Below are 557138 nucleotides of genomic sequence, written 5' to 3'. Positions count from 1 at the left end.
GGGACTGATTAGGAACAGTCAGCGTGGTTTTGTGAGGGGAAAATCATGTCTCACGAATTTGATTGAGTTTTTTGAAAGGGTAACCAAGAAGATAGATGAGGGCTGTGCAGTAGACATGGTCTACATGGACTTTAGCAAAGCCTTTGACAAGGTACCGCATGGTAGGTTGTTACATAAGGTTAAATCTCACGGGATCCAAGGTGAGGTAGCCAATTGGATACAAAATTGGATTGACGACAGAAGACAGAGGGTGGTTGTAGAGGGTTGTTTTTCAAACTGGAGGCCTGTGACCAGCGGTGTGCCTCAGGCATCGGTGCTGGGTCCGCTGTTATTTGTTATTTATATTAATGATTTGGATGAGAATTTAGGAGGCATGGTTAGTAAGTTTGCAGATGACACCAAGATTGGTGGCATTGTGGACAGTGAAGAAGGTTATCTAGGATTGCAACAGGATCTTGATAAATTGGGCCAATGGGCCGATGAATGGCAGATGGAGTTTAATTTAGATAAATGTGAGGTGATGCATTTTGGTAGATCGAATCGGGCCAGGACCTACTCCGTTAATGGTAGGGCGTTGGGGAAAGTTATAGAACAAAGAGATCTAGGAGTACAGGTTCATAGCTCCTTGAAAGTGGAGTCACAGGTGGATAGGGTGGTGAAGAAGGCATTCAGCATGCTTGGTTTCATTGGTCAGAACATTGAATACAGGAGTTGGGATGTCTTGTTGAAGTTGTACAAGACATTAGTAAGGCCACACTTGGAATACTGTGTACAGTTCTGGTCACCCTATTATAGAAAGGATATTATTAAACTAGAAAGAGTGCAGAAAAGATTTACTAGGATGCTACCGGGACTTGATGGTTTGACTTATAGGGAGAGGTTGGATAGACTGAGACTTTTTTCCCTGGAGAGTAGGAGGTTAAGGGGTGATCTTATAGAAGTCTATAAAATAATAAGGTAGATAGTCAAAATCTTTTCCCAAACGTTCGAGAGTCTATAACGAGGGGGCATAGATTTAAGGTGAGAGGGGAGAGATACAAAAGGGTCCAGAGGGGCAATTTTTTCACTCAAAGGGTGGTGAGTGTCTGGAATGAGCTGCCAGAGGCAGTAGTAGAGGCGGGTACAATTTTGTCTTTTAAAAAGTATTTGGACAGTTCCATGGGTAAGATGGGTATAGAGGGACATGGGCCAAGTGCAGGCAATTGGGACTAGCTTAGTGGTATAAACTGGGCGACATGGACATGTTGGGCCGAAGGGCCTGTTTCCATGTTGTAAACTTCTATGATTCTATGATTCTATGATTCTAGGGCTACGGGAGAAAGGGGGGAGGAAAAAATAAACAAAAGGAGGAGGCAGGCTACCATTAAAAACAAAGAATTGAAACAAAATAAGCTGGAATGGAAATACCAGTGCGGGATACACACAGAGTTATGTTTGTGTGAAAAAAAATCACTGTTACTAATCTTTGGGTACACATTGCTACAATTTTAGGAAAGGAACTTCATAAAAATTCTATAAAACATTGCATGGGAGTCCAGTGGTGGTCTGACTACAAGAGGGGTCATCATGTCAGTTTTGAATTAAGACTGAACTGGATTCCCTGAGTAGGGCCACTTATAGAGTCACATCATTGGGGGGAGAAGACAGCAAGGATGGGAAAGTGTGATTTGGTCTGATCAATTGGTTAGGTCCAACCCTAACAGATCATAGAGGCTGGATTGAAAGTCTCGGGTATTTTTAAGGACCTCTTTCCCTTCGGGATATGGGGAAAGAGCAGGGGGAGTGGAACTAATTGGATAGCTCTTTTAAAGAGCCGGCACAGGCACAATGGGCCGAATGGCTTCCTTTTGTGCTGTAAGATTCTGTAATCCTCCCCTATGCATATCACAAACCTATTAAACAACGCTGTTAAACAGGGACTTACGGTTCACCAGTACTGTATCAGCCTTTTAGCATGTTATAGGTTGAAGTACCAGTATGAACACTGCACCCAGTGTTACAGGCAGGAGTATCAGAGCTGGTTGAATCCGTGGATTTGAAGTGTTCTGAATCAAATCTAATCTAAAGGGATAGGAAATTTGTCTTTGTCGTTAATGCCCAATGCGGGGGGGTATCGCATCAGCTGCCCGTTATAGTCCGTGCGCATTGACTTCAACGGAACTAAACATCAGGCGGAGCATATAACAGGCGGCCGATGCAATATCACCCGTCACCACCCGAGATGATCTTCTACCCCAATATTTTCTCTTTTCTCTCTCAAAGTAACAGAACAGAACTTAAGGGCAAAGGCTTAAGTTTCAACAAGCCTCCAGACTAGAATCATAGCATCATACAGCACAGAAGGAGGCCATTCAGCCCATCGTGCTTGTGCCAGCTCTTTGAAAGAGCTATCCAATTAGTCCCGCTCTTTCCCCATAGCTTTGCAAATTTTTCCAACCAGCTCTGATCCTCCTGCCTGTAATACTAGAGATGAAAAAAAATGTTCTCCACAGAGCAGTAGGCGTGGATCAGAGTCCCAGCAACAGTCACTGATTTCCTTCAAAAAGGAGCTAGATGGATATCCGGTTCGGAATAGAATTACATCGAGTTACATCGAAACTACAGCACAGAAGCAGGCCATTCAGCCCAACTGGTCTATGCTGGTGTTTATGCTCCACACAAGCCTCCCCCCTCCCTACTTTATCCAACCCTGTCAGCATATCCTTCTTTTCCTTTCTCCCTCATGTGTTGATCTGGCTTCCTCTTAAATGTACCTATGCTATTCGCCTCAACTACTCCTTGTGATGGCGAGTTCCACATTCTCATCACTCTCTGGGTAAAGAAGTTTCTTCTGAATTCCCTATTGGATTTACTAGCGACTATTTTATATTCATGACCTCTAGTTTTGGACTCCCCCACAAGTGGAAACATCTTCTCTACGTCTACCCTAACAAACCCTATCATTATCTTAAAGATCTTTAGAGGGTATCGGGAAAGGTACAGACTGAGGTGATCAAATATTCCTGGGGAAACAATGGTTTCTGAAGCTGACAGAATTTTGCACTCGGAGGGCAGCAGGCCAGGGTGGAATAGTGGATACTTGAGGGCGGATGAATATTCTAGAGTTTTACTTGATTCACTTTGATGTCAGGGAGAATTTATACAGAATTTTCCCTCGGGAGATGAAATGGATGAAGAGTCCATGATAGGGCAGAGTATAGATGGGCTGCGGAAGGAGATTAAATGGGTGGGTAGAGTCCATGATAGGGTAGAATGGACTGTAGAAGGGGATTAAATGGGTGGGGGAGAGTCCATGATAGGGTAGAGTGTACATGGGCTGCAGAAGGAGATTAAATGGGTGGGTAGAGTCCATGATAGGGTAGAGTGTACATGGGCTGCAGAAGGAGATTAAATGGGTGGGGAGAGTCCATGATAGGGGAGAGTGTACATGGGCTGTAGAAGGGGATTAAATGGGTGGGTAGAGTCCATGATAGGGGAGAGTGTACATGGGCTGCGGAAGAGGGGGGTCTGATTTGTCAAACGGCAGTTTTATATTCTGTTCTTTCGAAGGCTGTGTACTCCATGATATTGCTACTCATTAGGATTACAGCTGCCTTTTGAGAGAATGAATTACTGACGGAACACAGCTAAAACAAATTTGATGCAATTCTGGCTTGTGAATGTTCATGGGGTATAAGGTTCGAACTAATTGAGCAGCACTTTGAAAGTAGGCATCGAAACTGTGCTTTAACATGGAGGCATAATGTATGGTCATTTGTAACGTAATTAAACAGCAGATTAAATGCTCTGTAACAGTAAAAGAACATCTGGGCACATTTTATGAGAAGTACATAATGAAACCCACAAATTTAAAACCAAAACCAAATGGTGGGATTGGAATGTTATTTTTAAGAAGTCATTTCCGTCCTTGATAAACTTCAGGTCCTTAATTTGGTCTTGAACAGCACTGATTGCAGTCTAGCCTCCAGGTATCAACCGATCACGTTCCCTCAACTCAAATGCGATCCTATAAATTTTAAGGGAATCGCCCTCTTAAAAACCAAAGCACAATCACAAAAACATGACAAATATTACCACTGGCACAAAACCAACTCCATTCCAATCTACAGAATCGATCAGAATAAAGGGAGCAGAGAATGGGGATTGTCACTAGAGGAACAAAGGGCAAAGTTGGAAGATTGTTTTTTTTCACAAAGGTCGTTAGAACGTGGAATACTTTGCCACAAATGGCTGTCAAGGCAGAGAATATAACATTTTTTTAAAGAGATTTGGACAAGTATTCACAATGGAAGAATGCAAAGGGGAAAGGAAATGTGATGAGACCAGACAGGTCCGGCTGAAGAGGTACGATTGGCATAGGTACGATAAGCTAGATGACCTCCATCTGTGCTCTAGGTTCTATGGTTCAATGCATATTTTCTAATATTATTTGTGTGCATTTACTCATCTTTATTTTGGATAGTTGCCTCAGTTCTGCTTCCGAAGGGATCTGGTTATCTTCTTGGGTTAGGCATGAAAACCTAACTGCTCATGCCAGATGTGATGGACTTGATTGGAGTGGAATTCTGCTCAGCACATCTGAATTGGTTGGAGGTTGAACAAAGGATTCCTCCACCCGCCAATCCACAATGCCCCCACACAATTGTTTGCCAGGTCAGCTGGGAGAGGATTTCTCATCTTAAATGACCAAAGAGAGGATGTGAGTCAATTGAGCTGCTTAGGATACATGCTAATTTATAGCACTATGAAAGAATAACTTTGATTTGGCTCCAATGTCAAAGGATAACAAAATATTTTGGTCCAGCTCCCTCACATGGGGGTCGATTTTAGGATGGCCGAGCGGATTGGTGGGGGGGGGCTCGTAAAATCGGGGAATCCCGGAGCGGCTCCCTCAGAGCCTGGCTCCAACCCGCCCACTTCCGGGTCCCCAGTGACACGTTCGGGTGAGCGCGCAGCTCCCGCATGCGGGACTCCCACCGGCAATTAAAGCCAGCGCGGTGACAATTCAGATACTTATTTAGGTAGTTGAGGTCAATGACAGACCTCATTGACAGGAGATTTTGGCAGGGGTGCAATTTTCAAGTATCCTCAGCGTGTTTCCCGTGCTGTGGGAAATACTCCCTGATGAAGCAGAGGTGTTTCAGCCAGCAACCAGTGGGAGATGCAAAGGATTCTTTGACAAGTGGGGGAAAAACCTCATTTATTGCAGCAGGGCACTCTGTCACTTCAGACAAAGTTTTGGCTGCAACACCTTTGTCTTTCCACTCAAAATTCTTAATTTATACACTAAACTCTGCTGTGCAAACACATTTACCTACTTTGCGGACCCTCTCAAACTTACACCGTCAGGATTGGGGGGTGCTATAGCTGCATTCATCACTTCATCCAAGGATAAGCAACATCACCAGCCTCGCCAGGCACGCCGTCCACCTCCGCCACGTGGAGCTCCACAACACAGTGCTGCGCCACACGCACCTGCACAACAGCACGGAGAGCAACAGGCAACAACAGAAAGAGCGGCGTCGCAGGAGGCACTACCCTCGCCACAGGGTCTACAGACTGAGGCTCAGCTTCCTGGACTTCTCTGAGGAGCAGTGTCTTCTTACTTGTCGCTGTCAAAGTCACCACTACCCTCAACTTCTTCGCCTCCGGATCCTTCCAGGGTGCCACCTGGAACATCGCTGGGGTCTCTCAGTCATCTGCACACAAGTGCATAAGGCAGGTCACCGACAGCTTGTTTCGCAGGGCCTCGCATTAAATCAACTTCCCCATCGATGACCTCAGCCGGACGGTGAGGGCAGTCGGAGTCCAAGCTGTGGCTGGCTTCCCACGGGTGCAGGGTGTAATCGATTGCACCCATATAGCAATACGAGCACCTCCACATGAGCCAGGACTGTTCATCAACAGGAAGGGCTATCACAGCCTTTCCCCTGGGCTGCTCCATGCTGCTGTTTTGGTTGTTTGCTGCAGGAGCAGCATTGGAGGACTTCCCCTTTAAATAGGGCACCTCCAGCTGACAGCCTATGATACGGGTGCGCAGTCCGCCCGTAGCGCAGGTTTCCAATGGGAAACCCGGAAGCCAAGGTAAGTGGCTTCAATTTACTCGCAATTGCGTGGGGAACTCACCGATTTTACTGGGCAGGTTACCCACGTGTCCAGTCGACCCCCCGCTGCCAACCCGCCTCCCTGGTAATATTGGGGCCATGAAAGGTTACAGATGACAGAATAGAGCTAGCCGAGTAGGATGCCTGTAAGATCACTGGAGGAGCCCTCTTCAGTGACCATCTCTTCATTGTCAGATGCCCGGGACCTGACACTGGCTGTCTTGCATAAGTTTCAGTCAAATGTGAACCTGAGAATAGGCTACTTAGGTGAAGGATGCTGGTGAGGTTGAAAAAAATGGGAAAGTAGACAAGGTAGGTAAAAAACCAAAGTCTACTGGATTCCATCCATTGCTGCCTGACAATCAGGGTCTACCAATGTCTGGAATGGGTTCTTCCTCAGTTTGGTCTATTGTCTGGATTTTCTTAGTCTCTGCACTGAGTTAGCTAATCTCAGCTAGGGCAACTGTAGGGATACTCCAGTTTGATGAGTGGGATCCCTGGGTTAAGGAAGAGATAACAAATATCATCCAGGGCTCATGCTCCCAGTTGCTACCTAGTCACCCGTGGAAAGTTCCTGTGTTTGGATGTTGGGTGAGGACAGGATTGGCCTCAGTTACAATGCCATCAGTCCACTGACACTCAAGGGGGAATTATAACTTGGGGGAGGATTCGGACAGGTGGGGGACGAGCAGCGACAACATCCACCGCCCCCCACCCCACCCCCCCCACCTGACCTCGGCAGCGTGAGGCCCGTCCAATCTTAACACGCGGGCCTCATCATCAGCAACAACAACTAGCAACAACAGCCTTTAACATAGTAAAACAGAAGCACAATCATGCAAATATTGACACTGAGCCAAAGAAAGAGATATTAGGACAGTTGACCAAAACCTCGGTCAAAGAGTTAGGTATTAAGGAGGGCCTTAAAGGCGGAGAGGTTTAGGGAGGGAATTCCAGAGCTTAGGGCCTAGACAGCTGAAGGCACAGCCGCCAACGGTGGGGCAAAGGAAATTGGCAATGCACAAGAGGCCAGAATTGGAGGAGCGCAGAGTTCTTGGAGGGTTGTAGGGCTGGAGGTGGTTACAGAGATAAGGAGGGGGCGAGTCCAAAGAGGGATTTGAAAACAAGAATGAGAATTTTAAATTAGAGGCATTCTGGGCTGGAACAGAGGTTCGGGAGACAGGAGACCTTTGCACAGCACCAGAAGGAAGCTGTCTTGGCACCACATGAAAAGTAAAAGAACTTACCTTAAATGGCCTCTTCTGGCCTTGGATCCTCTTCCCGCTGTCTTCACCTCGTGGGAAAGTCACAACAACTTCCCCACTCAGGCTAGAGTTAAAATTGCAGTTGTGATCTGATGATGTCATCAGACTCCGAATTGCATATGTAAAGAATGACCCTGCCAGCTTGTATTGAGTGTCCTTGCCACCTGCTCAGAAGAACAGATTAAAATTGAAGATGACAGGATCCAGGCGGGATGTTGGCGGGTAATTCACCCAGTCGATTTTAACTGCCCATTCACTCGATTTCTTCCAGGTGAGTAGGGTTAAAATCCTTTAGAGTCTAGACTCTCACAGAAGATACTGAAGGACTGTCAGTATCCATGGAGCTGTACACCAGCCAACATTTTCATTATTTCATTATTTATTTAGTCAGATGGCACCACGGTTGGGTTTTAAAAGCTTGAGGTTGAAGGAGGAAGACTAAGGGAGGTAAGGATTTCCTTTGGTTTTGAGGTCCTGGGAAAGAATGAGTTGGAATAGGAGATGGTGCAATAAGTTTTAACTTCACTATTGTCCTCAGTGAATAAAAACATGGGAAAAAAAGCATTGCTTTTCATTGTGTGCACTGCCTTTGTGTAAAAGTACAACACTGCAGCCTCACTAACAAACTTGTTAAGGGACATCGAATCATGATTGTTTAGTGTGGTGTTTGTTTTATTAAATTGTGCAATCAGATTCTCTCTCTGGGTATCTTTAACATTTCAGACAAATTGTGCAAGGAACTTAAAAGTTCTGTTCCTGTCTATACAATGACACTTGCCAGTGATGACTGAATATTGAGCAAGAGGCCTGGATGGTTTCCCCTCTCCCTCTTTTAGTTAAGGGATCCCACTAGTCCAATTGGAGCACTCCTTCTATGGCCCTGGCTGAGATCAGCTAACTCAGCATAAACTGCGAAATCTCAGGCCACTAACCAGAGTGAGGAATGACACTAATGTCTCGTATCATGGCCTCGCCCCTCCCTATCTTTGTAACTTCCTCCAGCGCTGGACAAAAGATTCTTCATTCCTGTGTCTCTGGCCTGTTGTGCAATGCACTCCCCTCACCCCATCATTGGCAGCCGTGCCTTCAGCTGCCTAGCCCGACGCTCTGGAATTCCCTCCCTAAACCTCTTTGCCTCTCTACATCTTGCTCCTCCTTGAAGACCCTCCTTAAAACCTACCTCTTTTGATCACCTGTCCTAATATCTCCTTTCTTTGGTTCATTGTCCACCTTTTAATGATTACACCTCTGTGAAGCACCTTGGAATGTTTTTCTATGTTAAAGATGCTTTGTGAAGGGACTGTTGTAATCAACTCTGAATGTCAAGAAGCAACAAGCTGAGTAGAAGTTTCAGAGACCTGTGTAGGCAAATTTATTCAACAGACCCCTTTAAGCCATCAATTACAGCACCTGAACTCGGTCACTCCGAGATCCTGCTGTTAATTCCAAGCTCAGGGTTTCCCTTAGATCTCCCGTGTAGCTGCTTTTGGCAAGTTGAAGGATAGGCTGCTTTATAATGATGGGCGCGTTATGCCATAAACATCATGGCCTGGAAATTGGATCGTGCCCGAATTGGGGCCCAGTGCACGTGCCTGATGAGGCCGAAGAGGCAGGACTGCGGAAAACTGGTCTGCCAGCCTCATTTACTTATTGCCCGTGAGCTGTGGGTGATAGTAGAGGCAGCTTGCTGGCCCTGGGGAAGGCAGCAAGATCGGCCAGTTCGGACAGTCTGGGGGCTGGGGAGGCTATCAGGAGAGGGGGGGTGGGGGCGAACAGCGTTTGGTAGTGGCCTGTGGATTAATAAGGAGCCGGACGGGGCACACCAGCTCCTCCCAGTTCCACAATAAGGTCAGTAAAAAATGTGAAACGTACCTTTCGGGCAGAAGTCTCCAGTGGTCCCTTTAAGGAATGCTGGTTTGGCTGCCAAGATCCTGAAGAAACTGACCACAACACATACTCTCAATCATCAGCAAAGTGATGGAAGGTGTCGTCGACAGTGCTATCAAGCGGCACTTACTCACCAATAACCTGCTCACCGATGCTCAGCTTGGGTTCCGCCAGGACCAGTCGGCTCCAGACCTCATTACAGCTTTGGTCCAAACATGGACAAAAGAGCTGAATTCCAGAGGTGAGGTGAGAGTGACTGCCCTTGACGTCAAGGCAGCATTTGACCGAGTGTGGCACCAAGGAGCCCTAGTAAAATTGAAGTCAATGGGAATCAGGGGGAAAACTCTGCAGTGGCTGGAGTCATACCTAGCACAAAGGAAGATGGGAGTGGTTGTTGGAGGCCAATCATCTCAGCCCCAGGACATTGCTGCAGGAGTTCCTCAGGGCAGTGTCCTAGGCCCAACCATCTTCAGCTGCTTCATCAATGACCTTCCCTCCATCATAAGGTCAGAAATGGAGATGTTCGCTGATGACTGCACAGTGTTCAGTTCCATTCGCAACCCCTCAAATAATGAAGCAGTCCGAGCCCGCATGCAGCAAGACCTGGACAACATCCAGGCTTGGGCTCATAAGTGGCAAGTAACATTCGCGCCAGGTAAGTGCCAGGCAATGACCATCTCCAACAAGAGAGAGTCTAACCACCTCCCCTTGACATTCAACGGCATTACCATCGCCGAATCCCCCACCATCAACATCCTGGGGGGTCACCATTGACCAGAAACTTAACTGGACCAGCCATATAAATACTGTGGCTACAAGAGCAGGTCAGAGGCTGGGTATTCTGCGGCGAGTGACTCACCTCCTGACTCCCCAAAGCCTTTCCACCATCTACAAGGCACAAGTCAGGAGTGTGATGGAATACTCTCCACTTGCCTGGATGAGTGCAGCTCCAACAACACTCAAGAAGCTCGACACCATCCAAGATAAAGCAGCCCACTTGATTGGCACCCCATCCACCACCCTAAACATTCACTCCCTTCACCACCGGCGCACTGTGGCTGCAGTGTGCACCATCCACAGGATGCACTGCAGCAACTCGCCAAGGCTTCTTCGACAGCACCTCCCAAACCCGCGACCTCTACCACCTAGAAGGACAAGAGCAGCAGGCACATGGGAACAACACCACCTGCACGTTCCCCTCCAAGTCACACACCATCCCGACTTGGAAATATATCGCCGTTCCTTCATTGTCGCTGGGTCAAAATCCTGGAACTCCCTTCCTAACAGCACTGTGGGAGAACCGTCACCACACGGACTGCAGCGGTTCATGAAGGCGGCTCACCACCACCTTCTCGAGGGCAATTAGGGATGGGCAATAAATGCTGGCCTCGCCAGCGATGCCTACATCCCGTGAACGAATAAAAAAAAAACAATACACCACCTGTTGCAATCAGTCGCAATTGAATTTCACAAATGGGCCTAAAACAGGCGCTAGGCCCCGGAATTGTATATGCAAATAGCCTAATCGCAGTTTCAGGCGTGTCCCCTGGACGCCTAGGGAGGAGCCCTAACCAATATGGCGGGCAGTGTACTTACAGCGCGGAATGAACACCCGTACGCCATATTGGATCCTTAGGCGCCCGTTTTACGCCATTAAAACCGTTGCAGCTCGATCCAATCCCTAGGCCCAAGTATTATACAACATAATTGATCGCCCGTGATGTTGCTCAGACAAAATATATGAAAAGGTGGTCTCTCTCTTCCTGCAAGTTTCTGTTTATTTCTCACACTCTAATTCTTTGTGCTTTCCTCTGTTTCGCTCTTTATTTTCCTGTTACTTTCTCTCTCTGCAGACCTCTCATATTTTCATTGAATTTGTCCCTAACTCTCTCTCTCTTTCTAATTTCTAATTGTATCCACCTCCTCTCTTTTATATTCCTCTAACAGTTTCTATCTTTTCTCTCGCTCTCTCTGTTCACTTTCTCTTTCTTTCTGCATGTCTGGTACTCTGCATGCCTGGCATGCACTTTTTCTCCTTTGTGCTCTGAATCTTTCTCTCTCTTTTCTTCTGTATGTTTCCTCTCGCCTTTTCCTCTCATTCACTTATGGAGACCTGGAGCCAGATTTGAAGCTACAAACCGCCGACAGCTGCTGAAATGATCTCTTTCTCGGGGTGGGAGCTATCGTGTTGCCATCCTTGTGTGTAAGGATGCTGGGTTAGAAGGGAATGAAGCATTGGGTTCCAATAACATAGGAACAGGAGTAGGCCATTTAGCCCCTTGAGCTGCTACATCATTCAATTAGATCATGGCTGAACTCTATCTCAACTCCATTTACCTGCTTTAGCTCCATATCCCTCGATACCCTTACCCTCTTCATTACTATCCTCACTAACCTTCCAAGCATCAAACCCATGCAAATCCGATCTCATCCAACATTCAGTCACCCACATCCCACCATGCTCGAAACCCCACTCATCCCTCACACCTGTCCCGTTGACTTCCACTGTCCCCAAGCACATTGAATTCAATTTTCTTGTCATTGTTTGCAAACCCTTCCATGGCCTCACTCTATCCTCCCTCTGGAACTTCCCTCAGCCCCACACTTCAGCCCTTACCCATTAATCCAAGGCAACTCTGGCTCCCTGTGCATACAGCCTCCCTCTGCTCCTTCATTGGCGGCTGTATCAGCTCCACTCCCCAGAACTCCAATCTGCCTTGCTACTTCTCTCGCCACCTTTAACGGCCTCCTCAAGACCTATCCTATAGATATTGCTTTTGGTCATCTCAATAAACTCCTACTAATGCTTGGTGTCTCCCTGACCAAAAGCAGTGATGGTTTAAAAACAAAATCCATCCCTTTTGCCTTCATTTCGATCCAAAAACAAAGAACCCATGATAACAACTGTTGCTGTTCACACGTGTTGCCGTGTTTGTTGGCCGTGGCTCAGTGGGTAGCACTCTTGCCTCTGAGACACAAGGTTGTGGGTTTGAGTCTGACTCCAGAGACATAACCACATAATCTAGGCTGACACATCAGTGCAGTACTGAGGGAGAGCTGCTGTCTTTTGGATGAGGTGTTAAAAAGAGGCATAGAGTACAAAAGTGTGGAAGTCATAATGAACATTGGTTCGGCTGCAACTGGAGTATTGTGTCCAGTTCTGGGCACTGCACTTTATGAAAGATGTGAAGGCCTTAGAGAGGGTGCAGAGGAGATTTACTAGAATGGTTCCAGGGATGAGGGACTTTAGTTACGTGGATAGACTGGAGAAGCTGGGGTTGTTCTCCTTGGAACAGAGATGGTTGGGAGGAGATTTGATAGAGGTATTCAAAATCATGAAGAGTCTAGACAGAGTAGATAGGGAGAAACTGTGCCCATTGGTGGAAGGTCAAAGACCAGAGATAATAGATTTAAGGTGATTGGCAAAAGAACCAAAGGTGACATAAGGAAAAACTTTTTTACACAGCGAGTGGTTATGATCTGGAATGCACTGCCTGAGGGGGTGATGGAGGCAGATTCAATCATGGCCTTCAAAAGGGAACTGGACAAGTACTTGAAAGGAAAAAATCTGCAGGGCTACGGGGAAAGGGCAGGGGAGTGGGACTAGCTGGATTGCTCTTGCATAGAGCCGGCGTGGACTCAATGGGCTGAATGGCTTCCTCCCGTGCTGTAACCTTTCTATGATTCTATAATTCTATGAAATCAAGGCCCTGTCTGCCCTCTCAGGTGGATGCAAAAGATCCCATGGTATTATTTGAAGAAGAGCATGCGAGTTCTCCCCGGTGTCCTGGCCAATATTTATCACTAAACATCACTTATCTGGTAATTAAATCATTGCTGTTTGTGGGACCTTGCTGTGCACAAATTGGCTGCCATGTTTCCTACATTACAACAGTGACTACACTTCAAAAGTACTTAAGTGGCTGTAAAGTACTTTGGGACGTTGAGGTTCTGAAAGGTGCAATATAAATGCAAGTCTTTCTCGCTATCTTTCCCAATGAATTGGACGGCAATCATATTGTCACTTTTTGAGTCACAATGAAAGTACCAGTGCAGCTTCAGTCAGATTGGGGATCTGACTCAGTAGTCCACTTGAGCTGAAGAACTAAGACTGATGTTTTGAACCCAACGACCAGATCATGGGCAGTAGATTAACTCTTGGAGTTTGGTCGTTTAATGCATTATAACATGACGCACGAACTGCTAGGCGCATTGCTCATTAAGATACAATGGTGTATTTTCCAACCACACTTCAATTATATGGCACATCCAGGGGTCTGGAATCACAAGGTGGAGACATCAGAGTGTCCGTAAAAGTCTGTCCGGTCACTTTTCTGAAGCTGCAACTGTTGTTAGGATTCAATGGTGAGGGGAGTTGGGGGTGGGGGTGGGGTGGGGACTGTTCCACAGGCAATAGGCACCCTCCATGTACCTCAATATCATGGCCAATCTTCACGTCCAACCTTAAACAGAAAGGGCTGGCACGATTTTTAATTGTGGAAGACATCTCAGCTGAACCTGCGCTCGTGTCAACAACTTACGCTCTTTGCCATTACTATTCCAATACTTTCCTGCCCAGCCTCCCATTTTCCACCCTCCATAAGCTTCAGTTCATCTAAGACTCTGCTGCCTGTATCCTAACTTGCACCATGTCCATTCACCCATCATTCCTGTGCTCACTGACCAACATTGGCTCCCAGTCCAGCAATGCCTCAATTTCAAAATTCTCATCCTTGTCTTCAAGTCCCTCCATGGCCTCGCCCCTCCCTATCTCTGTAACCTCCTCCAGCCCTACAACCCTCTGAGATCTCTGTGTTCCTCCAATTCTGGCCTCTTGTACATCCCCGATTATCATCGCTCCGCCAATGGCGGCCGTGCCTTCAGCTCTGGAATTCCTCCACGAAACCTCTCCACCTTCACTCAAAGGGTGGTGAGTGTCTGGAACGAGCTGCCAGAGGCAGTAGTAGAGACGGGTACAATTTTGTCTTTTAAAAAGCATTTGGACAGTTACATGGGTAAGATAGGTATAGAGGGATATGGGCCAAGTGCAGGCAACTGGGACTAGCGTAGTGGTATAAACTGGGCGACATGGACATGTTGGGCCGAAGGGCCTGTTTCCATGTTGTAAACTTCTATGATTCTATGATTCTACCTCACTACCTCTCTCCTCCTTTAAGTCGCTCCTTAAAACCTACCTCTTTGACCAAGCTTTTGGTCACCTGTCTTAATATCTCCTTATGTGGCTTGGTGTCAAATTTTATCTGATTACACTCCTGTGAAGCATCTTGGGATGTTTTACTACGTTAAAGGCGCTATATCAATACAAGTTGTTGCTGTTGCCCTGGGATTTGGTTGTGAATGGAGAGTCAAACTACCCCTTCCTAAAATCTGAGCTGAATGTTGCAAAAAGCCAAAGAGCTTCAAAATGGACGGACATTTTCTTCCACAGGTAGACTTCAGAAATGCATCAGAATTAAAATGCGACAAGTGTACAATGGACGGCTTTAAGACGTAAATTGAGGTAATTTAATAAGGACCACAGCCAATAAAGCCAAGTTTAAGTGGGCAAATTTACAAGGTTCTCAAAAATGTCTAGTTCTGAGTTGGGTTCTGTGCTAGCCTCCCTGTTGTAGACATTTAAATGATTGTAAGTGTTTAAATAAATGCCGCGCGTCATTTCCATTTGTTTATTCAAAGCAGCAGAAAGAAATTCATTCTGGGTGAAAGAACAGAGAACGTTTTGTTTAAGTTCAGTTGTACTGCAAGCTGTTATTAAAACCCCATATGGAGGGAAATCGCAACAGTGCTTTTCAATTTGAAATATTTTGCAATGCATTGAAAAACATCCAAATGAATGGCACTGGGGAGGGACATGAATCTCATCTTTTCCAACCGGTATAAACTGAGTTCAGATATTTAACTATTTCACCATTAACAGCACTAATTAGAATCATCTATAGGGCAGTCTTGGTGGGTAAGTGGGTCACTCCGCTTTTTAGCACATGTCACTCCGCTTTTTAAGAAAGGAGAGGGAAACCGGGGAATTATAGACCAGTTAGCCTAACATCTGTTGTGGGGAAAATGCTGGAGTCTATAATTAAGGATAGGGTGTCCGAACACCTCGAGAATTTTCAGTTAATCAGAGAGAGCCAGCATGGATTTGTGAAAGGTAGGTCGTGCCTGACAAACCTGATTGAAATTTTTAAAGAGGTGACTAAAGTAGTGGACAGGGGAATGTCAATGGATGTTATTTATATGGACTTCCAGAAGGCATTTGATAACGTCCCACATAAGAGACTGTTAGCTAAGATAGAAGCCCATGGAATCGAGGGAAAAGTACGGACTTGGTTAGGAAATTGGCTGAGCGAAAGGCGACAGAGAGTAGGGATAATGGGTAAGTACTCACATTGGCAGGATGTGACTAGTGGAGTCCCGCAGGCATGGGGCCTCAATTATTCATAATATTTATTAACGACTTAGATGAAGGCATCGAAAGTCTCATATCTAAGTTTGCCGATGACACAAAGATTGGTGGCATTGTAAGCAGTGTGGATGAAAACATAAAATTACAAAGCGATATTGATAGATTAGGTGAATGGGCAAAACTGTGGCAAATGGAATTCAATATAGACAAATGTGAGGTCATCCACTTTGGATCAAAAAAGGATAGAACAGGGTATTTTCTGAATGGTAAAAAGTTAAAAACAGTGGATGTCCAAAGGGACTTAGGGGTTCAGGTACATAGATCATTGAAGTGTCATGAACAGGTGCAGAAAATAATCAAGAAGGCAAATAGAATGCTGGCCTTTATATCTAGAGGACTGGAGTACAAGGGGGCAGAAGTTATGCTGCAGCTATACAAAACCCTGGTTAGACTGCACCTGGAGTACTGTGAGCAGTTCTGGGCACCGCACCTTCGGAAGGACATATTGGCCTTGGAGGGAGTGCAGCGTGGGTTTACTAGAATGATACCCGGACTTCAAGGGTTAAGTTACGAGGAGAGATTACACAAATTGGGGTTGTTTTTTCTAGAGTTTAGAAGGTTAAGGGGTGATCTGATTGAAGTTTCTAAGATATTAAGGGGAACAGATAGGGTGGATAGAGTGAAACTATTTCCGCTGGTTGGGGATTTTAGGAGTAGGGGGCACAGTCTAAAAATTAGAGCCAGACCTTTCAGGAGTGACATTAGAAAACATTTCTACACACAAAGGGTGGTAGAAGTTTGGAACTCTCTTCCGCAAACGGCAATTAATACTAGCTCAATTGCTAAATTTAAATCTGAGATAGATAACTTTTTGGCAACCAAAGGAATTAAGGGATATGGGCCAAAGGCAGGTATATGGAGCTCGATCACAGATCAGCCATGATCTTATCAAATGGCGGAGCAGGCACGAGGGGCTGAATGGCCTACTCCTGTTCCTATGTTCCTATATGGCTTGCATGCAATTCCCCCTAAAGTTGAATAGCTGACTGACAGTCATTAAAGCCTTGCATGCCAGCAGTGCATAATTGGGAAATTGCGGGCACAATTCTTGCCATTTTCCCTCCATAATTAACAGAAATGGGGATCATGCCTGCAATATTCCGATTCATGGAGGACAAGGCCCCAGGCCACAATTACACATCTGGAAAAATCGGCACTATCATCTAAACTCACAGATTTTAAAAACTAATTCTCAGGATGTGGGCATTGCTGGCAAAGCTGGCATTTATTGGGCAGCATTTTGCCATACCACTATCCCAGCCAGAATGGAGATAATTGGGTAATTCCCCTGTCAATCACGCCTGCTGACCGCACTGCTGTAAGTGACTGGGATTGATTTTAGGCACATAATTTGTATTATTTAATTATCCTCCACTCACTGCATTTTGCTGGAGAACTAATCCTGCTTTTATTGGGAGACATTGCTGTAGTTTCGGTCATGAGTTCTGATCGCTGTAGTACATAGAGACTCTTTTTAAATAGACTTTGTTTGTTGTAAATAGACTGTTTGCTGTGAGTCCTGCCGTAAGTTCCGCTTTGTCTTCAATTCATTGGCAGACACGGTGGTATCAACACTCACTTCGCACTTATTGCCCATCCCTAGTTGCCCCTGAAGATGCTGTAGGGCTGCTGGCACCTGCGCAATCGCATCTCAACACCAGTAAGGACAGAAGGGGGCAAAAATTATGGGGAAAAAGTACTGGGGAAGATTCCACGATACGGCACTCCCGGCGGGGAGTAACACTCAGAGGGAACACATCTCGAGAAATGACGGGTGTGCAGCCTGTAATTCACATAGAAATTAACGGACTGCGCCAGTTTCGTGAGGCGCTCTTCCTGTGAGCTCTGCTTACGACTGGGAGTGTCGGATCGCTTCATCGTTTCCATTTGGTGTCAGCTGTGGCTCAGTGGGTAGCACTCTCACCTCTGAGAGCCCCACGTCACAGACTTGAGCACGTAATCTAGGCCGACACTCCAGTGCGGTAATGAGGGAGTGCTGTACTGTCAGAGATGAGATGTTAAACTGAGGCCCTATCTGTGCTCTCAGGTGGAGTTCTCCCCGATGTCCTCGAAAATATTTATCCTTCAATTCACATCACCAAAACAGATTATCTGGTCATTATCACATTACTGTTTGTGGAATCTTGCTGTGTGCAAATTGGCTGCTGCGTTTCCTAAATTACAACAATGACTACACTTCAAAAATACTTCATTATCTGTGAAGCGCTTTGGGACATCCTGAGGTCATGAAAGGCGCTACATAAATGCAAGTCTTTCGCTCTATTAAAAGCCTTCAGCTCTGTCTGGCTCAGTACTGCTTGTGAACTCGGCCTAATTTAAAAAGTGAATTATATTCAACGTGTCTTTTGTACTTTAGGGCAGAGTGATGCAGCATTCTTCTATTAAAATGATAGTCTCCAGGGAGAAACCAGTAATTGTACAGCAACAGGCTCTACATGAAAAATCAGATCGCGAACTGGGTCTCCCACTGATATTTTGACTGCCTAGGGATGTGACGTTAATGCAGATGACAATCTATAGCATCACGTTAACTCTTTACCTGTATTGCCACCTTGTGCACTGATGTGGATTGGAAACCTTCATTAATTCCCAGCTCGTGGCATTTAACATTTAATAGTCACATATCTTATTTCTAAAATTGGTTTTAATTTGCGGCATAACTTTGCTCATTGATCAACAAAAACATCTTGGGGTCTGAATGTAACATCGTTGTGCCCACTTTATGGGCCTAAAATGGGTGCAACGATAACCAATTTAGCAGGGCAGGGGCCTGCAGCCAATCTGCATCGGCGTTCGGGCCACTGCTAAATTGGTTGGGGCCTTTTTTTTAGGCGGCCCTGGTGGCTGCCTGAATAGCCCAATGAGGCTCCTGCATTCATTTCAGGCCCTCTTAGATGGACTTAAAAGATCCCATGGCACTATTTCTTAGAAGAGCAGGGGAGTTCTCCCCAGTGTCCTGGTCCAATATTTATCCCTCAACCAACATCACTGAAAAACAGATTATCTGGTCATTTACCTCAATACAGTTTGTGGGACCTTGCTGTGCGCAAATTGGCTGCCGCATTACAACAGTGACTACATTTCAAATGTACTTCATTGGCTGTGGTTGTGAAAGGTGCTATGTAAATGCAAGTCCTTAGTTCCTTCTATATATCCTGCTACATGAATAATTTTTTAAGGGTTAGGGCTAGGGTTAGGATTTGCACTATAGCTGGAATTATGGTTCAGGTTAGAGCTAAGGTTAAGGTTGGAGCTATGTTAGGGTTAGCACTGGGGTTAGTGCTGTGGTCGAGCATGGGGAAAGGATTACCCAAATGTTAATGCCAAGCCCAATATTTACCATAGTCCTATACTGGTAATAGCATTACTAGTATCCCCTTAACCTCCCATTAACCTTCTCTGCTCTAAGGACAGTAATCTCAGATTCTCTAGTCCCTCCACACAGCTGAAGTCCCTCATTCCTGGTACCATTCTGGTAAATCGCTGCACCCTCTCCAATAGTAAAGTTTGAGCTAGGGTTAGAGTTAAAGTATGGCTGTGGCAAGGGTTGAGGCTGGGGTGACGCCTATATTCTGACTTACGGTTCTCACTCAAACTCAGTTTAGAGTTGGATTTATAGTTAGAGTTAGGCCGGTACTAGGGCTGGCTTTTTGTTTAGAGTTTGGGGCTGGAGTTAGGCCTAGATTTTGTATCCATGCTAGATTTAGGGCTCATACCTCGACTCAGGTCGGATTTGTAGATTACAGCCTAAATTGCCTGGTGTGATAGATTGTTTAATCTTCATTATCTGAAGCCTCTGAGAACACAGAGGGTTTGTGTCACTCGAGAGTTAATTACAGGAATAAGGGTTTGCGTTTAAGTTACTCTAAGTTACCAGATATTGTATGTATCATGTCACACTCCAGTTCATAGACTAGGCTTGTATTCCCTTGAGTATGGTAGATTAAGGGGTGATCTAATTGAGGTGTTTAAGATGATTAAAGGATTTGATAGAGAGAAACTATTTCCTCTGGTGGGGAGAGTCCAGAACAAGGGGGCATAACCTTAAAATTAGAGCTAGGCCATTCAGGGGTGATGTCAGGAAGCACTTCCTCATGCAAAGGGTAGTGGAAATCTGGAACTCTCTCCCCCAAAAAGCTGTTGAGGCCGGGGGGCAATTGAAAATTTCAAAACTGAGATTGATAGATTTTTGTTAGGCAAGGATATTAAGGAATATGGAACCAAGATGGAGTTAAGATACAGATCAGCTATGAGCTAATTGAATGGCGGAACAGGCACAAGGGGCTGAATGGCCTCCTCCTGTTCCTATGCTCCACAGGGAGTGATGTCGCACTTACAGGAGTCATCTTTGGTGTAAAGCATGAGAGAAATATCTGGCAAAGCTCTAAATTGTAACAGTCTTTTTAACTGCCAGTTGAAGATGGGTTTGAATAGGTAACTCAATCTAGTTCTTTCATCCAATGACAATTTTTGTCATGCAGAAATATGTTTGCAAAGCCTGCTGTGTAAATGGCAGGAGTCGAAGAGTTTTCTGACGTACTATTATCCTTTGAAATTTTAGCCTGGGTGTGTCTCAGCACCAGGGAGAGTGTAACAAAGAGAAACAATGAAAAACTGGAGAGTGAAAAAACAGAGAAAGGAACAGGACCACATAAAATGTCAGAGAACTATAAGAGAGTGAGAGAGAGAGAGAGAGAGGGAAAGAGAGAGAGAGAAACAGACAGAGAAAGGGAGAGAGAGACAGAGGAAGAAAGAGAGGTTGGAGAATCATAGGAAAAAACTGATGCACCTAGAAAGTAACAGAGAAAAAAACAGAAAGGTTAGAAAGCAACAGGGACACAGGGCTAGAGCAACATTGAAGATTTAGGGAAATAAATTGGAGCAAGATCAGAGTGTAACAGAGACACAACAAAACAATAAAAAGAGAAAATAAAGATGGAACAGTCAGAGAAACTGACAAAGATGGGCGCTACAGAGGGAGTAAAGCACAGAGCACGGAGAGCTGAAGACATAGGTGAAGAGTAACAGAAATAAAGAGTTTTATCGACACTATATAAAAGAAACAGGATTGAGGTAGAGTCCATCCAGACCTCAGTAGGAACAATGCAGATCTCATCTGAGTATAGTTGGTCTATATAGTTCAGTCCTAGTGCCATATCAGGGCCTGTTCTTTTATAACTGACATTTGTGTGTTCCACCCTAAGAGATCAAAACTCATTCTTCAACTGCAAGCCTGACACATGATCTTTTCGTAATGAGATATATGTGTGGGAAGGGCCTGCCTGTGTGGTAGCCCGGTGGGGTTAGTCTATTCCGCTTTCAATGAAACCCTGATGACATACAGCTGCATTAAAAGCTGGCAGCAACATGCTTAAAGGAAGCAATTTTTAAAATATTTTGACACAGGGTAATTTGTAGCATTTTCTTCTGGTAACTGATTTTTTAAAAATGCTGCGGTTTGATCCAAGCCTTGCATCTGGAACAGCTGTTGAGCTGTACAGAGATACCTCATTTTTTGAGATGAGTAATAATGAAAGGTGAAACTTCTTTCAATCTCTTGCTTTTTTCTAACCAAAGATTGAAATGGTAAACAAACAATCTAAGGGACCATGTCCAAACAAGACTAAGGTACCGCATCCAAACCAAAGCATTCCAGCTACCTCAGTGTGAATGAGGGTGGGTAGGGCTTTTGAATGGACAGATGGAATGGAGTATTTACTGACAGCTCATTAAAAGCACATGACCGTACAACCCTTTTTTCCCAAGAAAAGGTAGTAATGAGTGGGAAGAGTTTCTTCCAGTGTCCTCCCTTCCTATGCTTAAGCTGCTGACTCCTCGTTCGGGGCTGGTTCCATGACCACTGACCCTCCTACCCTCCAGTACTTCACCCTAACTGGCAAGTAAGTGTTGGCAAGGTATTTGACTGTTGGAGAAATCACAGTCAGTCCCATTATTGTCCTTAATCAAAGACCACACACACATGTACTTACTAACAAGAGCTCACTGTATAGTGGGAACAGTCAACTCTTTTGCCTGACTTTCAACCAAGGGCTGATCGTACATGGCATAGTTAGATGCAAAGTAAAGCACCATCTACTCTACCCCAACAATGTGCCTTAATATCAGACCAGGGGTCACATCTGGAGCCTTCCTAGCTTGTAGTGTAAAGAAAGAAAGAACTTGCATTCATATAGCGCTATTCATGAACTCAGGACATCCCAATGCGCTTTACAGGCAATTAGGTACCTTTTTTTGAAGTATGGTCACTGTTGTAATGTAGGAAAGTGTGGCAGCCAATTTGTACACAGCAAACTCCCACAAACAATAATGAGATAAATAATCAGATAATCTGTTTTAGAGATGTGGTTTGAGGGATAAATATTGACCAGAACACTGGGAAGAACTCCTCTGCTTTTCTCCAAAATAGTGCCAAAATACATCCACCTGAGAGGGGAGGCTTGACCTCGGTTTAATGTCTTATCCAAAAAACGGCACCTCCGACAGTGCAGCACTCCCTCAGTATTACACTGCAGTGTTAGCCTGGATTATGTGCTCAAGTCCTAGAGTGTGGTTTGAACCCATGACCTACTGACTCAGAGGTGAGAGTGCTACCACTGAGATAAGACTAACAACTCCTTGGTTCTGTAGGAATACTTACCCAATGATTCACAGGAAAGACTTGAAGAAAACCTATCTTTTTTCCTTTTCACCAACATTATTATAGACAATGGGAGTAATTTGATTTGACTTTGGGTGATAGCATGAAGCCAATGGAAATGAGAATTGGGAGAAATGTATAACGGGCGGCTGATTCGATATGTCCCACTGTACGCTATTGCCCAAAGTCAAAAGTACCCCCAACTTGTCCAAAAGTCCAGACCAGCCTTATGATTAATCTTCATCCTCCTTCTCCTCATCATCCTGATTGATCTGGAAGTACAGTAACTTGTAGCTCTCTTTGCTGTTTGCAGCTTCATGAAACTATTTACATAGGTTGTTCTTCTCGAGATGTTCTTGGTAAGGTATTTCAGGTACCTCCTTGAGAAGGAGACCTCAGAAGTGACGCTGATTTTACTCTAGTTCCTCTCTACGGTCACCACATGGCCCAGGTTCCCCGATTTACCAATCACTTTGAGACATGAAGTGAGGAACTAGAAGAAACTCTGCCCACCCAGCAACAACTCATTGCCACATTTTCTTGGAAAAAAAGGATTGTACAGTAATGTGTTTTTAATGGGTTGTCAGTTTTTGCTTCATTCTATCTGCCCATTCCATAAACCTACCCACCCACATTCAACAGAAAGGTGACTATGCGGAATGCTTCTGCTTGGACACAATACCTTAGTCTTGTTTGGACACGGTCCCTCAGTTCAGTTCAATTGGCGGTGTCCATGATGCCATAACCAGTGTACGCTCCAAGGTGAGTGTCAGAAACTGCCTTTTCTTGCTTCTCATTAGAAGCTTCTTCGTGAGAGCCAAGATGGATACCTTTGATCTCTTATAAGACAAGCTTTTTCTCTTTTTTTTGTGTGTGGGAGGAGCTGGTGGATTGAACACTTTCAGTAACTAGAACCTCCGCACCTTGCAGTATTCATAATGATGTTTTACCATTCCTGACCTACTAACTTGCAAAGTATAGCAGTGTGATCCGAATGTCTGGAGCAGAGATTGTACATTGTCCTGCAGACAGCTGCTTAGGTAGAGAGGATAAGCATGTGTGTGTTGTGAAAAATATTTCCATCTGTGGGCTGGCACAAAAGCTAGAAAGTCTTGAGAATTGGGAAATTTACAAGCGGGGATGTTTTTCCGATTTCACCACCCACACACCATCTTCTGCCTGCACACATGGTTCACTGTTATTGCTGCAATTATCAAATGAAATGCTTTTGTTTGGTTTTTAGTGGACCAAAAAGAGTGAATATAAATCAGAGTAAAGGCATCAAACATTTCTCAGGAATAGACTGAAGTCAAGCAGCATGATATTACTAACATTTTTTTTGTATTCATTCTCAAGATGCGGGCGTCACTGGCAAGGCTAGGATTTATTGCTCATCCCTATTGAGAAGGTGGTGGTGGGCCTTCTTCTTGAACTGCTGCAGTCCGTGTGGTGAAGGTGCTCCCACAGTTCTGTTAGGTCGGGAGTTAAAGGATTTTGACTCAGCGATGAAGAAGGAACGGCCGATATATGTCCAAGTCAGTGTGGTGTGTGACTTGGAGGGGAACTTGGAGGCGATGGTGTTCCCATGCATCTGCTGCCCTTGTCCTTCTTAGGTGGTGGAGGTCGCGGGTTTGGGAGGTGCTGTCGAGAAAGCCTTGGCGAGTTGCTGCGTGCATCCTGTAGATAGTACACACTGCAGCCATGGTGTGCCGGCGGTGGAGGGAGTGGATGTTTAAGGAAACATAAGAACATAAGAAATAGGAGCAGGAGTAGGCCAATCGGCCCCTCGAGCCTGCTCCGCCATTCAATAAGATTATGGCTGATCTGGTCCTAACCTCAAATCTAAAATCATGTCCAATTTCCTGCCCGCTCCCCGTAACCCCTAATTCCCTTTACTTCTAGGAAACTGTCTATTTCTGTTTTAAATTTATTTAATGATGTAGCTTCCACAGCTTTCTGGGGCAGCAAATTCCACAGACCGACCACCCTCTGAGTGAAGAAGTTTCTCCTCATCTCAGTTTTGAAAGAGCAGCCCCTTATTCTAAGATTATGCCCCCTCGTTCTAGTTTCACCCATCCTTGGGAACATCCTTACCGCATCCACCCGATCAAGCCCCTTCACAATCTTATATGTTTCAATAAGATCGCCTCTCATTCTTCTGAATTCCAATGAGTAGAGTCCCAATCTACTCAACCTCTCCTCATATGTCCGCCCCCTCATCCCCGGGATTAACCGAGTGAACCTTCTTTGTACTGCCTCGAGAGCAAGTATGTCTTTTCTTAAGTATGGACACCAAAACTGTATGCAGTATTCCAGGTGCGGTCTCACTAATACCTTATATAACTGCAGCAATACCTCCCTGTTTTTATATTCTATCCCCCTAGCAATAAAAGCCAACATTCCGTTGGCCTTCTTGATCACCTGCTGCACCTGCATACTAATCTTTTGATTTTCTTGCACTAGGACCCCCAGATCCCTTTGTACTGCAGTACTTTCCAGTTTCTCGCCATTGAGATAATAACTTGCTCTCCGATTTTTCCTGCCAAAGTGCATAACCTCACATTTTCCAATATTGTATTGCATCTGCCAAATCTCCGCCCACTCACCCAGCCTGTCTATATCCCCTTGTAGGTTTTTTATGTCCTCCTCACTCTCTACTTTCCCTCCCATCTTTGTATCATCTGCAAACTTTGATATGTTACACTCGGTCCCCTCCTCCAAATCGTTAATATAGAATGTAAAGAGTTGGGGACCCAGCACCGACCCCTGCGGAACACCACTGGCTACTGGTTGCCAGTCCGAGAATGTACCATTTATCCCAACTCTCTGCTTCCTGTTAGATAACCAATCCTCCACCCATGCCAGAATATTACCCCCAATCCAGTGATTCTTTATCTTGAACAATAATCTTTTATGTGGCACCTTGTCGAATGCCTTCTGGAAGTCTAAATACACTACATCCACTGGTTCCCCTTTATCCACTCTGTACGTTATATCCTCAAAGAACTCAAGCAAATTTGTCAGACATGACTTCCCCTTCGTAAAGCCATGCTGACTTTGTCCTATTAAATTATGTTTATCTAAATGTTCCGCTACTGTCTCCTTAATAATAGACTCCAAAATTTTACCCACCACAGATGTTAGGCTAACTGGTCTATAATTTCCAGCCTTCTGCCTAATACCCTTTTTAAATAACGGTGTTACATTAGCAGTTTTCCAATCTGCCGGGACCTTTGCCGAGTCCAGAGAATTTTGGAAAATTATTACCAAAGCATCCACAATCCCTACTGCCACTTCCCTCAAGACCCTGGGATGTAAGCCATCAGGTCCAGGGGATTTATCCGCCTTGAGTCCCATTAATTTACTGAGTGCCAATTCCTTAGTGATTTTAATCGTATTTAGCTCCTCGCCCCCTAGAGCCCCCCATTTGTCCACTGTTGGAATATTCTTAGTGTCCTCTACCGTAAAGACTGAAACAAAATATTTGTTCAGCATTTTTGCCATCTCCATGTTTCCCACCATTAATTTCCCGGTCTCATCCTCTAAGGGACCTACGTTTGCCTGTTACTATGTGTTAAATAAAACTGATAAACTGCGTTCATATGAAATTCTCTGGTCTATAATTTTAATTGAAGAGGGTTGCAACAGTTAGTTACTAATATTCAGTGTGATTTCAGTGCTCAGAAGCTTACTTTGGGGTAGTCCAAATGTTTGTCTTCATGGGCCCAACAAGTGCAAACGCTGGAGTCTCAGGGATGGGGGTCACCTATAAAGATTAAATCCCGTTCCTCCTAATCTTCATACATCCCAAATTCCCAATACCAACAGATCATGGTGTTCTGATTTAGGATTTGTCCACCAATGAGGCAATAGTGCTAAAAGCAGTTCTTTGCAAACCTCTAGACCCATGAAATTAAAACAAAACAGTTGGTGAATGAGAAATATAAATGCTAATTGGATTGGCTTCAAGAGCCAGATTACTAGAGCTCGGGGGCTACTTGTGGCTCGAGGGCAGTTGTTTGGACAGCCCAACTTAACCCTTAGGCTGTTGGCAGGTTAAGGGAAATTCAAGTCTCCCTGGACTGGCTGGATCTGTGTATTTACAGCTACAGCTAATTACATAGGTGCATTTAAGGGGAAGCTAGATAAGTACATGAGAGAGAAAGGAATAGAAGGATATGGTGATAGGGTGAGATGAAGTAAGATGGGAAGAGGCTCATGTGGAGCATAAACACTGACTTAGACCTGTTGGGCCAAATGGTCTGTTTCTGTGCTTTAAAATTCTTTGTAATGTTTTGGGACACAAACACTAATATGGCAATATTAAGGCTACATCAGACTCACAATTTCTCCACCATCAATCCCAGCTTCTCTCGTCTCTCCACGTAACTGAAGTCCCGCATCCTGAGTCTGGGTGATCAATAAGAAAATCTAAAGTGAAAACAGGCCCTTTAGGCCACCAAACATCTCCATGCATAGTCCATGCATGATTGCTCATTCATAGATCTCTTTCTTTCCCCTTCCCCTTTTATTCCTCTCTTCAGTTGACACGGAGGGTCCAGATTTACACTGCCCATGATCCTGGCAGTTACACTGGTCAGTGCCGTCTGGAGGCTACCTCATGTGGGGTCAGTGAGGGAGCACAGCAGGCTCCAGCAGTACTATGGGTTACATCGTGGGTCTGCTGTCATCCGGGGGCGGGGGCAAAATTTCTCACTTTGGTAAGGAGAAAAATTCACAGAAGGGAAATCGGCCACTCCTCACAATGACAGTTGGGTGGGGGGAGGGGGAGACAAACATGGACCCTACATGGACCTATGAAAGCTGCTCCGCAAGCAGCTAAGAGGCAAACATGAAACAAGCTGGACTTCTTTTCCCAACTGACTGGTAAATTGGGTCTAATCATACCCTACGCTGTGCTGCACTGTAATCTCCATTATCGCAAAGTGCACGAGGGACTGAACAACTTTCAAGTATTCTCGTTAAGCATACTGTGTAGGGAAACTTGTGACAGAACAGCCAGTAGAAATATGGTTCCACTCTCCTTTCTGATTGCAGACTGCAGGCAGGTTTCTACCAGAATAGTGGGAGGCTCACATTTTCATTTAAGATAATTTCATAGAATTTCTGTTCCAATTTAGTCTGCCTTAAGTACCCAAGATGGTGATTTCTCAGCCTGAATATTTTAGGCTTATTTTGCCCTGTTTTGATAGCAGCTTGGACCAGCACAAGACCACATCAAGTCCTGTGTTCCCAAGTGCAAATTACCATTTTTTTCAGCCCTGTTTCCATGCCTCTGCTCTTTATCAACTCCATATGCTCATTTCCTCGCACTTGCATTCCACACAACAGAAGCGAAATGGTTGTTGTACATGTTCCAGCTCACTTCCATTAATTCACTCCGCCTTCAGTCCATCGATCATAACATGGGCTACTTCTCCTGCATTATTATGGTGACGCTTACTGATTTACCCCACACCCCTCTGTGTCAGCTTGGCTCAGTTGGTAGCATGCTTGGGTTCAAACCCACTCTAGGATTTGAGCATATAATCTAGACTGAGACTTAGTGCAGTGCTGTGGGAGTGATGCTTTGTTGGAGGTGAAGGCCTAGAAATTTGTTGGCGCTGGCCCCATTTTAAAGGCGTAAAATGGGCACCTAAGCAGCCAGCATTCTGCACCACCCGCCATATTGTTAAAGGCTCCAGTATAGGCATGAAACAGGCATTAGGCCTTTTACCTATACAAAAACGCAGCCTATCACTTGTTTTAGGACTCTTTCCCGAAATTGGTCTGCCCTGAACGCACAGTAGATAACCAGGTCTACATGCAGCCTAACCAGCGGTCTTTAAAGGGACTTACACCAATAAAGTAAGTTTTGTATAAAAATACCAAGCTGAATGTGGAGCTGTGGAGAGCAGAAGTGCTCCTCCTGCCCCCACAGCAGTCCCGAAGTCAATTACTGGCCCCCGCTTGGCCACTCCCTCCCAAGTCCTACTTGAGGGCTGCTGCTGGTCTAGGGTCTACCTGTTCAGTTCGTGCAGGCATGGTTAGCGCTATCCAAATTCACTCCGATCGTCTTTCAGGTGACATGTTTGTCCGAGGCCCCATCTGCCTCAGATCAGCATTAGAAACCCATGGCATTATTCAAAGAAGAGCAGGGGGAGTTCTCCCCGGTGTCCTGACCAATATTCCCCCTCAACCAACATCACTGAAACAGATTAACTGGAACAGTAATAGTGCCTATGTATGCTTGTCCAGTAGATATTATGCTTTCATTACATGAACTATGAAGTATCTGTGCATCGTGTATGTGGAGACATATGGTACAAAATATGGAAAATATATTGGAATGGGTACGGTAGCATAGCAGTATGGGTACAGTAGCATAGTGGTTATGTTATTGGACTAGACGAATAAGCCGGAGTCATGAGTTCAAATCCCGCCACGGCAGCTGGGGAAATTTAAATTCAATTAATTAAAATAAAATCTGGAATTTAAAAAAATTAGTATCACTAATGGTGGCCATGAAACTACCGGATTGTTGTAAAAACCCATCTGGTTCACTAATGTCCTTTCGGGAAGGAAACCTGCCGTCCTTACCCGGTCTGGCCTATATGTGACTCCAGACCCACAGCAATGTGGTTGATTCTTAATTGCCCTCTGAAATGGCCTAGCAAGCCACTCAGTTGTAAAATCTCGAGGGGAAGAAAAAGTCATAATAAGAGTAAAACCGGATGGACCAGCCAGCACCACTAGGCACCGGACACAACAAAGGCAAACCAAGCCCAGTTGACCCTGCAAAGTCCTCCTCACTAACATCTGGGCACTTGTGCCAAAATTGGGAGAGCTGTCCCACATACTAGTCCAGCAACAGCCTGAATGGCTGAAACAGCCATACTCACAGAATCATACCTTTCAGCCAATGTCCCAGACACTTCCATCACCATCCCTGCGTATGTCCTGTCCCACCGGCAGGACAGGCCCACCAGAGGTGGCGGTACAGTGATATAGTCAGGAGGGAGAGGCCCTGGGAGTCCTCAACATTGACTCTGGACCCCATGAAATCTCATGGCATCAGGTCAAACATGGGCAAGGAAACCTCCTGCTGATTACCACCTACCGCCCTCCCTCAGCTGATGAATCAGTCCTCCTCCATGTTGAGCACCACTTGGAGGAAGCACTGAGGGTAGCATGGAGCACAGAATGTATTTTGGGTGGGGGACTTCAATGTCCATCACCAAGAGTGGTTTGGTAGCACCACTGCTGGCCGAGTCCTGAAGGACATGACTGGACCTGTGGCAGGTGGTGAGGGAAAAACCTACTTGACCTCGTCCTCACCAATCTACCTGTCGCAGATGCATCTGTCCATGGCAGTATTGGTAGGAGTGACCACCGCACAGTCCTCGTGGAGGTGAAGTCCCGTCTTCGCACTGAGGACACCATCCAACGTGTTGTGTGGCACCATCACCGTGCTAAATGGGATAGATTCAGAACAGATCTAGCAGCTCAAAGCTGGGCATCCATGAGGCGCTGTAGACCATCAGAAGCAGCAGAATTGTATTCCAGTACAATCTGTAACCTCACTCTACCATTACCAACAAGCCAGGGGATCAACCCTGGTTCAATGAGGAATGTAGAAGGGCATGCCAGGAGCAGTACCAGGCGTACCTCAAAATGAAATGCCAACCTGGTGAAGCTACAACTCAGGACTACATGCACGCTAAACAGCGGAAGCAACATACTATAGACAGAGCTAAGCGATTCCACAACCAACGGATCAGATCAAAGCTCTGCAGTCCTGCCACATCCAGTCGTGAATGGTGGTGGACAATTAAACAAGTAACGGGAGGAGGAGGCTCTGTAAACATCCTCAATGATGGCAGAGTCCAGCACATGAGTGCAAAAGACAAGGCTGAAGTGTTTGCAACCACCTTCAGCCAGAAGTGTCGAGTGGATGATCCATCTCGGCCTCCTCCTGATATCCCCACCATCACTGAAGCCAGTCTTCAGCCAATTCGATTCACTCCACGTGATATCAAGAAATGGCTGAGTGCATTGGATACAGCAAAGCAGCAAAGGCTTTGGGCCCCGACAACATCCCAGCTGTGGTGCTGAAGACTTGTGCTCCAGAACTAGCTGCGCCTCGAGCCAAGCTGTTCCAGTACAGCTACAACACTGGCATCTACCCGACAATGTGGAAACTTGCCCAGGTATGTCCTGTCCACAAAAAGCAGGACAAATCCAATCCGGCCAATTACCACCCCATCAGCTTACTCTCAATCATCAGCAAAGTGATGGAAGGTGTCGTCGACAGTGCTATCAAGCGGCACTTACTCACCAGTAACCTGCTCACCGATGCTCAGTTTGGGTTTCGCCAGGACCACTCGGCTCCAGACCTCATTACAGCCTTGGTCCAAACATGGACAAAAGAGCTGAATTGCAGAGGTGAGGTGAGAGTGACTGCCCTTGATATCAAGACAGCATTTGACTGAGTGTGGCACCAAGGAGCCCGAGTAAAATTGAAGTCAATGGGAATCAGGGGGAAAACTCTCCAGTGGCTGGAGTCATACCTAGCACAAGGAAGATGGTAGTGGTTGTTGGAGGCCAATAATCTCAGCCCCAGGACATTGCTGCAGGAGTTCCTCAGGGCAGTGTCCTAGGCTCAACCATTTTCAGCTGCTTCATCAATGACCTTCCCTCCATCATAAGGTCAGAAATAAGGATGATTGCACAGTGTTCAGTTCCATTCGCAACCCCTCAAATAATGAAGCAGTCCGTGCCCGCATGCAGCAAGACCTGGACAACATCCAGGCTTGGGCTGATAAATGGCAAGTAACATTCGCGCCAGACAAGTGCCAGGCAATGACCATCCCCAACAAGAGAGAGTCTAACCACCTCCCCTTGACATTCAATGGCATTACCATCGCCGAATCCCCCACCATCAACATCCTGGGGGTCACCATTGACCAGAAACTTAACTGGACCAGCCACATAAATACTGTGGCTACAAGAGCAGGTCAGAGGCTGGGTATTCTGCAGCAAGTGACTCACCTCCTGACTCCCCAAAGCCTTTCCACCATCTACAAGGCACAAGTCAGGAGTGTGATGGAATACTCTCCACTTGCCTGGATGAGTGCAGCTCCAACAACACTCAAGAAGCTTGACACCATCCAGGACAAAGCAGCCCGCTTGATTGGCACCCCATCCACCACCCTAAACATTCACTCCCTTCACCACCGGTGCACCGTGGCTGCAGTGTGTACCATCCACAGCTTGCACTACAGCAACTCCCCAAGGATTCTTCGACAGCACCTCCCAAACCCGCGACCTCTACCACCTAGAAGGACAAGGGCAGCAGGCACATGGGAACAATACCACCTGCACGTTCCCCTCCAAGTCACACACCATCCCGACTTGGAAATATATCGCCATTCCTTCATCGTCGCTGGGTCAAAATCCTGAAACTTCCTTCCTAACAGCACTGTGGGAGAACCTTCACTACACGGGCTGCTGCGGTTCAAGAAGGCGGCTCACCACCACCTTCTCAAGGGCAATTAGGGATGGGCAATAAATGCTGGCCTTGCCAGCGACGCCCACATCCCATGAACGAATTTTAAAAAAATTACACGGGTTGATGTTAGTGTGCTTTTAAAAGAATTATCCTGCGATGATTACCACCTGTGCTATTCCGTTCCTTCCATTCCTGTCCACAGTATGAATTAAGATAGGCTGACGTGCCATCTGGCACTACAGTCAATCGTTTTGTCTGTGAATATTGCCTTTATTTCATTTGTATCTTTAACAACTTCTTCATCAATGTTTTTGTCCTTCATCTCCATATTAAGACAGGGTGATACCTTACCTTTGTCAAGTCATGAAACTTTCTCTGGACCTCATCCCAGGTGCTAATAGCAGTTTAAACCGGCTGGATTTCCTGTTCAGTGCAAGTTTATGGGCCCGCATCCCAGCCCAAGATTTTCGCTACATTTTTCTAAAACACTATTTATCAAGACTTCCAAATCCTCTCCATTAGTACAGGTTGTGCTAAATTCTCATTGTACCAGTTATCTACTTTATATATAGGCCCTATCCTGAATTTCCTTCGCAGTTCCGCTGGACTCCTGCTGTAACTTTGCTGAGAGTCCATAATGTTAGTGGGAAATCTTGTTGACCTTATATGGGGGTGGAGCCTTCACCTGTCCCTTACAAGGCTAGCCATGTAAGAGGGGATGGGGCCAATGGGGGCGACTCTCTACACTCGGCGTTCTCACTTCCCTGGCCCATTAAAGGTATGGAATTAGGGGAAAGGGAGCAAAGTGGGTCACAAATAGGTTAGATGGGAGGAAACAGAGAGTAGGCGTTAAGGTCAGTTTATCAGTGTGGTTTGAAGTGGGTAGCGGTGCCACACAGGCTTCTGACCTGGGACCACTTATGTTCACTTTTTTTCATTCATTCTTGGGATGTGGTCATTGCTAGCAAAACTGGCATTTATTGCAACCTGGCAACTGAGGGGTTTGCTAGGCCACTTCAGAGGGCAGTTAAGAGTCAACCACATTGGTGTGGGACTGGACCAGGTAAGGTTTCCTTCCCTAAAGGATATTACAACAAGCCGATGGCTTCATGGTCACTTTTATTTTTTATTTCCAGATTTAAACTAAATTCAAATTCGCAAACTGCCGTGGTGGGATTTGTAGTCACGTTCTTCTGGATTATTAGTCCAGGCTTTGGGAGTACTAGTCCACTGTTCACTGTGTACATCAATGATTTGGATAAAGGGCTTGAGGAAATTGCGCCCAAATTTGCAGGCAATTTTAAAATAGTAATTAATTCTGAGGACCAAACAATAAGAATATGGTGGAGCGATAAAAATGGGGGATGCGCAAGAGGCCAGAATTGGAGGAGAACAGAGTTCTTTGAGGGTTGTAGGGCTGGACGAGGTTACAGAGATAGAGAGGGGCAAGGCCTAGGAGGAATTCGAAAACAAGGATCAGAATTTTAAAATCGAGGCCTAGCCGGACTGGAAGCCAATGTAGGAAGCTGCAAGGGGTTATTGATATGATGGTGGAATGGCCAAAAAACTGACAGATGAATTTAATGTCAGTAAATGTGAGGTGGCACATTTTGGTTAAAAAAAATTAAAGTAACTGTTATGCTTTGAGTGGAGGAAAGCTGGGTGATGTGGCAGAGCCGAGGGATTTAGTGAGAGGGAGTTCAGGTTCACAAGACAGTAAAAGCTAATAGAATATTGGATTTGTATCTGGCCCGCGAGTTTATCGCCCAAGCTGCAAAGATGTATGATGACAGGCTATTCAACCACGTAGGGAACATCACGGATGAGTCTGACCCTGTCCTTACTCAATGCCCACACATGTACTTTCCAGCACCACAATGATCAGTGTCGGGGCACTTGGCTGAACTTCACCCTCCCTGGGCCAGGGGAACTGGGACGATTGCAGGACGAAAAGTGTTGCATTTATATAGCACCTTTTACAAACTCAGGACGTCTCAAAGTATCTCACAGCCAATGAAGTACTTTTTGAAATGTAGTCACTGTTGTAATCATAGAAATTTATGAAACAGAAGGAGGCCATTCGGCCCATCATGTCTGTGCTGGCCGAAAAAGAGCCATCCAGCATAATCCCACTTTGCAGCTCTTGGTCTGTAGCCTTGTAAGTTACGGCACTTCAAGTGCTCATCCAAGTACTTTTTAAATGTGATGAGGGTTTCTGCCTCTATCACCCTTTCAGGCAGTGAGTTCCAGACCCCCACCACCCTCTGGGTGAAAGAATTTCTCCTTAACTCTCCTCTAATCCTTCTACCAATTACTTTAAATCTATAAGCCCTGGTTATTGACCTCTCTGCTAAGGGAAATAGGTCCTTCCTATCCAGTCTATCCAGGCACCTCATAATTTTATACACCTCACTTAAATCACCCCTCAGCCTCCTCTGCTCCAAAGAAAACAACCTCAGCCTATCCAATCTTTCCTCATAGCTATAATTCTCCAGTCCTGGCAACATCCTCGTAAATCTCCTCTGTACCCTCTCTAGTGCAACCACATCTTTCCTGTAATGTGGTGACCAGAACTGTACGCAGTACTCAAGCTGTGGCCTAACTAGTGTTTTATAAAGTGCTAGCATAACCTCCCTGCTCTTATATCCTATGCCTCGGCTAATAAAGGAAAGGATCCCATATACCTTCTTAACTATCTTATCTACCTGTCCTGCTACCTTCAGGGATCTGAGGACATGCGCTCCAAGGTCCCTTTGTTCCTCTACACCTCTCAGTATCCTCCCATTTATTGTGTATTCCCTTGCCTTGTTTGCCCTCCCCATTACCTCACACTTCTCCGGATTGAATTTCATTTGTCGCTTTTCTGCCCACCTGACCAGTCCATTGATATCTTCCTGCAGTCTACAGCTTTCTCCTCACTATCAACCACATAACCAATTTTTGTATCATCTGCAAACTTCTTGATCATGCCCCCTACATTTAAGTCTAATTCATTGGTATATCTTACAAAAAGCAAGGGACCTAGTACTGAGCCGTGCGGAACCCCACTTGAAATAACCTTCCAGTCACAAAAACACCCGTTGACCATTACCCTTTGCTTCTTGCCACTGAGCCAATTTTGGATCCAACTTGCCACTTTCCCTTGGATCCCATTTGCTTTTGCTTTCCTGACCAGTTTGCCATGTGGGATCTTGTCAAAAGCCTTGCTAAAATCCATGTAGGCTACATCAAACGCGCTACCCTCATCGACCCTCTTTGTTACCTCCTCAAAAAGTTCAATCAAGTTAGTCAGACACAACCTTCCCTTAACAAATCTATGTTGACTCCTTGATTACTTCGTGTCTTTCTAAATGATGATTAATACTGTCCCTCAGAATTCTTTCCAATAATTTGACCACCACCGAGGTTAGGCTGACTGGCCTGTAATTACTCAGTCTATCCCTTTCTCCCTTTTTAAATAACGGTACAACGTTAGCAGTTCTCCAATCTTCCGGCACCACCTCTGTAGCCAGGGAGGATTGGAAAATGATGGTCAGAGCCTCCGCTATTTCCTCCCTTGCTTCTCTTAACAGCTTGGGTACATTTCATCCGGGCCTGACGATTTACCTACTTTCAAAGATGCTAATTCCCTTAATACTTCCTCTCTCACTATGTTTATCCCATCCAATATTTCACACTCCTCCTCCTTGTCTGCATCGTCCCCCTCTTTTATGAAGACAGATGCAAAATATTCATTAAGAACCATACCCACGTCTTCCGCCTCCACACAAAGGTTACCTTTTTGGTCTCTAATAGGCCCTACGCTTTCCTTAGTTATCCTCTTGCTCTTTATGTAATTATAAAACATCTTTGGGTTTTCCTCGATTTTACTTGCCAGTATTTTTTCATGCCCTCTCTTTGCTTTCCTAATTTCCATTTTAATTTCACCCCTGCACTTTCTATACTCCTCTAGGCTTTCTGCAGTATTGAGCTCTCGGTATCTGACATACGCTTCCCTATTTTGCCTTATCCTACTCTGTATGCTCCTTGACATTCAGGGGACTCCAGATTTGGAATCCCACCCTTTTTCTTTGTGGGAACATATTTGCTGTAAACACAGCAGTCAACTTGCGCACAGCAAGCTCCCACAAACAGCAATCTGATCACGACCAGATAATCTGTTTCAGGTGTTGGTTGAGAGAAAAATTTTGGCCAGGACACCCGGGAGAAATCCTTTGCTTTTCTTCAAAATAGTGGCCGGTGGATCTTTTATTTCCACCGAAGAAGCCAGACAGGGCCTCAGTTTAACGCTTCGTCCGAAAGACGGCACCTCCGACAGCGCAGCACTCCCTCAGTACTCAAGTCGCTGGAGTAGGATTATGAACCTTCTGACTCAGAGGTGAGAGGGCTACCCACTGAGCCACAGCAGACACCAACACCTTGTGGTTGGGAGAGGATAACTCATAATAGACTAGGGATTTAACCCGGGGCCTTCTCAGCTGGATGGTTTCTTTTGCTAACTGAACCATGAGGGATTGTCCATTTTAATTTTAAATGGGAACTAAACTGAAACACAGAGAAATATCACTGTGAAATTTCCTCCCTCTCCCCCACAGTACAGTCTTTACTAATGTCGTAAAGCTCTTTTGCAGATCTTAAGAATAAATTTCCAGTGGATGGGAGGTTCTTGTGCAAAGGCTGAAAGTGAGGAGGATGGAGTGGAGAAACCAACCTATGAACATCTGCTTCAGTCTGACGTGTTTATCCCCCCCTTTTTATCTAAATAATTCAGTTTCTCCTGGCAGAGTTGGGAATTAGATTTAATCCACTCACTGGCATGGGACTACGTTTGGTTTCAGACAGTCTACACCTTGTTGGTCCGGACTCCTGTTTGCACAGCTGCACTAGATTTTTTTTATTGTTCAGTCCATAAAATATTGAGCTTTTCGTTCCATTCAGAGAGTGAAATGCACATAAAGCAGATCCTGTTTTTTTTTAACCACATCCTATTAGAAATAGGCAGACTTGTATTTTTTAATATCTTATCACATCTCTCAGAAATGTTTCAAAGCACTTTGCATAAGATGAACTACTTTGAAGTTCAGTGACTATTGTTATGTAGACAAATGGAGCAGCCATTTTGTGCCCAGCAAAAGGGCACAAAAAGCGAGGGGACGAGTGACCAGTTAATCTGTTTTTTGGTATTGTTGCATGATGGAGGGACACTAGCACTCCCTGCTCTTCTTAAAATAGGGCTCTTCGATATCCACCTGAACCACTGCAACAGACAGGGAGACAGGGTTTAATGTCTCATCTGCACAGATTCACCAGAATGATACCAGGGCTTAAAGGGTTAAATTATGAGGACAGGTTGCATGAACTTGGCTTGTGTTCCCTTAAGTTTAGAAGGTTGAGGGGTGATCTGATTGAGGTGTTTAAAATGATAAGAGGATTCAATATGGTAGATTCAAAGAAACTATTTCCTCTGGTGGGGGAATCAAGAACAAGGGGACACAATCTTAAAATTAGAGCTAGGCCATTCAGGAGTGAAATCGTCACACAAAAGGTAATGGAAATCTGGAACTCTCTCCCCAAGAGGGTATGGATGTTGGGGGTCAATTGGAGCTTTCAAGACTGAGATTGATAGATTTTGTTAGATAAAGGTATCAAGGGATATGGAGCAAAGGTGAGTAAATGGAGTTGAGGTGAAGATCAGCCATAATCTAATTTAACGGCAGAACTGGCTTGAGGAGCTGAATGGCCTCCTCCTGTTCCTATGTTCATATGAAGGAAGGGATCTTTACCAAGTGACACTCCCTCAGTGCTGCAGTGGAGTATCAGCCTAGATTATGTATCTCTGTCCTGGAGTGGGACTGGAACCCACAACCTACTGACTCTGAGGCAAGATTATGATGAAATGAGCCAAGCTGAAGTACCATTTTAGAAAGAAGGAACTTGCATTTATATAGCATCTTTCACAACCTTAGGATGTCCCAAAGCTCTTCACAATTGAAAACCTTTTGAAGTGTAGTCACTGTTGCAATTTAGGGAAACATGGCAGCAAACTTGCACATCAAGATCCCACAAACATCAGTGAGGCAAATAATCTGTTCTTGGTGATGTTGGTTGAAGGATAAATATTGGCTAGGACACCAGGAGAACTCTCATGCTCTTCTTCAAAATGTGCCAAGGGATCTTTTACATTACCTGAGAACGCAGACGAAATTTCGGTTTGACGTCTCATCTGAGAAACAGCACCTCCAACAGTACAGCACTGTCTCGATATTGCACTGGATTGTCAGCCTAGATTATGTTTTCAAGTCTCTGAAGTGAACCCACAACCTTTTAATTGAGAACCAAGTGGGCAACCAGTAAGCCAACTCTGACACCTCCTTACTTCCTAACCAAAAAGAAACACACAACAACTTCACAACCTAGTTGCGTACTGATGAAAATGGCCAGGGCAGGCAGACAATATGTTATCCTCCTCTCAATGTATGGACTATGGGGGACAATAGGAGTTTGTGCCCATCATATTGGGAAATCGCAAGTGTGCTGCCATCTTCCATCAATAGAACTAGCTTGCGTGTAAAGACAACAAATTAATGGCAGTTTAGTGTGGTAGCCTGACACTGCTCCTACTCAACACTGGTGTGGAGCAAAGTTTAGAAAATTCCATCAGCTCTTGGCCAAGCTTAAAATGTAACCAGTAATTGGGTGCTGGCGATTGGAGCTCTGCCTTCTTTGGCTGCAGATCCGCACGGTGCTGCCAGTTTACAGCTCATGCTGGCAGCCGAGGCCTCTGTGACGCCTTGGCTTGAATTGCCGAGAGTACAAATACTCCAGGCTATGTGAACAAGTAGTTGTGTGTGTGTGGGGGGAAAGGAAATGCGATCAAATGTTAAAGATTTTGACCCCTCACTCTTTTATAAGCAGAATTGTGAATATTGCGGAATGCCCTGAGCTCATAAAATGAGGGGAAGTCGGCCAGCAGAAATGGGTATTTGAAATATTAAAGAGCTGGAGGGACCAGTTATTGCTGGACTGGGGCTTATCAGTCATCTTGGAAATGGTTCTCCAATGATCATTATGACCATTTCAGATAATAAAATGAAAAAAGTATATATATACTGTGCTCAGCTGGAAAATTTCAGTAATTCTACTTTTTTCCCCACATTTTCTAATTTCTTAACCCCTCTGGTTCCTCACCTAAGCAGATATGTGTAAGTTTAGACTGCAACTGGTTGGGGTGGAGGGGTGGCAGAGATGGGGGGGTGAGGAAATGTGGCAGCGAAACCAAGCCTTAACCTGACCTCATCCTACACTTTCCAGCAGAGGTCACTGGATAGTGACCAGGATGTGGAGATGCCGGTGATGGACTGGGGTTGACAAATGTAAAGAATCTTACAACACCAGGTTATAGTCCAACAGTTTTATTTGAAAATCACAAGCTTTCGGAGATTATCTCCTTCGTCAGGTGAGTGATCAGGAGAAGGAACCCTGGCTGATATTTTTCTCCCTCCCTTCGTCCCTCCCTAACCAGGAGCCCTGAGGCCCATGGCAGCATCCTCTACCACTGGCCTATCTGAGATCAGGCAACACAGCGTGGGTGAAGCGAAGCTGCATTGATAAAGCATCTTCTCCTCAGGACGTCCCAAGGCGCTTCACGTACAATTACTTTTGAAGTGCAGTAGCTGTTGTTCCATAGACAAACGCAGCAGTCAATTTGTGCAGATTGACAGCCCACAATTGATCAGATGAATGACCAGATTTGGACTTGTCTGTGACACCGTCCTTTCCAATCCCCCCAAATGATCGAGTTGTCTGTTGACACTTGCTGTTTTTGGTTGGGAGGGGGGATTGTTGGTAGGACACCAGGGGAATGGCACTATGGGATCCTTCCTGCCCACCTAAAAGGGCAAAAAGGGCGTCTCATCCAAAAGATGGCACCTCCGACAATGCAATACTCCCTCAGTACTTCACCTCGTTACTAAACCTTTAAAAGTCAGGTGGCAGGAAGAGTTGATAAAGCTCTTAAAAAAGTATACGGGATCCTGGGCTTTAGAAATAGAGGCATAGAGTACAAAAGCAAGGAAGTCATGAAGAACCTTTATAAAACACTGGTTAGGCCCCAGCTGAAGTACTGTGTTCAATTCTGGGCACCACACTTTAGGAAGGATATCAAGGCCTTAGAGAGGATGCAGAAGAGGTTTACTAGAATGGTACCAGGGATGAGGGACTTCAGTTATGTGGCGAGACTGGAGAATCATAGAATCATAGAATCATAGAAGTTACAACATGGAAACAGGCCCTTCGGCCCAACATGTCCATGTCGCCCAGTTTATACCACTAAGCTAGTCCCAATTGCCTGCACTTGGCCCATATCCCTCGATACCCATCTTCCCCATGTAACTGTCCAAATGCTTTTTAAAAGACAAAATTGTACCCGCCTCTACTACTGCCTCTGGCAGCTCGTTCCAGACACTCACCACCCTTTGAGTGAAAAAATTGCCCCTCTGGATCCTTTTGTATCTCTCCCCTCTCACCTTAAATCTGTGCCCCCTCGTTATAGACTCCCCTACCTTTGGGAAAAGATTTTGACTATCTACCTTATCTATGCCCCTCATTATTTTATAGACTTCTATAAGATCACCCCTTAACCTCCTACTCTCCAGGGAAAAAAGTCCCAGTCTGTCTAACCTCTCCCTGTAAGTCAAACCATCAAGTCCCGGTAGCATCCTAGTAAATCTTTTCTGCACTCTTTCTAGTTTAATAATATCCTTTCTATAATAGGGTGACCAGAACTGTACACAGTACTCCAAGTGTGGCCTCACCAATGCCCTGTACAACTTCAACAAGACATCCCACCTCCTGCATTCAATGTTCTGACCAATGAAACCAAGCATGCTGAATGCCTTCTTCACCACCCTATCCACCTGTGACTCCACTTTCAAGGAGCTATGAATCTGTACTCCTAGATCTCTTTGTTCTATAACTCTCCCCAACGCCCTACCATTAACGGAGTAGGTCCTGGCCCGATTCGATCTACCAAAATGCATCACCTCACATTTATCTAAATTAAACTCCATCTGCCATTCATCGGCCCACTGGCCCAATTTATCAAGATCCCGTTGCAATCCTAGATAACCTTCTTCACTGTCCACAATGCCACCAATCTTGGTGTCATCTGCAAACTTACTAACCATGCCTCCTAAATTCTCATCCAAATCATTAATATAAATAACAAATAACAGCGGACCCAGCACCGATCCCTGAGGCACACCGCTGGACACAGGCATCCAGTTTGAAAAACAACCCTCGACAACCACCCTCTGTCTTCTGTCGTCAAGCCAATTTTGTATCCAATTGGCTACCTCACCTTGGATCCCATGAGATTTAACCTTATGTAACAACCTACCATGCGGTACCTTGTCAAATGCTTTGCTGAAGTCCATGTAGACCACGTCTACTGCACAGCCCTCATCTATCTTCTTGGTTACCCCTTCAAAAAACTCAATCAAATTCGTGAGACATGATTTTCCTCTCACAAAACCATGCTGACTGTTCCTAATTAGTCCCTGCCTCTCCAAATGCCTGTAGATCCTGTCCCTCAGAATACCCTCTAACAACTTACCCACTACAGATGTCAGGCTCACTGGTCTGTAGTTCCCAGGCTTTTCCCTGCCGCCCTTCTTAAACAAAGGCACAACATTTGCTACCCTCCAATCTTCAGGCACCTCACCTGTAGCGGTGGATGATTCAAATATCTCTGCTAGGGGACCCGCAATTTCCTCCCTAACCTCCCTTAACGTCCTGGGATACATTTCATCAGGTCCCGGAGATTTATCTACCTTGATGCGCGTTAAGACTTCCAGCACCTCCCTCTCTGTAATATGTACACTCCTCAAGACATCACTATTTATTTCCCCAAGTTCCCTAACATCCATGCCTTTCTCAACCGTAAATACCGATGTGAAATATTCGTTCAGGATCTCACCCATCTCTTGTGGTTCCGCACATAGATGACCTTGTTGATCCTTAAGAGGCCCTACTCTCTCCCTAGTTACCCTTTTGCCCTTTATGTATTTGTAGAAGCTGGGGTTGTTCTCCTTAGAACAGAGAAGGTTAATGGAAGATTTAACAGAAGTGTTCAAAATTATGAAGGTTTTTGAATAAATAGGGGGAAACTGTTTCCACTGGCAGGAGGGTCAGTAACCAGAGGACACAGATTTAAGATAATTGGCAAAAGAACCAAAAGGGAGATGAGAATATTTTTACGCAGCAAGTTGTTATTGATCTGGAATGCACTGCCTGAAAGGGTGGTGGAAGCAGATTCAATAGTAACTTTCAAAAGGGAATTGGATAAATACTTGAAGGGAAAAAGTTTACAGGGTTATGGGGAATGAGTAGGGGAGTGGGACTAATTGGATAGCTCTTTCAAAGAGCGGCACAGGCACGGTGAGCCTCCTCTTGTGCTGTATGATTCACTGAAGTGTCATCCTAGCTTATATGTTCAGTCCTGGAGTGAGTATTAAACTAACTACCTTCCAGCTTAGGAGAGCAGAGTATTACCAACAGAGCCAAACATCTATCTGGAAAAAACATGTGACATTCCTCGTCTGTATCTCATTCACCAACTGAGTCATAAATGGGACTTAAATGTCAGTAATTCTTGCCACAGACTGGTTTATAGAATCATAGGCCTCGATATTTACAGGGAGACGGGGAGGGAGCTGGGACGAGGTTTAGCAGCCGAGAATCCTGGAAGTACGAGGAATGCGGAGGTCCTGCCGAATTTAATGGCAGGACTTAATTTGAATTATTTTTCTCCGTTTCCCACCCGTCAGCCAGCCAGATTGAGAGACCGTCTGACTGGCGGGCAGGAAGGCCTGCAGTAGAAGGCCGCAGCCGGTGACCGGAGATGACGGAGGGAGGGAGGGAGAGAGAGATCGCTTGGAGGGGGTGGGAAGAGATTGCTGCAGGAGATTGCGGGGGGGGGGGGGGGGGGGGCGGGGGAGATTGCGTGGGGACTGGAGTTCGCTGGGAGGGGTCTAGAGATGGGAGGGAGGCAGATTGCAGCGGGGGGGGGGGGGGGGGGGCGGGAGCACTCCTGCTCCTCTTGGCCCACAAGCAGTGCTGGAAAGGCATATACCTGCTGGATCCGGCCGTTCTCGCCTCCCATCAGCTGCCGAGTTTCCCAAGCCCTGGGAAACCCAGCCGGCAGCCGTTTAATCTAAATGTCTGCTAAAATCTGAGGCACAAAGCCTTATTAACATATTTAAATTACTGACCCGCCTCTGCAGAGCAGGTTACTCGTCCGTCCCCCAACCCATTCTGGTTCAACAGGAAGTGGGCGCCTTTGTGGCGGGTTGAAGGTCGAGTTTCACATTTTTAAGAATTTAACGACCCCCACCCCCCCGCCCACCCCTCTCCTGCCTGCCCTGGGGGGGTTAAAACTCCCCCCATAATGTTCCAACATGGAAATATGCCATTCAGCCACCAGACTGCTGCCATTCTCCTGCTCGCTCCCCATATCGTTTAAAATTTCTTTTTTTCAAGCAACTAGCAAATTCCCTTTTAAAAGAATGTCTGGATTCTGCCTCAACAACAGTTTTCTGTCAGAGAATTCCACATTCCAACCACCCTCTGTGTCAAGTTTTTTTTTCTAACCTCCCCTTTTATTTTTTTGTCTGATTGTCTTAAATTTGTGCCCTGACATTTTCATCTCACTGACCACTGGAAACAACCTATCACTATTCAGCTTTTAATAACACTTTGTAATCTTGAAGACCTCTACCGGATCATCCTTAACCTTCTCAAGTCCACTGGAGAAAAGCCCTAACTTCTGAAATTATAGAATCATAGAAAATTTACAGCACAGAAGGAGGCCATTCGGCCCACCGTGTCCTCGCCAGCTGAGAAATGAGCCACCCAGCCTAATCCCACTTTCCTGCATTTGGTCCGTAGCCCTGCAGGTTACGGCTCTTCAGCTGCACATCCAGGTATTTTTTGAATGAGTTGAGGGTTTCTGCCTCTACCACCCTCTCAGGCAGTGAGTTCTAGACCCCACCACCCTCTGGTTGAAAACATTTTTCCTCATTTCCCCTCTAATCCTTCTACCAATCACTTTAAATCTATGCTCCCTGGTGATTGACCCTTCCACTAAGGGAAATAGGTCCTTCCTATCCACTCTATCTGGGCCCCTCATAATTTTGTACACCTCAATCAAATCACCCCTCAGCCTCCTCTGTTCCAAGAAAAACAACCCCAGCCTATCCAATCTGTCCTCATAGCTAAAATTTTCCAGTCCTGGCAACATCCTCATAAATCTCCTCTGCACCCTCTGTAGTGCAATTACATCCTCCCTGTAATGTGGTGACCAGAACTGTGCGCAGTACTCAAGCTGTGACCTAACTAGTGTTTTATAAAGTTCCAGCATAAAATCCCTGCTTTTATATTCCATGCCTCGACTAATAAAGGAAAGCATTCCATATGCCCTCTTAACCACCTCAACTACCTGTCCTGCTACCTTCAGGGATCTGTGGACATGCACTCCAAGGTCCCTCACTTCTTCTACACCTCTCAGTATCCTCCCATTTATTGTGTAATCCCTTGCCTTGTTTGCTCTCCCCAAATGCATTACCTCACACTTCTCCGGATTGAATTCCATTTGCCACTTTTCTGCCCATCTGACCAGTCCATTGATATCTTCCTGCAGTCTACAGCTTTTCTCCTTACTATCAACCACACAGCCTATCTTTGTGTCATTTGCAAATTTCTTAATCATGCCCCCTACGTTTAAGTCCAAATCATTAATGTATACCACAAAAAGCAAAGGACTTAGTACCTTTGCTGCGGCACTCCACTGGAAACAGCGTTCCAGTCGCAAAAACACCTGTCGACCATTACCCTTTGCTTCCTGCCACTGAGCCAGTTTTGGATCCAATTTGCCACATTCCCTTGGATCCCATGGGCCTTTACTTTTTTGACCAATCTGCCATGTGGGACCTTGTCAAAAGCCTTGCTAAAATCCATGTAGACTACATCAATTGCGCTACCCTCATTGATCTTCCTTATCACCTCCTCAAAATCTCTCCTTATAACTGTAACCCCTCATTTCTGGTGCAGATTTTGGATGAGTCACAGCTTCCTTCAGCTGAAGGGGTATAGTTAATACATCGAGTTACATCAAGACTATAGCACAGAAATAGACCATTCGGCCCAACTGTTCTATGCCAACAATTATGCTCCACACGATCCATCTCCCTCATGTGCTTATCAAGCTTCCCCTTAAATGCATCTATGCTATTTGCTTGAGGAGGACTGTGACAAAATATACGAAGACATTAATAAAGTAGCAGAATGGGTGTGTAATTGGCAAATGAATTTTAATATAATTAAATGTGAGGTATTGCATTTTGATAGGAAGAATAAGGGGGCCTCATACTGCTTGGATAACAAGAGCCTAAATGGGGTAGAGGGATCTGGGGGTACAGAAACACAAATCACTAAACGTATCAACGCAGGTTAATAAAGCCATAAAAAAAAGAAAACAAAGGACTGGGGTTCATTTCAAGAGGCATATAATTGAAAAGCAGGGACATTATGTTGAACTTGTATAGAACCTTGGTTAGACCACACTTGGAGTACTGTGAACAGTTCTGGTCTCCATATTATAAAAAGGATATAGAGGCACTGGAGAAGGTGCAAAAAAGATTTACTAGGATTGTACCAGAGCTGAGAGGTTATACCTATCAGGAAAGATTGAGCAGGCTGGGGTTCTTTTCTCTAGAAAAGAGAAGACTGAAGGATGCCCTGATAGAGATTTTTAAGATTATGAAAGGGTTTGATACGATAGATGTAGAGAAGATGCCTCCACTTGCGGGGGAGACCAGAACTAGGGGTTATAAAAATAAGATGGTCACTAATAAATCCAATAGGGAATTCAGGAGAAACTTCTTTACCCAGAGAGTGGTTAGAATGTGGAACTCGCTACCACAAGGAGTAGTTGAGGCGACGAGGATAGGTGCATTTAAGGGGAAGTTGGATAAACATATGAGGGAGAAAGGAATAGAAGGATATGTTGATGAGGTTAGTTGAAAAAGGTGGGAGGAGGCTCGTGTGGAGCATAAACACCGGCATGAACCTGTTGGGTTGAATGGCCTGTTTCTGTGTTGTACATTCTATGTAATTCTGTGTAACATCAGGAAGACCAAAGCCATTGTTTTTGGTGCCTTACCCCTTAAACTCTGCTCCCTCACCACTGATGCCATTCCTCACATTAATCATTCACTCAGACTGAGCACAACTATACGGAACCTCAGCAATGTGTTCTATCCTGAGCTACATTCCTTCATTCTCTCCATCATTAAGTTTATTTATTTTCACCTCTGCAATATTGCCTGTGCCCCATCTTAACTCAGCCCTCCGGCCGCAGAAAGGTTTATCCATGCTTTTGGCACCTGCTGACTTGATTATTCCAATGATCTCCTTGCTGGCCTCCCACCACCCGCCCTCCATGAACTCCAATTTGTCCAAAATACAACTGTGCACATCCCGTCTGGCACTAAATCCCACCCGCCCATCCCCTTGTCCTAACACTGGCTCAATGTCCTCAACACCTCAAATTTAAAATCCTTGTTTTCATCTTCAAATCTCTCCATGACCCCAGATCTCCCTACTCTGCAGCTTCCTCCAGCCATACAACCCCTCCCTGACCCTTCAGCCCTCCAACACTGGATCCCTGTACATCTGCCCTCTCTTCACCCTACTATCAATGGCAGACCCTTCAGCCACCTTGGCCCTACTCTCTGGGACTCTCCCTTAAACCCTCCACTTAAAAACCGACTCAAAACCCATCTTTTCGGCCCAACCAGTCACCTCTCCTAACCCCTCTACCGTGACTGTCGCTCCTCTGTAAAGGGCCTTGGGACATCGAGCATATGAGCAATACTCTATAAATGCAAGTTGTTGTTGTTCGTGTGATTAATGCCCCTTTAAATAGTCACCGATATAAAAATTTGCAAACTAGCTATTTTTACCTGAAATTTATAGCGAAGTCTAGGGCAGTTTCTCATTGACAGTTTCCTAGCCACTTTCCTCATTTTCAATTCATATTTTTCCTACCTCTTCTGTTCTGGTTTGATGCTGTTTCACTTTGAGATAATCAGCAAAGTTTGTTGGGAAAGTTTTACAGGAAATAAGTGTGACACTTCCAGGAAGTATGTACTGTATGCCAAATTTGTATTGATAGCCCAGTGGATCTCCCATGGCATTGCCCATGGAATGTCGGGAGCAAGTGAATCTCCTTTGGAGTGTTGCTGCAGGCAAAGGGAATGGGGGCACACAGGCTTAGGGTGCTCCGCCTAGTGGTAAAGGTGTGCTGCTGCAGCTGCGATAGATCAAATGGAACTAATGCACACAGAGGAGGGGAATGGACAGATCAGATAGAAATATTTTACACAGAGGGATGGGGAATGGACAGATCAGATAGAACTATCTTTGAAGTGGCAGGACAGGTTGAGAAAGCGGTTAAAAAAGAATACGGGATCCTGGGCTTTATAAGTAGAGGCATAGAGTACAAAAGCAAGGAAGTTATGTTGAACCTTTATAAAACACTGGTTTGGCCACAACTGGAGTATTGTGTCTAATTCTGGGCACTGCACTTTAGGGAGGATGTGAAGGCCTTAGAGAAGGTGCAGAAAAGATGTGCTAGAATGGTTCCAGAGATGAGGGATTTCAGTTACGTGGATGGACTGAAGAAGCTGGGGTTGTTCTCCTTAGAGTCGCTACGGTTGAGAGGAGATTTGATAGAAGTGTTCAAAATCATGAAAGGTTTAGATAAAGTAAATAAAGAGAAACTGTTCCCATTGGCAGAAGGATTAAGAACCAGAGGACACAGATTTAAGATGATTGGCAAAAGAACCAAAGGCAACATGAGGAAAAACTTTTTTATTCAGCGAGTATGATCTGGAGTGCGCTGTCTGAAAGGGTGGTGGAGGCAGAAAAGGAACTGGATAAATACTTGAAGGGAAAAAATTTGCAGGGCTATGGGGAAAGAGCGGGGGAATGGGACTAATTGGATTGCTCTTACAAAGAGCCAGCACAGGCTTGATGGACTGAATGGCCTCCTTCTGTGCTGTAACCATTCTATGATTCTATTCTATGTACCCTGATCCAAGCAGTAAATCCACTGGAAAACTATTTCGCAATATTCAAGATTCAATTGCTGTGGGACATTCATTGCTGCAGTCTGCCAGTATGTAGCTAGTGACTTCGTAATAAATAGTTTCTGGAGATCAGCCAACATATTTGAGAGAGACCCAGGGGCATTGCACAATGTTATATAATCCTATTAAAATGGCCAGGTTCTGATGGGTTTCTAACAGCCAGTTATAATTGGCATCTGTGCCCCGGTGACTGGCAAAACATATAGACAATGGGATATCAGATATCTTGCGTTTATTTCTTCCCTCCTTCTCCCTTTTAATATTCTTCTGTTGTTTTACACCTCCTTATCCCCTATCAGGTCACACATGGTCCATTGGTTAGAAAGATAGTCAGGTCAAGTTTTCCAAATTTTCCTCTGCCAATTGGGCTCTTAAGCAAGTACTTAGCAGGACCCCTGCAGGGGACCTCAGGTTTTCCATGGGCTCTTTGTCATCTGTAAGTCTTCTCCATAGGAGAGTGACTAGCATGTTGTGTGTGTTTAAAAATTCCTACTTTACCCATTTCTACCTGTTTATACAGTATTTCATTTGAGTTTGACTTTAAATTGAGGATTGATCCGAGGCAACTCAGTGTTTGAGTCTTTACATTTGACTTCAGTGCTCCTGGGTTAGGATTCGGGAAATCAGCTGTGGTTCTGTTCCTGGTTGCTCTCTAGTGATACCCTCTCCCCAAACCCCCCCACCCCACCTGAAGTGCAAACATATTGACGTTGGGCTAGGTGATGGAGTAGGGTTGTCAACCCTCCAGGATTGCCCTGGAGTGTCCAGGAATTAAAGACTAATCTCCAGGACTCTCATGTAAGCAATCTAGGAGAAAAATCAGAGGGGCAATAAAAAATTGTGTTTTTTAATTTTCTTTGAACACTTTTGTTTATTAGTTATAAAAATATCGGAAATGGGGATAAAAGGCTGTTGACTGACATTGAAGAATCATCCAATCGGGTAATGAAGAGCCTATTCACTTTACGATTGGCACAGGAAGGTGGTGCACCACGAGGATAGAAGGGGCATTTGGAGGAAGGAGGTCACATGATAGATTCAGAACAGATCTAGCAGCTCAAAACTGGACATCCATGAGGTGCTGTGGGAATCAACCCTGGTTCAATGAGGAGTGTAGAAAAGCATGCCAGGAGCAGCACCAGGCGTACATAAAAATGAGGTGCCAACCAGGTGAAGCTACAACTCAGGACCAAATGCATGCTAAACAGCGGAAGCAACATGCTATAGACAGAGCTAAGCGATTCCACAACCAACGGATCAGATCAAAGCTCTGCAGTCCTGCCACATCCAGTCGTGAATGGTGGTGGACAATTAAACAACTAACGGGAGGAGGAGGCTCTGTAAACATCCCGATCCTCAATGATGGAGGAGTCCAGCACGTGAGTGCAAAAGACAAGGCTGAAGCGTTTGCAACCATCTTCAGCCAGAAGTGTCGAGTGGATGATCCATCTCGGTTTCCTCCCGATATCCCCACCATCACAGAAGCCAGTCTTCAGCCAATTCGATTCACTCCACGTGATACCAAGAAACGGCTGAGTGCACTGGATACAGCAAAGGCGAGGGGCCCCGACAACATCCCAGCTGTAGTGCTGAAGACTTGTGCTCCAGAACTAGCTGCACCTCTAGCCAAGCTGTTCCAGTACAGCTACAACACTGGCATCTACCCGACAATGTGGAAAATTGCCCAGGTATATCCTGTCCACAAAAAGCAGGACAAATCCAATCCAGCCAATTACCGCCCCATCAGTCTACTCTCAATCATCAGCAAAGTGATGGAAGGTGTCGTCGACAGTGCTATCAAGCGGCACTTACTCACCAATAACCTGCTCACCGATGCTCAGTTTGGGTTCCGCCAGGACCACTTGGCTCCAGACCTCATTACAGCCTTGGTCCAAACATGGACAAAAGAGCTGAATTCCAGGGGTGAGGTGAGAGTGACTGCCCTTGACATCAAGGCAGCATTTGACCGAGTGTGGCACCAAGGAGCCCGAGTAAAATTGAAGTCAATGGGAATCAGGGGGAAAACACTCCAGTGGCTGGAGACATGCCTAGCACAAAGGAAGATGGTAGTGGTTGTTGGAGGCCAATCATCCAACCCCAGGACATTGCTGCAGGAGTTTCTCAGGGCAGTGTCCTAGGCCCATCTTCAGCTGCTTCATCAATGACCTTCCCTCCATCATAAGGTCAGAAATGGGGATGTTCGCTGATGATTGCACAGTGTTCAGTTCCATTCGCAACCCCTCGCATAATGAAGCAGTCCGAGCCCGCATACAACAAGACCTGGACAACATCCGGGCTTGGGCTCACAAGTGGCAAGTAACATTCGCACCAGATAAGTGCCAGGCAATCACCATCTCCAACAAGGGAGAGTCTAACCACCTCCACTGGACATTCAACGGCTTTACCATCGCTAAATCCCCCACCATCAATATCCTGGGGGTCACCATTGACCAGAAACTTAACTGGACCAGCCATATAAATACTGTGGCTACAAGAGCAGGTCAGAGGCTGGGTATTCTGCGGCGAGTGACTCACCTCCTGACTCCCCAAAGCCTTTCCACCATCTACAAGGCACAAGTCAGGAGTGTGATGGAATACTCTCCACTTGCTTGGATGAGTGCAGCTCCAACAACACTCAAGAAGCTCAACACCATCCAGGACAAAGCAGCCCGCTTGATTGGCACCCCATCCACCACCCTAAACATTCACTCCCTTCACCACCGGCGCACAGTGGCTGCAGTGTGTATCATCCACAGGATGCACTGCAGCAACTCGCCAAGGCTTCTTCGACAGCACCTCCCAAACCCGCGACCTCTTCCATCTGGAAGGACAAGGGCAGCAGGTACATGGGAGCAACACCACCTGCACATTCCCCTCCAAGTCACACACCATCCCGACTTGGAAATATATCGCCGTTCCTTCATCGTCGCTGGGTCAAAATCCTGGAACTCCCTTCCTAACAGCACTGTGGGAGAACCTTCACCACATGGACTGCAGCGGTTCAAGAAGGCGGCTCACCACCACCTTCTCAAGGGCAATTAGGGATGGGCAATAAATGCCGGCCTCGCCAGCGATGCCCACATCCCATGAACGAATAAAAAAAAAATGATGAAACCTCCAGGAATATGTCCAACCAGAGTTGGCAACCCTATGATAGAGTCGAGCTCTGATATGCTCCACAAAGGCTACTTGGGCAACCTCATGCAAAGTGACCACTACCTGTGGGGCCATACCCCAGTAAGAGAGTCAATGCCAGGAGAGGGGGAAACGGAGAAAAACTGGAGAGCTGGAAAAAAAATTGAGTCAACAAAGTGAGAGCTAAGACCCAGATACATCACCAGGGTTGAAAAGAGTAAGAAAGAAGATGAGGTAAATTGGGATGTAGTGATTAGATGATGAAAATGTAGTTGTAAGAGGAAGGGATGACTGAGAGAGTTAATGGGCTGGATTTTGCTGTGAGCAGCTCCATTCGTTAGCCTTGCACTTGCCCATAGACTTTCTATGAGCTTTTGTACAGCAAGTTCCTCTAAGTTCGAGGTGCAAACAGCGTGGCCCCCTCTACAGGACAACTGGGAACTGTGTGAACAGGGCAAGCCACTGTGTATCTCCTTAACCAATCAGATTAAAGAATTGTTAATGAGCAGCGTCGAGACTGAACCAGGAAGTGTAAGTTGGAATAGTGAATTCAATGTCAAATCAGGTACAGAAAGTGAAATAATGAGAGGGAAAGAAAGATTGGATTAAGAGACCACAAATAAAAGAGACAGAAAGAAAAAGTAAGAAAAACATTTTTTAGTTGTTTTTTAAATGTCCAACAATAATTAAATACCTGAATGAATGAGACTCTACACTTGTAAAAGTTAATTTTCAGTGCCAGAGAGATTGTTTGACAGTAATTAAGACTTAAAACGCCATTGAAATTGTACTTACACTGTAATAGACAAGCCCTAACTTTTTTTGGCATGTTTAGTCCCTATCTATGATGTAAGTAAAGGAACTTCATGACATTCGAATGGGGAGCCAGACCATGAGATGCCGTTTTCATGCAGCTTTTGGAGGAGCATCGCATCTCAGACAACAACTTCCAGATTTCCGCGTTTAACTGCGCATGTGCGGTCGTACGGAAGTTGCTGTCCAATTTGATTGACAGTGAGCGCTGTTAACTTCTGCAGCAAAATCCGGCCCAATGTGTTTCACAATTTTGAAATTCTCGGAAAGTTCTGGGAGCAGGTGCCGATGTGATGATTCTAAATTTTATCACGGTGAGAAGGGTGTGTATGACAAATTATTTGAAGCAGCAGAGGAAAGCCACGAGTAGTGTCTAAAGAAGCAGTGTTTGGAAATTTGAATTGTAGGTTTGAGATACAGGTTTGTTCAGGCATAACCATAGGTTGGGTTCCAGGAGTTGGCCAATTAGATGTGTTATTAGGTTAAGCGACTAGCAATTGTCAAACCCAAACCCTTTTATTTAAAAAAAAATCTATTGTATTCATTTCTGTAAATTGAAAGCTTGCAGACTGCTAAAGAATAGTTTCCAAAATTGGATGCCTTGGTGTTTGGAGCCCAAATTACATTCCAGCACATTATCCTGGATATTTGCAAGGCTATTGTGGTATACTCTCCTCCAAAGCACACCAAGGTCATGCTGTCTGAAAGCATTCAGTTTGTGAGTTTCAAATTAAATGGCAGAGGTTTTTTTGTGAAAGAAAGCAATTTGCAGATTGGTTCAAGGAGGTCAACTTTAGTAAATAGTAAATGGCAAACAGCAGCAGTTTCAAAAATAACTTCCATAATTGTCAGGGGAGTCATGATCAAACAGCTATACCAGGCCAATATTTATCCCTCAATCAACATCACTAAAATCTGGAATTACATAGGATGTACAGTGCAGAAACAGGCCATTCGGTGTAACAGGTCTGTGCCAGTGTTTATATTCCACACGAGCCTCCTCTCACTGTTCTTCATCTAACCCTATCAACATATCCAGCACAATCTGTAACCTCATGATCTGGCATATTCCTCACTCTACCATTACCAACAAGCCAGGGGATCAACCCTGGTTCAATGAGGAGTGTAGAAGAGCATGCCTGGAGCAGCACCAGGCATGCCTAAAAATGAGGTGCCAACCTGGTGAAGCTACAACACAGGACTACATGCAAGCTAAACAGCGGAAGCAACATGCTATAGACAGAGCTAAGTGATTCCAAAACCAACGGATCAGATCAAAGCTCTGCAATCCTGCGACATCCAGTCGTGAATGGTGGTGGACAATTAAACAACTAACGGGAAGAGGAGGCTCTGTAAACATCCCAATCCTCAATGATGGCGGAGTCCAGCACGTGAGTGCAAAAAACAAGGCTGAAGCGTTTGCAACCATCTTCAGCCAGAAGTGCCAAGTGAATGATCCATCTCGGCCTCCTCCCGATAACCCTACCATCATAGAAGCCAGTCTTCAGCCAATTCGGTTCGCTCCACGTGATAACTAGAAACGGCTGAGTGCACTGGATACAGCAAAGGCGATGAGCCCCGACAACATCCCGGCTGTAGTGCTGAAGACTTGTGCTCCAGAACTAGCCGTGCCTCTAGCCAAACTGTTCCAGTACAGCTACAACACTGGTATCTACCCGACAATGTGGAAAATTGCCCATGTATGTCCTGTCCACAAAAAGCAGGACAAATCCAATCCGGCCAATTACCGCCCCATCAGTCTACTCTCAATCATCAGCAAAGTGACGGAAGGTGTCGTCGACAGTGCTATCAAGCGGCACTTACTCACCAATAACCTGCTCACTGATGCTCAGTTTGGGTTCCGTCAGGACCACTCAGCCTCCATCAAAAGGTCAGAAATGGGGATGTTCGCTGATGATTGCACAGTGTTTAGTTCCATTCGCAACTTCTCAGATAATGAAGCAGTCCGTGCCCGCATGCAGCAAGACCTGGACAACATCCAGGATTGGGCTGATAAGTGGCAAGTAACATTCGCGCTAGACAAGTGCCAGGCAATCACCATCTCCAACAAGAGAGAGTCTAACCACCTCCCCTTGTCATTCAGTGGCATTACCATCGCCGAATCCCCCACCATCAACATCCTGGGGGTCACCATTGACCAGAAACTTAACTGGACCAGCCACATAAATACTGTGGCTACAAGAGCAGGTCAGAGGCTGGGTATTCTACGGCAAGGGACTCACCTCCTGACTCCCCAAAGCCTTTCCACCATCTACAAGGCACAAGTCAGGAGTGTGATGGAATACTCTCCACTTGCTTGGATGAGTGCAGCTCCAACAACACTCAAGAAGCTCAACACCATCCAGGACAAAGCAGCCCGCTTGATTGGCACCCCATCCACCACCCTAAACATTCTCTCCTTTCACCACCAGCGCACCGTGGCTGCAGTGTGTACCATCCACAGGATGCACTGCAGCAACTCGCCAAGGCTTCTTCGACGCCCACATCCCATGAAAGGAAAAAAAAATCCTCTATTCCTTTCTCCCTCATGTGTTTGCCCAGCTTCCCCTTAAATGCATCTATGCTATTCGCCTCAACTGCTCCTTGTGGTAGTGAGTTCCACATTCTCACCACTCTCTGGGTAAAGAAGTTTCTCCTGGATTCCCTATTGGATTTATTGGTGATTATATTTATGGCCCCAGTTCTGGTCTCCCCCGCAAATGGAAACACCTTCTCTACGTCTACCCTATCAAACCCTTTCATAATCTTAAGGACCTCTATCAGGTCACCCCTCAGCCTTCTCTTTTCTCGAGAAAAAAGCCCCAGCCTGTTGAATCTTTCCTGATAGGTATAACCTCTCAGTTCTGGTATCATCCTAGTAAATCTTTTTTGCACCTTCTCCAGTGCCTCGATATCCTTTTTATAATATGGAGACCAGAACTGTTCAGAGTACTCCAAGTGTGGTCTAACCAAGGTTCTATACAAGTTGAAGATAACTTTTCAATCTATCCCTCTTGAAATGAATCCCAGTGCTTGGTTTGCTTTTTTTTATGCCCTTATTAACCTGCGTCACTACTTTTAGTGATTTGTTGTATCTGTACCCCCTGATACCTCTGCTCCTCTACCCCATTTAGACTCTTATTATCCAAGCAGTATGTGGCCCCTTATTCTTCCTACCAACATGCACTACCTCACACTTATCTATATTGAAATTCATTTGCCAATTACATGCCCGTTCTGCAAGTTTATGAATGTTTTCCTGTAGTCCTCGGTATTAACTGTACCCCCCAATTTGGTGTCGTCCACAAATTTTAGTCATGATCTCTTTGCTGTTTGTGGGACCTTGCTGGGCACTAATTGGCTGCCGCATTTGCTACATTACAATAATGACAACACTTCAAAAGTACTTCATTGGCTGTAAAGCGCTTTGGGATGTCCTGAGATCGTGAAAGGTTCTGTATAAATGCAAGACTTTATTTTTTCTTTTAACGAAGAAATACATGGGGCAGAATTTTAACTTTGAAAAACAGGTAGGTTGGGGGCGGGAGGGCATTGAAAATCGCATCAATTTCAGACCCGCCTCCAACCCGCCCATTTCCGGTTTTCACAGGGGTGGGATGAGGGGTGGACAACCAATCCGCTGATTGGTCATTAAAACCTTTGAAGGAGACTGCGGGCCTCCATTTTCAAAGGTTTTTCAATTACAACACCCGGGAGCCGGGATTCCCTGACCTTCTCCTTCACGCCATGCGAAAAGAGGCGACAATGCCCGAAACTGCAGGTAAGTGCCTTTCTGGCACTGTTTGTGGGCCCGAAGGAGCAGGAGTGCTTCCCCCAGGCCCAACAAGCTTACCTGCAGCGACCTCCCAATGATCATGGACCCCCGTGATGACCCCCGATCCCCCCCCACAATGATCACGGACCCCTGCGATGACCCCTGATCACCCCCAATGATCGCGAACCCCTGCAATGACCCCCTGATCCATCCCCCATGCTGACTCCTCCAATGACTGACTCCCCCCTCCCAATGACTCCCATGCCCACCGGTTCCCCCATGCCCATCGGTGCCCCCTGCCCATGGTGACCACCGGTGACCACGTGTGCCCCCATGCCCATCGTTGCCCCCTTATCCATACAATGAAAAACTTACCTGAAGACATCTCTTCCTTGATCTGCTCCTGTTTGACTGAGGTCAGCCTGTCAATCAGGCCAGCCAGTTGGACAGCAAACTGATAAAAAAATAAAAGTCGTCCTTACGTCAAAATCATAAGGATGTCCAGGAAACCCGTATTTCCAGGTTTCCCTTCCGCGATTCAAACCCCCCCCCCCCCCAACTTTCCGGCTCTGGGTTAAAATTACCCCCATGGTGTGGGTTCACGCTTTCCTTGGGCCCTCATTGTTTCTGCTGATTTCTGCCCATTTTAAGTTCGGGCGCATTGTGATGAGATTGGGAGGACACTTGAGCATAACTTGACATCGGCAAAATGGGCGCAACGTTGGGCACATTTTTGGGTCGAACATCTGGGTTGCACCCATAGAGGAAATTCCAGGTCATTGTGTTCTGGGTTTTAGTGCAGCTCCCAGCACAACAACATTTGCTGTCTACAATTGGGTCATTTTTCAATTGTTCATGTTGTCAGAATGTATTTACATCCTGCACATATCCATTCTCTCACACTCAATGAAAAGTCAGTCATTTCTCAACAGACATATTAAAGCTTTTAAAAAAATTCTTAATCTCTTCCCATTGCCCCTGTACATGGACTCTGTCCACCCATTTACTTTCCTTCCACAGCCCATATAAGCAACCGAAACGATAACAACTTGCATTTATACAGTGCCCTTAACGTTCCAAGGCACGTTCCAGGAGCATTATCAAGCATAATTTGACACCAAGCCACATAAGGAGATATTAGGAGAGCTTGGTTAAAGAGGTAGGTTTTAAGGAGGGTCTTAAAGGAGGAGAGAGACATAGAGGAGCGGAGAGGTTTAGGGAGGGAATTCCAGAGCTTATGGTCTAGGCAGCTCAAGGCACGGCCAAGGGTGGAGCGATTAAAATCAGGGATGCGCAAGAGGCCAGAATTGGAAGAGCACAGAGATCTCAGAGGGTTGTAGGGCTGGAGGATGTTACAGAGATAGGGAGGGACGAGGCCATGGAGGGATTTGAACATGAGGATGAGAATTTTAAAATCGAGGCGTTGCCGGACCAGGAACCAATGGAGATCAGCGAGCACACGGTGAAGGGTGAACGGGACTTGGTGCGAGTTAGGATACGGGCAGCAGAGTTCCTCAGTTCCAAAGTGCTTTATAGCCAGTTTAGTATTTTTGAAGTGCAGTCACTATTGTTGGAAATCAAATACTGCACTTTGCACAGTTAGAAATTCCAGTGCTAGAAATTAAGAACAGAGTTCCTGAGCCACAACAAGCCCTGGTGACCATTCACATCACCTCCATTCCCCTTTGAGGGGAAGGAGAAGAATGAGCTCAGATCATCTGCCTGATCCAGGATGTAGAATCAATGCCAGCACAAGGATGAATCAGCTGCATGTTCCCATCTACTTTAGCTTGCTTCCAATCCCCTAACAGTAGTGGGTATGGTGAATGTATTAAATTCACTATTCTTTCACTGTAGTAGTCTGTGGAGAATATCAGAGCTTTGTGAGACCCACCAAGTCGACAGTGAACTATCCAGAATCTACTAATATCAAAGTGAAGCAGATCGATTTTTAAAAAAAATAACTGCTGTAATAATACATTATTCACCTCCAACTTTCTTCTGTCCTCTCCCGAAGGCACTGATTCTGGGCTGGGGCATAATTCTGGGGCATTGGAAGCCCTTCAGTTTCTGCACGGACTGGGGGAGGGGGAGGAGAGCCAGCATGGACTGGGGATGGGTAATGAGTGCCAGCATGAATGGGGGGAGGGGGGAGAATGCCGGTATGAATGGGGGGGAGAGGTGGGGGTGGCGAGAGGGAGAGTGCCAGCATCGATTAATGAGGGAAGAAGCATTCAGTATCGATTGCGGGAGGGGGAAGGACCATCAGGATGGACTTGGGGGGGGGGGGGCGGAAATGTCAATATTTGGAAGGAATGTGCAGAATTCTGAATTTTCTGCCAATGACAGGAAGACAAGTTTTGAAAACCTTATTTTCAATTAGGCAGTTTTTCAACAAAAAAGAAATGTTCTCTCGCAGTAATAGATCATCAGCTGTCACTGGGTGGGGAAGAATGTTTAAAATATATAACAAAATAATTAATTTCCAAGTGGTAAACAGAAAAAATGGATTTCAATAAAATTGAGCCAAAGGAAAAAAAATGCAATGTTCACTGTGGCCCCCAAAATATTGGAAAATGCACCAAATAAAGTATCAAAAATCAGATTTTCTGGAGGAGCATCCCACCAGCTCCCCATAAAAATAAATCTTCTGCCTTCAACACTTGTATCCCCTACAGGCTTTTATGTACCAGGGTTTGCCTCCTCCAATAGGAGAGAAGGTTGGGTACGTCTACAGCTTGAGATCATTGACTGGGGGGGTGTCCCGCTGCTGAGCATGGTCCCTGCTGATAGTCTGGATGGATGTGTAGACACGGAGCAGCAATGGGATCGGGCTGGACTATGATGGAATAGTCTGCCGACATTCAGTGACCAGACTCACACATGATTAATGGCACTTCGGCCGAGGCATTCAAAGGCACCAGTGGAATCAAACCAAGTCATCGCCTTCAGGAGACAAGGGATGTGAGCGGTGGGGGGGGGGGAATGGGAAAAAGTAAAAGAAAGAAACAATAATGTGAAAGCTGGGCTGCAACAGTTTGCATAGCAGTGGTCAAAATAGCAATACTACAGGAGATTGTCCCTAGAATCTCCCCATAAACACCCCAGTAACACGCCTCCATTTAAAAGTACTGAGAAATGACGGACTGGAATATAATCACACAAATAGTGCGTGCCTCTACAATGGTGTGAACCAATTTTTATTACAACTCTATCGGGGTAATTGTGTGATCATAGGAAGAGGAGGAGGCCATTCAGCCCCGCCAGACTGTTCCGCCATTCAATTGGATCATGGTTGATTTGTACCACAACTCCATTTTCCCACTTTTGCTCCATATCCCATGGTACCCTTACTCAAGAAAAATCTAGCGATCTCAGTCTTGAAAATTTAAATTGTCCCCCAGCATCCACAGCTTTTTGGGGGAGAGAGATACACATTTCCACTACCCTTTGTGTGAATAAGTGCTTCCTGGTTTCTCTCCTAAATGGCTCTAATTTTAACATTGTGCCCCTTTGTTCTGGATGCCCCCACCAGAGGAAATAGTTTTCCTGTATCTACCCTATCCAATCCTTTTATCACCCTGATTAAATCGTTCCTCAACCTTCTAAAGTCAAGTTCCCACACTGCCAATGGGGATCCATGGTTGGATGGAGCGCCAGTCAGAAATTTTGGGCTGCAATGATGGAATTATCCATCATATGTCGTGGTGCCATTATTTCAGATGTCGCTGCTCTACAAAGTAGGTGTTTCTTCCTATTGTTTAGTTGGTAAATGTTTTAATTTGTTCTTTGTTTATGGGTGACGCTGGCAAGATCGGCATTTATCGCTCATCCCGAGTTGTCCTGAGAAGGTGGTGGCAGTTGGGCTTTCTCCTTGAACCCGCTGCAATCCGGATGGCAATTTATTGATTGTTTGTACAACCGAGAGGCTTGATGGGCCATAGCCTTGTGTGTGGCACTGAGTCATGCAGACCAACAAGCTCCGAGGTTGAGTTAGCTGATTCAATTGACCTCAACAGTTGAGATGCTACAATTGGGTTCCGTGCCCCTTGGATAGGGAAGGGATAAGTTGGCAAGGATCCCATTGTAAAGAGCGTCAGGAAAGATTGGTTCTGGCTCGATTGTGCTGCCACCCACAGTCAAATAGCCTGCCAACACTCATTGTCCGTGATCATAGTGAAGAACAGCTTTGGATGAGCTACCAAGAAGAATATTAATATGAAAGCCCTTTAGAAGAAGGGGAGAGTAAATTGGATGGAGTGGGCGGTGGGGGGTGTGGAGCTGATTTGTTAAATAGAATGGTTACAGTACAAAAGGAGGCCATTCGGCCCATCGAGCCCATGCTGGCTTTTTGTAAGAGCAATCCAGTTAGTCCCATTCCCCCGCTCTTTTCCTGTAGCCTTGCAAAATTTTTCCTTTCGAGTATTTATCCAATTCCCTTTTGAAAGCCATCATTGAATCTGCTTCCACCACCCTTTCAGACAGTGCATTCTGGATCATAACTACTCGCTGCATAAAAAGGCTTTTCCTCATGTCGCCTTTGGTTCTTTTGCCAATCATCTTAAATCTGTGTCTTCTGGTTCTTGACCCTTCTGCCAACTGGAAAAGTTTCCCTTTTTTTATTTTATCCAACCCCTTCATGATTTTGAACACTTCTATCAAATCTCCTCTCAACTTTCTCTGCTCTAAGGAGAACAAACCCAGCTTCTCCAGTCTATCCACTTAACTGAAGTCCCTCATCCCTGGAACCATTCTAGTAAATCTCTTCTGCACCCTCTCTAAGACCTTCACATCCTTCCTAAAGTGCGGTGCCCAGAATTGGACACAATACTCCAGTTGCGGCCGAACCAGTGTTTTATAAAGGTCATCATAACTGCCATGCTTTTGTACTCTATGCCTCTATTTATACAGCCCAGGATCCTGCCACCTTCAAAGATTTGTGTACATATACCCCCAGGTCTCTCTGTTCTTGCACCCCCTTTAGAATTGTAGCATTTAGAAAACCATACAGAACTTTGGATTCAACAGCATTTTAAACTGTCGCTGGGGTTAAAGCTGGAAAGTCCATTCTGTGTAGACAGGAAATAATTGGCAGGAAACAATCTCAAATGGACTATTCTTTCAAAAACCTTTTTCTTTCATTGTTCTCAGATGATTTGTATTTTTCTTGCATGTTAGTTTTATCTAAAAATACTAGGCGTGAGTTCATTTGTTTGACAATGAGGGTTGACAATAGGCGAGTCTTTTCTGCCGCTCCAGCACATTATTCATTGCTGTGGCATTTAAGTCAAGCTACACAACACGTGGTAACTGTCTGGAACACAGATGACATCAGAAGCATGCTGTGTCTTGATCTGAAAAGAATCGTGAATACGGGATTCAATAATCTTGACCTATTTGTAACTTTCAATTTTTTCCAGGAATTGCTAAATAAACAATTGACTTAATGCGGAAGGCACATAGTGCATAAAATTGCCTGAATTCTTCTCTGTTAACCCTTTGGAGACTGAAGGTTTGAGTCGAGATTAATAAAAGCATTGTGAGCGAGGAAATGATTCATTCCATCCTGCTGAATCACTAAAGCAAGCGTCATGTAGGTTACAAGAGCTTTGTTACAACAAGCTATGAGACACAAACATTATTAGCAACAGGAACATGACATTAGGCCCAACAAGCCTGTCTGATCTGGATTGACCAACCCCAGTTGGCCCTGGTTCAACTTGGCTTAGTTGGTAGCTTCTTTGCCTCTGAGTTGGAAAGTTGTGGGATCAAGCCCTCTAATCTTGACCGAGAGAGTACTGCATTGTTGGAGGTGCCATTCTTTGGATGAGATGTTACATTGAGTTCCCCACTGCCTTTTCGGGTAGATATTAAAAGCTGTTATGAGAAGACGGTGAGGTTAGTATACTGGAAGACGAGATCAAATAGACTGAAGGACCTTCTTCATCCAAACCTATCTTCGATCCATTGTCCTGTATTTGTCTCTTGAATTAATTTAAACTGCCCACTTCAATGACCTTCCATGGTAACTTATTCCAACAATCTATTGCTCTCAGGGTAGAAAACTTCCACCTGATATCAGTTGTTACTCCAACTTCCCACTTTTAAATCGTGGCCTCTGTTAGTTGAAGAGCATTATGACTGTGGCATCTGGTACACAGCAGAATGGGAAACCTAGGATCTCTAAGAGGCCAAGGAATTTTCTAATACCCCTCAGGCAACCAACATCTTTTGTTTGCTTACATCACAGATGCCGGTATCCTGGACTGTTGACACCACGAAAGCCACATAAGTCACTGGGGGTAGGTTTTCATCAAAATGGTTGGAGACGCACATCTTTGAAATGTCAAATTCCTGAGGACGCGGTTTTATTGGATGTGACGGAAAGAAATTGGCAACAACTGAACAAGAAATGAGAAAGCCCCAATTTACTGACAAGGTTCCACATACAGTCTGGCCCATGCAACGGGCTTTGTGTTTTGCCAAGGTGGAGTTCATTGGTCCACCGGAGTTGAAGTCAGCGTTTATAACCAGAGTGGGGACATGTCCTAGTCACAGTTACATTATGGGCTTCATTTTAGCACCCGCTATCGGGTGCGTTCCTGGCGGGGGGGGCTCCGAAAATCGGGGAATCCCAGAGCGGTTTCGGAGCCCGGCTCCAACCCGCCCACTTCCGGGTTCCCCACAGACGCGCCGAGGTGCGTGCGCAGCCCCTGCATGTGGGAATCCCGCAGGCAATGAAAGCCAGCGGGGTGCCACTTAACAATATTTATCTTGGTATTTCAGGTCATTAACAGACCTGATTAAGTGAATGGGCTCGATGTTAGCAGGGCTGCGGGTTCGCGGCGGGGGGGCTATCGGGCGCGTGGGTAACGCGCCCAGTGAAATTAGTCAGCCACCCGCGCGATCGCAGCCCAATTAGATCCACTTACCTGGTCTTCCGGGTTCCCCATCGGGCGGGCTGCGTATGCGCAGTAAGATCTGTCAGCTGGAGGAACTCTATTTAAAGGGGCAGTCCTCCACTGACTGATGTTGCAACAAATAGAAAAAATTACAGCATGGTGCAGCCCAGGAGGAAGGCTGCTCCCAGTTTAATGATGCCTCACTCCAGGTATCAATACATGGGGTGAGGAGGAGGGGGAGGACAGAGATGTTCCCCCCGGCGGGCGGGTGGAAGCGGCCTGCCTCTGCCACCAAGAAGGCCTGGCTCGAGGTGGCAGAGGAGGTCACCAGCACCACCTACATATCGCCCACCTGCATACAGTGCAGGAGGCGCTCCAATGACCTCAGTAGGTCAGCCAAAGTGAGTACACTTACTCATTCCCCTACACTCCATCTGCCACATCACCGCCCCCACCCCACATCTCCTTCTGCACTGCCAACACTACTGTGTCACATCACCCCTCATACCCACTCAAACCTCATCCTCATCTTACCTGCACTTACTCACCTCGCCAGTACTCATCCCACCACTACCACTCAACCCAATCCTCATACAATCTCATGGCTCTATCTCATACTTACCCTCTCGTGCATCTCTTTCACAGTCAGCCTCACTCAACCTGCCACTACCTGTGCTGCAGTCACAGGGCATGCATCACATATGTGCAGTAGGCAGCGTAAGGCAAACGTGTCGTGAGCATGAAGGGGATGCACAAGGGTGTTTGAGGGTTTGTCATGGTTTTTACTTATATTGAATTTCTGACCAACTCACATTACATATTATATTGGCACCACTACTGCCACGTCTTTGCGAATCTTGTCTGGTTTGTGCAATAATTCCCTTTCCTGAGGATCACTATGAAGACCCATAACTGATGACACACATTGTGTCACTGCAGAGTGGGTGTAGGTGTATTTGCAGGGCTCTTTTGTGCAGACGGCTGAGAGACATCGGCGATGTCCCCGGTGGCACCCTGGAAGGATGCGGAGGAGAAGTTGTTGAGGGCAGCGACAGGTAAGAAGATGGTGCTCGGGCCAGCCAGGAGCAGCTCGGCATGAAGGAGGCTGCAGGTGTCAACGACTACATGTCGAGTGACTCTGAGCCTCCGTGTGCACTGCTGCTCAGAGAGGTCCAGGAAGCTGAGTCTCGGTCTGTGGACCCTGTGGCGAGGGTAGTGCCCTCTGCGACGCATCTCTCTCTGCGGTAGCCCTCCCTCCTGCTGTACAGGTGGATGTGTCACAGCACTCTGTTGTGGAGCTGCACGTGTCAGAGGTGGACGGCGTGGATGGCGAGGCTGGTGATGCTGTTCGCCCTCCGAGGAGGTCATGACTGCAGCTATGGCGGCCCCCATCCGGAAGATGTACATCTGAGGGGTCCGCAAGGTAGGTACATGTCTCTGGACCCTGGGGGAAGTGTGCAAGTTGGTGAATTTTCTTGTCAGGAGGAGGGTGGTGGAGGCCAAACTTTGTCCCAAGTGACAGAGTGGCCTCCTGCAATGGGTGAGGGTCTCCCCCTCCCCCCACCTGTCAAATGGACCTTTGCAGCTGCCACAGGCTGAAGGCTGCAACAGGTCCATTTGAACTGGGAGTGTTTTCCCCAGTATGGGAAACAGTCCCAGTTTGCTAGAAAATCCCACCCCTCCTCACATAATCCCTTAATCAGGTCAGTTAATAACCTGAACAAGCAAAATAAATACCTTCAAGTGGAACCCCGCTGGCTTTAATTGCCTGCGGGATTCCCACCAGCGGGGGCTGCGCGCGCACGCTGGCGCATCAGTGGGGAACCCGGAAGTGGGCGGGTTGGAGCCGGGCTCCCGACCCGCTCTGGGATTCTCCGATTTTGAGAGCCCCCCCGCCAGGAACGCACCCGATAGCGGTGCTAAAATGATGCCAAATATGTGAGGAGGGGTGGGATTTTATTGACAACTGGGACTGTTTCCCATACTGGGGAAACACTCCCAGTTGAAATGGACGTGTTGCAGCTGTCAGCCTGTGGCAGCTGCAAAGGTCCATTTGAGAGGTGGGGGGAGGGGGAGACGCTCACCCATTGCAGGAGGCCACTCTGTCACTTGGGACAAAGTTTGGCCTCCACCACCCTCCTCCTGACAATCAAATTCACCAACTTGCACACTTCCCCCAGGGTCCAGAGGCATGTACCTACCTTGTGGACCCCCTCAGATGTACATCTTCTGGATGGGGGCCGCCGTAGCTGCAGTCATGACGTCCTCCGAGGGTGAACAGCATCACCAGACTCACCAGCCTCGCCGGCCACGCCGTCCACCTCTGACACGTGGAGCTCCACAACAGAATGCTGTGACACATCCACCTGTACAGCAGGAGGGAGGGCAACCGCAGAGAGAGATGCGTCGCAGAGGGCACTACCCTCGCCACAGGGTCCACAGACCGAGGCTCAGCTTCCCGGACCTCTCTGAGCAGCAGTGCACATGGGGGCTCAGAGTCACTCGACATGTAGTCATGGACATCTGCAGCCTCCTTCATGCCGAGCTGCTCCCGGTTGGACCGAGCATCATCTTCTTACCTATCGCTGTCAAAGTCACCACTGCCCTCAACAACCTCTCCTCCGCATCCTTCCAGGGTGCCACCGGGGACATCGCCAATGTCTCTCAGTCGTCTGCACAAAAGAGCCCTGCAAATACACCTACACCCACTCTGCAGTGACACAATGGGTGTCATCAGTTGTGGGTCTTCATAAAAGGGCATTATTGCACAAACCAGACAAGATTCGCAAAGACGTGGCAGTAGTGGTGCCAATATAATATGTAATGTGAGTTGGTCAGCAATTCAATATAAGTAAAAACCATGACAAACCCTCAAACACCCTTGTGCATCCCCTTCATGCTCACGACACGTTTGCCTTACGCTGCCTACTGCACATATCTGATGCATGCCCTGTGGCTGCAGCACAGGTAGTGGCAGGTTGAGTGAGGCTGACTGTGAAAGAGATGCATGAGAGGGTGTGTATGAACATAAGAACATAAGAAATAGGAGCAGGAGTAGGCCAATCGGCCCCTCGAGCCTGCTCCGCCATTCAATAAGATCATGGCTGGTCTGATCCTAATCTCAAATCTAAATTCATGTCCAATTTCCTGCCCGCTCCCCGTAACCCCTAATTCCCTTCACTTCTAGGAAACTGTCTATTTCTGTTTTAAATTTATCTAATGATGTAGCTTCCACAGCTTCCTGGGGCAGCAAATTCCACAGACCTACTACCCTCTGAGTGAAGAAGTTTCTCCTCATCTCAGTTTTGAAAGAGCAGCCCCTTATTCTAAGATTATGCCCCCTCGTTCTAGTTTCACCCATCTTGGGAACATCCTTACCGCATCCACCCGATCAAGCCCCTTCACAATCTTATATGTTTCAATAAGATCGCCTCTCATTCTTCTGAACTCCAATGAGTAGAGTCCCAATCTACTCAACCTCTCCTCATAAATCCGCCCCCTCATCCCCGGGATTAACCGGGTGAACCTTCTTTGTACTGCCTCAAGAGCAAGTATGTCTTTTCTTAAGTATGGACACCAAAACTGTATGCAGTATTCCAGGTGCGGTCTCACCAATACCTTATATAACTGCAGCAATACCTCCCTGTTTTTATATTCTATCCCCCTAGCAATAAAAGCCAACATTCCGTTGGCCTTCTTGATCACCTGCTCCACCTGCATACTAACCTTCTGATTTTCTTGCACTAGGACCCCCAGATCTCTTTGTACTGCAGTACTTTCCAGTTTCTCGCCATTAAGATAATAACTTGCTCGCTGATTTTTCCTGCCAAAGTGCATAACCTCACATTTTCCAATATTGTATTGCATCTGCCAAATCTCCGCCCACTCACCCAGCCTGTCTATATCCCCTTGTAGGTTTTTTATGTCCTCCTCACTCTCTACTTTCCCTCCCATCTTTGTATCATCTGCAAACTTTGATATGTTACACTCGGTCCCCTCCTCCAAATCTTTAATATAGATTGTAAAGAGTTGGGGACCCAGCACCAACCCCTGCGGAACACCACTGGCTACTGGTTGCCAGTCCGAGAATGAACCATTTACCCCAACTCTCTGCTTCCTGTTAGATAACCAATTCTCCACCCATGCCAGAATATTACCCCCAGCCATGAGATAGAGCCATGAGATTGTATGAGGATTGGGTTGAGTGGTAGTGGCGGGATGAGTACTGCCAAGGTGAGTAAGTGCAGGTAAGATGAGGATGAGGTTTGAGTGGGTGTGAGGGGTGATGTGACAGAGTAGTGTTGGCAGTGCAGAAGGAGATGTGGGGTGGGGGCAGTGATGTGGCAGATGGAGTGTAGGGGAATGAGTAAGTATACTCACTTTGGCTGACCTACTGAGGTCATTGCAGCGCCTCCTGCACTGTATGGAGGTGGGCGATATGTTGGTGGTGCTGGTGACCTCCTCTGCCACCTCGAGCCAGGCCTTCCTGGTGGCAGAGGCAGGCCGCTTCCTCCTGCCCGCGGGGGGAAAGATCTCTGTCCTCCCCCTCCTCCTCACCCCATGTAATGGTACCTGGAGTGAGGCATCATTAAACTGGGAGCAGCCTTCCCCCTGGGCTGCTCCATGGTGTAATTTTTTCTATTTCTTGCAGCATCAGTCAGTGGAGGACTGCCCCTTTAAATAGAGCTCCTCCAGCTGACAGAGCTTACTGCGCATGCGCAGCCCACCCGACGCACAGATCAACAGTGGGGAACCCGGAAGACCAGGTAAGTGGATCCAATTAGGCTGCGATCGCGCAGGGGGCAGACTGATTTCACCGGGCGCGAATAGCCCCCCCGCTGCGAACCCGCAGCCCTGCTAACATCGAGCCCAATAACACAGACCCCTTTTGCAGCAAAGGGCTACATTTCAGAGGAAACTCTTAGCCTGCAACTTTTTTTATGCCTTTACATATATTTGTAGAGGAAATAACTCAGATAGCTAGACATTTAAACACGCTCTGTGATAATTAATAGATTTTGAAATATAATGTGGAAAATGTCAAATAATTTAGATTTTAAAATATATATAACCATCTCAGTGCTGACAAGACTGCAATGTTCATGGTAATTGTGAAGACTGACAAAGAGGAAAATAGCCCAAAATGTCTTAGCTCACAACAATGAAAATGTGAAACACATTTTGAAGTTTAGACTTTGAACAGTCATCAGTCATCCCCTTAACATTGCGTTAATAATATTTACAATATTGCTACAATCAGATTGCAGTTTATCTGCTCACTATCATTGTAAAGAAATTAAGTGTTAATTATTCAATTCAGCACTCCAAAACTTATGCACAGGATCTAGGGTGACACTTCAGTACAGTACAGAGGAAGTGCTGTACCATTGAAGGTGCTGTCTTTCAGGTGAAATGTAAAGCCAAGACTCTGCCTGTTCGGGTGGACATAAAAGATCCTATGGCCCTTTTTGGAGAAGAGCAGAGAGTTCCCTTGGTGTCCTGACCAACACACATCCCTCAAACAGCACCAGAAAAACAGATTGTTCATCTTATTGCTCTGTTTGTGGGACCTTGCTGTGCGCAAGTTGGCTGCCAGGTTTGCCTACAAAACAATAATGACTACATTTCAAAACAGGTCAATGACTGTAAATTTCATTGGATGCCCTGAGGACGTGAAAGGTGCTATATAAATGCAAGCTCTTTCTTTCAATATACTGAATGGCTTATAGGGCTGATTGCGCAATTCCTCACTCCGAGTGGGGAGCGGTACTTGAAGGGAGCATCCGTGATTTCCACCCAATAAAATTAATGGATTGAAAATCACAGGATGTGCACCTGCAACTTTCCACAACGTGCTCCCTATAAAGGAAGCTCCCGGCTGGGAGCATAGAATCATGGGATCGGCCCTATAATCCATTCAACATTTTGAAACAAAGACCATTGACCATTAAATGTCACTGAAAAAAATCTTGTAGAATGAAAGTAAAAAAGAAATCAAATATATAGGATAAGAATCTTTATTAGTGTACCATGAAACAAATGATTCCTTCATACGGAATAATGCAAGGTGAGAGCTAAACCATGTCAGGAAAACCTGTCACTGATGTTGAGCAAAGTGAATGTTTATATAAAGTACATTAATAAGTCTCCAAGTCCAACTGATATCCAGAATATGAGAAGGTATGATTCAAGCTGTTCCTTCATCATTGTTGGGTCAAAATCCAAGAACTCCCTCCCTAACATTACCTTCACCACACGGACTGTAACGGTTCAAGAAGAAGGCCCACCACCACCTTCTCAAGGGGAAACTGGGGATGGGCAATAAATGCTGGTCTTGCAGCGACGCCCACATGAATAAAGTAATTAAGATCTCATCAATTAAAGCTTTAAGCAGAAATTTGAATTTTAACTCACTTTTCATTAAAGTTATTTAATTGATTTGGAGGCGTACAAATCCTGAGTTGCGCTAAACACAGACACATAGTCAGTTGGCACTTTCTCCTGATATGCCAATTCTTACTCACTTCTACTTTTCACTAAAATTAGGGAAAACAAGAACGTTGGTTCCTGTGTATTTAAGTCATGTATTATTGAAAATACAATTCGATGCAGCATTGTGGAAGCATACCATATTGTACAGCCTATTTACTGTGTCACAGAAAGATAAGGTGCCAGTCCACAGTTAGAATTGTGGAGCTCTCAATCTCAGGTATCCCACTGAGGGCAATGACTGAATGTAGGCCTGGGGCCTTCTGCACAAGGTGGAAGGGAGAGAAAACTAGCAGGAGAGTCAACCTGAGCTATTCTCATACATTAATCAGGGATTGCGCGTGGGTGACCCGCCCAATAAAAAATGACCGTTTTCCACGCAATCACGAGTCAATTGGAGCCACTTAACGTGGCTTCCGGGTTTGCCGTCCGAAAGCTGCGCAGCGGGTGAACTGCGCACCAGCATCACAGGCTGTCAGATGGAGGAGCTCTATTTAAAGGGACAGTCCTCCAATGGCTGCTCTTGGAGCAAACACAATGGAGCAGCCCAGGGGAAAGGCTGCTCCAAGATTTAGCGATGCCTCACTCCAGGTGCTACTGGATGGGGTGAGGAGGAAGAGGAATGTCTTCTACCTGGCGGATGGGAAGAAGTGCCCTGCCTCTGCCACCAAGAAGGCCTGGCTCGAGGTGGCAGAGGAGGTCACCAGCGGCAGCAACATCTCCTGCACATGGATCTAGTGCAGGAAGCGCTTCAATGACCTAACTAGGTCAGCCAAAGTGAGTACACTTATTGATTCTCCTAGATTCTGTCTTCCACATCACCGCCCCCAACCCCCAACTCATTCTGCACTGCCAAGGCTACTCTATCACATCACTCCTCACAACCAATTAAGGCTCATCCTCAACTTACTTGCACTTCCACACCTCCCCATTACTCACCCCACCACTACCACTCAACCCAATCCTCATACAACGTCATAGCTCTGTCCCATACTCACCCTCTGATGCATCTCTTTCACGGTCAGCCGCACCCAAACCAATGCATTCATCGGTTGGCCACGTCACCATCGCTCACTCACGTCTGTACGTTCTCCCGTTATAGGAGAAAAGAGCCCAGAATGCAGGGGAGACGGTGAGGACCAGAGGGGGGCTGCAACAAATCGTCGTCCTTACAGATGCGGAGCAGGAGGCGCTGGAGCTCAGCCACACCTTTGAGTGCCTGTCTGGTGACAGAACTTTAACATTCAGCACACACAATATGAATTGATGTTAACATGCCTTGCCATCTTCAGCACCTCAGTATGCTCATCGTAACATGACACATCTGTGATCATGCTTAATATTGCCTTCTGTTCTCTACAGGGCCTTCAGCAACTGCTGTGACAGCAGAGAGCAATTCCTTAGAGGACCTGCCGGCCTCTGAGGGCGCACCGTCACATCTGAGCGAGCCATCCACCAGTTCTCAGTTAGTTGGCTTCGCACCTGGTGAGTTACCAAAGACATGTGAGCACGAGCAGACACTGGTGGCAGGGGTAGCTGTGGAGAGTCCGCATCAGTGGGAGCACTCATCTCCAGGCTCTGCTCAGCTGGACACAGATACTGAACCCTGGGGGCCATCCTTTAAAAGGAGAATGATTGAGGGACGGCAGCACATTTGCGAGCTGCTGGAACAGGTGCCACGCGCACTCTCCACAATAGCGCAGAGGATGGAGGAGTCCAACTCCTGCATGAGTGGAATGGTGGGACAGGTACGGGGGGGGGAATCTATGAGATAGAGTCACAGGGACATGAACAACCCCCTGAGATACTGTCACAGGGACATGAGGGCATCTCTGAGATAGTGTCACAGGGACGTGAGGGCATCTCTCAGTTACTGTCGCGGGTAAGTGCGGGAATGTCTGTGATGGAGAGAAGGCTAGCCTCCATTGAGCTTCAAGCACGGCTCACAAATGAGACCATTCAGGACCCGACAATGGTCGTTTGGACTCTCAATGAACAACATTCTGCCGCCTTAAAGAGGCAAGCAAATACACCAGCACTGGCCTTACAAGGCTTCACACATGTCCTCCAAACTGTTGTCCAGCAGATTGGTAGGAGTGGTGTGGGCCTGGCCCAGAGGAGGCCTGCCCATGGGTTGCTCCTGCTCCTACTCCTCCTCCGCCGCCTCCTCCTCCTCAATGTGGGTGGCAGATGTGGATGGGGCCTACTCAAGCGGCACCCCTCTCTGTTATGCCATGTTCTGCAGGGCACAACACACGACTATAATCCATCCCACTTCTGTCTGGTGCGTATTGAAGCACTCCCCCAGAACGATCAAGGCACCTAAAGTGCATCTTGAGCAGCCCTATAGCATGCTCAATTGTAGACCTAGTAGCGATGTGCCTGTCGTTAAATCAACGCTGTTGCTTGGTGATGGGGTGCTTCAGAGGTGTCATGAGCCACATGTGTGGAGGGTATCCCTTGTCCCTGAGGAACCAGCCTTTAAGGGTTTTCAGTATGTGGAAGAGGGGCGGGATGTTGGATTCCCGGAGGATGAAGGAATCGTGGCTGCTGCCAGGGAATCTGGTGCACACGTGAAGGAATCTTTTGCGGTGGTCACAAACGAGCTGAGTGTTGATGGAGTGATACCCCTTCCTGTTGATGAACAGTCCTGGCTCGTGTGGAGGTGCTTGGTTTGCTATATGCGTGCAATCGATTACACCCTGCACCCGTGGGAAGCCACCACAGAGTGGAATCCCACTGCCTCCTCCGTCTGGCTGAGGTCATCCATGGGGAAGTTGACGTAGTGCAAGGCCCTGTGAAACAAGCCGTCGGTGACATGCCTCATGCACTTGTGTGCAGACGACTGAGAGACCCCGATGATGTCCCCGGTGGCACCCTGGAATGATCCGGAGGCGAAGAAGTTGAAGGCAGTGGTGACTTTGACAGCGACAGGTAAGGGGATGCTGCTCGGCCCAGCCGAGAGCAGCTCAGCATGAAGGAGGCTGCAGATGTCCGCAACTACCTGGCGACTGACTCTGTGCCTCCGTATGCACTGCTCCTCAGAGAGGTCCAGGAAGCTGAGCCTCGGTCTGTAGACCCTGTGGCGAGGGTAGTGCCTCCTGCGATGGCACTCTCTCTGTTGTTGCCCTCTGGGCTCTTGTGCAGTGCCTGTGGCGCAGCACTGTGTTGTGGAGCTCCACGTGGCGGAGGTGGGTGCCGTGCCTGGCGAGGCTGGTGATATTGCTCGTCCTTGGATGTAGTGGTGAATGCAGCTATGGCACTCCTCCATCCTGACGGTGTGAGTTTGAGGGGGTCCGCAAAGTAGTTAAATATGTTTGAACAGCAGAATTTTGAGTGAAAACACAAAGGGCTCCAATTTCGGGTGAAATAGCGGGTGCGTTGGGGGCGGGGGGGGGCCGAAAATCGCGGAAATCCTGAGCAGGTTCGGAGCCCAGCTCCAACCCGCAGACTTCCGGGTTCACCATTGACGCGTGTGGGTACACGCGCGCCTCCCGAATGCAGAAGTCCCACCGGCAATTAAGGCTGGCGGGAGGATACTTTACATAGTTGTTGAGCTAGTTGAAGTACTTGAAGTACTTAACTGTCTGCACATTTTGGCAGGGGTGCGATTTTGAAGCATCCTCAACATGTTTCCTGTGCTATGGGAAACACTGCCTGTTGCGATAGATGTGTTTCAGCCAGCAGCCAGTGGGAGATGCAAATGCTTATTTGACAGATGGGGAGAAAACATCATTTGATGCAGGGCAATCTGACACTTCAGACAACGTTTTGGCTGCAAGATCTTTGTGTTTTCACTCAAAATGAAGGGAATGAACCCACTACTTCACCCGAAAATCGAGCCCATGAAGTCTGAAGGATGGATGGTGCACATTGCAAAACAATTTTAAGGTTCAGGTAACCCTTATCTGAGCGTCACTCCTGCACTTTATCTGGAGCACTACTTCAAGGTATGCCATAAAAGTAAAACAGGAGCACAGGTTCAAATTGGTCAAAGGCCAATTTAGGACCAATGTCAAGAAGTTCTTCTTCACGGAGCTTGATCATCATATGACATCGACGTCTGGGCAGGATAATGAAGGTAAAAAGTTGTCATTTAAGAGACAATTCGATGTTGTGATTGGTGGTGGTGGTGGGGGGGGGGGAAGTCGATTTGTTTTAGATGGATGACCACAGATGGGCCGAAGGCCTTCCTTGCCATTCCTTATCTTGTAATCAAGCCATCTGCGTAAGCGACTCCAACAACCTGCTATTGTAGATCTGATGGAGGGGGGGGGGGGCGGTGGGGAGCGAATTCTTAAATTTTTCTCTTTTTTTGTTTTTTTTTATTCGTTCGTGGGATTTGGGCTTCGCTGGCGAGGCCGGCATTTATTGCCCATCCCTAATTGCCCATGAGAAGGTGGTGATGAGCCGCCTTCTTGAACCGCTGCAGTCCGTGTGGTGAAGGGTCTCACACAGTGCTGTTAGGAAGGGAGTTCCAGGATTTTGACCCAACGACGATGAAGGAACGGCGATATATTTCCAAGTGGGGATGGTGTGTGACTTGGAGGGGAACGTGCAGGTGGTGTTGTTCCCATATGTCTGCTGCTCTTGTCCTTCTAGGTGGTAGAGGTCGCGGGTTTGGAAGGTGCTGTCGAAGAAGCCTTGGCAAGTTGCTGCAGTGCATCCTGTGGATGGTACACACTGCAGCCACTGTGCACCGGTGGTGAAGGGAGTGAATGTTTAGGGTGGTGGATGGGGTGCCAATCAAGCGGGCTGCTTTGTCCTGGATGGTGTCGAGCTTCTTGAGTGTTGTTGGAGCTGCACTCATCCAGGCAAGTGGAGACTATTCCATCACATTCCAGGGGGATCAACCCTGGTTCAATGAGGAGTGTAGAAGAGCATGCCAGGAGCAGGAGCAGGAGCAGGAGCAGCACCAGGCATACCTAAAAATGAGGTGCCAACCTGGTGAAGCTACAACTCAGGACTACATGCATGCTAAACAGCGGAAGCAACATGCTATAGACAGAGCTAAGCAATTCCACAACCAACGGATTAGATCAAAGCTCTGCAGTCCTGCCACATCCAATCGTGAATGGTGGTGGACAATTAAACAACTAACCGGAGGAGGAGGCTCTGTAAATATCCCCATCCTCAATGATGACGGAGTCCAGCACGTGAGTGCAAAAGACAAGGCTGAAGCGTTTGCAACCATCTTCAGCCAGAAGTGCCGAGTGGATGATCCATCTCGGCCTCCTCCTGATATCCCCACCATCACAGAAGCCAGCCTTCAGCCAAATCGATTCACTCCACGTGATTTCAAGAAACGGCTGAGTGCACTGGATACAGCAAAGGCTATGGGCCCCGACAACATCCCGGCTGTAGTGCTGGAGTTTGTGCTCCAGAACTAGCTGCCCCTCTAGCCAAGCTGTTCCAGTACAGCTACAACACTGGCATCGACCCGACAATGTGGAAAATTGCCCTGGTATGTCCTGTCCACAAAATTCAGGATAAATCCAATCTGGCCAATTACCGCCCCATCAGTCAACTCTCAATCATCAGCAAAGTGATGGAAGATGTCGTCGACAGTGCTATCAAGCGGCACTTACTCACCAATAACCTGCTCACCGATGCTCAGTTTGGGTTCCGCCAGGACCACTCGGCTCCAGATCTCATTACAGCTTTGGTCCAAACATGGACAAAAGAGCTGAATTCCAGACGTGAGGTGAGAGTGACTGCCCTTGACATCAAGGCAGCATTTGACCGAGTGTGGCACCAAGGAGTCGGAGTAAAACTGAAGTCAATGGGAATCAGGGGGAAAACTGTCCAGTGGCTGGAGTCATACCTAGCACAAAGGAAGATGGTAGTGGTTTTTGGAGGCCAATCATCTCAGCCCCAGGCCATTGCTGCAGGAGTTCCTCAGGGTAGTGTCCTAGGCCCAACCATCTTCAGCTGCTTCATCAACGACCTTCCCTCCATCATAAGGTCAGAAATGGGGATGTTCGCTGATGATTGCACAGTGTTCAGTTCCATTCACAACCCCTCAAATAATGAAGCAGTCCGAGCCCGCATGCACAAGACCTGGACAAGATCCAGGCTTGGGCTGATAAGTGGCAAGTAACATTCGCGCCAGACAAGCACCAGGCAATGACCACCTCCCCTTGACATTCAACGGCATTACCATCGCCGAAACCCCCACCATCACCATCCTGGGGGTCACCATTGTCCAGAAATTAACTGGACCAGCCACATAAATACTGTGGCTACAAGAGCAGGTCAGAGGCTGGGTATTCAGCAGCGAGTGACTCACCTCCTGACTCCCCAAAGCCTTTCCACCATCTACAAGGCACAAGTCAGGAGTGTGATGGAATACTCTCCACTCGCCTGGATGAGTGCAGCTCCAACAACACTCAAGAAGCTTGACACCATCCAGGACAAAGCAGCCCGCTTGATTGGCACCCCATCCACCACCCTAAACATTCACTCCCTTCATCACTGGCACAGAGTGGCTGCAGTGTGTATCATCCACAGGATGCACTGCAGCAACTCGCCAAGGCTTCTTCGACAGCACCTCCCAAACCCGCGACCTCTACCACCTAGAAGGACAAGAGCAGCAGGTACATGGGAACAACACCACTTGCACATTCCCATCCAAGTCACATACCATCCCGACTTGGAAATATTTCACCGTTCCTTCATCGTCGCTGTGTCAAAATCCTGGAACTCCCTTCCTAACAGCACTGTGGGAGAACCTTCACCACACAGATTGCAGTGGTTCAAGAAGGCAGCTCACCACCACCTTCTCAAGGGCAATTAAGGATGGGCAATAAATGCCGGCCTCGCCAGCAACACCCACATCCCATGAACGAATAAATAAAAAAAAACACTCCTGACTTGTGCCTTGTAGATGGTGGAAAGGCTTTGGGAAGTCAGGAGGTGAGTCACTCGCCGCAGAATACCCAGCCTCTGACCTGCTCTTGTTGTCACATTATTTATATGGCTGGTCCAGTTAAGTTTCTGGTCAATGGTGGCCCCCAGGATGTTGATGGTGGGGGATTCGGCGATGGTCATGCCGTTGAATATCAAGGGGAGGTGGTTAGACTCTCTCTTGTTGGAGATGGTCATTGCCTGGCACTTGTCTGGCGCAAATGTTACTTGCCATTTATCAGCCCAAGCCTGGATGTTGTCCAGGTCTTGTGCATGCGGGCTAGGACTGCTTCATTATTTGAGGGGTTGCGAATGGAACTGAACACTGTGCAATCATCAGTGAACATCCCCATTTCTGACCTTATGATGGAGGGAAGGTCGTTGATGAAGCAGCTGAAGATGGTTGGGCCTAGGACACTACCCTGAGGAACTCCTGCAGCAATGTCCTGGGGCTGAGATGATTGGCCTCCAACAACCACTACCATCTTCCTTTGTGCTTGGTATGACTCCAGCCACTGGAGTGTTTTGCCCCTGATTCGCATTGACTTCAATTTTACTAGGGCTCCTTGGTGCCACACCTCCCAAACCCGCGACCTCTACCACCTAGAAGGACAAGAGCAGCAGGCGCATGAGAACAACACCACCTGCACGTTCCCCTCCAAGTCACACACCATCCCGACTTGGAAATATATCGCCGTTCCTTCATTGTCGCTGGGTCAAAATCCTGGAACTCCCTTCCTAACAGCACTGTGGCAGAACCGTCACCACACGGACTGCAGCGGTTCAAGAAGCCGGCTCACCACCACCTTCTCAAGGGCAATTAGGGATGGGCAATAAATGCTGGCCTCGCCAGCGACGCCCACATCCCGTGAACGAATAAAAAAAAACTCGGTCAAATGCTGCCTTGATGTCAGGGGCAGTCACTCTCACCTCACCTCTGGAATTCAGCTCTTTTGTCCATGTTTGGACCAAAGCTGTAATGAGGTCTGGAGCCAAGTGGTCCTGGCGGAACCCAAACTGAGCATCGGTGAGCAGGTTATTTGGTGAGTAAGTGCCGCTTGATAGCACTGTCGACGACACCTTCCATCACTTTGCTGATGATTTTGGATCCTGTGATTCAACAATGAATGAAAAAGTGCTGAGGCGATTACAAGCAAACGTTGTCACTATCGTAACCAGCTCTGCTTTGTGGGGTGTGCTGTTATTTCTTATCATTGTCAACTTTAAGCAACTTGATGACGTTCTATTGTGACATCCCTGGTTCTCAGTCTGTCCTCACTGTGAACATTAAGCAGCTACCTTTTCCCAAAAAATGCCTCACTTTTATGTTCTTCCTCTTTCCAATATGTTATTTTTAATAAATCCGTCTTTCCTAATTTCCCCAGAATATACAACAAGGTCAGACAACATCTCATTACTGCCAAGCATCAAGTCCATTTGACTCATGCCTCGCTTTAACCCCCTCTCACTTAGTGACTTTACAACCTGTGCTTACTGCTTGATAATCCATCCCCAAACCACTGCCAACACCCAGTCAAAGAACTCTCAACGTGTCCAATCTGCATTACAAGCTCGGCTTTGTAATTACATAAAGCTGAAATTGCTACATGCACTGCTTAGAAAATAATATATTTGTTTTGACTGCTGACATTCTTTATTACATCTGCTTTCAGGAACTGCTTAACTGCTCTTTTTAGAGATTTGGAGTGGGAAATGGCTTATTGGGAATTCTGCCTTTAATAGCAGATCAAATCATAATGACTCCCATCTACCAGGTCTTACTGGCTAGTTCTCGCATTTTCCACATGCAAAGGGGAGGCGGCTGGCATTGAGCCTCTTAGAATTGCTGCAGGGAGTAATTTGAGTCGGAACTAACTGTTTTCCCCCCTTGAATCATTCGCAGCTCCTCTCCCAAAGGCACTGCCTCATGCTGGGATACAGCATGGATACTGGATGCCTCTGGTGCACGTCACTCAACTGGCCATTCTCCATGTTTTAGGCTGGACAGTTAAAGGCAGAACTTCTAATCAGCAAAGCACACAGATAAACGTTTAACGCACTCATGCTACATTCCTACATGTGCTATTTTTACCCAGGTTTTAACCCAATTTATTTTAAATTGATTAATGCCCGTGTGAAAATAGTGCACAGAGCAAAGGCATGCCAGCACGTTCTACACTCAAATGTAAACTTTGCCAGTCAGAAGTTCCACCTTCTGGTGTCGACAGGTTATTTGAACATGGGAGCATCTCCCAGTTGAGCCCAATCCTATTCCCACCCACACATACTTCCAGCAGGGGTCACTGGATAATGAACAACTACGAGAAGCTTGGTTGGTTTTCCCTTTCCTAACTCGGGGATACCGAGCATTTTTTTTTGCTTCATAATGTGAATTGAACAAAATAACGAGCACTAAAGCAACCTGGGACGGTCTCATAATAGGACTTTGCAACTCGGAATTGATCCAACACGTGGAAACTGAGTTAGTAACATCTGTGGCTCAGTGGGTGGCACTCTCACCTCTGAGTCAGATGTCCCACTCCAGAGACTCGAGCACATAATCCACGCTGACACTCCCAGTGCAGTACTGAGGGAGTGCTGGACCGTCTTTCGGATAAAACATTAAACCCAGGCCCTGTCTCAGGTGGATGGAAAAGATTCCATGGCACTATTTTGAAGATCAGGGGAATTCTCCCCGGTGTCCTGGGCCAATATTTATCCCTTGACCAACATCACTAAAGAAGATTATCTGGTCATTATCACATTGATGTTTGTCGGACCTTACTGTGGGCAATTTGAACATAAGAGCATAAGAAATAAGAGCAGGAATAGGCCATACGGCCCCTCGAGCCTGCTCCGCCATTCAATAAGATCATGGCTGATCTTCGACCTCAGCTCCATTTTCCCGCCCGATCCCCATATCCCATGATTCCCCTAGAGTCCAAAAATCTATCTATCTCAGCCTTGAATATACTCAACAACTAAGCATCTACAGCCCGCTGGGGTAGAGAATTCCAAAGATTCGCAACCTTCTTCGACAGCACTTCCCAAACCCGTGACCTCTACCACCTCGAAGGACAAGAGCAGCAGGTACATGGGAACAACACCACCTGCACGTTCCCCTCCAAGTCACACACCATCCCAACTTGAAAATATATTGCCGTTCCTTCATCGTCGCTGGGTCAAAATCCTGGAACTCCCTTCCTAACAACACTGTGGGAGAACCATCACCGCACGGACTGCAGCGGTTCAAGAAGGCGGCACACCACCATCTTCTTAAGGGCAATTAGGGATGGGCAATAAATGCCGGCCTTGCCAGCGACGCCCACATCCCATGAACGAATAAAAAAAAACCTCTGAGTGAAGAAATTCCACCTCATCTCAGTCCTAAATGGTCGACCCCTTATCCTGCGACTATGCCCTCTAATTCTAGACTCTCCAGCCAGGGGAAACAGCCTCTCAGCATCTACCTCGTCAAGCCCCCTCAGAATCTTATATGTTTCAATGGGATTCTGCTGCCACGTTTCCCCATTACAACAGTGACTACACTTCAAAAGTTCTTAATTGGCTGTAAAGCGCTTTGGGATTTCCTGAGGTCGTGAAAGTCGCTATATAAATAAAAGTGTTTCTTTCTTTCTGGTATCGACAGGTTATTTGAACATAGCAAACATCTCCCAGCTGTGCCCAATCCTATTCCCACCCACATTTGACACTGAATCAGCTCACGTGACCATTTAGCGTTTGAAAATTTTAGCGATGCGGGTTCAGGGCGTTATACTGTCACCTGCTTCCAAGCTTTCCCTTTATCTGCTTTTGCTTGGATTTGCTGAATGAGCAACAGCTCAGTGCTTTCAGAGAAAAGAATTTATCTCAGAGTCCGAATGTATGCTGACGTGGTGAAGCATTCATAAAATAAGATAAGGATTAAGCAGGACAAACAACACAGTGTGTCATACGCAAGTACAGTAAAGCCACTGTTCATTATGAAAAATAATTATAGATTAAAATGTTTGCACTCTACAACCTAAAGCTGCTGACTAAATAAACCAAGCGGGTAATATACAAATGCTGTATCCTTTTAAAAAAAAAACAGCATTTATATTGAGATTATAGATGGTGAGATAGGAAAGTGTTTAATACCTGTATAATAGGCCTCTAGGTTCAATCACTGGTCTGTGCTGAGTTAGCTGATTTGATCTGCGCCTGTAGTTGGTGCAATAGATCCCATGGCACTATTCAAAGAAGTGCAAGGGAGTTCTCCCCGATGTCCTGGCCAATATTTATCCCTCAACCAACACCTGAAACAGATGATCTGGTCATTTATTTCACTGTTGTTTGTGGGAGCTTATTCTGCCCAAATTCACTGCCACATTTCCCCAGCACCGGCAAGACCGTACCCCAAGAGACATACCTTCAGAAATAGAGGTCGGGAAATCTCGCGGAGCTGCTCCCACTCCCCCGGATAGAGTATTGTGTCCGATTCTGGGCACCACACTTTAGGAAGGATGCCAAGGCCTTGGAAAGGTAGCAGAGGAGATTTACTAGAATGGTACCAGGGATGAGGGACTTCAGTTATGTGGAGAAACTACAGTAGTCCTACTCAGGGCTGGGCCCTCAGATATGAAGCACCTTGGGGCATTTTGTTATGTTCTGTGCACTATATAAATGCTACTTCTTGTTAATTTCTATGACTTTATGATCCCTGTACTGAAGGCACTAACTCATGTTGGGAAAGGTCCGTGGACCCTGTCTGGGTATGGTCATGCAGTGGGTACGGTAGCATAGTGGTTATGTTACTGGACTAGTAATCCAGAGGCATGAACTAATAATCCAGAATCAGAAGTTCAAATCCTGCCATGACAGCTGGGGAATTTAAATTCAATTAATTAAATAAAATCTGGAATTAAAATACTAGTATCAGTAATGGTGGCTGTGAAACGACTGGATTGTCGTACAAACCCATCTGGTTCACTAATGCCCTTTAGGAAAGGAAACCTGCCGTCCTTACCGAGTCTGGCCTATATGTGACTCCAGATCCACAGCAATGTGGTTGATTCTTAATTGCCCTCTGAAATGATGTGGCGATGCCGGTGATGGACTGGGGTTGACAATTGTAAACAATTTTACAACACCAAGTTATAGTCCAGCAATTTTATTTTAAATTCACAAGCTTTCGGAGGCTACCTCCTTCCTCAGGTGAACGATGTGGATTTTCGAGGATTTCATTTCCACATCGTTCACCTGAGGAAGGAGGTAGCCTCCGAAAGCTTGTGAATTTAAAATAAAATTGCTGGACTATAACTTGGTGTTGTAAAATTGTTTACAATAGCCCTCTGAAATGGCCCAGCAAGCCACTCAGTTGTAAAATCTTGCTTAAAAAAAGTCACAATAATAATAAAACCAGACGGACCTTTAGGCACCAGACATGACAAAGGCAAACCAAGCCCAGTCAACCCTGCAAAGTCCTCCTCACGAACATCTGGGGACTTGTGCCAAAATTGGGAGAGCTGTCCCACAGACTAGTCAAGCAACAGCCTGACATAGCCATACTCACAGAATCATACGTTTCAGCCAACGTCCCAGACTCTTCCATCACCATCCCTGGGTATGTCCTGTCCCACCGGCAGGACAGACCCACCAGAGGTGGCGGTACAGTGATATACAGTCAGGAGGGAGTGGCCCTGGGAGTTCTCAACATTGACTCTGGACCCCATGAAATCTCATGGGCAAGGAAACCTCCTGCTGATTACCACCGACTACCCTCCCTCAGCTGATGAATCAGTCCTCCTCCATGTTGAACAACACTTGGACGAAGCAGAGAGTAGCGAGGGCACAGAATGTACTCTGGGTGGGGGACTTCAATGTCCATCACCAAGAGTGGCTCGGTAGCACCACTACTGCCGAGCTGGGTCGAGTCCTAAAGGACATAGCTGCTAGACTGGGCCTGCGGCAGGTGGTGAGCGAACCAACACGAGGGAAAAACTTACTTGACCTCGTTCCTCACCAATTTACCTGTCGCAAATGCATCTGTCCATGACGGTATTGGTAGGAGTGACCACCGTACAGTCCTCGTCATCTCGTGGAGATGAAGTCCCGTCTTCGCACTGAGGACACCATCCAACGTGTTGTGTGACACTACCACTGTGCTAAATGGGATAGATTCAGAACAGATCCAGCAGCTCAAAACTGGGCATTCATGAGGCGCTGTGGGCCATCAGCAGCAGCAGAATTGTATTCCAGCACAATCTGTAACGTCATGGCCTGGCATATTCCTCACTCTACCATGACCAACAAGCCAGGGGATCAACCCTGGTTCAATGAGGAGTGTAGAAGAGCATGCCAAGGGCAGCACCATGCGTACCTAAAAATGAGGTGCCAAACTGGTGAAGCTATAACTCAGGACCACGTGCATGCTAAACAGCGGAAGCAACATGCTATAGACAGAGCTAAGCGATTCCACAACCAACGGATCAGATCAAAGCTATGCAGTCCTGCCACATCCAGTCGTGAATGGTGGTGGACAATTAAACAACTAACGGGAGGAGGAGGCTCTGAAAACATCCCCATCCTCAATGATAGCTGAGTGCAAAAGACAAGGCTGAAGCGTTTGCAACCATCTTCAGCCAGAAGTGCCGAGTGGATGATCCATCTTGGCCTCCTCCCGATATCCCCACCATCAGCAGAAGCCAGTCTTCAGCCAATTCGATTCACTCCAATGTGATATCAAGAAACAGTTGAGTGCACTGGATACAGCAAATGCTATGTGCCCCGACAACATCCCAGCTGTAGTGCTGAAGACTTGTGCTCCAGAACTAGCTGCGCCTCTAGCCAAGCAGTTCTAGTACAGCTACAACACTGGCATCTACCCGACAATGTGGAAAATTGCCCATGTATGTCCTGTCCACAAAAAGCAGGACAAATCCATTCCGGCCAATTACCGTCCCATCAGTCTACTCTCAATCATCAGCAAATTCCATCTCCAACAAGAGAGAATCTAACCACCTCCCCTTGACATTCAACAGCATTACCATCGCCGAATTCCCCACCATCAACATCCTGGGGGTCACCATTGACCAGAAACTTAACTGGACCAGCCACATAAATAATGTGGCTACAAGAGCAGGTCAGAGGCTGGGTATTCTGCGGCGACTGACTCACCTCCTGACTCCCCAAAGCCTTTCCACCATCTACAAGGCACAAGTCAGGAGTGTGATGGAATTCTCTCCACTTGCCTGGATGAGTGCAGCTCCAGCAACACTCAGCTCGACACCATCCAGGACACATCAGCCCGCTTGGTTGGCACCCCATCTGCCACCCTAAACATTTACTCCCTTCACCACCGGCGCACCGTGGCTGCAGTGTGTACCGTCTATAGGATGCATTGCAGCAACTCGCCAAGGCTTCTTCGACAGCACCTCCCAAACCCGCGACCTCTACCACCTAGAAGGACAAGGGCAGCAGGCACATGGGAACAACACCACCTGCATGTTCCCCTCCAAGTCATACACTATCCCAACTTGGAAATATATCGCCGTTCCTTCATCGTCGCTGGGTCAAAATCCTGGAACTCCCTACCTAACAGCACAGTGGGAGAACCTTCACCACATGGACTGCAGCGGTTCAAGAAGGCGGCTCACCACCAACTTCTCAAGAGCAATTAGGGATGGGCAATAAATGCTGGCCTTGCCAGTGATGCCCACATCCTATGAACGAATAAAAAAAAGGTTTCACTGATGGATTCTACAGTTGTTTGAAGTCACTCAATCATTATCCCAGCACATTGTTATCAGTTATACAGCTGCAGCCAGCTACAAACATGATAACTCTGTTATTCTTTTGCAGTTTAAAACATGTCTTGCACATATTTGCCTGCTTCATGTTGGCACATATTTGGTCAGAAAATGCGAAACAAGGATTTGACCATAGCTGTGCAGTTGCCCTCTGCCTTTGCACTCTGACCCGTTATAACATACTCCTGGTCAGAGTCTGCTCCCGCATAAATCTCTGACCATGCTGAGGGAACACTCAAATGGCTACAGATGTGTTACGTAGAACATGTGGTTAGTGTAGTTACAGGGCCATCCGCTGCCCCTGCATAAGGAGGTAGTGGATCACCTCCATTCATAGAGTCAGACACTGATATCCAGAAGACATCCATCTCACTTTCTCCTCCAATTCACATGTACTGCCTTCAACCCAGTACACTGTATTCGCAGCTCATGGTGTGGTCACCTCTACATCGGGGGGACCAAATCCAGATTAGGTGATTGCTTTGCTGAACACCTCCATTATTCCAAAATGTTCGACTCCAAGTTCCCAGATACTTGTCAATTCTCCATCCCACTCACAATCTGACCTCTCTGTCTTTGGCCTTCTACAATGATGAATGGCACTAAGTGCAAGCTCAACGAACAGCACTGTATCTTTCTATTAGGCAATTTGGAGCCTTCTAGCCTTAATAATTACTTTAATAATTTAACTATAACTCCTACTTTCTTTTTAGTAGGAAGGGCTGGTAATGTGGGATGGGTGTGCTGATGTTTCTTGGGACAGGGGTCAGGTTGGTGCTTGGGGTGTGGGCCCTCTATCAGAACACAATGCTAGTGAGGCAGTCTTCACAGTTGGTGTCAACCTGTTTTTTCTTCTCCTCGGCTCATGGGCCACTGGTGCTTGCTCTGTTTTGCGCTTCCATTGTTACCTGCCTTGTTCCCCACCCACCCACCAACTCAGCTATTTACATCTTCACTGTGTCTCAAAAATGTCTTTTATTTCTCTCATTGCACCTCCTATTAAATCCAAAAAATAATCCAGGAGAAATTTCTTTACCTGGAGAGGGGTGAGAATGTGGAATTTGCTACCACATGGAGCAGTTGAGGCGAATAGCATAGATACATTTAAGGGGAAGCCTAGATAAGTACATGAGGGAGAAAAGAATAGAAAGATAAGTCGATAGGATGAGATGAAGTAAGGTGGGAGGAGGTTTGTGTGGAGCACAAACACCGGCATAGACCAATTGGGACAAATGGGCTGTTTCTGTGCTGTACATTCTATGTAATTCTATGTAATACTATGTAATATGTAAAATCACTTCAGTCATTTAACCATCTCCTGCTTTGCACTTAAGTACTTTACAAATCATACTATTTCTTCTTGTATATGTGTGCGTGTGTTCCTTTGTGCATGACGGATGAATAAAAGGCCAGGAGATAGAGCGGACCCAAAGGATCAATAAAAGGCGCAGAGAGAATGAGGACCTGAAGGATCAATAAAAAGAGCGGAGAGAAATAAAATAAGAAAAAATACTGGAGAAATTAATACGACTAAAAGTCCATAAATCCCCTGGACCAGATGGGCTACATCCTAGGGTTCAAAAAGAGGTGGCTGCAAAGATAGTGGATGCATTGGTTATGATCTTCCAAAATTCCTTAGATTCTGTAATGGTCCCAGTGGATTGGAAGGTAGCAAATGTAACACCGCTATTCAAGAAAGGAGGGAGATAGAAATCAGGAAACTACAGGCCAGTTAGCCTGACATCAGTCATTGGGAAAATGCTGGAATCCATTACTAAGTAAGCGGTAACAGGGCACTTAGAAAATCATAATATGATTAGGCACAGTCAACGTGTTTTATGAAAGGGAAATCGTATTTGACAAATCTATTAGAGTTTTTGGATGTAACTAACTATCATGGTCGATAAAGGGGAACCAGTGGATGTATATTTGGACAGAATCATAGAATCATAGAAAGGTTACAGCACAGAAGGAGGCCATTCGGCCCATCGAGTCCGCGCTGGCTCTATGCAAGAGCAATCCAGCTAGTCCCACTCCCGCGCCCTTTCCCCGTAGCCCGGCACATGTTTTCCTTTCAGGTACTTATCCAGTTCCCTTTTGAAGGCCGTGATTGAATCTGCCTCCACCACCCCCTCAGGCAGTGCATTCCAGATCCTAACCGCTTGCTGTGTAAAAAAGCTTTTCCTCATGTCACCTTCGGTTCTTTTGCCAATCACTTTAAATCTATGCCCTCTGGTTCTTGACCCTTCTGCCAATGGGAACAGTTTCTCTCTATCTACTCTGTCTGGACCCTTCATGATTTTGAATACAATGAGCAAATGACTAGATAATATGTTTCTTTTAGTGATGTTGGCTGAGGGATAAATATTGGCCAGGACACCAGGAAGAAGTTCCCTGCTCCTCTTCAAAATAGTGGCCAAGGGATCTTTCACATCTGCCTGTGAAGACAGACAGAGCTTCGGTTTAACATCTCATCCAAACGACAGCACCTCCGACAGTGTTGTACTCTCTCCATGCTGCACTGGATTTTGTGCTCAAGTGTCTGGAGTAGGACTTGAACCCACAACCATCTAATTCAAAGTTGAGAGTACTACCCACTGAACCACGGCTGACACTTGATGAACCAAGCACATGCCTAGTGCACATACCCTCAGTACCACAGGCTCGTCCACACTGCAATATATAACATGTCAGGTTAGATGTTGGGGTTGGAACTGAGAGAGAAAGTTACCTTCCTTTGCCCATGCAAAAAAAAGATTACAGGATAGAATAGAGGTAGAACTGGGAATGAGAATACTACCTTGGGCGGTCTAAGCATCTTACTCTTATGGGTATTGACTCACACTGCTCTATATCTGCTTGTATATTTAGAGTGAGCCTGGGTGTAACAATAGTACTATCTTGTGACTTGAACTGGATATTTGTTTCTTTTACACGTGACCTTCTTCAATCTCTTGAAGGCAGATCGAGCAAACACTTGGTGAGATGCGGCCTGATATGAATCAATAAGCTGCTATATGTCACAGTCAGATAAAACTAAAGAGCAGCCATTACGATCAAACTCACCTAATTAAATCCGTACAGCATATCTTTAGAACCATAGAACCATAGAACAGATACAGCACAGAAGGGGGCCATTCGGCACATTGTGTCCGCGCCGGCTCGAAGAGCAACCAGGTGCCCATTCTAATCCCACCTTCCAGCACCCAGTCCATAGCCCTGCAGCTTACAGCACTTTAGGTGCAGGTCCAGGTACTTTTTTAAAGAGTTGAGGGTCCCTGCCTCTACCACCAATTCGGGCAGCGAATTCCATACACCCACCACCCTCTGGGTAAAAAAGTTTTTCCTCATGTCCCCTCTAATCCTTCCACCAATCAGCTTAAATCTATGTCCTCTAGTTCTTGAACTCTCCGCTAAGGGAAACAGGTACTTCCTGTCTACTCTATCTAGGCCCCTCATAATTTTGTACACCTCAACCAAGTCTCCCCTCAGCCTCCTCTGCTCCAAGGAAAACAACCCCAGCCTATCCAATCTCTCCTCGTAGTTGCAATTTTCAAGCCCTGGCAGCATTCTTGTAAATCTTCTCTGCAACCTCTCCAGAGCAATTACGTCCTTCCTGTAATGTGGTGACCAGAACTGCGCACAATACTCCAGCTGTGGCCTTACCAGCATTTTATACAGTTCCATCATTACATCCCTGCTTTTGTATTCTATAACTCAGCTAATAGCGGAGAGCGTTCCGTATGCCTTCTTCACAACCTTATCTACCTGTACTGCCACCTTCACATGCACTCCAAGGTCTCTCACTTCCTCTACCCTCTCAATATATTCCCGTTTACTGCGTATTCCCTTTTACTGTTTGCCCTCCCTAAGTGCATTACCTCACACTTCTCCGGGTTGAATTCCATTTGCCACTTTTCCGCCCACTCCACCAACCCATTGATATCTTCTTGGAGTCTACAGCTATCCTCTTCACTTTTGACTACACGGCCAATTTTTGTGTCGTCTGCAAATTTGCCAATTATGCCCCCTACATTCAAGTCCAAATCATTAATATATACCACAAACAGCAAGGGACCCAACACTGAGCCCTGTGGTACACCACTGGAATCGGATTTCCATTCGCAAAGACATCCATTGACTTTTACCCTTTGTTTCCTATTACTGAGCCAATTTTGGATCCAATTCGCCACATTTCCCTGTATCCCATGGGCTTTTACCTTTCTGACCAGTCTGCCATGTGGGACCTTGTCAAATGCCTTACTAAAATCCATGTAGACAACATCCACCGCACTACCCTCATCAATCCTCCCTGTCACTTCCTCAAAGAATTTAATCAGATTTGTAAGGCATGACCTTCCCTGATCAAACCATGCCTTTCCAAGTGACAGTTTATCCTATCTCTCAGTATTGATTCTAATAGTTTGCCCACCACCGAGGTAAGACTGACCGGCTTATAATTGTTCGGCCTTTCCCTCGTACCCTTTTTAAACAATGGTACTACGTTTGCAGTCTTCCAGTCCTCCGGTACCTCCCCTGTATCTAGTGAGGATTGGAAAATGATCCTCAGAGCATCCGCTATTTCCTCCCTGGCTTCCTTCAATAGCCTAGGAAACAATCCATCCCGCCCTGGTGACTTATCAACTTTCAAAGATTCCAGTCCCTCTAGTACTTCCTCTCTCGTTAGGTTTACCTTATCCAATATTTCACACCTCTCCTCTTTAACTACTACATCCGGATCATCCCTTGCCTTTGTAAATACGGAGACAAAATATTCATTTAAAACCCTACCCACATCCTCTGCTTCTACACACAAGTTACCCTGATCATCCCTGATGGGTCCCACCTTCTCCTTAGCTATCCTCTTGTTCTTAATGCACTGATAAAACATCTTTGGGTTTTCTTTAATCTTATTAGCTAATATTTTTTCATGCCACCTCTTTGCTCTCCTTATTTCCTTTTTTACATCATCCCTGTACTTTCTATACTCCTCTCGGCTTTCTGCAGTATTTTGTTTTCTGTGACAGTCATAAGCTTTCTTTTTCTGCTTTATCTTGCCCCGTATACTTCTAGACAACCAGGGGGCTCTAGATTTGGCAGTGCCACCCTTTTTCTTTGAGGGGACGTGTCTGCATTGTACCCGTAGAATTTCACTTTTTAGTGCCTCCCACTGGCTTGCCACTGATTTCTCCTCATCCCTTCTCACAACTGTGTCCAGTCCACTTCTGCCAAATCACCTCTTAATTCTGTAAAATTTGCCTTCCCCCAATTTAAAACGTTTACTCCTGATTTAACTCTGTCCTTTTCCAAAATAATGCTAAAACTAACTGAATTGTGGTCACTATCCCCATTATGGTCATCCACTGTCACTTCACCCACTTGCCCATCTTCATTTCCCAGGACTAAATGTAAAATTGCATTCCCTCTTGTTGGGCTTGTCACGTACTGGCTAAAAAAGTTCTCCTGGACACCAATCAAGAATTTTGCGCCCTCTTGTGCCGTTCACACTGTTTGAATCCCAGTTGATGTTAGGGTTGTTGAAGTTCCCTACTATTATTGCCCTCTTATTTTTGCACTCAGAAATTTTCCTACATGTTTGTTCTTCTATCTCCCTTTCGTTGTTCGGGGTTCTATAGTACACTCCTAGTAGTGTGACTGCCCCTTTTTTATTTTTTATCTCAACCCATATGGCCTTGATTGATGATCCATTTAGCATATCATCCCTTCTCACAACTGTAATTAATTCTTTAACCAATAATGCTACCCCTCCTCCTTTTTTATCACCCACTCTATCCTGCCTGAATACTCTATATCCAGGGATATTGAGCTGCCAATTATCCCCCTCTTTAAGCCAGGTTTCCATTATAGCAATTATATCATGCTGCCATGTGTCTATCTATGCCCTTAGCTCATCTGCTTTGTTTGTAATACTCCTTGTATTGAAGTATATACCCTTTAACCCCATCAAATTCCTGTGCTGAACACTATTTAACCTTTGCTTCTTTTGCCTTTCTGAGTTGCTAACTACGTCACTAACTTTGCATAACAATATAAAATAAAGAACATGCCACGCTACCCCACAGCAATGGGTCATCGTACTTGACTTAACGAGGATGACTTCTAACTGTCCTCCAACATTTCTAACCTTTTAGCCTTTTCAGCTTTCTCTTTAAATGCCTGAGTGACTGCTTGTGCTTTATCTCCCTCCATTCACAGACATAAATCAAAGACTTTCCAATACAATGTATGTGAGGTGGGGTTTTTTTGATTACCAAGACAAGCTAACAAATTGCTTATTGTTCACAGTCTTTGGGGAAACCAATTTCTATGAGTGTATTAACCAACTTTTGTCAAGGGGTCCTTTTTTAAACTTGTGAGAATACACTGCTTTTTTATTTAAAAAAAACTCTACATTAAAAGTAACTCTTTTTCCAAATCCTTTCTGTGAAAAAATGGTTAATATGTCAAAATGTGACAGGCGCCATGGTTTTAGTTCTGATTTTGCTTTGCTAATGGTGAAAATTGTTTAAAACCCCTTGCTAATTAATGTCTTCCCATTTATAAGAAACAGCAGTAAGGGAGAAAAAAATGGACTTTTAAAACCACAATAATTTTTTGCAGCTGTTTTATGTTTCAAAAATTTCCAGACAGCCCTGTCACACTTATTATGCCCACTGTATACACCCATGAATACCATGTAGGACAATGTGCTTTAACTGAACAATTTCCAATAAATAAAACAGTGGACAACACCCATCAAGCAGTTTCTGTTAGGATCCCACATCTCAGATTTTATCAGTACCAGCAGGGCTCAGAGCAGCCATTAAATACCATAAAAATGTTCAATGAGTGATCAGATCGTATCACCCACAGCAGGCTTTTAAGATTTGAGTCATCATTTAACGATACCATCGCAGGTCAATCTTTCAGTTGCTACACCAAAGTACTGGAAGAGCTCGAACTCTTGGGCCTTTAAAGGAGGTGAATGAGAGGGACTTTGTAGAGGTATATAAGATACAAAATGCAATAGAGGTTCATTCCAGGCACTATGCACTAAAGCAGGACTGATGTCATGAAGCGCTTCTTCACACAAAGAGAGATTAATACCTCGAATGGTCTCTGGGTACAGGAATGGAGGCAGAAACTCTGCCTCCATTGTATTCTCACAAGTTTAAAAAAGGACCCCTTGACAAAAGTTGGTTAATACACTCATAGAAATTGGTTTCTCCAAAGAAGGTTCACTCGGTTAATCCCGGGGATGAGGGGGCGGACATATGAGGAGAGGTTGAGTGGATTGGGACTCTACTCATTGGAGTTCAGAAGAATGAGAGGCGATCTTATTGAAACATATAAGATTGTGAAGGGGCTTGATCGGGTGGATGCGGTAAGGATGTTCCCAAGGATGGGTGAAACTAGAACTAGGGGGCATAATCTTAGAATAAGGGGCTGCTCTTTCAAAACTGAGATGAGGAGAAACTTCTTCACTCAGAGGGTAGTAGGTCTGTGGAATTTGCTGCCCCAGGAAGCTGTGGAAGCTACATCATTAAATAAATTTAAAACAGAAATCGACAGTTTCCTAGAAGTAAAGGGAATTAGGGGTTACGGGGAGCGGGCAGGAAATTGGACATGAATTTAGATTTGAGGTTAGGATCAGATCAGCCATGATCTTATTGTGGAGATGCCGGTGATGGACTGGGGTTGACAATTGTAAACAATTTTACAACACCAAGTTATGGTCCAACTATTTTATTTGAAAATCACAAGCTTTCGGAGGCTTCCTCCTTCCTCAGGTGAATGTGGAAATGAAATCATGAAATGAAATGATTTCCACATTCACCTGAGGAAGGAGGAAGCCTCCGGAAGCTTGTGATTTTCAAATAAAATAGTTGGACTATAACTTGGTGTTGTAAAATTGTTTACAATGATCTTATTGAATGGCGAAGCAGGCTCAAGGGTCCAATTGGCCTACTCCTGCTTCTATTTCTTATGTTCTTATGAGTCATTCATGAAGCAGTGGGTGAGGGGCTGTAGGTTTCTACGGAAGGATGAAGTCGATGGGCCGTACGGTCTCCCGCATCTCTGCTGATCCTTGTAATCTTTCTGATCGCTGTTCTCTGTAACTGACTCACAAACTACAGATGAGTGGAAACATTTGCCTGGCCCCCTTTCTCCCTCCCTCTAACTGACTGCTAAAAAACAATCTCTTGCGCCCTGCCTTCTCTCTGCCCATTAATTCCTTCTTGGCTGCTCAATGTCCATCTTCTGTCCTACTATGTGACATTATTTTACATGAGCAATGTTAGGACAACTGTAAATAGTTGTCATTTATGACTTTCCTTTGTTCAAAATGGACACAGAGGAAAATATAGCCTGGACTGGGAACCAGTGCGATGCCCCCCACAGTCTGAGGACAGTCACTGTCCAGATGAAGAATTCAGGCAACAGGCTGTCATTGTAGATCCCTACCTCAGCAAGGGTCAGAACATTCAGGAGAGTGACGGAGAAAACTGAGAGGGTGAAAGTTAAATAATTCACGTTATTTGTACAGATTGAATGTCCGTGTAGAATAACAAATAGCATTTAGGAATTCTTCGTGGTCATGTTTGATAAAGTGGGTGGCGGTTGGCAAATTAAGGTGAAATGTTGCGGCAGTGGACGTGAAAGATCCCACGGCCACTATTTCGAAGAAGAGCAGTGGAGTTCTCCCCGGTGTCCTGGCCAATCACTAAAACGCAGATTATCTGGTCATCCAACTCATTGTTGTTTGTGGGATCTTGCTGTGCGCAAATTGGCTGCTGCGTTTCCTACATTACAGCAGTGACTACACTTCAAAAGTACATCATTGGCTGTAAAGCACTTTGGGACGTCCTGAGGTTGTGAAAGGCACTATACAAATACAAGTTTTTCTTTTTATAGCACGGAAAGAGTTAAGTGACGTAGGATGCTACACATTCTCAGCTGTAATATGGTATGACAAACGTCCCCTATGGAGTTAGGCCTGAAGGGATGGGAATGAAGAGAGGAGAGACATTCAAACCCATACCAGTCACCCTATCCTCTGCTCCAGCATTCCAGAGAAGTCGAGCTCTTGCCAGGGACCTTTTCAGACTTGTCTGCACAAACAGATCTGAGAGTAGGCAAGGAAACACTAACTGTTTATCCTCGGCATGATTCGCTAGTGCAGGGGAGTAAACACCCCGACTCACAGGGATTTCTCTATTCTTTCATTTACTGGAACGCTGCTAGTTCTGAAGCACTCCTGGACCATTGCAGCAGTCCCACAGGTAGTAACCTACGAACAGGCCAAATTCATGCAGCTTTTCTATTCCAAAGAATGGGCCCCATGATTGTGATGCATACGTTCATGCGCAGGATGACATCCAGATGGAAATGTTTGCACAGAAATCCAAGACAGCAATACAACCTTGGGGCTGAATCGTAATAAAGCGATTTGCTAGGAATTGTTATGCTTTTATTTTTCTCTGAATGACGGGGTTTGTGTTTTTAAATCTAATTTTCTTCGCTCCTATCCTGCTGGTACTGGAGTCAGTTCCATGGGCACCAGGAGTCCTCCAATGCCTTGCCTGAGTGCCCATTGCAGTCATTGGTGGTAGGCTATTCGACTGCAGGGGGCCTTATAGTTGAGGCCAATCCTGCCCTCAAGTCACTCCCACATTCATATTTTGCAGCAAGGACCCTTAGATAGGGATCAGGAGTAGAAAGCCTTGCACCTGCACTGACACCCTATTTGAGGCAGACTAATTACGCTCCTTCCTGGGCAATGCATTGACTCACTGAGTAAACAGAGGGGCAAGGAAAAGAACACATAGCAAAGTGAGAGGAGGGATCAGAATTCATGTCAAGGGGTGAGGAGGGGGGTCAGAATTCATGTTAAGGGAAGGGAAAGGGGAAGGGGCATAATGCATGGCAAAGGGAGGGGAACAGGTAGGATTCATGGCAAAGGGAGGGAAGGGGCAGGATTCATGCCAATGGCCAAACATGCAAGACTTCCATTCATATTCATGCTCATGTGAAATTGGCATCCAGGGTTGCTCGGTAATGGTAAGTATATGGAAGGTCATTCACAGGACACAGCAATGAAGGTGAGAACATATGAAAATGTAGGACAGGAAAAGGCCAGCAGGCCAGTAGAGTTTGTCCTATATTGTCATGGTGTGACTTCTACACACCATATACATCCTCCCCCACATCCTCCCACCAGTCATGTAATTTTCCAGGAGAGGAGGAGCAATAAAAGAGAAAAAAAATCTTATTTCTCCAATTTTTGACTGGTTTTCCTCTTTTTTTTGTGTTTTTCTTTCTTTATGCTAATGCTGAGGTTCTCATGAGCCTTTGGGCCAATCCTTTGCACCCAATTTTCCATGCTCAGTCTATCATCATAATTACAAATAGCCTCAGGTGGAAATTTGGATATGTGGGAGTAGAAAATTGTGTGTAGGTGGAATTTAAACACAGCCAATTAAAGGGGAATTTCATGATATGTACTGTACTTGCATACTGTGTAATTGAACACTAGTGGGCCTCCTGATGGGAGCAAGCATATTGTGGGAATTACACTCTAAGGTCTCCTCTCATACTGAATGTCATATCCAGAGAGAATGTTCCAGAGACTCTGAAATAAAAGCAGCCATTACATTACCACACCAACTTGAGTGCCTACTGGACATAATGGCCCCGATTTTAGAATGGAGGCAGGGTGGCAGTGGCGGGGGTGGGTGAATGGGCGCATGGGTAACCCGACCAATAAAATATGTCAGTTTCCCACGAGATCGCAAGTGAATTGGTGCCACTTAACGTGGCTTCTGGGTTTGCCGTCGGAAAGCTGCGCAGCGGGCGGACTGCGCACCTGCATCACAGGCTGTCAGCTGGAGGAGCTCTATTTAAAGGGCATTGCTCCAAAGGCTTTTGCTGGAGCAAAGACCCAGAAATCACAATGGAGCAGCACAGGGACAAGGCTGCTCCAAGGTTTAGTGACGTATCACTGTAGAAGCTACTGGTCGGGGTGAGGAGGAGGAGGGAAGTGTTTTACCCTGCGGACGAGAGGAAGTGCCCTGCCTCTGCCACCAAGAAGACCTGGCTTGAGGTGGCAGAGGAGGTCACCAGCAGCAGCAACATCTCCTGCACCTGGATCCAGTGCAGGAAACGATTCAATGACCTAACTAGGTCTGCAAAAATCAGTACACTTATTGATTCTCCTGCATTCTGTGTTCCACATCAACCCCCCCACCCCAACTTATTATGCACTGCCAAGATTACTCCATCACATCACTCCTCACACCTACTTAAGGCTCATCCTCAACTTGCCTGCATTTCCTCACCTCCCCATTAGTCACCCCACCACAACCACTCACCCCAATCCTCAACCAATGTGATGGCTCTGTCTCATACTCACCCTCTGATGCATCTCTTTCACGGTCAGCCTCACCCAAAGCAATGCATTCATCGGTTGGTCACTTCACCATCACTCACACGTCTGTTCTTTCTCCCCTTCTAGAAGAGAGCGAAAATGCACGCAAGAGGGCGAGGACTGGAGGGGGGCCACAACAAGTAGTGGTTCTCACAGACACAGAGCAGGAGGCGCTCGAGATCAGCTACACCCTCGAGTGCCTGTCCGTCGGGGACGTGAGGCTGGCACCCCAAAAACCTCTGGTGACACAACTTTAACATTTATCACACACAATATGAATTGATGTTAACAATGCTTGCCATGTTCAACACCTCAGTATGCTCAACGCAACATGACACATCTGTGATGATGCTTAATATTGACTTCTGTTCTCCTACTGGGCCTTCAACTACCACAGTGACGGCAGAGGGCGATTCCTCAGAGGAGCTGCCGGCCTCTGAGGGTGCACCTTCGCATCTTAGTGAGCTATCCATCAGTGCAGATACTCACACGTCGGTGGGTCCTCGTAGTGAGTTAGTTGGGTTGGCACCTGGTGAATCACCACACACAAGTGAGCACGAGCAGATACTGGTGGCAGGGGCAGCTGTGGAGAGTCCGCGTCAGTGGCAGCACTCTTCTGCATGCTCTGCTCAGCTGGACGCAGAAGCTGAACCCTGGGGGCCATTCTTTGAGGTACAGCAGCACGTTTGCAAGGTACTGGAACAGGTGCCATGCGCACTCTCCACAATAGTGCAGAGGATGTAGGAGTCCAACTCCTGCATGAGTAGAATGGTGGCACAGGTACATGAGGGAATCTCTGAGATAGTGTCGCAGGGAAGTGAGCTACTGTCTGAGATAGCGTTGCACGTAACTGCTCAATAGCGTCGCAGGTAAGTGGGGGAAAGCCTGCGATGGAGAGAAGGCTAGCCTCCGATAAGCTTCAAGCACGGCTCACAAATGAGTCCGTTCAGGCCCTAACAATGGTCGTTCGAACTCAGGGTGAACAACATTCTGCCACCTTAAACAGGCTGACAGATACTTTAGAAGTGGCCTTCCAACGCATTACACATGTCCACCACACTGTTGTCCAGCAGGGTGGTAGGAGTGATGTGGACCTGGCCTAGGGGAGGGATGATAGTGAAAGGAGACATGGAAGTGGGGACGCCACTCAAAGCATTCCCACTTCTCACCCGTTGCCCCCCTCTCAGCCATTACCCACAATGCTTCCTCTTCTCCAGGTGGCCGAGTCTGCCCCTGCACAGTTGCAGGTGGAGCAGTCTTTGGAGGGGTCCTCACGGGCTCCAAAACCCAGAGGGCGTAGACCGAAAGCTTCTAAGCAGTCAAGGCATGAACATGAGCAACCTGCCACTTCCTCTGCTGCAGCCATGGAGGATGCACCAAATAGAAGTAGTAGGAAGAGAAAGGCTAAGGTTTTGTGATCACAAAGGGTTTGCACAAGGGCGTTTGACAGATGGTCATGTTTTTCATTTATATTTGTTTTTTGTTAAACTCACATTAAATGTTATGAGATTGTCACCACTACTGCTACGCCTTGCCCATTCTTGACTGGCTTTTATGATAGGGCCCTTCATGAGGTTCACTATGAACGGCGACACTTGATGCAACCCATTGGGTCACATTACAGTGGGTGTATGTGTAGTTGCAGGACTGTTTTGTCCAGGGAGATGTGGTGAGGCTGTTGATGTTGCTCGTCCTCAGATATAGTGGTGAATGCAACCATGGCGCCCCCATCCTGATAGTGTCAATTTGAGGGGGTCTGAAAAGTTGGTAAATATGTGTGAACAGAAGAATTGTGAGTGGCAAGAAAGAATTTTCAGTGAAAACACAAAGATCTCTCAGCCAAAAGTTTGTCTGAAAGAACTGAGTGCCCTGCTGCAATAACTCACCTTTTCTCCCCATCTGTCAAACAAGCATTTGAATGTCCAACTGGCTGCTGGCTGAAACACGTCTGGTAGAACATGGAATATTTCCCATAACACGGGAAACCCGCTGAGGATGTATAAAAATCGGACCCCTGCCTCGATGTGCACAAAATTAAGTACTTCAAATACTTCAACTATCTAACTAACTGTCTTAACTGTCATCCCGCCGGCTTTAATTGCCGGTGGGACTTCCGTATTCGGGAGGCGCGCGCACACCCAGACGCGTCAGTGGGGAACCCAGAAATCTGTGGGCTGGAGCCAGGTTCCGAACCCGCTCGGGATTTCCCCAATTTTCAGAGCCCCCCCCCACCCAACGCACCCGCACTTGGATTCCAAAATCAAGCCCCGCATGTCAGAATAGAGGAATAAATCACGTGTTAGTTGTGGTTCAGTGGGTAGCACTCTCACCTCTGAATCAGAAGGCTGTGGGTTCAAGACCCACTCTAGAGACTTGAGCACAAAATCCTGTCCAAAACTCCCAATGCAACACTGAGGGAGTGTTGCAAAGTCAGAGGTGGTGTCTTTAGAATGAGACAATTAACCATCATCCTGTCTATCAAGTGGATGTAAAAGATACCCTGGAAGAAGAGCAGGGGAGTTCTCCCTGGTGTCTCTGGCCAATATTTATCCCTCAACCAATATCACTAAAACCGATTATCTGGTCATCATCCTGTTGCTGTTTGTGGGACCTTGCTGTGTGCAAATTGGCTGCCGCATTTCCTACATTACCAACAGTGACTACACTTCAAAAAAGTACTTCATTGGCTGTAAAGTGCTTTGGGATGTCCCGAAGTCATGAAAGGCGCTATATAAATGCAAGTTCTTTCTTTCAAATATCTTTACAGTCTTAGGGGAGGAACTTTACAATTTGCTGCTAAGATACCTGCAGCTACAATGCGGCATTAGTCTTGCACAGCCAATGACAGTACTCCTTTCAGACATGCTGCAATGCTGACCCTGGGGACGGTGCCGTGGGGTGGCAAGAAGGGTCACCTGCCTCGTAACCAGCTTCACTTGAGCAGCCATCAAACATGGGGTCGAGTGCTCGGCTGCGCCATCATTTCCCTGCAGATTCAGGCCCACACGTTCACTTTTCCTTTCCCTTCATTTTTGCATGTTGTTTCTTTGTCTTCTCCCCTCCAGCCTTGGGAAAGGCTGCCAATGCTTTCTGAACCTTTCCTCAAACTGTAAGGAGTTCTGATACTCTGGTTGTCTTTATTCCTTTAAATTCCACCGACACACAATTTCACAAATCCAAATCGGCACCAGAAGCTATGCCTAATTATGATAATGAACGGACCGTGGAAAATAGGGCGCAAAATGACACACTTCACTTCAAATGAGTGTAACACCTGGTTCAAACCATTAAGGTGCAAGCTGCACCCATATTGAAAAACCTACCCAAGGCATCAAAACCATATTCCCTTGTCTCTGTCACCAGAGCCCCTAGGCAAACCATATGGGGATCAGATGGGAAAGTGGAGTTGAGATAGGAGATCAGCCATGATCGTATTGAATGGCGAAGCAGGCTCGAGGGGCCGTATGGCCTAGTCCTACTCCTATTTCTTATGTTCTTATGAGAGAACCCTATTAGGTAGGGATGCAGATCACGTCATTCAGTATTTATCCAGTTTGTGTCTGCTCGGCCTGACTACCAAAAGTAGAACCGGGTTTCAGTTCCTGCATCAGCTTCTACTTTTTATTTATTTTAAACCTCCATACATCTTGAGCTGTATTTAATTATTATTAAAGAATCAAAGGCGACAAGAGGAAAAACTTTATTACGCAGTGAGTAGTTATGATCTGAAATGCGATGCCTGAAAGCAGATTCAATCATGGCTTTCAAAAAGGAATTGGATGAATACTTGAAGGGAAAAAAATTGCAGAGCTATGGGGAAAGAGCGGGGTAATGGGACTAATGGGACTGGATTGCTCTTACAAAGAACCGGTACGGGCTCGATGGGCCAAATGGCCTCCTTCTGTGCTGTAACCATTCTACGATTCTATGATTAAATGATAAACCCAGCACATAAGTGTCAGCCTTGGCTCAGTTGTAACATTCTGGCACTGAGTCAGAAGGTTGTCCAGAGACTTGAGCCCATAATCCAGGCTGACACTCCAGTGCAGCACTGAGGGAGTGCTGCACTGTCGGAGGTGCCGTCTTTCGGACGAGAAGTTAAACTGAGACCCCATCTGCCCTCTCAGGTGGACGTAAAAGATTCATGGTACTATTCGAAGGAGAGAAGGGGAGTTCTCCCTGGTGTGCTGGCCAATATTTATCCTTCAACCAAAATCACTAAAACAGATTATCTGGTCGTTATCTCATTGCTTTTTCTGGGACCTTGCTGTGCATAAATTGGCTGCCGGGTTTCCTACATTACAACAGTGACTACACTTCAAAAGTGCTTCATTGGCTGTGAAGCACTTTGGGGCATCCTGAGGTCATGAGAGATGCTACATAAATGCAAGTTATCTCGAATACACATATCAGTTTAAACCTCATTATGTATTCCTTTATGAATGGACGACACTCTCTTAGCTCAGAGGTCAATAAACTGTATGCAAAGAAATGAAGGTCAGACATTGCTGTTTTGCAAACATGTTAATAGACATATTCAACCTCAGTGAGCCAAACTTCTCTAAATGTTATGGGACAATAGTTATGAGTCCTCCCTAGAATAGTTTTACAGGACATACCACCAGTAGTTGACTAACAATCATTATAAGAATGTACCAGTTGTGCTTTGCCCACAACATGACAGTTTATTGGCTCCTTATCATAAACACACGTCAATCTTATTCTTCCACTAGCTCCACCTCCCATCCTGATATCTCCTTCGGTGACACAGTGCATCCTGTAGACAGCTCAGCTGAAATACCAGTAACATGAGCTTCCAAAGCATGAGTCCAATAGCAACTTGGGGAACGAAAAGGTGGACAATAAAAAGGAGGTGGAAAGTGAAGATAGAAATGGAACAGGGATGGGTGCAGAAGATGAAGCAGGAATCTGACCCTTCTTTTGAAGAGATCTCATCTCATGGAATGGCGGATAAGGTAATGTAGTGGTTATATTTGTGGACTAGTATTCCAGCGGCCTGGACTAGTAATCCAGAGAATGCGAGTTCAAATCTCACCATAGCAGTTTGAGAATTTGAATTCAGTTTTAATAAATCTGGAAATAAAAAGCTGGTATCAATAAAAGTGACCATGAAGCTGTCAAATTGTCATAAAAACCCAACTGATTCACCAAAATGCTTTAGGGAAGGGAACCTGCCTTGCTTACATGGTCTGTCTCCAGTCCCACACCAACATGGTTGACTCTTAACTGCCCTTTGAAGTGGCCTAGCAAACCACTCAGTTGTATCTAGTAGTGCAAGTTTGCTATTGCCACTCTATACTACCACCCTAACCAATGCAGATTTAATCTGATGTAATTTTGGCCAGGGCCTATAATATCACCTAACGATGCTAGCAGCATAAAAGGTGAGATCAGTTACATAGAATTACACAGAATGTACAGCACAGAAACAGGCCATTCAGCCTAACAAGTCTAAGCGGTGTTTATGCTCCACACAAGCCTCCTCCCTCCCTACTTCATCTAACCCTATCAGCATATCCTTCTATCCATTTCTCTAGCTTCACCTTATATGCATCTATTCTAGTCTTTTTTTTATTCGTTCATGGGATGTGGGCGTCACTGGCAAAACCAGCATTTATTGCCCATCCCTAATTTCCCTTGAGAAGGTGGTGGTGAGCTGCCTTCTTGAACTGCTGCAGTCCGTGTGGTGACGGTTCTCCCACAGTGCTGTTAGGTAGGGAGTTCCAGGATTTTGTCACAGCGACGATGAAGGAATGGCGATATATTTCCAAGTCGGGATGGTGTGTGACTTGGAGGGGAACGTGCAGGTGGTGATGTTCCCATGCGCATGCTGCCCTTGTCCTTCTAGGTGGTAGAGGTCGCGGGTTTGGGAGGTGCTGTCAAAGAAGCCTTGGCGAGTTGCTGCAGTGCATCCTGTGGATGGTACATACTGCAGCCACAATGCGCCGGTGGTGAAGGGAGTAAATGTTTAGGGTGGTGGACGGGGTGCCAATCAAGCGGGCTGCTTTGTCCTGGATGGTGTTGAGCTTCTTGAGTGTTGTTGAAGCTGCACTCATCCAGGCAGGTGAAGAGTATTCCATCACACTCCTGACTTGTGCCTTGTAGATGGTGGGAAGGCTATGGGGAGTCAGGAGGTGAGTCACTCACCGCAGAATACGCAACCTCTGACCTGCTCTTGTAGCCACAGTATTTATATGGCTGGTCCAGTTAAGTTTCTGGTCAATGGTGACCCCCAGGATGTTGATGGTAGGGGATTCGGCGATGGTAATGCCGTTGAATGTCAAGGGGAGGTGGTTAGTCTCCTCAACTACTCTTTGTGGTAGCAAGTTACACGTCCTAACCACTCTCTGGGTAAAGAAGTTTCTCCTGAAATCCCTACTGGATTTATTAAGGATTATTTTATATTTATGGCCCCTAGTTCTGGTCTCCCCTGCAAGTGGAAGCATCTTCTCTACATCTACCCTACAAACCTTTTCATAATCTTAATAACCTCTATCAGGTCACCCCTCAGTCTTCTCTTTTCTAGAGAAAAGAGCCCAGGCTGTTCAATCTTTCCGGATAGGTATAACCTCAGTTCTGGTATCAGTTGTCACATTCTGTGCCACACTAACAGAGCTGTGCTGACTACAAAACTCTTTTCTGATGGTGTATTTATATTGAAAAACCCACTCGGTGCCAGTGGCCTTGGTGTTATAGCGACCATCTCGCTTATATCATAGGGTGGTTTCTAGAAAAGCCGTAGAAAATAAAAATTGTATATCCTAAGTTTGCACTCGCTCAGTTGCTTTAAAGTTAGAGTTTGCGAGTTTGTATCTATCCGCCAAACCTCCATTGGGGAAAGTGCGTGACAAACAGCAAGTGCTGGTCTGTAGGAGGGTGCTCTGTCTATTAATGGCCAAAAACATGGCAGACACCAGTGAAATATGAATCGAGGTGTTTAAAATGTTAAAAGGATTCAATAGGATAGATATGGAGAAACTATTTTCTTTGGTGGGGGAATCAAGTATGAGGAGACATAATCTTAAAATTAGAGCTAGGCCATTCAGGAGCAAAATCAGAAAGCACTTTTCACACAAAGTTAAGTGGAAATCTGGAACTCTTTCCCCCAAAAGGCCATGGGTCAATTGGAGCTTTCAAGACTGATATCGATAGATTTTTGTTAGGTAAGGGTATTGAGGGATATGGAGCAAAGGTGGGTAAATGGAGTTAAAGTGCAGATCAACCACGATCTAACTGAATGGCGGAGCAGGCCTGAGGGGCTGAATGGCCTCCTCCTGTTCCTAATGCTCTTAAAGACTCTTTGTGTTGGGGATGGTGCTGCCTCCAGAAGCACCAAAGGCAAATGTCTCTTCTGGTGGTGTGCACAACATCCAACGGCATCAATGCAAACCTTTACTACGCAACAGATCAGCCCTGACCTCTTGATTTGGCTTAAAGATTGTTTTCCTTCCTATTAAAATTTGTGTATATTGATTGCAAGCTAGTGTGTACTTTGGATCAAAGCCATATTCTCTCTCCCTTTTGGGTCTGCCACTGGGATTTAGTAGAATAAACTCCAAGAGCTGGTTTATATACCCTGGTCTCCTGGTATCCAAACTGAAATGATGACTATGCAAAATCAATGAACGAGGTCTGAGGTAAACTCCAGGAGGTAATCACAAATCACACAGGGTTCGATATAACTCCAACCTGATGAAAAGTATAGACAGATGAGGTTCTATATATGTGATGGAGAAGCGAATAGAGGGATACAGGGGCATGGTGGGAAGAGGCTCGTGTTGAGTATAAACACAGGCATAGAACAGTTGGGTCGAATGGCCTTCTTCTGTGTTGTAGAATCGATGTATTTCTATGTAATTTCTTCGTATTTCACGCTGTAAACTAAAGTGGAAGCCACAGAGCATTTAAGGCAATAGAGGACTCCTTCCTGCCATGTCACTGTTCTACTACTGATTATTGGTTGGCAGGAAGCAGGTCCAACCAAAGGCACAAATGAGTAAGCAGAACTTCTGTTAGTGTGTCAGCCGTGGCTCAGTGGGTAGCACTCTCGCTTCTGAATTAGAAGGGTGTAGATTAATTTCCCACTCCTGAGATTTAAGCACAAAATCTTGTCTAACGCTCCAGTGCTTACTTTCAGATGAGATGTTAAACTGAGGCCATGTCTGCCCTCACAGGTGGGAGTAAAAGATCCCATGACACTATCTTGAAGACAAACAGGGGGGTTCCCTCTGGTGCCCTGACTAATATTTATCACTAATCAACTATTACATGATCACTTATCTCATTGCTGTTTGTAGGAGCTTTCTGGATGCAAATTGGCTGCTGCATTACAACAGTGACTACACTTCATTGATTGCAAAGCACTTTGGGATGTTCTGAGATCATGAAAGGCATTATATAAAAGAAAGTTTGTCTTTCTTTTCTGCCACGTTTTTTTCCCCCCAGTGCTTCTTTTATGCTGCAATTTTGGCATCAGTGCCACATCTTTTGCATACCAAAAGTGCAGCATAAAAATTAACAAACGGGCATTGGTGCTGAAAACTGCACTGGCAGTGAGACCACCTATATAACAGGCTGCAATACAGAAGCAGTATATTCAAAGCCCACCAAGGTTTAAAAACATACACTCTGCTGGGCCCCTCTGTACCAACTCATCAACTTGTTCCAATCATTTCCCTGCCCAACAGAGGCCAGTGAACGGCACTCCATGGATGCACTTCACTGAGTATTTGTGGAGTTTTATGTCCCCACATTGCAAAGCCAAAGAACTCAAGCAAAAATAGAACTAAATATAATACCCAACTTCAGACAATCTCATTGTAGTCAAACACTCAATGCTCTCGGATGCTACTTAAAACGGCTACGAATTAAAAGGGCCACACTGTAATTAGTTATCTTATTGATTTACCAAATTTTCTTTGTTCGCTTCAGTTTAGATCCATCACTCCCCTTCTCTCGAAGACTATGACTCACGTTGGCACACAGTTCCACAGTTGCCCACCACCCTTTGGAAACTCTTCCAAGTAATCATTCTTCATGTGTGAGCTTGGATTGTGATTAGTGAAACTTTATATTTAAAATTTTGTATTGCTTCTTTAGGTTGTAATGTGTTCTGAGCGGCTGGGGCAATCTAATCTGTTTCATTCATGTGTCAGCCGTGGTTCAGTGGTGGCACTCTCACCTCTAAGTCAGAAGATTGTGGGTTCAAGCCCCACCCTAGAGATTTAAGCACAAAATCTAGGCTGGCACTCCAGTGCAGTACTGAGGGAATGCTGCACTGTTGGAGGTGCCGTCTTTTAGATGAGACATTAAACCGTCACGTCTGCCACCTCAGGTAGACGCAAAAGATCACACAGCACTATTCAAAGAGGAGCAAGGGAGTTCTCCCAGGTGTTCTGGGACAAATGTTTATTCCTCAACCAACATCACTAAACAGATTATCTGGTCATTTAGCTCGTTGCTGTACGCAAAATTGGCTGCCGCGTTTCCTACATTACAACAGTGACTGCACTTCATTGACTGTAAAGTGCTTTGGGACATCCTGGAGTGGGACTTGAACCTACAATCTTCTGACTCAGAGGCGAGAGTGAACCAGCTAGATTTGTAGCCAATGCACCTAAGCACCCCTCAGAAAGGTTATTTGACACTGGAGAAGTCACTGGCAAGCCCTATCCTGTCCTTACTGTATATATACAATGTACCCTGGATCACTGGGTAGCAACTTGAAGTGGGTGGGAGGCTTGATTGATTTCCTTCTTCCCTTCAGCACAGGCAGAGTGAAGTCAAGTGTGGTGCCCCTACAGTTAGGATAAGTGAGCAGGGCAGGGGTGATAGCTGTGATTTTTCTGGTCTGTGTTGCTCAGTACCACGCACTGTGATGAATGTGCCCAGTGAGGCATTGAGAGATCTATGAATAAAAGTTTAGGTGAAAGAGAGAACTGTTATGCTAATATGCCAGGTCCGAAGATTGCTGCAAAGCCCTTGCTGCCAGGCAGATTCTGCAGAGTTCACACTTGGGGGTTTTCTGAGTGACAGCACATTGAGTGGGAGGTAAAGTCAATTGCTGTTACTAATTAGGCTGTTTTACATTTAACACATTTACTTATCAGGAATGCACTGTGCCAATGGGAGTCACAATTTCTGGCCTACTTTTAATTGCAATGGAAGATTTCATATTTCATATCATATCATGGGGATGGGCACCAGGATGTAGCATTGGAAAGGAGAAACAAGGTGCACAAAGGATTGGGAGAGAAAGATAGCACTAGAGTAAGAAATAGTACGGTATTAGGTGGATCAGACTAAGAGAGAGTACAAGAAAGTCTAAGATTGGTTTACAGTGCGTGTGTTTAAACGCACAAAGCGTGTTAAACAAGGTTGGAGAGCTGCAGGCGCAATTAGCCACATGGGAATATGATGTCATGGTGATAATGGAGACCTGGCTCAAAAAAGGGCAGGATTGGGTACTAAATATTCCTGGATATAAGATGTTTAGGAAAGATAGGGAAGAAAAGAAAGGCGGGGGGGGGGTGGCAGTATTGATTAAGGAGAATATTGCAGTGCTGGAGAGAGAGGGTGTGCTGGAGGGGTCAAGGACAGAATCTATTTGTACGGAATCTTACAACACCAGGTTATAGTCCAACAGTTTTATTTGAAAATCACAAGCTTTCGGAGATTATCTCCTTCGTCAGGTGAGTGAGTGAATGAGAGGTTCTCAAATCACATATCTTATATTAGGCTGGGACACCATCACACCAATCAAAGGTGTCGTTGGTGTTCAGACAGGTTAGCCACGGAAAACAGTAGGTCCCAGTATACTGAATACACAATGGGTTAAATTACACAAACAAAGAGAGGAAGAGACCCGAAAGGCAGAGAGAGAGAGAGAGAGAGAGAATATCCAGTTGTATTACAAACAGATAACTATTTCTTTTTGATGTGGAGATGCCGGTGATGGACTGGGGTTGACAATTGTAAACAATTTTACAACACCAAGTTATAGTCCAGCAATTTTATTTTAAATTCTTGTGAATTTAAAATAAAATTGCTGGACTATAACTTGGTGTTGTAAAATTGTTTACAATTATTTCTTTTTGGTTAGAGTTAAGAAACAAAAGAGCTCCATTACACTACTGGGTGTATTCTATAAGCCACCAACTAGTGGGAAGGAGATAGAGGAGCAAATTTGCAGGGAAATTACAGAGAGGTGCAAAAGCCATAGAGTAGTGATAATGGGGGACTTCAACTATCCTAATATAGATTATATAATATAGTAATAATATAAGGGGCAAAGAAGGGAAGGAATTTTTGAAGTGTGTTCAGGAGAACTTTCTTGACCTGTATGTTTCCGGCCCAATGAGGAAGAAGGCATTGCTGGATTTGGTTCTGGGGAATCAGGTGGGCCAAGTGGAGCAAGTGTCATTGAGGGAACATTTAGGGAACAGCCATCATAGTATTATAAGGTTTAGAATAGCAATGGAAAAGGACATGGACCACTCTAAAGTAAAAATAGTCAATTGGAGAAGGGCCAATTTCAGTGGGATGAGAACAGGTCTGGCCCGGGTAAATTGGAATCAAAGATTGGCAGGCAAAATTGTAATTGAACAATGGGTGGCCTTTAAGGAGCAAATGGTTCGGGTACAGTCTAGGTACATTCCCACGAAGAGAAAGGTACGGCAACTAAAGCCAGAGCTCCCTGGATGACAAAAGAGATAGTGAGTAAGATAAAATGGAAAAAAGGGGTGTATGACAGATATCAGGTTGATGACTCAAGTGAGAACCAGACTGAATATAGAAAGTTCAGAGGGGAAGTGAAAAAGGAAATAAGAGGGGCAAAGAGAGAGTACGAGAATAGACTGGCAGCCAACATAAAAGGGAATCCAAAAGTCTTCCATAGGCATGTAAATACTAAATAGGTAGTAAGAGGATGGGTGGGATCGATTAAGAACCAAAAAGGAGATCTACTCACGGAGGCAGAGGGCATGGCCGAAGTACTAAATGAGTACTTTGCATTTGTCTTTACCAAGGAAGAAGATGCTGCCAGAGTCTCAGTAAAGGAAGATGTAATTGAGATACTGGATGGACTAAACATTGATAAAGAAGAGGTACTAGAATTGGCACCCCATCCACCACCCTAAATATTCACTCCCTTCACCATCAGTGCACTGTGGCTGCAGTGTGTACCATCCACAGGATGCACTGCAGCAACTCGACAAGGCTTCTTCGACAGCACCTCCCAAACCCGTGACCTCGACCACCTAGAAGGACAAGGGTAGCAGGCACATGGGAACAACACCACCTGCATGTTCCCCTCCAAGTCACACACCATCCCAACTTGGAAATATATCGTCGTTCCTTCATCGTCGCTGGGTCAAAATCCTGGAACTCCCTTCCTAACAGCACTGTGGGAGAACCTTCACCACACGGACAGCAGCGGTGCAAGAAGGTGGCTCACTGCCACCTTCTCAAGGGCAATTAGGGATGGGCAATAAATGCTGGCCTTGCCAGCAACGTCCACATCCCATGAACGAATAAAAAAAAAGACTAGCTGTATTTAAAATAGATAAGTCACCCAGTCCGGATGGGATGCATCCTAGGTTGCTAAGGGAAGTAAGGGTGGAAATTGCGGAGGTACTGGCCATAATCTTCCAAACATCCTTAGATACGAGGGTGGTGCCAGAGGACTGGAGAATTGCAAATGTTACACTCTCGTTCAAAAAAGGGTGTAAGGATAAACCCAGCAACTACAGGCCAGTCAGTTTAACCTCAATGGAGGGGAAACTTTTAGAAACAATAATCTGGGACAGAATTAGCAGTCAATTGGACAAGTGTGGATCGATTAGGAAAAGCCAGCATGGATTTGTTAAAGGCAAATCATATTTAACTAACTTGATAGAGTTTTTTGATGAGGTAACAGAGAGGGTCGATGAGTGCAATGCAGATGATCATAGAATCATAGAAAGTTACAGCCCATCGCGTCCTTGCCAGCCGAAAAAGAGCTCTCCAGCTTAATCCCACTTTCCAGCACTTGGTCCATAGTCCTGTAGGTTACGGCACTTCAAGTGCACATGCAAATACTTTTTAGATGAGTTAAGGGCTTCTGCCTCTACCACCCTTTCAGGCAGTGAGTTCCAGACCCCCATGTGGTGTATATGGACTTTCAAAAGGCATTTCAAAAAGTGCCGCATAATATGCTTGTCATCAAGATTGAAGCACATGGAATAAAAGAGGCAGTAGCAGCATGGATGCAGAATTGGCTAAGTAACGGGAAACAGACAGTAGTGGTGAACGGCTGTTTTTTGGACTGGTGGGAGGTGTTTAGTCGTGTTCTCTAGGGGTCGGTACTGGGACCACTGCTTTTCTTGATATATATTAATGACTTGGACTTGGGTGTACAGGGCACAATTTCAAAATTTGCAGATGACACAAAATTTGGAAGGGTAGTGAACAGTGATGAGGATAGTGATAGACTTCAAGAGGACATAGACAGGCTGGTGGAATGGGCGGACACGTGGCAGATGAAATTTAACACAGAAAAGTATGAAATGATACATTTTGGTAGGACAAATGAGGAGAAGCAATATAAACAAAAGGGTACAATTCTAAAATGAGTCCTGAGCACTGCTCCGATTGGCCGCCAAGCAAGGGCCCAATTCTTCAAGAATGTTTTTTTCCCCTCTTCAGAGGTCCATGCCACTTGCTAGTGGGGCCAACGTGTGTTCTTGTGGAGGCCGATACCTTACTGGGCATATCAGCTGCCATTACTACACCAGGTCGCCATCGTTTGCCTTGAAAGACAGAAGTACGCCCCTTATAAGTCAATGCGGAACCTTCTGGAGGCTTAATGTAACCAGGTGTCTACTGTTTCCCTGGAGATTCTACTAGTCGCCTGCCAGATTTGCAGCCGGAATGCGGAGGAACCATAAGGAATTTCAGGCTTTAGATGCACCTTGAGCCATGAACATGATATGCAAAATATTCACTTTACACAAGTTCACAACTAAAACTATCAAGTTAATGGTTCAGTGGGTAAATGCACCATCAACATTTGCACTGAGGTAGGTTCTATCTCTGGTCTGTGCTGACGTAGCTGATCCCGCCTGAGGCAACAGCTGGGCGCTACAATTGGCTCGGTGCCCAGGGCAAGGAAGGGGAAACATTAGCCAGAGTTGTGGGCTTCTCCTGGTTGTTATCAAATGACTCCTGCTGAAAAGGGCATGGGTTTGGACATCAGGCAAGGACTAGGGTGTGATGTTGCCCCTTCTCCTGCCACATCAAATAGGCTGCTGGATCTACTGCCCAGCCCACAGAAGAGGAATGGCCACATGGGTGAGGTATCAAAGGGCTGCCAACATCCATGGAAGTGTGCCCCAGTAACAGTCAATGCCTTTAGAAAAGGAGGCAAAATAAATATGGACAAGGAAGGCCATGTGGACCATTTCAGCTCATCCATCTAGAACAACCTATGGCCTCCCATCACAGCATCCATTGTGCTGGATCTCCTGCCTGATTTCAGGTGCTACCAGGGCAAGCGAGAGTGGAAATGTGTACAGGAAGGAGGATGGAGCTGTTCCTCCGGCTCCTCAGCATATGCCGCCACTTCCAGAATTTTCCGTCACACATAATGGTGGATGTTGGATGCTTCTGCTCAGATTTAGGCAGGCATGTTCAAATGATGTGCTACTAATGGAGATAGGTCATCCAACTTATTTGCCATCACTGACACCCTAACCAAGCTGGGCACCAAGAATGCCTTCTATTCCTGGCTTCCAGTATTGCTAAGTCAGTGGGGGTAAGGCGGGAATCAAGCTTAAAGGCACTCAATTGCATGAGACAAGGTGGGAGATTTAAAAAACTGTCCCATTTCCCTCCTGCTTCAACTATGGCGGGCAACCCAGCCATGGGACAAATACTGCCAGGAGCCTGCCACCAACACGCAAATGCAACTGATCCCAGAAGATCCATCAGGGTCAGAGCTCACTGGGACGAGTTGGTGCAAAGTCGCAACCAATCCAGCCCAATGTCACGTTAATGACTTCAAAGTTTTTACCTCTATTACTCTATCTGAAAGTCCATTCCATGTATAGATTACTCTTTGTTTGAACAAGAACTTCCTGATATCAGACCTCAATTTGATTTTCCCCAGTTTGAACCTGTGCCCCCTTGTCCTTCTACCTTGAAGTGGTGCTCTGGATTTATCTTTTTCATACATAAGACCACAGTGGCATCACAGATCAGTCTGATGCTGTTCTCACCTGACATATATCCAAAAGAACATAAGAAATAGGAGCAGGAGTAGGCCATATGGCCCCTCGAGCCTGCTCCGCTATTCAATATGATCATGGCTGATCTACAACCTCAACTCCACTTTCCTGCCCAATCACCATATTCCTTGATTCCCCGAGAGTCGAAAAATCTATCTATCTCAGCCTTGAACTTGCTCAACGCCTCAGCATCCACAGCCCTCAGGGGTAGAGAATTCCAAAGATTCACAACCCTCTGAGTGAAGACATTCCTCCTCATCTCAGTCTTGAATGGCTGACCCCTTATCCTGCGACTATGTCTCCTAGTTCTAGACTCTCCAGCCAGGGAAAACAACCTCTCTGCATCTACCCTGTCAAGCCCCCTCAGAATTTTATATGTTTCAATGATATCACCTCTCATTCTTCTAAACTCCAGAGAATATAGGCCCATTCTACTCAAACTTTCTTCATAGGACAACCTTCTCATCCCAGGAATTAATCTCGTGAAACTTTGTTGCCCCGCCTCTAAGGCAAATATATCCTTCCTTAGATAAGGAGACCAAAACTGTACATAATACTCCAGGTGAGGTCTCACCAAAGCCCTGTAAAATTGTAGTAAGACTTCCTTACCTCTTGTACTCCAACCCCCTTGCAATAAAAGCCAACATGCCATTTGCCTTCCTAATTGCTGTACCTGTATGCTAACTTTTTGTGTTTCTTGTGGTATATATTAATGATTTGGACTTGAATGTGGGGGACTTGATCAAGAAGTTTGGTTGGTGGTGAGGAGGAAAGCTGCAGACTGCAGGAAGATATCAATGGGCTGGTCAGGTGGGCAGAAAAGTAGCAAATGGAATTTAATCCAGAGAAGTGTGAGATTGTGCATTTGGGGAAGGCAAACAAGGCAAGGGAATACACAATAAATGGGAGGATGCTGAGAGGTGTAGAGGAACAAAGGGACCTTGGAGTGCATGTCCACAGATCCCTGAAGGTAACAAGACAGGTAGATAAGGTGGTTAAAAAGGAATGCGGGATATTTTCCTTTATTAGCCAAGGCATAGAATATAAGAGAAAGGAGTTTATGCTAGAACTTTATAAACCATTGGTTAGGTGATAGCTTGAGTACTGCGTACAGTTCTGGTCACCACATTACAGGAAAGATGTGATTGCACTAGAGAGGGTACAGAGGAGATTTACAAGGATGTTGCCAGTGCTCGAGAATTTTAGCTATGAGAAAAGATTGGATAGGCTGGGGTTGTTTTCTTTGGAACAAAGGAGGCTGAGGGGAGATTTAATTGAAGTGTACAAAATTATGATGGAACTAGATAAAGTAGATAGAGAGGACCTACTTCCATTAGCAGAAGGGTCAGTGACCAGGGGGCATAGATTTAAAGTAATTGATAGAAGGATTAGAGGGGAGCTGAGGAGAATTTTTTTCACCCAGAGGGTGGTGGGGGTCTGGAACTCACTGCCTGAAAGGGTGATAGAGGCAGAAACCCTCAACTCATTTAAAAAGTACTTGGATGTGCACTTGAAGTGCCACAACCTACAGGGCTGTGGACCAAGTGCTGGAAACTGGGATTAAGCTGGATAGCTCTTTTTCGACCGGCACGGACATGATGGGCCGAATGGCCTCCTTCCGGGCCATAACTTTCTATGATTCTATGATACGAGGACACCCAAATTCCTCTGAGCACCAACATTTAATAGTTTCTCATCATTTAAAAAATATTCTGTTTTTCTATTCTTCCTACCAAAGTGAATAACCTCACACTTTCCCACATTATACTCCATCTGCCACTTCTTTCCCACTCACTTAACCTGTCTATATCCCTTTGCTGACTCTTTGCGTCCCCCTCACAGCTTACTTTACCACCTACCTTTGTATCATCAGCAAACTTGGATACATTACACTCAGTCCCTTTATCCAAGTCATTAATATAGATTGTAAATAGCTGAGGCCCAAACACTGATCCTTGCAGCACCCCACAAGATACAGCCTGCCAACCTGAAAATGACCCGTTTATCTCTACTCTTTTGTTTTCTGTCCGTAAACCAATCCTCTATCCATGTTAATATGTTAACCCCAACCTCATGAGCCCTTATCTTGTGCAACAACCTTTTATGTGGCACCTTATCGAATGCCTTTTGAAAATCCAAATATACTACATTCACTGGTTCCCCTTTATCTACCCTGCTAGTTTCATCCTCAAAAAACTCCAATAAATTTGTCAAACACGATTTCCCTTTCATAAAACCATGTTGACGCTGCCTAATCATATTATGATTTTCTAAGTGTCCTGTTACCACTTCCTTAATAATGGATTCCAGCATTTTCCCAACGACCGATGTTAGGCCAACTGGCCTGTTGTTCCCTGTTTTCTCTCTCCCTCCTTTCTTGAAAAGCGGGGTTACCATTTAATGTAATATACTTGAGTATTTGCAGGGCTCTGGGGAAAGAGCACGGGAGTGAGACTAATTGGATAGCTCTTTCAAAGAGCCGGCACAGGCATGATGGGCTGAATGGCCTCCATCTGTGCTGTATGATTCTATGAGATACTTCTATCTCTTCTCAGTCATTTCCTTCCACGACTGAAGAGCCCAAGTTTCTCCAGTCTTTAAGTGTGTCGTAATCTGATTAAGAATACAGGATACATGTTGTTTTCTACTTCAGGCTTTCAAAGGTCAACAAACTATAATTGGGGAACCTCAAACTTACCCAGCTGGATATCATGTTTAGAATGTTTCTAAGTAATGCTTTGCACACCTGGGGCTGTATAAATGTATAATTGTTTTCAGACCCAGAACTCTAAATAATTGTGTCTCCTGGAGGGGGTAAAGTATGTACCAGTACAGTCCACGCAAGCCCAATTGTAGGGTTGCCACCCGTTGGTTTTGGAACAAACTATTGGCTTTTTGTCCAGAAATCTCTAAATTGGAAACCTATTGCCAGACTTTCCATAAGGACGGTATTTTTTCAAGCTTCTTCTGCGTCTCATGATTTGGAGACATTGGTTATTAAGGTTTTCAATTAATTTTCATCGACATCAAAGCAAACATCAGACCTCAAGCTGCAATCACACTCCTGCCCAATCCTTATCAGGTGTCAACTGTGGCTCAGTGGGTAGTACTCTCGCCTTTGAGTCAGAAGGTTGTGGGTTCAAGCCCCACTCCAGAGACCATAAGCACAAAATACAGGCTAACACTCTGGTGTAGTACTGAGCAAGCGCTGCACTGTCGGAGGTGTTTTTGGATGAGGCATTATATCGAAGAAGAGCAGGGGAATTCTCCTGGTGCTTGGCCATTATCCCTCAACCAACATCACTGAAACAGATTATCTGGTCATTATCACATTGCTGTTTGTGGAACCATGCTGTTCCCTCCATTTAGAGCAAAGAAACAGGCCATTTGGCCCAACTGGTCGTCTATGCTCCACATAAGCTAGAGTACAAGGGGGCAGAAGTTATGCTGCAGCTATACAAAACCCTGGTTAGACCGCACCTGGAGTACTGTGAGCAGTTCTGGGCACCGCACCTTCGGAAGGACATATTGGCCTTGGAGGGAGTGCAGCATAGGTTTACTAGAATGATAGAATCATAGAAGTTTACAACATGGAAACAGGCCCTTCAGCCCAACATGTCCATGTCGCCCAGTTTATACCACTAAGCTAGTCCCAATTGCCTGCACTTGGCCCATGTCCCTCTATACCCATCTTACCCATGGAACTGTCCAAATACTTTTTAAAAGACAAAATTGTACCCGCCTCTACTACTGCCTCTGGCAGCTCGTTCCAGACACTCACCACCCTTTGAGTGAAAAAATTGCCCCTCTGGACCCTTTTGTATCTCTCCCCTCTCACCTTAAATCTATGCCCCCTCGTTATAGACTCCCCTACCTTTGGGAAAAGATTTTGACTATCTACCTTATCTATGCCCCTCATTATTTTATAGACTTCTATAAGATCACCCCTAAACCTCCTACACTCCAGGGAAAAAAGTCTCAGTCTATCCAACCTCTCCCTATAAGTCAAACCATCAAGTCCCGGTAGCATCCTAGTAAATCTTTTCTGCACTCTTTCTAGTTTAATAATATCCTTTCTATAATAGGGTGACCAGAACTGTACACAGTATTCCAAGTGTGGCCTTACTAATGTCTTGTACAACTTCAACAAGACATCCCAACTCCTGTATTCAATGTTCTGACCAATGAAACCAAGCATGCTGAATGCCTTCTTCACCACCCTATCCACCTGTGACTCCACTTTCAAGGAGCTGTGAACCTGTACTCCTAGATCTCTTTGTTCTATAACTCTCCCCAACGCCCTACCATTAACGGAGTAGGTCCTGGCCCGATTCGATCTACCAAAATGCATCACCTCACATTTATCTAAATTAAACTCAATCTGCCATTCATCGGCCCACTGGCCCAATTTATCAAGATCCCGTTGCAATCCTAGATAACCTTCTTCACTGTCCACAATGCCACCAATCTTGGTGTCATCTGCAAACTTACTAACCATGCCTCCTAAATTCTCATCCAAATCATTAATATAAATAACAAATAACAGTGGACCCAGCACCGATCCCTGAGGCACACCGCTGGTCACAGGCCTCCAGTCTGAAAAACAACCCTCTACAACCACCCTCTGTCTTCTGTCGTCAATCCAATTTTGTATCCAATTGGCTACCTCACCTTGGATCCCATGAGATCTAACCTTATGTAACAAACTACCATGCGGTACCTTGTCAAAGGCTTTGCTAAAGTCCATGTAGACCATGTCTACTGCACAGCCCTCATCTATCTTCTTGGTTACCCCTTCAAAAAACTCAATCAAATTCGTGAGACATGATTTTCCACTCACAAAACCATGCTGACTGTTCCTAATCAGTCCCTGCCTCTCCAAATGCCTGTAGATCCTGTCTCTCAGAATACCCTCTAACAACTTACCCACTACAGATGTCAGGCTCACCGGTCTGTAGTTCCCAAGCTTTTCCCTGCCGCCCTTCTTAAACAAAGGCACAACATTTGCTACCCTCCAATCTTCAGGCACCTCATCTGTAGCTGTTGATGATTCAAATCTCGGATACTCGGACTTCAAGGGTTAAGTTACGAGGAGCGATTACACAAATTGGGGTTGTATTCTCTGGAGTTTCGAAGGTTAAGGGGTGATCTGATCGAAGTTTATAAGATATTAAGGGGAACAGATAGGGTGGATAGAGAGAAACTATTTCCGCTGGTTGGGGATTTTAGGAGTAGGGGGCACAGTCTAAAAATTAGAGCCAGACCTTTCAGGAGTGAGATTAGAAAACATTTCTACACACAAAGTGTTGTGGAAGTTTGGAACTCTCTTCCGCAAACGGCAATTGATACTAGCTCAATTGCTAAATTTAAATGTGAGATAGATAGCTTTTTGGCAACCAAAGGTATTAAGGGATATGGGCCAAAGGCAGTTACATGCAGTTGGATCACAGATCAGCCATGATCTTATCAAATGGAGGAGCAGGCACGAGGGGCTGAATGGCCTACTCCTGTTCCTATGTTCCTATAAGCTTCATCTAACCCTATCAGTATATCTTTCTATTCCTTTCTCCCTCATGTGTTGATCTAGCTTCCCCTTAAATGCGTCTAAGCTATTTGCTCAACTACTCCTTGTGGTAGCAAGTTCCACTCTCGGGGTAAAGAAGTTTCTCCTGAATTCCTTATTGCATTTATTAGTGACTATCTTATGTTTATGACAGTGACTACACTTCAAAAGTACTTCCTTGGCCGTGAAGCACTGGAATGCCCTGAGATTGTGAAAGGCTTTCTTTTCTTTCTTTATCCTTCTCATTCGTTTTGAACCTACAGCAGTTCTGATTTTAAAACGTAACAGCAGCTGATTGGTGAAAGTTGAGATATGATTGGCTAAAAGCTATTGGCCAAAATCCCGGAGAATGATGATCGATAGGTTGCTTGATGCAACCAATCCAATCTCTGATGCACTTTTACACGGCGAAACAGGAAGGTGCTGCTGGCAGCTGAGTAAACGTATGTGTGGTGCACTATTGGTTAAACCTTGCACTTAATGTATAAAACTTGTACTCTACCCTGACTGTAGTTATACTGCAACTTCAGCTCAAGTAGTTCTAGATAACCCTTTCCATAGTTTAGCGTAGGTTGAGACCTATGGAGATTGCAGTGGCTGCATGCTGGCGTTGTGCTGCGTTTGCAATGTAACTGGAGTCAGTGCCAAAACCAATTTAAATTTTAAAAGGATCTTTAATCTACCACACGGGCTTTACATTTATAAACTGCTCACTCTCCTGCCAGTTCTTTTCTAACTTTAGAAGTTTCACTGGCAGCAGTACGCAGTGAACACATTTATCTATACACCTATGGAGCTCTGCCTTCCAGCTCTGGGTGCAGTGTGAACAGGCAGCATAACTGCAGCTACCTGCTCAATTTGCTCTTAGTTATATTCCTGATATTTCATGGAGCATAATTGGGGCAATAGGCCGACAAAGTCTCCAAGTTTCTCCCATGCTCCACTCTATTCCATGTTCATTTACAACAACACCCAACTCCCCCAGCGACTCAGTAAAAGTACCATCTGTTGTAGTAATAAGACATACAGCTGGTAGGTACTTGGTTACTTGATCTCAACATTCTGGGATAAGGAGCAGAAACATAACCAGACAGGGCTCCCACTCCTGATTACTATCCTGTGACTCTTACGGCTCTCAGGTGAAGACAGAATCAGGGTTGACTGTGACCCTCCCTCCCCCATGGTCAAATAGTTTGCTGGTCCTGATATTCCTACACACCTCTGCCTGGACACTGAAGACCCAAATGTGATGGGCTGAGCCATTAGCCTCTGACTCAGGCTTGCCCCTGGCAGGGCCTTGCACCAGAAAGCGGCAACTAAAGCACAGCCGCAGACCAACAGCCTCAGGGACTTCAGGCTGCTGTTCTCAAGGCCCAAAGAAGAGGAGATAGTCCTTGAGCTTTTTGGTCTCCCTTTCTGGCTGCCTGGCTCCGCTCCAATCTGAAAGGTTCCTAGTGCAAAGCCCACTGCTGGTTTCTTCAGGTTCTTTGGGTGCATAGAGAGGAAAGTGACATCGGAGGGCCGGTAACGACCCCACTTGACTGATTTCCATTGGAATGCTATGCCGGTGCTCATTGCAGGAGCAGCCCCAGCTCCACACCTCCAGGAATGCTTCCAAAATCTTGGGGCAACATTAAGGGGGCAGAGACCCAATGTAATGGGTCTCCACTCTCTTTCTCTCTCTGTAGAACCTGGGAAAGGAGTTATCCCCAGGCACTGCAGAGAACTATATCAGGACCAGTGTCTCAGCTCATACATGAGGATTGACTTCTTGGGTGCAGTACTAGAGGGCTGCCGGTTCACAAGGAACTGTAACCCAAAAAAAGATTCAACGCCTTCAAAAGGAGAGGAGAACATTGGGAGGGAAAAAAGCAGTATTATTGGTTGTTACTATAGGTCAGGTAAATCATTGGTCAAATGCAGATTAAAGGTCCCTCTATACTGCTTGTACAAGTTTTGGCTCTGTTTCAAATATTCTCTCAGGAACAGCAGGGATGGTCACTCCCGTAAGCGGACCGAGTATCTTATATATAGAAACGTGCCCGTACTGCCCAATATACAACCATCCAATCGCATAACCCAGCACTATAACTATGGGACCCTCTTGTGATCTGAAATGGATAATGTGTCTTTTGTAAGTGTCCTCATGTGCGCTTCTCTGATCATCCCAAAGGTAGACAGAAACTTTTAGTGAGACAATGCCAGATAAAATTTGTTCAATTGTTTGTTTCACATATATCAAATGAACGTAGAGTGACAAATATAAACAAATCTCACACTGATTCAACAGAACCCTCCTCAAGAATGATATTAGCAGGCTCATCCAATTCTTCCTGGTCATTTGGTTGCTTGGTGCAGAGGCTACGGGAGGAGAGCTCGGTCAAAAGTCTGAATGGGCTTGGGAGGGTGGTACACGGCAAATGAGAGGTGAATTTAAGTAATGGAAGATGGCCTGGAGCTTGAAGGAGAAAGTGCCAGAGAGGTAGAGAGAGATAGAGAGGGAACAAGGTGGGACTTGGTAATAAGAGCTACACCACCACTACAACAGGTTGAGTGGGTCAAGTGAAGGAATGCATAGCCAGGAGAGAAGGCTTTGATAAGAGTTAAGAAGTTGCGCCTGTAAACCTGGTCTCTGTCAGTACCGGATTATCGATAGATTTGTCCATGATGAGGTGATGGGTGTCGAGGGCCTTGTTCACAAAGGTGCAAATGTTTGGATGGCAATGCAAAGCTGGAAGTCACTGATGATCCACCCGTAAGATTCAGCCTGGAAAAGCAATAGGAGAGAAGGGAGGCTAAGCAATAGTGCTGAATAATGGGAGGGATTGAGGTAGGCATGGTGCAGGAGAAGGAGAAAGGGGGCCATGACTGGATGAGATCAGAGAATGTGATGGAAGAACAGGGTCTGGAATGGACCAAATAGGAAAAGTGGAAGTAGAAGGTTTGGGTCTGGAATGGCAATAAATATATGCACATAAATGGACACAGAGAGAAATCTTACATTGTATGTATCAGCAGCAAAAAGCTAAGAAGAATTAGGGAAGGAGCTGATAGGAGAAAGGCAACCAGTCCAATATCTGAGGGTCTATCTTAAGAAGGGAGCCTCAGTGCGGGAGGCTGCAATGGAGTGGAGTCTGGTTCGGGAGCCAGCAGGACAGCAAAGAATCAGCTTGGAGCCAACGAATGGAATTCAATCCGGAGAAGTGTGAGGTTATGCATTTGGGGAGGGCAAACAAGGCAAGGGAATACACAATAAATGGGAGGATACTGAGAGGTGTAGAGGAAGTGAGGGACCTTGGAGTGCATGTCCACAGATCCCTGAAGGTTGCAGGACAGGTAGATAAGAAGTCATATGGGATACATTCCTTTATTAGCCGAGGCATAGAATATAACAGCAGGGAGCTTATGCCAGAACTGTATAAAACACTAGTTAGGACACAGCTTGAGTACTGCGTACAGTTCTGATCACCACACTACAGGAAGGATGTAATTGCACTAGAGAGGGTACAGAGGAGATTTATGAAGATGTTGCCAGGACTGGAGAATTTTAGCTATGAGGAAAGATTGGACAGGCCGGGGTTGTTTTCTTTCGAACAGAGGAAGCTGATGGGGTGATTTAATTGAGATGTACAAAATTATAAAGGGCCTAGATAGAATGGATAAGAAGGACCTATTTCCCTTAGCAGAGAGGTCATTAACCAGGGGGCATGAATTTAAAGTGATTGGTAAAAGGATTAGAGGAGTGCTGAGGAAAAAGTTTTTCACACAGAGGGTGGTGGGAGTCTGGAACTCACTGCCTGAAAGGGTGGTAGAGGCAGAAACCCTCATCACATTTAAAAAGTACTTGGATATGCACTTGAAGTGCCGTAACTTACAAGGCTATGGACCAAGTGCTGGAAAGTGGGATTAGGCTGGGTGGCTCATTTTCAGCCAGCGCGGACACGATGGGTCGAATGGCCTCCTTCTGTGGCCTAAATTTTCTATGATTCTATGAATGGCAAAAACCAGTTCAGGAGCCGGTAGAGGACTGATGTTTGATCCACGAAATCAATTAGCAGAGTTCAACGCAGAAGCAAAAGAAGAAAAGTGAACATAAGAACATAAGAATAGGAGCAGGAGTAAGCCAAATGGCCCCTCATGCCTGCCACGCTATTCAATAAGATCATGGCTGATCTATGATCTCAACTCCATTTTCCTGCCCAATCCTCATATTCCTTGATTCCCCTAGAGTCCAAAAATCTATCGATCGCAGCCTTGAACATATTCAATGACTCAGCAACCATAGCCCTCTGGGGTAGAGAATTCCAAAGATTCACAATCCTCTGCATGAAGAAATTCCACCTCATCTTAGTCTTAAATGGCTGACCCCTTATCCTGAGGCTATGCCCCCTAGTTCTAGACTCTCCAGCCATGGGAAGCAACCTCTCAGCATCTATCCTGTCAAGCCCCCTCAGAATCTTGTATGTTTCAAAGAGATCACTTCTCATTCTTCTAAGCTCCAGAGAGTATAGGCCTACTCAATCTCTCCTCAATGCTAAAGGGATCAAGGGATATGGGGAAAAAGCGGGAACAGAGTACTGAGTTAGACGATCAGCCATGATCATTTTGAATGGCGCAGCAGGCCCGAAGGGCCGAATGGCCTACTCTTGTTCCTATTTTCTATGTTTCTGTGTTTTCAATGTAACCCCCTCATCCCAGGAATTAATCTAGTGAACCTTTGTTGCACTGCCTCTAAGGCAAGTATATCCTTCCATAGATAAAGTGACCAAAACTGTACACAGTACTCCAGGTGAGGTCTCACCAAAGCCCTGTACAATTGTAAGGAATCTTACAACACCAGGTTATAGTCCAACAGTTTTATTTGAAAATCACAAGCTTTCGGAGGCTTTCTCCTTCGTCAGGTGTCACACTCACCTGACAAAGGAGAAAGCCTCCGAAAGCTTGTGATTTTCAAATAAAACTGTTGGACTATAACCTGGTGTTGTAAGATTCCTTACATTTGTCCACCCCAGTCCATCACCGGCATCTCCACATCACTGTACAATTGTATTAAGACTTCCTTACTCTTGTACTCCGACCCCCTTACAATAAAGGCCAACATGCCATTTGCTTGCTGTACCTGCATGCTAACTTTTTGTGTTTCTCGTATAAGGACACCCAAATCTCTCTAACACCAACATTTAATAGTTTCTGATGTGGAGATGCCGGTGATGGACTGGGGTTGACAATTGTAAACAATTTTACAACACCAAGTTATAGTCCAGCAATTTTATTTTAAATTCACAAGCTTTCGGAGGCTACCTCCTTCGTCAGGTGAACGATGTGAAAATTTTCACATCGTTCACCTGACGAAGGAGGTAGCCTCCGAAAGCTTGTGAATTTAAAATAAAATTGCTGGACTATAACTTGGTGTTGTAAAATTGTTTATAATAGTTTCTGATTATTTAAAAAATATTCCGTTTTTCTACTCTTCCTACCAAAGTGAATAATCTCACATTTCCCTACATTATACTCCATCTGTCACCTTCTTGCCCACTCACCTAACCTGTCCATATCCCTTTGCACAGTCTTTGTGTTCTCTTCACAGCTTACTTTTCCACCTACCTTTGTATTATCAGCAAACATGGATACATTACACTCGGTCCCTTCATCTAAGTCATTAACATGGATTGTAAATAGGTGGGGCTCAAGCAATGATTCTTGTGGCAGTCACTAGTTACAGCCTGCCAACCTGAAAATGACCCGTTTATCCCTACTCTCTGTTTTCTGTCCGTTAATCAATCCTCTATCCATGCTAATATATTATCCCCAGTTGAACCTTTGCCCAGATGTCAACGCAGCAACAGGGTAAAGCCCTGTTGGCAGCAGAGTAGTGGAGTTTAGCCCAGAAAACTAGGAAGTAAATTAAAATTAAAAGAGCGGATGACAAAAGGGAATATGAAGAGATTAGGAAAGAAGTCAAAAAAGCAATTAGGAAAGCAAAGAGGAACTACAAAATTAAATTATCAAGGAATATAAAAAGATATAGTAAAGTATTCTACTGACACATAAATAACAAAAGAGAAATCAGGATAGGGGTAGGGCCACTAAGGGCTGCCCAAGATAAACTCACAGGTCATGACAGTGAAATGGCAGAAATATTTGAAAAAGAGATCAAGAAAGATATTAAAACATTTAAGGTAGAAAGGGGGGAGATAATTGAAAAACTAATCAAACTTAGGGAGGATAAAATGGATTGCATCCACGAATATCAAAAGAAGTTAGGAAAGAGATACCAGAGGAAGTATTACATACATATATAAAAATTCACTAGAAAAGGGAATAGTGCCAGAGGACTGGCGGACAGCTAATGTGATTCCCATTTTTAAAAAGGGAGTTAGAATAAGTCCAGGGAACTATAGACCAGTTAGCTTAACGTCAGTGGTCGGAAAGATAATGGACTCTTTACTCAAAGACATCTAGAGAACGAAAATATAATAAAGAATAGTCAGCACGGATTTCAGAAGGGAAAGTAATGCTTGACCAATCTTATTGAATTCTTTGAAGAAATAACAGAAAGAGTAGACAAAGGTAATGTAGTAGACGTAATATATTTGGATTTTCAAAAGGCCTTTGATAAGGTATCGCATTGTAGACTCATGGCTAAGGTCGGAGCATGTGGAATCAGGGGACAGTTCGCAGAATGGATAGCAAGTTGGCTACAAAACAGAAAACAGAGAGAAAGGATTAAAGGTAACTACTCAGACTAGCAAAAGTTGGGAAGTGGTGTTCATAAATCATAGAATCATATAAAGTTATGGCACAGAAGGAGGCCATTTGGCCCATCATGTCCATGCCGGCCGAAAAAGAGTTATCTAGCTTAATCCCACTTTCCAGCACTTGGTCCGTAGCCCTGTAGGTTACAGCACTCCTCAGCTTCCCTCTAATCTTTCTACCAATTACTTTAAATCTATGCCCCCTGCTCACTGACCCCTCTGATAAGGGAAATAGGTCCTCCCGATCCACTCTATCTAGTCCCGTCATAATTTTATATACTTCATACTTCTCTGGATTAAATTCCATTTGCCACTTTTCTGCCCACCTGACCAGTCCAATGATGTCTACCTGCAGTCTACAGCTTTCCGCCTCATTATCAACCACATGGCCAATTTTTGTAACATCTGCAAACTTCTTGATCAAGCCCCCCATATTCAAGTCCAAATCATTAATATATACCACAAAAAGCAAGGGACCTAGTACTGAACCTTGCGGGACCCCACTGGAAACAGCCTTCCAGTCGCAAAAAACACCCGTCAACCATTACCCTTTGCTTCTTGCCACTGAGTCAATTTTGGATCCATCTTGCCACTTTCCCTTGGATCCCATAGGCTTTTACTTTTTTGACCAGTCTGCCATGTAGGGCCTTGTCAAAAGCCTTGCTAAAAATCCATGTAGACTACATCAAGCACGTTATCCTCATCGCCCCTCCTTGTTACCTGCTCAAAAAATTCAATCAAGTTCGTCAGACACGACTTTCCCTTAACAAATCCATGTTGCAGTTTTCCACTGGGATTGGTGGTGGGACCACTGATGCTCACAATTTACATTAACAATATGGATTCAGGAATCAGAAGTACAATTTCAAAATTTGCATACGACAAATACAAAAAAAGGATCCAGCAGAGGTGACAGAGGGGCATTCTGGGAGAAGTCGGCTCAGTCACCTCCACTGAACAGTGGGTAGCAGAAGAAGCCCTTCAGTGACTACCAGGAGGAAAGGCATCCAGCAGAGGAGACTGAGGGGCATTCTGGGAGAAGTCGGCTCAGTCACCTCCACTGAACAGTGGGTAGCAGAAGAATTGGTGTCGAGGAGCAGTTTCTGCGGACGCAACCGAGACTCCAGGATGGTATGTTGCCTCCCTGGTGCAAGGGTCAGGGATGTCTCGGAGCGGCTGCAGGACATTCTGGAGGGGGAGGGTGAACAGCCAGTTGTCGTGGTGCATATAGGTACCAACGATATAGGTAAAAAACGGGATGAGGTCCGACAAGCTGAATTTAGGGAGTTAGGAGTTAAACTAAAAAGTAGGACCTCAAAGGTAGTAATCTCAGGATTGCTACCAGTGCCACGGGCTAGTCAGAGTAGGAATGACAGGATAGCTAGGATGAATACGTGGCTTGAGAGATGGTGCAAGAGGGAGGGATTCAAATTCCTGGGCCATTGGAACTGGTTCTGGGGGAGGTGGGACCAGTACAAATTGGACGGTCTGCATCTGGGCAGGACTGGAACCAATGTCCTAGGGGGAGTGTTTGTTAGTGCTGTTGGGGAGGTTTAAACTAATGTGGCAGGGGGATGGGAACTGATGCAGGAAGTCAGTGGGAAGTAAAGTGGTGACAGAAACAAAAGGCAGTAAGGGAGAGTGTACAAAACATGACCGGACAGATGGTCTGAGAAAGCAGGGCAAAGACCAAGGGAAGTCTAGATTAAACTGCATTTATTTCAATGCAAGAAGTCTGATGGGCAAGGCAGATGAACTCAGGGCATGGATGGGTACATGGGACTGGGATGTTATAGCTATTACTGAAACATGGCTAAGGGAGGGCAGGACTGGCAGCTCAATGTTCCAGGGTACAAATGCTATAGGAAAGATAGAGCAGGAGGTAAGAGAGGAGGGGGAGTTGCGTTCTTGATTAGGGAGAACATCACGGCAGTAGTGAGAGGGGATATATCCGAGGGTTCGCCCACTGAGTCTATATGGGTAGAACTGAAAAATAAGAAGGGAGAGATCACTTTGATAGGATTGTACGACAGACCCCCAAATAGTCAACGGGAAATTGAGGAGCAAATATGTAAGGAGATTACAGACAGCTGCAAGTAAAATAGGGTGGTAATAGTAGGGGACTTTAACTTTCCCAACATTGACTGGGACAACCATAGCATTAGGGGCTTGGATGGAGAGAAATTTGTTGAGTGTATTCAGGAGGAATTTCTCATTCAGTATGTGGATGGCCCGACTAGAGAGGGGGCAAAACTTGACCTCCTCTTGGGAAATAAGGAAGGGCAGGTGACAGAAGTGTTAGTGAGGGATCACTTTGGGACCAGTGATCATAATTCCATTAGTTTTAAGATAGCTATGGAGAATGATAGGTCTGGCCCAAAAGTTAAAATTCTAAATTGGGGAAAGGCCAATTTTGATGGTATTAGACAGGAACTTTCAGAAGTTGATTGGGAGAGTCTGTTGGCAGGCAAAGGGACGTCTGGTAAGTGGGAGGCTTTCAAAAGTGTGTTAACCAGGGTTCAGGGTAAGAACATTCCTTATAAGGTGAAGGGCAAGGCTGGTAGAAGTAGGGAACCTTTGATGACTCGGGAGATTGAGGCCCGAGTCAAAAAGAAGAAGGAGGCATATGACATGCATCGACAGCTGGGATCAAGTGGATCCCTTGAAGAGTATAGAGTTTGCGGAGTAGAGTTAAGAGAGAAATCAGGAGGGCAAAAAGGGGACATGAGATTGCTTTGGCAGATAAGGCAAAGGAGAATCCAAAGAGCTTCTACAAATACATAAAGGGCAAAAGAGTAACTAGGGAGAGAGTAGGGCCTCTTAAGAATCAACAAGGTCATCTATGTGCGGAACCACAAGAGATGGGTGAGATCCTGAATGAATATTTCACATCGGTATTTACGGTTGAGAAAGGCATGGATGTTAGGGAACTTGGGGAAATAAATAGTGATGTCTTGAGGAGTGTACATATTACAGAGAGGGAGGTGCTGGAAGTCTTAACGCGCATCAAGGTAGATAAATCTCCGGGACCTGATGAAATGTATCCCAGGACGTTATGGGAGGTTAGGGAGGAAATTGCGGGTCCCCTAGCAGAGATATTTGAATCATCGACAGCTACAGGTGAGGTGCCTGAAGATTGGAGGGTAGCAAATGTTGTGCCTTTGTTTAAGAAGGGCGGCAGGGAAAAGCCTGGGAACTACAGACCGGTGAGCCTGACATCTGTAGTGGGTAAGTTGTTAGAGGGTATTCTGAGAGACAGGATCTACAGGCATTTGGAGAGGCAGGGACTGATTAGGAACAGTCAGCATGGTTTTGTGAGAGGAAAATCATGTCTCACGAATTTGATTGAGTTTTTTGAAGGGGTAACCAAGAAGATAGATGAGGGCTGTGCAGTAGACGTGGTCTACATGGACTTTAGCAAAGCCTTTGACAAGGTACCGCATGGTAGGTTGTTACATAACGTTAAATCTCACGGGATCCAAGGTGAGGTAGCCAATTGGATACAAAATTGGCTTGACAACAGAAGACAGAAGGTGGTTGTAGAGGGTTGTTTTTCAGACTGGAGGCCTGTGACCAGCGGTGTGCCTCAGGGATCGGTGCTGGGTCCACTGTTATTTGTTATTTATATTAATGATTTGGATGAGAATTTAGGAGGCATGGTTAGTAAGTTTGCAGATGACACCAAGATTGGTGGCATTGTGGACAGTGAAGAAGGTTATCTAGGATTGCAACGGGATCTTGATAAATTGGGCCAGTGGGCCGATGAATGGCAGATGGAGTTTAATTTAGATAAATGTGAGGTGATGCATTTTGGTCGATCGAATCAGACCAGGACCTACTCCGTTAATGGTAGGGCGTTGGGGAGAGTTATAGAACAAAGAGATCTAGGAGTACAGGTTCATAGCTCCTTGAAAGTGGAGTCACAGGTGGATAGGGTGGTGAAGAAGGCATTCAGCATGCTTGGTTTCATTGGTCAGAACATTGAATACAGGAGTTGGGATGTCTTGTTGAAGTTGTAAGGCCACACTTGGAATACTGTGTACAGTTCTGGTCACCCTATTATAGAAAGGATATTTTTAAAGTAGAAAGAGTGCAGAAAAGATTTACTAGGATGCTACCGGGACTTGATGGTTTGACTTATAGGGAGAGGTTAGATAGACTGGGACTTTTTTCCCTGGAGAGTAGGAGGTTTAGGGGTGATCTTATAGAAGTCTATAAAATAATGAGGGGCATAGATAAGGTAGATAGTCAAAATCTTTTCCCAAAGGTAGGGGAGTCTATAACGAGGGGGCATAGATTTAAGGTGAGAGGGGAGAGATACAAAAGGGTCCAGAGGGGCAATTTTTTCACTCAAAGGGTGGTGAGTGTCTGGAATGAGCTGCCAGAGGCAGTAGTGGAGGCGAGTACAATTTTGTCTTTTAAAAAGCATTTGGACAGTTGCATGGGTAAGATGGGTATAGAGGGATATGGGCCAAGTGCAGGCAATTGGGACTAGCTTAGTGGTATAAACTGGGCGACATGGACATGTTGGGCCGAAGGGCCTGTTTCCATGTTGTAAACTTCTATGATTCTATTCTATGACACCAAATTGGAGGGTGTGGTTAATACAAAGGAAGAATGCGTCAAAATGCAAGAGGACATTAATAAACTTGCAGAATGGGCGTGTTATTGGCAAATGAATATCAATATAGATAAGTGTGAGATGGTGTATTTTTGTAGGAAGAATAAGGAGGCCACATACTGCTTAGATAATAAGACTCTAAACGGGATAGAGGAACAAAGGGATCTGGAGGTACAAATACACAAGTCACTAAAAGCAGCAACGCAGGTTACTGAGGCCATAAAAAAGGCAAATCAAGCACTTGGGTTCATTTCTAGAGGGATAGAATTGAAAAGCAAAGAAGTTATTTTAAACTTGTATGGAACTTTGGTTAGACCGCACTAGGAGTATCGTGCACATACTCTGATTAAAAAGGATATCGAGGCATTGGTGAAGATGCAAATAAGATTCACAAGGATGATACCAGAACTGAGAGGATATCCTTATCAGGAAAGGCTGAACAGCCTGGGACTCTTTTCTCTAGAAAAGGTGACCTGATAAAGGTCTTTAAGATCATGATAGGATTTGATAGGGTAGATGTGGAGAAAATGTTTCCGCTTGTGGAAGAGTCCAAAATTAGAGGTCATAAATATAAAATAGTCGCTAATAAATCCAATAGGGAATTCAGGAGGAACTTCTTTACTCAAAGAGTGGTAAGAATGTGGAACGTGCTACCACAAGGAATAGTTGAGGCAAGTAACATAGATGCATTTAAGGTGAAGCTAGATAAACACGAGGGAGAGGGGAGTAGAAGGTTATCCTGATCGGGTTAGATGAAATAGGGAGGGAGGAGGCTCATGTGGAGCATAAATGCCAGCATAGACCAGTTGGGCCGAAGGCTTGTTTCTGTGTTGTAGTTTTGATGTAATTCAATGTAAAATAGATGAGGGCTACCTTTTGGTGGCAGCCATGGACCCTGGGTAAGTCCAGTGGTAGAATGGAGACTTGTTAGCAGATGACTCCCTGGTGTTCCAACACAGGAAAAGTATCCTGGCAGCAGAAGAGTCCAAAAGATCAAGTAGGAGAAAGGTCCCAGTGGTGGAAGCAACATTCAAGTGATGGAAAGGGCAGTGGGGGTGAGGTTGAGGAATGTGGTCAGGAGGAAGTAGATTTAACTTCTAGATCAGGTTAAGATATTTCCATGTTATGAGTCACAGGACCTCAAGCAGCAGAAGAAAGGAGAGTGGTAAAGGAGGGGAGTGGCATGGATGGAAGAGGATGACCATGGATGGGGTTGTAGAGAAGAGGAGCTCAGCAGGGAACTTCCAGTCCAAGTGCCTTCTTGGAGGAACAATGCCCAACTTCAGATGCGTGCCCTTTTCCTTTTTACCATACCAGTCAGTTGGGAGGTGGTCATTATAGTGCTAAATTGTGGGCATATTTAATAATCACTACTTTCAGATTTACCTCACCAGATTCCTGATTAAAATTAGTTTTCTATTACTCTTTTCAGCCCTGTTAGTGTCCTGCAGGATGGACAGTCGTCATTACGTTGGGCTTCCTCAGTGGAAATAATAAAAGTTTTAATTTGTGGATTAATGTCTGCTAGCAACAAGGTTGAGACGTTCCAAATTTATTCAGTTTGGAGCCCCTGTTGGGGGGAGGGGGTGCAGGTGAAACTGGTCTAAGCCAGTGGTGCGAATCAGGCTCATAGCGAATCGATGGCCCGTTTTACACCGCACGCGATTTTCTTTTCCAATGACCAATTTCAACCCCTTGTAGTTGGCAGAGGTGTGCTAAATCTGAATCAGCTCCTAGAGGTGAAAGGTCAAATTGCTAACCCACTACAGCCCACCTTTATATCCACCTGAACAGGCGATTTAATGCCTTGTGCAACAGCACAGCGCTCCCCCAGCACTGTACTATCAGCTAAAGTTATGTGCTCAAGTTGCGAATCAGTTCTTGAACCCACAACTTTGCGCTTCAGAGGCAAGAGCATTATCTCCAAGCCAAGTCAACATTACAGCTGTGCTCTGATAGTTGATGTTATTAGCATATTTGTGGTTTATTGTACAGCAATTACAATGTTTTGTCTAGTGCAACGATTTATTTGTTTTTTTTAAATGTTCAGTAATGCTAAATGCATTGACCCTGATAAGCCATCTTTTCCAGATGACAGCTCTGAGGAATGTGACTGAAATCTGATCAAATATTCAAAACCTGCTGCAAATGGGAACAGATTTGCATTAAGAATGTGGCGTGGTGTTTACAGTTTGAACTACAATAATATCTCTGAACATTCTTCTACTAATTGCTGCATTGTAATATTTCATGACTAATTGGAGGTCATGTAACTGGAAGGTTAGTTCAGGAAAAATAAACCACTGTGTCGCTGTATGTCACGAGGGGCTTATTCCCAGTGGATATGGGGCGATGATAACAAAGGCTCGGTGTTATCTGAGAGCCACTGTGAAACCCTGAAAACATTGTTTCTTGGCTTTCCCAATAGCTGAGCTGGTTAAATCAGCTATCGATCAGCAAGGTCCCAGATCTGATTCCCAGTCTATGCTGAGTTAACTTATATAATATATAATATAAAAACATTTTTTGAGGAGGTAACAAGGAGGGTCGATGAGGGCAGTGCGTTTGATGTAGTCTATGTGGATTTTAGCATGATTTTGGACAAGGTCCCACATGGTCAAAAAAGTAAAAGCCCATGGGGTCCAAGGGAAAGTGGCAAATTGGATCCAAAACTGACTTAGTGGCAGGAAGCAAAGGGTAATGGTCGATGGGTGTTTTTGTGACAGGAAGGTAGTTTCCAGTGGGGTTCCGCAGGGCTCAGTACTAGGTCCCTTGCTTTTTGTAGGCTATATCAATGATTTAGACTTAAATGTAGGGGGCATGATTAAGAAGTTTGCTGATGATACAAAAATTGGCCATGTGGTTGATAGTGAGGAAGGAAAGCTGTAGACTGCAGGAAGATATCAATGGACTGTTCAGGCGGGCAGAAAAGTGGCAAATGGAATTCAATCCAGAGAAGTGTGAGGTAATGCATTTGGGGAGGGCAAACAAGGCAAGTGAATACACAATAAATGGGAGGATACTGAGAGATGTAGAGGAAGAGAGGGATCTTGGAGTGCATGTCCGCAAATTTCTGAATGTAGCAGGACAGGTAGACAAGGTAGTTAAGAAGGCATGCGGGATACTTTCCTTTATTAGTTGAGGCATAGACTCTAAGAGCAGAGAGGTTATGCTAGAACTGTGTAAAACACTAGTTAGGCCACGGCTTGAGTACTGCGTACAGTTCTGGTCACCACATTACAGGAAAGAATGTGATTGCACTAGAGAGGGTATAGATGAGATTCACGAGGATATTGCCAGGACAGGAGAATTTTAGGTATGAGGAAAGATTGGATAAGCTGGGCTTGTTTTCTTTGGAACAGAGGAGGCTGAGGGGTGATTTAATTGAGGTGTATAAAATTATGAGGGGCCTCGATAGAATGGACAGGAAGGGAATACACAATGAATGGGAGGACCCTAGGCAAGACAGAGGGTCAGAGGGATCTTGGTGTGCAAGTTCACAGATCCCTGAAGGCGGCGGAACAGGTAGATAAGGTGGTAAAGAAGGCATATGGGATACTTGCCTTTATTAGCCGAGGCATAGAATATAAGAGCAAGGAGGTTATGATGGAGCTGTATAAAACACTGGTTAGGCCACAGCTGGAGTACTGTGTGCAGTTCTGGTCGCCACACTACAGGAAGGATGTGATCGCTTTGGAGAGGGTGCAGAGGAGATTCACCAGGATGTTACCAGGGCTGGAGCGCTTCAGCTATGAAGAGAGACTGGGAAGATTGGGTTTGTTTTCCTTGGAGCAGAGGAGGCTGAGGGGGGACATGATTGAGGTGTACAAAATTATGAGGGGCACAGATAGGATGGATACTAAGGAGCTTTTTCCCTTCGTTGAGGGTTCTAAAACAAGGGGACATAGATTCAAGGTAAAAGGCGGGAGGTTTAGAGGGGATTTGAGAAAGAACTTTTTCACCCAGAGGGTGGTTGGAGTCTGGAACTCACTGTCTGAAAGGGTTGTGGAGGCAGGAACCCTCACAACATTCAAGAAGCATTTGGATGAGCACTTGAAATGCCATAGCATACAAGGCTACGGACCAAATGCTGGAATATGGGATTAGAGTAGACAGGGCTGATGGCCGGCGCGGACACGATGGGCCGAAGGGCCTCTATCCGTGCTGTATAACTCTATGACTCTATGACTCTATGACCTATTTCCCTTAGCAGAGAGGTCAATAACAAGGGGGCATAGATTTAAAGTAATGGGTAGAAGGATTAGAGGGGAGCTGAGGAAAATATTTTTTCACCCAGAGGATGGTGGGGGTCTGGAGCTCACTGCCTGAAAGGGTGGTAGAGGCAGAAACCCTCATCACATTTAAAAGGTACTTGAAGTGCCATAACCTACAAGGCTACAGACCCAGTGTTGGAAAGTGGGATTAAGCTGGGGAGCTCTATTTCGACCGGCACAGACACGATGGGCCGCATGGCCTCCTTCTGTGCCGCAAATTTTCTATGTTTCCATGTTTCTAAAATAAAAACAGAAAATGCTGGAAATACTCAGCAAGTCAGGCAGCACCTGAGGACAAAGAAACAGAGGTAACATTTCAGGTGGATAACCTATCGTCAGATTAAATAGTTTTTAAGCAAGTACAGAGCCAGGAAAAGGAGGAGGGAGGGATGTGGAGGAAAGAACAAAAGGGAAAGTCTCTGATAGGGTGGAGGGCAGGAGTGATTAAATGACAAAATGGGTGATGGTGCAAGGCAAGGAGGGTGGTAATGGGACAAGTAAAGAAACAAAAGATGGGTCCAGAGGAGCTGTAAATGGCAACAGCAGAACCATTACCAGCAACTGCTGTCCGAAAAAATGGCAGCAGTGGTTATGATCTGAAGTTACTGAAATCAATGTTGAGTTCCAGAAGGTTGTAAGGTGCCTAATCGAAAGGTGAGGTGCTGCACATGGAGCTTCCGTTGAGCTTCATTGGAATAGCATAAGAGGCCGAGGACAGAGAGGTCAGAGTGGGAGTGGGACAGGGAATTAAAATGGCAGGCGACTGGAAAGTCAGGGTCACGCTTTCAGACTGAGTGGAGGTATTCAGCACAGTGATCACCCAATCTGCATTTGGTTTCCCCAATGTAGAGGAGACCACATCGTGAGCAGCGAATACAGTATACTAAATTGAAAGAAGTACAAGTAAATTGCTTTTTCACCTGGAAGGAGTGTTTAGGGTTCTGGATGTTGGGAAGGGAGGAGGTGAAAGGATAGTTGTTGCATCTCCTGCGCTTGCACGGCAAGGCACTGTGGGAAGGAGAGCGGGTGTTGGTGGGGTGATGGAAGAGTGGATAGGGTGTCGTGGAGGGAGCGGTCCCTTCGGAATGCTGAAAAGGGGGGGAGGGAAAGATGTGTTTGGTGGTGGCATCATGCTGGAGGTGGCAGAAATGGTGGAGGATGATCCTTCGAATGTGTAGGTTAGTGGGGTGGAAGGTGAGGACAAGGGGGACCCTGTCTTGGTTCTGGGAGGGTGGGGAAGGGGTGAGGACAAAAGTGTGGGAAATAGGACAAACAAGGTTGAGGGCCTTGTCAGCTACAGTGGAGAGGAATCCTCAGTTGAGGAAAAAGGAAGACATATTGGAAGCACTGGTGTGGAAGGTAGCATCATCAGAACAGGAGCGCCGGAGACGGAGAAACTGGGACAACGGAATAGAATCCTTACAGGAAGAGAGGTGGGAGGAATGTAATCAAGATAGCTGTGGGAGACGGTGGGCTTATAGTAGATATTGGTTGACAACCTATCTCAAGAAATGGAAGGGAAGAGAAGAGTCAGAGAAGACAGGTGTGGCTAGTACCCATACGGGTTCCCATAGTGATACTTTTTATTTGGAGGAAGTGAGTGGTGTCAAAGGCGAAGTTGTTCAACGTAAGAACAAGTTCAGCCAGGCAGAGGAGGGTGGCTCTCCTTCCCATGGCACCTTCCCGTGCGAGCACTGGAGATGCAACACCTGCCCTTTCATCTCTTCCCTTTCCAATTTCCAGGGCCCAAAACAGGTGAAACAACGATTTACTTGTACTTATTTCAATTTAGTATACTGTATTCACTGCTCACAATGAGGTCTCCTCTACATTGGGGAGACCAAACGTAGATTGGGTGATCGCTTTGCTAAACACCCGCTCAGTGCGCAAGTGTGACCATGACCTGCTGGTCGCTTGCCATTTTAATTCCCTATCCCACTTCTATTCTGACCTCTCTGTTCTCGGCCTCTAACACTGTTCCAATGAAGCTCAATGGAAGCTCGAGGAACAGCACCTCATCTTTCGATTAGGCACTTTACAACCTTCTGGAACTCAATAGTCATTTCAATAATTTCAGATCATAACCACTGCTCCCATTTTTTCACACAGCAGGTGCTGACAATGGTTCCGATGGTGCCATTTACAGCTCCTCTAGTTTTGTTTCTTTACTTGTCCCATTACCACCCTTCTTGCCTTGCACCATCATCCCTTTTGTCATTTAATCACTCCTGCCCTCCACCCTATCAGAGACTTCCCTTTTGTTCTTTCCTCCCCTTCCCTTCCTCACCATCCACCACCCCCGCCCCCCCCCCCCCACCGCCTGCCCACTTCCCTGGCTCTGTATTTGCTTAAAAACTGTTTAATCTTCAACTTCTTCCAGTTCTGACGCAAGGTCATCGACCTAAATTTTAACTCTGTTTCTTTCTCCCAGGCGCTGCCTGACTTGCTGAGTATTTCCAGTATTTTCTGTTTTTATTTCAGATTTCCAACATCTGCAGTATTTTGATTCTGAGTTAACTTATGTCAGTCAGGTGGCGACTGGCTTATAAGAACATAAGAAATAGGAGCAGGAGTAGGCCAATCGGCCCCTCGAGCCTGCTCTGCCATTCAATAAGATCATGGCTGATCTGATCCTAACCTCAAATCTAAATACATGTCCAATTTCCTGCCCACTCCCCGTAACCCCTAATTCCCTTTGCTACAATTGGCCTCAGCATCCAGGGTTAGGAAGGGAAAAGTCCGCCAGGGTTCATGCTACTGATTTCTCTCCAGCCCCACTCCCTCCGTTGGACAATGTGCATGTGCAGGCGATGGGTGAGGACAGCATCAGACAGTGGTGCCTCCCACCCACCACTGATGCTTGCTCAGGCATTTGGACAAGGGGACAATGTCTTTGGGATGGAGGCTAGAAAATTTCCCTTCTGTTGCATATCTAGGAGTTCTGAACCACAAAGGAGAACTATCTAAGGAAAATAGGAGAGTACAGACAGAAAATACTGCCGGTCCCAGAAACTAATCGTCCTCAAAACTATTTCCAATTCTCCCTTAACTTTTGCCAACTCTCTGCCACCCTGGACAGTCCATTCCACACGTTCACCATCCTCTGTATGAGATAATTAAATCTAATCTGTCTGTTCACCTTCCTCTTCTAAGCATGAGTCCATGTCTCCCCTGGTTCTAGACTTTGTGGCAATCTCAAACATATCACTGGGGCTCAATTCCCTTAAAAATGTTGAATATCTCCCCAGAGCGCTCTCTTCTTCAAAGTAAACAATCCCGGTCTTTTCAACCTCTCCTCGTGGAACTTATTAGCTTGTTTGTCCTTTTTCTGCATTGCTTCCAATGTCTGGATATCCCTGATGCAATACAGCAACCAGAATTATACACAGTAGTACAGATGTGTCTGTATCTTCATGTGTCTTCTTATATGCCAGAAATGTAACCAGCATTGGGGCTCTGCTGTCACTGAAGACAGATGAAAAAGGCTAACGCTTCCTTTGCCTCTTCTCAGTCCTGAAGGACTGTATCCAGGCTAATGTTTGAATCCACCAGGACCCAATATGAATTAACAGTGTCCCTTGAAACATTCAAGCAAAGCTTAGATATTCCTCCTTGACCCATGTAAGGCTGTACTAGGGGTCACCCACCACCATATCCCACCAGTTAGCAACTCCAAATAAATAAGAATGTTATTGTAGTACAGGCAATGACAATGGTACCTGTTAGAGCGACACATGGCCAGCAGACCCAAGCTTATACTGCCAGCTGAACTTAGCTCTCGAGTCAGAAAAAATGGAGCTCTGCACCTTCAAGCTTACATGCTCCACTCACCAATATCTGAATGCCAGTTCAATTATAAATTTAGCAGAGATAGTTCAGTCACTCTCTTCAGTAAAGAAACGAAGAATGAAGCTTAAAAAGTTCCCTGGGTATTATTTTAAACTTTACTTTGATCAGTTGCAGCTAAATAGCAGGGGGCATGAAGTCAAAATCTCCGACGTTCAAGAACTTTGGAAAGAGAGGTCAGAGATGGGACGGTAGTTTGCAAGGACAGATGGGCCGATGGTGGGTTTTATGAAGAGGGAGGTGACGACAGTGATTTTGAAAGAGAGGTGGACAGTACATAAGGAGAGGGAACCATTTACAATGTCAGCTAATGGGGACTAGGTAGGGGAGTTGGGTGGTCAGCAGTTTAGTGGGAATGGGGTCAAGGGAGCAGGATGGGTTCCATGGAAAGGATGAGCTGGGAGAAGGCATGAGGTAGGATAGGGAAGTAACTAAAGAAAGACAGAGATTTAGAAATTATAAGTGACTTGAGTGAGAGTTTTTTCTAGGGACAAACACAGAAGGAAGCGGGGTTAGAAGAGGGTAGGGGGGCGCGGGTGGAGTGGGGGGAATACAAAGAAGTGGTAGGAGAAGGCCTTGCCTGTGATAAGAGAGGCTACGTAAAATGGCAAGATTGAGGGGGTGTCCATGAATATGGGGAATATATATGGTGGGAGAGGATTCAGGAGGACAGAAGCCAAGGGAAGCTGAGATGTGCTGGCCAGGCTGACCTATCCATGTCACCTATCTGATACATGTGTGTGTAGCACACTGACTGACAAAACTGTGATAGTTGGAGTTCGGTGTGGGGAAGTGTGAGGCTTTTAAATATCACATAAAGATTATGTATTATCATAGTATCATAGTATGCGACAGCACAGGAGGAGGTCATTCAGCCCACCGTGCCTGTACCGGCTCTTTGAAAGAGCTATCCGATTAATCCCATTCCCCTGCTCTTTCCCCATAGTCCTGTAAATTTTTTCCCTTCAAGTATTTATCCAATTCCCTTTTGAAAGTTATTATTGAATCTGCTTCCACCGCCCTTTCAGGCAGCGCATTCCAGATCATAACCACTCTGCGTAAAAAAATGTTTCCTCATGCCACCTCTGTTGTTTTGCCAATCACCTTAAATCTGTGTCCTCTGGTTACTGACCCTTCTGCCACTGGAAACAGTTTCTCCTTATTAACACTATCAATACCTTTCATGATTTGGAACACCTCTATTCAAATCTCCTCTTAACTTTCTCTGTTCTAAGGAGAACAATCCTAACTTCTCCAGCTCTCCACATACTGAAGTCCCTCATCCCTGGTACCTTTCTAGTAAATCTCTTCTGCACCCTCTCTAAGGCTTTGACATGCTTCCTAATGTGTAGACATCCATCCTTCCCAGAATTGAACACAATATTCCAGCTGAGGGCTAACCAATGTTTTATAAAGGTTTAGCATAACTTCCTTACTTTTGTAATCTGTGCCTCTATTAATAAAGCCCAGAATCCCATATGCTTTTTCAACAGCCTCTTTAACTTGTCCTGCCACCTTCAAAGATTTGTGTATATTAACCCCCAGGCCTCTCTCTTCCTGTGTCCCCTTTAATATTGTACCATTTAATTTATATTGCCTCTCCTCATTCTTCCTACAAAATGTATCACTTCACACTTCTCTGCCTTAAAATTCATCTGCCATGTGTCTGCCCATTTCACCAGTCTGTCTATGTCCTCCTGACATCTGTTACTATCCTTCCCATGGTGTCATCTGCAAACTTTGAAATTATACCCTGTCCAAGTCCAGGTCATTAATATACATCAAAAAGAGCAGTGATCCTAATACCGACTCCTCAGGGACACCACTGTATACTTCCCTCCACTCTGAAAAACAATCGTTCACCACTATACTCTGGTTTCTGTCCCCTAGCCAATTTTGTATCCACGCTGCCATTGTTCCCTTTAATCCCATGGGCTTTAATTTTGCTTACAAGTCTGTTATGTGGTACTTTATCAAATGTCTTTTGAAAGTCCATAAACACATCAACCGCACTACCCTCATCAACCCTCTCCGTTACTTCATCAAAGAACACAATCAAGTTAGACAAACATGATTTTCCTTTAACAAATCCATGCTGACTTTCATTTATTAGCCCATACTTTTCATTTTGTCCCGGATTATTGTCTCTAAAAGTTCCCCCACAACCAACATTAGGCTGACTGGCCTGTAATTGCCGAGTGTATCCCTCTCCCCTTTTTTGAACAGGGGTGTAACATTTGCAATCCTCCAGGCTTCTGGCACCATCCCCATATCTAAGGAGGACTGGAAGATTGTGGCCAGAGCCTCTGCAATTTCTACCCTTACTTCCCTCAGTAACCTAGGATGCATCTCATCTGGACCGGGTGACTTTTCAACTTTGAGTACTGCCAACCTTTTAAGTACCTCCTCTTTATCTATTTTTATTTTATCCAATATCACTACAACTTCCTCCTTTACTGCTACATTGGCAGCATCCTCTTCTCTAGTGAAGACAGATGCAAAGTATTCATTTCGTACCTCAGCCATGCCCTGTGCCTCCACAAGAAGATCTCCTTTTTTGTCCCTAATTGGCCCCACCCTTCCTGTGACTACCCTTTTACTATTTATATGTTATAAAAGACATTTGGGTTCCCTTTTATGTTAGCCATTAATCTATTCTCATACTCTGTGTTCGTCTTATTCCCTTTTTTAGATCTCCTCTGTACTTTCTGTATTTAACTTGGTTCTATACTGTATTATGAACCTTACATTTTGTCATAAACCTCCTTTTTCTGTTTCATTTTAATCTCTATATCTTTAGTCATCCAGGGGGCTCTAGCTTTGGGTGTCCTTCCTTTCCCCCTCGTGGGAATGTGTCTACTCTGTACCCGAACCAACTCCTCCTTGAAGGCCGGCCAACTTTTGATTCCAATCCACCAGTGCAAGATCCCTTTTTAACTCACTGAAATTAGCCCTCCTCCAGTTTAGTATTTTTACGCTTGATTGTTCCTCGTCCTTTTCAATAACAATTCTAAACCTAATGATATTATGATCACTGTTCCCCAAATGCTCCCTCACTGAAACATGCTCCACTTCATTCCCCAGAACTAGATCCAGCACTGCTTCCTTCTTCATTGGGCTGGAAACACACTGATCAAGAAAGTTAGAAGAGATTTTTTCTAATTTTAATGCAAACAAAAATTAAGAACTAAAAACTGGAAAATAAAAAAGTTGAAAAAACTTTAGACCCTTTAAGAGCTCCAAAGCTCAAAGAGCTTCCCATAGGCCCCATTCCAGAGGGATGAAGAGAGCACAAAGTCCAATCTGCCCTAAAAGGACAGAAAATTAGGCTAGTCTTCATCTCAATGTATTATTTAAATTAATCTGTCTCCTTTTCAGTGAGACCACAATAGCCCAGTTTAAAAGCTTACTTCAACAGCACCTCCCTCCTTTCCAGCCTCCACCAGGGAGAAGCACAAGAGCAGCAATATCGTGACAACACCACAGCCTTGAAGTTCAATAGTAGCGTGCCTGCTGTCAGGCGTCAAATGGGCACCTAAGCTTCCAATATGGCGGACAGCAAGCGTGCCCTCATTACGAGCCGGTAGTGCACCGTCCGTCATGTTGGTGTAGGCAAAAGAAATAGGCGTCCAAGGCCCATGCCTGAAACAGGCGTTAGGCCCTTTGCATATGCCCTTTGGATCTGAGCCAGATTTTCCAAGCCCCAGGGCCTGCTTCACTCTTGCGTCACCAGCTGTAGTAATCAGAAAATCTCCCCTATAGTCTACTCGCAGGAGCAGAATTACTGTGAAAATGTGCTATGCACTGTTAACATTTGAACGAGTCTGTAGGAAATTCCTTTATCTCATTCTCACGCATTAACATGCTCATTTCCTAATATTGCAAAGCTGAGTTTTCCTCAAATGTTTTACTGAGTTTGTTTTCAATTTTACAGAGATTAACAATCCTATATGCATTACAACCCACACATTCTATACACAGAAGCCACTACTTTTTTGATGGTCTGTTGATTTTGCTCTTTTTCAGATGTTGTCTGACAAACCGTTCAAATTCAATCGAAGGCCATATGAGGCAAAGTGTTTTTGTGGCAATTTCTTATTTTTTTGTGCTGATTTGAACAACAACTTGCATTTATATAGTGCCTTTAACATAGAAAAAATGTCCTAAGGTGTTTAACAGAGGCATTCGTTTAAAAAAAAAGGATGCTGTGCCAAAGAAGGAGATATTTAGAGGGGCGACCAAATGTTTGGTCAGAGGTGGGTTTTAAGGAGGGAATTAAGGAAAGAGGAGTTGGAGAGATGGAGGGGTTAAGGGAGGGTATCACAGAGCTTTGTAGGGTTGGAGGAAGTTATATAGATAGGGAGGGACAAAGCCAAGGAGTGACTTAAAGACGAGGATGAGGATTTTGAATTTGAGACAATGGGAGTTTGGGAGCCAATGTATGTTTACGAGGACAGGGGTAATGTGCAACAGGACTTGGTGCGGGATATTATATGGGCAGCAGGGATTTGGATGAGCTGACGATTACGGAGGGTGGAGGATGGGAGGCCTGCCAGGAGAGCATTGTATTAATTGAATCTGGAGGTGACAAAGGTGATAAGGGTTTCAGCAGCAGATGGGCTGAGGTAGGGGTATAGGCAGGCAATGTTACGTAGTTGCAAGTAGTCAGCCTTTGTGATGTAGAGGAAATGGAGTCACAAACTCAGCTCAGGACACAGGACGTTGCTAACAGTCTAGTTCAGCCATGGAGGATGATGGAGTTGATGCCGAAGGTACAGAGTTTGTGGCAGAGTCCAAAGACGATGTCTTTGCTTTCCCTAATGTTTAGCTGGAGGAAATTTCAGCTCATCCAAGTCTAAATGGGGGCAAAGCACAGAGGCAGTGAAGGGGTTGTGAGAGGTGGTGGAGAAGCACTGTGACGCATTTCCGAGTGGACAAGTCATGAGTGCACTTTCCTGATTATTGGATTGGCAATGGATGCAAGTGTCACTTCCAATAAATTAATTCAAAGTGGGTTTTAATGAGCAATTTGGACTTGAAAATAATCAATGACGCTAATGGAATTATGAATCTACCACAAAATATTTTGTCCATCTTCTCCTGGGTGTAAATCCTCAAGGAAAAGCTTTTCTATCAACAATCCAAAAGCACCAACCCTTTTAAAAATTTCCATTTCAATTTTTGTTTTCTTAAAAGGATTCCTGGCTTAATAGTAAGACATTCTTGATAAGTGGCTACTAAATTAAGAAGCTGCTTTCCAATGGCCCACTCCTGGTCTGGTACTGTTCAATTCCTGGTCCAAGTTAGCCAACTTCAGCTGGGGTGGGGGTAAGGGTGCTACAACTGATCTCAGTGCCCCTGTAACAGGGAGGGGAAAATCAACCAAGATGTCTACTCCTGATTACTATCCGCTGTCACTTCCTGCAGAGGGTGCACTTGGGGATGTCTGGTGAAAAAACCATCAGTCATAAGAACATAAGAAATAGGAACAGGAGTAGGCCATTCAGCCCCTTGAGCCTGCTCTGCCATTCAATAAGATCATAGCTGATTTTCTACCTCAACTTCACTTTGCCACCCTATCCATATATCCCTTGATTCCCAGTCTTGGCCGTCGGAGTAGCCCGCGGATACTCAGGCCTAGAAACTCAGTGGCGCCGTGCCCGTTTTTCGGGTGCTAAACGGGCGCCTAAGCCTCCAATATGGCGGGCAGGAAGCGCACAGCTGAAAAACAGGTGTCCTGAAACAGGCATTAGGCCTTTCTATTAGGTATCCGCAGCTCACCGATTTGATGATAATGAGGCCTAACCCCAGTATTAGGTGCGCCTCAGGCCAATCCACTCAGGCACAGGGATCTCTCCCTATGCCCCCTGTGTGCCCGTGTCTGGGCGCAAATGAATTTTTCCTCCTCACTGTCTTATGCCACATAAAGAATGGCAACTTCAATGAGGGCGGGAGCTGCTGAGGCACTCACCCAGCCACACCCAGTCGAGAGTCAGCATATCCAGGTCAAGAAGGGTAGAAAGCTAAGCAACAATATACCATAAGCAAAAGCAAAGGGGTACATCCCGCCTGAGCTAGAAATGGTTAATTCAACATGGACAGGTTAACAAAAGAGTGTCTGTTTCTTTAAGTCGTTATGTCGGAGGTGCCGATAATGAAGAGCAGACTCCGGAGCAGACTCAAAATCATGTCTATTCAAAGCCACATTCCTTGAAATAAAAACATTTCCACAGCCATGAACAACTTGACACCGGGATTTGCTTGGCAGTGAAGGGTAGGTTTAAAACTCCTGGACAGCTCATTAAAAAAATCTGACTGATAGTCGGCTGAACGAAGAAATGTGGAAGGTCATCTGCGGACTGTGGGCTCTCAATGGAACTTATTATGTGCTGATGACTGCAGTACTTTTTCCAGCCCACAGCAAAAATAAACATTCAGTGCCTCCGTGCAGGTTCCTGCTAACCTTTTCTGGGTATTCGTTTCAAAATCACTATCGCTGCTTTGAAAGTACAAACGTATGGAATTAATTATTTTCTCATTTCTGCGGTAGCAATGTAAATAAATAAAACCCTGGAAGGCAAGGTAGCTACGTGAACTATGAAGTGTCAATTGTTTTAACTTCTTCCTAACCTGCCAACTCTCCATATGATTATTCTTTTTTATTATGGCCCTGTACGCCATACATAGGACATAGTTGGGATGGTATAAAGTGATTGTATCAGACCAATTTTCTTTTTCCAACATTGAACCACTGTATACACAGACACAATCTCTCTCTCTAACACACGCATACTCACACACTCTCTCTAACACACGCTCACAATCTCTCACACACACACACACACACACACAGACACACTCACAATAGTGCCTCTGAATCAGAAAGTTGTGGCTTCAAGTATCATTCCAGAGGCTTGAGCACAAAATCCAGGCTGACATTTCAGTGCAGTACAGAGGGAATGCTGCACTGTCAGAGGTGCTGTCTTTCAGATGAGACGTTAAATCGAAGCTCCACGTGCCTTCTCAGGTGGACATAAAAGATCCCATGGCACTATTTGAAAAAGAGCTAGGGAGTTCTCTTTGGTATCCTGGCCAATATTTATCTGTCAACTAACACCTAAAACAGATTAATGTCAGTTGTGGCTCAATAGGTAGTGCACTTTGCCTCTAAATCAAAAGGTTGTGGGTTCAAATCCCACATCTGTATACTTGAGCATGTTATTTAGGCTGACACTCTAGTGTGCGACTGAAAGTGCACTGTCGGAGGTGCAACCTTTTGGATGAGACGTTAAACCAAGGCCCACGTCTGCCCTCTTAGGTGGATGTAAAAGATCCACAGTTCCTACAGATTGGAGGGTGGCAAATGTAACCCCACTATTTAAAAAAGGAGGGAGAGAAAAAACAGGGAATTACAGACCAGTTAGCCTAACATCAGTAGTGGGGAAAATGCTAGAGTCTATTGTAAAAGATGTGATAACAGAACACTTGGAGGCCATTAACGGGATTGGACAAAGTCAGCATGGGTTTATGAAAGGGAAATCATGCTTATCAAATCTACTGGAGTTTTTTTGAGGATGTAACTAGTAGAATGGATAGGGGAGAATCAGTGGACGTGGTGTATTTGGATTTTCAGAAGGCTTTTGGTAAGGTCCCACACAAGAGGTTAGTGTGCAAAATTAAAGCACATGGGATTGGGGGGAATATACTGGCATGGATTGAGAATTGGTTGACAAACAGGAAACAGAGAGTAGGAATAAACGGGTCTTCTTCCGGGTGGCAGGCAGTGACTAGTGGGATACTGCAGGGATCAGTGCTTGGGCCCCAGCCATTCACAATATATATCAATGATTTGGATGAGGGAACTAAATGTAACATTTCCAAGTTTGCAGACGGCACAAAGCTGGGGTGGAATGTGAGCTGCGAGGAGGATGCAAAGAGGCTCCAATGTGATTTAGACAAGTTGGGTGAGTGGGCAAGAACATGGCAGATGCAGTATAATGTGGATAAATGTGAGGTTATCCACTTTGGTTGTAAAAACAGAAAGGCAGATTATTATCTGAATGGTGATAGATTGGGAAAAGGGGAGGTGCAACGAGACCTGGTGTCTTTGTACACCAGTCGCTGAAAGCGAGCATTCAGGTGCAGCAAGCAGTTAGGAAGGCGAATGGTATGTTGGCCTTCATTGCAAGAGGATTTGTGTACAGGAGCAGGGATGTCTTACTGCAGTTATACAGGGCCTTCGTGAGACCACACCTGGAGTATTGTGTGCAGTCTTGGTCTCCTTATCTGAGGAAGGATGTCCTTGCCATGGAGGAAGTGCAACGAAGGTTTACCAGACTGATTCCTGGGATGGCAGGACTGACATATGAGGAGAGATTGGGTCGACTAGGCCTATATTCACTCGAGTTCAGAAGAATGAGAGGTGATCTCATCGAAACATATAAAATTCTAACAGGACTAGACAGACTAGATGCAGAGAGGATGTTCCCGATGGCTGGGGAGTCCAGAACCAGGGGTCACAGTCTCAGGATACGGGGTATGCCATTTAGAACCGAGATGAGGAGAAATTTCTTCACACAGAGAGTGGTGAACCTGTGGAATTCTCTACCACAGAAGGCAGTGGAGGCCAAGTCATTAGATGTATTCAAGAAGGAGATAGATATATTTCTTAGTGTTAAAGGGATCAAGGGATATGGGGAAAAAGCAGGAACAGGGTACTGAGTTAGACGATTAGCCATGATCATTTTGAATGGCGGAGCAGGCCCGAATGGCCGAATGGCCTACTCTTGCTCCTATTTTCTATGTTTCTATGTTATCTGGTCATTATCTCATTGCTGTTTGTGGGACCTTACTGTGAGTAAATTGGCTGCTGCATTTCCTACAACAGTGACTACACTTCAAAAGTATTTCATTGGCTGTAATGCGCTTTGGGACATCCTGAGGTTTTGAAAGGTGGTATATAAATGCAGTCCTTTCTTGGGCCAAGGAGTTTTGCCCCCATTGTATTTTGAGAACAAATCATTTGCTCATTCAGATAAGAAGTGGAGGGACTTTGCAGGGATATAATAAATTATTAAAAAAGGCCATAAAACCCAATCAGCCCTTCACTTGTGAAATCTGACAATATTCACATTATGCAATACAAACTTTCACCAGCAGTTTAATTTACATTCAAAGACATCTTGATCTGATTTTGAAGACTAAAGAAAAATCTGAATTTCTGTTATTATCGGATTAAACATGCAAAACAATTCTACAAAACTGGTTTCCATATTGCTTTCTTCATCCCATTTCCGACCGCGGAATCCATTTCATGTTCTCTTTACTCATATCCTGAAGTTATAGTTTTTCATTCCACAAAGACATTAGGTTCTATAGCCTAACCATATGCAGAGAACACTCGGTGAGAAATGCTCCCTGTGATTTTTATTCCACACATGAAGAAAACCTCAGAAACCATGAAAGACTTCACACCAGACCTAGTGCAATTTAGAAAAGATGTCAAGCAATGCCTGTTTTGTAGTGCAGACTACCTTTATGGAAAGGATCTGTGTTTGTTTTGTCTGTCGTGTAATTGAAACCCGTGGCCCAATTTCATCCAAATGGAAACCAGAACTCAGGGTAAGAGTTTTCAGTGTTCTTTTCGCAGAAGCTGAACCTGTCACATATTTTTTCCAGGGGCTTTGAAGCCAACTATGGTCACTGCCCCTGCAAAAATATACAAACTCAACACAGACCGGGCATTGAACTTGAGACCTTCCACTCTTTAGTTTCAGCCACCAAGACATAAGGGAAACATTCAAGGCATAGAACTGGTGGAAAGAAGAACCACTAGGCTAATACCCATTGTCAAAAGATTGAGTTAGCCTTGAAAGGAGATGATTGAGAGGGGACCTTATAGAAGTATATGAGAGAGAAGGTGTATCTGGAGTACTACGTCGAGGTATGCCAGGATACTAGAACAAGGGTCACAGATTAATACTGGTGAAAAGAAAATTTCAAACAGATGTCAGGAAGAATTTCACGCAAAGAGTGATGAACAATTGGAATGCTTCCTGGTAGTACAGTGGAGGCAAAAATCTTAGATTCATGCAAGAGTCAATTAGATACTATGATGGGATAATGTAGATCTATTCTCTGGATGAGTGAGCCAGCATGAGAGCATAAGTATTAGGAGCAGGAGCAGTCCTGCTCCGCCATTCAACAAGATCATGGCTGATATTCTACCTCAACGCCATTTTCCTGCACTATTCCCATATCCCTTGATGCCTTTAATATCTAGAAATCTATCGATCTCTGTTTTGAATGTACTCAATGACTGAGCCTCCACAGCCCTTTGGGGTAGAGAATTCCAAAGATTCACCACCCTCTGAGTGAAGAAATTTTTCCTCATCTCATCCTAAATGGCTTACCCCTTATTCTGAGACTATGATCCCTGGTTCTAGATTCCCCAGCCAGGGGAAACATCCTCCCTGCATCTACCCTGTCGAGCCTTGTAAGAATTTTGTATGTTTCAATGAGATCACCTCTCATTCGTCTAAACTCTATAGAATACAGGCCTAGTCTACTCAATCTCTCCTCGTACAGCAATCCCGCCATCCCAGGAATCAGTCTGGTGAACCTTTGTTGCACTCCCTCTATGGCAAATAAATCCTTTCTTAGGTAAGGAGACCAAAATTGTATACAATACTCCAAGTGCGGTCTCACCAAGGCCCTATATAATTGCAGTAAGACATCTTTACTCCTGTACTCAAATTCTCTCATAATAAAGGCCAACATACCATTTGCCTTCCTAATTGCTTGCTGCATCTGCATGTTAGCTTCCAGTGACTCATGTACAAGGACACCCAGGTACCTTTGAACATCAACATTTCCCAATCTCTCACCATTTAAAAAATATTCTGCATTTCTGCTTTTCCTACCAAAGTGGATAACTTCACATTTTTCCACATTATATTCCATCTGCCATGTTCTTGCCCACTCACTTAGCCTGTCTATATCCCCTTGAAGCCTTTTTGCATTCCCCTCACAACTCACATTCCCACCTGGTTTTGTGTCGTCAGCAAACTTGGAAATATTACATTTGGTCCCCTCATCCAAATCATTGATATAAATTGTGAGTAGCTGGGGCCCAAGCACCGATCCCTGCGGTACCCCACTAGTCACAGTCTGCCAACCTGAAACAGACCCGTTTATTCCTACTCTCTGTTTTCTGTCTGTTAACCAATTCACAATCCATGCTAGTATATTACCCCCAATCCCACGTGCTCTAACTTTGTTCACCAACCTCCTGTGCGGGACCTTATCGAAAGCCTTCTGAAAATCCAAATACACCACATCCACATCTACTAGTTACATCCTCAAAGAACTCCAGTAGGTTTGTCAATTATGATTTCCCTTTCATAAATCCATGTTGACTCTGCCAAATCCTATTATTATTTCCTAAGTGTCCTGTTATCACATCCTTTACAATAGATTTTCCCTACTACTGATGTCAGGCTAACAGGTCTGTAATTCCCTGTTTTCTCTCTCCCTCCTATCTTAAATAGTGGGGTTACATTTGCTATCCTGCAATCTGCAGGAACCGTTCCAGAATCTATAGAATTTTGGAAGATGACAACCAACGCATCCACTATCTCTATAGCCACCTCTTTCAAAACCCTGGGATGTAGATGATCAGGTCCTTGGGATTTATCGACTTTCAGTCCCGTTAATTTCTCTAGTACTATTTTTTTACTAATACTAATTTCTTTCAGTTCCTCATTCTCGCCAGACCCTTGTTTCTCCAGTATTTCTGGGAGGTTGTTTGTGTCTTCTTCCGTGAAGACAGACACAAAGGCCCTGATATTACCAGGGAGGCGGGTTGGCAGCGGGGGGTTGATTGGGCGCGTGGGTAACCCGCCCAATAAAATCGGTGCAATCCCTAGACGATTGCAGGTAAATTGAAGCCACTTACCTTGGCTTCCGGGTTTCCCGTTGGAAACCTGCGCAGTGGGCGGACTGTGCACCCGCATCACAGGCTGTCAGCTGGAGGAGCCCTATTTAAAGGGGCAGTCCTCCAATGCTGCTCCTGCAGCAAACAACCAAAACAGCAGCATGGAACAGCCCAGCGGAAAGGCTGCTCCCAGGTTCAATGATGCCTCACTCCAGGTGTTACGGGATGGGGTGAGGAGGAGGAGAGAGATATTCTACCTGGCAGATGGGAGGAAGTGGCCTGCCTCTGCCACCAAGAAGGCGTAGCTCGAGGTGGCAGAGGAGGTCAGCAGCAGCAGCAACGTAGCCCGCACCTGGATCCAGTGCAGGAAGCGCTCTAATGACCTAACTAGGTCAGCCAAAGTGAGTACACTTACTCATTCTCCTACACTCCATCTTCCACATCACCGTCCCCACCCCACAACTCATTCTGCACTGCCAACACTACTCTGTCACATCACTCCTCACACCCACTCAAACCTCATCCTCAACTTACCTGCACTTACTCACCTCCCCAGTACTCATCCCACCACTACCACGCAACCCAATCCTCATACAATGTCATGGCACTGTCTCATATTCACCCTCTGATGCATCTCTTTCACGGTCAGCCTCACCCAAACCAATGCATTCAGCAGTTGGCCACATCACCATCACTCACTCACACCTCTCTACTTTCTCCCCTAAGAGGAGAAGAGAGCCCAGAATGCACAGGAGAGGGTGAAGACTGGAGGGGGGGCCGCAACATCAGGTCGTCCTCACGGAGGTGGAGCAGGAGGCTCTCGAATTGAGCTGCACCCTCGAGTGCCTGTCCAAGGGGGACGCCGAGACTGCCACCCGACAAACGGCTGGCGACAGAACTTTAACATTCAGCACTCACAATAGCAAATGATGTTAACATGCCTTGCCATCTTCAGCAGCTCGACATCTGTCATCATGTTTAATATTGCCTTCTGTTCTCTTACAGGGCCTTCAGCAACTGCCGTGACGGCGGAGGGCGATTCCTCAATGGACCTGCCGGCCTCTGAGGGGGCACCGTCACATCTGAGCGAGCCATCCACCAGCATAGATACACACACCTCGATGGGTCCCCTTCGTCTCTTAGTTGGGGTTGCACATGGTGAGTCACCACACACGTGAGCACGAGCAGACACTAGCGGCAGGGGCAGCTGTAGAGAGTCTGCGTTGATGGGAGCATTCTTCTCCAGGCTCTGCTCAGCTGGACACAGATGTTGAACCCTGTGGGCCATCCATGAAAAGAAGAATGGTCGAGGGGCAGCAGCACATTTGTGAGGTGCTGGAACAGGTGTCACGCGCACTCTCCACAATCGCGCAGAGGATGGAGGAATCCAACTCCTGCATGAGTGGAATACTGTCACAGGGACGTGAGGGCATCTCTGAGATAGTGTCGCGGGTAAGTGCGGGAACGTCTGCGATGGAGTGAAGGCTAGCCTCTATCGAGCTTCAAGCACGGCTCAACAATGAGGCCATTGAGGCCCTGACAACAGCTGTTCGGACTCAGGGTGAGCAACTTTCTTCCGCCTTAAACAGGCAAGCAGATACACGAGTACTGGCCTTACAAGGCTTCACACATGTCCTCCAAACTGTCGTCCAGCAGAGTGGTAGGACTGATGTGGGCCTGGCCCAGGAGAGGGAAGATGGCGAAAGGGGGCATGGAAGTGGGGACGCCACTCAAAGCGCTTCCACGTCTCACCCGTTGCCCCCCTCTCAACCAGTACCTGCAATGCTGCCTCCTCTCCAGGTGGTCAAGTTTGCCCCTGCCCACAAGGGCACCGAAACCCAGAGGGCGTCGGCCAAAGCATCTAATCGGTCAGGACATGAACAAGAGCAACCTGCCACTACCTCTGCTGCAGCCACAGGGGATGCACCACGTAGGAGTAGCCGGAAGCGTAAGGCAAAGGTTTTGTAAGCACAAAGGGGATGCACAAGGGTGTTTGACGCTTTGTCATGTTTTTTATTTATATTTGATTTTTTTTCCACTCACAATAAATCTTATTATTGTCACCGCTACTGCCACGTCTTGCCCATTTTTGAATGGCTTGTGCAATAAGTACCTTTCATGAGGTTCACCATGAACACCCATACTTGATGCCACCCATTGTGTCACTCTACAGTGGGTGTAGGTGCAGTTCAACGACTATTTTGTGCAGGGGCGGGGGAGGGGGCTGGTGTGGCCGCTCCTCTGTCTAGGTGGTGAGGACTGGACTCTTCACACTGTCTGACATTAGGAGAACTATTCACATATCTGTGACTCCCTGGCCTCATGAGCAGCCAGGTGAGCCGCTGTTCTGCCCATGGGTTGCTCCTCCTCCTCGGCCTCCTCCTTCTCCTCAATATGGGTGTCAGATGTGGATGGGGCCTCCTCCAGTGGCACCCCTCTCTGTTGTGCAGGGCACAACTGACGACTATAATGCGTCCCACTCTGTCTAGTGCATGTTGAAGCGCACCCCCAGAATGATCAAGGCACCTGAAGCGCATCTTGAGCAGCCCTATAGCATGCTCAATTGTAGACCTGGTAGTGATGTGGCTGTCGTTTTATTGACGCTGTTGCTCGGTGATGGGGTTCCTCAGAGGTGTCATGAGCCACATGTGCAGGAGGAATCCCTTGTCCCCGAGGAACCAGCCCTTGCGGGCATTCGGTGCGTGGAAGAGGGGCGGGATGTTGGACTCCCGGAGGATGAAGGAATTGTGGCTGCTGCCAGGGTATCTGGCGCACACGTGAAGGAATCTCTTGCGGTGGTCACAGATGAGCTGAGTGTTGATGGAGTGATAGCCCTTCCTGTTGATGAACAGTCCTGGCTCGTGTGGAGGTGCTCGTATTGCTATATGGGTGCAATCGATTACACCCTGCACCCGTGGGAAGCCAGCCACAGCGTGGAATCCAACTGCCCTCTCCGTCTGGCTGAGGTCATCCATGGGGAAGTTGACGTCGTGCGAGGCCCTGCGAAACAAGCCATCGGTGACCTGCCTTATGCACTTGTGTGAAGACGACTGAGAGACCCCGGTGATGTCCCCGGTGGCACCCTGGAAGGATCTGGAGGCGAAGAAGTTGAGGGCAGTGGTGGCTTTGACAGCGACAGGTAAGAAGATGCTGCTCGGGCCAGCCGGGAGCAGCTCGGCATGAAGGAGGCTGCAGATGTCCGCGACTACCTGGCGACTGTGTCTGAGCCTCCGTATGCACTGCTCCTCGGAGAGGTCCAGGAAGCTGAGCCTTGGTCTATAGACCCTGTGGCGAGGGTAGTGCCTCCTGCAACGCCACTCTCTCTGTTGTTGCCCTCCGTGCTGTTGTGCAGGTGCGTGTGGCGCAGCACTGTGTTGTGGAGCTCCACGTGGCGGAGGTGGACGGTGTGCCTGGCAAGGTTGGTGATGTTGCTTATCCTCGGATGAAGTGACGAATGCAGCTATGGCGCCCCCCAATCCTGACGGTGTGAATTTGAGGGGGTGCGCAAAGTAGGTAAATGTGTTTGCACAGCAGAGTTTTGGGTATAAATTAAGAATTTTGAGTGGAAAGACAAAGATGTTGCAGCCAAAACTTTGTCTGAAGTGACAGAGTGCCCTGCTGCAATAAATGAGGTTTTCCACCCACCTGTCAAAGAATCCTTTGCATCTCCCACTGGTTGCTGGCTGAAACACCTCTGCTTCAACAGGGAGTATTTCCCACAGCACGGGAAACACGCTGAGGATACTTGAAAATTGCACCCCTGCCAAAATCTCCTGTCAATGAGGTCTGTCAAGGACCTCAACTATCTAAATAAGTATGTGAATTGTCATCCCGCCAGCTTTAATTGCTGGTGGGAGTCCCGCATGCGGGAGCTGCGCGCGCATCTGAACGCGTCACTGGGGACCCGGAACTGGGAGGGTTGGAGCTGGGCTCCGGTCCAGCTCCAGGTTTCCCCCATTTTACGAGCCCCCCTGCCCCCAACGCACCCGCTTGGCCATCCGAAAATCGGCCCCAAAGTATTTGTTTAATTTCTCTGCCATTTCCTTATTCCCCATTATAAATTCTCCCACCTCTGTCTGTAAGAGACCGACATTTGCCTTTGCCAGCCTTTTCCTTTTTTCATACCTATAGAAGCTTTTACAGAATATGGGCCAAAAGACCTCCCTCGTCTGTATCTACCTAATGATCTTATGACCTGTATGGTTCAGATTCACACCAAGCTATGCACTTATCAACTGAGCCTGACGGAGGAGTTCTATTCGCATTCTTTTAATATTTTTCCCCTTTTTTATTATTTTTATCAGTGCAGCAACTCGAATAGCAACATGGATTTCAGCCATTACTGAGATGAAGGTAATACAGTTATGAGGAGGCGGAGGGAGAATAGGCAGTTACATCGAGTTATATCAAAACTACAGCACAGAAACAGGCCATTCGGCCCAACTGGTCTATGGTGGCGTTTATGCTCCACACGAGCCTCCTACCTCCCTACTTCATCTAACCCTATTAGGATATCCTTCTATTTCTTCCTCCCCCATGTAATTATTGAGCTTTCCCTTCAATGCATTTGTGCTATTTGCCTCAAAAACTCCTGGAACGCCTCAATTTTAAAATTCTCGTCCCTGTTTTCAAATCCCTCCATGGCCTCGCCCTTCCCTATTTCTGTAACCTCTCCCAGCCCTACAAGCCTCCGAGATCTCTGCGATCCTCCAATCTTGCCTCTTGCGCAGTCCCGATTTTAAAGATGCACCATTGGCGGCCGTGCCTTCAGCTGCCTAGGCCCTAAACTCTGGAATTCCCTCCCTAAACAACCCCGCCTCTCTACCGCTCTCTTCTCTTTCAAGACACTAAAATCTAACTCTTTGACCAAGCTTTTGGTCACCTGTCCTAATGCCTCCTTATGTGGCTCAGTGACAAATTTTGTTTGATAACGCTCCTGTGAAGTGCCTTGGGATGTTTTATGACGTTAAAAGCGCTGTATAAATGCAATTTGTTGTTGTTGTGGTACCACATTCCACTTTCTTACCAATCTTTGCGTAAAGAAGTTTCTCCTGAATTCCCTATTGGATTTATTAGTGACTATTTTATATTTATGATCTCTCGTTTTGGATTCTCCTACAAGTGGAAACATTTTTTCTACATCTACCTATCAAACCCTATTATCTTAAAGACCTCTATCAGGTCACCCCTCAGCCTTCTCGTTTCTAGAGAAAAGAGCCCCAGTATGTTCAGCCTTTCCTGATAAGGATATCCTCTCAGTTCTGGTAACATAATTGTGAATCTTTTTTCCACCCTCTCCAATGCCTCTACATCCTGTCTATAATATGGAGACCAGAACAATGCACAATACTCCAAGTGTGGTCTAACCAAGGTTCTATACAAGTTTAACATAACTTCTTTGCTTTTCAATTCTATCACTCTAGAAATGAATCCCAGTGCTTGATTTCCTTTTTTATGGCCTTATTAACCTGCGTCGCTATTTTTAGTGACTTGTGTATCTGTACCCCTCGATCCTCTATCTCGTTTAGAGTCTTATTATCCAAGTAGTATGTGGCCTTTTTATTCTTCCGACCAAAATACATCACCTCATATTGATATTCATTTGCCAATTACATGCCCATTCTGCAAGTTTATTAAATGTGAAAATACTCAACTGGAAGGGAGTTGAAAAAGGTTCTTTGGAATTGGATTGGAATCAAAGATTGGTAGATAAAACCAATAAGCAATGGGGGGCCTTCAAAGAGGAGATAGTTCGGGTACAACTGGATGCATTCTGACGAGGGGGAAAGGAAGGGCATCCAAAGCTAGAGCTCCCTGGATGACTATAGGTATAGAGATTAAAATGAAACAGAAAAAGGAGGCTTATGACAAATGTAAGGTTCATAATACAGTAAAGAACCAAGCTAAATACAGAAAGTACAGAGATCTAAAAAAGGGAATAAGAGGGGCAAAGAGAGAATATGAGAATAGATTAGTGGCTCAAAGTAGAAATGTCACCCAGTCTGGATGGGATGCATCCTAGGTTGCTGAGGGAAGGCTGGAAATTGCGGAAGCTCTGGCCACAAATCTTCCAATTCTCCTTAGATATGTGAGTGATGCCAGAGGACTAGAGAACTGCAAATGTTACACCCCAGTTCAAAAACGGGGAGAGGGATAAACTCAGCAACTACAGGCTAATCAGCCTAATGTTGGTGGTGGGGGAACTTTCAGAGACAATAATCCAGGATGAAATGAATTGGCACTTGGAAAAATATGTGTTAATAAATGAAGGCCAGCACTGATTTGTTAAAGACGAATCTTGTTTGACTAACTTGCTTGAGTCCTTTGATGAAGTAATGGAGACGGTTGTTGAGGGTAGACCGGTTGATGTTGTGTATATGGACTTTCAAAAGGTGTTTGATAAAGTACCACATAATAGACTTGTTAGCAATATTGAAGCCTATGGGATTAAGGAGGGAAGTGTGCAGTGGTGTCCCCCAGAGGTCGGTGTTGGGACCATTGCTCTTTTTGATATGTATTAATGACCTGGACTTGGGTATACAGGACATAATTTCAAAGTTTGCAGATGACATGAAACTCGGAAATGTAGTGAACAGTGAGAATAGTAACAGACTTCAGGAGGACATAGACAGTCTGGTGAAATGGGCAGATCCATTGCACAAAGAATTTAGCACAGAGAAGTGTGAAATTAGTCATTTTGGTAGAAAAAATTAGGAGAGGCAAGATAAACTAAGCGGTACGGTTTTAAAGGAGATGCAGGAACAAAGAGACCGGGGGGGGGCGGTATACGTACACAAATCTTTGAAGGTGGCAGTACAAGTTGAAAAGGCTGTTAAAAAGGCAAACAGGATCCTTGGCTTTATAAATAGAGGCACAAAGTACAAAAGCAAGGAAGTTATGCTAAACCTTTATAAAACACTGGTTAGGCCCCAGCTGGAGTATTGTGGTCAATTCTAGGCACCACACTTTAGGAAGGATATCAAGACCTCAGAAAGGGTGCAGAGGAGATTTACTAGAATAGTACCATGGATGAAAGACTTCAGTTACATGGAGAGATTAGAAAAACTGGAGTTGTTCTCCTTAGAGCAGAGAAGATTAAGGGGAGATTTGATAGAGGTGTTCAAAATCATGAACGGTTTTGATAGAGTAAATTAGGAGAAACTGTTTCCAGTGGCAGAAGGGTCGATAACCAGAGGACACAGATTTAAGGTGATTGGCAAAACAACCAGAAGTGACATGAGGAAAAAAAATTTACGCAGCGAGTTGTTATGATCTGGAATGCACTGCCTGAAAGGGTGGTGGAAGCAGATTCAATAATAACTTTCAAAAGGGAATTGGATAAATACTTGAAGGGGAAAAATTTTCAGGGCTATGGGGAAAGAGCAAGGGAGTGGGACTAATTGGATGGCTCTTTCAAAGAGCCAGGTCACGCACAATGGGCTGAATGGCCTCCTTCTGTGTGATATCATTCTATGATTCTATGTGTCAGTTCGTCATTTCTCTGCTGTGAAAATGTACTTTGTAGAGTAGAGAACATAGGAACATAGGAATTGCTAGACAAAAAAAGACCCAGGTTCATTTATTTTGCCTTCTACCATCCTCGCATGATACAACGATAACGGAGTTGTTGACTAATCATAGCAATCAATCTCTATCAATTAGTCTACAACAGATCCAGACATGAAACGAGGAAAACCTCTAGTTGTGGTGGAGAGCTTTGCAAACCATAGGTCCAAAATGACCTGTTCCTCCCGAGCATGCTACACTTACAACATGTCATGTCTCAACTTATCCCAACACTGGACAAACAGGGGGCTCTAGGGGGGGGAGGAGCTAAATACGATTAAAATCACTAAGGAATTGGTACTCAGTAAATTAATGGGACTCAAGGCGGATAAATCCCCTGGACCTGATGGCTTACATCCCAGGGTCTTGAGGGAAGTGGCAGTAGGGATTGTGGATGCTTTGGTAATAATTTTCCAAAATTCTCTGGACTCGGCAAAGGTCCCGGCAGATTGGAAAACTGCTAATGTAACACCCTTATTTAAAAAGGGTAGTAGGCAGAAGGCTGGAAATTATAGGCCAGTTAGCGTAACATCTGTGGTGGGTAAAATTTTGGAGTCTATTATTAAGGAGACAGTAGCGGAACATTTGGATAAACATAATTTAATAGGACAAAGTCAACATGGCTTTACGAAGGGGAAGTCATGTCTGACAAATTTGCTTGAGTTCTTTGAGGACATAACGTACAGGGTGGATAAAGGGGAACCAGTGGACGTAGTGTATTTAGATTTCCAGAAGGCATTCGACAAGGTGCCACATAAAAGATTATTGCTCAAGATAAAGAATCACTGGATTGGGGGTAATATTCTGGCATGGGTGGAGGATTGGTTATCTAACAGGAAGCAGAGAGTTGGGATAAATGGTTCATTCTCGGACTGGCAACCAGTAGCCAGTGGTGTTCCGCAGGGGTCGGTGCTGGGTCCCCAACTCTTTACAATCTATATTAACGATTTGGAGGAGGGGACCGAGTGTAACATATCAAAGTTTGCAGATGATACAAAGATGGGAGGGAAAGTAGAGAGTGAGGAGGACATAAAAAACCTACAAGGGGATATAGACAGGCTGGGTGAGTGGGCGGAGATTTGGCAGATGCAATATAATATTGGAAAATGTGAGGTTATGCACTTTGGCAGGAAAAATCAGAGAGCAAGTTATTATCTTAATGGCGAGAAACTGGAAAGTACTGCAGTACAAAGGGATCTGGTGGTGCAAGAAAATCAAAAGGTTAGTATGCAGGTGCAGCAGGTGATCAAGAAGGCCAACGGAATGTTGGCTTTTATTGCTAGGGGGATAGAATATAAAAACAGGGAGGTATTGCTGCAGTTATATAAGGTATTGGTGAGACCGCACCTGGAATACTGCATACAGTTTTGGTCTCCATATTTAAGAAAAGACATACTTGCTCTCGAGGCAGTACAAAGAAGGTTCACTCGGTTAATCCCGGGGATGAGGGGGCGGACATATGAGGAGAGGTTGAGTAGATTGGGACTCTACTCATTGGAGTTCAGAAGAATGAGAGGCGATCTTATTGAAACATATAAGATTGTGAAGGGGCTTGATCGGGTGGATGCGGTAAGGATGTTCCCAAGGATGGGTGAAACTAGAACTAGGGGGCATAATCTTAGAATAAGGGGCTGCTCTTTCAAAACTGAGATGAGGAGAAACTTCTTCACTCAGAGGGTGGTAGGTCTGTGGAATTTGCTGCCCCAGGAAGCTGTGGAAGCTACATCATTAAATAAATTTAAAACAGAAATCGACAGTTTCCTAGAAGTAAAGGGAATTGGGGGTTACGGGGAGCGGGCAGGAAATTGGACATGAATTTAGATTTGAGATTAGGATCAGATCAGCCATGATCTTATTGAATGGCGGAGCAGGCTCGAGGGGCCGATTGGCCTACTCCTGCTCCTATTTCTTATGTTCTTATGAACTTACTCATATACTGTATCCCAAAATATTATTTTCTTATGGAAATCTATCCAATTTGTATTTGAATGAATCAGTTCTAACCACTTCCACCATCTCCCTAGGGAACCTGTTCCATAGATTGACCACTCGCTCACTGAAATAATGTTTCCGCAGATTTGTTTTGAATAAACCCCCCTTCAAGCACAGGCCGTGTCCTCTGATTCTATTATTCGGGACAAGGTGAAACAGCTTATCATGGTCTGCGTTATCTAGTCCAATTAGAATCCCAAAATCAGTGATCATATCATAGAAAGATGTGCTTTACTTGAACTGTGAGAATGTTGATCTGCCATTCTGTCTGGGACTCAAAACCACAACTCCAGGGATATGAGGCAACTGTTCACTGCGGTACTATTTAATCAGCTTATACACTCCAAGAAATGTTTTGAAAGTCTACAACTTAGCGTGTGGAAAGACTAAAGAAAGAAATTGTGAACAATTGTTCAGCCAGGTTCACATAATGTCTCTAAACTACAAGCCCCCTTGTTTTTTTTATTTTCACTGCATTTTCTGGCTGTGATCACAAAGCATCATTTACAGTCAGGTGCACAGGCCTGTGAGATCATGTCTGAGTGAGATCCTCCAAGATAATCTCACATGCAAGCATCAAGTAACCACATAGACAGAGGGAGGCACATTTTTAAAACTTAAACATGCACCTTCTGCTCATTGTGATAATGAGAAGCAGTGAGTGTCTGTATTTTATCAGTAGAATGGAACATTGATGTGAATGACACACAGTAAAGTCCATTACAATATGCCACGTACACCTTTCAGAGCTGTTGCCATTAACAAGAACCAAGACTTTTGCCAAAGAATCAAGTATAATAAACCCTTTGAGATTTTAATTTGATTGTCCAATTTCCATTTCAGTCCAATCAGATTGTAATATCTTTTGATCCACTAAAGCTTCCTCTGAGTCATGACACAAATGCCAAACCTTCCAGTGGATTGAAGCATTAAATTCCCACCATCGTTAAAGGTTAGCACATGTGGCGATCAAACTCTTGCAACCCATTCAAGAACAACTGATATCAAAAGTCATCAGACCCTCGGTAGTCTTTGCTGATGATTTTTGTTTGGGCTAACTCTGTTTCTGTTTTTTTGTCAATGACCTGGTGGCTATAACCAGATAGGGCACTTTATTTTTTGGTGACACCACTCTCTTAACTTGCTAACTGAGCATCTGAAAAACAAGCATTGACCTGATCACTTCAGGCAGGTTATAGACCATATACTGATAAATGATATGTTATCGTCAGCACTGCGAGGACTGAGTCAATAACTGTCAAGAAAGATTGAACGTGGTTTGATTGGATGTGGCATTGCCAACTTAATCTCTCTTCACTATAAACATTGAAATCCTTGGTTTTCTAATCACAGCTGATCTACATTGGGGCAAAGAAGTGGTGGTGATAGCTGGAGAGTGGTAAATGAGTGGGAGTCCTAAGAAAGGCTTTCAACACAGTGATGCAATGTTCTAGCCCTGTTTAATAGGTTATAGAAAAATTCCATCTATTGTAATCCAAAGCCTATAAAACCAGTCCACCCTGCACAACGTCAAAGAGATCAACATCCAAGTTCTCATGCCTGTCAAAAGTTATGACTGGCACAGAACGAGAAGAGATGCAATCGTTCAGCCAGATTTCTATGCCTAAACAGGAACACTATAAATGCTGCATCTGCATTCAACATGTTGAAACAATCCAAAGTGCACACAAAGCACACCTATACTGAAACTTAACACAATGCTCCTCCTGCCTGTGAAATTCTCCCTGACACAGTTATTACTTGGAACTTTGTCACTTGTATTTAGAAGTTTAAACAAGAGTTAGCCGTGTTTTGCAGATCAGGGTTGTTGGTCCATCCATTTGGACAATGGGAAATCTGTGACTTGACCAATAACTAATACTTGTGATACTTTCCATTTTTGAGTCCAGGCCAAATATTTCATCATTGACAATTCCTTCAGGACAAAATCCCTTCGTTTAATCTTTCTTGCATATGCATTAACTAGATGCTGTAAGTTTTATTGAGACTCAAAAACATTACCTGCACTGCACTGCGATAGCACCTAATCAAAGGAGAGTGGCACGCTTAAGCACTTTTGGTAATGTCAATCCTCACAATTACACCACCATCTTACTTTACAATATAAACTAAATGGTACAACTTTAAAGGGGGTGCAGGAACAGAGTGACCTGGGGATTGACATACACAAATCTTAGCAGGTGGCAGGACAAGTTGAAAAGGTTGTTAAAAAAGCATACAGGATTCTGGGCTTTATGAACAGAGGCAAAGAGTACAAGTCAAGGAAGTTAAGCTAAACCTTTGTAAATAGGCCTCAGCCAGAGTATTGTGTCCAATTCTGGGCACCGCACTTTAGGAAGAATGTCAAGGCCTTGGAGAGGATGCTTTGGAGATTTACTAGAATGGCACCAGGGATGATGGACTTCAGTTATGTGGAGAGACTGGAGAAGCTAGGGTTGTTCTCCTTAGAGCAGAGAAGGACTGCAAGAGATTTAAGAAAGGTGTTCAAAATTATGAGGAGTTTTGATAGAGTAAATAAGGAGAATCTGTTTCCACTGGCAGGAGGGTCGGTAACCAGAGGGCACAGATTTAAGGTAATTGGCAAAAGAATCCGCGGGAGATGAGGAGAAATTTTTTCACGCAGCGAGTTGTTATGATCTGGAATGCACTGCCTGAAAGGGTGGTGGAAGCAGATTCAATAGTAACTTTCAAAAGGGAATTGGATATACACTTTAAAAGGAAAAATTTGCAGGGCTATGGGGAAAGAGCAGGGGTTATGGGACTAATTGGATATCTCTTTCAAAGAGCTAGAACAGGCACAATGAGCTGAGTTTTAAAAAATTCTCCTCATCTCCCCCTGGCTTTTTTGCCAATTATGTTAAATCTGAGTCCTCTGGTTAGCAAACCTCCTGCCAGTGGAAACAATTTCTCCTTATTTACTCTAGCAAAACACCTCATAATTTTGAACACCTCTATTAAATCTCCTCTTAATTTTTTTGCTCTAAGGAGAACAATCCCAGCTTCTCTAGTCTCTCCACATAACTGAACTCCCTCATCCCTGGTACCATTCTGCAAAATCTCCTCTGCACCCTCTCTAAGGCCTTGACATCCTTCCTAAAGTGTGGTACCCAGAATTGAACACAATACTTCAGCTGAGGTCAAACCAGTGATTTATAAAAGTTTACCATAACTTCCTTACTTTTATACTCTATGCCTCTATTTATAAAGCCAAGGATCCCGTATGCTTTTTACTTGTCCTGCCATCTTTGTGTATGTGAACCCCAGGTCTTTGTTCCTGCATCCGCTTTAAAATTTTACCATTTAGTTTATACTGCCTCTCCTAATTTTTCCTTCCAAAATGCATCACTTCACACTTCTCTGCATCAAATTTCATCTGCTAAGTGTCTTCCCATTTCACTAGTCTGTCAATGTCCTCCTGAAGTCTGCTACTATCCTCCTCACTGTTTACTACATTTCCAAACTTTGTGTCATCCGCAAACTTTGAAATTATGTCCCCTATACCAAGTCCAGGTCATTAGTATGTATCAAAAAGAACGGTGGTCCGAATACTGAGCCCTGGAATCACCATTGTATACTTCCCTCCAGTCTGAAAAACAACCGTTCACTACTACTCTCTGCTTTGTCTCAGCCAATTTTGTATCCATGCTGCCGCTGCCCCTTTAATCCCATGGGCTTTAAAATGGCAGAATGAAAACACGGGGCGAAATTGTGATGCGCCCCATTTTCTAATTTCCCCATGGAGTGTGATCCCCACAATTCGACCCAGAGCCCAGTCAGAATTTCAGCCCATAATGATCACATTGTGGATGGTTTACCTTGCCAGCTAAACCTGTGTCAGCTCAGGTCACTATACCTCAGAAATTTCTGTTGGTGATATCAGTCAACCAATGCACATAGTACTCTTATGACATTTCTCTGTCTGCTATTTTAGCAGAAGGTTAACCTGTTAAAATGTCTGCATTCAGCTTGCAGGCAGAGGAATGTCATAGGATTGTCACATGCACTTGATGTATGCTGTGCTGAAATGCATCACTGAATTCCTGTATTGTGGTATTTGGCAAACACTGAAAAAAAGCTGGCCAAATATTTCTTAATAAATATAGTACCCCTCCAGAGTGAATATCTTTACTAGTAATTTATTTATAAGAAAAATGTAAAATATCATATCATTCGATATTCTTTCACTTTTCCCCCCAGTTTTCTCTCCTTCGCTGATTTTTTGACGGGGTCTCAGTCACAGTTGCAGTTCACCTTCTTTTACCTTGTCCAAGTGACCATTACTCATGCATGAGCCTAAGCAGCGCGTCGGGAGCCTAGTTGGCCTCGGAGGCATCAGTCACACCTAATTCTATAATTCTAGAAACTTACAGCACAGTACGAGGCCATTTGGCCCGTGGTGCCTGTGCCTGCTCTTCGTCCTAATGCAATGTCCGCACAACTACATTTTCCAGCAAGGGTCACTGGATAGGGATCAGAAACCGGATTGCTATCTAACTCTACCTCAGGGACATTGAGATCAACTCAGTACAGACCGGCAATCGAACCGGAAACTTTCCTGGTCTGTAGGACTCTACCACCTAAGCAGTGCCTTTACTTGCTAAATTGGAGAGGTAGATGATATTACTTAACTTTAATTGGGTGATTTATGATTAAGCCATGTGTGTTAGGAACATAGGAACAGGAGTAGGCCATTCAGCCCCTCGTGCCTGCTCCGCCATTTGAAAAGATCATGGCTGATCTGTGATCTAGCTCCATATACCCGCCTTTGGCCCATATTCCTTAATACCTTTGGTTGCCAAAAAGCTATCTATCTCAGATTTAAATTCAGCAATTGAGCTGGTATCAATTGCCGTTTATGGAAAAGAGTTCCAAATTTCTACCACCCTTTGTGTGTAGAAATGATTCCTAATCTCACTCCTGAAAGGTCTGGCTCTAATTTTTAGACTGTGCCCCCTACTCCTAAAATCCCCAACCAGCGGAAATAGTTTCTCTCTATCCACCCTATCTGTTCCCCTTAATATCTTAGAAACTTCGATCAGATCACCCCTTAACCTTCTAAACTCCAGAGAATACAACCCCAATTTGTGTAATCTCTCCTCGTAACTTAACCCCTGAAGTCCGGGTATCATTCTAGTAAACCTACGCTGCATTCCCTCCAAGGCCAATATGTCCTTCCGAAGGTGCGTTGCCCAGAACTGCTCACAGTACTCCAGGTGCGGTCTAACCAGGGTTTTGTATAGCTGCAGTATAACTTCTGCCCCCTTGTACTCCAGTCCTCTAGATATAAATGCCAGCATTCCATTAGCCTTATTGATTATTTTCTGCACCTGTTCATGACACTTCAATGATCTATGTACCTGAACCCCTAAGTCCCTTTGGACATCCACTGTTTTTAACTTTTTACCATTTAGAAAGTACCCTGTTCTATCCTTTTTTGATCCAAAGTGGATGACCTCACATTTGTCTACATTGAATTCCATCTGCCACAGTTTTGCCCATTCACCTAATCTATCAATATCCCTTTGTAATTTTATGTTTTCATCTACACTGCTTACAATGCCACCAACCTTTGTGTCATCGGCAAACTTAGATATGAGACTTTCTATGCTTTCATCTAAGTCGTTAATAAATATTGTGAATAATTGAGGCCCCAAGACAGATCCCTGCGGGACTCCACTAGTCACATCCTGCCAATGTGAGGACTTACCCATTATCCCTACTCTCTGACGCCTTTCGCTCAGCCAACTTCCTAACTAAGTCCGTACTTTTCCCTCGATTCCATGGGCTTCTATCTTAGCTAACAGTCTCTTATGTGGGACCTTATCAAATGCCTTCTAGAAGTCCATATAAATAACATTCCCCTGTCCACTACTTTAGTCACTTTTTCAAAAAATTCAATCAGGTTTGTCAGGCACGACCTACCTTTCACAAATCCATGCTGGCTCTCTCTGATTAACTGAAAATTCTCGAGGTGTTCAGTCACCCTATCCTTGATTATAGACTCCAGCAATTTCCCCACAACAGATGTTAGGCTAACTGGTCTATAATTCCCCGGTTTCCCTCTCTCTCCTTTCTTAAAAAGCGGAGTGACATGTGCAATTTTCCAATCTAGAGGGACAGTTCCTGAATCTAGAGAACTTTGAAAGATTATAGTTAGGGCATCTGCAATGTGCTCACCTATTTCCTTTAAAACCCTGGGATGGAAACCATCTGGTCCTGGGGATTTGTCACTCTTTAGTGCTATTATTGTCTTCATTACTGTTGCTTTACTTATGTTAATTTTATTGAGTCCCTGATTCAATATTAGTTTTCTTGGGATTTCCGGCATGCTATCCTCTTTTTCTACTGTAAATACTGACGCAAAGTAATTGTCCAACATGTCCGCCATTTCCCCATTGTCAATGATAATATCCCCACTTGCAGTTTTAAGGGGCCAACACTGCTCCTGACCACCCTCTTTTTCCTAATATAACTATAAAAGTTATTTGTATTGGTTTTGTATTGGTTTTGATATCCCTTGCAAGTTTCTTTTCATACTCTCTTTTGTAGCTCTTACTATCTGCTTTGTGACCCTTTGTTGATCTTTGTAACTTTCCCAGGATCTGTGCCATTTTTTGCCTTTTTGTATGCCCTTTCCTTATGTCTTATATTGTCCCTTACCTCTTTAGTTGTCCATGGCTGTTTTTTTTGGCAAGTAGAGTTCTTGCCCCTCAGGGGTATAAACCTGTTCTGTATCTCGTTAAATGTTTCTTTAAACATTTCCCACTGATCATCAGTTGTTTTACCCATTAACAGATTTGCCCAGTTTACTGTGGACAGTCTCTGTCTCATCCCATTGAAGTCGGCCTTACCCAAGTCTAGAATCTTAGCAGCTGATTCACTTTTTTCCCTTTCAAACACTACATTGAACTCGATCATGTTATGATCGCTATTGGATCGATGTTCAATGCCACCTACATTATTCATAAATGTACTGGAAACAAATACAGAATGTCATATTGGTCAAATTTGTACTATATAGCAGAAAAATCATATGTTTTCTTATGCCTGTGTGTAGTTATTCTTATACTCATCTTAAATGCTTTCTACTCTCACATGGTTATGCCCATTACAGGTCCACTCATTCTTTACCATTCAGGGAATGAGAACTAGACAATATTTCTTGTTACCATATCATTAACTTCTATATTACTTCTATTCAAACTAGGAAAATAGGACAAGAGGATTGAGTGAAAAAAACAGATATTTAAACAAATATTAGGAAGAACTGCATGTTGTATGTTCAACAAAGAAGGATACAGGGCTAGATCTGATTCTGGAATATAGGGCTAGATTTGATTCTGGTATACCATCCTGACTTGGAAATATATCACCGTTCCTTCACCATTACTGGGTCAAAATCCTGGAACTCTCTACCTAACAGCACTATGGGAGTACCTTCACCACACGGACAGCAGCGGTTCAAGAACGTGGCTCATCACCACTTTCTCAAGGGCAATTAGGGATGGGCAATAAATGCCGGTCTTGCCAGTGATGCCCACATCCCATGAATGAATTTTTAAAAATACAATGCTGGATCTCATTCTGGGATAAATGGCTAGATCTGATTCTGGGAAAAAGGGCCAGATCTGATTCTAGAATAAATGGCTAGATCTGATTCTGGATAAAAGTCCAGATCTCATTCTGGGATAAAGGGCCAGATCTCATTCTGGGGTAAAGGGCCAGATCTCATTCTAGGATAAAGGACTAGATCTGATTCTGGGATAAAGGACTAGATCTGATTCTGGGATAAAGGGCTAGATCTGATTCTAGAATAAATGGCTAGATCTGATTCTGGATAAAAGTCCAGATCTCATTCTGGGATAAAGGGCCAGATCTCATTCTGGGATAAAGGGCCAGATCTCATTCTAGGATAAAGGACTAGATCTGATTCTGGGATAAAGAGCTAGATCTGATTTTGGGATAAAGGGCTAGATCTGATTCTGGGATAGAGGCTAGATCTGATTATGGGATAAAGGGCTAGATCTGATTCTGGGATAGAGGCTAGATCTGATTCTAGGATACAGGCTACATCTGATTATGGGATAAAGGACCAGATCTGATTTTTTTTTAAATTTGCTCATGGGTGGTGGGCGTCGCTGGTGAGGCCAGCATTTATTGCCCATCGCTAATTGCCCCTTGAGAAGGTGGTGGTGAGCTGCCTTCTTGAACCACTGCAGTCCGTGTGGTGAAGGTTCTCCCACAGTGCTGTTAGGAATGGAGTTCCAGGATTTTGACCCAGCGACGATGAAGGAACGGCGATATATTTCCAAGACGGGATGGTGTGTGACTTGGAGGGGAACGTGCAGGTGATGTTGTCTCCATGTACCTGCTGCTCTTGTCCTTCTAGGTGGTAGAGGTCGTGAGATTGGGAGGTGCTGTCAAAGAAGCCTTGGCGAGTTGCTGCAGTGCGTCCTGTGGATGGTACACACTGCAGCCACAGTGCGCCGGTGGTGAAGGGAGTGAATGTTTAGGGGAGTGGATGGGGTGCCAATCAAGCGGGCTGCTTTGTTCTGGATGGTGTCGAGCTTCTTGAGTGTTGTTGGAGCTGCACTCATCCAAGCAAGTGGAGAGTATTCCATCACACTACTGACTTATGCCTTGTCGATGGTGGAAAGGCTTTGGAGAGTCAAGAGGTGAGTCACTCGCCGCAGAATACCCAGCCTCTGACCTGCTCTTCCAGCCACAGTATTTATATGGCTGGTCCAGTTAAGTTTCTGGTCAATGGTGACCCCCAGGATGTTGATGGTGGGGGATTCGGCGATGGTAATGCCGTTGAATATCAAGGGAAGGTGGTTAGACTCTTTCTTGTTGGAGATGGTCATTGCCTGGCACTTGTCTGGCGCAAATGTTACTTGCCACTTAACAGCCCAAGCCTGGTTATTGTCTAGGTCTTGCTGCATGCGGGCTCAGACTGCTTCATTATTTGAGGGGTTGCGAATGGAACTAAACACTATGTAATCATCAGCGAACATCCCCATTTCTGACCTTATGATGGAGGGAAGGTCATTGATGAAGCAGCTGAAGATGGTTGGGCCTAGGACACTGCCCTGAGGAACTCCTGCAACAATGTCCTGGGGCTAAGATGATTGGCCTCCAACAACCACTACCATCTTCCTTTGTGCTAGGTATGACTCCAGCCACTGGAGAGTTTTCTCCCTGATTCCCATTGACTTCTGGAGAGTAGGAGGTTTAGGGGTGATCTTATAGAAGTCTATAAAATAATGAGGGGCATAGATAAGGTCGATAGTCAAAATCTTTTCCCAAAGGTAGGGGAGTCTATAACGAGGGGGCATAGATTTAAGGTGAGAGGGGAGAGATACAAAAGGGTCCAGAGGGGCAATTTTTTCACTCAAAGGGTGGTGAGTGTCTGGAACGAGCTGCCAGAGGCAGTAGTAGAGGCGGGTACAATTTTGTCTTTTAAAAAGCATTTGGACAGTTACATGGGTAAGATGGGTATAGAGGGATATGGGCCAAGTGCAGGCAATTGGGACTAGCTTAGTGTTATAAACTGGGCGACATGGACATGTTGGGCCGAAGGGCCTGTTTCCATGTTGTAAACTTCTGTGATTCTATGATTCTATGACTTCAATTTTACTAGGGCTCCTTGGTGCCTTACTCGGTCAAATGCTGCCTTGATGTCAAGGGCAGTCACTCTCACCACACCTCTGGAATTCAGCTCTTTTGTCCATGTTTGGACCAAGGCTGTAATGAGGTCTGGAGCCGAGTGGTCCTGGTGGAACCCAAACCGAACATCGCTGAGCAGGTTATTGGTGAGTAAGTGCCGCTTGATAGCACTGTCGACGACATCTTCCATCACTTTGCTGATGATTGAGAGTAGACTGATGGGGCGGTAATTGGCCGGATTGGATTTGTCCTGCTTTTTGTGGACAGGACATACCTGGGCAATTTTCCGCATTGTCGGGTAGATGCCAGTGTTGTAGCTGTACTGGAACAGCTTGGCTAGAGGCACAGCTAGTTCTGGAGCACAAGTCTGCAGCACTACAGCGGGATGTTGTCGGGGCCTACAGTCTTTGCTGTATCCAGTGCACTCAGCCATTTCTTGATATCACTTGGAGTGAATCGAATTGGCTGAAGACTGGCTTCTGTGATGGTCAGGATATTGGGAGGAGGCCGAGATGGATCATCCACTCGGCACTTCTGGCTGAAGATGGTTGCAAACGCTTCAGCCTTGTCTTTTGCACTCATGTGCTGGACTCCGCCATTATTGAGGATGGGGATGTTTGCAGAGCCTCCTCCTCCCGTTAGTTGTTTAATTGTCCACCACCATTCACGACTGGATGTGGCAGGACTGCAGAGCTTTGATCTGATCCGTTGGTTGTGGAATCGCTTAGCTCTGTCTATAGCATGTGGCTTCCGCTGTTTAGCATGCATGTAGTCCTGAGTTGTAGCTTCACCAGGTTGGCACCTCATTCTCGGATAAATGGCTAGATCTGATGCTGGGCTAAAGGGCCAGATCTGATTCTGGGATAAAGGGCCAGGTCTGATTCTGGGATAAAGGGTCAGATCTGATTCTGGAATACTGGCTAGATCTGATTCTGGGATACAAGACCCTGCAGAGATAGGGTGTTGTGGAGAAGGCTTTGAAGATGAGCATGAGGATATTAAATTAATGCATTATAGGACAGGGAGCCTATCTAAGTCAGCAAAGACAGGGGTGATGGGGTGAGTGGAACTCAGTGCATGATATGGACAGCTGAGCTTTGAACATATTGGGAGTTTATGGAGAGTGCAAGGTGGGGGGCTAACATGACATTGGAGAAACCATCACGATATGAAGGCTTCAGCAGCAGAGGGGCAATGTTGCAGAAGAGGAAATAAGTGGCCCAAAGAGGGGTAGGAGATTGGGTTTAAAATTCAGCTCTGGGTCAAACAGGGTACCAAGGTTTCACATGGTGTGCCTCAGCCTGAGCAAGTGGCCAGAGAAGGGTGGAACTGGTGGCATGGGAGTGGAGTTGATGTTGAGGGCTGAAAACATAGACTTCAGTTTTCCCAGTATTCCAAGGAGGAAATTGTAAGACTTGATGCCAGCCGGGAAGACAGATAGCATGGAGCTAAGTCATAGTCCCGCTATTTCAGCAGAGACTTAACAGCAACATTAAAAAGCAGGTAGAAAAATGTGTTAAGTGTTAATTTGCTGATATCATTAATTTCTAGGCTGTAGTATTTTACAAAAGATATTTTAAGTTGACCAAAAATTAATCTCTAAATTGCTGGCAGTTAAATCAATGAAAGGGTATATACTTGTTCAGAATGCAGATTACTGTACTGACTGAGAATCAAAAGGTAGGGATTTAGGAAATGGTGGGAAACTGGAAGTAGCTATAGGAAACCGGACAGCATGGAAAGTTAACAGGACGGAAAAGGAGTGCAATGTGTCAGTTAAGGTCTGGAGGTTGAACTGATAAAATATACTTGAGCTTGGCCAGTGTGACAGGAAATCTGTACAAGTGGTAAATTTGAATAGGTTTATACAAATTGCCCAGACATTTGTACAAGCCCATATAGATTTACGGTTAATTTCTTGTACAATTGATTACAAATGTCCTTGGAGATTTGTGCAAGGCTGTGCATATCATCACTTGTAAAGATTTTGTGCCAAACCACCATGAGGATGAATGAGCACAGATGTAGGTCCAATCCTGCTCTGCTCAGTTCAGTTCCAGTTTGAGCCATGTGAGGTGGCGAGCAGAGACTCGGGAGGGTAGGTCAGAGGGAAGAGTCATACCTGGTTCCCTCTGGAGGATGAGCCATTGGTAGCCTGAGAGCAGTCTGTGCACTCCCCTTGGCTGCAGAGGTGCTAGATGGAAGAAGAAAATAAAATGGCAGATAAAAGGGGGAAACTTATTAAAAGCCACCAAAATGTGTCTGAGTTCAACTGTTATTGTGCAGTTACACCTCACTTTTCTCTTGCAAAGATCAGTCCACAATTATCAGAGACTATGCTTATGAAACTGCGTTGAGCTGCGACAGATAGTCTGTAAGAAGGAATAAAAGAGACACTTTGTTTGAAGACTGCCTCAGAGGTCTTACCATGGTTGATAATGTCAAGTTTCTTTGTCAACCACATTAATCAACAAATATGAAAAACTGATGTTCCAGCCTCAATACTTATGCATCATTAAAACACAATGGTTACTAGGACCCTTACTTCTGGGTCAAAAGGTCGGATGTTCAGATCAGATTTTTGCATGTAACCTAGTTGACACTCAGTGCAGCACTGAAGGAATGGTGCACCGTTCTGCTGAATCCTTCTGATTAGATGTCTTATTTTCTATTTCAGTGGTTCAGATGGATGTTAGACTCAACTATTCCAATGCTCTCCTGGTCAGCTCCCAACCTCCAAGCTCTGTAAACTTCAGCTCATCCAAAACACTGCTGTGCGAATCCGATTCTGCACCAGGTCCCGCTCATACATCACCCATGTGCTAGCCAATCTACATTGGCTTTCAGTCCTCAATGCCTCAAATTTAAAATTGTTATCCTCATGTTTAAAATCCCTTTATGACCTAGCCCATCTCTTTCTGTAACCTTCTCGAACCATACAAGTACGTTCTCTGGATTATTAGCCCAGGCCTCTGGATTACGAGTTCGGTAACGATCCAACGGAACTCTCTGATTAAGCCATAAAGCGCGGATGTTACGGACCTCCGGCGGCTAAGCATAATTGCTTGCTTGAGGTAGTGAAAGGAGTTTTATAAATGCAAGTTCTTTCTTTTAGAAGTATAGAGGAACGGATACAGAACCAACATCGCTGCTAAAAGGATTTTGAAAAAGACGCTGTTGAATCCTTTATTCTATGAATAGGAATTTTTAGAATGATAGTTCACAGTGTGTTAGATTGGTTGCTTTTTAACTGAATGTGAAATTTGAGCCAATCAGCATGCTCTGGGTTGTACTGACATAGCATCCCATTGCACCATAAGGAAAACTTTGAATAATAAAGAGACAAACCAGGATGGTCCTAGATTTGACCCTTGGAGCTGAATTAGCTGATCTCAGCTGGAGTGACAGTTGTGGAGCAACGATTCGTTTCAGAGCCCATCTGTTAGAGAGGAAATAAAAAATTAGCTGGGGTTCCTATTGCTGATTGCAATCCAATAATACCTGCTGGAATGTGCATGCATGTGGACATCAGGGTATTCTGCAGCGAGTGACTCACCTCTTGACTCCGCAAAGCCTTTCCACCATCGACAAGGCACAAGTCAGGAGTGTGATGGAATACTCTCCACTTGCCTGGATGAGTGCAGCTCCAACAACACTCAAGAAGCTCAGCACCATCCAGGACAAAGCAGCCCGCTTGATTGGCACCCCATCCACCATCCTAAACATTCACTCCCTTCACCACCGGCGCACTGTGGCTGCAGTGTGTACCATCCACAGGATGCACTTAAGCAACTCGCCAAGCCTTCTTCGACAGCACCTCCCAAACCCACGACCTCTACCACCTAGAAGGACAAGAGCAGCAGGTACATGGGAACAACACCACCTGCACGTTCCCCTCCAAGTCACACACCATCCCGACTTGGAAATATATCGCCGTTCCTTCATCGTCGCTGGGTCAAAATCCTGGAACTCCCTTCCTAACGGCACTGTGGGAGAACCTTCACCACACGGACTGCAGCGGTTCAAGAAGGCGGCTCACCATCACCTTCTCAAGGGCAATTAGGGATGGGCAATAAATGCCGGCCTTGCCAGCGACGCCCACATCCCATGAACGAATAATAAAAAAAGATGCAGAGTGGATCAGACTTGGCTGTGATGCTCCTATGGTCGAATTGCCTATTGACATTCAACCTTTAGGTTCACAAATAAAGAATAGCCATAAGGGGAAGCCACCGGAGGACATCTGGAGCCTGTGGGACCATTTCCTAATATGGATTTATTCCTTCAGGACAGCCATTCCAACTACCTGTAATGATAGAAAGAAAGAACAAACTTACATTTATATAGCACCTTTCATGACCTCAGGACATCCCAAACACATTCCACAGACAATGAATTACTTTTGAAGTGTGGTCACTGTTGTAATGTAGGGAAACATGGCAGCCAATTTACACACAGCAAGTTCCCGCAAACTGCAATGAGATAAATGACTAACTAAACTGTTTTGGTGATGTTGGTTGAGAGATAAATATTTGCCAGGATACCAGGAGAACTCCCCGCTCTTCTTCGAATAGTACCATGAAACCTTTTACATTCACCCGAGGGGGCAAATGGGACCCCACTTTAACATTTCATCCAAAAGACAGACCCCCTCAGTACTGCACTGGAGTGCCAGCTGACATTATGTGCTCAAGTCTACACGCAAAGGGTGGTAGAAGTTTGGAACTCTCTTCCGCAAACAGCAGTTGATGCTAGCTCAATTGTTAATTTTAAATCTGAGATTGATAGATTTTTGTTAACCAAAGGTATTAACGGAAATGGGGCTAAGGCAGATATATGGAGTTAGGTCACAGATCAGCCATGATCTCATTGAATGGTGGAAAAGGCTCGAGGGGCTAAATGGCCCACTCCTGTTCCTATGTTCCTAAGTCCTGGAGTGGGGCTCGAACCCACAACCTTCTGACTCAGAGGCGAGAGTGCTGCGGCTGACAGGACGAAAGCAGAATGAATATCTAGTTTCTTAAAATTGTTTGCATTTCTAAATATTGCAGAATCTAGGTTCCTCTAGAGCAGTGGTTCTCAGTCCAAAGGTCTTTATTCAAATTGGGCTGTTGGGAGCATGTTCCTGCATTACAAAACCATCTTTGAGAAATGTGTCGACAAAAGATAGTTGTTAGAAAAAAATCTTGTTTGCTACATGATAAATGATTTTCTGTCATGGGGGGATTTCTTTTTAAAACTTGCATATTTCTTAAGTTAATCATTCTTACTTTTCTGCTTTCAGTGCTCAGTTAAGTGATCATGCATCATGACTTTAAAGCTGCTGAACTCACTTTTGAGTTGTGTTGAGCAAAAGGTTGAGAAGTATTGCTCTGGAGGATTCCGTGCCACGTTTTAGTCTGGCCAAACTTAAGATCCCTGCTGTCTCACTGGTGCTGAATAACAGGAAGTGAAGGCTAAACTTTCCCAAGAGGCATAATTTGAAGGATGATGTTGCTGATGATCGGCAAATCAAAACCTTTTGCTTCAAAGTATAGGTATGTCTCAAAGTATTTATTTTCTAGTGAGCAATTCTTGCATAGTAAATGCCACAACAATCGGACTTATTTTTTCCGTATTCTTCTGCACCCTTAAATTGTTGCATGTTTTAGCTTCCATGTGATCTGCAAAAAAAAAATCCCCTGAATTCCAGCCGTCAATGTTAATCTTCATAAGGATGTGTTGCCATCAGGAAACGGGAACATGAAGGGAGTCATGTGATACTTTTTGTGAAAACGAGATGACATTTTATGAGATCCATGGGGGCCTGTTTGACTTAATGAAATAAATACACTGTGAGTCCCTTTCATTAAAGGGAGGCAGTCCTTTTGTAAATATCTAAGAGATCCCTCCAGAACAAACCTCAGCAAGGTTGGTGGCAAACTGTGGTGATGATAGGAAAAATAGGTTATATAGGTCACCTATATAAAGCTCATGTGAGTGTTGGCAGGGTGTTCATTATGGCATCACAGCCAGCCCTGAACTCATCTGATACCTGCACAGGTGCATGTTCCATTGGGGATAGTGATCAGGAGCAGAAAACCATACCTGATTCCTCCCACCCTCCCACCCCACTAGTCCAGGGCAATTGTATTGCTCACAACTGCTATCCAGTTGGGACCAGCTGATCAGGAATGGGCCCAGGACTTGAACCTGGCACCTTCTTGTCTGCATTGCTCAGTTCTATACAGTGATGCCTTTACCTAGTCAGCCATCAGAGGTCCATAAACTTACTCAAGATAACCTATAAATTTGTAATTTTGTACTAGATTTTCTCTGTGGACTATCAATGAATTAGACTTATGTTGCCCACTGTGGTCTGCTTTGTAAAGATTTCAACCCGGAATATTTTCTTTACTTGACTTCTTTCATCAGTTATTTTTTTTTAAATCGGCTGTACTGCAGATATCACATGCCATTTCTATTTATATGGGTCTGTCAATAAATAAAGCATGGATCACAGATTTAAAATTTACAAATCCCTGGCCAGATGGATCTTATCAATTTGATGTATGATAAAAAGCAAAATCAACCAAATAACGATTATATGCTCAGCTGGTCAATATCAAAAAATATTTCAGTCAACTATAAACAAAGTTGACAAAATGCTGTGGCTTTTATTTCCAGAATTTTTAAATCAAACCCCAAGTATATTAGCACAAGGGATCTCTCTCTAAAGAGCTATTAACTGCATTGGAAGTCTGATTAGAATACTTAACAAACATGGTGCCTATTTAAACAAATATGATGTAGTTCCAGATGATTTTTAATTAAGATTTTTTTAAAGTTATAACTGGAATGATAGTTAGTCTGTATCTAGTCTATTATTTAACCCATACTTCCTGTGAAACAAAAGTGCCCAAGAGCAGTGTTTCATTTTACAGTGAGTTGTGCTTCTTTTTAAAAAAATTCACAAGCATCCCATCCCTAGTTGCCCTTGAGAAGGTGGCGGTGAGCCTTCTTCTTGAACCATTGCAGTCCATGTGGTAAAGGTACTCCCACAGTGCTGTTAGGTAGGGAGTTCCAGGATTTTGACCCAGCGATTTTGTCCTTCTAGGTGGTGCATATCACAGATTTGAGAGGTGCTACCGAAGAAGCCTTGGCGACATGCTACAGTGCATCCTGTGGATGCTTAAGCTGGTGGATGTGGTGCCGATCAAGTGGACTGCTTTGTCCTGCTTTGAGTGTTATTAAAGCTGCACCCATCCAGGCAAATGGAGAGTATTCTATCACACTCTTGATTTGTGCCTTGTAGATGGAGTCAGGAGGTGAGCCACACGCCTCAGAATACCCAGCCTCCGACCTGCTCTATCAGACACGGAATTTAAGTGGCTGGTCCAGTTGTGTTTCTGGTCAATGGTGACTTTCCAGGATGTTGATGGTGGGGAATTTGGTGATGGTAATATCATTGAATGTCAAGGTTAGACTCTCTCTTATTGGAAATGGTCACTGCCTGTCACTTGTGTGGTGTGAGTGTTACTTGCCACTTATCAGTTATCCAGGTCTTGCTGCATGCAGGCATGGACTGCTTCATTATCTCAGGAATTTTGAATGGAGTGGAACATTGTGCAATCATCAGCGAACAGTCCCACTTCTGACCTTATGATGGGGAGGGGAAGGTCATCGATAAAGCAGCTGAAGATAGTTGGACCTAGGGCGCAACTGTTCGCGTGCTCAAGAACAGTTCCTGGTATCTGCTGTACACCTGGTGAGGGTTCAAGCCTGTGCTTATCAGTTCTCTAATGACCAACTAGTGACTCTATGGAGGGAGTTAAGTGTGTTCTCTTTCAGGTTGCGTTAACTCTAAGATGACTGGACTAGCAATAGAACTTGGAGGGGGGGGAATTCAATCAGGGTTAAGCAAATTCTGTTGAAAAGCACATGTGGATGACAATAACAAAAGGCAATGCTCTTGCTCCCCACAGTTGAACAATCTACCAAAATTTACTTTCTAGACTCACATATAAAGAATGGCCACTTGGAGGAGGAGATTAACTTGGGAGAAAATCATATCCACTTGAAAAGTTTTACAGGCCCAAGATTGAATTATTTGGTCTCATCTGAAGAGGTGGTTTTGGCTAACCAGGGAGTTAGTGACAGAAATTGGCCAATTGCTAGCTCTGGATTTGGAAGGTGTCGCATTGATACCAGCTGCCCTGCCTCAAGTTTTTTTTAAAAAGTTGTAACCTTTGCTTTGAAATCTTTCGAGGCACCGAGAGGAAATAGTGGTATTCAGTAAGTACCATGTCCACAGTTCTAGAGGTTGACAGGCTTATTCACTTCCTAATAATGGAAGAAAAAACTGACCATATACCAAACTTTAGGTCTTTCAGCAGTGGACTTACCCATATAGAGACATAGGCACCATGCCGGTGGCAAAATTAACTGCAAGGGTTTATATTCCTAAATATGTAGCTTTTGTGAAGTGAACATTTTTCCTGATTTCTCCAATATACAAGGGCAACATGTGACACCTTCATTCTTCACCAGTCTGTGTGCCTCATTTGGTTGAAAGCATTCTTGCAAGTTATGGCTTGAAAAATGACATTATTTCTCTATACCATGTCCAAAGACCAGCAGATCAGAACTACAACCAAATACCTAAATCTGTTCAATCCATTATGGAACAAGCAAGTAGACTTTGTAGTCTAATCAAAGTTTGTGAATTCTTGTGTGCTTCATACCCTCACCATTCAGAGGGATATCCACCTTGGCATCGCAGAGGAATAAATCCAGGTTCTGGCTATGGAGGAGAAATTCCAACAGACTATATCATGGTTTTGTCCTCCACTACAGTTCTTCTAGGTTTTTTTTTTGCCTGCAGTCAGCTCTGCCTTCTGTATTAACTTTTAGTGAATTATAGGAGTCAAAGGCCTCAATTCTGGCTTGTTCAGGTCCTTGAAGATGTAATTATTGTTGGTGCCCAATGGCTGGAAGGCTTAATCTATCAACAGAGGTGTGTTATAAAGCAATTAGTATCTTGATTAATGCAGTTGATGCTTTTTAGCTGAACAATTTTTCTTTTCAAGCATTTTAAAATCTATTTACAGGCCATTAAGACAATTAGCCGACTCTGAGAAAGTAGTTAGCATGCATCGGTACTCTTGATCTCTCTCTGCTATTCTCCCCTTTTAGCTTTGATCAGTTTTACAAGTGGTTTCCCTCCCCTCCTGCCCCTAACTGTCGGTTCTGATGAAGAGTTCCTTCCAAAACATTCATCTGTCCTCTTTTTTCAAACGTCAACTAACCTGCTGTGTATTTACAACATTTATCTCAGACTTTCATACGGTTTAGATTTCAATAAGACTCTTATGCTCCACTGCTGAAGTGAGATAGTTTTATAATATTAGCTTTAACGGGACTAACAGATTGGTGTAAGCAATATGTTTGGAAAATTTCGTATCATATATGTGGTGGCTCCAGCAATGGTTTATTTCCGGTGGTTTATTCCTCCCACAAACCACTGCTGGAACTATTTACTGATTCCTTTAACAAACAGATACATGGATAAACACATGCGTCTGATCAGTCACTGACAGCCAACGACAGCAGGGCTACTTCACACGGCTGCAACTCATGACATCAGGATGATGCAACACATGAACATCTTCTGGCAATAAGTTGACCTATTTCATGAAAACACCTCATAAAGTTGATATTACATAATCCCAAAGCACCACCTTGACATTGGGATTATGTGACCCCTGAGCAACCCTTGATATTAACATTATATGACCTATGAGACTGACATCCTGTGGATTATATAGTCCAAACTTACTCAGTAGCTTTCAGTAAACTGCTGCTTAGTGTTGTGTACTCTCTAGGTAATGTTTTGTGCCTACCATTAAAATTTGGCTCAATATTGTAAACAGTGCTTGTGTTACTTCCCCAGAGCAGATCAATAGTCTGACTATTATAGAACAGTGCCATCATGTGGCCAGTGGGCAGTGTTGCTCAATTTTAAACTTTATTACCACTGGTAGGCTCAACAACAACTTATATTTATAAAGCGCCTTCAACGTAGTAAAATGTCCCAAGGGGCTTCACAGGAGCATTATCAAACAAAATTTAACACCGAGCCACATAAGAAAATATTAGGACAGGTGACCAAAAGCTTGGTCAAAGAGAAAGGTTTTAAGGAACGTCTTAAAGTAGAGAGATGTGGAGATGCCGGTGATGGACTGGGGTTGACAATTGTAAACAATTTTACAACACCAAGTTATAGTCCAGCAATTTTATTTTAAATTCACAAGCTTTTACGAGGGGTGGGATTTTGCAAACAACTGGGACTGTTTCCCGTACTGGGGGAAACACTCCCAGTTAAAATGGACCTGTTGCAGCCATCAGCCTGTGGCAGCTGTAAAGGTCCATTTGACAGGTGGGGGATGCGGGGGGAGATCCTCACTCATTGCAGGAGGCCACTCTGTCACTTTGGACAAAGTTTGGCCTCCACCACTCTCCTCCTAACAATAAAATTCACCAACTTGCACACTTACCCCGGTGTCCAGACACATGTACCTACCTTGCGGACCCCCTCAGATGTACATCTTACGGATGGGGGCCGCCGTAGCTACAGTCATGACCTCCTGGGAGGGCGAACAGCATCAACAGCCTCGCCGGCCACGCCGTCCACCTCTGACACAAGGAGCTCCACAACACAGTGCTGTGACACATCCACCTGCACAGCAGGAGGGAGGGCAACCACAGAGAGAGATGCGTCACAGAGGGCACTACCCTCGCCACAGGGTCCACAGACCGAGGCTCAGCTTCCTGGACCTCTCTGAGCAGCAGTGCACATGGAGGCTCAGAGTCACTCGACATGTAGTCGTGGACATCTGCAGCCTTCTTCATGCCGAGCTGCTCCCGGCTGGCCCGAGCACCATCTTCTTACCTGTCTCTCTCAAAGTCACCACTGCCCTCAACAACTTCTCCTCCGCATCCTTCCAGGGTGCCACCGGGGACATCGCCGACATCTCTCCGTCGTCTGCACAAAAGAGCCCTGCAAATACACCTGCACCCACTCTGCAGTGACACAATGGGTGGCATCAGTTGTGAGTCTTCATTGTGATCCTCAGGAAAGGGCATTATTGCACAAACCAGACAAGATTCGCAAAGACCTGGCAGTAGTGGTGCCAGTATAATATGTAATGTGAGGTGATCAGAAATTAAATATAAGTAAAAACCATGACAAACCCTCAAACACCCTTGTGCATCCCCTTCATGCTCACGACACGTTTGCCTTACGCTTCCTACTGCACATATGTGATGCATGCCCTGTGGCTGCAGCACATGTAGTGGCAGGTTGAGTGAGGCTGACCATGAAAGAGATGCATGAGAGGGTGAGTATGAGATAGAGCCATGAGATTGTATGAGGATTGGGTTGAGTGGTAGTGGCGGGATGAGTACTGGCGAGGTGAGTAAGTGCAGGTAAGATGAGGATGAGGTTTGAGTGGGTGTGAGGAGTGATGAGTCGTGTTGGCTGTGCAGAAGGAGATGTGGGGTGGGGACGGTGATGTGGCAGACGGAGTGTAGGGGAATGAGTAAGTGTACTCACTTTGGCTGACCTACTGAGGTCATTGCAGCACCTCCTGCACTGTATGCAGGTGGGCGATATGTTGGTGGTGCAGGTGACCTCCTCTGCCACCTTGAGCCAGGCCTTCTTGGTGGCAGAGGCAGGCCGCTTCCTCCCGCCCGCCGGGGGGAAGATCTCTGTCCTGCCCCTCCTCCTCACCCATCCAACAAGAGCTGGAGTGAGGCATCATTAACCTGGGAGCAGCCTTTCCCCTGGGCTGCTCCATGCTGTAATTTTTCCTATTTGTTGCAGCATCAGTCAGTGGAGGACTGCCCCTTTAAATAGAGCTCCTCCAGCTGACAGACCTTACTGCGCATGCTTAGCAGCGGGGAACCCAGAACAACAGGTAAGTGGATCCAATCAGCCTGCGATTGCGCACGGAGCAGACTGATTTCACCAGGCGCGTTACCCACGTGCCCAATCGACCCCCCGCCGCGAACCCGCCGCCATGGTAATATCGGGTCCTAAGAGTCTAAACAGGATAGAGGAGCAAAGGGATCTGGGAGTACAGATACACAAATCACAAAGTAGCGACGCAGGTTAATAAGGCCATAAAAAAAAGAAAATCAAGCACTAGGGTTCATTTCTAGAGGGATAGAATTGAAAAGCAAAGAAATTATGTTAAACTGGTATAGAATCTTGGTTAGATCACACTTGGTGTAGAGTGCACAGTAATGGTCTCCATATTATAGAAAGGATATAGAGGCATTAGAGAGGGTGCAAAAAAAATTCACAAAGGTGATATCTGAACTGAGAGGATATCCTTAACATGAAAATGCTGAACAGGTTGGAGCTCTTTTCTCGAGAAAAGGCAGAGGTAGAGATAGAGATCTTTAAGATAACGATAGGGCTTGACGGGGTAGACGTAGAGAAAATATTTCCATTTGTGGGGGAGACCAAAACTAGAGGTCATAAGTATAAAATAGTCGCTAATGAATGTAATAGGGAATTCAGAAGAAATTTCTTTACCCAAAGAGTGGTTAGAATGTTTAAAGAGCTACCACAAGGAGTAGTTGAGCCAAATAGCATAGATGCATTTAAGGGGAAGCTAGATAAACACATGAGAGAGAAAGGAATAGAAGGATATCCGGATAGGGTAGATGAAATAGGGAGGGAGGAGGCTTGTGTGGAGCATGAACGCTGGCATAGACCAGTTGGGCCGACGTAACAGTGGCCAGGGAGAGGGATGGAGTCGATGATGGATAGGAAACAGAGATTGTGGTGGGGACTGAAGACAATGGCTTCGGTCTTTCCAATATTTCATTGGAGGAAATTTCTGCTCATCCAGTACTAGACGTCAGACTGCAGCATGCCAAATCAAAGACAACGGAGGGGTTGAGGGAGGCGGTGGTGAGGTAGAGCTGGGTGTCGTGGAATTTGACACGTTTTCGGATGATGTTGCTGAAGAGCAGCACGTAGATGAGAAATAGGAGGAGGCCAAGGTAGATCATTGGGGGATTGCAGAGATAATGGTCCGGGAGCGGGAACAGAAGCCTTTGTAGGTGATTCTCTGGCTACAACTGGATAGATAGGAATGGAACCAGGCGAGGGCAGTCCCACCCAGATGGACGAGACGTTGGGGGAGGATGTTGTGATCAACCGTGTCAAAGGTTGCAGACAGATCGAGAAGGATGAGGAGGGATACAAAGTTTACCAAGTTCACAGACACATAGCATGTCATTTATGACTTTGATAAGGATCATTTTAGTGCTGTGGCCGGGGCAGAAACCTGATTGAAAGCACAAATTAATTTCTGAGTTTGCCAACTTAAAATATTATGTATGGATTTTACACTGATATCTAAACATGGTGGAACTACAGCTTGTGCTAATTTCTAGACCTGGATAAAGAACATTTAAAGTAGATGGACAGAGACTGCATCTGCAGACTGGAGGAATTGGGAGGGTACCAATAGATGGGGGAATTGGAGGAGGGCAACAGTAAATGGGGGAATTGAGGAAGGGAACCAGTAAATGGGGGAAATTGGGGGAGAGCACCAGGAAATGGGGGAAATTGTGGAAGGGCTCCAGGAAATGGGGGAAATTGGGGGAGGGCACCAGTAAATGGGGGAAATTGGGGGAGGGCACCAGTAAATGGGGGAATTGGGGGAAGGCACCAGTAAATGGGGGAATTGGGGGAAGGCACCAGTAAATGGGGGAATTGCGGGAAGGCACCAGTAAATGGGGGAATTGCGGGAAGGCACCAGTAAATAGGGGAATTGCGGGAAGGCACCAGTAAATGGGGGAATTGCGGGAAGGCACCAGTAAATGAGGGAATTGGGGGAAGGCACCAGTAAATGGGGAAGGCATCAGTAAAAGGGTGAATAGGGGAAGGGCATCAGGAAATGGGGGAATTAAAGGAGGGCACCAGGAAATGGGAGAATTGGGGGAAGCCACCAATATATGGGGGAATTGGTTGAGGGCACCAGTAAATAGGGGAATTAGAGGAGGGCACCAGGAAATGGGGGAATTGGTTGAGGGCACCAGGAAATGGGGGAATTGGGGGAGGGCAATAGGAAATGGGGGAATTGGCAGAGGGCACCAGTAAATGGGGGCATTGGGGGAGGGCACCAATAAATGGGTGAATTATCAGAGGGCATCAGGAAATGGGGGAATTGGGGGAGGGAACCAGTAAATGGGGGAAATTGGGGGAGGACACCAGGAAATGGGAGAATTGGGGGAGGGCACCAGGAAATGGGGGAATTGGAGGAGGGCACCAAGAAATGGAGGAATTCAGGGAGGGCACCAGTAAACGAGGGATTGAGGAGGGCACTAGTAAATGGGGGAAGGCATCAGTAAATGGGAAAATTGGGGGAGGGTACGTTTATGGGGTAATTGGGGGAGAGCACCAGGAAACTGGAGAATTAGAGGAGGAGGACACCAGTAAATGGGTATCAGGGGAAGGCACCCAGTAAATGGGGGAATTAGTGGAGGGCATCGGGAAATGGGAGAATTGGGGGAAGCCACCAATATATGAGGGAATTGGTTGAGGGCACCAGTAAATGGGGGAATTAGAGGAGGGCACCAGGAAATGGGGGAATTAGAGGAAGGCTCCATTATGGAAGAATTGGGAGAGGGTACCACTAAATGGAAGAGGACATGAGTAATTGGGGGAGATGGGGAGCACGTAAATGAGAATTTGTGGAGGGAACCAGTATAGGAGAATTCGAGGAAGGGTCCTGTGAATGGTGGTATTGGGGGAGGGCACCAGTAGATGGGGGAATTGGGAGAGGGCACCATTAAAGGCCATAAAGAAAGCAAACCAAGCATGGGTTCATTTCTAGAGGGATAGAATTGAAAACCAGGGAAGTTATGTTAAACTTGTATTGAACCTTGGTTAGACCACACTTGGAGTATTGTTAACAGTTCTGGTCTCCATATTATAAAAAGGATATAGGTTAGAGGCACTAGAGAAGGTTCAAAAAACATTCACTAGGATGATACCAGAACTGAGAGGTTATACCTATCAGGAAAGATTCAACAGGCTGGGGCTTTTTTCTCTAGAAAAGAGAAGACTGAAGGGTGACCTGATAGAGGTCTTTAAGATTATGAAAAGGTTTGATAGGGTAGACATGGAGAAGATGTTTCCACTTGCGGGGGAGACCAACACTAGGGGCCATAAATATAAGAGTCACTAATAGAGCCAATAGGGGATTCAGGAAAAACTTCTTTACCCAGAGAATGGTTAGAACGTGGAACTCGCTACCACAAGGAGTAGTTGAGGCAAATAGCATAGATGTATTTAAGGAGAAGCTAGATAAACACATGAGGGAGAAAGGAATAGAAGGATATGCTGATAGGGTTAGATGAAGTAGGAAGGGCTGAGTCTCGTGTGAGGCATAAACACCCACATGGACCTGTTGGGCTAAATGGCCTGTTTCTGTGCTGTACATTCTATGTAAATGGAGAATTGGGGGAGGGGACCAATAAATGGGCTCTTTTATCTAGAAAAGACTGAGGTATCCTGATAGAGGTCTTTAAAATTATGAAAGGGTTTGATAGGATAGACATAGAAAAGATGCTTCCACTTGTGGAGGAGTCTAAAACTAGGGGCCATAAATATAAAATAGTCACTAATAAATCCAATAAGAAATTCAGAGAAACTTCTTTACTAAAGAGTGGTTAGAATGTGGAACTCACTGCCATGTGGAATGGTTGAGGCAAATAGCAAAGATGCATTTGAGGGGAAGCTAGACAAGTATATGAGGGATAAAGGAATAGGGTGAGATGAACAAAGGTGGGATGAGGTTCATATGGAGCATAAACACCGGCATAGACCTGTTGGGCCAAATGGCCTGTTTCTGTACTGTAAAATTCTATGTAATTGTGTGTAATAATATAGAAAGGGTTTTTTTTAATGCAATTTTCTTCCCTTCTCTCTCGAAGGTTCTGACTGGTGCTGAGGTGTAATTCCATGGATGCCAGCTGTCCTCTGACAACTTGCCTTTTGTCATACATAAGCCCAGACAGTAAATATCAGGAAGATATTTGACCATTGAGGGCATCACAGCTTAGTCTAAGCCTGCCCTCCCCTGATATCTGCACACATTTAATTTTCGGCACCGGATAGCAATTAGATGTGGGTGTTTTTCTCTGCTGTGGTTGCTGTGGCCACTTTTAATGCAGTGGTTGAAACCTTCCTGGTTTGTCCGCCTCCAGATTAAATCAGGCAGCACATTTACACAGTAAGCCAACAGGGGAGCTTAATTTTTTTTTAAGTTCTTGCTGCATAGTCTTGACACATGAAATGTTATTACTTTGTTACTGCCACCATAACACTACTGTAGACTGTTAAATTTATAATGTAAATAATCTATTTCTAAATGATGGCACACAATATAAGAGGCATCATCATTATTATGATATTGTTCTAACATTGAGTTACATGAACTTCAAACATTATTCAACTAGAATGGTATGTTATAACTGCATGGTATTCCATAAGCCATATTTAAAGTACACTTGTTAAGAACAAGTAATAAAACAGAGTGATTTAAATTAAAGCAATAAAATTTATAAATATCAAAAGTGGTGGTTAAAACAAATGCAGCTTGCCTGTCATTAATCCAACCACATGGCATTTTGTTTACCTCAACAGTCCTGGTCATTTGCATCTGTGATCTGACAAACTGTATGTGTATGGTTTGAAAAATTCATGTTTAAAATTGTCTTTTGCTGTAGTCTTTGAGTAAGAAAGTCTATCAACCCTTGCATTTGTCTTTGTTCTGACTGGAATTTTAGCACTGACACCAAGTTATAATTGAATACTGCTGTTGTCGTGCTGTTCTTTATAGGTGTTGACATCAATGCCAAAAGAAAAACAGGAGGATTATTACAGTGATGTTCTGAGAAGCATTGGTCTGTATGGATGAATGAAGGATCAAGTCACATGCACTCATACAATCAACCATACAATCAGTGCCATTTTGCAAACATACTGCTGTTTGCATTTTAATAAAACAGTGATTTTAATTTTTCTCTTCACAGTAACAATTTTTTTCCAGTCTTCTCCCACTTCCAAATATGGACTCATTCATGCAGAGCTTTGGTTTCACAGGTACTGGCTGCTAAATAACAATCTTCAGGTGTGAGTCTGTTAGAGTGAACAATCTAATTGACCACAGTGGCATCACAGATCAGTCTGATGCTGTTCTCACCTGACATATATCTAAAAGACCATAAGAGATAGGAGCAGGAGTCGGCCATTCGGCTCCTCAAGCCTGCTCCGCCATTCAATCAGATCATGGCTGATCTGATTTTTACCTCAACTCCATTTTCCCGCCTTTTCCCCATATCCTTTGACTCCCTTGCTGATCAAAAATTTGAATACATTCAAGGCTGAGTTAGACAATGATTTAGCCTCCACAGCTTTTTGGGGTAAAGAATTCCAAAGATTCACGACCCTCTGGGAGAGGAAATTCCTCCTCATTTCCGTCTTAAACGGGCGACCCCTTATTCTGAGACTATGCCCCCTAGTTTTAGATTCCTCCATGAGGGGTAACATCCTCTCAGCATCTACCCTATCGAGTCCCCTCAGAATCTTGTATGTTTCAATAAGGTCTCCTCTCATTCTTCTAAACTCCAATGAGTGTAGACCCAACCTGTTCAATCTTTCCTCATAAGACAACCCTTCCATACCCGGAATCAACCTCGTGAACCTTCTCTGAACTGCCTCCAATGCAAGTATGTCCTTCCTTAAATAAGGGCACCAGAACTGTACGCAGTACTCCAGGTGTGGTCTCACCAGCACCCTGTACAGTTGTAGCATGACTTCCCTGCTTTTATAATCCATCCCCCTAGAAATAAAGGCCAATATTCCATTTGCCTTCCGGATTACCTGCTGCACCTGTATGTTGACTTTTTGTGTTTCATGTACGAGGACACCCAGATCCCTCTGTACCGCAGCATTTTGTAGTATTTCTCCATTCAAATAATATTTTGCTTTTTTATTTTTCCTCCCAAAGTGGATGACTTCACATTTTCCCACATTATATTCCATCTGCCAAATTTTTGCCCATTGGCTTAACCTGTCAATATCCCTTTGCAGACACTTTGTGTCCTCATCGCAACTTGCTGGTCCATGGTCACTGCTTGATCAACACCAGAAACCATGGACACTGAGGCCAATTTTAGCAGAAAACCGCTTCCTCGACTGAGATCAGCTAACTCAGCCAGCCTGGGGTTTGAACCAGCGAGCATGCTCTGTTTAATTCAACATCACACTGCATAATTGACAACTACATTACCCAATCAGGAGAGATAATAAGAATGAATATCCGTGTGGGTTCTCCCTCGTCTACCATAATGTAGATTTCCCGAGGTTTCTGCGACTATTCCTTAACTTTAATTAGGGGGACGTTATAGACAAGTCCAATCCTGTTCTCGCCCAACATCCAGGCATATGCATGTTCAGCAGAGGTCACTGGATAGTCATCAGCAACAGGAAACTAGGCTGATTTTGTTTTTCACTCGCTAGATTAGGGGTCAATCAAAAATTACAGCAAGACTTTTGCTACCCTGGATCAAACCATGGATTGCCTTGGTTTCAATGCGTCAGTGCTACTTTGGATGGTACACTGGCTAAATGAACCATTGTGATAGTGCCGAGAAGGAAAGGACTTGCATTTATATAATGCCTTATCATACCTCTCAGTCCCAAAGTGCTTTATCTATATTACTTTATTGAAGTGCAGTCGTAAGAACATATGAAATAGGAGCAGGTGTAGGCCATTCAATACGATCATGGCTGATCTACCTCAACTCCACTTTCCTGCCCGATCTGCATATCCCTTGATTCCCCTACAGTCCAAAAATCTATCTATCTCAGTATGGAATATACACAAGAACGTAAGAATATTAGAAATAGGAGCAGGTGTAGGCCATCCGGCCCCTTGAGCTAGCTCCGCCATTCAACAAGCTCATGGCTGATAGAACCATAGAACAGATACAGCACAGAAGGGGGCCATTTGGCCCATCGTGTCCGCCCCGGCTCGAAGAACAACCGGGTGCCCATTCAAATCCCACCTTCCAACACCCAGTCCGTAGCCCTGCAGCTTACAGCACTTTAGGTGCCGGTCCAGGTTATTTTTAAAAGAGTTGAGGGTCCCTGCCTCTACACCAATTTGAACAGCGAAATCCATACACCCACCACCCTCTGGGTAAAAAAGTTTTTCCTCATGTCCCCTCTAATCCTTCCGCCAATCAGCTTAAATCTATGTCCTCTAGTTCTTGAACTCTCTGCTAGGGGAAACAGGTACTTCCTGTCTACTCTATCTGGGCCCCTCATAATTTTGTACACCTCAATCAAGTCTCCCCTCAGCCTCCTCTGCTCCAAGGAAAACAACCCCAGCCTATCCAATCTCTCCTCGTAGCTGCAATTTTCAAGCCCTGGCAACATTCTTGTAAATCTTCTCTGCAACCTCTCCAGAGCAATTACGTCCTTCCTGTAATGTGGTGACCAGAACTGCACACAATACTCCAGCTGTGGCCTTACCAGCATTTTATACGGTTCCATCATTACATCCCTGCTTTTGTATTCTATACCTCGGCTAATAACGGACAGCATTCCGTATGCCTTCTTCACAACCTTATCTACCTGTACTGCCACCTTCAGGGACTTGTGCACATGCACTCCAAGGTCTCTCACTTCCTCTACCCCTCTCAATATATTCCCGTTTACTGCATATTCCCTTTTACTGTTTGCCCTGCCTAAGTGCATTACCTCACACTTCTCTGGGTTGAACTCCATTTGCCACTTTTCCGCCCACTCCACCAACCCATTGATATCTTCTTGGAGTTTACAGCTATCCTCTTCACTTTCGACTACAGGGCCGATTTTTGTGTCGTCTGCAAGTTTGCCAATCATGCCCCCTACATTCAAGTCCAAATCATTAATATATACTACAAACAGCAAGGGACCCAACACTGAGCCCTGTGGCACACCACTGGAAACGGATTTCCATTCGCAAAGACATCCATCGACTTTTACCCTTTGTTTCCTGTTACTGAGCCAATTTTGGATCCAATTCGCCACATTTCCCTGTATCCCATGGGCTTTTACCTTTCTGACCAGTCTGCCATGTGGGACCTTGTCAAATGCCTTACTGAAATCCATGTGGATAACATCCACTGCACTACCCTCATCAATCCTCCTTGTCACTTCCTCAAAGAATTTAATCAGATTTGTAAGGCATGACCTTCCCTGAACAAATCCATGCTGACTATCCCTGATCAAACCATGCCTTTCCAAGTGACAGTTTATCCTATCTCTCAGTATTGATTCTAATAGTTTGCCCACCACTGAGGTAAGACTGACCGGCCTATAATTGTTCGGCCTTTCCCTCGCACCCTTTTTAAACAATGGTACTACGTTTGCAGTCTTTCAGTCCTCCGGTACTTCCCCTGTATCAAGTGAGGATTGGGAAATGATCCTCAGAGCATCCGCTATTTCCTCCCTGGCTTCCGTCAATAGCCTAGGAAACAATCCATCCCTCCCTGGTGACTTATCAACTTTCAAGGATTCCAGTCCCTCTAGTACTTCCTCTCTCCTTAGGTTTACCTTATCCAATATTTCACACCTCTCCTCTTTAACTACTACATCCGGATCATCCCTTGCCTTTGTGAATACGGAGACAAAATATTCATTTAAAACCCTATCCACATCCTCTGCTTCTACACACAAGTTACCCTGATCATCCCTGATGGGTCCCACCTTCTCCTTAGCTATCCTCTTGTTCTTAATGCACTGACAAAACATCTTTAGGTTTTCTTTAATCTTATTAGCTAATATTTTTTCATGCCATCTCTTTGCTCTCCTTATTTCCTTTTCTACGTTATCCCTGTACTTTCTATACTCCTCGAGGCTTTCTGCAGTATTTAGTTTTCTGTGACAGTCATAAGCTTTCTTTTTCTGCTTTATCTTGCCCCGTATACTTCTAGACAACCAGGGGGCTCTAGATTTGGCAGTGCCACCCTTTTTCTTTGAGGGGACTTGTCTGCATTGTACCTGTAGAATTTCACTTTTTAGTGCCTCCCACTGGCTTGCCACTGATTTCTCCTCAAATAGTTGTGTCCAGTCCACTTCTGCCAAATCACCTCTTAGTTCTGTAAAATTTGCCTTCCCCCAATTTAAAACGTTTACTCCTGATTTAACTCTGTCCTTTTCCCTAATAATGCCAAAACTAACTGAATTGTGGTCACTATCCCCAATTTGGTCACCCCCTGTCACTTCACCCACTTGCCCATCTTCATTTCCCAGGACTAAATCTAGAATTGCATCCCCTCTTGTTGGGCTTGTCACGTACTGGCTAAAAAAGTTCTCCTGGACACCAATCAAGAATTTTGCGCCCTCTTGTGCCCCCCCACACTGTTTGAATCCCAGTTGATGTTAGAGTAGTTGAAGTTCCCTACTATTACTGCCCTCTTATTTTTGCACTCAGAAATTTGCATACATATATGTTCTTCTATCTCCCTTTCGTTATTCGGGGTTCTATAGTACACTCCTAGTAGTGTGACTGCCCCTTTTTTATTTCTTAGCTCAACCGATTTGGCCTCGATTGATGATCCATTTAGCATATCATCCCTTCTCACAACTGTAATTGATTCTTTAACCAATAATGCTACCCCTCCTCCTTTTTTATCACCCACTCTATCCTGCCTGAAAACTCTATATCTAGCGTTTTTGAGCTGCCAATTATCCCCCTTTTTAAGTCAGGTTTCCGATAAAGCAATGATATCATGCTGCCATGTGTCTATCTGTGCCTTTCGCTCATCTGCTTTGTTTGTAATACTCCTTGCATTGAAGTATATACCCTTGAACCCCGTCAAATTCCTGCACTGAACACTATTTAACCTTTACTTCTTTTGCCTTTCTGAGTCGCTAACTACGTCACTAACTGCTTTTCTATTTCCCGTTTCCTGGTCTGAATTTGTCCAATCTGTACCTGCCCTTTGATTCCCATCCCCCTGCCATACTAGTTTAAACCCTCCCCCAACAGAACTAGCAAATGCCCCCGTGAGGATATTGGTCCCGGTTCTGCTTGGATGCAATCCGTCCAGCTACTACAAGTCCCACCTTTCCCAGAATTGGTCCCAATGCCTCAGGAATTTAAACCCCTCCCTCCTACAACATCTCTCAAGCTTCTACACTACGCCATTTTCCTGCACTAACCCCATATCCCTTGATGCCTTTAATATCTAGAAATCTATCGATTTCTGTTTTGAATGTACTCAAAGACTGAGCCTCCACAACCCTTTGGGGTAGAGAATTCCAAAGATTCACCACCCTGAGTGAAGAGATTTCTCCTCATCTCAGTCCTAAATGGCATACCCCATATTCTGAGACTGTGACCCCTGATTCTAGACTCCTCAGCCAGGGGAAACATCCTCCTTGCTTCTACCCTGTCGAGCCCTGTAAGAATTTTGTATGTTTCAACGAGATCACCTCTCATTCTTCTAAACTCTAGAGAATACAGGCCCAGTCTACTCAATCTCTCCTCATACAACAATCCCGCCATCCCAGGAATCAGTCTGGTGAACCTTTGCTGCACTCCCTCAATGGCAAGTATATCCTTTCTTAGGTAAGGAGACCAAAATTGTACACAGTACTCCAGATGCAGTCTCACCATGGCCCTATATAATTGCAGTAAGACATCTTTACTCCTGTACTCAAATCCTCTTGTAATAAAGGCCAACATACCATTTGCCTTCCTAATTGCTTGCTGCTCCTGCATGTCAACGACTGAGCATCTACAGCCCTCCGGGTAGAGAATTCCAAAGATTCACCATCCTGAGTGAATAAATTCCTCCTCGTCTCAGTCCTAAATCGCCCACCCCTTATCTTGGGACTATGCCCCACGTTCTAGACCCTCCAGTCAAGGGAAACAGCCTCTCCGCATCTACCCTCTCAAGCCACCTAAGAATTTTAAATGTTTCAATGAGATCACCTCTCACTCTTCTAAACTCCAGAGAATATAGGCCCATTCTACTCATAGGACAAACCTCTCATCCCAGGAATCAACCTGGTGAACCTTCATTGCACTGTCTCTAAGGCAAGTACATCCTTCCGAAGGGAAGGAGACCAAAACTGAACACAGTACTCCAGGTGTGGTCGCACCAAAGCCCTGTACAATTGCAGCAAGACTTCCTTACTCCAACCCCCTTGCAGTAAAGGCCATTTGCCTTCCTAATTGCTTGCTGTACCTGCATGTTAACTTCGTGTGTTTCATGGACAAGGACACCCAAATCTCTCTGAACACCAACATTTAATAGTTTCTTACCATTTAAAAAATATTCTGCTTTTCTATTTTTCCTATCAAAGTGAATAACCTCACATTTCCCTACATTATACTCCATCTGCCACCTTCTTGCCCACTCACTTAACCTGTCTATATCCCTTTGCTGACTCTTTGTATTCTCCTCACAGTTTACTTTCCCACCTACCTTTGTATCATCAGCAAACTTGGATACATTACACTTGGTGCCTTCATCTAAGTCATTAATATAGATTGTAAATAGCTGAGGCCCAAGCACCGATCCTTACGGCACCCCACTAGCTACAGCCTGCCAACCTGAAAATGACCCGTTTATCCCTACTCTCTTTTCTGACCGTTAACCAAGCGTCCATCCATGCTAATATATTACCCTCAACCCCATGAGCCCTTATCTTGTGTAACGACCTTTTGCGTGGCACCTTATCGAATGCTTTTTGAAAATCTAAATATACGATGTCCACTCATTACCTTTTATCTACCCTGCTAGTTATATCCTCAATGAACTCCAATAGATTTGTCAAATACGATTTCCCTTTCATACAACCATGTTGACTCTGCCTAATCATATTATGATTTTCTAAGTGCCCTGTTACGACTTCCTTAATAATGGATTCCAGCATTTTCCCGATGACTGATGTCAGGCCAACTGGCCTGTAGTTGCCTCCCTCCTTTCTTGAATAGCGGTTACATTTGCTACCGCTCCAGAATCTAGGGAATTTTGGAAGATCACAACCAATGCATCCACCTGTTTTAGAACCCTAGGATGAACCCCTCAGGTCCATTGGATTTGTCGGCTTTTTGTCCCTTTAATTTCTCGAGTACTTTTTCTTTACTAATATTAATTACTTTAACTTCTCACTCTCATTAGATCCTTGGTTCCCCACTATTCTGATACGCTTTTTGTGTCTTCTACTGCGAAGACAGATAAAAAATACTTGTTTAACATCTCTACCATTTCCTTATTCCTCATTATAATTTCTCCTGTCTCAGCCTCTCAGGGACCCACGTTTACTTTTGCTACTCTCTTCCTTTTTACATACTTGTAAAAGCTTGCAGTCTGGTTTTATATTTCTTGCTAGTTTACTCTCATATTCTATTTTCTCCGTCTTTATCAATTTTTTGGTCATCCTTTGCTGGTTTCTAAAACTCTTTCAATTCTCAGGCTTATTACTCTTCTAGGCAATATTATAAGTCTCTTCTTTTAATCTAATACCATCCTTAACTTCTTGAGTGAGCCTCGGATGGATCACTTTTCCGCTGAAGTTTTTATTTCTCAAATGGAATGCATGTTCATTGTTCACTGCTGTTAAGTAACAAAGGTGGTTGCCATTTTGGGCTTAGCAAATTCCCACAAACGGAATGAGACAAATGATCAGTTAATGTATTTTTTTGATTATGGGAAGAATGTGGGCCAGGAAACAGGCTCGAAATTTTTCTTTTCCAACCAATTTTGGCAAAAGTGTACTGCACTTTTCCATTAATACTTTGTTACCAGTAATAAACCATATCACCTAGGGTTATTTAAATAAAGAACTGCAATCATTGAAAGATATGGGAATAATCAACCATTCAGTGTCAAGATCAAGTGTTAAACTAAATTTTTTTTTTATTCGTTCATGGGATGTGGGCGTGGCTGGCGAGGCCGAGATTTATTGCCTATCCCTAATTGCCCTTGAGAAGGTGGTGGTGAGCCGCCTTCTTGAATCACTGCAGTCCATGTGGTGAAGGTTCTCCCACAGTGCTGTTAGGAAGGGAGTTCCAGGATTTTGACCCAGCGACGATGAAGGAACGGCGATATATTTTCAAGTCGGGATGGTGTGTGACTTGGAGGGGAACTTGCAGGTGGTGTTGTTCCCATGTACCTGCTGCTCTTGTCCTTCTAGGTGGTAGAGGTCACGGGTTTGGGAGGTGCTGTCGAAGAAGCCTTGGCAAGTTGCTGCAGTGCATCCTGTGGATGGTACACACTGCAGCCACAGTGCGCCGGTGGTGAAGGGAGTTAATGTTTAGGGTGGTGGATGGGGCGCCAATCAAGCGGACTGCTTTGTCCTGGATGGTGTCGAGCTTCTTGAGTGTTGTTAGAGCTGCACTCATCCAGGCAAGTGGAAAGTATTCCATCACACTCCTGACTTGTGCTTTGGGGGAGTTTTGGGGAGTCAGGAGGTGAGTCACTCGTCGCAGAATACCCAGCCTCTGACCTGCTCTTGTAGCCACAGTATTTATGTGGCTGGTCCAGTTAAGTTTCTGGTCAATGGTGACCCCCAGGATGTTGATGGTGGGGAATTCAGCGATGGTAATGCCGTTGAATGTCAAGGGGAGGTGGTTAGACTCTCTCTTGTTGGAGATGGTCATTGCCTGGCACTTGTCTGGTGCGAATGTTACTTGCCACTTATCAGCCCAAGCCTGGATGTTGTCCAGGTCTTACTGCATGCAGGCTCGGACTGCTTCATTATCTGAGGGGTTGCGAATGGAACTGAACATTGAGCAATCATCAACGAACATCCCCATTTCTGACCTTATGATGGAGGGAAGGTCATGGATGAAGCAGCTGAAGATGGTTGGGCCTAGGACACTACCTTGAGGAACTCCTGCAGCAATGTCCTGGGGCTGAGATGATTGGCCTCCAACAACCACTACCATCTTCCTTTGTGCTAGGTATGACTCCAGCCACTGGAGAGTTTTCTCCCTGATTCCCATTGACTTCAATTGTACTAGGGCTCCTTGGTGCCACACTCGGTCAAATGCTGCCTTGATGTCAAGGGCAGTCACTCTCATCTCACTTTTGGAATTCAGCTCTTTTGTCCATGTTTGGACCAAGGCGATAATGAGGTCTGGAGCCGAGTGGTCCTGGCGGAACCCAAACTGAGCATTAGTGAGCAGGTTATTGGTGAGTAAGTGCCGTTTGATAGCACTGTCGACGATGCCAAAGAGTTTCCCTCCCCCACAATGGAAATTAAATAAGAGGAAATTTATAACTTATACAATTTAAATTGCAACCACCAACAAAGATAAATCCTAAAGTAATAAGTCCATAACCCAAGTGGCCCATATCCTCAGCTTCAGAATTAAAGGATCCACACTTACATGATTCTGAGGCAAAAGAAATCAGATACAGGCTCGATAGGCCGAATGGCCTCCTTCTGTGCTGTAACGATTCTATGATTCCCCTTTGAGCGTCCCCCTCCAATTGCTCAGTGGATAAATGTAATGAGCATTGTGCATTGAACATATAGGCCAGGAATCTCCTAGATTTGATTTTTAGCCTGTACAACTGGGGCAGCAGTGGAGGGACTGCAATTGGTTTCTGTTACCCTGGACAATGGAGAGAAAAATAAAATCAGCCAAGGTTTTTGCTCCTAATAGCTACCCAGTTACCCCTATTGGAAACTGCTTGTGTATTCGTGTCAGGTGAGGACAGTTCAGGCTCAGTTGTGATGCTCCCACCCTCTCATAGTTGAGGAACTCACTGACAATCATTCTCTGTACTTCCACAAAATTGGATACTCGGGTGAGACAGTGAAGCGTTGCTGGTTCTCGTGGATCTCTATCCTGAAATGAGTCACGGCTTTTGCAAAGGAGAGAAAGGCTGGAGAAAACCCTTCTGGAGATTGCGTGAAATGATTTCCTGGGACTTGGGTTTGAATTTAAGCCAGACTGATGGAATGTAAACCTTCCATTTCTGCTCACTTTGAAGTATCGACGTGGAATGAGTACAGGGATGTCTCAACTTAGTTCCTATTTCACAGCACTGAATTTGACGCAAATTGGATAAAGATACCGCCCGATGTAGCACTTTACCATAAAGATCAGAAGATCTCAAGATTTGATGGTGTGCCGAGTTTGTCAATCTCAGCAGGGCAACAGTTGGGGTACTACAATTAGCCTCAGTATCTATAGTCTAATGAGGGAAAAAATCAGACAGGGCTCCTGCTTCCGATTGCTATTCAGAGTCTCCTGCTGAAAACACATACACAGATGTTGTGAGAGCAGGATCGGGCTCAGCTGTGATATCAACTACGAACAAATTGCCTGCCAATGTTCCTGAAGATTGCCCATTTATAAGCAAGATACTGAGGGCCTTCCGGTGCACTGACCCATTTTGCAGCACGTCAGCTGGCAGAGAAAGGGAGAAAATAAGGCAATTAGAAAGCTTGTGTGGGAAATGGAAAATTTCAAAACTGATGGAGCCGTAGGCTCTATTATTTGAGACAGGTGTTATGCACTTCATTGGGGCAGAGTAGTGGGAGCTTAACTCTTCATCTGACCAGTGTTGTACCTGACCTATTTGCTGCTAGCATTAAGCGCCAAAATGAAAATGTCCCATTGCTCAGCGCTAACATCCTCACACACATATTCATGCCTTGTTCTACACAATGATAAGTACAAGTGATACATATATTAATGCTTTCCATCAAAGGAATGATTTTCTTCCCTGCAATCATTGTTTCCAATTTCTGATAATCTGCTTAGCATTGAAAGAGATTATGGCTCTTAAGTGGGAGATATCTTTTATAAAAGAAGAGTTCACTTGAGATTTGGGCTGTTAAAGATATTTACTCCATGGTAACCACGTGCCTATCTAAACATAAAGACAAACCAGCTCAAACACTTGAGAATGCATTAACCAGTTTAGCTTGAAATAAAAATAGAAAATGCTGGAAAAGCTCAGCAAGTGAGGCAGCATCTGTGGAGAAAGAAGCAGAGTTAATGTTTCAGGTCCGAAGACCTTTCGTCAGAACCGGAAGATGTTAAAGAGTTAAAGTTTTTAAGCAAGTACAGAGCCAGGGAAAGGGGAAACGTTAACTCTGTTTCTTTCTCCACAGATGCTGCCTCACTTGCTGAGCTTTTCCAGCATTTGCTGTTTTTTTTTCAGATTTCCAGTATCCTCAGTATTTTGCTTTTGAGTTTAGCTTGGAAACTGGGCTGAATCAGAGAAATGAGATATGTTTCAATGCAAGAATTTAAATATAATTTAACATCTTCTGCAGTTGCACTTAACTGCAGGAAGACTTACTTGAGTAGACTTGTCCTCAATTGCTATTATGATGTTCTGCTCCATTGACGTTATAAATGAAAAATGCTGCTACTGTCCTCATGTGTGGTGTCATCAACAAAATTATGTTATCTTTTAGATGTTAAGCACTCACGGTGGCAAACGGCAATCAGGCCTGTACAGGCCGAGATACCAGAAATACCATGAGGAAAAAAAATATTCCATACGGCACATAGTAACTATTTTTTACTTGACTGAAATGAAATGCCACTGTTCAAATCAACCATCATGACTTTTTCTGATGAAAAATGAAATGGTCGGTTTTCCATCTCAAGGGGTAACTTTCAACTTTGGCAGCAGTGTAAATCTGGTGGTATCGAATTGGCCACCGTTATACACCCCACCCGATTGTTCTTTCCATTGAAGTGGAGATGCCGGTGATGGACTGGGGTTGACAAATGTAAAGAATCTTACAACACTAGGTTATAGTCCAACAATTTTATTTGAAAATCACAAGCTTTCGGGGATTATCTCCTTCGTCAGGTGAGCGTGGGACTCCTTGAACGTTTCACATTTATAGTCAGAGAACAATACCTAGTGATTACAGATAATCTTTCCAACTGCCCGTTGTCAAGGCAATCAAAGTGTTCAGACAGAGAGGTGTTACCTACAGGATCACCGAATACACAAACGGCCAGAACACAAGACAGAGAGAGAGAGAGAGGGAGAAACATCCGAAAGGAAGAGAAAGACAGAGAATGACCCGTTGTACTAAAAACAGATAACCTTTATTCACTGGTGGGGTTACGTGTAGCGTGACATGAACCCAAGATCCCGGTTGAGGCCGTCCTCATGGGTGCGGAACTTGGCTATCAATTTCTGCTCGACGATTTTGCGTTGTCGTGTGTCTCGAAGGCCGCCTTGGAGAACACTTACCCGAAGATCGGTGGCTGAATGTCCTTGACTGCTGAAGTGTTCCCCGACTGGGAGGGAACCCTCCTGTCTGGCAATTGTTGCGCGGTGTCCGTTCATCCGTTGTCGCAGTGTCTGCATGGTCTCGCCAATGTACCATGCTCCGGGGCATCCTTTCCTGCAACGTATGAGGTAGACAACGTTGGCCGAGTCACAGGAGTATGAACCGTGTACCTGGTGGGTGGTGTCCTCTCGTGTGATGGTGGTATCTGTGTCGATGATCTGGCATGTCTTGCCGAGGTTGCCGTGGCAGGGTTGTGTGGTGTCGTGGATGCTGTTCTCCTGAAAGCTGGGTAATTTGCTGCGAACGATGGTCTGTTTGAGGTTGGGTGGCTGTTTGAAGGCGAGTAGTGGAGGTGTGGGGATGGCCTTAGCGAGGCGTTAGTCGTCAGTTCCGACGGGCCACAGCGAAAAATCGCAAAGACCTCCTCAGAAGACTAACACGGGACGCAACCAACAGAGTACCCTTCGTCATCCAGTACTTCCCCGGAGCGGAGAAACTACGCCATGTTCTCCGCAGCCTTCAACATGTCATCGATGACGACGAACACCTCGCTAAGGCCATCCCCACACCTCCACTACTCGCCTTCAAACAGCCACCCAACCTCAAACAGACCATCGTTCGCAGCAAATTACCCAGCTTTCAGGAGAACAGCATCCACGACACCACACAACCCTGCCACGGCAACCTCGGCAAGACATGCCAGATCATCGACACAGATACCACCATCACACGAGAGGACACCACCCACCAGGTACATGGTTCATACTCCTGTGACTCGGCCAACGTTGTCTACCTCATACGTTGCAGGAAAGGATGCCCCGGAGCATGGTACATTGGCGAGACTATGCAGACACTGCGACAACGGATGAACGGACACCGCGCAACAATCGCTAGACAGGAGGGTTCCCTCCCAGTCGGGGAACACTTCAGCAGGCAAGGGCATTCAGCCACCGATCTTCGGGTAAGCGTTCTCCAAGGCGGCCTTCGAGACACACGACAACGCAAAATCGTCGAGCAGAAAATGATAGCCAAGTTCCGCACCCATGAGGACGGCCTCAACCGGGATCTTGGGTTCATGTCATGCTACACGTAACCCCACCAGCGAATAAAGGTTATCTGTTTTTAATACAACGGGTCATTCTCTGTCTTTCTCTTCCTTTCGGATGTTTCTCCCTCTCTCTGTCTTGTGTTCTGGCTGTTTGTGTATTCGGTGATCCTGTAGGTAACACCTCTCTGTCTGAACACTTTGATTGCCTTGACAACAGGCAGTTGGAAAGATTATCTGTAATCATTAGGTATTGTTCTCTGACTATAAATGCGAAACGTTGAAGGAGTCCCACGCTCACCTGACGAAGGAGATAATCTCCGAAAGCTTGTGATTTTCAAATAAAATTGTTGGACTATAACCTGGTGTTGTAAGATTCTTTACACTTTCCATTGAAGTCATGTACAACGGTGGCCGATCTGATACCACCAGTTGTATGCCCTCCCCCCAGAAGTTGAAAGTTGCCCTTCAGTTTGTAAATGGTTTTTAAATTTCTGAAGTAGTATGTGAGGTCGTTTTCAACCCGATATCCTATCTGAACTGACATGTTGGTGGGAAAGCGTGCTGGAGCCAAATTTAAATGAACACTTCATATTTATTCAGTTAAGTGAAATTAAGCTTCACATAATCATAGAATCATAGAATGGTTAAAGCACAGGCGGCCATTCGACCCGTCAAGCCCGTGCCAGCTCTCTGCATGAGAAATCCAGCTAGTGCCACTCTCCTGCCCTTCCCCCGTAGCCCTGCAAATTTTTTCACTTCAAGTACTTATCCACTTCCCTTTTGAAAGTCACGATTGAATCTGCCTCCACCACCCTTTCAAGCAGTGCATTCCAGATCGCCACCACTCACTGCGTAAAAAAGTTTTTCCTCATGTTTCAAAGGATCAGTAGTTGAATGCACACTGCTCAAGTGTCCCTTTCTAATTGGGGTGTTGTAATAATAAACAGTGTAGCTGAGAAAAGCAGGAGTAGCACACATGATACCCAAGCCAGAAAAATCAAATATTTTGCCAGTTCATCAGAAAACCATGTTCCCACCCTGAGCTCTGACCCAAATTCCACTCTTTCAACTCATTGCGGATTGTTGTGTTTCAATGTACTGAAAAGATATTAAGAATTATGACTGAAGATTACATTTTATGAACAAGCATCTGTATTTTCCTTTGAGAAGTAAAATGAGGCAGTAGTAATGGTGAAGGCACTGCAACTAGCCTCAATGTCCTTGAGTTCTGAGCGAACACAAACACAAGTTGGGTTCCCGCTCCTGGTTGCTCTGCCCCTCATAACCAAATTATCCATGAGCCTTACCACCTAAACTCATACATGAAGTCTTGTCACTTCAGCAAGGTAGTGGAGGGCTGCCTGCACCCAAAAATGCATAACTCCAGCATGAGTGCCTGTCCCTGTCCCCCTTCTCAGATGCACTTTTGTGTTTGAGAGATACAAGATGTCCTACGAACTAAAAGAAATGAAATTTTTTAAGAGGACTAAAGGTTTCGTATAACAAGACGGTAGAGAGGGCTTTAAACCAAATAGTGGGGGACGAGGGTTCAAGTAAGGGAAGATGTGATAAATTAAAGAAAGAAGAAAAGGCAAGAGAATAAGGTAGCAATAAGGGAAATGATAATCAGAGAGTGGCAGGACGGGTCAGAGCATGCAAGCTTAAGAGTGCGCCAACAGATAAGGCTAGAGGTTGCAAAAATAGTTTAAAAAAAGACAGCACTAAAGGCTTTGTATCTGAATGTACAGAGCATTCGTAACAAAATGGATGAATTGACAGCTCAAATAGAAATAAATATGTACGATCTGATAGCCATTACAGAGACATGGCTGCAAGATGACAAAGGCTGGAACCTGAATATTCAAGGGTACTTGACATTTCGGAAGGACAGGAAGCTAGGAAACGGTGGAGGGGTAGCTCTGTTAATTAAGGATGACATGAGTATAATAGAGAGAAATTACCTTAGTTCAAAAGACCATGATGTAGAATCAGTTTGAGTAGAGATAAGAAATAGTAAAGGCAAGAAGTCACTTGTGGGAGTAGATTATAGGCCCCTTAACAGTAACCACACTGTAGGACAGGATAAACAGGAAGAAATAATGGGGGCTTGTGAGAAAGGAACAGCGATAATCATGGGTGATTTTAATCTACATATAGATTGGAAGAATCTGATTGGCAAAAGTAGCCTGGAAGATGAGTTCATAGAGTGCTTTCGGGACAGTTCCTTAGAGCAGCATGTTCTAGAGCCAACCAGAGAGCAGGTTATTCTAGATCTGGTAATGTGTAATGAGACAGGATTAATTAATGACCTCATTGTAAAGGAGCCTCCAGATAGCAGTGATCACAATATGATTGAATTTCGCATTCAGTTTGAGGGAGAGAAGAGTAAGTCTAAGATTAGTGTTTTAAACTTAAATAAGGGCAATTATGAGGGCATGAAGACAGAGCTGGCTAAAGTGAACTGGGAAATTAGGTTCAGGGATAGGTCAGTCGAGATGCAGTGGCAGGCATTTAATGAGATATTTCATAACACTCAGCAAAGATACATTCCAGTGAGAAAGAAAGACTCTAAGGGAAGGACGTACCATTCGTGGCTAACTAAGGAAGTTAAAGATAGTATCAAATTGAAATAAACAGCATACAATTCCGCGAAAATTAGTGGCAGGTCAGAAGATTGGACAGAATATAAAAAACAGCAAAGAATGACAAAAAATAATAAGGAGGGAGAATTAGAGTACGAGAGAAAGCAAGCTAGGAATGTAAAAACAGATATTAAGAGTTTCTACAGGTATTTTAAAAGGAAAAGAGTAAGTAAAGTGAGTGTTGGTCCTCTAGAGAGTGAGTCTGAGGAATTAATATTGGAGATTAAGGAAATGGCGGATGAATTGAACAGATATTTTGCATCCGTCTTCACTGTAGAGAATACAAATAACATGCCAGAAATAATTGTGAATCAAGAGGTGAAAGGGAGGGAGGAACTTAAAACATTTACAATCACCAGGGAAAGGGTTCTGAAAAAAATATTATAACTAAAAGCTAACAGGTCGCCAGGTCCTGACGGACTTCATCCTAGGGTCTTAAAAGAAGTGGCTGCAGAGATAGTAGATGCATTGGTATTAATTTTCCAAAATTCCCTAGATTCTGGAAGGGTCCCATTTGATTGGAAAACAGCAAATGTAACTCCTCTGTTCAAGAAAGGAGGGAGACAGAAAGCAGGAAACTACAGGCCAGTTAGCTTAACATCGGTCATAGGGAAAATGCTAGAATCCATTATTAAGGAGGTTATAGCAGGGCACTTAGAAAATCTCAATGCAATCAGGCAGAGTCAACCTGACTTTGTGAAAGGGAAATCGTGTTTGACTAAATTATTAGAGTTCTTTGAGGAAGTAACAAACAACGTGGATAAAGGGGATCCTGTGGATGTGGTGTACTTGGATTTCCAGAAGGCTTTTGACAAGGTGCCACATCAAAGGCTACTACACAAAATAAGAGCCCATGGTGTAGGGGGTAACATATTAGCATGGATAAAGGATTGGTAGCTAACAGGAAACAGAGAGTAGGCATAAATGGGTCATTTTCAGATTGGCAAGATGTAACGAGTGGAGTGCCACAGGGATCAGTGCTTGGGCCTGAACTATTTATAATCTATATCAATGACTTGGATGAAGGGACCGAATGTATGGTTGCTAACTTTGCTGATGACACAAAGGTAGGTAGGAAAATAAGTTGTGAAGAGGACATAAGGAGTCTGCAAAGGGATATAGATAGGTTAAGTGAGTGGACAAAAATTTGGCAGATGGAGTATAAGGTGGGAAAATGTGAACTTGTCCACTTTGGCAGGAGGAATAGAAAAGCAGTATATTATTTAAATGGAGAGAGATTGCAGAACTCTGAGGTACAAAGGGATCTGGGTGTCCTCGTAGATGTATCACAAAAAGTTAGTATGCAGGTACATCAAATGATTAGGAAAGCAAATGGAATGTTGTCATTTATTGCAAGGGGAATGGAATATAAAAGTAGAGATGTTTTGCTACAGTTGTACAGGGCATTGGTGAGACCACATCTAGAATAATGTGTGCAGTTTTGGTGTCCTTATTTAAGAAAGGATATAATTGCTTTGGAGGCGGTTCACAGAAGGTTCACTCGACTGATTCCTGGGATGAGAGGGTTATCTTATGAGGAAAGGTTGGACAAGTTGGGCCTATATACACTGGAGTTTAGAAGAATGAGAGGTGATCTTATTGAAACATATAAGATCCTGAGGGGACTAGAAGGGCTAGATGCTGAAAGGATGTTTCCCCTTGTAGGAGAGACTAGAACTAGGGGACCCAGTTTAAAAATAAGGGGTCTCCCATTTAAGACGGAATTTAGGAGAATTTTTTTCTCTCAGAGGGTCATGAGTCTGTGGAACTCCCTTCTCCAGAGAGTGGTAGAGGCAGGGTCATTGAATATTTTTAAAGCTGAGTTAGATAAATTCCTGATTAACAAGAGAGTCAAAAGTTATAGTAGACAGACGGGAAAGTAGGGTTGAGGTCACAATCAGATCTGCCATGATCTTATCAAATGGCAGAGCAGGCTCGAAGGGCCGAATGGCCTACTCCTGCTTTTAATACGTATGTTCGTATGTTTCTGAAGTGGTTTCACTTTCCAAGCTAACAAAGTAAATTACATTAATGCTGCTTTGGGAAGTGGTTTAAAGTAAATGGAAGCAGTAACTTTAAGTCTTATGATCTTATTTTTGCATCTTCATGCTTTGGGCTCTCCATCCTACACCTCGGGGGCCTATAACTAGGTAGCCTTCTCCTGGGTGAGTTGCTCAGAAATGCAAAGGCCTCAAAGGGTACTTGAAGACTGACAGCTACAATAGTGTGTGATTGACCTTTCATCCCACTTGATTTAGGAAATGCTGCTTATTTTGTCACCTAGTTTTTCTCAGGTGTGTTTGGGGCTGCTTAAATTTTAGTTCAACTGTGGAATTATCCCAATAATAAAATATTAATACTTGCATTCATATTGTAAAGTGCTTTGAGATGTTTTCACTTATCACATCAAAGCACTTCGTACACAAATATCTATTTTTAAGCTTGTGGCTGTTGTTATGTAGGCCAACTTAAGCCAGAAGACGTTCCTTGTGAGCCTTATAAAACCTCCTTACATTATTTGAGAACTTGCGTCTCTATGCGGCATCCTTCTATTTCTACAACAGCAACATATCTGCATGAGGATCAAGTTCTTATGCATATTCTTTCACAATTTGTGCTACTTGGCATCATACTGCTGGCACAATGTGCATGAAACTGAAAAGGAAAGTAAGTTTAATGATATAGTGAAAATTAACAGGAAAAGGGAAAATCTAACCAGTATGTCAAATATTGGTACTCAATTCATATTCTGTAGTTTTCCATTTATAACCACAAGGGGGTGAAAATAAGACATAATGAATTACTCAAGACCATATTTGTTCTGTAATTTACACTGAAGCCATGTGAGAGAAGGTGCTTTAATTCTTTGTAAATGTAGAATATGGACCCCTTGTCATTCCATTGGTATAACTTTAAACAGAATTGGTTTGATGCTAATGCACTGAAAGAAAACAGAAAATAGGATTAACTCAAAGAATGCACACTCCCTGAAATTTCCAACCATTAACTTTAAAATTAGTCCGAGCATCTTCAGAGGTAGCTATAGACCTGCTCTCAAGCAGTGGGGATTTTACTCCAATCTCAAGGGTTCTGGAATCCTGCCAAAGATTTTAGGAAGTTGGTAGAGAGAGAAATTTCCTAATTCTTTATGATGTAGAAGAATCATTAGAAATTGATGATTGAACTGCAGCCAATTAAACTGGTATTTCAGTGTAGTTCTTTGCCTGGTTGCAAAGTAATTGCTGTGCTTTATTCCTCCAGATCCCCCATAAGAGAGACAGAGTGCAACGGAGCACCGAGTGAGACAACTGAGAGTTTGGTGAGTGTGGGAGTTCTGTGAAGTGGGGGAAGGAGGTGCTGCTTTGCCTTGCATTTCCTAACATTTTCCACAGAGCGGCACCGGATCTGAGCAGCAGAAGACTGAGTGGGGAATAAAAGCAGCAGCAGACCTGCAACAAGGGAAAACTACTGTGCGCGAGGAAATGGCGGACATGTTGAACAATTACTTTGCGTCAGTATTTACAGTAGAAAAAGAGGATAGAATGCCGGAAATCCCAAGAAAACTAATATTGAATCGGGGACAGGGACTCGATAAAATTAACATAAGTAAAGCATCAGTAATGAAGGAAATAATAGCACCAAAGAGTGACAAATCCCCAGGAACAGATGGTTTCCATCCCAGGGTTTTAAAGGAAGTAGGTGAGCACATTGCAGTTGCCCTAACTATAATCTTCCAAAGTTCTCTAGATTCAGGAACTGTCCCTCTAGATTGGAAAATTGCACGTCACTCCGCTTTTTAAGAAAGGAGAGGGAAACCAGGGAATTATAGACCAGTTAGCCTAACATCTGTTGTGGGGAAAATGCTGGAGTCTATAATCAAGGATAGGGTGACTGAACACCTCGAGAATTTTCAGTTAATCAGAGAGAGCCAGCATGGATTTGTGAAAGGTAGGTCGTGCCTGACAAACCTGGTTGAATTTTTTGAAGAAGTGACTAAAGTAGTGGACAGGGGAATGTCAATGGATGTTATTTATATGGACTTCCAGAAGGCATTCGATAAAGTTCCATCATAAGAGACTGTTAGCTAAGATAGAAGCCCACGGAATCGAGGGAAAAGTACGGACTTGGTTAGGAAGTTGGCTGAGCGAAAGGCGACAGAGAGTAGGGATAATGGCAGGATGTGACTAGTGGAGTCCTGCAGGGATCTGTCTTGGGGCCTCAATTATTCACAATATTTATTAACGACTTAGATGAAGGCATAGAAAGTCTCATATATAAGTTTGCCGATGACACAAAGATTGGTGGCATTGTAAGCAGTGTAGATGAAAACATAAAATTACAAAGGGATATTGACAGATTAGGTGAATGGGCAAAACTGTGGCAATGGAATTCAATATCGACAAATGTGAGGTCATTCACTTAGGATCAAAAAAGGATAGAACAGGGTACTTTCTAAATGGTAAAAAGTTAAAAACAGTGGATGTCCAAAGGGACTTAGGGGTTCAGGTACATAGATCATTGAAGTGTCATGAACAGGTGCAGAAAATAATCAATAAGGCTAATGGAATGCTGGCCTTTATATCTAGAGGACGAGAGTACAAGGGGGCAGAAGTTATGCTGCAGCTATACAAAAGCCTGGTTAGACCGCACCTGGAGTACTGTGAGCAGTTCTGGGCACCGCACCTTCGGAAGGACATATTGGCCTTGGAGGGAGTGCAGCGTAGGTTTACTGGAATGATACCCGGACTTCAAGGGCTAAGTTACGAGGAGCGATTACACAAATTGGGGTTGTATTCTCTAGAGTTTAGAAGGTTAAGGGGTGATCTGATCGAAGTTTCTAAGATATTAAGGGGAACAGATAGGGTGGATGGAGAGAAACTATTTCCGCTGGTTGGGGATTCTAGGAGTAGGGGGCACAGTCTAAAAATTAGAGCCAGACCTTTCAGGAGTGAGATTAGAAAAGGGTGGTAGAAGTTCGGATCTCTCTTCCGCAAACGGCAATTGATGCTAGCTCAATTGCTAAATTTAAATCTGAGATAGATAGCTCTTTGGCAACCAAAGGTATTAAGGGATATGGGCCAAAGGCAGGTATATGGAGTTAGATCACAGATCAGCCATGATCTTATCAAATGGCAGAGCAGGCACGAGGGGCTGAATGGCCTACTCCTGTTCCTATGTTCCTATGTTCCTGGAACACTCAAGGAGAGAGCAGCTGTCAAAAGCAGCACTATGCCTACCTCCTGCTCAGAAGAGAACATTGTTCTCCTGGTTAGTGAGAGCAAAGACTTTAGAAACATATCTCTCCAGAAACAAATGACAAAAATGATCCCCAATTCCTGCTGTATTGGTGCAAAATGCATTTTCAATGGTAATTTCATTTTTTTCTAAGACTAGTAACATGAAGAAGTGCTGCAATGCACATGCCTGGATGGGTGCAATGCCTGCTTGATTCAGAGCAGATTTGTGCTACTAATAGAGCATAGAATTTTATTTTACAATTATTTGCTGTAATATAATCTTGATATTTAGATGATGCCACATCAAGCTGCATTTTTACCGATTCTAACTTACATTTTTTGTTCTTTCTTTGCTCTGTATTCCTTACAACTTGCATTTATATAGCTCCTTTAACACAGTTAAATGTCTTAATGCGCTTCACATGAGTGTTATCAGACAAAATTTGACACCATGCCACATGAGGAGGTATTAGGGCAAGTAACCAAAATCTTGGTCAAAGAGGTAGGTTTTAAGGAGCATCTTAAAGGAGGAGCAAGGTAGAGAGGCGGAAGGGTTTAGGAAGGGAATTCCAGAGCTTCGGGCCTGTACAGTTGAAGGCAGGGCCGCCAATGGTGGGGCAAAGGAAATCAGGGATGCGCAAGAAGCCAGAATTGGAGGAACACAGAGTTCTCAGGAGGTTGTAGGAGGAGGTTACAGAGATAGGGAGGGGTGATGCCTTAAGGCAGAAACTCATGCTAGGTACAGTTGCATGGGCACTAGTTGTCCTCCAATAACTTGCCCATGTGACTGTTCTTCATATGTGAAACTAACTCTGTACAATGTATGGTGAATGGTTATGCAATCATAGTGGCATCACAGCTGATTCTAGTCCTGTTCTCACTCAACAGCCACATATGTGCACTTCAAGCAGAGATCACTGGATGGTGATTATCTAGAGTAACAATTTTTATTTCCTCTCACGTCCAAAGACACATGGACCAATTGTAGCATTAAAAATAAGATACTGCAGATACTGGAAATCTGAAATAAAAGCAGAAAATGCTGGAAACACTCAGCAGGTTAGGCAGCATCTGTGGAGAGAGGAGGGTAGGGTTCATGTTTCAGGTCTATGATGTAGGCCCGTGGACCTGAAATGTCAACCCTCAGATGCCTGAGTGTTTCCAATTGTAACATTGTTCTGCCACTCCAGCTAAGATCAACTAATTTAACAGAGGGCAGGAATTAAAGCTGGGACACTGTTAGGTCTGTGTGACCTAATGTCACTCTACAGTAAATCACCAAGACATTTTCATGTTTTTAACAAAAAAGCAGTTTTGCTAACAGACAACAGTCTGACAACAAGATCACGCACCTTTTAAAAATAAAACTTTTTAATGAACAGGCATTTCAAAAACAGAATAGTGAAAATGCCATTTAGATATTACATCTTATTCTTGACAAGAGAAAAAAAAAATTCGTTTTGGAATTTATTAATAGTTGTAACCTCAACTGCCCAGTGCCATCAAGGCTAAAACAGCCCCAAGTTAAGGAGATCATGGACTTGATTTCCACTCTGTGTTAAATTAGTTGATCTGTAAGATTAGCATAGTGTAGACTAGTCTAGTGTAGATTAGTGCAGCAGTAGGAGTGCTACAATGGGCATCAGAGCTCCAGCCACCTTTCAGCTAATCTTATTAAAATTAAAGCTTACTTAAAATAAATTAAATTCTCATCAGATTGCATGTCATGCCACAAATGGTACTGAACATAACTTATTATAACAACCACACTCGGGTGGGGTGTAAAATGAGCTGCCGATTCGCTATTGCCCGTTTTGCGCTATCGCTGAAGCCCAATTTCACTCCCATCATATTTAGCAGCAACACTACATAGGCATGGATTATACATAGGTATTATTCTCACTGTCTCATGCCAATCCAAAAGGCGGAAAATATCCAACTCAGGATGCACTCCACGCAGAGCAAATTACCGATTAAATTTATTTACAGTTAGATTTACAGAAGCAAAGGTGTAGACAAACATTACACAGCACAATAAAGATATAGGTACAGTAGCCTCGTGGTTATGGGCCCAGAGGTCACGAGTTCAAATATCACCGTGGTAAATTGTGAAATTAAATTCAAACAAATCTGGTAATTTGTGGGCAGACACAAGAAAATGACCATGAAAGCTGCCGGATTGTCGCAAGGACCCAACTGGGTCACTAATGCCCTTCAGGGGAAGGCCTGCCACTCTAACCTAGTCTGGCCTATATATGTCTCCAATCTCACACTATGTCGTTGACTCAACGCCTTCAGAGCAACTAGGAATGGGCAATAAATACTGCCGTCAGTGTTACCCATGTCCCAAGGACAAAATAGAAAAAAAAAATGAAGGATCTAGAAAGCAACCCTCAATTTATCCTCTTCAGTCCAGCAAAACCTCTTCTGGCTTTTCTTCAAGTTTCTTGAAACAATAGTATCTTAGGGCAACACAGAATGAACTTTTCTTGTCCCTTGATAAAGTTTGCAGTCTGAAGGTATATCTTTCAGGTTACTAGGAACACAGGAACAGGAGTAGGCCATTCAGCCCCTTGAGCCTGCTGCGACATTCTATTAGATCATGGCTGACCTGCACTTCAACTCCATTTACCCACCTTAGCTCCATAACCCTTGATACCATTACCTAAGAAAAATCTATTGATCTCAGCCTTGAAAGCTCAAACTGTCCCAGCATCCACAACCTCATGCATCTGAAAACACATCCGCCATTGGGCCAAAACTTATAAGCGCTGAAAAATTTGCATGTTTTATATCTTTAATTCCTTTCAAAACAAATCTGGTATTCAATTATGATCAAAAGAATAAAAGCACAGATTTCCATGATTTTAGAATCAGTGTCACCAGCACAATTCCATTGAACAACATTGTCTGGAATCTTTCACCTGGCCATATCCATGAATATCAGCCACTCCCAATATCAATAACAAAAATACATTTACAGGTTTCGCACTGCAGTGGAAGCCTTTGAAGTATAGACCATAGCTTGAAAACACAGAACACTTTAATCCTCGACTGGACATATAGGGCCCAATATTAGGAGGGCGGTGGGTTCGCAGCGGGGGGGTCGACTGGGCACGTGGGTAACGAGCCCAGTGAAATCGGGGTGTTCCGCACGCAATCGCAGGCTAATGGCAGCCACTTACCTGCTTCCGGGTTTCGAGCTGGAAAGCTGCGCGGCGGGTGGACTGCGCATGCACAGCATAGGCTGTCAGCTGGAGGAGCCCTATTTAAAGTCCTCCACTGACTGATGCTGCAGAAAATAGGAAAAATTACAGCATGGAGCAGCCCAGGGAAAAGGCTGCTCCCAGGTTTAATGATGCCTCATTCCAGGTATTATTGAATGGGGTGACCAGGAGGGGGAGGACAGAGATTTTCCCCCGGCGGGCGGGAGGAAGCGGCCTGCCTCTGCCACCAAGAAGGCCTGGCTCGAGGTGGCAGAGGAGGTCAACTGCACCACCAACATATCGCGCACCTGCATACAATGCAGGAGGCGCTTCAATGACCTAAGTAGGTCAGCCGAAGTGAGTACACTTACTCATTCCCCTACACTCCGTCTGCCACATCACCGCCCCCACCCCACATCTCCTTCTGCACTGCCAATACTACTCTATCACATCACTCCTCACACCCACTCAAAGCTTATCCTCATCTTACCTGCACTTACTCACCTCGCCAGTACTCATCCTGCCACTACCACTCAACCCAATCCTCATACAATCTCATGGCTCGATCTCATACTCAACCTCTCATGCATCTCTTTCACGGTCAGCCTCACCCAACCTGCCACTACCTGTGCTGCAGCCACAGGGCATGCATCACATATGTGCAGTAGGCAGCGTAAGGCAAACGTGTCATGAGCATGAAGGGGGTGCACAAGGGTGTTTGAGGGTTTGTCACGGTTTTTACTTATATTTAATTTCTGATCAACTCATATTACATATTATATTGTCACCAGTACTGCTACGTCTTTGCAAATCTTGTCTGGTTTGTGCAATAATGCCCTTTCCTGAGGATCACTATGAAGACCCGCAACTGATGCCACCCATTGTGTCACTGCAGAGTGGGTGTAGGTGTATTTGCAGGGCTCTTTTGTGCAGACGACTGAGAGACGTCGGCGATGTCCCCGGTGACACCTGGAAGGATGAAGAGGAGAAGTTGTTGAGGGCAGTGGTGACTTTGACAGCGACAGGTAAGATGATGGTGCTCGGGCCAACCGGGAGCAGCTCGGCATGGAGGAGGCTGCAGACGTCCACGACTACATGTCGAGTGACTCTGAGCCTCTGTGTGCACTGCTGCTCAGAGAGGTCCAGGAAGCTGAGCCTCAGTCTGTAGACCCTGTGGCGAGGGTAGTGCCTTCTGTGACGCATCTCTCTCTGCGGTTGCCCTCCCTCCTGCTGTGCAGGTGGATGTGTCACAGCACTGTGTTGTGGAGCTCCATGTGTCAGAGGTGGACGGCGTGACCGGCGAGGCTGGTGATGCTGTTCATCCTCCGAGGAGGTCATGACTGCAGCTACGGCGGCCCCCATCCGGAAGATGTATATTTGAGGGGGTCTGCAAGGTAGGTACATGTGTTTGGACACCGGGGTAAGTGTGCAAGTTGGTGAATTTTATTGTTAGGAGGAGGGTGGTGGAAGCCAAACTTTGTCCAAAGTGAGAGAGTGGCCTCCTGCAATGAGTGAGGGTCTCCCCCCGCAACCCCCACCACCTTTCAAATGGACCTTTGCAGCTGCCACAGGCTGATGGCTGCAACAGGTCCATTTCAACTGGAAGTGTTTCCCCCAGTACGGGAAACAGTCCCAGTTGTTTGGAAAATCCCACCCCTCCTAAAATATCATGTTAAGCAGGTCTGTAATCGACCTGAAGTACCTAAATAATTACCTTAAGTGGCATCCCACCGGCTTTAATTGCCGCGGGAGCCCCACATGCGGGGGCTGCACACGCATGTGAGCGCGTCACTGGGGAACCCGGAAGTGGGCGGGTTGGATCCGGGCTCCAGACCCGCCCCGGGAATCCCCGATTTTCGCAGACCCCCGCCACGAACGCACTCGCTCGGGGGTGCGAAAATCGAGCCCATACTGTTTTTTATACTGTAAAAATAAACCAGCACAATTTCTCAATTTATGACAGTTAAATAGGCAAAATCTGAGGTGACAGCCCTGTAACAAATCGCGGATCTGCCACATTTCAAATTATAAGAAAGTTCATATATTTTAAGTATCAATCTACAAGATATGATGAGTCACTTCAAATTTGGTTACTTCTGGCTTGCTTTCCCTAGGCTTGAGAGGATACATATTGCTGTCTGGAATGCAAAATGTCACTTCAAAGGCATTAAATACATTTTGTGGCAAATTAAGTAAATATGACTTAACACGTACTGTTTGCTTTGTCCTGAAATCTATCAAGCTATAGTAAAGAGATTGAAGGGCTGGAGGAGGTTAAAAGAGAGAATTACAAACTTTGGCCTGGAGTTTCCTCTTTGAACGCAAAAAAAATTGCGCTGGCACAAATTAGGCCGAAAATCAACGAGTTTCCGCTAAAATGCATTATCAAATTGCCGAATAATTCGAGTCAAGCAAATTTAATGTAACAGCTTAGGAGACTTTTTTTTTTGCATGATTTCAATTCGAATTAACAGATAATTTAAATTAAGCAGCTTTTACTCTAGTCGGGAAGCCAAGCTAGTCATACAGGAAAATCACTTGGCAGAAGGCGATGAAACAGCTACATTTTCAAATTACTATAGTTTAACTATACAAATAGTTAGTGACCTTTTTCGGTCAGTAGTTATCCATTGTTACCAAGGTTATTAGGGGAGTCAATAGCAAGCTTTTAGCACTAGAACAAAAGCAAAATACTGCGGATGCTGGAAATCTGAAATAAAAACAAAATGCTGTTTTTCTGAACGGTTCTGATGAAAGCTTTCAAAAATGCATTGGATAAGTACTTGAAAGGAAAAAATTTGCAGGGCTACGGGGATAGGGTGAGGGAGTGGGATTAGCTAGATTGCTCTTGCATAGAGCCGGCATGGACTCGATGGGCCCAATGGCCTCCTTCTGTGCTGTAACCTTTCTATGATTCTATAATCAGAACATAAAATCTGCCATGCATCAACGCAATTCAGCTGTTTAATCAGTTTTTTTTTGCAATAAAAAATATTCATTGATGTATTTAAGAGTGGTAACCAGGTGCAGTATTATTAAAACAGCTGAAAATGGGTTTATGGCTAAAAATAAGCTTTTTTAATAAAGGTCTCCAGTCCTCTGCCTGTGAGTAACCCAATTTAAAATCACTGAAAATGACTCAAAAAGCTATATTGAAGCATTTACTACTTTCATTGGTGTACACTAGTCAGTTTCTTAATGAATTAATATTTAAAAACATTTAAACTGTGCCGACTAGTGCCATTGCGCCTAAGAAAGCTAACTTAATTTTAAAACCCACCTGGAACGGCAAAAACTACCATCCTCGTTGATTCGAGTGGGGGTACGGCCAGTTTTGTGGGCTAGTTTCAGCGATTTTTTTTAGCCAGCGCAAAACACTGTGGAAACTTGACTTATGCCAGGCGCAAATTACACACGTGTAATTCGAAATTCATCGATATTTTGCGCTGACTCGGCCGGATTGCGCTGAAAAAGCCAGTGCAATCGAGCGGAAACTCTGGGCTTTTGTCTCTAATATTTGTTAGATAAAAGAAAATCGTACTACTGTACATCACTGGGTGGTGCACATTCTCCCCTTCCCACTGGGAGAATTGTATTTTTTGATATTATCAGTGTAATGGGCAACTTTTCACCTTGTCACTAGTATGAATGTTTAGCAAAGTAGTAATAGTAATTAAGTCAATGCATCACAAGGTGTACCATTCAGTAAATAACTAAATTTAATAAATGGAATTGCACTCCAATGAATGATGAGTTGTAAGATCACAAATGAAAGCAAAAGATTTCTCCAATATACCAGGTTTGCCACTGCTACACAAGTGAACTGAACTGGTAATTTCCAAATTTGCCTCTGGGTCAAGTTTCACCTGCAGTTGCAATCTTGATTCTGAACAGACTCTCTTGCTGAATTCCTGCTGCACCAGAACAAATGGCCAGCCATAGTTTTGTTGCCTTCCTATTAGAAGTTTGCTTACACACAGCAGTTTCTCCCTAACCTGCTGCTTCTGCTACTAGAGAACTAAATTTAAAAGCTAAATATAGCAGACATCACTAGGAACAAGAAGACAGAAATGTGCTATGGAAACTCATAGAAATCCTGTTCAAACCACTCTGGGCCTCAACCTAAATCCACTTAAGCACCTTGAGCTAAAGAAAATTAAACTTAGTAGTAAACAGTCAAATTTGATTTTTATTTGCAGGTGATTTGATTCCCATTTCCCTCTACAAAAAGTATTGTATTAGACAGGTACTGGATATGGACAAATATTTGTGTAGTTATAAGGGAGTATATTTGGGGCAGGGTTCAGTAGAATATAGAACTTCTACTACTGTAAATTCATATAGCATGTGGAAAATCAGGACTGCAATTTCTGTCTGATGAGCTCGCATTAATAGTAAAGATGAAATTTTGCAACATTGCAGTTTCCATATAAATCATTAGCAAATTAGCACACGATTTGCATTTACAAATTGAGTTGGAATTCAAAGGAACTCTAAGCACCAGTTGCCACTGTTAGAATTGATAACATTGGCATTCAATTCACATCCTTCCATTATTTATAAATCTTACACAAAAATATTAAAATATAAATCACCAAGCAAACCAGCAGTTCCATTACCTTAAACTGCAGAGTTCGTTGGCCAATGTTAAGCAAGGGAGATTCACTGTCACATTTGCTATTGACTCAGGAGACAGGGGTAGGAGACTTCTGGATTAGGCAGTTTATTTCCATGCTGTTTTAAAATTAAGTACATGGGATCTCCTTATGACTGAGCTGAACTGTACAGGGCTGGAAGGTTCCAGGCTTGATCTCCAGTCTGTGGTGAGTTAGCTGAACTCGACTAGATGGCAATATAGGTGCTACAATTTTTTTTATTATACGTTCATGGGATGTGGGCGTCGCTGGCAAGGCCAGCATTTATTGTTCATCCCTAATTGCCCTTGAGAAGGTGGTGGTGAGCCGCCTTCTTGAACCGCTGCAGTCCGTGTGGTGAAGTTCTCCCACAGTGCTGTTAGGTAGGGAGTTTCAGGATTTTGATCCAGCGACGATGAAGGAACGGCGATATATTTCCAAGTCGGGATGGTGTGTGACTTGGAGGGGAACATGCAGGTGGTGTTGTTCCCATATGCCTGCTGCCCTCGTCCTTCTAGGTGGTAGAGGTCGTGGGTTTGGGAGGTGTTGTCAAAGGGGCCTTGGTGAGTTGCTGCAGTGCATCCTGTAGATGGTACACACTGCAGCCACAGTGCGCCGGTGGTGAAAGGAGTGAATGTTTATGGGGGTGGATGGGATGTCAATCAAACTATCTGCTTTGTTCTGCATGGTGTCAAGCTTCTTGAGTGTTGTTGGAGCTGCACTCATCCAAGCAAGTGGAGAATATTCCATCACACTCCTGACTTGTGCCTTGTAGATGGTGGAAAGGCTTTGGGGAGTCAGGAGCTGAGTCACTCGCCGCAGAATACCTAGCCTCTGAACTGCTCTTGTAGCCACAGTATTTATGTGCTGGTCCAGTTAAGTTTCTGGTCAATGGTGACCCCCAGGATGTTGATCATGGGAGATTCGGCGATGGTAATGCCGTTGAATGTCAAGGGGAGGTGGTTAGAATCTCTCTTGTTGGAGATGGTCATTGCCTGGCACTTGTCTGGCGTGAATGTTACTTGTCACTTATCAGCCCAAGCCTGGATGTTGTACAGGTCTTGCTGCATGCAAGCACAGACTGCTGCATTATCTGAGGGGTTAAGGAGGGGAAAAATCAGCCAAGGTTCTAACTCTTGATCCTAAAAAAAACACTGCTGTAAATGCATGTGTGGTCTTTGCATGAAGACATGATTGAGCTCACCTGTGATCACACATTCATTTCCACCAAAGGTTGTTGTATCACAAGTTACATGATGAACAATGTCCATTTGGGTGAGGTCCTGTAGGGCTGCTAACACCTGTGGATACCCTATAGAAAGTGTAGAAAAGGGCAGAAAATTGGTGCCAAAAAAGGGAAAAATAATACACATTGTAAGAAAGATTTTTTAATTTGCTCTCTAGATATTGGCAATACCGGAAAGACCACATTTATTGCCCAGACTTAATTGCTAGGAGAAGATGCTGGGTGCGGTATTGTAGTGGTTATGTTACTGGACTAGTAATCTAGAGGCCTAGACTAATAATAGGGGGCACAGTCTAAAAATTAGAGCCAGACCTTTCAGGAGCAAGATTAGAAAACATTTCTACACACAAAGGGTGGTAGAAGTTTGGAACTCTCTTCCGCAAACGGCAATTGATACTAGCTCAATTGCTAAATTTAAATCTGAGATAGATAGCTTTTTGGCAACCAAAGGTATTAAGGGATATGGAGTGGAGATGCCGGTGATGGATTGGGGTTGACAAATGTAAACAATCTTACAACACCAAGTTATAGTCCAACAATTTTATTTGAAAATCACAAGCTTTCGGAGGCTTTTCGGAAACCTCCGAAAGCTTGTGATTTTCAAATAAAATTGTTGGACTATAACTTGGTGTTGTAAGATTGTTTACAAGGGATATGGAGTTAGATCACAGATCAGCCATGATCTTATCAAATGGCGGAGCAGGCACGAGGGGCTGAATGGCCTACTCCTGTTCCTATGTTCCTATAATAATCCAGAGAATGTGAGTTCATATCCCACCATGGCAGTTTGAGAATTTGAACTACGTTTACAAAATCTGGAAATAAAAAGCTGGTTATCAGTAAAAGTGACCATGAAGCTGTCGGATTATCATAAAAATCCAACTGGTCTTTTAGGGAAAGAAACCTGTCCTATATGTGACTCCAATCCCATACCAATGTGGTCTTAACTGCCCTCTGAAGTGGCCTTGAAGCCAGGGCAACTAGAGATGGGCAATAAATGCTGGCCTTGCCAGTGATGCCTACATCCTGAGCATGAATAAACAAAATGAGGTAGATCGTGTCTTTGTACCACTGCAGTCCTTGTGGTGCTCCCACAATGGTATTAGGTAGGGAATTCCTGGATTTTAACCCAAAGGTAATCAAGGGACTGTACAGTCAGGTTAGTGGTGCTCCTGTCCTTCTTGGTGGTAGATGTCGTAGGGCTGGAGGCACTGAGATAAGTTTGGTGGGTTGCTTCAATGTATTTAACAAAATGTTTTAATTTTATTTTAACTGTTACAATTTATATTTTAAAAAAGATTAAAAGCTACGGTACTGTAAAAGAGCAGAGGTACAGGCCATAATCTTCCAAACATCCTTAAATACAGGGCTAGTGCCAGAGGACTGGAGAATTGCAAATGTTACACCCTTTTTCAAAAAAGAGTGTAAGGATAAACCCAGCAACTATAGGCCTGTCAGTTTAACCTAGGTGGTGAGGAAACTTTTAGAAATGATAATCCGGGACAGAATTAACAGTCACTTGGACAAGTGTGGATTGATTAGGGAAAGCCTGCATGGATTTGTTAAAGGCAAATAGTGTTTAACTAACCTGATGGAGTTTTTTGATGAGGTAACAGAGAGGGTAGATGAGGGCAATGCAGTTGATGTGGTGTATATGGACTTTCAAAAGGCGTTTGATAAAGTACCGCATGGTAGCCTTGTCATCATGATTGCGGCCCAAGGCGGCAGTAGCAACATTGATGCAGAATTGGCTAAGTGACAGGAAACAGAGAGTGGTATTGAACTGTTGTTTTTCCAGACTGGAGGGAGATGTACAGTGGTATTCCCTAGGGGTCGGTACTGGGACCACTGTTTTTCTTGATATATATTGACTTGGACTTGGGTGTACAGGGCACAATTTCAAAATTTGCAGATGACACGAAACTTGGAACTATAGTGAACAGTGAAGAGGATAACGATAGACTTCAAGAGGCAATAGACAGGCTGGTGGCAGATGAAATTTAAAGCAGAAAAATGTGAAGTGATACATTTTGGTAGGAAGAACGAGGAGAGGCAATATAAACTAGAGGGCACAATTCTAAAAGGGGTACAGGAACAGAGGGGTCGGGGGGGGGTATATGTGCTCAAATTTTTGAAGGTGGCAGGGCAGGTTGAGAAAGCGGTTAAAAAAGCATACGGGATCCTGGGCTTTATAAATAGATTGTAAACAATTTTACAACACCAAGTTATAGTCCAGCAATTTTATTTTAAATTCACAAGCTTTCGGAGATTTTCTCCTTCCTCAGGTAAATGTTTCAAGATCTCCTTGAAGCCTACGCATTTATACATATTGAATAATACATGGTGTTTACAGACTGCCCCTGCAACTGCCCGTTGCCAAGGCAATCACCGTGTTCAGACAGAGAGGTGTCATCTGCAGAACCCCCGAATACACATTCAACAAAAAAACAAAGAACCTCTCTGGATACATCGAGGGCATCCTGAAACCCATCGTACAGGGAACCCCCAGCTTCTGTCGCGACACTACAGACAATGACTACCATTTATAAATAGAGGCATAGAGTACAAAAGTAAGGAAGTCATGATGAACCTTTATAAAACATTGGTTCGACCACAACTGGAGTATTGTGTCCAGTTCTGGGCACCACACTTCAGGAAAGATGTGAAGGCCCTAGAGAGGGTGCAGAAGAGATTTACTAGAATGATTCCAGGGATGAGGGACTTTAATTACCTGGATAGACTGGAGAAGCTGGGATTGTTCTCCTTGGAACAGAGAAGGTTGCGAGGAGATTTGATAGAGGTATTCAAAATCATGAAGGGTCTAGACAGAGTAGATAGAGAGCAACTATTTCCATTGGCGGAAGGGTCAAGAACCAGAGGGCATTAGATTTAAGGTGATTGGCAGAAAAACCAAAGGTGACATGAGGAAAAACTTTTTTACACAGCGAGAGGTTAGGATCTGGAATGCACTGCCTGAGGGGGTAGTGGAGGCAGATTCATTCGCGGCTTTCAAAAAGGGAACTGGATAAGTACTTGAAAGTAAAAAAAATTGCAGGACTACGGGGATAAGGCGAGGGAGAGGGACTAGCTGGATTGCTCTTGCACAGAGCCAGTGCAGACTCAATGAGCCGAATGGCCTCCTTCCCTGCCATAACCTTTCGATGATTCTATTATCTATGGAATGCAAATGAGAAAGTTAAATGAACGTTGCATGGGATGTTAACTGGCTTAATACATCAGTGTTTATAGCCAAATTATTGTGGAATGTGAGACTCTGCTGCAGGTACTTCATGACTTCAGATTTGGATTGTTGTGCAATTAGGTGTGGAAAAGAGAGAGAATTGGAGAATCCCAGATAGAAGCTAATCTCTCAAATCAGCAGAGATTTAATATTTCTGGTCATAAATTTTTTTAAAGTATTGTATATTGAGAAAATATATGCATCATTGGTATTCAATGAAAGAATAGAATTAATATAGGGAAACTTGAAAGGTACTTGGGAGATAGCAGATCTGCCACTTTGTCAAAAAGCAATTAAAAAAGCAAGAGAATTTTGGGACACATAACCACAACAATTGAATATAGATCAAGAGAGTTATGCTGAGGTTTAATATTGCTAATCGGCAGTTGTATATCCTAGAGACTAAACAATAAATGATTCATTAGCTTATATGGGTAATCAGACAACACCTCTCACTCACTGTGTTGGAAAACCCTTTGATTTCTATTTGTTTGTGAGAGGGGGAGTAAAAGAGATACACGCTTTTGGAATGCAGAGCCAGCAAGAGACTGTTGAAAAACAAGATGTTGCTCAGGCAGTCAAGCAGTAAAAGCTATGAAAGACAGGAGACTGCAGGGAGCGGAGGTCAGAATGACGAGGGGTTATATTCCATTTATTCAGACAAACCGACAAATTGGGGCAGTGTCACAAGTTTGTTATTTTTACACATTAAGTAAAAATAAGTTTTGCCAATTGTTGCTCCAAGTTCACCTTACCCTGGAATAAAGCCGCTTAACGATTCGAACCACATCTCATCTCTTCTAGTGGAGAGATGAGATTGATTGCCAAAGATATAGATGTCCAGTCTAGATCAAAAAGAGGTTTCATTGTTGCATCCCCAGGTCTCACTGTTGTACAAGTGTGAGTCAACTTCTATAAAAGTAAGACGCACAGACTGGTGTAGGGAGCGAATGATGCCACTGAACCCGAGAAGGTATCTACAAATTAGTAACACAGACCTACAGGCAACATGTGTGTTGAGAGAAACATAGAAAATTGGAGCAAGAGTAGGCCATTCAGCCCTTCGGGCCTGCTCCGCCATTCAAAACGATCATGGCTGATCGTCTAACTCATTACCCTGTTCCCGCTTTTTCCCCATATCCCTTGATCCCTTTAGCATTAAGAAATATATCTATCTCCTTCTTGAATACATCTAATGACTTGGCCTCCACTGCCTTCTGTGGTAGAGGATTCCACAGGTTCACCACCTTCTGAGTGAAGAAATTTCTCCTCATCTCGGTTCTAAATGGCATACCCCGTATCCTGAGACCGTGACCCCTGGTTCTGGACTCCCCAGCCATCGGGAACATCCTCACTGCATCTAGTCTGTCTAGTTCTGTTAGAATTTTATATGTTTCGATGAGATCACCTCTCATTCTTCTGAACTCTAGTGAATATAGGCCTAGTCGACCCAATCTCTCCTCATATGTCAATCCTGCCATCCCAGGAATCAGTCTGGTAAACCTTCGTTGCACTCTCTCCATGGCAAAAACATCCTTCCTCAGATAAGGAGACCAAAACTGCACACAATACTCCAGATGTGGTCACACCAAGGCCCTGTATAACTGCAGTAAGACATCCCTGCTCCTGTACTCAAATCCTCTTGCAATGAACGCCAACATACCATTCGCCTTCCTAACTGCTTGCTGCACCTGAATGCTCGCTTTCAGTGACTGGTGTACAAGGACACCCAGGTCTCGTTGCACCTCCCCTTTTCCCAATCTATCACCATTCAGATAATAATCTGCCTTTCTGTTTTTGCAACCAAAGTGGATAACCTCACATTTATCCACATTATACTGCATCTGCCATGTTCTTGCCCACTCACCCAACTTGTCTAAATCACATTGGAGCCTCTTTGCATCCTCCTCACAGCTCACATTCCACCCCAGAGGAAAGTGAGAGACTTAGAGAGAAAGTGTGTGCGAGGCATACAGAAAGGTTGACAAAAAAATTATGTCATAAGACTTTTCAGAGTGGGAGACACAAAGAGAAAGCACATGAGGCGTACAAAATGAATCTGAAAAAATCTTAAGTGGGCAGAAGAATGGCATGTGTAACTAAATATGAATACTGCATACAAGAAAAAAAATAGGCTACCTATCTCCTCCATGAATGATGTTGAAATAGCTAAGGATGAAATTGAAAGGGATCCAACAGTTTTAGTAGATGCAACATTCAACATGTCCAGTTAGTGCAGAGCAGCAATTAACAAAGCAAATAGAATGCTGAAGTATATAGCCAACACAGTGGAGTATAAAAAACAAAACTGCAGATGCCAGAAATCAGACAAAACCAGAAAATGCTGGAAACATTCAACAGGTCAGGCAGCATCTGTGGAAAGAACAGCGGAGTTGACCTTTCGGGTACGATCCCTTTGTCAAACAGAGTAGAGTACAAGTTAGAGGAAGCCATGTTCAAACTCTATAATGCACTAGTCAAACCACATTTTGAGTACAGTGTCAAATTCGGATCACTAAGACACAAGGAAGACATTCAAGCCATGGAAGCAGTTCAAAGAAGAACAGATAAACTCATCCCTAGTGTTAGAGGGCTGAATTACAAGGAGTGTTGTTTATTAGACTTTTTAGCCTTGAAAGAAGACCGAGAGGTGATGTTTCAGTGGTACTAAGATTTGGTATTGAAATGGTAAATCTGGAATATTACTTCAAAGTAAATTGTAAGACTAGAGAAAAAAGGACATGGGTTCAAACTAATAAAAAGCAATTTTAAGAATATCAAGAAGAGTAATCAATACATGGAATTGACTTTTGGATAGAGTAGTGGAGGCGAAAATCTGGAATAATTTTCAAAAAATTAAATACTACAATGAGGGTGGGGAAGGGACAAAGGGAATGTAGAGTCTTTCTGGATGAATGAATTGGGGCCAAATGGCCATCCTCATCCATATTTATCTTATGATCTTACAGAAATATACAAGGCTTACAAAGTGAGACACGGATGGGTAAATTTTTTTAAAACTCCACTACTGGTGCAGAATCTCACAAGACAGGAGCTGAATTGGCAAGGTGTGAAGATCAGCGCGCCCGATCTGCGATGCTCCAATTTTCCAATCATTAAAATTATAACCGGCAGAAAGATACGTATTCATGAGAGAGAGGTAACAGAGGGAAAGAGAGCTTGACAGAAAGCTAGAAAAAGTGAGACGGAGAATCTGAGGTAATGTCCCCCTCTGCACTGCCAGTGGGAGCCCAACCTCCTGACAGCGCATATTGGAAATTCAGACATGATTTTCCAACCATTAAATTTAAAGGGCGCAGACAAAGAACGTGCAGTAGACACGGGTATGTGCCAGCTTGGTTCAGTGGTAGCACTTTCAGTTCTAAGTTAGAAGGCTGTGGGTAAAGTCCCACTCCAGGACTTCGACACATAATCTAGGTGGAGACTCCAGTACAGAACTGAGAGGGTGCTGCACTGTTAGAGGTGCCGTCCTTCAGATGAGATATTAAACTGAGTTCCGGTCTGTCTCTTCAGGTAATGCTGGCCAATACTGGTTGGACGTATTCCTGGAGGTATCATCACATGACCTCCTGCCTCCAACTGCCACACGTAGCCAAATAGTCTTTTCTCCCATCTCCAATATTTTTATAACAAAAGAAAATGAAAAAAATATTTTTTTTTGATACCCCAATGATTTTTCTCCTGGGTTGCTGCAGCAGAGATTAATCTTTAATTCCTGGAGACTCTAGAACAATTCTGGAGGGTTAGCAACCCTAGTTCAGGTGGATGTTAAAGATGCCACGGCATTATTCAAAGAACAGCAGGCAGTTCTCCTGGTGTTCTGGCCAATATTTCTCCCTCATCCAAAATCACCAAAAAACAGATTAACTGGTCACTTATCTCATCGCTGTATGTGGGACCTCACTGCATGCAAATGGATGAAGGAACAGAGTGTCTTGTGGCCAAATTTGCTGATGATACAAAGATAGGTGGAAAAGCAAGTTGTGATGAGGACACAAAGGGCCCGATTTTAGCAGGGGTGCGGGTTCTCGGCGGGTGGGCAAGCGGGCGCGTGGGTTTCCCGCGCGATCGTAGCAAGCAACCCACTAATTGGAGCCACTTACCTGCTCCTGCGGGTTCCCCGCTGCTGATCTGCGTGTCGGGCGGGCTGCGCATGCGCAGTAAGATCTGTCAGCTGGAGGCGCTCTATTTAAAGGGGCAGTCCTCCACTGACAGATGCTGCAACCAATAGCAAAGATGACTGCATGGAGCAGCCCAGGGGGAAGGCTGCTCCCAGTTTAATGATGCCTCACCCCAGGTATCAATACATGGGGTGAGGAGGAGGGGGAGACCAGAGATCTTCCACCCGGTGGGCGGGAGGAAGCGGCCCACCTCCGCCACCAGGAAGGCCTGGCTCGAGGTGGCAGAGGGGGTCACCTGCGCCACCAACATATCGCCCACCTGCACACAGTGCAGGAGGCGGTCCAATGACCTCAGTAGGTCAGCCAAAGTGAGTACACGTAGTCTTTCCCCTACACTCCGTCTGCCACATCACTGCCCCCACCCCACATCTCCTTCGGCACTGCCAACACTACTCTGTCACATCATCCCTCATACCCACTCAAACCCCATCCCCATCTTACCTGCACCTACTCACCTCGCCAGTACTCACCCCGCCACTACCACGCAACCCAATCCTCATACAATCTCATGGCTCTATCCCATACTCACCCTCTCGTGCATCTCTCTCACGGCCAGCCTCACTCAACCTGCCACCACCTGTGCTGCAGCCACAGGGCATGCATCACATATGTGCAGTAGGCAGCGTAAGGCAAACGTGTCGTGAGCATGAAGGGGATGCACAAGGGTGTTTGAGGGTTTGTCATGGGTGTTACTTCTATTGAATTTCAGAACAACTCACATCACACATTATATTGGCACCACTATTGCCATGTCTTCACGAATCCTGTCCGGTTTGTGCAATAATGCCCGCACCTGGGTATCACTATAAGGACCCACCACTGATGCCACCCATTGTGTCACTGAAGAGTGGGTGTAGGTGTATTTGCAGGGCTCTTCTGCGCAGATGACTGAGAGACATCGGCGATGTCTCCGGTTACACCCTGGAAGGCTGTGGAGGAGAGGTTCGGGAGGGCAGTGGTGACTTTGACAGCGACAGGTAGGAAGATGGTGCACGGGCCAGCCAGGAGCAGCTCGGCATGAAGAAGGCTGCAGATGTCCACGACTACATGTCGAGTGACTCTGAGCCTCCGTGTGCACTGCTGCTCAGAGAGGTCCAGGAGGCTGAGCCTCGGTCTGTGGAACCTGTGACGAGGGTAGTGCCCTCTGCGACGCATCTCTCTTTGCGGTAGCCCTCCCTCCTGCTGTACAGGTGGATGTGTCACAGCACTCTGTTGTGGAGCTCCACGTGTCAGAGGTGGACAGCGTGGATGGCGAGGCTGGTGATGCTGTTCGCCCTCCGAGGAGGTCATGACTGCAGCTACGGCGGCCCCCATCCGCAAGATGTACATCTGAGGGGGTCCGCAAGGTAGGTACATGTCTCCGGACCCCGGGGTAAGTGTGCAGATTGGTGACTTTGACCGTCAGGAGGAGGGTGGTGGAGGCCAAACTTTGTCCCAAGTGACAGAGTGGCCTCCTGCAATGGGTGAGGGTCTCCCCCCCCCACCTGTCAAATGGACCTTTGCAGCTGCCACAGGCTGACAGCTGCAACACGTCCATTCGATCTGGGAGTGTTTCCCCCAGTGTGGGAAACAGTCCCATGTTGATCCAAAATCACACACAGTCCCTTAATCAGGTCAGTTAATGACCTGCAATAGCTAAATAAATACTCTCAAGTGGCATCCCGCTGGCTTTAATTGCCTGCGGGATTCCCACCAGCGGGGGCTACGCGCGCACGCCGGCGCATCAGCGGGGAACCCGGAAGTGGGCGGGATCGAGGCAGGATCCGGTCGGGATCCTGCATTTCACGATTTTCGAGGCCCCCCCGCCGAGAACGCACCCGATAGCGCGTGCTAAAATCGGGCCCAAAGTGTCTGCAAAGGGATATTGACAGGTTAAGTGAATGGGCAAAAATTTGGCAGATGGAATATAATGTGGGAAAATGTGAAGTCATCCACTTTGGGACGAAAAATAAAAAAGCAAAATATTATTTGAATGGAGAAATGCTACAAAATGCTGCGGTACAGAGGGATCTGGGTGTCTTCGTACATGGAACACAAAAAGTCAACATACAGGTGCAGCAGGTAATCCGGATGGCAAACAGAATATTGGCCTTTATTTCTAGGGGGATGGAGTATAAAAGCAGGGAAGTCATGCTACAACTGTACAGGGTGCTGGTGAGACCACACCTGGAGTACTGCATACAGTTCTGGTGCCCTTATTTAAGGAAGGACATACTTGCATTGGAGGCAGTTCAGAGAAGGTTCACGAGGTTGATTCCGGGTATGGAAGGGTTGTCTTATGAGGAAAGATTGAACAGGTTGGGTCTACACTCATTGGAGTTTAGAAGAATGAGATGAGACCTTATTGAAACATACAAGATTCTGAGGGGACTCGATAGGGTAGATGCTGAGAGGATGTTACCCTTCATGGGGGAATCTAAAACTAGGGGGCATAGTCTCAGAATAAGGGGTCGCCCGTTTAAGACGGAAATGAGGAGGAATTTCTTCTCCCAGAGGGTCGTGATTCTTTGGAATTCTTTACCCCAAAAAGCTGTGGAGGCTGAGTCATTGAATACATTCAAGGCTGAGTTGAACAAATTTTTGATCAGCAAGGGAGTCAAAGGATATGGGGAAAAGGCGGGAAAGTGGAGTTGAGGTAAAAATCAGAACAGCCATGATCTCATTGAATGGCGGAGCAAGCTCAAGGGGACGAATGGCCTACTCCTGCTCCTATCTCTTATAAGTTGGCTGTTGCATATGCCTACACTACAACAGCAGCTACACGTCAAAAAAGTAAATAATTGGCTGTTCAGCCTTTGTCCTATGTGTTACTGAAATGCAAGTTCTTTCTCACTAATGTCAGAAAATCAAGCCTAGTATGCCCCAGAACTTCCTTCTGTGGTGCAGAGAAAATTACCTGGGGGGGGGGGGGGGGGAAGAGAGAGAGAGAAAGTGAGAGAGAGAGAGCCACACACAGAGTGAAAGTGAGTAAGAGTAAGAGAAAGTGAAGTGAGAGAGAGATTTTTTTTGACTGAACAATCCAATTGCAAATCAACTAATTATATAATAAAAATCTTACAACTACTGACACTTACCGTCAACTGTTGCTATTATAAATACCTAACGTCCATTTCCACGTCAAACTTATCGCACTGTAATTACACCCTCCAGCCAGTGGAGGCGTTGCAGCGACACCTGTCACAGTGACATGTTTACATAGGGATTGATCATGAAACTGCCGGCCTCCGCATTTCCGAACGGAAATACAACAAGGGCGGAATGTACAATTTTAAATTGAGGACTGAATTATATCTGGGCGCCTTTGGTCCAATATTGCCCCCATCCTCTAATCCCCCCCCCTACCTCATCCGACCGAGCCATCGTCGGACGCTGCCTCTGCTCCGCACGCGCGCCCCGATTCAAACAGCGGCGCGGGCGCAGCCTCCAACCTCCGCGCGCGCGCCCCGATTCAAACAGCGGCGTGGGCGCAGCCTCCAACCTCCGCGCGCGCGCGCCCCGATTCAAACAGCGGCGCGGGCGCAGCCTCCAACCTCCGCGCGCGCGCGCCCCGATTCAAACAGCGGCGCGGGCGCAGCCTCCAACCTCCGCGCGCGCCCCCCGATTCAAACAGCGGCGCGGGCGCAGCCTCCAACCTCCGCGCGCGCGCGCCCCGATTCAAACAGCGGCGCGGGCGCAGCCTCCAACCTCCGCGCGCGCGCGCCCCAATTCAAACAGCGGCGCGGGCGCAGCCTCCAACCTCCGCGCGCGCGCGCCCCGATTCAAACAGCCGCCGCGAGGCCGAAACTCAACGGCCAATGGCGGCTGAAAAGATTCATTTTAAAAGGGAAAAGCCGGCAACCTTCCTCTCGAAAACAACTCGGCAGGTAAGATAATTCGGCCCAACACTTCGCCCCATTTTTAAGAAATGTATCCTGGAGCTCCTTCGTTCAAACCTGGGTCGAAAATGTGTTCCCCCCCCTGGGTCCTAGCGCCCTCCGCATCCTTTCGACTTCTATGTGAAAGGTTGCGGGGGTAAAATTTTAAGCTGGAAATGTGAAATAAAAACAAAATGCCGAGATACTTAGCAAGTCAAGCAACATTTGTGGAGAAAGAAACAGCGTTAACGTTTCAGGTTGGTTACCTTTCCTCAGAACTGGAAGAAGTTGAAGATTTAACAGTTTTTGAGCAAACACAGAGCCGGGGAAAGGGAAGGGGGCAGGAGTGATTAAATGAGAAAAGGGATGATGGTGCAAGGCAAGGAGGGTGGTAATGGGACAAGTAAAATAAACAAAAGATGGGTCGGAGTAGCTGTAAATGGCAATGCAGAACCATTACCAGCACCTGCTGTCCGAAAAAATGGGCAAATGTAAGGAAACTTACAACACCAGGTTATAGTCCAACAGTTTTATTTGAAAATCACAAGCTTTCGGAGCTTACCTCCTTCGTCAGGTGAATGAGATTATCCCAGTGAATTACCTGACGAAGGGGATAATCTCCGAAAGCTTGTGGAATTAAAAATAAATTTGTTGGACTATAACTTGGTGTTGTAAAATAGATTATCGTAATAATCATAGAATGATTAGGGCACAGAAGGATGCCATTCAGCCCTTCGTTCCTGTGCCGGCCCTTTGAAAGAGCTGTCTAATTAGTCCCACTTCCCTGCATTTTATGGGCTCAAGTCTCTGGAATGGAATTTAAACCTATGACCTTCTGACTCAGAGTCGAGAGTGCTACCCACTGAGCCACGCTGATGTTGGATTCAGATAGCCCACGATTATCCATCACAGACGTCTCAAATCATTTCACAGTCATAGACTTTTTGTACCTTGACATTAAGTAGAATCACCTTTGAAACTTTTTGTATTTTTGTCTGTTGGACGTACACAATGCATACAATCACTTGGAAGATTCAGTTATAAGTAAATGTGACAAAAATGTACTTTTCATCTGTGTTGAATTTTTAACTTGTATTTTTATTGCTGGAAACAGCATGGAAGGTTACACTAAGTTTTTTATTCAACAGAAAAATCATCAGTTCCAACCAAGTAGCTTGGCTGCAAAGGGCTTGACAAGGTGCAAAGTTTTATGGGCTTCAAAGCGCAGTAGGAAATCCAAGGCGTTAATTGTTTTCATTGCTGGAACGATCACATTCAATCACAGACTTCTCCGTCATCGTCAAAGATTGCCTATCTGTTCAATTTTGATATCTCTGTAACCTCCTCCAGCCTATATCCCTCCGGGAATTCTTTTATTCACCAATTCTGACCTCTTGTGCATGAACGACTTTCTTTGGTCCACCATTGCGGCCGTGCCTTCAGCCGCCCATGTCCTACATAATGGTATTCCCTCCCGGAACATTGCCGCCTCTCCGCCTTTCTCTCCTCCTCCTTTAAGACGCTCCATAAAACCTACCTCTTTGACTAAGGTTTTGGTCACCTGTCCTAATGTCTCCTTCTTTGGCTCAGTGTCAATTTTTGTCCGATTACACTCCCGTGAAGCTCCTTGGGATGTTTTACTATGTTAAAGCACTACATAAATACAAGTTGTTGTTGGATGACTGTTGATCTAATGCAGTTATGATTTATGCAATTGTTTATTGCCTTTTGTTCCCGTATAACTTCAAAGGGCCACAGCTTGAGTACTGCATACTGTTCTGGTCACCACATTACAGGAAAGATGTGTTTGCACTAGAGGGTACAGAGGAGATTTATGAGGATGTTGCCAGGACTGGAGAATTTTAGGTATGAGGAAAGATTGGATAGGCTGGGATTGTTTACTTTGGAACAGAGGAGGCTGAGGGGAAATTTAATTGAGGTGTATAAAATTGTGAGGGGCCGAGATAGAGTGGACAGGAAGGATCTATTTTTCTTAACAGAGGGGTCAACAACAAGGGGGCATAGGTTTAAAGTAATTGGTAGAAGGATTAGAGGAGAGCTGAGGAAAAACATTTTTACCCAAGGATGGTAGGGGTCTGCAACTCACTGCCTGAAAGGGTGGTAGAGGCAGAAACCTTCATCGCATTTAAAAGGTGCTTGGATGTGCACTTGAAGTGCAGTAACCTACAAGGCTAAGCTGGACCAAAAGCTGGAAAGTGGGATTTAGCTGGATAGCTCTTTTTTGGCCAGCACAGACACGATTGGCTGAATGGCCTCCTTCTGTGCTGTAAATTTCTATGATTTTATGATTTTTTTCTGAGGGTTGACTTGCTTGGAAAGGCAATCTAGTTTCCTCAGCTAGAGAGCTCTATGTTTCAGTTTTGTGCCAGCCCTCCCTTCAGTCATCTAGGCCCCATCCTCTAGAATTCCCCACTTAAATCCCTCCACCCCACCAGCTCCTTCCCCTCCTATGACTCTGCTTAAAACCCACCTCTTTGAACAATTTATCGGGCTTGCGGTCATTTTGTCTGATTACGCCTTTGAAATGCCGTGGAAGGTTTTTCTACATTAAAGGTGCTACATAAATGCAAATTGTTATTGATGACTTAAGTACATCATCAAAACTGACACTTCAATGCAGTATCGAGGGACTGCTGCATTGTCAGAGGGTTGGGCCTTTTGGATCTGACATTAAACTCAGACCCCCATCTGCCCATTTATGTGGATGTGAAAGATCCCATGGCACTTTTTTAAAGAAGAGCAGGGAGTTCCACTGGTGTCAGATCAGCCATGATCTCACTGAATGGCGGAGCAGGCTCGAGGGGCCAAATGGCCTACTCCTGCTCCTATGTCTTATGTCTTATGGTCCTGGTCAACATCCATCCCTCAACCAACAGCACTAAAACAGATTAACTCACTATTCATCTCATTGCTGTTTGAGGAACCTTGCTGTGCACAAATTGTCTGCCATGCTTGTCTGCATAACAACAATGATTACAGTTGAAAAGTAAATGATTGGCTGTGAAGCACTTTGGGACATCCTGAGGATGTGAAAGCCTGTGTTCTGTGTGGAACAATGTGTTATATCACTTTACCTAGCTTTGTGAATCTTTTGGGCATTCTCCAAATTCTAATATATTGTTTGAATGTTGGTAAGATTAAAACTCTGGGATGCGCTGAGTTGCATCCCTGCCTCACCGATGTTTTCCAAGACCAACTGCAGTGTGAGAAACTGCCCCCTCCACCCCCCATAGGTGGGCAAGCACATGGTAATGAAATGCAAATGAAGGAAACATGGCCTCTGCCATTTTCACTGCAGGAATTTTGGATGAGGCTGCTTGTTAAGCTCCGACATTCAGAAGTTGATAGAAGGGGCACTGGGACTGACCTGGAAGGGGGCTTATACAAATGCTTTCAGAGCAAAGTCCTGAACAAGCCCTATCATAATTGTTTCTAAATTATTGGCAGACAGGACACTGGCCATCAATTTGTCCAGTATAAGCGGCCCCCACAGCCTGCAGCTGCACCTTTTTGCCCCCTGACTAGCATGACTCCCTGAGGAACCTGCCTCCAGTGTGGTAATAACTCCCAGGGCTGGAAAACTGGCCAGATTCAGGAGGGTGTCTCAGGGCGGGCAAACACGTTCACCCGCCTCACTTGCGCTGGTGTAGCGGCCAAGTGGAAAGCTCAGGCTGTAATCTTGAAGTCGCAGTATTTAATTTTAAAAAAAATTTGGAATAATTGGAACTAATACAACCAAGATTGCCCACGTGATAATTTCAAGATCTCAGTTAAGTTACCAAGAAGAAGGGATAAGAGAAACAAAGAATTTACAGAATATTTGTTTTGGTGGTTTTACTTGAGGGGGGAATGTTGGCCAGGACGCCAGGAAGCTGTTCAGAAAGAGCCATGGGACTTTTTATACAGGGATGACCTTAAAAATGAGAGACACGGGGCTACAGTTGCATCCTCTAGCAAAGTTTTCTTTTGTTACAGTTTCACCTTAATTCTGTTAAGATTTTCTGCATTCTGCTCTGATATCATAAATTTTCTTTGTTTCTCAGGCTCAGTTTTGCAATATTTCTACCCATTTGACAATGTACATTGCAACATTTATGATCAATACCAATGCACCTTTAACTTGCTGATTCAACTTTTCATTTGTTGATTACTAGTTTCTGGGATGGGGCATTGTTACATGGACAGATGCCAATCATGTGCACTATTAAAACTAACTATGCATAGTTCCCTGTGATAGATAAGAAAAGGTCCTTCTGAATTATTTCCTCTTCCAGAGGCAATCCTGCCCACCCAAAGTTTTGTAGCTGGAGTTGCAACCATTTTTTAAACCACTTAAATTTGGTTACAGTATTAATATATTAAGATAATATGTTTGATCATAAGATCATAAGAGATAGGAGCAGGAGTAGGCCATTCGGACCCTCGAGCTTGCTCCGCCATTTAGTGAGATCCTGGCTGATCTGATTTTTACCTCAACTCCACTTTCCCGCCCTTTCCCCATATCCTTTGACTCCCTTGCTGATCAAAAATTTGTCTAACTCAGCCTTGAATGTATTCAATGACTCAGCCTCCACAGCTTTTTGGGGTAAAGAATTCCAAAGATTCACGACCCTCTGGGAGAAGAAATTCCTCCTCATTTCCGTCTTAAACGGGCAATCCCTTATTCTGAGACTATGCCCCCTAGTTTTAGATTCCCCCATGAGGGGTAACATCCTCTCAGCATCTACCCTATCGAGTCCCCTCAGAATCTTGTATGTTTCAATAAGGTCTCCTCTCATTCTTCTAAACTCCAATGAGTGTAGACCCAACTTGTTCAATCTTTCCTCATAAGACAACCCTTCCATACCCGGAATCAACCTCGTGAACCTTCTCTGAACTGCCTCCAATGCAAGTATGTCCTTCCTTAAATAAGGGCACCAGAACTGTACGCAGTACTCCAGGTGTGGTCTCACCAGCAGCCTGTACAGTTGTAGCATAACTTCCCTGCTTTTATACTCCATCCCCCTAGAAATAAAGGCCAATATTCTGTTTGCCATCCGGATTACCTGCTGCACCTGTATGTTGACTTTTTGTGTTCCATGTGCGAGGACACCCAGATCCTTCTGTACCACAGCATTTTGTAGCATTTCTCCATTCAAATAATATTTTGCTTTTTTATTTTTCGTCCCAAAGTGGATGACTTCATATTTTCCCACATTATGTTCCATCTGCCAAATTTTTGCCCATTCGCTTAACCTGTCAATATCAATTTGCAGACACTTTGGGCTCGATTTTCGCACCCCTGAGTGGGTGCATTTGTGGTGGGGGGCTCCGAAAATCGAGGATTCCCGGGGCGGGTCCGGAGCCCGGCTTCAATCCGCCCACAATTAAAGCCGGCGGGATGCTACTTAAAGTAATTAACTAGGTACTTCAGGTCGTTTACAGACCTGATTGACCTGATATTTTAGGAGGGGTGGGATTTTCAAGTCAACTGGGACTGTTTCCCGCACTGGGGGAAACACTCCCAGTTGAAATGGACATGTTGCAGCCATCAGCCTGTGGCAGCTGCAAAGGTCCATTTGACAGGTGGAGGGGGGGGGTGGGGGGAGACCCTCACTCATTGCAGGAGGCCACTCTGTCACTTTGGACAGAGTTTGGCCTCCACCACCCTCCTCCTAACAATCAAATTCACAAACTTGCACACTTACCCCGGTGTCCAGACACATTTACCTACCTTGCGGACCCCCTCAAACGTCCGGATGGGGGCCGCCGTAGCTGCAGTCATGTCCACCTCGGAGGACGAGCAGCCTCGCCGGCCACGCCGTCCACCTCACAGTGCTGTGACACATCCACCTGCACAGCAGGAGGGAGGGCAACGGCAGAGAGAGATGCATCGCAGAAGGCACTACCCTTGCCACAGGGTCTACTGACCGAGGCTCAGCTTCCTGGATCTCTCTGAGCAGCAGTGCACACGGAGGCTCAGAGTCACTCGACATGTCGTCGTAGACATCTGCAGCCTCCTTCATGCCGAGCTGCTCCCGGCTAGCCCGAGCACCATCTTCTTACCTGTCGCTGTCAAAGTCGCCACTGCCCTCAACAACTTCTCCGCATCCTTCCAGGGTGCCACCGGGGACATCGCCGACGTCTCTCAGTCGTCTGCACAAAAGAGCCCTGCAAATACACCTACACCAACTCTGCAGTGACACAATGGGTGGCATCAGTTGTGGGTCTTCATAGTGATCCTCAGGAAAGGGCATTATTGCACAAACCAGACAAGATTCGCAAAGACGTAGCAGTACTGGTGACAATATAATATGTAATGTGAGTTGATCAGAAATTAAATATAAGTAAAAACCATGACAAACCCTCAAACACCCTTGTGCACCCCCTTCATGCTCACGACACGTTTGCCTTACGCTTCCTACTGCACATATGTGATGCATGCCCTGTGGCTGCAGCACAGGTAGTGGCAGGTTGAGTGAGGCTGATCATGAAAGAGATGCATGAGAGGGTGAGTATGAGAGAGAGCCATGAGATTATATGAGGATTGGGTTGAGTGGTAATGGTGGGATGAGTACTGGCGAGGTGAGTAAGTGCCGGTAAGATGATAAGCTTTGAGTGGGTGTGAGGAGTGAGGTGATAGAGTAGTGTTGGGAGTGCAGAAGGAGATGTGGAGTGGGGGTGGTGATTTGGCAGACGGAGTGTAGGGGAATGAGTAAGTGTACTCACTTCGGCTGTCCTACTTAGGTCATTGAAGTGCCTCCTGCACTGTATGCAGATGCGCGATATGTAGGTGGTGCTGGTGACCTCCTCTGCCACCTCGAGCCAGGCCTTCTTGGTGGCAGAGGCAGGCCACTTTCGCCCGCCGGGAAAAAGATCTCTGTCCTCCCCCTCCTCCTCACCCCATCGAATAAGACCTGGAGTGAGGCATCATTAAACCTGGGAGTAGCCTTCCCCCGGGCTGCTCCATGCTGTAATTTTTCCTATTTTCTGCAGCATCAGTCAGTGGAGGACTGCCCCTTTAAATAGGGCTCCTCCAGCTGACAGACTATGCTGCGCATGCGCAGTCCACCCGCTGTGCAGCTTTCCAGCGCGAAACCCTGAAGCAAAGGTAAGTACCTTCAATCAAGCTGCGATTGCGTGCGGAGCACCCCGATTTCACTGGGCGCGTTACCCACGCGCCCAGTCGACCCCCCGCTGTCAACCCGCCACCCTCCTAATATCGGGCCCTTTGTGTCCTCGTCGCAACTTGCTTTTCCACCTATCTTTGTATTATCAGCAAATTTGGCCACAAGACACTCTGTTCCTTCATCCAAGTCACTGATATATATTGTAAATAGTTGAGGCCCCAGCACTAATCCCTGCAGCACCCCACTAGTTACAGATTGCCATTTTGAAAATGACCCTTTTATCTCGACTCTTTGTTTTCTGTTAGTTAGCCAATCCTCTATCCATGCCAGTATATTACCCCCAACACCATGAGCTCTTATCTTGTGCAGTAATCTTTTATGTGGCACCTTATCGATTGCCTTTTGGAAATCCAAATATACTGCATTCATTGGTTCCCCTTTATCCACCCTGCCCGTTACTTCCTCAAAGAACTCTAATAAATTTGTCAGACATGATGTTCCCTTCATAAAACCATGTTAACTCCCCTTGATTGTATTATGAGTCTCCAAATGTCGTGCTACTCCTTCCTTAATAATGAATTCTAGCATTTTCCCAATGACAGATGTTAGCCTAACTGGTCTTTGGTTACCTACTTTCTGACTCACTCCCTTCTTGAATAGGGATGTTACGTTTGCGGTTTTCCAATCCGCTGGGACCTTTCCAGAATCTAGTGAATTCTGGAAGATTACAACCAATGCATCCACTATCTCTGTAGCCACTTCCTTTAAGACCCTCGGATGCAAGCCAACAGGTACAGGGGACTTGTCAGCCTTTAGACCCATTAGTTTACCTAGTACTTTTTCTCTAGTGATTGTTTTTAGTTCCTCCCTCCTCTTTGCTCCTTAATTTTCTATTATTATTGGTATGTTATTAGTGTCTTCTACTGTGAAGACAGATACAAAATATCTGTTCAATTTCTCTGCCATTTCCTTGTTTTCCATTATTATTTCCCCAGTCTCATCCTCTAAGGGACCAATGTTTACTTTAGCTACCCTCTTCCTTTTTATATACTTGTAGAAGCTTTTACTGTCAGTTTTTATATTTCTTGCTAGTTTACTCTCATAATTTATTTTCTCCCTCCTTTATTATTCTTTTAGTCATCCTTTGTTAGTTTTTAAAGTTTTCCCAATCTTTGGGCTTACCAGTAATCTTTGCCATGTTGTATGCTTTTTCTTTTAACCTGATACCATCCTTTACTTCCTTAGTTAGCCATGGTTGGTTCACCCTTTTTTGTGGAGTCTTTCCTCCTCACAGAGATATATTTTTGTTGTGAGTCATAAAATGTTTGCCACTGCTTATCCACCATCATACCATCTAATCTGTTTACCCAGTCCACTTTAGCCAATTCCACCCTCATTCCTTTATAATTGCCCTTATTTAAGTTTAATACAATAGTTTCAGACCCAAGATCCTCGCTCTCAAACTGGATGTGAAATTCTATCATGTTATGATCACTGCTTCCCAAGGGATCCTTTACTTTGAGATCATTGATTAATCCTGATATGATGGAGTCCCCTGTCGAATTGATGGATGAGTCTCAGTTGTTGTGGGTGTGTTGATGGGGGAAGAGTTTGATCCTGTTTGTACACATATAGCTCCACATATCGCACAGAAAGTCAGATGAGGCGGGTAGATGAGTTGTTTTGTGTACCAGGCCCTCGTCAGCCAGATCTCGCAACCTCCCTTCCCCTAAATCATTCAAACTGACCCAGCAGAAATGCTGCCATCGAGGCTGTGTTTTCCCAGGTGCTGGTGTCAATAAATACAAGATTTCAACTTGGCCTTCAGTGTCTCAACTTTATAATCAAACTCGGCCACATATTATTTAAAAAAAGTAGCGGAGGGCATTAATATCAATGAATGGAAAATAATGGACAACACACTCGTGATTCTCCGATATGCTATGAGGCCCCAGAAATGGCTGAAGGCCTCTGTGAGTTCCTTTCAGTGTTTTATTATACTTTCTAGACTTTGGAACCAGCCGTCTGAACCTGTGGTCTTTTCCAATACATTCCTTTGTAATATTAGGACAAAAGTTGTGAGCCTAAATGTGAGCACAGGGAGCAGAATTGAGGTACAGTGTGTGGCCCTAAATCCAATCCATCCTGTCTTATAACACAAAGCCTTGCAATTTCTGCCCACTTGGGTCATCCTTATTGGATGAAATGTTTTTTTTAAATGTCATCACATGAGCTGTTAATTTTATTCATATTCACATTGTAGTTTGACCTTATGTGATCTTTTATTACTACAAGTTTCACTAATGACTATAACTACAGCCGACTTAAGGCTGCAAATCAAAGGGTGACTGATTTATACCTGAATAATTTGATACTAACGCCTTGAGTTTGAAACGACACTAGGGAAATGATCACAGTCCTAATTAACAAATTTAATTAATTTAACAACTGACGTTTTCCTAGTCGGCTAAGATTCAGTTAAAGCCATGACACGAATGGAAATGTTTACGTGTGTATGTTTTTAAGCAGGATTTACTGTTGGTTACCCATGAATCTTAGTATCTCGCCAATATACTTGGAACAGTTACAGTGATCCTAACTTCAAAACTTAATTTCAGGGATGGACTATGTGAGCCAGTGATCCTTCTATTGTTAGCATCTGAAATGCTGCATCTAAACACATCTGTGCAAGATTTTCAGCCAAGACTGGTCTGAAACAGTAAAACACAAACATTGCCATTTTCTGTTTTGTACTGCAATTCACTTTGATGGAAGATAGAACTGGTTTGGATTGAGGTACAAGCCAGTGGGAAAATTTGGCAATGATATTTGGGAACTCAGTTGGCCAAACTGTAATGTTGTTGCCGTTTTTTTTATTTGTTCATGGGATGTGGGTGTCGCTGGCGAGGCCGGCATTTGTTGCCCTTCCCTAATTACCCTTGAGAAGATGGGGGTGAGCTGCCTTCTTGAACCGCTGCAGTCCGTGTGGTGATGGTTCTCCCACAGTGCTGTTAGGGAGGGAGTTTCAGGATTTTGACCCAGCGACGACGAAAGAACAGCGATATATTTCCAAGTCGGGATGGTGTGTGACTTGGAGGAGAACGTGCAGGTAGTGTTGTTCCCATGTGCCTGCTGCCCTCGTCCTTCTAGGTGGTAGAGGTCACAGGTTTGGGAGGTGCTGTCGAAGAAACCTTGGCGAGTTGCTGCAGTGCATCCTGTAGATGGTACATACTGCAGCCGCTGGTGGTGAAGGGAGTGAATGTTTAGGGTGGTGGATGGAGTGCCAGTCAAGCGGGCTGCTTTGTCCTGGATGGTGTCGAGCTTCTTGAGTGTTGCTGGAGCTGCACTCATCCAGGCAAGTGGAGAGTATTCCATCACACTCCTGACTTGTGCCTTGTAGATGGTGGAAACGCTTTGGGGAGTCAGGAGGTGAGTCACTCGCTGCAGAATACCCAGCCTTTGACCTGCTCTTGCAGCCACAGTATTTATGTGGCTGGTCCAGTTAAGTTTCTGGTCAATGGTGACCCCCAGGATGTTGTTAACACTACAGCTAGTTTAATGACTTCTTGATGCAGCATTTCTGTGGAGCACTTGGGGAACTCCATCAACCTGCAAAGTGGAAAGCTACAACCCTGATATGAGAGCAATTATAATCAAGGTAACTGCTTGTGAAGTAACAGGGCTGAATTATCAATAACCACTACATTAACTTGGCAGAAATGGGGATGTTCGCTGATGATTGCACAGTGTTCAGTTCCATTCGCAACCGCTCAGATAATGAAGCAGTCCGTGCCCGCATGCAGTAAGACCTGGACAACATCCAGGCTTGGGCTCATAAGTGGCAAGTAACATTCGCGCCAGACAAGTGCCAGGCAATGACCATCTCCAACAAGAGACAGTCTAACTAACTCCCCTTGACATTCAACGGCATTACCATCACCAAATCCCCCACCATCAACATCCTAGGGGATCACTATTGACTGGACCAGCCACATAAATACTGTGGCTACAAGAGCAGGTCGGAGGCTGGGTATTCTGTGGCAAGTGACTCACCTCCTGACTCTTCAAACCTTTCCACCATCTACAAGACACAAGTCAGGAGTGTGATGGAATACTCTCCACTTGCCTGGACAAGTGCAGCTCCAACAACACTCAAGAAGCTCGACACCATCCAGGACAAAGCAGTCCGCTTGATTGGCACCCCATGCACCACCCTAAAAATTCACTCCCTTCACCACCGGCGCACAGTGGCTGCAGTGTGTACCAACCACAGGATGCACTGCAGCAATTCGCCAAGGCTTCTTCGACAGCACCTCCCAAACCACCTAGAAGGACAAGAGCAGCAGGCACATGGGAACAACACCACCTGCACGTTCCCCTCCAAGTCACACACCATCCTGACTTGGAAATATATCGCTGCTGGGTCAAAATCCTGGAACTCCCTACCTAACAGCACTGTGGGAGAACCTTCACCACACAGACTGCAATGGTTCAAGAAGGCGGCTCATCACCACCTTCTCAAGGGCAATTAGGGATGGCAATAAATGCTGGTCTTGCCAGCGACGCCCTCATCCCATGAATGAATAAAAAAAACAATGTAATTCACATTGATATTTGTGGGGGGAAGCTAGCTTCTTAGCAAAGGCTCTGGAAAACCCCCACAAATGAACAGTTGATAATACTTGTGCCTGCTTTAATGTGCTCTCTACTTCTCTCATTTTTGCTGCCGATGCCCTCATCACTCACAACAACTTGCATATTTAGAGTGCCTTTCCCATAAGGATACATCCTAAGACAGTTTACAGGGGTGGCTAAGGAGAGCTGAGCAGGAAGAGGGGGTAATTTAGATGAGGTGGCTGAAAACATGGTGAAAGAAGTAGGTTTTTGAAGGTTTCCAGAGAGCTCGTAAGGCAGAGAAGTGTAGCTAGAGAATTTGAGTGTACAGGGATGTGATGGCTGAAGCACTGCCACCAATGATAGAATGGAAGATGGAGAGAAAGCACAGAGACCTAGAGCTGAAAGAGCAAAACGTGTGACTGGGACACAGGGCTGGTGAAAATTCCCAAAGTAGGGAGAAGTGAGGCCAAGTTGGGATTTTAAAGTTGATGTACTGGAGGATGGCAAGCTAATGGAGGTTGGCGAAGACATGCTGATAGGACTTTATTGTGAGATAGGCTATGAGTGGCAGATCTGGACAAGTTGGAAATTTCTTGGGTAGAGCAAGGAGAGTTAGAGAAATCAAGCAAGGAGATGACAAAAGATATAGCTCTGCAATAGCTAGAATATTAATGAGCAATTGTGAAAGATTAGTTTTACACAGTTAACTTTAAAAATACCTAATTATTCATTTGGATAGGGTAAAACAAAAACACTATCACGTTCCTTTGAAGAAGAGAACACTGGGAAGTCAAAAAGTAAGGTTCAAGCTTGTCCATCAGCATACTAAAATGTTACAATGGACATTTCTCTGGAAATTCTTTTGCCCTCAGACAGCATAAGCTTGAAGATGAGGAAAAGTTGCAAAGGCACAATCGGAGGGAGGTCTGCCGTCACTTAGGTTTGTAGGTCCATATACCTTACCAGTACCACTTGGGCATGTCTGAGGAAATGTGCCTTTCCCACCCATGCTTCACCAGAGGTACTTTTCTCCAGGTTGAATTGTGTCCTTGAATTATGTGCTGTCTTGTACAAGCATAAAAGTAGTCTTGAGATGCTATAAATTGAAGGAGCATGCTCAAAATGTCAAATATGTATGCAACCTATAGGCCAAGCTGGATGTCAGGAAGCAACCATGTATCATGCAGCTAGGTATTGTTGCATTGACTTGAGGTGGTTTTTTTTTATTCGTTCATGGGATGTGGGCGTCGCTGGCGAGGCCGGCATTTATTGCCCACCCCTAATTGTCCTTCAGAAGGTGGTAGTGAGCCGCCTTCTTGAACCGCTGCAGTCCGTGTGGTGAAGGTTCTCCTACAGTGCTGTTAGGAAGGGAGTTCCAGGATTTTGACCCAGCGACGATGAATGAACGGCAATATATTTCCAAGTTCCAGTACAGCTACAACACTGGCATCTACCCGACAATGTGGAAAATTGCCCAGGTATGTCCTGTCCACAAAAAGGAGGACAAATCCAATCCGGCCAATTACCGCCCCATCAGTCTACTCTCAATCATCAGCAAAGTGATGGAAGATGTCGTCAACAGTGCTATCAAGCGGCACTTACTCACCAATAGCCTGCTCACCGATGCTCAGTTTGGGTTCCACCAGGACCTCTTGGCTCCAGACCTCATTACAGCCTTGGTCCAAACATGGACAAAAGAGCTGAATTCCAGAGGTGAGGTGAGAGTGACTGCCCTTGACATCAAGGCAGCATTTGACCGAGTGTGGCACCAAGGCGCCCAAGTAAAATTGAACTCAATGGGAATCAGGGGGGAAACTCTCCAGAGGCTGGAGTCATACCGAGCACAAAGGAAGATGGTAGTGGTTGTTGGAGGCCAATCATCTCAGCCCCAGGACATCGCTGCAGGAGTTCCTCAGGGCAGTGTCCAAGGCCCAACCATCTTCAGCTGCTTCATCAATGACCTTCCCTCCATCATAAGGTCGGAAATGGGGATGCTCACTGATGATTGCACAGTGTTCAGTTCCATTCCCAACCCCTCAAATAATGAAGCAGTCCGAGCCCGCATGCAGCAAGACCTGGACAACATCCAGGCTTGGGCTCATACGTGGCAAGTAACATTCGCGCCAGATAAGTGCCAGGCAATGACCATCTCCAACAAGAGAGAGTCTAACCACCTCCCCTTGACATTCAATGGCATTACCATCGCCGAATCCCCCACCATCAACATCCTGGGGGTCACCATTGACCAGAAACTTAACTGGACCAGCCATATAAATACTGTGGCTACGAGAGCAGGTCAGAGGCTGGGTATTCTGTGGCGAGTGACTCACCTCCTGACTCCCCAAAGCCTTTCCACCATCCACAAGGCACAAGTCAGGAGTGTGATGGAATACTCTCCACTTGCCTGGATGAGTGCAGCTCCAACAGCACTCAAGAAGCTCGACACCATCCAAGATAAAGCAGCCCGCTTGATTGGCACCCCATCCACCACCCTAAACATTCACTCCCTTCACCACCGGCGCACTGTGGCTTCAGTGTGTACCATCCACAGGATGCACTGCAGCAACTCGCCACGGCTTCTCCGACAGCACCTCCCAAACCCGCAACCTCTACCACCCAGAAGGACAAGAGCAGCAGGCACATGGGAACAACACCACCTGCACGTTCCCCTAAGTCTCACACCATCCCAACTTTTTTTTTATTCGTTCATGTGATGTGGGCATCGCCGCAGAATACCCAGCCTCTGACCTGCTCTTGTAGCCTCGGTATTTATATGGCTGGTCCAGTTAAGTTTCTGGTCAATGGTGACCCCCATGATGTTGATGGTGCGGGATTCGGCGATGGTAATGCCATTGAATGTCAAGGGGAGGTGGTTAGACCCTCTCTTGTTGGAGATGGTCATTGCCTGGCACTTGTCTGGCGCAAATGTTACTTGCCGCTTATGAGCCCAATCCTGAATGTCGTCCAGGTCTTGCTGCATGCGGGCTCGGACTGCTTCATTATTTGAGGGGTTGCGAATAGAACTGAACACTTTGCAATCATCAGCGAACATCCCCATTTCTGACCTTATGATGGAGGGAAGGTCATTGATGAAGCAGCTGAAGATGGTTGGGCCGAGGACACTGCCCTGAGGAACTCCTGCAGCAATGCCCTGGGGCTGAGATGATTGGCCTTCAACAACCACTACCATCTTCCTTTGTGCAAGGTATGACTCCTGCCACTGGAGAGTTTTCCCCCTGATTCCCATTGATTTCAATTTTACTCTGGCTCCTTGGTGCCACAGTCGGTCAAATGCTGCCTTGATGTCAAGGGCAGTCACTCTCACCTCACCTCTGGAATTCAGCTCTTTTGTCCATGTTTGGACCAAGGCTGTAATGAGGTCTGGAGCCGAGTGGTCCTGGCGGAACCCAAACTGAGCATCGGTGAGCAGGTTATTGGTAAGTAAATGCCGCTTGATAGCACTGTCGACGACACCTTCCATCACTTTGCTGACGAATGAGAGTAGAGTGATGGGGCGGTAATTGGCCGGATTGGATTTGTCCTGCTTTTTGTGGACAGGACATACCTGGGCAATTTTCCACATTGTCGGGTAGATGCCAGTGTTGTAGCTGTACTGGAACAGCTTGGCTGGAGGCGCAGCTAGTTCTGGAGCACAAGTCTGCAGCACTACAGCCGGGATGTTGTCGGGGCCCATAGCCTTTGCTGTATCCAGTGCCTTCAGCCGTTTCTTGATATCACGTGGAGTGAATCGAATTGGCTGAAGACTGGCTTCTGTGATGGTGGGGATATCGGGAGGAGGCCGAGATGGATCATCTCCTCGGCACTTCTGGCTGAAGATGGTTGCAAACGCTTCAGCCTTGTCTTTTGCACTCACGTGCTGGACGTCACCATCATTGAGGATGGGGATGTTTGCAGAGCCTTCTCCTCCCGTTAGTTGTTTAATTGTCCACCACCATGTGATACCCTTGGAAGATGTGTGTGGCAGGGATTTCAATTATACATTCTGTCTTGAATGTTTGAGGGTTTGGCATGGTGAGCTTTAAATGTGGAACAGATTGGCAGGTAACACTTTGTGGCATATAAGCTTGGCCATCCATCTTATTCATGGTACTGTTGGGCAATATTACCATGCCAGATTCCTTAAAGTGTGCCTGTGTTCCCAGGTTCTGCAGGTAGTGTACACAATGTTTGAGTCTGCAACGCTTCCTGCCAGGCATGATCCACTGCTATCCTCTGGGGACGGTATTCTGGATTGCCAAATAGGACATCTCTCCTTCCATCCACTTTATGCAACACCACTACTTTGCCAGCATGGAATAAAGGATTGAGTACTGCATCATTCCATACTTGCCTGCAGATTGTTTCATACCCCCACTGGGTTTTCTTTCACTTCATTTTAAACCCTGCACTTCTTTCCTCATTTTCCCCTTTAACCTTGGCAAAGCCTTTCTGAAAGATCGAAGAATTTCCCACCCCCGCCACCCATATGGCTATTTACCTTTAAGTAGCTCTTTAAATTTCAGCTAGATTTTGCAGTCCCACCATTTAGATATCAGCCTTGGCTCAGTATTCAAAGCTAAAGTTAACAAACTCAGCCACATATTGCTTGAAATAGTGAAGGGCATGGAGAGTTTCAAGGAAGAGAATTAATGATCAGATTAGAGGCTACACTTTGGGAATTCCTTCAGCAAGGATAAAGGAGAGAAATAAAATTTATTTAGGCCTAGCGATTGGAGCCCCAAAAATCTGTGATGGGTGCATTTCAGTGTAAGTGCCTAGATCCACCATTGACCCCAGATTATGTTCCTAGGTCAAGGGTAAGTTTCCTCATTACCTTATCAATGGTGGATGCCCAGACCACCAGCGATGCCAGCCTATCGAAGAAGCCAGCCTGGGGTGGGGAGAGGGTGCCAGGTTGGAGGTTATAGGTACCACCATAATGCAACCAGTTTGAAAATGTTAAAAATTACCTCCCAAATCTTTGGGGGTCCAGGCCACAGCCCCACATACGGCGCACCCCTCAATGCCCGGTTTACAATCAAGTCCAATGTTTGGGACTGGCAGAGGCTCTGTTTCCAACAGGCCATAGAGGAAACTCCAAGGGAAGGCACGTACCTGGCACAATCAGGTCTCTAGCCTAGACTCCAGCCATTCTGGTGGACTCCCACTGATGTTACAGTGAGAGTACGCTGCAACAACTGCAGATTATTGGGCCTGGAAATTTAGAAATAAAATGCAAGAGCACACATTCACAGAATAACGTTCAGAAACTTATGAGGCAAATAAATCCACCCATCTATCTATCTGTCAGCCTATCTACATAGGCATATAATAAAGTCTAAGCATCTAGCACTTTTGTCATACTTCAGTGTCACACTTGAATGTATCATTTGTGCAAAGTTTATGTCATAATTTCATAATACTGCAACTAAACAACTGAATGCCAATGAACATGTAGCATCTTTTTAAAAAGTTTTGTCTTTAACAAACTTTCTTAAGCAACTGTGATTAGCCTCTAATTGATCTCGGGAAGTGCCTATTTAAAGCATTTCCCCAGAGGGAGTAATTGAGCAGGTACCAGATTACATTCTGTTCTAGTCAGTTAGACTCTGAGGCCACATTAAACAAAGCTGTCTGCCTTAGTAGCAGACGGTTTCCATCAAACCAGTTCTTTTATGCCTATTAAAAAAAGGTTATCAAGTGAAACAGTGGCCTAATACTTTTGTGTGGTGATAAATCTTTCTCTCTGGTAACTTATTTCTGGGGGTTCAACCCACCTCCTGCAGGCTATATCTGGTCCAGTTCTCAATTGCGCCCAGCCTTTTTGGTCCAACTTTATCTAGTAGGTATGGTCCAATTAAGCTGGGCCATGGCTCTCAGTGGTATTGAAAAATATTTCCTATTTTAGAAAGGAGTTGCCTACTTTTGCCATTACTGTTTGTTTCAGCAGTGGAACCACTAGCTAGACTGGTAAAACTATTCATTTAGGGCTTTCAAATGAGGGAGAAAGAATTCTAAATTTGTTTACATGCCGATGATATTTTACTGCTGATACATAATCCCTTCTTTCTGTATGTGGTAGATATAATTTCTAAATATGGAGTAATATCTGGTTATACAATTAACTGAAGTAAATCGGGCACTCTCTTGCTTAATAGCACATGTAGCAATAAATCTATGGAAAGATTTGATTCAGATTACACCTTCCCCAAGGAGCAGTATACTTAAGGCTGATGATTGTACCAAATGTTCAGGTATGATTTGGGTCAAAGTTAAAATCAATGATTTGGAATGTTACAGAATACTGTCGGATTGTTGTAAAAACCCAACTGGTTCACTAATGTCCTTTGGTGAAAGAAACCTGCCGTCCTTACCCGTCTGTGTTAATTGTATTGTGATTTATATCAATTAGTGTTAATTGTATTCAGGTGGTATGTGTCAATTGGGGACTCTCTTGTATACTTTTTATATGAGATCTTATCTGGGGTGTGGTATGTGTGTAAGGGGGAGAGCAACCATGCTCTCGTATCCTATCCTTCACCACATGGCTATCCAATTTATAACAGTCTGGGCCTATATATGACTCCAGTCCCACACCAACATAGTTGACTCTGAATTGCAACCTGAAGTAGCCTAGCAAACCACTCAGTTGTGTCAAAAATCGCTACCAGCAGATCAAGAAGGTGGCCCACCGTGAATCTTTTCAGGGATGGGCAATTAAAGCTGGCCTTGCCAGCGATACCTACATCCCGAGAATTAATTTAAAAAAAAATTTAAATAGTTGTAGTTCTCCAACTGCTGCCCTGACTAAGATCAGTAAATGGGAACGAACTGGAAACGCTCATTCAATAAAGATTTTCTATTACTTCTAACAAGTCACTTGGAAAAGCCAGTACAGATTTGTTAAAGATAAATCGTGTTTAACTAACTTGATAGAATTTTTTGATGAAGTAACAGAGGGGTCGATGAGGGCAATGTGGTTGATGTGGTGTATATGGACTTTTAAAAGGCGTTTGATAAAGTGCCGCATAATAGGCTTGCCATCAAGATTAAAGCCCATGGAATAAAGGGGGTAGTAGCAGCATGGATACAAAATTAGCTAATTAACAGGAAGCAGAGAGTAGTGCTGAATGGTTGTTTTTTGGACTGGAGGGAGGTGTACAGTGGTGGTTCCCAGGAGTCGGTACTAGGACCACTGCTTTTCTTGATATATACTAATGACTTGGACTTGGGTGCGCAGGGCACAATTTCCAAATTTGCAGATGACACAAACTTGGAAGTGTAGTGAACAGTGAGGAGGATAGTGATAGACTTCAAGAGGATATAGACAGGCTGGTGAAATGGGCGGACAGATGGCAGATGAAATTTAACGCAGAAAAATGCCGTGATACATTTCAGTAGGAGGAATGAGAAGAGGCAATATAAACTAGAGGGCACAACTCGAAAAGGGGTACAGGAACAGAGAGACCTGGGGGTAAATGTACACAAGTCGTTGAAAATGGCAAAGCAAGTTGAGAAAGCGGTTAAAAAAGCATTCGGGATCCTGGGCTTTATAAATAGAGGCATAGAGTACAAAAGCAAGGAAGTCATAATGAACCTTTATAAAACACTGGTTCGACTACAACTGGAGCACTGTGTCCAGTTTTGGGCAATGCACTTTAGGAAAGATGTGAAGGCCTTAGAGACAGTGCAGAAAAGATTTACTAGAATGATTCCACCGATGAGAGACTTTCATGGATAGACTGGAGAAGCTAAGGTTGTTCTCCTTGGAACAGAGAAGGTTGAGAGGAGATTTGATAGTGGTATTTAAAATCATGAAGGGTGTAAACAGAATAGGTAGAGAGAAACTGCTCCCATTGGTGGAAGGGTCAAGAACCAGAGGACATAGATTTAAGGTGATTGGCAAAAGAACCAAAGGAGACATGAGGAAAAACTTTTTTACACAGCGAGTGGTTATTTTTTTTATTATTATTCGTTCATGGGATGTGGGTGTCGCTGGCAAGGCCAGCATTTATTACCCATCCCTAATTGTCCTTGAGAAGGTGGTGAGCCGCCTTCTTGAACCGTTGCAGTCCGTGAGGTGAAGATTCTCCCACAGTGCTGTTAGGTAGGGAGTTCCAGGATTTTGACCCAGCGACGATGAAGGAACGGCGCTATATATCTAAGTTGCGATGGTGTGTGACTTGGAGGGGAACGTGCAGGTGGTGTTCTTCCCATGTGCCTGCTGCCCTTGTCCTTCTAGGTGGTAGAAGTCGCGGGTTTGGGAGGTGCTGTCGAAGAAGCCTTGGCGAGTTGCTGCAGTGCATCCTGTGGATGGTACACACTACAGCCATGGTGCGCCGGTGGTGAGGGGAGTAAATGTTTAGGGTGGTGGATGGGGTGTCAGTCAAGCGGGCTGCTTTGTCCTGGATGGTGTCGAGCTTCTTGAGTGTTGTTGGAGCTGCACTCATCCAGGCAAGTGGAGAGTAATCCATCACACTCCTGACTTGTGCCTTGTAGATGGTGGAAAGGCTTTGAGGAGTCAGGAGGTGAGTCACTCAGCCTCTGACCTGTTCTTGTAGCCACAGTATTTATATGGCTGGTCCAGTTAAGTTTCTGGTCAATGGTGTCCCCAGAATGTTCAGGTGGGGGATTCGGCAATGGTAATACCGTTGAATGTCAAGGGGAGGTAGTTAGACTCTCTCTTGTTGGAGATGCTTGGTTTCATTGGTCAGAACATTGAATGCAGGAGTTGGGATGTCTTGTTGAAGTTGTACAGGGCATTGGTGAGGCCACACTTGGAGTACTGTGTACAGTTCTGGTCACCCTATTATAGAAAGGATATTATTAAACTAGAAAGAGTGCAGAAAAGATTTACTAGGATGCTACCGGGACTTGATGGTTTGACTTACAGGGAGAGGTTAGACAGACTGGGACTTTTTTCCCTGGAGAGTAGGAGGTTAAGGGGTGATCTTATAGAAGTCTATAAAATAATGAGGGGCAAAGATAAGGTCGATAGTCAAAATCTTTTCCCAAAGGTAGGGGAGTCTATAACGAGGGGGCATAGATTTAAGGTGAGAGGGGAGAGATACAAAAGGGTCCAGAGGGGCAATTTTTTCACTCAAAGGGTGGTGAGTGTCTGGAACGAGCTGCCAGAGGCAGTAGTAGAGGCGGGTACAATTTTGTCTTTTAAAAAGCATTTGGACAGTTACATGGGTAAGATGGGTATAGAGGGATATGGGCCAAGTGCAGGCAATTGGGACTAACTTAGTGGTATCAACTGGGCGACATGGACATGTTGGGCCGAAGGGCCTGTTTCCATGTTGTAACTTCTATGATTCTATGATTCTATGGTCATTTCCTGGCACTTGTCTGGCACGAATGTAACTTGCCACTTATCAGCCCAAGCCTGGATGTTGTCCAGGTCTTGCTGCATGTGGGCACGGACTGCGTCATTATCTGAGGGGTTGCGAATGGAACTGAACACTGTGCAGTCATCAGCGAACATCCCCATTTCTGACCTTATGATGGAGGGAAGGTCATTGATGACGCAGCTGGAGATGGTGGAGCCTAGCACACTGCCCTGAGGAACTCCTGCAGCAATGTTCTGGGGCTGAGATGATTGGCCTCCAGCAACCACTACCATCTTCCTTTGTGCTAGGTATGACTCCAGCCACTGGAGAGTTTTCCCCCTAATTTCCATTGAGTTCAATTTTACTAGGGCTCCTTGGTGCCACACTCGGTCAAATGCTGCCTTGATGTCAAGTGCAGTCACTCTCACCTCACCTCTGGAATTCAGCTCTTTTGTCCATGTTTGGACCAAGGCTGTAATGAGGTCTTGAGCCGAGTGGTCCTGGCGGAACCTAAACTGAGCATCGCTGAGCAGGTTATTGGTGAGTAAGTGCCGCTTGATAGCACTGTCAACGACTCCTTCCATCACTATGCTGATGATTGAGAGTAGACTGATGGGGCGGTAATTGGCTGGATTGGATTTGTCCTGCTTTTTGTGGATAAGGACATACCTGGGCAATTTTCCATATTGTCGGGTAGATGCCAGTGTTGTAACTGTACTGTTATGATCTGGAATGCACTGCCAGGATGGATGGTGGAGACAGATGCAGTCGTGGCTTTCAAAAGGGAACGGGATAAGTCCTTGAAAGGAAAAAATGTGGAGGGCTACGGGGATAGGGCAGAGGAGTGGGACTAGTCGGATTGCTGTTGCACTGAGCCGACACGAATTCGATGGACTGAATGGCCTCCTTCCATGTTGAAACCTTTCTATGATTCTATGTATCTCAATATTTGATTGAATAATTTCAGTCATGAGCAGGTTGATTATCATTATAATGGAATGGCATCACTCCAGCTGTCCACTTTTAAGTTGCTTAATTTTTAGGAGAGTTTAATATGAAAGTAAAAGATGCACCATTTTTCTCAGAAACTAAATTTTCCTTAAGGGGGGGTTCTCAATTAACCCGATGGGGTGAATTTTCACTTTTAGTGCCAATAAGTAATGGGTTGGCCGCCCATTTTACAACCTGCCCAATTCGCATCTCAGTTGAAGTATTGAAACGAAAATCAGGCGGTGCGTAAAACAGGGGGCCAATCTGCTACCGCACGTTTTCCACCAGACGGGAGAAGTGAAAATTCACCCCAACATTTTCTAGCAAAAATCTATTTTATTAACTAATGATCAGGATTTTTTTTTAAAAATCAAGTATTAAGAAATCTAATTGTAGAAAGTTGCATGGTGATGAAACAGTTAAGCTTGAGGCCTCTGTCATGTCTGCAAGATGCCCTCTAGTGAGTGTTGTGGTTTAGCTGTCTGCATTTCTCTTTGTGCGGAAACCAAGGCCCTCCTCGTATTTTTGCTCAGAGTTGGCGAGAGAGAAAGAGAAGGAAAGACAGAAAGAGCTTAACCAGAGAATGGAAAACCTCAGGATTTAGCAAAACCTACAGTGAACATGTCTTAAAGGATTAGTTGCATGGTAGGTGAGTCGCCGTCGTGATGCATTGAATCTTTGTGATGAATGGCTACTGTGTGTGTATATGTATATATGTGTGTGTTCTGTAGGCCTAAACGGTCTTTCAGTGTCTACTCAAAGAAAAGCAGTCAAATGAACACGAGACAGTCTGAAAGAAATAACTCCCATCTGGAAGCAATACGGATGGGTTTAGCAGAAAAGGAGAACAAGGGACAGAGTAAGAGATTGTGCAAGTGAAGCAGTGAGAGGGGTGGGGAAGGAGAAAAAAGAGTGAACCTTAGGTGCTGCAGAGTGCAATACAGTATGTATGAAACAGCCAGTTAGATTCTCTACAGCTGAGGCTCAATGTAATTCAAAGGCAGTAGAAGTGCAGCAGGCTTTAGAAAATACATGAGCAGTGTAGAGGAGACTGTGAGATTCATTGACAAATGGTTATGAACTGGAGCTGTCATTTTGAAATACAGAGATGTCTGATTAAATTTGAATAATTTTTAAAAATCACCCTCCCCCAAACTACCTGTTTATAAGGATGATTAAAGTAATTGCATTCAGAATAAAAACTCAAAGTACTCTGAACTAACTTGTAGTAAGACTTGACTGCACAAGCTAGGAGATGGGTGACGAGCCTGCTGATGATCCATTGTTGCAGCAAAGTTTGTTTTTGCAGTTTCACCTTTATTTGGATCTTGCTTTTTTGTTCTGCTCTAGTTTTGTGGATTTTTTTTTTGTTTATCCTGCTCCATTTCACAGGATTTTTGCCCATTAAATCCCAAGTACTGTGACATTGCTATACTCAAAATCAATAACAATCCATCGCTGAGCCTATTTATTTGATCTTTAATTTGTAGGTGACTAATTGCAGGAAAAATTGATGGGAGGGAGCAGGGCAAGGCTGCATGGCTAGGTACCATTCCTATACAATGCCAACAGCTCTGCATATTTGCCTGTGTTAAATGAGAAACGGTCTGTCTGAATTGCCCTGACCACCCTTGTCCTACAGATTGGCTTGTAGTCAGGTTAGCTGGAGTCACATGAGGATTTTAAGTAGTTTGGCATGTTATTCTAACTAGATTTTCATTATGTCGCCTTTTTGTTGCAATTTATTTGTCCAGATGTCTTTAATATTCTCTGTCGCATTAGTGTTGTCACTAGATTTAATAAAGTGTAATGGTTGGTATGTCAAACGTTCACACTATGAACAATTGAACTGTGAAAATTTGCTAGCAGTACAATTGGTTTATAGATTTATCCTCCCGAATCATGTCTGGAGGGAGCATTTTGAGCTGAGGTGAAATACTAAGGTTAAGGTCTGCCACCAAATTGAGCAATTTGAGGTGATAAATTAAGAATATCGCCCAAGAAATGTTGGCTTAAGGGCATGTTTTACTATAGCATATTGTAATAAATACTTTAATTTATATAGCACCTTATTACATAGTCCAAATATCTCTGCATTTCATACAATGAGTTACTTTTTTAGACTGAGTGCAGTTATTATGTAGGCAAATGCAGTATCCATTCTGCAATACCTCTCAAATAGCATTGAGATTATTGACTAGTTAACCTATATTTTTTGGATGTGTTAGCTGAAGGAGAAATCTTGGCCAAGATTGCAGAAGAAATTTCTGTTCTTATTAAAAATAGTGCCTTTAATATCTATCTGAGGCTCAATGGTAGTACTCTTGCCTCTGAGTCAGAAAGTTGTGAGTTCAAGCCCCACTCCACAGACTTCAGCGCACAATCTAGGCTGACACTTCAATGTAGTACTGAGGAAGTGCTGCACTGTTGGAGGCGCTGTCTCTAATGAGACGTTAAACCGAAGCCCCGTCTGGCCTCTCAGGTGGACATAAAAGATCCCATGGCACTTATTCGAAGAAGAGCGGGTGAGTTCTCCCGATGTCCTGGAGATCTCAACCAACACCACCAAAAACAGATTATCTGGTCATTTATCTCATTGCAATTTGTGGGACCTTGCTGTTTGCAAATTGACAGCCACATTTCCCTACAGTACAACAGTGACTACACTTCAACGTACATCATTGGCTGTGAAGCGCTTTGGAAGTCCTCAGGACGTGAAAGGCACTATATAAATACAAGTTCATTCATTCTGTCTTTCTTTGTTTCTCAGTTTAATGTCTCATTTGAAGGATGGCACCCCCCGACAGCACAGCACTTGCCAGTATAGTACTGAGCGACTCCTGCACAGTTGGAGGTGCAATCTTCCAGATGAGATATCCTGCTTGCCTATTTACTACTGTGGGATTCAAACTCATTGCCTTCTGACCTAGAGTACTACCCACTGAACCAACTTGAGACAGTACCAGTAAAATCTGCCTTCATGGAAAAGCTGAACTCCTCTTATTTTTGGGTCTGTAACAACAGTTAATGCACTTCATTGTGAGTAAAGTAAGTAAAGCACTTTGAGACTTTTTTGAGAGAAGGATTAAGGCACAATAGAGTCCTAGAGAGTCATAGAGTTATACAGCACGGATAGAGGCCCTTCGGCCCATCGTGTCCGCGCCGGCCATCAGCCCTGTCTACTCTAATCCCATATTCCAGCATTTGGTCCGTAGCCTTGTATGCTATGGCATTTCAAGTGCTCATCCAAATGCTTCTTGAATGTTGTGAGGGTTCCTGCCTCCACAACCCTTTCAGGCAGTGAGTTCCAGACTCCAACCACCCTCTGGGTGAAAAAGTTCCTTCTCAAATCCCCTCTAAACCTCCCGCCTTTTACCTTGAATCTATGTCCCCTTGTTATAAAACCCTCAACGAAGGGAAAAAGCTCCTTAGTATCCATCCTATCTGTGCCCCTCATAATTTTGTACACCTATATAAGGGCAAGTCTCATCCCACAAATGCCAGTTGAAACTTGGATTTGATATTGGGATCTCTGATTTGGGAGTCCAGCTGTTGCTAATGTGCTGTCACTGTTTTTCATTAAATCTAAACATTTTTTGTGTCTATTTCCTTCTCCCCTTTTTTTGTTTTTTGCTTTTAAGCTCCCCCACCACACATTATTCTTTGACCTGGAGTGAGAAGCAACCTGCACCTAGGCTAGTCTTCAGACATGGAGTCAGAACTGGTGAAAGATGATGGGGACAAGTGTTTTACACCTACTCGGTGTGCCAGACAGGCTTTCTAAGGTTAAGAAGGTATGATGAAGAGTAGTGCAGGCATGAGCCTAATGAAATCCCATAATCCGGAGGGTCCACATTCAATTCCCAGCTTGTGCCAAGCCACTTTGATACCCCTCTGTCTTCCTTGAAAAAAATGTCTTTGACTGCACTTTGTTCCTCTCCATTTCCCCCGTCTCTTTGCTGACCCAAAGTGCTCTGAGATCTTCTTCTGATTGTGGGGTGCTATATAAATAAAAGTTGTTATTGTTGAGTTTGCTGAACTCGGCTGGGACATTCCAATTGACCACAGCGCCCTTGGACTTCCAGTGAAGACAGGATCAGGCTCAGTTCTAATGTCTACACTTGATTATCCTACTCTTTTCCCTGTATTCAATGCGCTGTATTTTTACCCATTAGCCAGGGATCTTCACCCTTTTGCAGCAGGGGCCAGATCATGCGTCACAACCAGTGAATTGGTCACATATGATTTAGCAGTGAACCACAAATAACCTGCAATTTCTACTTTCTACTTGGAAATTCAGAGTAATTACACAAAAACCATTCGTGACTCAGCGTTGCCAGCACTTACAATCCACATGTGACTGTTGTGATTGTTGGATTTTGTTTTGTTAACATTCACGATTCACGAGAAACTTAATCGTGTAAAAAATTGTTTAAAATTTCCCATTTGACACAAGTATTTAAACAAAATACTTCCAAAAGTCACAGACTTTGAGTGTTGGCAACACTATATGTGCTGAGACTCACAAAATACACCGGCACTGCTGTACATAATAAATTTAAACTCCTCGTACATATTCAAACCCTCCAACAAAAAGCCATACACAGAATAGCCAATCCTGTAGATACAAAAATCCGAGGCCTTCCCACTACTCATAAATCCATAGTCCTCCACACACAAAAATCCAGTATCCGCAAACATAAAAACCCCACCCTGCCAAAATCAAAATCCAAGCCCCCCATACAAAAAAATCCAAAGCCCCCATACATAAATAATTTCGCCTGCAAAAAAATTGTTCATTTGACTGTACCTCACTTACCTTTCTTCCTCTTTATCTCCGGCCTGGTCCACTGCCGTTCTCCACTTTTGCTGCCGCTGCCGCTCACCTTGACTCCATGGCTGCCTCCACAATGGCCTGGTTTGTGTGCCATTGGGACCACAGCTCATTTCCAGCATCTCTGGAAGTAGCCCAACACTAATGACCTCAGCTGTCACGGTCATCATTTCAGCGGGGTACCCGCTGGCATGTGTTTGGTGATGCCACCCTTTCCTGGAGCTTTCTCACACGTGCTCCTTAGCCTCAGTAATTGGCAGTGCATTATCTGCTCCCTTACTTGCAGGGGATGTACTCAGAGGTTGAAACAATTCTGGTTGTGTATGGATGCAATGGTTCATTTTCTTTTCCCAGCTATTGTCAAAGTTATTGTAATTTGGTTTAGTGTGGCCAGTGCAGAGTTGATCCTTGAAGAACTGTTTTCTCTGTGTCTGTCTCTACACTGCAGCCCAGGGAATGCAGCATTGTTAGGTTCTTTCACTGGCTCGTAGGTCTGCGGATCTGATACCAGAATCTTTTGGGATCTTGCTCTTCAGCCTTTCTGCAGTAAACATCCCACTGCGCCTCAGCATTAGCCAAGCCAACATTTATCCTTCAATCAACACCACTAAACCAATTGTCTGATCATTTATCTTATTGCTGTTTGTGGGACCTTGCTGTGTAGAAAATGGTTGCTGCATTTGCCGACAGAAAAACAGTGACTACACTTCAAAAATACTTCATTAGGTGTGAAAGGTGCAATATAAATGAGAGTTTTTTTTTATGCTTTCCTTCTCAGATTTTACCTTGCAGATGTTTGACTGATGCTTTTGTCTTCCCGAGTCATGTTTTAATGTAATTCCTTCTGAGTCTTTTTTAACTGAATCAACCTAGTGATGTGCAGGGGTAGCTCAGCAGTCCTATTACCAGCATCCTTTGCCTACATTGCTGCTTTTGCTGCTCCCATTAGTGCATCAGTTAGCTGCTTTCTGGCCTGCCCTAGGTTGTTGGGAGGTTTTTCAAACGATCAGGTGGGTGATGCTGCCTGCTAGATACAGCTGGAAGACAGCCCAATCAGCTCCTCTGTAGTCCCAGCCTAGCATTGTGGGTGGTCGGAGTCAGGCAGAAAGGTTCAGTGTGAAGAGGACTGGCAGATGGTCACTTCCTCGACCCTTAGGTCTGAGTACTTGCTGGCCACAGCTGGTGTTACAATGGTGAAGTCAAACACGTCACGGGAATTGAAGCTGCTGCTGTGATAAATGGACTCTGGGGATTTCAAGATGCTGTAACCCAAATCCTCAGTTATGTCCAGCGGTGTCATGCACTTCTTGTTCCAGGTAAACGTTGGCTGTTGCACACTCCAGTCCACCAGCAGCACCAGAGGTGTGGATTTTGCTGTACACCAGTTTGCGGTGTTTGAGTTTTTTTTTTATTCGTTCATGGGATGTGGGCGTCGCTAGCGAGGCCGGCATTTATTGCCCATCCCTAATTGCCCTTGAGAAGGTGGTGGTGAGCCGCCTTCCTGAACCGCAGCAGTCCATGTGGTGAAGGTTCTCCCACAATGCTGTTGGGAAGGAGTTCCAGGATTTTGACCCAGCGACGATATATTTCCAAGTCGGGATGGTGTATGACTTGGAGGGGAACGTGCAGGTGGTGTTGTTCCCGTGTACCTGCTGCTCTTGTCCTTCTAGGTGGTAGAGGTTGCAGGTTTGGGAGGTGCTGTCAAAGAAGCCCTGGCGAGTTGCTGTAATGCATCCTGTGGATGGTACACACTGCAGCCACGGTGCGCCGGTGGTGAAGGGAGTGAATGTTTGGGGTGGTGGATGGGGTGCCAATCAAGCGGGCTGCTTTGTCCTGGATGGTGTCGAGCTTCTTGAGTGTTGTTGGAGCTGCACTCATCCAGGCAAGTGGAGAGTATTCCATCACACTCCTGACTTGTGCCTTGTAGATGGTGGAAAGGCTTTGGGGAGTCAAGAGGTGAGTCACTCGCCGCAGAATACCCAGCCTCTGACCTGCTCTTGTAGCCACAGTATTTATATGGCTGGTCCAGTTAAGTTTCTGGTCAATGGTGACCTCCAGGATGTTGATGGTGGGGGATTTGGCGATGGTAATGTCGTTGAATGTCAAGGGGAGGTGGTTAGACTCTCTCTTGTTGGAGATGGTCATTGCCTGGCACTTGTCTCGCGCGAATGTTACTTGCCACTTATGAGCCCAAGCCTGGATGTTGTCCAGGTCTTGAAGCAGTCCAAGCCCACATGCAGCATTATTTGAGGGGTTGCGAATGGAACTGAACACTGTGCAATCATCAGTGAACATCCCCATTTCTGACCTTATGACGGAGGGAAGGTCATTGATGAAGCAGCTGAAGATGGTTGGGCCTTGGACACTGCTCTGAGGAACTCCTGCAGCAATGTCCTGGGGCTGAGATGATTGGCCTCCAACAACCACTACCATCTTCCTTTGTGCAAGGTATGACTCCAACCACTGGAGAGTTTTCTCCCTGATTCCCATTGACTTCAATTTTACTCGGGCTCCTTGGTGCCACACTCGGTCAAATGCTGCCTTGATGTCAAGGGCAGTCACTCTCACCTCACCTCTGGAATTCAGCTCTTTTGTCCATGTTTGGACCAAAGCTGTAATGAGGTCTGGAACCCAAACTGAGCATTGGTGAGCAGGTTATTGGTGAGTAAGTGCCGCCTGATAACACTGTCGACGACACCTTCCATCACTTTGCTAATGATTGAGAGCAGGCTGTTGGGGCGGTAATTGGCCGGATTGGAGTTGTCCTGCTTTTTATGGACAGGACATACCTGGGCAATTTTCCATATTGTCGGGTAGTTGCCAGTTTTGTAGTTGTACTGGAACCGCTTGGCTGGAGGCGCGGCTAGTTCTGGAGCACAAGTCTTCGGTACTACAGCCGGGATGTTGTCGAGGCCCATAGCCTTTGCTGTATCCAGTACAGAGACTTGAGTAGGGCAGCTCCACTTCCTTTCCTGTCTAACAGAGATGTAGTACAGTAGACTGAAATGTTCTTTGCTAGAGAGATAGGTCTTATTTATTAAGAAAGAACTTTCACTTATCACATTTCACAACCTCAGGACATCCTAAAGTGCTTCACAGCCAATGAATTACTTTTGAAGTGTAGCTACTGTTGTAATGTAGAGAACCGTGACAGCCAATATGCGTACAGCAAACTCCCACAAATAGCAGTGAGATTAATGACCAATTAAACTGCTCTAGCGGTGTTTGTTTAAGGGATAAATATTGGCCAGGACAACAGAAGAACTTGCTTGCTCTTTTTCGAATAGTGCTGTGGGATCTTTTACATTCACCTGAGAGGCCAGACGTGATCTTGATTTAACGTCTCATTGGAAAGACGGCACCTCCAACAGTGCAGCACTCCCTCAGCACTGCACTGGAATGTCAGCCTAGATTTTTGTGCTCCAGTCTCTGGAGTAGGACTTGAACCCACAACCTTCTGACTCAGAGGCGAGAATGCTACCCACTGAGCCACAGCTGACACTAGTGACCCCTTGCCATTTCAATATAGCTCCATTCACGGCCACTCTTTGATTTTTCTGGTTTAGCCAACCTTCAATCTACCCCAGATTCCATACCTTTCTACTTTGTGGATTAATCATATATGAACGGCGGAAAGACTGGAGCCATCATTTTCAGCCCCCATTCCTGCCCACTTGCTCAGACTGTGCAAAACCATGACATCCTGTTCAACCCAGAGCTGAGCTTCAAACCCCACCAAGACCATTTATTTTCACCTCCGCAATATCAGCCTCCTCTGGCCCTCCCTCCTCAGCTGTTTGTATCCTTTCCCACCTGAAGTCCTGCTTGAGCATCCCTGATTTCTATTGCCCGACCACTGGCGGTTGTGCCTTCAATTGAATAGGCCCTAAGCTCTGGAATTCCCTCCCTTTAACCTCTCCATCTCTACCTCTCTCTTCCTTTAAGATGCTCCTTAAATCCTATCTCCTTGACCAAGCTTTTGGTCACTTGTTCTAATATCTCTTTACGTGGTTCAGTGTCAAATTTTGTCTGTTAACGCTCCTGTGAAGCACCTTAGTTGATGTTGTTGAGTGCAGGATCAGTGAGATTACAGTGTGAAGACAAGTGCCTAGCATCAAGAATCTGTAAATGGGAACTCTCAAAATGGCTTTGAGCTAAGTTTCTATCTCTGAACCATACAGATGAAGATCTGAGCTGGTGTCAATCAAAGCATTGGTAGGATTGCTGCAATTACTCCATACCCCTGGGTTAAGGAAGTAAAATTTGACCTTGGTTCTCACTCCAAATCAATATCCAACAACTTCTGGAAGTGTGAGTGTGTAGATATCTGGATGTCTGACAGCACTCGGTGTCAAGGCACACACGTGAATAATGGCCATTTGGATAAGGTAGCAGAGGACTGTGCAATCATGCCCCAACTAGTGCCTAAGCAAACTGATATTCATCTTATTAGGAAACGTGTAAGAATCAAGAAGACTTTTCCCCACCCCTGGGTAGTCAAGGTGGGAAGAGCACATACTGAATAAAACTAATTGCAAAGTAATCCTCCTGGAATGGAAGCTGTTCTTATACTGGTGCTATTTTAGTTCAGATTCTGGGAAACCAGCATTCACGAGTTAGTTCCAGCACTTATGACTAAATTCAGCTCCCTCATCGTGGCAGCAGAATCATAAATTCATAAAATCAAGATCAAAAAACTAAAACACTGACTTAAGTGAAATGTTCTGTTACATTGAGTTCCTTTGAGTCTATAGCACAGAAACAGGCCATTCGGCCCAACTGTTCTATGCCGATGTTTATGCTCCAAACAAGCCACCTTCCTCCCTACTTCATCTGACCCTATCAGCATACCCTTCTATTCCCTTCTTCCTCATGTGCTTATCTAGCTTCCCTTTAAATGCATCTATGCTATTTTCCTCAACGACTCCTTCTGGCAGCGCGTTCCACATTCTTTCCACTCTTTGTATCTGTCTTTATCAAGGAAGAAGATGCTGCCAAAGTCACAGTAATAGAGGAGGTAGTTGAGATACTGGATGGGCTAAAAATTGATAAAGAGGAGGTACTAGAAAACTTGGCTGTTCTTAAAGTAGATAAACCACCTGGCCCAGATGGGATGCAGCCTCGGTTGCTGAGGGAAGTAAGGGTGGAAATTGCAGAAGTTCTGGCCAAAATCTTTCAATCATCCTTAGATTCGGAGGTGGTGCCAGAGGACTGAAGAATTGCAAATGTTACACCCTTGTTCAAAAAAGGGTATAAGGATAAACCCAGCAACTACAAGCCAGTCAGTTTAACCTCGGTAGTGGGAATAATCTGGGACAAAATTAACAATCACTTGGACAAGTGTGGATTAATTAAAGAAAGCCAGCATGGATTTGTTAAAAGCAAATCATGTTTAACTAACTTGATTGAGTTTTTTGATGAGATAACGAGAGGGTCAATGAGGGCAATGTGGTTGATATGGTGTATATTACTGTGACTTTGGCAGCATCTTCTTACTTGGTAAAGACAGATACAAAGAGTGGTAAGAATGTGGAATGCGCTGCCAGAAGGAGTCGTTGAGGAAAATAGCATAGATGCATTTAAAGGGAAGTTAGATAAGCACACGAGGAAGAAGGGAATAGAAGGGTATGCTGATAGGGTCAGATGAAGTAGGGAGGAAGGTGGCTCGTTTGGAGCATAAACATCAGCATAGAACAGTTGGGCCGAATGGCCTGTTTCTGTGCTGCAGACTCAAAGGAACTCAATGAAACAGAACATTTCACTTAAGTCAGTGTTTTAGTTTTTTGATCTTGATTTTATGAATTTATAATTCTGCTGCCACGATGAGGGAGCTGAATTTAGTCATAAGTGCTGGAACTAACTCGTGAATGCTAGTTTCCCAGAATCTGAACTAAAATAAAAGTGCTGCATAATAGGCTTGTCATCAAGGTTGAAACCCATGGAATAAGAGGGGCAGTGGCAACATGGATACAAAGTTGGCTAAGTAACAACAAACAGGGAGTAGTAGTGAACAGTTGTTTTTCGGACTGGAGGGAGGTATACAGTGGTGTTCCCCAGGAGTCGGTACTAGGACAATTGCTTTTCTTGATATATATTTATGACTTGGGCTTGGGTGTACAGGGCACAATTTCCAAATTTGCAGATGACACAAAACTTGGAAGGGTAGTGAATAGTGAGGAGGATAGTGATAGACTTCAAGAGGATATAGACAGGCTGGTGGAATGGGCGGACACATGCCAGATGAAATTTAACGCACAAAAATGTGAAGTGATACATTTTGGTAGGACAAACGAGGAGAGGCAATATAAACAAAAGGGTACAATTCTAAAAGGGGTGCAGGAACGGAGAGATCTGCGGGTACAGGTGCACAAATCGTTGACGGTGGCAGGGCAGGTTAAGAAAGCATATGGGATCCTGGGCTTTATAAATAGAGGCATAGAGTACAAAAGCAAGGAGGTTATGATGAACCTTTATAAAATACTGGTTCGGCCATAATTGGAGTATTGTGTCCGGTTCTGGGCAACGCACTTGATGAAGGCTGTGAGGGCCTTAGAGAGGGTGCAGAATAGATTTACTAGAATGATTCCAGGGATGAGGGACTTCAGTTACGGGGATAGACTGGAGAAGCTGGGGTTGTTCTCCTGAGAGCAGAGAAGGTTGAGAGGAGATTTGATAGATGTATTCAAAATCATGAAGGGTCCAGACAGAGTAGATATAGAGAAAGTGTTCCCATTGGCGGAAGGGTCAAAAACCAGAGGACATTGGGCCCGATATTAGGAGGGAGGCGGGTTGGCAGCAGGGGGTCGACTGGGCGCATGGGTAACGCGCCCAGTAAAATTGGTGGGTTTGGCACGTGATCGTAAGTAAATTGAAGCCACTTACCTTGGCTTCCGGGTTTTGTGCTGGAAAGCTGTTCAGCGGGCAGACTGCACACCTGCATCATACGCTGTCAGTTGGAGGAGCCATATTTAAAGGGGCAGTCCTCCACTGACTGATGCTGCAGAAAATAGGCAAAATTACAACATGGAGCAGCCAAGGGGGAAGGCTGCTCCCAGGTTTAATGATGCCTCACTCCAGGTCTTACTGGATGGGGTGAGGAGGAGGGGGGAGGGAGGAAGTGGCCTGCCTCTGCCACCACGAAGGCCTGGCTCGATGTGGCAGAGGAGGTCACCAGCACCACCAACATATCAAGTACCTGCATACAGTGCAGGAGGCGCTTCAATGACCTAACCAGGTCAGCCAAAATGAATACTCTTACTCATTCCCCTACACTCCATCTACCACATCACTGTCCCACCTCACATCTCCTTCTGCACTGCCAACACTACTCTATCACATCACTCCTCACACTCACTGAACCCTCATCTTCATCTTAACTGCACTTCCTCACCTTCTCAGTACTCATCCCACCGCTACCACTCATAGGAACATAGGAACAGGAGTAGGCCATTCAGCCTCTCGTGCCTGCTCTGCCATTTGATAAGATCATGGCTGCTCTGTGATCTAACTCCATATACCCGCCTTTGGCCCTTATCCCTTAATACCTTTGGTTGCCAAAAAGCTATCTATCTCAGATTTAAATTTAGCAATTGAGCTCGTATCAATTGCCGTTTGCGGAAAAGAGTTCCAAACTTCCATCACCCTTTGTTTTCTAATCTCGCTCCTGGAAGGTCTGGCTCTAATTTTTAGATTGTGCCCCCTACTCCTAGAATCCCCAACCAGCGGAAATAGTTTCTCTCCATCCACCCTATCTGTTCCCCTTAATATCTTAGAAACTTCGATCAGATCACCCCTTAACCTTCGAAACTCTAGAGAATACAACCCCAATTTGTGTAATCTCTCCTTGTAACTTAACCCTTGAAGTCCGGGTATCATTCTAGTAAACCTACGCTGCACTCCCTCCAAGGCCAAAATGTCCTTCCGAAGGTGTGGTGCCCAGAACTGCTCACAGTACTCCAGGTGCAGTCTAACCAGGGTTTTGTATAGCTGCAGCATACCGTCTGCCCCCTTGTACTCTAGTCCTCTAGATGTAAAGGCCAGCATTCCATTAGCCTTTTTGATTGGTTTCTGCACCTGTTCATGACACTTCAATGATCTATGTACCTGAACCCCTAAGTCCCTTTGGGCATCCACTGTTTTTAACTTTTTACCATTCAGAAAATACCCTGTTCTATCCTTTTTTGATCCAAAGTGGATGACCTCACATTTGTCTACATTGAATTCCATTTGCCACAGTTTTGCCCATTCACCTAATCTATCAATATCCCTTTGTAATTTTATGTTTTCATCTACACTGCTTACAATGCCACCAATCTTTGTGTCATCGGCAAACTTAGATATGAGACTTTCTATGCCTTCACCTAAGTCGTTAATAAATATTGTGAATAATTGAGGCCCCATGCCTGCGGGACTCCACTAGTCACATCCTGCCAATGTGAGGACCTACCCGTTATCCCTACTCTCTGTCGCCTTTCGCTCAGCCAACTTCCTAACCAAGTCCGTACTTTTCCCTCGATTCCATGTGCTTCAATCTTAGCTAACAGTCTCTTATGTGGGACCTTATCATATGCCTTCTGGAAGTCCATATAAATAATATCCATTGACATTCCCCTGTCCACTACTTTAGTCACCTCTTCAAAAAATTCAATCAGGTTTGTCAGGCACGACCTACCTTTCACAAATCTATGCTGGCTCTCGCTGATTAACTGAAAATTCTCGAGGTGTTCAGTCACCCTATCCTTAATTATAGACTCCAGCATGTTCCCCATAACAGATGTTAGGCTAACTGGTCCATAATTCCCTGGTTTCCCTCTCTCTCCTTTCTTAAAAAGCGGAGTGACATGTGCAATTTTCCAATCCAGAGGGACAGTTGCTGAATCTCGAGAACTTTGAAAGATTATAGTTAGGGCGTCTGGAATGTGCTCACCTACTTCCTTTAAAACCCTGGGATGGAAACCATCTGGTCCTGGGGATTTGTCACTCTTTAGTGCTATTATTTTCTTCATTATTGTTGCTTTTAATTTTATTGAGTCCCTGTCCCTGATTCAATATAAGATTTCTTGGGATTTCCGGCATGCTATCTTCTCTTTCTACTTTAAATACTGACTCAAAGTAATTGTTCAACATGTCCGCCATTTCCCCATTGTCAATGACAATATCCCCACTTTCAGTTTTTAAGGGGCCAACACTGCTCCTGACCACCCTCTCTTTCGTAATGTAACTATAAAAGTTCTTCGTATTGGTTTTGATATCCCTTGCAAGTTTCTTTTCATACTCTCTTTTTGTAGCTCTTACTATCAGTTTTGTGACCCTTTGTTGATCTTTGTATCTTTCCCATTCGCCAGGATCTGTGCCATTTTTTGCCTTTTTGTATGCCCTTTCCTTATGTCTTACACTGTGCCTTACCTCTTTAGTTGTCCATGGCTGTTTTTTTTGGCAAGTAGAGTTCTTGCCCCTCAGGGGTATAAACCGATTCTGTATCACGTTAAATGTTTCTTTAAACATTTCCCACTGATCATCAGTCATTTTACCCATTAACAGATTTGCCCAGTTTACTGTGGACAGTCTCTGTCTCATCCCATTGAAGTCGGCCTTATCCAAGTCTAGAATCTTAGCAGCTCATTCACTTTTTTCCCTTTCAAACACTACATTGAACTCGATCATGTTATGATCGCTATTGGATAGATGTTCACGTAGAGTTAAGCCGTTAACTAAATCTGGTTCGTTACTCATTACTAAATCTAGTATGGCTTGCCCCCTTGTTTCCTCTAGGACATTCTGCTGTAGAAAACTATCCCGGACACACTCAAGAAATTGACTACCTTTCTGACAGTTGCTAGTCTGCTTTCCCCAATCTATGTGAAGGTTAAAGTCCCCCATTAAGACCACTATGCCTTTGTTACACGCTTGTCTAATCTCTGCATTTATATAATCTAGCACTTCAGAGCTGCTGCCAGGGGTCCTATACACAACTCCCACTATAGTCTTAGATCCTTTCCTATTTCTCAATTCAACCCATAAGGTCTCTGTTGGCTGCTTGCCTCTTGTTATATCCTCCTTTATCATTGAATTGATTTCATCTCTAATCATGAAGGCTGCTACTCCTCCCCCTCTTCCATTTTCCCTATCTCTCCTGTAGACCTTTATAACCCGGTATATTTAGTTCCCAATCCTGACCATCCTGCAGCCATGTCTCAGTAATAGCTTTCATGTCATAACCTCCAATTTTAATTTATTCCTTATACTCCGTGCATTTGTGTATAGAACTCTTAGTTGGGCCACACACCCTAGCCTGACCTTCAGCTTTGATGGGTTAACCGCCTTACGCCTTCTAGTTTTCACTTTATCTGTAGTGTCTAAAGTACACTTTCTTTCTGCTGCTCTACGCTTTTCCCTTTCACTTGTTCTTGAACAACTGTTTGTATTGTAAATTTCCCCTGGGTCTTCCCCTCTCTTGCTGCTCTCAACTTTACTCCCTTCTGACTCCCCGATCAGGTTCCCATCCCCCTGCCACTCTAGTTTAAACCTACCCCAACAGCACTTGCAAACACCCCCGCGAGGACATTAGTCCCAGTCCTGCTCGGGTGTAACCCGTCCCGTTTGTACAGGTCCCACCTTCCCCAGAACCGGCCCCAATGTCCCAGGAATCTAAATCCCTCCCTCCTACACCATCCCTGCAGCCACGCATTCATCCGGTCTATTCTCCTGTTACTATACTCACTAGCACGTGGCACTGGTAGTAATCCTGAGATCACTACCTTTTGAAGTGCTGCTTTTTAATTTATCTCCTAACTCCTTAAATTCACCTTGCAGGACCTCATCCCTTTTTTTTACCCATGTCGTTGGTACCGATATGGACCACGACTACTGGCTGTTCACCCTCCCCCTCCAGAGTGCCCTGCAGCCGCTCCACAACATCCTTGACCCAAGCACCAGGAAGGCAACATACCATCCTGGAGTCACGTTTGCGGCCACAGAAATGCCTATCTGTTCCCCTTACAATTGAGTCCCCAATCACTATAGCCCTGCCAATCTTCTTCCTCCCCTCCTGTGCAGCAGAGCCACCCATGGTGCCACGAACTTCGCTCTTGCTGCTTTCCCCTGATAAGCCATCTCCCCCAACAGTATCCAAAGCGGTATATCTGTTTGAGAGGGAGATGGCCCCAGGGGACTCCTGCTCTACCTGCCTAGTCCTTTTACTCTGCCTGGCGGTCACCCATTTCCTTTCTGCCTGCGTAATCTTTACCTGCGGTGTGACCACCTCACTGAACGTACTATCCACGATAGTCTCAGCATCACGGATGCTCCACAGTGAATCCACCCGCAGTTCCATCTCCGAAATGCGGTTAGCCAGTAGCTGCAGCTGGACACACTTACTGCACACATGATCGCCACGGACACTGATAGCGTCCATGACTTCCCACATAGTGCAGGAGAAGCATATCACGGGTGCGAGCTGTGCTGCTATGACTTGCCTTAGATTTACACTGTGCTCACCTCTCGGACTTTCCTGCCTCACCTGTGACGTTGCAGAATAGTTTTCTCTTGTTGCAGGTCTGCTGCTGCTTTTATTCCCCACTATCAGTCTTCTGCTGCTCAGGTCCGCCGCTGCTCTGTGGAAAAAGTAAGGAAAAGCAAGGCAAAGCAGCACCTCCTTTCCCCACTTCTCCAAACTCCCACACTCACCAAACTCTCAGCTTTCTCACTCTGTGCCCGCCGCACTCCGTGCTGGTTGCACTAACAGGCCCCTGTATTTCTGCAGTTTGTGACTCAGATGAGTCAGGCCTGCTCCACCTTCAGGAACCAGTTTAATCTAGCTAACCAATTAACTTACTACACCAGCTCTCTCTGCTGAAGCCTGACAGAAACTTAAAAATTTAAACTTTAAAATTGAACTTGAACAGTTGATAGCAATTTACACTAGATTTTAAAGAGATTAACCCTTGAACTCTCAACCCAATCCTCATACAATCTCATGGCTCTATCTCATACTCACCCTCCCATGCATCTCTTTCACGGTCAGTCTCACCCCACCTGCCACTACCTGTGCTGCAGCCACAGGGCATGCATCACGTATGTGCAGTAGGAAGCGTAAGGCAAACGTGTTGTGAGCATGAAGGGGATGCACAAGGTGTTTGAGGGTTTGTCGTGGTTTTTACTTATATTTAATTTCTGATCAACTCACATTACATATTATATTGTCACCACTACTGCCACGCCTTGGCCATTCTTGACTGGCTTGTGCAATAAGGCCCTTTCATGAGGTTCTCCATGAACACCCTTGATGCCACCCATTGGGTCACCCTACAGTGGGTGTATGTGTGTAGTTGCACGACTACTTTGTCCAGGTGCTTGTTGCGCAGCACTCTGTTGTGTAGCTCCACGTGACGGAGGTGGACGGTGTGCCTGGCGAGGCTGGTGATGTTGCTCGTCCTCCAGTGGAGTGATGAATGCAGCTATGGAACTTTCCACCACCCCCCGCCCCCCATCCTGACGATGTGAGTGTGAGGGAGTCCGCAAAGTAGGTAAATGTGTTTGGACAGCAGAGTTCAGGGTATGATGTAATAACTTTGAGTGTGAAGATAATGGTGTGGCAGGCAAAACTTTGTCTGAGGTGACAGAGTGCCCTGCTGCAATGAATGAGGTAATTCCCCCAACTGTCAAGGAATCCTCTGCATCTCCCAATGGCTGCTGACTGAAAAACGTCTGCAACAGGTAGTATTTCCCACAGCATGGAAAACATGCTGAGGAGAGTCTAAAATCACATCCCTGCTAAAATCTCTTCCCAACGACCTCAAGTACCTCCCTAACTATCTAAACTGTCATTCCACCAGCTTTAATTGCCGGTGGGAGTCCCGCATGCGGGGACTGCGCGCACACCAATTCGCATCATTGGGGAACCCGGAAGTGGGCGGGTTGGAGCCGGGCTTTGGACCCGCTCCAGGATTCCCCAATTTTAGGAAGCCCCCGCCACGAACGCACCCACTCGGCCATCCTAAAATTGACCCCATAGATTTAAGGCGATTGGCAAAAGAACCAAAGGCGGCATGAGGAAAAACTTTTTTACACAGTGAGTGATTATGATCTGGAATGCACTGCCTGAGGGGGTGGTGGAGGCAGATTCAATCTGGCCTTCAAAAGGGAACTGGCTAAGTACTTGAAGGGAAAAATTTGCAAGACTACAGGGATAGAGCAGAGGAGTAGGACTAGCTGGATTGCTCTTGCAGAGAGCCAGCACAGACTCGATGGGCCGAATGGCCTCCTTCCATGCTGTAACTATTCTATGATTCTAACAGTTTCTCCTGAATCCCCTATTGGATTTATTAGTGACAATCTTATATTTATGATCTCAGGTTTTGAACTCCCCCACAAGTGGAAACATTTCCTCTATGTCTACCCTATCAAACCCTTTCATTATCTTAAAGACCTCTATCAGCCTTCTCTTTTCCAGAGAAAAGAACCCGAGCCTGTTCAACCTTTCCTGATAAGTATATCCTCTCAGTTCTGGTATCATCCTTCTCCAATGCCTCTATATCCATTTTATAATATGGGGACCAGAAGTGTGGTCTATCCAAGGTTCTATACAAGTTTAACATAATTTCTCTGCTTTTCAGTTCTATCCCTCTAGAAATGAACCCCAGTGCTTGATTTGCATTTTTTATGGCCTTATTAACCTGTATTGCTACTTTTAGTGATTTATGAATCTGTACCCCTAGATCCCTTTGCTCCTCTATCCCATTTAGACTCTTATAATCCAAACAGTATGTGGTCTCTTTATTCTTCCTACCAAAATGCACCACCTCACACTTATCTATATTGAAATTTATTTGTCAATTGCACGCCCATTCTGCAATTAATGTCTTCTTGCATTTTTCCTTGATATTAACTACACCCCCAAATTTGGTGTCGTCCACAAATTTTGAAATTGTAATTTCGATTCCCGAGTCCAAATCGTTGATGTAAATTGTAAACAACAATGGTCCCAGCAATGATCACTGTTAAACACTGCTTCCCACCTTTTGCCAGCCTGAGTAGCTACCCTTAACCCCTACTACCTGTTTTCTGTTCTGTAGCCAGCTTGCTATCCATTCTGTTACCTGTCCCTTAACTGCACATGTTCTGACCTTAGTCATGAGTCTACAGGCGGTAGCTTAGCAAAGACCTTTTGAAAATCCAAATATATTACATCTACTACATTACCCTTGTCTACTCTTTCTGTTACTTCTTCATTCATTAAGGTCGGTCAAGCATGAGTTTCCCTTCTGAAATCAGTGCTGACTACTCTTTATTATATTTTTGTTATCTAGATGTTTTTCTATTACATCTTTGAGTAAAGATTCCATTATCATTCCTACCACTGATATGCTAATTGGTCTATTGTTTCCTGGACTGGTTCTATCACCCTTTTAAAATATAGGAATAACATTAGCTGTCCGCCAGTCTTCGGGCACTATTCCTTTTTCTAATTAATTTTCATATATATGTGATAGTGTCTCTTCTATCTCTTCTCTAACTTCTTTTAATATGCGCGGGTGCAATCCAGGGATTTTATCCTCTCTAAGTTTGATTAGTTAATCAATTATCTCTCCCCTTTCTATCTTAAATGTCTTTATGTCTTTTTTGATCTCTTCTTCTAATGTCTTGCTCAACCTGTTAGTCTCTCTGGTAAATACTGAGGCAAAGTAACTATTCAATATTTCTGCCATTTTGCAGTCATTACCTGTGAATTTATCTTAGTGGCCCTATCCCTATCCTGATTTTTCTTTTGTTATTTATGTGTCTGTGTTTGCCAATTACATGCCGATTCTGCAGGTTTATTACAAGAATACTTTATTACTTTGATATTCCTTGATAATTTCATCTCATATTTCCTCTTTGCTTTCCTAATTGTATTTTTGACTTCTTTCCTAATCTCTTTGTCATCCTCTCTTTTATTGTCTATGTACTTAGAGTATGCCTTTTTCTTTGCAATTTTACCCTTATCTCTTTATTCATCCATGGTATTTCATTATTAGCTAGTTTGTTCTTGTTCTTTAGAGGAATAGATTTCTCCTGAACTCTATTGATCACCATTTTAAATATTTTCACTGCTTTTCTATCTCTGTCAATTTTTTTTCCAGTTTATCTTCCCTTGTTCCATTTTCATCCCCTCAAAATTAGCTTTTTTTCCAATCTATTACTTTGGTCTTTGTCTTATGTCTTTCTCAATCATTATTTTAAACCTAATTATGTTGTGATTGCTAGTGCCTAGATGTTCCCCGACAATTGCTTCTCTTATCTGCTCTGGTTCATTTCCCATTACTAGATCCAGCAGTGATTCCTCTCTTCTCACATACTGAATAAGAAAGGTGTCCTGTACACACTGTAAAACCTTCATTCCCCATTCCCCTTTCCCCTTGGTCAGAGCTGACCAAGAGTATTTCTGTTTCCAGACATTTCCAGCATCCCAATGAGCCATGGTAGCCCTCACAATTGAAAGGTTTCCTTGGAAATTTCCTATTTGGTCTTGCATTATAATAACTTAGAGAGTTGGAGGGTCAAAGATAAAGTAATGTTCTGGTATTACAAATGGCCTGAGGTGTCACTCTCACAACATTGCTTTACCTATGAGCTTTGGTTGGTTTAGACTCCTGAGTCCAATATTTCAGTCAGAGTCAAAACGGTAATTACTAAATATATAACACTAATGTTATGTGGCAGTTTTGATAGTGCACCAATCTGTATTTTTCTTCTAATGACAGGCTGCCCAGTATGGATAATTTGTTAATTTTGTGTTGTCTAATTGAAATGCCAACTGCTGCATTGGACTCTTTGACATATTGCTACCTCTAACACTGCTCCAGTGCCATTTTGTTCCTGCTACATTTTCCTTACTATAGAAAATTTGAGAAACCTCTAGTAATTGAGGTTTCTCAATTGAGTAATTGTAATTTACAGCAAATAGATTGTAAATACTTAGACGTTTAGGATGTTGCCCATATGACGTCATTCACCTCAACTTGGAAAGCTGGAAAACAGAGCTTACCAAGGATCAAAAGTTCTGCCAACTTGCCTTCAGAAGGTAGTGGTAATCCCACAAGGGTGCTTATTATTGAATTGAAGTGGTTGTTTATAACTGGATGGCTTGCTGGGCCACTTTAGAGGCATTAAGAATCAACCACATGATGTGGGACTGGAGTAATATATCGGCCGGTAGGATTGGCAGGCTCTTTACCTTGAAGGACAATAATGGACCAGTTGGATTTTTATGACGAGTCAGAAGCTTTCGGTTTCACAAGTTGCCATGGTACGATTTGAACTCGTGACCTCTGGGTTGTTAGTCCAGCTCCATAACCACTAAATTACTGTACCTGTCACTTTCTTGGCATGAGGCTAACTTTACTTACAGAGAGTCACAATATATTAAAATATTTGAATATCTCACATATGGTGACGGCCTTAGTATATCAAGATGAGAAAATGCAAGCTAATCAATATTTCTGATTGGGTACTGGGGACGAATACAATTATTGGAGGATTGCTGCCTTTCCCCATGTCAAGCCAATGGTCTTGGCACTGAGCCAACATGAGAAGCTTCAGCTGTGCATTCCTCCCCATGTGTCTGATCCTATTTCCCTGATAGTGCATGTAATGGGAACAGAATAAATAGGCTCCAGTCCTGAGTTTAGCTAAGTGAAGAAATTAATGGGACTAGTCATTTCAAGGTTCATACCCCATACATTTTTTAAAGTGCTGTTTGATCTACTGTGGCATTGTTTACAGAAAAAATGTTTTTAAAAAGTTGTCTCTCAATGTAACTATCTCTTTGCTTTCTGTCTCCCTCTGTCTCTCTCTCTCTAGTTCTATTAATCTTTCATTCTTTCTGTTTCTGTCTCACTCTCTCTATGCCCCCAAGGTACTTTTTCTCATTGTCATCTATGTATTTCTGACTAAACAGAATGGAAGTAAATTATTCCCTCTTCAGTTACTTTATTTTACTTGCCTTACAGCAGCAGAATCTTCTCAATCAGTAGTCTAACACTGGTTTCATATTTGGAGAGATAAAGGAGGCAGAAGGCTGAGTCTGGGGCTGCACTGGGCTGGAAGAGAAGTTTGTTGCCCATATCCTAACTCGCACCAAGTCCTATTCTCCCATCACCCCTGTGCTTGCTGACCTACATTGTCTCCCGGTTCAGCAATGCCTCAAATTTAAAAGTCTTGTCCTTGTTTTCAAATCCCTCCATGGCCTCGCACCTCCCTATCTCTGTAACCTCCTACAGCCCTCCAAGAACTCTATGTTCCTCTAATTCTGGCCTCTTGTGCATCCCTGATTTCCTATGCCCCACCATTGGCAGCTGTGCCTTCAACTGCCTAGGCCCCAAGCTGTGGAATTGCCTCCCTAAACCTCTCCACATCTCTACCTCTCACTCCTTCTTTAAGATGCTCCTTAAAACCTACCTTTCTTTTTGGTCACCTGTCCTAATATCTCTTTATGTGGCTCAGTGTCAAATTTTGTCTGATTACGCTCCTATGAAGTGCCTTGGAATGTTTTACTACGTTAAAGGTGCTATATAAATGCAAATTGTAATATATGCAAATGTGGTGACCGTTTTGCAACCAGCAAGATAGCATAAACAACAATGAGATGAATGACCAGTTAATCTATTTTTGGTGATGTTGAGGGAGGAATATTAACTAGTCATTTACCTCATTGCTTTTTGTGGAGTCCTGCTGTGTGCAATTGGTTGCCGCATTTACCTGCAAAATAACAGCTACAACACTTCAAAAGTAAAGAATTGATTGTGAAGAGTATTTTGAGAATGTGAAACGGTGCTATTTGTTGAATGTGATTGTGAGATCAGCAAAGCAGGTGTTCAATCAATAAGAAGCAGAGAAACTATAGATTTATGAGCATAAAAGGATTTATTTTATTTTTTAAAAACTCCCTGAAGAAAACAAACAAAAGGCCTACAGGCAAGATTTAGTTTTTGATTTAAGGTTAAACAAGACTGGGCTCAAATTGCACAAGACATCTCTTTATCACTGAAATTCTTAGCCAGAAAACTGCTACTTAACATAATTGTTGTGCTTTCTAAATCATATTTTACTAGACTTGACTGTGACATGCATGTGGTCTATGATTTAGTAATTTACTTATGTTATACGGTTTAAGAAACTAGCTAGCGAACCTAATCCACTACTCTAATAGTGTTTAATGCATTGTGCATGTTCAGAGGAACATTTTGAGGAACTGCAGCTAAAAGCCTTTTCTGTATGGGGATGGTATGTTAGAAATTTTAGTTACTGCACATTATAGCATAATAAGGGGAGCAGACTACAACCTGCCCTGGCTTTGGCAAAACAAACTAGAAATTTGCCAGCGCAGTTGAATTCTTAGTTCTTTGCCGATGACACAAAGATTGGTGGCATTGTAAGCAGTGTAGATGAAAACATAAAATTACAAAGGGATATTGATAGATTAGGTGAATGGGCAAAATTGTGGCAAATGGAATTCAATGTAGACAAATGTGAGGTCATCCACTTTGGATCAACAAAGGATAGAACAGCGTACTTTCTAAATGGTAAAAAGTTAAAACTGTGGATGTCCAAAGGGACTTAGGGGTTCAGGTACATCGATCATTGAAGTATCATGAACTGGTGCAGAAAATAATCAATAAGGCTAATGGAATGCTGGCCTTTATACCTAGAGGACTAGAGTACAAGGGGGCAGAAGTTATGTTGCAGCTATACAAAACCCTGGTTAGACCGCACCTGGAGTACTGTGAGCACTTCTGGGCACCGCACCTTCGGAAGGACATATTGGCCTTGGAGGGAGTGCAGCGTAGGCTTACTAGAATGATACCCGGACTTCAAGGGTTAAGTTACGAGGAGAGATTACACAAATTGGGGTTGTATTCTCTGGAGTTTCGAAGGTTAAGGGGTGATCTGATTGAAGTTTATAAGATATTAAGGGGAACGGATAGGATGGATAGAGAGAAACTATTTCCGCTGGTTGGGGATTCTAGGAGCAGGGGGCACAGTCTAAAAATTAGAGCCGGACCTTTCAGGAGTGAGATTAGGAAACATTTCTACACACAAAGCGTTGTAGAAGTTTGGAACTCTCTTCCGCAAACGGCAATTGATACTAGCTCAATTGCTAAATTTAAATCTGAGATAGATAGCTTTTTGGCAACCAAAGGTATTAAGGGATATGGGCCAAAGGCAGGTATGTGGAGTTAGATCAAAGATCAGCCACGATCTTATCAAATGGCGGAGCAGGCACGAGGGGCTGAATGGCCTACTCCTGTTCCGATGTTCCTGTGTTCCTATTAAAGTGACCATTGTCTGTTTTTTGCATACTGCTATGGCTGTAGTGTCAAATGTTCCAAATCTGGATCCTTATTACTTACTTTTCAAAAATACTTTACCGTGGGGCTGATAATGTGCACAGCATCACTGGTGCTGTGGAGTCACTGCATGACGCTGTGCACTAATGAGCTGATCTCATCAGATACCACAAGGTCAGTTCATGTTTATAATTTTGTGTTACTCTGGGTACATCGCTCATGTGCGCCCGATCTGGACTGTCGGACGCCAGCAGCTAGTGAAGGATTGCTGGCTGCTCACTGGACAACTTTCTGATACGAGTGGGGGTAGGTGGGGGAGTGGGGCACTGGGTCCTGAGCACAGTGAAGCACCAACCCAGGGGGCAGAGGTGGCCAGAAATGTTTTTGCCTCTCCTAATGCATCCTCCCTTTCAGTATCTGATCCCAATGGGTGCTATTCTGTTGGAGAGCTCCTCCAGCTATATTTGGGGTGGTCATCTAATTCACATGGAAGTCAGGGACCTAATGAGCCTAGCGCACAGCTTATACACAGACCGCCAGCCTCCGTTGTGCTTGCTTTTGGGAACTCCGGATATGTTGTAGGCCATGGGCCTCTGTCCCTAATAATGTTGTATTATCGGCCCCTGTTGTTTGCAGAATGGGGAAAAAAGCAGTGGTATACTGGGATTGTTTTCCTTAGAGCAGAGATATATTAAATAAATACTTTGCTTCAATTTTCACAGAGGAGGTGGATGTTAAAACTGTAGAACCATCTTCACAAGTTCAGAACGTATTTATGGATGAGGGAGGTCATTCAATCCATTTTAGTTCATCCATCCAGAAAGACCACAAAGTCCACCATTTGCAGCATCCAATTGATTTTTAATTGAATCCAGGCTTTTCCTTTCTACCTGTCTGCCCATTTCATGTATTGATCGCTCTTTGTGTGAGGAAGAGCTTCCTGACATCAGTCCTAAATTTGCCTTTCACTATTCCAACCCGTACCTGTTATCACAATTTAATTTAAAGTAATTTTCTGGATTTCCCTTTTCCATACTGTTACCTCTCTTGTAATTCTGTAATATCTCCTCTCATATGTCTCCTTTCAAGGCTGAAAAGTTCATTCTTCTCCAATTGTTCTTCATAACTTATGCTGTGGGGATGCATTGGCCGTAAGGTCATTTTTTGGGGGGTTGTTTCCAGATCTACACTCATTGGCTTGGTTCCCAATCTTTGCTCAGTGGGTGGCTTTTGATTTTTTTTTGCTCAGTTGCATGGGGGCAACATTTATTATTCTATAGGGGGATGTAGACAGTGATGCAATAGTGGTGCTGTGGGGAGAGATTTCTTTTCATTGGTTGCAGTTTTTGCTAGTTGATCTCCCATGGCATTGCACATGGGGAGTCAAAACCAATGCAGCTTCTCAAGTTAATCAAGGGAGATGTTTGAACCAAGACAGGGAGAGGAGGGGTAAGAGAAAGGGAGAGGGTAAGAACAGTGAAGGCAGATTGGGTGAGGGGGAGAGGAAGGGTAGGGAAGGGAGAGGCAATGAGGAGGAGGATTGGGATGGGGAGAGAGGGCAGATAGAGGGTGAGGGGAGGGGTGGGGTGAGAAAGAGATGAGGGGAGAGGAGGATGGTAAAGGAGGAGAGAGGAAAAATGAAAGAGGAGGGGAGGAATAGAGAGGGAGCAGGAGGAGGGGAGAGGGGGCGGAGAACGAGAGAAGCGATTTTATGATCATTGCAATATAAGTGATATTCATTTTTTGAACGTCCTACCAGCACTAGCATAAGCATTAAAAGATTAAAAACCATAACGGATGTCCCTGGCAAGTTATATTCCACTGCATACAGGAAATGGTAGATTCAATGAAAGGGCCTGTCAATCACTGCTGAGGGAAGACTCAGCTGAGGTAAAAGAAGGACCTTTAGGATCTCTGGTGTGGAAAGTAGATTTATTAAGCAGATATGACAGAAAAGGAGAAAATTAGAGAAAGGTATTTACTGGAAGTGGGGTGGGAAGGAACACAATCCAAATAGTTGTGGGAGTCCGAGCTTGTAATAAATATCTATGGAAAGTCTATTGCCAAAGATGGAGAGAGAGAAAGCCAGAAAAAGAGATGGACCACACAAAGGCAAATAATGGATGTGAATTGGAAACACATTTGGAGTTCTAGACTTTTTATTAGCAGAACAGCCAAGTTCTTATAAAATGTTATGATTCTTTCAAGTAACTTGACTGCAGAATATTCCAATATTTCAGATGTTGTCATCATTCTTTAAATTATGGGCTTGTGCACACACTCAACATTGATTTAGGATGTTAACAATTGCTTATTTTCAGTTCATTTAATTTAATTGAGTGATGGCTGGAAGAGTGAATAGAGACCCAACACAAACAACTCTCAGCCAAATGTTTGCCTGACAGAACTGAGAGATCAGCTGCAATCCCTGAGCTTTCTTTGAGATGTGTCAAGCACAAGTTTAAAGGGTCAAATCAATTTCTGCATGAATCTCACCACCGTTTCACTGGCAAGTTTGAGAAGCCATGGGAAACCCATATGCAGGTATAGTAAAATTAGTTTCAGGTTCAGAATCCACAAAAAATTACCTAACGTAAGTATTTGAAGTAGGTAAATTGCCCCTTTAACAATCCGCCTGCCAGCATTAACGGGATACGACTTCTGGGTTTCGGATGCCCCCGTGCGTCCAATCACACCTGGGTTAAACCCGGAAGCAGGCGCGTTGGAGCTGGGTTGCGGTCCCGCTGATGAAATCAACCATTTTTACTACCCACCCACCCTCAGTCCACCCATTCTTGGGGGTTAAAATTACCCCCGGGATCTCTGCTTTAATGACTAACTCTGGTAGTGCATTCCACAGCCTCTCAGCCTTCTGTGTAAAAAAAAAAGTTTCTCCTGCTCTCCTAAATTTCTTGCATCTAATCTTGTGTGTATGTATATATATATGTGTGTGTGTGTATATATATATATTCCCTTGTTCTAGACCTCTCATGGAAATAGTTCTCCAATATCTCTGCAACGTAAGTAATATTGAGCAGTTGAGTACATCAGCATGTGTGATACATGGTTGATTATATATTCCATGAATCAAATATCTATATATTCAATATATGTTATTCCAATCTCTTTGTAATGTTTATAAAATAATCGATTAGTCTAATGTTAGCAGTAATAAATAAGATGCGAGTTTCATTGTGGGCTTTGTTTATTACGAGACATAACTGAGTGTCAAAAACAGAACTTCCAACTCCCCCTCATTGCGAAGGAGACATTTCTCGAACAATCACTTGAATTTTTAATAGATATATACTTATTTCATGACTTAGTTTGCCAGAATATTTTGTATTAAACAGGATAAATGAAGGGTCTGTGACAACCCAAAGTTCTAAGGGACTTTTTTTTTTATTCGTTCACGGGATGTGGGCGTCGCTGGCGAGGCCAGCATTTATTGCCCATCCTTAGTTGCCCTCGAGAAGGCAGCCCTTGAATCCCTGTCCATTTTGGCTATGCCTGGCATCTTTCAGCACTTTGCTAAAATTTCTTTGAGGCTGGAAGGTCTGTAAAAGGTACCCTGCTGTTCTGAAATCCAGATAAAGGCATATCTTTGAGGTTTTTTTTAATTCAGTCTCAAGATGTGGGCATCGCTGACAAGGCCGGCATTTATTGCCCATTCCTAGTTGCCCTTGAGAAGGTGGAGTTGGGCCGCCTTCTTGAACTGTTGCAGTCTATGGGCACTAAATTGGGCCTTGTAGCGCCCATTATTTTGGCGCTATACGGCCTCTCTGACATCCATGATGGCAACTTGGATGCACACGCATCTTGGTATGGGGTTTGCGCAGGCGCAGATAACGAATGCTGGAATCGTGTAACGTAGGAAGAAAATGGCTTCAATCAGTGTGCAATGCTGATTTAAAGTGATACGTCCCAAAATGGTGTCTAATGCTCAACTCAACGCACAGTCTTAACCCTGACCATCTGAACGTGTCTTAGAGTGCCTCGAGGACCCTCCACCGGTGCTATTTAAAGGGCCCATGCAGGATTTACAGGTTAGTGGCTGGATTTTTGCCTCTGACTGCCGAGACATTTGTTTTTGGAGGTCTCCTAGACTTCAATAATGGGACGCGGGGGCATAGCCTAACATTTAGAGCCAGGACGTGCAGGAGTGAAGTTAGGAAATGCTTCTACACGCAAAGGGTGGGAGACGTTTGGAACGCTCTCCTGCAGACAGCAGTTGATGCTAGCTCACTTGTGAATGTTAAATCTGAAATTGATAGATGTCTGTGAACCAAGGGTATTACGGGATATGGGGCAAAGACGGGTATATGGAGTTAGGTCACAGGTCCACCATGATTTAATTGAATGGTGGAACAGACTCGAGGGGCTAAATGCCACTGCCACTTGCTGCCTCTTGATACGTGCCACCTTCTCCTGCGAGAAAGCAGGACGTATGCCTGGGTGATGTGCCTGTCATGGTTGAATAGCTGCCAATGTGTGTGGCCTGTGAGTTTTGGGTGGGCTGCTTGAAACAGTGGTAATGTGTACGGGTGAGAGGAAGCATCTGATTGGAAAAGTTGAGTACTGATGGAAAGAGTTTATTGGTATATGGGGGGTGTAGTGTATGGTGCAGTTGGTAGGAGACGCCACTTGACAGTTGACCTCACTCACCTTGATAACTCATGTCAAAGCATTGAACTTGTTCCTGCACTGCATCCATGTTCACAATGCTGTGTGCCTGGCATTAACTTTGTCCCCCGCTGCCTCTTGAGTATATGTCTGGAGGGCCTCTTGCCCTCGCCTGCAGATATAGGATGTCCCTCCTTCTGTCCACCTCTTGCACCCAAGGTCTCTAGTGCATCAGCAGAGAACCTTTGTGCATGCACTCTTGCAGTCCTGGTACCAACTCAGATCGGCAGATTGGTGAGGTCTGGCATGCAGATTGGAGGATGTGGGATTTAGTAATGCGCAACCTTTATTCAATGTTTTAACATAACTCATCAGTGTGTAAACATAGGGATGGGATCTGCATCTGTGTTTTATGTGTGCGATGTCTGATCTCTGTTCAGACTCCGTGCAGACAGTAGACTGTTATTTTCAGCAAATAACAGGTACCAGCTACCTTTAAGAGATTTCTAAGATAAAATCTCCCTTTGAGATGGAGCTCCCTCTGGTGGTGGAAAGTGCTAATTGCATTGATTCCACCGATTGCAGGTAAATGCTCCCTTGAGACCAAACTTGCGTCTCACCTGCCCAGAACGGACCCTTATCCAATTTTTCCCCCCATGTGTTTTAGTTGCTCCCACAGTGCTGTTAGGTAGGAAGTTCCAGGATTTTGACCCAGCGACGATGAAGGAAAGTGATATATGTCCAAGTCAGGATAGTATATGACTTGGAGGGGAATTTGGAGGTGATGGTGTTCGCACACACCAGATTTCCTGTGTAGCGGAGGTTATGGGTTTGGGAGGTGCGGCCAAAGAAGCCTTGGCGAATTGCTGCAGTGCATTGTGTAGACACTGTACACGCTGCAGCCATGGTACTGCAGTGAAGGAAGGGGTGGATGTATAGGTTAGTAGATGAAGTGCTTATCAAGCGGACTGGTTTGTCCTGCTGGTGTCGAGCTTCTTGAGTAATGTTGCAGCTGCACCCATCCAGGCAAGTGGTGAGTATTCCATAATACATATGACTTGTACCTTGTAGGTGGTGGAGAAGCTTTGGGGTGTCAGGAGGTGAGCTACTCACCGTAGAATATCCAGCATCTGACCAGCTCTAGTAGTATGGCATTTATGTAGCTGGTCCAGTTGAGTTTCTGGTCAATGGTGACCCCCCCAGGTTGTTAACGGTGGGGGACTCCGATGCTAATGCCATTGTCATTGCCTGGCACATGTAATTGTTACTTGCCACTTATCAGTCCAAACCTGGATATTTTTCCAAGTCTGCATGTGGGCATGGACTGCTTCATTTTCTGAGGAATAGATGGAGCACTCTGGGTGTGATGCACATTAGAGGCTAGACTTCTAAATGTAAAAATATACATTTTCAAACAACAGGCTGTTTTTTTTTATTCGTTCATGGAATGTGGGCATCGCTGGCGAGGCCGGCATTTATTGCCCATCCCTAATTGCCCTTGAGAAGGTGGTGATGAGCCGCCGCCTTGAACCGCTGCAATCCGTGTGGTGAAGGTACTCCCACAGTGCTGTTAGGGAGGGAGTTCCAGGATTTTGACCCAGCGACGATGAAGGAACGGCGATATATTTCCAAGTTGGGATGGTATGTGACTTGGAGGGGAACATGCAGGTGGTGTTGTTCCCATGTGCCTGCTGCTCTTCTCCTTCTAGGTGGTAGAGGTCGCGGGTTTGGGAGGTGCTGTCGAAGAAGCCTTGGCGAGTTGCTGCAGTGCATCCTGTGGATAGTACACACTGCAGCCACAGTGCGCTGGTGGTGAAGTGGGTGAATGTTTAGGGTGGTGAATGGTGTGCCAGTCAAGTGGGCTGCTTTGTCCTGGATGGTGTCAAGCTTCTTGAGTGTTGTTGGAGCTGCACTCGTCCAGGCAAGTGGAGAGTATTCCATCACACTCCTGAATTGTGCCTTGTAGATGGTGGAAAGGCTTTGGGGAGTCAGGAGGTGAGTCACTAGCCGCAGAATACCCAGCCTCTGACCTGCTCTCGTAGCCACAGTATTTATGTGGCTGGTCCAGTTAAGTTTCTGGTCAATGGTGACCCCCAGGATGTTGATGGTGGGGGATTCGGCGATGGTAATGCCGTTGAATGTCAAGGGGTGGTGGTTAGACCCTCTCTTGTTGGAGATGGTCATTGCCTGGCGCGAATGTTACTTGCCACTTATGAGCCCAAGCCTGGATGTTGTCCAGGTCTTGCTGCGTGCGGGCTCAGACTGCTTCAGTATCTGAGGGGTTGCGAATGGAACTGAACATTGTGCAATCATCAGCGAACATCCCCATTTCTGATCTTATGATGGAGGGAAGGTCATTGATGAAGCAGCTGAAGATGGTTGGGCCGAGGACACTGCCCTGAGGAACTCCTGCAGCAATGCCCTGGGGCTGATATGATTGGCCTCCAACAACCACTCCCATCTTCCTTTGTGCCAGGTATGACTCCAGCCACTGGAGAGTTTTCCCCCTGATTCCCATTGCCTTCAATTTTACTAGGGCTCCTTGGTGCCGCACTCGGTCAAATGCTGCCTTGATGTCAAGTGCAGTCACTCTCACCTCACCTCTGGAATTCAGCTCTTTTGTCCATGTTTGGACCAAGGCTGTAATGAGGTCTGGCGCCGAGTGGTCCTGGCAGAACCCAAACTGAGCATCGGTGAGCAGGTTATTAGTGAGTAAGTGCCGCTTGATAGCACTGTCGACGACACCTTCCATCACTTTGCTGATGAATGAGAGTAGACTGATGGGGCGGTAATTGGCCGGATAGGATTTTTCCTGCTTTTTGTGGACAGGACATACCTGGGCAATTTTCCACATTGTCGGGCAGATGCCAGTGTTGTAGCTGCACTGGAACAGCTTGGCTAGAGGTGCAGCTAGTTCTGGAGTGCAAGTCTTCAGCACTACAGCCGGGATGTTGTCGGGGCCCATAGCCTTTGCTGTATCCAGTGCACTCAGCCATTTCTTGATATCACGTGGAGTGAATCGAATTGGCTGAAGACTGGCTTCTGTGATGGTGGGGATATCGGGAGGAGGCCGAGATGGATCATCCACTCGGCACTTCTGGCTGAAGATGGCTGCAAACGCTTCAGTCTTGTCTTTTGCACTCACGTGCTGGACTCCGCCATCATTGAGGATGGGGATGTTTGCAGAGCCTCCTCCTCCCGTTAGTTATTTAATTGTCCACCACCATTCACGACTGGAAGTGGCAGGACTGCAGAGCTTTGATCCGATCCGTTTGTTGTAGAATCGCTTAGCTTTGTCTAGTGCATGTTGCTTCCGCTGTTTAGCATGCATGTAGTCCTGAGTTGTAGCTTCACCAGGTTGGCACCTCATTTTTAGTTACGCCTGGTGCTGCTCCTGGCATGCTCTTCTACACTCCTCATTGAACCAGGGTTGATCCCCTGGCTTATTGGTAATGGTAGCATGAGGAATATGCCGGGCCATGAGGTTACAGATTGTGCTGGAATACAATTCTGCTGCTGCTGATGGTCCACAGTGCCTCATGGACGCCCAGTTTTGAGCTGCTAGATCGGTTCTGAATCTATCCCATTTAGCACGCTGGTAGTGCCACACAACACGTTGGACGGTGTCCTCAGTGCGAAGACGGGACTTCGTCTCCACGAGGACTGTGCTCGCTCAGTATTGGTGGTCACTCCTTCCAATACTGTCGTGGATAGATGCATTTGCGACAGGTAGGTTGGTGAGGATGAAGTCAAGTAAGTTTTTCCTTCGTGCTGGTTCGCTCACCACCTGCCGCAGGCCCAGTCTGGCAGCTATGTCCTTCAGGACTTGGCCAGCTCGGTCAGTAGTGGTGCTACCGAGCCACTCTTGGTGATGGACATTGAAGTCCCCCACCCAGAGTACATTCTGTGCCCTTGCTACCCTCAGTGCCTCCTCCAAGTGGTGCTCAACATGGAGGAGGACTGATACATCAGCTGAGGGAGGGCAGTAGGTGGTAATCAGCAGGAGGTTTCCTTGCCCATGTTTGACCTGATGCCATGAGATTTCATGAGGTCCAGAGTCAATGTTGTGGACTGCCAGGGCCACTCCCTCCTGACTGTCTATCACTGTACCGCCACCTCTGGTCGGTCTGTCCTGCCGGTGGGATAGGACATACCCAGGGATGGTGATGGAAGAGTCTGGGACGTTGGCTGAAAGGTATGATTCTGTGAGTATGGCTATGTCAGGCTGTTGCTTGACTAGTCTGTGGGACAGCTCTCCCAATTTTGGCACAAGTCCCCAGATGTGAGTGAGGAGGACTTTGCAGGGTCGACTGGGCTTGGTTTGCCGTTGTCGTGTCCGGTGCCTAGTGGTCCGATGCCGGGTGGTCCGTCCGGTTTTATTCTTATTGTGACTTTTTTTTAGTGAGATTTTACAACTGAGTGGCTTGCTGGGCCATTTCAGAGGGTAATTAAGAATCAACCACATTTCTGTGGGTCTGGAGTCACATATAGGCCAGACCGGGTAAGGACGGCAGGTTTCCTTCCCTAAAGGACATTAGTGAACCAGATGGGTTTTTACGACAATCCGGTAGTTTCATGGCCACCATTACTGATACATAGAATCATAGAATCAGAAGTTTACAACATGGAAACAGGCCCTTCAGCCCAACATGTCCATGTCGCCCAGTTTATACCACTAAGCTAGTCCCAATTGCCTGCACTTGGCCCATATCCCTCTATACCCATCTTACCCATGTAACTGTCCAAATGCTTTTTAAAAGACAAAATTGTACCCGCCTCTACTACTGCCTCTGGCAGCTCGTTCCAGACACTCACCACCCTTTGAGTAAACTTCTATGATACTAGTATTTTAATTCCAGATTTTATTTCAGATTGAATTTGTTAAAGCAAATGGTATGAATTTACAAGTATTCCAATAGCCAACTCGTCTGAATCAGATTTTGGCATTTTCTTTTTACCCGCCTGCCCTCCACATCTACAGTAACTTTGTACTTGCAGTGATTAGTGGTTGTTTAGCTGAATTATTTAAGAATCAGATAATCGATCACTTCTATTGTCAATTGATCATTCTCTGAATATGTTTTTTCAATTGGTACTTGTTTTGTAACTATGATTTATTTATTCTCTTTTTCTTACTCCCCTGATGCTTGTTTGGAAAGCCTCACAATAAACTCGGAGTTACTTTTTGGACAATAGTGTATGATAACTGTTTGAAAAACTTTTTCTCTCCCAGCTTTCTTCCCTCTTATCCTGAAAGCACTGACTCTTACTAGGGTAGTTCAATCGGTGCTAACAGCTGACAAGTACTGCTCTCCAGATACAAATTACCGTGAGGATGTTTGATTAATGAAGGACATCACAACTCTGGCCAACTCCGATGTCCACACAAGTGTACCTTCTAAATACTGTGGCTACAAGAGCAGCTCAGAGGCTGGGATATTCTGTGTCGAGTGACTCACCTCCTGACTCCCCAAAGCTTTTCCACCATCTATAAGGCACAAGTCAGGAGTGTGATGGAATACTCTCCACTTGCCTGGATGAGTGTAGCTCCAACAATACTCAAGAAGCTCGACACCATCCAGGACAAAGCAGCCCGCTTGATTGGCACCCCATCCACCACCCTAAACATTCACTCCCTTCACCATCGGCGCACCATGGCTGCAGTGTGTACCATCTGCAGGATGCACTGCAGCAACTCGCCAATGCTTCGTCGACAGCACCTCCCAAACCCGCGACCTCTACCACCCAGAAGGACAAGGGCAGCAGGCACATGGGAACAACACCACCTGCACATTCCCCTCCAAGTCACACACCATCTCGACTTGGAAATATATTGCGGTTCCTTCATCGTCGCTGGGTCAAAATCCTGGAACTCCCTACCTAACAGCACTGTGGGAGAACCTTCACCACACGGACTGCAATGGTTCAAGAAGGAGGCTCACGACCACCTTCTCAAGGGTAATTAGGGATGGGCAATAAATGCTGGCCTTGCCAGTGACGCCCACATCCCATGAATGAATAAAAGGGGTCACTGGATAATAATCAGGAGCTGGACCCCTAACTAGTTTTTCCCCCTCTCGCTCAGGGGCACTGAAGCATTATAGTATCCCTACTACTCAGACACCAGTGGTCAAACCTGGAACAATTCTGGACTGTATAACTAGTATCACCAAGTGGTGCCTTTATCAACAAGCCGATATCAACAATTCTTAATAGAATTTGTATTTATGTGGAATTTTAGATTATATTTTATTTTACTGCGACTATGAAGGGATAGGTAATCAGCTTTGTTACATTTCCAGAAAATGTGTAAACTTTTAATTAACGTAAGTTTATGCTACAGTTGCATGATAAGTGTATTACCTTCTTGTCTGTTAATGGGAACATTATCTTAGACTTCAAATCAAAAGAATTTATTTGAAATGTACTTAATTGTTCTTCTGCCAAGTATAAATTTTGGTGGATTAGCTTTAAATGACAATGGATTTTTAAAATGAAATTCCTCATTTTAGTTACACTATTTCTAATAAAATGGGAGAGTTACTGTAAAATCATAGATATTATCTGTCCAGTGAGCTTTACATAATGCAGTCCATTTGAATCTTCCCTGGTGTTTTTGCTGTAAGAAGATAGAAGACATTGATGATTTTGTTAAATGGTCTATAGTTAATGAGTTTTGGTCCAATTTTAATGACTTTTGGGTGAATAATCCCAATGAAAATAAGCTTTTCAATTTTGTCCATGACCACAAATGCAATTATACTCTAAATCTTCCCGTCTTGCTCACTAAATGAAATCAAAATTTGCTAACCATAACTTCAAGCCTTCAGATTGCTTTTAGAAATTAAACTGCATTTGCTCCATCAAAAATCCATTATAAGTAACAAAATGAAAATGTTCTTTTACACGTTGACCTCAGCTTTCCTGAACTTCCTCCTTGATTTAATATATTCAAATTCATTTAGACCATTATTTCTTTTTTCCCCTGGCATTTTCTTTTTCTCTTTCTAATGCTCAACATGAGGTAAAAGTATAGAACCTTATTGCATTGCCTAGAATTAGTTGAATGCTCATGTGGTCCCACAACCATCTTTGTCATTTGATTGCTTCAAAAAAGGAAAAAGAAGTGCACAGGCTATCGCGACTATCCTGTATACCAGAAGATACCGTATGGCTTAGAAATTCGAGCCCTCGGGGGATGCAGGGAACAATCTCCACACCTGAATGCATAAGCCTGAGGCGCCGTGATATTTTGCCTCGGTCCACGTTACTATCGAGCCGGCAAGCTGCGGACACCGATTAGGCATTCCCAGGTAGCTCACTGGCGAAGAGGAATCTAAGATTGGGCCGCTGTGTCCCTCAGATAAGTAGTTAAAGGAAGAGGAGCGAACGGGAAGGGGGGCGACTGTGTCAGGTGGCCGGATGAGGTGGGTAGCGAGTAGAGGCCGGGATCGGTCAGGGAGGGTAAAGGTGTGGCGCCAGCTGCGTTCAGGGCAACCCAATATTGCAGATGGGGTTTCAAACAGGCGTTAGGCCCCTTATTTGAATATGCAAAAGAGCTAAAACCTGTTTCAGGCATGTGCTCTGGACGCCGATTGTTTTTTTTGTCTACATCAATATGGCAGACGGCGCACTTCCAATTCCTAATGAGTGCATACTTCCTATCTGCCATATTGGAGGCTCAGAATCATACAGCACAGAAGGTGGTCATTCGGCCCATCGTGTCTTTGGAAGAGCTATCCAATTAGTCGTACTCCCTGCTCTTTCCCCATAGCCCTGCAAATTTCTCCTTTTCAAGTATATACACAATTCCCTTTTGAAAGTTACTACTGAATCTGCTTCCACCACCTTTTCATGCAGTGCAGTCCAGAATACAACAGCTCGCTGTGTAGAAAAAATGTCTCCTCATTTCCCCCTTGGACTTTTTGCCAATTATCTTAAATCTTAGGAGGCCGTTTAGGGTGTTGCACGGTCGAAATTCTAAGCCTATATTGTCTTGGTCTGGGACTATTAAAGGATAATTTTCCCCTCCTATCCTAAAGACACTAACTCATGCTGCAGTCCTTCTAGTCATGCGTGAAGTACCAGAGCCTACCAATGAAGCATTGATAGGCTACTGGACCCCTGAGACAGTATCTGGGGTGCACCTGAGGTCCAGATGTGTTCATTTTTCATTGTACAGCCACCAGCAGTGAGGACCCTGGCTGATTTTTCTCCTCGTTTGAGATGCTGAGGCAAACTGCAGCATTGTTATTATCACCCCAACTGAGAACTGTTCAGACACCACGCACCAGGATTTGAACTTGGAACTTCTCTGTTCGGTATGGTTCAATATCAACGGGCAATCAATTTTTAAGGAGGGACTTCTTTTGCTAGTCTTTTATAAACATTATCAGAGTATGTAACTGAATAGATCTATTTGACTAGATAATTACAGGATGTAAAGCGTGAGTGTATAAATGACAAACAAAGTGATTTCAAATGAAAATTGATAACTCTGTATTCGATAAAAATAACACTTGGTGCTAGTTTTTCAATTTGTTTTTGGCTTTAATTGCCCAAATCATTTATACATTTATAAAAAGAAAAAGTACCAATTAACAAGGATGTGTTGATGATTTATTTGTTCTTTATCAGTGATTAAGCTTCGTAAGAATCTGCAGTAATGAGAGCAAGATGTTAAAGAACAGGTTTTCAAATTAAGTTGCAACCAAATGGCCATTCTGTACATGTGGACTGAGTAACTGAGAATGTTATTGGATACTTTTCACAGTTTAACCTTAAGCCTCAAATGTAGACCTCCTTCATTTTTGTATCATCCACATACCATAGGAGTGAACCCAGGTCATAGTCACTTGGGTTTACTGCTGCATTTATGGTGTAAGCTTCAAGCTGGACAATGACAATCCAACCTATCAGGTAGGTAATTTTGTTTTTATTGGGAGATAAACTGAGCTCTTAAGCTTCCTTGAATACAGTAGAAACTACAAAAAGGAATTAGGAGTAGCAGAGAACAAACTTCCATCTGAAGAGAGGGGTCAGATGAGTTATTGTTTCTGAGCTAAAAGCATTTTACTTTTTTGAATCCCTTAATTTCAGGGGCTAAAGTCTCACCCTGCACATGCCAGTTTCTCTCACTTGAATAGGTTGTGGGTTTAGCAAACCACAGAAGGGAATTAATAGTTTGTATGTAGTACCACATAGCTAGCTGTAATATGCAGGGCAGATTTATGCACATTGATTTAACATTTTTAAAAGGTGGTTACAGGGTCATTAAATTAGTTAGGCGGGGCATCAGACATGTTTCCCAGGTGATACTGCAAATGATTTTGTCAGCGTAAGTAAATTAATACTGTACCACGCCAAGAATTTTCGACTTGTGTTATTTTGGAGGGATAAAATAACTTACCGAACCATAGGACAGATGTGTGATTAAGCAAAAAAGCAGTATACAGGAGTAGTATACCAGTGATGGGCTTTTAAATTGCAATATGAATACTTTTCAAGTGTAAATAACAGGAAGTAGAACGTAAGCACGAATCTGAAAGCAGATGGTATATTTTCAAGATAAGATAATGAACAGCAGTTGGGATACAGTAGGAACATTTGTCATGAATATTTACATTGCAGCACTATTTTAAGACATATGGTATATTAATAACATTGGTTATAAAGCGAGTCTCTGTATTGTAACTTTAGTCTTAGAGGCACCTCTTAATTCTGCAGCTGTTGAGGAGTCTAGATATTTATTATGTTTGTATAAGTACTTCCCTTACAATTCCCCCTGGATGGATAGAAACCAATGGTAGTCCTTCTGTTAAACTTTTCTAAAACTGTAAGATTTCACCAGTGCTGCCATTAATAGTGATTGTTTTATTCTATTTCTCCAAATATTGTGCTTTTTCTGTTCAAAATGTTTTGTGATTATAAATAGCTGGCCTGTAATAGCTGACGACTTATTTTGCTTTAATAATTTAATTCTTTGGATGAGTTCCCATCTGCTTGTTGCAATGGTTCATATGAACATCAACAATCTCATGATACTATTCAGATAGGAGTAGAAGGTCCTCCTGGTATCCTGGCCAACACGTCTCCCTCAACCAATACCACTAAATTCATTGTTCATCTCATGGCCATTTGTCAGATGATGCTGCAGAGCGGCTGCCACAATTGCCGACATAACAACAGTCAGTCTGCTTCAAAAAAAAAAGTAATTTATTGTGTGATGCATTGAGACATTTCAATGTGAAAGGAATTACATAAGCACCAATTGTTATTTATTTACAAGATCTAGGCTCACACTACGTCACTATGGGAGATGTCGTCTTTCGGATGAGACATTAAACCGAGGCCCCGTCTGCCCTGTTGGGTGCATGTAAAAGATCCCATGACACTATTTCGAAGAAGAGAAGGGAGCTTTTCCCAGTGTCCTGGTCAATATTAATCCCACAACCAAACATCACCAAAACAGATTATCTGGTCATTATCTCATTGCTGTTTGTGGGACCTTGCTGTGCGCAAATTGGCTGCTGCATTTTCTACTTTACAACAGTGACTACACTTCAAAAGTACTTAGTTGGCTGTAAAGTGCTTTGGGATGTCCTGAGGTCGTGAAAGTCGCTATATAAATACAAATCTTTCTTTCACTCTCTCTTTCTTTAACTTTGATGTGGAGATGCCGGTGATGGACTGGGGTTGACAATTGTAAACAATTTTACAACACCAAGTTATAGTCCAGCAATTTTATTGTGAATTTAAAATAAAATTGCTGGACTATAACTTGGTGTTGTAAAATTGTTTACAATTTTCTTTAACTTGTCACTGAAATATTTCCTAATTTTAATTTCTTTCAATTAAACTTGCGAATATATCAGGCGGTGCAGTGATTGTGAATGCAGGCAGTGTTTGAAAGATTTTTTTAACTTTGGGTGTTTACCCATTTTATTTGTTTTTAACTCCATTGCGAAATGTCTTTGAGTACCTGAGGTCTTTTTTGAAATGTTCAATTGAATGACTTCCCACTTGATCGGAACTATTCTGAGTGTGGTTTAATTTGACAGCCAGCATCTCAGTACTTTTGTAAGATAGTGACCCTTGCCATTTCACAGGGACAAATTAGCAGTGTTTCTTGGCAGTAATGAGACGTGTGTATGGCTGGCACAGTGTTTGTGAAGCATAATGAGAGATGGAAGACCTGAGAGCAGTAGTTAGTAAGGACAGTAATATACCCTGAAATAAGAATAAATACAATGCTGACATGTACAGCCATGTAGGTGTCAGTCTTGGATCAGTGGTAGCACTCTTGCTTCTGAGTTGGAACGTTGTAGGTTCAAGTCCCACTCCAGAGACATGAGCACAAAATCTAGGCTGGCACTTCAATGCAGTACTGAGGGAGTGTTGCACTGATGGAGTTGCTGTCTTTCAGATGAGATAATAAACTAAGTTTGCCCTCTGAGGTGGACGTAAACTATCCCATGACACTATTTGAAGTGGAGCAGGGCAGTTCTCCCGGTGTCCTGCTCAACATTTATACCTCAACTAACACCTTTCTACCCAACATTCTACCTATTTTGCAGCTGCCTATTGGCCATCCATGAAACAAATGCCCATTGACAAAATTAATGCAGCTGCTACATGGAGTAACTGCCCTGCATTTACACAACCCTACTGCTTAGATTTAACAACCAGAGATAATAGCATCTTTGGTAAATCTGTAGTTGTGGGGACTCCCTCCCCTCCCCACCCAGACCTCCATTTTTCTAGCCCTGAGCAATACTGGATTAGATTAATCACCAGTGGTCTATGGAAGATGCTGAATGAGAATCATAGAATCTTACAGCACAGAAGGAGGCCATTCAGCCCATTGCACCTGTGCCGGCTCTTTGAAAGAGCTGTCCAATTTAGTCCCACACCCCAGCTTTTTCCCCATAATCTTGCAAATTAGTCCTCTTCAAATACATGTCCATTTGCCTTTTGTTAGTTCCTATGGAATCTGCTTCCAGTTAATGCGTTCCAGATCTTAACAACCCCGTGTGTGAAAAAATTCTCCTCATTTCCCCTCTAGTTCTTTTGCCAATTATTTTAAATCCATGACCTCTGGTTATCAACCCACTTGCCAGAGGAAACAGTTTCTTCCTACTTGGTCAATCAAAACCCCTCATAATGCCTCCACTGGGTCTCCCCTTAACCTTCTCTGCTCTAAGGAGAACAATCTCAGCTTCTCCAATCTCTCCACATAACTGAAATCTCTCATCCCTGGTATCATCCTGGTAAACCCCCTCTGCACCCTCTCTAAGGCCTTGACATTCTTCCAAACTGCGGGGCCCAGAATTGTACACATTACTCCAGCTGAGCCCTAACCAGTGATTTATAAAGGTTTAGCATGATTTCCTTGTTTTTCTATTCAATGCCCCTATTTACAAAGCCAAGTATCCCATATGCTTTCTTAACCACCTTATCAACTTGCCCTGCCCCCTTCAAAGATTTGTGAATGTGCACCCCCAGGTCCCTCTGCTCTTGCACCCCCCTCAAAATAGTACCATTTAGATTATACTATCTCTCCATATTGTTCCTCCCAAAGTGCATCACTTCACACTTATCCACATTAAATTGTATCTGCCATGTGTCTGCCCATTTCACAAGTCTGTCGATGTCCTCCTGAAATCTGCTACTATCCTGCTCACTATTTACTACGTTGCCAAGTTTTGTATCATCTGCAAACTTCAAAATTGTACTCCCTATATCAAAGTCCAGGTCATTTATATGTAACAAGAAAAGCAATGGTCCCTGGGGGACCCCACTGCATACTTCTCTCCAGCCAGAAAAACATCCGTTCTCTGCCTCCTATCCCTTAGCCAATTACGTACCCAAGTTACCACCATCCCTTTAATCTCACGTGCTTCTATTTTCAGAATAAGTCTGTTATATGGTACTTTATCAAATGCCTTTTGAATGTCCTTACATACAACATCTACTGCACTACCTTCATCAACCTCCTCTGTTACTTCATCAAAGAACTCCAGTTGTCGTGGTGCATATAGGTACCAACGATATAGGTAAAAAACGGGATGAGTTCCTACAAGCTGAATTTAGGGAGTTAGGAGTTAAACTAAAAAGTAGGACCTCAAAGGTAGTAATCTCAGGATTGCTACCAGTGCCACGGGCTAGTCATAGTAGGAATGACAGGATAGCTAGGATGAATACGTGGCTTGAGAGATGGTGCAAGAGGGAGGGATTCAAATTCCTGGGCCATTGGAACCGGTTCTGGGGGAGGTGGGACCAGTACAAATTGGACGGTCTGCATCTGGGCAGGACTGGAACCAATGTCCTATGGGGAGTGTTTGCTAGTGCTGTTGGGGAGGGTTTAAACTAATGTGGCAGGGGGATGGGAACCAATGCAGGAAGTCAGTGGGAAGTAAAGTGGTGACAGAAACAAAAGGCAGTAAGGGAGAGTGTACAAAACATGACCGGACAGATGGTCTGAGAAAGCAGGGCAAAGACCAAGGGAAGTCTAGATTAAACTGCATTTATTTCAATGCAAGAAGTCTGATGGGCAAGGCAGATGAACTCACGGCATGGATAGGTACATGGGACTGGGATGTTATAGCTATTACTGAAACATGGCTAAGGGAGGAGCAGGACTGGCAGATCAATGTTCCAGGGTACAGATGCTATAGGAAAGATAGAGCAGGAGGTAAGAGAGGAGGGGGAGTTGCGTTCTTGATTAGGGAGAACATCACGGCAGTAGTGAGAGGGGATATATCCGAGGGTTCGCCCACTGAGTCTATATGGGTAGAACTGAAAAATAAGAAGGGAGAGATCACTTTGATAGGATTGTACTACAGACCCCCAAATAGTCAACGGGAAATTGAGGAGCAAATATGTAAGGAGATTACAGACAGCTGCAAGAAAAATAGGGTGGTAATAGTAGGGGACTTTAACTTTCCCAACATTGACTGGGACAGCCATAGCATTAGGGGCTTGGATGGAGAGAAATTTGTTGAGTGTATTCAGGAGGAATTTCTCATTCAGTATGTGGATGGCCCAACTAGAGAGGGGGCAAAACTTGACCTCCTCTTGGGAAATAAGGAAGGGCAGGTGACAGAAGTGTTAGTGAGGGATCACTTTGGGACAAGTGATCATAATTCCATTAGTTTTAAGATAGCTATGGAGAAGGATAGGTCTGGCCCAAAAGTTAAAATTCTAAATTGGGGAAAGGCCAATTTTGATGTATTAGACAGGAACTTTCAGAAGTTGATTGAGAGAGTCTGTTGGCAGGCAAAGGGACGTCTGGTAAGTGGGAGGCTTTCAAAAGTGTGTTAACCAGGGTTCAGGGTAAGCACATTCCTTATAAAGTGAAGGGCAAGGCTGGTAGAAGTAGGGAACCTTGGATGACTCGGGAGATTGAGGCCCTAGTCAAAAAGAAGAAGGAGGCATATGACATGCATAGGCAGCTGGGATCAAGTGGATCCCTTGAAGAGTATAGAGATTGCCGGAGTAGAGTTAAGAGAGAAATCAGGAGGGCAAAAGGGGGACATGAGATTGCTTTGGCAGATAAGGCAAAGGAGAATCCAAAGAGCTTCTACAAATACATAAAGGGCAAAAGAGTAACTGGGGAGAGAGTAGGGCCTCTTAAGGATCAACAAGGTCATCCATGTGCGGAACCACGAGATGGGTGAGATCCTAAATGAATATTTCACATCGGTATTTACGGTTGAGAAAGGCATGGATGTTAGGGAACTTGGGGAAATAAATAGTGATGTCTTGAGGAGTGTACATATTACAGAGAGGGAGGTGCTGGAAGTCTTAACGCGCATCAAGGTAGATAAATCTCCGGGACCTGATGAAATGTATCCCAGGACGTTATGGGAGGTTAGGGAGGAAATTGCAGGTCCTCTAGCAGAGATATTTGAATCATCAACAGCTACAGGTGAGGTGCCTGAAGATTGGAGGGTAGCAAATGTTGTGCCTTTGTTTAAGAAGGGCGGCAGGGAAAAGCCTGGGAACTACAGACCGGTGAGCCTGACATCTGTAGTGGGTAAGTTGTTAGGGGGTATTCTGAGAGACAGGATCTACAGGCATTTGGAGAGGCAGGGACTGATTAGGAACAGTCAGCATGGTTTTGTGAGGGGAAAATCATGTCTCACGAATTTGATTGAGTTTTTTGAAGGGGTAACCAAGAAGATAGATGAGGGCTGTGCAGTCGACGTGGTCTACATGGACTTTAGCAAAGCCTTTGACAAGGTACCGCATGGTAGGTTGTTACATAAGGTTAAATCTCAAGGGATCCAAGGTGAGGTAGCCAATTGGATACAAAATTGGATTGACGGCAGAAGACAGAGGGTGGTTGTAGAGAGTTGTTTTTCAAACTGGAGGCCTGTGACCAGCGGTGTGCCTCAGGGATCGGTGCTGGGTCCGCTGTTATTTGTTATTTATATTAATGATTTGGATGAGAATTTAGGAGGCATGGTTAGTAAGTTTGCAGATGACACCAAGATTGGTGGCATTGTGGACAGTGAAGAAGGTTATCTAGGATTGCAACGGGATCTTGATAAATTGGGCCAGTGGGCCGATGAATGGCAGATGGAGTTTAATTTAGATAAATGTGAGGTGATGCATTTTGGTAGATCGAATCGGGCCGGGACCTACTCCGTTAATGGTAGGGCGTTGGGGAGAGTTATAGAACAAAGAGATCTAGGAGTACAGGTTCATAACTCCTTGAAAGTGGAGTCACAGGTGGATAGGGTGGTGAAGAAGGCATTCAGCATGCTTGGTTTCATTGGTCAGAACATTGAATACAGGAGTTGGGATGTCTTGTTGAAGTTGTACAAGACATTAGTACGGCCACACTTTGAATACTGTGTACAGTTCTGGTCACCCTCTTTTAGAAAGGATATTATTAAACTATGATGTGGAGAAGCCGAAAAGATTTACTAGGATGAGATTTACTAGATTTACTAGGATGCTACCGGGACTTGATGGTTTGACTTATAGGGAGAGGTTGGATAGACTGAGACTTTTTTCCCTGGAGAGTAGGAGGTTTAGGGGTGATCTTATAGAAGTCTATAAAATAATGAGGGGCATAGATAAGGTAGATAGTCAAAATCTTTTCCCAAAGGTGGGGGAGTCTATAACGAGGGGGCATAGATTTAAGGTGAGAGGGGAGAGATACAAAATGGACCAGAGGGGCAATTTTTTCACTCAAAGGGTGGTGAGTGTCTGGAACGAGCTGCCAGAGGCAGTAGTAGAGGCGGGTACAATTTTGTCTTTTAAAAAGCATTTGGACAGTTACATGGGTAAGATGGGTATAGAGGGATATGGGCCAAGTGCAGGCAATTGGGACTAGCTTAGTGGTATAAACTGGGCGACATGGACATGTTGGGCCGAAGGGCCTGTTTCCATGTTGTAAACTTCTATGATTCTAACTCAATCAGGTTAGTCAGACACAATATGCCTTTAACAAATCTGTGCTTGCTCTCCCTTATTAACCCAAGCTTCTCCAAGTGAGAATTAATTTTGTCCTTGACAATGATCTCTAGTAGTTTTCCCACTACTGACGTTAGACTGATTGGCCTGTAGTTACCAGGTTTATCCCTGTCCCCTTTTTTGAACAGAAGTGTAACATTTGCAATCTTCCACTCTTCTGGCACCACTCCCATATCCAAGGAGGATTGAAAGATTGTGGTCAGACCTTCTGCTATCTCTACCCTTGCTTCCCTCAGCAATCTAGCATGCATCCCATCTGGACCGGGTGACTTGTTAACTTTGAATGATGTTAATCTATTTAGCACCTCCTTTCTATTTTTATCCTATCCAATATCTCTACTCCCCCTCCTCTACAGCGACATTAACTTCATCCTCTTTTGTGAGGACAGATGCAAAATCCTCATTCAATATCTGTTATGCCCTCTGCCTCCACAAGAAGATTTCCTTTTTTGTACCTAATCAGCCCCACCATTCCTTTAACTATCCTTTTACTTTTTATATGTTTATAAAAGATTTTTGGGTTCCCTTTTATGTTACCCGCTGTCACTGGGGCATCACCCACGATGTGGTTTTCCCGGAACTTGAACCAGGTCCCGGCTCAAATCCAGTGGTGTTTGGAGGGTGCATCATTTGGAGAGCAAGAAGATCCTGAAAGTTGGGTAATCTCTGTTTGATGACTTCAGCAAAATGACACAAAAGGTATGAAGTGTAGTGCCAAAGGTGTCGAGAATTACATCTGGTAATGGTAATAATTCAGAGATAAGATATAAAACAATCTGTGTAATTTATATTAATCATAGATAAAGTCAATCAAGCTACACATCTCCCAATCTAACATATTTACAAATAGGTGATGTGTTCCTTGACCTTTGCCCCACAATTGGCGGTCGTGCTTTCAGGCACCTAGGCCCTATGCTCTGGAATTCCTTCCCTAAACACCCCGACCTCTCCACCTCTCTATCCTCCTTTAAGACCCTCCTTAAAACCCACCTCTCCCCCTCAATATCTCCTTTCTTTCACTCTACATCCATTTTTTCCTGATTGTGCCTCTGTGAAGCACCTTGGGACTTTTTCTACATTAAAGACGCTACATAAATGCAAGTTGTTTTTATTGCAAAAGAAAACATCTTCAAAACTAAAAAATGTAGCTCAGTCCATCATACAGAAAGTGCACACATAATTGCCCTGAATATTCTTCTACCATAAATACACTTTAAGCATACTCTATTTACTGTTATCCATAAGTTATTAAACTTGCTAATGACTTACAGGTCTTGCAGGTTGCACCTGGCTGGTATTATTTTAGTATCGCTAGTTACAGTAAAAGGCGAATAGTGTGTGTGAGTGGAATGGAAGAAGAACTTCCCCCACCCATACAATTTTAAAAAGTGTGGAAATATTCTTAAATTCATACCCATCACTAATTTTGCCCATATTGGGTCTTCTCTTGTACCTGGGAGCCAGTCCAATGATGTCACTTACAGCTGCATCCTGGAGCAGTTCTGTTAATGAACCCAGAATCGGAGGGTTTGGACTGGCCTAGATAGCAGACTGCAGGGTATTTGAGTCCAAAAAAAGTTAGTACTGGGTGGATAGATTATGCGGATCGCTGATACTAACTTTTTTTGGTTTAGTACTTCAGCTGTCCAAGCCTTTGGGTTACCACTGCTGAGTAACCAGACATGAGAGAAATGGACAGAAAAAAAGGAATGAAATATAAAGACAAAGCTGTCCCCACATAGTTGCATGATTTTTTTTTCCAATTGTATGGATGGGAAGAGCACTTTTCATACTGAGAGTACATTCCAGTATGCTTTCCTTCTTCATTTAAGCTCGTTCATGCTACAACTGTTAAATCTTCATATTATCATGCATGTCTCAGGACTGTCGTGTCCTTGGTATTTTATGTTAACTGGTTAAAATATTAGAGTATTATGGTTAACTTCGGTGCCTTTATTCCCTTATATGTTTTAACTTATTCAGTGAGTTCTGATGGCATCAAGAGTACTGACTTAGAGGAGTCAACCGGCAGTTTAATATTTAGGGAGTGGTGTTCCTGGATGACTGTGATTCTCCCACCATCGATGGCACTCACACATATAAAACTGGCAACCCCCAAAGACCTACAATAACATTATTTGGCACCATTATCGTGCAAGCTGTTTTAGCTTTAACTGTAGCCCAAATTTTACCCTCCTGTGTCCAACAAGAACGGGGAATGTGGGGGATTAAAATGGAGGCAGCACGGCATTCACCTGGTCCACGCTGAACTCTTGCTCCGCCTCCTTTTATCATGGGAGCATGTGAGGCCTTCCTCAGGCAGACTCCGGGCCCCATAAAGATTCCTTGGGCCCCCCACCCAAACCGTTCCCACAGGCCTCCAGCCGCATTTGCCTGATTCCCGCCCCCGCCCCCCCCTCCATAGTTTCACGTCATTGGCACCAGGCTCAGGCGGGAGTCGGGCCTGGTGTATTTAAAATGCCCCAACCTCATGTTAGCGAGTTTGCTACTATAAATTGTGTGACCTTTTGCAATCTCACTTTAGGAAGTGCAGGGATTTTCTGAAAGTCAAGAGAGGTGAAGATGACTGAAAACTGTTGTTACAAATAGTGGATGTGCCAAGGGCAAAGACAGCATGGCCCAAACAAAAATGATCACCATCTGCCTTCTTACTCCACCTGAATCAGTGGCGCATTTGTTTCACTTTCGCAGTGCTTCTCCATCAACAAGAGAAGCTTGCAAGGAAGTATCTTTAAACTGTACTAGCATGCGGCTCGTGCATGCACTTGTTTTAACTTTCAAAAGCAGCTGTGTGCTATAAATCATCTAGGTATGCAGGTCCCATATGCTTGGCCTCACTAACTCCTCCAAGCCACTCTCTGGGTAACTGTCAGCATTTGCTGCTTGAACAAACATCATGTTATAAGACAGAAAGAAAAATCAAACAAACGTTAATGTTGGCCCTAATTTTTAACCAGTTGGTTTCTAAATGCTCCTGATGCTAAGGGGGTAATTTTAACGTAACTCGGCGGGCGGGAAACCCACGGGATCGGGTGGAACGTTGGTTTTACACCCCGCCTGATATTACTCTCCATTAACTTCAACGGAGAGTAGAATCGGGTGGTGTGTAAAATCAGCAATGTACCCAATCCCATCAGTTTCACAATGGGCAGGTTAGGTTAAAATACCCCGTAAGTCTTTTGCTCGCTGCTTCCCGTTATTTAAATACGCACCATTCAGAAGATTCACCATTCTGTGATTAAAACTCAGGTCTCTCAGCTGTATATTGAATGTACCGGCACTGTAGCTATGCTAGCTCTTCCATTTGATGTTGATTCTTAAAAATGTTATTTATCCTATTTTTCTCCAACTTTCTCCAATGTTTTCCCTTCCTCTATCAGAGGTGGTGACTCATCTGGGGTACAGGCCCACAGGTGTCAGCGGCTCTCTGCCTTCTTACTCCAGTAACTGTTGTTCATGTGTGAACCTAAACAGTGTGTTGGCAGGCTATTTGAGAATGGGAGTGTGGGCATTTTATAATTGAGTCCTATTCTACCCTCAACTGACTTCCACAGATGAATACTTTCCATCATGGGCCACTGGGTAGCAATCCTCTGGGTAGAATTCCTCTCTCTACCACAGGGCACTAAAGTCTACTGTAGCCTAAAATTTCATAGAAAACATATAGTGGGATATGTATTATAACATGCCTGGTTACTGTGCAGGAGTATGGCCCGATCAGTAATATATTATGTGAGAGCAGGAATCCATCAGCCTAAGTGGTTTCCATTAAATGTCAGCAATGAGGATTTCAAAATGAAAATAAAACATCGGAAGGAGGCACAACCCATGTCACTTGACGTTGGGAGATAGGAAGTACCCACCATACTTATAACAGCTCCTACAAACTATGGTATGGTTAGTAATGTGCAGGAGGTTGTCATGGTGATGTTAATTCACCATGCTAGCTGTGGACTTCCTGACTCGATGGTATTTATTCCTTTCCTGTTTAAGCTTTACCTCATATGTTCAGCTCTTTTTCTGAGAACTAATGTTCAACATCAAACTACAGCATGATGCAATTAGCAGGGATGTTCCAAAATCCATCCATAATCTAGACAATCTGAAACTTGTTTGGCACTGCCAGCTAGTGTAGCTAGAAATCTAATATTGCAACATCATCAAAACCTAGGAGAGCACATATTTAGTAGTAATAAAGCAAACCAACTTAATGCGTCTGCTGTCTACAATCCAGACAGATTCTCTTGTAAAGCAAGTTCCATGTTAGCTCAGGTGTTGGATTATATGGGAAAGCAATGTAGAATTACAGTAACTGGTAAAATAAGAAAACCCATGTCTAATTATGTAACTGAAACATCTGCTGGATGGCTTTGTGATTTGTTTTTCACTCTGCTCAGCCTGCTAGCTTTTTAACAAACTATATTACTTCAGTAATTGTGATTTTAAATAATAAATGCAAGATGCAAGTATGTTGGACTTGAATTGTTGCTAACTAGCATCTTGTTGCCTTGTAGTATTTTGTTGGTTGTCTTGATTGACAAATCTTAGGCAATGGTGAAAAAACCTGCCTCTCGCAGCAGGCTGGTTAACCCACTTTCAGAGGTCGAAGCAGAGCGCGTAAGTAACGTTCCCTCAGGACTCTGCCTTTGCTTTTAGGGTTCGCTCCGGGACAGCTGTCAGCCTAGTTCCCAGCAGATTAGACTGTTGACAGGCTCTGTGTCTTTTGTTGGCTCATTTATTGTATTTTTGAATGTTCACAAATGTCGTTGGGTCAAAAGCCACTACTTATACAACCGGTGTCTCATTGACCTAAAGGAAGAAATGAACTGCAGCTTCACATTTAAAACCTCATGAATAATTTTTAAAAAATCAAAGCCCATACGGCATTTGGCTGTCACCTTATCATTAAGTAGTTGTGTGTGACCTTGTAAAACAACGATAGAGTATGTCTTTTTCTAAAGATTGTTTGTAACCTCAGTATTATGGCAACTTAACTCTTTGCTCAGTCGAGTTACCAGTGATTTCGTTGTAAGAATAATCATTTTTATTCCTGTTGCAAGTTTCTTCTTTTTCCAGCAAACCCTGAATTTCAATTTCTTTGCATCACCCAATTAGTTGTAAAGTTACCTTGCTTTTATCGTCAAGAACCCCTATTTAATGTTTTTGATTCACTTCACTTTCCTATATAGCTGCTTTGAGTAAAGTACTGATTTTTTTTCCCAATTGTTCAATCCATGTAATCTCCTGCTAAACCCTGTTATCTGCCAAGCTCCCTAATGTAATGCATTATTTACCAGTTCTCCATGTATATGTGCAGTTTTTTGCTGTAAGGTTGGGGTGTGAAGACAAGTTTACCTTTATTGTTAATTGCACTGCTTCCTTCACAAAATTAAGGATCAATGGGAATTTTTTTTAAAAGTTAGTTTATACCACAAAGCACTAGGCCTTGAGCACTGTTGTTGTCTTTAGTCGGAGAAGATGAAATGATAGCTTTTGTTGCACCAGTCCGATGGCTGGACCAATGGTGCAGTTTTTTTGCTCAACTAACATTTCTGTGAAGTGGATATAACATAAGAATCTTCAGGAACAAGAAGTTGAACAAACCCAATCTTTTTGATTAAACTCATTTATAACCACCTACCTCTTCATATCCCAGAATCTCTTTCTCCAGAAAAACAACTATTTGCTTTGGATTCATTTGCACAATTTACTTCAATTACCTTCTCTGGTAACTTATTCTACAAGTCTATTTAGCTATTATGTAAAACCGTCCAGCTGACTTTGCTTTTTTTGTTGTTTTTCTCCCATCCTTTCTCCTGAATGGTGCTGATTCACGCTGGGATACAGTTTCACAGTGAGTGTTGACGGGCTAGTTGATTGTAGAGGCATCACAATCAAACCCAATCATGTCCCCACAGAGGACTGGGAGCACTGGCTGATTTTTTTCCCCCACCCGAGCCCTAATGGCAATTGTGGTATTTCAACTGGCATCGTGGTTGAGATCAACTAACTGATGACTGACCAGGAACTGAATCTGGCATCTTCTGATCTATATGGCTCAGTTACATGTTGTCTTTGCCAACTGAGTTATTGGGGCAACTATCAAGTGTCAGCTTGGCTCAGTAGGTAACACTCCTGCCTGTGCATCAGAAGGTTGTGGTTTCAAGAATGTTGCATTGTTGGAGGGCCTACGAGAAAAGCGTACAAAAATGCAAAAAATAGCACATCCTGGAGATTGAGAGAGATACAAAGAACAGCAAAGGGTGAAGAAACAAATAGTAAGATCTACAAAAGGGGAGTGTGAAAAGAAACTTGCAAGGGATATTAAAATCAACACAAAAATGTTTTACAATTATATTAGGAAGAAGAGGGTGGTCAAGAGCAACATGGGCCCCTTAAAAACTGATAATGGTGATATTGTAAATAGAGCCAGAATTTCAGGAGTGAAGTTAGGAAACACTTCATCACACAAAGGGTGGTAGAAGTTTGGAACTCTTCCACAAACGGCAGTTAACTCAGTTCATTTTACATCTGAGATTGATAGATTTTTGTTAACCAAAGGTATTAAGGGATATAGGGCTAAGGCGGGTACTTGGAGTTAGGTCATTGGTGAAACAGGCTCGAGGGGATAAATGGCCTACTCCTGTTCCTATGTTCCTTCGTTTGGATGAAATATTAAACCAAGGCCCTCAAGTGGACATAAAAGTTCCCATGAAACTACTATTCAAAGATGAGCAGGAGATCTCCCAGTGTCTTAGCAAATACCACCAAAAGCAGATTATCTGGTCATTCATTCATTGCAATTTGTGGGACCTTACTGTGTGCAGGTTGGCTACAGCATTTACCTACATAGTAACAGTGACTACAGTTCAAAAAGTAATCCATTACTTATAAAATATTTTGGGATGTCCCGATTATCTGTCGCAAATGGATTTAAGTTTGACTCAGTAGAGAAACAGGACAATAAACGTGATAGATTAAGTAATGTGATGATGGAATATATTGAATCATATACAATATGATTAACTCTTACACTTCAACTCAAAAGAATATATAGTTAGAACATAAGAAAAAGTTAAAAATTCTGTCCATCAAGCTCATCCCTCCAGTCTTCCAACTCTGAGCCCAGCATCCAGCTGCAGTTTGAACTCACCTGAAGTCACTGGGCTCTATTTTCGCACCCACGATCGGGTGCGTTCGTGGCAGGGGGGGCTGCGAAAATCAGGGATTCCCGGGGCGGGTCCGGAGCTCGGCTCCAACTCGCCCACTTCCAGGTTCCCCAGTGACGCGCTCACATGCGCGCGCAGCCCCCGCATGTGGCACTCCCGCCGGCAATTAAAGCCGGCAGGGTGCCACTTAAAGTACTTGAACAGGTACTTCAGGTTGTTTACAGACCTGATTGACCTGATATTTTAGGAGGGATCGGATTTTGCAATTAACTGAGTCTGTTTCCCGTCCTGGGGGAAACACTCCCAGTTGAGATGGACGTGTTGCAGCCACCAGTCTGTGGCAGCTGCAAAGGTCCATTTGACAGGTGGCGGTGGGGGGGGGGGGAAGAGACCCTCACTCATTGCAGGAGGCCACTCTGTCACTTGGGACAAAGTTTGGCCTCCACCACCCTCCTCCTAACAATCAAATGCATAAACTTGCACACTTACCCCGGTGTCCAGACACATTTACCTACCTGGCGGACTCCTTCAGATGCACATCTTCCAGATGGGGGCTGCCGTAGCTGCAGTCATGGCCTCCTCGGAGGGCGAACAGCTTCACCGGCCACGCAGTCCACCTCTGACACGTGGAGCTCCACGACACAGTGCTGTGACACATCCACCGGCACAGCAGGAGGGAGGGCAACCGCAGAGAGAGATGCATTGCAGAGGGCACTACCCTCGCCACAGGGTCTACAGACCGAGGCTCAGCTTCCGTGGACATGTAGTCGTGGACATCTGCAGCCTCCTTCATGCCGAGCTGCTCCCAGCTGGCCCGAGCACTATCTTCTTACCTGTCGCTATCAAAATCACCACTGCCCTCAACAACTTCTCCTCCGCATCCTTCCAGGGTGCCACAAGGAACATCTCTGACGTCTCTGTCATCTGCACAAAAGAGCCCTGCAAATACACCTACACCCACTCTGCAGTGACACAATGGGTGGCATGAGTTGTGGGTCTTCATAGTGATCCTCAGGAAAGGGCATTATTGCACAAACCAGACAAGATTCGCAAAGACGTGGCAGTAGTGGTGAAAATATAATATGTTATGTGAGTTGATCAGAATTTAAATATAGGTAAACACCATGACAAACCCCCAAACACCCTTCATGCTCACGACACGTTTGCCTTACGCTTCCTACTGCACATATCTGATGCATGCCCTGTGGCTGCAGCACAGGTAGTGGCAGGTTGAGTGAGGCTGACCGTGAAAGAGATGCATCAGAGGGTGAGTATGAGATACATCCATGAGATTGTATGAGGATTGGGTTGAGTGGTAGTGGTGGGATGAGTACTGGCGAGGTGAGTAAGTGCCGGTAAGATGAGGATGAGCTTTGAGTGAGTGTGAGGAGTGATGTGATAGAGTAGTGTTGGCAGTGCAGAAGGAGATGTGGGGTGGGGGTGGAGATGTGGCAGACGGAGTGTACTCACTTCGGCTGACCTACTTAGGTCATTGAAGTGCCTCCTGCACTGTATGCAGGTGCGCGATATGTTGGTGGTGCAGGTGACCTCCTCTGCCACCTCGAGCCAGGCCTTCTTGGTGGCAGAGGCAGGCCGCTTCCTCCCACCCGCCGGGGGGAAGATCTCTGTCCTCCCCCTCACCCCATCCAATGATACCTGGAGTGAGGCATCATTAAACCTGGGAGCAGCCTTCCCCCTGGGCTGCTCCATGCTGTAATTTTTCCTATTTTCTGCAGCATCAGTCAGTGGAGGACTGCCCCTTTAAATAGGGCTCCTCCAGCTGACAGACCTTGCTGCGCATGCGCAGTCTGCCCGCCGCGCAGCTTTCCAGCTCGAAACCCGGAAGCACAGGTAAGTGGCTCCAATTAGCCTGTAATTGCGTGCGGAGCACACTGATTTCACCGGGCGCGTGGCCGACCCCCCGCTGAGAACCCGCCGCCCTGCTAATATCGAGCCCTTTGTCTCCACCCTTTACCTGGTAGATCATTCCAAATACTCTGAGTAAATAATTTTTTTTAGAAGATCTGTCCTAAATTATTTAATTAATTTAAATTTATTTCCCCATGTCCTACTGGTCTCACTTACCTTAAAGTAATATTCTGGGTTTACCTTATCTTTGTCATTTAATACTTATGTACCCACGTAGATCTCTTCTAAATCACTTTTCTAGTTTATAGAACTTAACGTCTAATCTTTCCTCACAGTTCATCTCATTTACACTTGGGATAATTCTTGTTGCCCATCTCTGAATCCTTCTAATGCATGTATGTCTCTTTTGAAGTGTGACAACCAGAGTGTATGCAGTAATCCAAGTGTGGTCAACCAGTGCATTATAAAGCCTTAGCATAACCTCTGTTGAATTTTATACTCCACTATTCTGGCTGTATATCCCAATATTCTATTTGCTTTTCTAATTGCTTCTTCACATTGTCTTGACATTGAAAATGCCATCTACTATTACTACCAGATCCCTTTTAAAGTCTCTGCGCTAATTCTATTCTCTTCATTAAATATCTATGTTGCTCTTTGTTCCAATATGCAGTACTTTACATTTGTCAATATTAAATTTCAATTGCCATTAGTCTGCTCAATTGCATAACAAACCCAAATCCTCTACAAAATGTTAACTGCATGCTTTGTCCTTACTGCACTCTATTTTAGTGTTGGCTGCACATTTAACACGTTTACAAATAGTTTCTCTGTCCAGTTTGTTTATGTAGATTAAAAAAACAATTGGGATCCAAGCACTGGCCCCTGTGAGACTCAGCATTTCTCCCCATCCTGACACTCCTCCTATCAATCTGATTCCTTTTCTTATTTAATTTCTTATTCAATCCTACATTGTAACCTGGATTCCCGTGAATTATATTTTTATTTGCACTCTCATATGTGGGACATTGCCCAAATACCACCTTCTGATAGCAAAGGAAGAGCATTTTTTCCAGAATTTGTGAAGTTGATTTAAATTTTTATGTCCAGAGGAAAATAACCCAAACAGCAGCCCTGGCAACTTGATATGACATTCACTGGCTATAAAACAGATTTCCATACTCTGAGTTCAATGTTTGTGTTGTTGACAGAACATTGTCACTAGTCTTCTGTAAAACAGACTGTGAGACTAGATCATGTCTACGTGCAGGTCACTGGGCTACGCTGGCATAGGAACACAGGAATTGCTAGACAAAGAAAGACCACGGTTCATCTAGTTCACCTTCTACCATCCTGGCAGATGCATGATACAACGATAATGGGGTTGTCAACTAATCATAGCAATCAATCTCTATCAATTAATCTACAACAGACCAAAACATGAGGCGAGGAAAACTCCAGTGGTGGAGAGCTTTGGGAACCACAGGTCTAAACAACAAACAACCTGCATTTATATAGCTCCTTTAATGTAGTAAAATATCCCAAGGCACTTCATAGGAGCGTTGCTGAGCCACATATTAGGACGAGTGCCCAAAAACTTGGTCAAAGAGGTCAGTTTTAAGGAGAACCTTAAGGAGGAGAGAGAGGCAGAGAGGTTTAGGGAGCGAATTTCAGAACTTAGAACCTAGGCAGCTGAAGGCATGACCACCAATGGTGGAGCGATGAAAATCAGGGATGCGCAAGAAGCCAGAATTGGAAGAGCGCAAAGATCTCAGAGGGTTGTAGGTCTGGAGAAGGTTACAGAGATTGGGAGGGGCGAGGCCATGGATGGATTTGAAAACAAGAATGAGAATTTCAAAATTGAGGCATTGCCGGACCGGGAGCCAATGTAGGTCAGCGAGCACAGGGATGATGGGTGAACTGGACTTAGTGCAAGTCACCTGTTCCTCCTAGGCATGCTACACTTACCATATGTCATATCATAAATTACTCATATATTGTATCCCAAAATATTACTTCCTGAAAGAAATCTATCTAATTTGCATTTGAATGAATCAATACTATCTGCTTCATACATCTCTGTAGGGATACTGTTCTATAGATTGACCACTCGCTCACTGAAATATTGTTTCCACGTCCGCAGATTAATCTTGAATTTACCCCCCTTCAAGCGCAGGCCATGTCCTTTGTCTCTACCATTCTGGACAAAGTGAAACAGCTTGTCATGGTCTACATTATCTAGTCCCTGTAGAATCATTAAAAACAGCAATCATATCATCACTCTACCTTCCCTTTTCCAGTGAGAATATTCCCAATTTACATTACCGCCCTTCATAATCTAATTCCACCATCCCCTCAATCATTGCTCTCTAGTAATTCACAGGTTAGTATAAGAAATCGTATCACAATATTATCCAAATATATTTTATCCATATTGATTTCTTGAAAACCAAAATTCAGATCATTAAAAATGTGTGATAAAGGCTGGTCTGTACTTAAGTTGGTCTTTGATTTGTGAATGGTAATTTTGAGTCCGAGCAATTAAAAATGTTTAGCCCGAAAGAGCAGGGGAATGGGACTAATTGGATAGCTTTTTCAAAGAGCATGATGGGCCGAATGGCCTCCTGTGCTGTATCATTCTGATTCTCTATCATTGTGATTCTATGATAAAGCACTTTGAGATATAATCAAAATCAACTGAAATGTACTTTGTACTTTTAAAAATCATTACTTATATATTTAGCAAGCTTCCTCCATTAGCCCCCACTATCAACACCTATCCTTTGCCCATCATGCCAAAGTTCATCCCTGTTTCTTTCTTTCTGCTCATGAAGGTAGTGACATGTACCTTCAGCATGTTTGAGTTTAGACAGAATTTTGGCAGGCTATTTGACATCAGTATTAAGGTGGATTCTGTATGCACCAAATGCCCACACACATGCATTTTCCAATACCGTTCTCTGATTTTAACTTATAATTTTCCCCTTGGTAGCCAGGGGCATAGAGGTCAGTTGTAATGCCCACAAGGCTTCAAAGACTGAGATCAGGGAATTCAGCACAGACCAGAGACGAAACCTGGGACGCACTAGTCAGTGTGGCTCAAAATCGATCGGGAAGCTCTTCATGCATAAATTTAAATATATTTTAGAGAGTGTTATGTGTGGAACTGGACTTGAATAGAATCAAAGAGAAACAACTCCTTTCGCAAGATGTCTGTCTTCCTGTGTTTTAACTCAGTGAGCCATAAATTCCTCCAGCTAAATATTGGGGGGATTGAAGCCATCATCTTCAGCTCTTGCTACAAACTCCATCCCCTTCCCTGGCTGCTGCTTCAGACTGAACCAGACTGTTCACAACCTTTGGCGTCCTATACTTCCAGACTCGCATCCGTTCCATTATAAAGACTGCCTGCTTCCGTCTGTGTAACATTGCTCTTCTCCGCCCCTACCTCAGCCCATCTGCCAATGAAACTCTCATGCTTGCGTCCATCGCCTTCAGGCCCAATTACTCCAATGCCTTCCTGGGCAGCCTCCCATCCTTCATCCTGCCCTTGGTGACCGTGCCTTCAGCCAGCTAGGTCCCACTCTCTCAAATCCCCTTCTTAAGCCACTCTGCCTCTTCATCGCTTTCTCCTCCTTTAAGACCCTCTTTGAAACCCACCTTTTTGACCAAACTTGTGTTAACCCTCTCTGATTTCTCCTTCTCTGGCTTAGGGGTCTGCTTTTTCCTCATGTCTCTGGGAGGCACCTTGAGATGTTTTTCCACATTAGAGGGGTTATATTATTGCAAGTTGTATTGTATCACATTGTGGGACCTCTGAGGATTTATAAAATGCCTATGCCCTGAATCTTGGCAGAGTACACATTATTACATTTTCACACAAAATTGTTTAAAAATTTCAACATTTCTAGAATATATGATAAAACAAACAATATTAAACCGTGAGTAGGAACCGCACAGTATGCACAGAGGGCGTGTCTACCAATAGTGGTTTTCGAAACCAGTGCACCCAGATGAATTCCCCTCGACTACATGCTGAAACCCCTCAACACAAGTACAAGGGAGGAACGTTACCCGATTAATTTAATTTTTATATATGGGTCGCCGCCGAAAAAAAGGTGGGACTAAATGTGTGTGGTTTATTTACCGTTGATCATGTGCAGTATTCTTTCCTTAAACTACCTAATTTAAATCAACTTGGCGGTTGAGATTAGGGAACTCCCAGGAGTGAAATGTATGATGAAAAAGACTAAAACTGATCGTAAGCCCACACGGATATGTGTTTATTGTGGAGGGAGAGGAGATTTGGGTGGGTTACGTGTTTTTTTTTTTAGCTAAAGTGACACTTGTCTTCGTTACCTTTGGTGGATCAGAGTGGAGCCGTGAATCTCTGCATAATACTATTCGGTATGAAGAGCCGGTTCCCGGTCAATTGTGAGGACACTTGCTGTGAGTCCGACCCTTTGCTAACCAACAAGGGGACAATGACACAGGATGGTGATGCAGTTTCCTAGTTTGGAAACAGACAGCCGCTTACCTGGAAAAGGAAATGTTCTCGCCTCTTTCCCCAGTCGGGTCCGTAAAGCTGCGAGAACGAGTTTGGATATCTGTTCTCCAGCGAGCAAGGGAACAGCTGTCGTCTCAACCTTTTTGTCAGGTTGGGACAGGCAATCCCCGCCTGCGTTTGCAGTGTTGAAGCACGGTACTGTTTTCACACAACCCATTTTCCAGCGAGGCCGATGTGTAACACGAAATGTATGTTGGTGTGTAGGTGCACCGTCCCTGGGCTGTGATCCGCACACGGACAAAGGATGCCTCCAGCCCTGAAGAAATACCCGGAGACCATGTGAGAAGTGGAAAGCGAACCAGAGACAAATGCTGTTCACTCCGACCAGCCAGACAACACGGGACGGCGAGAACCGGTGCTAGTAAGTACTGCGAATTCTATCCCATTCGCTTCAAGTTTAAGTTAATAAAGTTTTTTTCTGGGAACATCGCTAATCCTTTTATTACTTAAGCGTACTTATTACGGTAATTGTATTACGGTAATATCAGGCGTTTTTGGTGATTTCAGATCGGTATAGCAACAACTTGCATTTATATAGCGCCTTTAATGTAGTAAAACGTCCCAAGGCGCTTCACAGGAGAGTCAGCAGACAACAGTCACAGAAAGGTTACAACACGGAAGGAGGCCATTCAGCCCATCGCGTCTGCGCTGGCTCTGTGCAAGAGCAATTCAGCTAGTCCCACTCGCCCACCCTATCCTGTAGCCCTGCCATTTTTTCCTTTCAAGTACTTATCCAGTTCCCTTTTGAAAGCCACGATTGAATCTGCCTCCACCACCCCCTCAGGCAGTGCATTCCAGATAATAACCACTCACTGCATAAAAAAGTTTTTCCTCATGTCACCTTTGGTTCTTTTGCCAATCACCACCTTAAATCTATGTCCTCTGGTTCTTGATCCTTCCGCCAATGGGAACAGTTTCTCTCTCTATTCTGTTTGGACCCTTCATGATTTTGAATACCTCTATCAAATCTCTTAATCTTCTCTGTTCCAAGGAGAACAACCCCAGCTTCTGGGGATAATAGGACAGGTGGCCAACGGCTTGGTCAAAGAGATAGGAGCGTCTTAAAGGAGGAGAGAGACGGAGAGGTTTAGGGAGGGAATTCCAGAGCTTAGGGCCTAAGCAGCTGAAGGCACAGCCGCCAATGGTGGAGTAATTAAAATCGGGGATGCGCAAGAGGTTAGAATTGGAAGTGCGCAAAGATCCCAGAAGGTTGTAGGGCTGGAGGAAGTTACAGAGATATGGTGGGCTTTGAGCCAGTAGACAACAATTTGCATTTAGATAGTGCCTTTAATGTAGAAAAACTTCCCATGGCGCTTCACAGAGGGCTAATCAGAAATAACCGGAGCCGAGCCAAAGAAGGAGATATTCAGAGGGGTGAACAAAAATTTGGTCAGAAAGGTGGGTTTTAAGAAGGGTCTTAAAGGAGAGGGAGGAAGGGAATTCCAGAGCAAGGGGCCTAAGTAACTGTCAATGATAAGACGATTTGGGTTGCTAACCCTCCCGGAATGTGACATGAATCTCCCGAGCACTCTTGCTAGCAGCCCGGGAGAATGTCACCCTTTAAATTTGTCACAGCAGCAGTGCCACCCCGCTCCGTGACATCACCAGCTGCCGACGCAGAGAAACTTCAGGCACGTTGACGTCACACCCCTCCCCTAGTGGCCGCAAAGTACCATGCCCGCAATGGGGTGACCAGAAACTGGGGCGGGGGAGAGAGTGACATCAGACTGGGGATCATAGAAGATGGAGACAGGGAACTGGAGGTCGGGGATGGAGGCTCTGGAATTGAACACAATACTCCAGCTGAGGCCTAACCAGTGATTTATAAAGGCTTAGCATAACTTCCTTCCTTTTGAACTCTATGCTTCTATTTATAAAGCCCAGGGTCCCATATGCTTTTTTAACATCTTTACCAACTTGTCCTGCCACCTTCAATGATTTGTGTATAAATCAGAGAATATTTCCCAAATAGGGTAAAACAAGACTGCTGAGGGTTTACAAATCAATTTGCTGGGATACAGTGGGGCTGGGTGAGGACAGGGTATATGGTATTTTGTTTTGGAAAAGCTACAGAATTCTGAATTGGCTGGTTTGTGAAGGGTGGGAGTGGGGAGGCCAGTGATGAAAGCACTTGAGAAATCCGTCTTTCACAGCTAATAGTTATTACAGCCAAACTCAATCCTGTCTTCAGCTGATAACCATTTATATCCGCTTGCAGCTGGGGTTGCTGAATCGCAATTGGGTTGAATTTTGCCTCCTTTCCAGTGGAGGCCTAAAAGCATTTACATGTTTGTAATTGCTCATCTCCTAAACTATTCTCTCCCTGTCCTCTCCACCTTGACCTCCAACTACAAGTGAGCAGCTTATGGATGTCTTTGACTCTAAGATTGAGACCATCCATTCAGCTACCCCCCACCCCCCACCCCTCACCCCCCACCCCCCACCCCTCACCCCCCACCCCCCACTCCCCAGGCTTAGCCTTGAACCAGCAAATTTCTATCGTTTTTCTGTCATCTCCTCTCTTGAACATGATGAGCTTGGAGGGCATGAGACTCCCATCTGCTCTCTTGATCCCAATCCCACTAAATAACTGACCATCCAACTTTTCTTCCTGGCCCCCATGCTAACTGACATTGTAAATGGTTTCCTTTCCTCAGGTACTGTTCCCTTCTTTTTCAAAATCGCTTTAACCCCCCTTCCTTAAAAGAACCAATCATCAACCCTTCTGTCCTTGCAAACTACCATCCCATCTCCAACCTCCCTTTCCTCGCCAAAGCCCTTGAACTCCTTGTCGCCTCCCAAATCTGTACCCATCTCTCTCGCAACTCCATATTTGAATTTCTCCAATCAGGTTTCCGCCCCTGCTATGGCACTGAAACGCCCCTAACCAAAATCACAAACGACATCCTCTATGACTGGTGCATTATCCCTCTTCAACCTCTCTGTAGTCTTTAACGCTGTTGTGCAAGAAGTTCCAAAAATCAGGAGGCCAGCCACGAGCACACGAAGAAGGGAAACCAAAGGAAGGGAAAAGAGGAAACTGAAGATGGGGGATCGATTCGCAGAGGGGAAACCAGAGGTGGGAGGAACTTTGATTCTACCAGTAACTAATAGTAACTCACTGAAATTGCAGTGATAACTAATAGTAATACTGGTAACATTCAGATTCCTCTCATGACCAACAGTAATACAATAACTCACTGATCATGTATATGTAATTTGCAGTAATACATGTAATGCCCCACTATCCCACTATATGTAACTTGTAATAATACTATAACCCGTTGTTACTCACCCTGAAACCATAGCCAGAATTCCCCCTGCACTGCACAAGATGCGGTCAGGCTCCCCAGTCGATGCCACTTTTAACAGGCCCCCTCCCTCCCTCCCCGTCTCTCTTGGGCTCCAGTTCCGTGTGAAGGCGACAACTCTGAACTGGGAACCTGAGTCAGAGCCGATCTGTATTTGGACTTCACACGTCACAACCGGCCAGTACAGAACCTGAACCAAACAAAGAGATCACACAAAGGGCAGTGGACTCGGTGTTTGGGACACTTCTCACAGGGCACATCATCCTAAACTCAGCTCAGCACCAACGTTTCTAAACCACTCCCTGGGCTCAAACTCAATAAAGGAAAGTTTTCATCAAATAATAGATTACAACTCAAAAGGAAGCCATTTGGCCCCTGGTACCTGGCATGCTCTCCTGTAACCCCATTTCCCTGATCCTTTTTATATTCTTCCTCTTTTTAAATCTTATCCCATTTAAATGATGTTCTAGTTTCTGCCACAATAACCATGTGGTGATGCATCCCATGGTTGGATAACCCTCAGTGCAAAAAAAAACTTACTTCTCCTTTATCCTCAGTACAAAAAAACTTCCTTTTCCCCTTCCAGTGAGAAACCTCAGTCTCCGTCCCCTTTTTCCCCATTCGCCCACTAGTGGAAGCAGTCGTTCACTATTTACCCGTAGTAAAGTGTCCAGGTTTCGCTCACCTCTTTACTGGCTGCTCCTCTCTTGGCACCGCTCCCACTAACCACATTGCTATTTCTCCTGGCTCTGCAGGAAAGGCTGGGCCTCACGCCCACCCCACCCCCATTCCCCATCTTCCAGAACCCCCATCCTCCAACCCCTAGTTCCCTGTCTCCCTCTTCCCTGATCCCCAGTCCGCTGTCACTCTCCCCCGCCCTGAGCCCTAATACCCCGACTCCTATTTCCAGTCACCCCAAAGCGGGCGTGGTTCTTGACGTTCAAAACTACACTCCAACATAATCCTAAAAAGTCACGGGATGATGTCACTCGAAGGCTGATGGTTTCTTCTGGCCAGGCACGTCTTATTCTCTCAATCTTTTTGAGTACACTGAAAGTGTAAAGAAAAACACCTTTTTGTTTCAACCCATTAATCAAGCTTTGTTAAAAGCAGATATACTGATTAACGTTCACAGGAACATTTCCTGCAAGTGGGCAACTAAAGTCATTAACCTAACGCTAATAGCAGGTTGCATTAGCTGCTGATGAAGTGAATGGCTGTCTAATTGAACTTAGTGGGTTTATTATGTGACAATTGTAGGGGAGGTTGCTTAAACTGTATATGGCTAATTTAGGTAAACTCTACTTCATCTGTTGATGATAAACCTAGCTGGTGTTCATCACAATGGGGCATGGCACTTGTTTAGCTCAATGTAAATGAAACACTGACTATTGCTTTTCCCACAAGTGCTTATATTTGTCAGCCTAATAATGGATCCGTTTGGGGCTGAAGCTAGGAATAGCGCTTTTAATGGCACATTTACATTCCAGAACAGAATTGAACAACGAGAGAATTATTTTTGATCACTATTTGCTTGGGTTTACTAAGATCCGTACAGGCCACCAGGAGCAAAACCACTTTGTTAGTCTGTGGAGGGCAGGCATAAGTGCTTAATCCCTTGGCCACCACAGTCAGCAGTATGGCTACCTCCCAACAGGGATTGTTTAAGCTGCTGCCAGAAACATGACACCTCCAATGGCACTAGCTTGTCTTGTTTATCCTCCCATTTTGCTATCGATATCAAGGCTGCCCATCAATTGCTAAGCAGAAAAGAAAGTGGAATATTAAACAACACTGTTTCTAAACCGAAATTTAATTTATGATGGAGGGAAGATTCTTTCTGATCCCCCAATTTGACCCTGCTTTCTGTGCACAATTCTGTGACTCCTGAGATGAGATGGAATGTTTTGGAACTTGTGCTTCACCACACACCCATTGTCAATGCTGCTCATACAAGGGACTTGCTAGTACCCTTGCTGACATGTTTGTCTTTCCCTCCCCAAACATGGAAATGGAGTGCTCTGTTAAATGATCTTATTGCTATATTTGGGCACCAGGTTGTAGCTTTGGAAAGGAGAAACAAGGTGCACAAAGGATTAGGAGAGAAAGAAAGCACTAGAGCATGGTAGAAGATGGGAACAGACTAAGAGAGAGTACAAGAAAGTCAAAAATAGGTTTGCAGTGCATGTCTGTAAATGCACAAAGCATGGTAAACAAGGTTGGAGAGCTGCAGGCGCAATTAGCCATATAGGAATATGATGATGTGCCGATTATGCAGACCTGACTCAAAAAAGGGCAGGATTGGGTACTAAATATTCCTGGATACGAGGTGTTCAGGAAAGATAGGGAGGGGAAGATAGGACGGCGGGGTGGGGGGGGGGGGGGGTGGGTGGCAGTATTGATTAAGGAGAATATTGTAGTGCTGGAGAGAGAGGATATCCTGGAGGAGTCAAGGACAGTACCTATTTGGTTAGAGTTAAGAAACAGTAGAGGTGCCATTAAACTGGATGTATTCTATAGGCCACCAACTAGTGGGAAGGAGATAGAGGAGCAAATTTACAAGGAAATTGCAGAGAGGTACAAAGGCCATAGAGTTGTGATAATGGGGGACTTCAACTAAAATAATGTAGACTGGGATAGTAATAATATAAAAGGGAAAGAGGGGGATGAATTTTTGAAGTGCGTTCAGGAGAACTTTCTTGACCAGTATGTTTCCGCCTGACGAGGAAGGAGACATTGCTGGACTTGGTTCTGGGGAATGAGGTGGGCCAAGTGGAGCAAGTGTCAGTGGGTGAACATTTAGAGAACAGCGATTCTAGTATCATAAGGTTTAGAATAGCTATGGAAAAGGACATGGACCACTCTAAAGTAAAAATACTCAATTGGAGGAGGGCAAATTTCAGTGGGATGAGAACAGATCTGGCCCGGGTAAATTGGAATAAAAGATTGGCAGGCAAAACTGTAATTGAACAGTGGGTGGCCTTTAGGGAGGAGATGGTTCAGTTACAGTCTAGGTACATTCCCACGCAGGAGAACGGTACGGCAACTAAAGCCAGAGCTCCCTGGATGACAAAAGAGATAGAGTAAGATGAAGCAGAAAAAAGGGGCATATGACAAAAGTCAAGTTGATAACACAAGTGAGAATCAGGCTGAATATAGAAAGTTCAGAAGGGAAGTGAAAAAGGAAATAAGAGAGGCAAAGAGAGTATGAGAATAGACTGGCGGCAAACGTAAAAGGGAATCCAGAAGTCTCTATAGTCATGTAAACAGTAAACGGGTAGTAAGAGGAAGGGTAGGGCCGATTGGAGACCAAAAAGGAGATCTACTCATGGAGGCAGAGGGCATGGCCGAGGTACTAAATGAGTACTTTGCATTTCTCTTTACCAAGAAAGAAGATGCTGCCAGAGTCTCAGTAAAGGAAGATATAGTTGAGATACTGGATGGGCTAAAAATTGATACTAGAAAGGCTAGCTGTACTTAAAGTAGATAAGTCACCCAGTCCGGATGGGATGCATCCTAGGTTGCTGAGGGAAGTAAGGGTGGAAATTGCGGAGGTACTGGCTATAATCTTCCAAACATCCTTAGATACGGGGATGGTGCCAGAGGACTGGAGAACTGCAACTGTTTTACACCCTTGTTCAAAAAAGGGTGTAAGGATAAACCCAGCAACTACAGGCCAGTCAGTTTAACCTCGGTGGTGGGAAAACTTTTAGAAACGATAATCCAGGACAGAATTAACAGTCACTGGGACAAATGTGGATTGATTAAGGAAAGCCAGCACGGATTTGTTAAAGGCAAATCATATTTAACTAACCTGATAGAGTTTTTTGATGAGGTAACAGAGAGGGTAGATGAGGGCAATGCGGTTGATGTGGTGTATATGACTTGGACTTGGGTGTAGAGGACACAATTTCCAAATTTGCAGATGACACAAAACTTGGAAATGTAATGAACAGTGAGGAGGATAGTGATAGACTTCAAGAGGATGTAGACAGGCTGATGAAATGGGCAGGCATGAGGCAGATGAAATTTAACACCTACACTGTGAGTGAATTTTTAAAAACCTAGTTGCACATGTTGGCCTAGATTTTCTGCTGTTGCGGAATTGTGACAGAACTTCAGCATGGTGCGACTTCCATTCGCCACCAAGATCTGTCCCTGACTCGGTCATTTACATAATGGTAGGCCCCCGGTCTTCTGTGAGGAGTCCGCCAAGAGGGGGGGCAGAGATTGACCTGCGCAGTGTAGCATTGTTGGCGGACTCTCGATAACAGTTCAGAAAAAAATCATTTTTAAATGTGGCGCCGCAGCCTGTGAAAACAATACCTGTGCGAATGTATTGTACGTCATCGGTCACTTCTGTCAGAAAATCAAAACAATGTAAAACGGAGCGACACAGGCTCGATGTGCCGAATAGTTTCCTTCTGTGATGTAACGATTCTATGAGATACAGTTAAGTGTTTTCCTGACCCATTTCCCACCTGTGAGCGCTCTAGTTCCACTGATAAAATAGCGGAGGGAGGGCAGAAAATCCTGGCCATTGGATTTACCAGCCCATTGTCTGTTGACATGAAAGGGAAAATCTCCATCTAAAGTAAGGCCAGTTTTCCAGCATAACTCAGGTGGGTGGGTGGGTGGGGCCGGGCAGAAAATGGGACTGGGAGCTTTAGCATTGGCTCTTCACTGCTCACTGCCACATCTGGGAGATTCTGCTCATTTAATACCTGCCCAAGAATAGCTGAGTGTAGATGGTAATGACGGAATAATACCATGCATTGTGTTTCCCGACACTAGCGCTGCAGCAAATCTGGACGGAGGCTCTTTGAAGCAGGAAATGATCCTTCTCTGTGGGAATTTTAAATTTAGGCTGCTTTTTCCTGCCGGCAGGCTGCTGGCCCAGCAGCAAGGCAAGCAGCAGCCATTCCTCTGAGGCAACACTCGCGATGGGAGCCTGCCAAAAATATTTCAATTAGGCTGACCCAGGAGGCTCGGCATACTCGGAGGCATTCTTCAGGTGGGCTGAAGTCCTGCCCCATCACACTTCGGTGGAATAACCGATTTAGAGGAAAAGCCCAGCTAAAGGGTTTGATTTTTCCTGATGGATTAGTTGGTGGTTTTGATGTACGCTGTGATATGTGCCACTTACGAGGTGTTGTGTTGGCCCCTAATGTTAAGGTGGAGCTGACGTAACACCATTGGCCACCATCTTGGATGGAAATGATGCAGAAATCTATAGCTCTATACCGGGATTTTCACATTGCATTTACGACAGTCGCTCAAAAATCTAGACTGTTTCCCGATGGGCCAACAAATTTATTTCACGAATAGCCATGCAAACCAAGAAATTTCCAGATTTAGTGTTGAGTTATCTGATCTCAGCCAGGACTGTGGTAGGCGCAGGACATTTATTCTCAGAGCCCTGGGTTAGGACAAAAATTGGACAGCGTTGCTACCACTTTTAGACCCATTCCCACATTACAGTACCAATGCTCCAGCAAGCAGTCAGTGCCTTGAGAAAGGAAAGAGAGAAAAGTTGCAGAGAAAAATTGAGGGGGGAAAATCCCCCCACCTCTCAAGAAAAATACTAATATGCTGAGGGTATAATAATAAGGGTAGAATAACTGGTCAAACAACAGGTGTTCCTGCCATATGTAGCCAAGACTGAATTACAGGCAAGGTTGGTACTGAAATATGGCCCTCTGCATTTGTCCAACCGCAGACTAAACCTACAGCTGCTGAGTCTTTCCTTGCTTACAGTCTCTCCACTAACTGCCATGCAGCACATCTTCAGATCTCTGTGTTGAGTTTAGATTGTTTTCTCTGGGGAATGGTGCATTAGTAAAAAAAAATCTAAAGGCAGAATAATAGGCTGCAATGTCCCAGTAGTGTTGCTTGATGTGGTGTAGTGCAGCAATGGTACTTAAGCGAGATGAGTAGAGGTGTGCACCTCCCTCGCTGGCTCTCTATTGTGAAGCTGAATTGCTTGATCGATTTAAAGAACCAGATTTGCTTGTCCAGTTGCTGGCTGCTACCCCATGAATTTTAGCTGTAACATTCCTCTCAAATGTTACTGGAGACACTACTGTTTAAGTGCTAAGAAAATTGCTTTCGTGCTTACTCTGGTATAAGGCAAAGGGATTATGCAGCTGTAGCTAAAATGTGATGTGCAATTTGGGACCTTTTCTAAACCAAGCTCTTTAAACTTTTGTTAATCATTCACTGCCTGTTCCATGTGATAAAATGTAGAATGGTTTCGGGGTGAATTAATTTCTTTTCGCTGCTTTGCACTGAAGGCTGTCCTGTGTTTCCCTCCTTCAGCACTAAAACTCTCAGCAGTTGGGATCAAAGCAGCATTGGGAATCACTAGCTGCTGAATTATTCAGGCAGTAATGGCATGGCTGTGATGTGCAGATAAATCATATGTGAACCATTATCAAAACCACAGGAGAATATGAACTCCTTCTAGCATGTGAAAATACCAGTGTGACAGTCACAGCATGGCAGTCTCAGATAGTACACTTCCTGCTGGCAAGTATTAATCACTTTCTCATTTATAGTTTCTTCCTTTCTCTCACTTCATCTTTTTGTTCTAATTTTTCCTCATCTTGCTTGATCAAAAAAGAAAGCTCTTTCAAACATCCATTTTAAATAAAATAAATAAATGAGATCCCCCTCAGTTTCACTAACAGCTTTTATTAATACGCACACTTTCAGAATCTAATTTGGAAACAGATGAAAGGAGCATTCCTTCAGAATTGGGCTCCCAAAGACTATAGGGTATATCTGCATCTGTAACCCTGCAGAGCCTCACCTGCCAGGAGTGCATATTGCGTGGGCCCAGCCCTATATCTTCTGTCCATTCATTTTAATGAGAAAATCCCAAGCTGTATGTGCACAAATTTTCCAATCTGCTCTCCTGGCAGATAAAGCTTTGTCCTGGGTGCACAGAAGCAGAAAATTTACCTTTGTATTTGGAAATAGTAAGTTTGAAGCAAGACTTATGTAATTTTCTATATCTTCTGCCGCTAATTTCTATGCCGTGTTTGGAAGAAAGAAAAAACTTGCACTTATACAGGTCCTTTCACGACCTCAGCACTTTACAGCCAATGAATTACTTTTGAAGTGTAGTCACTGTTGTAATGTAGGAAAGGCAGCAGCCAATTTGCACACAGTAAGCTCCCACAAACAGCGATGAGATAATGACCAGATAATCTGTTTTAGTGTTGTTAGTTGAGGGATATACATTGACCAGGACACCAGGGAGAACTCCCCTGCTTTTCTTCAAATAGTGTCATGAGATTTTTTATGTCCACCTGAGAGGGCAGACAGGGCCTTGGTTTAAGATCTCATCTGAAAGACGGCACTTCCAACAGTGCAGCACTCCCTCAGTACTGCAGCACGTGCATGTAGACAAAGCTGGGGTCAGGCTCATTTGTGATGGCCTATCATTCACACACTATCCAAGCCCATATGTAAATAACTACTTGTGCGAGGTATAGGAGAGCCACCACTGCTGTCTGTGCCTTGGGAAGAGGAGGAGTAAGGAGCAATGAGGTATATTGCCAAGCACCCCCTTCCTCCATGTTTGAGTAGAATAATGTGGATATGACAGCTGGCATGGCAAGCTGCCTCACGTGTCTGAACCAGTATTTAGTGAGGATTGTGTTTGAGCTGCTACACCCCTTTTCAATTTCAGTGGCAAATCAAAAAATGACATTCATAAAATATTCATCCAGTATCCTTCACAAAGCTTGGTAATAATGAAATGGCCTACAGTAATTATTCCATAAATTACAGCATTTTTTTGTAAAACCAGGAAGGGATACACCTATCACTTTGCACTGTGTATATAATTAACAATTATATCAATTTTGAAAGACTTGGCCAAAGGTTAAGCTGGTCAATTCACTTGCCAATCTCAGCATACCAGTTAACAATCACCAGTGTCAGTTTGAGCTGCTCTTTGACAGCTACCATATATTACTTTGCTGCTTTATGTCGTTGAAGAAGCTAAAACATCAGTAAGTAACTCTTCATTGCAGTAAACAAGCTTCAGCTGGTTGCTATCTTGTCACATATAGAGGAAAGAAGTACTTGTATATTACCTTGTCCTCAGGATGTTCCAAAGTACTTCACAACCAATGAGTTACTTTTGAAGTGCAGGCGCTGTTATGTGGCAGTCAGTTTACACACCGCAAGGTCCCATAAACAGCAAACGAGATGAAAATTGATATAATTGTTAAGTTGCTTCTGGTGGAGGTAGTTGAGGGCGGAATGTTGGCCAGGACATCAGGAGAACTCCCTGTTCTTCTTAGAATAGTGTCATTAAATACTGGTTCAGACACGTGAGGCAGCTTGCCATGCCAGCTGTCAACATCTGCTGTCATTTCTGCCAGAAAATCCTGGAAGGGTTGGTGGATGCCAGGGAGTCACAAGAATGGCTCTCCACCAAATTTCCCATCCCAACTGACTCAAATTGGGTAATAGCAGGTGAAAAATCCAGTCCAAGATGTCTATAAGACTGAGTTTCAGTGTACAACTACCCATGGAACCATTTCAGCAACAAACAATCGCTATACCAGTCTGCAACACTGGCATTGAGAATAGAAAAAGTGTTCTTGCAGGGGACTGTAAAGCTACTATAATGCTGTAGAATATTTTGACAAGTAAGTCTTTTATGTTTGTTCTACCTGAGGAACTTGGCACACCCCTTTTTGGAAGGCAGCACATGGTGGATGTCAGTTTAGTTTTTTCCGTCCATCGGGCACAGGCTCACAAGCTTGGAGAGAGGGAGTGCTTTTTCTTTTCCCTTGCAGCATTGCTTGATCCCTAAGCTTCAAGAGAATGTGGCCTGAAAAGTTAAAGCTGAGCAGCACGAGAGGCTTGTAGCCTCTTTAATTTGTTTTCTAAATAAACTCCAGCACTGTGCACTTTGTGCAGACCCTGATGTCTTGTGATTGTTGTTCTGCCCGCAGCCCAGCGTTTAAAAGACATGCAATTACAAAGCTCGGGTTTGGATCAATCGTGAGCTTTTTTCCTATTGTACATTTAATTTTGTTTTATGTGCGCGTTTTGTCATCTTTAGGCTTATGAATGAAGAATGATTACTTGGGTGGATTAATGGAGGTTGCTGGCGCCCCAGTTGTCCCCCAATGTGGGTTGGCACCTTTAGGAGGAGGATAGAAAATTGGAGGGGGATGAATGATCTTCTCTACATTGCTAAGGCTGGGTACAAAGCAGAATGGGAGAAATGCACAGGTCCACAGAGCATTCTTCCACTCTTGGAGTAAGCCAAAGCATTTTAATACAATCTGTACTATTTTTTTTTCCTGTGCTGAAATTCTACTGTAGTCCTGAACAGTAGAATCCAGGGTCCGAAGATGGCCTGATTATATTATGGCTTGTTTCCTCTTCCTCGTTCCTGTAGACTGTTTCATAAACTGTAGACCAGTTTTTGTGGGTTGTCCATTGCTTGATCGGCATTAGGAAGTATGGTCCATCATACAGTGCCACCAGACTGCTATTGGAAAGTGTTATGTAACCAAAGGTAAGTGGGAAAGTGCTGCTGAGGCCTAGGATCAACATGTAATTATTTCTGCGTCTTTGTGCTTATGCCATGATGCAAGGTCAGATACAGGGAAACCGATGCGTGGGTTTAGTAGACAAGGGTAATAGGCGTCTAATCCAATAGCAGCTCAGACGACACATACAAAAGGGTGTATCTGGGACACCATTGAGACTCCAGGGGTTACAGCCTTTAACTTTGTGAGTGGTATCGACTGTGCATCTACTATTGACCAATGCTCTCAAGGAAAAAGTGCCTTTAAATCTATATTAACGATTTGGAGGAGGGGACCGAGTGCAACATATCAAAATTTGCAGATGATACAAAGATGGGAGGGAAAGTAGAGAGTGAGGAGGACATAAAAAACCTGCAAGGGGATATAGACAGGCTGGGTGAGTGGGCGGAGATTTGGCAGATGCAATATAATATTGGAAAATGTGAGGTTATGCACTTTGGCAGGAAAAATCAGAGAGCAAGTTATTTTCTTAATGGCGAGAGACTGGAAAGTACTGCAGTACAAAGGGATCTGGGGGTCCTAGTGCAAGAAAATCAAAAAGTTGGTATGCAGGTGCAGCAGGTGATCAAGAAAGCCAACGGAATGTTGGCTTTTATTGCTAGGGGGATAGAATATAAAAACAAGGAGGTATTGCTGCAGTTATATAAGGTATTGGTGAGACCGCACCTGGAATACTGCATACAGTTTTGGTCTCCATACTTAAGAAAAGACATACTTGCTCTCGAGGCAGTACAAAGAAGGTTCACTCGGTTAATCCCGGGGATGAGGGGGCGGACATATGAGGAGAGGTTGAGTAGATTGGGACTCTACTCATTGGAGTTCAGAAGAATGAGAGGCGATCTTATTGAAACATATAAGATTGTGAAGGGTCTTGATCGGGTGGATGCAGTAAGGATGTTCCCAAAGATGGGTGAAACTAGAACTAGGGGGCATAATCTTAGAATAAGGGGCTGCTCTTTCAAAACTGAGATGAGGAGAAACTTCTTCACTCAGAGGGTGGTAGGTCTGTGGAATTTGCTGCCCCAGGAAGCTGAGGAAGCTACATCATTAGATAAATTTAAAACAGAAATAGACAGTTTCCTAGAAGTAAAGGGAATTAGGGGTTATGGGGAGCGGGCAGGAAATTGGACATGAAGCTGAGTTCGGATCGGTCAATGCCCTGTGGGTGGCGGAGAGGGCCCAGGGGCTATGTGGCCGGGTCCTGCTCCGACTTCTTGTGTTCTTTAGATTTGTGGTTGGGATCAGATCAGCCATGATCTTATGAATGGCGGAGCAGGCTCGAGGGGCCGATTGGCCTACTCCTGCTCCAATTTCTTATGTTCTTATGTTCTAAATAATTTTTTTCAATGTGGGCAGTCATGGCAAGAGTTGATTTACTGCCCACCCTTAATTACACTGACAATTGAGTGGCTTGCTAGGTCACTTCAGAGGGTATTAAGAATCAACTGGTGGTGGGTTCCCTTCCCTGTTAGTAAACCAGTTGGGTTTTTACAACATTCCAGCATCTTTCATGGTCATTTCTTCTGGTTCTAGCGCACAAATTACCGGATTTATTGAACTGAATTTTACAACTTGTCATGGTGGGATTTAGAGCTCATATTCACTATAGTACAGTGCCTTTGCTTAGTTCATAAATGCATTCACTTGGGACTGTTCACTTGGCGATATATTTGAACCTAATTCTGACGGTGCTGTACAGTGTATTGGTTGAAGATCAGCTCACCATTGGTGAGTCCTCCCTTCTGATGAAATAGTAAATGGATGTCACTTATGAGAACATTGAACCATATTAAACCATTTTTGGAAAAATTCAGTACCAGCAGTGGATAGAAAAAGACCATAAATGCTGGAAACATGAAATAAAACAAAAATTCCTGAAAATGCCAATGGCATCACTAGCTGTGATGAGATATGCCATTTGAAATATTGATCTATCTTTTTCCGGTACTGACTCTCGCCTTTGAGTCAGAAGGTTGTGGGTTCAAGCCGTTACACGGCCATAAATGCAGCAGGGTGTGTCTTCTGTCCACCTGTCTGAGCTCACCTTGACCCTATCATAAATCCCAGGGACAAGGTCATTTAAATATTCGGGAGTACCTCTGTTATTGGGTGCTCACCCATGGGGTGGGTGGTCACAAGCTGGTCGGCCAAAGAGCTAGAGGCCACAAATTCACTGTTCCTTGGGCCCTCTGGCAAATGTCGAAATGGCAATTAATCTCTTTTGAATAGATTGCTGTTTAAATACATCATTGTGGCCCCCACTTATGGCCCTGTACATCAGGCAGACTTACACTGGCTGTACAGGAGGTATAACTGGTGGGGTTTTAGGGGGAGCTCAGCATACGACCACTCGCTTCTCCAAAAGTGACATAAGTAGGGGAGGAAGTATTGAACCCCTCCTCAGAGTTTTCTTCTTAAGTAGAAAAAGGCAGGAGCTTGGCAGAAACTAGTTCCACCCCCACATCCTGCCCCTCTGCTCTGACCACGCTAGATTTTCACCCCCTAAAACAGCAGAATTTCTAGGCCTCTATGTCACTATTCGAGGAACACTACTAAAACCTAGTTTACTGGTTGTTGCTGTTTGTGGGTTTCAGTTGTGTTTGCCTACAAAATAAAACAACAGTCACTGCACTCCACAGTAACTCAGTTTATGTGAAGGGCTTTGAGATGTTTCTAGAGATCTGATAAGATGCTGTATAAGTACAATCCTTTCCTTTTATTTCAATAGCAGAAGTTGCTCTACTCTGAAAACTCTGATTTAAGGCCACCCTATTGGTTAGTATAGTCTTGATTCTGGTAGTAGCTCCGTGCTTCAACACAGTGTGGCTTTCTTTTGGTTTTACTTGTAATTGGTGCTCAGTTATTATATTGCTGGTTGTGGAATTGCACACTGCCCTGTTACTCTCCCAGTAAATTGTCCTGGACAATGGTCCTTTATGCCACTTTCCTGCTTACCCTCCTTGGTTGATGACAAGGATCCCATGGCAGAGAGCAGCAGATAGCTCAGCCTGTTACTGTACGCTTAGTGATGACCTTGGCCATCCTGGCCCCAGTATTAGTGGTATACTATTGTTAGAATAGTTCAGTTCAATTTATTATGGAAATCTTAGTGCATCGTTTAAATCACCAGTAGAAAAGGGAAAAATTCATATGATCAGTGAAGGGGGAAACAGTAATTACATAACTGGTGAGGTAGGGGACAGTAATTATATAATCAATGAGGTAGGGAAAAGATAATTACATAATAGTGAGGTATGAAAGGGATAATTTCCTGACTGCTGATCAGTTTATTTCAAGGTTTGGTGCAGGCAACAAGGCATTTTTAATAGTAGGCAGTAACACTGAATGATGGTGATGCATTGTAACATTCCTGAGCACTGTTTTACAATGGATAAGATATAGATAGTGAGCAAGTTGCCTACAATGCAGACAGGTTATAATGATGTAAATTAGCATGTTATTCCACACAACTGATTCACTGTTTGCCAGATTTTTTTCAGCACATTTCTGAAGGTTGAGTGCAAAATGGCAAGTCCCAGTTGATGAAGGCCAGCTATAGAAACACTTATAGCTAATTGTACACTTCAACAGTGAAGGGCCTCCCTTTATTGCGTGGACTTAGAAATCACAACTACCAGTAACCTAAAGCAGATCAGTTATAGGCTGTCAGAAATGTTGCTCAACAAACCTTTCCACAATGAAGAACTCTCAGTCATTGAATCTTCAGCCTGATACGCTTTCTAACAAATGCCACTTTTACTTTTATTACACAGTTCAGCAGAGGACAAGATGAAACTTGAAACCCTGATGATAGATGTTTCATACACATTTAATTACTAAGTAGAAAACCAAAGAACATTGATTCCAGCCTTTCTGTCATTTTGCTTTTGCCAAAAGGTAGAGTTGGTCATTGTTCGTTGAGGAGTACCTGTTTGATTTTAACACCACAATAAGAGTTTTCTGTATCAGTCCTCAACTGGAAATGTTTCACCAGCTCTGCCAAGGAGTTCAGATAATATATTCTTTAACTTAGTTAGAAAGGTCAGATGTTAAAAACTGCACTGGGGAATATTCTTTTAACACTGCTGCTCACCCATTGCCCTGATCATCACTGACCTCAATTCATCAAACTTAAATTCATGGCCTCTTTCCCACCCCCCGCCCCGCCATCCCAATTCTGGTATCTCCTCCCATGTCCTCTGACTCTGACCTCCTCTCTCCACTCGACCACCGGTGGCAGAGACTTGGCCCTGTTTCTGGATCACCTTCCATACAGTGGGGCATACTCTATGGATCACCTCCCACATGGCCGGTATTCGAAAGCTCTCCCTTTGAAAGGTTTCTCAAAACTTAGCTCTTTGTTCAAGCCTTTGGACACTTCTAAATGTACCACTATCTCATCATCTGATCCTTTCTTCCTCTGTAACGCACCGTGGATTGGATTTCTGCACTAAAGGCGCCATAAAAAGTTAATGTTATTAAGACCCCAACAAATGAACAGTAAAATTGAGGGTAATAAATAATTGATGTTTCAGTGATTTCAATTATGGCTTGAATTCTAACACTTTCTTCAGAGACCTTCCACTCTTCCCCTGTGATATCATTTGTAATGTTATGATTGCATCTTTCTCCAGAGTAATCACATCCGCGCTTTCCTGAACTCTTTCCATGCATGTAAAAATTGAAACTCAACAAGGGGCTCCTCTGATTCATACTTTGACATCCATCATATTGTCTAATATCCCTTTGAGTGCTGAGAGAGAGGTCATAAAATGTTCATTGCCCTTCCCGGAGCTGACATCTGCAAGACTGATTATCTATGAATCGTGCATGGTGAATATTTCTGCATAGAGCTAGTGAAATCTCTAAAATATGTCTTCATTTGTTGTATTGGTGAAGTGCACTAAAAGATTTATAGGACTACACTTAAGATTCTCCAAGGCTTAAACAATTTCTTTCCTCTTTGTGAAAAAACAACCAGCAGCCCTTCAGGGTTAGGTGAGCTCACAAGAGACCATCAGTAATGAAGAACGGTGGGTGTGTGACATTGTAAGTACAATAGTACAATGGATGTCTGCTGTTGCAGGTGGAAAAACTACAGGGAAATAAGCATATTCTGGTATAAGAGCACTCCACTTACTGGAATGTAAGAAGTAGTTTGCGAATAATAATAGGTGCAATTTTTAAACATTTGCTCTACTACCAGTTTGTCCCTAATGTTATAGAGGATGAATATTGAAGCAAAAACAAAGGCAGCTATTGTCTTTTTGAAGGTTAAGTGCTGAGCATATTCTCTTCTTTGGTGAGTCTGAGTAAAGACACAACTGGTGGAAGTCTGAACCGGTGCCAGGAGCAAGTGCATTTTACAGCTGTCTCAGAGGTGCCTAGGGACACGATACTGCCGTGCTCAGCTCCCAAAGCATAACTGCCAGGAGTCCCATCAGCCTTCAGAGTTAATCCTTTTGGCTGAGAGCATTTAGTTGCTAAAGTACAATTTTAAAAGTCTAATTAAAAAATGTTAGCGCCAAGGATTAGAGCTGTTAACACTTAATTGTTTATCACCAAAGTTGCACTAAATGGCTGCCTGTTAAAAGATGTGAACATGATACAGCTTGGGTCTTCCTGGCCACAGGCCTTTGATATTGTGTACGATTGAGAGCGAATGGCACTGCCATGGCAACTTAAGTCTCGCCTGCTTGTTGGTTGGCCTCACCCTTTACAGGCTGTTTTCACAGTCTCTAATAGAATAAATTAAATCTCTCAGATCTGTTTGAAAAACTGTGCGTTGTACACAATCTCTGGGGGAGAAATTGTGCTGTGCTGTGCCCGTTTATTGGGTGAGAAAAATGAGTTTTGTTGGGGGGGGTGGTAGTGAGTGTCAGGCGGCGGTATCCCTTGCCCGATCTACCCCAGAAGTTCGGTGGCTGCCATTTTGGTTTGGGCGGCTTTTAATCATTCCAGGCGGCTGCCTGTAAGGAGCGCAGCACTGATCAAAATATTGAAATAAGTGTTCTCCGTCTGTGAGGGACCCTTTTCCCAAATTGGACTGTGGCAGTGCTGGATTCGCCGACTCTTGGTGCCAACAGTCGGCAAATAGCCTGCATCAATGATATTTAAAGGGATCCTCACCTGCATTTAGATAAGTCTCTGGTTAGTCATTCTAGACTTCCAGGAGGCCTTTTTTTTGGCAGAAATGGCAGTTGGAACAATCTGTGGAAAGTGACTTTCAGGAGCTTCAGCACGTTGTCTGTGCAGGTGCTTGAGCTCTTTGTTGCTGAAAAATTGGTGTGTTGCTGGGTCGGCCACTGGGACTGCAGCAGGAAAGATGGCAGAAACCTGCAGCTGCTGGCAAAGGAGGGCAGGGCACAGGAAGACTTACTCCGCAACAGATTGTCGTACCTCGACTTCACTGAGAAGCAGTGTGCCTGGTGCCTCCGCTTCACCATGGAGGCTGTGACTGAGCTGTGCCACCTGTTGCACCAAAAACTGCAGCCCAGTATCACCCTCTGGCTGAAAAGGTCTCCATGGCCCTCAATTTCTATGCCACCTGGTCATTTCAGGCTCCAACAGATGATAGCAGCAACATTAGTCAATTTGCAGTGCCCAGCTGCATAAGGCAGGTGATAGATTCACGCTTCGACAAGTGGAACTAGTTCATCACTTTTCCTATGGAGGCGGCCAAACAAGAAGAGAGAGCTCTGGGCTTCGCCTGAATTGCTGGCTTCCCACAGGTCCAGGGAATCATCAACTGCACCCACATTGCCCTGCGTGTTCCTTAAGAAATACCGGAGTATTGATATATATTTATGACCCGGACTTGGGTCAGAGGGTATGATTCAAAATTTGCAGATGCCACGAAATTCGGAAATGTAGTGGAGGATGGTAACAGATGTTGGGAGGACATAGACAGACTGGTGAAATGGGCATACACATGGCAGATGAAATTTGATGCAGAGAGGTGTGGAGTGATACATTTAGGTGGGAAGAATGAGGAGAGGCAATATAAACTAAATGGTACAATTTTAAAGGGGGTGCAGGAGCAGAGAGACCTGGGGGTGCATATACACAGGTTTTTGAAAGTGACAGAACAAGTTGAGAAGGTTATTAATGAAGCCCAGGATCCCATGTGCTTTTTTAATAGCAGCATAGAGGTTGTGCTAAACCTTTATAAAGTGCTAGTTGGGCCTCAGCTGTAGTATTGTGTTCAATTAAACAAATACTTTGGTTCTGTCTTTACGAAAGAGGACACAGATAACTTCCCAGAAATGCTAGGGAACCAAGGGATTAATGAGAAGGAGGAATTAAAGGAAATTAGTATTAGTAAAAAAATAGTGCTGGCGAAATTAATGGGACTGAAAGCCAATAAATCCCCAGGGTCTGACAATCTGCATCCCAGAGTACTAAAAGAGGTAGCCATGGAAATGGTGGATGCATTAGTTGTCATCTTCCAAAACTCTATAGATTATGGAACAGTTCCTGCAGATTGGAGGGTGGCAAATGTAACCCCAGTATTTAAAAAAGGAGGGAGAGAAAACAGGGAACTACAGACCGGTTAGCCTAACATCAGTAGTAGGGAAAATGCTAGAGTCTATTATAAAGGATGTGATAACAGGACACTTAGAAAATATCAACGGGATTAGACAAAGTCAACTTGGATTTATGAAAGGGAAATCATGTTTGACAAACCTACTGGAGTTTTTTGAGGATGTAACTGGTAGAATAGATAAGGGAGAACCAGTGGATGTGGTTTATTTGGATTTTCAGAAGGCCTTTGACAAAGTCCCACGTAAGAGGTTAGTATGCAAAATCAAAACACATTGGATTGGTGGTAATATACTGGCATGCATTGAAAATTGGTTACCGGACAAGAAACAGAGAGTAGGAATAAATGGGTCTTTTTCGGGGTGGCAGGCAGTGACTAGTGGGGTACCGCAGGGATCAGTGCTTGGGCCCCAGCTATTCACAATATATATCAATGATTTGGATGAGGGAACCAAATGTCATATTTCCAAATTTGCTGACGACACACAACTAGGTGGGACCGTGAGATGTGAGGAGGATGCAAAGAGGCTTCAAGGCGATTTAGACAAGTTGAGTGAGTGGGCAAATACATGGCAGATGCAGTATAATGTGGATAAATGTGAAGTTATCCACTTCGGAAGGAAAAACCGAAAGGCAGAGTATTATTTAAATGGTGATAGATTGGGAAATTTTGATGTACAGAGACCTGGGTGTCCTTGTACACAGTCACTGAAAGCAAACATGCAGGTGCAGCAAGCAGTTAGGAAGGCAAATGGTATGTTGGCCTTCATTGCAAAAGGATTTGAGTACAGGAGCAAGGATGCCTTACTGCAGTTATACAGGGCCTTGGTGAGACCACACCTGGAGTATTATGTGCAGTTTTGGTCTCCTTACCTAAGAAAGATGTACGGAGTCGTACAACACCAGGTTATAGTCCAACAGCTTTATTTGAAATCACAAGCTTTCGGAGCTTTGCTCCTTCGTCAAATAAAGCTGTTGGACTATAACCTGGTGTTGTACGACTCCGTACATTTGTCCACCCCAGTCCATCACTGGCATCTCCACATCATACCTAAGAAAGGATATACTTGCCATAGAGGGAGTGCAGCAAAGGTTCGCCAGACTGATTCCTGAGTTGGCAGGACTGTCGTATGAGGAGAGATTACATAGAAACATAGAAAATAGGAACAAGAGTAGGCCATTCGGCCCTTTGGGCCTGCTCCGCCATTCAAAATCATCATGGTTGATCGTCTAACTCGGTACCCTGTTCCCACTTTTTCCCCATATCCCTTGATCCCTTTAGCATTAAGAAATATATCTATCTCCTTCTTGAATACATCTAATGACTTGGCCTCCACTGCCTTCTGTGGTAGAGAATTCCACAGGTTCACAACCCTCTGAGTGAAGAAATTTCTCCTCATCTCGGTTCTAAATGGCATACCCCGTATCCTGAGACTGTGACCCCTGGTTCTGGACTCCCCAGCCATCGGGAACATCCTCCCTGCATCTAGTCTGTCTAGTCCTGTTAGAATTTTTATGTTTCGATGAGATCGCCTCCCATTCTTCTGAACTCTAGTGAATATAGACCTAGTCGACCCAATCTCTCCTCATACGTCAGTCCTGCCATCCCAGGAATCAGTCTGGTAAACCTTCGTTGCACTCCCTCCATGGGATTAGACAAAGTCAACATGGATTTATGAAAGGGAAATCATGTTTGACAAACCTACTGGAGTTTTTTGAGGATGTAACTGGTAGAATAGATAAGGGAGAACCAGTGGATGTGGTTTATTTGGATTTTCAGAAGGCCTTTGATAAAGTCCCACGTAAGAGGTTAGTATGCAAAATCAAAACACATTGGATTGGTGGAATCTAAATCCCTCCCTCCTACAGATTAGGAGACCAAAACTGCACACAATACTCCAGATGTGGTCTCACCAAGGCCCTGTATAACTGCAGTAAGACATCCCTGCTCCTGTACTCTCATCCTCTTGCAATGAAGGCCAATATACCATTCACCTTCCTAACTGCTTGCTGCACCTGAATGCTCGCTTTCAGCGACTGGTGTACAAGGACACCCAGGTCTCGTTGCACCTCTCCTTTTCCCAATCTATCACCATTCAGATAATAACATTGTGATTTTCCGAGCCAATATCCTTCCTCACTATTGCATTGATTTCCTCCTTTACTAACAACACTACCCCACCTCCTTTCCCTTTTTGCCTGTCCTTCCTAAATATTGAATACCCCTGGATGTTCAGTTCCCATCCTTGGTCACCCTGCAGCCATGTCTCCGTAATCGCAACAGTATCATAGCCGTTAATATCTATCTGCGCTGTTAATTCATCTACCTTATTGTGAATGCTCCGCGCATTAAGGCACAATGCCTTTAGACTTGTCTTTTTAAGATTGCTAGTCATCTTAGTTTTATTTTGCACTATGGCCCTATTTGTTTTTCGCCCTTGTTTTCTCTGCCTTCCACGATTGCTTCTTCCCTTTCTGTCTTTTGTTTTTATCCTTGTTTCCCCCTCCTCTGTCTCCCTGCTCAGGTTCCCATCCCCGTGCCATTCTAGTTTCAATCTTCCCCAGCAGCACTAGCAAACACCCCCGCGAGGACATAAGTCCCGGTCCTGCTCGGGTGTAACCCATCACGCTTGTACAGGTCCCACCTTCCCCAGAACCGGTCCCAATGTCCCAGGAATCTAAATCCCTCCCTCCTACACCATCCCTGCAGCCCGCATTCATCTGATCTATTCTCCTGTTCCTATACTCATTAGCACGTAGCACTGGTAGTAACCCTGAGATCAGTACCTTTGAAGTCCTGCTTTTTAATTTATCTCCTAACTCCTTAAATTCACCTTTAAATTCATCCCTTTTTTTACCTATGTCTTTGGTACCGATATGGACCACGACTACTGGCTGTTCACCCTCCCCCTCCAGAATGCTCTGCGACTGCCCCGTGACATCCTTGACCCTAGCACCAGGGAGGCAACATACCATCCTGGAGTCACGTTTACGGCTGCAGTAACGCCTATCTGTTCCCCTTACAATTGAATCCCCTATCAATATAGCCCTGCCACTCTTATTTTTCCCCTGCTGTGCAGCAGAGCCACCCGTGGTGCCACGAACTTGGCTCTTGCTGCTTTCCCCTGATAAGCCATCTCCCCCAACAGTATCCAAAGCAGAATATCTGTTTGAGAGGGAGATGGCCCCAGGGGGCTCCTGCTCTACCAGCCTAGTCCTTTTACTCTGCCTGGCGGTCACCCATTTCCTTTCTGCCTGCGTAATCTTTACCTGCGGTGTGACCACCTCACTGAACATGCTATCCACGATAATCTCAGCATCGCGGATGCTCCACAGTGAATCCACCCGCAGTTCCAGCTCCGAAATACGGTTAGTCAGTAGCTGCAGCTGGACACACTTCCTGCACACATGGTCACCAGGGACACCGGTAGTGTCCATGACTTCCCACATAGCATATCACGGCTGCGAGCTCTGCTGCCATGACTTGCCTTAGATTTACACTGCATTCACCTTTCGGGCTCTCGGGGCTCTCCTCTCGGCCTCCCCTCCTCCTCCCGCACCGCGCTCGCCTCTCTGCCTCCCCTCCTCCTCCCGCACCACGCTCGCCTCTCGGCCTCCCCTCCTCCTCCCGCACCGCGCTCGCCTCTCGGCCTCCCCTCCTCCTCCCGCACCGCGCTCGCCTCTCGGCCTCCCCTCCTCCTCCCGCACCGCGCTCGCCTCTCGGCCTGTATTCACTCAGGTTGAGAAGAATGTGAGGGGATCTCATTGAAACATATAAAATTCTGACAGGGCTAGACAGACTGGATGCAGGGAGGATGTTTCCCCTGGCTCGGGGGGTCCAGAACGAGAGGTCACAGTCTCAGGATACGGGGTAGGACATTTAGGACTGAGATGAGGAGAAATTTCTTCACTGAGAGGGTGGTGAACCTGTGAAATTCTCTACCACAGAAGGCTGTGGAGGCCATGTCACTGAACATGTTTAAGAAGGAGCTAGATAGATTTCTAGACACAGAAGGCATCAAGGGGCATGGGGAGAGAGCGGGAATATTGTATTGAGATAGAGGATCAGCCATGATCATATTGAATGGCAGAGCAGACTCGAAGGGCCGAATGGCCTACTCCTGTTCCTATTTTCTATGTTTCTAATTCTGGGCACCATACTTTAGGAAGGACGTCAAGGCTTAGATTCGGTGCAGAAGAGATCTACTAGAATGGTATCAGGAATAAGGGACTTCAGTTATGTGGAGAGATTGGAGAAGCTGGGATTGTTCTCCTTCGAGCAGAGAAGGTTACGGGGAGATTTGATAGAGGTGTTCAAAATGATCGGTTTTGGTAAAAGTAAATAAGGGGAAACTGTTTCCAGTGGCAGAAGGGTCGGTAGCTAGAGGACACAGATTTAAGGTGATCGGCAAAAGAGCAAGAGGCGACATGAGGAAACTTTTTTTTTACGCAGCGAGTTCTTATGATCTGGAATGCGCTGCCTGAAAGGGCGGTGGAAGCAGATTCAATAGTAACTTTCAAAAGGGAATTGGATAAATACTTGAAGGGGAAAAAAAAAGAGAAATGGGAAAGAGCAGCGGAATGGGACTAATTGGATAGCTCTTTCGAAGAGTCGCACAGGCAAGATGGTCCGAATGGCCGCCTTCTGTGATGTACCTACTATGACACTATGATTTGTCAATAGGAACGGGAGGGGATTCCACTCTCTAAATATGTAGCTCGTAAGTGATTACAGGCAGCGGATGCACCTGGTTTCCTGGCACTTGTCCTGCGCCAGCCCTCAATCTTCTTTCCTTCCCCCCCCCCCCTTTTCCATCCTTACCATCGGGTGTCAGGCTGGCTGCTTGGGGACAAAGGCTATCCTCCAACCAGCTGGCTCATGACTACTGTCAAGAACCCAAGCATAGCCACTGAAGAATGCTACAATGAAAGCCACTACACAACCAGAGCTCTCATAGAGGCGACCTTTGGCGTTCTGAAACATAGATTCTGCTGCCTTGACAGAGTTGGAAGAGTTTTTTGCCCACCACAGCTTGAAAATGTTTTTGCATTTACCTTATAACAGTTGGTTCCCCTATAGTAATCTTGCACATAATAGTATTTTTAGAAAGAAATACAAAAATATTTAAAGGATCCCCTTTTTGTGTAAAAGTAGACTGTCATGTATTCTGTTTTTTTGTAAACATCTTATCTATTGCAAGGTCGAAATTTGTAAGACACATCCATGTTTTTAGGCTTGTTCTTTTGGAAAACTTAGACGTTGCATCACCCCAAGACATTTTCCTAAATTTAGACATCGAGATATGCATTAGATTTTATAGCAGTTTATTTAGCAAAAGAAAATCACAAATTTGTCCAGTTTTATCTCCCATACACTGATTAATTTTTGTACATGTTAATATTTGTTATTGAAATAACTGTACGAAGATATCATGTTGACTGAATTTAATTTGAAGTAAAGCTTGTTTAAGCTAAACAAATACTTGAAGATTCCTAGATTTATCAAGTGCTTTAATTGGAAAATAAATTAAAGCAGTGCAGTCCAGTGATTATGCATGTGTTTTTTTGTATTCTACTTGTACAACACAGCTTTAAGAAATATAATTTGAAGTTAATTCTGTTTTTAAAATTTGTTTAAACGATTCCTTTAATTGTGGCTTAACGTATTTAGTGAATCCATCTCGCCTCTTGTCTGGTTTTGGACTTGATCCAAACTTGACAACCCCTCTTGTGGAGTCCGTGCCTTTTCCCTGGTATTGACCATTCCTCACTGCTGACCGCAGCCTTTCTCGAGTTCTCCTTCATGGCACTGAGGGCAGGAGGGGTTTGACGCCAGAATTTTAAGCTGTCATACGAGAAGTCCCGTACGCGCAAGCTGCAAACTCTACTTCTGCATTTTTTCCCGGGATACCAGCAGCAGCGCCGGGAGATCAATCGTTGATTGTGGGAGACTTTCAAGCTCTCCAGGAGATCGATCATTGGTTGTGGGAGACTCCCAGGCTATCCAGGAGATGAATCATTGATTGTGGGAGACTTCCAGGCTATTCAGGAGATCGATCGTTGATTGTAGGAGACTCCCAGGCTATCCGGGAGGCTAGGCACCCCTAATAGTACTGCAGCATTCATTGACTGTTACGCAAATGGTCAAATTAAAAAAGAACATTTCTGGAAGTGCTGATGAAATTCAACTCCTTGTTATTTTTTAGTTGAATTTTAAACCATTGTATGCACTTTACATCCATGATTCAATGACCAGGACCCAATGAACCTAAGGTTCAACTCTGCCAACCATGACTGTATAGACAATAATATGTCTCTGTTGTTAAGCAGACTGTTTAAGGATTATTGTCCCAGGGGAAGCTGATTAGGGCTAGGGCTTGGCCCACTGGCCTGTGGCAGATGCATGAAGCTCCATTATGATCAGCAAGCACAACACTGGAGTTTGAAGCTTTGTGCGCCCAGAAGGAAAAGGATGTGTCTTTAAATCTAGGTCAGCAAGAACTGTAGTATTGGTATCTTGATCAACCCTGAGTAGTTGAGACACTTCGTTGTAGAAGAATGTGTGAATAAGTCTACAAGAATTTATTAAAGTGAAACCGTTTGTGTTTCCTCTTCCCAGATTTCAAATTTACAGAAAAGCTCTAAAACTGAATTAACATTAATCGAATGCTCCCAGTTTAATTTTTTTTTAAAAATCTGGTACGTGCTTAGTTAGCTGTTCTTAGTTAGGATAGAGATAGGGTCATTATTATTGGTCATGGCTGGGTCAGGGAAGGAAAAATCGGTCAGTGGTTCCTCTCCTGATCGCTATCCAGTGACTCACTGGAAATTGCTTGTGTGGATGCTGGGTGAGGATAACAACAGCAGCAACAATTTGCATTCATGTAGCACTCTTCACAGCTAGGAAGATGTCTCGAGGCACAAGGAGAATAGGGATATGGTGGACACCAAGCATATGGAGAGGGCGAGTTGGAGAACCAAAAGCATGGAGGAGGGTTTTGAAAGCAGGTATAGAGATAGAGAGGGCAGGAGCATTGTGGCTGAAAAAGCAGGTGCCGATTGTGAAGTGGAAGGGTGAGAAGTCCAGTCTTGGAAGATCTGGCATTGTTGGTGGGACATAGGAGATGATCACTAAGGTACGATGGGATGAGGCCATGGAGAGATTTGAAGACAAGGGCAAGAATTTTGAAATCAACTAGGGCATAGGGAGCTAGTGAGCTCGGAAAGGATGGGGGTGTTGCGGATGGAATAGGTACGGTAACAGTGAGGGTGAGGACACGGTCAGCTGGAAGGGCATTTGGAGAAGTCAAGCCAGGATCAAGTTTGGTTTTGATGTCCTCTGCAGTTGGATAGATTGGCTCACAACTGAATAATGGCCACTTGGGTAAGGTACTGGAAGGTACCCAATGAAGCAGTGAACACTTTGGGAGAGGCAAATATGAAAACTACATTTTGATAGACCTGAATAAAAGGTGGTAATTTTATAAACTGAAATATGTTTGACCGGTGAAGTCAAATACGAGACCTGCATTACTGTAAATCAGACTTGTAGAGAGCATTGAATCTCCATTGACTTCCTTGCCCCTTTTCCAAAAACCCATAACCCTTTAACTCTATCCCCTCAAAACTTTGCTGGTTGTTAAGTACAATGGGAACTATAGCACCATAGATTTATGTTCCCATATCTGATTTTCAGCATTTACATGAGACAGGTTCACTCATTTCTTACTATAATATAGCCTTTGATAGCCAAGCAGTTTGAGAGTTACAGCAAGACGCACATGTCCAATAACAGCATAAATAGTACCTTACAGTATGGGCATGAGTGGCGCAGCAATGTAGCTGAGACTTGGAACATTTGAGCACCACTCTCCCTGATTTATGTTGTGATTTCCTCACTGTCCTTAGCAAGGACTGTTGCTTTGCAGCCTGGAGACGCATCAGCTGAACAACATCTATTTAACTGCGTGTGCGTTGTATTTTGATGTTCAGTGTGTTGCCTAATCTGAGCTGGGAACTGCAAGGGGTTATTGTTCCCTGGACTCGCCAAATTTTCCTTTCAAAGCTTACGGCAGTTTGGAATTGGAAGTGTGCAGGCCTGGGAATTGAAGCAGACCCAATTCTGTGCACCAGCTGCAGGCATTTGGCAGGCAAGGAGATGGCTAATCAGACCACAGCTTCTGACACCCACGGACAAGTAGGTACCTGAGGTACCTGATCCCATTGTGATGCTGCTTACACTTGTGAGTTCCATTGACAGTGGAAGGACTGTTCATCCATCATCAACTTTACCTCATGTAAAAGCACCTATATAGAAACAGGATAATTGTCGATCACATCATTGGGAGCCATAATATCTGTTGCGGGGAAAGGTGACCCATTCTTCAGTCAAAAATCAAATAGGGATTTGATCTCGAGGGCAATTAGGGATGGGCAATAAATGCTGGCCTCTCCAGCGACGCCCACATCCCATGAACGAATAAAAAAAAGTACTCGCATGAGCATGGAACTTAGGCCAGAACAATTGCGCACTTCAACCATGTAAAGTATTAAAGTCATTGCAATTGGAATTTTTTTTTATAAGTGCAAACAGGTCTCAGAAACTAAAATAAGAATAATTAGCTGCTTATGTTGAAGCTGATTTGGTTTTGTCCACCTTGGATCAGTGGTAGCACTCTCCCCTCTGAGGCAGAAGATCATGGGTTCAAGCCTCAAGCCAGAGACTTGGGCACTTAAACTAGACTGGCAGTTCAGTACCGTACTGAGGGAGTGCAGCACTGTCGGAGGTGCCTTCATCCTGATAAGATGTTAAAGTTCTCATAGTTAACAAGAAAACATGTTCTTAATATAGCTGATATCTGTTGCGGAGCATTATAGTAGGACCATCCAAATCATTGAACATTGAAACAAAAGTACTTGTACGCTGTTGGGCTTTACCTCCATTCCAGTTCCATTCCTGTTTTCTCTTGCTGCGACTTGCTGGCTGAAGGTACTCCTCTCCTGAAGGTACAGACTTACGCTTGTATATGGCTCCATGGGCCCACTGAAGTAGCCATTCTTCCAGCGTACGCTTGGACAGCAGATGTCAACACGCTGTTTAACAATGATATGAGAGGGTGGGAGGGAGATTCACACATTAGCCTGATCCTGTTTTTACCTGGTGTCAGAGCATAGGCACATCCAAGCAAGCAAGCATTCCTGAATAGCGATCAGAAGCAGGAACCAAGTTTTTGAGTCACTTCGTGTTTTGTTCACAAATTCTGTCTGGCGTGGAAAATTACATTATGAACGTCATAATTATTGGAGACTGAAATAAATACTTATGAGTATATGCCAGGTTTCTGTATCCACTTTAATTCTGATCCTCTTATTTCCCCCCATTGCCACTTACCAGCTGTTGCAGACAGGGAGAACTCTATCATTGTTGAGGTGACATTCAGAACAGTGAGATTAATCTTAATTCCTAAATTAATTTGATAAACTCAGTCTGTACTTTACATGATAAAAATGTCTTTGACTCTTGAAAACCTAGACCACTACAGTGTACAGGTTTCCTGCGTTTTATTTGACAGTTTAGAAGAATGACTGCATAAAAAGACAAATAGGGGCAATTCAGCCATGAGTCAGCCTTTTCGTGTTTTCCTGGAGTAATTTTTGCATATGCAGTAAATTTAATTTACTTTGCTGATGTCCCATTTTGTTTCAATTTGATTTACATGCTGCATATTTACATTTGATCTTGCAAATTTGCAGCAGTTTGTCTGTAAAGTGTAAAGGTCATTCGCTCCGATTCGAAGTCAAGCTGAAGATTCCCACCCGTTAATGTCATTGGTATTGGCTGTGAAGCGGTAGCTTCACATCAGGCTGGCATAAAAGACTGATGGGCAGGTCGTGCTGTGATCTGTGGAGAAGTCAGACTACACGCGTGAGAGTCACATTGATTAAGGAAGTGGGTCTTAGAGGAAGAAAGTCCTCATCATATTGTACTTTTTTGAAGGTAGCAGGATTTAGGATTCAGAACCTTGTCAGCTTTGTACCCAGATGAGAGAGTACTATGAATAAATAGAAAGTCTTTGAATAGAGTTTTATGCATGTACAGTGCAGAGTGTATGTTGCTCCTTGTACAAAAATAACCCTGTAGCTACATGGCAGGGAATAGCTCCATGTATAAGCATAACCTGATTATTAAAACAGTCACTTTTCATTTTAATTTTAAGTGAAATCAACTATTTAAACCAGTCAGAATGCCAAGAACCTGAAAAATATCAATTTTGAACATAATTTTTCCATTGTTACCTCCGTTCATTGCCAGTGTATTACACTATTGTTTACCCCGTTTAGACTAGTAGTTTTTGCATGCTTAGTTTAGTCAGCAAAACTCTGAATAGAACACTCAACACTTACACCTGCAATTATCTAGATTAATTCAGCAAAGTGCACAGCACAGCAATGCAGCTGTTTTAAATTGCAGATTAAAGTGCTGCACGTTTAAAGTCCAATGAATGAGCAGAGCAAATGATGAAAATCAGAAATAAAACAAGAAAGTATTGGCTCCGTTTAGCAGCTCTCTTGCCGTTCAGTCAGAAGATTATGGGGTTCATGTGTCTCTTGAGGATCTGAACAAACTGCCATTCCAGGACCATAATGAGAGAGTGCTGCATTGTTGCAGGCACCCTCATCCAGATGAGACGTTAAACTGCGGTACTGTAGTGGCTCAGGTGGATGGTAAAGAACCCATGCCACTACTTGAGGAAGAGTGGGTATCTCCTGGGGTCCTGGTCAACATTCCTTCCTCAACTAACCGCATCAAAAAAGGTTAACTGGTCACTCGTCTCATGGTTATTTGTGGGTCTCCCTTTATGTATAGTGGTTCCCATGTTTGCCTACATAATGGCAGTCACACTGTACTTCAAAGTAAGTCACTTTATATGAACTAAATTCAAAATACTGCAGATGCTGGAATCATAGAAAGGTTACAGCACGGAAGGAGGCCATTCGGCCCATCGAGCCTGCACCAGCTCCATGCAAGAGCAATTCAGCTAGTCCCACTCCCCCGCCCTATCTCCGTAACCCTGCAAATTTTTTCCTTTCAAGTACTTATCCAGTTCCCTTTTGAAGACCATGATTGAATCTGCTTCCACCACCCCTTCTGGCAGTGTATTCCAGATCCTAACCACTCGCTGTGTTTAGAAAAAAAATTTTTCCTCATGTCACCTTTGGTTCTCTTGCCAGTCACCTTAAATCTATGTCCTCTGGTTCTTGACCCTCCCGCCAATGGGAACAGTTTCTCTCTATCTACTCTGCCTAGACCCTTCGTGATTTTGAATACCTCTATCAAATCTCCTCTCAACCTTCTCTGTTCCAAGGAGAACAACCCCAGCTTCTCCAGTCTGTCCACGTAACTAAAGCCTCTCATCCCTGGAATCATTCTAGTAAATCTTTTCTGCACTCTCTCTAAGGCCTTCCTAAGGTGTGGTGCCCAGAACTGGACACAGTGCTCCAGGTGTGGCTGAACCAGTGTTTTATAAAGGTTCATCATGAATTCCATACTTTTATACTCAGTGCCTCTATTTATAAAGCCCAGGACCCCGTATGTTTTTTTAACTGCTTTCTCAACCTGCCATGCCACTTTCAACGATTTGTGCACATATACCCCCAGCTTTCTCTGTTCCTGTACCCCTTCCAGAATTGTGCCCTCGTTCTTCCTACCGAAATGTATCACTTCACATTTTTCTGCGTTAAATTTCATCTGCCATGTGTCTGTCCATTCCACCAGCCTGTCTATATCCTCTTGAAGTCTATCACTATCCTCACTGTTCACTATACTTCCAAGTTTTGTGTCATCTGCAAATTTGGAAATCTGAAACAAAAACAGAAAATGCTGGAAAGACTCAGCAGGTCAGGTAGCCTCTGTGGTGAGAACAGACCTTTCCATTTTTGTTTCATTGTATGTGAAGTGCTATTAGATGTTTCAGAGAGATTTGATATGGCATTGAATAAATGCAAGTCTTTTAAAATGTTGGAGATACACAGCAGGTAACTAAGCACCTGAAAGACAAAAACAAATTTAAATTAGCTTTCAAGTGGATAGAGATGTACTCTGCACGGTTTGATAGAGATTGCTGTACTGTCTACGGTTTGATAGAGATACTGTACTGTCTACGGTTTGATAGAGATTGCTGTACTGTCTACGGTTTGATGGAGATTGCTGTACTGTCTACGGTTTGATAGAGATGCTGTACTGTCTACGGTTTGATAGAGATTGCTGTACTGTGTGCAGTTTGATAGAGATTGCTGTACTGTCTACGGTTTGATAGAGATTGCTGTACTGTCTACAGTTTGATGGAGATTGCTGTACTGTGTGCAGTTTGATGGAGATTGCTGTACTGTCTACGGTTTGATGGAGATTGCTGTACTGTCTACGGTTTGATGGAGATTGCTGTACTGTCTACAGTTTGATAGAGATTGCTGTACTGTCTATGGTTTGATGGAGATTGCTGTACTGTCTACGGTTTGATGGAGATTGCTGTACTGTCTACGGTTTGATAGAGATTGCTATACTGTCTACGGTTTGATGGAGATTGCTATACTGTCTACGGTTTGATGGAGATTGCTGTACTGTCTACGGTTTGATGGAGATTGCTGTACTGTGTGCAATTTGATAGAGATTGCTGTACTGTCTACTGTTTGATGGAGATTGCTGTACTGTCTACGGTTTGATAGAGATGCTGTACTGTCTACGGTTTGATAGAGATTGCTGTACTCTGTGCAGTTTGATGGAGATTGCTGTACTGTCTACAGTTTGATAGAGATTGCTGTACTGTGTGCAGTTTGATGGAGATTGCTGTACTGTCTACGGTTTGATGGAGATTGCTGTACTGTATACGGTTTGATGGAGATTGCTGTACTGTCTACGGTTTGATAGAGATGCTGTACTGTCTACGGTTTGATAGAGATTGCTGTACTGTGTGCAGTTTGATGGAGATTGCTGTACTGTCTACAGTTTGATAGAGATTGCTGTACTGTGTGCAGTTTGATGGAGATTGCTGTACTGTCTACGGTTTGATGGAGATTGCTGTACTGTATACGGTTTGATGGAGATTGCTGTACTGTGTGCAGTTTGATGGAGATTGCTGTACTGTGTGCAGTTTGATAGAGATGCTGTACTGTCTACGGTTTGATAGAGATGCTGTACTGTCTACGGTTTGATGGAGATTGCTGTACTGTCTACGGTTTGATAGAGATTGCTGTACTGTCCACGGTTTGATAGAGATTGCTGTACTGTCTACGGTTTGATAGAGATTGCTGTACTGTCTATGGTTTGATAGAGATGCTGTTCTGTCTACGGTTTGATAGAGATTGCTGTACTGTGTGCAGTTTGATAGAGATGCTGTACTGTCTACGGTTTGATAGAGATTGCTGTACTGTGTGCAATTTGATGGAGATTGCTGTACTGTGTGCAGTTTGATAGAGATGCTGTACTGTCTACGGTTTGATAGAGATTGCTGTTCTGTGTGCAATTTGATGGAGATTGCTGTACTGTGTGCAGTTTGAGAGAGATGCTGTACTGTCTACGGTTTGATGGAGATTGCTGTACTGTCTATGGTTTGATGGAGATTGCTGTACTGTGTGCAATTTGATGGAGATTGCTGTACTGTGTGCAGTTTGATGGAGATTGCTGTACTGTGTGCAGTTTGATGGAGATTGCTGTACTGTCTACGGTTTGATAGAGATTGCTGTACTGTCTACGGTTTGATAGAGATTGCTGTACTGTGTGCAATTTGATGGAGATTGCTGTACTGTGTGCAGTTTGATGGAGATTGCTGTACTGTGTGCAGTTTGATGGAGATTGCTGTACTGTCTACGGTTTGATGGAGATTGCTGTACTGTGTGCAATTTGATGGAGATTGCTGTACTGTGTGCAGTTTGATGGAGATTGCTGTACTGTGTGCAGTTTGATGGAGATTGCTGTACTGTGTGCAGTTTGAGAGAGATGCTGTACTGTCTACGGTTTGATGGAGATTGCTGTACTGTCTATGGTTTGATGGAGATTGCTGTACTGTGTGCAATTTGATGGAGATTGCTGTACTGTGTGCAGTTTGATGGAGATTGCTGTACTGTGTGCAGTTTGATGGAGATTGCTGTACTGTCTACGGTTTGATAGAGATTGCTGTACTGTCTACGGTTTGATAGAGATTGCTGTACTGTGTGCAGTTTGATAGAGATGCTGTACTGTCTACGGTTTGATAGAGATTGCTGTTCTGTGTGCAATTTGATGGAGATTGCTGTACTGTGCAGTTTGATAGAGATGCTGTACTGTCTACGGTTTGATGGAGATTGCTGTACTGTCTACGGTTTGATGGAGATTGCTGTACTGTGTGCAGTTTGATGGAGATTGCTGTACTGTCTACGGTTTGATGGAGATTGCTGTACTGTGTGCAGTTTGATGGAGATTGCTGTACTGTCTACGGTTTGATAGAGATTGCTGTTCTGTGTGCAATTTGATAGAGATTGCTGTACTGTCTACGGTTTGATAGAGATTGCTGTTCTGTGTGCAATTTGATAGAGATTGATGTACTCTGTGGTCTCAGAGATTTGCTGTTCTTTGCAAATCTGATAGAAATTGATGTACACTACAGCCTGATAGAAATCATACTCTGTTCCGTCTGATGCAGATTGCTGTCGTGAAACTGGACAGTTAGTTTTGCTTCCAGCTGGTGATGAAACAGTATTCCTCCTGAGAGTAGTCATGGCAATGTTATTTTTACCTAAATTAATTGCTACCTGTTATTCTCCAGCTAATTTTTTGGCTGGCTGGTTTGAAACAGATGGTAGGTTACCTTCCGCTAATCCATCATCTGGGTGACTTAATCAAGATCAACCCTGTTGATGCCTTAACCCCTTCACTGGCTATTTCTCTTTACTTGGTACAACTCTTGTGAAGATGATCTTTGAAGCTTACTTTTGCTTTTTGTAATGACTCGTATTTCAGTGATGTTACACTATTCTACAAGCAAGCTTTTTTGTATCATTTTGTCTTTTTTTATTATTCGTTCATGGGATGTGGGCGTCGCTGGCAAGGTGGTGGGGAGCCACCTTCTTGAACAACTGAGTGGCTTGCTAGGCCATTTCAGAGGGCGATTCAGAATCAACCACATTGCTGTGGGCCTGGAGTCACATACATAGGCCAGACTGGGTAAGGAAAGCAGGTTTCCTTTCCTAAAGGGCATTAATGAACCAGATGGGTTTTTACGACAATTCAGTAGTTTCATGGCCACCATTACCAGTTTTTTTTTAAATTCCAGATTTTATTTAATTAATTGAATTTAAATTCCCCAGCTGCCGTGGCGGGATTTGAACTCATGACTCCGGAATATTAGCCCAAGCCTCGGGATTACTAGTCCAGTAACATAACCACTATGCTACTGTACCCATGTACCACTGTTTCATTGGGGTGAGATTGATAGAAGCTGTCATGTTGCCACACCATGGATGAAATTTGTAGAATTAGTACATGATATTCTTGTAGTAATTTCACCCCAGTTTAGCATTTAGGACCTTTCTATCCCTGTGACACTAGATTTCTCCCTTCTCATCAGCATTCCATTGTACGTGGTCATTTTCGAAAGCAGGTTGCAGATTTCCTGCTGTTACAGCTAATTTGGACAGATTTACTTGCACTTTCACTGTTGATTGATCAAGGAATTCCACCATGTAAATCAAGTGCAGATACTTAAAAACTATTTTCTTCAGCACCGTAAGGAGTGCAGTCCTATGTGTTCAGCATTTTAATCAGCAGTTCTCGAATTCTGTGCATTGGATGTTTTAAAATTGCCTTTTTTATGTTTTTAGGATTGCCTGTTGAAACAATGATCTCCTGAAAAACATCTTTAATCAAGCTATCAAGGTTAGGTTTTAAAATTATAAAATGTAAATGTATTTTACTTAGGGATGGATTTGTTCTTATGCTGGCCAAATGCATGAAATCATAAAATTTACAATGGATGTCTAGATAATAGGGTCAAAAGGATAATTTTTCCACTCACAACAACTTGCATTTATGTAGCACTTTACTACATTAATAGTAAGACATCCCAAGGCGCTTTAACATTTCCTATCCTATGTCGACTCTGTTCTCCTTATCACAGCGTAAAGTTTTATAATTCAATCAAATGCAGATTTCCTAGTCATATGGGGTTTCCACGGTGGAGTAGCTGTGGAAAGGCTCCCACTCAGTTTGAAGTTCTGTCCAATCCCCACCTCTCTTTGGGACACATGGGGACGTTCCCTTTAACTGACATTCCCAGTGCAGCCTAGCATGGAAAGAGACAACTCAAGGATCTCCATGGCGCTAATAAAATGGACCTTTTTTAGATATTCTGGTAGTATTGATATTTACTTCCATAAAAAGAGTGACTTACGAAAAATATTCCCCAACCTGTTCTTTTTTAATCTTTTAGTTGTAAAAATATGTGAGGGTATATTGCATGTTGCACACACATTGCATTACGATATTAATATGCCTCGTTGTCTACTTTATCCATCATGTATAGTAAAGGGTTGTATGTGAACAGTGCTCACAGGTTGTGCCACTTTGTACTGTGATTGCTGGGGCATGGAGGCTGGAAGGCATTTTATGGGTCATTTAGTCCTTCCTATTTCCATTCAGTTGGGTGAGTTGCCTTTCCAGTTTAGTGTTCGAATCTATGTGGGAAGTGATGTTAATGTCTTTCTCTGTTGCGAATTAGCCAGGAATGGATACCACATTTTAAAGAATTTCTCCTGGTTCAGCCTTAGTGAGGGTGTAACTTTATTTTCCAGACTGGAGTACCTTTCAGAGCACCTTGTCCAATATTAATTGGTAGGGAAGGCAAGAGGTTTGCCCATGTTGGGGCTTAATGGGATTGGTATAGGGAGATGCAGAGGCACTGTCATAGAAACAAAGAAAATAGGAGCAAGAGTAGGCCATTCAGCCCTTCGGGCCTGCACCACCATTCAAAATGATCATGGCTGATAGTCTAACTCAGTACCCTGTTCCCGCTTTTTCCCATATCCTATCGATCCCTTTAGCATTAAAAAATAAATCTAACGACTTGGCCCCCACTGCCTTCTGTGGTAGAGAATTCCACAGGTTCACCACCCTCTGAGTGAAGAAATTTCTCCTCATAGAATCATAGAAGTTTACAACATGGAAACAGGCCCTTCGGCCCAACATGTCCATGTCGCCCAGTTTATACCACTAAGCTAGTCCCAATTGCCTGCACTTGGCCCATATCCCTCTATACCCATCTTACCCATGTAACTGTCCAAATGCTTTTTAAAAGACAAAATTGTACCCGCCTCTACTACTGCCTCTGGCAGCTCGTTCCAGACACTCACCACCCTTTGAGTGAAAAAATTGCCCCTCTGGACCCTTTTGTATCTCTCCCCTCTCACCTTAAATCTATGCCCCCTCGTTATAGACTCCCCTACCTTTGGGAAAAGATTTTGACTATCTACCTTATCTATGCCCCTCATTATTTTATAGACTTCTATAAGATCACCCCTAAACCTCCTACACTCCAGGGAAAAAAGTCTCAGTCTATCCAACCTCTCCCTATAAGTCGAACCATCAAGTCCCGGTAGCATCCTAGTAAATCTTTTCTGCACTCTTTCTAGTTTAATAATATCCTTTCTATAATAGGGTGACCAGAACTGTACACAGTATTCTAAGTGTGGCCGTACTAATGTCTTGTACAACTTCAACAAGACATCCCAACTCCTGTATTCAATGTTCTGACCAATGAAACCAAGCATGCTGAATGCCTTCTTCACCACCCTATCCACCTGTGACTCCACTTTCAAGGAGCTATGAACCTGTACTCCTAGATCTCTTTGTTCTATAACTCTCCCCAACGCCCTACCATTAACGGAGTAGGTCCTGGCCCGATTCGATCTACCAAAATGCATCACCTCACATTTATCTAAATTAATCTCCATCTGCCATTCATCGGCCCACTGGCCCAATTTATCAAGATCCCGTTGCAATCCTAGATAACCTTCTTCACTGTCCACAATGCCACCAATCTTGGTGTCATCTGCAAACTTACTAACCATGCCTCCTAAATTCTCATCCAAATCATTAATATAAATAACAAATAACAGCGGACCCAGCACCGATCCCTGAGGCACACCGCTGGTCACAGGCCTCCAGTTTGAAAAACAACCCTCTACAACCACCCTCTGTCTTCTGTCGTCAATCCAATTTTGTATCCAATTGGCTACCTCACCTTGGATCCCGTGAGATTTAACCTTATGTAACAACCTACCATGCGGTACCTTGTCAAAGGCTTTGCTAAAGTCCATGTAGACCACGTCTACTGCACAGCCCTCATCTATCTTCTTGGTTACCCCTTCAAAAAACTCATTCAAATTCATGAGACATGATTTTCCTCTCACAAAACCATGCTGACTGTTCCTAATCAGTCCCTGCCTCTCCAAATGCCTGTAGATCCTGTCTCTCAGAATACCCTCTAACAACTTACCCACTACAGATGTCAGGCTCACCGGTCTGTAGTTCCCAGGCTTTTCCCTGCCGCCCTTCTTAAACAAAGGCACAACATTTGCTACCCTCCAATCTTCAGGCACCTCACCTGTAGCTGTCGATGATTCAAATATCTCTGCTAGGGGACCCGCAATTTCCTCCCTAACCTCCCGTAACGTCCTGGGATACATTTCATCAGGCCCCGGAGATTTATCTATCATCTCGGTTCTAAATGGCATACCCCGTATCCTGAGACTGTGACCCCTGGTTCTGGACTCCCCAGCCATCGGGAACATCCTCCCTGCATCTAGTCTGTCTAGCCCTGTTAGAATTTTATATGTTTCGATGAGATGACCTCTCATTCTTCTAAACTCTAGTGAATATAGGATTGGTGATTAGCTGGGTGATGTTCTTTGTTAAATCCGCTATGGAGTACTTTGCCATTTTATTAGGGTTTTATGGGCATCCAGATGACACCCTTTTTATCACAGCCTTTCCAGCACCTTTCTGGGATTCCAGTGTTCCTTTTGTGCAGGTTGGAGGGTGCCAGTATCACTGGCCTCATTTAGTGTATTCGTACCAATATAACATAGGAAAAATCACAGTTACATCAATACACTTTGTGCCAAGATGCATCTTGTATGACACTGATTATCACCTCAAATTATCCCACCAGCAATGACACTCATAACCACCTGTACTCCATACTCCTGTTATATAGATCAAAATGCTGTTTCCAGATGCAAGGATTTTGGAAGGACAAGATCTATAAATTGTAGATCTGGGTATTTTACACAGTTTATAGACAAATTTTGCTCACCATTAGGCCTGGGAGTTGAGTCAGATCAATGTATTAAATAGGGCAAGAGCAGAGATGTCAGGTCCAACAACAGGCCATTCGGCCCACAAAAATCAGAGTCCTCCTTGTTCCCAGAACAATTGCAGCAAGACCTGGACAACATCCAGGCTTGGGCTCATAAGTGGCAAGTAACATTCGTGCCAGGCAATGACCATCTCCAACAAGAAAGAGTCTAACCCATCTCCCCTTGACATTCAACGGCATTACAATCGCCGAATCCCCCGCCATCAACATCCTGGGGGTCACCATTGACCAGAAACTTAACTGGACCAGCCATATAAATACTGTGGCTACAAGGAGTGTGATGGAATATTCTCCACTTGCTTGGATGAGTGCAGCTCCAACAACACTCAAGAAGCTCAACATCATCCAGGACAAAGCAGCCCGCTTGATTGGCACCCCATCCACCACCCTAAACATTCACTCCCTTCACCACCGGCGCACAGTGGCTGCACTGTGTACCATCCACAGGATGCACTGCAGCAACTCGCCAAGGCTTCTTCAACAGCACCTCCCAAACCCGCAACCTCTACCACCTAGAAGGACAAGAGCAGCAGGCACATGGGAACAACACCACCTGCACGTTCCCCTTCAAGTCACACACCATCCTGACTTGGAAATATATCGCCGTTCCTTCATCGTCGCTGGGTCAAAATCCTGGAACTCCCTTCCTAACAGCACTGTGGGAGAACCTTCACCACACGAACTGCAGTGGTTCAAGAAGGTGGCTCACCACCACCTTCTCGAGGGCAATTAGGGATGGGCAATAAATGCCGGCCTCGCCAGCGACGCCCGCATCCCATGAACGAATAAAAAAAACCAAAAAGGTTGGATTGTTTATATTGCTGTTGATAGTGGTAGAACCGTGTGCTCATGTCGAAAACATCCAGCAAGATAAAGAAGACAACAAATAATTCAGTTTTTGGCATTTAGCAGGACAATGGAAAACAGGACAGAAAAAAATACATATCTCTAAAGGTGAGCCTCCCAATGGACTGGTACTGAGTCAGCTTATTAGGAAGCCAAACAATTCCAAATGACTATCTTACATTAAGAAGAGACATTAGTGTCTGCAACACTGAGTTTCTTTTTTTCCAGGAATTGACAATATGTCTCCACAAGGTGAAAACTCCTGAATAAAGAGTGCATGACACAGGCACATTTAAACAACCCTCATATACAAGCTTAACCTGCAGTGGGACTTTGCTGTATTGAAGAGTTAACTTGTATTTACATAGTGTCTTTCACATTCTGAGAATGTCCCAAAGTGCTTCATAGCCAAGATGGGTGGATAGTTAAATCCACCAATAACACTCTATCACCTTGCATAAAGGAGACACATAATACTTTCAGAAATGCCTGGAACAGACACTTTTTAGTCCATTCCTTTTCATGCCATCTAACAGATCAATGATGGAGACATCAAATAAAATGGATGACAGTGGAAAACTTTCCCTTATTTCCACCTTTGAGAGACAGAGACTCCCCAAGTGTCTCAGTATTCTGGAGTTGGATGTTGGAAACGGTATATACATTCTGGATAGTTAGTTGAGAGTTGGCTATGTCGTTCCATAGCTTCCAGTTTCCAAATATTGATTAAAGCAATGCAAGTGGGCTTCCCCTGAGCCTTGACAATGCTCTCTGATCTCAAATGAAGCTACAACCTCTTCCACAGATTTCTCATAAGAGCAAAATACTGTCTATACCTTTCTAATTACTCCATGGGCCTTCAGAGCATTCAATATTAGTGCCACAACAATCCAGAAACCACCTTAAGAGCCACTGATATCTGCAAGATTCTTGGTAGTTTTTGTGCGGCTCATAAGATCCCCCTTCTTGTGGATAGAAACCATGGATATGTTTTGGAATCCAGAGGGTATATGTGCCTCAAACAGAATTCTATTCACCAGCCACAAAGGGGCCGCTCCAAAGCGAGTTGATGGCTCCTGGCCCTTCACCAAAACCTTTGCCATTTCCCTCTTCCCCTCCTTCCCACTCCCAGCACAACATTTAAGAATTCAGCATATAAGGTCACGCAGTTGAACTTGACTATCACCATGATTCTGACATTCCATCAGCAGTTCTGCTGTTCTCATCCCTGCTACAAGAGATCTAATCTTTTCAGAATTAGGACCACTGTCCATTTTACAGATGTGTAACTGGAGCCTCTAGGCTTCAACTCAAATGTCTGCAAGTTGGTTGTACAATTTAAGCCTTGATATAGCTTTAGGCCATCTTGGTTGATGTCTAGGTTTTTCCAATTTTCCTGAATGCTTTACCCATATGGAAAATAAAGTGATGAGGGAAGTTTTGGTTGGTTGAGATTGTAAATAGGCTCACACAACCTTTCAACCCTTCCAGCACCTTGCCTGGCAGGCTTTCCATACTGCTTAACATTTCTCTTTGAAGTGTGTGAGGTTCCCCTTTGCTAGCAGTGCCTCTGATGGTTCAAGTCCCAGGGTTTCTCTGTGGTCTGTGCTGAGATGACACAAATAGCTAGGGCATTAGTGTGCCATAGTTGGCCTCTGTCTCCAGCTTAGGGAAGGGGAAAAACTCATGATTAAATGATTGATTGTTTGTATGGATGTCGAGTTAAGACATCTTCATGATGTTTCCCATGGTCAGTAGCCTACCTACAACAATGATAATAAAAACTTGCATTTACCCATACTCATTGTCCAAGCTAACATTACCTGTGGAACTGCACATCATCAAGAGTCAGCACTACGGGAGACAAGAGGAGATTCTGATTAAAGTGCCCTTAGAATTACATGGGTGGGACTGTCCCGATGGCTGTGACTTTAGCTAGTGAGTAGTTGAGCCCAGGGTGGCAAGAGGAGTTCCACAATTTACCTTGGTGTCCCTAGGTTCGGAAGGGGGAAATTCAGGGGGAAATAGTTATCCAGTGATTCCGGCTGGAAGGCACACAACATGTGTGGATATTGGATGACATGATGTGGAGATGCCGGTGATGGACTGGGGTTGACAATTGTAAACAATTTTACAACACCAAGTTATAGTCCAGCAATTTTATTTTAAATTCACAAGCTTTCGGAGGCTACCTCCTTCCTCAGGTGATTTTCCACATCGTTCACCTGAGGAAGGAGGTAGCCTCCGAAAGCTTGTGAATTTAAAATAAAATTGCTGGACTATAACTTGGTGTTGTAAAATTGATATTGGATGAGGAGAGGGTTGGGCTGCATGCTGATGCCCCTTTCCGCCACCCACCAATAACCTGCTGACTATCAATGTCTCAGTTCACATATGAAGAATTGGCACTTGTGCAACCATTGCCCGTGGAACTATAATCTAGCAAGACATTAATGTCTCCAGGAGAGGAGATAAAATTGACAAAGGGGAAAATACGTTTTCAAAAAAAAAGGTTTGCAATTCCTGATTTATAGACTTTTATTCTCGTTCCCATTTCCTCAAAATGGTCTATGACATTCTAACTCTTCCATCAGTGCCACTGGACCTAAAGAAATAGGTAATTAAAAATTAATAACACGTAGAATGAACACATAAATTTTCCCCCAGATTTCCACATATTGTCCAACTGGAACAATTGCTGATGCCGCATTAGTTCTGCCTAGCAGCTAAAATTGAGAGACTGATTCGTAGCTTTTGCCACAGCCTCACAGGAAGCCTTTTGACCCATTGAGGCTGCTTCCTCATTTTTGGCCATGGCAGTTTTAACTCTTTAATTCCATCTCCCAACCTTTTCTCTACATCTTTGACACGCTTCCTTTTCGGGTAATTATCTCTCTCCCTTTTAAACAGCTTAACTGACGTTGCATCCAAAGCTTCCGGGGTAAGTGCATTCCACATTCTCACAACCTCTTGTGTGAAGAAGTTTTTCCTAGCTTCTCTCAAATTCTAACTCTGGCCTCAACCAATCTCTTAAACCATGGTTGCATCACCCCCAGAAGTACCCCTTTCAGGGTTATGTACTTGTGTTGTAATCTACCAATTACTTTCTTGAACTGATTCTACTGCTGGTCTGCAGATTTACCAATTAATAATTTTTCTCACCCAATTCCTTCACCTCATCTCTTTTTACCGCCTCTATTTCATTTGCAAACACAGACGTTCTTCAAGTTATCACTTTCAGCAAGTCTGTAATGCATCTCTCTTCCTTATCTCAACCCACATTGATTCCACCTGCAGATTATGCTCATTTAGTCCCTCTTTTCCACAGTGATGATGATAACAATGCCATCCCTCCCTTTCATATTGCCCGTCCTCTGAGGCAGACTCAGCAATCCGATACCTGAACCAGGCAGGTCCACAGTATTCCAGGGCACTGTTGTTGTTTGACCATCCTTCCTGGCTCACGAGTGGAATCTGGAGAGACCTGCCATTGGGAGCAGGAATTCCTCCCACTCAACCTCAGATAATTCTGCCAGACAGTGCCCCAATGGGCAGTTGGTCCTAGCTGGATAAACACCAGGAAGTTGGTTTCCTCCATGGCTTAAGCTGGTTTAGCTCCATCAGTATCTCATGCATATTTGGGCTCCCTAATCATACATCATCGTTTCTGTTATCCAGCATCACTAAGGCAGTACTTCTAGTAACACCGGCATGGTACTAGCATCCAGCTTTGCTAGGGCCGATGGAAGCAGTTGAAAAATTAAAAGGCCCAACCCAGGAAGATCGAGCAAAGGCCAGATGCTTTCTTCTGGAAATTGTAAACAATTTTACAACACCAAGTTTTATAGTCCAGCAATTTTATTTTAAATTCACAAGCTTTCGGAGGCTACCTCCTTCGTCAGGTGAACGATGTGAAAAAAAAAAAGCAGGACAACAGCTTTATGGAATTTTTTCCATAAGCGTGGATTTTCTGCTACCCTCTCCTCTCCGTAGTGGGTGGAAACCCCACTTGGAGCTTGAAAAAATTACTTAAATTAAGATGACCCTGGAAATTTTTTGGGGGGTTGGGCAGTGGGTCAGCAGTACAACAGTCAGGTGGGCAGACCTGTGTGTTTATAATGCCAATGAAAATTTACACGATGTTGGCTACTTAATGGACACCAATTCCATTGAAAATGGGACCATTCCATTTTAAGGGGGTCCATTTCAGCTGTCTATAGCAAGTCGTGGTGTTGTACTTTAATCTCAGAAAAACCGAGATTCTGCATTGCAGTCGAGTTGCAACATAGACTGTAATGTGAAAAAATTGTGAGGTTACGACTTTGACAAGCCAGCATCCATTGTGTCCTATAATGTTGAGACTTCTTGAAAGGGATTGTGTTTGCTTCAGAGGAACCCGATGTATAAATATCGATGCTGCTGGCTATGTTTGAGTGCTGTCACATTATCAATATAGAATCATGGAAAGGTTACAGCACGGAAGGAGGCCATTTGGCCCATCGAGTCCGCGCCAGCTCTATGCAAGAGCAATTCAGCTAGTCCCACTCCCCCTGCCCTATCCCCATAGCCCTGCCAATTTTTTCCTTTCAAGTACTTATCCAGTTCCCTTTTGAAGGCCATGATTGAATCTGCCTCCACCACCTGCTCTGGCAATGCATTCCCGATCCTAACCACTCGCTGTGTAAAAAAGTTTTTCCTCATGTCACCTTTGGTTCTTTTCCCAATCACCTTAAATCTATGTCCTCTGGTTCTTGACCCTTCTGCCAATGGGAACAGTTTCTCTCTCTCTCTATTCTGTTTGGACCCTTCATGATTTTGAATACCTCTATCAAATCTCTTCTTAATCTTCTCTGCTCCAAGGAGGACAACCCCAGCTTCTCCAGTCTATCCACGTAACAAAAGTCCGTCATCCCTGGAATCATTCGAGTAAATCTCTTCTGCACCCTCTCTCAAGTCTTCACATCTTTCCTAAAGTGCAGTGTCCAGATCTGGACACTCTACTCCAGTTGTGGCCGAACCAGTGTTTTATAAAGGTTCATCATGACTTCCATACTTTTGTACTCTATGCCTCTATAAAGCCCAGGATCCTGTATGCTTTTTCAACCTGCTCTGCCACCTTCAACGATTTGTGCACATATACCCCCAGACCTCTCTGTCCCTGTACCCCTTTTCAAGTTGTGCCCTCTAGTTTATATTGCCTCTCCTCGTTCTTCCTACCGAAATGTATGACTTTGCATTTTTCTGCATTAAATTTCATCTGCAACTTGTCCGCCCATGCCACCAACCTGTCCAGATCCTCCTGAAGTCTATCACTATCCTCCTCACTGTTTACTACCCTTCCAAGTTTTGTGTCATCTGCAAATTTTGAAATTGTGCCCTGTACACCCAAGTCCAAGTCATTAATATATATCAAGAAAAGCAGTGGTCCCAGCCTCGACCCCTGGAGAAACTAGGAACCGGATTAGGCCATTCGGCCCTTCGAGCCTGCTCCGCCATTCAATATGATCATGGCTGATCCTCTATCTCAATACCACATTCCCGCTCTCTCCCCATATCCCTTGATGCCTTTTGTGTCTAGAAATCTATTTAACTCCTTCTTAAATATATTCAGTGACTTGGCCTCCACAGCCTTCTGTGGTAGAGAAATCCACAGGTTCACCACCCTCTGAGTGAAGAAATTTCTCCTCATCTCAGTCCTAAATGTCCTACCCCATATCCTGAGACTGTGAACCCTCGTTTTGGACCCCCCAGCCAGGGGAAACATCCTCCCTGCATCCAGTCTGTCTAGCCCTGTCAGAATTTTATATGTTTCAATGAGATCCCCTCTCATTCTTCTAATCTCGAGTGAATGCAGGCCGAGTCGACCCAATCTCTCCTCATGAGACAGTCCTGCCATCCCAGGGATCAGTCTGATGAACCTTCGCTGCACTCCCTCTATGGCAAGTATATCTTTTCTTAGGTAAGGAGACCAACACTGCACACAATACTCCAGGTGTGGTCTCGCCAAGGCCCTGTATAACTGTAGTAAGATTTGTACTCAAATCCTCTGTACACCTCCCTCCACTCCGAAAAACAACCGTTCACCACTACTCTCTGTTCCCTGCCACTTAGCCAATCATGTATCCATGTTGCTACAGCTCCTTTATTCCATGAGCCGCAATCTTGATGATAAGTCTACCATGTGGCACTTTATCAAACGCCTTTTGAAAGTCCATATACTCCGCATCAACTGCATCTGGGGAGCTTGCATATTACAGCAAGAGACTGTGTTAGTTTAAGAATTTTTACGTTGAGGAGCTGCGAGAACAACTTTTTTAAGCAGTTGCTCGAGTTTGTAGTCATTGTGAATAATCATGCATATTATGTAGTATCTGTGTATATTTTGATTTCTTGCAAATCCTCTCCTGTTTGAAATAGGTGCATCGTTTGATACTTTCACCTTCTGGTTTGATACTGGGCATAGTGTCAAACTCATCTCATAAGTTCCAGTGCACAATATTACTGTTAATTGGGTCATTGTTATCCCCGGGCTACACTAGCTCCTTTTGGAGTTAAAGTTGCAGGTTTCAGATTGTATGGGATGCGATCCAATTATGGAAACGGTCATCAGGCCATTTACACTAAACAGTATTGGAAAAAGCCCGGACTGTAATCGTGCCTCTGAGGTTCACTTATTTGGAGCAATTTTTAACTTTATATTTTAAATAATAGATTGGACTATTTAGTGGGCCTCTACTGCTTAATTCTTTATATTCAAAATATGTACTCACCTGCATTCCAGCTGAGGGTTTTGGTTGTTTAGCCTTAGTTTTGTTTTAAAACAAAATGTTCACTGCAATGTACTCTCAAACCTGTTCCAAGCACAGTGACTGATGTGTTGGACAGCAATCCTCATCTGTTCCTGTACCACATACAATTAGAGAAATAGGCTGTGGTGATTGGGAGAGCGTAATTACAGGGTGTGTGCCGTGCTATGTATCCATTCAGGCTTGCACTGATGCTCCTCTTCAATTAAAAATAGTAAATGTATTATATTTTATTGAAATGTACAATTCTATTTTTAAATCTTCCTGCTTCACTTGAACTTGGGAGGTGGGAGGTAGGAGTTACTTGGGTTATGAGTATTCTCGTTCTCTCTTTCTCTCCTATAATTAATTTTAGTTGACTGACTATCGCTCTACACTACGGGAGCTGTAGCTCCTCTTCCAAACAAGTTGTTCTGTGTTGCCTTCTCTCGCTGGGTCTTGGTCCTTCCCTCTCTCCCTGGTCCTGCCATTAGCACCTTCTGAAACTAATTCCTAATCGGTGTGTTCCCCCACCAACAAATTATCTCATTCTGGCACTAACTAGCACTACATTAGCAGTCTTACTAAAGATGCCACAAAGATGGCTGATCTGTAAATGTCACACAAGTGAAACAGCATCCTTCCAAGGATTGGGTTTAGCTGCATTTTTGGTGGCAGTGCAAATATCTTTAGTTGTATCTGCCAATGCTGTCTTGAGCTGAGTGTGCTTGGTGCTGACACTGGTTGAAGAGAGTGTCCATTCCCCAGCACTGACATTCAGCATTTTGAAAAGCACAAAATTCATCCTAAAAAGTTTTGTTGGATTACCCCCCAAGCCTGATGGGAGGCATCATCTTGTCAGGCTCATTTTATATTGGGTTAAGACAGAACCTGTGTCCTTATGTATTTATGGACGCATAAATACTGTGTTCTCAGTGCCCTGAAGTGAGTGAGTGTTCTGGTTTCTACTAAAACTAGTAATTGCAATTCTTTTAAAATTTATAAAAGACCTTTAATGTGTCAAAATTGTTCAGTCTTAGGGGGGATAAAATTGCCAGGTGGTCATCAAAAAAGCTATTAGTTTTTGTGATGATATAGGACACAGTACTGTGGCCCAGAGCTGAATAGCTATAAAATGCCACAATGTAGATTAAACAAAAATTAAATGAGATCTGAGTGATAATTGGGTGTAACAAAACTTTCAGAGCACACAGGAACTTGATTTTTTTTAAATTCGTTCATGGGATGTGGGCGTCGCTGGCGAGGCCGGCATTTATTGCCCATCCCTAATTGCCCTTGAGAAGGTGGTGGTGAGTCGCCTTCTTGAACCGCTGCAGTCCATGTGGTGATGGTTCTCCCACAGTGCTGTTAGGAAGGGTGTTCCAAGATTTTGACCCAGCGACGATGAAGGAACGCCGATATATTTCCAAGTTAGGATGGTGTGTGACTTGGAGGGCAACGTGCAGGTGGTGTTGTTCCCATGTACCTGCTGCTCTTGTCCTTCTAGATGGTAGAGGTTGCGGGTTTGGGAGGTGCTGTTGAAGAAGCCTTGGCGACTTGCTGCAGTGCATCCTGTGGATGGTACACAGTGCAGCCACTGTGCGCCAATGGTGAAGGGAATGAATGTTTAGGTTGCATCCGTGCATATTAAAAGAAGTTAGGGAAGAGATAGCAGAGGCGCTATTACATATACTTAAAAATTCACTAGAAAAGGGAATAGTGCCAGAGGACTGGTGGACAGCTAAAGTGATTCCTATCTTTAAAAAGGGAGATGGAACAAGTCCAGGGAACTGTAGACCAATTAGCTTAACGTCGGTGGCAGGAAAGATAATGGAATTTTTACTCAAAAAAGTATAATAGAGAAACATCTAAAAACCCAAAATATAATAAAGAATAGTCAGCACTGATTTCAAAAGGGAGGGTCATGCTTGACCAACCTTATTGAATTCTTTGAAGAAGTAACAAAGTGTAGACAAGGGCAATGCAGTACATGTAATATATTTGGATTTTCAAATCATGACGTACCACATAGTAGACTCATGACTAAGTTCAGAGCATGTCGAGTCAGGGGACATGTGGCAGAATGGATAGCAAGCTGGCTACAAAACAGAAAACAGAGAATATGGGTTAAGGGCAGCTACTCAGACTGGCAAAAGGTGGGAAGTGGTGTTCCACAGGGATTGGTGCTGGGACCACTGTTGTTCACAATTTACATTAATGATTTAGAATCGGAAGTACAATTTCAAAATTAGCGGTGCAGGTTAATAATGCCATTTTTTTTTAAAAAGCAAACCAAGCACTGGGGTTCATATCTAGATGGATAGAATTGAAAAGCAGAGCTTGTAGAGAACCTTGGTTAGACCACACTTGCAGTACTGTGCACAGTTCTGGTCTCCACATTATAAAAAGGATATCGAGGCATTGGAGAAAGTGCCAGGAAAGACTGAACAGGCTGGGTCTCTTTTATTCTCTAGAATAGAGAAGGCTAAGGGGTGGCCTGGTAAAGGTCTTTAAGATAATGATAGGGATAGGTAAAGAAAATGTTTCCACTTGTGGGGGTGTCCAAAACTAGAAGTCATATATATAAGAGTCACGAATAAAATCCAATAGGGAATTCAGGAGAAACGTCTTTACCCAGAGAGAGGTTGGAATGTGGAATGCGCTGCCACAAGGAGTGGTTGATGCAAATAGCATAGATGCTTTTAAGGGGAAGCTAGATAAACACATGAGGAAGAAGGGAATAGAAGGATATGGTGATGGGGATAGATGAAGTACGAAAGGGAGAAGGCTCGTGTGGAGCATAAACGCCAGTTGTAGACCATTTGGGCCGAATGGCCTGTTTCTGTGCTGTAGATTCTATGGGGTAAATTTTAACCGGGAGCCGTGAAGAGGGCGGGGGGAGGCGAATTCCTGAAAACCCGGAAGTACAGGTCCTTACAATTTTGTCGTAAGGACGTCTTTCATTTTTTGTAAGTTTCCCGCCCAACAGGCCAGCCAGATTGACAGGCTGGTAGTCAGTCGGACAGGAGAACAGTCAGGGAGCAGATGGCAGCAGGTATGTCGTAGATGGCGGTGGGGGGGGGTGTCATTGTGGGGGACGATCATCGGGGGGGGGTTGGGAGTCATCAGAGTCGGGTCGGCGATCTTGTGGAGGTTTGGAGATCATGGGGGTGCCTAGAGGAAAGACTCCTGCTCCTCCTGGCCCACAAGCAGTGCAATAAAGGCACTTACCTGCTGATCTGGGCCTTCTCGCCTCTCATGTAGCTTGAAACAGAAGGCCCGGGAATCCTGGCCCCCAGGAGTTAAAAATAAAAAAACTGTCGAAATGGAGGTCCGCAACCTCCTTAAAAGCTTTCACTGACCAACCCGCCTCCTAAGAGCGGGTTAGTCGCCCGGCCCTCGACCCTCCTCTGGGTTGTGGTCAGGTTTTATTTTTTTTACAATTTTTACCTTCCCACTCTCCCCCAACCCACCTGTTTGTGGGTTAAAATTTACCCCCATGTGACTGGAGTGGTAGCATGGATTAAGATAAATAGAAGAGAACAGTGCATGCAAGTTGCATGCAGCTTACCCATGTAAAGATGTCGTTATTATATCTGACCTTCCCTGCAAGTGTTTAATGCTGTTACATTCTTCACCATTGGCTCTCCTCACTGTGACAAGCATGAAAAGCTTACTAAGTTAATGAATTTGCATAAGATTATTGAGCACTATGAGGCATTCCAGATCTTAGGCTTGCCTGAATAATTTTGAAATGTTTTTGAGGGAAAGAGTCCTGTGATTATGTACAGCAGCTCATATAATAAAAACCAATACTGTGATGTTTTTAAATAAATGGATTAACACCTACAATAAAATAGCACAGAGAGCAATTTGGTATAGGCACGTTAAGTGATTGCACGAGAAGATCACCAAACGTAACTTCTACCCTGGTATTTCAAACATATTTAATTACTCCTTTGAATTTTTGAAGTAAATATATTGTCCCAGATATTGCTGCCAAAATAACGGTGAGTTTAAGTTAATGGCACATGCCATTATTTTTATGTAAATTGACCAATAACTTGTGAGGAGGAGATACCCCGTGAATTGTCACAAGTTGCCGGACGATTTGTGCCGCTCCACCATTAGCTTAGTGAAAACGGCAACTTGCCCTCAACCCCCGTGTGAGTTTCATGAAGTTGCCGCATTTGCACATTAATTGCCCATTAATTGCCCATTAAACTCGCCCCAGGAAGTTAGGGCTGGTACTTAACAGCGCACGTACCTTTTAATGATTAGATTTATGTTCCTGCTCAGCAACTCAGGCCCAGAAAGGGAACCACTGAAACCGTGGAGTCTCATTCCTGCAGGTAGTAAATTGTTGTTAGAGATTTTTTTAATTTTAAATTTTTTTCTTCCTTTTCCTATTTTTTTTCCCTCTTTCAATCTTTCTTTCCCTCTCTTTGGCCTTGATATTTATGGGGAGGAGGGGAGGGAGCAGGGGCACCTGGCAGTGGCTGGGAAAGGCGGAGGTCCTGCCGAATTTAACAGCAGGACCTCATTAGAATTTTTTTACTCCGTTTCCCGCCCAGCAGCTGGCCAGATTGAGAGGCTGGCTGGCTGCCAGGTGGGAAAACCAGGCTGTACAAGGCCACAGCCAGGGACTGGAGAGGACAGAGGGATGGAGGGAGAGATCGCGGGGGTGGCGGAGATTGGGGCAGGTTAGCTTGATGGGCTGGGAGGAGGTACTCCTCCCCCTCGTGGTCCACAAGCAGCTCTGGAAAAGCACTTACCTGCTGGAGCCGACAGTTCACGCCTCCCTTTCGCTGCCGGGTTTCCCGAGCCCTGGGAAGTCTCATTAACATATTATGCTTACTCACCCGCCTCTGGAGAACAGGTTACTCGCCTGCCCCAGCTAAACTGGAAGTGGGTGGCTTCGTGGCCGGTTGGGATTGGGTTTCCCATTTTTAACAATTTAACCCGAACCTCTCCTGCCTGTTCTGGGGGCGGGGGTTAAAATTACCTTCTTTATTTCTCTTTACCTAATTTGACTCCGCAATTCACCCTATTTACATCTCCGTCATTACTCTGTTTCTCAATCTTTAAATCTCATCGGTTAAGGAGATAGATTGTTGGTCCCACCATTCACTAAGGTCCATTGCCCTCGCCGTGTGCCATTGTCAGCAACTTACAAGGCAAAACATTTTCGATCTCAAGGGTGTGGGAAAAAGTCTAATTATGCTAAACCTTTATAAAACACTGGTTAGTCCTCAGCTGGAGTATTGTGTTCAATTCTGGGCACCGCACTTTAGGAAAGATGTCAAGGCCTTAAAGAGGGTGCAGAGGAGATTTACTAGAATGGTGCCAAGGATGAGGGACTTCAGTTATGTGGAGAGACTGGAGAAGCTGGGGTTGTTCGCCTTAGAACAGAGAAGATTTGATAGAGGTGTTCAAACGGTTTTGATAGAGTAAACAAGGAGAAACTGTTCCCAGTGGCAGAAGGGTCGGTAACCAGAGGACACAGATTTAAGGCGATTGGCAAAGGAGCCAGAGGCGACAGGAGGAAACTTTTTTTTAAACACAGCAAGTTGTAATGATCTGGAATGCACTGCCAGAAAGGGTGTTGGAAGCAGATCTAAAAGTAACTTTCAAAAGGGAATTGGATAAATACTTGAAGGGAAAAAATTTACAGGGCTATGGGGAAAGAGCAGGGGAGTGTGACTAATTGGATAGCTCTTTCAAAAAGGTGGCTTAGGCACAATTGGCCGAACGGCCTGTTCCTGTGCTGTACCTACTATGAGCAGATGCGCGACTCCAGCAAAATCTGGGCTATTGATTCAGCTGCCTTGCACAATGCAGCTTTTCCTATTAGAAATATAACTGACTTCCCACAACATTGATGGTTTTGTAAGGTACACATGCAAGATGTATGCTGCATTAACAAAAATAAATTTATTATGGAGAATGATTCTGTAATTTTAATGAAAGGACGGTTAAGGACAATTCCATACTCAACAGACTGCAGTAAATGGTGAATAATGAGGTGTTAAACTGACCCATTTAGATGCACATTAAATAGATTAGCATTTGCAGATGAAAGATAGAGTACTATTAATCTACTGCCTAAATATTCATTATGTTTAAGAACAGCAAATCTGCAGCCCTGAAACAAAAATTACCTAGTTTATCACTGTAGAATCATAGAAAGTTACAGCACAGAAGGAGGCCACTCGGCCCATCATGTCCGTGCTGGCCAAAAAAGAGCTATCCAGCTTAATCCCACTTTCCAGCACTTGGTCTGTAGCCCTGTAGTTTACGGCACTTCAAGTGCACATCCAAGTACCCTTTAAATGCGATGAGGATTTCTACCTCTACCACCCTTTCAGTAAGTGAGTTCCAGACCCCCATCACCCTCTGGGTGAAAAAAAATTCTCCTCAACTCCCCTCTAATCCTTCTACCAATTACTTTAAATCTATACCCCCTGGTTAAGGGAAATAGGTCCTCCCTATCCACAATATCTAGGCCCCCCATAATTTTAACACCTCAATTAAATCTCCCCTCAGCCTCCTCTGTTCCAATGAAAACAACCCCAGCCTATCCAATCTCTCCTCATAGCTAAATTCTCTAGTCCTTGCAACATCCTCGTAAATCTCCTCTGTACCCTCTCTAGTGCAGTCACACCTTTGCTGTAATGTGGTGACCAGAACTGTACACAGTACTCAAGCTGTGGTCTAACTAGTGTTTTATACAGTTCTAGCATAACCTCCCTGCTCTTATATTCTATGCCTCGGCTAATAAAGGAAAGTATACCGTATGCCTTCTTAACCACCTTATCTACCTGTCCTGCTACCATCAGGGATCTGTGGACATGCACTCCAAGGTCCCTGTACACCTCTCAATATCCTCCCGTTTATTGCGTATTCCCTTGCCGTGTTTGCCCTCCCCAAATGCATTACCTCACACTTCTCTGAATTGAATTCCATTTGCCACTTTTCTGCCCACCTGACCAGTCTATTGATATCTTTCTGCAGTCTACAGTTTTCCTCCTCACTATCAACCACCTGGCTAATTTTGGTATCATCTGCAAACTTCTTAATCGTGCCCCCTACATTTAAGTCTAAATCATTAATATATACCACAAAAAGCAAGGGACCGAGTACTGACCCCTGTGGAACCCCACTGGAAACAGCCTTCCAGTCACAAAAACACCCATCTACCATTACCCTTTGCTTCCTGCCACTGAGCCAATTTTGGATCCAACTTGCCACTTTCCCTTGGATCCTGTGGGTTTTTACTTTTCTACCAGTCTGCCACACTGTGGAGGATGAATTCCTGGACTGTGTACGAGATGGTATTTTAGACCAGTACGTTGAGGAGCCAACCAGGGAACAGGCTATCCTAGATTGGGTATTGTGCAATGAAAAGGGATTAATTAATAATATTGTTGTGCGGGGTCCTTTAGGGAAGAGTGACCATAACATGATAGAATTCTTCATTAAGATGGAAAGTGAAGTAGTCCAATCTGAAACTAGGGTCCTAAATCTAAATAAAGGAAACTACAAAGGTATGAGGAGAGAGTTGGCAATGATAGATTGGGAAGCTTCATTAAAAGGCATGACGGTGGATAGGCAATGGCTAACATTTAAGGAACGAATGCATGAATTGCAACAATTATACATTCCTTTCTGGCACAAAAACACAAAAGGAAATGTGGCCCAACCATGGCTAACAAAAGAAATTAAGGATAGTATTAGATCCAAAGAGGAGTCATATAAAGTTGCCAGAAAAAGTAGCAAGCCTGGGAGCAGTTTAGAATTCAGCAAAAAAGGACCAAGAGATCGATTAAGAGGGAAAAATAGAGTATGAGAGTAAACTTGCAAGGAACATAAAAGTGGACTATAAAAGCTTCTATAAGTATGTAAAAAGAAAAAGATTAGTGAAGACAAATGTAGGTCCCTTACAGTCAGAAACGGGAGAATTTATAATGGGGAACAGGGAAATGGCAGAGCAATTAAACAAATATTTTGGTTCTGTCTTCACGGAAGAGAACACAAATAACTTCCCAGAAATGCTAGGGAACCAAGGGACCAGTGAAAAGGAGGAATTAAAGGAAATTAGTATTCGTAAAAAAAATAGTGCTGGAGAAATTAATGGGACTGAAAGCCGATAAGTCCCCGGGGCCTGATAATCTGCATCCCAGAGTACTAAAAGAGGTAGCCATGGAAATAGTGGATGCGTTAGTTGTCACCTTCCAAAATTCTATAGATTAGGGAATAGTTCCTGCAGATTGGAGGGTGGCAAATGTAACCCCACTATTTAAAAAAGGAGGGAGAGAGAAAACAGGGAACTACAGCCTAACATCAGTAGTAGGGAAAATGCTAGAGTCTATTATAAGGGAAAATATCAATGGGATTAGACAAAGTCAACATGGATTTATGAAAGGGAAATCATGTTTGACAAACCTACTGGAGTTTTTTGAGGATGTAACTGGTAGAATAGATAAGGGAGAACCAGTGGATGTGGTTTATTTGGATTTTCAGAAGGCCTTTGATAAAGTCCCACATAAGAGGTTAGTGTGCAAAATTAAAGCACATGAGATTGGTGGTAATATACTGGCATGCATTGAAAATTGGTTAACAGACAGGAAACAGAGTAGGAATAAATGGATCTTTTTCGGGGTGGCAGGCAGTGACTAGTGGGGTACCGCAGGGATCAGTGCTTGGGCCCCAGCTATTCACAATATATATCGATGATTTGGATGAAGGAACCAAATGTAGTAATTCCAAGTTTGCTGATGACACAAAACTAAGTGGGATCGTGAGATGTGAGGAGGATGCAAAGAGTCTTCAAGGCGATTTAGACAAGTTGAGTGAGTGGGAAAATACATGGCAGATGCAGTATAATGTGGATAAATGTGAAGCTTTCCACTTCAGAAGGAAAAACAGAAAGGCAGAATACTATTTAAACAGTGATAGATTGGGGAATGTTGATGTACAAAGGGACCTGGGTGTCCTTGTAAACCACTCACTGAAAGCAAACATGCAGGTGCAGCAAGCAGTTAGGAAGGCAAATGGTATGTTGGCCTTGAGGATTTGAGTATAGGAGCAAGGATGTCTTACTGCAGTTATACACGGCCTTGATGAGACCACACCTGGAGTATTGTGTGCAGTTTTGGTCTCCTTACCTAAGAAAGGATATACTTGCCATAGAGGGAGTGCAGTGAAGATTCACCAGACTGATCCCTGGGATGGCAGGTCTGTCATATGAGGAGAGATTGGTTGAGTTGGTCTGTATTCACTCGAGTTTAGAAGAATGAGAGGGGATCTCATTGAAACACACAAAATTCTGACAGGGCTAGACAGACTGAATGCAGGGAGAATGTTTCCCCTGGCTGGGGGGGGGTCCAGAACGAGGGGTCACAGTCTCAGGATACTGGGTAGGACATTTAGGACTGAGATGAGGAGAAATTTCTTCACGCAGAAGTTGGTGAACCTGTGGAATTCTCTACCACAGAAGGCTGTGGAGGTCAAGTCACTGAATATATTTAAGAAGGAGCTAGATAGATTTCTAGACACAGAAGGCAACAAGGGGCATGGGGAGAGAGCGGGAATATGATATTGAGATAGAGGATCAGCCATGATCATATTGAATAGCGGAGCAGGCTCGAAGGGCTGAATGGCCTACTCCTGCTCCTATTTTCTATGTTTCTATGTGGGACATTGTTAAAAGCCTTGCTAAAATCCATGTGGATTACATCAAACGGGCTACCCACATCGACCCTCCTTGTTACCTTCTCAAAAATTTCAATCAAGTTAGTCAGACACAACCTTCCCTTAACAAATCCATGCTGACTGTCTTTGATTAATCCGTGCCCTTCTAAATGATGATTAATACTGTCACTCAGAATTGTTTCCAATAATTTGCCCACCACTGAGGTTAGGCTGACTGGCCTGTAATTACTCGGTCTATCCTTTTCTCCCTTTTTAAACAATGATACAACATTAGCAATCCTTCAATCCTCTGGCATCACGCCTGTAGCCAGAGAAGATTTTAAAATTATGGTCAGAGCCTCTGCTATTTCCTCCTTTGCTTCTCTTAACAGCCTGGCAATTTATCTACTTTCAAAGATGCTGAACCCCTGAATACTCCCTCATTCACTATGCTTATCTCATCCAATATTTCACACTGCTCCTCTTTAACTACAATGTCTGTATTGTCCCCCTCTTTTATGAAGACAGATACAATGTAGAACTGATTAGTTTGTTGTAAATTTAAATTTAAATTTGCGCTTTCCCAGGGAAACTCAGTCCACGTATATATGCTTCTGGCATTTATATGGAGCTCAGAGCTGGAATCATAAATTTAAATTTACAACAGAAGTGCTCCCACCTCATTTTTAACCTTTAAGAGAAGTAGTGTACAAGTCAGAGAAAGTAATCAAACTATATATCAATCTGGTCAGACCACACCTTAAGTACTGTGTCCTTTTCTGGTCACCAAGACACAAAAGAGACATGGGTCTCAATATTAACGCCGCCCCCCCCCCCCCCCATCATGGGCGGGAGAGGGTCAGGAGGGCAGGTTAAAAATTAAAAATCGGGGAACGTGTCTCCAACCCGCCACATACGAGCGTGCCGCCATTTTTACGGTGGTGGGTTGCGACTTGTGGGATTACTTCATTAATCATATGTAAATCAGGCTCCCAGAGTTTAATTGGGAGCCTGATTTAAATTTAACAACTGCCGGCCAGGTTTCCTACGAGTCAGGAAACCCAACATCGAAATGGAGGCAGGTGCTGCCAGCTCCAGCTGGTTAGTGTTTTTTAGAGCATTCCTTGTGGGCCAGGAGGAGCAGGAGTGCTCCCTGCTCCCCTGGCCCCTCAAGAAAGACTGGGCTCCCTTCTGCAGATCGCAGCCTTTTCTCACTTCTGCGATCGGCACCCACTAAGCCCCGATCTCAAGCCTCCTGCCAGACTCTGACCCCCTCCCCAACCAAGCTCTGTTCCCAATCGCCAATCTCTCCCTCCCAATTGCAGGCTCTGACCCCACCAAGCTCCGATCTCTCCCGTTAATCGGCAGGACCTCCGCCTTCCCCGTAAATATCAGGGCCATGGAGGGAGTTCACAGAAAGAACCACAAGGCTGATTCTTAAGAGATCATTTTAAACTAACTCATCCAGCCAAACCCCACCACCCCCCCCCCCGGCCCTGTGTGAAACTGACTGGATCGGATCATCCGCCTGTATCACACTCCACCCGATTGTCTTTCCATTGACTTCAATAGAAAGTCAAATCAGGCGGGGTTAAAAACGGGCTGCTGATTGAATCCCATTGTTTCCTGCCGCCGGGTTAAGTTAAAATTACTCCCTTGCAGTCTAAAGAACTGAGCTACTAGAGAAACTTAGGCTTTTTCCGCTTTGATAGGGAACGATTGAAAAATGACTTCATAAAGGTATACAAGACCAGGAATAATCTGGAAAAGGTAGATTCAGAAGATGGTAAGTCGTGAGAACAGGACAAGATAAGCTACGTGGTTACTCTGTAGCTGCAAGAGGCCATTGCAGTGTGAAAGGCCAGGAGGGTGTGGAATTTGGCCTCAGTGGGAGTGATTAGGCCATAAGTACCAACATTTTTATTTATTTTACTGTGTCTTTAACTTACTTCATTTTAGCTGTTCTATACTGCACAAAAGGATATGTTGATAGGGTTAGATGAAGTCAGGTTGGAGGAGGTTCTTGTGGAACATAAACACCGGCATGGACTTGTTGGGTTGAATGGCCTGTTCCTGTGCTGTAAATTCTATGTAAAAACTACTTAAACTTGTTTATTTGGTGCCTCAACTGTGGGCTGCTTTTTGCTGGTATTTGGTAGTTAATTGGTTAAATAGGTGGTGCGACAGCTGTTCTCTGACCGTATTTTCTGCAGCAGGTGGGCTATTGCGTTAGTTAGGACAATATAACTCTGAGCTGAGTGGTAAGAAATTGATCTTGAACTGTGAGAGGCCAGGGAAGTGTGGAGTTTAGACTCGGCAGTATCGATGCAGTTGACGGGATTTGTTCCTATAATTAATGATTATGTTGAAGTGAGTGAGCAGAGTTTGATGCTTGTAAGTGTTAAGTGCTTGTTCCACCTAACACATTCTATAGTTTTTGTTAGACAGTGAGTCATAGTGGGATGACACTGTAGGGAACCCTCTTAAGTGTGTGTGCAATGCTATATTTGGACCATCCTGGATCTTCACTGTATTTGGAGAGGACAAATTTGCACTAAATGTCAGACAAATTGAGGCTCTGATTTTCACTTCCTACTGCAATCTACAGGCTGTTACCTGACCACTTCCTTGATTTATTTAGTTCTCCTATTTTTGACCTTGGTGGTGTCCTGCACTATGGGCCTTAGCGTTCATCGTTTTTTTTTAAAAAATCATTCAGGCAATCTCTTCCTGCCTCTAGCATCAAACAGAAGTGATACAGTAGCTGAATCACACAGTAGCTGTACGTATGTTTCCAGTAGGATGTTAGATGTGATAATGTCAGATGGGCCATTAACCCTTTTCCCCTCTGTTACAGCATCGTGACATTAGAACTAGTAGGCCGTTGATTTATAGTGAAGAACTCAGCTTGAAATTACGCTGCAGGATATGCAATTATGAATGCTAAATGCGTTCATCTAAAATGCCTCTCTCTGCTGTTTCAGCAGGAGTGTAACCCATCTATTTTAGTAACACTAAATAGCAGACAAAGGAATACTATGAGGGTAAACCAAACACTTATCATTTCCAGTTATTGTAGAGCAGCAATCAATAAAACAAACAGAATGCTAAGCTATATTGTCAAATTAGTAGAATATGATTCCATTGGGCTGAACAACTTGTATTTATATGGCACCTGTAAAATAATAAATGTCCCACGGTGCTTCACATAGGAGAGAACATATGCCAAGCCGTAGAAGACTTGGAAGAGGTTGCCAAATATACGGTCAAAGGGTTTTGAACATAAGAACATAAGAAATGGGAGTAGGAATAGGCCATACAGCCCCTCGAGCCTGCTCTGCCATTCAATAAGATCATGGCTGATCTTCGACCTCAACTCCACTTTCCTGCCCGATCCCCCCCATATCCCTTGATTCCCCTAGAATCCAAAAATCTGTCAATCTCAGCCTTGAATATACTCAATGACTCAGCACCCACAGCCCTCTGGAGTAGAGAATTCCAAAGATTCACAGCCCTCAGAGTGAAGAAATTCACTCAGACAATAAGGCGAGAAGTAGCACGGCAAGAAGGGAGTTCTAGACAGTACAACCAAGACAGCTGGGAGTCCTGCCAACAATGAATAAGGGGATGAACAGGAGGCCTGTCCGAGGACTGATAGTACAGGCTGGGAGTTGGTGCTTGAGGAGGTTACAGAGATAGGGTAGAGTGAGGTCATATAGGGACTTGCAGACCAGGACATTCAGTACATTGCTAGATAGAGCTGATGGCCAGGTAAGGGGCAAGGGTGCAGGAGGCAGAATATTGGATAATTTGAGCTTTTGTAGGATAGCACTTGGGAGGCCAATGAGCAGGGCATTGAAGAAGTCGTGTCAAGGTAATGAATATTAGGGTAAGGATTTTTAACAGCAGTGGACATGAGGTAGGGGTGGAAGTGAGCAGTGTTACGAAAGTGGAAGTAAGCAGTCTCAATCATGGATCCTGTCCATGGGTGCCCATGCTTTTGTCTTTGTGGGCTGCATATATTTATATCATGCAACTTTAGAGGCCAGATAAAGCTTTAAATCTGTGTTCCTACTCATTTCTATGATGGGTTGTGTTTTAACCAGTCAACAAGGTTTACAGCAACAATCAGGACAAATGATCCCTTTGAACAGGTTGTTGATTGCTTTCAGCCAGCTACTTTTATTGGTCATCACAGAACAAAGTGTCCCTCAACAGACACAGCTGCCTAAAACCATTTAAAATTAAATTTACCCTATCTAAAATCTTATAAAATAAAGATAATTCCTATTTTTGTCACAGCTTAATTGACCTCGGTGTAGCGCTGTCCCCATTAATATTACTCCCTGTTGTCATAGACTCAAACGATTAACTGGCAATATGGAGACCCCTTTTGCAGCACGATAATGTCATTATAGGTCTCTCTTTCAATCTGGACTTTTTAATTGAGTGGTATTGATGTTATTGACACTATTGTCATAACATCAATAGAAGCTGACCCCAGGGGGGAAATTTTAATTGCCCCTGCCCAGCAGAAACCAGGCGGGGGCAGTCACTGTGGAGCAGGTCCCTGATCCGTCACAATTTTAAAGTGGGTTGATTTTTCAGGCATATGAGGTGCCCGTCAGAGTCAGGTGGGAGCCTCATACATTTATGCAAATCACAGCCCTATTATGTCAATAACCATGAAGTCAGCAAGGTGCCCACAGCGGCCATCCCGACAGCAGGAAATTGGTTAGACCGACAGACCACCAAAGAGACCTGCAAGGTTGTTTCAAACTTCCCTTCGTGGGGCCACAAGAGAAGTGTAGGCCTCCCCTGCCCGGACTCTCTTAATGCTCCCCCCCGAAATGCTGACTGCCCTTGAGCCCCTACTTCCCCCACCCCCACACCCTCCCATTCCTGCACTTTCATTGGACCCGGTGGCTGCCACTTTCTGCCATCTTCCCGCCTGTTTAGGTCAGGAAGACAGCCAATGCCATTTTAACAAGGCCCAGCCATTAAAATCAGCTGGACTTGCTGCTCCCGGATGGGCTGACCGCTTTCCCCCCAGGACTTGAAATTCCTCCTCCCATCCCCAGTGTTTTAAGGACCAGAAGTAGAGTCAGTAAATCTATGGCGTGACTATTGACGCCACTATGTAAGCCAATGGGTTGGAAGCAGGACGGGGGAAGTTACCCAATCATCTCCATTCTGGCTGGGAATAGTTGTCGTAGCGGAAAGGATAAACAGGGCTGTGGCTAGGACGCGAGTAACATAAGTACGACGGGGGGAGGGACCTGGTGAAAATAACATAAATCTGAAGATAAAAGAAATAGGTAAGAATAAAGTTCAGACCAAGGCAAGGAATATGGGTAATATAAACGATTAGGGAACAAATATGGTTATAGAACACAAGTACAAAATGACTGTTAAAAATAAAGTGAGGGGAACAATTATTAAAAACAAATTAAATTGCCTGTACAGCAATGTGCACAGCATCCAACACAAAACGGTGGAACTGGAGTCAATAATTTGTAGCAAGGAGCCAGATGTACTAGGGATAACTGAAACATGGTTACAAAAAGAACAGGACTAATATTGCAGTTTTAACGTTTTTAGAAAGGGTAGGAAAGGAAGAAGGTGAAGTGCGGTAGCTGTACTAAATAGAGATAACATAATGACAGTAGAAAAAAGGGGCATAAGTAGCATTAAGATAGAAACCGAATCCATACAGATTGAGACAAAGGATAAGAAGGGATCGATCACATTAATAGGGATATTCTACGGACCACCTGATAGTGGAAGGGAAGTAGAGGAAGAAATATGTAGGCAAATCTATGAAATGAGTAAAAAAACATTGAATAATAATCATGGGAGATTTCAACTACCCTCAAATAAACTGGCAAGAGGTAGGGAAAGGAGAGAAGGGAGTGGAGTTTTTACAGTGTGTACAGGACTCCTTATCCAGTATGTGAGAAGCCGAACAAGAGAGGAATCACTGCTGGATCTAGTAATGGGAAATGAACCAGTGCAGAGAAGTAAGCATAGGGGAACATCGAGGCAATAGCGATCACAGCATAATAAATTTTAAAATAATGATTGAGAAAAACATAAGTAAGACCAAGACCAAAGTAATAGTTTGGAAAAAAGCAAATTTTGAGGGAATGAGAATGGAACTAGGGAAGGTAAACTGGAAAAAAAAATTGACAGTGTTGAAACAGGAGTGGGAAATATTTAAAACGGTGATCAATAGAGTTCAGGAGAAATCTATTTCTCTTAAAAAAAACAAATTAGCCAATAATGAAACCCCATTGATGAATAAAGAGATGTGGGTGAAACTGAAACTAAAGAAAAAGGCATATTCTAAGTACATAGACAATAAAGGAGAAGATAACAAAAGGGAGTATGAAGAGGTTAGGAAAGAAGTCAAAAAACAAATAAGGAAGCAATGAGGAATCACAGAATTGACACAGACACATAAACAACAAAAGAAAAATCAGGATTGGGATAGAGCCACTAAGAGATGCACAAGATAAACTCACAGGTAATGACAGCGAAATGGCAAAAATATTTAATAGTTACTTTGCCTCAGTATTTACCAGGGAGACTAACAAGGTGGCAGGACATTAGAAAAAGTGATCAAAAAAGATATAAAGACATTTAAGATAGAAAGGGGAGACAGTTGATAAACTAATCAAACTTGGAGAGGCTAAAACCCCTGGTCTGGATGGATTGCATCAGCATATTTAAAAGAAGTTAGGGAAGAGATAGCAGAAGCACTCTTACATATATATAAAAATGCATTAGAAAAGGGAACAGAGCCAGAGGACTGACGGACAGCTAATATTATTCCTATATTTAAAAAGGGAGATATAACAAGTCCAAGGAACTATAGGCCAATTAGTTAATGTCAGTGGTGGGAAAGATAGTGGAATCTTTACTCAACGATGTAATAGAAAAACATTTGAAAAAAGAAAATATAATAAATAGTCAACATGGATTTCAGAAGGGAAAGTCATGCTTGACCAACCTTGTGAATTCTTTGAAGAAGTAACAAAGAGTAGACAAGGGTAATGCAGTAGATGTAAAATATTTGGATTTTCAAAAGGCTTTCAACAAGGTACTGTATTGTAGACTCATGGCTAAGATCAGAGCATGTGGAGTCAGGACAAGTAGCGGAATGGATAGCAAGCTGGCTTCAAAACAGAAAACAGAGAGTAGGGGTTAGGGGTAGTTACTCAAACTGGCAAAAGGTGGGAAGCGGTGTTCCACAGGGATCGGTGCTGGGTCCACTGTTGTTCACAATTTACATTAACGATTTGGACTCGGGAGTCGGAAGTACAATTTCAAAATTTGCGGACAACACCAAATTGGATGTAGTTAATACAAAGGAAGAATGCATCAAAATACAATAAGAAATCAATAAACTTGCGTGGGCATGTAATTGTGAAATGGAGCATTTTGGTAGGAAGAATAAGGAGGACACATACTGCTTGGATAATAAGAGTCTAAATGGGGTAGAGGAGCAAAGGGATTTAGGGGTACAGGTACACAAATCACTAAAAGTAGCGACACAAGTTAATAATGCTATGAAAATGGCAAACCAAGTACTGAGGTTCATTTCCAGAGGTTGAGGGGTGACCTGATAGAGGTCTTTAGGATAACGAATGGATTTTTTTTTATTCGTTCATTGGATGTGAGCATCGCTGGCAAGGCCAGCATTTATTGCCCATCCCTAATTGCCCTTGAGAAGGTGGTAGTGAGCCGCCTTCCTGAACCGCTCAGTCCGTGTGGTGAAGGTTCTCTTACAGTGCTGTTAGGAAGGGAGTTCCAGGATTTTGACCCAGCGACGATGAAGGAACGGCGATATATTTCCAAGTTGGGATGGTGTGTGACTTGGAGGGGAACGTACAGGTGGTGGTGTTCCCATGTGCCCTGCTGCCCTTGTCCTTCTAGGTGATAGAGGCCGTGGGTTTGGGAGGTGCTGTCGAAGAAACCTTGGGGAGTTGCTGCAGTGCATCCTGATAGGGTAGAGGTAGAGAAAATGTTTCCACTTGTGCGGGAGCCCAAAACTAGAGGTCATAAATATAAAATAAATCCAATAGGGAATTCAGGAGAAATTTCATTACCCAAAGAGTGGTAAGAAAGCGGAACGAGTTACCGCAAGGAATAGTTGAGGCAAATAGCATAGATGCATTTAAGGAGAAGCTAGATAAACACATGAGGGAGAAAGGAATAGAAGTGTATGCTGATAGATGAAGAGGGGCGGGAGGAGACTTGTGGAACATAAACGCCGGCACAGACCAGTTGGGCCGAATGGCCTGTTTCTGCGGTGTAGGCTCAGTGTACCTCGATGATATATGCAGCCCACTATAACCTCCTGCATTAGAATATTTGTAATTTGACATTCCATAAATCTAATGGCATCTCACAGGACCCATACAACAGTTGGTTGCTGTTATTGGAACAGTGAAGGTCAAGTTTTTTCTGAGTTTAGCTAACAGTGGGAGATCTGCATATTTGCCGTTGGCTGTTGACTTCTAATTTAAAAGTGCCTTTACCACCACTTCCAATATAAAAGTCTGGCCTGGTATCATATCCTCTTCACACACCAGTGCTCAAGGGGGTGCTCTTAACCAGTGAAGAGAAACAAATCTGCACACAATAAATAGAATCATAGAAGTTTACAACATGGAAACAGGCCCTTCGGCCCAACATGTCCATGTCGCCCAGTTTATACCACTAAGCTAGTCCCAATTGCCTGCACTTGGCTCATATCCCTCTATACCCATCTTACCCATGTAACTGTCCAAATGCTTTTTAAAAGACAAAATTGTACCCGCCTCTACTACTGCCTCTGGCAGCTCGTTCCAGACACTCACCACCCTTTGAGTGAAAAAATTGCCCCTCTGGACCCTTTTGTATCTCTCCCCTCTCACCTTAAATCTATGCCCCCTCGTTATAGACTCCCCTACCTTTGGGAAAAGATTTTGACTATCTACCTTATCTATGCCCCTCATTATTTTGTAGACTTCTATAAGATCACCCCTAAACCTCCTACTCTCCAGGGAAAAAAGTCTCAGTCTATCCAACCTCTCCCTATAAGTCAAACCATCAAGTCCAGGGAAGCATCCTAGTAAATCTTTTCTGCACTCTTTCTAGTTTAATAATATCCTTTCTATAATAGGGTGACCAGAACTGTACACAGTATTCCAAGTGTGGCCTTACTAATGTCTTGTACAACTTCAACAAGACATCCCAACTCCTGTATTCAATGTTCTGACCAATGAAACCAAGCATGCTGAATGCCTTCTTCACCACCCTATCCACCTGTGACTCCACTTTCAAGGAGCTATGAACCTGTACTCCTAGATCTCTTTGTTCTATAACTCTCCCCAACGCCCTGCCATTAACGGAGTAGGTCCTGGCCCGATTCGATCTACCAAAATGCATCACCTCACATTTATCTAAATTAAACTCCATCTGCCATTCATCGGCCCACTGGCCCAATTTATCAAGATCCTGTTGCAATCCTAGATAACCTTCTTCACTGTCCACAATGCCACCAATCTTGGTGTCATCTGCAAACTTACTAACCATGCCTCCTAAATTCTCATCCAAATCATTAATATAAATAACAAATAACAGCGGACCCAGCACCGATCCCTGAGGCACACCGCTGGTCACAGGCCTCCAGTTTGAAAAACAACCCTCTACAACCACCCTCTGTCTTCTGTCGTCAATCCAATTTTGTATCCAATTGGCTACCTCACCTTGGATCCCGTGAGATTTAACCTTATGTAACAACCTACCATGCGGTACCTTGTCAAAGGCTTTGCTAAAGTCCATGTAGACCACGTCTACTGCACAGCCCTCATCTGTCTTCTTGGTTACCCCTTCAAAAAACTCAATCAAATTCGTGAGACATGATTTTCCTTTCACAAAACCATGCTGACTGTTCCTAATCAGTCCCTGCCTCTCCAAATGCCTGTAGATCCTGTCTCTCAGAATACCCTCTAACAACTTACACACTACAGATGTCAGGCTCACCGGTCTGTAGTTCCCAGGCTTTTCCCTGCCTCCCTTCTTAAACAAAGGCACAACATTTGCTACCCTCCAATCTTCAGGCACCTCACCTGTAGCTGTTGATGATTCAAATATCTCTGCTAGGGGACCTGCAATTTCCTCCCTAACCTCCCATAACGTCCTGTTATGTTTACCAAAATGCAAAAACAAACTGAATTGGTTTCTTGAAGAGGTTACGACTGTTTGTAGACCATTGAAGTACAACCAACACAAAACTAGGTGGGATTGTGAGCTGTGAGGAGGATGCAAAGAGGCTTCAAGTCAATTTAGACAAGTTGAGTGAGTGGGCAAATACAGTATAATGTGGATAAATGTGAAGTTATCTACTTCGGAAGGAAAAACAGAGAGGCAGAGTATTATTTAAATGGTGATAGATTGGGAAATGTTGATGTACAAAGGGTCCTGGGTGTCTTTGCTTTCAGTGACTAGTGTACAATCATGCAGGTGCAGCAAGCAATTAGGAAGGCAAATGGTATGTTGGCCTTCATTGCAAGAGGATTTGAATACAGGAGCAAGGATGTCTTACTGCAGTTATACAGGGCCTTAGTGAGACCACACCTGGAGTATTGTGTGCAGTTTTGGTCTCCTTACCTAAGAAAGGATATACTTGCCATGGAGGGAGTGCAGCGAAGGTTCACCAGACTGATTCCTGAGATGGCAGGACTGTCTCATGAGGAGAGATTGGGTCGACTCGGCCTGTATTCACTCGAGTTTAGAAGAATGAGAGGGGATCTCATTGAAATGTATAAAATTCTGACGGGGCTAGACAGACTGGATGCAGGGAGGATGTTTCCCCTGGCTGGGGGGGGGGTCCAGAATGAGGGGTCACAGTCTCAGGATAAGGGGTAGGACATTTAGGACTGAGATGAGGAAAAACTTCTTCACTCAGAGGGTGGTGAACCTGTGGAATTCTCTACCACAGAAGGCTGTGGAGGCCAAGTCACTGAATATATTTAAGAAGGAGTCTGAGATTTCTAGCACTAAAGGCATCAAGGGGTATGGGGAGAGAGCGGGAATATGGTATTGAGATAGAGGATCAGCCATGATCATATTGAATGGCGGAGCAGGCTCGAAAGGCCGAATGGCCTACTCCTGCTCCTATTTTCTATGTTTCTATTTTTGTAAGCATTTAAAATGTTGATGAGTATTGAGCTACCAATATACAATAATGTGTATTTAAAGGAACAGTTAGCAGATTAGTATTAGCAAATATGAGATGTGTTCATGGTACATACACAAGGAACGTGGAACTAAACACTTCAATAAAAGTTACTCCAGATATTTACAAGTAATGCAATCAATTTCCATAGTAATGTATGGGAGAGAGTAACAACAGAAACTACAAAGGATGACTGGCAGCAAAGATTTCAGATGTGAGCCCTTTATCTGTTTTGATAAAGGGTCTATACCCGAAACATTAACGCATCTGTTCTCCTTACAGATGCTCACAGACCTGCTGCATTTTGCACAAGCTCTTTTCTTAGTTCAGATTTCCAGCATTTGCAGCTTTTTTTCTCTCTTTCACGAATGGGAAAGAATATTTGCTTTTAAGAGACTTAAACAGGCCCAGGGGTCTGGGTTTAAAAAAAGAGCAGCTGATCTTAATCGGACTGTACGACCACATCTCTGGTACTTTTCACCACTGCATCTTGTCCCATTTTCTACTGTGTCCCAATAACTGACATCATATATTTCATTCTATCCTGTGTGCCCTTTCTTGTCCCCTCTCATTTTCATTTCCATTTGTCTACCTGCAATATTCCTTCCAAAACAATCGAAATGTCAAATTACAAATATTCTGCTCTAATACGGTAGGTTATAGTGTGTGCTACAAAATAATAAAGCTGTGCCTCCTTTTTAAACTATAGTGCATCTCTTGTGTTGATTACAATTGTGGATATGGTGTTACAGTAGTGGATTCTGGGGAGACGTTAGGAGCACTTGGGAGGGGCTTTGATATTGGGAAGCTGAAGGCAAGCTGGCGTGTGGGACTGGTGGGTGATGGGCGTGTGGCAGCTTCACTGGAATCTGCATCAGACCCCCACCTAAGAAGCGGCCATGGGCTAGTTGATGCCTCCATCTAAGTAGCACGACCTTCGTTTGTTTTTCTGCTGAAATGCCCACACGTTGCATCTGTGAGGTCGGCGCAGTATGTACAGTAAGCAATGTGTAGGCTGATGTGACAGATGTGATGCATGTGTGTCCCCGGACCTGAGGTTTGGTAAACAATGGGAAAGTTTTGTCCCTCAAATTCAGGAGGAAGTTGGGTTTTTTTAGCAATTTACCACCTGAAAAAAATCTAGGAATTTATTAGTGAAAATCAGTAAAAACTTTTTAATTATTCCTATCTCGTGATTTTTTTTGATTAATGTTGTTTTTCTTATCCAATTTTACCCTCTGTTTTTCTCCCGCATCCCTCCTGAAGAAGGTGGGCTATGGTTTCACAAGTGGTGGCCATTCTTCATGTGTGAAGATAGTGAGTGCTGGTCAGCAATTTGATTGTTCGTGTCCATTGCAGCTGATTCGATCTCTATCCTCACCCAGTGTTTACACACCTTGTCTTAAGTGCCTTTAGATATTGATCAGGAGAAAATCTGGGATTAGTTTTCTCCTCCCAAGTCTGGACATTCTGAAAATAATTTCAATATGTGCTCCCCTTGCTTCCAGTTGAGATCAGTTAACTCAGCACAAACCAACAATCAAACGGGGATCTTCCTGTTCTGTATGACGCAGTGACACACCATGCTATGTATTTACTCACTGAACTACTGGAGAGTTCTGTGACATCCACTTCAGTTACAAATCAAATAGTTTTGATGAATTTTAAAAATTAATTCAGAAATATGATATATGTAATGATAGAGAAACCTGGTATTCCTGACCTGATTTATGAAGCCATGTTATAAGTCTGTGACTGTTTCAAAATTGTGGGATTCTTTTATCTCGCCCATTTTCTCCCCTTTTTCCTATCCTTAAGATATTGACTCCTATGGTTGCTGGAGTCCCTCTGGTACCCTGCCCAAGTGGCTGTTGTTCACGCCTGAACCTTGCTGGTGGGAATCCAGTAGGCTATACAACAGTGAAGGTATCACAGCCAAGCTCAATTGTGTCCTCATTCAGCACTCTCACATACATGTACTTTCCAGAGCGCAGCACTGGCTGGGAATGGAAACCTTAGTCCCAATTTTAACCTAACCCGTCTGGCGGTAATGTGGTCAGGCTGGCTTGGGTACCCGTTTTACACCCCGCCTAATTTTACTCTCCATTGAATTCAGTGGCAAGTAAAATCGGACCGGGTATAAAACAGTTGTCTGACCCAAGCCCGTCGTCTTCCTGCTGGGTGGAATAGGTTAAAATAGGGTCTCTTGCTTGTATTTTTTTTTCTTTCCTATACCAGAGAAGCTGAGGCAACTTCCATGTGGCTGTGATCAGCTAACTCAGCAGGAATTGAACTTCTGATGTTACTGTCCTGTGTGACTCAGCTGACCACTGGATTAACGTATCCATCGTGGAGCCTAAGCTTTTCAATTTGATCATTTTTACAAACACTGTTATGATCCAGGCTATTTCCTGGTATTTGTCTCGTTCTCACACTAAGAAAACAGCTTTCATTGGTGGGCTTGTACTTCCTATGATCATAAACTTATCCTTATGCAAGAAATTATAGGATGCCAAATAATGTGCCCTCTTATTGCTACAGGATAGCACGTAGGAATTCCACTATGTTTAACGTCACTTCAGAACATTGATAGTGTTAGCCACACCAGGCAGTTTTTGTAAAGGCTAAACTTTAAAAAAAAAGTTTATTCATGAATAGAGTTATTTATAGCAGCATTTAATACAAATGAAATGTTGAAATCCATCTGGGGCCAATTTAGAGAGAGTTAAATAGATGAACTAGTTGGATGAGTTTCTTTAAATGCTTCTGCAGAACTTGAGAAGTTACTTTTTCAGAAAGGAGTATTGTTCCTCACAGAACACAGCTTGCAGAGTTTACAGGAATCACATTCCGTCCCCATGCTTCGTGACAAGACAATAGACAAACGTTTTTAAATACTCACAAAACTTTTTGAAAGCCAGTCCCTGGCTTTGAGGTAATCTGCCATCATATACATGGACTTATAACCTTAAACACAAAGGCCTGAGCATGGCAACATGAAGTTTTCAGTGAGAATTAAATATGCAGTCAACAACAACAATTTGCATTTATCTAATGCCTTTAACATAGTAAATGTTCCAAGTCTGAGTCAATGCATTCTGATAACACTGTTTCAATGATTAAGCAATTGTCATCAGTGGTACATTCACTCTTAAAAACATGACAATAAAAATATGAATATATTAAGGATACTTTAGTCCCACCGTAGAGTTGGGACTGTGAATGGAAATGTGGGAACATGCTGGGGGTTTCCTGAACGATCTCCCTGCCAGGAGTGTACATTCATCTATCCAACACAATACTGGCTTTTAAATGAATGCATAATTTCTACTTTGAGTGTGATATTTTAAAATTAATCTAAACTAAAAGCCACAGCAAAAGCAAAATAAGAATCCAATTGACAAAATAACCCATTTTTTTGTCACAATTTGATTTTACATTTGCAGCCTTCAATGGAGCTACCACCCCCCCTTATTGCATCTATGTGTTTATATATAGTGCATGCATACTCTTTAATTTTAGATCCCCAGCCTTTGCATACGACAATTCCCCAATATGTTTTACTTCTGCTATGCTCCATTATACCAGTCATTATGTGCCTTGGCTCCTGTTATTGCAGTGAATTGAAAGCAGAGATGTTGTGAAACGTAAAATTACCGGTGATCTGCTCCCAAGTGAATGACCTGCTTGTCAAATATTTATTCACTTACAATATCAGGAGTAGTGTGTTAACAAGGGAGAGACTGTATTTTTAATCAAGTAGTCTTGCGCAGATCATGATCAGAGGCAGAGACGGTCGGATTCCTTGCTTTGGCTCGCATCCATTTTGTAGTGTTATTGATGAGCTTGTGTTGTGGGACAGTGGGGCCGGTACTCCAGGGATTTAACAGGAGTCACCTCTCCTTTCTATCTAATCTGTCTTATCTACCTATCTATCTATCTCTGTTTCTTTCTCCCAGAAGTGGCAGGCTCAGTGAGGAATTCGTCACACTCCCCATTAATAATCCATTCACATCTCAAGAAGCAGGAACTGTGAGCCACGGGAGCCGCTCTGTTAGGGTTGTCACAGCAGCTGCACAGAGTATCCTTAAAATCCGACAAAAAGAGAAAGCAAGGAAAGAAAACAAGTTTGAGGATAACGGTGTCGCGATGTCTGTGAAGGTGTGAGCGGCATACTGGATTTGTTTTTACTCTGGTTGGTAAAGCACTGCTGATTCTCAAGGAGCCCTGGTGAGTAGGATCTGCTGCAGACTGTTTGGCCTTTTTGCTACATAAGCAGCAAAAAGAGGCAGTAGTTGAGACCCACGCAAATTTGCAGCAGCATACACGAGCTATCAAAGCCACTCCGGCTGTCTTTGTACGTAATGTAAATTTTACCAGCCCGTTTTGTTTACCTCCTGTTATGGAGCCAAATGTGTCTGCTTTGTGGTGGTTTTTAAACTCCACTTGTGCTTCTTACTTGACTGGGTTTCGTGGTATAATTTAGTTGCACTGTGTGTTTCCAGAGCACAATTTAGTAGCAGTTGTGATACAAAAGAGAGTACTTCTTTCACTCTAATTTACTCCCCTCCTCTCCTGAAGGCATGACTCACGCTGAGGTATAGTTCACTGCATTTGTCCCAAGATATCATTCTTTATAGAAAAGCCCAGTCAGTGAGGATTGGCATGCTATCCATCCCTTAGGGGCATTTCAGCTGAACCCTATCTTGTGTAGTGCATGCACACTTTCCAATAGGTTAACAATCAGAAGCAGAAACCCTGGCTAATTTCCTACCCCATTTACCACTGCCTCAGCAGCAATCAACTATCCCAGCACAGAGCAGCAATCAAACCTCAGCTTTTCCTCCTCTGACTAATGGGGAGACAGTGCATCCACCATGTAGATAGTAAGGAAATGGTTTGGATTGTACAAGTGTTAAAAAGCAGCTTAACTTGATTTATATGCTATTTAAATGCGTAGTTGATGCATAAGCACATTTGGGACTGAAACAGCCTGAAAGTACAGAGATTGTAGGGATAATTTTTTAACTTCACACATCTGGACGGGAATTTCGCCCCACAGAATGCCATATCAGAAATTTGCCTACGAAGTGCATGATTTTACGACCTTATACTAAATGATTGGAAAATCCTGTGCAGCACACACCTGAATTTCCTCTAGGTACTCCCAGAGGACAAAGTTCCAACCCACTGCCTCACATCAGCACAGTCATAAATTACCCTGGTATATCATCTAAAGTTTTTAATGAGGAGAGAGAGAAACTGATTTGTAAAAACAATTAAGTAATTACTGTTTTGTTGGTACATGACACACACTTATATCTCCTTGTGTTCCATGTCCTAAAGAAAGGGGAGTGTCTGGTGATAACGGAAGGATGCCGTTGCTATTAGCAACAGCCTATGCTATTAGATATCGCACAAGTTGTTAACCAGATGGCAGAGGGCTCTTGAAAATAGGGAGCTCTTGAACCCAAGTGCTTAGACCAGATGCACAACGCCCTCGACTACAAGTACAGTGGATCACTGTAGTCTCGTATACATTGTACAAAAATACTTCAAACAGAATTGTTTGTCTGGCTCCTGGTACTGTAAAATCTGTCTGTTAAAGCTGCCAGGTATATTTCAGCACACCAACGATAACCGATAAACAGCTACGTGTATACACAAACTTGCAGATGTACAGTTGTTGAAAAGTCATGAATCTCGAACCTTCACTGACAACTGGAGAAGGTTTGTAGAGATCAGCAATCTGAAAACTGCTAAAATGGAGGGAGGAGGCAAGATGGCGACTGACATTACTCAGCACTACTGGTGGTAGCCGTTTATGCTCCAGCGCTACTGGTTCTCGCAACATGGAAGGCAAACTGCTTCTTAGGATGGTCTTAGCAGCTCCATAAACGGGCATAAGCATAAGGGTGCCATCTAGCCTTGCGCCCATTTGGAGGAGTGCCCAAAAGAATTGGGTCTTACACCTTGTGTTGAGCCCTGCTTAGATTGGGGGATCGACATGGAGCCTGGGTCCCACCTATTGGAGCCATTCAGAAGGTAAGTACATTCTCTTTTAAGTGCAGGAAGAGAGGATTGATGATTGAAGCCTTCTGGCTGCTGTCCAAAATCAGCAAACAGTAGACTCCGCAGCTGGCCACCATTACCTCTACTGCAGGCATGCCTGTCTTGCCTGCCCCACTTTCAGACATTAGGCCCTGTCAGGGGGCAGGCCTGTACTGGGGGGAGCATCTGACCAATGTAAATGACCATAACCTGAAATTATAGGTGGGTTCAGGTCTTGAGGTGGAGGGTATTTTGGGTGCCCTCTGCCTGACTGGTAAGCAGATGGAGCAGGGCCAAAGAGAGAAAAATCGGTTCGGCCATGCCCCTGAATTTACACCACACAAGGTTAGAGTTCGTGCAAAGCACCATGAATTCACCCTAAAATTCAAATAAGATGATGTTAGCAACCATTTTTTTAAAAAACGTATTTGTTTCATTGGGAGAAGTGGGATGGAGAATCTAAAGAATTTCCTGCCATCTTATGCAGATTGTAGCTATCTATAGTCTAGATGTTGAGCATAGTAAATGAGGCAGTTTGTAATTTTGCTACAGAAGTACAGAGTACTTGCTGTATAATGCCAAATTACAGAAATAAATGTAGATAGATTTTAACATAAGAACATAAGAAATAGGAGCAGGAGTAGGCCAATCGGCCCCTCGAGCCTGCTCCGCCATTCAATAAGATCATGGCTGATCTGATCCTAACCTCAAATCTAAATTCATGTCCAATTTCCTGCCCGCTCCCCGTAACCCCTAATTCCCTTTACTTCTAGGAAACTGTCTCTTTCTGTTTTAAATTTATTCAATGATGTAGCTTCCACAGCTTCCCGGGGCAGCAAATTCCACAGACCTACTACCCTCTGAGTGAAGAAGTTTCTCCTCATCTCAGTTTTGAAAGAGCAGCCCCTTATTCTAAGATTATGCCCCCTCGTTCTAGTTTCACCCATCCTTGGGAACATCCTTACCGCATCCACCCGATCAAGCCCCTTCACAATCTTATATGTTTCAATAAGATCGCCTCTTATTCTTCTGAACTCCAATGAGTAAAGTCCCAATCCACTTAACCTCTCCTCATATATCTGCCCCCTCATCCCCAGGATTAACCGAGTGAACCTTCTTTGTACTGCCTCGAGAGCAAGTATGTCTTTTCTTAAGTATGGACACCAAAACTGTATGCAGTATTCCAGGTGCGGTCTCACCAATACCTTATATAACTGCAGCAATACCTCCCTGTTTTTATATTCTATCCCCCTAGCAATAAAAGCCAACATTCCGTTGGCCTTCTTGATCACTTGCTGCACCTGCATACTAACCTTTTGATTTTCTTGCACTAGGACCTCCAGATCCCTTTGTACTGCAGTACTTTCCAGTTTCTCGCCATTAAGATAATAACTTGCTCTCTGATTTTTCCTGCCTCACATTTTCCAATATTGTATTGCATCTGCCAAATCTCCGCCCACTCACCCAGCCTGTCTATATCCCCTTGTAGGTTTTTTATGTCCTCCTCACTCTCTGCTTTCCCTCCCATCTTTGTATCATCTGCAAACTTTGATATGTTACACTCGGTCCCCTCCTCCAAATCGTTAATATAGATTGTAAAGAGTTGGGGACCCAGCACCGACCCCTGCGGAACACCACTGGCTACTGGTTGCCAGTCTGAGAATGAACCATTTATCCCAACTCTCTGCTTCCTGTTAGATAACCAATCCTCCACCCATGCCAGAATGTTACCCCCAATCCAGTGATTCTTTATCTTGAGCAATAATCTTTTATGTGGCACCTTGTCGAATGCCTTCTGGAAGTCTAAATACACTACGTCCACTGGTTCCCCTTTATCCACCCTGTACGTTATGTCCTCAAAGAACTCAAGCAAATTTGTCAGACATGACCTCCCCTTCGTAAGGGGAGGTCATGTCTGACAAATTTTCTAATTGTTTTTCAATTTCTCTTATATTGAAATGTGGAAGGACTTGTGCAGTGGCTCAGAGTACTTCTTTTTACCCAAGTCTGAATCCAGCCTGAATACGAAATAAAAGTTGTACCGTGGCTGCTGCCTATGAAAGTCTTACACAGATTAGCTTTATCTAGACAATATCAGCACTGTTCCTGGAGCTCACCTATCTCTCCAAGTCTGTCTGTAACTTGGCACTAATTAGCAGCAAATTGGCAATTCTCATTTTGGGGATCAACAAGCTGATGTTGGAGATAGAAACATTACACTAATATAGGAGTGCCATTCTGCAGCTAGGGTTCAGACCCAGTGTTGGGCCAGAGTAGGAGAGCTATTCTCCGATCTCGCTGATTCTATACCTGACTAGAAAGTGTTCAGTAATTACACTAGGTGCAAAAGGTGGAAAATCCTTTCATTTTCCAATTGTGACATCCCTCAACTTGATTAGCCCAAGAAATCACTCCGGTTCTTTGTGTAATGACTGTAGGACATCTCCAAGAAGGGGAAAGATCGAAAGGAATTTCATTGACTACTTCATGTAAAGGATTCCATGTTCTGATGTGGCTGAGTTCAGATGCATGTTTTCTTTTCTTTTCAGTTACAATTTGGTTCCAGATTTGTTGAAAACTGACACCTTGATGAGGTCTGTGTCTAACCCACCATACAATCCACTTTCCTCACAAGCAGTTCTTTCACCCAAGTTCCTTCCAGCTCAGGTTGAATGAATGTTCTATTACTCCAAACCCAGCTGAATCTGTCTTTCAGCTGACTTTAAGAAATAGAAATTTCAGCAAGAAGGAGGCCATTCGGCTAATTGTGCCTATACTGGTGCTAGCTCTACATTGGAGCTATCTAATTTCCCTACAATAAAGCTACCTATCTAATCTCCTTTCTCTACATTGGAAGTGTACTCCAATCTCATTTCCCTTCTGTTTAGTATTTAATATTTTTCTTTGTTTGTCTATTTTTCTTCTGAAATATCCGATTGACTTTGTTTCAATAACTTGCTAATTGAAAATAATTCTTGTAATATCCCCCATATTTCTAATTCTAAATTTAGACTGCCTTTTTACTGATTCCCCAACCAATGAAAATAATCTTTCACTTTCTCTGACTCTTTCCAAATTGTGAACAGTTCTATTACATTTCCCTTTGCCATTTCTCTGCTGCAAGCAATATAGTTCTTGATTTTTCTCTTCCTTAACTCTTTTTCTGATCAAATTGTCTGGTCAGTTGGTGAAAACCTGAAGATTCGTAACAGAACAAGGAAACTTATCAGCGCATTTTTGCTTTTGCTGTCAATGAAAATAAATCCATCAGCAAATGGAACAAGAGTATGAGGATTTATCTGGATTGGGAAATGGAGAGGGTTGGGATTTAGCTGAATTAGGAAAGAAGTCATCCTACACGTTTAGGATTATCAGCCTACTTAATAAGTGATAGGGAAGGTCAAGATGGGAAAGGTTAAGTCCTCAGCGCCCCTTGCGTCTGCCATTTGTTGCTTCTGCTACCTGCAAGCTTTAACTGTCAGGCTAATCCAATCTGTTTGGCTGCATACAAGATTGGATGGTTGACATTTGCTTTCTGCCAGCTGTCAGAGCAATAGATAAATTCCGGCTGAGTTTTATTGAGCAGAGTCTGTGAACGTACCACAGCTCCAAGAGCTGGCTTTAAGAATTCCCCGTGGTTCAACTCCAAAAGATCTGATTTGTAAATGTTTGTATCCATTAGCTGGAGCACAGGGTTTTCTGCACATTCTTGTTCGAAGCAGACATTTCCACTCCTTGTGCATTCTTTCCATTTTGCATCTTCAGCAGGGAATACAGGCAGGCCACAGACCTCAATAACTTTGACAGCAGTATTATGTTTTCTTTCTCTTTCTATTGACTTTGGTGTGCAGACTCAATGTGAAGTAAAATTTTACACATTACCTTGAGTCTACAGCATTGAAACAGGCCATTCAGCTCAACTTGTCTATGCCAGCAATTATGCTCCTCACCAGCCTCCTCCCACTCCTCTTAATCTAATCCTATCAGCATATAGAACCATAGAAAAGATACAGCCCAGAAGGGGGCCATTCGGCCTATCGTGTCCGCGCCGGCTTGAAGAACAACCAAGTGCCCATTCAAATCCCACCTTCCAGCACCCAGTCCGTAGCCCTGCAGCTTACAGCACTTTAGGTGCAGGTCCAGGTACTTTTTTAAAAAGAGTTTAGGGTCCCTGCCTCTATCACCAATTCGGGCAGCGAATTCCATACTCCCATCACCCTCTGGGTAAAAAAAAATGTCCTTATGTCCCCTCTAATCCTTCCGCCAATCAGCTTAAATCTATGTCCTCTAGTTCTTGAACTCTCCGCTAGGGGAAACAGGTACTTCCTGTCTACTCTATCTGGGCCCCTCATAATTTTGTACACCTCAATCAAGTCTCCCCTCAGCCTCCTCTGCTCCAAGGAAAACAACCCCAGCTTATCCAATTTCTCCTCGTAGCTGCAATTTTCAAGCCCTGGCAACGTTCTTGTAAATCTTCTCTGCACTCTCTCCAGAGCAATTACGTCCTTCCTGCAATGTGGTGACCAGAACTGCGCACAATACTCCAGCTGTGGCCTTACCAGCGTTTTATACAGTTCCATCATTACATCCCTGCTTTTGTATTCTATACCTCGGCTAATAACAGAGACCATTCCATATGCCTTCTTCACAACCTTATCTACCTGTACTGCCACCTTCAGGGACCTGTGCACATGCACTCCAAGGTCTCTCACTTCCTCTACCCCTCTCAATATATTCCTGTTTACTGCATATTCCCTTTTACTGTTTGCCCTCCTTAAGTGCATTACCTCACACTTCTCCGGGTTGAACTCCATTTGCCACTTTTCCGCCCACTCCACCAACCCATTGATATCTTCTTAGAGTCTACAGCTATCCTCTTCACTATCAACCACACGGCCAATTTCTGTGTTGTCTGCAAATTTGCCAATCATGCCCCCTCCATTCAAGTCCAAATCATTAATATATACCACAAACAGCAAGGGACCCAACACTGAGCCCTGTGGCACACACATCTTTCTAGTCCTTTCTTTAACATGTGTTTATCTAGCTTCCCCTTAAATGCATCTATGCTATTTGCCTCAACTGCTCCTTGTGGTAGCGAGTTCCACATTCTAACCACTCTCTGGGTAAAGAAGTTTCTCCTGAATTGCCAATTGGATTTATTAGTGACTGTCTTATATTTATGACCTCTGGTTTTGAACACACCCACAAGTGGAAACATTTTCTCTACGTCTACCCTATCAAACCTTTTCATAATCTTGAAGACCTCAATCGGATCACCCCTCAGCCTTCTCTTTTCGAGAGGCCTGTTCGGCCTTTCTAGATAAATATATCTTCTCAGTTCTAGTATCATCCTTGTGAATCTTTTTTGCACCTTCTCCGGTGCCTCTATATCTTTCTTCTAATATGGAGATCAGAACTGTGCACATTACTCCAAGTGTGGTCTAACCAATGTTCGATATAAGTTTAACATAACTTCTCTGCTTTTCAATTCTAACCCAGAACGTTAATCCAGAAATGGCAGGGTTGCTGGAAACAAATAGACCATGTTATTAACAAAACATAACAATGATTGGCCATTATAGCTTATTGGTTAAAGATACCATTCCATGTGGCACTGAGGTTTGATTCTCAGTCTGCGCTGAGTTAGCTGATCTCAACCAGGTTAAAAAGAATGGAACACTGCAATTAGGTTCAGAATCCTTGGGCTAGGGAATAGGAAAATATGGATTCCCATACTGGAGGGCTGTCTTAAGGAATGGAGGAGAGAACATTCAGAAAAAAGCACTTGTGACCGTGTGTTCCAGGTTTTAATTCACATGCATTATAAGGAAATTAAAGAGTTTTCAGATGGCCATGGTCAAGGACTTGGAATATCCACCCTATACTTTACACTTTCTTTGTTTCTTTCCTTCTTTCTTTTTAATTGAAAGTGGCAGTGGTGTGAATTAATAGTGACAGCGTTTCACTCTACAGTTTGAAGGACCTGAATCAGTTCTGGGGTATGGAGACACCAATATTATTTTATCAGAGTCTCACAATATAGAGTTGATGAATGCAGACTGGGGATCTCAAATTCTTCAATTTCTGAAATATAATGCATTTTAACTCCATCAGATTTGCTACCTAATTTGCAATCTGTGTCAGCCTAACGCCTCAGCAAATTTTATTTATTCAGGTGAGACTCTACAGCTATATTCAGTCTTGCTCTTGGTCACTCTTTCTAAGCTGATAAAACTGTATAATTATCAGAGAACATTTCCCTGTTTTCAATATTGATTTTTTTTTAAAGCATTGTTCTCGGAATGTGGGCATCACTGGGAAGGCTGCATTTGTTGCCCATCTTTGGTTGCCCTGAGAAGGTGGTGGACCTCCCACAATGGTGGTGTGTGAAATTCCAAGATACTGACCCAGTGACAGTGAAGGAACAGTGATCTATGTCCCTGTGTGTGACTTGGGGAACTTGGATGTGATGGTGTTCCATGACATTGCTGCTCTTGTCCTTCTCGGTGGTAAAGGTCACAGGGGAGGAGGTGCTGTCGAAGTGAGCTGCTGCAGTGCATCCTGTAGATAGTACGTACTGTAGCCACAATGTGCTGATGATGGAGATGGTGGATATTGAGTCCAGTGGCAGGAGCGCTGATCGAGCGACTGCTTTGTCCTGGTTGAGTGTTGTTTATGGTAGCACCATCCAGGCAAGTGCTGAGTATTCCATCAAATTTCTGACATTTTCATGCCATCCTCCACAGAATTCAAAGTACATCATGTCAGCAGCCCTGATAGCATAGTGGGTTACACAATACTTAAGTAGTTGTCCAGAGGTCGTGAGTTCAAATCCCACATGGCAAGTTGTGAATTTGAATTTAATAAATCTAGTAATTTGTAGGCTAGTCCCAGAACAATAACCTGATGTCCTTCACAGCTAAATAGCCTACTCGCACTCACTTTATACTCACACAAAGTGCTTAAAGGTTTCTGCTGCCTGTAAATTGTACTGCAGAAAGAGAAAATTGGCTGGGGGAGGGGGGGGGGGGGAGAAAATGTCCTTTTTTTTATTCCAATACAGGAGTTCTATTTCTATGAGGGTTAATGGCAGAGCGCATTGATTTGGATGTACACACATGATTCTTGCTGGTGACTTAGAGGGACAGCCATTCTATGGACAGCCAATCTCCTCTTCAATCAGTTTCGGCTGTTCGGTATCTCCAAACTGGAATATTGTGTTGTCTTTCCAGCAAATGAGTGGCGTTGCCACTGTGTTGTCACGGAGACCAAGAAAATAATGCATTCTTGACATTTTGTTGACAGGATTTACTTGCAAGGATTTGGTGAGTAGTCAAATGTTGCATTGTCAACCCTGCAAGACTGTTAAAGAGATGCTATTTTTTTCTCTCACAAGCTTGTTGGTGTAGTGGTAAACTCTAACCATGCTGAGGAAAATACAAGATTTTCAGCATTGGTCAAGATGTTGCATTGTTTGCTATGTTTTCTGTTGGGTTAGTCTAGTATCACAGTTTAATCTCCCTCTGCATTATAGAAATGCTTCAAACAGAAGGAACAACTTTCAGTTCTGCCCAAGAACCTTCCTGGCGACTGGGAAAGAAGTGTACCAGTCAACAATATGAACCACCTCTCCCCTCCCTCCGCCCCCCCCCCCCCCCCACAAAGTGTCCCTGAGCTAAGGAGAAGGAAACGCCAGGAAGTTCCCTCTCCATTAACTCTTTTTGGAAGGTCCATTTGTGTGGATACCTGGTGAGAACTGGACCAGACTTTCAGTGATGCTCCCATGGTCGAGTAGCTTGCTGAAGCTTACTATCTGCTGATGTCGGTGGAACTGTACACTAACGTGCCTTCAGTAGAAGAGAGAATAACCTTAGGTGTGTAAAGAAAAGTGATTAGCCCAGATTGTTCTGCCCTCCTTTCTAGTTTTTCCATTCTTCTCCTGAAGGCATTAGGCACGATATTTATCTGGAGCCAGGAACTCAGCGGGTGGGTAGATTATCAGGTGGGAAACCCGGATGTCAAGTGAGTGTGTCGGAATCTGTGATCGCAACACAATTGAAGGCAATTAATCTTACTTCTGGGTTTCCCATGTGAATGGCAGGTAAGTCTGAGATCGGGGTGGGGGGGGGATGGTCTTGGGGTGAATGTTGGTTTAAATCTTAACCAGCAATTTCTGAGATGGGGGTTGTTGGGGTAAATGAGAGTTTGTGATTCTATGCCAACATTGCTGCTTGGTGGTGGGGAGGGGAAGGTTTGTTGTCCTATCCTGGATTTCGATGGATGCTTATTCTTTGCAGGTTACACATCTTGCTGTATTTTTAAGGTACTGTACATCTCCTTATGTTTACAAAGAACTTTAGGTTTTTTATTACTGACCCGTATATTGGTGGGGAGAAGCCAGCAGATATATACCAATATTAAACAAGGAAAGACCTGCAGCCAACGTATTGAAGTTGAGCAGGGAGTCAATGGGAGCCACCAGCATCTCACACCCACTGCAGTACATTGAGGCTGCACGGGGAGGAGGGCATGAAGAGCTGGCTCCAGATTCAGGCCAGGAATATGGAACATATACCAGGGTGAGCAGCAAAGAAGCACTTTGATGATAAGTAACATTTAGTTTTTGAACTTCCTAACCACACCGGCACAAGCATAAGCATTAAAAGATAAAAACCATAACCGATGTCCCAGGCAAGTTATATCCCGCTGCATATAGGAAATGTGGTGGATTCAATGAAAGGGCCTGTCAACCACTGCTGAGGGAAGACTGAGCTGAGGAAAAAGAAGGACCTTTAGGATCTCTGGTGTGGAAAGTAGATTTATTAGAGCAGATATGACAGAAAAGGAGAAAATTAGAGAAAGGTATTTACTGGAAGTGGGATGGGAAGGAACACAATCCAAATAGTTGTGGGAGTCCGAGCTTGTAATAAATATCGATGGAAAGTCTATTGCCAAAGATGGAGAGAGAGAAAGCCAGAAAAAGGGAAGAAATGGACCACACAAAGGCAAATAATGGATGTGACTTGGAAACACATTTGGAGTTCTAGAATTTATATCAGCAAAATAACCAAGATCTTATAAAATGTTATAATTCTTTCAAGTAACTTGACTGCAGAATATTCCAATATTTCAAATCTTGTCATCTTTCTTAAAAATAGAAGCTTGTGCACACATTCAACATTGATTCAGGATGTTAATAATTGATTATTTTCTGAATCTTTAATTTAATTGAGTGATGGCTGGAAGAGTGAATAGAGACCCAACACAAACAACTCTCAGCCAAACGTTTGCCTGAGAGAACTGAGAGATCAGCTGCAATCCCTGAGCTGTTATTGAGATGTGTCAATCACAGGTTTAAAGGACCAAATCAACTTCAGCTGCATCTAGCTTCCGTTTCAATGGCGAGATGCAGAAGCCATGGGAAACCCGTGCAGGTGAAGTAAAATGCGTTTCAAGTTCAGGATCCACAAAAAATTACCTACCGTAAGTATTTGAAGTAGGTAAATTGCCCCTTTAACGATCCGCCCACCGGCATTAATTGGGGACGCGACTTCCAGGTTTTGGATGCATGCACATCCAAACGCGCCGTGTTAAACCTGTAAGTGGGTGCTTTGGAGTTGGGTCGGGGTCGCACTTCAAAAAGCTGTTATTTTAACCTCCAACCCACCCGTTCTTTGGAGTTAAAGTGACCCCCCTTTGACTTTTGCTGGGGTATAGTTCTACAATGCGGCAAGCCTCTAGTTACCATCCCCAAGTGATCATTCTTCATCTGTGAGCCCAGGTAGTGAGCATCGATGAGCGATTTGATCGTAAGAGAGCATCACGGCCAAGCCCACAACTGTTCGCTGACATCTATGCCTGTGCACTTTTCAGTAGATCGGGGCAAGAACCCTGGCTGATTTCCCCCCCCACCCCTCCTATCTCCCTCCCTCCAGTTGACATCAGCAGGCTCAGCACAGACCAGGAACCAAACATGGGAGCCCCTGATGTGAATGGCTTAGTACTACACCAGGTATTGCAGGGTGGGGGAATTTACCCACTGACCATTGGGGGAAATTCAGAAATGGTCTTCTCTAAATTTGCAATGCCACGTGTTTAAAAGTAGAATTCAAGAATGTAGAGAACATTTCTCTGCATCATAGTGGTTGTTGAATGATGTGCTTACTGCAGCAATGTTCGGTCTGGTTGCCAGGGACCGTTCCCAAGGGTCCCTGGCTGTGGCCTCCTACCGCTGGAGCTCCCTCCCACCCGCCGACTAGGCTATCCATTTGGCCGGTTGCCGGGCAGGAAACAGAGCTAAAAAATGGTAGAGGTACTTTGAAAGTAGATAAATTGCCAGGTCCGGATTAAATGTATCCCAGGCTGCTAAGAGAAGCAAGGGAGGAAATAGCGGACCATCTTTTTCCAATCCTCTCTGGCTACAGGCGTGGTGCCGGAGAATTGGAGGACTGCTAATGTTGTACCATTTTTTAAAAAGGGAGAAAGAGATAGACCAAGTAATTACAGGCCAGTCAGTCTAACCTCAGTAGTGGGCAAATTATTAGAATCGATTCTGACAGACAGCATAAATCGTCATTTAGAAAGACACAGGTTAATCTAGGACAGTCAGCATGGATTTGTTAAGGGAAGGTCGTGTCTGACTAACTTGATTGAATTTTTTGAGCAGGTAACAAGGAGGGTCGATGAGGGTAACACGTTTGATGTAGTGTACATGGATTTTAGCAAGGCTTTTGACAAGGACCCACATGGTAGACTGGTCAAAAAAGTAAAAGCCCATGGGATCCAAGGGAAAGTAGCTAGTTGGATCCAAAATTGGCTCAGTGACCGGAAGCAAAGGGTAATAGTCAACGGGTGTTTTTGCAACTGCAAGGCTGTTTCCATTGGGGTCCCACAAGGCTCAGTACTAGGTCCCTTGCTTTCTGTGGTATATATTAATGATTTGGACTTGAATGTGGGGGGCTTGATCTAGAAGTTTGCAGATGATACAAAAATTGGCCGTGTGGTTGATAGTGAGGAGGAAAGCTGTAGACTACAGGAAGATATCAATGGACTGTTCAGGTGGGCAGAAAAGTGGGAAATGTAATTCAATCCAGAGAAGTGTGACGTAATGCATCTGGGGAGGGCAAACAAGGTAAGGGAATACACAATAAATGGGAGGATACTGAAAGGTATAGAGGAACAAAGGGACCTTGGAGTGCATGTCCACAGATCCCTGAAGGTAGCAAGACAGGTAGATAAGGTGGTTAAAAAGGAATATGGGATACTTTCCTTTATTAGCCGATGCATAGAATATAAGAGCAGGGAGGTTATGCTGGAACTGTATAAAACATTGGTTCGGCCACAACCTGTACTGTGTACAGTTCTGGTCACCACATTACAGGAAAGATGTGATTGCACTAGAGAGGGTGCAGAGGAGATTTACGAGGATGTTGCCAGGGTTGGAGAATTTTAGCTATGAGAAAAGATTGGATAGGCTGGGTGTTTTCTTTGGAACAAAGGATGCTGAGGGGAGATTTAATTGAGGTGTATAAAATTATGACTGGACTAGACATAGTGGACAGGAAGGACCTATTTCCCTTAGCAGAGGGGTCTTTCTAAGATTCTATGACTCTAGGTCCTGCCGTTAAGTTCGACAGGACCTCCGTGTCCCTGGCCTTGCCGGGTTCTTTGGCTGTTTTCGTTCTCCCTGTAAATATCAAGGCCAAAGTGTTCCAACTGGGATGACTTCAATGTGTTAAAGGATTAGATCTGTGTTTGCTGGTAAATTTCTCTTCTGAAAGAATTACCTTTATCACCAATGCAGTCTTCAGCTGCCAGTAATTAATGATGCTAACTGGTGCAATCTTAGAATATTTATAACCTGAGAATATTTATGACATTTTATGGCCTATACCTGTCCGTCACAAGCTGCACTTCGTGGAAATGAGACAAACACTGCTGGGCTGATGATGCCTTCACTGTGACATTTTGTACGATAAATTGGTGCTGCTTTTAATTGCTGTTGCAAGGTTCAAGTGGTTGAGGAAGTATTCGAATCGGCGATGGTTCCACACATTGTACACACAGTCATGTGTTCATGGAAGCCATTCTTCCATTTATTGGTGGGTTTTTATTTTGTATTTTAATGGTTTTGGATCAGAGAAATGGTACATTTTGGTAGGAAGAATGAGGAGAGGCAATATAAACTAAATGGTATAATTTTAAAGGGAGTGCAGGATCATAGAGATATGGGGGTGTACGTACACAAATCTTTGAAGGTGGCAGGATAAGTTGAGAAGGCTGTTAGAAATGCATATAGGATACTGGGCTTTATTAATAGAGGTATTATTCTAGTAAATCTACACTGTACTCCCTCCAAGTCCCATATATCCTTCCTAAGGTGCGGTGCCTAGAACTGAACACTGTACCCAGGTGTGGTCTAATCAGTACAAAAGCAAGGAAGTTTTGCTAAACCTTTATAAAACACTGGTTAGACCTCAGCTGGAATATTGTGTTCAATTCTGGTCACCACATATTAGGAAGGATGTCAGGGCCTTAGTGAGGGTGCAGAAAAGATTTACTAAAATGGTAGCAGGGATGCGGGACTTCAGTTAAGTGGAGAGACTGGAGAAGTTGGGATTGTTCTCCTTAGAACAGAGAAGTTAGGGGGAGATTTGATAGAGGTGTTCAAAATCATGAAGGGTTTTGATAGAGTAAATAAGGAGAAACTGTTTCCGGTGGCAGAAGGGTCAGTAACCAAAGGACACAGATTTTAGGTGATTGGCAAAAGAGCCAGACGCGACATGAGGAAACATTTTTTTACACAGCGATTTGTTATGATCTGGAATGCACTGCCTGAAAGGGCGATGGAAGCAGATTCAATAATAACTTTCAAAAGGGAATTGGATAAATATTTGAAGGGAAAAAAATTACAAGGCTATAAGACAAGAGCAGGGGAGTGGTATTAATTGGATAGCTCTTTCAAAGAGTGGGCACAGGCATGATGGGCCAAAAAGCCTCCTGTGCTGTACCTTACTATGATATAGAAGTATAGAACTCTTCTCCACCCCCTTCTTGATTTTAACAAAGCACCTTATAATATCTCCCAGAAACTGTTCTAAAGCACTTCATGTAAGATGAATTACTTTGACGTGCAGCGAGTGTTCTTACGTAGGCAAATATAGCAGCCATTTTATGCATAGCAAGATCCCACAAACCACAGTGAGACGAATAAGCAGTTACTCTGTTTTGTGTGGTGTTGGTTGAGGGAGGAATGTTGGTCAGGGCACCTGGGAAGCTCGCTACTCTTTAAAGTGTGCCTTGGTATCTTAAACATACACCACAACAGGCAGACAATACCTCAGCTTAACTTCTCCTCCAAGGAACGGTATCTGTGACAATGCAGTCCTTCCTCAGTGTTGCACTGAAATGTCAGCCTAGATTATGTGCCCAAGTAGATTTCACTGTAAGCAAGTGTGAGGTCATCCATTTTGGACCTAAAAAGGATAGATCAGAGTACTTTCTAAATGGTGAAAAGCTCAAAAATGCTGGAGGTCCAAAGAGACTTAGGGGTCCATGTATATAGATCATTAAAATGTCATGGACATGAACAGAAAATAATCAAAAAGGCTAATGGAACGCTGGCCTTTATATCTAGAGGACTTGAATACAAGGGATAGAAGTTATGCTACAGCTATACAAAGTCCTGGTTAGACCACACCTGGGTACTGTGTTCAGTTCTAGGCACCGCACCTTAGGAAGGATATATGGGACTTGGAGGGAGTACAGTGTAGATTTACTAGAATAATACCTGAACTCCAAGGGTTAAATTACAAGGAGAGATTATACAAACCAGGGTTGTATACCCTGGAATTTAGAAGATTATGGGGTGATTTGATCCAAGTTTTCAAGATATTAAGGGGAACTGATAGGGTAGATAGAGAGAAACTCTGCTGGTTGGGGAGTCTAGGAGTAGGGGATACAGCCTAAAAATTAGAGTCAGGACTTTCAGGAGTGAAGTTAGAAAACACTTCTACATGCAAAGGGTGGTAGAAGTTTGGAATTCTCATTCGCAAACGGTAATTGATGCTAGCTCAATTAATTTTAAATCTGAGGTTGATAGATTTTTGTTAACTAAGGGTATTAAGGGATATGGGGCTAAGGCAGGTATATGGAGTTAGGTCACAGATCAGCCATGATCTCACTGAATGGCAGAACAGGCATGAGGGGCTAAATGGCCTACTCCTGTTCCTATGTTCCTTTAAGTCCTGGAATGGGACTTGAACCCTCAACCTTTGGATGTGAGAGCGCAGCCAACTGAACCAACCTGCTGAAAACCAACATTAAACTGCATAAAATTGATATTTAAAATGCTGTAAAGATTCCTGATGGCTCAGTTGGTATGTACACTGCCCATTGGAACTAAGGCTTACGAAGAGAGAAGATCCCACATTCGATCTGTGGTCTGTGTTGAGTTGGCTAAAATTGATCTTGGTGTTCCTGGGCTATGGACGGCAAATATCAGTCCGGATTTGTCCTGATCACTATGCTTTGATTCTTGCTGGGAATGCTGGATTTATGAAGACAGGATTGAGCTTGGCCCTGGCGTTCCTGCCCCTCCCCCATAGTTATCCCGCTGACACTCTGCAATCAGCTCAAACATGAAAAGTGGCTGGTGAGGTGAGCTACGGCTGGTGCTTGTCGAATAGAATCATACCACCGCATAAGTCCTTGCTTCCTGGAAAGGAGGGGAGAAAATTGCACAAATATTTTTTAAATGCTGTAACTTTCTGATCAAATGTCAGTGTGTTGCACTGTAGTTTGTTAATGTCACACTGATGTCATCCCAATGACCCTCTATTCATTTTTCCAACTTATACTTGTCTTAACTGGTTAGCCAGAGAAAGAGAATAGAAAATGCATTTTGCCAATTGCTGTACTGCCTGGATGTCAGTCATCTTGTGCAGAGTTGTGCAGGAATGGCTAAATCAAACCAGTATACTGTAGAATACCTACACCAGCTGGCTTAATGACAGCTCAATTAATCAATTCTCTATCTTCTGTCAATTAAACTTTTTAATTAACTAATTATCATCATCTAATTGGCACAGCCTTACTTCTGAATCGTAGAATGGTTACAGCACAGAAGGAGGCCATTTGGCCCATCGAGCCCATGCTGGCTGTTTGTAAGAGCAGTCCAGTTAGTCCCATTCCCCAGCTCTTTCCCCGTAGCCCTGCAAATTTTTGCCCTTCAAGCATTTATCCAATTCCTTTTTGAAAGCCACGATTGAATATATTTCCACCACACTTGCAGGCAGCGCATTTCAGATCATAACTAGCTGCTGCACAAAATTTTTTTCCCTCATGATGCCTTTGGTTCTTTTGCCAATCACCTTAAATCTGTGACCTCTGGTTCTCGACCCTTCCACCAGTGGGAACAGTTTCTCTTTATTTACTTTATCGAAACCCTTCATGAGTTTGAACACTTCTACCAAATCTCCTCTTAACCTTCTCTGCTCTAAGGAGAACAACCCCAGCTTCTCCAGTCTATCCACATAACTGAAGTCCCTCATCCCTGTTACCGACGACATTGGTAGAACTAGGAATGAGGTTCTGCTGAGGGAGTTTGAGGAGCGAGGGTCCAAATTAAAAAGCAGAACCTTAAAGGTAATAATCTCTGGATTACTACCTGAGCCACGTGCAAATTGGCACAGGGACAAACAGATTAGATGGTTAAATACGTGGCTGAAAGAGTGGTGTGGGAAGCAAGGGTTTCATTTCATGGGGCACTGGAACCAGTACTGGGGAAAGAGGGAGCTGTTCCGTTGGGATGGGTTCCACTTAAACCGGGCTGGCACCAGTGTCCTGGCAAATTGAACAACTAGGGTGGTAGATAGGGCTTTAAACTAATAAGGTGGGGGGGGGGCGGGTTCATGTAAGGATAAATTTATAATTCTAAAGAGAAAAGTCAACGCTGTAGAGCAGAGTAACAATTTGGGTAAAAATAAGCAGAGTGTGTCAGGAAGGGATAGAGAGTTTAACAAAGGTAACAGGACGTTAGTGAATAAGGTCACAACAGGGAAAAATAGTAAAAAGTTAAAATGAAAGGCGTTTTATCTGAATGCGTGAAGCATTTGTAACAAGATAGATGAATTAAAGGCACAAATAGAGATAAGTGGGTTTGATCTGGTAGCCCTTATTGAGACATGGGGATCTATTTTAGCATCCGCGATCGGGTGCGTTCCTGGCGGGGGGGGCTACGAAAATCGGGGATTCCCGGGGCGGGTTGGGAGCCTGGCTCCAACCCGCCCCATTTCCGGGTTCCCCACTGACGCGCTGACATGCACGCGCAGCCCCCGCATGTGGGACTCCCGCCGGCAATTAAAGCCGGCGGGGTGCCACTTAAGGTATTTATTTTGGTATTTCAGGTCGTTTACAGACCTGATTAACATGATATTTTAGGAGGGTTGGGATTTTACAAACAACTGGGACTGTTTCCCGTACGAGGGGAAACACTCCCAGTTCAAATGGACCTGTTGCAGCCATCAGCCTGTGGCAGCTGCAAAGGTCCATTTGACAGGTGTGGGGGGTCGGGGAGACCCTCACTCATTGCAGGAGGCCACTCTCACTTTGGACAAAGTTTGGCCTCCACCACCCTCCTCCAAACAACAAAATTCACCAACTTGCACACTTACCCCTGTGTCCAGACACATGTACCTACCTTGCAGACCCCCTCAGATGTCCATCTTCCGGATGGGGGCAGCCGTTAGCTGCAGTCATGGCCTCCTCGGAGGGCGAACAGCATCACCGGCCACGCCGTCTACCTCTGACATGTGGAACTCCACAACACAGTGCTGTGACACATCCACCTGCACAGCGGGAGGGAGGGCAACCGCAGAGAGAGATGCGTCGCAGAGGGCACTACCCTCGCCACAGGGTCCACAGACCGAGGCTCAGCTTCCTGGACCTCTCTGAGCAGCAGTGCACATGGAGGCTCAGAGTCACTCAACATGTAGTCGTGGACATCTGCAGCCTCCTTCATGCCGAGCTGCTCCTGGCTGGCCCGAGCACCATCTTCTTACCTGTCGCTGTCAAAGTCACCACTGCCCTCAACAACTACTTCTTCGCATCCTTCCAGGGTGCCACCGGGGACATCACCGACATCTCTCAGTCGTCTGCACAAAAGAGCCCTGCAAATACACCTACACCCACTCTGCAGTGACACAATGGGTGGCATCAGGTGTGGGTCTTCATTGTGATCCTCAGGAAAGGGCATTATTGCACAAACCAGACAAGATTCGCAAAGACGTGACGGTAGTGGTGCCAATATAATATGTAATGTGAGTTGCTCAGAAATTAAATATAAGTTAAAAACCATGACAAACCCTCAAACACCCTTGTGCATCCCCTTCATGCTCACGACACGTTTGCCTTACGCTGCCTACTGCACATATGTGATGCATGCCCTGTGGCTGCAGCACAGGTAGTGGCAGGTTGAGTGAGGCTGACCGTGAAAGAGATGCACGAGAGGGTGAGTATGAGATAGAGCCATGAGATTGTATGAGGATTGGGTTGAGTGGTAGTGGCGGGATGAGTACTGGCGAGGTGAGTAAGTGCAGGTAAGATGAGGATGAGGTTTCAGTGGGTGTGAGGGGTGATGTGACAGAGTAGTGTTGGCAGTGCAGAAGGAGATGTGGGGTGGGGCGGTGATGTGGCAGACGGAGTGTAGGGGAATGAGTAGGTGTACTCACTTTGGCTGACCTACTTAGGTCATTGCAGCGCCTCCTGCACTGTATGCAGGTGCGTGATATGACTCTAGGTCCTGCCGTTAAGTTCGACAGGACCTCCGTGTCCCTGGCCTTGCCGGGTTCTTTGGCTGTTTTCGTTCTCCCTGTAAATATCAAGGCCAAAGATAAAAACTCCATTGGAAAAATGATCCAACTATGGCTATCTAGAGAAGTTAAGGATAGTATTAGATTAAAAGAAGATGCTGACGATGTTGCCAAAAAGAGTAGTAAGCCTGAGGATTGGAAGGGTTTTAGAAATCAGCAAAGGATGACCAAGAAATTGATAGAGGGAGAAGATTGAATATGAGAGTAAACTAGGAAGAAATATAAAAACAGATTGTAAGAGCTTCTACAAGTATATAAAAAAGAGAATAGTGAAAGTAAACATTGGTCCCTTAGAGGCAGAGACAGGAGAAATTATAATGGGAATAAGGAAATGGGAAATATTTTGTATCTGTCTTCACAGTAGAAGACACAAAAAACATAATGGGGAACCAAGGGTCTAATGAGAGTGAGAAACTTAAAGTAATTAAGATTAGTAAAGAAAAAGTACTGGGGAAATTAATGGGACTAAAAGCCGACAAATCCCCTGGACCTGATGGTCTACATCATGGAGTTTTAAAAGAGGTGACTGCAGAGATAGTGGTTGCATTGGTTTTGATCTTCCAGATTTCCCTAGATTCTAGAACGGTCCCCGTGGATTGGAAGGTAATAAATGTTACCCTGCTCTTCAAGAAAGGAAGGAAGAGAGAAAACAGGGAACTATAGACTAGTAAGCCTGACATCAGTAGTAGGGAAAACGCTAGAATTTATTATTAAGGACGTAGTAACAGGGCATTTAGAAAATCATAAAATGATTAGGCAGAGTCAACACAGTTTATGAAAGGGAAATCGTGTTTGACAAATCTATTTGAATTTTTTGAGGGTGGAAGTAGCAGGGTAGACAAGGGGGAACCAATGGATGGAGTATATTTGGATTTTCAAAAGGCATTTGATAAGGTGCCACACAAGAGTTTGTTACACAAGATTGGGGGTAATATATTAGCATGGATTGAGGATTGGTTAACGGATAGAAAACAGAGAGTAGGAATAAATGACAGCTTGTAACTAGTGGGGTGCTACAAAGACCAGTGCTTGGACCTCAGCTGTTTACAATCTATATCAATGACTTAGATGAGGGGACCGAGTGTAATGTATCCAAGTTTGCTGACGATACAAAGCTCGGCGGGAAAGTAAGTTGTGAGGAGGTTGCCAAGAGGCTGCAAAGGGATATAGACCGGTTAAGTGAGTGGGTGAGAATGTGGCAGATCGAGTATAATGTGGGGAAATGTGAAATTATCTACTTTGGTAGGAAGAATAGTAAAGCAGAATACTTTTTAAAAGGTGAAAGACTAAGAAATGTTGATAGTCAGAGGGATTTGGGTATCCTTGTACATGAATCACAGAAAGTTAACCTGCAGGTCTTGCTGCAATTACATAGAGCTCTGATGAGACCACATCTGGAGTACTGTGTACAGTTTTGGTCTCCTCACCTGAGGAAGGATATACTTGCCTTAGAGGGGGTGCAACGAAGGTTCACTAGATTAATTCCTGGGATGAGAGGGTTGTCCTATGAGGATAGATTGAGTAAAATGGGCCTATATTCTCTGGAGTTTAGAAGAATTTGACGTGATCTCACTGAACCGTATAAAATTCTTAGAAGGCTTGACAGGGTAGATGCTGAGAGGCTGTTTCCCCTGGCTGGAGAGTCTAGAACTAGGGGACATAGTCTCAAGATAAGGGGTCGGCCATTTAAGACTGAGATGAGGAGGAATTTCTTCACTCAGAGGGTTGTCAATCTTTAGAATTCTCTACCCCAGAGGGCTGTGGATGCTCAGTCATTGAGTATATTCAAGGCTGAGATCAATGGATATTTCGACACTATGGGAATCCAGGGATATGGGGATAGGGCAAGAAAGTGGAGTTGAGGTCGAAGATCAGCCATAATCTTATTGAATGACAGAGCAGGCTCGAGGGGCCGTATGGCCTACTCCTGCTCCTATGTTCTTATCTGTTATTACAGGATTATAATAAATCAGATAGTTTCAATGTCAGATGCTGTATTTGCCCATTTAAATCTGTAATTGTGGAGGTGGGCTCGGAGAGCTGCTACACTTCCTCTCCCACCTCTGTTCCTTTACCAAGCCTGCATTCTTCCACCTTTGCCGCATCACTCGCCTCTGCTCCTGCCTCTATTCCCTCCACCCCCACCAATGTTCAAACCTAGCCCACGCATTTATCACATCATGCCCCATCTTCTGAAATGTTTTCCTTTCTGGCCTTCCCACCTATACAATCCCAAAATTACGATTCATTCCGATTGCCATGGCAATGGCCCACACAAAGCCCCAAACTCCCATCACCCCTGTCCTGATCAAGCTCAACTGGCTCTTTGTGCCCAGTGCCTTTCCAAATCCCTCCATGGCCTCACCCCAGTGATCTTTCCAGCATACACCCGAGAAGCACCCTTTGCTACCTGTGACAATGATCTGCTTCTCTTCCCCCACCCCCTTCCTCCATGGTACAGCTATTATATTCCTAGCTCTGTCCCTATATCCTTTCCACCCTGCTTTCAAAAGCATTCTAAAGTCCCTTCTGATCAACCATACCTTCAGCATCACCCCACTTTTTTCTCTGTTCTGTAAAGCAATTTGAGATGTCTTTTAGAGATATGAAGTAGTTCAGAAATTTGTTAAATGAACCATAAATTAAAATGTATGCCATTTACAGTGCTTAGCACAGATGTCTCTCAGCAAAATTAATTTTGCATGGAAGTGCTGGCAGCCTTGGGTTGTGCAAAATATTAATTGCAGGAACATTTCTGGATTGACAGGATTTGTGCCAACGGATTAAATGTTGGTGTCTGGAGGGGCTCTGGTATAAGTGCTATTTTTTTTTGCTTCACAACTCTGAGCGAGTGGAAAGATTTCTTGTAGTGAATTTGCGAATGTATCTTTATACTTGTGTTTGCGATTCCACTATGAATTGTTTATCCTATGGACAGCACAGGTCTGAGTGCCAGGACTGCTTACCCATTGCAAAATGTCTAATCCGTTCTTTATTTTGCCACCAGTAACAGACTGATTATCCTCAGGAGGGATAAGAAATCTGCATTTCCACTCGCAGCATGTGCTGTGTCAGCTGAGCAGGAACAGATAGGTCTTAGGGCCAGCGCTTCCTTTGATTATTTCACTGACAGTGCTACACCACCTAGAACTTTGCAAGTGAATCATCTTAAAATATTCTTGCTCATTAAACCCACCAGAACGACTAAAATTGAGTTTATTAAGTCAATGTTTGGTGTGTTTAAATGATGATAAATTGTCCAATTGGCATCAGAGGCTAGTTTGGCCAGTTAAGTAAGTGTTTACATTGGCACTGGAGCAGATGCAAGACCAGGGCTCATTTAATCTTTTCTGTCTATACCAGTATTGCACCTGGAAAGAGTGCTGTTGAAGGAAATGGCACGGAGATGCTTCACTCTATTGTCCATAGCAAATTTGGCAGTGCCTTCCCTCTGAGATCTGGAGCACTTCCTACTTATCTCATCACAAACAAGTTGGGAGTTCTCAAGTGAGCTGATTTGGACCTGGCAACATGGCTCGAATCAGAAACTGGGTGGAGTTTTATTTCTATGTTGTCTTTTTTCCCTCACTCCTCTCCTGAAAGTGCTGCCTACTTACTGGGTATTGTTGTATAAGTATCATTTTTCCCTCCAGTGCCTCATCCAAGGGACCACTATTCATGTGTGTACATTGATGCGCGTTGGCAGGCTAGTCAACCGCAGGAGCAGATATCCTTGTCCGATGTTCACATACGTGCACTTCTAGCAGGGGTCACTGGTTAAATAAACAAGAGCAGGAACCGTGGCTGATTTCCCTTCTCTAGTTCAGGGATGCTGAGGCCACTTGTATCATCCCTACTGCTGCCCCGGCTGAGATCAAGTAACTCAGCACAGATCGAACCAAGGATCTTTTGGCCTATATAAGCTCAGCTACCCATGGACAAGGTCATTGAGCCATTGGGAAGCAACTGATCAGAAGACGATGGTCAAACCTGTGTCTTCCTATTCTATGACATTGACCTTGATTTCCTTAATTTTGAAACAATATATTATTACGCGTCTGAGTGATGTGCAAGATTATGCACCACCACAAAAATCAAAGTTGGAATCTTTCTTTTGGTCAGGCTGTTCAGGAAATAGAATTGTTTCACATGTTTAACAGTTTGCTCTACTCTGTTCTAAATATGTCAGCTACAAAAAGCTTACATGAATCATTTTGTACTGTAGACAGAGCTGTTAGACTGAAATAAGTGGACTGGAGAACAGCATTGTAGAGAATACAATGACCTAATTAAAAATAAACTCATATTACAGTACACTAGCTGTCCTGCATGGTGTATATTTTTAAAATAAAAGTAGTTCATTGAAGACAAATGAGTTAACTCCTTGGATGACTATGTCACATTTTTTACACCACTGTGCATCCCAAAAATAATAGGAGTTTAGACCTTCCCATATTGGCCTGTGTGGGCAGGATCAGGCGTGGCTGTGATGCCTCCCACGTGTTCTAAACTGATAGCCAGGTGGTGAAGGATCGAATACGAGAGCCCTGGTCTTCAGTTGCTTCCAAGCCTTTATTCACAGAGATCCGCATTACACACACACCACACCCTAGATCAGCTCGCTTATAAATAGATACAAGAGAGTTCCCAATGAATACGCACCACCTGAATATAATTAACACTAATTGATATAAATCACATGGATACAATTAACACCGTGATCACCTGGATGACCATCAGCGTCTGTAGAATCATACCCTAGGCAATCAGCATCTTGAGAATGGACAGAGAGAAGGGGGCAATCGGGAGTCGGAATTTTCCATTTCCTCCGAGTGTATTATAAGCAAGGAATGTAAAAAATATGTCTAACCTTTGTTCTCATGATATTGAAAAAAAAATTAAAACTCTACCTAGAATTCCTTAACTGAAACTGGAAAATAACTTGATTTGTGAATAACTGGGTGTTGTTTTTCTTCTTTGCAGAATGCCCATTTTCATTTCTTCCAGTTGTGAAATATCTCATAGATGATTGAGATTTGAAACTCCTCTCATGGTTCACTCTCACCTGAGGGTGCCCAGCTTCAGGCTAAATGGTCACAAGTGGACATTGTCCGATTCAACCTGAGGGAACAGAAGGAGCAGGCGCTCGCCCACTTCAGCTTCATGACAACCTGAGAAACCTCGTGCTCTGGGCTTTGAATGACTATAAATGATTTGCAATGGTGACATGAAACGCAAGAAAGGGCAAGAGGGAAGATTTTTATTTTCTTAAAAAAAAATTGTGCTGCTTAAATCTAAGAGAAGGGAGGGCATAAAGCATGAGTTTGCTGAGTAAGTTCCGCCGGGTGTTTCGACAGCTCACACTACAGGGCGTGCTTTTGCTGCTCTTTGCCTTTTGTATGGTGACTGTGTTTATTTCGGCTTATTATCTGTACATTGGCACTAAGCAAGAAATTGAGCCTTCAAGTGAAGTCCAAGGTTTGGATTGTGATGATTCCAGAGTCACTCCTTCCAGGTTATTCCCAACAAAACCCATGAACCCTGTGGTTGTCTCTCGGACTGACCCTGTGGTATTGGTCTTTGTCGAAAGCATGTATACCCAACTAGGGCAGGACATTGTGGCGATTCTGGAGTCCAGCCGCTTTAAGTACCACACAGAAATTGCTCCTGGAAAAGGGGATATGCCCACCTTGACAGACGAGGATCGAGGACGCTTTATCCTCATTATATATGAAAACATTTTAAAGTACGTGAACTTGGATGCTTGGAACAGGGAGCTGCTGGATAAGTACTGCATTGAGTACAGTGTTGGGATCATTGGGTTCTTCAAGGCAAATGAAAATAGTTTGCTAAGTGCCCAACTGAAAGGTTTCCCACTGTACCTCCATTCTAACCTGGGCCTCAAAGACTGCAGTATAAACCCTAGGTCACCACTTCTCTACATCACCAAAGCAAAGGAGATAGAGAAGGGCTTCCTACCTGGAGATGACTGGACAGTTTTCCAGTCCAACCATTCAACTTATGAACCTGTTTTGCTTGCCAAGACTAAATCGGCTGAGAATATCCCTCACATGGAGGTGGATGCTGCTCTACACACTACAGTTGTCCAGGACCTGGGACTCCATGATGGCATTCAGCGAGTGCTCTTTGGAAACAACATGAACTTCTGGCTCCACAAGCTTGTTTTTGTGGATGCTGTTTCCTTTCTAACAGGAAAGAGATTGTCTCTCTCATTGGACAGATATATTTTGGTGGACATTGATGACATCTTTGTTGGGAAGGAGGGGACCAGGATGAAAGCGGAGGATGTGAAGGTAAACATTTGTTTTATTACAAAGGAGACCTAAAATTTGATTAACTTCTTGCCGACACTTGTATACATATATTACAATCCAAGGCACTGAATTGAGGCACTGTGTGATGCAATGGGCTAGTAGACTGGCATTTCATCTCTGGATTCTGGGTTGAAATCTGGTTTAGAATGAGAGGAAAATCTCTTCTGTTGGCTTAAGGGTCCTTTTTGTAATGAGTTTGTGCAATTTTAACCCAGTTGCTGGAAGCCAAAGGCCGAACGCACAAAATTTTGGACTAAATTGGTAGTCTTGCTCAGAGAGACTGGGGTTCATGAGTGCTTAATGCCGACACTGAGTGCCTGAAATAGGAGAATATTCTATATACCAATGCTATTATCCCTTTCTTTGATATTAAATTCAGCGGGGGGGGGTGGATGGAAACAATCATAGTCCAATGACAGTCTGGATGAATGGGGTTTAGGCCCTCAATAGTCTTTCATTCCAAACAACTCGGCCAGAAATAGATTTTGAAATGATTTGGAACTGCAGGTAAATTTAAGAGAGTTCATATATTCCAGTGAGAGAGGGCAGGTGGTGTACACTGGCGAAGGATGATTGACAGTTCTCATAATGAAACCTGAACAACAGCAAATTAGTGAGTTAGAACACGGAGTCCCTTGTGCACTATTCTTAAGGGACACCAAAGGACAAAAATGATCTCAGGAATGCACAGTGGTACAGGTAATGGGACAGTATTGTTCCCATGTCCTTTCATCCTCTTTTTTCCTTCATCCATCTATCCAATCTAATCTTGAATGTTGATATAGTTTTTGCCTCAACCACTAACCCTGGAAGAAAATTCCACAGCCTCACAACTCGATTTGAAGAAGTTTCTCCTACACTCTGTTCTAAATCTCTTACATTTAATCTTGTATTTATCGCCCCTCACTCTAAATCCCTCAGCCACTGGAAACAGTCTGATTCTATCTACCCCGTCCCATTCGTTCATTATTTTAAACACGTCTGTCATATCGTCCTGTAATCTGCATTGTTCTAACAATTAGAGCCTAATTTTTTAAGACTTTCTTCATATTTGTATTTCCTCATATCAGGCAGCATTCTAAACGAATCTGTATTGAACCCTCTCTAAACACTAAATATCCAAGAACAGCACACAGTACTCTAACTGAGGTGGTCTTAAGGTTTTATACAGACTTATCAACCTCTTATCTTTTATATTCTATACATTGTGATAAAACCTAGAATTTCATCAGATTTTTTTTATGGCCTTATCAACCTGGGAAACTGCCTTTAATGTCCTGTGAACCTGTACCCCCCCCAAATTCCCCAGCTCTTCCATAGCACCAAGCCAACTTCCATTCAGTATAATTACTGCAGTTATTTTTTGTTTAACTGAAATGCACTTCTTTACACAATGTCATTGATTTCCATCTGCCACTTTTTAGCCCATTTTCCTATCTTATCTATATTCCTTTGCAGCTTTGGCTTGCTAAAGAATTAGCTATGCTTCCTATTTTGATATCGTCTGCAAATTTGGACACCTAGGCCTATATCCAAATCATTGATGTACACAGTGAGTAGAAGTGGCCCCAGAACTGAACCTTGTGGGACCCCATTACCCATTCTAACCAATCTGAAAAACTGCCCTTAACTCCTACACTCTGTTTTCTCCCTTCTAATCAATTTTTAATCCAGTTTGTTGCCCTTCCCTTAATTTCATACCCCTTAATCTCGCATATTGTACCTGCTAAAGTTCATGTCCACTGCATTTCCATCTACCATGCCTGTTAGCTCCTCAAAGAGTTCTATGAGGTTGGACAAGCACGGTCGTCCCCTGTACTGGCTACTTCTGTTTTCTCTTTATCAACATAGGTGGTAATTTCATCCTTAATTGGAGATTCTAGAGGCTGATTTTAACTCGGCCCGTCTGGTGGAAAGGGGACTGTAGTGGCCCTAAAATAGCAGGGCTACACTTACCGCCCTGTTTCCGCTCAGATTCCGCCTGCCGTATTCGGCCTCACCCGCACCCTCCCCACCTTTCTGTAAATATCGGGGCCTCTAAGTTTCTTTATGTAACTGCTGTTTTTAAAAAAAATCGACAATTCATTTTTTAAAAACTGGAAAATGCACATCATCTGTACTCCCAAATACTGAGGGTTTACACTGGCCAATTTGATCCAGGTTTTCCGCATTGTTAAAGCTACTTCTGAACCCTGAGTATTTAGTACCTCCAGGCACTCGTATTCCAGTAAATGACTGCACTGTACAATGTTTAGGACTGAGGGTTGATTGAAGCTCGTATGCTGTTCTGTATCTGCCTTCAGTTCTAGATCAGCAGGTGGTCAATCTTTCAAAGCTCAGGAGCCAGAAAAAGAATATTGTAGTTGCCAAAAATTCAAACAAGTTGCAAGCATTCAAACCATTTTATGTTTCAGCTTGGGTCGTGAAAGCGGTTCTTATCTCTACAGGTTGGGTCATTGTGTTCAGGAGTGCGGCCGATTGTACGGGGACTAGACTGTGATCTGTGCATTACAGTTAAAGTGCCTTAATTTAAAATATACTATTGGGTATATTAACATGAATGTTTTCAATGTGGCATTTAGAACATTTTTTGCTGAATTGAGTTTTCTTTATAATTAACAATTATTAGTTTCCAAAACTTCCAATAATCCCAGCAATTAACAATAAAGTTCAATAATATATGACAGATAATGAGTAGTGACACTAATATGTTCAGTGATTCAGCACAAGGTACAGTCAGGTATACAGTTAATTCCGTGTGACTTTTGACATGCTTCCATTCTCATTATTTACTTGAAACCTGATTTCTAATAAAGAAAAAGAGAAAGACTTGCATTTATATCCCGCCTTTCATGACCTCTGAACGTGCCAAGGAAGTACTAATCTGTTGTGCATGAACATAACTCTAAAATGTGAGTGTCAGTCAGAAAAGAGGGGGGGAGTACAATAATATGTAAAGGGAATTAGGGGTTACGGGGAGCGGGCAGGAAATTGGACATGAATTTAGATTTGAGGTTAGGATCAGATCAGCCATGATCTTATTGAATGGCGGAGCAGGCTCGAGGGGCCGATTGGCCTACTCCTGCTCCTATTTCTTATGTTCTTATGTAATATGGTGGTTATGATACAGGACAAACAACCCAGATATTGTGAATTCAAATCTTAACAGGGCAAGTTAAAATAAATTGAATAACGCTGGTAATTTATGGGCTAGCACCCGAAAAAAAACGAACGGTCGGTGTGGTAAAATCCCAACCGGTTCACTAATGCCCTTCAGGAAAGGGAATCTACCATCCCTATCCAGTGTGGTCTACAGGTGACTCCAATCCCCCACTGTGTGGCGGCATCCTAGGCCCAACTACCTTCAGCTGCTGTTTGTGGGATCTTGCTGTATGCAAGTTGGCTGCCACGTTTGTCTACGTAACAACAGTGGCTGCACTTCAATAAAAAGTAACTCATTGTCTGTGAAGCACTTTGGGACGTCCTGAGATTGTGAAAGGCTCTATTATAATGCAAGTTGGTTCGCTCTTTATTGCTTTCTTTTTTTATTGCTTTCTTTTTCTTTCTTTCTCATTCTCTCTCGCTCTTTCACTTCTCTCTCTTCTCTTCTTTCTTTCCTCTCCTTTCTCTCTCTCTCGTTTTTTTTCCTACCTCACATCTGTTCCAAATAGAAATCCCTTTTGCATCACACTGGGACTGGCAGTAGTTAATTTTTTGACAATGATTTGTAGTTTATTTTCATTAAAAATACATTATTATATAGGAGGTTTTACTTCAGTCCCCCTCCTTGAAAATAATCCAATTAAACAGCACTTCACGTCTCAAACTTTCTGCATTCGTGTGCCAGAAATCCATGAAATCATTTATCAGCAACAAGCCACACTTTCGCAGCTGAAGTCACCTTGACGTTGATCCACAATAAAGTCACCAGGTTTCATTCACCACTTTACTTCCTGCCCCTCAACGTTGATGCCCTCATTGGCGCCTCTGTGTGCTGACCATGTTGCCTTCTGATCCTAACCCCCCCCCCCCCCCCCCCCTCAACCCTGTAGAAACTGCCCATTGTGGGGAGAAGCTTTGCAGAGGCCCTCGTGCTCCCAGTGTTTTCCATGGAAGGAGAGCACATCTGTATGGAACTCTTTCTGTCTGAAACTCGCGATGGTTATATACTGACCTTGAATTCCCACTGTTTATGAATGTGACTGACTGACTGTTATTTACCACGTACTTTGCAGGCTTTGCTTGAAACCCAGAACCAATTACGAGTTCATGTTCCAAACTTCACCTTCAACCTGGGATTCTCCGGGAAGTTCTACTACACCGGTGGGTCACTTTTTCTCCTGCTTGCCCAGGCTATTGAGAGCCATTGAACAGTTGTGGTGTGCTGGACGTTATTGGCAGTCCTTTCCAGTATAATAATTCCCTCAAAATAAAAGGCCATTGGTCAACTTTACTCATCACTTGCTAACGTGACTTAAGAGATCCAGACTAGCAGGTGTGGACAGTGCTGATCAGCCCATTCTGATGAATATTTCATTGAACCTGATGAGTGTTTACTTTTGTACCTGCAATTAAATAACATACAAGGTACACCTCCTGATTGTTTAGTTGGTAGAAGTAGGTCCCTGATTTAACTCCTGGTCTATACTAAGTTAGTGAATAATGGATCTCACCTGGAGCTCCCCTGACATAGAATAAATCAGCCAAGTTTCCCATTCATAGGAACAGGAGGAGGCCATTCTGCCCCTCGAGCCTGTTCTGCCAATCAATTAGATCATGGCTGATCTGCATCTTGACTCCATTTACCTACTTTGGTTCTGTAACCCTTAATACCCTTAGCCAAGAAAAATCAATCAATCTTAGTTTTGAAATTTTCAATTGTCCCCCAGCATCCACAACCTTTTGAGAGAGAGAGTTCCAGATTTCCACTACCTTTTGTGTGAAGAATGCTTCCTGACATCATCCCTGAACGGCCTAGCTCTAATTTTAAGGTTATGCCCCATTGATCTGGACTCTCCCACCAGAGGAAAATAGTTTCTATCTATCTACCCTATCAAATCCTTTAATCATCTTAAACACCGCAATTAGATCACCATTTAATCGTCTATACACAAGGGAATTCAAGCCTAGTCTATGCAACCTGTCCTCATAATTTAACCCTTTTAGCCCCAGTATCATTCCCCATCGTTATCCTATAACCCCTGTGGGGTATTCTGCATAGTTTGGGAATAAATACGATTCAACCTAGCTGTTACGCTCCCTTAACCAAAGAAGCATGCTGGCGATCACACATGAGGCATGGCCTCTTGGCTGTGGTGCTAGAGTGCAGCTGGTGCCTATGGAACTGCACCCAGCAAGAAGATGAAAATAAAAAGCTCCCCATCTCCATTGTTCCTCCGCATTGTACAGCAAGGATTGTTAAAATGTTCAGTGCCCACTTTTAAATATAATTACGTATAAACAAAACCTGAACTGTAATATTTTATAACAGTTTACTCTATTTTCACTGAAAATGCTTGGGCTCAGAATAAAATCAAATTAATCTCCCTTTCCACAGGAAAATATTTCTGCAGTCAGACATTTCCAAGACAAGGTAGAAAAGCTCAATTCATATTGAGAGAAAGTAATTCAGTCCATCGTAATCTCAGCAGATTAATGAAGGAGCCAAATGCTGTTATAATCGAGATGGTGGGATGACCACAAACCCACATAACAACAGTAATTGATGGGGAGCACTTTGGGACAGTTCTGAGAAATGTAATCAGATACTTCATAAATACAAGGCTCTCTCTTTTCAACCTCCCAAAGAGGAGCTGTTGTATAAAATAATGATTTTCATAGTTTCTTAAGATACAAGCAAGAGGGCGTGTAGGAAGTTTCACAAAATGAGAATAGGCTGCTTTAGTTGTGCAATCAAATCTTCGTTTACACATAGTATTCCCATGACTGTTGCTATATATAATTGACTATAACATCATAAAGCTCCGTTTTGCCTTTTGAAGTTAAAGGTTTTTTTGTTAACCCATCCTCTGCTGAATTTACTGACTCTGGCTGGGATACACTTCCACAAGTGTTGATAGCGCCCTGTTACCTCACTCTACTGGCCATTCCATGTGTGAGCTCGGAGAATGAGTGTCTGCAGGTTATTTAATCATGCATGACAGCTCAGCCAACCCTGATCCTGTCCTCACCTGATATCCATGCATACTTACTTTCCAGGAAGAGCCAATTGCTACATAGTGATGAGGAGCAGATCCCTCAATGATTTTTTTTTTACCTCCCTAGCCCTCGGTAGGTGAGACCAATTATCACTGCCCAGCCTGGCTTCATCCTGGCCATTGTTTGAACAGGGAGAAAGGGATAAACCGAGTAATTACAGGCCAGTCAGCCTAACCTCGGTGGTGGGCAAATTATTGGAAACAATTCTGAGTAACAGTATTAATCGTCATTTAGAAAGGCACAGATTAATCAAGGACAGTCAGCTTGGATTTGTTAAGGGAAGGTCGTGTCTGACTAACTTGATTGATTTTTTTTGAGGAGGTAACAAGGAGGGTCAATGAGGGTAGTGCATTTAATGTAGTCTACATGGATTTTAGCAAGGCTTTTGACAAGGTCCCACATGGCGACTGGTCAGAAAAGTAAAAGTCCATGGGATCCAAGGGAAAGTGGCAAGTTGGATCCAAAAGTGACTCAGTGGCAGGAAGCAAAGAGTAATGATCGACGAGTGTTTTTGTGACTGGAAGGCTGTTTCCAGTGGGGTTCCACAAGGCTCGGTACTAGGTCCCTTGCTTTTTGTGGTATATATCAATGATTTAGACTTAAATGTAGGGGACATGATTAAGAAGTTTGTAGATGATCCAAAAATTGCCATGTGGTTGATAGTGAGGAGGAAAACTGTAGACTGCAGGAAGATATCAATGGACTGGTCGGGTGGGCAGAAAAGTAGCAAATGGAATTCAATCCAGAGAAGTGTGAGGTAATGCATTTGGGGAGGTTAAACAAGGCAAAGGAATACACAATAAATGGGAGGATACTGAGAGGTGTAAAGGAACAGAGGGACCTTGGAGTGCATGTCCACAGATCCTTGAAGGTAGCAAGACAGATAGATTAGGTGGTTAAGAAGGCACACAGGATATTTCCCTTTATTAGCCGAGGCATAGAATATAAGAGTAGGGAGGTTATGCTAGAACTGTATAAAACATTGGTTAGGCCACAGCTTGAGTACTGTGTACAGTTCTGGTCACCACATTGCAGGAAAGATGTGATTGCACTAGAGAGGGTACAGAGGAGATTTATGAGGATGTTGCCAGGACTGGAGAATATGAGGAAAGGTTGGATACGCTGGGGTTGTTTTCTTTGGAACAGAGGAGGCTGAGGGGAGATTTAATTGAGGTGCAAAAAATTATGAGGGACCTAAATAGAGTGGACAGGGAGGACCTATTTCCCTTAGCAGAGAGGTCAATAACCAGGGGGCATAGATTTAAAGTAATTGGTAGACGGATTAGAGGGGAGTTGAGAAGAAATTTTTTCACCCAGAAGGTGGTGTGGGTCTGGAACTCACTGCCTGAAAGGGTGGTAGAGGCAGAAACCCTCATCACATTTAAAAAGTACTTGGACATGCACTTGAAGTGCCGTAACCTACAGGGCTACGGACCAAGTGCTGGAAAGCAGGATTAGGCTTGATAGCTCTTTTTCGGCCGGCAAAGACACAATGGGCGGAAAGGTCTCCTGTGCCGTAAATTTCTATGATTCTATGTGGCTCAGTTCCACACTGGGCTGCACATGCACACACTGAGCCTGTAAGGGATCTTGTTACTTATTCATTGCTTTTCTTTCAGGAACTGACGAGGAGGATAAAGGCGACAACCTTCTCCTGTCCTACGTGAATGAGTTCTGGTGGTTTCCACACATGTGGAGTCACATGCAGCCACATCTCTTCTACAACCAGTCAGTACTTTCAGAGCAAATGCTTCTCAACAAACAGTTTGCATTGGTGAGTTTGGTGAATAAGACATCTCAGCAAGACACCACTTTTACCTTTTTTAGTGGCCCTGAACTTTATTTTTGTAGAATTTGCAAATTGCAAGATTGATATCGATGAGGAAGGCCATTCGGCTCGAACTCGTTCATCCATCCAAAAAGAACCCGCAGTTCTCCCCACCCCACCCCCCCCACCCCATACTGCATCCAGCTAGTTCTTATATGATTCCAATGTTTTTGTCTCTGCCACTCCACCTGGAAGTCCACTCCACATTTTGATCACTCTTTCATTAAGAGCTTTGATATTGTCCTAAATTTGCCTTTCACCTTTTTGAACCTATGTCCCTTGTCCTCTTGTCACAATTTAATTTAAAGTAATGTTTTGCCTATACCATTTACTATCTTGAGATCACCTCTCAGTCACCTTTTTTTGAGGCTGAAGAGCCCCAAGTTTCTCCAGTCTTTCCTTATAACTCTGAAGCTAGGGATCATCCTCATGGCTGTTCCCTGCAATGTCTTCAAGACTTGAATGTTGCCCTTGTATCTGAGTGACCAGAAACACTGACAACTGAAGCACAACTATCTGAGTTTGCACCCTGCTGGTTTGGTCATGCAGATCTCTTGTTCCTATCAAAATGATTTTCCCTCATTTCTAAAGATATGCATCCTAAAGCAGGGTTAGTGAAATGGACAGAACTGTATAGTGTAATGTGAGTGGTCATTATGAAAAAACCTCTGTCTTGACTGAAAGATCCCATTGTGCTTCAGAGCTTGGGAAGCAGTGCAGACGAATCATGTGCTTAGTGAAGTATTTGAAAATACAATGTTTTCTTCCAGTGACTCATGTCTCTTTCAGTGTGTTAAATATTTTTAAGAGAAGCTCTTCCAACATGAGAGAGATGTTTGAAAGTTCATTCTCTTCTAAGCAGTAGTTACGCCACCATTATTGTAAATCTGTAGTGCTCCACATTATGTTCTCATAATTCTAACATGAAAATCCTGAAAAAACATCAGATACAGGGCTGACGAGAGCAAACTCAAGTAATCTGTGAGGTTTCATACTGCCTTTGCCCTGCCGATCATTACTCCTCTGCTTTCCTACTCTCCTGCCTCTGTCCCAGGCTTAAATCGCCCTTGAATAAGCCCGCAGCTATCCCCTGTCCCTCTCTTGGCAATCTCCGAAGGGCCCATCATGGAACCTGTTGCTGCCTACTTATGAGCACAACCCAACTGCCCCATCCTACTCTCTCGCTGACCATCTCACCCAGTTCACCCACTAGGAGCTAACTTCAGCAACCTCCTTCCCATTCCCACACTCCACCCACCACAGGCCCCTTGCACTCCGCCAATGAATCACCACCCCCCCCCCTCCCAACTCCGCCTTTCACTCCAGAGTTCCCATTCACTTGCCATCAAGGCCTTTACCATCCGCCACCTTATTGTGGATGATGGAATTGGGATACTGGCTTTGACTGAAACTTGGTTCGCGGGTGGCAACACCTTGCCCCTTACTGAAGTCTCCCCACCTGGCTATATTTTCTACCACCTAACCTGCCCAAACTGCTGCAGTGATGGTGTAACCTTTATCACCAAGCCTCTCTCCTAACTTCTCTGCTATCTTTCTGTCCTTCGAGCGCCTCACCTTGATCCACTCCTCTTGCCTTTCCTTTAAAATCTTTATTATCTACTGCTCCCCCAAACCGCGGCCCGAGTATTTCCCCAAGATATCCTCCCTCCTTTCCTCAGCCTCTGCACTGAGTAACCCCTCATCCTCGGTGATTTGAATCTCCACCTCAGCTCCCGCTTGCCGTCCCTCCCCTGAATTCACTGCCCTCCTATTTCTCTAAACCTTTCCCTCGGTATAAACTCTCCTACCCATACTCACGACCACTATCTGAACCTTGTCACCTCCTGTGGCCTCTCTGCTCCCATGGTTTCAATCTCTGACCATTTCCTTATATTCCTGACACCCCCCCACTTCCAAGCCCACTTGCTTCTACATTTTCTCTTGGAAAACTCTCTTGCCCCAAGTTATTTACAATTGCACTTTCAAATCTCAACTGCCTAAATCATTGGCCCTCCATTTGCCACAGTACTTTTATAGTGGTCAATTTTCTCAACCACTCCTTCTCCACCACCCTTGATACCCTTGTCCTCAGCAAAATGTTTAGTCTCTACCATCTCGGTTGTTCCCCCTGATTTGGCTCCCAACTTCGCTCTCTCATGTCCAAAGATTGCAGGCTTGAACATATCTGGTGCACAACTGGTTTATCCATCCATCGGCAGATCTGGCTGGACCACATTAAGCACTATCAGGCCTCGCTCTCCTCTTGCAAAACCAACCATTATCCTGGAGGGCAGAAGTAACCTCCGGGCTGCTTTTCTCCTCTACCAAATGTCTCCTTAAACCCCTCTGACCTTCAGCAAATGCGAGGAGCTCATGGACGACTTTGTCGATTTGGTCCCATTGAGCTGGACAGCAAAGGAGAGGCGTTAGAGAAGGATGGTGCGATGGACCGTGTCAAAGACTGCAGTGAGGTTAAGGACGAGGCGGGATAATGCACCACAGTCACCGAGGATGTTATTTGTGACTTTGGTTAGGACCTTTTCGGTGCTGTCAGCCACCATCTAACTCAACACAGATCAGGGAGTCCAATAAGCAGTTACTCTTGTGTCCTTCCTGTGAAATCTCAATTAATTTAATCTGTCTACTACTAGTTCCGCTAACAGTGTGGAATATCTGCACGACAGTGACTGTACCATCAATTCTGCAAGTGTACTCTCAGTGCCTATCTCTCAACTGCAGCAGTTACATAGGCTGCTGCTGAGAGTTCAGTGCAGTGTTCTTTAGAACTGCAGAGATTGATATTATAATTATTGGATTATATGCACATTGCACAGGCTGTTCTTTAGGAACCCAGTGATGCGAATTTCTAAGACTGTATCAGGCTAGACTATACTGAGCCTTTGGAACGTTTGCTTCCTTCCCTCTCCCCCCCCCCCCCCCCCCAACATATTATTTTTCCCACTGTTCTTTATTTGCACAAATACAACTAGACTTTTTATAAAGATCTGGGAGCTCATTAACAGGTCTGGTTGGATTCAGTTGCCTGCAGAGATCTGCCATCACACCAGAGGTGAGAAAATAGCAGGTTATCAAACTGTAACTCCTGCAAAATTGGTGCCAAATTGCCTCTTCTGCGTGCTTAAATGTAAATGAAGGCAAATGTCTTTTCACAGTGATGTGAGTTTCCACTGTGGATTGAGACTTAATCATCTCTCCATATGTCCTTGTACCATTTATTTTTTTTAAAGGGTTGGGGCTTTCAACTTAAAAACACTGGGGTAAAAAGTGAACCTCGTTATACCGAGGCCCAATTTTGGGGACCAATGTTCTGTACCACGAGGACCCCTAGTAAAAACATCTGTCACAAAATTTGGCTGTGCCAGTTTTCAGGCAACCCTGGTGAACTTTAGGTCCCTTACATGTGTAGATGAGGTGCCTAACGCCCGCTTTAGACCCGCTCGCAGAAATTGGGCAGAGATGAGTGGTGCAGGCCTCGGGCCTGTCCCATTTAGGATTCTTCAGCAGCTACTGGGACAGCCAACAACAAGTATGTTTTTTTTAATGCCAATTTTAGCAAAAACCTTCCTGTGGAGCCAGGAGGAGCAGGAGTGTTCCCTCGGTTCCACAGTTATCACATTCACTCCACCACCACCTTCTCTGGGCAGCTAGGGATGGGCAATAAACACTACTGGCTGGAGCTGATTGCTGGATGCCCACATTCCGAGAATGAATAAAATGGAAGGATTCATAGCCATGCCCAATCCTGGTTTCTCCAGAAACCCACCCACACTGACTGTCCAGCAGGGGTCAGTAAATAGCGATGAGGACTCGGAGCACCAGCCCAGAAGTACTGAGGCCAATTATAATGCAGCAACTAGTGCCATGGTTGAGATAGTTAACTCAGCACTGACAGAGAAGTCTTTTTAATCTGCAAATACAGAGTGCATTTTGTGGCAGTATAGCCAGCGTGTGCTGTGAATGTCATTAACAGTACTCTGCTGTGTTGCATCGTGAAACCACACTGAAATCACAGGACGTTGCACAGGCCTGCTGAGTGCTGTACGTTCAGTGGGTAAGCTTCTCTCGACAGTTCCGCTGTGATTTCTGCTGTGGACCTCCTATTGTCCTTTTAACAGATGACTTGTAGGAGTCCAATACTTCTGATGATAAAGGAACAGTTTATTTTAAGATGCAGCTGTCTCTGATTACTTTGATTTTTTTTCTTGCTTTATAGATTCTCTGGAGTCTATGCAGCAAAGAGCCATAAAAGCGCACATAGTAAATCCGTTGGTGGCAGGGGTTCCTTTTCTTTCCCTTAGAAACCCACATTAGTGTCTGCCTGTAACAGGTAGTTCAGATGAGTTTGTGAATAGCCTTCCATTAGGACATTTTTCTAATGTGAGATAAATCAGGTAACTTTCTAGCAAGGAGCACGGTATAGATAGTGTGCTCTTTATATGGTTCCTGTCTTGCTGAGAAAGCCATTTACAAATGATACGTGACCTGACTGTACAGCACGGCACTGTTTCTGGAGCCGAGATACCAGCATACTTTGGCAATACATTTCTACGCTGGGCCTTTTTAAAAATTCGTTCATGGGATGTAGGCGTCGCAGGCGAGGCCAGCATTTATTGCCCATCCCTAATTGCCCTTGAGAAGGTGGTGGTGAGCCGCATTCTTGAACCGCTGCAGTCCATGTGGTGAAGGTTCTCCCACAGTGCTGTTAAATCGGAAGTTCCGGGATTTTGACCCAGCGACGACGAAGGAACGGCGATATATTTCCAAGTCGGGATGGTGTGTGACTTGGAGGGGAACATGCAGGTGGTGTTGTTCCCATGTGCCTGCTGCCCTTGTCCTTCTAGGTGGTAGAGGTTGTGGGTTTGGGAGGTGCTGTCGAAGAAGTCTTGGCGAGTTGCTGCAGTGCATCCTGTGGATGGTACACACTGCAGCCACAGTGCGCCGGTGGTGAAGGGAGTGAATGTTTAGGGTGGTGGATGGGGTGCCAGTCAAGCAGGTTACTTTGTCCTAGATGGTGTCCAGCTTCTTGAGTGTTGTTGGAGCTGCACTCATCCAGGCAAATGCAGAGTATTCCATCACACTCCTGACTTGTGCCTTGTAGATGATGGCAAGGCTTTGGGAATCAGGAGGTGAGTCACTCGCTGCAGAATACCCAGCCTCTGACCTGCTGTAGTACCCATAGTATTTATGTGGCTGGTCCAGTTAAGTTTCTGGTCGATGGTGACCCCTAGGATGTTGATGGTGGGGGATTCGGCGATGGTAATGCCGTTAATAGGGATTGAAGGTCATGGGGATAATTATAGGCTTAAGAATCAAATACTGTGTGGAATAGCATGGCTGCAGTCCTGTTGAGTACTTTGGAATGTGTTGTGTTAGATGCAGTTAGTCAGGGTTCAGTAACGAAAGAAAGGCTTGTAATTATATAGCCCCTTATCATACCTCAATGTATTTCACACACAGTGAATTGCTTTGAAGATATTGCTAGTGGCTACTCCATACTAATGATACTTGTGAAGATGGGAAAAAGATCACATTAAGAATCGAGTTTCTACTATTAGTAGGTATAAACTGCAGATAGCATCACTTGCACCTACCACTGACTGGAGAATTCCCTCCCCTGCCTTACAGGAGAAAATTTGCAGAGAATTTAAACAGATGCTTTAGTCGAGAGTTCTGTGGAGAGGGTCAGGAGCAAGCACTCCCAGGTCTGGAATAGTACAGCCTGATGCAGAGTAAAGTTCTCTTTACTTTGCCCCACCAATGTGCCTTAGTCCCAACCTTCCACTGCACTAGTGAGCCATTTTACTATTCCCCATACCAGCCATCCTGTGGCCTTTCTGAATGAAACTGCTAATTAGTACCAAATTGGGGACAGTTTGTGCTCTAGAACCATGCCCACTAGGAACTGGATTGAGGCTAACAAACTCATTTCACATAGAATTTTCCCTTGCAGCTAGCAGGGAAAATTCTGTCCCATCAATCTGGACTGAATTTGAATCCATCACCAGGAATTTCCTCAGGGTTCTCCCGATTAGCCGCTGGAAAATCTGTGGAAACCCCATTTGTACAGCAGCCGATTGGGAGAATACCTGAGGAAATTCCTGGTGCAGGTCTCCGAGGTGAAAGGCTAGTGTCTAACCCGCTACACCATTCAGATCCCCAAATTGGTGTTTATGTGGGTTGGCTCTTGGGAGGCTGGTGAAGAGAGCATCTGAGGAGTCAGGCCTTGAAGTGAAGAAGGTATCGGTGAGGATTTCAGCATTGGTGGGGGAGGGTGGGTGAGGTAACTGTGGAGACGGGCAGTGTTGTAGAGGTGGGAATTGGTGCTCTTGGTGGTGGGTGAGATATGAGGTTTGACGTCCAGTTCAGGGTCAAAGGACACCCAAGTTTTCACACTGGCTGAGCCAGCAGCCAGCAAGAAAGTTAAAATCAGGAGCTAAGATGCAAAATTTGTGACCAGGGCCGTACAGGATGGCAGTGATCTCGGTGCTTCAGTTGGAGAAAGTTCTGACTCATCCACCATTCCGTGTCGCACAATCATAGAATTTCCCGTTTCCCGTACCAGCCTTCCTATGGCCTTTCTGAGTGAGACTGCAAATTAGTGCCAAATTGGGGACAGTTTGTGCTGTAGGCTCGTGCCCACTAGGAACTGGATCGAGACTGACAAACTCATCTCACGTAGGACCCTCACAGAAGGCCTATTACGCCTGTGCCAGCTCTCTGAAAGTGACTAGCAGTCGGACAGCACTGTATCGGCTGTGAAGCTGAGGGTGTGAAGCATCTGCATAAATGATTCTCTGCATCTTTTTGCTGTGGAATATTAAAACAGAAACCCGCTGGACAACTGAATGGTTGGTTCTATCCCATTAACAGAATTTTCAGAGCAAGTTGACAAAGCATTGCCTGCTTGCACCGGTGGGTCAGGTATTTGTGAAGCAAAGTGATCAGAGGGGCTGACAACAAGCAGAGCTTAAGGTGTTAATGGATGAGAAAATCTGGGGTACTCTGGGGATGACAGAGCAGCTAGATCTAGAACCCCATTGTCTGAGTCCTGGGAGTGTGGCTTGTTTGTGGAGGCATAAAGTACTGTTAATAAAAAGCTTAAGGGAAGGAGAATTAGCTTGTAATCTTTGTTTTATTTGGATGGCCAATTACATGTCAAGGACTCTGTTTCTCTCGCACAGGAGCATGGAATCCCTATAGACATGGGCTATGCAGTGGCACCCCACCATTCCGGAGTGTATCCGGTTCACATCCAGCTGTATGAAGCATGGAAGCAGGTCTGGGGGATGAAAGTAACAAGTACAGAGGAATATCCGCACTTGAAACCAGCACGATTCCGAAGAGGATTCAAACACAACGGCATCATGGTAAGAAGCGACATGGTCACTGCCACAGTGCCAGTGAAGTTAATGTTTCGACAACATGTCCCACTACTCCAATTGTGCGCCGTTACAGGAACGTCTGTATCTGAACTTTACGGCCTCCATTTTAAAACTCCCACCCCTCGCCTGTCGAAAACCAGGGGAGGTGGCTGTTAATATGGAGTGGGGGTCCTAACCCACTCCTTTCCTGTCCCGATCTGGCCTACTGCAATATTAAATCACAGACGGCAAGAACCTTCTCTGCAAGACTGCGGGGTCCTTTTCAAATATGCAGGTCGAGCTCCGACGATGTTATCGGGGCCCAATCTGTTATTTTAACCTGAGGCCTGAGCAGTAATGGCTCCCACGGCAGCCCAAACCTGCTGGGAACTGGAGCCTCGGCCAGAAGAGGTTGAGTAAGGTAAGTTTTTTTTTTAGTTACCTTGTAGGCCAGGAGGAGCAGCAGTGCACAAGGAAACTTTGGGCCGCTTCTGCCCCGGGCTTCCCCCTCCCTTAACGGGGATTCCCTTCTGGAGTCCTCCGACGGACAGACCTTGTGCCATGGACCATTCCCGTAGGTCCCCAGTGGTGAGCTCCTGCCACCTGAATTCCTGCCCCCCGCCGGCCAGTCAGTGATTGCTGCTGGGTTTGGACGGGAGTCCGATCCTGAATATATAAATGACTCCTGGGCCTCAGCGTTCAAGCTTCCCTCTCGCCCTGCCTTCCCCCGAGTTTAAAATGGAGGCCTGCATTTATTTCTTTATTTGTTTATTCTCACCACTTCCCCGAGGGGAATTGATTCCTTGCTGGGACATGTTGATATCAGACACTGGTGCCTCCCGGTGCCTTGCCCAAGTGGCTATTATGTGCAAGCTTTGAGACCGAGCTTGTCAACCACATCACACACTCACTTTCAGCAGTTGGAAAGGTAATAAACTGGGGATCAAGCCTGGGATCTCCCTGGTCTGTGCAGCTTGGTGCCATACTGGGCAGTGCACCAACCAGCTGAGCATGGTGACGCTCTGAGATGAGCCCTAATGCAAAGCCCGATTTGGTTATAATGAGGTTGCCCCTGCAGGACCACCTGTTCCAACCTCATTTATATCTTCTGTTCCTCTGCTTGCAGTAGAGATGCAGGTTTTGAATTTCTGCTTTTATTTTCATTTTTACAAAAGCTCCTGTCAGATGGGCCCTGGTGCGGCTATGTAATTTTCAGAAGAGAAATTTAACAACATGCCGTTATGGCTCACTGTGTTATAAGACGATCTTTGCTACCAGCTGCCCTAGAAATGCCGACAACACTCCCTGGAGGGAGATGGGCAGCTCTTCGATTGTCACAGATTGTCTTTCCTTTCTCTTTGTGTGAAGGTTCTGCCTCGCCAGACTTGTGGCCTTTTCACACATACTATATTCTACAATGAATACCCCGGAGGGCCCAAAGAATTGGACAAGATTATTAACGGCGGAGAGCTATTCCTCACTGTTCTCCTTAACCCTGTGAGTACTTGAATTACAATTTCCGACTTAGTCTAACTCCGGTAATTGGCAAAATAATGGACTAATTACACCGCACCTTCGGAAGGACATATTGGCCTTGGAGGGAGTGCAGCGTAGGTTTACTGGAATGATACCCGGACTTCAAGGGTTAAGTTACGAGGAGAGATTACACAAATTGGGGTTGTATTCTCCAGAGTTTAGAAGGTTAAGGAGTGATCTGATCGAAGTTTGTAAGATATTAAGGGGAACAGATAGGATGGATAGAGAGAAACTATTTCCGCTGGTTGGGGATTCTAGGAGCAGGGGCCACAGTCTAAGAATTAGAGCCAGACCTTTCAGGAGTGAGATTAGAAAACATTTCTACACACAAAGGGTGGTAGAAGTTTAGAACTCTCTTCCACAAACGGCAATTAATGATAGCTCAATTGCTAAATTTAAATCTGAGATAGATAGCTTTTTGGCAACCAAAGGTATTAAGGGATATGGGCCAAAGGCAGGTATATGGAGTTAGATCATGGATCAGCCATGATCTTATCAAATGGAAGAGCAGGCTTGAGGGACTGAATGGCCTCCTGCTGTTCCTATATTCCTATGTTTCCTATGAAATCACCTGACTGGCAGGGCTTTCAACATCAGCAAAATGTTAGTGATATGATATAAAAAGCTGATATATAATAAAAAAGCCGGTATCGGTAAAAGTGACCACGAAGCTGTCGGATTGTCGTAAAAATCGGACTGGTTCACCAGTGCCCTTTAAGGAAGGAAATCTGCCGTCCTTACCCGGTCTGGGCCTATGTGTGACCTCAGTCCCACACCAACGAGGTTGACTTTTAGCTGCCCTGTGAAGTGGCCTAGCAAGTGACTCAGTTTGTATCCAACCCTCTACCAGTGATTCAAGAAGGCCCACCACCACCTTCTCAGGGCAACTAGGGATGGGCAATAAATGCCGGCCTTGCCAGCAACTCCATGACCTGGGAATGATTAAAAAAATGAGTGAGGTGTATCACAAACCCATTTAATATCCAGAGCTGTGCTTATTTTTTAGCGTGATGTGCAACAAAATATGTTGGATCGTTAAAATTGGAATGATTGTGACTTGCCAGGCCTGCTAACTGCTGCGATCTAGAGGTCCAATGATAAAAACAAAACTTCAGAAATCATTTTACAACAAACCTGTGCTGCAACTGGGCAACGAATGCCTCAATTTTAAAGCCATTTTATTGCTAGATATAAGAACACAAACAATAGGAGCAGGAATAGGCCATATGGCCCCTCGAGCCTGCTCCGCCGTTCAATAAGATCATGGCTGATCTTCTTCCTCTGCTCCACTTTCCCGCCCGATCCCCATATCCCTTGATTCCCTTAGTGTCCAAATATCCATCAACCTCAGTCTTGAATATACTCAATGACTCAGCATCCACAGCCCTTTGGGGTAGAGAATTCCAAAGATTCACAACCCTCTGAGTGAAGACATTTTTTCCTCAACTCGGTCCGAAGTGGCCGACCCCTTATCCTGAGACTATGACGATATAAATTTTGAATCTGCTGTGATACAGTCCCATTCTATAGGTCAGTTTGGCTGAATTAATGCTGAATGAGCAGCCACAACATCGCAGCGTGCCCTACAGTTAAACAAGAGGATGGTCAAAATCATCGCCTTCCACCCCGCCAAAAATCCATACCCTGGCCACCGTCTCAGGTTGAGACAGACCATGCACATCCTCAGCGTCCTATTCAACACTGAAAGCTTCCAGTTTCATATCCTCTCCATCACAAAGATCGCCTACTTTCAACTCCATACCGTCGCCCATCTCCGCCCCTGCCTCAACCCATCAACTGCTGAAACCCTCATCCCTGCCTTTGTCACCTCCAGGCTTGACCATTCCAAAGATCTCCTGGTTTCCATCCCAGGGTTTTAAAGGAAGTAAGTGAGCACATTGCAGATGCCCTAACTATAATCTTTCAAAGTTCTCTAGATTAAGGAACTGTCTCTCTAGATTGGAAAATTGCACTTGTCACTCCGCTTTTTAGGAAAGGAGAGAGAGGGAAACCAGGGAATTATAGACCAGTTAGCCTAACATCTGTTGTGGAGAAAATGCTGGAGTCTATAATTAAGGATAGGGTGACTGAACACCTCGAGAATTTTCAGTTAATCAGAGAGAGCCAGCATGGATTTGTGAAAGGTAGGTCGTACCTGATTGAATTTTTTGAAGAGGTGACTAAAGTAGTGGACAGGGGAATGTCAATGGATGTTATTTATATGGACTTCCAGAAGGCATTTGATAACGTCCCACATGAGAGACTGTTAGCTAAGATAGAAGCCCATGGAATCGAGAGCAAAGTACGGACTTGGTTAGGAAGTTGGCTGAGCGAAAGGCGACAGAGAGTGGGGATAATGGGAAGGTACTCACATGGCAGGATGTGACTAGTGGAGTCCCGCAGGGATCTGTCTTGGGGCCTCAATTATTCACAATATTTATTCACGACTTAGATGAAGGCATAGAAAGTCTCATATCTAAGTTTGCCGATGACACAAAGATTTGGTGGCATTGCAGGCAGTGTAGAAGAAAACATAAAATTACAATGTGATATTGATAGATTAGGTGAATGGGCAAAACTGTGGCAAATGGAATTCAATGTAGACAAATGTGAGGTCATCCACTTTGGATCAAAAAAGGATAGAACAGGGTACTTTCTAAATGGTAAAAAGTTAAAAACAGTGGATGTCCAAAGGGACTTAGGGGTTCAGGTACATAGATCATTGAAATGTCATGAACAGGTGCAGAAAATAATCAATAAGGCTAATGGAATGCTGGCCTTTACATCTAGAGGACTAGAGTACAAGGGGGCAGAAGTTATGCTGCAGCTATACAAAACCCTGGTTAGACCGCACCTGGAGTACTGTGAGCAGTTCTGGGCACCGCACCTTCGGAAGGATATATTGGCTTTGGAGGGAGTGCAGCGTAGGTTTACTAGAATGATACCTGGACTTCAAGGGTTAAGTTACGAGGAGAGATTACACAAATTGGGGTTGTATTCTCTAGAGTTTCGAAGGTTAAGGGTGATCTGATCGAAGTTTATAAGATATTAAGGGGATAGAGAGAAACTATTTACGCTGGTTGGGGATTCCAGGAGTAGGAAGCACAGTCTAAAATTTAGAGCCAGACCTTTCAAGAGCGAGATTAGAAAACATTTCTACACACAAAGGGTGGTAGAAGTTTGGAACTCTCTTCCGCAAACGGCAATTGATACTAGCTCAATTTCTAAATTTAAATCTGAGATAGATAGCTTCTTGGCAACCAAAGGTATTAAGGGATATGGGCCAATGGCGGGTATATGGAGTTAGATCACAGATCAGCCATGAATAGACAGGATGAATGCGTGGCTGCAGGGATGGTGTAGGAGGGAGGGATTTAGATTCCTGGGACATTGGGACCGGTTCTGAGGAAGGTGGGACCTGTACAAGCGTGACGGGTTACACCCGAGCAGGACCGGGACCAATGTCCTCGCGGGGGTGTTTGCTAGTGCTGTTGGGGAAGGTTTAAACTAGAGTGGCAGGGGGATGGGAACCTGAGCGGGGAGTCAGAAGGGAATAAAGTTGAGAGCAGCAAGAGAGGGGAAGACCCAGGGGAAATCTACAATACAAATAGTACAAACAGTTGTTCAAGAACAAGTGAAAGGGAAAAGCGTAGAGCAGCGGAAAGAAAGTGTACTTTAGGCACGACAGATAAAATAAAAACTAGAAGGCGTAAGGCAATTAACCCAGCATCAAAGCTGTGGCAGGGGTTTGGGAACCTGAGCAGGGAGACAGAGGAAAGCGTGTCAGGAAGGGACAGAAGGTATGGAGTAAAAGGTAAAGTGTTAAAAAAGGAAAAAAGCAGGAACTAAGTGTCACAAAACATATTTGAAAGTTCTTTATCTGAATGCACGTAACATTCGTAACAAAATGGACGAGTTAACGGCACAAATAACTACGTATGGGTATGATCTTGTGGCCATTACAGAAACATGGCTGCAGGGTGACAACGACTGGGAATTAAATATGCCAGGGTATTTAACAATCAGGAAGGACAGGCAGGAAGGAAGGGGAGGTGGGGTGGCTATGTTAATAAAGGAAGGAATCACTGTAATACAGAGAAATGATATTGGGTCAAAGGATCAGGATAATGAAACAGTTTGGGTAGAGATAAGGAATAATAAGGGGAAAAAAACACTCGTGGGCATAGTATATAGGCCTCCTAATAGTTGCAACTCTGCTGGAAGAAGTATTAATCAGGAAATAGTCGGGGCATGTAATAAGGGAACAGTTATAATTATGGGGGATTTTAATTATCATATTAACTGGACAAATCAAATTGGGCAGGGCAGCCTTGTGGAAGAGTTTATTGAGTGTATTAGGGATGGATTTCTTGAGCAGTATGTAACTGATCCTACAAGGGGGCAAGCAACCTTGGACCTGGTCCTGTGTAATGAGCCAGGATTAATTAATAATGTCCGAGTTAAGGATCCCCTTGGAATGAGTGACCATAACATGGTTACATTCCATATCCAATCAGAGGGTGAGAAGGTTGGTTCTCAAACAAGCGTACTGAGCTTGAATAAAGGAGACTATGATGGTATGAGAGCGGAATTGATTAAAGTGGACTGGGAAAATAGATTAAAGGGTAAGACGGTACATGAGCAGTGGTGTTCATTCAAGGAGTTATTTTACAACTTTCAAAAAATATATATTCCACTGAGGAAAAAAGGGTGTAAAAGAAATGACAGCCATCCGTGGCTAAGTAAAGAAATTAAGGATAGTATCCAACTAAAAACAAAGGACATATAAGGTAGCCAAACTTAATGGGAGGATAGAAGATTGGGAAGTCTTCAAAAGACAGCAAAAAGTAACTAAAGGATTGATTAAGAAAGGGAAGATAGATTATGAAAATAAATTAGCAAAAAATATAAAAACAGATAGCAAGAGTTTCTACAGTTATATAAAAAGAAAAAGGGTGGCTAAGGCAAACGTAGGTCCTTTAGAGGATGAGACCAGGAAATTAATGGTGGGAAACATGGAGATGGCAAAAATGCTGAACAAATATTTTGTTTCAGTCTTTACGGTAGAGGACACTAAGAATATTCCGACACTGGACAAACAGGGGGCTCTAAGGGGGGAGGAGCTAAATACGATTAAAATCACTAAGGAATTGGTACTCAGTAAATTAATGGGACTCAAGGCGGATAAATCCCCTGGACCTGATGGCTTACATCCTAGGGTCTTGAGGGAAGTGGCAGTAGGGATTGTGGATGCTTTGGTAATAATTTTCCAAAATTCTCTGGACTCGGCAAAGGTCCCGGCAGATTGGAAAACTGCTAATGTAACTCCCTTATTTAAAAAGGGTAGTAGGCAGAAGGCTGGAAATTATAGACCAGTTAGCCTAACATCTGTGGTGGGTAAAATTTTGGAGTCTATTATTAAGGAGACAGTAGCGGAACATTTAGATAAACATAATTTAATAGGACAAAGTCAGCATGGCTTTACGAAGGGGAAGTCATGTCTGACAAATTTGCTTGAGTTCTTTGAGGACATAACGTACAGGGTGGATAAAGGGGAACCAGTGGACATAGTGTATTTAGACTTCCAGAAGGCATTCGACAAGGTGCCACATAAAAGATTATTGCTCAAGATAAAGAATCACTGGATTGGGGGTAATATTCTGGCATGGGTGGAGGATTGGTTATCTAACAGAAGCAGAGAGTTGGGATAAATGGTTCATTCTCGGACTGGCAACCAGTAGCCAGTGGTGTTCCGCAGGGGTCGGTGCTGGGTCCCCAACTCTTTACAATCTATATTAACGATTTGGAGGAGGGGACCGAGTGTAACATATCAAAGTTTGCAGATGATACAAAGATGGGAGGGAAAGCAGAGAGTGAGGAGGACATAAAAAACCTACAAGGGGATATAGACAGGCTGGGTGAGTGGGCGGAGATTTGGCAGATGCAATACAATATTGGAAAATGTGAGGTTATGCACTTTGGCAGGAAAAATCAGAGAGCAAGTTATTATCTTAATGGCGAGAAACTGGAAAGTACTGCAGTACAAAGGGATCTGGGGGTCCTAGTGCAAGAAAATCAAAAGGTTAGTATGCAGGTGCAGCAAGTGATCAAGAAGGCCAACGGAATGTTGGCTTCTATTGCTAGGGGGATAGAATATAAAAACAGGGAGGTATTGCTGCAGTTATATAAGGTATTGGTGAGACCGCACCTGGAATACTGCATACAGTTTTGGTGTCCATACTTAAGAAAAGACATACTTGCTCTCGAGGCAGTACAAAGAAGGTTCACTCAGTTAATCCCGGGGATGAGGGGGCGGATATATGAGGAGAGGTTAAGTAGATTGGGACTTTACTCATTGGAGTTCAGAAGAATGAGAGGCGATCTTATTGAAACATATAAGATTGTGAAGGGGCTTGATCGGCTGGATGCGGTAAGGATGTTCCCAAGGATGGGTGAAACTAGAACGAGGGGGCATAATCTTAGAATAAGGGGCTGCTCTTTCAAAACTGAGATGAGGAGAAACTTCTTCACTCAGAGGGTAGTAGGTCTGTGGAATTTGCTGCCCCAGGAAGCTGTGGAAGCTACATCATTAAATAAATTTAAAACAGAAATGGACAGTTTCCTAGAAGTAAAGGGAATTAGGGGTTACGGGGAGCGGGCAGGAAATTGGACATGAATTTAAATTTGAGGTTAGGATCAGATCAGCCATGATCTTATTGAATGGCGGAGCAGGCTCGAGGGGCTGAATGGCCTACTCCTGCTCCTATGGTCGGCCTCCCATCCTCCACAAACTTTAGTTCATCCAAAACATTGCTGCCTATCCCACACCAAGTCCTACTCACACATCACCCCTGACCTTGCTGACCTACATTGGTTCCTAATCCCACAATGCCTTCAGTTTAAAATTCTTATCCTCGTGTTTAAATCGCTTCATAGCCTCACTCCTCCTTCATCTCTGAAACCACCTCCAGCCCTACAATAACCCACAGCCATAGAAACCTTTGCCCCACCACTGCCTGCCGTGCCTTCAGCCATTAGGCCCCACTTTCTGGAATTCTTTCCCTAAACCCCGCCTGGGATCACCTAAGTCAGCACAGACCGGGGTCAAACTTTGACCTCTCCAGGTCTGTACTCACTGGATAAACTTGCTGTGGACACTGGGGGCACATTGGGTTTCTGCTACTCTGTTTCGATCCCCACGTCTGGAAGTGGTGTCTTAACATAAACCAGGTGGCGTACATGCTTCTACAGGTTGGGAACACCACCTCACAAGGTGGTTTGATTTCCTGACTCTGGGGCAAAGTGTAAGTAGCAGCTTGTGTGAGACGTGCAGTTTGTTATTCTGACACCAATCTCAGACTCCACCCTGCAATATAAACGGAGTGAATTTGAATACATGCTGTGACGGTCACCTGGAGCAGTTCTGCAGTATAAATGGAGTATTACATGTCTCCATTTGAAAGACAAGCGTAGAAGTATCAACGATTCACACCTCAGTCCCATACAGATGGACAGACATAATGGAAGATCTAATAGTGTGAGGAGAGGGAGAGATTCACTCTTTAGTCCAGGTGTGGAAAGGGAGCCTTACAAGAAGGTCGAATTACCATAAACTGACTCAGTAATTCACACCTTATTCCAACTCCAGATGGGGAGATCTATATTGAAGTCTAAATACAATGCTCTGACAGACAGTGATTCACACCTTATTCCAACTGCAGATGGAGAGACTTGCAGGGAGTTCTAATTGTGGTGCTCCAACAAGCAGCCGTCGTTCCAGCTACAGATGGAGCAGTGTAGAATGAGAGCTAATTATGGTGCTTGAACAGGAGGAGGTTCACACCACGTGCCAAGTACAGCTGGAGGGGTGGCAGAGAGGTCTAACTGTAGTGCTCCAGGAGGCAGAGATTCACACCTTATTCCAGGGACAGCTGGGAAACCTTAATCAATCTCGCACTTTCTTCCAAGCATCGGGAAATTCTGTGTCTCTGTCACTAATTCGCATACCGACTGAAATTTACAGAAAGGGTCTTCCATTGTCATTGGATTTTGAAATGAATCTCTGGTAGAAACAATTCAAATTTGCACAATTGGGTTATATTTTTAATAATCTAAATGTGGTTGTTTTGCCACAGATTTGAAATGCATTACTCCAAAATTTATATTAAACAAAAATTGTTTTCACACAGCACACAGCCTAATAATCAAGTTCCATTCATTCCACTAGATTATCGAGGGTTTGAATCCATAGCCTTCTGACTCAAGAGGTGAGAGTACTGCCACTGAACCAAGTTGTCAAACTGCAAAATAATTTGTCTATGCATAATTGGTTTAGGCAGCCGTCCCCGTCCCACTGTCAGGCGGCCATCCTCAGACGGCTGTCCATCACTTTCCGGGGCAGGAGCTCAAGCTGGAAGCAGGACCTCTGCTGAGCCTGGTACGGCTTCTGGCTATCTGCTGTGTGATAATTTCTAGTCTCCACTTCCTGCTAGTAACTATGTGCATGATTATTACCTCCTTCATGACTGGGGAGATTGTATGGGGAAGCCTGAGATTGTTTCTGTTAGAACAGAGGCGATTAAGGAGCGATTTATTAGAGGCGTTTAAAGTTATGACAGAGTAGATAAAAACAGACTGTTTCCAGTGATTAAGGGGTGGAGAGCAAGGGGACATGGATATAAGATTAAATGTAAGAGATTTAGGAGAGAGAGCAGGAGAGGGATGTGGGGCTGTGGAGTTAGTGATTGAAGCAGCGACCATGTCAACATTTAACAATAGGTCAGATAGGAGGTTGATAAAAAGGGGAATAAAGGGATAGAGGAACAGGGCAGGCACATGGGATTCAGACTGCGGCTCATGTGGAGGATAAACCCAACACTGACTGGTTGGGCTGAACAGCCTTTTTCCGAGTTGTAATTTCTATGTAATTCTATGGAACTGCTTCTCGAATCACCCAGCTAATAGCCTGGACAAGAAGTACCAAAACACCAGCTTTGTTTCACATAGGGAGGAGTCTTAGGACTTGAGAATTGTTAGGAGCAGGAAAAAGTCATAAGGCTATCTTTTGATAGATCTCAACCTCAATGTTGCTGGGCAGTTTAATCCATCACTTTCCATTGCCTGGGGAAAGTGTTAACTGTTGAAAGTGTTCTGCTACTTTTTCTTTCAGTTGCCAATTTAAATTTGCTCTGATTTTTAATTCACATTGTTAAGTCCCCAAGGGTTATTATGGTCGGTATAACTCCTCAGAAGGTAGGTAGTGTTTAGAAGTTGAACTGTGACCTCAGTACTGTGAGGAGCAGCCTAACTGCTACACAGTGTGGGCGAGAGGAAAACAATGAGAGCCCCACATTCTGTTAGCTTGTGACACTGGGGGATAATGTAACAAAACTGCAGTGTTCTGCCCTTTCTCTATTTCAGTTGTGGTAACTCTCAGCTTAGCAGTAATCACAGCAGTTAGCTATCTCTGAACAAAAGTGCACTTAGCTCAGTTTTTTCAAAAATTCCACTTTTTCTCCCTCTTATAAAGGGGGTAACTCATTCTGAGACATGTACATGGGATGGGGCACTTAGTCATAGAATCATATAAATCATAGAATCTTACAGTGCAGAAGGTGGCCATTCGGCCCATCGTGCCTGTGCCAGCTCTTTGAAAGAGCTATCCAATTAGTCTCACTCCCCCCTGCTCTTTCCCAAAGCCCTGCAATTTTCTCCCCTTCAAGTATTTATCCAATTCCCTTTTGAAAGTTACTGTTGAACCTGCTTCCACCGCCCTTTCAGGCAGCGCATTCCAGATCATAACGACTCGTTGCATTAAAAAAAATGCCCTTTCATCTCCCCCTTGGTTCTTTTGCCAACTATCTTAAATCTGTGCCCTCTGGTTACCGACCCTCCTGCCAGTGGGAACAGTTTCTCCTTATTTATTCTATCAAACCTCATAATTTTGAACACCTCTATTAAATCTCCCCTTAACCTTCTCTGCTCTAAGGGGAACAACCCCAGTGTCTCCACATAATTGAAGTCCCTCATCCCTGGTACCATTCTAGTGAATCTCCTCTGCACCCTCTCCAAGGCCTTGACATCCATCCTAAAGGGAATTGTGCAGAATTGACCACAATACTCCAGTTGAGGCCTAACCAGTGATTTATAAAGTCCTTGCTTTTATACTTTATGCCTCTATTTATAAAGCCCAAGATCCCGTATGCTTTTTTTTAAACAGCTTTATTGACTTGTCCTCCCACCTTCAAAGGATAAACTATTTTGAAAAGCTGCTTCACCCCAAGATCATTGCCACTCTGCTTGTACAAGTGTGTAATCCTAATCCACTCCTTTCATCCATTTTTTAGATTAGCATCTTTATGACACATCTATCAAACTATGGGAACGATCGCCTGGGCCTTTACACCTTTAAGAATCTGATCAGTTTCGTGCAGTGCTGGACAAACCTGAAGCTGCAGACCCTCCCACCTGTCCAACTTGCACAGAGATACTTCCAGCTATTTCCTGAGGAGAAGGACCCCTTCTGGCAGGTTAGTAATTCCTGCAGTGTTTTTTTTCTGTGAAACTGGGCAACGTGTCAATAGAATCGTTGTGTGAGGGTAAGAAAATATTTTAATTTCGCAGACAAGCTATAATTCACTTGAGATTGTTTGTGTGGCAGTTTACTCCCCTGCTTTCCTCTCCTCCCCCTAAAGGAGCTGGCTCTGACTTTCTACAGTTCCACAGGCACCTCGCTCAAATGACTGTTCTTAATACGTGAGACTAGAAGGTGAATGTGCAGCCTGCAATAATCAGGAAGGGCTGATCCTGTCCTCATGATCATCTTCTAGGAGATGTCACTGGATAGTGGTCAGGAGCAGGAATCTTAGTTCATTTCTCCAGCCCTGAGGAATCACAGATTTACCCATTAAGCCATGGGGGGAGCTGCATTTGTAAAAGTACATTAGTATCACTTAATGTTTGATGGCTGCGACCAGCTTGATGTGACCTTGTAACAACAAGCAGTGTTTCACAGCTGATGATGATTGCTAGGACTCCTTTCTCCCATGATAAAGATCTAACTATCCTTGCAGCTCTGACACCGAAGCATAGAATGTTGCAACACAGAATCAAGCCTTTCGGCCCATCAGATCTGTGCCAGTATTTTCCTCCACTTGAGATACCTAGTTCAATCCTTGCTTGCTCTCTACACCCTTTAATATTCCTCTTTTTTAAGCAACTATCTGCTTCTCCTTTTAAAACAAATGATGAGCACTACTTCAACAGTGAGTGGTGTGTGGTAAAGAATTCCCCATTCTAGTCTCCCTCTCTGGAGGTGGAAATCTGCAGCTGTACTGTCGTAACTTCAGCAGGGGTATAATGGAACGACCATAAAATAGGCCAGCACCTGATTTCACCGGACCCCAGCCTAGTGCTGAAGAATGGTGGCTGGCCTTGGACGGGGAGCTTCCTCTCAGCCTTTGCAAGGCCTTCGATGTGAGGGAGCAGGGCAGGGACGACGACCATTGGACTTCCCACAATAGAGGCCTTCATTAGGTCAGCGCAGGTAAGCCTGGGGAGTCAGCCCAGAAGTGACCAAGAGGTGATTGGGCTGGGATTGTGATCTGGACCCTCAAAGATTGGGCACCGACCTTTAAAAAGGCGGACCTCTTTGTAAGGGGACACTAGAGCCACCTAAAGTCAAGTTCCAGGGGGTCCCTGATAACCCCTCGGCTGGCTCATCTACGGCAGACATTCCAGCATTGCTGTAATGATGGGTGCACCAGATGTGCCCCTATTCCAATGCTCTCCCAGCCAGCCTCCCATCCTTCGCTCTCCGTAATCTTCAACTCATCCAAAACATCGCTGCCTATATCCTGCTCTGTCCTTGCTGACTTAAGCTGGCTCCCAGTCTCACAATGCTTCAAATTTAAAATTCTTATCTTCGTGTTTAAATCCCTTCATGACCTCACTGCTCCCTATCACTGTAACCTCCTCTATCCCTACAACCAACCCCCTCCCCCAAGCTCTCCATTCCTCCAACTCTCATCTCTGGGTATTCTGCGGCGAGTGACTCACCTCCTGACTCCCCAAAGCCTTTCCACCATCTACAAGGCACAAGTCAGGAGTGTGATGGAATACTCTCCACTTGCCTGGATGAGTGCAGCTCCAACAACACTCAAGAAGCTCGACACCATCCAAGATAAAGCAGCCCGCTTGATTGGCACCCCATCCACCACCCTAAACATTCACTCCCTTCACCACCGGCGCACTGTGGCTGCAGTGTGCACCATCCACAGGATGCACTGCAGCAACTCGCCAAGGCTTCTTCGACAGCACCTCCCAAACCCGCGACCTCTACCACCTAGAAGGACAAGGGCAGCAGGCGCATGGGAACAACACCACCTGCACGTTCCCCTCCAAGTCACACACCATCCCGACTTGGAAATATATCGCCGTTCCTTCATTGTCGCTGGGTCAAAATCCTGGAACTCCCTTCCTAACAGCACTGTGGGAGAACCGTCACCACACGGACTGCAGCGGTTCAAGAAGGCGGCTCACCACCACCTTCTCGAGGGCAATTAGGGATGGGCAATAAATGCCGGCCTTGCCAGCGACGCCCACATCCCGTGAACGAATAAAAAAAAATTTCTCCTTTCGCCCATTGGCAGCCATGTTTTCAGGCATCTAGGCCCTCCTTAAAGCTCACCACTTTGGCCAAGCTTTTGGTCATCCCTCCTAATATCTCCTTTGGCTCGGTGTCCATTTTCATGTGATTACACCTCCATGAAGCACCTTGGGACATTTCTCTACGTTAAAGATGTTATATAAATGTATGTTGTTATGTCTCAGGTGTTGCCTGCCAATGACGGGCAAATTAAGGTACTTCCCCTTGCCCCACAAACTTTGGGGGGCAGAGTCAGCGGCAAAGGTCTGGGGAGGGCACATCTCAGGACTTGTGTCGAGAAGCACTGCCCACAAATTTTTTGTGTCATTTTTTCTAACCTCACTATTAATTATTGTTTTGATTATCCTAAGTTTTTGCCCTCTTTTTACTACCTTGCTGACCAGTGGAGACAATCCCTCACTAGTTATCTTATTGTGACCTTTTAGATCTCTATCAGTCACCCCTTAACTTTCTTGGCTCCTTTGAAAAATGCCCTAAATTCTCAAGTCTCTCTTCCTCAACCCTGGGTAACATCCAAATGAATTTATGCTGATATCCTTCAGTATATCCTTTTTATGCTGATATCCTTCAGTAAGGTTTTTGTACAAGTTCAACATTACCTCCTTGCTTTTGTATTCTGCGCCTTTAGCTACAAACCAAACATTTTGTTGGCCTTTTTATAGACAGCTGAACCCTACCAGGCTCTTGGGTCCGTTTAGTAATTCTCACTCTCTTCTGGTGTTGGCATTACGGTTTGATGGGGAACCATGGCAGGAATTGCTGCCGTGTGTGAAGTGCCACAAGGAGGCAGTTTTGTGTGATGATGTTTGCATGCATTGTTACATATAATAAAGTAATGGTGCAGTTACCCATGTACTTCAGTTACCATGGGGAAGAATCAAATGCTGAAAGGATTGCTGTCTGGAGAAACCAAGTTGAAACCACTGCAACATTCCAACTTGCCACATGAAACCCATGGGAGGCGGTGGTGATTTGTCCCAATTTCATACCCTTACTTGGTATTCACTTTGGTTTGCAGTATCTGTATTGCTGCATGGCACATTGCTAATTTCTGTGCACTCATTAATGGACACCACTGACTTTCGATGCTGTTTATACTCACATATAACTTGGGTCCCTGTTCAGGGGTTGAAAGTAGGAGGGATCAACTTATCTATGGTTCATTATAGCGAATGGTACTGTAATTCACTCTGCTCCTCTCCCGGTCCCACTCTCTTACCCTAGACTCTTCATTGTCACTCCCCTCTCTCCAACTGTTGGCCTCCTGTTCCCCTCTCTCCAGCTGCTGGCCTTCCACTCCCTATCAGTGATGCAATGCTGGGAACAGTCAGCCTGCATTAGAATCAAATTTCCCACCCTCTGGGGAGCCACAGTGACTGATGGGACATTTTATACATGAGTCATAGATTTTTTTTTCAGTTTATTTGGACTAGAAAGCAGGAAGGGTCACCTTGCAAGTGTAAACTGGACTCTTTTATAGGTGTTATATCTGCTCTTTTTTCAGGATCCTTGTGAAGATAGGAGGCACAAAGATATCTGGTCAAAAGAAAAAACATGTGACAGACTTCCAAAACTTCTGGTTATTGGTCCTCAAAAGTCAGGTAACTATAAATCCTAGGTCTTTTTTAACTTTTCTTCCCTTTTTTTATTTATAAAGTATTTTATTTTCTTCTTGCTCAACACATCAATCCACGGCCAAGAAAAGGACTAATCTGGCTTCTGGAAGGCATGCAGCATGCAACTACCCAGAGTAACATACCCTCTGGTTCTTGCTTTCTTTCTGCAGGGCAGCATCTAGTCTCTGTTTTGTGCTCCTTGTTGACCACTCAGGCAAAACAAGGAGCCTGCTAAGTGGGGAAATGGCACCATCTCACATTCTACTCCATCATACAGCACAATGCATGGGCAACGCTCTGTCTATCCCCACCACCTCCCCAATATTGGTTGGGAGGGACATAAATATTGTCGCAAGACAAAATCCTGCTTTGCATCCGTTTTCAGTTGTATGGTGACTATTACACATCACATCCTTAAATGTGCATTCATGGAAATTGGGTGGTGCAGTCCTTTCACTTCTGGGACCAAGATTTAAATCCAGCTTAGACTCATTGGATTAAAGTCTACTCTGTCCGTTGTCTATAAAGATGCTCCATGAAATGAGTTGGGCAGACTCACTGATTCCCAGCGGGCTTGAATCAACAAAACAAAACTGCTTTCAGTTTGCCTCAAACTAACACTTTACAGTTTCCCTCAGAGAGGTCTTTAGGATGGCTGGTATGGGGAAAATTCACACTGCTGCAGTACACGGTGTTTATGTGAGACTGGGATTGAAGTATGTTGTTGAGGAAGGATACAAGGAACTTTACTGTGTGCAATAGCTGACCTGGGAGTTCTCAATTCTAACACTGGCTACCAAAGTTGGATGCATTTCCAGACCATTTCTTTGAGTACAAATGTTCACCAAAAATGATTGAACGTGTACTCAAGGGTTAAGTTACGAGGAGAGATTGCACAAATTGGGGTTGTATTCTCTAGAGTTTCGAAGGTTAAGGGGTGATCTGATCGAAGTTTATAAGATATTAAGGGGAACAGATAGGGTGGATAGAGAGAAACTATTTCCGTTGGTTGGGGATTTTAGGAGTAGGGGGCACAGTCTAAAAATTAGAGCCAGACCTTTCAGGAGCGAGATTAGAAAACACTTCGACACACAAAGGGTGGTAGAAGTTTGGAACTCTCTTCCGCAAACGGCAATTGATACTAGCTCAATTGCTAAATTTAAATCTGAGAGAGATAGCTTTTTGGCAACCAAAGGTATTAAGGGATATGGGCCAAAGGCAGGTATATGGAGTTAGATCACAGATCAGCCATGATCTTATCAAATGGCGGAGCAAGCACGAGGGGCTGAATGGCCTACTCCTGTTCCTATGTTCCTATTCCATTAGCAATTGTTTAGTAAAATTGTTTTTGGTTGGAACTTCTTTCGTGCTGTGAACATGAGTACTGTGTGCAGACCTCTGTATGGAGCCCAAACTATCACAACACTTGCTGGAAGAGTTGGCACGTACTATAATGATCGACTACACGTCCGTCATTACCACATCCAGTTTGTCAGCCAAATATATGCTCAGGCTTTGGTATTAAAGTGGATGTGTTAAAGCAAATGAAGGAACTCAAAGAAGTTAAACTGAGGAATGGTATAAGGAAATTAGGAAAGGCAAATATGCTAAAAGGAGGTAAAATGATTTGGGGAAAGTTATTGAAGAGATTCACAGATTAGTGTGAACTGATTATAGCACAAGCTGTGCCTAAGCTTAGTCTGTAAAGCTTCAGCTGTGTTCACAAGGGAATAAAGAGGTATGGGAACAGAGCAGTTACAAGTTTAAGACTACTGCTCATGGATGATAAATTCTGGTTGGGCCAAACGGCCAGTTTCAATGTTGTAAATTCAATGTCATTTTATGTGAGATGCTATGTGCCAGTAATGCTCTTATGTTTAACTAGCTGGTGTACATGAGGAGTGTTAAATAATGTTGACCTTCTCATGTAGACTGGGCTGGTCTCACTGCAAACACAGGGTACCTAGCTCCCTATGGAACTCAGAATGGCACTACAGATCAGTACGTTTCTAGTCCAACAAGGAAAGAAGCATTGCTTGATTTAGCTCTGGGAAATGAAGTGGGACAAATAAATGATGTGTGAGTAACAATTGAGAAATAGTGAGTTAGGTTCAGTGTAAGAAGAGAAAAAGATGATGAAGAGTCAAAGGTAAGGACAGTGAACTGGAAAACGGCAGAGTTCAGAGAAAGAATAGGGGATCTGACCCAAATTAACTGGGCAGAAAAGTTAGCAAACAGTTTGACAAATCAGCAGTCAGAAACCTTCAAGTAAGAGATGGATAGAATACCAAATTAATAGAAGCTTAGAAGGCAAAAAGCCGGTGCGTCAAAGCATCAAGCTCTGAGGATAGAGAGTAATGCTAAACTGAAACTTATAGGCAGGCATGTTATTAAGCTAGGGCTAACAGTACTGAAGATAATCATGAGGAGTATAGATAGTGTAGTAGGGAAGGTTTTTTTATTCATACTTGGGATGTGGGTGTTGCTGGCAAGGTCGCATTTATTGCACGTCCCTGGTTGCCCTGAGAAGATGGCAGGCCGCCTTCTTGAACTGCTGAAGTGGTTTGTTATAACTGAGTGGCTTACTAGACCACTTAAGAGGGAGGTTAAGAGTCAACCATGTTGGTGTGGGACTGGAGTCACAGATACTGGACAGTGAGTGTGGCATTACAATCCTGTTCTCATCTAAGACCCATGCGTGCACACTTTCCAGCAGCAATCACTAGATAGCGACTTGAAGTGGGCACCCTGGCTGTCATTATATTTTATTTCCCTCTCCAGGTCCAATAGCTGCTCCAGCTGAGATCAGCTAACTCGACTGAGATCGGGAATCAAACTGTTGACTTTCTAGTCTGTATATCTTAGTCGTACATCGAGCAATGCCTCTACTCAGCAGCTCATTGAGGGGGCTAATCCTGTTTTTTTTTTATTTTAAAAAATGCTGCTCATTGTCAGTCGGCAGCTATTGGAGTGTTTTCCCTCCTATAGCTGACTTGGACCTTAGGGACAGCTGCTGGCAGCTGGATATCTCTACCAGGACCAGTGTGTTTATTAACAAATGTCAAAACTGGGCTTCAGCTCTCAGGAAATATGCGCTCCTCCCTTTCCCAGCTGTTGTGGAATTCTGGCATTAACATATGTGAAAAACGGTTGATCACCACTGATTGCTACTGCTGCCATTCTGCTCTTGAGGTGCTTCATTGTGTTGGCACAGTGTGCCAATTAAAGCCACCCAACGGTAGCTGTCATACATACCAATTGGCAATAAACTCCTTTATTGCAGTGTCCCATTTAAATCAATAAGGAAACTCAACAACAATTTACAGTTAAGGGCAGATTTTCTGCTTGCTGGGATTTCATGTCACGAAATTGCACAACCCCAGCCTAAGATTTTCCATCCATTAACTTTAATGAGTGGGAAATCTTAGGCTGTGGGGTGCACAATAGCCTAATACACATACCCAGCATGTGTTAAGTGGAAAAAATCTCCCCTTCGTTGCCCTAACATAGCAAAATGTCCAATGCTTCACAGCTTGGACTCATTACTGAGCAGACATTGGGAAATTAGGGAGGTGGCTGAAGATTTGGTCAGAGAGATAAGTATTAAGGAGGCTTTAGAAGGTGGGAAGAGAATTCAAGTGTGGAGCCAGGAGTGTTGAAGGTTCTGTAACTGATGGTAGAACGAAGGGAGTGGGGGACAGTAGGATAGTGTTGGAAGAGCAGAAGGTGCAATCAGGGAAGTAGGGCTGGAGGAGATTGCATTGGTGGAGCAGAGCAAGGCTGGAGAGGGATTTGTAGACAAGGATGAGGATTCTGAAGTTGATGTATTGAGTGATAGTTTGGCAGGACAGGGGTGATACATGAGCAGGACTTTGGGATTTAATGCAGATGTCAAGTTGTGGATGGGCTGCAGTATGTATAAGTCTTCTATATATGAGTCTTAGCAAATACATCATCAAACACTAGAATGGAGAGAGATAGCAATGAAGCTGAATAGGATGAAAGTGACAAATGGGAATTATGTCGAAGAGAAGGGCAGAATTTCTTCAAGGAAGACAGTGAATTAAACAATAAAACAAAGCTCAAAAAACTGCAAATGTTGGAAATCTGAAACAAAAATAGAAAATGTTGGAAACGCTCAGCAGGTCAGGGAGTGCCTGTGGAGGGAGCAGAGGAGTTAAAGTTTCGGGTGTGGGCCCTTCATATAGGCAAAGCTAGGCAGAAATCTGGCAACATTTAGTTAATTGGATATGTCAATGTTCTGTTTGGATGGGCTTTATACTGTTGAGTATTTTGCTTGGATCAGGAACTGTAATGAGAGTAGTAGGGAAGACACAGCAATCCTGTTTTCAATTACATCCACCCCCATTTAGTTACACGTTTACATAAAGCTACACCATACAGTAACTGAAAATAAGAGTGAGCTCTTTCTCCCCAGGTACCACGGCTCTCTATCTTTTCCTCACTATGCATCCGGACATCACCAGTAATTTTCCAAACCCAGACACCTTTGAAGAACTGCAGTTTTTTAATGGACCGAACTATCATAAGGGCATTGACTGGTAAGGTGACGATCGGCATCCTGAACAAACTGCACTGTGCACTCACCCAGGGCAGGAACATGCTTTACACTCGCATACACTTTATCAGTTTAATTACGGGGGGGATAAATACCCATGTACTTGGTAATAAAACTTTACTAAGCATTGGAATGTAACTGGGTGTGTATTTTGGAATGCTTTCTTTGAATTCAAGCTGAGCCAGTTAAAAGCAAATCCAGTGAAACTTCACACAAAGGGTTCTGAGAATGTGGAGCGCTCTGCTTCAGAAGGGCTGTAAATGCAGAGTTGTTTAAAAGGGAGATAGATACTTGGGAAGTAAGGGGATTAAGGAATGTAGAGAAAGGGCAGGGAATTAGGATTGCAAAGACAGAACTGCAATGGCTAACAAAATGGAGAACAAGCTTGATGGGCCAAATGCCCCAATCCTGTTCCTACTCCTGTTCCTGTGCAGTGATTTCTGTCCTAGACTAGTACCTACCTTGCTCTAAAAGCTACAAAGTATAATCTGTGTGACTGCTGGAAATCATTATGTGCTGCACTAATGAACCAGATGATGGCAGCTTTCGACTGGTGGGTCTGAAGGCGTCCAAGTTGCTAAATCGAGCAATCTGAACCCAACGTTCCTGGTCTTCTATGCGTTCCCCTTTTCCTTAGCCCCATCAATGGTGGTAAAGCATTCAGTTCACACCTACTCATGGAACTCCCTATCAACCTCTCCACTTTTGGAAACCTCCATCTCACCTTCCAACGAATCCCTTCCAGCTCAGTGTCCACTTTCCTTCCCCTTATTTGTGAAGCGTCTTGGGATATTTCTTATGTTAAATGCGCTGTAGAAATGCAAATTGTTGATCACGTGAGCCTACACCGCATTATTTGGCTGCGTACAGTAAGATAGTGTGAAATGTAGTGGGATCTCACTACTCTATACTAGTAAGGTCCCAACAAACATTGTTTATAACTGAATTTGTATCAGAAAAGTACTTGCATCCACTTGTAAAAAGGAAACAGAAAATACTGCTAATGTACAGTAGGTCCATCAACATCTGGAAAAAGAAAAGATTAGTTAACATTTTGGGTAGAGGCCCTTCATCAGAACATTTGTTTTCCCTCAAACACCAAGGGACACAAGTTAAGAGTTGGAGAGGCAGTCAAATGTGTTTCAGGCGAGAGAAGGTTTGAGGAATATGATGAGAATACAGCTGGCTGAGGCTGAGATCATTCAGAAAGGGGTGAGGTTAGTTGCACCGTGAACACTCAGTCTGAGTTTTCAGCTTATGCCCTCTCCAGATGTGATTCATCTTAATGGCCGGGAAAAGCGCAGGTTGGCGAATGCACAGTAGGAAATCCTGGTCCTACTGTCTAGACACACACATGAGAATTGATCAGTTGGATATCAGGAGAGCTGTGGGACTTGTAGACCTGTACTACATTTCAACAGTGACTACACTTCAAATAAAGTACTTCATTGGCTGTAAAGCACTTTGAGACGTCCTGAGTTCATGAAATGCGCTATACAAATGCAAGTCTTTCTTTTCTTTTACTCCAGCGTAAGTCAATGCCATCGAGAGAGGAGGAGAGAAAATTGGAGGGAAAGGAAAACACAGTGCTCCTTGGGTTATTGAGTAAAACACATTGTGACCTGGATTTTCCTCTGAGCGGCGAACGAACGGTGCCCGCCACTCGTTAGACTTGCACTGACCCATCAGCGTTTCTTGTTTTTTTTCACGGCTGTTTCCTCTCACGGTGCGCTGAATCCAGCGCGGCCCCCTCTACAGGGCATCTGGGGCCTGTGTGAACGGGGCAAGCAACTGTCTATCCCCTTAACCAACCAGATTAAAGCGTCTGATGAGCAACGAAGATTCAGAACCAGGAAGTGTAAGTTAGAATAGTGAATTCAGTGTCAGATCAGGTACAGAAACAAAATAAAGGGTGAGAAATATTGAATTAGGAGACAGAGATAAAAGAGACTAAGAAAAATTTTAAAAAATTTTTTAAATCTCCAACAACAATTAAAATCTGAAGGAATGAGACTCCACACTTGTTAAAGTTAATTTTCAGAGCCAAAGAGGTTGTTTGGCCGTCATTAAGACTTAACACGCCGATAAAAGTATGCTGAGACTTGCCGTACCTTTTTCTGGCGCGATTAGTTAGTATCCATCAGGGCAGTGCAAGAACTTCACGGCATTCCATTCAATTGAACGTTGAGTCAGCCGGCGAGATGTCGTTCTCGCGGAGATTACGGAGGAGGAGGGCATCCGGTCCAGCAACTTCCAGATTTCCACGTTTAACTGCGCGTGTGCAGTCACATCAAACACGCCTCTACTTTCCCAGCATAACTGATCACCACCTTTTCCCCTCGTGCAGGTATATGGATTTTTTTCCTGTTCCTTCTAACACGAGCTCGGATTTTTTCTTCGAGAAGAGTGCGAATTACTTTGATTCCGAGGTGACCCCGAAACGGTCAGCAGCTCTACTGCCAAAAGCTAAAATCATCACCATCCTTATCAGCCCCGCGGATCGAGCCTACTCCTGGTACCAGGTGCGTACTGTCTTACCTCTTTTACTGGACAGACCATCAAAAAAATATGTAGCATTGAACAGCAAACATTAAAACAGCAAATATACTGAAAGTGGATTTAGTGGGTGGTATTTATACTTTTAAAACAAAATGTGCAGCAAAGAATTTTAAAAATGTAATACATAGGTTGGTGGTCAAGATTGGAACGGATAGGTAGATGAAGGGAAAGGGATATGGGAATAGGGTGGTTAAACATGATCAGGACTGTTTGCTCATGTGGAGGGTAAACGCCAACATGGACTGGTTGGGACGAACAGCCTGCTTCCGTGTTTAAGACTTTTCACTTGGGTTCAGATCTTCCCCCAATGTGATGGGGTGAACGTCGCTTCTGTCTGCTGCCTACAAGGGTCCTATTTGAAATGAGTTTGAGCAGTTGACAGTGAGTGTGGGCTCACAGCAAAACGGCAGCCACAATTTGGTAGAAATGGTCAGTCTCAGTTGGAGCTTGTCAGGGTGGGAAGTGAAAGTGCCACGTTGGTGAGGCAGTGGCTGCTGTCCCGAGGTGGGGCTGGGGGGTGGTGTTAGTGCATGCGCACACGAGCAGACATTGGATGACAGTGTGGTCACACTCGGCTGTGGCGTTCTCCACAGAGAATGGCTTGCCAATATACACTGTCCAGGCTCATATTTCAACTATGGGCGAGGTACCAAAGTGCTGCTGGTGACTGGGACCCAGAGCCAGTGTCTTCAGGACGTGGAACAGGAGGGGGAGAAATACAGTTTATTGGCAGCTTCTCACAGTATCATGTACCCAGCATGTTATTACATACTACCTAAATAAGGACAGAGGTTTTTTATTCTTATTTGGAAATAAATATTTGTTTTCGTGTCATTTCCAGCATCAGCGGGCCCACGATGACCCCATGGCCCTGAAGTACAGTTTCTATGAGGTGATCACTGCTGGTGTGGACACGATGCCGAAGCTGAGAGCTCTCCAGAATCGGTGCCTGATTCCAGGCTGGTACGCAATGCACATCGAGCGCTGGCTTAACCACTACCACGCCAATCAGGCAAGTTCTCTCCCTTGTGATAAGGGGGGCAATTGGCAAATGGGGCCCGAGATAGTGGCCGGGCAGCTTGGAAGAGTCCCTGGCAAGAATTGAGAGTTTGCGGCAGGGGCCAAGGACAATGATTTCAGTTCCGCCAGTGTTTCACAGTCTGAGAGGTGACCTTCAGTCATATAGAAAGACAGTGACATTTTTATTATTTTAGGTATCAAAGGATAGTGAAGTGTATGATTCATTGCATTATGCTGTGTACTGTTCATTTGCCTGTTTTATGTAAATTAACCATTGGAGCCTGAGTCTTGGTGTGATAGAGTGCATATTCAGTCTGCCCGTTGAAGAGAGAAGAATCATGTGGCAGCACCTTACATTTTCCGGTAGCTGGTGTATAGAGGAAGGATTCTCTGTTGCAATCCCTGGGTTTCGCTATCGGTTACCAAGATACCAGACAGGAAAAAGCACATTCTGGATCGTAGGAGACACGAGGTCCACTAACGGGAATGGCCAGTGATGATGAACCTGAGAAGTCTCTAGCTTTAAAAACCCCAAAACACGTTACTCCTTTTTGAAGTTTAAATGATGGATAGTGCTCAGGAAGAGGAGGGTTTTTCACCCAGCAGCTGATGTTGATAATTGATATGCAATTGTTTATAAAGTTACTGAAGAAAACATTTTTAATCCTCTTTTGTCGAGGGAGGCTGTAATATGTAGTGACGATATGGCTCATAAAAATTGAATTGGGTTCAAAGAACAAGCTAGATGAACACTAGGATCAGTACCCTGACAAGAATATTTATCAAGGCCACCAGCAAATCCTTAACCTCTCACCTTAACTCTTCATCAAAGAACTGTCTGGGATTAACACCCAGCCTATGCCCAGCAGTTAATGATGCCGTAAATATGGTCTGCGGAACTGCCTTACATCAACCAGTTCAGATTATATTAGCATTCACACTACTAACCTCCCATTATGGTACGTACAAGCCACTGAGTGAATGAATTAGCCCTTTCTTACCAAATCATCAAAAAAGAAGCCAGACAATAAAGTCATGAACTAACAATTATTTATCAACCTCATAATCACTTATGCATTGAGTCTGCAATTTGTTTAGGAGAAGGGCAGTTCACTTATGCCTCAATAATTCAGCATTAGCTTGCTGATTATAAATTTACAGTTGAGATCAGAGTCTGAGATTGATATAAATTGGTGAGATTAATTTATGATTAGACCTTAGATAGCTGACAAGTTAAAACCACTAGATAGCCAGTCTAATGAATAGATTAAAGACTGTATGCTTGTAGTTAGTTACTAATGTATGGATCTATATACAGTCTCGTCCTTATGAGCTGGTGCAGATGTACTGGTTGTCCCACCTTCCTCTGGAAGGATGATGTTAGTCTTCTCAGATGTCAGTGATATTCATTTCTCTTGGATCCTCTGCTCCTGGGTAAATCCACCTAATGCACTGTTAACTGTATCTGGACTAGCTGTCTTAAGTCTTCCTTTGAGCTCAGGAAAACTCGTTCATCTAAATGACGCACCTATATCTGACTAGTACAGCTGTACAATTTTAAATTCTGCAACCTCTCACTTTCCACCTTTTACCAAGATACCCTTATATGTGCTCTAGATAAAGAATCAATAATACCAAACTATGACAATCTACTACAAGGACAACTTTTTGTGTCAAAAATATAATCTTATATATCCTTGATTTTCAAAGAAACTTCCTCAATTCAATTGACTGATCTGAGTGACACATGTGTGAGATGAGTTCACCCCTTTTTGTTGTCAATGACCTAAACCAGCCATGTGAGTGCCCCCAATGACCTCAGGTTACTGAAGTTGCAGAACCCGGACATGTCAGGTTACAATCTCACTCCCCTGACTGCTCAGTCTCTTTCACAAAAAAAACATAGAGAGAGCCCAAAATTCTTGGGGTCCAGCTCTACCATTGGCGGTGCGGTGGGACGGGACTTCTGACCGCCAGTCTGCCACAGGCCTGACCCCTCCCAAATCCTGGGATCATGGTCATTTGCAAAGGAGGCACGAGCGCCCGGACCATTTGCAGCATCGCTGGAGTGTCCACCCGGAGGAATGTCAGTGTGGCACCCTGCACTCTCCACTTTTTCCAATAGATCCGGCATTATCCCAATCGTTCATTTCATAGTGACCCAGCCTTGTGATGGTCCTCTCCAGTCATGCACTTCTCGCTTTCTCCTCTCAGATTCTTGTTCTCGATGGGCAACTTCTCCGAACAGAGCCAGCAGCAACGATGGAAAAGGTGCAGAAATTCCTTGGACTTCGAAACATTGCCAATTACCACAAGTTACTGATGTGAGTAGCATTTTAACTATTTTCAATTCAAACTAAACACTTAGAATTTTAAAAATAATTGATGCCAGTTTCTCCATTTTTCAGCCTTTTTTAGTTGTGGGGGGAGGGGGTTCAGGGGTGTTGTGCTGGGACATTCTGTGCCCAAAGGCAGTGCCATCCTATGAGGACAAACTGGAGAGGTGCCTGTACTGGGGTAAGCTTCTCCATCATCACTTTGTTTAACAACCCAGCTGAAAGCTGCTGGGACTTGTCAATGACCAGTTGTTGGCTGATATGGTAGAGAAAAGGATGGAACTGAGTGGTGCAGTGGGTTCACCACAGAACTTTCACCTCGAGGTTCAAATCCACCGAATTACAACAGAAGGCGGAGGTCTCAGGAGCTTATTGCACAGCTTACGCACAGGCTCCTAGTCCTCTTTGCATTCACTGCCTTCATTGGTTTGCCTCAGTGCATAGCTGGGCTCAGGGCTCTGTGCCCAAATTTCTGAGATGTGGGTGCATGATGTGCTTCACCACATTAGAAGCCCGCGATAGTATTAGCAGCCCAGAGTCACCTGTCCAGTATGTACCCACCTAATAGAATATAAGTATTATTCAATATAGTTGGGTACGGTAGCATAGTGGTTATGTTACTGGATTGGCCTGGACTAATAATTCGGAGTCATGAGTTCAAATCCCGCCACGGCAGCTGGGAAATTTAAATTCAATTAATTAAATAAAATCTGGAATTAAAATACTTGTATCAGTAATGGTGGCCATGAAACTACTGGATTGTTGGAAAAACCCATCTGGTTCACTAATGTCCTTTAGGGAAGGAAACCTGCCATCCTTACCTGGTCTGGCTGATATGTGGCTCCAGACCCACAGAAATGTGGTTGATTCTTAATTGCCCTCTGAAATGGCCTAGCAAGCCACTCAGTTGCACAACCTCGCTAAAAAAAAGTCATAATAAGAATAAAACCGGACGGACCACCCGGCATCGGACCACTAGGCACCGGACACGACAAAAGCAAACCAAGCCCAGTCGACCCTGCAAAGTCCTCCTCACGAACATCTGGGGACTTGTGCCAAAATTGGGAGAGCTGTCCCACAGACTAGTCAAGCAACAGCCTGAGATAGCCATACTCACAGAATCATACCTTTCAGCCAACGTCCCAGACTCTTCCATCACCATCCCTGGGTATGTCCTGTCCCACCGGCAGGACAGACCGACCAGAGGTGGCGGTACAGTGATAGACAGTCAGGAGGGAGTGACCCTGGGAGTCCTCAACATTGACTCTGGACCCCATGAAATCTCATGGCATCAGGTCAAACATGGGCAAGGAAACCTCCTGCTGATTACCACCTACCACCCTCCCTCAGCTGATGTATCAGTCCTCCTCCATGTTGAACACCACTTGGAGGAGGCACTGAGGGTAGCAAGGGCACAGAATGTACTCTGGGTGGGGGACTTCAATGTCCATCACCAAGAGTGGCTCGGTAGCACCACTACTGACCGAGCTGGCCGAGCCCTGAAGGACATAGCTGCCAGACTGGGTCTGCGGCAGGTGGTGAGCGAACCAACACGAAGGAAAAACTTAGTTGACATCATCCTCACCAATCTACCTGACGCAAATGCATCTGTCCATGACAGTATTGGTAGGAGTGACCACCACATAGTCCTCCTGGAGACGAAGTCCCGTCTCCGCACTGAGGACACCATCCCACGTGTTGTGTGGCACTACCACCGTGCTAAATGGGATAGATTCAGAACAGATCTAGCAGCTCAAAACTGGGCATCCATGAGGCGCTGTGGGCCATCAGCAGCAGCAGAATTGTATTCCAGCACAATCTGTAACCTCATGGCCCGGCATATTCCTCACTCTACCATTACCAACAAGCCAGGAGATCAACCCTGGTTCAATGAGGAGTGTAGAAGAGCAAGTCAGGAGCAGAATCAGGCGTACCTAAAAATGAGGTGCCAACCTGGTGAAGCTACAACTCAGGACTGCATGCATGCTAAACAGTGAAAGCAACATGCTATAGACAGAGCAAAGCGATTCCACAACCAACGGATCAGATCAAAGCTCTGCAGTCTTGCCACATCCAGTCATGAATGGCAGTGGACAATTAAACAACTAACGGGAGGAGGAGGCTCTGCAAACATCCCCATGCTCAATGATGACAGAGACCAGCACGTGAGTGCAAAAGACAAGGCTGAAGCGTTTGCAACCATCTTTAGCCAGAAGTGCCGAGCGGATGATCCATCTCGGCCTCCTCCCGATATCCCCACCATCACAGAAGCCAGTTTTCAGCCAATTCGATTCACTCCACTTGATATCAAGAAACGGCTGAGTGCACTGGATACAGCAAAGGCTATGGGCCCCGACAACATCCCGGCTCTAGTGCTGAAGACTTGTGCTCCAGAACTAGCTGCGCCTCTAGCCATGCTGTTCCAGTACAGCTACAAAACTGGCATCTACCCGACAATATGGAAAATTGCCCAGGTATGTCCTGTCCACATAAAAGCAGGACAAATCCAATCCAGCCAATTACCGCCACATCAATCTACTCTCAATCATCAGCAAAGTGATGGAAGGTGTTGTCGACAGTGCTATCAAGAGGCACTTACGCACCAATAATCCGCTCACCGATGCTCAGTTTGGGTTCCGCCAGGACCACTCGGCTCCAGACCTCATTACAGCCTTGGTCCAAACATGGAGAAAAGAATTGAATTCCAAAGGTGAGGTGAGAGTGACTGCCCTTGACATCAAGGCAGCATTTGACCAAGTGTGGCACCAAGAAGCCCTAGTAAAATTGAAGTCAATAGGAATCGGGGAAAACTCTCTAGTGGCTGGAGTCATACCTAGCACAAAGGAAGATGGTAGTGGTTGTTGGAGGCCAATCATCTCAGTCCCAGGACATTGCTGCAGGAGTTCCTCAGGGCATTGTCCTAGGTTCAACCATCTTCAGCTGCTTCATCAATGACCTTCCCTCCATCATAAGGACAGAAATGGGGATGTTCGCTGATGATTGCACAGTATTCAGTTCCATTCGCAACCCCTCAAATAATGAAGTAGTCCGAGTCCGCATGCAGCAAGACCTGGACAACATCCAGGCTTGGGCTGATAAGTGGCAAGTAACATTCGCGCCAGGCAATGACCGTCTCCAACAAGAGAAAGTCTAACCACCTCCCCTTGACATTCAACGACATTACCATCGCCGAATCCCCCACCATCAACATCCTGGGGGTCACCATTGACCAGAAACTTAACTGGACCAGCCACATAAATACTGTGGCTACAAGAGCAGGTCAGACGCTGGGTATTCTGCAGCGAGTGACTCACCTCCTGACTCCCCAAAGCCTTTCCACCATCTACAAGGCACAAGTCAGGAGTGTGATGGAATACTCTCCACTTGCCTGGATGAGTGCAGCTCCAACAACACTCAAGAAACTCGACACCATCCAGGATAAAGCAGCCCGCTTGATTGGCACCCCATCCACCATCCTAAACATTCACTCCCTTCACCACCAGCGCACCGTGGCTGCAGTGTGTACCATCCACAGATTGCACTGCAGCAACTCGCCAAGGCTTCTTCGACAGCACCTCCCAAACCTGCGACCTCTACCACCCAGAAGGACAAGAGCAGCAGGCACATGGGAACAACACCACCTGCACGTTCCCCTCCAAGTCACACACCATCCCGACTTGGAAATATATCGCCGTTCCTTCATCGTCGCTGGGTCAAAATCCTGGAACTCCCTTCCTAACAGCACTGTGGGAGAACCTTCACCACACGGACTGCAGTGGTTCAAGAAGGCGGCTCACCACCACCTTCTCGAGGGCAATTAGGGATGGGAAATAAATGCTGGCCTCGCCAGCGACGCCCACATCCCATGAACAAATTTTTAAAAAATTCTGTACTGTCTGTAGGCTGCCGTTGCCTCTGGAGCTTGTTTTATTTTAACAGGCCTGAAACTGTGGTGGTTCCTGTTCAAATGAATCTAATGGTTCAGGTTGTTCTGGTTGAATCATTGGTCAATGAGGTGAATCTGTTTGGGTGTCTTGTCTCCAGATTTACAAGGTTGCATTTGTCGCGGTTGCCTTGTGTCTGGGGCTGCGTACACACAGTGAGGTGAAAACCTGTGCTCGGGAATGAGGGACATGCCCTGCTCTGCCTTTCATTTACTTGTGCAGAGGAACGGGATGCAGTGTATTGTGCCTGATTTATTATTCTTGTTGATCTCACTTGACCCTGTTGAATTCCCTTTGTCTAATCTTTCTGAGGGTAGGTTCTTGTATTCCGACATGCATCATTGCTGTCAGGTTAGGTCCCAGATGCCTCTTCACCCCGCACTTTTATGGAACTCATTTCCTGGTCTGGTAACTTAAGAACCAGCTCATCTATGTGCTTGATTAGGATGTGTGGTTCTTATTAAAAGCCTGTGATGTGCTGAACTGTATCCCCTTCCCATTCCTTTACATTTCACTAAGCAGGTTCAAATTGAAGGAATTGAGACTTATCTCCCTGAAGATTCTAACTGTGTTCATCCTGCTCTAGTTTTGAAGATCATCCAGTTTTTGTAAAGTTTTTTTTTATTCGTTCATGGGATGTGGGCGGCGCTGGCGAGGCCAGCATTTATTGCCCATCCCTAATTGCCCTTGAGAAGGTGGTGGTGAGCCGCCTTCTTGAACCGCTGCAGTCCGTGTGGTGACGGTTCTCCCACAGTGCTGTTAGGAAGGGAGTTCCAGGATTTTGACCCAGCGACGATGAAGGAACGGCGATATATTTCCAAGTCGGGATGGTGTGTGACTTGGAGGGGAACGTGCAGGTGGTGGTGTTCCCATGTGCCTGCTGCTCTTGTCCTTCTAGGTGGTAGAGGTCATGGGTTTGGGAGGTGCTGTCGAAGAAGCCTTGGCGAGTTGCTGCAGTGCATCCTGTCGATGGTACACACTGCAGCCACTGTGCGTCGGTGGTGAAGGGAGTGAATGTTTAGGGTGGTGGATGGGGTGCCAATCAAGCGGGCTGCTTTGTCCTGTATGGTGTCGAGCTTCTTGAGTGTTGTTGGAGCTGCACTCATCCAGGCAAGTGGAGAGTATTCCATCACACTCCTGACTTGTGCGTTGTAGATGGTGGAAAGGCTTTGGGGAGTCAGGAGGTGAGTCACTCGCCGCAGAAAACCCAGCCTCTGACCTGCTTTTGTAGCCACACTATTTATATGGCTGGTCCAGTTAAGTTTCTGGTCAGTGGTGACCCCCAGGATGTTGATGGTGGGGGATTCGGCGATGGTAATGCCGTTGAATGTCAAGGGGAGGTGGTTTGACTCTCTCTTGTTGGAGATGGTCATTGCCTGGCACTTGTCTGGCGCGAATGTTACTTGCCACATATCAGCCCAAGCCTGGATGTTGTCCAGGTCGTGCTGCATGCGGGCTTGGACTGCTTCATTATCTGAGGGGTTGCAAACAGAACTGAACACTGTGCAATCATCAGCGAACATCCCCATTTCTGACCTTATGATGGAGGGAAGGTCATTGATGAAGCAGCTGAAGATGGTTGGGCCTGGGACACTGCCCTGAGGAACTCATGCAGCAATGTCCTGGGACTGAGTTGATTGGCCTCCAACAACCACCACCATCTTCCTTTGTGCTCGGTATGACTCCAGCCACTGGAGAGTTTTCCCCCTGATTCCTATTGACTTCAATTTTACTAGGGCTTCTTGGTGCCACACTCGGTCAAATGCTGCCTTGATGTCAAGGGCAGTCACTCTCACCTCACCTCTGGAATTCCTGGAGTACCTCAGTCCCTGTTGAACAGGTTGTGTCAGCTGTGGTTTGGTGGGTAGAACTCTCGCGAGTCAGACGGTCGCAGGTTCGAGTCCTGCTCTAGATACTTGAGCCCATAATGTAGGCCATCACATCAATGCAGTATTGAGGGAGTGCTGTACTGTCGGAAGTACCTCATTTAGATGAGACGTTAAACCGAGGCCCCGCCTGTCCTCTCAGGTGGATGTAGAAGATCCCGTGGCACTATTTTGAAGAAGAACAGGGGAGTTCTCCTTGGTGTCCTGGTCAACATTTAATCCCTCAACCAAAACCACTAAAAAAGCAGATTATCTGGGCATTATCACGTTGCTGTTTGTGGGATCTAGCTGTGCTCAAATTCGCTGCCGCATTTCTTACATTACAACAGTGTCTACACTTCAAAAATACTTCATCGGCTGTATTGGCTTTGCCAAGTCCTGAGGTGGTGAAAAGCGCTATGGAAGTGCAAGTCTTTCTTTCTTTTGTGTGAAGATAGAAGCCAGTTGGCCTTGCAGATCCACCCCCATGAGGTCTTCTATTATTTGGGACGCCTTGTAGATCTCACCTCTTGAGCAAGTTTATTTTCCCGTCGACCTCAGTCCAACATCCTCCAATCTCAGCCATACATTTCCAAAATATTGCAAGCTGCAGATACAGGGAAAAGTACGAGTTTACTTGGAAACAGCCTGGGTGTCAGACAGGGTATCTGGAAGACATTTCACAGTTAAACATTTCAGACCTTCCGACGTGCTTTGTGGCACATGGGGCTGTGATGCAAGTCTAGTAAACCTACTAACCTGAGGACATTTTCCAGTTTGTAGTTCCATCAGTGGAGAGCCCTCAGCTGTCACTCCCCTGCCCTCTGAAAACCCTTTCCCTAAACCCCTCTGCCATGCCACCTCTCCTACTCTTTTCTGTCCTGCACATAGACCCTGTGAAAAACCCTGGGACATTTTGCTACTTTGAAGGCCCTTTGTAATTGCGAGCTGAAGATTATAAAGCAGTTCTCACATACCGTGATCAAATATATCCTGTCCAACACCTCCCCCTTTTGGTCTGTCTTCATGTTAGCCATGAATGCAGTCAAACCTAGAGAGGCAATGAAACTATTACCAAGGTTAGACCACTGGAGACAGTGTATTCCAGGAAGAGCTGTGTAGAAATCGCTCACGTTTTCACAGAACAGTTCACTTGAAATAAGTGCCTGATTTGAGAGAAACATTTTCAAGCTCCCATTATCGTGCTGTAGTATCTGGAACTGTTTAAACATTGGCTGGGAATTCCCTGGGAGCTGCTCCTGTTCTGCCGCCATGACCTCACCAGGTGTGTGATGGAATTCCTATTAACATGCGTAACTGCGGTGGTTGGACCCCGCGGGATAGCAGTGGTAATGTCGCGGAATTCTCATTAACAGAGGGACAGAGCGTAATGGAGGCCTGTCCCCACCTCCGTTTCAGCCCCAGAGCCTTAACTTTTTGGGCCTCCGTTTCGGCTGATGCCTTCAAAAAATTAATTCTTGGAATCCTCTACAGGGCTCTTGTGCCCCCTTTTAGATCGCTGCCTCCTCCGCAGGTGGTGCAAGAACGGTTCCACTGCAGCACCAAGGGGAATTTGCGCCCTGGCAGCAGCGAGCTCGCACTTGGTGACAGGGATCCACTGGAGACCTGTCCTGCATAAATAAACCGCCCTGTCACAGGAAAATGTGTCAGGGTCGAGGCGTGTCAGGGCGGTAGCCAAGTTCCCGTTCCACTGCAGGGAGGAGAATCCAGTTCCTCCTCACAACTGACCTCGAAGACTAAGGATCAGCCTCATGTCTCATATTTTAATATGTACTAGATAAATACTTTAATGGGGCATGTTCCAGTGACTAAATAATGCAGAAAGTTTTGGTGCGGTAATGTGATGGTTGTGTTACTGGACTAGTAATCCACAGAACTCATAGGAATATAGGAACAGGAGTAGGCCATTCAACCTCTCGAGCCTGCTCCGCCATTTGATAAGATCATGGCTGATCTGTGATCTAGCTCCATATACCTGCCTTTGGCCCATATCCCTTAATACCTTTGGTTGCCAAAAAGCTATCTATCTCAGATTTAAATTTAGCAATTGAGCTAGTATCAATTGCCGTTTGCGGAAGAGAGTTCCAAACTTCTACCACCCTTTGTGTGTAGAAATGTTTTCTAATCTCACTCCTGAAAGGTCTGGCCCTAATTTTTAGACTGTGCCCCCTACTCCTAAAATCCCCAACCAGCGAGTTCAAATCCCACCACGGGTAGTTTGAGAATTTTAATTGTTCAAAAAAAAAATCTGGAAATGAAAAGCTGGTTATCTGTAAAAGTGACCATGAAGCTGTCGGATTGTCATTAAAAACCCAACTGGTTCATTAATGTCCCTTTAGGGAAGGAAACCTGCCGTCCTTACCCAGTTTGGGCCTATATGTGACTCCAGTCCCACACCAACGTGATTGAGTCTTAACTGCCCTCTGAAGTGGCCTAGCAAACCACTCGGTCAACCAACTAGGAGCAACCAGGGATGGGCAATAAGTGCCGGCCTTGCGCCCATATCTCGAGAATGAATAATGAAAAAGAGTCCTTTTTTGGCAGTCATTGACCCACGTTATTTTCTGAATTTCAGATTTGATCCAAAGAAAGGTTTCTGGTGTCAGCTGTTGGATGGCAACAAATCAAAGTGCCTGGGGAAAAGCAAAGGCCGGAAGTACCCAGAGATGGACCCAGATGTACGTACTCAATACTCCCAATGTATAGACTTATATCAAAGCACCCACGGAGTGCTGTGTGAGGTGAACCCAGGAGAGAATCTACAGCTTCTTTCTAGATCTGTATTTGTGATGTGGCAGGAAGAATTTGCTCTGTCTATTAAAGGAGCAGACAAGTAGGTCCCCAATATTTTTGGTGCTAAGAATTCAGCCAGGGCAGTTTCAGTTGAGTTCTGGGGATCAAATGTATCCTTTTTTTGCCATTTTATGCAGTCAGAAATCTTAACTTTGTGACTTCACTCTCTCAACACATTCTGTTCCGTGTGAGAGGAATGTGTGAACTCAAAATGATGGCTGTTCAAACAATTCAACTGTAACTTTCATGCTTATTCACAGTCATTAAGGCCCTGATATTTGCGGGGAGGGAGCGGAGGCGCTTGTCAGGCACTGGGAAACAGTAAATGGGAAAGATGGAGGAATTTAACAGCAGGACCTCATTAGAATTGTTTTACTCAGTTTCCCGCCCGGCAGCCGACCAGATTGAGAGGCTGCCTGCCTGGCGGGCGGGAAAGCCTGCAGTACAAGGCCGCAGCCAGGGACCAGAGAGATTGGGGGGTGGGGTTTGGGAGATCGATTGCAGGGGAGGGAGAGTTTGCGAGGTGTGTTGGGGGGGGGGGGTTCTGGAGATCACAGCAGGTTTGCTTGAGGGGCCGGAGGGAAACACTCCTGCTCCTCCTGGCCCACAAGCAATGTTATAAAAAGCACCTACCTGCTTGATCCGGCCATTCCTCCCCCCCCTTCAGCTGCTGGGTTTCCCGAACCCTTAGAAACCCGGCCCGCAGCCATTAAATTTAAATGTCTGCTAAAATCTGAGACACGCAGCCTCATTAACATATTATAATTATTTACTCACCTCTCAAGAGCAGGTTACTCGCCCATCCCCCAACTCGCTCCAGTTAAACCAGAAGTAGGTGCGTTTGTAGTGGGTTGTGGTCGAGTTTCCCATTTTTAACAACTTAACCACCCCGGCCGGCCGTCCTGGGGGGTTAAAACTCCCCCCCCCCCCCCCCCCCCCCTTAGTGTCAGCTTGGCTCAGTTGGCAGCGCTCTGGTCACTTGAGTCAGGACGTCGTGGGTTTAACTCCCACTCCAGAGACTTGAGCACATAATCTAGGCTGCCATTCCAGCGCAGTACTGAGAGTGCACTGCACTGTCAGAGGTAAGGTCCTATAGATAAGATGTTAAACTACGCCTGTTGTACTGACTTGGGCAGATGTAAAAATCCCAGAACAGCAAGTTTACCCAGTGTTTTTGCCAACATTCCTCCGTCAACTAACAGATAATTGATTATTCATCTAATTTCTGCTTGTGGAATCTTACTGCATAAAATGGCTGCCCCATTTGTCTACATAATAACAGCCATTGCACTTCAATGTCATTCACACCACAACTCTATGGACAGTTACATGGGTAAGATGGGTATAGAGGGATATGGGCCAAGTGCAGGCAATTGGGACTAGCTTAGTGGTATAAACTGGGCGACATGGACATGTTGGGCCGAAGGGCCTGTTTCCATGTTGTAAACTTCGATGAACTCGGTGATCAGGAAAACTGAATGAACATTCGACTTGCTATTAAAAATGATCAGGTTTGCTTTGAGTGTGATACTGTGTGTCGTACAGACCCGTCGGTCCTAGCTTTGATTCCTGCTGAGTGCTGAGTTAGATTGTCTAGTGGGAGGCCAACAATTGCCCTCGCCATCCCTGAACTAAGGGGGAATATAGCCAGGCTTCCCATTCCTGTTGGTGTCCAGTGATCCCTGCTGGAAAGGGTTCGTGTGAATATCGGGCTCAGACACCATGGGGCTTAGATGTGACACCGCCTTGTGCCAACTCGTTCAACAACACTCACTCTCCAGGCTTACACATGATGAATGACTGCTTGGCAAGATGCTGGAAGACTCTCAGTGCCTGTGCGTCTGTACCCCAGTATGAGCCACTGCCTTCATAGGGGGATTGACTTGGAGTCAGAAGGCTGTCTATTGCTGGAACTTGTCTGAGTTTCCTTCGTCAATTATTGGATGGACTGCTAGATCTAGTAGTCTCTGTGAATCAGTGGGATTGTTTTCGTTTACCTTTCTGTTGTTGATCCAGCCACAGTGCCGTGCTACAAGTACAGTGTTGGCTTCCTTTTGATGTTTTATTAAATTGCATTTCAAAGTCTTTATGATCGTAACAGTCATTGTGCTTTCTTTTTCTTTCCGCAGTCTCGAGCTTTTTTGAGAGAATACTATAGGGATACTAACATAGAGCTTTCAAAACTCCTGTATAAACTGGGGCAGACACTGCCCACGTGGTTGAGAGAAGAGCTCCAGAACAACAGGTAGCTGGCAGACACGCAACAAAGGGTAAACTCCTGCATCTGTGCTTCAAACAGTTCTCCAGGGAGATCAAGCTGAAATTTCAGTCTCATCGTCATTCATTTGTTAAGGGCCTAGTCTATTCCTTCTCAGTACTGATTGGGTCTCCAGGGGTAAAGATGGAAGCATTCAACATTGCTGATGGTTTGTTGGCCCTGTGGGGAGGCTGTGCTTATGGTTTAAGCGTTTACTGGATGCTTGTGAAGATCATTGTATATTTCCATCTCCGTGCTACGATGGCTTCTCCAGGAGGACCAGAAGGAGTCAAGTCTGTAAGCAATAATTGGTTCCTCAAGGCATTGGTGGTGTTCAGTCCAAACCTGTGCTTACTTCTCCTGAAGTGTTGCGGTTCATAACCGTTATTCAGCTTTGATTGGCTCTCAAGAGAGGTCAGTCTCTGATTGAAGAGATCACAAGAGTTCAAAGTGAGAGAATGCCTCTTATTCTTCAGAAAGATCACGATGAAGAGTATGTTGGAACTACTATTAAGGGAGGTCCCATTAAGGACTCCTCTCTTTCCCCACCATTCCCCCCTCCTCCCCCCCCCCCCCCTCCAGTCTCTCACAACAATTGGCGTGGAAAGAGGTCGCCTTAAGAGAGTTGCGTTTGATTGGCTCCCTAAGGAGCTTCTGTATTGAAGAGTTTACTCCTTTCTTCAGCAAGGGTTTTTAAGTCTCTAATGGGCTGCGGATGGACTCCACGCAACAGTGTGATGCTGAGCGAAACTGGCAAGTCAGGTGGACTCTACTAGACAACAACTCCTTCTGTTAAAGGCCAACAAATAAGAGGGGCATTTGTGTACAGTAGGACCAGGCTCATGTAAAAAAATTCAAATGACCACTATTTCCTTAATCTCACTTGTAACACTTTGCAGCTAAAGCCTAAGTAGCAGATTGCCCCCTCACGCCCAGATTCGATTTATACAATTGTTTAAAGGGACATCATCACTTTTCTACACAGACTGTTTTACAAAAGCTGTTACAAACTGCTGAAGATAAGTGCCCACATGTGTCAGCCACAGGACACTGCTGAGGTTCAATTACTATGAATGCAATTAAGTTTCTCAAATTGTAAGTATGTTGATGAATGGAGTGTGGTGTATTTGATGTAATTATGCTGTGTTTAAAGGGTGCTGTATGTACACTCTCGCAAAAAAATGATGCATTTCACTATCTTACTGGCAAGCCTCATCCTCTGCCTGGCGACCAGAGCTTGCCAACGCAGTGGATTGGTTCAACTTCCTATTGGTTCGGGGTTTGAAATATTTTATCGTCTTTTTTTTTAAACTTTGTTTTATTCAGTCACAAATATTTGAGCCATTACACAAGGAAAAAGTAACAAGGAATGTCCATCTTCACGAAACATTGTGAAAGAAATTCCACGCAATACTGAAGGCAGATGGAATTCAGTTCATTTTATACAGCTTTTCCAATTATGGGTCAATGAGCCAGAAGAGGCCCTATAATTCATTTAATATAGAGGCTTTTAAATTGGGACCAAGTAGACTCCAGTAGGGATAGACTGATGCTTGTTTTTAAATTATTTTTGGTGGTATAGTGCGTGCCAATGTCAACCATTGCTCCTTTCACCTTGGGTGAGAAGATTTGCAGTGTCTTTGACTGATGTTGGTAAGGAGTCAAACAATTCCATTAGGTCTTCGACCGTTAGGTCTTTTAAAGTACAGCAGAACCTCCATTATCAGCATAATCGCAGACAATCAAGATTCCCCAAATCTTGGTCTTGGGTACAATAATTCCCTCAGCGTAAGAATAAGGTGACAGAAATTGTGTTGACCCTTCCTTGGGCTGTGAGGTTACTTTGTGTCGCACAGAAGATTGGTGTGAGTGGGTTATGTGATGAGACAACAAGACTTTATCCTGTGAAAACTCTGGCAGATAACTGGGAAGGCAGATAGTTGGTCTGCAGATAATGGAGATTCTACTGTAGAATGTTGCAAGATGGATTTCTTGACAACCCAAAAGTACCCGATGGTAGAACGGGCTGATTGGCAGTAGGTTGTGTTTGCGGGTAAGCTCCAGAAATGGATCGTTTTTTGCAGTTTCCCTTTTACTGATTTGAAAGCGATGTTTCAGATTGTTTCTTGGTAATAAATACTTTTATCTGTCTAACTTTTCCCCGTCAACGGAAGTCAGCTGTGCCTGAAAAGGCATGGCTTCTATCACCTATTACTCATGTGTGAGTGGATCTCTGTATAAGATATTTCAAAAACCTTCCAACATTGAGCAGCACATGAAACGTGAAGTTTACGCCTGTGTGAACTTTTAGAAAACCATTATTACGGTAATTTATTAACTTAAAGTGTTTAAATCTGTAATTTTAAATATCCTGTAATTTACTCACCAACAGTAAGGTTAACACTCTTACTATTGGAATCTGAAACTGTGTAAATGGAGTTTAGACTGTGATTTAGTTCCATGTTTTAGTTCCATCGACACGGAACAGAATGTTTTGATTTACAATCTTGTGCGTTTTGGTTTAATGTCATAGTTTACACTAGTTTACTGCAATTTGCAACAGCCTTGTTTTGAACTGTTGGAGGGGACACTCGATTTACATGTTGCTTGCTTGGTGACTGCACTGTGGGGTATTTTCTTTTCTTTCACCCTGTCCCCTTCTATTTCCCTCATCCATTCCCCCTCCAGCCAGCCAGGAGGGAGAGACAGTCGGAGCTGCAGACTGCGCCTCTGCACTTTGAACAGTGATGAGCTGAGGTGGGGTTCCCAGTGATTTTCTTTTCTTCTCCTGGGGTGGATTTGTCCCCCCCCCCCCCCCACCCCTCCCTCCCCCAGCCATGACAAAGAGCGAGACTTGCCCCAATAAGGACAAGCTCTAGGGTCCATCGAAGTTGGGAGTCCGACTCAAACCCATGTATTTGGAAGCACTATAGGTCTCGCCTCTTATTTTCAATTCATATACTCTAAACCTGGCTCAGTTTGAGTTGTGCACATCCATAGTATTAATTCACTCTTTGCACAAGCGAGTGTCGATTGACCGTGAGGCAGAATCAACAGTGCCAGTTTTTGTGTTCACCGGGGTGAGAGTGTCGATTTCCACTGGACGTTCAACCCAGAAAACCAGCAAGGAAATGCCAGGACTCCCTCACCTGCAGCCAGCAGAAGTACCTGCCCAGCAAGTGGCCATCTTACCCACCACACTGCTGCACCTGTGCTGTCGCCCCGATTCAAGCACCTGCGATGTTGCTGTACGTCACTTCCTATGACACTAAACCTCATTCTCATGCAGTACGTTGATCCAGAGGAACAACTGCAATCACTTGTTAACCCTGCTTTTGCTTTTGCCAGACGCATAATATCTTAAAATTTACGAAGCAAAGGGTCGGAGGTCTGGAATATAAAGAAAAATTCACAGGAAGTGAGGGCATTTCTGTATTATTTGTTAATAGTGTACAATCTTTGAGTGGGTTTTTAGTTTGCCTGGTCTGGCTCTGACTGATCGGTCTTGGACCACCTCATATTTGGTTTATAAAGCACACTGACCAAGTGACCACTGTATAAAGTAAAGAAAATCAGACAGTAAATTTAAACAGTCATGGTTCAGTTTTGTTAAATTGTGCAAATAACTTGGAATTTGTGTCCTCAGATTCATGCTGCCACTCGCCAATCTCGGAAAGTGTTTTTATATATAAATATATAAAAATGTTTTTGTAAAATTGTCAGTATTGCATTTCCTGCTGTCAAATCAAGTTGTAAAATGGAGGCATTGTAGATAAACACTTAACCTTCTGAAAGCTTTGTCCTTTGTGATTTGAGGTTGTTTTTACAGCCTCCACGTCACCAAACTCTGGGCCTACACTCTGTCCTCTTTGCATTTCAGCAAAGGCCAGACAACAGGTTAATGGCCTGTGCAAAAGAAAGAAGGAACTTGCATTTATATAGCGCCTTTCACCACCTCAGGATGTCCCAAACCGCTTTACAGCCAATGAAGTACTTTTTGAAGTGTAGTCACTGTTGTAATGTAGGAAACAATTTGCGCACAGCAAGATCCCACAAAGAGCACCGAGATAAATGACCAGATAATTGTTTTAGTGATGTTGGGTTGAGGGATAAATATTGGCCCAGGACATAGAGGACAAATCCCCTGCTCTTCTTCGAAATAGTGACACCTGAGAGGGCAGACAGAACCTCGGTTTAACGTCTCATCCAAAAGACAGCAACTCTGACACTGCAGCACTCCCTCAGTGCTGCACCGGGAGTGTCAGTCTGGATTATGTGCTCAAGTCTCTGGAGTGGGACTTGAACCCATAACCTTCTGACTCAGAGGTGAGAGTGCTACCCACTGAGCCACGGCTGAAACTGTGCAGATACACACTCTGATGCTGCATCATACCCCTTACTTCAGCGATGCGCACAGACACTGCTGTGGCAGGATCCTTGTACAAGGCCGACTGATAGATGTGTGCCATCGCCAGCAGCAAGTAAGATTGGTCACTCTAGACCGAATTTAGTCATCATTTTAACCGACCTGCACGCCACATTACAACATGCCCATGACACGCTGTAATTGGCTATCGACATGGGCCATTTCAAACTGCAGATAGGAACAGGAGTAGGCCATTCAGCCCCTCGAGCCTGTTCCTCCATTCAATTAGATCATGGCTGATCAGATATTCAGTGCATTCACAACTGGAGCCGTAAACAAAATGTTACCCCACAGTAACACAGCCCAGTAACAGTAGCATCGGTAAAGGTCAAGTGGGAGTATTTACACAGTGGTTGTAACACTGATGAAATAAACATGCTCGTATCCTCTGTTCTAACAAAGGTCAGCACCCGGAAGCATTAACTTGTCTTCCCTTTCCAGATGCTAATGCATCTACTCTGCATTTTTGCAGCATTTTCTGTTTCTATTTCAGATTTCCAACATCTATGCTGTCTCTTTCGGTGGCCATGTCCCTAAAATTCCCACGTATGGAGCAGCCCTGGGAATCTCGTCTCGCACCGAGACGTATCGAAGCGCCACAGGCAAAAAGGCACTGGTGATTCTCCGACACGCGCTGGTGATTCTCCGACACGCGCTGGTGATTCTCCGACACGCGCTGGTGACGGGTGGAGTTTCCTTACCACCACCAGGCAGTCGGAGAATCACCCCCTTTCCCGTTTCGTAAATACTAGGGGTAAAATGCCGGAATACCAGTAATTGGGATACTTTGGTCTATTTAGGTACAAGACTTGAGCCTTTACCTGAACGGGAGGAGTGGGAGGCTGAGCAACAAGCAAAGTGCGTGTTTAAAATGAGTCAGTCTTGCAGCTAGGGTCGGCATCTCTGGTTGGACATATTCCTGGAGGTTTTATCACATGGCCTCCTGCTGACCCCCACTCTCCCACCATTGGTCGCCCGACATGCCCATCCTCACGATGCCTCACCTTCCCAAGCCCTGTCGGAAAGTGAACAGACACTTTGTTACCCGATTGGATGATTCTTGACTGTCAGTCAAACAGCCTTTTTTCCCATCTCCAATATTTTTATAAGGAGTAAACAAAAGAGTTCAAATAATTTTTTTTAAAATGCCTCTAAGATTTTTCTTCTGGGTTTTTGCTTGCAGCAGTCCAGGACAATCCTGGAGGGATGGCAACCCTCCTTGCTGCTTTTGCAAGGGCCATTGAACACAAAATATGAGTTTGACTGAAAATTCTGATATTGCATTAAATGTTAAACTGTTTCCACTAAAATATATCAACATGGAAAAGGTCCATTTTAGAACAAAGAGCAAAATACTGATGCAAAAAATCACTTAATTTGATGTTGTGAGCTTTCTGACTCGTCATCATTCCAGTGAATTTTACTTCACTCTATAATCGCACTTGGATTTTGTTATACAGGCTTGCTTTAAATTTCTGTTACTCTACTCGCCTTCAAGAGAGAGCTGGACCCGGTTCCTGACTGGGGCAGAGATCGCATCATACAGAAGGTAATAAAAACAGAAAATGCTGGAAAAGCTCAGCAAGTGAGGCAGCATCTGTGGAGAAAGAAACAGAGTTAACGTTTCAGGTCGAAGACCTTTCGTCAGAACTGGAAGATGTTAGAGTTAAAGTTTTTAAGCAAGTACAGAGCCAGGGAAAGGGCAGGGGGAGGGGAGGAAAGAACAAAAGGGAAGGTCTGTGATAGGGTAGAGGGCGGGAGTGATTAAATGACAAAAGGGATGATGTTGCAAGGCAAGGAGGGTGGGAATGGGATTATCACCCTCATTGCCATTACAGCCCTCCTTGCCTTGCACCATCATCCCTTTTGTCATTTATTCACGCACACGATTGTTGCCAGTTAGTGAGGGAAAATGAGGTGGGCTTCAGCTCCTGATCACTAGCCCCCAACCCCCGTGTAGCTCACATATGTGCATGTCAGCTGAAGACAGGATTGGGCATGGCTATGATGCTCCCATGGTTGAATATCCTGTAGGCATTAGCAAGTTGAAGATACCAGGCAACGCTACCGCCCCCCACCTCCCCGGAATCGTATCCCAGCAAAATTCAGCATCATCAGCAGTGGAAAGACAATTACAGAAAATCCCAGTGAAAATTATTTGCAACAGAGAGGCATTGAGTACAAAAGCAAGGAAGTTATACTAAACCTTTATAAATCACTGGTTAGGCCCCATCTGGGGTATTATGTTCAATTCTGGTCACCACACTTTAGGAAGGATGTCAAGGCCTTGAGAGTGCAGAAGAGATTTGCTAGAATGGTACCAGGGATGAGGGATGTCAGTTATGTGGTGAGACTGGAGAAGCTGGGGTTGTTCTCCTTAGAACAAAGAAAGCTAAGGGGGATTTAATAGAGGTGTTCAAAATTATATGGGGTTTTGATAGAGCAAATAGGGAGAAACTGTTTCCAATGGCAGAAGGGTCAGTAACCAGGGACCACAGATTTAAGATAATTAGCAAAAGAACCAGAGACAACATGAGAATTTTTTTTACACAGCAAATTGTTATCATAGTATCATAGTAAGTACAGCACATTGCTGCAGGAGTTCCTCAGGGCAGTGTCCTAGGCCCAACCATCTTCAGCTGCTTCATCAATGACCTTCCCTCCATCATAAGGTCAGAAATAGGGATGTTCGCTGATGATTGCACAGTGTTCAGATCCATTCGCAACCCCTCAGATAATGCTGCATGTGGGCTCGAACTGCTTCAAGACCTGGACAACATCCAGGCTTGGGCTTATAAGTGGCAAGTAACATTTGCGCCAGACAAGTGCCAGGCAATGACCATCTCCAACAAGAGAGAGTCTAACCACCTCCCCTTGACATTCAACGGCATTACCATCACCGAATCCCCCACCATCAACATCCTGGGGGTCATCATTGACCAGAAACTTAACTGGACCAGCCATATAAATACTGTGGCTACGAAAGCAGGTCAGAGGCTGGGTATTCTGCGGCAAGTGACTCACCTCCTGACTCCCCAAAGCCTTTCCACCATCTACAAGGCACAAGTCAGAAGTGTGATGGAATACTCTCCACTTGCCTGAATGAGTGCAGCTCCAACAACACTCAAGAAACTCGACACCATCCAGGAGAAAGCAGCCCACTTGATTGGCACCCTATCCACCACCCTAAACATTTACTCCCTTCACCACTCGCGCACAGTGGCTGCAGTGTGTATCATCCACAGGATGCACTGCAGCAACTCCCCAAGGCTTCTTCGACAGCACCTCCCAAACCCGTGACCTCTACCACCTAGAAAGACAAGAGCAGCAGGTACATGGGAACAACACCACCTGCACGTTCCCCTCCAAGTCACACACCATCCCGACTTGGAAATATATCACTGTTCCTTCATTGTCGCTGGGTCAAAATCCTGGAACTCCCTTCCTAACAGCATTGTGGGAGAACCTTCACCAGATGGACTGCAGTGGTACAAGGAGGCAGCTCACCACCACCTTCTCAAGGGCAATTAGGGATGGGCAATAAATGCTGGCCTCGCCAGCGACGCCCACATCCCATGAACGAATAAAAAAAAAAGGAGGCCATTTGGCCCATCGTGCCTGTGCCGGCTCTTTGAAAGAGCTATCCAATTAGTCCCATTCCCCTGCTCTTTCCCCATAGCCCAGTAAATTTTTCCCTTCAAGTATTTATCCAATTCCCTTTTGAAAGTTATTATTGAATCTGCTTCCACCGCCCTTTCAGGTAGTGCATTCCAGATCATCATAACTCGCTGTGTTAAAAAAAAGTTTCCTCATGTCGCATACGAATTAAGAGCAGGAGTAGGCCATTCGGCCCCTTGAGCTTGCTCTGCCATTTGATAAGATCGTGGCTGATCTGATTGTGACCTCAAACCTACTTTCCCGTCTGCCTACTATAACCTTTGACTCCCTTGTTAATCAGGTTCTTTTGCTGATCACCTTAAAACTGTGTCCTCTGGTTACCGACCCTTCTGCCACTGGAAACAGTTTCTCCTTATTGACTCTATCAAAACTGTTCATGATTTTGTTCACCTCTATCAAATCTCCCCTTAACCTGCTCTATTCTGAGGAGAACAACCCCAGCTTCTCTAAGTCTCTCCACATAACTGAAGTCCCTCATCCCTGGTACAATTATAGTAAATCTTTTCTGCACCCTCTCCAAGGCCTTGACATCCTTCCTGAAGTGAGGTGCCCAAAATTGGCCACAATACTCCAGCTTGGGCCTAACCAGGGTTTTATAAAGGTTTAGCATAACTTCCTTGCTTTTGTACTCTATACCTCTGAAAGGGTGGTTGAAGCAGATTCAATAGTGACTTTCAAAAGGGGATTGGATAAATACTTAAAAAGGAAAAATTTGCAGGGCTATGAGAAAAAAGCGGGAGATTGGGACTAATTGTACAATTCTAAGAGAGGATTATGTTTAAATTGCAATTTGGCAACGTCCCACTGAGAGGGGAAGAAAGCAATAATCTCGGATGCTGCTGTGCGTCTGCAGCCTTACTGACCTGGCACGGGCTCCCGATTACCATAGCAACCGGTCCTGCAAAACTGTCTCGGCGCAAGAGTTGTATCACCAATGTGCCGAATCTTCCCAACTCATAATTAACGCAGATCTCTTGGGGGGGCGGGGGGGGAACTGCCAATCAAAATCTTTCAGCTGTCAATCATTTTGGAGACTCTGCACAGCAGGACAGCGAGTTAATTGCGAGTGTTGCTGAGCCCTGATCCAGCCACAGGCAGAGGAAACCAAATCCCGAACGAAAGCTGCATCCACCCACAATCCTAATGTATATAAAAGCAACTAATTATTCATTTCGAGTACCTGGAAGATATCTTAATCTCTGAAAACTGATTGTTTAAACGACAAATAATGATACAGAGAAATGTTCAGTATTATTGGGTGCATTCTATTATCCTTTAAACTTAGTAACCTTGAGAAAGGGAAAACATTTCATTTATCGAGCAACTCAGAAACCATTCAAAGTGCTCCCCTTAAGATCACAGGATAGTAGGAACAAGAGGAGGCCATTCAGCCCCTCGAGCCTGTTCTGCCATTCAGTTAGATCATGGCTGATCTGTATCTTAACTCCATTTACCCGCCTCGGTTCCATATCCCTTAATATCCTTGCCTAACAAAAATCTTATCAATCTCAAAATTTGTAATTTTCAGCCTCAACAGCTTTTTGGGGGAGAGGTTTCCAGATTTCCACTGCCCTTTGTGTGAAGACGTGCTTCCTGACATCACCCCAGAATGGATTAGCTCTAATTTTAAGGTTCTGCCCCCTTGATTTACAGATGCAAATTGCAGATGAGGAAGGCCATTCTGTCCATCTTAATTCCACCCTCTAGCAAACTTCAGCTCATCCAAAACTCTACTGTCGGTATCCTGGCCCATACCAAACCCCAGTCACCCATCATTTCTCAGGGCTCCCTTGACACCTGGTCAAGAGGTAGTCATGCATTACATGCACCAACTCTCACTCCAAACCACTTGGGTTTTTCCCAGTTTAGTTTGGGTTGATTGAAGTCTCCCATTAAAGTAGCTTTTTGTTCTCATATACCAAAGATCAAATTCTCCTCCTTATGCTGACCAGGTGTCAATAGCAGACTCCTACTGTTAGCTTGGAATGTTAGTATTAGTGATGTCTACCCAGGGGAGTTCATTTTGTAGCTTTCGACCTCCTACAGGGTTAACTTCTGTATTTACCTCCCAAGTTGTCCATGACATACAGGGTTACACCACATCCAATAAATTGCTATGAAGTACAGTGACATTTATTTTGTAGGCAAGCTCAACTTTTTTGTGCACAGCAAGATCACTAAATAGGAATGAGCTGAATGAGTAGTTAATTTATTTGTGCCAGTGTTTGTTCAAGACACTGGGAGGATTTCCTGCTCTTCTTCAGGTAGTTCCATGGGATCTTTAACAACCACCTGAATAGGTCGAGACGGGACCTGAATTTTCCTGGCCGGCCTCCCATCTTGCACCCTCCGTAAACTGGAGCTCATCCAAAAATCTGCAGCCTGTATCCTAACTCGCACCAAGTCCCCCCGTACTCACTGACCCACATTGGCTCCTGGTCCAGCAATACCTCGAGTTTAAAATTCTCATCCTTGATTTCAACTCCCTCCATGGCCTCGCCCCTCCCTGTCTCTGTAACCTCCTCCAGCCCTACAACCCTCCGAGATCTCTGCGCTCCTGTAATTCCGGCCTCTTGCGCATCCCCGATTCCCTGCGCCCCACCATTCAGCTTCAGCTTTCTAGGCCCTAAGCTCTGGAATTTCCTCCCTAAACACCTCTACTCCATTAAGACGCTCCTTAAAACCTACCTCTTTGACCAAGCTTTTGGTCACCTGTCCCAAAATCTCCTTATGTGGCTCGGTGTCAAATTTTGTCTGATAATCACTCCTGTGAAGCGCCTTGGGCCGTTTTACTATGTTAAAGGCACTATATAAATGCAAGTTGTTGTTGTTAACCACTGTTTTAAAGTACGGCATATCCACCAATGCAGCATTGCCTCAGTACTGCACAGGAGAATCAACCTAGAGGATATGCTCAAGGGCTGGATTGGGGCACAGATAACCAGCACCTTTTGACTCAGAGGCAAGATGAGTCAGGCTAACCAAAAAGTTGGGGTGTGGGGTGTTATAAATTAGTTAGAAATTAAACCTAGCGTTAAACAAAAACTATTTGTAGCACCACTACTGACCGAGCTGGCCGAGTCCTGAAGGACATAGCTACCAGACCGGGTCTGTGGCAGGTGGTGAGAGAACCAACATGAGGGAAAAACCTACTTGACCTCATCCTCACCAATCTACCTGTCGCAGATGCATCTCTCCATCACAGTATTGGTAGAAGTGACCATCACACAGTCCTCGTGGAGACGAAGTCCCATCTTCACATTGCGGACACCGTCCAAAGTAGGACAAATCCAATCCGGCCAATTACAGCCCCATCAGTCTACTCTCGATCATCAGCAAAGTGATGGAAGATGTCGTCGACAGTGCTATCAAGCGGCACTTACTCACCAATAACCAGCTCACTGATGCTCAGTTTGGGTTCCGCCAGGACCACTCGGCTCCAGACCTCATTACAGCCTTGGTCTAAACATGGACAAAAGAGCTGAATTCCAGAGGTGAGGTGAGAGTGACTGCCCTTGACATCAAGGCAGCATTTGACCGAGTGTGGCATCAAGGAGCCCTAGTAAAATTGGAATCAATTGGAATCAGGGGGAAAACTCTCCAGTGGCTGGAGTCATACCTAGCACAAAGGAAGATGGTAGTGGTTGTTAGAGGCCAATCATCTCAGCCCCAGGACATTGCTGCAGGAGTTCCTCAGGGCAGTGTCCTCGGCCCAACCATCTTCAGCTGCTTCATCAATGACCTTCCCTCCAGCATAAGGTCAGAAGTGGGGATGTTCGCTGATGATTGCACAGTGTTCAGTTCCATTCGCAACCCCTCAGATAATGAAGCAGTCTGAGCCCGCATGCAGCAAGACCTGGACAACATCCAGGCTTGGGCTGATAAGTGGCAAGTAACATTCACACCAGACAAGTGCCAGGCAATGACCATCTCCAACAAAAGAGAGAGTCTAACCACCTCCCCTTGACATTCAAGTGCATTACCAGAAACTTGACCAGAAACTTAACTGGACCAGCCACATAAATACTGTGGCTACAAGAGCAGGTCAGAGGCTGGGTAGTCTCCGGCGAGTGACCCACATCCTGACTCCCCAAAGTCTTTCCACCATCTACAAGGCAAGTCAGGAATGTGATGGAATACTCTCCACTTGCCTGGATGAGTGCAGCTCCAACAACACTCAAGAAGCTCGACACCATCCAGGACAAAGCAGCCCACTTGATTGACACCCCATCCACCACTTTAAACATTCACTCCCTTCACCACCGGCGCACAGTGGCTGCAGTGTGTACCATCCACAGGATGCACTGCAGCAACTCGCCAAGGCTTCTTCGACAGCACCTCCCAAACCCGCGACCTGTACCACCTAGAAGGACAAGGACAGCAGGCACATGGGAACAACACCACCTGCACATTCCCCTCCAAGTCACACACCATCCCGACTTGGAAATATATCGCCGTTCCTTCATCGTTGCTGGGTCAAAATCCTGGAACTCCCTCCCTAACAGCACTGTGGGAGAACCATCACCACACGGACTGCAGCGGTTCAAGAAGGTGGCTCACCACCACCTTCTCAAGGGCAATTAGGGATGGGCAATAAATGCCGGCCTCGCCAGCGACGCCCACATCCCATGAATAAATATTTTTAAAATTGGAGCAAACAACTGAATCTGCAACTTTGGAAAAAAAGGTTAAGTAAAGCTTTCATTCTCTTGTGTCGACGACCAGACTGGTCCAAACCACAATCCTTACAAAAATAAAATGTCAACAATGACTTAAATTAACACATTTTAAGAAGCCTCTGCAATTGATATAGTTACAATATAATTGCAACTTATTTAATTTACTGACAGTAATTTTCTCAAGTTAATCGTGTCACCTTAACGGCTCAGTAAGAATCTATTCCTGTGGCATTTGACATGTACAAGCTGTGGGTGTACCAATGTCAGATATATTGAGGCCCCCTGTCTGCTTTTCATAAATCCAATAGGGAATTCAGGAGAAACTTCTTTACCAGGAGAGTGATGAGAATGTGGAACTCGCTACCACAAGGAGTGATCGAGACGAATAGCATAGATGCATTTAAGTGGAAGCTCGATAAACACATGAGGGAGAAAGGAATAGAAGGATATGCTGATAGGGTGAGATGAAGTAGGGAGGGAGGAGGCTCGTGTGGAGCATAAACTCTGGAACGAGCTGCCAGAGGCAGTAGTAGAGGCGGGTACAATTTTGTCTTTTAAAAAGCATTTGGACAGTTACATGGGTAAGATGGGTATAGAGGGATATGGGCCAAGTGCAGGCAATTGGGACTAGCTTAGTGGTATAAACTGGGCGACATGGACATGTTGGGCCGAAGGGCCTGTTTCCATGTTGTAACTTCTATGATTCTATAAACACTGGCATAGACCAGTTGGGCCGAATGGCCTGTTTCTGTGCTGCACATTCTCTGTAAAATTAAACCTTAAATACTCTTTGGATATGAAGACCTCATCAGCTGTTTTCCCACTGATCGTTACCATAGATGGATGTGATCTGCTTCTCGAGGAAGTGCACTTGCAAGTGTGGGTGTGACGTGTAACCGCCATGTGTGGTCAGCGATGAGTGTGCAAGGATGTCTTACTGCAGTTATACAGGGCCTTGGTGAGACCACACCTGGAGTATTGTGTGCAGTTTTGGTCTCCTTACCTAAGAAAGGATAAACTTGCCATGGAGGGAGTACAGCGAAGGTTCACCAGACTGATTCCTGGGATGGCAGGACTGTCTCATGAGGAGAGATTGGGTCGACTCGGTCTGTATTCACTCGAGTTTAGAAGAATGAGAGGGGATCTCATTGAAATGTATAAAATTCTGACAGGACTAGACAGACTGGATGCAGGGAGGATGTTTCCCCTGGCTGGGGGGTCCAGAATGAGGGGTCACAGTCTCGGTCCTCAATGTCCTACCCCGTATCCTGAGATGAGGAGAAATTTCTCATGAGGAGAGGGTGGTGAACCTGTGGAATTCTCTACCACAGAAGGCTGTGGAGGCCAAGTCACTGAATATATTTAAGAAGGAGCTAGATAGATTTCTAGACACAAAAGGCATCAAGGGGTATGGGGAGAGGGCGGGAATATGGTATTGAGATAGAGGATCAGCCATGATCATATTGAATGGTGGAGCAGGCTCGAAGGGCCGAATGGCCTACTCCTGCTCCTGTTTTCGATGTTGCTGCTTCACTGAGATATCTGGGAGCGCTACACCAGCACGGATCCCTGTGGAACACCACTTCCCACCTTCCGTCAGGCTGAGTAACCACCTTTAACCCCTACTCTCTGTTTTCTGTTTTTGTATCTTCCTATTTAATACAGTTTAGGTGTAAATTATACAGTCTATCGTTTCTCTTTGTTTTCGACCCCCGTCAATGCACAATAGCTCATGGTAATTGCTCGCCTATCAGCCAATGCATAATACGTTGGCGCATCGAATGACCCCGTTCTGTACTTTCTGCCGGTGAATGGTACGATTGTGACCGGGGGCGGTGGGGGTGGGAAACAGTCATCAGCTGTCATCAGTCAAGGCTCAGCACGAGGCAACAGCTCGCAGGAGCTGGTACTTTTAACTTACTTCCCCACTGAGAGAACGACTACTTCCTGCGACATCTCGGACGCTACATCAAATCGTGAGGTCCTTGATTGAGGCGGCCCACAGGGAGGATAAATAACTTCAACCCCTCCCGAAAAGGTGCGGCAGCAACAAATGAACCGCCATTGTATCACACCAACACCCGCTAATTATTGTGTCGTGCGGAAACACCCGTTGTTGTACGGGGATTGGATCCGCGAATATTAAAAGAAGTCAGGGAAGAGATAGCAGAGGCACTATTACATATATATAACAATTCACTAGAAAAGGGAATAGTGCCAGAGGACTGGCGGACAGATAATGTGATTCCGATATTTAAAAAGGGAGATAGAACCAGTCCAGGGAACTATAGACCAATTAGCTTAACGTCGGTGGTAGGAAAGATAATGGAATCTTTACTCAAAGATGTAATAGAAAAACATCCAGAAAACGAAAATATAATAAAGAATAATCAGCACGGAGTTCAGAAGGGAAGGTCATGCTTGACCGACCTTATTGAATGCTTTGAAGAAGTAACAGAAAGAGTAGATAATGTAATTATCTAGGGTAGGCTAATGCAGTTGATGTAATATATTTGGATTTTCAAAAGGCCTTTGATAAGGTATCACTTTATAGACTCATGACTAAGGTCAGAGAAGTTGGAGTCAGGGGACAGTTCGCAGAATGGATAGCAAGCTGGCTACAAAACAGAGAGTAGGGGTTAAGGGTAGCTGCTCAGACTGGTAAAAGGTGGGAAGTGGTGTTCCACAGGGATCGGTGCTGGGACCACTGTTGTTCATAATTTACATCAACGATTTGGACTCAGAAATCGGAATTACAATTTCAAAATTTGGGAGACACCAAATTGAGGGGTGTAGTTAATATAAAGGAAGTATGCATCAAAATACAGGAAGACGTTAATAAACTTGCAGAATGGGCGTGTAATTGGCAAATGAATTTCAATATTGATAAGTGTGAGGTGGTGCATTTTGGTAGGAAGAATAAGGAGGCCACACACTGCTTGGATAATAAGAGTCTAAATGGGGTAGAGGAGCAGAGGGATCTGGGGGAACAGATACACAAATCACTAAAAGTAGCGACGCAGGTTAATAAGGCCATAAAAAAAGCAAACCAAGCACTGGGGTTCATTTCTAGAGGGAAGTTATGTTAAACTTGTATAGAACGTTGGTTAGACCACACTTGGAGTATTGTGAACAGTTCTGGTCTCCATATTATAAAAAGGATATAGAGGCACTGGAGAAGGTGCAAAAAAAATTCATAACGATGATACCAGAACTGAGAGATTATACCCATCAGGAAAGATTGAGCAGGCTGGGGCTTTTTTCCCTGGAAAAGAGAAGGCTGAGGGATGACCTGATAGAGTTCTTTAAGATCATGGGTTTGATGGAGTAGCCATAGAGAAAATGTTTCCACTTGTGGGGGAGACCAAAACTAGGGGCCATAAATATAAAATAGTCACTAATAAATCCAATAGGGAATTCAGGAGAAACTTCTTTACCCAGAGAGTGGTTAGAATGTGGAACTCGCTCCCACAAGGAGTAGTTGAGGCGAATAGTGTAGATACATTTAAGGGGAAGCTCGATAAACACATGAGGGAGAAAGGAATAGAAGGATATGCTGATAGGGTGAGATGAAGTAGGGAGGGAGGAGGCTCGTGTGGAGCATAAACACCGGCATAGACCAGTTGGGCCGAATGGCCTGTTTCTGTGCTGTAGTTTCGATGTAACTCGATGCAACAGCAGGGCCAGGCTCCCAGCGCAACTGTCTGTGGAGTTGTGGCAGCTCATACACTGGAGGAGGGTCTGGCTACTGCTGCTCTCTTGTGGAATAAGTGACAGAAGAAAGATTACTCGCAGGCTGGTCAAGCAATGTAAAGCATAAGCTGCTGTGGAAGGATTTAGAGCCAGTGTTGAAGCAGCATAGATCTGATCTGGATATCACCTGACACTGGGCTTAACATCACTGGGCCGCAGTGAGATTTAGCACAATCGTAACAATTTTGTTTTAAATTGCCTTTACCATAGATTTTATGACAAACACAATTTACTACATCTAATCAATATATTACATTTAACCTGCTTTAAGATTCAGTCAACATGTAGATATACTTGTATATATTCTTACAGAGACTAAGAACCGAAGCAGTCACCGACTATAAAGTTCAATACACAAAGACTAATGACAAATGTGAATTTGATTCGGATGAACGAAGGGCGACCTTTAATGAGGAGATGGTTCGGGGACAGTCTAGGTACATTCCCACGAGGACGACCAAATCCAGAGCTCCCTGGATGATGAAAGAGATAGAGAGTAAGATGAAGCAGAGAAAGGGGGCGTATGAGAGATGTCAGGTTGATAATACAAGTGAGAACCAGGCTGAATATAAAAAGTTCAGAGGGGAAGTGAAAAAAGAAATAAGAGGGGCAAAGGGAGAGTATGAGAATAGACTGACGGTCAACATAAAAGGGAATCCAAAAGTCTTCTATAGGCATATAAACAATAAATGGGTAGTAAGAGAGGGACCAAAAAGGAGATCTAACATGGCGACAGAGGGCATGGCCGAGGTTCTAAATGAGTACTTTGCATCTGTCCTAACCAAGGAAGAAGATGCTGCCAAAGTCACAGTAAAAGAGGAGGTAGTTGAGATACTGGATGGGCTAAAAATTGATAAAGATGAGGTACTAGAAAGGCTGGCTGTACTTAAAGTCGATAAGTCACCCGGTCCGGATGGGATGCATCCTAGGTTGCTGAGGGAAGTAAGGGTGGAAATTGCAGAGGTGCTGGCCATAATCTTCCAAACATCCTTAGATACAGGGGTGGTGCCAGAGGACTGGAGAATTGCAAATATTACACCCTTGTTCAAAAAAGGGTGTAAGGATAAACCTGGCAACTACAGGCCAGTCAGTTTAGAAACGATAATCCAGCACAAAATTAATAGTCACTTGGACAAGTGTGGATTGATTAAGGAAAGCCAGCACGGATTTGTTAAAGGCAAATCGTGTTTAATTAACTTGATTGAGTTTTTTGATGCGGTAACAGAGAGGGTTGATGAGGGTAGTGTGGTTGATGTTGTGTATATGGACTTTCAAAAGGCATTTGATAAAGTGCCACAAAATAGACTTGTTAGCAAAATTGAAGCCCATGGGATTAAAGGGTCAGTGGCACTGCCAAAACCACTGCACTGCCCGAAATGCTTTGTTTTAAAAACACAATTTGACTTATTCAGCCACTAACAATTCCTATATTCCTATTAATCAGTGGCCCTGCTAATATATTCATCGAATCATAGAATCTTATAGCACAGAAAGAGGCCATTCGGCCCATTGTGCGTGTTCCGGCTCTTTGAACGGGCTATCCAATTAGTCCCATTCCCCTGCTCTTTCCCCATAACCCTGTAAATCTTTCCCCTTCAAGTATTTATCCAATTCCCTTTTGAAATTTACTATTGAATCTGCTTCCTTTCAGGCAGCGCATTCCAGATCATAACAACTCACTGCGTAAAAATTTCTTTCCTAATCTCCCCTCTGGCTCTTTGGCCAATTATCTTATATCTGTGTCCTCTCGTTGCCAGTGGAAACAGTTTCTCTCTATTTACTCTATCAGGACCCCTCACACATAGACTTCACAGCACAGAAACAGGCCATTCGGTCCATCAGGTCTATGCCGGTGTTTATGCTCCACACGAGCCTCCTCCCTCCCTACTTCACCTCACCCTATCAGCATATCATATTCCTTTCTCCCTCATATGCTTATCTAGCTTCCCCTTAAATGCATCTTTAACTGCCTCAACCACTGCATATGGTAGCGAGTTCCACATTCATCATTTTGAACACCTCTATCAAATCTCCCTTTAACCTCCTCTGTTCCAAGGAGAACAATCCCAGCTTCTCCAGTCTCTCCACGTAACTGAAGTCCCTCATATTGAATGTGTCTTAGCCAAGTTGTACCAATCAAAACAGATTAACTGGTCATTCACCTCAGTGCTGTTTGCGGGATCTTGCTGTGTGTAATTTGGTTCCTGCTTTTGCAAACATAACAGTAACCACACACCAAAAGTAACTTGTGGGAAGCATTTTCAGACATTAAAATGTGAGTTTTTTAAATGGGATAAAACAAGGAGGCGAGGGAGATTCTGTGCCTGTTAATTTTTTCCAAAGCAGAACTGCTTTTCTCGAAGTGGAATAGATTAATGTGGTCATACATATGTGAAAGGCGGCGTTAAATGTGATTAAGCCTCTAGCTCTAAACAAAAATTATGATGTGGAGATGCCGGTGATGGACTGGGGTTGACAATTGTAAACAATTTTACAACACCAAGTTATAGTCCAGCAATTTTATTTTAAATTCACAAGCTTTCGGAGGCTTCCTCCTTCCTCATTTTCGACATCGTTCACCTGAGGAAGGAGGAAGCCTCCGAAAGCTTGTGAATTTAAAATAAAATTGCTGGACTATAACTTGGTGTTGTAAAATTGTTTACAATAAACAAAAATCATTCGCAGTTTTGAAGTTTGTCGCTGCCGGGAGTTTTGTCCATGAACGGTGTCCGTAGCCGCAGACTGCCCCTCACTGCAGTCGCCATCTTTGTGCGGGGCATTTAAAACCACGGGTTTTTTTTGATTTAAGAAAGAATTTTCTCTCGCCATAAATTTAATTTCATTCCAACGAGTTTTGATCAAATATTTCAGCACATTAAAAACCGCTAAGCGTCCTTAAAAATAAAGAGTTGTGAGAGGAATGTTTTATTTTCCCGTGAGCCCTGGGGTGTGGGGGTGACCTTTGCCCCTCCCCCGCACCCTCTGACCTCCCTTTCTCCTCGCAGCTCTGGTGGAAGAGAGACAGGTAGGGCCGAGCGGCGGCCGCAATCCGGCGCCATCCGCCGCTAAAAACACCCCGGCGGGGCCGATCATCCGCTTCCACCTCACCGGCTAACCGCCGCCTGCCGATATCAGGCGGAATCGGGCGGGCGGACGATGTTTTATTGAAAGGATTAACAATTAAGGAGGAGGAGGAGGGAGAGGAGCGCTAGGCCCCGGGCCGGCGGCGCCGCGTTTCTAACCAGGGCGGTCCGGGGTGGGTGGGTGGGTGGGGGGAGGGAGGGCGATGGGTTTGCGCTGAGAGTGGGGATCGGAGAAGGAGAAAGCGAGAAGGGCCGAATCCCCGGGCTGGCGGAGGGTGAATCCCCGGCCTGGCGGAGGGTGAATCCCCGGCCTGGCGGAGGGTGAATCCCCCGGGCTGTAGCCGGGCCCCGGGGCGGCGTGTGAGAAGGAGAAGGAGGAGGAGGAGGGGGGGGGGAGACGGGCGATTATAAAAGGGGGTAAAACCCCGCGAAATGTTCAAACGGGAGATGGAAATGAGGAAATTCCCGCCTCTCGCCCTCCCTCCGCCGCTATTTTAATGTTTGCGCACAGCAAGATCCCACAATCCGCAGTCTGATGATTGAGCCGATCCTGTGTGTGTGTGTGTGTGTTTTTTAAACTGGTTTTGAGGGATTGGCCCCCAGGACACACCCGGGGAGAATTCCTGGAATCTCACAGCAGAGGAGGAGGCCGTTCGGCCCATCCTGCCCGTGCCTGCAGTTTTTTTCCCCCCTTTCGAAGTATATCTCCAATTTCCCCCCCCCCCCCCCTTTTTGTTTTGAAAGTTGCTCCAATTCCGACCTCCTGCGCATTCCCTGATTCCCATCGCTCCACCGCTGGCGACCGTGTCTTCGGCTCTGGAATTCCCTCCCCAAACCTCTGTAGAACCATAGAAACGATACAGAAGGGGGCCATTCGGCCCGTCGTGTCCGCGCCGGCTCGAAGAACAACCGGGTGCCCATTCTAATCCCACCTTCCAGCACCCGGTCCGTAGCCTTGCAGCCTCTGCCCCTCTCTCTCTCTCCTTTAAACCTACCTCTTTGACCAAGCTTTTGGTCACCTGTGTTAATATCTCCTCATGTGGCTCATTGTCACGTTTTGTCTGATTACACTCCTGTGAAGTGCCTCAGGATGTTTTACGATGTTAATGGAGCAAAATAAATGCAAGTTACTCGTGAATCTGCTTCCACCGCCCTTTCATTGCACCTTGCTGCGTAAAATTTTTTTCTCTCCTCTCCCTTTGGTTCTTTTGCCAATTATCTTGATGTTATTTTTTGAAACAGTGCTGTGGATTTTTACCACCTGTGAGGGCCTTACTCTAACGTCTCATCTGAAAGACGGCACCGATGACAGTACAGCACTGCCTCAGTACTGCACTGGGAGTGTCAGCCTGAGTGATGGGCTCAGATCCCTGGAGTGGGACTTGAACCCACAACTTTCTGGCTCGGGGAGAGTGCTTACCCACTGAGCCACGGCTGTTGGATTTTTTTTCATGAACATTGTACATAAACATGCTGTGAAAGTGCTGCAGTAACCAGGAAAGCAGCAAGAAATGCTGGAAACACTCAGCAGACACTGTCAGTGTCTGAAAGCGAAAGGACAGGTGAGTGTTTTGGGTAGAAACACTTCATTCATTTGACAAAGTCTACGCCTAAAACAATGAAAGGTCATCGACCTGAAACGTGAACTCTGTTTATCTCCGCGGATACTGCCTGACCGGCTGAGTGTTTCCAGCATTTTCTGTTTTTATCCATAACCTGTCTTTACTCATTCTGGTATCCTTGCGTTGCATGTCCAGCATTTTCTGTTCTTATATTACCTGTATTCAGATTTCCTGTATTTGCAGTTTTTTTTAATCTCTACAAAATAAGGGGAGCTGGAAAACAGCCTCTCTTTGTAGGAGATTTAATTATGATCGGAAAGTGAGAGAGACCAAACACAAACTGGTTGTGTACGTCAAGCTGTTTATTTTCTAACTTATTGCTAAATCACAGTGACTCTGTCATTTGCAGGAATCTGAAACATATACAAAGCAGAAAACAGTTTTTTAAAAGAAAAATCAATGTTTTCCGTTAGAATAAAATACCAAGTTTAGTAAATAAATTGGTGAGAACTAAATGTGCAGCAATGTTGTGAGTTTTTAATTTTTATGCACAGATACAGCTGCTGAGTTGTCCCAGATTCCAGTTCATGCTGTGCTCGCAGCACGTAGCTTGTGGGATAATGTGGGTTAGCAGTCTGTACGTGTTCAGATCAGAAAGCTAAAAGTGCAGGTAGTTACATCGTGGCTGCTCGGTGCTGCTGATGTCGTTCCCCCTGCAGAAAGGAACACGTTTCATACTATCCCTGTCAGTCCAGCACCCACGGCTGGCAGGGACGCTTGGTCACGTACAAACCCGCTAATCGTTCTCGTACTTGCTTCACGTTTAATGCGTGAATGGTGAGATGTCCTGCTCTCCCACTGCTGCTCTTTCCCCCCCCACCAGCCAGAAGCTGAGCTGGTGAATCTGGCAGCAGTTGCACGGTTATACTTTCAAATGGAACGGAGGACAGAACGCACGAGTTTACCGTCTTGTGATAATTGTGTTGTAAAAGCATGTCCGAACCCTGGGCAAGGAGGTTTACTTCTCCCCGTCCCAATCAAGCCGTTAGCAGCTAAGTCCTAAAATAAGTATCAGTGTAAATGGTTTAACATTAACTTTTAATGCAGAGGTTGTATATCAGCGTTGAGTCAGAGATTTCCAGCACAGGAGGATGCCGGCTGTCTGAAAGAACGGTCCACTTAATCCCCCGCTCTTTGTCCACACTCGTGTTATCCTTTTCAAATATTTATCCTCATTGAAAACGAAAGACTTGCGTTTATATAGCGCCTTTCACGACCTCAGGACATCCCAAAGTGCTTTACAGCCAATGAAGTAATTTTTGAAGTGTAGTCACTGTTATAATGTAGGAAACGCGGCAGTCAATTTATGCACAGCAGGATCCCACACTGTGATAATGACCAGATCATGTGTTCTTTTAGTGATTCGGCAACCCTGTTTTTTAAAAAAAAAATTCTCTTGATCTCTCCCTTCGTTCTTTTGGTGGTGATTTACGGTTAACGCCCTCTAGTTACCGGCTTACTGGCCAATAGGATTACTTTTTCCCGATACACTCCTATCGAAACCTTTCATGGTTGTGAGCACGTGATGGATTATGAATAACTTAGTTCTGAGAGAAAAGCGGCCGTGGGGTGCAGAGTTTGGAGCTTTCCGTTTCTGTAGCTCGTGCTGCATTGATGTTGTGCTCTCCTCTTTCAGAATGGCTCCTCGTAAGGGTAAAGAAAAGAAGGAGGAGCAGGTGATCAGCTTGGGACCGCAGGTCGCCGAGGGAGAGAACGTTTTCGGAGTTTGCCACATCTTCGCTTCCTTCAACGATACTTTTGTCCACGTAACAGACCTGTCCGGCAAGTGAGTAGGAGTTAAAACAAAAAAATATTTAGCGAGTGTTGTGGAAGAGAGTTAGAAACCGCTGCAAACGCACAAGAGGGTCAGCCAGCGTCTGAGAGGGAACATGTGAGAGGTCTGAGTGTGACCTGCCGCTGGGAATCGGCACTTGCCTTTGATTGCGGTTAATATCCACCATTTGTGGATTGTTTCTTTAATCCTTCCTCGTTCAGTGGGGGCTCGGCTTTGGAATGCTCCACCCTTCCCCACCCCATAGCGTTTGGATTGTTCAAGATCACAGTGCAGGATCAAGCCGTTCGGCCTGACTGTTCTGCTTATCATCCTTCAATGCAAAGATAACCCCAGGCTTCTCGGCGCTACAGTCGTCTTAAACCCCTGTCTCCTCCACCCTCGCCTCCTTCAAGAAGTGCAAGGACCTCATGGACTTCTCTGTGACTGGGACCGTCCGTTCAGCTGCCTCTGTCACTTCCCTCCCTTCCCCTAGCCCACCGAGCCAAACTTCCCCTACGGTTCCCCCCTGCCCTAGCCCCGAAATTGCATCTTTCGCTAGTTTCTTACCTCATACCCTCTTCAAGCTCATCTTGCCAATGAGACCCACATCCTGCCGCCCCGACCCTATTCCCACCCACCTGCCATTCCTGGCCCCAATTTTAGCTGATGTTTTTCACTCTCCTTGGATACTGTCCCTCCTTCAAATCTGCCGTCATCACCCCCTCCTCAAAAATGCCACCCTTGACCTCTCTGTCCTTGCAAACTACCACTCCCTTTCCTCTCGAGTCCTTGAACGTGTCAGCTCCCAAACCCATGCCCATCTTTCTCGCAATATCATGTTTGAATCCCTCCAATCAGGTTTTTGCCCCCGTCACAGTACTGAAATGGCCCTTATCAAAGTCACAAATGACGTCCAATATGACTGACAATGGTAAACTATCCCTCCTCATCCTTCCCGACCTGTCTGCAGCCTTTGACACGGTTGACCACTCCATCCTCCTCCAACGCCTCTCCTCCGTTCTCCAGCTGGGTGGGACTGCGCTCACCTGGTTCCATTCTTATCTATCCAGTCGTAGCCAGAGAATCACCTGCAATGGCTTCCCTTCCCGCTCCCGCACCGTTACCTCTGGATCCCCCACGGATCTGTCCTTGGCCCCCTCCTATTTCTCGTCTACATGCTGCCCCTCAGCGACATCATCCGAAATCACAAAGTCAGATTCCACATGTACGCTGATGACACCCAGCTCTACCTCACCTCCACCTCTCGACCCCTCCACTGTCTCTGATTTGTCACACTGCCTGTCCAACATTCAGTACTGGATGAGCAAAAATTTCCTCCAACTAAATATTGGGAAGACCGAAGCCATTGTCTTTGGTCCCCGCCACAAACTCGGTTCCCTCACCACCGACTCCACCCTCTCCCTGGCCACTGTCTGAGGCTGATCCAGACTGTTTGCAACCTTGCCTTCCTTTTGGACCCTGAGAGGAGCTTCCGACCGCATATCCACTCCATCACCATCTATTTCCACCTTCGTAACATCGCACGTCTCTGCCCCTGCCTCAGCTCATCTGCTGCTGAAACCCTCAACCTTGCCTTTGTTACTTCTAGACTTGACTATTCCAACCCTAATGCTGTCCTGGCCGGCCTCCCATCCTCCACCCTCCATAAACTTGAGCTCTTCCAAAACTCTGCTGCCCATATCCTAACTCGCACTAAGTCCCGTTCACCCATCACCCCTCTGCTCGCTGACCTACATTGGTTACCGGTCCGGGAACGCCTCGATTTAAAAAATTCTCATCCTTGTATTCAAATCCCTCCATGGCCTCTCCCCTTCCTATCTCTGTCACCTCCTCCAGCCCTACAACCCGCTGAGATCTCTGAGCTCCTCCAGTTCTGGCCTCTTGCTCATCCCTGATTTCCATCACTCCACCAGTGGCAGCCGTGCCTTCAGCTGCCGAGGCCCTAAGCTCTGGAATTCACTCCGTAAGCCTCTCTACCTCTCCTTATAAGAAGCTCCTTAAAACCTACCTCCACCTGTCCTGATATCTCCTTATGTGGCTCGGTGTCACATTTTGTTTGATAATGGCTCCTGTGAGGCTTCTTGAGATATTTCACTACGTTACAGGTGCTGTGTAAATGCAAATTGTTATTGCCCCACACGAGCCTCCCTCCACCTTACTTCATCTCACCCTATCAGGATATCCTTCCATTCCTCTCTCCCTCGCCTGCTTATCTAGCTTCCCCTAAAATGCATCGATTATATTTGCCTCAACTACTCCTTGTGTTAGCGAGTTCCACATTCTAACCACTCTGAGTAAAGAAGTTTCTCCTGAATTCCCTATTGGATTTATTAGCGACTATCTTATATTTATGACCTCTAGTTTTGGACTCACCCACAAGTGGAAACATCATCTCTACGTCCACCCTATCAAACCCTTTCATAATCTTAAAGACCTCTAATAGGTCACCTGTCAGTCTTCTCTTTAGAGAAGAGAGTCTCAGCCTGTTCATTGTTCCCTGACAGTTATCTTTCCTGTATGTGGGCCATGTACACAAACTGAAGGGATGGAAAGCCCCCTTCCCCGGTTGGGTTAGTGGGTAAGGGCATTGCCCAGTGCAACGCTGAACCGTATATGCCAGGTTTGATCCTTGGTCTGTGCAGGGTTTAGTAGGCCTCGGCACCACTGGGCTAAAGAGAAGGGAAAATTGGCCAGGATCGGCTCCTGATCTCTGGTCAGCGACGAGAGAGAGCGAGAGAGAGCTGTGATAGCCTCTGCATTTGAATAGCCTGCTGCTACTCCCCGACTAGCCTGTTACACAGACTGAGTACTTGGGCGAGGCACTGAGGGGTGGTCGGTGTATATGAAATATGCCCGTTACGTCAGTGTTACATATAGAATATTAATTATTTGCAGCTTTTTACAGCAGTTGTGCAGGGTATTAATGTAAATATTTACCAGAGTAACACTGCTCCTGTGATCAGTAGCCCTAAGATGACGCTAGGCAGTGCCCTCGAGTGCAGGATTTGTTACATCGTGGCTGCTCAGTGCTGTTGATGTCGTTCCCCCTGCAAAAAGGAACACGTTTCATACTATCCTTGTCAGTCTAGCACTTACGGCTGGCAGGGACGCTTGGTCACGTACAAACCTATAAACCGTTCCTGTACGTGACGTTTGGGATTTGAGGCTGCAGTATCCTAATGGCCTAGTGTAAAGTTACTGCCCGTACAGTACTGAAGCCAATCTGCACTGATCTCAGCTTGGGCACCACATTCGGCCTTTTCCGCCCCGAGGCAGTGAGATTGTAATGGGCCATGGGTTGCTGCTGTGACTTTTGGCGGAAAGTGTCTGTGTTCGGATGTTGGGTGAGGGTGGGGTCAGACTGAAGGGCTCTGAAGTTGAATAGCTTGCTGACGCTTGCTGAGGTCATACGTGAAGAATGGTTTGATCTCAGCCAGCCTCTGGTCAATCATTGTGTGTCCCCGTGCATGATCACTACCTGGTGACCGGAAGGTGCACGTGTATGGTCACGAGGTGAAGACAGTAGTGCGATTGGCTGTGATATCCCTGCTCACCAGATGTTCACTACGGGTCGGGCGTGAAGAGCGGCCACGGAACGAGCTAACCTGTCCCGATTTCCCTCGTCAGGTGGGTTTAACTCTGGTAACGGAGCAGGATTCTTGCCACAGGCCGGCGGGATGGCCCAGCGGAAGGACCCCTGTTGAAGCGGGTTGCGCTTTTTGTCGCGTTTGAACTCTTTGAACCTTCCTTCTGATTGTGACCTGGCTGCATTTGTCGCAGGGAGACCATCTGCCGCGTTACCGGCGGCATGAAGGTGAAGGCGGACCGAGACGAGTCCTCCCCGTACGCCGCCATGTTGGCTGCTCAGGACGTGTCGCAGAGATGCAAGGAGCTGGGGATCACGGCCCTACACATCAAACTGCGCGCCACCGGAGGCAACAGGTTAGTGCTCTGTACTGTGCTGGTTTATGACTTTAAAGAAGAGAGGGAGACAGAGAGGGTGGGTAAAGTGATAAAGTTGGAAACATTTCCACAGTGCGAATTTTTAGTAGTCATGAGGACACTGTACAAATCCCCCCTTCTCTTTTTTCCCCCCACCCCCCTTCATGGGGTATATGCAGAGCATCTCACAGCCAGGAAACTTAAAGAAAGAACAAAGCAACTTGGGTTTATATAGCACCTTTCATGATCTCAGGACATCTCAAAGGGCGTTACAGCCAGTGAAGTACTTTTGAAGTATAGTCAATATTATAATGTGGGGAAACACAGCAGCCAATTTGCGCGCAGCAAGCTCCCACAAACAGCAATGAGATAAATGACCAGGTAATCTGTGTCACTCACCTGACGAAGGAGAATGCCTCCGAAAGCTTGTGATTTTCAAATAAAACAGTTGGACTATAACCTGGTGTTGTAAGATTCCTTACATTTAGTGATGTTGGTTGAGGGATACATATTGGCTGAGGTCACGGGTAGAATTCCCCTGCCCTTCTTTGAATAAGGGCGTGAGATCTTTTATGTCTACCTGATGGGGCCTTGGTTTAACATCACATCTGTAAGGTGACCCCTCCGACAGTGCAGCGCTCCCTCAGCACTGGCCCTCCGGGAGTGTCAGCCTGGATTATGGGCTCACAGCTGACACGATAGACCCCTGGGTAACTGCTGGCTCTCTTGAGATGCGCACAGCCTCCAGAATGTGTGTTAGTGGAGTTTCTGGGGGAGGGACTGACCTGAACTTGCTGAAATGTGCATTCAATCTCTAGGCAGTTGTTTAGAAAGCAGCTGTTCTAGTGATTTATTATAACGCTTGATTAAATCTGGATTACAATAAGAGGGTATTTTTGAGGGAGCGGGAGGTTGATAGTGCGTACACTTTGCTTTGGAATCGAAACAGAGGGTCAAAAATGGTGTGCTGTATCCAAACCTGCAATTTTACAGTTAGAATTTTGCAAATCTTTAATTTTCTATGATGTGGTGTCAGCAAATGCAACCTTAATAGCTTTTCCAAACATTGTAGTAACATATAACGAATGGATTTAACATTGACCTTGTACACGCTCAGTACCCCATAGATGACCGGAAGCACCCCAGAGTGCAGGATTTGTTACATCGTGGCTGCTCGGTGCTGTTGATGTCGTTCCCCCTGCAGAAAGGAACACGTTTCATACTATCCTTGTCTGTTTAGCACATACGGCTGACAGGGACGCTTGGTCACGTACAAAGTGTTTGGAATGGAGCTGTGCATGTGCGTGCGCACTTACCTGCACTGCACTTAGTTCCCAGTATGTTGAGTGGGGAGGGTCTCCCTGCTGTTGGAAGGGGATTGGTAGGGGGAGGGCTGCACCTGATGGCCTCATGCCTCCTGGTTAGCACCTAGTCTCTGCAGTAGAGAAGTGTAAGCCAGGCATTCCAAAAGTGGTAAGAAAGACTGACTTGCATTTCTATAGTGCCTTTCACAACCTCAGGACATCCCAAAGCGCTTTGAAGTGTAGTCACTATTGTAATGTAGAAACGTGGCAGCTAATTCACCCACATCCAGGTCCTGCAAACAGCAGTGTGATAATGACACATTTAGGAAGCACTTACACAGAGAAATGAAATCAGCTTCTGAGTGTTCTGACTCCACCGGCACTGCTGTCAGCTGCATACAGATGGCACCATCACCAAGTCCTGGAAACACAAACCCCCAAACAGGAAACCCTGGTTGGCTGTTGTGTGAATCACCAGTTGCCGGGAAAGGTCTCTGGTTGAGATTGTGTTTTTGCAGAATTGGAAACAGCAATGAGATAATGTCCAGATTATCTGTCGTTTTTTTCAGTGATGTTGATTGAAGGATAAATATCGGCCCCAGGACACCAGGGGAGAACTCCCCTGCTCTTCTTCGAAATAGTGCCCTGGGATCTTACACGTCCACCTGAGAGGGCAGGCATCCATTTTACCATCTCATCCAGGATATTTAGAAAATATTAATGTGATTAGACAAAGTCAACATGGATTTATGAAAGGGAAATCGTGTTTGACAAACCTACTGGAGTTTTTTGAGGATGTAACTGGTAGAATAGATAGGGGCGAACCAGTGGATGTGGTGTATTTGGATTTTCAGAAGGCCTTTGATAAAGTCCCACACAAGAGGTTAGTGTGCAAAATTAAAGCACATGAGATTGGTGGTAACACACTGGCATGGATTGAACATTGGTTGACAGACAGGAAACAGAGAGTAGGAATAAATGGGTCTTTTTCGGGGTGGCAGGCGGTGACTAGTGGGGTACCGCAGGGATCAGTGCTTGGGCCCCAGCTATTCACAATATATATCAATGATTTGGATGAGGGAACCAAATGTAATATTTCCAAGTTTGCTGACGACACAAAACGAGGTGGGATCGTGAGTTGAGGAGGATGCAAAGAGGCTTCAAGGTGATTTAGACAAGTTGCAGATGCAGTATAATGTGGATAAATGTGAAGTTATCGGAAGGAAAAACAGAAAGGCAGAGTATTATTTAAATGATGATAGATTGGGAAATGTTATTTGTACAAAAGGACCTGGGTGTCCTTGTACACCAGTCACTGAAAGCAAACATGCAGGTGCAGCAAGCATTTAGGAAGGCAAATGGTATGTTGGCCTTGATTGCAAGAGGATTTGAGTTCAGGAGCAAGGATGTCTTACTGCAGTTATACAGGGCCTTGTTGAGACCACACTTGGAGTATTGTGTGCAGTTTTGGTCTCCTTACCTAAGAAAGGATATACTTGCCCTAAAGGTTCACCAGACTGATTCCTGGGATGGCAGGACTGTCATATGAGGAGCGATTGGGTCAACTCTGCCTGTATTCACTCGAGTTTAGAAGAATATAGGAACATAGGAAACAGGAGTAGGCCATTCAGCCCCTCGTGCCTGCTTCGCCATTTGACAAGATTGTGGCTGATCTGTGATCTAACTCCATATACCTGCCTTTGGCCCATATCCCTTAATACCTTTGGTTGCCAAAAAGCTATCAATTTCAGATTTAAATTTAGCAATTGAGCTAGTATCAATTGCTGTTTGCGGAAGAGAGTTCCAAACTTCTACCACCCTTTGTGTGTAGAAATGTTTTCTAATCTCGCTCCTGAAAGGTCTGGCTCTAATTTTTAGACTGTGCCCCCTGCTCCTAGAATCCCCAACCAGCGGAAATAGTTTCTCTCTATCCACCCTATCTGTTCCCCTTAATATCTTGTAAACTTCGATCAGATCACCCCTTAACCGTCGAAACTCCAGAGAATACAACCCCAATTTGTGTAATCTCTCCTCGTAACTTAACCCTTGAAGTCCGGGTATCATTCTAGTAAACCTACGCTGCACTCCCTCCAAGGCCAATATGTCCTTCCGAAGGTGCGGTGCCCAGAACTGCGCTCAGTACTCCAGGTGCGGTCTAACCAGGCTTTTGTACTCTCATCCTCTAGATATAAAGGCCAGCATTCCATTAACTGCCTTGATTATTTTCTGCACCTGTTCATGACACTTCAATGATCGATGTACCTGAACCCCTAAGTCCCTTTGGACATCCACTGTTTTTAACTTTTTACTATTTGGAAAGTACCTTGTTCTATCCTTTTTGATCCAAAGTGGATGACCTCACGTTTGTCTGTGTTGAATTCCATTTGCCACAGTTTTGCCCATTCAACTAATCTATCAATATCGCTTTGTAATTTTATGTTTTCATCTTACAATGCCACCAATCTTTGTCATCGGCAAACTTCAATATGAGACTTTCTATGCCTTCATCTAAGTCGTTAATAAATATTGTGAATAATTGAGGCCCCAAGACAGATCCCTGCGGGACTCCACTAGTCACATCCTGCCAATGTGAGTACCTTCCCATTATCCCTACTCTCTGTCGCCTTTCGCTCAGCCAACTTCCTAACCAAATCTGTATTTTTCCCTCTATTCCATAGGCCTCTATCTTAGCTAACAGTCTCTTATGTGGGACTTTATCAAATGACTTCTGGAAGTCCATATAAATAACATCCATTGACATTCCCCTGTCCACTACTTTAGTTACTTCTTCAAAAAATTCAGTCAGGTTTGTCAGGTATGACCTACCTTTCACAAATCCATGCTGGCTCTCCCTGATTAACTGAAAATTCTCGATGTTCAGTCACCCTATCCTTAATTATAGACTCCAGCATTTTCCCCACAACAGATGTTAGGCTAACTGGTCTATAATTCCCTGGTTTCCCTCTCTCTCCTTTCTTTAAAAAGCAGAGTGACATGTGCAATTTTCCAATCTGGAGGGACAGTTCCTGAATCTAGAGAACTTTGAAAGATTATAGTTAGGGCATCCGTGATGTGCTCACCTACTTCCTTTAAAACCCTGGGATGGAAACCATCTAGTTTGAGAGGGGATCTCATTCAGACTGGATGCAGGGAGGATGTTTCCCCTGGCTGGGGGGGGTCTGGAATGAGGGTCACGGTCTCAGGATACAGGGTAGGACATTTAGGAAGGCATCAAGGGGTATGGGGAGAGCATGGGCATATGGTATTGAGATAGAGGATCAGCCATGATCATATTGAATGGCAGAGCAGGCTCGAAGGGCTGAATGGCCTACTCCTGCTCCTATTTTCCACGTTTCTATCTGAAAGACAGCACCTCTGATAGTGCAGCACCCTCTCAGTACTGGACTGGGAACTGTCAGCCTCGGCTTTGTGCTCAAGTCTCTGGGGTGGGACTTGAACCCACATCCTTCTGACTCCGAGGTGAGAGAGTGCTACCCATTGGGCCATGGCTATGGTAGATGATCAGACAAGGGGTTTGCCGCCAGAGCTTTGAGATGGACTTACCGGGAATACAATTTACTGGTGTAATACCTTGCGCGTTAATTGTCCATGAAGCTATTGCATTACGCGATCAAACCTCCAGGAATACGTGCAACTCCTGGCTTCTCATTAGCACTACTGTGGGTCCCAGATAGTTTGTAGAGTGTCACTGATTTCAGAAGTGGAGTGGTGCGGAGCTTTCCTCAGTTCCATTTTCTCCAGTAGAAATGGAAGTGGACAGAAAAAAATTTGCAGTAACTTTGTGTGTGAGATTCTCAAGTCCCTCTCCATAGCACAAAATCTAAGCTGACACTCCTGGTGCAGTTACTGAGGGAGTGAGTAACTACACTTTGAAAGTACTTCATTGCTGTAAAGCTCTTCGAGATGTCGTGAAGGGCACTGTATAAATCATAAACACCTTCAAAAAGGAGATGCAGGATTTGGATCGGAGTTACAGCCCAGGGGAGTTCTGATTTAGGATTCCCCTAAATGAGGTGACAGTGCCAAAGACAGCCATTTTCAAACACAGCAAACCTGGCAGTGAGAAATGCAAGCATGTGTAGGACTGAGTTCCCCTGCGGGGCTGCCATTTGGACATTCCCGCTCTTGTGTAAGCCATCAGATGGTGAATCGTTTTGCCATGTGAATAACTGGAGCATTGTTAAATTTTTCTTTCCAGGACCAAAACCCCCGGGCCCGGAGCACAGTCGGCACTGAGGGCCCTGGCTCGATCTGGGATGAAAATCGGCCGGATCGGTGAGACTTTTTCCTTTTGTCGTTGAATGTTTTACTGGTAGAACGTAAAGCCTATGGTGCACTGGTGTGCTTCTAAAGCACTCCAGAGAGTGCAGGTAGTTACATCGCGGCCGCTCGGTGCTGCTGATGTCGTTCCCCCTGCAGAAAGGAACACGTTTCATACTATCCCTGTCAGTCTAGCACCCACGGCTGACAGGGACGCTTGGTCACGTACAAACCTGTTAAAATGTTCACGTACAAACTGTTTAGAATGATTCTGTGGAATGGGGCTGTATGCGTCGAGTCCAGGAGTGGGGATGGCCTGTGTGTGATTTTTTTTTAACGTGGTGAGTTGTGATCTGGAATGCGCTGCCTGAAAGGTCGGTGGAAGCAGATTTAATAATAACTTTCAAAATGGAATTGGATAAATACTTAAAAGGGAAAAACATTTGCAGGGCTATAGGGAAAGGGACTAATTGGATAGTTCTCACAGGCACGATGGGCCAAATGGCTGCCTCCTGTGCTGTACCTATTATGATTACCTGCCCTGCACTTGGTTCCCAGTATGCTGAGTTAGGAGGTTCTCCTTGCCTGGGGTGGGGGGATTGTACCTGAGGACTTTCGTGCCTCTGTTTGGCACTTACTCAGCGACTCGCCGAGATTGCTCCAACAGTACACCGTCCTCCTCGACCAGAGAGAGGGACGAGAGTGGCAATGTTATGGGAACATCATCACCTCGCAAGTCACAGACCATCGTAACCAGGACGTATATAGTCACTCCTTCCTATCACTGGGTCAGTATCCTGGAATTCCCTCCCTAACAGATTGTGGGGGTACGATCGCCACAAGGACCACAGCGGTTCGAGAAGGCGGCCCATCACCACCACCTCAGTGCAACTAGGGATGGGCAATAAATGCCGGCCTGGCCAACAACACCAGAAATACTTTTTTTTCCCCAGTCACTCGAGGGATGAAAAGCTGGCGTTTATTGCCCATCCCTAGTTGCCCTGAGATGGGCTGCTGCCTTCTGTTTCGTGTGGCTGAGTGTCTTGCTAGGCCACTTCAGAAGGCAGTTAAGATTCAGATCACGTTGGTGTGGAACTGGAGTCACATCTGGGCTCAGACCCAGTAAAGAGGGCAGTAGTCATTCAGCAGTGTTTCACTCTGGAGGTGGGAGCACTGTCTACGTGGGGAAACACCAGCAGGTGCAGATGGGGCTCGGGGTTCAGTAACTTACAGGCTTGAAAAGGGCTGTTGGAATCTGGCTCCATCCCAAGCTACAGGATTTAAAAGCAAGAAAGTATTACTGCAATTATACAGAGCATTAATCGGGCCTCATATGGAATATTGTGTTTAATTTAGAGTCCCCTGCCGTAGGAAGGATTTACCGACCTTGGAGAAAGTCAGGGTGATAATTGGGATGAAGGAAACTGAGCTTTGAGAGACTAAATAAACCCGTATTGATTTCAGAAGAAGGGGTGATCTGATGGAGTTGTTTAAAATAATAAAGGGGATCGACAGGAGTTGGGAGGGATCAACTCTTCCCTCTGGTGGGGGGAAATCCAGTGCGAGGAGACGTAATCTTAGAATTCAAGCTGAACCGTTTCAAAGCAAATCCAGACAAAAACCTCTTCACACACGGGGTTGTAAACTCTACTCCAGGAGGAAGAAAATTGAGGTGTTTAAAATGGACGAGAATACTTGGAGAAAGAAGAGGATTAAGGGGTATGGAAATAGAACAGGGTATTGTGGGGGGGGGGGGGTAACAAAAGGGTGGGAAGGAATAGATGGGTTGAACGGCCTATCTGTGTTGGTGTTCCCGGGTACTTGTGCGTCACTGGTACTCGCTGTGCTCTTTTTGCCCTGCGCGGTGCCGGGTTTCCTGCTGTTTCGTTGATTATCTCTTTTTTTGTATCCCTGACAGAGGACGTCACTCCCATTCCGTCGGACAGCACTCGCAGAAAGGGAGGTCGCAGAGGTCGCCGTTTGTAAACGTTTTCTGTACATATCAGTGTAACTAATAAAAGAGTTCTACTGATCAGCAGATTGTGTTTATTTTCATTTCCCTCATTGTGAAGAGCTATCCATTAGTGTATCCTGTTTGGCACCTGGAAATCCAAATAGCCTAGGATTTGGGGTTGATCTGACCCTGCTTAGAACATGGAGGGAGTGCTGCACCGTCGGAGCTGCTTCCTTTCAGATGAGACATTAAACCGAGGCCCTGTCAGGTGGATGTAAAAGGTCCCACGGCCACTATTCGAAGAGGAGCAGGGGAGCTCACCCCATTGTCCTGGGCCAATATTTTTCCCTCAACCAACATCACTAAAACAGATTATCTGGTCATTATCTCACTGCTGTTTGCGAATTGGTGTTTCGCCAAATTACAACAGTGAGCACACTTCCAAAGCACTTTGTTGGCTGTAAAGCACTTTGGGACATCCTGAGGTCGTAAAAGGTGCTATAGAAATGCAAGTTTATTACTGTATAGTCATTGACCAAGTCCCAAATATACATGTTTTTCATCTTCACTTTGAAATCCAGACTCATCCTGCCATCTACTCTTAACAAATTTATTCCCGGGGACTTCAAAGCTATGGGATTCCACCTCCCTCAATCTTCCCTTCCACTTACCATCTGCAAGCTGCAGAAACTTAGTTTAGTGTCAGCTAAGCATTACTTGATTTACTTAATCATTCCTCTTTGTATTGTCCTCCACTGTGAGCCTTGTCTCGTTGTCTGGCTCTTTCAGTTGGTTGAGGGGTGATGTAATCGAGATATTAAAAATGATAAAGGGATTTGATGGAAAAATGCAAAACAAGCTCTTAAAATTAGAGCCAGGCCGTTCAGGAGCAAAATCAGGAACCATTTTATCTCACAATCTGCAACTCTTCTCCCCCACCCCAAAAGGTTGGGGGTTCAATTAGAGTTTTCAAGGCAGATGGATTTTTGTTGGGTAAGGATGTTGAGGGATATGGAGCAAAGGTGAATAAATGTGGTACAGATCAGCTGTGATCTAATTGAATGTCAGAAGGGGCTGAATGGTCTCGTCTTATTTATCACGTTAGAATAATTGGTAATAGTGACACTGAAGACATGAGTTTCTTGGGGCAAAGTCTTAGTAACCCTACTGATGGTTTACATTCCGTTTTGCGGTGTGTTTTATGTATTAATCCTGGGTGATTAGATTCTGTGTAATTCAATTTGATCGAAGTAAATGTGTTAGCTTGTCTCAGCATTCTCATCTGATTCAAAAGGTTCAGGCTCTTAAACAGAACTGACAGCAGGTGCTGCATTGATGGAGGTGGTCAAACTGAGAGGCCTCATGAGTGGCTGAGGTCGATGTTACGATGCCATGGCACTATTTAAAGACCAGAGTTCTGCGTCCTGGCCACCATTCCTCCCTCGACCAACTACCAAAAACTGCTTAACTGGTCTTTTGTGGATAGCTCTTTCAAAGAGCTGGCACAGGCATGATGGGCTGAATGGCCTACCCTTCTATGCTCTATGGTTCTATAGTGATAATTTTAAATTGATAACCTCGTCACTGATGAGGAAATAGTCTTTCACAGTTCATGCTATCAAACCTTTTATCATTTTTAAAAAAAACTTTTAAATATCTGCTCTAGTGGAAATAGTCACAGTATCTCAAATCTCACCATCTAACAATGGTTTCCTCTAAAGTTAGATTGCAACTGAAGACCCACGCTTGTGGAAATAATGCCCAGTCACTTCACACCGTTTCACTTTAAATTGCATTTGCCACTTTCGATGAATCTGCCGACGTTCTCCTCAGTCCATCACAGTCCTCTTTATTAGTTAAAACTGCTTTTGTGTCAATGGCAGATTTCAAAATCCTATACTCGTACACTTAGAACAAGAACAAAAGCACTGACCCCAGGCCAAAGCACTTCCAATCCGAGCAGCACCCATTTATCCTAACTCTTGGTCATGAACCAACTCTCTACCCATGCTGCTATATTTCCTCGTATGCTGTCCCCATCACTTACACCGTCATGGACACCCGCCTAGATCGGGCAAATGGCGCTAAACCATTTGTTATCACCATAAGACGTCAATTACGAAGGCACAACTTACACTGTAAGCAGCAAGCTGGCTATTTCACACAGCTCAGTACTTACTAACTTTTTAAAACAATTTTTTCTTATGGCATCCAGTCAACTTTGAGACACAAATAGAACCAAGACATTGTAATAGAGGTTAAACTGATCTTGCATTAAACGTATCAGCAGGTTGAAGCTGCCTGAAGTCTCTACTACCTGTTGTAGTTAATGGAAAGAACTTGCTTTTATATAGCGCCTTTCACAGCTGCAGGAAGTCCCAAAGTGCTTTACAGCCAATGAAATACTTTTGAAGTGTAGTCACTGTTGTAATGTAGGAAAAGTGATAGCCAATTTGTGCACAGCAAGGTCCCACAAACTAACGTGATAATGACCAGATCATTTGTTTTAGTGATGTCGGTTGAGGGATAAATATTAGCCCAGGACACCAGGGAGAACTCTTCGAAATACTAGTCACGGGATCTTTTACGTCCACCTGAGAGGGCAGAGGGGGCCTCGATTTAACGTCTCATCCGAAAGACAGCACCTCTGACAGTGTCGCACTCCCTCAGTTCTGGAACTGGGAGTGTCAGCCTGGATTATGGGCTCAAGTCTCTGGAGTGGGGCTCGAACCCATGACCTTCTGACTCTGTTAACGGTGCAAACAGCTGATTGAAGCTTCCCGAATTCACTGTCAGCTGTTGGGCCTGTTAACAACTACAAGATTGGAAAGTGCAGCCTTCAGTCACCCCCTCCCCTGAACACCTGCGATTACTGCGAGTCCTTCTTGCCGGTTTATTGAGCCCCAAATCTGTAAAATGTTTTAGTTATACCGCATATAGCGGGCAAAACGCGTTGACACCAACATGCCCTCAATAAGCGGTGGGGACTGTACCGTATGCCTGGATTTTTGTATCAAGACTCTTGGAGAAGGCACTTTATCAAATGTCCTCTGCAAATCCATCGGCTCGAAATCTACCACATTCCTTTCATCCAACCAGTCACTTCCAAAATAAACCCGCCAAAATTTGCCAACTTGTTTTTAACAGCCCATGTTGCCTGCCCTTGATTAACCCGTGCTTTTCTAATTTTATCTCAAATTATGGATTCTAAGGGGGTAACTTTACCCTAACCCACCCGGCAGGAAACTGATGAGATGGAGTCGGCTGACGGTTTTATGCCCCCGATTTTACTCTCCATTGACTGGCAGTGGCCCGATAAGCCAAGTCTTCTGACTCATCGCCTACAACCCCCTCCCCGAACTCTCTTACACCTCCGACTCTGACCTCTTGCACACCCCCTCTCTTTCTTCCTCCTACCATTGGCGGCCGTGCCTTCAAGTGTCTCGGCCCTAAGCTCTGGAATTCCCTCCCTAAACCCCTCCAACTCTCTCCTCCTGAAAATCCATCTCTTTGACCCAGCTTTTGGACACCCTTCCTAATATCTCCTCCTTTGGCTTGGCGTCAGTTTTTGTCTTGATTACGCTTCTGTGAAGCACCTTGGGATGTTATTCAAGATTAAAGACGCTATATAAATCCAAATTATTCTGTGCAATAAATTCGATGATTCCGTGACTGAATTAAGATAATTCAGCACAGATTATACCTGGATCCATACTTGAAAAGGAGAAATGAGCAGGGCTTTGGAGAAAGAGTGGGGGTGGGGGAGGACGGTGGGACTAATTGGATTGAGCACAGGCACGATGGGCCAAATGGCCTCCTTCTGTGCTGTAAGATTCTATAATTAAGGATTAACCCTATAACCCACTGGCTCAGTACCATATCCTACGGTGTATTTGCCCTTGGAGTCATGCAACACCACTATGAGAGTGAGTGGCTGCTTTATATATGAATGTGCGTGCCATGGTCTAGATTTTACGGTAATTGTGCACTGCAATTAGTGACAGTGATCAGTAGAGGACGCTGGTGCACTTTATATACACATGATGTGGAGATGGACTGGGGTTGACAATTGTAAACAATTTTACAACACCAAGTTATAGTCCAACAAATTTATTTTAAATTCCACAAGCTTTCAGAGGCTTCCTCCTTCGTCAGGTGAACGGTGTGGAAGGAGGAAGCCTCCGAAAGCTTGTGGAATTTAAAATAAATTTGTTGGACTATAACTTGGTGTTGTAAAATTGTTTACAATTTATATACACACGCAGTGCTGGAATATAGATGAGGCAGATGATGTGACAGAAACTGCAGTTACAGCTGATTGGAAAAGTGCCCTATTTTACACACACACACATATAAAACATTTGCAGATGCCCACATTCAGGAAACATTTACACTTTGAAAAGAAATCAGCTTCTGTGTGTTCTGACTCCACCGGCAGTGCTGCCGGCTGCGGCCAGATGGCACCATCACCAAATCCTGGACACACGAACCCCGAACGGGAAACCCTGGTTGGCTGTTGTGCAAATCATCAGTTGCCGGGGAAAGGTCTCTGGATGAGATTGTGTTTTTTGTAGAATCAGGTGACGGAGAGTGATCGAACACATTCTGCAGCTTGTTTACTCATGTATCATCACTCTGAAAAAGTAGTTGAAGTGTAAAGTGCTCTGAAATATCTTGATACAGTAAGGTAGCATATAAATATTGTGAAGATCAAAGCCATTGTCTTCGGTCCTCGCCATGAACTCTGTTCCCCGGCCACCGACTCTATCCCCCTCCCTGGCCACTGTCTCAGGCTGATCCAGACTGTTTGCAACCTCGGCGTCTATTTGAAGCTGAGCTGAGTTTCCGACCCCATATCCTCTTCATCACCAAGACCACCTACTTCCACCTCTGTAACATCGTCCGTCCCCGCCCCCTGCCTCAGCTCGTCTGCTGCTGAAACCCTCATCCATGCCTTTGTTACCTCCAGACTCGACTATTCCAATGCTCACCTGGCCGGCCTCCCATCTTCCACCCTCCGAAAACTTGAGCTCGTCCAAAACTCTGCCGCCTCGTATCCTAACTCGCACTAAGTCCCGTTCCCTGTGCTCGCTGACCTACATTGGCACCCGGTCCGGGAACGCCTCGATTTTAAAATTCTCATCCTCGTGTTCAAATCCCTCCATGGCCCTCGCCCCGCTCCCTATCTCTGTAACCTCCTCCAGCCCCGCAACCCTCCGAGATCTCTGCGCTCCTCCGATTCTGGCCTCTTGCGCATCCCCAATTTTCATCGCTCCACCATTGGCGGCCGTGCCTTCAGCTGCCTGGGCCCTAAGCTCTGGAATTCCCTCCCTAAACCTCTCCGCCTCTCTCTCCTCCTTTAAGATGCTCCTTAAAACCTACCTCTTTGACCAAGCTTTTGGTCACCTGTCCTAATGTGGCTTGGTGTCAAATTATGACTGAAAATCACTCATGTGAAGCACTTGGGGATATTTTACTATGTTAAAGGCGCTATATAAATGCAGGTTGTTGTTGCTGTTGTTGTTGTTGTGGCGGTCACCTTTTCTTGTAAAACAGCAGTGACTGCAGTTCATACAAAGTAAACTATTCGCTGCAAACCACTTTGTGACGTACTGAGGATGTGAAACTTGGATATAAACGCAAGTTCTTCTTTCGATGTCTGTGGACGTAGACTCCATGTTGGGGGGGGGCGATTCCGCGGATATCGACCGCCTCCCACCTCGGATCGAGTGGCCGTTTTGCACGCGTGACCCTTGGCGGTGAGTTCTGATGAGCTATTTGCCCTCGAGCCCAACTCCACTCCGGCAGAAGTCACTCGAGGGCGAAGGGGAACATCCCGGGATCTTGGCTGGTTTTTCTAACCCCCCCCCCCTCCTCCTCCTCCGCGGCCCCGGAGGCCAAATGTGACATTGCGCTGAATGGTGACAGCAAGCTGTTCGACCATGGGGGTTGGTAGCGTAGACAAATGCTGCCCTTTACCACCTGGAAGGGTAGGGTGGAGAAGTAGGAGCCCCGGCTGAATCTTTCTGACCTAAGAGGGCAGAGAGGCCAATAGTAGCACTCAAACTCTGCCCTGGTTCAGATCAGCTAACTCAGCACAGACCAGGAACCGAAAAGAAAGACTTGCATTTCTATAGCACCTGTCACGACCTCAGGACGTCCCAAAGCACCTTACAGCCACTGAAGTACTTTTGTAATGATAGGGAAACGCGGCAGCCAATTTGCGCACAGCAAGATCCCACAAACAGCAGTGTGATAATGACACATTTAAGAAGCATGTAAACAGTACACAGGTAGTAAGAGGAGGGGTGGGGCTGATTAAGGACCAAAAAGGAGATCTGCTCATGGAGACAGAGGGCATGGCCGAGGTACTAAATGAGTACTTTGCATCTGCCTTTACCAAGGATGAAGATGCTGCCAGAGTCTCAGTAAAGGAAGATGTAGTTAAGATACTAGAAGGGCTAAAAATTGATAAAGAGGAGGTACCAGAAAGGCTGGCTGTACTTAAAGTAGATAAGTCACCCGGTCTGGATGGGATGCATCCTAGGTTGCTGAGGGAAGTAAGGGTGGAAATTGTGGAGGTACTGGTCATAATCTTCCAAACATCCGTAGATACGGGGGTGGAGCCAGAGGACTGGAGAATTGTAAATGTTACATCCTTGTTCAAAAAAGGGTGTAAGGATAAACCCAGCAACTACAGGCCAGTCAGTTTAACCTCAGTGGTGGAGAAACTTTTAGAAACGATAATCCGGGACAGAATTAGCAGTCATTTGGACAAGTGTGGATTGATTGGGGAAAGCCAGCAGGGATTTGTTCAAGGCAAATTATGTTTAACTAACCTTGTAGAGTTTTTTGATGAGGTAACAGAGAGGGTAGATGAGGGCAATGTGGTTGATGATGTGTGTATGGACTTTCAAAAGGCGTTTGATAAAGTGCCGCATAATAGGCTTGTCATCAAGATTGAAGGTACTGGGACCACTGCTTTTCTTGATATATATTTATGACTTGGGCTTGGATGTACAGGGCACAATTTCCAAATTTGCAGATGACACAAAACCTGGAAGGGTAGTGAACAGTGAGGAGGATAGTGATCAACTTCAAGAGGATATAGACAGGCTGGTGGAATGGGCGGACATGTAGAAGATGAAATTTAACGCAGAAAAATGTGAGGTGATACATTTTGGTAGGAAGAACGAGGAGAGGCAATTCTAAACTAAAGGGCACAATTCTAAAAGGGGGTACAGGAACAGAGAGATCTGGGGGTATATGTACACTGATCATTGAAGAACATAAGAACATAAGAAATTGGAGCAGGAGTAGGCCAATCGGCCCCTCGAGCCTGCTCCGCCATTCAATAAGATCATGGCTGATCTGATCCCAACCACAAATCTAAAGAACACAAGAAGTCGGAGCAGGACCCGGCCACATAGCCCCTGGGCCCTCTCCGCCACCCACAGGGCATTGACCGATCCGAACTCAGCTTCATGTCCAATTTCCTGCCCGCTCCCCATAACCCCTAATTCCCTTTACTTCTAGGAAACTGTCTATTTCTGTTTTAAATTTATCTAATGATGTAGCTTCCACAGCTTCCTGGGGCAGCAAATTCCACAGACCTACCACCCTCTGAGTGAAGAAGTTTCTCCTCATCTCAGTTTTGAAAGAGCAGCCCCTTATTCTAAGATTATGCCCCCTAGTTCTAGTTTCACCCATCTTTGGGAACATCCTTACTGCATCCACCCGATCAAGACCCTTCACAATCTTATATGTTTCAATAAGATCGCCTCTCATTCTTCTGAACTCCAATGAGTAGAGTCCCAATCTACTCAACCTCTCCTCATATGTCCGCCCCCTCATCCCCGGGATTAACCGAGTGAACCTTCTTTGTACTGCCTCGAGAGCAAGTATGTCTTTTCTTAAGTATGGAGACCAAAACTGTATGCAGTATTCCAGGTGCGGTCTCACCAATACCTTATATAACTGCAGCAATACCTCCTTGTTTTTATATTCTATCCCCTGGTGGCAGGGCAGGTTGAGAAAGCGGTTTAAAAAGCATACGGGATCCTGGGCTTTACAAATAGAGGCATAGAGTACAAAAGTAAGGAAGTCATGATGAACCTTTATAAAACACTGGTTCGGCCACAACTGGAGTATTGTGTCCAGTTCAGGGCACCACACTTTAGGAAAGATGTGAAGGCCTTAGAGAGGGTGCAGAAGAGATTTACTAGAATGATTCCAGGGATGAGGGACTTTAATTACCTGGATAGACTGGAGAAGCTGGGATTGTTCTCCTCGGAACAGAGGCGGTTGCGAGGAGATTTGATAGAGGTGTTCAAAATCATGAAGGTTCTAGACAGAGTAGAGAGAAACTGTTCTCATTGGCGGAAGGGTCAAGAACCAGAGGACATCGATTTAAGGTGCTTGGAAAAAGAACCAAAGGTGACATGAGGAAAAACTTTTTTTTTAAACACAGCGAGTGGTTAGGATCTGGAATGCACTGCCCGAGGGGGTGGTGGAGGCAGATTCAATCATGGTCTTCAAAAGGGAACTGGATAAGTACTTGAAAGGAAAACATTTTCAAAGCTACGGGGACAGGGCGGGGGAGTGGGACTAGCTGGATTGCTCTTGCATAGAGCAGGCACGGACCCGATGGGCCGAACGGCCTCCTTCCGTGCTGTAACCTTTCTATGATTGTATGATTTTCACTTGGAAAATAAATCAGCTTCTGTGTGTTCTGACTCCACCGGCAGTGCTGCCGGCTGCGGCCAGATGGCACCATCACCAAATCCTGGACACACGAACCCCTGGTTGGCTGTTGTGTGAATCATCAGTTGCCGGGGAAAGGTCTCTGGATGAGATTGTGTTTTTTGTAGAATCAGGTGACGGAGGGTGATCGAACACATTCTGCAGCTTGTTTACTCATGTATCATCACTCTGAAAAAGTAGTTGAAGTGTAAAGTGCACCGCACTTGGAAAAAAGTAAACCATTCATTGCAAACCACTCTGGGACATCCTGAGGATGTGAAACTTGGATATAAACACAAGTTATTCTTTCTTTGTCTCCAGGCATTGACTCCGTGTTTGTGGGGCGATTCCACGGATATCGAATACCCACCTCCACCTCGGATCGAGGGGCCATTTTTCATGTGCGACCCGTGACATAAGAACATAAGAAATAGGAGCAGGAGTAGGCCATACGGTCCCTCGAGGCTGCTCCGCCATTCAACAAGATCATGGCTGATCTTGACCCTCAATCCCCATATCCCTTGATTCTGTTAGTATCCAAAATCCAAAAATCTATCGATCTCAGTCTTGAATATACTCAAAGGCTCAGCATCCACAGCCCTCTGGGGTAGAGAATTCCAAAGATTCACAACCCTGAGTGAAGTAATTTTTCCTCATCTCAGTCTTAAATGGCCGACCCTCTTATCCTGAGACTATGCCCCCTAGTTCTAGACTCTCCCACCAGAGGAAACAACCTCTCAGCATCTACCCTGTCAAGCCCCCTCATAATCTTATACCTTTCAATGAGATCACCTCTCATTCTTCTAAACTCCAGAGAGTATAGGCCCATTCTACTCAATCTCTCCTCATAGGACAATCCTCTCATCCCAGGAATTAATCTAGTGAACCTTCGTTGCAGCCCCTCTAAGACAAATATATCCTTCCTTAGGTAAAGAGACCAAAACTGTTCACAGTACTCCAGATGAGGTCTCACCCACAGCCCTATATAATTGCAGCAAGACTTCCTTACTCTTATACTCCAACCCCCTTGCAATAAAGGCTAATATACCATTTGCCTTCCTAATTGCTTCCTGCACCTGCATGTTAACTTTCTGTGATTCATGTACAAGGACACCCAAATCCCTCTGACTATCAACAGTTCTTAGTCTCACACCTTTTATAAAATATTCTGCTTTTCTATTCTTCCTACCAAAGTAGATAATTTCACATTTCCCCACATTATACTCGATCTGCCACATTCTCACCCACTCACTTAACCTGTCTTTATCCCTTTGCTGACTCTGTGTCCTCCTCACAACTTACTTTCCCACCTAGCTTTGTATCATCAGCAAATTTGGATACATTACACTCGGTCCCTTCATCTAAGTCATTAATATAGATTGTAAATAGCTGAGGCCCAAGCACTGATCCTTGCGGCACCCCACTAGTTACAGCCTGCCAACCCGAGAATGACCCGTTTATTCCTACTCTCTGTTTTCTGTCCATTAACAAATCCTCTATCCATGCTAATATATTACCCCCAATCCCATGAGCCCTAATCTTGGGTAACAACCTCTTGTGTGGCACCTTATCAAATGCCTTTTGAAAATCCAAATATACAACATCCACTGGTTCTCCTTTATCTACTTTACAAGTTACATCCTCAAAAACGCCAATAGATTTGTCAAACACGATTTCCCTTTCATAAAACTGTGTTGACTCTGCCTAATCATATTATGATTTCCTAAGTGCTCTGTTACTACATCCTTAATAGTAAATTCTAGCATTTTCCCTACTATTGATGTCAGGCCAACTGGTCTGTAGTTCGCTGTTTTCTCTCTCCCTCCTTTCTTGAATAGCGAGGTTACATTTGCTAGCTTTCAATCCACGAGGGCCATTCTAGAATCTAGGGAATTCTGGAAGATCAAAACCAATGCATCCACTGTCTCTGCAGGCACCTCTTTCAAAACCCTAGAATGTAGGCCATCAGGTCCAGGGGATTTTTAAAAAATTATTCGTTCATGGGATGTGGGCGTCACTGGCGAGGCCGGCATTTATTGCCCATCCCTAATTGCCCTTGAGAAGGTGGTGGTGAGCCGCCTTCTTGAACCACTGCAGGCGGTGTGGTGAAGGTTCTCCCACAGTGCTGTTAGGAAGGGAGTTCCAGGATTTTGACCCAGCGACGATGAAGGAACAGCAATATATTTCCAAGTCGGGATGGTGTGTGACTTGGAGGGGAACGTGCAGGTGGTGTTGTTCCCATGTGCCTGCTGCTCTTGTCCTTCTCGAAGGTAGAGGTCGCGGGTTTGGGAGGTGCTGTCGAAGAAGCCTTGGCGAGTTGCTGCAGTGCATCCTGTGGATGGTACACACTGCAGCCACAGTGCACCTGTGGTGAAGGGAGTGAATGTTTAGGGTGGTGGATGGGGTGCCAATCAAGTGGGCTGCTTTGTCCTGGATGGTGTCGAGCTTCTTGAGTGTTGTTGGAGCTGCACTCATCCAAGCAAGTGGAGAGTATTCCATCACACTCCTGACTTGTGCCTTGTAGATGGTGTAAAGGCTTTGGGGAGTCAGGAGGTGAGTCACTCGCCGCAGAATACCCAGCCTCTGACCTGCTCTTGTAGGCACAGTATTTATATGGCTGGTCCAGTTAAGTTTCTGGTCAATGGTGGCCCCCAGGATGTTGATGGTGGGGGATTCGGCGATGGTAATGCCGTTGAATGTCAAGGGGAGGTGGTTAGACTCTCCCTTGTTGGAGATGGTCATTGCCTGGCACTTATCTGGCACGAATGTTACTTGCCACTTAACAGCCCAAGCCTGAATGTTGTCCAGGTCTTGCTGCATGCGGGCTCGGACTGCTTCATATTTTGAGGGGTTGCGAATGGAACTGAACATTGTGCAATCATCAGCGAACATCCCTATTTCTGACCTTATGATGGAGGGAAGGTCGTTGATGAAGCAGCTGAAGATGGTTGGGCCTAGGACACTGCCCTGAGGAACTCCTGCAGCAATGTCCTGGGGCTGAGATGATTGGCCTCCAACAACCACTACCATCTTCCTTTGTGCTAGGTATGACTCCAGCCACTGGAGATTTTTCCCCCTGATTCCCATTGACTTCAATTTTACTCTGGCTCCTTGATGCCACACTCGGTCAAATGCTGCCTTGACGTCAAGGGCAGTCACTCTCACCTCACCTCTGGAATTCAGCTCTTTTGTCCATGTTTCGACCAAGGCTGTAATGAGGTCTGGAGCTGAGTAGCACTGGCGGAACCCAAACTGAGCATTGGTGAGCAGGTTATTGGTGAGTAATTGCCGCTTGATAGCACTGTCGACGACACCTTCCATCACTTTGCTGATGATTGAGAGTAGTCTGATGGGGCGGTAATTGGCCGGATTGGTCCCATTAATTACTTTAAGTTCCTCACTCTCATTACACCCTTGTTTCCCATTATTTGCGGAATGCTTTTTGTGTCTTCTACTGTGAAGACAGATAGAAAATATTTGTTAAATGTCTGTACCATTTCCGTATTCCTCATTATAATTTCTCCTGTTTCTGCCTCTAAGGGGCCCATGTTTACTTTCGCTGTTCTCTTCCTTTTTATATATTTGTAGAAGCTCTTACAATCTGTATTTATATTTCTTGCTAGTTTACTCTCATATTCAATCTTCTCCCTCTATCAATTTCTTGGTCATCCTTTGCTGATTTCTAAAACCCTCCCAATCCTCAGACTCACTACTCTTTTTGGCAACATTGTAAGCCTCTTCTTTTAATCTAATACTATCCTTAACTTCGCTAGTTAGTCACAGTAGGATCACATTTCCTGTGGAGATTTTATTCCACAAGGGAATTCGTTGAGAATTATGAATTATTTCTTTAAATGTTTGTCATTGCTTATCTGCCGTCATATCTTTTAATCTAGGTTCCCAATCTACCTCAGCCAACTCGCTCCTCATACCTCCATAATTGGCTTTGTTTAAATTTAAGACACTAGTTTCGGACTTAACTACATCACTCTTGAACTCCATATGAGTGCAGGGTGAGGAGAGAGTGAGACCTGCCGAGCTATTTGCCCCCGAGCCCAATTCCCCTCTGGCAGAAGCCACTCGATGGCGATGGGGGACATCCCGGGATCTTGGCTGATTTTCCTAACCCCTTCCTCCGCGGCCTCGAGGCCAATTGTGACGTTGAATGATGACGGTAAGCTATTCAACCGTGGTGGTTGATAGCGGAGACAAATGCGTCCCATTACCACCCAAATGGTGATCATAAGTAGGAGTCCCGGCTAAATTTCTCTGGCTTCAGGGGGCAGAGAGGCCAATAGTAGCACCCCAGGTCTGCCATGGTTTGGATCACCCAACTCAACACAGACCAGGGACCAAAAGGAAAGACTTGGATTTCTATGGTGTCTTTCACGACCTCAGGACGTCCTAAGACGCTTTACAGCCAATGAAGTACTTTTCTGAAGTGTAGTCACTGTTGTAATGTAGGAAATGCGGCAGCCAATTTGCGCACAGCAAGATCCCACAATCAGCAATGAGATAACAACCAGATAATCTGTTTTTATTGATGTTGGTTTAAGGGATAAATATTGGTCCAGGACACCAGGGAGAACTCCCCTGCTCTTCTTCGAAATAGCGGCCATGGGCTCTTTTACGTCCAACTGAGAGGACCGCCTCAGTTTAACGTCTCATCCAAAAGACGGCACCTCAGACAGTGCAGCACTCCAAGTATCAGCCTAGATTTAGTGCTCAGGTCTCTGGAGTGGGGTTTAGAACCCTCAACCTTCTGAGTCAGAGGTAAGTGTGCTACCCACTGAGCCATGGCTGACAACAAAGATGGGACTTCTGTACAGTTCCATCACATGCTGGGCGGTGTTATCCTGCACTAAGGCTTGTATTCCCTCGAGTATAGAAGATTAAGGGGTGATCTAATTGAGTTTAAGGTGATTAAAGGATTTGATAGGGTGGATAGAGAGAAACTATTTCCTCTGGTGGGGGGAGTCCAGAACAAGGGGGCATAACCTTAAAATTAGAGCCAGGCCGTTCAGAGGTGATGTCAGGAAACACTTCTTCACACAAAGGGGAGTGGAAATCTGGAACTCTCTCCCCCAAAAAGCTGTTGAGGCTGGGGGTCAATTGGAAATTTCAAAACTGAGATTGATAGATTTTTGCTGGGTAAGGGGATTAAGGGTCACGGAACCAAGGCGGGTAGATGGAGTTAAGATACAGATCAGCTATGATCTCATTCAATGTTGGGACAGGTTCGAGGGGCTGAATGGCCTCCTCCTGTTCCTATGTTCCTATTCCTATAAACCACTGATTTTGATCCCACATTGTTTTTCATTTCAACAGGCAGTGAACATTAGGGATAAACCCAGAGACAGATGTTGGCACAGGGCCAGACTTGTTTCTGAATGTGGTTTGAACAGTTTCACATCCGCTGTGAGTGAAACCGCCAGTGAGGACAGAAAGTCAAGACAGGGAACATTTCAGGAGAACTCCAATTGGCCGTTCAATGACTCACCAGTTGTCAGGGAAAGTCTCTTTCTGAGATTGTGTTTCGTAGAGTCATGTGGCACACAGTAAATCAGGACCAATGTCTGCTATTATTCAGGAGCAGCTGGTACATAGGAACATAGGAACAGGAGGAGGCCATTCAGCCCCTCGAACCTGTTCCGCCATTCAATGAGATCATGGCTGATCTGTGACCTAACCCCATATACCCGCCTTAGCCCCATATCCCTTAATACCTTTGGCTAACAAAAACCTATCGATCTCAGATTTAAAATTAACAATTGAGCTAGCATCAACTGCCGTTTGCGGAAGAGAATTCCAAACTTCCACCACCCTTTGTGTGTAGAAATGTTTCCCAACTTCACTCCTGAAAGTCTTGGCTCTAATTTTTAGGCTATGTTCCCCTACTCCTAGACTCCCCAACCAGCAGAAATAGTTTCTCTCTATCGACCCTATCAGTTCCCCTTAATATCTTGAAAACTTCAATCAAATCACCCCTTAATCTTCTAAATTCCAGGGAATACAACCCTAATTTGTGTAATCGCTCCTCGTAATTTAATCCTTGGAGTCCAAGTATCATTCTAGTAAATCTACGCTGCACTCTCTCTAGAGCCAATATATCCTTCCTAAGGTACGGTGCCAGGAACTGAACACAGGTGCGGTCTAACCAGGGTTTTGTATAGCTGCAGCATAATTTCTACCCCCTTGTACTCTAGTCCTCTAGATATAAAGGCCAGCATTCCATTAGCCTTTCTGTTTATTTTCTGCATCTGTCCATGACATTTTAATGATCTATGTACATGGACCCCGAAGTCTTTTTGGACCTCCACTGTTTCGAGCTTTTCACCATTTTGATGAACCTTTATAAAATGCTGGTTCGTCCACAACTGGAGTATTGTGTCCAGTTCTGGGCACTTCAGTTAAGATGTAAAGGCCTTAGAGAGGGTGCAGAAGAGATTTACTAGAATGGTTCCAGGGATGAGGGACTTTAGTTACGTGGATAGACTGGAGAAGCTGGGGTTGTTGTCCTTGGAACAGAGAAGGTTGCGAGGAGATTTAATAGAGGTGTTCAAAATCATGAAAGGTCTAGGCAGAGTAGATAGAGAGAAACTGTTCTCATTGGCGGAACGGTCAAGAACCCACATGCAGCAAGACCTGGACAACATCTAGGCTTGGGATAATAAGTGGCAAGTAACATTCGCGCCAGACAAGTACCAGGCAATGACCATCTCCAACAAGAGAGAGTCTAACCACCTCCCCTTGACATTCAATGGCATTACCATCGCCGAATCCCCCACCATCAACATCCTGGGGGTCACCATTGACCAGAAACTTAACTGGACCAGCACATAAATACTGTGGCTATAAGAGCAGGTCAGAGGCTGGGTATTCTGCGGCGAGTGACACACCTCCTGACTCCCCAAAGCCTTTCCACCATCTACAAGGCACAAGTCAGGAGTGTGATGGAATACTCTCCACTTGCTGAGTTCAGCTCCAACAACACTCAAGAAGCTCGACACCATCCAGGACAAAGCAGCCTGCTTGATTGGCACCCCATCCACCACCCTAAACATTCTCTCCCTTCACCACCGGCGCACAGTGGCTGCAGTGTGTACCATCCACAGGATGCACTGCAGCAACTCGCCAAGGCTTCTTCGACAGCACCTCCCAAACCCGCGACCACTACCACCTAGAAGGACAAGAGCAGCAGGTACACGGGAACAACACCACCTGCACGTTCCCCTCCAAGTCACACACCATCCCGACTTGGAAATATATCGCTGTTCCTTTATCGTCGCTGGGTCAAAATCCTGGAACTCCCTTCCTTCACCACACGGACTGCAGCGGTTCAAGAAGGCGGCTCACCACCACCTTCTCAAGGGCAATTAGGGATGGGCAATAAATGCCGGCCTCGCCAGCGACGCCCACATCCCATGAACGAATTAAAAAAAACAAAAAAAAAGCATAGATTTAAGGTGATTGGCAAAAGAACCAAAGGTGACATGGGGAGAAACTTTTTTATACAGTGAGTGATTAGGATCTGGAATGCACTGCCTGAGGGGATGGTGGAGGCAGATTCAATCTGGCCTTCAAAAGGGAACTGGATAAGCACTTGAAAGGAAAAAAATTTGCAGGGCTATGGGGATAGGGCGGGCGAGTGGGACTAGCTGGATTGCTCTTGCATCGAGCCAGAGCAGACTCGGTGGGCCGAATGGCCTCCTTCCGTGCTGTAACCTTTCTATGATTCTATGATTCTATGATTTAGAAAGTACACTGATCTATCCTTTTTAGGTCCAAAGTGGATGACCTCACACATGCCTACGTCGAAATCCATCTGCCTCAATTTTGCCCATTGACTTAATCTATTAATATCTCGCTGTGATTTTATGCTTCCATCTACACTGCTTACAATGCTGCCTATCTTTGTGTCATTGGCAAACTTGGATATGTGGCTCTCTATCCCGTCATCTAAGTCATTAATAAATACAGTGAATGGTTGAGGCCCCGACACAGATCTCTGTGGGACTCCACTAGTCACATCCTGCCAATTTGAGTACCTGCCCATTATCCCCACTCTCTGTCTCCTGTCGTTCAGCCAATTTCTTAACCAGGTCAATAATTTGCCCTCAATTCCATGAGCTTCAACTTTAGCTAACAGTCTCTTATGAGGAACTTTATCGAATGCTTTCTGGAAGTCCATATAAACAACATCCATAGACATTCCCCTGTCCATTACTTTAGTCACCTCTTCAAAAAAATTTAATCAGGTTACACATTACACAGCAGGTCATGAGTTCAAGTCCCACTCCAGAAACTTGAGCCCATAATCCAAGCTGACACTCCCAGTGCCTGTACTGAGGGAGTGCTGCACGGTCGGAGGTGCCGTCTTTCGGAGGAAACGTTAAACCGAGGCCTTGTCTGCCCTCTCAGGTGGATGTAAGGGATCCGATGAAGACGAGCAGGAGAGTTGTCCCCAGTGTCATGAGGCCAATATTTATCCCTCAGCCAACATCATTAAAAAACAGATTATCTGGTCATTTATCTCAGTATTATTTGCGGGATCTTGCTGTGCGCAAATTGGCTGCTGCACTTCAAAAAAGTAACTCGTTGGCTGTGAAGTGCTTTGGGACAGTCCTGATGATGTGAAAGGTGCCATATAAAAGCAAGTTCCTCCTTCTTTCTCATTGGGAAACATCCAAAAGCCCATGGGTTATTTATGGGATTGATACCATCTACCCAGTGACCTGTGGTGACATTACACTGGGCTGGGTCTCCTCTGCCTCCTCCAGTCACTCTCACACCCCCCGCCCGCACCCCCCATTCCCGGGGTCTCCAGGGCAGAGACTGCCTGAAGGTTACCAGTTGCCCTGTAGCCGTAAGATCGGCCGAGGTGAGGGGTGTTATCTCTGTGACAGATGGAACTTCCCTCATGTTGGAGACAAGTGTCACAGTCCCGCTACAGTGGATAGTCCAGGCTCGTGGTTTTTTCTTTCAATTTCCACTGGAGGTTTTTTTTTTGTTTTTGCCTCCCTTCTAATTCTGGACCCTCTGCTCCGGAGCGTCCCATAGCAGTGATCCCCCGGGTAAAAACCAGCCACGGAGCACCACGTCCTCACGCCCATTGTTTACGGAGTGGGATCAGGCAGTGAGCGGTGGCAGACTGTTTGAGTTGCGGAGAGGGGTGAGGGGCAGTGGCCGAGGCGGGGGTTCGGGAAAGGGAGGGCATGACATCCCCCAATCATAATGAGTCGGAACTGCCTCCATGTCACCCCATCCCCCCACCCCTCCCCTGCCGTCTTTGGTCTCCAGAAATCGGCCTGGGAATCTGTATGGTTTCCAGCTCGGGCTTTGGACCAGGCGGTGTTGGTGACGGAGAGGATTGTGGGGTCGGAACCTCAGCTCAGGGTCAAATAACTTTAAAAGAAAAAAAATTCTTCATCTGCCCCCTTACACAGGGGTTGGCCAGGGCAATCCTCCCCCTTTCCCCGTCCCTCCTCCGACCCCCAAATGATGGGTAGATGTCGGAGTGTGTGAGATCCCAATAGATCCACTGGACTCACCAGCTGAGGAATTTAACGACCTGAGAATATTTGATAGAAAGGAACCACAATCAGGTAGAAGGAAAACTTTGGCAAGAGTGGGTAAAGTGTTTAAAACATATTATTTATTGTGTCAACCTGTGTTTTAGTTGAATAATTAGTTAGTTCATAAAAACACAGGAACAGGAGGAGGACATTCAGCCCCTCGAGCCTGTTCCGCCATTCAAGGAAAGTCGACGCTCCCCCAGTTCCCAGTTCGGACCTTCCTTCCAAGTCAGGCAAATTTTGAGTTGCGCCCCCACCTCCCCCACGCTGCCCCGTTGGCCAAACGGAGGCCCGCCAATGGTGAAGGGGTGTCGGAGACTGGCAATGGCTGAGGAAGCATTAATTGTTTCCCCGATCTCAATTCTCAAGGGCATTTCGAAATGCTCCAAATTCCTTCAAGAGCAAACAACAAGGCTGACTACACAATCATAGCCGGAGAAAGGGGGGGTGGCGGTGGAGAGGAAGGAAAGTAGAGACTATAAAATCATCAAGAGCAATCCTGGTTGGCCACCTGTGCATGAGTCACCAGTCGTCAAGGAGAGGTTGCTCCTTGAGGCTGCGTTTTTTGGAGAGTCATGTGACACTTGGTAAATCAACACTGACGACAACTGGTCTCAATATCGGCACTAGTTTGCCACCTTAGCTCTGGATATTACAACTGATTAGGCTGCAGTTAGCATATTACATCTAGTTTTGGGTGCCCTGCTTTATTTAGGAGGAACATCAAGGCAACAGAGAGGGTGCAGAAGGAATTCAACAACAGCTTGCATTTATATAGCGCCTTTAACGTAGTAAAACGTCCCAAGGCGCTTCACAGGAGCGATTAACAAACAAAATTTGACACCGAACCACCTAAGGAGATATTAGAACAGGTGACCAAGAGGTAAGTTTTAAGGAGCGTCTTAAAGGAGGAGAGAGAGGCGGAGAGGTTCAGGGAGGGAATTCCAGAGCTTGGGGCCCAGGCAGCTGAAGGCACGGCCGCCAATGGTGGAGCGATGAAAATTGGAGATGCGCAAGAGGCCAGAATTGGAGGAACGCAGAGATCTCGGAGGGTTGTAGGGCAGGAGGAGGTTACAGAGAATCAAGATAATGCAGCAGTCCGTGCCCGCATGCAGCAAGACCTGGACAACATCCAGGCTTGGGCTGATAAGTGGCAAGTAACATTCGTACCAGACAAGTGCCAGACAATGACCATCTCCAACAAGAAAGAGTCTAACCACCTCCCCTTGACACTCAACGGCATTACCATCACCAAATCCCCCACCATCAACATCCTGGGGGGTCACCTTTGACCAAAAACTTAACTGGACCAGCCACATAAATACTGTGGCTACAAGAGCAGGTCAGAGGCTGGGTATTCTGCGGCGAGTGACTCACCTCCTGACTCCCCAAAGCCTTTCCACCATCTACAAGGCACAAGTCAGGAGTGTGATGGAATACTCTCCACTTGCCTGGATGAGTGCAGCTCCAACAACACTCAAGAAGCTCGACACCATCCAGGACAAAGCAGCCCACTTGACTGGCACCCCATCCACCACCCTAAACATTCACTCCCTTCACCACCGGCGCACTGTGGCTGCAGTGTGTACCATCCACAGGATGCACTGCAGCAACTCGCCAAGGTTTCTTCGACAGCACCTCCCAAACCCGCGACCTCTACCACCTAGAAGGACAAGAGCAGCAGGCACATGGGAACAACACCACCTGCACGTTCCCCTCCAAGTCACACACCATCCCGACTTGGAAATATATCGGCCGTTCCTTCATCATCGCTGGGTCAAAATCCTGGAACTCCCTTCCTAACAGCACTGTGGGAGAACCTTCACCACATGGACTGCAGCGGTTCAAGAAGGCGGCTCACCACCACCTTCTCAAGGGCAATTAGGGATGGGCAATAAATACCGGCCTCGCCAGCGACGCCCACATCCCATGAACGAATAAAAAAAAAGATGGGGAGGGGCGAGGCCATGGAGGGATTTGAAAACAAGGATGAGAATTTTAAAATGGAGGTGTTCCTGGGTCGGGAGCTAATGTAGGTCAGCGAGCACAGGGGTGACGGGTGAACGGGACTTGGTGTGAGTTAGGACACGGGCAGCAGGGTTTTGGATGAGCTCAGGTTTAGAGAGGGTGCAAGGTGGGAGCCGGGCAGGAGATATGGGAATGAGAGTCTTTAGTTATGAGGAGGGACCAGAGATATCGGGGCTCATTTCATTAGAAGAGAGAAGGTTAAGAAGAAACCTGATAGAGATGTTCAAAATAAGGGAGGGCTTTGATAAGGTAAATTGGGAAAAACTATTTCCACTGGTCAGTGAGTGGGTATCTAGAGGATCATTACCAAAAGAACAAAGAAAGTGGTTAACAGAATTTTTTTACACGGTGGGTTGTTAAGACATGGACTGCCTGATCAGAAACAGTGGGAGAGGCAGAATCAACAACAGCTTTTAAAGGGAAAGTGGATGAATACTTGAAAAAGAACAACACGAACAGGAGGAGGCCATTCAGCCCCTCGAGCCTGCTCCATCATTCAGTCAGATCATGGCTGTTCTGTCCCTCAACTCCATTTACCCGCCTTTGCTCCATATCCCTCGATACCCTCACCCAACAAAAATCGATCGATCTCAGCCCCGAGAGCTTCCAACTGATCCCCAGCATCCGCAGCCTTCGGGGGAGAGAGTTCCAGATTTCCACTCCCCTTTGTGTGAAAAAGTGCTTTCTGATTTTTTAAAAATTTATTCGTTCATGGGATGTGGGCGTCGCTGGGAAGGACAGCATTTATTGCCCATCCCTAATTGCCCTCGAGAAGGCTTTCGCTCCGGAATATCCTGGGTCTAATTTTAAGATTGTGTCCCCTCGTCCTTGATTCCCCCACCAGAGGAAATAGTTTCTCTGTATCTACCCTATCAAAAAGCTATGGGGTGAGGGCAGGGGAATGTGACTAAATGGATAACGCTTTAGGAGAGATGGCACGGGGTGGGGGGCAATGGGCTGAATGGCCTCCTTCTGTGCTGTAGAATTCTAGTTAAATGTCGATAGTTGACTTGGTGAGTCTTCCTGATCTAGTATCTCCGTCTCCTCTCATGGACACCGATATGCCCCCCCCACAAGGACGTTCCAATATTCTGGGATGGTCCACATCCATTTTTTAGCCTCCCCCACCATGGAATGTCCCATTCCTGTATCCACTCTCCTGCACTTTATCTCAACTTTCTTTCAACCCCTTTCTGATACTTTCGGTTTATTCGACTTCACCATCTTCGCTTTATGGAACATTTGTTCCAATTCTGACTCATTCTTTCCCTGGAATTCAAAATGGTGGCACTCCTTCCCTTCCTCCTACAATCTAAAGAAAGAACTTGCATTTATATAGCGCCTGTCACGACTTCAGGACGTCCCAAAGAGCTTTACAGCTAAGGAACTACTTTTTGAAGTAGCAGCTAATTTGTACACAGCAAGATCCCACAAACAGCAATGAGATAATGACCAGATAATCTGTTTTAGTGTTGTCGAGGGACAAATATTGGCCAGGACCACCGGGGAGAACTCCCCTTCTCTTTTTCGAAATAGTGGCCACGGGATCTTTGACGTCCACCTGAGAGGGCAGACGGGGCCCTCGGTTTAACATCTCAACTGAAAGACGGCACCTCCGACAGTGCGGCACTCCCTCAGTACTGCAGTGGAGTGTCGGCCTGGATTTTATGCTCAAGTCTCTGGAGTGGGACCTGAACCCACAGCCTCCTGACTCAGAGGTGAGAGTGATATCACTACCCACAGCTGACACCTAATCTATGAGCTTTAAAACGCAGTCTTGGCATCACCTGACTATTACTCCTTAATTTCCTTCATCTACTTCCCTGTTTTTTCTCAGTCTTGGTGGTTGTCACACAATTTGGGCCTTGGGCCTTGACCTCAATAATTAATCAACGCAAAGAGATCTTATTTAATTTTAGCAGTTTACGTCTACATACAGCGAGATGTCTTTTTCCCTCTCCTCAGAGTGGTAACTCTTGCTGGGATATGGTTCCATGGACGCTGGCATGTTTTCTGATGCCTCACCTAAGAAGCCATGCCTCCTGGGTGAACCTAGAGAGTGAGCGTCGTTAGCTTATTCGACTGTGGGAGGCGTCGCGGCCGAGCCAGATTTCCCCCTCCTCACCTGATGGCCGAGCACCCCTGCATTCCAGCAGCAGTCACGTGGTCGTGATGAGGAGCAGGAGCCCTGGTTATTATTTTTAGCCCCTCTCCAACACAGGGCTGCAGAGGCCAATCAGGAAGGATGTCAAGGCCTTGGAAAGGTAGCAGAGGAGGGTCGGTTTCTCGGGATGATACCAGGGATGAGGGATATGGAAAGATTGGAGAAGCTGGGGTTGTTCTCCTTAGAGCAGAGAAGGTTAAGGGGAGATTTAATGGAGGTGTTCAAAATCATGAGGGGTTTTGTTAGAGTAAATAAGGAGAAACTGTTTCCTCTGGCAAGTGGGTCGGTGACCAGAGGGCACAGATTTAAAATCATTGGCAAAAGAACCAGAGGGGAAATGAGGAGAAATTTTTTCACACACGGGGTTGTTATGATCTGGAACGCACTCCCTGAAAGGGCGGTGGAAGCAGATTCCATAGGAACTTTCAAAAGGCTTTTGGACATGTATGTGGAGAGGATTGATTTGCAAGGTTATGGGGAAAAAGCTAGGGTGTGGGACTAAATTGGACAGCTCTTTCAAAGAGCCAGCACAGGCACAATGGGCTGAATGGCCTCCTTCTGTGCTGTAAGATCCTATGATTCTATATTTTAAAAATAGTGTTTCCTTGATGAATGATGTTGGATGCTATATGTGAATCCTGACTCCCTAAGTCTTCTAAAGCTTTTTAAAATTCATCCTCCTTCCTTCTCTTGTTGCCCTGTTTCATGGCCTTGTGGATTCATGTTCGTTACCCGACCCCCGCTCTCCTCCCCCCCCCCTCTCCTCTCCTCCCCCACACCCCCTCCTCTCCTCTCCTCCCCCCCCTCCTCTCCTTCCCCCCCCCCCCTCCACTCCTCTCCTCTCCTCCCCCACACCCCCTCCTCTCCTCTCCTCTCCTCCCCCACACGGGGAGGACCTGACCTTGGCTGTGCATCGTAAGGATGGCTGTCCAATGGAGACCAGACATTTTACACCGGGGAAAGGAGGGAGATCTCTCACAAAACGCAACCGGAAGTGACTCTCAGGGGGTTACAGCATTGTTCTTCAGGGAAGCCAGAAAAAATAAAAATAAAATAGTGGAGAGAAAATAAACAAAAGGGAGGGAAAGATCTCACGGCAGTTAAAGAGTTAAAAAAAAAGAAAAAATGGAAATGATTTAATGTCGTACATGGTTCAGGATTTTCACTTCAGTTTGTGACTTGAACCTCTTACATTTCCAAAAAAAGGGAACATTTTCAGTCTGGTGGCTCTCAGCTTGCCACGTAATAAGGGACGCTCTGCGGGACAGAGATGAGGAGCAGCCTCTCCTGGATAGGGAACTAGAAGGGACCCTCCTAATCAAGACTGGTATTTCTTCCATTTCTTCCCTCTTCTCCACCCCTCGCCCCCTCGTTTCTGCTCCCCTCCTCCTGAAAGCGTCAACGTTTGCTGGAGTTACACCGAGCACAGAAACAGGCCGTTCGGTCCAATTGGTTCTATGGCGGTGTTTGTGCTCCACTCGAGCCTCCTCCCTCCCTACTTCATCTAAACCCTGTCAGCATATCCTCCTATTCCTTTCTCCCTCGTGTGTTTATCCAGCTTCCCCTTTAAATGCATCTACACTATTCACCTCAACTACTCCTTGTGGGAGCGAGTTCCACATTCTCACCACTCTCTGGGTAAAGAAGTTTCTCCTGAATTCCTTATTGGATTTATTAGGGACTATCTTACAGTCCATGGGCACTGATAATCTCTCATAACTTGGCCAGTCACCATGTGTGAGGTCCAGACTGTGAGGGTCAGTTGGTCATTTGATCACCTGCCCTTACCCTGAGCATTGTCTAGCAGGGATCAGCAGATACAGAAGAGCCCTAGCTGACAATTCCCCCTCCATCTCCAGCTCAGGGGAGCCAAGGCCACTTGGAGAATCCCTCCCATTGATCCGTCAGCTAGCTCAGCACAGGCCAGGGCTCAAACCAGAGAACATTGTGGTCTTTCTGGCTCAGTACTGGGGTGTGTTCATTTACTGAGCCATAGCACTAGCTTCAATGAGAATGCTCTGAAGTGGTTCAAATCAAGCTCTTCATGAAAAAGCTTCTCTTAAGAAACCTCATGTCGGTGTAGGCCGTGCCTCAGTGGGTAGCCCTCTGGCCTCTGAGTCAGAAGGTCGTGGGTTCGAGCCCCACTCCAGAGACTTGCGCACACAATCAGTGCTGACACTCCCAGTGCGGTACTGAGGGAGTGCTGCAGTGTTGCTGGTGCCGTCTTTTGGGTGAGATGTTAACCGAGGCCCCCTCTGCCCTCTCAGGTGGAGGTAAAAGATCCCATAGCCACTAGTTTGAAGAAGAGCAGGGAAATTCTCCCTGTCGTCCTGACCAACATTTATCCCTCAACCACCATCACTAAAGCAGATTATCTGGTCATTTATCACATTGTTGTTTGTGGGATCTTGCTGTGCGCAAATTGGCTGCCGTATTCCCTACATTACAACAGTGACCACACTTTAAAAGCGCTTTGGGACATCTTGAGGTGGTGAAAGGCGCTAGAGAAATGCAGGTTCTTTTGTTCTTTCTTCAATCTTTAGTATTTACAGCTGGCGAATTTGGCGCCAACAGACTAGTGGAACAAGTTTCAATTGTCATTGAAATATGGGTTGTGTAGTGTCAGGTAAGATGTTCTCGGAAACACTGAGATTGGAGCAAGTGTGTTGGTGCTTATCAAATATCACGAAATAGAAAGGAGTTTCTGTTTGAAGCCAGCTCCCTTCGCCCTTCCCTGTTTGAAAGGATCTCTCCCCTCTCTTCCCCTCTCGCTGGAGTTCCATGTGTTAGCTGCCCCCCTGTGCAAGTTGCCATTCTTCAGATGTGAGCCAAGGTGGTGAGGATCAGCAGGCTAATTCAAGCTGAACTGGCCTTTCAGTAGTGCTTTCGGGACGTCCCAAAGCGCTTTACAGCCAATGAGATACTTTTGAAGTGTAGTCACTGTTGTAATGTAGGAAATGCGGCAGCCATTTTGTGCACAGCAAGATCCCACAAACAGCAATGAAATAAATGACTAACCTATTTTTTTGGGATTGTTGCTTGAAGGATAAATATTGGCCCCAGGAAGAACTCCCCTGCACTTTTTCACATCAGTGGCCGTGGGATCTTTTACGTCCACCTGAGAGGGCAGACGGGGCCTCGGTTTAACGTCTCATCCGAAAGACGGCCCCTCTGTTAGTGTAGGGCTCCCTCAGTGCTGCACCGGGAGTGTCAGCCCGGATTCTGTGCTCAAGTCTCTGGAGTGGGGACTGTGAAACCACAACCATCTGACTCAGAGGCGAGAGAGAGAGAGAGAAACAGTGCTACCTACTGATCCACAGGCTGATAGACCATATACTGTGTGCTTATATTCAAGATCGGCTCATGTTCTATTATATACGGTAGGGACTTTCCAGACCATGTCAGTGCCAACTTCCTCTTTATTATTGGTTGCGAGAGAGAAAAAAAAAAGCCTTGATCAAGCTGTGCACACGCCTCGCTGAGCACAAGATTGAAATCTTCAGCCTGAGACAGGTCAGTGCAGCAAGTGTCTCGGTAAAGGCAGAGCTATTGTCGACGAGCGGCTCCCTCCACAATGGCGACAGACGAACAGCAGAATGCTTTGCTCAATAACTCGCAGCAAGACATAACCAGCAATGCCGCGGTGGAAACGGGCAGCGTTGCTACTGGGCAGAGGTAAGATTCAAATCATTAAAAACAAAAAACAAACCAAAAATATTTGATTGGTGTGGCAATTGAGATTCTCGTCGGAGAATGGCCACACACTCTTGCGAGCCGAACTTTGGCTGGTGTAGCGGGTCAAGAGTGAGGAGTCTGCGAAGATGTTATAGGGTAGCCCCCTATCTGTTGCGTCCTGCCGTGAATTATTTTTTTAAAAATCCATTCTGGGGAGGTGGGCGTCGCTGGGAACTATTGCATTTATTGCCCATCATCAGTTGCCCCTTGAGAAGGTGGTGGTGAGCCGCCTTCTTGAACCGCTGCAGTCCGTGTGGTGAGGGTTCTCCCACAGTGCTGTTAGGAAGGGAGTTCCAGGATTTTGACCCAGCGACGATGAAGGAACGGGTGATGTATTTCCAAGTCGGGATGGTGTGTGTGACTCACTCTAAAAAGGTTAATAAAAAAATGTGCAGATGCCCCTGGAAGGCGGTAAATCACCGTATTAGTTTATTTTCAGAAGAGTCTCTGGATTCTCTCCTGGTTACCAAGCGAGTGCTAAATGGGGAGAGACGCAGATCAGAGAACTGGTCACCCAGAACTGTTTGGGAGAAAATGATTGCTCTCTGTGAGCAGTGGGGACGGAGCCCTTGAAGAATATCGAGCTGTCTGCTTCAGGCGACAGGCACCAAGAAACCCAGTTTGGGAATTGGAACTTAAGGGAAAATGAAAGATGAAACTGAGCTGTTTCTTCTCAGTCTAAAATCTTTTAGTATTTTAATTCCATTTCTAAGTGCGGGTTAAGCGGGTAGTGTTAAGGTGGACGCTGAAAAGACTGGAGATTGACCAAAGCAGGTAACTCAGAGCGCTCTCCCAAACAGTCCCGACTGACCAGTGCTCCAATCTGCCTCCATCTCCATTCAGTATCAGCCCTGGCTCCGTGGGCAGCAGTCTCACCTCTGAGTCAGACACAGACACATCGACAGACTGACACACACACACACACACACAGACACTCTCACACACACTCAGACAGACACACAGACACTCACACACACTCAGACATTCTCACACACACACAGACACACACACACAGACACTCTCACACACACTCAGACACACACACACACTCTCCCTCCTCCAGAGGTCACTGGTGAGCTATCAGGAACAGCTGATTTATTTTATTTTCTGCACGGCAGGGGAGATGATTTTGTACATGACTCCTTTTAAAATTAATAAATACAAATGGCCTGAGTGAGATTAAGCTTATCATCATTTCCTCACACTCGTTCACTTCCTCTTAGATGATACCCAGGTGGGAATTCTTCACTTGGGACCCTGGACACTGAGTGCCAATATGCAATGGGGGCATCGCAACCTCGCACGCCCACACACACACTCACTCACACTCACACCCACGCCCACACACTCACACCCATGCACTCACACACACTCACACCCACGCACTCACACACACACGCCCACACATATACACACACACAAACTGGACTGTTCTGGATTCAATCCAATTTGGACGAGTGCAGATGTTTTAACAAATGCTTTTTTTTTGAAGGACTTACAAACATTTACATTTCTGGTTGAATCTTGGTGCATTTAGTTGGCATTGTCCTAGAAGTGATTTACATTGAAATATTATATTGTTGAGGTATTTGAATTTGGTTGGATTGCCTTATATATTGCGAGGGGCTCAACGCTTTATGGCCCTGGGGGAGTCGATGTGTTTGGGAGTTGGTGAGTTGATTTGTAAAAATCAACGCTTTGGGTCCACCTTATATTGGCGTTGGTTGGTATTGGAGTCAGGGTGGGGTGTGATTGGCATCTCATCTCTTTCCAGAAACTCCTTTTTTCTCCCTCAGACTTTGGTTAATATCAGGTTAAAATAAAATTAGGGACTAGACTGTTAACGAGGATGAAGTCATCAAAACCAGAATACAGGAAAAGCCCACTTGAAACAACAATCTTTAGGGTCAATGCGAACAGGCAGTCTTATTAACTTGCTCTGAGACTGCTCTCAAACAAAATGGCCGCCCTTCTATCGGCCACAACATTCTTTGAGATATCTTATTTTTATAGGGTCTAGGAGGAAATTTCCATAAGATTTGTCCCCACAAAATGTAGAACAGTCGTGTCTAATCCATTAGACGCAGGCCCAAGGTTATTTTCCGACTGGGTAATCAATGAGTGGCCATTTTGTTTGAGAGCTGCCTCTGAGGAAAATGCTTCACACTGGACGAGGGGTCTCCCTGAACCTAAAATGGATGTAACCTCCTTCAGGATGTGTCACACAGCGTGATGGAAGACTGAGAAGTGTGTAATAATTTTGGTAAATAATTTATGGCATCCGTTTGTGTGTGAGTGTGTGTGGATAGGGGTACGGTGGTGTATTGATTACGTTACTAGACTAGTAATCCAGAACACTGTGACTTCAAATACCACCGTGGGCAGTTTGAGAATTTTAATCCAGTTTAAAAAAAAAATCTGGTATCAGTAAAAGTGACCGTAAGGCTGTCAGACCGTAAAATCCCAACTGGTTCACTAATGTCCTTTTTAGGGAATGAAACCTGCCGTCCTTACCCGGTCTGTGACTCCAGTCCCACACCAACGTGGTTGACTCTTAACTGCCCTCTGAAGTGACCTAGCAAGCTATTCAGTAATACCAGCGATGGCAATTGAGAATGAATATATACATCCCAAGAATGAATAAAAATAAAATTGGGAGCAGGAAATCGAGCTGATTTTCTTCCCTCCTAGATTGTTGCTAATGTTGCATGTTGACCATTGCTCCACTAGTTGAGTGGGCAAAGCCCTGGGACTTTCCTGGGACTGTGAACAATGCCCCTGAGGATCAGCCATTGAGACTGAGTTAAATTTTTGGTAATTACCAATTTGTGTGGCTTTTCAAAAGGGAACTGGATAAGTACTTGAAAGGAAAAAATTTGCAGGGCTACGGGGATAGGGCGGGGGAGTGGGACTAGCTGGATTGCTTCTGCATAGAGCCGGCGTGGACTCAATGGGCCGAATGGCCTTCTTCCATGCTGTAACCTTTCTATGATTCTATTCTAATTCCAATCGTTGATCTACAAAACCTGGATTCAGAAACACGATGTAAATTGGTCAAATTTGCGGATGGTACTAAGCCGGGCGGGGACAGTGCAGCCGAATGAAACGGGCCAGCAGTTATTGACCTGGGCAATACCTGTAGTGTTTGACAGAACAAAAGCAGATGGAATTCAATAAAGGTCAAGGTGCAAGGTCTTGGGAGAAAGAATGGGAGCCACGCTCACTCATTGAATGGTGAAGGTCCCAGCGAGGGAGAAGCTGAAAGCTATCTGAGGATGTGAGCATGCTTAACCACCATGTCTATCGCAGAGCAGCGTTCGACAAAGCAGGTGCCGGTAGTGGTTCTGCTGTTGCTATTTACAGCTACTCTAGACCCATCTTTTACATCAAGTTACATCGAAACTACAGCACAGAAACAGGCCATTCGGCCCAAATGATCCATGCTGACATTTATGCTCCACACCAGCCTCCTCCCGCCCTACTTCATCTCACTCTATCAACATATCCTTCTATTCTTTTCTCCCTCATGTATTTATATCTAGTTTCCCCTTAAATGTATCTATGCTATTTGCCTCAACTATTCCTTGTGGGAGCGAGTTCCACATTCTAACCACTCTCTGGGTAAAGAAGTTTCTCCTGAATTCCCGATTGGATTTATTAGTGACTGTTATATATTTATGGCCCCTAGTTCTGGTCTCCCCCACAAGTGGAAATATCTTCTCTACGTCTACCCTATCAAACCCTTTCATAATCCTAAAGACCTCTATCAGGTCAACCCTCAGCCTTCTCTTTTCTATAGAAAAGATCCCCAGCCTGTTCAATCTTTCCTGATAGGTAAAACCTCTCAGTTCTGGTATCATTCTTGTGAATCTTTCTTGCACCTTCTCCAGTGCCTCTATATCCATTTTATAATATGGAGACCAGAACTGTGCACAGTGCTCAAGTGTGGTCTAACCAAGTTTCTATACAAATTTAACATAACTTCTCTGCTTTTCAATTCTATCCCTCTAGAAATGAACCCCAGTGCTTGGTTTGCCTATTTTAATGGCCTTATTAACTTGTGTCGCTACTTTTAGTGATTTGTGTATCTGTACCCCCAGATCCCTTTGGTCCTCTATCCGGTTTAGACTCTTATTATCTGAGCAGTATGTGGCCTCCTTATTCTCTTGTTTACTTGTCCCATTCCCACCCTCCTCGCCTCGCACCATCATCCCTTTTGTCATTTAATCACTCCTGCCCTCCGCCCATCCTATCACAGACTTTCCCTTTTGATCTTTCCTCCCCTCTCCTCCCCTCTCCTCCCTCCCCCTTTTCCCTGGCTCTGTACTTGCTTAAAAAACTGTTAAATCTCTAACTTCTTCCAGTTGTGATGAAAGGTCACTGACCTGAAACGTTAACTCTGTTTCTCTCTCCCTCCACAGTTACTGCCTGACCTGCTGAGTGTTTCCAGCATTTTCTGTTTTTATTTCAGCGCTGAGATGGCAGATCAGCACAGCGTGAATGTGAGATGGTCACACTGTTTAGTGCTATTGTCCAGGCACAAGGGGAAACAGCCAGGCCCTGGAAGCGATGTGAGATGGGCCGGGGGGCTGGTCCCGAGTGTTAGATGATTGATTGTAAACAATTTTACAACACCAAGTTATAGTCCAGCAATTTTATTTTAAATTCACAAGCTTTCGGAGGCTTCCTCCTTCCTCAGGTGAACGATGTTGGAACCTGAGGAAGGAGGAAGCCTCCGAAAGCTTGTGGAATTTAAAATAAAATTGCTGGACTATAACTTGGTGTTGTAAAATTGTTTACAATTGTCAACCCCAGTCCATCACCGGCATCGCCACATCTTAGATGATTGAGTTATAAAGAAAGGTTCAGAGGTGAACAACAGGGGATCTTATTAGGGAGTTTCCAACTCTCCAGGATTGTCCTGGAGTCTCCAGGAATTGAAGATTAATCTCCAGGGCAACTGCTGGGAGCAACTCATAGGGGCATTAAAAAAAAATCATTTTCTTTCAATATTTTTGCTTTATTGTTTCTAAATATATTGGCGATGGGAAGGTGGGGAGGAGAAGAAAAGGCCGTTTGACTGACAGTCAAGAATCATCCAAACCGGGTAACAAAGAGTCTCTTCACTTTCCAATTGGCTGGTAAGGTGGGGCTTCATGAGGATGGACATGGTGGGCGACCAATGGTGGGAGCGTGGGGCGGGGTGGTGAGGGGGTAGGGGGTGGAGAGGGGGTGGGGGTGGAGAGGGGGTGGGGGTGGTGAGGAGGCCATGTGATGAAACCTCCAGGAATACGTCCAGTCAGGGTTGGCAACCCCTAGACCTGTAGAGCGTTACAGTCTTCCTCCCGTCCAACACTTACTTGTCTGGTCTATTTTCAGCCGTCGTCAGTGTTCCCGAGGGTTTCTCTGGACTGGTGTGTCAGTGCTGGCGGCCGTGCTGATTGCTGGACAAGTTGTCAGTGTCATGTACTTGCTGAAACAGCAGGACAAGATCTCGGATCTGCAGAAGACAACCAGTCGGATCGAAAGCAAATACTCAGCGAGCCGGAGCCCATCCAGTAAATATCTCCTTTTAATTCAACCATTTTCGCAAAAAGCCAAATAAAAATAAATAAATCTGAGACAACTCGACAGGTCAACGTTTAAACCGGACGGCAGACAGATTACAGAGCAAACAGTACTGGTCACAGTAATCAAACTTAAACCAAACCATAGGCCCCACTGCAAGACAGGATCCCAAATCTAATTAAAACTCTCGAGGGGGTTTCCACTGGGAACATCCACTAATGGTCGTTGGTGTGTACAAACGAGAACATATAGAAACAGATTCTTTACATTTTTGTAAGAATCTTTGTAAGATTCTTTACATTTGTCAACCCCAGTCCATCACCGGCATCTCCACATCATGTAGAAACAGGAGGAGGCCATTCAGCCCCTCGGGTCTGTTCCACCATTCAATTAGATCATGGCTCAACTGCATCTTAACTGCATGTAGCCACTTCGGTCCACTTCGAGTTACATCGAAACTACAGCACAGAAACAGGCCATTCGGCCCAACTGGTCCATGCCGGCGTTTATGCTGCACACGAGCCTCCTCCCTCCCTACTTCATCTCACCCTATCAGCATCTCCTTCTAGTCCAATCTATTCTGTTCCAATAAAGAAATCCCATTTTGAACTCCCTTCCCCTGAGAGCACAGACTGATCCTGCAACGCAGGTCTATAGGCACCGGTGGGCCGCCAATACCTGGCCCAAGTGTCTGCTTGCTGAAAGGCTATTCAACCGTGGGAGGGCACACAATCTTATCCTCCCATGATGCTCACTTACACGCATTGTTCAATGTGACGACAATCAGAGGCAGGGGTCGCTGGCTAATTGTTTTGTTTTCTTAGTCCAGGGACGCTGAATGAAACCCACCTCCCCAATGCCCCTATCTGGGGTCAGTTAACCACACATTATCCTATCACTGACATTTAGTGAAAAGAATATTTCTGCCACTGTGTTGTCAAAATAAAAATGTGGTTAAAAACGATCCTTGTGCTTTTGTGAGCTGAGGGTGAGGGGAAGCTTGATAAGTGCATGAGGGGGAAAGGAATGCTGATAGGCTGAGATGAAATAAGGTGGAGCATAAACACCGGCACAGACCCGTTGGGCCGAATGGCCTGTTTCTGTGCTGTACATTCTACATAATGTAACATAGACCAGGGATTGGACTTCAGGCCTATATGGCCCATTTAACACATTGTGGGCAGTGCACTTGCCAACAGAGCCGGGTAGCCTTGATTATGCCAAGGGCTTGTTATCACTGAGAAATACTTCAAGTGGTCAGAAGGTTTGTGGGTTCAAAGCTGGAGCACGTAACCCAGGCTGACACTCCAGCGCAGTACTGAGGGAGTGCTGCACCGTCACAGTAAGGAACATAGGAACAGGAGGAGGCCATTCAGCCCCTCGAGCCTGTTACGCCATTCAATCAGATCATGGCTGATCTGTATCCTAACTCCACCCACCCGCCTTGGTTCCGTGACCCTTAATACCCTCACCTAACAAAAATCCATCAATCTCAGTTTTGTCATTTCCAATTGACCCCCCCCCCCACCCAGCCTCGACAGCTTTTGTTGGGGGGAGAGGGTTCCAGATTTCCACTGCCCTTTGTGTGAAGAAATGCTTCCTGACATCATCTGTCGGAGGTGCCGCTTTTCGGATGGGATGACAAAGGTCCTGTCTCTTGTGTCAGGTGGATGCTATTATCCCGTGAAACTATTCGAGGAAGAGTAGAAGGGTTTTTCCAGGTGTCCTGGGCGAACGTCCTTCTCTCAGCCAACACCACCAAAGGCAGATTGGCAGAGTCAGTTGTCCCATTGCTGTTTATAGAGTCATAGAGTCATAGAGTCATAGAGTTATACAGCACGGATAGAGGCCCTTCGGCCCATCGTGTCCGCGCCGGCCATCAAGCCCTGTCTACTCTAATCCCATATTCCAGCATTTGGTCCGTAGCCTTGTATGCTATGGCATTTCAAGTGCTCATCCAAATGCTTCTTGAATGTTGTGAGGGTTCCTGCCTCCACAACCCTTTCAGGCAGTGAGTTCCAGACACCAACCACCCTCTGGGTGAAAAAGTTCTTTCTCAAATCCCCTCTAAACCTCCCGCCTTTTACCTTGAATCTATGTCCCCTTGTTATAGAACCCTCAACGAAGGGAAAAAGCTCCTTAGTATCCATCCTATCTGTGCCCCTCATAATTTTGTACACCTCAATCATGTCCCCCCTCAGCCTCCTCTGCTCCAAGGAAAACAAACCCAATCTTCCCAGTCTCTCTTCATAGCTGGGGCCTAGTGTCCGCTGATATATTAACACATCCTGCACTCTATTATGTGAAGCATCTTTGAGACATTTCTTTCTTTCACGTTGTCGCTGAGATGTACAAAAAAAAACAATTTTTAAATTTTGTTTTCTTTTTCGCAGGGCCTAAAACTATGATGCATCTACGACCTATGATGATGGATCTGCCCATTGCCTACATTGACCCAAGCGCAGTTAAACCAAAGGTAATCGTCAGGAGAGAAGAAAAGAAAAGAAAGAACTTGCTCCTATATGAATGAATGAATAAAAAACACTCAACCAAACGCTACCAAAAAACAGATTAAATGGCTCGTCGCCTCATCTACTGTTGGTGGGATCTTGCTGTGTGGTAAAATTGGCTGCCATGTTTGGCCTACGACAGTGACTGATTTTCAAAAGTAACTCATTGGATACGAAGATGTCCTGAGGATGAGATAAAGCACGACATTATCTGCAAGGGCCCCGAAATTGGGCGTCTGTTGCAGTGGGACTTTGGTGGAGTCAAAACAGGTGGACACCAGCATAGCCAAGGGGTTAGGGGTCAGTGGCGGAGCCAGTGCGGGGTGGGGGGGGGGGGGGGGTTGGGGGTAAACACTTTGAGGTCGGGCCAATGCGGCCTTGGTAGACCACCTCCATGAATAGGCCATTCAGCCCCTCGAGCCTGTTCCGCCATTCAATGAGATCATGGCTGATCTGTGACCTAACCCCATATACCCGCCTTAGCCCCATATCCCTTAATACCTTTTGGTTACCTAAAATCTATCAGTCTCAGATTTAAAATTAACAATTGAGCTAGCGTCAACTGCCATTTGAGGAGGAGAATTCCAAACTTCCACCACCCTTTGCGTGTAGAAGTGTTTCCCAACTTCACTCCTGAAAGTCCTGCCTCTAATTTTTAGGCTATGTCCCCTACTCCTAGACTCCCCAACCAGCGGAAACAGTTTCTCTCCCTATCTACCCTATCAGTTCCCCTTACTATCTTGAAATCACCCTTTAATCTTCTAAATTCCAGGGAATACAGCCCTAGTTTGTGTCCCTCCTGTTTTCGGTCTCCAGGTTGGGCCTGCGGGCCTGTGTGGCTCCCGACTCGGGCCTGCGGACCAGGGTAAGTCGGCAATGCCCCAGTTCCCAGCTCGGTCCTCCTCCCTGCCAAGTTGGCAAAAAAAATCTCGAGTACGACGCCCCCTCGAGCCCCCTCTCCCACACACACACACACACCAGTTGGCCAAACCCATCTCCGTCACTGGTGGTGGGTGGGGCGTTCCCTAAGTTGGGAGTCTGACTCCTCGTTGGGACTCAGTGCACGATTGGCGCTGTCACACCTGGTATCACCAGGGGAGTTTTACACGGTACACCTGGTATCGCCAGGCATGCCCGCTGGATCCCAGCAGGTGTGGGGCCTGGACCCTCCATAGATCAGGAATGGCGTGGCAGGGAGGAACTTTGTCGGGGTGGTGTTTGAAGTGGTCCCATCATTTGCTGGGATCATACCGCCAATCTTCCAGGCAACACCTTTTCTCACTGTACAAAGCTCTCCCGAGAAGGGCCGATTTTAATCTGTCACGTAACCTCCCCGTTCAAGCACTGATTGAGGAGTGGGAGGGACCAACATCCTGTGGTTTATCGGCTTAGTTGCGAGGATCTAATTTCACCAGCTCTGGGCTTTCCCTCCCATTTTCAGGTGTCATAAAGAAAGTGCAATTGCAACAAAGTTAATTTTGGTCGGTGTTAATTTTTGGGAGGGATGTGAGAGGACATTGGACCGAAACCACCTCCACACTGAATAAATAGATGGAAAGAAAAGAAAGAGTTTGCATTTAAAAAGTGTCTTTCACGACCTCAGGATTGTCCCAAAGCGATTTACAGCCACTGAAGTACTTTTGACGTGTAGTCACTGCTGGAATGTAGGAAACGCGGCAGCCAATGTGCACACAGCAAGATCCCACAAACAGCAACGAGTTTGTGACCAGATAATCTGCGTTTTTTTTTTAGTGATGTTGGTTGAGGGATAAACATTGGCCGGGACACCAGGGAGAACTCCCCCTGCTCTACTTCGAAATCAGTGGCTGTGGGTTTTACATCCACCTGAGAGGGCAGACGGGGCCTCGGTTTAACGTCCCATCCGCAAGACGGCACCTCCGGCCGTGCAGCGCTCCCTCAGCACCGCACCGGGAGTGTCAGCCTGGGCTTATGGGCTCAAGCCTCTAGAGTGGGATTTGAACTCACAACCTTCTGACTCAGAGGCGAGCCAAAATATTCCTTCTTGAGATGCGGTGCCCAGAACTGAACGCAGTACTCCATGTGGGGGTCGAACCATGACAGTGCGATGAATCTTGATTTGAGAACAGTTTACGATCGTTATAACCCGTAACGACTATAAAAGAAATGTAATTTGTTTTTTTGATTGTTTTCTCACAGGCCCCAGAACCAACTCCCGCCAAACCTAAGACTTTGCAGGAACAAGTGTGGGATCTGCTGAAGGTACCGTTGGAGGAAATCTTTTAAAGCTATTATAGAATCACACAGCGCAGAAGGAGGCCATTCGGCCCATCGTGCCTGTGCCGGCTCTTTGAAAGAGCTATCCAATTAGTCCTATTCCCTTGTTCTTTCCCCCATAGCCCTGCAAATTTCTCCTTTTCAAGTATTTATCCAAATTCCCTTTTGAAAGTTATTATTGAATCTGATTCCACCGCCCTTTCAGGCAGCGCATTCCAGATCACAACAACTCGCTGTGTAAAATAATTTCTCTTCATCTCCCCCTCTGGTTCTTTTGCCAATGACCATAAATCTGTGTCCTCTGGTTACCGACCCTCCTGCCACTGGAAACAGTTTCTCCCTATCTACTCTATCAAAACCCTTCATGATTTTGAACACCTCTATCAAATCTCCCCTTAACCTTCTCTGTTCCAAGGAGAACAATCCCAGCTTCTCCAGTCTCTCCACATAACTGAAGTCCCTCATCCCTGGTACCATTCTAGTAAATCTCCTCTGCACCCTCTCTAAGGCCTTGACATCCTTCCTAAAGTGCGGTGCCCAGAACTGGACGCAATACTCCAGCTGAGGCCTAACTGGTGTTTTATTAAGGTTTAGCACAACTTCCTTGCTTTTGTACTCTCTGCCTCTATTTTTGTAGCCCATTAGGAACAGGAATAGACCTGTCAGCCCCTTGAGCCTGTTCCACCTTTGAACACCATCGAAACTAGACATCACAAGATAGACATGGACAGTTTCAGGTGTAAAAAAAATAAGGAAACATGGAATGGGAAAGGATGGGCCCATGAAGCCTGCTTACTGTTTAGGGCCCTATACAAGACCAGCAGTGATGACCCTTGTAGAGTATAATAATGTTGTTTATGCAATTGCGTGTGTGGTCATTTTGTTCAAATCTACTTTTGAACCTTATTAGTAGTTATGAAAATGCGATATTTCTATGTGGCTTGCTCATTATGACTAGGTTGCTCTATTTTTGAGTCAGACGGGGGTTCCTGTTACTCTAATCTGTTCTCCGCAATGGGTGAAGTTCGTCCTCGTTAGATTGATGCGTCTCCTCAAGGGAAGGGGAAACAGACGAAAGAGAGAAAGAAAGACTTGCATTTATATAGCGCCTTTCGCAACCTCAGGACGCCCCAAAGCGCTTTAAATATTAATTCTCAGGATGTGGCATTTATTGCCCCTCCCTGGTTATAACTTGAGGGGCTCGCTAGGCCACTTCACAGGGCAGTTTAGAGTCAACCAACCAGGTTGGTGTGGGGACTGGCGACACATAGGAACCCAGACCGGGTAAGGACGATAGGTTTCCTTCCCTAAAGGGACGTTAGTGAACCAGTTGGGTTTTTACGACAATCAGACAGCTTCATGGTCAGTTTTACTGGACAACCTGCTTTGTATTTCCAGCTTTTCTTTTTCTAAAACCAGATTTAAAATTTCAAACTATCCTGGTGGGATTATGAACTCATAATCTAAGCAGATTAATTAATCCAGACCTCTGGGTTAAATAATCTACTAACAGAACCACTACCCCACCATACCTTGACATCAGAAAGACCACTTCCTTCATGACCATATGACGCCCATTCCCGACCTAAAGTGGGCAGACGTTCTCTGCTTCACAGATCAAGAATATAAGAACATAGAAATGGGAGCAGGAGTAGGCCATCCGGCCCCTCGAACCTGCTCTCCCATTCAATCAGATCATGGCTGATCTTCGACCTCAACTCCACTTTCAAGCCCTACCCCCATATCCCTTGATTCCCTTAGTGTCCAAATATCCATCAATCCCAGTCTTGAATATACTCAAATATTGCTGCAGGAGTTCCTCAGGGCAGTGTCCTAGGCCCAACCATCTTCAGCTGCTTCATCAATGACCTTCCCTCCATCATAAGGTCAGAAATGGGGATGTTCGCTGATGACTGCACAGTGTTCAGTTCCATTCGCAACCCCTCAGATAATGAAGCAGTCCGAGCCCGCATGCAGCAAGACCTGGACAACATCCAGGCTTGGGCTGATAAGTGGCAAGTAACATTCGCGCCAGATAAGTGCCAGGCAATGACCATCTCCAACAAGAGAAAGTCTAACCACCTCCCTTTGACATTCAACGGCATTACCATCGCCGAATCCCCCACCATCAACATCCTGGGGGTCACCATTGACCAGAAACTGAACTGGACCAGCCATATAAATACTGTGGCTACAAGAGCAGGTCAGAGGCTGGGTATTCTGCAGCGAGTGACTCACCTCCTGACTCCCCAAAGCCTTTCCACCATCTACAAGGCACAATTCAGGAGTGTGATGGAATACTCTCCACTTGCCTGGATGAGTGCAGCTCTAACAACACTCAAGAAGCTTGACACCATCCAGGACAAAGCAGCCCGCTTGATTGGCACCCCATCCACCACCCTAAACATTCACTCCCTTCACCACCGGTGCACAGTGGCTGCAGTGTGTACCATCCACAGGATGCACTGCAGCAACTCGCCAAGGCTTCTTCGACAGCACCTCCCAAACCCACGACCTCTACCACCTAGAAGGACAAGGGCAGCAGGCACATGGGAACAACACCATCTGCACGTTCCCCTCCAAGTCACACACCATCCCGACTTGGAAATATATCGGCCGTTCCTTCATCATCGCTGGGTCAAAATCCTGGAACTCCCTTCCTAACAGCACTGTGGGAGAACCTTCACCACACGGACTGCAGCGGTTCAAGAAGGCGGCTCACCACCACCTTCTCAAGGGGCAATTAGGGATGGGCAATAAATTCTGGCCCATGTACAAATATAAAATAAATCACTAGTCATATGAAGAGTAATAATGGAGTAATGACAGTTACAGAAGTTAGAATTTAGTTAAATATGATAATGACACTCACGAAATAGTTTTACATTCAACGAGTGATTGATCTCAGTTACCAAACTCTATTCCTTCTTGATGTGTCGTTGCTTTGTTCAAATCAAGATTCCTCAAGCTCTTTCTTTCCCACCACCTCAAACTTTGGGAGTCCTCGCCTCCCTCAATCTCCCCTTCCACATCCAATCTTTTGTGTCAACAACAACAACAACAACAACAACAACAACATATAAACAGAGGCACAGAGTACAAAAGCAAGGTTATGTTAAACCTTTATAAATCACTGGTTAGGCCTCAGCTGGAGTATTGTGTCCAATTCTGGGCACCACACTTTAGGAAGGATGTCAAGGCCTTGGAGAGGGTGCTGAGGAGATTTACCAGGATGTTCCCAGGGATGAGGGACATCAGTTATGTGGAGAGACTGGAGAAGCTGGGATTGTTCTCCATAGAGCAGAGAAGGTTAAGGGGGAGATTTAATAGAGGCCTTGGCGAGGGTGTAAATAAGGAGAAACTGTTTCCAGTGGCAGGAGGGTCGGTAACCAGAGGACACAGATTTAAGATAATTGGCGAAAGAGCCAAAGGGGAGATGAGGAGAATTTTTTTTTACGCAGCGAGTTGTTATGATCTGGAATGCGCTGCCTGAAAGGGCGGTGGAAGCAGATTCAATAATAACTCTCAAAAGGGAATTGGATAAATACTTGAAAAGGAAAAATTTGCAGGACTGTGGGGAAAGAGCAGGGGAATGAGACCAATTGGACAACTCTTTCGAAGTGCCGGCACAGGCACGATGGGCCGAATGGCCTCCTCCTGTGCAGTAAGATTCTATGATTCTACAACAATAACGTGCTTTCTTATCGTGACTTTAACATAGTAAAACGTCCCATGGTATTGAGGACCTCAGCCCCTCACAGAGGTTTCTCTTCCAGAGAAAATAAAAACACATTCACTGGACTTTAAGGCAGTCTGAATGTGGATCGAACTTTATTTTAGCGGGAGGTTTAAAATAATTGAGCAAAGATGTGACTACACCTTTGTAAGAATGTTTTCTTGCCGACCATGACATTTTCTTGTCCTTTCGATGGCAGAAGGAGAACACAACCAAGGAAATTCCAGAACTCAACAACACCTTCTCCGCCAACCTCAACACCCTGAGAGAGACTATGAAGGAATCTGACTGGCAGGTTAGTGTTAACTGATGCTTCACTACAGAGAATTACCTACAGTGCACAGCACAGAAACAGGCCATTCGGCCCAACTGGTCTGTGCTGGTGTTTATGCTCCACATGAGCCTCCTCCCCCCCCCGACTTCATCTCACCCTATCAGCATATCCTTCTATTCCTTTCTCCCTCATGTGTTTATCTAGCTTCCCCTTAAATGCATCTATACTATTCGCCTCTGTGAGTTCCACATTCTCACCACTTTCTGGGTAAAGAGGTTTCTCCTGAATTCCTTAATTGGATTTATTGGTGACTATCTTATATTTATGTTCTGGTCTCCCCTACAAGTGGAAACATTTTCTCTACGTTTACCCTAATGGACCCTTTCATAATCTTAAAGACCTTGCTGAGGAAACTCTTTCAAACTCTGAGCATGATACGGGGAGATGCTTCAATACTTAACAAGTAGAATAAATGTCATTCTCCAGCTTAAAATGACCCGACAGCCCAGTTTGAAACCGACCTTTCCAAATCTTCAAACGCCGACCGCGCGATTTTATTTTCTTTCCTTTCGTTGCGTTGTTTACAGGACTTTGAAGCTTGGCTCCGGAACTGGCTGCTCTTCCAACTGGTACAGGAGGAGGAGGAGAAGGCAACGACCACCGTCGCACCCAGAACCCAACCCCAACCCCAACCCAAAGGTACGCATCAGTCATACAAGTCTTTTCTTTCTCTTTCTCGACCGTTTTCCCTCAGCGATTTTCCACCCCCCCGCACTCCTCTTCTCCTGAAGGATTCCCACTGAGCAAGTCGATCTTCACTATATGGAGAAAAACAGAAAGAACTTGCATTTATGTAGCGCCTTTCATGTCCTCAGGACGTCCCACAGCGCTTTACAGCCAATTAAGCGCTTCTGATGTGTGGTCACGGCTCTCATGTGGGCAAATGCAGTGACCGATTGGGCACGGCCCCACAAACTGCAAATGAGATAAATGGCCACGTAATCTATTTTGGTTTGAGGGATCAATGTTAAAAAAAACGAGAGACTTGCATTTATCCAGCGCCTTTCACAACCTCAGGACGTCCCAAAGCGCTTTACAGCCAGTGAAGTACTTTTGAAGTGTAGTCCCTCAGGAGGACGTAAAATATCCCACGGCACTATTTTGAAGACGAGCAGGGAAGTTGTCCCCGGTGTCCTGGGCCAATATTTATCCCTCGATCAACATCATTAAAAAAAAAACTGATTATCTGGTGATTATCTCATTGCTGTTTGTGGGATCTTGCTGGATTGGATAAATTCTTGAAAAGGAAAAAAAATTGCAGGACTATGGGGGAAAGAGCAGGGGGAGTGGGACTAATTGGTCAGCTCTTCCAAAGAGCCGGCACAGGCACGATGGGCCGAATGGCATCTTTTTTTGTGCTGCATGATTCTACGATATGGCTCCTGCTCTCCCAGATCCATGGTGGGTTCCTTCCCTCTGAGGACGCTCCTCATCTCCCAGATGCCCGTTTATCACTCTTCCTCTGTGGTCCAATTTCCCGCGCTTCTCTCCAACACGCAGCGGGTGGGATCCCAGCCTGCCAGACACCCTGAGGTAGTTGCCGGGCAGTGATCTCGCTGCAAATTCCAGGTGTATGGGCCTCGGGTGAGATCGTTGGGAGACCCCCCTCTCGCCCTGCCAATACTCAATCTCTAGGCTCGGGCATCACTTCCTACCTGGTGGCCGTCGCGATTTCCCTTTTAAAAGGTGGGGGGGGGGGAAATCAGGTCAGCACCAACGCCCCCCCGCTATTAGCACTGCATCACTGCGATATCTTGTTACATGCCTTGAAACTGTCACGTCACTTCTGTTTGCAACAGGGAGAAGGATATTCTCAAGCATGGCCCTGAGTCCAATGCTCGTTGACCAGCCAATCACATCCGACAGATCAAAGCACGCCAAAGCTGCCGACGTTGTGCCTAAGTCAGAGGGTAACTATGGCAACAGTGTTTAATCCACAGGAAACGCAGGATTGGAGAGCACCAGGTGTGGTCCGTTGGGCTGGTGACGGAGAAACCGTGACTGTAGCACAAGGGGGGACTGGAGGGTGGGTGACCAAACAGGTTCAAACTGGTGAAAGGCAAAGTTAGGAATGGTTCTTCGCACACACACACACACACAGATCACTTTGTCCACAACAGTAGAACCAGAGAACACGGCCTGTACTTGAAGCTCAAAACTAATCTGTGGAAACAATATTTCAGTGAGCGAGTGATCGATCTATGGAACAGAGATAGGTTTTAAGGAGCGTCTTAAAGGAGGAGAGAGAGAGAGAGAGAGAGAGAGGCGGAGAGGTTTAGGGAGGGAACTCCAGAGCTCAGGGCCCAGGCAGCTGAAGGCACGGCCGCCAATGGTGGAGCGATGAAAACCGAGGGACGCGCAAGAGGCCAGAACTGGAGGAGCGCAGAGAATCTCGGAGGCTGGAGGAGGTGAAAGAGATAGGGAGGGGGTCGGGGTCCAATGGAGGGATTTGAAAACAAGGATGAGAATTTTAAAATCCAGAAGGCAGGCTACAAGCAGAGGGCCCTGGCTTATGGGGAGCACCATTATGACCCACATCATCATTCTCTTCCTCTCGTTCAGTGCGTGAGGAAGACACCGAGTGTGAGAAGAGGCACAAGGAGATCAAGGTTGTCCCTGGCGTTTACCGCCCCAGTTGCGACGAGATGGGCAACTACAAGGCGAAGCAGTGCTGGCCCAGCACAGGATATTGCTGGTGCATGTTCCTGAACGGAACTGAGGTCCCAGGAACACGGACTCGTCACCCATTGGACAGCTGTGAAAGTATGTTTTAGTTTTCTTGATCTACCTGAGAGTATAAATGTGAGTTAAAAAGGACCCCCTTCATGGGAACATAGGAACTGGAGGAGGCCATTCAGCCCCTCGTTCTGCCATTCAATTAGATCATGGCTGATCTGTATCTGAACCCCATTTACCCGCCTTTGGTCCATATCCCTTCACACCCTCACCCAACAAAAATCTTTCGCTCTCAGTTTTAAAAGCTCCAATTGACCCCTAGCGCCCACAGCCTTTTGGGGGAGAGAGTTCCAGATTTCTACTACCCTTGGGATTAAAGGGTCAGTGGCAGCGTGGATACAAAATTGGCTAAGGGGCAGAAAGCAGAGAGTAGTGGTGAACGGTTGTTTTTCAGACTGGAGGGAAGTTTACAGTGGTGTTCCCCAGGGGTCAGTATTAGGACCACTGCTCTTTCTGATATAGATTAATTACTTGGACTTGGGTATAGAGGGTATAATTTCAAAGTTTGCAGTAAACAATGTGGAGGATAGTAACAGACTTCAGGAGGACAGAGACAGACTGGTGAAATGGGCAGACACACGGCAGATGAAATTTAATGCAGAGAAGTATGAAGTGATACATTTTGGTAGGAAGAATGAGGAGAGGCAAAATAAACTAAATGGTACAATTTTAAATGGAGTGCAGGAACAGAGAGACCTGGGGGTGTATGTACACAAATCTTTGAAGGTGGCAGGACAAGTTAAGAAAGCGGTTAAAAAAGCATATGGTATTCTGGGCTTTATTAATAGAGGCAGAGAGTACAAAAGCAAGGAAGTTACACTAAACCTTTATAAATCACTGGTTAGGCCTCAGCTGGAGTATTGTGTTCAATTCTGGGCACCACACTTCAGGAAGGATTTCAAGGCCTTAGAGAGGGTGCAGAAGAGATTTACTAGAATGGTTCCAGGTGTTATAAACTGGATAGCCCGGGGGTGAAGGATGGAATACCAGAGCCTGGTCTTCAGTTGCTTCCGAGCCTTTATTCACAGAGATCAACATTACACACACCACACTCTAGATAAACTCTCATGTAAATGGTTACCAGAGAGTCCCCAATTGTTACCCACCACCTGAATACAATCAACACTAATTGATATAAATCATACAATTAACACCAGGGATGAGGGACTTCAGTTATGTGGAGAGACTGGAGAAGCTGAGATTGTTCTCCTTAGAGCAGAGAAGGTTAAGGGGAGATTTGATAGAGGTGAACAAAATCATGAAGGGTTTTGATAGAGTAAATAAGGAGAAACTGTTTCTAAGGCAGTAATTCCTAATCCACACTCCTCAGTATAAGTGAAACCACTCTGTCATATTGAAAAGCAGTTTTGCCTGCAGAGATTCATGGGTGAGAGCCACTGCCCCCTTGTGCTACATTCTATAGACTGGACACTCCGCAATCACTCGGCAGTGTAATACTCTGCCCACCACACCAGGGAGGACTGTTGCACAAGTACATATATTACCAAAAGAACAGAATAAAGAATGGAATGAGGAAAGCCCATCCAGCCCTTCATTCCTTCTCCTCCCACAGCCCATGTACACTCTCCCCTATCATGGACTCTACCCCCCATTTAATCTCCTCCCACAGCCCATGTACACTCTCCCCTATCATGGACTCTCCCCACTCATTTAATCTCCTCCCACAGCCCAAGTACACTCTCCCCTATCATGGACTCTCCCCAACCATTTAATCTCCTCCCACAGCCCATGTACACTCTCCCCTATCATGGACTCTACCCACCCATTTAATCTCCTCCCACAGCCCGTGTACACTCTCCCCTATCATAGACTCTACTCACACAGTGAGGGAAAATTATATATAAATTTTCCCTGATCCCTAAAAGAAATCAAGTTCAAAATATTCATTAATCCATCCTCTGCTGTTCAGTGATTGAATGCATGGTGTACCAGTAATGCACCTGACTGGATTTAATTGAAGCTTTAATAAATTATCTTTCTTAATTACAATATTAGTTTGTCTCCCACCTTCAATTGTGGTTTCTTTCAATCCTCAGACTACAGGCAGGCAGAAGAGCCGAACATCTCTGGCGTGGGGGCAAGTAAGTAACTGGTGGAGATTTAACAAGTTCATCAATTTGCATAGAATGTACAGCTCAGGAACAGGCCATTCGGCCCAACAGGTCTATGCTGGCGTTTATGCTCCACACGATCCTCCTCCCACCCTTCTCCATCTCACCCTATCAGCATATCCTTCTATTCCTTTCTCCCTCATGTGTTTATCGAGCTTCCCCTTAAATGCACCTATGCTATTTGCATCAACCACTCCTTGTGGTAGTGAGTTCCACATTCTCACCACTCTCTGAGTGAAGAGGATTTAATGCTCCTGCAGCAGAGCTTCACACAACGGGAGCACATATTGGAAGCTCGAACACAGGGACATAGCATCCTGTTCGCCACCTGCACCTTCTCACACCCGTGTTGGAGAGAAAGTGTAGCGGGTCACAAAATGGGTGGTCTGATCTCAAAATGTCCTCCGGCCTCCCTGAATCGTAAAGCTAACCTCGCAGGGTTCCTTTTGAACCTTTTGTTGGGGGCCACTATCTCTCTCTCTCTCTCTCTCTCCAGCTCGTTAACTGTGGCATTGGCGGCGATTCCTTCAGCTGCCCAATTCCCACTCTCTGGAATTTCTAACCTCTCCATCTCCCACCCACCCTTTGAAGACCTCTCTCCCCCCCATCTTATAACCCCACCTCTTTGCCCAAACCTCTGGTCATCTCTCCTTGGTGTCCGTCCTTTTGCGCATCCCCCCGACTGTCATCGCTCCACCATTGGCGGCCGTGCCTTCAGCTGCCTAGGCCCTAAACCTTAGAATTCCCTCCCTAAACCTCTCCGTCTCTCCACTTCTCTCTTCTCCTTTAAGACGCACCTTAAAACCTACCTCTTTGTCCAACCTGCCCCATTATCTCCTTATGTGGCTCGGTGTCAAATTTTGTTTGATATTCGTTCCTGTGAAGCAGCTTGGGACATTTTACTACGTTAAAGGTGCTATGTAAATGCAAGTAGTTGTTGTTGTTGAGTGTTCTGGGAGGTTCTCTGTGTTAAAGGTGCTTTAGAAAGGCAAGTTGCTGTAGTGAAAGGAGATCCCAGAGATTGATTGAGGTGGGCCACCCCGTGTCATCCCTGGGATTGATTCTACTGAAGACAATCAAGGCAACATAGGAACAGCAGGAGGCCATTCAGCCCCTCGAGTCTGTTCCACCATTCAATTAGAACGTGGCTGATCTGTATCTTAACTCCATTTACCCGTCTTGGTTCCGTAGCCCTTAATACCCTTACCCAACAAAAATCTGTCAATCTCAGTTTTGAAATTTTCAATTGACCCCCAGCCTCAACAGCTTTTTGGGGGGAGAGAGTTCCAGATTTCCACTCCCCTTTGTGTGAAGAAGTGCTTCCTGACATCACCCCTGAACGGCCTGGCTCTAATTTTAAGATTATGCCCCCTTGTTCTGGACTCCCCCCACCAGAGGAAATAGTTTCTCTCCATCGACCCTATCAAATCCTTTAATCATCTTAAACACCTCGATTAGATCACCCCTTAATCTTCTATACTCGAGGGAATACAAGCCCAGTCTGTGCAACCTGTCCTCGTAATTTAACCCTTTTAGTCCCGGGATGGTGGGAATGGGACGGGAATTATTCTGCTCATTACGTGTGGTGACATTGTAAATGTGTTCACAAAAATTTTCATGCTTAGTGTTCGAAGGAAATTGTAAACACAGTCCAAACAAAATATGGAACTGGGGAAATCTTTGCAAACACTTTTACCAATTTTCAACACGGAGAATCCAGTGGAAACCGGGGGGGGGGGGGGGGAAGAAAACTGCAAAAACCAGGTGGATTTTTAAACTCACCTAAACTCTTTCTTTCTGTGTTACAGTGAACTAAAAGGTGAAGATGGACTCAGGATCGACAGACAAGCACATCCTGACTGGCTTAGCTCCACAAATCATACATTAATTGCAAATATTGATTTTTTTTTTCCATTAACACGGGTTGATTGATAGCTATTGACAGCTGGACCCCTATATAGTCGGCAGATACTTCTTGCTTCTGTTAAAAAGATTTTGTCCTCAGGTTTTTCAGCAGAGAAACGAATCGCCCTTCACGTGCATAGAGCCGGCGCGGACTCGATGGGCCGAACGGCCTCCATCCGCGCCGTGACCTCTCTCCGATTCTATGATTCTAACCTTTGACATCTTCACTTTGCATCATTCCAAGGCAGGGCGTATTCTCTCCTGGAAATTCCGCAGGCGTTGCTCCGATTGCACGCCCCGGGGGGAAGGGCCGTGTACGCCATTCCCTTGGGGCCTCTGCCGATCTCCCGCCAGAATTTACGGCCCCGGAGAACGTCTGAGGAATTTCAGGGGCCTTTTGTTATTTTTTTTTTTATTATTGTTACGGTTTTGTCAAAGCTTGTGAAGGTTTTGTTGAGACACGCAGCGATGAGCGACAGGAGGAGACACAAATCGGAAATATCACACAAGCGCGGATAAAATGCGGGAATCCCTGCGGGATCTAGACTGGTACAACGGGAAAGAAAAATATATAACTGAACGATGGAAATCTGAAGTGATAATAGGAAGAGCTGGCGATGTATCTGAAAGAGGACCAGAATAGGGCAATGGTTTGGGTTGGGACCCCTTCAATGGGGCCCGTTCTGACGATGGGTCCCACCTGTTACGTTAACCTGCCATTCTCCTTCAGATGCCCGTCAGTCCAACACCACCCTGACTTAAACCCAAAAACCGCCGTTCCTTCATCTACTCTGGGTCACAATCCTGGGAACTCCCCACCTGACACAAATCACCTTCACCACACGGACTGCAGAGGTTCAAGAAGAAGGCCCACCACCACCTTCTCAAGGGGCGACGAGGGATGGGCAATAAATGCCGGCCTCGCCCCCATCCCAAGAACAAATTTTTAAAAAAAATGTGTCTTTCAATGAAATAATTCAGATTCATAAGTAGATATTTTGGTTTAAAAATTATTTCTTTGCAATTTTATTTCAAGTAAAGTGACTTTCTCCCCATCCCCACACTTCAGGGTTCCAGAATCTGTGCCTGTTCTGAAAGTACCAGTTTATATCCCCAGGATATACTTCACCACACATTTCAGAACCAGCCATGTTATAACTATATGACTGGTTACTGATCCCTTTGTTTTAAGCTATTATTGCCAAATAATTAACTTGCTAAACGATAACATTGCTTCTCAAACTCTTTACTTGTTACTCAATGATGAATGCTCGCTGTAGTTGGGGAAAATTATTTTGCAATAAAGGGGGAGGGGATTTTATTCTTGGTGGTGTTTTTTTTTATTTGGACTGTAGAGGCACCTGTATCTGGCTGACAGAAAAATAAAAATGGTCAAGTGACTGCCCAGTTCATGGGACTTAGCAACTAGGCCTCAATCCAACAACGAGCCTTCATAGTATTAGCAGTTGGTAGGGCAGTTCCAGTGGAGGGGTCGCCAACTCTCCAGGGTTGTCCTGGAGTCTCCAGGAATTAAAGACTAATCTCCAGGACAACAGCTACGAGCAAAAAACCCAGGGAGAAAAATCACTGGTACATTTTTAAAAAAAAGTTTAAAAAAATCTTTGAACACTTTATTAGTTGTACAAATAGTGCAGCTGGGATAAGAAGGCTCTCTCTCTCTCTCTCTCCCCCCGTCTCTGACAGTCGAGAATCATCTAATCTGGGTAATTAAGAGCCTGTTTGCTTTCCAATTAATGTGGGGAGGGCTGGGCATCGCTAGGATGGACGTGTCGAGCGACCAATGGCGGGCACGTGGGGGCGGGCGGAGGGTGTGGTGCTGGTTGGAGATCATGTTATGAAACCTTCAGGGATACATCCAACCAGAGTTGACGACCCCCTATTCTGGTGGCCGTTAGCGCTTTTGGCTTTTGCACCGTACTTCCACGAACACAAGATCGAGGCCACCTTTCCGTTACCAAAAAAGGGATCTCCTAAAATGCCTCAAAAATGTAAAGTCGACAAAATCTTCTCGACTTTCTATCCTCCAATGGACCACGTGTGGGATATAAAAAGAACAGGAAACTAAATGTATAAAGAGTTAGTCCCACCTCGTGACCGCTAACCATAACCACTCGGTAAGAACACTCACAAAGTAGACGTCGTGCTTCGCTCGTCCTTTGTGACTGATCAGTAGAACGAAAAGAAAATACAAAATGTGTATTTCCCTCAGATTTATCGAATCTTACAACTCGGAAGGAGAAAGGGGAACTTCTTCACCAGCCAATCAAGTTGAGGGATGACAGCGAGGCGTTAATTCTCGTTGGGTAGGCCCAAGGCCTCACTTACAGAATCTTACGGCATGGCTGGAGGCCACTCGGCCCATCGTGCCTGTGCCGGCTCTTCGAAAGAGCTTTCCAATTAGTCCCACTCCCCCCTACTCTTTCCCCATAACCCTGCAAATCTTTCCTTTTCAAATGTTTGCCCGATTCCCTCGTGAAAGTTGTTCCAGAAAGGGGCATTGGGGAAAAAAAAACCCGTGGGGATTTTTTTTTTCATTGAGAAACCCAAGTGAAGAGGCCTGACTTATGGTAGGACAAGGACCATTGGTGGCTCGATGACGTAGCTTGTATGGGGGAGGGGGGAGATGTGGGGTCTTTTAACAATAGTCTGAAAAACATAAAGGGCTCAGTTCAGAAGTTCATGAAGAATTTGCCAAAACAAAATAGGTTTATAATAGAGATTCAAAAGCAGCTCATGCAGAAACTGTGAGACTTCCCCTGAGGGGCCTTCAGTAGTTTTCTCAGTGAGGCGGTTTGGTCTACCCTCGGCGCACTGGTATAAACTAGAGAGAACTTTGAGGGGACATTTGTGACTAATACCTAGAATTAATAAAGTGTTGCTTCGAAGCCAGAGCTGACTGGGAAATTCAGACCTGGTGCCGTCACGCATGACAGGTCTGAGGTGCGAGGGAGGTTTGGGAAATTTGGGATCCTGGTGGGACCAAGAACACAAGGGATAGGAGACGAAGAAAAAATGGCCACTGGGCTCCACCACCTGGAGGATATTTCACCCCATGTCCAGGTTGAATTCCCGCCGTGCGATATTAGTGACGACACATTAATGGGTTGGGATGAAATTCCTTAGACCTCTATTTTAACAAATTTCTACAACTTTGTTAAAACAGTTTGGAGGGACAAACTCCCCCCCCACCGCGGGCAGGTTAATGCCCTTGTCCGTCGCTGAGATCACGCGGTCTGACTGCAACCCGTCAGTAGGTTGAAATTCTTCTGTGGCCATTCCGGCCGATCCTCTGATCCAGCCGCAAGTCAAATCCCAAAGAGTCAAATGACACGGGGCCTCGGAGTACGCCAGCAACGACAGCGCTCTGTCAAATAATCTACGGAGGCATCGAGCTGCGGTTACAGGCTCGAAATCCTACCTTGTCAGTCTTTCAATCAAAACCCGCAGGGAGGTAAAAGCCCAAGGTGAATAGTTGACTGCATTTCTCTGTTTATAAAATGACCCAGCCCCGTTTCACCGCCTCTTGTAAGTCACACTGCGATTCCCATTGGCTTCTTGGCCTCCGTAAAAACCAAACCAGCGACAGGATGTCCCCGCTGAACTGGGCAGTTTGGCAAAAGAACCCCTTCCCCTCGCCATTTTCTGTCAGTGTGAAATGGGTCTCTGGATTCGTCCCAGCTTTAAACAAATAGGCATTGGATATTTTTACTTTGTAATCTTTGAGTTTGGATAAGAACGCAGTGCGGTGGAAGAAGTTTCTGTTGTTTTGGTGTTAGGACATCGAGATGATTTTTGCTGATTTGCAATTTATATTGAAAAAGAATGTCATTGCTATTTTAATTTTACAGCACGTTTTGGAACCAGTCACAGTGCAGTGATAGCTCAATAACCTGAACTTTCCTCAAAGACAGGAGATTTTTCCTGGATTATTAACCCACTTTAGTTTGGATTGGCAAGGATCGCATCAGAGTTAATCACCACTGCACCTTATGAAGTTTATGTGGCTTTGCATTTTAAAACTATATCGTTTAAGGTTTGCACAATAAAATGAAGATCGCTTAAATGTAGGTTTCCCTGCAGGTATTGGCCTAGGTTGGTGGAAAAGGTTACGAGAGAGGGGACGTTGGCCTAGAAGGAGCTGCATGTTTTATGTAGCGATGGAAGTTCTTCTGTCCTCCAGAGCTCCCAACAACCTGATCGTGAGCACCATGGTTCACACCACTGGTGTCTCTCAGGGTTTCTGGGTGATGGATTGCGTACTTGAGGCAACATTGGCACCATCGCTGGGGTCGGGGGGGGGGGGGGTGGGGAGGGGGTGACATCACCCTCGGGGAACGTGGTGGGTTTAAGAAAGGTTCTGAAATCAAATAAGACAAGAGAGTGGCTTCTGCGATTGGTGATTTGTAAAAAGATTTGGATTTGTTGTAAAGGAGAAGCAGTGGAATAAAGGTCAGAGGCAAATCACATGACTGTGTCCTTCTTGTGTAATGTCGCCCATCTCTGCCCCTGCCGCAGCCCATCATCCCTCATGCCTCCAAACCCGACTACTCCAATACTCTCCTGTCCGGTCTCCCACCTTGCACCCTCCATAAACTTGAGCTCATCCAAAACTCTGTTGCCCGTATCCTAACTCGCACCGAGTCCCATTCCCTGTGCTCGCTGACCTACATCGGCTCCCGGTCCGGCAGTGCCTCGATTTTAAAATTCTCATCCTTGTTTTCAAATCCTTCCATGGCCTCGCCCCTCTCCCTATCTCTGTAACCTCCTCCAGCCTTACAACCCTCCGAGATCTCTGCGCTCCTCCAATTCTGGCCTCTTGCGCATCCCCGATTTCCATCGCTCCACCATTGGCGGCCGTGCCTTCAGCTGCCTAGGGCCCTAAGCTCTGGAATTCCCTCCCTGAACTCTCCGCCTCTCTCTCCTCCTTTAAGACGCTCCTTAAAACCTACATCTTTGACCAAGCTTTTGGTCGCCTGTCCTAATATCTCCTCACGTGGCTCGGTGTCAAATTTTGTCTTATAATCGCTCCTGTGAAGCACCTTGGGACGTTTTACTACATTAAAGGCGCTATATAAATGCAAGTTGTTGTGTAGAGAATAAGTGATGGACGTGCTGCAAGTGAAGAGCTGGGTAGGAGTTTGAATCTGCCAGCCCCCCCTCTTACTAGAATGGGTTTCAGTTCAAAGACTGGGCTCATTAGCCACATGTGAAGTGAAATTTGGCAAAACTCCAGGCAGGGTCCTCAATGCCACAGCTACCTGCTCAGAGAGGCCGCAAGGAGTCATACTGCCATCTTCGCATTGCGTTCTTGCCATGCACAGCAGGGCTCTGCGTTTCAGCACTTAAACTCAGAGTTCAACTCAATGGAGTCCGAATTCGGTCTGACTGACGTCACTCTTGAGTTACGGGACACTTTGTGTTTGCGTGGAACCGAAGTGCTGATATAAATTGGCCTGAGGTGCGGGCAACTGACATTTTGTGTGGCCCACGGCACGTACCTTCTCCCATATCTGGTAACGTGGGATGGAGCCGTTTAAGATGCTCCATTCAGAGCTCCCAGTACATCGGAGCAGGAGTTGGCCATTCAGCCCCTCGAGCCTGCTCCGCCATTCAATTAGATCATGGCTGATCTGTATCTTAACTCCATTTACCCGCCTTTGCTCCATATCCCTCGATACCCTCACCCAACAAAACTCTATCGATCTCAGTCTTGAAAATCTCAGCATCCACAGCCTTTTTGGGGGAGAAAGTTCCAGATTTCCACTCCCCTTTGTGTGAAGAAGTGTTTCCTGACATCACCCCTGAACGGCCTGGCTCTAATTTTAAGGTTCTGCCCCCCTTGTTCTGGATTGTCCCCACCAGAGGAAATAGTTTCTCTCTATCTACCCTATCAAATCCTTTAATCATCTTAAACACCTCAATTAGATCACCCCTTAATCTTCGATCCTTGAGGGAATACAAGCCCGGTCTCTGCAACCTGTCCTCGTAATTTAACCCTTTTAGCCCTGGTATCATTCTGGTGAATCTGGGCTGCACCCCCTCCAAGGCCAATATATCCCTCCTGAGGTGCGGTGCCCAGAACTGAACCCAGTCTCCAGATGGGGTCTGACCAGAGCTTTGTATAAACTGTAATATAATTTCCACCCCTTTGTATTCCAGCCCTCTTGCCAACATTCCATTAGCCTTTTTGATTATATTTTGTGTCTGTCCAGTAGCTTTTAGTCCACCCTCCATTTTTCTCAATATCGGTCCCGATTTTAACTCCAGGTGGGTCTTGGTCCAAAAAAAAAAACCAGGCCCTGGGAGATTTTAACTCCCTTGCTTCGTTAACACGCCACAAAGGAAAGTAAAAATAAACCTACCTGTTTGGGCCTCTTGATCATCCCGGCAGCTCCCAACTCTCCCGGGCCCAACGGGAAACCTTCTCCCCCGCTCAGGGCCGAGGTGATCTCTCAGTCTCAGGGTGAGGGGGATGGGCCCGATGACGTCATCGCACCCCCATCTGCATATTTAAAGAAGGACCCCGCCAGCTTTGGGAGGGCGGCTTGGCCTAAGTAAAAATTGAGGGATCCGGGCGACTTTTCGGGGGTGGGGTAAGTAATCCGGGGCGTGTAAACTGCCCACCCTGCCCAGGAGTAGGGCTCCAATGTTTAGGTAGTAAGAAATATAGCCAAACATTGAAGATTAATCTCCAGTACACTGGTACGAGCAAAAACCTGGGAGAAAAATCATAGGGGCGTTAAAAAGTTTGGTGTTTTTCTCATTTTCTTTCAACACTTTCTGCTCATTAGTTATAAAAATATCGGAGATGGGGGGAGAGAAAAGGCTGTTTGACTGAAGAGTCAAGCATCATCCAATTGGGTAATGAAGACTCTCTTTGCTTTCCAATTGGCCTTGGGGAGGTGGGGCATTGCGAGGATGGGCGTTTAGGGAGTGAATTCCAGAGCTTAGGGCCGAGGCAGCTGAAGGCACGGCCGCCAATGGTGGAGCGATGGAAATCGGGGATGCGCAAGAGGCCAGAATTGGAGGAGCGCGGAGATCTTGGCGGGTTACAGGGCTGGAGGAGGTTACAGAGATAGGGAGGGGGCGAGGCCATGGAGGGATTTGAACACAAGGATGAGAATTTTAAAATCTAGGCGTTCCCGGACCGGGAGCCAATGTAGGTCAGCGAGCGCAGGGGGTGATGGGTGAACGGGACTTGGTGCGAGTTAGGATACGGGCAGTAGAGTTTTGGATGAGCTCAAGTTTACTGAGGGTTCAAGGTGGGAGGCCAGCCAGGAGAACATTGGAATAGTCGAGTTTGGAGGTAACAAAAGCACGGATGAGGGTTTCAGCAGCAGGTGAGCTGAGGCAGGGGCGGAGACGACAATGTTACGTAGGTGGAAGTAGGCGGTCTTGGTGATGGAGCGGATATGGGGTCGGAAGCTCATCTCAGGGTCAAATAGGACGCCAAGGTTGTGAACGGTCTGGTTCATCCTGAGACAGTGGCCAGGGAGAGGGATGGAGTCAATGGCCAGGGAACAGAGTTTGTGGTGGGGACCGAAGACAATGGCTTCGATCAGGGAACAGATTTCGTCAGAAAAGACTGGAGGGGCTGAATGGCCTTTTCCCGTTCCTATCTCCTTCAGGTGAATGGTTAAAAATACAACTGGGTCTGAAAGAGCAGAATGTTGACTTATTGAAAAGATGATTTACAAAAACCCAATTAAAAAACCCCTCCAAAATTCAAATGAAATATAAAGAATGAATAAAAATACAACCAGAGCAATAGAGCTGTAGATAAGATGAATAAATGATTTGTTGTAATCACTAGTTCTCTGAACGGAAGGTAAGGACAGAAGATGAGGAGAGAGATTTAGGGAGGGGAATCGGCCCTATCAGCGTGGAATGTGGGACTAGGGTCTGGAAGGTTGAGCAGGGTGACCCTTCGAGGACTCTGCATTCCTGGCCTTTTGTCCATCCCACTTTCCCACCGCCCTCTAGACCCCGCACTCTGAAATTCCCGCCCTAAACCTCTCCGCCTCTCCTTTTCCCTCCCCTCACTTCAAGACCCTTCTTAAAAACCTTGGACTAAGCGTGTGGTCATCCTTCCTTACGTTTCCTTCTTTGGCTTGGAATCCATTTTTGTCCAATTACATCTTAGGCTGCTGTGTGAAGTCACCTAGCTGCACAGAAATTCCCCTTAATAAAATATGATCTAATCACTGGATGGAAAAGATGGGAGTGGATGTAAGCCAAGGGTGGTGAGGGACTTTCCGTGCTGTGACTGCGTGGATAAACACTCATTGAATGATATAGTTCACAGAAAATCTGCAGCCACTGTTCCCCCTCGATAATTCCCGGGCTACGTCGGGGTCGGAGTAACTGACCACAGTACCATGGAGAAAGGGAAACTTCATCACCGGTCAATCACATTGAGGAATGACATTGAGGCCCAATAATTCTCGTTGAGTAAGCCCCCAGGTCTTTTGGATGAGATGTTAAACCGAGGCCCCGTCTGCCCTCTCAGGAGAATGTAAAAGATCCCATGGCCACTATTTCAAAGAAGAGCAAGGGAGTGTCCTGGGGCCAATCGCGGGGGGGGGGGGGGGTGGGGGTGTTAATCATCACGGGAGGGGGTCAAACATCGTGGGGGGTCAAACGTCATGGGGGGGTCAAACATCGTGGGGGGGGTCAAACATCGAGGGGGGTCAAACATCGAGGGGGGTCAAACATCGAGGCGGGTCAAACATCGTGGGGGAGGTCAAACATCGTGGGGGAGGTCAAACATCGAGGGGGGTCAAACATCAAGGGGGGTCAAACATCGTGGGGGAGGTCAAACATCGTGAGGGGGTCAAACATCGAGGGGGGTCAAACATCGTGGGGGAGGTCAAACATCGAGGGGGGTCAAACATCGTGGGGGAGGTCAAACATCGAGGGGGGTCAAACATCGTGGGGGGTCAAACATCATGGGGGGGTCAAACATCGTGGGGGGTCAAACATCGTGGGGGGGTCAAACGTTGTGGGGGAGGTCAAACATCGTGGGGGGTCAAACATCGAGGGGGGTCAAACATTGTGGGGGGGGTCAAACGTCGGGGGGGGGGTCAAACGTTGCAGGGGTTCAAACATCGAGGGGGTTCAAACATCGTGGGGGGGGTCAAACGTCGGGGGGGGGGTCAAACGTTGCAGGGGTTCAAACATCGAGGGGGTTCAAACATCCCGGGGAAGGGTGATCGCAGGGTGTTTGAAAGGTGAGCTTGTTGGGCCTGGATGCAGCACTCCTGCTCCTTCGGGCCCACAAGCAGTGCGTTAAAGGCCCTCACTCACCTCATGGATCCAGCCCTTCCTGCCTCCTTTCATCTCTCCGGTTTCCCGAGTCCCAGCCTGCAGAAGTTAAAAATAAAACATTGGTTAAAATGGAGGCACGCAGCCTCCTTAAAATATTTTTCTGACCGATCAGCCTCCTCAGAGAGGATTGGGTGCCTGGCCCTCAACCCAACTCCCCACCTCCCGCCCGGGGTGGGGGGCTAAAGTTACCCCCAGTGGCATCGGTCTTCCCAATATTTAATTGGAGGACATGTTTGCTCATCCAGTATGTCGGATAAGCAGTGTGACAAATCAGAGGCAGTGGAGGGGTCGAGGGAGGTGGTGGTGAGGTAGAGCTGGGTGTCGTCAGCGTACATGTGGATCCTGATGTCGTGTTTCTGGATGATGTCACCGAGGGGCAGCATGTTTAGCGGCTGAACCCTTAACAAAAAAAGAAAGACGGACTAGTATTTCTATAATGCCCTTCACGACCTCAGGACGTCCCAAAGTGCTTTACAGCCAATGAAATACTTCTGAAGTGTAGTCACCGTTGTAATGTAGGAAACGTGGCAGCCAATTTGCGCACAGCAAGATCCCACAAACAGCAATGTGATAATGTTCAGATAATCTGTTTTTGTTGGTTGAGGGATAAATATTGGGCCAGGACACCGGGGAGAACTCCCCCCTGCTCTTCTTTGACAGAGTGTCATGGGATCTTTTACGTCCACCTGAGAGAATCATAGAATCATAGAAGTTTACAACATGGAAACAGGCCCTTCGGCCCAACATGTCCATGTCGCCCAGTTTATACCACTAAGCTAGTCCCAATTGCCTGCACTTGGCCCATATCCCTCTATACCCATCTTACCCATGTAACTGTCCAAATGCTTTTTAAAAGACAAAATTGTACCCGCCTCTACTACTGCCTCTGGCAGCTCGTTCCAGACACTCACCACCCTTTGAGTGAAAAAATTGCCCCTCTGGACCCTTTTGTATCTCTCCCCTCTCACCTTAAATCTATGTCCCCTCGCTATAGACTCCCCTACCTTTGGGAAAAGATTTTGACTATCGACCTTATCTATGCCCCTCATTATTTTATAGACTTCTATAAGATCACCCCTAAACCTCCTACTCTCCAGGGAAAAAAGTCCCAGTCTGTCTAACCTCTCCCTAGGGCAGGGGGGGGCCTCGGTTTAACGTCTCATCCAAACAGCAGCACCTCCGACAGCGCAGCGCTCCCTCACTGGGAGTGTCAGCCTGGATTATGCGCTCGAGTCTCCGGAGTGGGGACTCTGAACCCACTGAGCCAAGGCTGACACGGCCGTGAGCAGGGGATGGAATCGGATTTTGGGTGAGGGCGAATCGTTCCACACCCCACAGACGGAAGAGAGAAGCGGGCGGGGAGCGTAACGGGTGGTCGATTCGCTCGTGCCCGTTTTCTGCTACCACCTCAAGGCCAATGTCACCCGCCATGTGTTCAAGTGACGTTCGTCCTTTTAATGCAAATGTCACGCTGTGAGTTTGGAATGGGCTAAAGCCTCTGGTGAAACATCGAGTAAAAGGAGGGGGTTTTCATTTCCCTCCGCTAATACCCTGCTCCGTTGTTTCTCGACTTCTGAGCCTTGACAAGGACTGAGTTTGTGGGCAGAGATCAGGCTCAGGGCGGGAGTTTCGAGCTGGACGTTTCTTGAGTAAAGTTGCTGATTTTCTGGGAATCAGGCTTCGTCTGTTTGTATTTTATTAAAAAAAAATGAAAGTGTAATCGAGTCAATCTCTGCTGCATTCTTCTGCTTCGAGCAGGGAGGGGCTGATGAGATGAGAATGAGCTTCAGAAGGCTCCCAGGAGAAAATAGCACGAACGGACACGTCCAGGACACGTCTACAATACCTCCTTCATCTGGCAGATCCGCAATTCCAATCTGAACCTGGATTAAGAGACCCCGCACCTAGAAAGACCCCAAGACTCAACCCCAAAGTTAAGGTCGTTAAGGACAAGTTTCCCCATTGGCTCAGTGTGCAAATGCACTGCTCATCCAGCCGTACCGACCAGAGTGGATTCGCGTTGCGCCCGAGAGTGCTGATATCGCCTGGGACAATGATAATACAACAGCTTGCATTTATATAGCGCCTTTAACGTAGTAAAACGTCCCAAGGCGCTTCACAGGAGCGATTATCAAACAAAATTTGACACCGAGCCACATAAGGAGATATTAGGACAGGTGCTTGGTCAAAGAGGTAGGTTTTAAGAAGCAACTAAAAGGAAGAGAGAGAGGTAGAGAGGCGGAGAGGTTTAGGGAGGGAATTCCAGAGCTTAGGGCCTAGGCAGCTGAAGGCACGGCTGCCAATGGTGGAGCGATTAAAATCGGGGATGCGAGAGAGGCCAGAATTGGAGGAGCGCAGAGATCTGGGAGCGTCGTAGGGCTGGAGGAGGTTACAGAGATAGGGAGGGGCGAGGCGATGGAGGGATTCGAAAACAAGGATGAGAATTTTAAAATCGAGGCATTGCCAGACCGGGAGCCAATGTAGGTCAGCGAGCGCAGAGGTGATGGGTGAACGGGACTTGGATACAGGGCAGCAGTGTTTTGGATGAGCTCAAGTTTATGGAGGATGGAAGATGGGAGGCCGGCCTGGAGAGCATTGGAAGAGTCAAGTGTAGAGGCAACAATGGCGTAGATGAGGGTTTCAGCAGCTGATGAGCTGAGGCAAGGGCGGAGACGGGAGATGTTATGGAGGTGGGAGTCGGCGGTCTTGGTGATGGAGAGGTAATGGGATTGGAAGCTCCGCTCAGGGTCAAACAAGACGCCAAGGTTCAAGATGGGGCTTAGTTGCAGTGTTTCCCCATGCTTGTGTCGCCTATGGAAACTTGGTTCCCACAAGAATAATCGGCCCGATGTAAAAGAGCCCATGGCACGGTTTGCAGAATCACAGCAAGGTCTTCCGATGTCTAGACCACCATTCCTCCCTCAACCAACACAAGCAGAAAACATCATTCATCTCATGTGTTGTTTGGGGGTAGGGGCTGGGGGCTTCTTGCTCTGGGTGATGCTGCGATCCCAGGGGAAGAGCTGAGGTTGCGGGGGGCACAGGTCCTACCTCTGATCTTGTGAGCACAGGGCTCCCTGCTCGGAGGGTGGGATCTCACTTTGCTGTGCTCAAAATTGGCTGCCGCGATTGCTTACACAACAACAGTGACTGCACTCCCAAAATAATTAATTGGTTGTGATGAAGCTTTGGTGGATTTCATAACACGTTCTATAAATATAAGTTCCTTCTTCCTGTCCCAGTGATATACCTGAGGGTTTCCTGAACACTTAGACCATTTGCTCCAATGTGTCATCTCGCTATTCAGGGGAGAAGGGGGAAAAATTACTTAACTAATAAAACGAAACACATAAAAACATAAGAAATAGGAGCAGGAGTAGGCCATTCGGCCCCTCGAGCCTGCTCCGCTATTCAATCAGATCATGGCTGATCTTCGACCTCAACTCCACTTTCCCGCCCGATCCCCATATCCCTTGATTCCCTTAGTGTCCCAATATCCATCGATCTCAGCCTTGAATATACTCAACGACTGATCATCCACAGCCCTCTGGGGTAGAGCATTCCAAAGATTCACAACCCTCTGAGTGAAGAAATTTCTCCTCATCTCGGTCCTAAATGACCAACCTCTTTATCCTGAGACTATGCCCCCTAGTTCTAGACTCTCCAGCCAGGGGAAACAGCCTCTCAGCATCTACCCTGTCAAACCCTGTAAGAATTTTATATGTTTCAATGAGATCACCTCTTATTCTTCTAAACTCCAGAGGATATAGGCCCATTTTACTCAATCTCTCCTCATAGTGACGAACCGGATTCTTTCCCCTCAGTCTGGTTCAGCAAGAACTGATTCGAGTACACTGTAAAGTTCAAACAACTTTAATAGCAGATCTTAGTCTGTAGCTTCAATTCAGATTCCTGAGAGAATCCGAACGATTCTAACAGAATAAGGAGACAAAGACAAAGACAAAGACTCATACCTTTATACAGATCGATAGAGGTTGGAACATCATTAACACAAGAGTCAACACCAATCATAAGCCGGGCATAGGTTGCCATGCGGGGTTACATTATTTCCGGCCAATCATAGACAATCCATGTGCTGACCATGTTGCTATTAGACATCAAAGGGGATACTTCCTTCTGTTCCTTATCTCCCAACCTGGAATGTCTTTCAACTTTGGCTAAGCTCGTTACCTATATTGATCTGTCATAAACATGGAGACATTCAGACCAGTCCTTGACTCACATCAAAGACTCTACATTGATAAGACCATGCAAACCTGCTGACTACGCAAGCATATGGCCCAGCAGGAGGCCAGGCCACTTGTACCAATCTCAGTTACTAACTAATTAACCCTTTCTAACCATTTTGCATTCTGCTTCTTTGCCACGTAGGCATCTTAATATTTTACCGAAAACTGACCACGTAGGGATTCTCAATAGGACAACCCTCTCATCCCACCATGTCTGGGACAGAAGGGTAAACTTGATCGGAATAAAGTGTTGAGCCTGTCCTTCTTCTTACGTTCCTTGGATATTGCAACTTTGTGTTTCAATCGAAATTTGATAGTTCCGATCTCTCCTTGAATCATAGAATATTGCAGCACAGAAACAGGCCATTTGGCCCATCTTCATGTATATATCCAATTGTGTGTCCAGATGTTAGTTTGTGTTTGGTAATCGCTCCTGCGAAGCGCCTTTGGGAAGTTTTACTACGTTGTTGCTGTTATTATTTAATTTGTCAGGACTGTTTATAATCCCGACGATTTCTGTCGGGTTCCCCCTTTGACCCAAACGTGGTGAAAAATGCCATGCAAGGGCGATACCAGAACTGAGAGGGTATAACTATCAGGACAGATTGAATAGACTGGGGCTCTTTTCTCTAGAAAAAGGAAGGCTGAAGGGGTGACCTGATCGAGGTCTTTAAGATTATGAAGGGGTTCCATAGGGTGGACGTGGAGAAGATGTTTCCAATTGTGGGGGGAGACCAGAAGTAGGGGCCATAAATATAAGATAGTCACTAATAAATCCAATAAGCAATTGAGGAGAATTTTTTTTTTACCCAGAGAGTGGTGAGAATGTGGAACTCGCTACCACAAGGAGTGGTTGAGGCGAATATCATCGATGCATTTAAGGGGGATCGAGATGAACACATGAGGGAGAAAGAAAGAAGAAAGAAAGACTTGCATTTATATATCGCCTTTCACGACCTCGGGATGTCCCAAAGCGCTTTACAACCAATGAAGTATTTTTTGAAGTGTGGTCACTGTTGTAATGTAGGAAATGCGGCAGCCAATTCGCGCACAGCAAGATCCCACAAACAGCAATGAGATTAATGACCAGGTGATCTGTTTTTAGCGATGTTGGTTGAGGGATAAATATTGGGCCCAGGACACCGGGGAGAGAACTCCCCCCTGCTCTTCTTCGAAATAGTGGCCGTGGGATCTTTTACGCCCACCTGAGAGGGCAGACGGGGCCTCGGTTTAATTTCTCACACAAAAGACGGCATCCCCGACAGTGCAGCACTCCCTCGGTATTGGCACTGGGAGCGCCAGCCCGGGTTATGTGTTCAAGCCTCTAGGAGTGGCGTTTGAACCCACAACTTTCTGATGCAGAGGTGAGAGTGCTGCCCACTGAGCCACGGTGAGGCCCCTGCCTGAATTGGCAGGCGGAAGGCCCCGGGCAACATGGCGGCGGGCGGGATCCGAACGGGAACGGGGCTGGGAGCGCAGCGCTGCGATTTCAGGTCCACTACTGTCCCCTGTCCATCAGACGGGCAGAGTTAAAATTAGCCCGAGCAACAACAGTTGTGATGATCTGGAATGCGCTGCCTGAAAGGGCGGTGGAAGCAGATTCAATAATGACTTTCAAAAGGGAATTGGATAAATACTTGAAGGGGAAAAAATTTGCAGGCTACGGGGAAAGAGCAGGGGGAGTGGGACTAATTGGATAGCTTTCTCAGAGAGCCGGCACAGGCACGATGGGCCGAAAGGCTCCCTCCTGTGCTGAAAGATTCTATGATCACGCTCTCAGAGCTGGGCTCTGTACTTGATTAATTGGGGATTTTCAGTGCGCATGTCTGACTACACCCACTGCATACCTGTTCAATGGAACAAGGAGGTTATAGGGACAGCACCTAGCAACAATCTGCTGTGGAAAGTCCCAGACGCACAGCTTCCTGTTTCAATTTAATAATGAAAAAAAAACACCCAAACAAGATCTGTGTTGCTTTATTCAGAGTTATGAAGGTTAACTTTTGATGATGTTACAATGACATGAGAAAGCTCTCTGCAAATGAGTTCAGGCAAGCTATTTGACCCTGAGGGCATCACAGTGAAACCCGATCCTGTCCTGTCCACCAAGGGTCGTTGGAGAGCCATCAGACACTCTGGGAACACGGGAACTGGAGGAGGCCATTCAGCCCCTCGGGCCTGCTCTGCCATTCAGTCAGATCATGGCTGATCTGTACCTCAACTCCATTTACCGCCTTTGCTCCGTATCCCTCGATACCCTTACCCAACAAAAATCTATCGATCTCAGTCTTGACAATTTCAATTGACCCCCAGCATCCACAGCCTCTTGGGGGAGAGAGTTCCAGATTTCCATTAACCTGTGCTTCCTGATTTCACTTCTGAATGGCCTGGCTCTAATCTTAGGGTTCTGTCCCTAACCCTAACCCTAACCCTAACCCTAATGTTCTGGACTCTCCCACAAGAGGAAATAGTTTCTCTCTATTTTTTTATTATTCGTTCATGGGATGTGGGCATCGCTGGCAAGGCCGGCATTTATTGCCCATCCCTATTTGCCCTTGAGAAGGTGGTGGTGAGCCGCCTTCTTGAACCGCTGCAGTCCGTGTGGTGAAGGTTCTCCCACAGTGCTGTCAGGAAGGGAGTTCCAGGATTTTGACCCAGCAACGATGAAGGAACGACGATATATTTCCAAGTCGGGATGGTGTGTGACTTGGAGGGGAACATACAGGTGGTGTTGTTCCCATGCGCCTGCTGCCCTTGTCCTTCTAGGTGGTAGAGGTCACGGGTTTGAGAGGTGCTGTCGAAGAAGCCTTGGCGAGTTGCTGCAGTGCATCCTGTGGATGGTACACACTGCAGCCACAGTGCGCCGGTGGTGAAGGGAGTGAATGTTTAGGGTGGTGGATGGGGTGCCAATCAAGCGGGCTGCTTTGTCCTGGATGGTGTCGAGCTTCTTGAGTGTTGTTGGAGCTGCACTCATCCAGGCAAGTGGAGAGTATTCCATCACACTCCTGACTTGTGCCTTGTAGATGGTGGAAAGGCTTTGGGGAGTCAGGAGGTGAGTCACTCACCACAGAATACCCAGCCTCTGACCTGCTCTCGTAGCCACAGTATTTATGTGGCTGGTCCAGTTAAGTTTCTGGTCAATGGTGACCCCCAGGATGTTGATGGTGGGGGATTCGGCGATGGTAATGCCGTTGAATGTCAAGGGGAGGTGGTTTGACTTTCTCTTGTTGGAGATGGTCATTGCCTGGCACTTGTCTGGCGTGAATGTTACTTGTCACTTATCAGCCCAAGCCTGGATGTTGTCCAAGTCTTGCTGCATACGGGCACAGACTGCTTCATTAACTGAGGGGTTGCGAATGGAACTGAACACTGTGCAATCATCAGCGAACATCTCCATTTCTGACCTTATGATGGAGGGAAGGTCATTGATGAAGCAGCTGAAGATGGTTGGGCCTAGGACACTGCCCTGAGGAACTCCTGCAGCAATGCCCTGGGGCTGAGATGATTGGCCTCCAACAATCACTACCATCTTCCTTTGTGCTAGGTATGACTCCAGCCACTGGAGAGTTTTCCCCCTTATTCCCATTGACTTCAATTTTACTGGGGCTCCTTGGTGCCACACTCAATCAAATGCTGCCTTGATGTCAAGGGCAGTCACTCTCACCTCACCTCTGGAATTTAGCTCTTTTGTTTGGACCAAGGCTGTAATGAGGTCTGGAGCCGAGTGGTCCTGGTGGAACCCAAACTGAGCATCGGTGAGCAGGTTATTGGTGAGTAAGTGCCGCTTGATAACACTGTCGACGTCACCTTCC

At 45.0% G+C, this 557138-nt stretch overlaps 3 protein-coding genes, 1 long non-coding RNA gene and 1 other non-coding gene across 7 annotated transcripts; 4 read left to right on the top strand and 1 right to left on the bottom strand.

Moving 5' to 3' along the window:
- Window positions 1-212138: 212138 nt before the first annotated feature.
- Window positions 212139-225131, bottom strand: LOC137332034 (uncharacterized). The gene is made up of 3 exons (XR_010965557.1): window positions 225045-225131; window positions 214218-214325; window positions 212139-214106 (listed from the first exon to the last, which is right to left on the bottom strand). It is a non-coding gene; the product is annotated as an uncharacterized lncRNA (long non-coding RNA).
- A 23001-nt stretch (window positions 225132-248132) lies between these two features.
- On the top strand, window positions 248133-461506 carry ndst1b (N-deacetylase/N-sulfotransferase (heparan glucosaminyl) 1b). 3 transcript variants are annotated; one of them, XM_067995982.1, is made up of 16 exons: window positions 248133-248270; window positions 306723-306879; window positions 342805-342859; window positions 403817-405147; window positions 409404-409491; window positions 413007-413161; window positions 420418-420603; window positions 421966-422094; window positions 432480-432662; window positions 436305-436401; window positions 440855-440978; window positions 443343-443517; window positions 444396-444566; window positions 446789-446898; window positions 455316-455418; window positions 457663-461506. In XM_067995982.1, exons 4-16 carry the CDS (start codon window positions 404152-404154, stop codon window positions 457780-457782), a joined length of 2637 nt encoding a protein of 878 aa, XP_067852083.1. In that variant the 5' UTR covers window positions 248133-248270; window positions 306723-306879; window positions 342805-342859; window positions 403817-404151; the 3' UTR covers window positions 457783-461506. The 3 variants fall into 3 exon arrangements, with proteins under 3 accessions (XP_067852083.1, XP_067852085.1, XP_067852086.1); XM_067995984.1 differs by having other exon boundaries at window positions 248133-248274; XM_067995985.1 differs by lacking the exon at window positions 248133-248270 and having other exon boundaries at window positions 306583-306879.
- Window positions 461507-477252: 15746 nt separating this feature from the next.
- On the top strand, window positions 477253-492391 carry rps14 (ribosomal protein S14). The gene is made up of 5 exons (XM_067995981.1): window positions 477253-477351; window positions 480668-480817; window positions 484607-484768; window positions 490292-490368; window positions 492272-492391. Exons 2-5 carry the CDS (start codon window positions 480669-480671, stop codon window positions 492337-492339), a joined length of 456 nt encoding a protein of 151 aa, XP_067852082.1. The 5' UTR covers window positions 477253-477351; window position 480668; the 3' UTR covers window positions 492340-492391.
- LOC137332651 (small nucleolar RNA SNORA63) lies at window positions 483823-483951 on the top strand. The gene has a single exon (XR_010965706.1). It is a non-coding gene; the product is annotated as a small nucleolar RNA SNORA63 (small nucleolar RNA).
- A 25898-nt stretch (window positions 492392-518289) lies between the features above and the next one.
- LOC137332275 (HLA class II histocompatibility antigen gamma chain-like) lies at window positions 518290-544213 on the top strand. Its single transcript, XM_067995980.1, has 10 exons — window positions 518290-518491; window positions 523931-524109; window positions 526513-526595; window positions 528808-528870; window positions 532821-532916; window positions 533483-533594; window positions 534755-534865; window positions 535518-535718; window positions 537749-537793; window positions 539632-544213. Exons 1-10 carry the CDS (start codon window positions 518391-518393, stop codon window positions 539637-539639), a joined length of 999 nt encoding a protein of 332 aa, XP_067852081.1. The 5' UTR covers window positions 518290-518390; the 3' UTR covers window positions 539640-544213.
- The last annotated feature ends 12925 nt before the right edge of the window (window positions 544214-557138 follow it).

This window comes from Heptranchias perlo, chromosome 14 (genome assembly GCF_035084215.1).
Source record: "Heptranchias perlo isolate sHepPer1 chromosome 14, sHepPer1.hap1, whole genome shotgun sequence".
NCBI classification, from domain to species: Eukaryota; Metazoa; Chordata; class Chondrichthyes; order Hexanchiformes; family Hexanchidae; genus Heptranchias; species Heptranchias perlo.
The sequence above is the reverse complement of the archived record's forward strand: the minus strand, read 5'-3'. Positions and strand labels throughout refer to the sequence as shown.

What these genes read in the sequence shown, in the direction of transcription:
- rps14 (XM_067995981.1), top strand. Translation starts at nt 480,669, where the DNA reads ATGGCTCCTCGTAAGGGTAAAGAAAAGAAGGAGGAGCAGGTGATCAGC. An exon ending in CGCGCCACCGGAGGCAACAG is followed by an intron (nt 484,769 to 490,291) that starts GTTAGTGCTCTG and finishes TTTTCTTTCCAG; the next exon opens with GACCAAAACCCCCGGGCCCG. An exon ending in GATGAAAATCGGCCGGATCG is followed by an intron (nt 490,369 to 492,271) that starts GTGAGACTTTTT and finishes TATCCCTGACAG; the next exon opens with AGGACGTCACTCCCATTCCG.
- ndst1b (XM_067995982.1), top strand. Translation starts at nt 404,152, where the DNA reads ATGAGTTTGCTGAGTAAGTTCCGCCGGGTGTTTCGACAGCTCACACTA. An exon ending in TATTGGTCCTCAAAAGTCAG is followed by an intron (nt 436,402 to 440,854) that starts GTAACTATAAAT and finishes CTTTCTCCCCAG; the next exon opens with GTACCACGGCTCTCTATCTT. An exon ending in ACCACTACCACGCCAATCAG is followed by an intron (nt 444,567 to 446,788) that starts GCAAGTTCTCTC and finishes TTCTCCTCTCAG; the next exon opens with ATTCTTGTTCTCGATGGGCA.
- LOC137332275 (XM_067995980.1), top strand. Translation starts at nt 518,391, where the DNA reads ATGGCGACAGACGAACAGCAGAATGCTTTGCTCAATAACTCGCAGCAA. An exon ending in AAGTGTGGGATCTGCTGAAG is followed by an intron (nt 528,871 to 532,820) that starts GTACCGTTGGAG and finishes TTTCGATGGCAG; the next exon opens with AAGGAGAACACAACCAAGGA. An exon ending in CCCATTGGACAGCTGTGAAA is followed by an intron (nt 535,719 to 537,748) that starts GTATGTTTTAGT and finishes TTCAATCCTCAG; the next exon opens with ACTACAGGCAGGCAGAAGAG.